Consider the following 463,242-nt stretch of genomic DNA (forward strand, 5'->3'; position numbering starts at 1 on the left):
TAACATTCCTGTTCTGAGTTTCTCTGAATGTATTTTGCTGAGAAAGGAAAGTACGAGGGCCTGTGGCTTAAAAAAATTAAAAAAATTTTTTAAAGTGGCTACAAAACCCAAATTTCTCCAGAGAAAAAAGAGAAGTTACACAGCAAAGCACAGCTTGAGATTTTAGCCTAAAGCATCAATAGAACTATGGGTGCATATCCACAGACTCCTCTAAATCAGAGCCTTCCATGTTGTGCATGTGACATAGTCTGTATATTAACCTCTTTGGTACCTATTACAACTCCCTTTCCTCCTGCTTGCTTTGTCTTCAGATCTGAAAAGCATCTTGCATTGAAGCTAAGAATGGGCTTGTGATCTTGTGGTCAGTTCTCTCCAACAAGCTATAGGCAGAATTCTAGTGAAGACTTGCCTTCACATAAAAGAAGAAATCTTCCTTTTCTCCTTCCTGATGATTCCTGCCAGGAATTCAGATGCAACGCCACTTTGGCAGCATAATCTTGTGACCATGATTAGGAAAACCTCTCAGCGGGGATAGAAGAGTAAGAAAATAAGGCTTCCTTGATGACATTTGCTCCCAGCCTTTTTCCAGATTGTTGCATAAGAAAAGTAAACTCCCTACTGGTTTTAGACATTGCTTATTGTGTTTTCTGTTACAACCAAAAGCAATCCTAACAAATATGTGCATTTCTGAGATGCTTAATCCTATGTGCCCTATAGTCTTACAAACTTGCTTTGCTGTTCTCACACAGATCAATAATTACGATTATTACAATGTGCCTTACAAATGTGGCACAGTGTGTAGATAATAAACTGCTCTAGGTGAATTCCATTTATTCTAAATGTAAGAAATGACATGGATCACTATTAAAATCAAATCCATCTGCATGTAAACATCTATGCCTATGTGAACACAAATGTGTACCTATAGTTGGCCCATGAGCTCACAGCTACACCCCACACTGAGATTTTTGCAATTCAAAACAAATGTGCGAACTAAAAAATATTTCTTGATAAATGCCAGCAACCTGACCATTCCCACAGGTACTCAAAAAGCCTCAGGTACAATACTGCCATAGAAGGGCTGGGTGTTTGAAGACATCAACTAGGGTAGCCTCAGTTGGCAGATAGGATTTGGGTCAATAACCACTCCAAAAATAATCACTACAAAAGCAGTCAAAAGGCTTCTTATTCTTTATATCAGATGGGTTATTTTTGTATTTGTGCACTTACTCTTGCCACAAAATCAGACTCAAAGACTGTGAAAATATAAAATGGATGGAGTGGAATTGAAGCCAGTACATAAAGAAGGTTGCTCTCCATGTTCTCCTGATTTCCTCATAGAATGTGGCTGACTTTCTGTTTTCTTAGCTTTGTCTGCTACTTACCTTCCCCATGGCAAAGACTGAGTTCTTTGTTCAAAGTAAAAAAACAGTCATTGTTTTATTTATTTCATGTCTTCATGTTTAATACATTGTCTTCTTTCTGTGGCACCAGTAGTAAGCTTTAATGTTCTTTTTTGTAAATGCTTGAATGAAAATATACATTAAACAAAGACAAAACATTTAAATTTCTTAACACGTACATGGCCTCTTTTTTAGTCTTTTCCTGTACAATTCTTCCTTTTTCTTGCTTTATTTAAACACATTGTTTTTAAATAAAGCAAGAAAAAGGAAGAATTGTATAGGAAAAGACTCACAAAGATTTTTTTTCAAATTCTGAAATTTAATTAGAAAACCTCACCCATTATACAGCAATTGGATATCATTTTAGAGCCATTCTTTTCCCCAGGGGGTTGGTAGTATACATGGGAGACTGAAATCTTCTGGCACATCAATCACCTAACACTTTCAGCCTTTCCTTTCAGGGTAGAACAGGCCCATATGAATATTTAACTACAGCTTTATTAAGGAAACTAGTGATAAATATAAGTTTGATATTAATCTAGGAAGGTAACTATGTACCTTGACCTATTAGCTCGCTCTTCTGAAAATTCTTAACATATATTGCCTTCATGTTTTAACTGCATCTTAACGAACAGACTGGCCTAGTCATTGTAATGGAGTAAAGACCACATTCTCAAAAATAACTGCTATAAATATCTGATATCTGAATAATTATTCATCTCCCTCAGTAGCATTACATTTTATTACAAAGTAAAAACCAAGCCTTCATTTTATGGTACTGGATTAGTTATCACACAATCAAGCCCAAGAGATACGATCTTCCTGCTATAAGCTTCAGAAGTAAAAATTATGTCTTCACATCACCACACATAAAATATATTAATTCCATCAATGGGACCTAAGTCCTGTTTGGTAATCTACCTTACCATTAAAAAACGTTTTTAAGTATTTTCACCAGAATTCTTTTCAGAGGATTCTTTTTTCATTCTAAAGAATTTTCAGAAATTCTTTAGAAAAAAATTCATGAACATTTGGGGCTGGTTGAAGGTGCAAATAAGATATTCTTCATAGTGTTCTACAAAACAAAGTGGAAGAATTTCCTGGTTATATCAGAAAGGTATGGAAAAGAGTGGAAAATGAGACACGGAGTAAGATGGGTGAAACTCTACAGAAAGACAACATTTCCCAAATATCTTCAATAAAGTTACAGGATCCTGATCTACTGTAGTTTGTGTGGATTAATTAACATATTCGTTTACTTATTCACTGACTTATTAAAATGGTGACAAGGAGAGCAGGTTGGACCCAGGGCTTTAGCAGGGAGGTGCAAGAAGTAGAAAAAAGGGAAGGAAATTTCAAATTTTAGGAGCTGTTTTACTAATACTTCACAGGGAAAAAAGCCACAAAGGAGTATGAGCTTCATAGGGTTTTTCCAGATCTTTCCAAGCACAACCCAGTGAGATTCTAAGCACAATCATCTCATATATGGAAAAATATTTGCTGAAGAATAATACCACTGCTATGTGCCCTAGATGAAAATTTTTATACTAACCTTTCTTAGTGAATATTTTTATATCATAAAGACTTAACTACTTATGCCTATAATTCTGAATATTCTCCAGTTAGATCATACTGAGTTGGTTATGAACAAATAGAGGTATTCCACCAGGTGTCCTTTAATGCAGCTGGAATAGGTTTCAAATAATGTTTAAAATTTGTCAGGAATTATATATTTTCAAAGCATGAAGATAAAGTGAATTATAAATTCTCTTTGTGCTGTTACTATGCAGCAGTCCCACTTTAGCTGATAAATACTAAGTACTTGCCATCCTTTTTGATTCATGGGAAATTAGTTTGAATTATGCATGTTATTCAAGGTAATCAGGGATGCTTCTTAGGCAAAGACTGTGATCATCCTGCTATTACAGAAATTGGGAAAAGCATCAGAGAGTAGCTAGAATGATATATGGAACTTGAATGACAGGACTGTGACAGCAGAAATGGGAAGATGTCATTTCCAAAAGACAGAAGACATGGAGACAAGAAAACAGGGTGTGTTTGGGAAGGAGCCTACGGTCTCAGTCATCTGGAGGGTGATGTACGGAGTCAGCATTAGGAGCCAGTTTTTGGCACTAGTGTTGATGTTCTCATGATGGAACAGTGGTCAGGCGTCTTCAGTGAGTTTTTCATGCATTGGGCGTTGACAAGTGAAAGCCAGAAAGGAATAAGTTGGATGATGCCAAGTGTTGACTACAGCTGGCAAATGGGAGTGATGGAGACCAAAATTATTAATGTATGACTGTTGCCGTCTTCCCCATCTGCACATCTACTCAAGAGGAATAGGACTTTTCTATACCATTTCTTCCTTTTCTCTACTTGCCTAGGAGAGCCCTGCCTTGTCAGTTCCATTCTTTTGGCTCTCACAATCAAGAATGAAAAATAGATTTTAAAAAGTACATAATCAGAGAGGCAGAAAAAGGCCTGTGCCACCGTTATTGGAATGCAACAATCTTCAGAAAAACCCAATACACAAGTTGAAAACAACTTTCCTTTAAAAAAAAGATCCACACAAAGTTAGATAATCAGAACCAGAAGTTTAAGGGATATTCTCTGCAGGGGGTAGCTCAGCACCATTATAATTTGGACATAAATATAATTTATATTCATTGGTTAGTGTGGTCAGGGGCTATTATGGTAGGCATAAATGAAAGGCTAGGGAGATTTTACTTAATTAGACAGGGACTTGGGAGCCATCGAGGGCTGCTGAACAAGGGGCCGATGTGATTAGTATTTTTAGGAAGAATATTCTAACAATTTATCCATTTAAGTGAAAGAAAAAAAATACAAGTGAAATCAGATAGGAGACTTTGAACTATGCCTGGTGAAAGGTACTGAGGAACTGTAATAAAACGGGAGACTGAGAATAGAAAAGAGAAAATGGCAAGGTATTTGGAAAGTAAAATTAACAGAACCATTGTAAGAGGCAAAGGAAAAGAAAGAGTTGACATTTGGTGCTTGAGGTCTCAGGAGCTGAAGGAATGAGAGTGCCATTAACATATGTAAGGATGCCAGGAGAAAAAGCTGACTTCAGGGTAGAAATAATCAGCTCAACTTTACCAAAGTTGTTTTTGATGTACAGGAAGAAATCTGAGTGAGGGTGACCAGTGAATAACTGGAAATGCAAGTATGAGAGGAAAGGTGTGTGTGGTGCTCACTTTTCACCACCATATGTATCTCCGAAGCTCAGCATATATTAGATGAGCAATGCACACTGTGTGCATATATACACATATGCATACACATGAATGCAGAATGAACACAGGGCTGTCCAATACTCTATTAGAGTTTTTATGATATACTATTGCTGTTTCCTCATGCTTGATTCTCTTTATAGATTCTGAGTTTTACATATACATCTTATGTCTTCATTATCAAGTGCCTGGTAGGCATTAAATCCTCAATACATGTTTGTTGAATTAATAAGTTAGTAGATCCTCTTTTAGTTTATATACAGCCCAATTCACAACTCTCAACTCCCTTTTTTAAATTAAAATAAGATAGATTTGCTAAATGCCATATTAATAAATAGCTAAATGTACATATCTATAAAACTTATTTTAAACAAAGAGTAACATCATGGGTTTGTCCCATTGCTTTGGGAATATAATTTCAGGTATTTTAACATTTGGTAATTCTGTTTGGGCTAACGGCTTCCTTAAAGTTGTCAGAAATTGAGGCCTGGCACAGTGGCTCACGCCTGTAATCCCAGCACTCTGGGAGACCAAGGCGGGTGGATCACTTGAGGTCAGGAGTTCGAGACCAGCCTGGACATCATGGCAGAAACAGTCTCTACTAAAAACACAAAAAATTAGTTGGATGTGGTGGCGGGTGCCTGTAGTCCCAGCTACTTGGGAGGCTGAGGCAGGAGAATCCCTTGAACTTGGGAGTTGGAGGCTGCAGTGAACCTAGATCTTGCCACTGCACTCCGGCCTGGATGACAGAGTGAGACTCCATCTCAAAAACAGAGAAAAGTTGTCAGAAATTATATTTTCTTCCAATTACAAAAAGCCTAAAAAAGACCTTTGAACAACAACTTGGATATGATTTTTTAAGGTAAGTTTTTTTTGTTTCATGAATGGCTGAGCTTCCCCATAACATATGACTCACTTTTGTCCCCAGCACAAGCTTTCAGAGCAAATACTGACTGCAAAAACAAAGTCTCACAAGTCTCCTGTGATGCCAAGTTCTTCCCAAGTTCCTCCGTCTCCCACTGCAGAGTGTGAGGGACTTCTTAAGGAACATGGCATTTCTACTGGGAGCAGATTTTTATCCCATATTCTAGGTTAAAAGGATTGGACAATATACGAGATATATATATATATATATATGTATACATATACACACACACACACATATATACATATAAACACACGCATATATATATATATATATACACACACACACATATATAAAGGATCTCTTTTGTTATTATGGATCATTCACTGGAGATGTTCACCATAAGCATGGCTTAATAGCAAAATATAAAATTAAAAATTTTGGTCTGCAAGGAGTTCCCCCATCTCCCTTGGACTGAAATGGCTTCATGAAAGTTGAAAAAAAAAAAAAAAGACAAACCTTGAAAACAACATCTGGTGTTGAGTTCAGAAATGAGAACCAGATATGCTTTATCATCCGTATTTCAGTTCACATGATTAGCCTGCCAGTATGGTGAAAGGGAAAAGGTTTACTAATTTAATTTGTGTTTTGTTTTGAAGAAATAATAGAAATATTTTCACTCTTAAAATAGTTATGGGTCCTTTTTTAAAGTATGCAGGCCATCCCTAAATATACATAAAGAATATTAGAATTAATATGATTTTTAAAATATGTTTAGCATTATTATAATCCACTTTAAAGGATTCTCTGAAGGGTTTCCTCTAAGTAGCAACAACCAAACGATATTAAGGGTGCATTTAAAAAGCTTTAAAAGCTGGTTTTCCAAGTAATTTATGGTAGATGGGTTCCTGAAAGAAAAAAACTAAGAGCAAATAACCATTTGATTCAGCAATCTCATTGTCAGTACACATCCCATTCAGAGTGCCATCATAAAAGAACAAGTCGAGTTTTTGTTTTTTGAAAACTTCAGTGATTTACATTATGAAAACGAAAAATTGAAGATATATGCAGACACTTTGGGGAAGGGGATTAGTACAATTATAAGTTGTTTAAAATTTACCAAGCACTATGGAGCCCTTTCTGTTTTACCTTTACAGTAAACTCAAAGAAAACCAAGCATATATTGTTATTCCTGTTAAGCAGATGATAATATTGAAATTGATAAACATGGTATGTTATACTTACTTTTATAGTGCTAACATGTACTAGAACCTAGAACTTCTGTACCTTAGATCTGGGCATTTTTTTAAAAATTATTTCATGCTATTTTTCTACAAGTTACTGAAAATCCAACAAGCTATGTCCCTGTATAGCTGGTTTTTGGGACCTAGAGTTTAACTGCACTCAATCCTAGAAAAATACACCTATGTGAAACATCAGAACTTAAAGACAAAGATATTAACATTGCACTTGGAATATCAATGTGGTAAAGAATCCCATAGATCTGGACCTCATGACTTTGATGGAATATTTTTATTAATGAATTTTTCTAATTGACTTTGTAAATAATTTCATTTTCTACTTTTTCATTTGTTTTACATGTAACCTTCTCCATAATCATTCCATTCCAAGCAATTCTATGGTTATAAAAATAGGTCCTTTATTCATTCAAGAACAGAAAAAGAATAAAATTGTCTAATGCATATTCAGCATTAATAAGATTTATTTCCTTTTTTTGAGGGGAGATGCAAAGACATCATTTAAAATATACTCTTAAATCTTACAAATGAGAAAATTGAAGTGGAATGTTTCTCTTTCTTAAAATGGAGCATTCTTTCTTTCTTTTTTCTTTTATTTATTTATTTTTTTGATATGGAGTCTCACTCTGTCGCCAAGCTGGAGTGGAATGGCACAATCTCAGCTCACTGTAACCTCCGATTCCCTGGTTCAAGCAATTCTCTTGCCTCAGCCTCCTGAGTAGCTGGGATTACAGACAAGTGCTACCATGCCCAGCTAATTTTTGTATTTTTAGTAGAGACAGGGTTTCACCATGTTGGCCAGGATGGTCTCAATCTCCTGACCTGGTGACCTGCCTGCCTTGGCCTCCCAAAGTGCTGGGATTATAGCCGTGAGCCACCATGCCCGGCCAAAATGGAGTTTTCTAAGTTTCATGGTGGCAGAGCCCTTTGGCTATCCTGCCAAGATCAGTCCTAAAGTCTTATTCCAGTACTAAATTATCAAGTTTCCCAAAATGACCATGAACCCTGGAACATTTTTTCCTTTTTCTTATTCCCTCCGTAATTAATATATAGTCAATCCTGTTACTTTATGTAGGATTAGCAATAATAACAGCAACAATAATAGATGTCCATCATTATTACAATTTATTATTTCCATGGAAAAGCAGAATACTTGAGAAAATCACAAAATAATCACAATATATACTATTGTTTTGTACTTTATAGTATATGCAGTTTGGCTTACTTCTCAAAACCAATTACATAAACAGTGAAGATTTTATTCTTCCAATGCTAATGAAATAGAAATAGGGGCTTGGAGAAGGTTAATAAGATATACAAGGTTACTGTATTAGTCCATTTTCACACTGCTCATAAAGACATACCCAAGACTGGGCAATTTACAAAAGAAAGGAGTTTATTGGACTTACAGTTCCTCGTGGCTGGGGAGGCCTCACAATCATGGAAGAAGGTTAAAGGCACATCTCATATGGTGGCAGACAAGAGAAGAGAGCTTGTGCAGGAAAACTCCCCCTTACAGTAACCATCAGATCTCGTGAGCCTTACTCACTATCACAAGAATAGCATGGGAAAGACCTGCCCCCATGACTCAATTACCTCCAACCAGGTTCCTTTCACAACATATGGGAATTCAAGATGAGATTTGGGTGGGGACACAGCCAAACCCTGTCATTTACATTGTCAGTAAATGACAGAGTTGGATTAAGAATCTAGGCATCTCTGCTCTGCTGCGGATTTGCAGGGGGTTCACGATATCAAGTTCCCTAATTCTGAAGCTACATTCACTTTAAATAGCCAGATGAGTCAAGTGTGGACCAGTCTGAAATTCAGAAGCTCTGAATTCTTCTGAGCACTCCCAGCCTGATTTAGTATTCTAAGGTGATATGACATCATAGTTTAGGGCATGGGCCCCAGAGGCATCCAGACCTTGTTTCACATCCCTAATTCCTCCACTTACTAGCTCGATGAGCTTGAGCAAGGTAGTTTCAGTCTCAGTTTTCTTCTCTGTAAATGGAGATTTTCATGAAACTTAAATGAGATAACAAATGTAAAATTCTTGGCCACAATAAGTGTTGCATTAATCATTGCTACTAGCATTTTACTTTATGCTCATTTCTCTTCTCCCATTAACGCTCTGCAACTGTTAATATGTATATAAAAGTTTCTTAGAGGAAAGAAAATGAAAACACATATAGGTTTCATCACACACAAAACACTGAACACACATGGAGACTCTTTCCCCCAGGGACTTACATTCTACCTCTTGGAATTACTGCAAAGTCCCTTGAATCCAGATGTAACATAGCATTTCTTTGGACTGAATAAATAATACATCTTGCTTAGCCATGTGACTCCATTTTTTAATCTCTAGGTTTTTGCTGTAATAAGAAATAAATTTAAATATTTACTAAAAAGCTGTACTGAATTCCATTATGAATTTTCTTGCTCAACAAATAGCTAAAATAGCATTATAATTTTAGATGAGGTAGTAAGGCATTGCTTTGTGAAAATATTTGACATTATTCAAAAGGAATGGAAATCAATGTTCTAGGGCATTTTAGCTTTCAAACTTTAATCAACATGAATTTATAAGATTTTTAAAAATTATATAGTCTTACATTGATTCATAGAGGTTAGAGGATTCCTTTTTATTTATGGTTAGATCCATTCCCTTGAATGTATGCCAAAAACTAAATTATGATCATATTTGATGAAATAGTCATAGTTAACAATAAATACTTTGTTTTTTCCTTGTCTCCTTTTGATTTTATCATCCCCCCTATTTAGGATTAAAATACAGTAACAACAAATGTAAATGTCAGAAACTTGATCCTAATTCTAAGTGATTCATTCAAAGACGCCCCAAACTCTTAATACGTATTTTAGATGGCAATGACTTCATTAACATACTTGTGTGCATAAATTCAGAATATTTCTGTATCTTTTAGCATGCTCTCAGTCACATGTAATAGAAAACTCAAAATGGCTTAAATATTAAGGACAATGTTGGCTTGCATAGCTGCTAATTCAGAGATAAGGTGGGCTTCAGGGAGGTATTAATCCAATGGTTCTGGCTGGGCTCCCCTACAGTTCTCTCAGCTCTGCTCTACTCCACATATAATATGGTCCTTGGGATGGAACAGGATAGCTTCAGAATATACAAGTTCTACACCAAAAATGACCACAGCCAAGAAAAGAAAATAAAGTACTTTCCAGTACTCTTTCATAACAGAGAAAAAACTTCTTTCTGATTTGTCCAGTAACTCCCCTCTTCTTCAAATACTTTTGGTTAAAATTGGGTTGCGTGCCCACTTGTGTACCAATACTTGATTCAGTGGGGTAGTGGAATCACAAAGGTCAGTTTCCCCTGAGGTACTTGACTACATGACAAAAGGGTGATGAAAGAAACAAAATTGGTATTCCTTGTAAATGAAAAGAGGAAAACACATACTACTTCACAGGCAACCATCAGCATTCTCTACCTCTTTCCATATCTACCCATTCATTTTTCTGAGGGGTATTAACTAAGTTAATTAAGTTTCTGAAACAGAAATACCCATTCTGACATGCCCTTGGAAGGAAAGTACAAATGTTTTAAATACTAAATAAATTGGCTTGAGGTAAGAAATTCTTATACTGCTGGCAACAGACCACATCACAAGTCATGGATGAGATTAAATTTTAAGTATAATGGGTGGGATAAGTCCAAGCATAAGAAAACAGGTCTCTGCAAGTACGTTTTATGCATATATAATGGGAAATATCACCCTTTAAAAATATAAACCAGAAGATTTCATACAAACTAACATGAAAAAAGAAAAATGAGGTTTCTTATGAAAAGCACACTGGGATTAGGCATGCAGGTGTGATCCAGTATTAAGATTCCTATAACACCAGTTACTACTATAATCCACAGATAAATTTCGGCCAGTGATCTGTCCAAAACCCAGTAACAAAACTTCTCTGGAAATGAGATTTTACTTACAAGAAGATTTACACACTACTGGTAATGTTTACTGTAATTTTACAAAATGCAAAATGAGGGATTTTCAGAGCTCTAATAAAACCAAAGGAAAATATTGACTTTCTGGAAATGATGTTTTGGAAATTAGTGACCGTATCAAAGTAGAAATTTTTTTTTAATTTTAGAATTTCTTTTTGATTCACTGCCCCCATAATTGTTCCAAACTGCTTGCAAATATCTGCCCCAAAGAAGCAACTGGGCATTATTCTAAAACTAATTTAAGGCTGAAAGGTGATTAATTATTTATGTTAATCGATTATTTCAGTATTCATAGAACAGATACTATATGCCTAGAAATAATTATAATACATACCTCCTGCCCTCAAAGAGTTTAAAATCTATTAGAGTCAATCCAAAACTTAGGAAACAATTAGTAAAGAATAAAACAGTGTATTTCATTAACTATTAAATTATGAATCAGGGCATATTGATGTAGAAAAGTCCAAATTAGGAAAACTGTGTGGTTTAGACAAATTACAGAAGTCATCACCATCACATCAACATCTATTAAACACTCATCATGGACCAGATATATTCCATATCAATTGATCTCATAATAATGCTGTAAATTCTAATCATTATCATCAATATTTTATAGACAAGGAAATTAAGGCTTGGAGCAATAAACTTGCTCAAAGTTAAAAAGTTAATAAAACGCAGGATTAGGCCGGGCACTCTGGCTTGCACATTTGAGAGGCTGAGGAGGTGGATCACCTATGATCAGGAGTTCAAGACCAGCCTGACCAACATGGCAAAACCCCGTCTCTATTAAAAATACAAAAATTAGCTGGACTTGGTGGTGCGCACCTGTGCCCCAGCTACTTGGGAGGGTGAGGCAGGGAGAGTCGCTTGAACCTGGGAGGCAGAAGTTGCAGTGAGCTGAGATCTCCCCAGTGCATTCCAGCCTGGGCAACAGAGCAAGATTCCATCTCAAAAAAAAAAAAAGCAGGATTAGGAATTGAGCACATATAGTCAAATACTAGAATCTAGTTGCTTAGCTACTAAGGTATTTTGCCTTCAGGAGTAAGACAAATTTGGTAAGCACTTGCAGACTTAGCAGTCCTTAATCAAGAAGGAGATTGAAGGGCATTTTAGGAAGGAGGACCAATATAAGTGAAAGCATAGTCACTGAAGTGCATGGTAGGTATTGTGGTCCTTAAAGTAATTGCCCAGACTGAATCTAAAGTATGGATAAGGTAGTAAGGGGAGAAAATATTGGAAAAATCTAGTGGGGTTGGATTATAGAGGTTAATAAAAGCATTGAGCAGTTTTGTAAAACAATTTCTCAGTATAAAATAACTGTGCAAACTGTCTCATCTCCTCTCTTTCTCATCTTCAACTGCATTTTTAAACTCAAAGCACTTGAAATGAATCACCAGGGACCACCCAACATCTTTCAGATGTTTAGATTAAACTCAAAAGTGTAGACGTGTTCTTAATAGCTAAAAGGTTAATACTTTTCAAATCCTGGGTCAGACTACCCCAGGGAGAAAGCAAGAGATATTCTGATGACCTGGAAATCCCACAGGCCCCAGGTGGCTTCCCAGGACTGCTCCTTCACATTCCATACATTTTGCAGTCTGGCATTGCCATGTCAGCTTGAAATGGAATGCAGACTTACACCATGTCAGAGTCGAAGTTCTCCTCATAAACTGAAATGGAAAGAGCTCCAAAACTGAAATAGTTTATACATACAAGTTTATAAACATGTGGGTAACCTCTAGAAAAAAAAAAAAGGTCATTGTGATTGCCCCTGGGAAAGGTAGCTGGGAGGCTGGAGGACATTGGAAGAGAAGAAATGTATTTTTCCCTGTCACCTTGTATTTTTTCCATTCAGAAGGATATATATGTTTTATTAAGTATTCAAAAATTTGTATATTGAGAGTGAATTAGCTTTCTATTGAAGATTATGTTCAAGTTACCTCAAAATCTCCCAATTTTCAGGTGAAACTCCTCTAGTTTCTAGTTTGTAATACCCTTGTCATCCTGGTTAAGTCGTCTCTGGTTTGTTGCAGTGGATCAAAAATTTTGGCACTGGAAAGTAGACATAGCATTATAGGTATTGTCTGGTTCAAAAGAGAATAGAACTGTACCATATCTCTTAGTTGCTATAACTTTATCTATGCAGCCTCAACATTTAATTAGTTGTTTTGGCAGCTACAAATCTCTGTTGACTCATATTGTGATTGCAGTCAACTGAAACCCCCAAGTTCCATTAAAGCTCATCTTCTTCAACTTGTGTTTCCAGTTAGATATTCGAACTTTATATCTATCCCTGTTAAATCTCACTGTGTTTATACTGGCCCATTATTTCTTTTTTTTTTTTTTTTTTTTTTTTTTTGAGACGGAGTCTTGCTCTGTCACCCAGGCTGGAGTGCAGTGGCGTGATCTCAGCTCACTGCAAGCTCCACCTCCCGGGTTCACGCCATTCTCCTGCCTCAGCCTCCCGAGTAGCTGGGACTACAGGCGCCCGCCACTGTGCCCGGCTAATTTTTTGTATTTTTAGTAGAGATGGGGTTTCACCGTGGTCTCGATCTCCTGACCTTGTGATCCGCCCGCCTGGGCCTCCCATAGTGCTGGGATTACAGGCGTGAGCCACCATGCCCGGCCATACTGGCCCATTATTTCAACCTGTCAAGGTCTCTTTTTGGATTTGATTCTAGAACTCTTTCTTCTTGATTTCTGTCTCATAAATTTGATGTATATGTCATTCATTCTTTCCTCCAGGCCACTAATAAACAAGCAAAATAGAAAAGGAACCTAGCTTCAGGCTGCTAGTGCCCTGTCTCTAGGTTTCAAGATTAAAGCTGGTCCTTCAATATTTTTTTGATAATAGTCATCTACTTGTCACCGATCCACCCAACTCCATTGTCAGATTTCTTACTTTGTCTTCCAGAATACTGTGAAAAAATTATTGGATTCTTTGCTGAAATTAAAATAAACTAACAAGTACTTGGATGGATTTTATTGGATGTAGATGGGTTATACGAAAAATCTCTGTGTGTGTATACATGTGCACATGTATGCATGTACATATTAATATGTGCTTTCCTTGGAGGTGGATATATAGTTTTCACTGGATTTTCAGAAATTTTCCTGAAATAAAAAGATTTAAAACCATTAATGTAGTCAATTCTATTGCGATATAATATATTAAAAATTCTCTGTTTGAAATTTCCAGTGATTCTTATTTACTGAGTGCCTACTTTGTGTCAGGACTGCTTTAGATATCATGGATCCAGATGTGAACAAAATAGACCAAGCTTCTGCCCTCACTGAGCTTACATTCTAGTGAGGAAGAACACTAGGTCATTACGACCAAGATGAATAAGAAAATATGTAGTATGTTTTATAGTGATAAGTGCTAAAGAGCAAAAATTAAGCAGAGCAGCATGTATAAGATGGCTTCCTCAATGAGAAGTTGACATGTAAAGACCTCGAAGAACTAAGGTGACTTGAGGGAAGAAGATCCCAGGCAAAGCAAGGGCAAAGCACCCTGAGAGCAAAATTCTTACCCTACCCAACAAGCAGCAAGCCTGTGTCAGAGTAACCCAAAGGGAAGCAGGTAGAGATGAGTTACGAGAGGATGTGGTTAGAGGAGCCAAAATGGTTTTCCACTAGGGATGGTATTGCCATCTCCAGTGCAGTTGGAAGTACATTGGGAACATTTTTTCATTGTTACATGAATACGGGGTTTTACAGGCACTTGGGGCAAGCAGGGATATCAAAAATCTTACAACCAGAAGGACATTTTCACATTAAAAACTCTTGTCCAGGCCGGGCGCAGTGGCTCACGCCTGTAATCCCAGCACTTTGGGAGGCCGAGGTGGATGGATCACAAGGTCAGGAGATCGAGACCATCCTGGTTAACACGGTGAAACCCCGTCTCTACTAAAAACACAAAAAATTAGCCAGGCGTGGTGGCGGGCGCCTGTAGTCCCAGCTACTCGGGAGGCTGAGGCAGGAGAATGGCGTGAACCCAGGAGGCGGAGCTTGCAGTGAGCCCACATCGCGCCACTGCACTCTAGCCTGGGCAACAGAGTGAGACTCAACTCAAAAAAAAAAGTAAAAATAAAAAATAAATAAATAAAAGTAAAAACTCTTGTCCAAAATGTAAACAACATCCTCCCTGAGAGACTTAACAACTTAAGCCATCTTTTAAACCCTGGATTTTACTCTGAATGAGATGGGAAGCCATTACCGGCCTCTGTACAGAAGAATGAATGGTCTAACTTATATTTTTTGAGACTCAGTCTAGCCATTGTGTCAGAAGTTAGGGAGACCAAGACAGAAGCACAGAGTACAGTTAAGAGGCCATCACCATCATCCATGCAAGAGATGGTGATGGCTAATGATGCCTTCCTACCAGGTTGGTAGGAAGGAGATGATAACTGATAGATTCTGCATAAATGCTTAAGATAGAGTCAGTAAGTATTAGAAGTATTGGAAGTGGAGTGTGAGAGAGAGAAGTAGAGAATGAATCCAAGATTTGTGGCCTGGATAATTGGAAAGACAGAATTATCATTTGTTGCCATGATTGAACACACGGGGAGAAAAGATTTGGTTGGAGTGGAGGGATTAGATGGAAAAACCACATCAGGCAGCTACTTAGATTAATAGACAGATGTAAGTGTATAAGGATATGCATTGTATATAGATACAGTTGTAGAGAGATGAGGATATGGATATGGGTATTGACATGGTCAAAAATATAGATATAGAGATACACAAATGTGGAAAGACTTCTAAAAGAAACCAAAACTATTATATCAGCTATCTCTAGTTTTTCAGGTCATTGATGAATTTTTTTTCTTATATGTTTTCTAAATTATTTACATTAAACATGTCTTAATTTTGTGAAATGTATAATTTATTTTGAATACCCACTACTTCATAAAGCTCACTTGTAACAGAACTCTAATTTAATTTTTCTTTTTACTAGGCTCTTTCTCCAACTCTTTACTCATCAGCTACCAACCGATTCCTCACTTTATTGGGGGATTCTGCTTTGGGAGATTTTAGATTTCAGCCTTACTTTACTATAGTCATTATAACCATGCAATGTATTTTCAGACCCCCAGGATTTTCATTCCAAAGAGAAACAATGGAATTGTTAGCAGCTGGATGCTCTTTGAAAGAGCAAGCTGCACATATTTACTAGAGCTTTGGGGGATTGTAGGAGGAGAGAAAGAATTGTCACTTGGATCCCCTTTGCTGGCAGCACCTCAAAGGTTACCAGGTGAGAACAGCAGTACCCAGCTGCCCTAAAAAGCCGAAGAGAGTGAAATGTAAAACTTGAATTGCCTCTCTCTTCTCATTATGTATTATTTGTCAATCATGGATAAAAGGTGGTTTTTGCCCTCCAGCTGTTAGCCCTGGGGTACATATATCACTCAGTGGTGCCACTTTCTTGCAGAACATTGCAAGAAAAATCAATGATTGCACATTTCTTTGAAAGGAAAGGTGGGCTTTTTCCCTCATTTTAAAATGTTTTTATTTTAACCTGATAGTTTAAACTAAGAAGGCAAAAGTCACTTGGGGAAAAAAAGAAAAAACCATAAACTTTGTTCTCATGGTGATGGACAACTTTAATGCCTATTTGAACACATATGAGGAACTTTTTCCCTCTTCCTATTCGAGCCAAAATATCTGAAATTTACTAGATTACTGCAGCTTGGTGGGAGAGGGATATTGTACTGCTTTACCAAGTACTGACCTTGCCAATGAGCAATAAAAGGCATCCTATCACTCAGTGTGAAACACAGACCTTTAAAAATAGATTCATTTTGATGCCCGCTTTCCACTTATTTTTACAATATTAAAACACATTGCCCTCCTGTGTACATTTTATTCATGTGATACAGAAAGTGCTTTCAAATATTTTTAGCACCATTTTAGGATAAATAACTTTTTATGCTACTATGAAGTGAAGACATAAAGCTCAGGTATATTTTAAGTTCATGTAATAAATACACATTAGGCCATATTACACAAGTCTTTCTGTCTAATGTTCTTCAACAAAACACCAAAGCATCATGTAAATTATTCAAGCACATTCATATTAGACGCTCTTCAGCATCTATTTATTTCTAAAGTTTGCACCTTTGGTTTCCATAAAGAAGAAAAGTCCCAGTGGAGGCAATGCTGAACTTTTCTTAAGATTTACTAAACCAGGAAAGTGTAGCAAAAGCATTGCTAGTCACAGCTTTTATTCTTTTATAAGCTAAATACCATTCACAAAACAATTAGAAACTGTGATAAATGTATGTATTTTACAGGTAAATCAAAATGCTAACATAATAGATTACCTGCAATAAAACGGAGCCTGTTGAAGTAAGATAGAACATTTTCTCCCTCTCGTTCTCTTTTTTCTTTGTCTCATAATTCCAGCTAGGAACAGAAGGTGTTGTCAATTTTAAAAATTCAACAGTGGAAGCCCCAGCAAGACAAGCTTCCCTCTCGAGCAGTAATTTACATGGAAATGTGAGGTGACTGAATCTGTTGTAAATTTTACAGAACATAGGTTTGAACAGTGAGCACAGTTTCATAGTTTCGACCCAGCTATTTCCTCAAGCTTCTTAGTTTCCATGGGCAGGTTGGGCACCCTGCTATACACTCAGGATCAATCGGAAATAAAACCACTGAGAGAGCCCCAGCGGAAGGCACAGAGCTGCCCAGGCTTCTGGCTGAAGCTGTGCAAGGCCATGACATTTCATATGGTTTCCATCTGAAGCTATGAAGGACTGGGGTTTGTCTGTCTGTACCTATGAATGTATGCATATGGGCTTCCACCTCGGCTGGTTATGATTTATGCCTAACTCACTCCAGGCTCCATGGAAATGAACTTCGGTGAACTTCATACAAGTTCAATATTTGTAACCAAACCTGAAATTCCAGGAGTTTTGTCTGGGATTCAATTTCAAAATGAGGACATATCTTTCCAAGGTACATGCTTCCAGCTATTGTTGATTATTTGGCCTCAATATCTGTTAATTTTAATATTGTGCATTCCTGTGTAACTAGAATAACTTCAGATAATTGAAACTTACAGGACTAGCCCTGTGTGGTGGGGTAGTTGTAGAACACCCTAAATTTCAAAGCATATTCCATAAAGGAGCTTCCAAATAATGAGGATTCTGTGGTGGTCCTTGGCAACAAACATTTATTAGTCACTTATAACTATCCTCTTTTCTTTCCATACCTCTACCTCATCCCTAACCCACTCTATCAAAAATGAGATGAGAAGTCAGCCAGACTGAATGGTTGCTGCTCCTTTGTTGATTCTGAATTCCCAACTTTCTGCCTTTATTTTTGTGGCTTTTACCTGGAATAGCTTCTCTCCTTTTGCCATATGCATATAACCGCTCTAATCATAAGGCCCAGTTTACAGCTTCTTCATCCAGGGAGGCTTTCCTGACTCTGTTAATTGGAAATAACCTTTTATCTGTATTTTCATAACTGTATGGAGTGGCAAAATCATCATGATGTATATACATATATTATCTCCCACCCTAGGCCATAGGATGCTTGAGGGCAGGACTAATGAATCTTACTATTATTCAATTGTTAGAAAGATGACTTAGTCAATTTATACTTATTGAAAGAAGAGAGTAAATGAATCAATAAATGAATGTTCATTGTATTCAAATATAAAGTAACAGGAGAACTTGAACATATCCTTTAAGTCCCATAAGAGAAGAATGGAGTGAAAGACAGTATTTAAGGAAGAAAGATATTTTCAGGGCCCTTATTGCTCTTGTGTATTGTCTAGTTAATGCTAACCTCTTCGCCACTGTCAGTCCTAGAAGGGCAAGCATTTCATTGTCCTCATTCACTGCTACATCCCCAGCCCCCAGCATAGTAATTGGCACATGACAGACACTCAATGCATGTTTGCTAAATAAATTACATAGGGAATTTTTTAGAGCAAAGGCTCGTTATAGAGAGGGAAATTTTTGAGGCATTAAAAGAAGATAATACAAACAAAACAAAACCTAAAGCATCTTAAGTCAAATCACTAAAAATGGTCTCCAAATTTCTCTGTGTCTGACCTCGTCTGAGCCTCACTGAGCTTTGAGCTCTCCCCCTGTACAATGTCAAGCCAGGGAGGCAGCCATAAGTGATAATCTATGTAAACTCAACCACTCTCTCATTACCCCAGAGTAGATTGTAAAAACTGATACTGCCTCTTGAGAGTTCTTTTGGAGAGCACTCTCTACTTCCAAAGTAGCTCCCAAACTTGATAAGATCCAAATCTTTGGAGGAAAGATTAACATAGAACCCAGTGGGGATTTTTAATCACATTTAAGCAAGATAACGCGTTATCGGAGTGAAAATTAATCCACACTTCTAGACTATGTTACTTGTGCAACTTGACCCATGGAAATTCATTTAACTAGTTATCTGGTCCTTTTCATGTCATAGGCTTTACTGTCTTGACATCTAAATATTTTTAATTTATGAGTATTCAAATGGCTCTTGATTATGAGAGCTAAAATTTTATTATTATTTCTTGCTTCATAAAGTAAGTAAAACAGTCAAACTCCTAAAGGGAGTATATCAGAATCACATTTCCAATTAGAACTGCAGTTTTATAACATCAGGTATCCAAAGCTGACAACACAAACAAATTCATTTAGTTCTGCATTCAAAATTTAATATCAGCTGGAAGAAATCTACATAAAATTACATAGTGTCCTACCTTTATTCAAAGAGATGAAGAATGGTTGATGCATATTTTAATGAACTTTGTAAAACAACTAATCTCTCGCTTGAAATTGCTCACATTTCCAGACAGTTCTCGTGACTTTTTTTTTTTGAGACAGAGTCTCACTCTGTCGCCCAGGCTGGAGTGCAGTGGCGTGATCTCGGCTCACGGCAAGTTCCGCCTCCCGGGTTCACGCCATTCTCCTGCCTCAGCCTCCCGAGTAGCTGGGATTACAGGCGACCGCCACCATGCCTGGCTAATTTTTTGTATTTTTAGTAGAGACGTGGTTTCACTGTGTTAGCCAGGATGGTCTCAATCTCCTGACCTCGTGATCCGCCAGCCTTGACCTCCCAAAGTGCTGGGATTACAGGCGTGAGCCACCTTGCCCGGCCAGTTCTTGTGACTTTTGATGGCATCAGATCCTATTTAAAAATAGACAAAAACGTTATTTATAGTGCTAACTATTCACATCTCTTTCCACAAATGATTTTAAATGGAATTCTCATTGATATTTCATTAGAAAAAGAATAGGGAGGATTATCTTCACTTAACAAACTTTATTTACCTGGTTAATGGAAATGAAAATTATAAATACGATGACAGGAAAAAGAGCTTAAGACTTTCTAATACTTCAAATACGTTAATTCGATAAGCATTATTCACATGTTAACTACTCAGCCAGGAAACGTTTCTCAACCACTAATATGAAATGAGGAACGCACAGCAAAAAGTGGTTTGTACCCAGTTTCATGCAAATTATTGCAGGTGAATTACTGATTATTTTTATTTACTTATTATAAAGAAAGGCAGTTCCAAAAGATTTATCTATTAACTTGGCTTGATACTGTTTATAATTATAATTATAATAGCTATCAAATTCTATAAAGTTGTTTTAAAAGCATATTAATATCACATTCTCAAACTTCTTCATTTTTACAATATCAAGCGCTAACAGGTGACAGTATAAACAAATTCATTTAGTTCAACCATTTATTTTACTTTAAAATGTCATAATATAATTCCAGCACTTTGTGTATGATATGCATATGCAAACTACTCATAGGATGAATTCTAATCTCCAAATACAAACTATAATTACCTACATAATTGCATTTCTGAGTTGGACGAGTACAGTAAAATAGCTTCAGAATTCTGATGAGAAAAGCCTTCACTCAATATTTTAGGTCTTTTTTTTTTTTTAATGAGACAGGGTCTCTCTGTCAGGGTTGTTGAGGCTGCGGTGAGCTGTGATCAGGCCACTGTATCCCTGACCTCCTAGGTTCACGTGATCCTCCCACCTCACCCCCAGAAGTAACTAGGACTACAGGTGCACACCACAACCCCTAGTTAATTTTTATATTTTTTGTAGAGACAGGGTTTTGCCATGTTGCCCAGGCTGGTCTCAAACTCTTAGACTCAGCAGTCCGACTGCCTCAGCCTCCCAAAGTGCTAGGATTACAGGCATGAGCCACCATGCCCAGTTAACATTTTAGGTCATTCTTAACTTTCTTTGAAAACACAAAATGGCTAATTTAGTGATGAATTTAAATATAATTATATCTTCTAAAGTGTTACATTAGTCAATACATGACAAATAGTCACAAAATCAGCATTTCTTCTCTACATTCATTTACTATTAGAAATGTGATGAATAGGGACATAGATGAAGCTGGAAACCATCATTCTCAGCAAACTAACATAAGAACAGAAAACCAAACACTGTGTGTTCACACTCATAAGTGGGAGTTGAACAATGAGAACACATGGACACAGGGAGGGGAACATCACACACCAGGGCCTGTTGGGGGGTGGGGGGCTAGGGGAGGGATAGCATTAGGAAAAATACCTAATATAGATGACGGGTTGATGGGTGCAGCAAACCACAATGGGACGTGTATACCTATGTAACAAACCTGCACGTTCTGCACATGTACCCCAGAACTTAAAGTATAATAATAAAAAAAGGGAACTGTAATAAACAACAAAAAACTGAAGAAAAAACAAAGAAAGAAATGTGATGAATAGGCCAAAACTATGTTATTACATATTCCCTGTATTTTGGAAATCAAAACAAACCTATGATGTTGGCAGGGCAGGCATTTTCCCTCCTTTTTTAAATATGAGAAATCTGAGACATAGCCTGAGTTCCTCAAGATCACATAGTTAGTAAGAAGAAGACACAGAGAGCTACGTTAGAGAGAAAGGATCTGTCAGCAAAAAATTAATGAAACATTATGCATTTAGGTCAGCCAGAACTACTACCTCCATTTTCAATATTTTTTTCCAAGAACCCTGATTTGCTTTCTATGGATCACCCTAATTTGTTTTCCCTGTACTTATATGGTAGCATGTCCTCCACATGTGACCAGTTTATTCCAATCAGATTTCTATTTTCCATTGTCCTCAGATTCAAGTGCTGGCATATCCTTACACAGTTCTTTTTAGGTTGTCAATCAAAGGTCCTACAACTCTTCCTTTTGAAGCACTTTGTACCTCAGAGAAATCAGAAGGCCAGAAACAAAATTCTACCAGGTCAAAAACATGTTCTAGGAAGAAACTTGCTTTGTATATAGTCATTCAACAAACATTCACTGATTTTTACCATATATCTGACAACGGCTGAGGACATCACTCCCTAGTCAACAGATAACTATAGTGTACCATGGTATGTGCTCTAATAGAAGCAATACATTAGAGAGCTCCCAGGAGGGGGTTAGAAAACACTGAGGAGGTTAGGGAAGGCTAACAGAGAAGAGAACAATTGAGACAGCCATCAGAAGACGAAAAGGAATCAGCAAGTAAAGAAAGTAAAGAGCAATTCGGGCAAAGAACAGGGCTGGCCGGCCTGGTGTGAAACTGATAAGAATCTGACACCCTCTGGTAGAATGAGATAGGTCCCACAGAGCAGGAATTTAGGATAGGTCAGATGACTTGTAAATCCAAATTTTATGCCATATTAAAAACCTGCCCTCGTTCCTGAGGTAAAGGTGAGTCACTGAAGGTTTTTAAGCTGTAGTGTGCTTAGACTTGCATTTTAGAACGATCATTCTGGGGGCATATAACGAAAGGGAGAAGAAGACTGTAGAGAATTTGAGGAACTTTTTATACCCCCATTGTGAGAAGATGAAATTCTCAACTTTTGTGGTGGGAGGGGCAAAAAGGAGGAGATAAAGAGACAAGAAATATTCGAAAAATAGACTCATCTTATGCCTTGGTAAGGAAAGTGAGTCAGTGAGGATTCCAAGGTCTCCAGCCTGGCTGTTGGTGAGTGCCGACAGCATCAGCATAAAGAGAGAGAGAGAAAGAGAGAGAACTCAGGAGCTGGTCTAAGAGACAAGACACTGAGTTGTGTTACAGCACTATGATCAAGCTTGCTTGTGTCCAGATTGTTCTTCCAAGTCAATATTATAGCTGAAATTTTTTAAAAAGAAAAAGTTACCTCTTAGAGACCTGTCAAGAGTGTAAATTACTTGAACACTAAGTCTGTGGGCTGTCTTTTCTGAGCCTGGCTTCAGTTTCTCTATGTACTCCATTTCTAGAATATTAGTAGGCACCAGAGAAAGAATCCACTGTTATCTTCCAAATCAGCATCTTGGCCTCGCGGGGAAAGAGCCCACCCAGCAGGTTTTTAATTGCCTGTATAGCTAACCATTCAAATATCTTTGCTGTCTTCTCTTTTTTTGAATGGCATGACTCATCAGACCACCAGGTAAAAAGCCCCAGGTCAGCAACCCAGCAGCCAGGGAGTGCATACATAATGGTTCTTAAAGTCTCTCATTTCAAGTTTTTGTAGTTTGCTCTTGCCAAGCAGAAAGCAACTTTTACATAGTACAGATTTATTGAGATACCACAAGCCTCACCCAGTTGAGATTAAGCCTAATATGAAAATACAAATTGGTTTTCCATGCTAAGAAAACCAAAGCTATGGACATTTCCTCAGAGCCCAATATTTCACCATATGGACTAAAGCCTCTGTCTTAGTTGTAGGTCATATGTCAACAGGAGAGTTGTTTATTTTTTTAACCATGTGTCACATGACCCAACTACATCATCTGTAGTAATTTTCTGGAGTGAACCAGACAACTAGGACCCTCTTTCAAACACAAATCCCGAGAGAAGGTCAAATTGGCAGCTGTTGTGTTTCTCTGAATGGGCTGTTGTAATTTAAATGTCTCATTCCATGGGGAGCTAAGGAAAGTGACATAACCCAGAAGAAGCTCGGAAGTGAGAGTGTTTGTGGGGGTGGCTGCCCTCCTATCCTGAGTCTCTGGAGTCAATGAATGTGCTTCAGGAGTAGTCCTAGGAGCTCAGGACAAGCTTCTTGGGAGGTTTCTTTAAAAGGAAAAGAGAAGTTAGGCTGCAAATAGGTGGATATGATGGCAGGCTGTTCTTAATATTGTCTTCCTCAGAAAGTATTTTTAAGTAACTAATTATAGATGTCTGTTATGTTACATTCTCTATTGTGAGAAAAGAGGAAGTTGGACATCTTGAACCAAATCCGTAATACAATGAATGGAAGGCGTCTAGACAGCAGTAACAGGCAAAGATCAAGCTGAGTCTAGTAAACTGCTTTAACTCAGCCAAGAAGAATATCACTAAGCACTCCCTAATTCCTTTCTTTCTTTTCTTTTCTTTTCTTTTCTTTTTTTTTTTTAAGTAGAGTTTGTTACAAAGGACCTAAAACCAGACATGCAAACTATCACTTCAATGTGGTGGTCAAATTTTCTCATGAAGTGTGGATCTTAATTTTTATTCTAAAATTTCAATCTTTAAACTGTACACTGAATCAGTTTTTCTATACACTAAACGGTATCATTCATCTAGCATTCAAGAATGCCTAATATACTTGGTTTGTTGTATCATACTCCAAGTGGCACAATGCTATATTAAAACCCTTAAGGCATAACTCCTTTTTTGCTTTTTTTTTTTTTTTTTTTTGAGATGGAGTCTTGCTCTGTCACCCAGGCTGGAGTGCAGTGGCGTGACTCGGCTCACTGCAACCTCCACCTCCTGGGTTTAAGCGATTCTACTGCTTCAGACTCCCAAGTAGCTTGGGTTACAGGTGACCGCCACCATACTCAGCTAACTTTTTTGTATTTTTAGTAGACAGCGGGTTTCACCATGTTGGCCAGGCTGGCGTTGAACTCCTGACCTAAAGTGATCTGCCTGACTTGGTCCCCCAAAGTGCTAGGATTACAGGCATGAGCCACCACACCCCACCAGGCATAACTCTTAATATTGGCTGAATACTCAAGGTAGGATTTTTACTACTTATTAATATTTTTTGAAGAAAACTAATTAGCATGATCTTTTGGTTGGGCTAAGAGCATGTTATAAATTAATATTTTATTAATTACATTGAACAGTAGTGTGTACAATAAATATCTTGGATATTTTCTAGTTAAAGAATTTCACTTGTAAGATTAAGATTGCTATTAAAGCTAACATTTATGATAGGATCATAATAAGATTAAGAAAGTTTTTAAAGACTCTGCCTCTGTAAAAGCATAAAGTTACTGAGTGAAAGGGTCTAATGATTATGGTATAATGTCATTTGCCATATTCCACACCTTACCATGAACTCTGAGTTTATATTCCAAGTGATATCTAGTACCAATTTCAATTCCAAATGATCTAGAAGTTACTCATATTTAATCATTTATGTTATATATTGAACCAATTTCTCATCCTCTGTGAGGACTGCCTCTTAAGTTTTATAAACCTGAAATTTCCCCCTAGGGCCATGTCCATCTGTACCCAAGTGCTCTGCGTTTCTTGGATCAAGGTGTTCTATTTACAGGCTTTGAATTGCCATGCAGCGTCCATTGATTTCAGATCATGGGTGGAAGTTTGGATAAAGAAGTCATTATCACTTGCCTGTGGACCTCCGTAGACATGGGGTCTCATCCTACTCTGTTCCTACCCTCATTTGACTCTCAAATCCAGGACTACTTCTTTAGCATAGCTTGGCAGTGGAGCACACCCAACGAAGCTTTAATGACTGATTCCAAAATGATGATTTCAGAGTAAGCATGGGAATCTCATCAGGCCTTCATCTGGAGCTCTTTTCCAAAGTAAATAGTTAGGTAGGTAGTCTGCTCTCATGGAGGTGAAGCATAGCTCCCTGCTAAGCTTGTCCTATAGTAGCTTCTTTCCAAAGGGCGCTATTTTTGTTTGCTGGACTCAGAATTGGAACAGAGGAGGAGGAGCGAGATGGCCAAATGGAAACCTCTACTGATTGTCCTCCCCATAGAACGCTAAATTGAATAATTGCCCACACAAAAAAGCACCTTCATAATATCCAAAAATCAGGTGAGTGACCACGGTACCTGGTTTTAACCTCAGATCACTGAAAGAGGCACTTAAGAAGATAGAAAAGACAGCCTTGAATTGCTGACACCACCCTACCCTCAACTCCCAGCAGCTGCCATGTGGTGCTGAGAGAAGATCTGTGCTCTTGGTGGGGAGAGTGCAGTGATTGTGGGACTTAGCATTGGAACTCATTGCTGCCCTGTCAGAAAAGCAACACTGTATAGAACTTAGTCAATGCCTATGGAGGGAGCATATACACCAGCCCTAGCCAGAGTGGACTCACCCATCCCAGTTGTTGGACCCTTTCTTCTAGCAAGCCCCACCACCATGGGCTAAGATGCTATGGGGTCCTAAGTAAACTTGAAAGACAGTCTAGGCCAAGAGGACTGCAATTCCTTGGCAAGTCCTGGTGCTGTGCTGGACTCGAGAAAGTAGACTTGGGGAACACGTGACCCAGCGAGACACTGGCTAGGACAGCCGAGGGTGTGCTTGCACCACCACTCCCAAAACCCCAGGTAGCACAGCTCACAGCTCTGGGAGAGACTTCTTTCTGCTTAAAATGAGGAGAAGGAAGAATAAAGAGGACTTTGTCTTGTAACTTGGATACCAGCTCAACCACAGTAGGATAGAGCACTAGCCGGAGACTTGAGGCTCCCATTCCAGGCCCTAGCTCCTAATGTTATTTCTAGACACACCCTGGGCCAGAAGAGAACCAGCTGCCTTAAAGAGAAGGACTCAGTCCTGCCACAATTCATTAACTACTGACTAAAAAGCCCTTTGGCCCTGCATAGTTAGCAGTGGTAGCTAGACAGTACTTGCTATGGGCCTTGGGTGAGATTCAGAGACATGCTGGCTTCAAGTGTGACTCAGCACATCCCCAGCTATGCTGGCTATGATGAGAGACTCCTTCTGCTTGAGAAAAGGAGGGGGAAGAGTAAAGCCGACTTTGTCTTGAAGCTTAGGTACCATATTGGCCACAGAGGGATAGAGAACCAAGTGGGCTCTTGGGGTCCATGATTCGAGGCCTTGGCACATGGATGGTATTACTGGACTTTTCCTGGGCTAGAGGGGAGCACTGTCCTGAAGGGAGAGTCCCAGGCTCAACAGTATTCATCACAAGCTGACTGAAGGGTCCTTGGGCCTTGAGTGAACACTGATGTATTTGCTGCAGGCCTGGGGTGGTGGTGGGTCCTGGTTTTCTTTCTACTTTGGCTTTGTTTTTATTCTCTAGGTCTTGGCTTAACCTGGTCCCTGCCTCTCACTGCTTAAATAGAGTAGTTTAAAGAATACTGATTAATGGATTAATATCAAATTGAAAGGAGCACTTCCAAAACCTGTGCAGAGTATCTCTCTTGTTCTGTTCTCATATTCATCTATTCCAATGACTTGGAGAGGACAGTGTGCTTGTCAAATTTTCAAACTCTATACAGTAGAACTGACATTAATATATTTTATATTTATTCAGTGCTTTGCCATTTCAAAAAATTTCAGGATATGGTATCTCATTTGATTCCAGGAATGATAGGCACAGATGAAAAGATCAATTTCAGTTCAGTATGAAGGACAGCTTTCCATAAATTGGCCTGTCCAAATGAAACACCAAGCTTCACAAAGAAGTAAGCTCCACACAGTGAAGACAGTTTTAGTAAACAGTAAAAGTTGACTCTCAGGGATTTTGTGGAAAGATCCTTGGTTTGAATGAAAGCTTGGATTAAATGGCTGTGTGTGTGTATGTGAGAGAGAGAGAAGAGAAATACACATTAATTTAAATATATTATCTAGGGAGAGAGAACAATTGAGAACACAGGCTACTGTTTTCTTAAAACCTTTGTTAAGATAACTCCCAAATAGACTTTTAATATAGGACCTTAATCACATGTAGTTGAACAATTCAACGTTTTTAAGGTTTTATTTCAAAAGTTCAAGAAGTCTGAAGTAGTATAGGTCTAGATCATGGTTTCTGGATTACACCAGGGGTGCTGACTCTTCTAAAGATGAAATAGGCCCCAAACTGAAGTGTTAATGAGAATATCTGATGGTTTAAGGGCAAGTGGAAGCAAGATGCATGTGAGGACTGAAGACATCACACAGGCATAGAAAGAAGGATGCGAGTGTGGAGAGCAGCAGCCTGCAGAAAAAGCTGGGGTGGCCAGTTGAAGGGAGTGGATATCAAACCAGCATAGGGCAGGGCTAGCATGAGGTCACTGCCCTACTCAATTAGAAGCAGAAGAATTAAACCAAATACCAGAACTGGTTTGCTTTGCTTTTTCCATAGTTGGACTAAATGCCTCCCTTCATGACTCCAAGACCAGCTCCAGTGGAATGTTTTAGTGAAATGCTCACTTGGCTTAGTTTAACTTTGCCTTAAAAAATGATCATTCCATGACTTCTTTGAAAATTTTGTTTAATGATTTTGTGATACTGGGGCAGGTGGGGCAAGAAAGGAACAGTATAAAGGATTTGGCAACTGAATAGACCAGAGTAAAATATTATTCAGTGTGAGCTTCTGTTCTTGTAAGAACAGAAAAATATCCTCTTAAATTTTTTTTTATTATTTGAATAATATTAAACTAAATGCTTATAATAAAGTTAGGCAGAAACATTTAGAAATTATAATTATAATCCAGTTTATTTGTTTAAGAAACACTTGTATGCTATATACCAGGCGTTGTGCTTGGAACAAGTTTTTAAAAAGTAATTTTTAAAGCCCTTACAACCTATTCAGCACACACACAAACACAACTGCATAATTTTAATTCTTTTTCAGTTTGATAGTAGTAATCTTCCCTTGGGCCAACACATTTTCTTTTAGATTCCACTGAGGTGGTTTTTTTTTTTAAGGTAGTATGTAATATTTTAATCTCTTGCCATCTTTCATATTTGACTCATCAAGAAAAGGTTGTGAAAAGTCTTAGTTTGCCCTTTTTTTATCTTACATTTTTTTTAATCTTACATCTGCATTGCCACTGACAGGAATGCCTTAGTAATATTCCTAGAGATTCCAGATGTTCTTCAAATTTTACCGTATGCCTGCCACTTGGAAAGTGTTCAGTATAGTATATGTTGCTTTTTTTTTTTCCAGAGTAACTTGATTATAAATTACAGACAATGCTCTGTAAGTAAGTTAAACACCTAGCACCCAGATCTTGGTTTTGTTGTTGTTTAACCATTCTACATTAAAAAGAACCAGGGTTCCTTGGAGAAACATCTGATTCTAGGACTAGGGCAGGAAATATACAAGACAAGCCTGGAGCACCTTACAGTGTCAGAAGGCAAGGCAGTTCTCAACAACAAAACAATAAAACAAACAGAACCCAAAGACCACAGTGATGGGGATCTGTCAAAAAGACACAGAAGCCAACTGAAAGAGCTCCTAATAGCCAAAGCTGAAACATTTGAGCAACAAAAGCAAGTAGTATTAGATTATAACCCACAGTATAAAATAAATATTTATGACTCCAAATGACGTAAAAAATGATTGAATAAAAGAATAAGTAGGCGAGACTAGACAATTTTTTCATGCAAAAGAACAAGTCTGCCCTCAAGGAGGTGAAGCATAACTCCCTACTCCTTAAGTTTGCCCTGTGTATAATAACTTCTTTCCAAAGAGTAAAATAAGGAAAGGTAAATTAGAGTCACTTTAGAGTATAGAACCCTGACAAACACTGCCCCAGCCAGGTGGTCAAGGTTAATATCAGCAGTCATAAGTCATAATAGATAGTATGTACTCTTGATGTGATAAGAGTGGCACTTTAACTCTGTGCTCTTTCTCCCAAACACCCATAATTGTATGCTAATTATGAAAAAAAAAATTAAACAAATCACAATTGCAGAACAGCCTATAAAATACTTAACTGGCACACCTCCAAACTATCAAGGCTAATAAAATCAAGAAAAATCTGAGAAACTGTCACAGCTAAGAAGAGCTTAAGGAGACATGATGACTAAATGTAATAGGGTATCTTGATGGGAACTTGGAACAGAAAAAGGACACTAGGAAAAAACTAAGAAAATCTGAATAAAGCATGGACTTTACTTAATAACAATATATCATATTAGTTCATTAATCATAACAAATATTGCATACAAATTTATTGTCATTAATATTTGGGGAAACTGGGCATGAAGTATATGGTAACTCTTTGTATTATCTTCACAATTTTTCTCTATATCTAAAACTATTTTAAAATAAAATTTTATTAAAAGAAATCTAAATATGTGATCTTGTGAGTAAGTAGAAATTCTGTTATCCACCTTTCAAAGTTGTAAGATCTGGTACTATTTGAGATAATCTCAGTGTCCGGAATCACTGCATTTTGAAGGTATGAATGATTATATGTCTTGGTGTGTCTTGGAGGCACTTTGCTAATAATGCTTTTTAAAAAAACATTTGTAAAAACAAAAGGTAATGAGCTGTCCATATTCAGAGACATTAATTCCTTTGGATCCCTCAGGCAGCATTACATGTCCTGGTAAAAAGCAATGGATTAACTCTGTTCTGTCCAATACTGTAGCTATTAGCATATGTGATTACTGAGCACTTGAAATGTAGCTGGATAAAACTGAGATGTGCTATTGGTACAAAATACATACTAGATTTTAAAAACAAAAGCAAAATATTTTGTTAATAGTTTTTTATACTGTTTACATGTCAAAATTATGTTTTGGATATAGTGGGTTAACTTAATATATTGTTAAAATTTATAACACTTGCTTTTTTTTATTCTAGTATGGCTAATTGTAGCCACTTGAAATTTAAAAATAGATGTGTGGCTCACATGTCTATTAGACAGTGCTGGATTAAGTGGATCCTCGGAGACTGGAAGAGTTAATGGATTTCCCAAAAGCAAACAACGTCCCTCAGAGAAATTGTCAGACTCTGTTGTGGGTTTCTAGGCTCTCACCACAAATAGCTGGATATGTGCAACATTAAGGCAATTTCCCGGAGATGACTCTTGCCACCATGAAAAGCCACCTGCAGTGACAAGAGGCTTTCTTGATTTTTCTCTCTTATTTCCTTGAAGATTGTGCTTAAAAAGGAATGTTGGAGAGTAGTTTCTTGAAGGATTTGTGAGTGAGGAAATTAAAATGTATAAGGAAATATGAACCACTATATAGAGCACTTCTAATGCTACCTTTTTTTTTGGATGGGTTTGCCTTGGAGTTGGAGATGTAGTTTTTTCCAAACCTCTTTGGCACAACATATTTTAAAGCATGAAAATATTCTAAGGCAGTATCCACATTACAATAAAGCAACTGGCAGAAAAATGAAATGTTAACAACTTAGTTGTTTGGACTACAGAGACTATCAGACAACCAACATGAACAATGCACAGGAGACATCTTACTTTGCTAAATGTAAATTTCCTCTTGGTAGATGAGTGAGGAAGAACAAGTTCCAGCTGGTTGGCGGGCAGGCGGAGGGGTGTGGAAAATGTGTGTGGGTTTTTTTTGAAAAAAATTATTTTTAACAAAATTGTGTTTTTTAAGTTGTATTTCCTTGAGTACATTATCTTGAGAAAAAAAGAAAGAAAAGCCAAACAGAGTGTTTTAGTTTTACATAAGTAATATAGGTAGATCTGATCATAAATTCCTAAATTTTACCAAAGTTTGTCATTATAAGCAAGATAAATCAATTGTCAGTAATTACTGTCACCCTCTGCTCTGAGTGGCTCTTAGAAGGAAATTATGTGAAGAGAGATAAGCCCTGTTTTTTCAAGTAAGAGCCTTGGGGAAAGGGCTCAGGGTACAGCTTGCCTCACTCTGATGGGCAGAATTGAGTGTTGGATGTTAGGAGACGACAGCATAAAAATACTGTGTTATAATTTATGATTTGACTATTCATGCAATGCCACTTACGTTGGCACTGCAGGAGATTTACCTTAAAATTATATCAAATAACCTAGGCTAGCAATCTATGTATTTACACATGCAAGAGATGGATGAGAAAGTGGAGGCACAGGAAGCCAAGTTATTTGTAGTTGTATAGTCACACAGGGGTTCTAGACCGGTGGTCTATAATCCTAGGCTCTTTGTATGAGCCTTCTCTGCCTCTCTTACAAATACCATGCACAGCTATCACACCTAACCAGTGTACTAGAAGATTACAAGACACCTAAATGCCAGGTTGGAGAAGCACAGGTTGATTGAGCTTGATTCTTTAAGCTGAAAGCAGAAAGTCTGCTTCTACCTTTTCCTGTAGTCTCCTGGAGAGACCATCCCTCCTCAGCATTATGGGAGCTGCTCTTTGTTAAAGGCTCTGTCTGAGTGGTGTATTTTTGCCTCAGAGGCTCAATTTGATCAATTCATATGCCTATGTAAAAACCACCAAGCTTCTAAAGCGATCACATTAGGCTCACGGTGGGAGTCTCTACACATGAAGAGCAGGACATGTGTCCACTGCATTTCAGCATCTGTGCAGGACAGCCGTGCGTGCTGCTCTGCCCTGGGCAGAAGCTGTCTCAGTTGGCCTGCTTTATTCCAGCTCTGAAACCCAAGTCCCATGCTAAGGGCCAGAGGAGAGGTTCATGCTGCATTAGGCTAGCTCTGCTGAGAAAGGCTGGAGAAACACATCAGTAATAATTTAGCACTCAGCAGCTGCAAGAGTGCAGGCCCCTGCCAAGTGCCAGCCTTTGGTTCTCCTCTCTACCAGGCAGTAGCTAGTTCATTCTCTGGGCACTCAGCCACATTTCAGAGAGAGCCGTACTGGTGATGGCTGGGACAGCACAGACACACAGGACAGCACAGACACATAGCCCCCTCAACAAGGCACTACTGTGAACTATCCTGCTGCACAAACTGTGTTTAAGAATTGAGACGTTAGCAGCTAAGAGGATACAGGGAATGGTTGACTTAAAGAATTATAAAGCCAGTGATAAAATATAAAGTTCTAAATAAACACATTATAATAAGCAGAACATGATTTAGAATACATGCTGCTGAGTGGCTTCTAAATGAGACCCAATTTTAAATACACAGATTCTGGAGCTCAATTTGTTTCCTAACTGAAAAATAAATAAACAATCCACCATTTCCTGTCAGATCCCAGGGTGGTTTCCTGGAACCAAAAGAATCAATCATTCCAAACATAAGATAATCAATGTATTGGAGTGGGGGCGGGGGCAGGAAGGGGCGGGAGGAGAGGTAGGGTTTATGAAGCCTTGGCTGCCTCAGCAGTGTGTAGAAGGCATCTCAAATCTACCCAACATAAAATCTCATTCATATCCCCCTAGTTTTTCACCCTTAATCTCATCTAGATCAGATCTATGATTTCAACGACAAACCTTGTTCACCATGGCATTATTGCAGCACTCTATTTTTATTGGAAATGGCAGCTCTTATTCCAACAGACCCCTTGGCTTCTGTGTGTGGCAATCTGAGTTTGTGTCAGTTGTCAGCCTAAGGGGTTAAAATTCATTTTAAATAGCAGCACGGTGGGTGCAATCCTTCCTTTCACTTGCCTTGGGAATAATTTAGCAATCTGCATTTAAAGTCACAAAGTCTATTTGGGTTTGAGAGAGCAAATTTTATGACAATTAGACTTGTTTTTTGAAGGTGAAGGAAAAACCAAAATGGCCATTTAATAGACATTGAGCTAATCTGACATGTTGCAGGAAAATTTTTGAAGGCTAACAATAGGTTAATTCTGTAATACTTAAGATAGATGATAATGCTATTGCAGTCAACATGTTTTTTAAATCTGTATACTTTTTTTTTTTTTTCAAGAAAGAAAGAACCTTGAAGCATCCTGTGGTCTTAATCTCTTAGGCGTTCTAAGGAATTCTTCAGCCAATTAATAAAGTGCCCCTTCACTTGAAGTCTATGAAAGCCAACATTTGTGGTGAGCAGGGAACGTCAGTTAATCACATATTAGGGATGATTCCTTTGTTCATTGTGCAAAAGTGGTTTCTAGCAGACATTCTTATATTCCCATACACAATATTTATCTTCTGAAAGCCAAACGAATTCAAACAAGCCAATGTGACCTTTAAATAGTGTTTTTTTTCTGTCTCTTGGAAAACAATTAAGGGGTTTCACTATATTAGTGGGATTTCCCCTTTCTTCAGTCTTCAAAAGATTTTTCTTTCATCTTCTTTTTCTTTCTCTCCAGCTACAAAATGTGCTCATTACGGGCCTGTCAGCTACAAAAGGGAGACTTTTTCTTTTTCAGCAGGTATGAAAATCTCAATAGCTTCTTTAATCTCCAGAGAGTTCTCTTCTGCTCTATTTAATAAAACTCAGCACTTCAGTTATCAGAGTCATTAGAAGGAAGCAGGATTGGAAGAAGGAGCCTTAATTTATTTTGGTGACATATGTAATTAAACCATTTTTTTCCCAATGGCTCTATATTTTTCCACTACCTTTTTTTTCTTTCAGAATATTTCTGAAGAAAATCTCCTCATATGGAAAATGAAGATTAAGCAGCAATAAAATAAAATACCCACTCCTTCAGAAGCCAAAATAATTCTTTTACCAGGCAATTAGCACAAATAAGGGCCAGGATGCCATTCACCCCCAAATAAACCTGATTCCCTTGAATATCATTGGCACTTTTTTTACTGTCTTTTTCTCTCAACTAATCTGAAACATATTTGATGAGCCAAGTTTGCTCGATGGTCCTGTACAAAAGGATGTGAGTTTGATAACATTAAAGGGCTACAAATCTCTGTGCACTGTAGACATGACAGAGAAAGTGGATAAAGTGCATCTTCTGAAGCTACAGTCAGAAATCCAGCACTACGTTAGCACATGGCAACCAAGCTCAATTAATTATTTTTTTCTAGTTAATTATTCCTTAAGGAACCAAAAAAGTTAAAAAGTTGCAATTAGTTGAAAATACAAAATATTCTAAAAATTATCAACCTTAGGTCTGGGGGAAAGTGGATTTCAATGGCTCTCCACTGTCACCCATATCTCGGTACCCCAAAATTTAGTGGGTGTGTTATAGAATAAGCCCTCCCCCTAATCCTAACTGATGATTAATTCAAATGATTTTTTTTTTTTTTTTGGAGACGGAGTCTCGCTCTGTTGTCCAGGCTGGAGTGCAGTGGCACAATCTCGGCTCACTGCAACCTCTGACTCAAGGTTAATCCATCAATTGATGATCATTCCTTGTACAGTCAGCTGGTGTTTTGTGACATTCTTCACATGCAGTTGTCGATTCAGTGTATTTAATAAACAGAAACAAAAGCTCTGTAACACGAAGCAAAATTTTCTCTAACTTGCCCTTAGTATCCAAGGTCAATTATTTTATTATAGCTATATAGATTAACCTGACAATCTTTATTCCCTAGAAATCAATGCTAGTTCTCAATAAATCTCTATTCTATATGTAAAATATATTTAAACATTAACTTCTATACATTTTTTTCATATTTTTCCACTATATTATTAAAGTGTTCAGGGCTACAATTTCTAGTCTTTATGGAATGAAATCAGAAACATGAATTTCATTGAGGAGTGAATTGGAAACCTGTGAAGATTACGGATGACATATGCACCATATGGAAAACATTGTTCAAAATTCAAATTATACCTTTCAAGTGTCTCTCACATCTCAATATGGTTTTGTTTTTCTAATATAAAAAGGTCAAATCACTGGTATTAGGTGTCTTTTGCCTAGATTGGATATCCTGCGGTACCAAGAGTCTTTTTTGTTTTGTTTTGTTTTTCTACTTCCACATCTCCTGGTATTAGTCTATTCCTTCTCTCTCCCCAACCTACCTCATCCCATGCATTCTCTTCTTCCTGTTCAGCCTTCCTTACCAGAAAAAGAAAACAAAACTCATGATGTCATGGAAAAGTCAACCAAAGTAAACCATCGTGACAATTACGTGGAAAACAACAAAAACACAAGTAATTAAAACTAAATTGTAAAGAAAGAGCCAAGATTCCCAGTAATCTGAAAATAAGAGGGGGAAAATCTCACTTTTAAAATTTATTTAAAATGTACAAAGACAACAAAATAGGATATAGGGTAGGTGGCCACAAATGCTGGTGGAGTTTCCTCTAGATCTACTTAAGGAAACACCACATATGTGGTATAGCCAAAACCAGTTTCCCTGGCAAGAAGAGAGAGTAGTTATTATACGAGTGCCACTTTTTTTTTTTTTGAGATGGAGTTTCACTCTCGTTGCTCAGGCTGGAGTGCAATGGTGTGATCTCGGCTCACCGCAACCTCTGCCTCCCAGGTTCAACAATTCTCCTGCCTCAGCCTCCCAAGTAGCTGGGATTACAGGTGCCAGCCACTACACCCAGCTATTTTTTGTATTTTTAGTAGAGACAGGGTTTCTCCATGTTGGTCAGGCTGGTCTCAAACTCCCGACCTCAGGTGATCCTCCTGCCTTGGCCTCCCAAATTGCTGGGATTACAGGCATGAGCCACCACACCCGGACAGTACCACTTTTTTATACAAACATATTTCACTGGTTTCAACACTGATAGCATTCATTGTTGCTTTCTTCTTTTTAGTAACATTTTCATTTATCTAGCCTACAAAAATCTGAGGTATATGACATGAAGAGTTCTGACCCTGGTGTCAAACCGTCTAGGTCTCAGCCTGGAGCCACCACTTTCTAACACTGTGACTAGTCACTCAATCTCATGAAGCCTTATTTTATTTAGCTACAAAATGGGAATAACAATAGTATTTACTTCATAGGATTATTGTGAGGTGTTAATAAGATCATGAATGGAAAGCAACATGTCTGACATACCTCAAGTATGCCACGAATCTCACAGTTATTAGCACTGTTATTTTTATTACTATTAAACTCTATGACTTGAGTTCTTGAATCAGAAAACACTCTACAGTGCCCACTCCATTGGGGTTGCAAATTTTTCATCTTAAAATCCTTCTATACTAGTGGTTCTCAGGCTTTAGTCTGCATCAGAATCACCTAGAAGCCTTGCTAAAATCACAGATTGCTGGGCTCCACTCTTAGAGTTTCTGATTTAAAAGTTTGGGGTGGGCCCAAGACTCAGTATTTCCAACAAGTTTCCAATAGTAATGATGCCACTAGTCATGGATCACGCTCCGGTGTTCCATACCAGGGATTGGCAAACTTTTTGTATAAAGTTTCAGATTGACCATTACTAAATACATCTCTAAAATATTCTAGTCCCTTAAGTCAAATGAGGCAAGTGAATTAGATCAGTGGTTTTCAAACATTTTCTAACAGTGAGGCCCTTTCTTTAAATAAAGTCTTATGCAGAATTCAAAAACTGCTACCCAAATGGGCGCCCAAAACTCTGCTTTCCTTCTTCTGCAATCTCAGGAATTATCTATGCCTTGGAGGAGAAAGAACAGTTTGAAAAATACTGGCAGTGGTGATCTGGAGACTGGAATTAGTCAAGAACACAGTGTTGGTGTCTGACAGACATGGATTCCGGTTCAAACTCTGCTGCATCCACTCTCTATCTGACCATGGATAAGTTACTTAACTTAGTAAACTTCATTTTTCTCATTTATAAACAGAATAATAACAGCACTGATCTTATTGGGTTGTTTCCAGAACCGAGAGATAGTGCATTGGAAGTCCCCAGCACGGTTTCTGGCACTGTGAGAGCTCACATGTTAACAGTGATTAAGGTTCTTTATACAATTCTTTGATTTAAGCAGCCATCAAAAAACTTCAAAAATCTTTCTCCCCTCCTCTTTTCTCTTGTGGGATACACTTCAATTAGGCCTTACACCCAGGAGTAAGGGATAAAAGAACAAGTGATTAAACCATTTCTACGATCTTAATTACCACTAATTTAATGAAACCCTTAGTGTGGCAGAATAAAATGGTTTCTGCAAGTCTGCTATATCAAAAGACCATTTGAGGAGTAGAGAGATTGTCCAGGTAAGCTGGCAGGAATTATAAGCATCTTTTGATTCCCATCCACATGTTGTTTCTCATTATAAAAAGATGACCTATGACTTATCTAGAAACATCTGGATACTTTGAGGGATCTTCCAAGAACTCTCTTAAGAAAAGATTTGAACATATAAAGTGCCTGATAAATAAATGCATAATTATGACTTTTCAAGTAGAGTTAAATGCCACTTTAGTCAAGTCTTTCAGCGTTCTCCAGGGTTTAAAAGCATCACTAAGCTGTTGCTTGACCTCATCTAGTTGTTCATCCTAGTAAGAAGATGGGAAGCATTCATGCAGCCACCTTTCTAGAGGATGTTATTAGGAGGGGCACTTGACAATGAGCCCTTCCTAGAATCTCTGGTGGGTATAATACTGTGTAATTGTGAGAGTTTCTGGAGTGCCCTCATGTCCTTGAACTCGTGTCTACTCCCCAAAGGGAGTGTGTTTGGTATAGTGTTTTTAGTTTCAAACAACGGGCAGAAAATCAGCTAATTCAAGCAAAATAAATAAATAAATGAAAAGCAATAGAAAAGTTAAAACCTTTGAGGGTTTTCATGATTATCTGATCAGAGTGTTGCCATTAACACACCTTAAATCCACTTACTCCAAGCCAGGTTTCAAATACCTGGCAGAAAGAATCTGAGTGCCTAGGTGGGCTAGGTGTCACCCACACCTAGAAGAATTGGCCCCATGTGCGGCAGTTCTCAGAGAAGCAGGAAGATGAAGCTGGATTGGTGCCTCAAGAGGGTCCAGTACAGAAAACATGTGCCAACTACACATCACTGAAGTACATGTGATCTCCATGAAAGTGCCAGAGATGAGGGCAGAGACTTAACTTCTACAAAAGGAAGATGTCCATTTTTTTGCCATTGTTGTTGTTGAATTTAATCAGACTAAAATGTTTTTATTTACTAAAGAAAAACTCAGTACGGCGCTTACACCTGCATTTTGATGGCCAGGCCATAGCAGATGTTTCATGGCCTCTGTATTTAATAGTTCATTTACATTGAACTGCTAGGAATATGGAAGCTGTATTAGATGTTCCTTAGGGACTGGGTGAAGTTAATGGTAGATGCTCTCTTGAAAGAGTCCCCTGGAACCTGTTTCTTATCTGGAGAAGTGAGTATAACAAATGTTCATCAATAGCAATAGGAACAGCTTCTTATTTACAAATTTGAGCCCTCTTATGAGTCCCTTTCGCCGTAACAGTATTAATAAAATAACTGGCCCATCTCTAAGCCTTGCAGGGTTTTCCAGTGAATGACCCTAGAACTGTCTCCAGCAACAATCTAGATGGACCTTGCCCTGGTTGGAGGGGTGGGGGCCGTGTCTGAATTCAACTTCTCATAGGAACTTGAATCCCCAAAATCACCAGGTGCTGAGAGGCTTGTATCTTCTATCACTGCCCCCAACTAACTGACTTATTTTGCTTGGCAGCTGAATGTAAAACATTCATTCCCCCAACCAAAGGTGCTTTCACACCTGACCTGTAAAAAGGAGGAGGAAGCAGTGCAAGGTCCCTTTCCTGGAGCACAGCTGTGTACCGGCCCAACCATGCCTTTCTGAAAGGTGTGGTGCAACTGGTTACCCATGAACCAGCTCACCGCTTGGCTCCACATTCTCATCCTCAGCAAACTTGTGTTAACTCTGGATTCTTTGCCCAACACATACTTATGCCTGAAGTCACATTTAGAAAGGTTACAGAAATCAAGAGACTAGAGGTAGAATTAAATGAGATTTGCCTGCATTTTTGTTTTTGTTCTCAGAGAGGAGTACAAGTAATAATTGTTAAAGGGCCAAGGTCTCCCTGTGTTGCCCAGGCTCGTCTCAAACCATCCCATGGCCTTGGCCTCCTCAAGTGCTGGGATTACAAGTGTGAGCCACTGTGCCTAGTCCTAACATTCTTAAGAGGCAAAAAGGTGGTGTTTGGCAGAAGACTTACATGATGTGTTTTCGAGGGAGTTTAATTGTTGCTCTTAGGTTACGTGTATGCAGGGGATTGAACATCTTTATGAATAAGAGTGTTCCTTTCTTTCCATTTCACATATATTTGCTTCCAGTAAGCCCGGAGTACAAAGACAAGAGATCAATAGAATATTGATTCAAGGTTCTGTGTGGATTCAGGGCAAAGGTCTTGCAAGTATGATTCTCCGTTTTTTTTTTTTTTTTTTTTTTTTCTTGTTGTTGTTATTGTTGCTCTTTGAGACAGGGCCTTTCTCTGTCACCCAGGCTGGAGTGCAGTGGTGCAATCATTGTAACCTCAAACTCCTGGGCTCAAGCAATCCTCCTGCCTGAGCCTCTGGAGTAGCTAAGACTACAGGCATGTGCCACCACGCCCAGCTAATTTTTTTTTCTTTTCTTTTCTTTTTTTTTTTTTTTGTAGAAATTAGGTCTTGCTATGTTACTCAGGTTAGTCCTGAACTCATGGCCTCAAGTAATTCTCCTGCTTTGGCCTTCCATAGTGTTGGGATTACAGGTGGCAGCCGTTGCACCTGGCCACAAGTATGATTATCTCATTGTCATTTCTCTGCAGAGAATGTTTTCTCCTCTTTTCCTACTATGCAATCCAAGTCTCCAAATCCCTACTTTGATTTAACTTCCACTTTTCAGTTACGACACTTCTTTACCATCTACCTGAACACCACTGAAGAGAGAGTAAAAACATAATAATTAGCCACTTAGGATGCAAATTTGTTACTTTGATGGCTGCTCAGCATTTAAACTCTTTTGCTATATGAGGACTCTGTCATTGTGTGAATCTTGGTGGAGGATAAGGGCTTTCTTCTCTACAAAAATAGGACCAAATAACTTGCACTACTTATCCCTTGACAGCTAGGGCACTATCATAAGATTTGAACTTGACCAATAAGAATTATCACTGGAGGCTGGGTGCGGTGGCTCATGCCTGTAATCCCAGCACTTTGGAAGGCCAAGGCCGGTGGATCACTTGAGGCCAAGAGTTCGAGACCAGCCTGGCCAACATGGTGAAACCCCGTCTCTACTAAAAATACAAAAATTAGCCGGGCCTAGTGGCAGGCGCCTGTAATCCCAGCTACTAGGGAGGCTGAGGCAGGATAATTGCTTGAACCCAGGAGGTGGAGGCTGCAGTGAGCCAAAATCGTACCACTGCACTCCAACCTGGGTGACAGAGTGAGACTCCATCTAAAAAAAAAAGAATTGTCAATGAAATAAATTAAAATATTAGTCCCAATTCTTTACCCTATCCTGTGCCCACGACTTTTGCTATTGACTTCACAGCTCTTTTCAGTGTTTTTCACTGCCCTTTGACTGGATTTGCCATACGACTTGCTTTTGCCAACAGAATGTCCGCAGATGTGATGTTGCAGAGGTGTGAAATGTACTTACACAATCTGGCTTGCCATCTAGAACTTCTGCCATCACAATGAGAAGAAATGTCAGGCAACTCACTGATCTAATAAGAATGAGAGACAGGAGTTGAGATTGAACTCACCTGAAGTCCAGAGCCAAGCACAGCCAAGCACAGCTTAGAGATCAGCTAATCCCTACCTCACCCACAGACAAATGGGCAAAAATAAATTGTGGTTTTAAGCCATTGAATTTTGGAGTGGTTTTGTTATATAGCACTAATGTGGAAACAGTTGACTGATCCACTCCATCTTGGAAATTTGAATCTGCAGCCCTTGATGCAGAGAAACAGAGATGATGCAGAATTTATTTCATCCACAGTGGTACCACATTTGGGGACAAGTGTGGAATCCAAGTGACAAGATCCAGTGTTCAATACCTTGGCTGAGGTTTCAGCTACCCAGTTTTCTTATGTTCTGATTTTCTTCCCTGGTTTGCTGGCCTTCTGGGTTATTTTATAACTGACAGCCTTCCAATAAACTTATTTCCTGCTTAATTTTACTGGGCCAGTATCTGTTATTTGCAGATAAGAGCCCTGTCTGAGTCAGCCCTTATATTTCATGGGAAATACAGGATTGAGAAAAGCAGAGTGAAACTGGGCAATCGTGGAGAAAGTAGGGACATTAGTCCATGAGTCCACAGTTCTGGGGACAGGGTGTAGAGGATAATTTCTCTATACTATAGGCAGAATTTTCATTTTATGCCTCAGAGAACTTTCAACGGTTGCTATGTTCACACAAAGCATGTAAGTAATGAGGTAGGTGAGTAGGTTCCAATTCAAAAGGAGTGATCAAAGTTTTATTTTTTATTTATTTTTTAACCAGTAAACTATGGTCACCAAGAATCTGCAAACTAATAAATTGTGCCTCACTGAGACTTCTATTCATTAATTTTTGATACTTAGACCGCTTTCTGATATGCTAAGAACTCCTAATGAGGAAACGTAGAATAAATCATCAGGTAGGAAAAATATTTCAATGGAGAAACATAACCCTCATATAATATGCTTCTTTACCATGTCATTCATTAACCTGGATTCAGTAATTAACAGGATTACATAAAAAACATTTAAATGTCCAAAGCCATATTTAACTACTATAAAATCATTCATGTACAGATTTTCTTACTGAGTTGTCAAGAGAAGTATAAACATTTTTTACTAGTTGTTTTTTGTCTGGCTCTTGAATATTCTTCAGGCTTTCATGAGCCTCAAAGTGTACATAACTGAGTGGTGTAATAAATGCCAGATTCTCCAGGATTGTATGTGAAGTGAATGTAGATATGTTTGCCATTATTGTCCTAAACCAGAAAATCGGGGAAAAGTATAAAGTTGGTATCTTTGTGGCACGTAATCTCAGATAGATGTATTTTATTTTAAGATAGATGAGAATTGAACTTCTTCACTCAAAAAATAAACTAATTTACTTAGCCTTAATTTTATATTTAACACAAGGCATTTGTTTCTGGAAATTGGATCACACTGTTGTATATGTAGGACTTTCATTGACTAGTATATACGCTTTAAGTTTATTATCTTTTGCCTTTACACAAAACCCTTGGCAGACTATTCTTAATGCATGTATTTAGGAGATAGCTGAGTCTGTTTCTTGTCAGTTCTAAATTTAAATGATTTACTTTTCTTGATGGTTGAAAATGCTTGAAGTCAGGGCAATGGAGGTAAATACAGTCCATTTGTGCTTCTTCAAAGCATTAAGAATTTACATAATAGATGAAAGTTTACTAAATACTGTGCACATTCTGGGTTTCCAAAGGCAAATAAGAATTGACCACCCTTTAATACTTTTAATTCCTATGAAACGTCTAGTGTGAGAAAGTAGGAGAGCGGGAGGAAAAAAGGGAGACAAAGATACAGATTCAGAGAGAAAATGACAAAGACTTTTCATTTTTCACGGGAATGAAACAAAGAGAAAATAAGCATTAAAACAAGGTGTAATAAGGGTCTGATGGTCTGAAAGTATCAAGCATAAATTTAAAAAGTATGTCATGAAATTCAAATGTATATACTTGGTATTTACCTTATCACATTTTTTTAACCATAAAAATATAGATTTTAAAAAATAAAAGGAAAGAAAACTCACTGTTATTCCCACCTCCTAGAGAAAATTATTATGTTGGTATTTTTTATAATTCTTTTCTTATAAATGTGTGTGTGTGTGCATGCACCCATGCATAAAATATTTTGTAACATAATTTCTTTTCTTTCTTTTTCTTGTTTCTTAAAATTTAAGATGGAGCCTCACTCTGTCACCCAGGCTGGAGTGCAGTGGCGTGATCTCAGCTCACTGCAACCTCCACCTCCTGGGTTCAAACGATTCTCCTGCCTCAGCCTACTGAGTAGCTGGGATTATAGGCACACGCAATCACATCCAGCTAATTTTTGTATTTTTTAGTAGAGACAGGGTTTCACCATGTTGGCCAGGCTGGTCTCAAACTCCTGATCTCAAGTGGTCCATCCCCCTTGGCCTTCCAAAGTGCTGGGATTACAGGCATGAGCCACCGTGCCTAGCCTGTAACATGATTTCATCACTAAATATATTGTGTCTATCCTTTCATGTTGAAAGTTTTACTTCAATATACATTTAATAGCCATGTAAATATTCCATTTTGTATAATAAAAAAATTATTTCAAAATGTTCTATAAATCAATCTCCTACAACTTCCATTATTAAAATGGAACTATAGCCCTACTGCACCCTGAATGAGTGAAAAATTGGAAGACTGTAAAATAGATGGCCACATGCCCTTCAGGCTCTCGCATCCAGGAGTGCTTTGCTCAGTCTGAATGTTCTGTGGTATGCCCACAGCCTCATCGAACTTTTCAAAGCTCCTGTCTATTACTTTATCACTTACCAGATCCTAATTTCTTTTCTCAGCCTGGGGAGCATCAGTTTCTATACTGAGAGCATTGAAATTATCGTTGCACTTCTCCAGTTTGCCCAGTGTCCTGCAGTGTTTAATAGAATTAGATTTAAATATGATACTTCAGCAGATGATTCCCACATCTAATGCACCTCATTCTAATGTACTTCATCTGAAGATTCATGGTAGGAGGAGGGAGTTATTTAAAATGAAATATGCTCTACCACACTAAAAATTTATGAAACATAAATGGTAAGCTTTTTAAAGGTGTAATTTCAGGTTACAGGTAGGTTGGAGTGGAGATATATTTCCAAATCACATTGAAATAATGAGAAGTAAGAAGCAAACCCTTCTGCCTATATATACTTACCCTGAACAAAAGATCTGTTCGTGTAGATCTAAATAGAAACTTAGGATACCATGCCCATTTAAGTACATGTGATATAAATTAATCTTAACAAGACATCAATGTGATTTGTGCCATGTTGTCCTTTTAAATATATCACTTCCCAAGTGGAAACAATTTAAGTGTCCAATAACAGGGGACAGGTTAAATACATTTTATTGTATTCTATGGTGGGATATTCCCCAATTATTTAAAAATCGTATAATAGCAAAAATCTGTAACTTGTGAAAAGACATTCACAAAAGGGGGAGAAAAGAAGGCTACAAAATAGCATGAACTATTCTATCCCATAAAAAATATTTTTATCTGTACATGGACATCTTTATATGATCCATTATAGTGGTTATTTTGGACTGGTAAGATTACTGGAAGCCTTTTTTTTTTCTTTGTGTATTTGCATTTTCTGAATTTTCTACAATTTAGTTTTGTAAGGGAAAAAATTTAAATTACTTTCAGGTATGAGACTAATGGTGTCATGGAAGTTTGTCTTCCATGTGATTCTGTAGGGGGCTTATTGAACCATCTCTCAAGCACAGGGCTTGTAATTCAAAGGAAAATAAGAAGCTTCTCCTGCTTAGTGACTCATACTGTGCTAGGATGATCACAGTTAGGAGCTGCTACATGAGTGTGTTGCCTTGGATCACAGCAAGTAAAAACACGGAGGGCAGAATAGGGGCAAATAATAAGCAATGAAAGGCCTAGAAGTAATTTTCTTTCTATTTTTTTCTCCTTATCTTATTTCAAGTTGATGTGGATATTTCCCTTGGCATAGTGTAGACAATGGACGAGTTGGTTTTGCCGGTATTCATAGGAAACAAGGTTGATCTAAGAATTACATAAAGAAAAGAGTAACAAGTACATGTTCCATGAATGTTTCCTAGCGAAGTAACCACTGTTATAATCACAGAATGTCTCCTGTAACTCTTCAAAAAGCCCAAAATGAGCCCTGGCGTAATTTCTAGGAAGGTAAATTCCTGGATACATTTCACAAATGTAGAACTTCCAGCTACAATGGGATTTCCAAGATCATGGCTGGAAAAAACCAAATGTGTCTTCATTCTTTAAGAGTTCTTTGTCTATGTTTAAGCAACTGCTGAGGACCAGTGAAGAACAACTTGTACTGCCAATACAGGACAGTCATTGGTGTTCACAGCTGGGAAGGCTTTTGAAGGTCTTCTAACCCAAACCTGAGGGAGATGACACTTGCCCCTAAGTTCTGTATCTCCCGTAAGGATTGCAGCTCCCTCCCACTACTTTCCCATCATGTAAATGGAAAAGGAGAACTGCACAGTTGCTTAGGCTGAAGTTTTATCCCTCACTCCTATTTTCTCATAATGCCTTTTGGCATTTGTGCTATAACTGCGACTATAGCGACTTCAGTGAAATGAAGATGTGGTAGTAGGAATTGCAACATGAGCTTTGACTAGACTATGTGGACAAGAATACGAAATAGCATGGACTCAGTGATATTTGTCCCCTTTAAAATAAAACATAACAATTGAGAGCTTAGTTTTAAAACTCAACATGTTTATTTTCTGAAACCCGCTTTATCTAGACTTCCATGACTAATTAAAAGATGACAAATTTGGATGGAGCAGAAAAGGTCCCTATGGAATAGATTAGGGAGTGTTAATATACTTAAGTAGAAAGAAAACTTCTGTAGAATTAGTGATACATGACTCAGATAACTGTCAGGTTCTGTAAAGTTTGCTGCTCACACATAACAACATAGCTCACCCGTACCTTCAATGCACTTATTTCCTTCTAACTCCATTGGGTGTGATACTAAGACTGTCCAAGATCATCTATCATTTTGTTGGACTTCTTCACAGCCCCTCTGTTTCCTGGCTGAGTTATTTATGTAACATTATTCCACATGGGAAAGCCCAGCTGTTAAAGTTTTAGAATCAGGAATAAGAACACATTTTTATTAGATCCTTCATCTTGTCTACAGTGGGTTTTCTTGGTTTAAATAATGATAGCAGCATACTAGCTCCTCGTTATAACTCACTCCCCTGTATGTGCTTTTGGAGAGGAAAATGGCCTTTTCCTTCTTTTGGGGTTCCAGAAGGGGGGCTTATATCAAACTAAATATGAAATCAATGTGTGGGATTGTATAATCACCTGTTGAGTTTGAACTCATCCACCTGGGGTGGGCACTGCAGAGGTAAAAATGATAGAACTGTTATAGATTGGTGGTAGCATGAGAGGTATATGAGAAAGGAAAAGGGGGAGTTAACAAGATTAGAAAATTTTAAGCATAGAAGGAAAGTGGCACTGTTAAAAAACAAAATAGGGTGACCCAGAAGGAGAAGCAGGTTTTGAAGAATTCTGTTTGGGATATATTGAGTTGCTGGCAGGAAATCCAGGTTGAAGGGTCTTAGAGAGCATGATGACTTTGTAATGTGTCAACTTGGTTAGGCTGCTCATTTCCTAGGACTGCCTTCCTTGTAAACTTCTGGTTAGTGTGGACCACAGGAGGGAGTCTTGGGTGAAATTTGTTCAACAGAGGTAAAGCAGTAGTAATTTTGTAGCTCAACTGTGATGTCACAGATGTGCAGATTAACGTTGTTACTGTGAGGCAGCAGGTGGGCCTATAACTACTCTATCTTCCCCTGGATTATCCTTCAGCCTCTCTGACTTCTTGGCCACATATAGCTTCAAGAAGGGCACTGGCTTCTTTCTGCAAGACATCCACAGTACCAAGGTCAATGACAAGAACTGACACAGCTTCTACCCTTCCCTTCCCTTCCCTGTGGATTTCAGGTCCAACATTAGAAACAAAGACAATAGTCTTACAGAGACTACTCTATTAGCTCCTTTAATTATGTAAGGTCAAATCCTTTGGATGAGTTGGCCAGCCTTCTCTATGGCTCAAAGCCCTGCATGATTTGGCTTATTTTTTCTTTCCAACTTACTCCATTCTTTGCCTCACTCAGTATTAGTAACATTAAATAGCATTCTTCATGCTAGTTTTCTATGAATTTCTCCACCCCTTCAAGTCCCAAGCTCTTTCCTGTCTCTGCCACTTTGTTCATGCTCTTCATCTGCAGTAGATCTTAGCCTAACCATCAACTTCATGGACTGGCATTCCCTTACCACGCCATCTAAACCGTCCTTCAGGTGTTACCTTCAGGGTTCTAGAGGTTGTGTATGCTTATCTAATTAGCTATTTGGTTAGTTGATCTTTACTAGACTCTAGGTTCCATGACAGCAACAGCTGTATTTGTCTTATTCCACATTGTATATCCTGTCCTAGCACTGTCTGGCACACAGCCTGTTCTCAAAGGATTCATGTAGGGATGAAATGGGAGATATGGAGGACTCTACTTTGTGGGTTTGGAATGATAGAGGGATTAATTTTCTATTCTTTGGCGGTGGGGAGGGAGGCAAGGATTATCCTGCATTCTAGCCCAATTTCTGTTCTTCTTGGCAGGTCAAACTAAGTGCCTAGGGATTCGCTAAGTTGTCTACATCGAATTTGTTACATGTTAAAAGAGTCAATAAAGCTTCTTTGAAGATGCTGGTCATCTTCAGAAACACTTTTTAAAAAGCAAGCAAACTATTTCTATCAAATAAAATCAAGATAAATATGATCTTCTATTCTTTCAGAATCCAAAAGAATGTTGTATTCTATTCTCTGTAACTTAATTTCCAAGGTCAAATCTTTTGGTATTATCCTGAGCCTCCAGATCCCTTTTAACACTTCATTACTGCAAAGATTCTTTGATGCTGGCCTTCTTGAAATCCCTCATGTCTATTTTCTTACTTCTTTTTATTTTTTTTCCAGTATTTAGCCTAGCTATAGAAATAAAAAAAGTTGAGGTGGCTGATAAATTACAGGTTTTAGCACTTTGGGAACAAATGCTACATCCCTACACATTTGCTTTTAGGCTACTTCCCTTGTCAAAGCTCAAACAGTAGTGTCTGGGTATCACGCAGTTTCTGAATGAGTGTTCTCATCCTCCACAAAGTGTGTGTGAAGTAACTTACCCTTGTTTCCAATATTTATGTTTTCTCCCTTGCCCTTGCCCTCCCTTCCACCCCTAGATGAATCTGTTATCAGTAAGGACATTAATGTAAACCCTCTGAATTAAAAACAGATCTTGCTTTCCTGGTTATATTAAATTTGGTGGTCTTAAGCACAGCCATTTTGAATTCTTTTGACTTATTAATATAAATTGGAAATTTAGTGATTTTCCTATAATGTCTTTTATCAACTGGTGGTTTAATGGGGCAGTGGGGTACGTTTACAATATTTACTGAAAGAAACAACTAAGATACTGCCTTTCAATTTATATCTGAAGTATTTTCTTAGATCTAAATCTAACTAAAAATACAATTGCTACAATTCATTTGGTTAGGTAAATTCCTTCTAGTTACAGGTCTGACAAAGGTTGGTCTGTGTTTATTCAGTTTTGGGAAGCTAACAGCAGGAAGACCACATTCCTCAAAGCAAGACAAAAGCCTTTTCATATTTCTCAGTAAATACTAATAATAGTATAAATTGGCTGAATAATCTGACTGATGGACAATGCTCACAAACAGATTTTAGACAGAAAATAATAGTTACTTGCCAGAATGTTTGGGCATCTGAAGGCTCCCAGTTGAGGACAAGGTTGAAAATAACTCAGTAATTGATAACTGTCACTTTCACTCAGAATCGGATTTCCACCATCTCTGGGAAAATTAAAGACTTCACACCCAAAGCAAACTGCTGGAGTCATTTAAGGCTCTTCAAAGCATACTCAATGATAACAGCAATATAGTAGATCCAATAGCTAGTAGGATGCAAAACAACAATAAAAATAATACCCCAAAACGAATCCTGGCCATCCATGAATGCAAATGCAGGTAGGAAAAAAAAAATAGAACATTTCTCTATTCTCATCCTACTAGAAAGGTGGAAATTTCCATTTTCTAACCTCTAAAAACTGCTTTCACATATCTGACAATAAGACAAAAGTAGGAGGCTCTTGAGAGTTCATCTTGACTTTTATTACACACTAGACATATATGAACTAATCAGAGATGTGCATGATTCTCTGTACTCTTAAAATCACAGGAAATATAATTCCACCTCCCCCTTTTTTTCTGATATTGGAGTAGCATTTCAGATTTTGGAGATTAGCTTAGGGCAAAGTAAAAGTCATGGAAGGCAGTGTATAAATAACATTAATTATGAAGCTACTTTTCAGAAGCTAGTAGTAACTTGCTTAGTAATAACCACAAGGTTGTACAGCGTTCACAATGCTGGTATTAATCAGCTACATATTTTGAACATCTACTGTTACTGGATACCAAAGAAAGTGAGTTATTTAAGAATCTTCCATTCTTGTTATAAGCTTCCTATGATCCAGTAACTTCTCAAAGGCTTTGCAAAAAGCGTAAGTCCTTGCTTTTTGAGAATTTTTTTTTGTGCACCCAGGAAATGTAAATGCAACCATCACTGCTTCTTGTGCAGGTGTGTGCTTTAACAATCAGGGCTGCTTTTGGTATCAAGAGTATGAGCTATTAAGAGTTTCTAAAAATACTGACCTAACTAGTCAGTTGCCTCCACCTTATATACTATTCAGGCAAGTCTTCGGAAAGTATACTACTGTATTCCTAGTCCAAAATAAGGTAGGCATGAATATATTCAACCTTCTTTGCACATACACCAAGGAAGAATTTAAATTTCTGCCCTTGAGTAGTTTTGTGTTAGGCAGGAGGAAAAACATATTCAATTTTGAGGTAGGTAATCAACAGGAATGAGAAAAATACAAGACAGTCTAAGATCTAACCTTTGCCTACCTTTCTAGGCTTATGTCTTAATACTCCCGAAGTGGCACAAGCTAGGTTATTTCTAGTTCTTAACAGACTACTGTGCTTTTGCACAATGCTCTCAAGTTCAGCTTAAGCAGTGCTCCTCTGGAAGTTCACACCCTAACTGAACTGTCACTCTTCTTTATTTTCTTCTAGAATCCTGGGATTATCTGAATAATAAATGCCATCACATTGTACTTTTAATACATACTTCATCTCTTTCACCTAGTGCACTATGAATTACTACGAGGAAGAATCTGTGTGCCTATCTTCCTGTCTTCAGTGATGATATACTGAAAGAATGGTGTAGGAGTAGAAATATTCTATTTACCAGTGCTAACTCTTTTTCACAAAACCAGGCAGAGATCTGCTCATTTTTACTCTGTAAACTTGGAAAAGTTAATTTATTCAATCTCTATTTTGTCCTAACTAGACTGATCATCTTATTACTAAGATGAAGGAATCTATTGCAAGTTACACGTTACTATCATCCCCTGGTATGAAAGAGCGATTTTGAACCTGAACATATAAAAGCATTCAAGATAGTGTCTGGCACAGTAGAACAGGGATTAACAAGACACTGGACTTGATCCTCAAATTATTTAAGCCACAGAAGGGATTCAGACTCTGGCCTTTTGATTGACCACCTTTTAAGATTGCTTGAAAAGACAACGCCCTTCCTATTAGCACAGCTGAAGCCAATCCAGAACTAAACATCAGCACACAAAAAATACCAGGATAGATGGAATCAAAAGACTCTGAAGCCAAAAGGAGGCTAGGGAGAGCAACTGAACTTAGCAAGCTGAGGACTTCAGTGTCCATCATCCGATCCTGCCCTGTAACAACAGGTCTATATGATAGAGATATTCCATCTGAGCTGGAGGCCATTATCCTTAGCAAACTAACACAGAACAGAAAACCAAATACATGTTCTCATTTAGAAGTAGGAGCTAAATGATGAGAACTCAAGGACACAAAGAAAGGAACAACAGACACTGGGGCCTACTTGAGGGTGGAGGGTGGGAGGAGGGAGAAGAGCAGGGAAAATAACTACTGGGTACTAGGCTTAGCACCTGGGTGACAAAATAATCTGTACAACAAAACCACTTGACATGAGTTTACCTATATAACAACCTGCACATGTACCCCTGAACCTAAAAGTTAAAAAAATAAAAGGGATAGTCTATCTGATGCTTAAATTGATCTTTAATAACCTTCTGCATCCCACCACCCCACCAAAACCACAAGAGAAATATCTCAATATTCTGTGGGCTTAAAACCACCTACACTGCCCCTTGGGTTAGAGAACAGGATTCCGTGGTCCTCTTTGAAAAATATACATTAAAGAAAATGTTAATTGCTTTTATTCATACTGTGTCTCTCCCTGACTTCTCCAAAAGCTTGTGTTTCAAAAGGTCAGAATGGTTGTTGTTACAAATATGCTGCCTCCCACTCTGTTTAGCATCTATACAAAGCAAAACGTTTTGTATGTTTCCACAAATTTTCCCCCAAAATTATCTCTTCCTTTACTTTCCACCTACCTCCTCTGAGATGCCAAATTAAGAAATGTCTTAGAATATCTAGAATATTCTTCCTCTTTTCATATTCGATTTGTCTTAGCATATAAAAAATTAGTTGACATGGCTTTCGGAAAGTCCAGTTGGCAGCAGAGCTGGACAACAGATGGCCACCCAGAAATTAGAGCCAGAAAGGTGACTTACTCAGCATGCATACACTGACAAGAATCCTATTTTTGAGAAACCCTAAAAATCCTTGACCTGATGTAAAGCCCAAGAGGCAGTTTAGAGGAAGAACAATGATTATAACCTGATTCCCTATCTAAAGCAAAATATACCACTTTTAACTGCCATAGACATGCCAAAAATATAAAACCAAAACCAAACCAAAACAAACAAACAAAAAATCCCCAGATAACAAAATACAGAAAATCAAACCAAAACCAAAAAACACCCCCAAACAAAAAACCACCACAGGCAACACACAAGCTTAAGATGTTTCCTAGAATCCATTCCAAGTGGTTTAAATTAGTCTAAAATAAAAATAGGTGGCTTTCAGTTCCATACGTTGTTTCTGCAGAAATAACTACTAGCCTATTAATCTAGAAATAATTTTTTTTGTTTAAAAAAAGGGAGAGTTTCTTCATTTTATCTTTATGATGAATTAATAGCTGCAAACAATCTAATTAATACTATCTACAACAGGTAATTTTTAGCTAAGATTTAAGTTCCTCGTAGCTCTGAAATTTTAACTGAATTTTAGTTGAACCTTAAGAAATGTTAACCATGACCTTAAAATAACTGCTCTATTGTAAAATTTAGAAGTCACATTCCTAATATTCCTCTCGCCTAGACTAAAAATTGTTGAAGGTCTCCTTTCACTATCAAAGTTCAAAGATACTTGTGCCACAGTATACAAATCAGCAGATTTGAAAACTATTTATCACCTCCAAAGTAACAAAAGAGATTCCAGTTCAAGTTGACAAAACACAAACTGGATTTAAAGTGCTGTGTTAAAAAACAAAACAAAAATACAGTTCCTTTACGGCAATTAAAATAAATGTTTCATTTTTGAAGCCATGACACTAAAAAGAATGAAAAACACATATAGGATAATTATTTTATAATTGTTCTTTTCATTCTAAGAACGTTGTGTTTTTCAGAGAAAGACAGCTTTCCAGCAAAAATTCATGCACAAAATACATATACTTGACAAGATGTTTCAGAGCCTACTATGTCATTTGGCTAGTCTAAATCCACTAATGTTAACTATCAACATTTTCCCAATACTATTTTTAAGTTACATCTCATTTACCTTCGTCCTTAAGAACTGCATAAGCTTGTTTTAAATATTTTAAATACTTGTCATAAACTAGAGTTTGCTAAGAGTAGAGGTACTCTGGTTAATGATCAAAATGGTGTGCCCAGAGGAAAAGCAAGCACTATTAAATATTAATGCAATCCTTATCAACACAAATTGAGCCATTTTAATAAAAAAGCTAGTCCAAAAAAGGTTCTCATTCTATAAAGATTAAATCATTTCCAAATCACAGTGAAAGGAACTTGAGTAATTAACCAATTTTGTTTTCTACTATGTGCCTTAGAGATACCTCACTAAAATTTTGTATCTGATACAACAGAATAACATTTGCAGAATGTAATATTGTAGTGACAGTACTGAGGTTGATTGTTACAGACTATTAAATGGTTACATCTTAATTGTTTATACAGAACATTGGTCCAATAACATTAAAATAGAGAACAGCATCTGGAAATTTATCTCATTCAATGTTCGGAGATAAAAGAGTTAAACATCCTTTCCATTATTTTCTGCAGTCAGTCCTTGTTCACAATCAAATCTGATGGCAACTACATTCTGGCATTTTCCCCAGCTACTGTATGAAGAGGATGCTGAAGGCCATTACTATACAGCATACTGCAACATAAGGACTCTTCCGTTCACCTGTTGAAAAAAAGGAGATGTTCATCTTGATTAACTGAGTGGCTAACCTGGCTATGACAAGGTTATACTACCATAAGAATCAAGATAACATTCTTCCCTAGGAGGCCCGCACATTGGGGGTGGGGCAGTGACAAAAACTAGATGCAACATAAAAAACAAGTACAATACAGAATGGGCTAAACTATTAATATATCAATTTATTTCTAAGAGGATCTTCTTTTCATATATTTAGAAAACCTCGAAAGCATCATTTCTTTGTCACTGTGTAAACTCAGACACTAAAAAATACAATGCAGAATGTAGGACAGAGATCCAAGAGAAACGATCTCAACTCAATTGAGGCCAAAGAAATATTGTTTATTTTCTGTCTATAAAAAGAACAAAACTTCCATCCATAAAAAGACACAACAGTTTTCCTTACTGGTAGCAATTTGTGACACTTAAAGGTACAGGGAAGGGGGAGCATTCATGGATGAAAATAAAGAGAGGATGGTCAATAAAACTGCATTTAAAAAATGGACAAATTAAAATGCTTAATTAAAAAAATTAGAAAAACTATTTCTGAGATAGTATGCTTACTCTGGGTTAGAAAAGTAGAACTAAAACTAACCACTTCTGTATCAGTCAATTTTTCACATGCATTTAAGGAATGCTTGTATTTGGATGCTTTCCTTTGTACGAAGTAAATCTCAAACTGGCTTGTGAATTGTCTCGCAAACAGATAGAGATCATGTCATTGTGAGTTAACTCAAATTGATCTTATTCTTCTCTGTTCCTTCAATAACTGCAAGGCTATACTAATTCATAAAGCACCAGACATTTCTATGCTGCCATGAGGGCGGTATAAGAAAGGAAGAAGAAACTACTTCTAGAAATAATCCTGGGTATGTGCCTGGCATCCTCTAGTAGAGATGGTTTACACTACCCTCACCTGTGCTTTTCCATGATGTTTAAAGTCAACTCTTTCTTAATGAAACTCCTTATCCCACTTAGCAAGTTAGGCAAACTACCTCTAGAAAATGTTCATCCTGACCATCTTTATTAACTAAAATTCTCAAGGTCATTTTCATTTTTATAGCTTCCTCACTGACCTCACACTGCCATATTATTGAGTTTATGTCTTAGTGTCTGCTCATTGTTAATTTCCATAGAAAATATTATACACATACAAAAAAATAAACTTTTGGGGTTTTTCTGAAAGTATTTGTTTAATCTGTAGACATTTAATGGACTGCCTTCCGGCTAAAAAAAATCTAGAAAGTGAAACTGTTTTTACAATACCATCACCTCAACTGAAAATAAAAATCTTTTAAAATTAAAAAAAATCTTGGGTCACAATCTGTAAACAATGCTAATTCTCTTGGAGAAAAAAGCCCAAGTCACCAAACAAAACAAAAACAACCCCATTTGTAAATAAATTTCAGAAAGACTTCGTAAGCAAGCCTGTCACTCTTACTAGGGCTATATACCCTCATCTCATAGAGTCTTATTAAATACTTAAAAGAAATTAATACGGTCCTAAGTTTTCCATATGGTGGAAATTAATTTTTGAGGAAGTTCCCCTTTTCCTCATCCTTCAAATTAGAATGCTATCATTTACATGTGGATTTAATTTTCCTGTTTTTAATTTTCTTAAAAGAGACTGCCATGTGGTAGAGCTAAACATCTTTAGTTGAACTTGGGTTTTAATGTTACTTTTTGTCTGGTCTTAGGTCTGTATAAGTGAATGTAAAACAGTTGCTGTAATGTGATGTGTAACATGATAAGATGATTTGGCTAGGTCTTTTCCCATTAAAATTGTATCATTTCTTTGTGGATATATTCTGTGTCAAGATAAGAGAGGAGCATATGCTTGAGAAAGCAGCATATCAGCAACATTTTCTAAGTCACTCTGCCAAAATGAAAAGCTAATGCTTTCACAGAATTGGCAAGAATGAACATTTAAAATGAACCATTCAACCTATAGCATTCATACAGTCAAGAGAGGAAAATGGAAATAATAAATAACAAGCAAAAAAAAAAAAAGGACACTAGACACTATTTATACTCAGACATAAAAATAGATCATACAACAGGAAATCATTAAGAAAGATACAAACTAGACATCTTAAACTCAGCTATGTTCTTTTCAAGCAATAATTGTGAACAAAGGGGCTGTTTGGGCTGGCTACTAAATGGAACTGTACACACTTCTCTCATTACATAAGATGGATTTAAAATACCTTAATATTTTCTTTATGCATTAGCAATTTAATAAAACTGAGATGAAAACGATGCCTCTTAACTCCAGACCTGCTCTTCCATTATGTTCTCTCTTTGTACTTTACTTGAGGTATTCTTAACCACTGTTTCTTGGCCATATTCTTTCTCAGAGTAACTTGTCTCTGAAGCATGCGGTTTGGTGTGTGTATAGTTATATTTACCACTAACTACCAGTATTAACCATTGAGGATGCTATTTTGTCACTCTTTTCTTGGTTCTTTTTGAAGTGCTTAAGATTTCTCCTATTATTTCAGGGTTTGCAGTTGTTCATAACTGAGTGCCAGATAAGTCTGCACCATAAATTTCTGTAAATCTAGAGCAGCCCTTCTCACTCCAGTACTATGGACATTTTGAGCTTGATAATTCTGTTGTGATGGATTCCCTGTGCATCCTAGGATGCTTAGCAACATCCCTCACCTATACCCACTACATGTCCCTGAGTCCAGCTGTGACTATCAAAGCTGTCTCTCTATTTTGTCAAATGTCCCAGAGTGGTAACTACTTATCTAGGGTATATCTGTGATTTTACCAGTTTAAGGTAATGATACTTATTACAAAAGAAAGACTCTTAGACCTATCACCGTAAGAGAGAACAAAGTATGACAGAACACTGAGGAAGAATAGCTGCACCCATTGAGTACCTGACTTCAAACTATACAGTTTGTATTTTTCAATCTCATGAAGTTTGTTTCCTTTATGGACCATCCTCTAAATTTTCCACATCTCTGAGAAGTTGAAAGCCAAAATAAAACACAATACTCTAAAGGGAACACAGTTTATCTAATGGAGATGCCTCTTCAATTCTCTATCCTATTAAAAGGGATTAGTTGAGAGAATTTAGGCTGTTGTCAGACTGGCTAACAATAAATGTCAAACGTAGAAAAAATATTTTTCATTATAAATGTCTAACAGCTTTATGAAAGAAAAGTAGTTAAGCATAAATTCAAAGTTAGAAGAAGAGTACTAAACAAAAGAATTTTTCTTTGGTTATACAAATGATTCCAAAGAGGACAGATAAGAAATATTCAATTTCAGTCCAAGTGGTATATGTACAAATGTCTGGAGTCTTTTTTTTTTTTTAATTAAAAAGGTTAAAAAAGGGTGTAATTTATTATTCAAGAATACTGATGAATGGCTGGGCACAGTGGCTCATGCCTGTAATCCCAGCACTTTGGGAGGCCGAGGCGGGCGGATCACAAGGTCAGGAGTTGGAGAGCAGCCTGGCCGACATAGTGAAACCCTGTCTCTACTAAAAATACAAAAAATTAGCTGGGCGTGGTGGTGGGTGCCTGTAATCCCAGCTACTCGGGAGACTGAGGCAGGAGAAACACTTGAACCTGGGAGGCGGAGCTTGCAGTGAGCGGAGATCGTGCCACTGCACTCCAGCCTGGGCAACACTGCAAGACTCCATCTCCAAAAAAAAAAAAAATACTGATGAATGATGCAATAAAATACATGTTAATTGATTCACTTAATCATTTGAGAGTCTACTATGTGCTGGGTACCGTGTTAAATGTTACATATACAGGGTGAATGGATAGGAGTATATTATTAACTATAAAAACATGTATGATGCTACTAATCTCTTATCATGGAAAGTTGTAAGACAACCACATCTACCTTAACTTTAATTGCTTCTTGGCCTTTTAGCTAAGATCAAGTGTAGTACTTTAACTCGAGTCAAACAGTTCGGCTATGACCACATGGGTTCAATAGACAAAACAGTTAAACATTCTGTTATTTAAATAGGGCAATAAAGTGATTATGTTCAGATAGCTGCTCAGAAAGACTTTCATTAGATGGGAATACATCCTAGTTATCAAAATGGTATACATTATACACAACAGCATGCTCTATACTTCTATACTATCAACATGTGTGCATAAAACCACATACATTTATTTCCCCCAATACCAAGAATGCATGGTATTTGATATCTAAATTAGAAAGATTTTCTGTCTCTGTGTTAATGAAGTAGCCACCAAATCTAGTTTTATTCTTTTTTTATTTTGAGACAGAGTCTCACTCTGTCGCCCAGGATGGGGCACAGTGGTGTGATCTGGCTCACTGCAACCTTCGCCTCTCGGGTTCAAGAGATCCTTCTGCCTCAGCCTCCTGAGTAGCTGGGATTACAGGTGTGCATGCCCAGCTAACTTTTAGTAGAGACAGGGTTTCATCATGTTGGCCAGACTGGTCTCAAACTCCTGACCTCAGGTAATCCTCCTGCCTTGGCCTCAAAAAGTGCTGGGACTACAGGCGTGAGCCACCACGCCTGGCCCAAATGTGGTTTTAAATAGCATAAGGAAAAGAGCTTGGTACAACTTATAAACTTTTGCGAAAATGCATAAAATTGGGAAGCCTGCCCTTTAAAAATTAACATTTGACTTGTGAGATTATAACCTAAGTAAATTGGTCAACAATTTACAGCTGAAGAAATGGAGGGAGATTATAGACACTTACCAATTCTGGCACACTTCCAAAATATACCCAACAATCTGCATAGAATAAAAAAAGAAAAAAAGTAGCTATTGATTACTCGGAAAGGTAAATTATTCTCTTGATATCATATAGGGAATTAATTGTATATTAACATATTAACCTTTAACACTTTGCTTCAAATTTGAAATCTCCTTATTTGATGTTGAGCCACCATTCATGTATGAAAGTAGGACACAATGACATATCAACCATCAATGTACAGAAACTGCTATGAAATGGAATATAAATAGTGTCATAGGTCAAATCCAGGGCAAATTAGTGAGAGTGGCAAAAATTTGCATAAGGGCTTACTATTCAGTTGATTTACTCTACTTTCAAAAGCAGAAAATGTATATGGCAATTTAAGCATCAATTTTGATAAAATGTTAAATGAACATTTTTTGGTTGAATGTGACACCAAAAACACTCTTATAATAAACTTTAATTTCTTACAGAATGTAGCTCTAAAGTTAAATAATCTATAATAATGAATTCCAATGATGGTATTTACTTATCTGTGTCATTTACTAAGAAAGAATTAAAAATGTGCCTATATTTTCAATATAAGTAGAAAATCTTCTAGTTTAAAGGACACTCTATGTGAATTCACTAAATATGGCATTTAAAGCACATACTCTGGGAATAAGTATTAGAATGGAGATATATATTTCAACTGTATGAATGAATATATTATGAATTACATATTATATGGAGTAATCACTTATTTGGCATGTATAACAAATCATCTTTAAAAAAAGACCGAATCATCAATGAATAGAGATATCTTAAAAAATAACACTAAGGACACTACTTAGTTGGTCTGACAAAGTAAAAGAATTATAAATAGTGTCACATATGGTTGCAAATTAAGATAAATTAATATTATGTTACGTAAATTCGAATTATTATCTCAAGAAAATCAGAATACTTAAATTCCAGAAAAATTTATAGTATACTTTTTTTTTTTTTTTTACCAAAAGAGATGGCTGGCTAGTGAATCATTACATCTGAATGGGTAAGACTAACAGAAAATTCTGGTTCAGTTAAGTTCTATATATGTTCCTCCTCTGAAGTATAACTTCCTGACCTCAAAGCAAAAGGTCTCTTAGCCTATCAACCATCAATGTATAGAAACTGCTATGAACTGGAATATACATAGTTTAGATTAAATGGAATTAAGCAAAAACATGAGTTTATTTCAAAGTATGAATATTCTGACAGGCTAAACAATTTTACCATAGAAATAAAATGACAAAGCCCATATACATTCCTGAAAATAAGCTAAAATAAAGGCCAAATTATGCTTAAATTAAATCCTACTCACTGGTTGCGTAACTGTGAGCAAGGTATTGTATCTCTTTAACAAAAGGACCCACCCTCAAAGGGTTGTTATGAGGATGAAATGAGTGATTACACGGAAAGTCCTTAGAATGGTGACTTAGATGTACTGTGTTCATATATAGGCTAAGGATACATGTGATAACTCTAGGTATCACTTAAAATTGGCTAACATTTCTTCATCAAACAATGGAATAGGTTAGGCATTTGCAAAGCCATGGCTCCTTCATTCTAGAACCCACTGAAAACCACAAGATCACAAACTCAAGGTCTTTTTGGGTCTAATATTCTAGAAGTAACAAAATATCATTAAGAAACTGGTACAACAGGATTAACATATTAACAGCTTTTATAAATGAGTAAAGAACCCTAACTTGGTAACTCAGAGACTTAGCAGCACCACTTTGGTTTTTTCCACATATTTCTCTACCTAGATATATTTCTGTAATACCCCAATTTTACTTACACATGCACACACACACACACACGAACCCTGTTAGTTGATTTAAAAAATGTAATTACGTTGCTTAGTTATTATGGCTAAATACCAATAAGTATATTTGCTGATAATGCTATCAGGTCTATGAAACCAGGATAAAGACCATGTAGTAATCTTTTTTTCTGCTGCTTAGTTCTATATTATTTGAAGTAGCAAAAACTGAAGTTATTTTAAACAGTGAAGTCATCAAGAACTTGCTTTATCCAATCTGTCTAGATATCTCCACCTAAGCATGGTATATATTCTCAGTATAATAAAAGATTACGAGTCTCATAAAAACATGTAATTTTAACAGAAAGAGACTAGGCCTATAAAATTTTCTATACAAAATAATTCTTAGTTATAAATCAACATAAAATGGTGCTTAACACGTATATAAGTAGAAATAAAGGTTTTAAAAAAAGCTTTCAAACAGTTGACTGTATTAGTACATATTTTAAAATGTAAAAATAGGCATGCTCTTTTTGGTCTTTTATGTTGGAGAAATATACTACCACTCAACCTTTACTAGAAGGTTGGCAGCCCTGAGAACTCCTTTGTTAATGTAGCATGTTATGAACATATTCCTGCTCCCAAGGAATGAGAAGCAGACATTTCCACATGCAACCTACTTGCTTTTGAAGAAGAATTTTCGTGATAGCATAGGGAAAGTATTCTACTACTATGTAATTATTCTTTAATGAGATAAACACTTAAATATCTTAGATGGACATTATGCATTATATTAGAATTCCAATAAAGTCATCAATAGGAATAAGTGTTTACTAGAGTCTACCATATGCTTTAATTCTAAGTTTACAGTTGGCGGGTACAGAAGGGAAAGATACAATGAAACTGTCTACTTGGATAGAAAGACTTCATGCACAGCCAAGCAACAAATAACGTAATTTCAACAAATGGGTGAATACTGAAGAATAAATTCAACAGGACTTTACTGAAAAAGGTGGAATGAAGAGAAGACAGTGTCTACAAGGAGATGGAGTATTATCATAAAAACTGATGGACAACTAACATCTATTTTCACCTTCAGTAGGTTAAATCCCTCATGCGATTTTTTACTCTTAACACATTTTAGGTCACTTCTGAAATTTACCTTTTAATTTAGTAAGATATTGTGAATATAAAGTTTTTGAATTTTTAACAGGAAGAAAATGAAAAAAGTTATTATAAAACCAAATTACATGTAGGAATTAAATTATCTAATAATTTATATGTTAACTTACATTGAACATTTGTAAGAACTAATTTGGGTGATTAGACATCATTAGTAACATACCCAGTTTTATTTCTGTCCAGGAGGCTGGGTGCCAAGGATCGAATATAAGCACAGGTACATATAAGCAGCAAGATTACAGTCAATAGACTCTGAAAATTGAAAATGGCAGACTAAAAAGAAAAAAAAAAAAGAAAAATTAATATCAAGAAAAACTGCATAGGTAAAAAATGTTTGACAATTCCACATTTAGAGTCATGTTTTTATTTCTTCAAGAAGGCAAGCAGAATGACAAGTCTGGCAACACTTAAAACCAGAATCTTGAGGTCTTCTACAGTCTTCAAGCTCTGCCAATAGCTGGTTTTATGGCCTTAGCAGAATTACTAGCTTTTCTAAGTCTTTGGCTGGGCGGAGAATGGGCAGACAGACTTAAATGCTAGCTAAGTTTCTTTTAATTCTGAATTTTTTTAAGGATAAACATCCTTTAAATTTAAGCTATAATTTTCCATGAGTTGACAAATACTAGGCTAATAGATTTTGGAGAAAGAAAGCAAGCACCTGTACTTTCACTGTTGGATTTTTAAAAGTTATTCATTACAGGTTGAACATCTCTAATCCAAAATCCAAAATGTTCCAAAATCAAAATTTTTTGAGTGCCAAAATGATGCTAAAAAAAAAATGTTCATTGGAGCATTTTGGATTTCTGATTAGAGATGCTCAACGAGTAAGTATAATGCAATTATTCCAAAATCCCACCAAAAATTTGAAATCCAAAACACTCCTGGCTCCAAGCATTTTGGAAAAAAGATACTTAGCTTGTATTTAATAGTTTGAGTCTTATTCCAAAGTTAAAATTTAACACAAGAGTCATAAGAAACCATAAGTTTCATAAGTTTCCACAGTCAAACAAAATCATAGGTTTCCAGTTAAAGTAAATGGAGGTGGACTTATTCTATTCAAAATTCAGCTCTAGCATCACCTTTTTAAGGAAGTTTCCTTGAATCCATCTGCCTCCCTTCTCTTATTTTATGTAGAACTCTCTTTTCTAGTCTCATAGCAAACTGTTACCTTTATTATAATATTCATTTCTGAAGGGTAGACATTGTTATCAGATTATCAGACTCTGAATCTCCAGCACCAATCATATGCCTGTCTCACACTAGAAGCCCAATAAGAGAGAGTTGAAAAAAATAAAATGAAATTAAGAAAGTGCAAGAATATTACTGTGTATATATAACAAAGAATAACATTTTCATCATATACAGGGAGATAAAATATGTCAATCTCACACAACAGCCAGCAATATGCTTGTTTAGTAAACTTAGAGGCACCTTCTAAAAAACAAACAAAAAAATCAGGAATGAAACAAAGAATGACTCATGAGAAAACTTAGTTACACAAAATTGGTACTTGCGGCTGAGTGCTTACTTGAAAAGTCCTAAAGAATTTAGTGAAAAACAGTTATAGATCTTAAGGAAATTGAGTAAGGTGGCTGGGTACATAATTAAAATATATAAATCAATAGCCTTCATAATCATATTATCATTCAGGAGAAAGACAATGGAAAAAAGATAGCATCCAGAACGAACAGCTAAAATATCTAGGAATAAGCTTAACAAGAAATGTGCAACATTGGCATCAAAGAAAAAAACTGACAAAATCTTAAAACATATGGAAGAACATAAAAGTAGAAGAGACTGTTGCTATGGTTTAGAAATGGTTTTTCATCCCTACCAAAGCTCAGATTGAAATTTGATCCCCAGTAAGGTAGTGTTGGGAAGTGGGGCCTAGTGGGAGGTGTTTGGGTTTGGGGACGGGGTGGTGGGGGGTAGATCTCCCATGAATGTCAGGGTGCTCTTCTCATTAGTGAGATCTCACAAGACTGGATTAGTTTTCCAAGAAATGAATTCTTTCCGGAGAGAGCACGTTGTTATAAAGCCATGATGCTCCTCCCTCCTTTTCACCAGGTCTGTTTCCCCTTTGACCTTCTCAGCCATGTTGTGATGCAACATAAAAGCCCTTCCCAGGAGGGCCAAGCCCTACTACTCTTAGCCTGCACAACTGAGAGCTAAGTGACCCTTTTTTCTTAACCAATTACCCAATTTCAGTTTTTTTTTAAATAGCAACATAACATGGATTAAGAAACCTGGTATGCCAGATTTTTATATTGGAAGGCAACATTGTAAAGACAACCTATAAATTTAAAGTGAACCCAATACCAACAAGTTATCTTTTAAACAGACAACTAATTCTGAAGTTCATATGGAAAAAATAAGGCAAGAATAGCCAGGAGAATCTTAAAAACAAAAAAATGGACACTAGAAACTGTTCCAATGTCATTTGAATCTTTTCTATATTTTTATGATAAATACATGCAAACTACTGAAAAAATTAAAAAACTATATACATTATTTACCAATATTCTCAAGGACAAAAAGTGCTTATGCACAATGCTAAGCAGTAGGCAAAAGGGGATCAAAGATTTCAGACAGCACATCTTAAGGTATGTAAACTTTTATGCAAAGAAAGTGTGAAAATGCTGTGATTATCTGTGGATAGTTTTTTGGTGGGGGGTGGAGGGACAGAGTCTTGCTCTACTGCCCAGGCTGAAGTGCAGTGGTGGGATCTTGGCTCACTGCAACCTCCACCTCGTGGGTTCAAGTGATTCTCCTGCCTCAGTCTCCCCAGTAGCTAGGATTACAGTCATGCTCCACTACGCCTGGCTAAATTTTGTATTTTTTTTTTTTTAGTAGAGACAGGGTTTCGCTGTGTTGGCCAGGCTGGACTCAAACTCTTGATCTCAAGCGATCTGCCCACCTTGGCCTCCTAAAGTGCTGGGATTACAGGCGTGAGCCATCTCTAGATAGTTTTTAATCTAATTCTCAACTTTTCTAGATTTCTCAAATTGTCTAAGTGACACTTTTATGGTCTGAAAAAGACAAAAATGATTTGTAATTACCAGTTTAATACTTGTTTTTCTATGCATTATTTTTTCATAGATATAACAAAGATAAAATTTAATGTATCTTGGGTTTTAATTAAATTGGGTTTTAATCTTAAACCTGTGAAAGCCAGTGATACACATTTTATAACATAAATCAATGAATTAGCTCATGATCAATTGTAGATAAAAAGCATGGTATCTCACAATGCTTATCTTTCAAAGGTCATATTTTGAATATGTATGTGAATATATTAATAAATAATATTGGATAATGACCTCATAGAAAATAAAGCAGATTTCCTCCCAACATAACTAAATGTGTATTTGGTATCCACTTTGTCTGAGAAATGAGGCAGTGGGGATTAAAAAAAAGGCACATGGTATGATTCCTTCCCTACAGGAGTTTATGGCTAACAATAGCAATTACTGATATTCACTGAGTACTTGTTTTATGTTATCCTCATGTATCTGGGGTAAATATTACCTGAATTTTATTCATGATTGTTATTACCTGTATTTTATACATGAGACTGAGGCACACAGCAGTTATAATCAAGTAATCAAGTGAAAACAGAGCATGTACTTTAAAAAGTAAATAGTAACTCATTGTTGAATGTGGAAGTGAGTTATGCAGACAAAAAATGCCATTTTTGTAAGAAAAAGTCAGGAAAAGCTTCATGTAGAAAGCAGGAACGGAGTCAAACCTTGAAAGGGCACCATTCAGATGGGCAAATAGCAAGCTCCAGAAGAGAAAAAAAAATGTGGGAAAAAAACCCTACAGAAAAAGTCATTGGCACGTTCAGGGAATAATGAGAATCTTACTGTATTTTAAGCAAAAGATTCCTACAGTAAAATGGTTGGAAAACAAATCTTCAAAGTAGGTTTATCATTTTCCTAATGCAGTATCTAAATTCATGACTTTGTAATGTGTTCTCTTTCCTTCTCCAAATGTGTTTTTAAAGAAAACATGCTTAAATGATATAATGTTCAGGATTGGTTTCTAAATAATCCAGTGCATGTGTGGTGGGAGAGGGGTAGGGTTGATGATAAAATGCTGAGAATATGAGGGTTCATTATAGGCTTCTACCTCTTTATGTTTGAATGTTTTCATAATAGAAGATAAAAAGGCACTTAAAAACATGCCTATTAGGAAAGTAGAGTGTGTATATACGTTTGTGTGTGAAGCCATTTACAAAAGAAAACCATTTACAAGTATGAAATATATGATATATACAACTTTGTTCTGGGGGTTTAAAGCCTCTAAAGTTTAAAACAAATAATCTTAGGTGGTAAGTCTTTTAGATGTACTCAGACTCTGGTCAAAAGTGTGTTTCTAACTTACGGACATTAGCCTGCCACCTATAGCATTCCCCTTAATGCTTAGCATCTGTTGTCTGGTGACATAAAATTTTAGTCTCAGGGTTAAAGGAAACAGATGTTCCTCTTCAGTGAAAAAATAATTGCAATTTTCAACAGAAAAATGTTATTAAAAGGGAAAGGAGGAATCTAAGAAAAGGTAAGCATATTTAATCACAAAACAGAGGAAAAGATGATTAAAAGGTGGTAAGTCAAATTCATTTACCTTGTTTAATTTTTTTCAGGGCCTTTAAGTCATGAAACCTTTTCCAAGGTACTCTATTGAGTTTTGCACATGCTATCTGTTCTTGCCTGCTTGGTGAACTGACTCATGCGTCCAATCTCAACTCAAGATTCACCTCCTCTGATGTCTTTCCTGTTCCCACTCACTATACCAAGCAGAGTCAGGATTTTTGTATGTGCATAATACATACACATAACAATGTGTATGTTATAGAACACATCATACTGTACTGTGATTGTCTATTCTATTGAGGTTTTCATCAATCCCCTGTGACTATTAAAATATAGTACACAGAGAAGTCACTGAAAAGTGTCAAATGAACAGGAACTTGAACGCAACTGGCAATAATGAACATTTTAACAAATCCAAGAGCATACTTGGATTCCAAAGAAAAAATACACATTCAAAAACCAGTGTAGATCAGATTGCTGAATACAGTATTTTGTTAACTCTTCAAGAGAAACCTCCATGTATGGCTTTGCATATATGCTTACTTCTCAAGAATATTTTGGAAAATCAAGTAGAAAGATGCAAATTTCCTTATATTTATGTTAAGGACCTAGGCTGTAGGGTAAAATAAAGACCTGAGGTAATTTCCATTCAGTATCCACATCTTCTATCACCTCCTGGAATTCAGATTTTCTATTCTATCAAGCAGCAAGCTTTGAAGGTGCTTGCACACTGGAAAGTGTGTGTTCTTCTGACTTCTTTTAATTCTTAAGAGATATACACTTTCAAAAGATCTGTACGACTGAGTACGCAGGTTCTGTAAGACTGAGTACGCAGGTTATCTTGACCATTACTCTGAGAGCTATGTCATTCTTCTAAAACATGGCAATGGAGGCCTCCAAACGATTTGTCATCAAGGGCTCTTTTACTAACCCTCTGCATTGTAGACTTATCTGACAACTCATAATCAATAAGATCTTTTGATATGCTTGAAACAACTAGTGTTATTGAACTGAGTTAATTTACCCAAACCGGAAGGATATAAACTTGAGTCAGTTACTTTATTTGATCATTTTGAAGTAAATCACATTTGGTTAGGTGTTTTGAAATAATAAAAATAATTCACAGACTTTATTTGGCCACCACTACAGGAGATGCAATAATTAATCAATGAATAGATGCAAGGTCAATACAAAGCTAAGGAAGGGGTCTAGACATGAAATTACTTACAATGTTGACAAACCTCTAAAAAATGTTCTATTTTCAAGTCTATTTGAAAAATTAGTTTTTAGATTTTTAAAATCATTTTATTTATTAAGATGAAATTTCTCATTTTCAGAGTCATTTCTGAACACTAAAATTATATTCATTAACTCTGATTATAAGTAAGAATTCAATATAGGAGATTTTTAAAAAAGACGAATAAAATACTTCTAAGTCTAAGAGCTCAAGGTATTTATTAACAAAACTTTCAAATAAGAAATCTTAAAAAGAAACCACTGAAAACATTAGGAATAGAAGAAGGAAAAAAGGAATTATCCAAGCAATATAAAAATGCAAAAAGAAAGAAACAATGAGAAAAGCAGAAGAAATATACACATCAATATGCTAAACAAGCTGTGGCTAGAGTGCTTAATGACTGGTTATTAAGCATACTTAATCTGCAGAAAGGGGTGACTAAATCTACAGTACTTTTATTAGTCTTGGATCACTTGGGCACTAAACAAATTGTTTAGCAAATTTGTTGATTAAGGGGCTTATTTATACATAACACTGTGTTGAAGCTTCAAATGTTGACTGCCTCCTATATGGGGAATAAATTTTTACTGACATACTAATTCCTCCAGCTTTAAAACAAAAATTAATATAAAAGACAACATTTAAAAACTCCAAATAGTAACAATTTTACTTGTATTAATACTTACTTCTTTTACATGAAACTAGTTTATCCCTTTTTGGGGGTGGAAGGGAACACAGAAATGACACTCCTGACCTAATTGTGATCAAAATTATTCAGCATTAGAAAAGTGGGTCAGCATTTATCATTCAGAAAATCTAGGTCAGGTCAGCATTTTCCAACTAGTCTCTTAAAATGCAAAACATGAAAATGCAAGAATGTTAGCCTGCATATGAATGCACAAACACACATATATATAATTTGCCCAAAAAAAGTGACCAGAATTGGTTGAAAAGATTTCCACTAATACATAAAAATTATCAACATTTTCTTTTGGCATTATTAGCGTATAAATTTAAACTTTGTTGCTTATCACGTGGTAGGGTGATGATATTGCACCAAATAGGCAAGTAACCTCAGTTTAATTTGAGAGCAAGAAATCAGGCTTGATTAATATTTAGATATGAACCCATCACCCATCTCTTCTCAGCAACAGTGGCCACAAAATATTTGGGTTAATGAAGTAATCCAAGTATAAAAATTTGACCTTAGGTGAATCAACATCTCACATCTCCACTTGTCAGTTTCATTTCATTTGTAAAATGTGGGGGCTGGATTAAACAACCATTTGTTCTCACCAGTCATATTTTAAAAATGTACAGAGACATTTTCTACTTAATACTTTCCATTTAACAACTTTCATGGATATGATGAGTAAAACTACAGTACAGAGTAGAAGCGCTTGAACTCTGTTTTCCACTGGCAACACTGATTTTGTAGTTATTTTCATCTCATTATCATGGTACCTACAATTAATTTGCTGTTTGTGCTGCTTTGTTTTGGAGCTATTTTATATAAACCTCAGATCTAAAGATAAGGCAAAAGGGTGTCAAGAGTTAGAGAAGGCATACGCAAAACAATGATAAATGGTAGAGTGAAAAAAAATTAGAATAAATGCTCCATATATGTCTTTGATAAAAAGGTTGGACAAGAGACAGTATTCTGAAGGAAAAGAGCAAAGCCTGCTGTAAAGTCCTCTGACCTTGCAATCAAGAAAAAAACAAAAACTGATAAAATGTCCTATCATATGGTATGAAATCTAACTGCTTATTAGAACCACTTGGAGCTTAAAAAGCCATCATTGCCCAGAAATTTGGATTTAACTGGTCTGGGCACCTACAGTTTCTTAAAATTCCCTGAAAGCTTTTTTTTGAGATGGAGTCTCACTCTGTTGCCCAGACTGGAGTGCAGTGGCATGATCTCGGCTCATTGCAACCTCCACCCCTTGGGTTCAAGCAATTATCCTGCCTCAGCCTCCCGAGCAGCTGGGACTACAGGTGCACGCCACCAAGCCCGGCTAGTTTTTTTTGTATTTTTAGTAGAAATGGGGTTTCACCATGTTGGTCAGGCTAGTCTCGAATGCCTGCCTCAGCCTCCTGGAAGTTTTTCTTTGCAATCAGTATTCAAAAGCTTTGCTAGAGAAGATCAGCACCCACATCAGATTCCTATTAGCCTAATGAAGTGGTTATCAAAGGTGTGGTTCATGGAACCCTTTCATGGGTTCATAAGATCAGAACTATTTTTATAATACTAAGATACTTGCCTTTTAACTGTGATGCCATTTTCATGGATGATGCAAAAGCAATATTAGCAACAGAATTATCTGAACTGCTACCTCCTCACCCACTCCTGACATAAAAAATTTGCTTTTCTTAATATTTTTGTGCAATTAATGGTATTGTTGCATAGTTGAAAGGGCACAGCATTTCGTGACAAATTGGTTCCGTTTAAATCTTAGCTCTGCTATTTATAAGCAGTGTGATGTTGGGCAAGACACTTGGCTCTCCGCATCTGTTTCTTCATATGAAAAATGTGGCCAATAATACGACTTTAATAAAACCTTGTATGTAAAATAAAACACCTGTCAGAGTAGGTGCTTAACGAAAACAGTAAGCCCTCACTTAACGTCATCCACAGGTCCTTGGAAAATGCAACTTTAAGCCAAAAGATATATAACAAAAAAAATTTACCATAGGCGAATTGATATAAACAAGAGTTAAGTTCCGATGGCATATTTCTAGTCACAAAAGCATCACCAAACTTCCAAATCAATATCAAAACCCTTCTAATATTCAACACTGAAGTAAATGTGAGTTATACATCCACTTAAGAAAGATTAATAAAAACAAGTAAGATAGCTGGCTATTTGCTATTTCAGTTCAGTGTTGACGGTGCCGGGAGCCATCCCAGTAGCCTGGAGTATAGGACATCATTCCAGTGCAGAGCACTCAAACTGGGAGAGTGTAGACACCTCAACAAACCCATTGTATATATCTCTGGGATGTAGAAGGGAACTGGAGTACCAAGAGAAAATCCATGCAGACATGGGAAGAACAGACATGAAGACAACGTGCAATTGGGAATGGAGTTTCTTCCTCATACACGTTATTGAGGATCTGCTGTATTTCTTTCCCATCCAATAAATCATCCAAGCTGGAGCTGTGCTTCATCACCCTTCATTAAGTATCTTCAAAACGATTTTCCTAGTTTTCCTTTCCTTTCAACCCAACTGCTCATCAGAGTTGAGACATTCAATCATTGTATACCTGAACTACAGCACTTGTTTTCAAGCTGGTCTCCCAGATTCTAATCTTCCTCCATTTAAATATACTCTATGTTGTTACCAGTTGGTTTTCTAAAATGCACACCTTTTATTTCCCTGCTCCAAAGCCTTTATCAAGTAAGCAATTAAACATCATCAAAATATAAAGTCTTTGGCATGGCACAAAGCTCTTCAAAATCTGGCCCCAATCTTTCTAGCCTCATCTATCACCAGTCCACTATACTTGACTTCTTTTTATTCCTGCCACATTAAGGCTCCATGCAACTATTGAACTTCATGCCTTTTGTTCCCATAACTGCCATTTCCTTTATCTACGGGATAGAGATTGCTGTCCCACCTCTAGCTAATGACTCCTTCCCTAATACTCTTTAAAGTACAGGTGAGAGAGAATTACTTCTTTCTTGGGGACATCTCTCAAGCAGTTCCCAGCCAGTACTACTCCTTCCACTGTGTTTAATGATTTTCTACATATCTTCTGCTATAAGAGGAGAGAAAATACTTCACATCTATTCTCTGGAGACTCAGTTTAATTATGAAATGTGGGCAATCATTCCTGCTTTGCAGAGTTTGTGAAAATCATTTAGTGCACCAAGAAAAAGACATGAAAATAAACTCCCTTAGAGTTAACCAAGTAAAGGTTCGGAACTGGAAATGATTCTAACTCTGTTTGGCTCAGTCTAAACCCATGCTCTCTCTACTACATGTGTTGTCTTGCTACAACATAGCAGACAACAGATGGAATTTACTTATTTAATAATTTCCCCCACTGGACTGTGAAATCCTTGAAGACACTGAGCATGTTTGTATCCCCAGACTCTTTTTTTTTTTTTGAGATGGAGTTTCGCTCTTGTTGTCCAGGCTGGAGTGCAATGGCACAATCTCGACACACCGCAACCTCCACCTCCTGGGTTCAAGTGATTCTCCTGCCTCAGCCTCCCAAGTAGCTGGGATTACAGGCATGTGCCACCACGCCCGGCTAATTTTTTATTTTTAGTAGAGATGGGGTTTCTCCACACTGGTCAGGCTGGTCTCCAACTCCCGACCTCAGTTGATCTACCCACCTTGGCCTCCCAAAGTGCTGAGATTACAGGCCCAGACTCTTAATGGAGTAATAACTCCAGCTGGCACTGTGACTGTAGAGATTAAAATACCTAGTCTTTAAGAATTCTGCCTAGAGAGGGAGAAATGCAGGCAACACCTTATTGCTGTTTTCTGTGAAAAGGGTTATGCTAGAGGGATACTGGAAGTATACATATGAACTAGGAATATCCCTATAGATACCTAAAGAGAGTAGAAGAAAATAGAAGGGGTTAAGGGAGGCTTTTTGGAAAGAGATGAGACATGAGAGAAATGTTGAAGGATGTTAGGTGTTGGGGGGAACAAGGCATTCTGAAATTCTTTAAAAGTATTAATTCACAAGTGCTACAATTACTGTTCATGCTGACAGTTGTAAATTATTACTGCTGATAAACATTTTATCCTTGAAATGCTTTTTAAAAAGATTCTTGGCTGGGGACGGTGGCTCACGCCTGTAATCCCAGCACTTTGGGAGGCTGAGGTGGGAGGATCACGAGGTCAAGAGATCGAGACCATCTTGGCCAACATGGTGAAACCTCGTCTCTACTAAAAATACAAAAATTAGCCAGGCGTGGTTGTGCACGCCTGTAGTCCCAGCTACTCGGGAGGCTGAGGCAGGAGAATTGCTTGAACCCAGGAAGCAGAGGTTGCAGTGAGCTGAGATTATGCCACTGCACTCCAGCCTGGGCAACAGAGGGAGACTCCATCTCAAAAAAAAAAAAAATCATTAAAATACAGTAATTCAGGTTTATTAAGTCATTACCATTGGGTTACCTCACAAATAAACTAAGTTTAGATGCGAACTCAAAGATACTGAGACACTAATCCATTTCTTAAGCTGCTAAGTTAGCCTTCTTGAAACCTCACTTCGTAGCTCTGCAAACAATGTACTTTTGACATCCCAAGCTCACAGGAATAAAAAACCACCTGCCAGTTGTTTCCGTTTTCCACCTATGTCTAATTTATGTACTTATATTTATAAGAAACAAATCACTAAGTCTTATTTCATCCTTAGTTATGTTGTGTTTCTATCGATAACAGCATGAAGATTTCGGGGACCTGGACATTAAAATAAGTTTGAGTACTGGCTTTACAATCTACTAGGTGTGATCCGAGGCAAGTCAGTCTCTTCATGTTTCACTTCTTTCACTTGTAAACATCTATTCAGAAGTTGCTGTGAACTTGATATTTCCATGCTTATAAACTGATTTTTTGAAAAGAGCCTGGTACATAGGACGTGATAATAAATGAAAGCATTTGCTACTTTTGGAAAAACAAGCATGACAAGATAGTTTATATACTGTTGATCTTAAGCACAGTATATGCATCTTATTTTTAGCTAGTCTGACAGTGAGATAATAAAAAGAGTTATCTTTGACTTGCACTACGAGTAGAAGAATTCAACTTCAGTTTCTAGAAAGATGTATAAGAATTAAGAGTGGCAGTCTTCCTAGTCTCAACTGCCATCTTCCCACCAGGTGGTAAATTCGTCCAGAGAAGAAAATGAATTATTGCTATATGGGATTCTGCAGCAACTTCTGTGAACATAGGCTCATAATTTTTCACCATGGAGACTCAAGCTTTTTGGAGTCATAGTTGTTTTTGGGTCTATTTGCAGGCATGCATCCTTTGTCCAGAAATATACATAACATTTGGCACATGGACCTGGAGGTAAAAGAGGAGGAAGGCCTGAGGCTAGACACCACTCCAATAAGTACATTAAGCTCCTAGAAGGGCAATCCACCTTTGCAGAGAACTCTTAACTATTAAAACCTATAGCTTGTAAAGCAGCATTTTCAAAGTTAAGAGAAGAAGGTGGAAGGGTCTTGAGAGGCTACTGACTAAACAGATGAAAATGAAGGTATGGAGTTTGGTGCCAAAAGAAACTCCCCCCAAAAATCAAACAATAACACCAGAGTAAAGCCCCTAGGGCGAGATAAGGAGTTGCAACAAAACAAGCGGAAACTCGAGAAGCGCTAATGCTTCAAAGGGTCAATGACCACACATAATCTACGTAGCCAACGTGTTAAAACACACCAACGCATTTTTTTTTCCTAAACAAAGTAGGAAAGCGGACTTTGCATGAGGGGCGGGCTGCCGACCCAGCAGTCTTCCTCGGACAGTCCGTCCTGATTCTCTCTGGTTGGCCGTGGAGGGACCACATGGCTCCAAGGCCTCTCAGCTCCGGGCCCACACACCCCGGGCTGCCGCACAAACTCCAGCCCTAGTCTAGATCCACAACCCCTTCTCGAAGATCAACCGCGACCTGGGAGCCCCACTTCTTACCATAGCGAGGCCGGCGATGCCGCAGCCACATCACCCTTCCGGGGCTCAGGCGGAAGAGGCTGCATGTCCCGTCTGCCCTTCTCGCCCTCTCCAGCCGTCCGGTTGGGCTTGTCACGGCACCGCCTACCAAGACGGGCGGTTAAGACACTAGGATAGGCTCCTCTCCACCGGAAAAGGCGGGATTTAGATCACGTCCCGCAGGCCGGCGGAAGTAGCTGATACTCTCATTGGTTGCAAAACCTTGATCTGTGAAAGCGGGCGTTTTGGAAGATACCGGAAGTAGAGTCACGGAGAGGTAGGATCCGGAAGTGGGGCTGCCTCTTTAAATAACAAAAATCTGAGGTTCTGTTCTTTTTATCTTTTTGCTTTCTTTTTAAAAAAGTTCCCTGCTACTTACCCCTAGAACTCCACAATGCGAGAATCCCCCTCAATTTGTGAGCTCCCGCGACTTCCTCTTGTGGGCTTTTGGGGATGCTAGGGTTCTCGGCATTATCCTCAGGGTGCGACCTGTTCACCCCCTTTTCAGTTTCTCCGTTTGCATCTGAGGGATTCTTGGGAATGCGAAGCACTTTTGAAATGCTCTGTGTTGGTTGTGGGATTGGGAGGACGGTTGAATCCAGAGGGTAGTGTTGAGTAGGCTGTTTGAGCATTTCCCCAGCACTGGCCTGTCCTTTCAATCCCCAGATATTGGTAAACTGTGGGTTCCAACCAGGCATCGAGGCTGAAACGTACTAGGCAATTTGAGGTCAGGAAAGAACTTTCTGTGGTAACCAATGGGAAGGAACTGCCGTTTGCGGACTGCAGCGATTGATTAGGTACTTTAAAGAGATCAACTGGCAAGACAAATGACAAGGCAACTTTTAATCAGTAGTAGTATTTAGCTTTTTCTGATTTTAATTATCCCATTAGGTGAGGTTCTACTACACACACACGTTTTTCTTTCTGCATTTTATCGATGGAGAAACAGGCGCTTTGACATGTTTGAATTTGCGTAGTTCTTGGAATTCTAATAAAGTATTAGAAATGAGAGTTTTTCACTCTTTGCCCCCTTATGGCAAGCTTTTGGTTCTAAATGTGTGGTGTATTTTTTCTCAGGCAGGAGAGAGTTCTTTTCAGAATGTTTTCAATTTTTTATGGACTTAGAAGGTGGATAGAGAGAAAGAGAGAAGGTAACTCACGTGAGATTTTGGTTTATGAACTGTATTCGGCCTATGAGACCCTTTTGTATTTAGGGCAACACAATGATTAGAAGATTTGGGATTCTGCTATTTGTGTTTACATTGTTCACTAGGGCACACAAAGGTTTTGTTTTAAACTATAACTAACTTGATATTTGAGTCTGTTATATTGAATTGTCAAGAGTTGGTCAAATACACAAATTAGCAAGTATTTACTGGGTGCCTGCTTTATTCATGGATCTTCAGATTGCAGCATAGGAACAAAGATGGTCTGTTCCTTTAAGGAATTTAATAAGGTTGGGGGAGAGGGGAATAAGAAAGGTATTTAAAAGATACAGTACTCTCCACCTAAGGATAAAAAAAGTCTTTTAATGTTCTGTCTTGTAATTCCTTTATATTATACCTTTTAGGTCTTGCCATTCAAATTAAACAAACCTGGTTTAGTTATGGAAATTATGTTGTGCAATTTATCGAGCTTGGCTTTTAGGGCAGTAAATGTGTCTGTAGACATAACTGCCCTTGGTTTCATGTGAAGATTGTCTTGATCTTTGTTACATATAAAGGTAATACTTCTGTATGAAGCTCTGCTTCAGGCTACCTGTGAAAAGCATCAGAAAGCTTAACTTGTTAGAGATCACAATTGATTTGCTATATCTATATATTTTAATTAATTTTAGGCTATGACTTCTTATGTACCTGAGCTTCAAAACAGTAAAGAACGGCATTGCCAGTTTTTAAGTTATCTATAGAGAAACACATATGCCAATAAATGAGGCTGAACAAATATGTATAATGTTTATTGCATTTATGTAAAACATCAAAGTTAATCTGACGTGGTGAGTTTTTTTTGGGAGGTGGTAGTTTAGCTCCATTGTCTTACATAAACCCCCTACTTTTTGGTTTTCAGATTATATCACAATTTCTAAAATCTTTCTGGCAGCTTTGCAGTGAATCCTCATTTAAAACCATCTTGGATCCTTTCCTTACTAGAAATAAAATCTGTCTGTGTTATTCCTTTGTTCAAAAATTATTATTTATTTTTATTTTTGAGACAGGATCTTGCTCTGTTGCCCAGGGTGGAGTGCAGTGGCACAATCATGACTCACTGCAGCCTCAACCTCCAGGGCAGAAGCGATCTATCCTCCTCCCTCAGTATCCCCAGTAACCGGGACCATGGTTGCATGCCACCATACTTGGCTAATTTTATTTTATTTTTTGTAGAGACAGGGCTCACTATGTTGCCTAGGCTGGTCTCAAACTCCTGGGCTCAAGTGATCCTCCCGCCTCGGCCTCCCAAAGTGCTGGGATTACAGGTGTAGGCCACCGCACCACGTCTGGCCTGTTCAAAAAGTATTATCTCACCTGCATCTGGAAGAATATTTCCAACTTTGGTTTCATGGGTATATTAAAATCGTATGTAAAAATAGTGGATATTTGTAGTTTTCTGTGGCGCCAGTGCACAGGTGTCCTCAGTGTTATGAGGATTACATGAGTTATTACAAGTAAATCATCTAGGCAAATGTTTGGCATACAGTAAGCACTCAGAAAGTGTTGGCTATTACTGTGCATGGCTTTGTCTTTGCTAAATTAAAAGTCCCTGGAGAGGAGGAATTATAATGGAGGAATGGTTGAATTGCATATATTAGGCACTAAATACAGTAGTCCCTCCTTATCTGAGGTTTTGATTTCTGCAGTTTCAGTTACCCATGATCAACCACAGTCTGAAAATATTAAGTAGAAAATTCCAGCCGGGTGCGGTGGCTCATGCCTGTAATTCCAGCACTTTGGGAGACCAAGGCGGGCAGATCACTTGAGGTCAGGAGTTTGAGACCAGCCTGGCCAACATGGTGAAACCCCATCTCTACTAATATACAAAAATTAGCCAGGCGTGGTGGCATGTGCCTGTAGTCCCAGCTAGTCAGGAGGCTGAGGCAGGAGAATCAATTGAACCCGGGAGGTGGAGGCTGCAGTGAGCCGAGATTGTGCCACTGTACTCCTGCGTGGGCAACAGAGCGAGACTCCATCTCAAAAAAAAAAAAAAAAATTCCAGAAATAATGCATACATTTTAAATAGCATGCCTTTCTGAGTTGTGATGAAATCTTATTCCATCCTATCCCATTCAGCCCGGGGCCATGAATCATCTCCTTGTTTAGCGTATCCCTGCTGTATAAGCTTCCTGCCTTTTAGTTGCTTGGTTATCAGATTGATGGAGGTGGTATCACAGTGCGTGTGTTCTAGGAATACTTATTTTACTTAATTATTGCTTCAAAGCACAAGAGTAACGACGCTGGCAATTTGGTTATGCCAAAGAGTAGCTGTAAAGTGCCTCTTTTAAGCAAAAAAAGGAAAGTTCTCCACTTAATAAGGAAGAAAAGAAATCCTATGTTGATGTTGTTAAGAACTATGGTAAGAACAAATCTATCTGTAAAATTGTGAATAAGCAAAAAGAAATTTATGCTAGTTTTACTGTCACACCTCAAACTGCCAAACTTATAGCCATAGTGCATTATAAAAGCTTAGTTAAGATAAAAAAGGAATTAAATTTGTGGTTAGAAAATGTGAACAGAAGCATGCTCAGATTGAAGGCAGTTGGATTCAGCCTCCTCACGGGGCCTTGGGATATACACCCTTGGATAAGGAGAGGACTGCTATAAAAGGTTTTAGTATTAAGTTGGTATTGCATTTGTATCACCAGACCACTTTCTCCCCATTTTCTCTTTTTACTTTGTTGCTAGTGTTAATGATAGGGTTGATTTACATTACCTTTTACATTACCTACCTTTTTTCATTCACTGTTATTCACATATATTGAAAGACAATTGTTCTGCTTTTTTCCTCTTATCCTCAGCTAGCCTCCCTAACCTCAGGTAGAGGTTTTTCATGTTCCAGTGTTTGTCCTTTTTTTCTCCCCCCTTGTTTTTATTCCCTTCCCACATGGCTTTTCAATTCAGACTGAAATGTACTTGAGGACCAAAGTTAATACAGTTTTATTCTGTTAGGGATTTTTGTTAAATAAGTAGAGTTTCAGCTGCCCTTGTCACACACAAAAAATAAGATAGATGATAGGTGTTAATCTCCTTGACTAAAATAACCATTTTACTATCTGTGTGTATCCTATAATGTCAACTTGTAAACCTCAAATATACACATTAACATTTTTTAAAAAAAGAAGTTTCACCAAAAAAGACACTTCTATTTAATGTATGTCTTATTTCTTTTACCTTAAGAAATGTTTCTCTTAACCTTTCTCCATTTTCAACCCCATTTGTTTGCTCTTCTCTGCAACAAAAATCCTCTAAAGAGTTTTCTATGCTCCATGTTCCAATTCCTCTTTTTCTACCTCTGCATCTTCATTGGTATATTTAAAAGATATCTTGAACTCAGATGTCCCAGACCGAACTCCTTTCCTCCCAAACCTTTCCCATTCTTTCTCATCTGAATTGATGGCAACTTTATACAGCCAGTTGCTCAGTTAAATCTTTGGAGTCATCCTTGACTCCTTCCTTTCTCTTGTATTCCAACAAATCTGTTGGCTTTTTCTATGAAATATATCTAGAATTCAACAGTTTTCTACTATTTCTGCTATTAGTATACTGATCATCTCTTGCTCAGATTTTTGTTATTACCCACTATCATTTCTTGCCTGGATTATAGTAATTGTGTTCTGTTCTCTCTGCTTTTTTCAGTCCTTGCCTCCCTACAGTCTATTCTCATATGTCAGCCAGAGTGATACTTTTAAAATATAAATAAAAAATTGTGTATTTACATGTAAGATTCTAAATGCAATATGTTATGCTAGATTGGATCCTGAAACAGAAAGAGGTTATTAATGGAAAAACTGGTGAAATCCAAATAAAGTCTATGGTTTAGTTGATAGAAATGTATCAGTGTTGGTTTCCTGGTTTTGATAAATGCACCGTGGTAGTATAAGATGTTAATATTAGAAGAAATTGGGTGAGGGGTATATGAGAACTTTCTATTATCTTTGTAACCCTTCTGTAAATTCAGAATTATTTCAAAATAATATACAGAAGAATAAAACATTACTTTTTTGCTTAAAAACCTTTCGTGAATCATTTGATTCATAGTAGAAGCTAACAGCCTTACGTTGGCCTACAATAGTCTACATCAGTCTTGTCCAACTTACAGCTCACAGGCTGCCTGTGGCCTATGATGGCTTTGAATGCGGCCCACCACAAATTTGTAAACTTTCTTAAAACATTATGAGATTTTTTTTTTTTTGAGCCCTTTAGGTATCATTAGTGTTAGTGTATTTTATGTGTGGCCCAAGACAATTCTTCCTCCAGTGTGGCCTAAGGAAGTCAAAAGATTGGACACCTCTGCTCTACATGATCTGGTCTCCCATTACCTCTCTGACTACATGTCTTTGTATTCTCTCTCCCTTTGTTCCAGCCATACTTACCACCCTGTTTCTTAAGTACACTAGGCCTACTTCTACCACAGGGCCTTTGCACTGACTGCTGCTTCTTTCTAGAATGCTTTTGGATCCATACAGCTATTCCTTCATAGCTTTTACATGTTGTTCAAATGTCACCTTTGCAGTAAAGCATATCCCAACCTCCCTATTTAAATTGAAGCTTTGCAACTTCCATAGCCCCTACCCCTATCTCCTCCACCCTGTTTTATCTCCTCTTTTTACTTCAGCGCTTATCATTATTCTATATATGTATTACATATTTGTTACATGTATTTTTAATTGTGTTCCCCTATTAAAATGTAAAATCCATGAAGGCAGGCATTTTTATCTGTTTTGTTGTCTTATGCCACATTCTAAAGCATTTGTCTGAGGCATAGAAGTACTCAGTAGGTTTTGTTTGAATGAATGACTGACTTGATTGGGTGTTTGAATCTGTAATTTTTTTTTTTTTTTTTTTGAGATGGAGTCTTGCTCCGTTTCCCAGGCTGGAGTGCAGTGGCACAATCTCTACTCACTACAACCTCTGCCTCCTGGGTTCCAGCAATTCTCTCTTCTCAGCCTCCTGAGTAGCTGGGATTACAGGTGCATGCCACCATGCCCAGCAAATTTTTTGTATTTTTAGTACAGACGGGGTTTCACCATGTTGGCCAGACTGGTCTCGAACTCCTGACCTCGTGATCCACCCGCCTCAGCCTCCCAAAGTGCTGGGATTACAGGCATGAAGGTGCTGGGATTACAGGCATGAGCCACCGCATTTGACCATGAACCTGTAATTTTTGATTTGCAGTCTGAAACACTGAATTATTTATCACTTCCATGTATCATGCTATTTCTTGCCTCCAAGTTTTTACTCATGCAGACTCTTCTATTTGGAATGCCCTTCCTTATCTTTCTTCCTCTACCCCTAAGTTGTTTTCACCTGACCATTTCTCTTTAAAGATTCGTATAATATTAGATGTAACTCAAGGAAGCCTTCCCTAAAATGTCAGGCCAGGGTAAGTGCTGCTTTTCAGAGGAGCTCCCTTCCTACCTCTGCATTTTACAAACTTATATTATAATTCTGTTTGGGTGTCTCTATTTCAGTAGAGAGTTGCGAATGTGTCTTACTGATCTTTGGGATATCAAATCCTGGTACATAGGAAGTAATCAGTGAATGTTTTAATGCATTAATGGCATGATCAAGGACACTCAGCTATGAAGCATAGTTTTGATTCCAACCTGGGTCTTTTGAGTGTAAAATCAATGGCTTATTTGCTATACCTTGTTTCTTAGGAAAAAGATGGCTGTCTTTAAAATAATTGAAAGGTACTGTATCCTTTTGATACAAGTAGGAGGGAGTTAATGCATTGTATAGCCCTGGACAATTTGCTCCTTGTTATTGCGGAAGCTGCCAGCCCTGATGAAAGTGAGTTGTGCCTTTTTCTAAGGCATTGGCTGAAATCATTGATCAGGGTTCAATTGCAGACAGCAAATTTTTAATGTTGATGAAATTAGGCACTTTTGGGGAGGAAAACATTCTTGAGATTTGTGTTGCCAAAAAGAAGAAATACTTGCCAAAGAAGAAATACATGCCAAAATTCCAAACTGTTCATGAGGCATTTATGTTTTTGCTAGATGCCATTACTACCAGTAACTTCATGTTACATTAAACTTGTGTACCATTGGGAAATCCCAGAGTGTTTAAAGATGTTGCAAAGATTTTCTTTCAGCAGTACCGAAATTTGCTCTTAAGATTGATTTAATTATGATTAGTTTGTTAACAGTATCTCTGACACGTAGCACAAAATTAGGTAAACTAATTTTGCGTTTAAAATACTGTTTGTTTAATCCTAGATAATGAGCTAGACTTCCCAACTACTCTTTATGATTGGCATCCTGAGTTCAAACTGCCTTCTGAATATTATCATTATTGTCGCAGCCTATAAACTAAAGCAGTTTTATCTTCACCTAGCCCTTAAGACTAACAAAAAAGGAAATCGATTAGCTCTATAGATTCTGAAAAGGCTTCCACATTAGTAATGTCGTTGCAAATGATAATTAGGCTTGAGATTAAGTAATCAAAAACAAATATTACCTGGAGGACATTGTATCCTGAATTTGTGTTCATTTCCATAGCTTTGCTAATCCTACAGAAGTGACTAAAATGTTGAAGTAAGCAAAGAGTTCAATCTGGTCTTGTGTGAGAGAATGCTATTAACTTACTTCTAATTTTACCTGAGCAGTGAATGAGAATTTTATTGGATAAAGAAGGAACTTGCTCATTTGAAACAGAAGCACATGGCTGCTAAGAAATGAGATGCAGCCATTGTTGAAACCTGTCAAAGTCTTGACAGTATAAATATTGACATGCTGAGACATGTCAATATTTACCATAGAATTTGGAAGTTGCCAAGTTCCTGTTTAAGAAATGTGACCCTAGCATTGGACACAGTATATCAATAAATACGGAACATGTCCAAATGAACAGCTGCTCAGGGAAAATAAAATTACATCTGTCTAAACGTTGGGGCACTTAAAAAGTTAAAGTTTAAATGTTTATGATTTTTTTTGTAATTTTTAGGTAGATGCTTGTATGATATAGTATACTAATAGAGTTCCATGTATGGGTTTAACATAAAATGACAGTATCATTGCTATTTATAAATTTGTAAATTAGCTGTGCTGTGATACTCATCTATAAATTGAATTTTAAAAACTTGCCAAGTGTTGTGTTTAGGAACTAACCCTTCATTTTCAACATTGTTCTTAAGGAGAAATTGGCTCATGATGACTTAGATATTAATTTGGGGAGACAAAAGTTTATACTCTGATAACTTCTTAAATGGCAACATAGAAAATAGAAGTTTTTGCACTTTAGATGTGATAAGGGAATATGACCTTGTTGTCATTATCTGACAAGCATGTCTCAGTAGAAAATCATATTATAGATCACCACTGTTAATTCCCATCTGAATATCACTGTATTTTAACAAAAAGCTTTTTGATGCAAAGTAGACATTTGAGCTTTTATATCAAGTCATTAGAACCACACAATCTTACATTGTTTTGCGGACTTCTAGAAGAAGTTTAAACTTAGCAATTCTTTGAACGACAGTCCTAAAACAATCTTAAGAACATAAAACATGGGTATCAGGACTTGTTTTCTCATTGCTTCTCCTTTCTAATGGTAGTGATAGGTGGCTTTTAAATAGTAATCTAATCATTTAACCAGTTCATAATATTGTATGAGTTCTTAGAAGAAATGAATGATTTATTAAGTCCATATAGTAGCGTACATTGTAATTAGCTATAGAGTTGACCCTTGAACAATATAGGGGTTAGGGATGCCAACCTCTCACGCAGTTGAAAATCCATGTATAACTTTTGGCTCCTTCAAAACTTAACTACTAATAGTTTATTGTTGACCAGAAGCCTCATCAATAACATAAACAGTTGATTAACATATGTTTTGTGTGTTATATGCATTATGTACTGTATTCTTACAATAAAGTAAGCTAGAAAAAAGTAAATGTTATTAAGAAAATCATAATGAAAGGAAAATATATTTACTATTCATTAAGTGGAAGTCGATCATCATAAAGGTCTTCATTCTTGTCTTCATGTTGAGCTGGCTGGGGCGGAAGAGGAAGAGAAGGATTGATCTTGCTGTCTCTGGGCTGGCAGAGGTGGCAGAGGTGGCAGAGGTAGAGGAGGTGGAAGAGGAGGCAGGAGAGGTGGACACAGTTGGTGTAACTTTTATTGAGAAACTTTAGAGTGTAAGTGGACCCACACAGAACAAACCTTCAGTTGTTCAGCGATCAACTGTGTATGTGCCTTAATTTAATTTCTCAGTTTTTATCTAGTTTTTTTTTTCAAAAACAGTTTTCTAAGACATTGGCTGGTTCTCTCTCTTTCTCATTTTGTCCTGAGTCAAAGAAATCCCTTAGATATTAAATCAGACATACCTGAACTGAATGTTCGTACCTAAATGCCTAACCATGATCTTTATGTTCTTGAATGTTCTAATTTGGTTGAATTTTTTTGGCCATCAGCTAAATAGATATCTCTGTTTTATATAACCTCTAAACAAGGTTTAATTAAAAAATCAGGCATTTCTAGGCCAGGAGTGGTGGCTCACACCTGTAATTCCAGCACTTTGGGAGGCCAAAGCAGGTGGATCACCAGAGGTCAGAATTTCAAGTCCAGCCTGGCCAACCTGGTGAAACCCCATCTCTACCAAAAATACAAAAATTAGCCGGGAGTGGTGGTGCATGCCTGTAATCTCAGCTACTCGGGAGGCTGAGACATGAGAATTGCTTGAACCTGGGAGGCAGAGGTTGCAGTGAGCTGAGATTGCGCCACTGCACTCCAGCCTGGGCAACAGAGTGAGACCCTGTCTCCAAAAAAATAAAAAATAAAAAGACATTTCTAAATAACAACAGCCCTATAAAATTTGTCCTGGTTGGCTGAGCACAGTGGCTCACACTTGTAATCCCAGCACTTTGGGAGGCCGAGGCAGGTAGATCATTTGAGGTCAGGCGTTTGAGACCAGCATGGCCAACATAGTGAAACCCCATCTCTACTAAAAATACAAAAATCAGCCAGGCGTGGTGGTGCATGCCTGTAATCCCAGCTACTCAGTAGGCTGAGGCAGGGGAATCACTTGAGCCTGAGAGGTAGAGGTTGCAGTGAGCCGAGATGGTGCCACTGTACTCCAGTCTGGGTGACAGAGTGAGACCCTGTGTCAAAAAAAAAAAATTTTTTTTTTCCTGGTCATAGCGTGTTCATTGTTTCAGCAAGCAAGATGTCATACTAAAATACACAAAAAAATTAATACAATCTTATCTTTGAAAATTTAGTAATTTACTCTTTTTTTGGTGTATGTCTCTTCTTTATTTGGTTTGGAGCTACATGCCTTGTTAAAATGAAAAGCATGTACCTCATTTTTCTGGATATTTTGTATTTCTGATGTTTCACTGGGCAGTCTTGTACCTTGGCCAAAGTGGAATATTTATGCAGGCAGAATTGAATTTAATAATATACATTTCAATTGTTAAGGAAAAATAATTTTCAAGGCATTGGAATTGTATTGTCGTTGCTACTGGTGAATCTACTAGTTGATTGTTGGTATTTCATTTTCTGAACATTGGATTCCTCAGGCAAACCTTCTCTTATACCTCTTATTTTTGTTTATATTGGTCCTGTAATTTTTTTACCTTAGAAAATGCAGCATCTTTTTATGTCATTTAGCAGGTATTTGATGTATCTTGTCATTATTTTATTACTACTTTAACTCTGCTGTAGCAAAATTCTATACTACCTTGTATATATTTACTTATTTTTTAAATAACTAACAAGTTTAATTATAATTTATATAGAACTCTGTATTGTCATGTTCTCCTAAGTGGATGAAAAGTTTCTGGAGAGAAAGTGTCATTACTTTTTTTTTCTGATCTGCTAGAGTTCTCATTGAACACAAAGTTTGCACATACTGCTTCCTTAATGAATGACTGGTAGATGGAGTGGAATTTTTACAACTGACGTTCTGCAGGTTGATTTCAGTTCGTTATTTCAACTTAATGGGAAATTTTTAAAACATATTAAGTGACTATGAAACTAACTTGACTGAATAGCTTTTCAGATCAGCATTTTAAATTTTGCTGTGCAGAATTGCTTCTCTTGCACAAAGTAGTGTGGCTTCATTTGTTAATAAACATTTCATTAATTCTTTTGGGGAAGTGTTTGATTAAAAATAAATTTTTTTTTCTAAGACATGTAACATTCCCAGCTTCTCCCTAATAAGAAAATTATTCATGATAGTTCTGTAGTTTGAAGATTGTTGATGCATATAACATTTCCAACTTCCTTCTAATAAGATAATCATTCTTGATTGTTCTGAAGTTTAAAGATTATTGATAATTTGACTTCATTTTCACTTCATTGTACTTTATAGGCAGGAACATGTTTGATTTAGTGCTATTTCAGAATCCTTTGAAGAAGTCTGACAATCTTTTTAGGATTTTGTTTCAAAATTGATATTAAGTTGTAGCCATAAAGAGGCCACCAATTGATTAATCTTTCTGATCAATAAGGTAATTTAAAGATACTCTTTTAGCTGTGTGACCTTGTTTCACTGCTGCCTGCTGGAGGTGGTTGCCAATTTTGCAGGTAACTAAGTGCTATCAGACACTACCCTTGTAGAAGCACAGCCTCCTAAATTGTGATACCTTGATAACAAATGACTTCTAATCTGGATTAATTTTGTTGCTTGCTTCATTCAAATGTTGGAGAGGCCAGCACATGGGAATCTAACAGAATAGTACTAGAATTCTGAAACTATCAAAGTTCCATTTCTATCAGCCACTAGGTGAGCTTTCTGCTGAGTGATTCAGTGTATGTAATTCAGCTCCAGGCCCTTTCCATCAGGAGAAGAACTGGCAGAGAATCTGCTAAGCATGATTATCCCAATATCCTTCCTATATTAAACCCTCTTTTTTTCCCCCAGTGGGGGAATAAGATAATTGACTTGGGATCCTTGGAGGCCAATCATAACTCCAATTCTCTAACACCAAGTGGGTATTCAACAATTCAGTACAATTCAAACACCATCTATCTAGGGTTAGTGTCAGATCCCACAGGTTTGTGGGCTCAGTCTCACAAAATTGCCTCCACTTCAGATGCCAGTCACAAGTCCTGAGTCACCTATACTTTTGACCAACCAGTTATAAATCAAGGTTTCCCTTGATTTATGCCTCACGAATAATTTTCTTATTAGGGAGAAGCTGGGAATGTTACATGTCTTAGAAAAAAAAATTATTTTTAATCAAACACTTCCCCAAAAGAATTAATGAAATGTTTATTAACAAATGAAGCCACACTACTTTGTGCAAGAGAAGCAATTCTGCCTCAGGTTTGATAATTTGCTATAATGGGTCACAGAAATCAGAAAAATATTTTATTTACCTTTACTGGTTTAGTACAAAAGATAGAACTTAGGAACAGCCAAATGAGAGAGGACACATAGGGAAAGTTATGGTGGCAGGGGAACAGGACTTCAATGCCCTTCTGTGGACATGCCACCTTTTAGCACCATGATGTGTTCACCAAGCAGGAAGCTGTTCACATCTCCTTGTTCAAGAGTTTTGTTTTTTTGAGACAGGGTTTCACTCTGTCACCCAGGTTGGAGTGCAGGTAGCACAATCATAGCTCACTGTAATGTCAAAGGCCTGGGCTCAAGTGATCCTCCTTCCTAAGCCTCCTGATATGGTTTGGCTGTTTCCCCATGTAAATCTGATCTTGAATTCCCACGTGTTGTGGGAGAGACCCAGTGGGAGGTAATTGAATCATGGGGGCAGTTCTTTTTCATGCTTTTCTCATGATAGTGAATAAATCTCACGAGATCTGATGGTTTTATAAGGTGGTGGGGTTGGGGGGGGCTCCCTGCACAAGCTCTGTCTCATTGCCTGCTGCCATCCATGTAAGACATGAATTGCTCCTCCATGCCTTCTGCCATGATTATGAGACCGCCTCAGCCATGTGGAACTGTAAGTCCATTAAACTGTTTTTTTCCATATAAATTACTGAATCTCAGGTATGTCTATCAGCAGTGTGAAAATGGACTTATAAACCTCCCAATTCAAATTTTTATAGAGCTCAATCTCCTGGTCTGGGTGCATGGGAGGAATGGAGGGTAGGGAGGAGGGTCTGAAAATCCCAGCCTACTAATCACTTGGTGTTTCTGGTGACCAGCTCCATCCTGAGGCTGTCTAGAGGCCCCACTGTAAGTCACTTCATTATTATAAACTCAGGTGTAATTGAAAGCTGTTCCTTATGAGTAACAAAAACATTCCTATCACTCAGGAAATTTCAAGGGTTTTGCCAACTCTGTGCGAGGAGCAGGGGACAAAGTTCAAACATATTTCTTATAATATCACACACACTCATTATTTTTTGTTTGTTAAATTTTATTTATATTATATATTATGTTATGGTTGTTTATATTTATGGGGTACAAAGTGATATTATGATTTTGAATGCAATGCAGAATGGTTAAATTAAGCTAATTAACATATCTATCCCCTGAAGTATTTAACATTGTTTATTTGTGGCAATATTGAAATGTACAGTACTCAATTGTTAGCTATGTTCAGCATGCTGTACAATTGATCTAAAATAGAAAAGTCAGACTTATTTCTCATATATAACTGAGGCTTTATACTCTTTTGACTGTTGTGTTAGCCTGTTTTCACACTGCTATGAGGAACTGCCTAAGACTAGGTAAATTATAAGGAAAAGAGGTTTAATTGACCCACAGTTCTGCATGGCTGTGGAGGCCTCAGGAAACTTACAATCATGGCAGAAGGAAAAGCAGGCAGGCATATCTTACATGGTGGCAGGTGAGAGAGAAGAGTGAAATGGGAACTGCCAAACTATTAAAACCATCAGCTCTTGTGATAACTCACTCCACTATTATGAGAACAGCATGGGGGAAGTCGTCCCTGTGATCCAATCACCTCCCACCAGGTCCTAGGTCAACATCTGGGGATTACAATTCGAGATGAGATTTGGGTGGGGACACAGCCAAACCATATCAACTGCCCATCCTCCCTACCACCCAGCCTCTGGTAACCACCATTCTACTCTCTGCTTCTGTGAGTTCAATTAATTTAGATTATACATATAAGTGAGAACTGTGGCATTTGTCTTTCTGTGCCTTGCCTATTTCACTTAGGGTAATGTCCTCCAATTCCGTCTGTGATGTCACAAATTACAAAGTTATTTTTATTTTTTAAAGCCTGAATAGTGTTCCATTGTGTGTAGATGAATTTTTTGGTATTCATTTATCCTCTGATAGACATTTAGGTTTATTCCATTATTTGGCTATTGTCTAGTGCTGCAGTGAATATGAGACTACAGATGTCTCTTCCACATTCTGATTTTAAAACTTTCAGGTAAATACTCAGAAGTGGGATTGCTGGATCATATAGTAATTCTATTTTTAGTTTTTTGAGGATCCTCCATACTGTTTCCCGTAATGGTTATGCTAATTTATGTTCCTACCAACAGGATACAAAGGTTCCCTTTTTCTCCACCTTCTTGCAAGTGTTTGTTGTTTTTGTTGATAGTGGCCATTCTCACAGATAGGAGGTGATATCTAATTGTGATTTTAATTTCTATCTCCCTAATGATTAGTGATGGTGAGCGTTTTTTCAAGTATCTATCAGTTATTCAGATGTATTCTTTTGACAAATACCTATTCAGGTCAATAGCTCACGTTTTTATTGGATTATCTGTTTTGTTTCTATAGAGCTGTTTGATTTCCTCTTATACTTTGGATATTAGCCCTTTACCAAATATATGGACTGCAGATATTTTCTTAATTCTGTAGGTTGTCTTTTTACTCTGCTAATTGTTTCCTTTGATGTGCAGAAGCTTTCTAGTTTGATGTAATCTCATTTGTCTATCTTTGCTTTTGTTTCCTATGCTTTTAATGTCAAATCCATTTTAATGTCAAATAACAAAAAAGTTATGAAAGCACAGAACCTAGTGGTATAAGTAATACTGATCAACATTCAGAATATTTTTAGGATGGTAATGGTGGTGTGTAGAGTAATTTTATTCTTAGTACAGGGTTAAAGGACAAAATTATTAATTGCAACCACAGCTACAATAAACTTTCAAGGGATATATATATTATAATATGATGTAATTTAGACATTAGAAACATAAGATGGCTGGGTAAAGGTGTTGAGTTGTATTTAATCAATGTTAAGCTGCTATCAGGTTAAAATAGACAGAAGTGTAAGATATTCTTTGTAAGCCTCATGGTAGCCAAAAAGCAAAAATCTGTAGGAGATTCACAAAAAATAAAATTAGATTCAAAAGATTCAAGACATACCACACAGGAAACTATCAAACCACAAAGGAAAATTGCAAGAGATGAAGAAGGAAACAAAATATCTTCAAGAAAAAAAGACCCAATGATAGAAAATAATTAACAAAATGGCGAGAAAGTTAGTCCTTTCCTTACTTATCAACAATTATATTGAGTGTAAACGGATTATATTCTCCTATAAAAGACAAGGAGTAAATGAATGGACACACACACACACACACACACACACACAAGACCTAACTACATGCTACCTACAAGGAACTCACTGCACTTTTGAGGACACATATAGACTGAAAGTGAAGAAATGGAAAAAGATATTCTACACAAATGGTAACCAAAAATCAGCAGAAGTAGCAATACTTACAGCAGAAAATACTTTAAGTCAAAAGCTGTAAAAAGAAGAAAATGAAGGCATTATATAATGATAAAGTAGTCAGTTTGCCAAGAGGCTATAACAATTATAAATACATATGTACCCAGCAATGGAGCACCTAAATATATAAAGCAAACATTAAAGGGTGTACAGAGATAGACTGTAATACAATAACAGTAGAGAACTTCAATGCACCACTTTCAATAATGGACAGATAATGTCAGAAAATTAATAAGGCAATGTTAGACTTAAGCAACACTTTAAATGAAATGAACCGTAACAGACATATACAGAGTATTCCATCTTAACACCAACAGGATACACAATCTTCTCAAATGTACACAGATCATTTCTGGGATAGATTGTATGTTAGTTCACAAAGCACATCTTAGGAAGTTGAAGAAGACTGAAATCATATCACATATCTTTTCTGACCACAATTGTATGAAACTAGAAATCAATTACGGGAAGAATTTCAGAAAATTCAGAAGTATACTGAAATTAACAACATGCTCCTGAACAACCAATAGGTCAATTGAGGAATTAAAAGGGAAATTAAAAAATATCTTTAGACAAACAAAAATGAAAACACGGTATGCCAAAATTTATGGGATGTTGTAAAAGTTTTGCTTGTCTGGGAAAGTTTTTATTTCCTTCTTATTTTTGAAAGACATCTTTGCTGGGTAAAGTCTTCTTGGTTGGCAGCATTTTTTTACGCCCCATCCCCCGAGCAGTTTGAATATATCAGCCCACTCTCTCCTGGTCTGGGGTTTCTGCTAAGAAGTTTATTGTTATTTTTATTGGAACCCTTTTATGTGTGATTTCTTTATTATCTTTTGCTGTTTTCAGAATTTTTTCTTTCTCTTTAATTTTTGATAGTTTGATAATTACATGTTATCGTCAACTCCTCTTTGGTTTGAATTTGGTTGGAGATCTCCTTTCTTCATGTACCTGGATGTTGGCTTCCTTCTGATTAGGGAACTTTTCATTTGTTATTTCTTTAAATATGCATCTACCTACTTTGTTTTTCTACTTCTTAATTCCTATTATGTATAGGTTAGGTCTCTTGATGGTGCTCCATAATCCCCATAGGCTCCCCTCCCCTCCTTTCCCGTTCCCTCCCCTTCCCTCCCCTCCCCTCTCCTCCCCTTCCCTCCGCTCCCCTCTCTTCCCCTCCTTTCCCCTCCCCTCTCTTCCCCTCCTCTCCCCTCTTCTCCTCTCCCCTCTCCTCCCCTCTTCTTTCCTTTCCTCTTTTTCTTTTTTTCTTTGCTCCTCTGACTGATTTCAAATGTCCATCTAGAAGCTCACTGATTCTTTCTTCAGCTTCCTCAAGGCAGCTGTTCAAGCTTCCTATTTCATTTTTCAGTTTAGTCGTTGTATTCTTCATCTCCTGGATATTCATTTTTTAATTGTTTCTATTTCTTTGTCAAACTTTTCATTTTGTTCATGTATTTTCAAAATTTAATTTTCTATTTATATATTCTTGTGGTTAACTTTTTTTTTTTCCCAAAAGAGTTGAGGTTTCACTCTGTCTCCCAGGCTGGAGACTGGAGTGCAGTGACAAAATCATAGTTCACCATAGCTTTGAATTCCTGGGCACAAGGGATCCTCCTGCTTCAGCCTCCTGAGTTGCTGGAACTACAGGTGTGAGCCACCATGTGCTGCCCATTTAACTTTTTAATAAGGATTATTCTGAAATCTTTTTTTTTTTTTTTTTTTACCATTTTATGGATTCCATTTTCTTTGGGATTCATTGTTGGAGTTTTATTCATTTCTTTTGGAGGTGTCATGATTTCCTGAGTCTTTGTAATCCTGTGTCCTTGTGTTGGTGTTTGCACATTTGTGGAGACAACCACCTTTTCCAGCTTTTACAGGTGTTCGTTGGCAGGGATAGAACTTTACTATTTATTCTAGCCTATACTTCTGGAGGGGCCAGCTAGTAATAACCCTTAGCAGACACAGCTTGCTTTTAGGTTCTGTAGAAAGCTGGCCTGCTACCTTTGCTCTGAATTTTTTTGGGGTAGCTACATAGGTTCTCTTATCTGACAGGACCACCGTCTGAGCTCTGCAATCAGGCCGAGCTGCTGAATGGACACAGAAATTTCCTCTGATCAGCCTTGGCCACAGGGTGTATTCCTTTATTTGAGTTCAGCAGTTGGACAGGGTTGCAGGAGGGTCCTTGAGGTTAAGTGGATTGGGGTGGATGGACCAATTTTTATGTTCAATAGAAATGCTTATTAGAAATGATCAGTGGGGTAGGAAAGTAGGCTTTGAGGCTAGGGACCACTCTGGTTAAACTCCCTCCTATGTCAGAACAAGTGCCTGCCTGTTGTCAAAATCTGCTGAGGATCTGTTGTGGGATGGTGGAGGCTGGCAAGCCTGTCCCAGTTGCTCAGACTGGCTAGTCTTCTGGTAGTTCTCTACCTAGACAGGATTACTCCTGGACTGCAGCAGAGAGAGGCTGTAGCTAAGCAGAGGCCCTTCAGGATCTGCTGTGGATTGGAGGCTAACAAGTCTGTCCCAGTGCACAGATCATGAATCTCCTAGCAGATCTTTGTACTTGCAGGATAGTTCTTAAATTGCAGTGAGAGGGGCTGGAGCAGAGACTGGGCCCCTTCACAGTCTGCTGTGGGACAGGAGCTGGCAAGCCTATTCCGGTATTATTAAGATGGATGCTTCTTTCAGCAGTTCCCTGTCCAGGCAAGATAGTTCCCAGCAAGAGGATTGGAGCTGAGACTGAGCCCTTCCAGGATCTGCTGTGGGATGGAGGCAGACACACCCGTTGCAGTGGTTCAGACTTACACGAATCCCAGAAGTTCTTTGCATAGGTGGGATAGTTCCCTTACTGTGGCAGGGAGGGGTTGGAGCTGAGACTGAGCCCTGTCAGGATCTACTGTGGGATGGAGGCTGAGTCACCAAGCCTGCCTTGGTGACTCAGATATATGAGTCTCCCAGCAGTTCTCTACATGGGCAGGATATTTCCAGGGCTGCCGGACAGAAGTGCTGTAGCCAAGAAAGGTCCCCCTTGGGATCTGCTGTGGGATAGAGGGTGGCAATCCCATCCCAGTGGCTCAGATGGGTAAGTGTTTCTCTGGGTTTTTGTGTGACCAGTGATAAGCGGGAACCACAGATGAGGGGGGCTGGAGCTGAATTATAGGGTAACTTTTGGGTCCACTGCCAAGACTGATGTTGGTGGGCTGACCGGCCTTTGTGGGGCACTTGGGTGTGTAATTCCTCCAGGACCCCTTGGCAGGTGGTTTTGGTTGCAAAAGCCAAAGGGGGCTGAAGCCAAGCCGTTTGGGGAACAGGATTATTTCTGTGTTTGAACCCAGGAGCCCAATCTGTGTGTCCAGGTGCAAGTTTGTACCCTCAAAATGGCCTTCCTAAGTCTTGGGCTCCACTTGGGTTTTACAGCCTCCTACCTGAATCCCAAGACTCCTACAACAAGATTTTTGTTTGTGGATGGCTGCAGAATTCTTATTGTAGGTGTACACATATAATTTTGGAAACTTTATACCCAGTGTTTTGAAAAACAATATGAGCCAACATTTCAAAGCCAGTTGACTTCTACATAAAAATTGGCATTTGTCAGTTTCTTGAATAATCTGAATGACAGAACACTAAGGACCAATACTTACCCATAACAATCTGCTTTGCAGTGAGTAATGGCTACCACCTTTATATGGTACTTGTAGTTTCTAGTTTCCCACAGTCCCACTCGTCATGCAATGGATGCATATGACCTCACTCCTGATCTGCATGGCCCCTGGATATATTAGAACTTGTACCCTTACAAGAGAAAATAGAGCTTGACTTAAATTTTAGGTATAAATTTTAGTCCATTTTGAGAATGTATAACCCAAGGGTTATACTCAGAACAGAGTCTTGCTTATACTTTGGAACTTCCTCCTGCTGGAGTTGTCCAAAATGTATTCAGAGATGTGGTCAAAAATGACAGACTGAGAAATTGAAGCGTGGGAAATAAATATGTAATTACTCATCCAATTAGGAATGAAAGTGCTTATGTGCTATTTATAACTGTTACTATTATTTGAACTGTATGAAATTGTCATTTTTATAGGTTAAAAATTGTGAAATGTTGGTAATTTTATATAGTTCCTAAATAGTTTTGTATTGCTGAATTTGAGGATATGTTATAGGTTTTGTTTTTTTTTTTTTCCTCAGACTAAGTTGCTCAGTCCTATCACTTGTCATCTTGTTTGCCATTAAGAAATAGGCAGATAAATGGGTGCGGTTTTAAGTAAATGATGGGTTTGTGAGTGGGGGGAAAAAAGTACATTGTTTATAAGTCTTATTCCTTTTTCACACAAGTGCTTTTAGTTACATTTCAGTTCTGAAAAACACTTTTTTTTTTTAAGTAGAAAAGACTGTATATAAGCTTAATTGGTGATGTTTCATAGGAACACCCTCACTCTTTTGGAATTGAAATAAGAGAGGTGTCAAAAATTTTGAGGCTTAAGAAATCATAATTACTGAGTTCTTGTTGAAAAAGACTGCTGCTTAGTTAATGCTGTTTCAGGTACTATCTTATCTCTTCTCTTCAGTTCTGTTAAGTGTCATTCTCACGTGAAACTGCAATTAGAACTAAAGTGTTCTTGTGACAGTCTAGAAAGTTTCCAAAATGATAAGTGTACTCTCATCCTTTCTGCCAAGTTTATTTGTAATCAAGAGTGGCCGCTCAATGAATATGAAGGAAGTTATAGTCTTGGAACTTAGGGTCCAATTTTAAGAGCACTTTGGAGCTAGGTATTAAATAGTATGTGGGAAATTTGTTCATGCATTAGGTCATTTTATTGCTTTTTAATACCCACTTATAGTGTTAGAGTAGGAAAGGAGAGGAAGTGAAATTTATGTTTATCACTGAAACTAATGATTATTAATGGTATTTGTAAAAGATAAGCAGAGGAAATGAGAAGTAATATGATATTTGGAATGGCAGCAACTGGCATTCCACAGTCATGAGAGGTAATTAAGAATGGACTGTGACCTCAACCAAGAGGCCTTATTTTTCTAGACTTATTTTATAGTACTAATGCTCTGTTCCTAAAGCATCAGATTAATTTAATGTCTCCCTTATACATCAGCTGTATATTACAAGTTTTTGAATAAGATTATGTTAGCAGTTATAACTGTATTTTACTACCTTATGGTGACTAAACATTGTGGTTTGCCTGGAATTGAGAGATTTTCTAGGTCTTGGGACTTTGTTTGAAAATTAGGAAAATTCCAGGAATACCTGGACAGGTGGTTACCTTACTTTCAAAATTATTAAAATGGAGTTAATTCTCACATGATTAGAAGGGTATTTAGTAATCCTGTGAATTCTTTACACTTAATGTTTAGAAAAAAATCTAACTCAAAAATATTATTTTAGGAAAGCACTTTTTATGTAGAAGTGTTGCTGGGTATTTTTGTTTTAATTGCTTTGGAAATTTAAAGGCAAACTGACTTTGTGGTAGTTTTTTCAAAAAAAAAAATCTTAATTTACCCTTTGGTAACACTAACCAGCAAGTTGGCAGGCTATTAATAATGAAAATACTAGCAATAAATTATTCAGTAAAAAAAATCTTTAATGTGGGGAGTGGGTATTCTGATAAAAAAGGAAAATGCAAATAGTCAGTGCTTTTAAAAAATACTAAACAAGAAATAATCCTTTTCTTTGCACTTAGTTTTCCTAAATTGTTGTGTGATTGTCTCAGAAGTGAATAGCCTAGTGTAGTTTCATAAACCTTTCTTTCCTTTTTTCTAGCAATTATATATGTTCCTGTCTTTGAATTTTTATAATGTGATAAGACTTTAAAACAATCTGTGACCACACTTTTGGTTTGCAATTTAAATTTTCTCTTTTAAGAATAAAAATAATAAGGTCAAACAAAATAATGTAACCAGGAAACTAATTACAGACTATTAACAGCATATGCTGTGTGCTAATCTTTATTCTGAACTCACTTTAGGTATCAGCCTACTTTTCTCAACAAGGGGGCACTTAAGTTAATTGCTTCATTAGAAACATGCATTTAGCACTTTCTGATCTGTAAGTACAACTCTTTGGCAGAGCTGCAGAAGTTTGAACACCTGCAGCCCAAGCAGCTTAAAAAGAAGTCATAATTTACTATAAAGGAAAATAAAAGAAGCTCAAGTTCAAAATGGTGTTATCAATGATATAGTGTTGTAACTAACTTGAGCTGACCTAAAAGAGAGAGTTGGCTTCTGCACTGCTCCTTATCAGCATCCAAAAGGGCATACAAAATTCTTTGTAAACTAATTTAAAAAGTGTCTTGTTTATTCAGAAGCAACTGTGAATGGTATTTGTTCAGACCTTAGATCACATCAATTGCATACCAGCCAACAACTTATTTCTCTTCTAAGAGAGAGGCCAAGTATCAAAGACACAAAGTACTAAAGATAAGCTTCTCAATTCTCAATTGTTCTGAACTCTCAATAAAGCTACTGATGTACAAATTGGGGTGGGACCCAACTGTTTCCACCTGCAGGCTTGTCTTAGATCCTTGGCTCTGGCTGGGAGAGGTGCTGATACTAATGTGACCTTTAGTGCCCTTGGAAAACAAAACACAGGCTTTCTTATAGCCCTAATCAATCAGTCCCTCTGAAGAGGATTCCACCCCGTTTCTTCAAGTAGTCTTGGGGCAAAAAACTATGGCTGACTATTCCCATTTACAGGGCTGGTGAAAGCAAAGAGATCGTTCATTTGCTCTTACTGAATCTTAAAAGACATTCCAAGTCATCTTTTTTTCTGTTTCCATGGGTGATTCTTACTAGATGTTTTGTATTTGATATTTTGTAAGACGGTGATCTCAGTAAGTAAAAGAATGAAGTGCTTTCAAACCTCATTCAAATAGTATGGTATTAGGAAATTAAGACTTATTTGATATAAAGAACATTTCTGAGACTGCTGAGGCACAAACAAGTTACTTGTAGGATACTATGTTGTCACTTATGGGCTATTAATGTTAATTGCTTAAATGTGGTTCACAGGTAGTCTCCAAAGGTTCAAATGTGAGTTTACTAAATAATAGAATCTTTAAAATAAAATCATATAATTTTTGTCATGAGTACCTAGAATTAGAAAATTGGAAAATATTTGAAACATGAATAATTCAAAGATGTTCTTAAAACTGATCCCCAGATGTCTTTTTAACATCATTGAGATTAAAGCCCTTTATATTATTGTGAAAGTAGAAGGAGTTACTGAAAGGCATCTGGAATATTGAATTTTAAACAAAATTTTCTCTGTAATTAGAAATTTGTCACTTGGTTCAAATATGGCTTTAAAAAAAAGCAATGAAACCAATTGCTATTTCACAGTAATTATAAGTGCTGTATTTTCCTTTCACAAAATTATATTAATGGTAACAATAGCCATGGTTCTTAAGGTAAGTTTAAGACAAAATAATCTGTATAAGTATGTGTGCATCTGTGTATGTTTGTATGGAAATACTATAGAGGCAAAAAATGCTATGCCACAAGTAGTTCCTACACCCTCCCATGCACCCCACCCCCAAAATTGTGGGTTTTGAGCCAATTAGAATTATGTAAGCCTTGAACTATATGTCTTTTTCAATGATTGGCATAGAAAAACAGTAACAGATTTTCCAGTAATTTTCAAATTTAAGGATTACAGAGCATGTGAGTAATTTACTGCACATTAAATGTATTGACTAATTGATCTAAAAGAAAATATTCACAAATGGATAAAGCATTTCAGAATTAAGCACATCTAGGCAAAGGACCTTATTGTAGGAGAAAATTTTGACTAAATGGAATATTTAAAAATTATTTTTTCTGTGATTATCGTATCAAACCTACAAACTTAAATATATTTAAAAATTTTACATGCCTAATTGATGGGGCTATAAGGATTACTTTATAATGTTTTTTTAAAGGATCATCTAATGAGAGATTCATGCTATGTGATTAAATAATAGTTGTAATGTTTTCATGTTGGAAGTTTGTGCTTTGTTCCTGATTCTGACTTTTTATAATGTTTTCTCTTTGCATATTTATAATTTTTATGTTATTTCTCTAGTTTTGTTTATTAGCTTCTACGGTATAAGCATCTTTTAATGAAGCTCACAAAATCAATTTTACAGTATCAGGCGTTACAGTATTAGAACAAATATAGGTATTTGCTTGAACTAAGTAATATGTGTCATTTTACAGTCTGATAAATTTGAAGTCAATCTGGGCAAGATTCTAGAGTGATTTACCAGAAGAATTGCTTTTGGATTAAAAGAAAAAGAACCTATCATTGTTACAAATAAGAGTAGGATCACTAATTAACAGTTTTAATTTCTTTTTTTTTTGTTGTTGTTCTTTTAAATAGTGTTGATAGGCTGGTAGAGTGGATAGATTTTGCCAAGGATTCTTCTTACATTCTTGTGACTTGGAAATATAAGTGGTGTTCCCACATAGTGTTGATGATTGATGTCTACTTGAGGGTGTTTCTAATGGCAGACTATACAGGTCTATGCCTGAGCTTGTCCTGCTCAACATTTTATGTGCATGACTTGAATACTTAGAAGAAGAAGTTTATCAGATTTCTAGATGACAAGGTCAGAGAGATAATAAACATGTTGGGTCACAGGAACAGAATCACTATTCAACGTAACCTTAACAAGCCAATATAAAACATAAAATTGAACCTCAGCAAACACATCAGACAACATCAACAAAAATTACAAACAAAGGATAGAGTAAAAGTGACTTAGTAATAACATACATAGAAAAACAACTAAACAAGGTTTAGTTGATATTAAACTCAAATAGGAATTTTTAGAATGATGTAGCTGCCAAAAACATAACAAAATACCCTCAACACAACCCCTATCACTCTCACTATCACTAAAAACAATAATTAAAACTGAATGTGATATTTCCTTGAAATTATAGAAGTGCAGTATTTAGGATGAAGTAATAGTCTTTGTCTATTTTTTAATTGTTTATAATACAACTAGACTACCAGTTGGGACTCAGTGAACTATGCTTTGAGTGGCAGAGATTAACTGTAGAGAATTTTGTGGAGATTAATCAAACTAGTGAGGGTATCAGAAATCATCTTATAAGAACTGTTTTGACTGCAAGCATATAGTCTTAAGAAGAGGCCTGTCGTGTGTAAGAGGATTTATACTTAATCTGTATGGACCCTACTGGTATTACTAGGAAAAATGGGTAGAATTCAAGGGTGACAGATCTGAAATAATTTTAAATAAATCCAAGGACAAGTATTTGTGGAAAGCCTTCTTTGGGACAGGCATAGACTTTTCAAATCCTCAGCAGACATATCCAGAAGTCAGCAATAGGGCATAGGAGATCAGAGTTGGAAACTTTTTTCTTGTAACTTGTTCCAGAATCAGAACTGGCTGTTTTGTTTCCCACACATCTCATATGATTGCAGAATATAAGCTTGGTTAACTACCATTTGATGGGAGACTGGAAATAAAAGTCTTAGTTTTGTTTTAGAGTAGTCTTAAAACAACAGCTCCTTATCTGGCAATGCTGTCACATGGCAGAAGCTCCCTAAGCATACCTCTTTCATGGTCCAACCCTGTTTCTTTATCTGGTAACTTTAGAAGTCTGGTTTTTCTTAACATCAGATCTACTAGACTTTCACATTCCTACTGACAAGCAAAGTGCTGTGGTAAGAAGAGCAGGTGGTGGATTTGAGTCCTTGCACCACCACTTAGTGTGTGATCTTGGGTATTAAACTTTACCTCTGTTTTTTATTCATACAATGAGGATCCTGTTAGTTGCTATATTCATAGGGTTCCAGTAAAGATAGAGCTGATATATATATATATATATATATGTCAACATATTTCCATTAATTATAGTACTTAATGGATTATTATTTAGTCACTAAGAATGCTAGGTGTAAAACTCTGTGCCACCATGAAAAAAGCTGTTTATAAGGTTTATTTAAACATGCGTGTCTGTGGATAAAGACAGAGGGAAATGTTCAGATAATCATTGTTTTGGGAAGGGCAAGATTAGGTTTTTAGAATTTTTATATTATGTGGTTGTCTGTTTGTTCAAGTAATGAAGTTCTTGTGCAGTTGCAAAGTACTTAACAAATGGATGATGGTGATCTTAGATCTGACTCCCTTCTAACTCTAACTTTCAGTATTACATTGTGTACCCCTAATTTTATTTTCTTCTTTATTGTATGAAGTAAAAAATTGGCTAACATGAAAACCATGGAAAATGTTTGCAAGAATGTGCAGTAATCAGAATTCTCATACTATCAATTGTAAACTGGTACAACGCTTTTAGAAAAATATTTGCTGTGTAGCACCAAAATTGAATATATCCATATCCTCTGATCCAACAATTTTACTCTTAGGTATATACTCAACAGAAATGCATATGTATTTGCTAGAGTGTTTCTGCCAGCAGTATTTGTAATAGTCAAAATCTAGAAAGTACCCAGATGCCTACCACTAGTGGAATGGATAAATAACCTGTCTTATACTCATATAATAGACTACTATACTGCCCTGAAAATCATCTATCACTTTAACACATAGTGTGGATGAATCTTTCAAACATAATGTTGAGCAAAAGAAGCCAGACACAAAATAGAACATGCTGTATGATTATATTTACATAAAGTAGAGAAATATTCAAAGCCCTCATCTCTGTTAGAAGATAAGATAGTGGTTATTTGGAGAGGCCAGTGGCTAGATTGGAGGGAGTGTGAGAATGAATTTTGGGTAGCAATGTTCTGCTTCTTGATCTAGGTACTACTTACATGGATTTGTTCAACTGTAAAATTCATTGAGTTGTACTTTTGTACTTTTGATGTATGTACTTTTCTGTCTATATATAATACTTAAATACAAAACTTAAAGAATGCAGAAACATTTATTGGCCTCAGGCTGTGATAATCTGATGCAACTTATCTCTATTACAGAGTGCCCCTGTCTCAGTGGATAGGGTGTTTCAGTCACTGAGCCTGGTCATCTCTGCCTTAGACAAGGCATGACTGGATACTATCAGCTGTTGGGTTGTGAGATTTTTTTTCCCCCATTGAATTATACTTACTCAACTTTTTCATTCCAGACAGTGTCTCCAGACAGAGACTAAGATACTTGGTCAATTTTATCCTTTCTAATTACTGTAATATTTCAGTAGTGAGATCAGTTCCAGGTCATTCTCACAAGTTCTTGCAACCATTTCTTTTGTGGTAGAAAAAAAGCCTATTGAATCTGGGGGAAAAGAAGTGGTAAAATTTACTCAGCATATTGTTGAGATGATAATTTTTTGTTTTTTTTTAGTAGAGACGGGGTTTCACCATGTTGGCCAGACTGGTCTTGAACTCCTGACCTCAGGCAATCTGCCCGTCTTGGCCTCCCAAAGTGCTGGGATTACCGGTGTGAGACACCGCGCCCAGCTGAGATGATAATTTTTATCTTCATTACTTGGACAAATCATTTTCCATTTATGGGCCTCTGCTTTTCTCATCTGTAAAAATTGTGAATTAATATTGAAGAAAACTGTGAATTTACTGAATGTATTATTTACTGAATTTAATGGTTGAATCTAATGGTTGAACCTATTATACAGTTTTTTTGTTTTGCTTATTTTCTTATTTCCTTGGTGTTTGTGTAGCTGAGAGGCCAGTACAGAAAACATTATTTGAGTTACAGTTTCTTTTAAAAATATTAATTGTATTCTCCCATTACAGGTATTAAGAAATGGAGAGAAAAATAAGCAGAATCCACCTTGTTTCTGAACCCAGTATAACTCATTTTCTACAAGTATCTTGGGAGAAAACACTGGAATCTGGTTTTGTTATTACACTTACTGATGGTCATTCAGCATGGACTGGGACAGGTAATACTAAAAACAAAGTTTTTATAAGTAAAATTTAAGTGTGCTATTCTTCAGTCCTCAGGGATACTTTTCCATTAGATATTGGGTAAAACTGATATTAATTTTACTTGCTATTGCTGTCAAATTTATACACAGGTTTGTAATATTTAATGCCACTTTCTATATTTAATAGTAATAGAAAAACAAACGTGTCCTAGAAAATTCCGGTTACCATTTGAATCTTAGTAACTTGGATTTGTTCAGAGGTTTAAAATGACCTCTTTATAGAAAATATAAATAGTACTTTCTAAATACATCTTTTCTCAGGACCCCAGGGAAGAAGTCTGGGGCAGAGGAAGGAGATTGGTTAGGTAAATGGGTATGTGTGTTGCCTTGGGGCAATGGGGTAGTGGTGGGTTATTTATTTATTTATTTTCCCCAGTGAACATATATTACATTTGTAACAAAACAGGACCAGAGTCTAAAAATTTGTAATGCAAGGTTCACACCCACATTTAGGATCTTGGCTGTGATTTTAGGAAATAGATTTTTTTAACTCTTTGGTAATAATATTTTAAAAATGCTAATGACCCTCAAATCATGTATGGAACATGGTGGATATAAAGTAAAAATATGTAGCCTTATATTTTCCTTATATACGAAGTTTTAATACTCTTCTAAAGTATCTTATTGAAAGATTTAAAGAACTATTTTTATAATTATGCAAAAGTCTTTTCTAGAGTTATGTTGTGAATAATGTTTTCTGTAAGATAATTTTTACATGTTAATTTACATACTATTTATATCTTCTATTAACTTTAGAAATATTTCTCTAGAATTTGTTACCATGATTATTATATCGTCTTTAAAATTACAATACATTGTAAAATTTTGTTTCTTTCTTGAGCGTTATGAATTATGTTATACAACACAGTCAAATTGAATTTATACTTACAGAGTTTCAAAAAAATTGTCTTTTTTGACACAGAACAGGTAATGTTGATGTAGGGATTCCTGTAAAATAAAGAATTTTCAGGGGTAATATTTGCAGTACTTATTATGATATCTATTTAAGCTACACATTTATCTGTAAGAGAAAGCAGAAATCAGATTGGTTGTTGCAGTTCAAGAGTAGAAGATTTGTCAGCTTGGTTTTATGTATGCCAGAGAGATTATATCCAGAAGACAATATTTCTTGTTTTAGGGTGAAGAGTGTATAAGGCTAAAGACAAGGGCAATAGATTAATGCTGGTCATCTGGGTAAGAAGAGCAGTTCTAACAACACAGCTTGGAAGCAAGTCCTAGGGGAAGTGGTTGCTTGTATGTAAGGAATACTGTATTTATAACTTTAGGTATTTCTAATTGGCAAATGGCGTATTCTGTATACTTAGTTGTTGTCAGACAGATGACCTTAAGGTGTTTCAGGAGCCTTAATTATCAAAGGAAGAGGCTGAATTCTAATCTAGTCCATAAGCCTCATTCACCAAGATAAAAATCAGTGATAATATGTTATTTGAAATTTTTTAATCATTAAGTATTGGGGGAAAAAAGAACACTCCATTAACTCTTATCTCTTAATTTAACCAGAAATGTAAGAACCTTACATTTATGGAACATTTCGTTTATATCATACAATTGTGCTGGCATCATTCTTAATAATATTAACATGAATTATCATTTCACTAGATGGTACTGATTTATACTGAGGGTAAGAGACACATTTGGTTTGTCAACACTCTTTGCAATTATCTAGACCGGTACCTACGAAATACATTCTCAATGAATACTTTTTTGATTGAAAGAATGAAAGGATGTCTCAAATATATAAAACTGGTCTGCGAAAAAAGAAAATAAATTGTTCATTTTAGAGTTAGCATGTTTTTGAATGAAAACTCCAGTTTTATATTTACTTATTGTTGACATTTGTCATAACTGCAGTATATTCTACCATTTATTTTTTAGCTAGTGGAATTTAATGTGACAAAAATGTGATATCAAACTTATGTATTCTCAGGTGGATTGTTACCATTTTGGTTTCCTGTACCAAACAAGCTTTAAAACAGAAAATTTTATAGTGCACTATGTGGTCATTTTATTTTCAAAAATATCTAATAGTGTTTAAATCTCTCATGTGTTTTATGCCTTCATTCATTTCTGTTTTCTTGTTTACATATCAGGGACAAAATAGGAAATCAAATAATATAACACTGTGCCCATGTTTAGTTAAGGCTTATTCCATAAATGTGATCTGGTACTTTACATGTAGACAATAACATCACTAAGGACATTGAAACAATTAAATAATTGAAACATGGAAACGGATTTCCTTCCGATACCTCATCCTGTTTTTTTTTGTTCAACATTTTGATTACTGCAACCTTCAATTTGGACAATTTTTTTTCTCTTTTTATTTGAGTGAAATTAAAAGGATGTAAGTTTTCTTTTAATCTCCCCTACACTAAACTCACTGATTTCCATTAGCAATGTTTTATCTAATGAATGTTTTTGAGGTCCAATTATCTAATTATCATGTGGTCTATCATCACATCAGTATTACAGGCGGTTATATCACAGGGGTAAGTCACAAAGTGGGTTAATGATCGATGACTCTGACTTTCATAAGAATTCCTATTGGCAGTAGGAAACTTATATCACCCATCTCTGGAGTAGTTTGAAGTTTATTAAAGAGTAAATTAAACTTTACTAATTGTTCTATTATCCACTAATTAGATCCACTTATAATTATCTTGAGTGTAAATATTTTTTGACTTATATGGAAATAGTGACAGAACTCAGTGGAAAGAGGATTTTAATAAATCAAGCAGTGAAATGGGTTTATGATGCAATACCAACTAGAATCCTAATGGTATGATAAGACTGTATGTCTTCTGAGCTCCAGTACAAGCTTAGGATGTGTGCAGGCTTTTGGCTAGTTATATATAGGTATCTGAAGGAAAAAAATCTTCTTTCCTCACTTACATCTTCATCTACCTATAAACACTGCAAAAGTGATGCTTTTCAGTGTTAAAGTGAGTCTCAGTCTGACTTCTACCAGTTCCTTGTTTTTTGGTCATGTTGGGCTGCTCATGTTTTATGCCTTATTATGTGGTTCAGTTGCATTCTTGCTGAATTTTATTATTTCCATTGCCTTTATTCTTGGTCACTGAAGTTTTAGAGCATCGCGTGCTTACAGCTATACTTTTTCCAGATGTTCTTGGCACAGAATTCAAAACTGGTGACCAGGTTGGTTTTTTAGGATTGAAGCCCTATGTAGGCAGTCAGATTTCCATGTTTACTTTTATAGGAATTTTTCAAGTACATTTTTGAACAAATAGCTGTTTTACATAATTAATTTCCTTTCATACGTTTTTTTCTCCTTCAAAAATTAAATATTCCGTAATAATCAGCACAGTATTTATTAGGAGAGGAAAATAAGAGGATATCTAGGATGATAACTGACAGATATCTAAAATGTTGTCTAAGATATTAGCACTTGAATTTGAGCTCCACAGGCTAGCATTTTTGGAATGAATGAATGATTACATATTTTCAGACAGGTATCTTTTCATTTTAATGAAATTTAGAATACTTTTAACTAGATGCTTTTTAAATAGATGTTCTCTGTTTTCTTTTGTGTTTTCTTCAAGTTTTTCTATGGCCGCATTAAAGATGGCATCTACAAATTTATTTCCTATTTCTCTGTGAAATAACTGTTCTTCCTAGGTATTGGTGAGTTAAAGTTAGATAGTTACTTTTTAACATAATGCAAACACAAAATATGAAATTATTCCTTAAATAGGAAGCATTTATCTTCTTCTTTTTTTTTTTTTAGAAGAGCTACTAGGGCATTTGAAAGATCAATAGGTTTGATAGTGATGATCATATTAAATGTGTCCACTTCCAATAGAGAAAATGTGAAAGTGTTTTAGAAGCTGTTAATATATGAATATAAGCTATTTTTATTCTTACCTCCTTCCAAAGGTTGTGTGACGTATGAGAATCATATTTTATTATCAAAACTTGTTATCAAAAATTGATCATATAAAAATATTGGTACCTTGCAAGACTCCCTTTTTCATTAACTGTCATGGGTCTTCCAGACACTTGATAGCATAGAGACCAAAGGTATGAAAATGTGTGTTCCATTTTAGGGATTCTTTAATCATGATTTCCTTATATTCTGTAATATTTTATACTAATGTTGTTTTTCAAAATTATGGATGGAAATAATTTATCCAATGTTTCATGTCTCTGCTTCACCTCAAAATAAAACATGCAGAGAGATATGAGTATTAATCCCAGCTTCACTAGTTACTTACTTCATCACCCTAGACCATTACTTGATCTCTGTGAGCCTCAGTTTTCTCTTTTGCAAAATGAAAATAATATCTGTTTTTCAGTTTTATAAGGAATTAAAATAGATAAGTGTAATGCATAAGTATGAAATTATACAACCATATGAGACTTTTATCATTACTGTGATAGCCTAAATTAACACAGGAAACCATCCAACCACACACACATTCCAACAAATAACGAGATTGAATCTTGTAATTTTAAAAACAAACAAGTATGCAGACCCATTGCCACTTTTGAGTGTAAGAAAGGGAAAACCTCAGACACCATGTTTGAAGAGGTATTTCAAAACCAAAGTAATTGATGAGAATTAAAGCTTACTTGTAGATTCATGGAATATCTGAACTAGATATACTTCTAGATGACAGTGAGTATAATGTTTGAGTGAGGTAGAATGTTGAGGCTTCAGACCTCTTAGGGAATTGGAGTTGAGCTCTCAGCATAAAGAAAGGAACCTGGAAAATATATGCTGTTAATAAAATAATCTTTTAAAAAAACTACTACTCTCTGTCCAGAGGATGCAGCATAAAAACAGAACAATCCCTAAGGACTATGAGTGAATAAAAGTCTCAAGAAAAATCAGAACCCTAAACCTGTGTTATGTGTGGATGGGAGGTTTAAAATGGAACACTTTGCCTCAAATGTAAAAATCGAGGTGAGAAATTAACTTTCAAAACTAGTCCCAAACTGATAAAACTTGTAATGACCCCCAGAAAGGCAACCTTCATTTAAGACCACTTCTTCCCAGAGCACTTGCCACTTTGGCTAGAGGTGAGCTGTACTCAAATGTTACAAAGCATGAAAGGAAAACAAGTAAAACAAGAATTTTTCCACAGATAGAAGAAACATAATTTATACCCCAGGAGCCACACATAAATACAGAAATGAAAGAGATCTTAAAATACGTTTATTTAAATATTTAAAAGAAGGGTAGGATAAGAACAGGATATAATGACAAAGGAACAAAGATAATATCTAGAATTGAAAATATAATTATTGAAACAAAAATCTCAATGATAGTAAAACATCAGCTTTAAAAATACCTAGATAAGAGAATTGGAAGCGGTCTCTAGTATAGTATGTGTTGCAGAGGAGATGCTCGTACATTTTAGTTTCCTTCCTATTATTTCCTTATCATCTCCTTTCATCCATATTTTCTGTTGTTGGCACATGATATGAGAATAGTGAGCTCCACTTTTGCTTTTGTTTTACTCTGCCCATATGAGTGAGAAACACAGTATAGGCTATTGAATCTTTGATGCAAGGAAGAAAGATGTTATAAAATACTGAACTTATTATTCATTGTAGGAAATTATCTGGCTTTGACCTAAGAGCAGTTACACAAAGTGGGAGTTTCTGTAATAATTTACAATGCGTTTCATCTGAAGACAGAGAAAGAATGTCAAGGGTTTAATGTATTTTACGAGATGTGAGTCTAAATTAATGCATTTCTCAAAAATTGCTAGTTCAGTAAAAAGGAATAATTTGATTTAAAAATGTGTAGTATAGGGATTGATTTTACTTGTTTGAATTTCTGTTACATGTGATAAATTAGTACTAACAGATAAACTAATATTTTCTCATGTGTAGTCATTTACTTTTCATTTTAAAACTTTTGTTAATATTTCCCATAGTTTCTGAATCAGAGATTTCCCAAGAAGCTGATGACATGGCAATGGAAAAAGGGAAATATGTTGGTGAACTGAGAAAAGCATTGTTGTCAGGAGCAGGACCAGCTGATGTATACACGTTTAATTTTTCTAAAGAGTCTTGTTATTTCTTCTTTGAGAAAAACCTGAAAGATGTCTCAGTAAGTAAAACTTTCCAAAATGTTACATAGTAAAATGTCAGAGCATTTATTGAGGAATTATATTTAAATTTAAGTGACTACTATATTATTCCCAGAACACCTCAGAAGCAAAAGCTTGAAAAGTACTTGGTTTCCAAATTAGAAGAATACTTCAAAGCTAAAGTCATTAAATATATTAATGAATCATGAAAAATAAATATTGGAAAATGTGTTTAGTTTTTAATGCTTGAAAAATTTTAAAGTATTACAGAGTTAATTATACAAAAGAATAATCTTGAAAAAGGTGAGATCAGAAGTTTTAGGCCATCGTGACAGGTCTTATTGAAAAAAGTTTTGTGAAATATTGATTTTAAGAAATAAAATCAATCAAAATATATCTTTGAATATAGAATAATTATGACTTATTTTCTACTTTACTAGAGTATATTTGAAATTGAAAAATGCATAGTAAGTATTAAGGATACTTTATATTGTCAGATTTAAAAATATTAAAATAGAAATAACTTGAAGCCTAAGCTTTGCAAACAAGAGTATCTGCTACTTATTCTGCTCAGTTCCTGCACCAATTCAGATCAAGGCAGGTGGTTTATTTATTAAAGTCTGGCACTAATTATTTGTATATTTTACCTAAGTTTAATAGATACTGAATTTGTTTTTTTAACCAGTGGTTTTCAGTCATATATGAGATCTATCATTTCTGAAGGAGAGGGAAGGAAATGTTTGCTACATTAAGTTAACAGAAATGTATTGAGAATTTGTTTTAGTGCTCAACTGAGTTTAGGAAATTCTTTTAAATCAACCTTTTAAATTTGGAATAATTAAAGAGATTTCATTAATTAGATAAACATTTGTAGAAACAAATGGAGTCATTATAAATTTATATTATCGTGTAGGGAATAATGCAGAGAAACTACCCTTAGTAATTTATATTTAAAATAAACATACTTTTTCTAATTAGCTGCCAATTTATATAAGTTTCAATATGCTGAATTTCTTAAAATGGTAATTTAAAATAGGTTCAGTAAGAAGGTTGGAACTAGCTACTACAATTTTGTTATTTATTGTAAGTGTTCTTTCCTGTGGCCCAAGCTCAATCGGATGATATTATATGTTACAGAAGTGCAGACTCTTCTAATGTTTTGAAGCAGATCATTGCCAAATTGGGATTAATGCCATTTCCCATTCACTAAACATTTGCATGTAACAACTAGCATTATTTTGTGCAGCGATTTTCTAGTTTTTATCTGTTTCACACATATTGATACATAATAAATTCCAAATTAGTGAGGTACATTTTAGAAGGCTGAAAGGCTTTTGAAATTTTTGACATGCTAAAAGACGGGGCTTGGTACAGTTGGCATGTATATTAATCTGTTCTCACACTGCTAATAAAGACATACCCAAGGCTGGGTAATTTATAAAGGAAAAAGATTTAATTGACTCACAGTTCCATATGGCTGGGGAGGCCTCACAATCATGGTGGAAAGCAAAAGAGGAGCAAAGTCACATCTTACATGGTGGCAGGCAAAAGAACATGTGCAGGGGAACTCCCCTTTATAAAATCATTAGATCTCATGAGACTTATTCACTATCATGAGAACAACACAGGAAAGACCCCTCATTCAGGATTCAGTTACCTCCCGCTGGGTCCCTCTCATAACACTTGGGAATTATGAGAACTACAATTGAAGATGAGATTTGGGTGGAGACACAGCCAAACCATATCATTCCGCCCAGCCCCTCCCAAATCTCATGTCCTCACATTTCAAAACCAATCATTCCTTCCCAAGAGTCCCCCAGAGTCTTAACTCATTTCAGCATTAACTCACAAGTCCACAGTCCAAAGTCTCATCTGAGACAAGGCAAGTTCCTTCTACCTATGAGCTTGTAAAATCATAAACAAGTTAGTTACTTCCCAGATACAATGAGGGTACAGGCATTGGGTAAACATACCCATTTCAAATGGGAGAAATTGGCCAAAACAAAGAGGCTACAGGCGCCATGCAAGTTCGAAATCCAATAGGGCAGTCATGAAACCTTAAAGTTCCAAAATGATCTCCTTTGACTCCATATCTCACATCCAGGTGATGCTAATGCAAGAGGCGGACTCCCACAACCTTGAGCAGCTCCACCCCTGTGGCTTTGCAGGGTACAGCTCCCTTCCTGGCTGCTTTCATGGGCTGGCATTGAGTGTCTGTGGCTTTCCCAGGGGCACAGTGCAAGCTGTCGGTGGATCTACCATTCTGGGGTCTGCAGGAAAGTGGCCCTAATCTTATAGCTTCACTAGGCAGTGCCCCAGTGGGGACTCTGTATAGGGGCTCCAACCCCACATTTCCCTTCTATACTGCCCTAGCAGAGGTTCTTCATGAGGGCCCTGCCCCTGCAGCAAACTTCTGCCTGGACATCCAAACATTTCTTTCTTTTTTTTTTTTTTTGAGACGGAGTCTCGCTGTGTCACCCAGGTTGGAGTGCAATGGCGTGATCTCCATCTCCACTCACTGCAAGCTCCGCCTCCTGGGTTCATGCCATTCTCCTGCCTCAGCCTCCCAGGTAGCTGGGACTATAGGCGTCCGCCACCATGCCCAGCTAATTTTTTGTATTTTTAGTAGAGACGGGGTTTCACCATGTTAGCCAAGATGGTCTCAATCTCCTGACCTCGTGATCCGCCCGCCTCAGCCCCCCAAAGTGCTGGGATTACAGGCGTGAGCCACCGCACCCAGCGCAGACATTTCTATACATCATCTGAAATCTAGGCAGAGGTTCCCAAACCTCAATTCTTGGCTTCTGTGCACTCGCAGGCTCAACACCATATGGAAGCTGCCAAGACTTGGGACTTGTACCCTCTGAAGCAAGGCCCGATCTGTACCTTTGCCTGTTTTAGCGACTGCTGGAGTGACTGGGATGCAGGGAACCAAGTCCCTAGGCTGCACGCTGCAATGGGGGCCTGGACCTGGCCCAGGAAACTGTTTTTACCGCCTAGGCCTCTGGAGCCTATAATGGGAGGGGCTCCTGTGAACATCTCTGACATGCCTCGGAGACATTTCCCCCATTGTCTTGGTGATTAACATTTGGCTCCTTATTACTTATGCAAATTTATGCAGCAGGCTTGAATTTTTCCCCCAAATATGGGCTTTTCTTTTTTATTGCATCGTCAGGCTGCAAATTTTCCAAACTTTTATGGTCTGCTTCCTGTTGAATGCTTTGCTGCTTAGAAATTTCTTCTGCTAGATACCCTAAGTCATTTCTCTCAAGTTGAAAGTTCCACAGATCTCTGGGGAAGGGGCAAAATGCCCCCAGTCTCTTTGCATAGCAAGAGTGACCTTTAGTTCCCAACAAGTTCCTCATGTCCATCTGAGACCACCTAAGCCTGGACTTCGTTGTCTGTATTAGCATTTTGTTCCAAGCCATTCAACAATTCTCTAGGAAATTCCAAACTTTTTCACATCTTCCTGTCTTCTGAGCCCTCAAGTCTCTAGGAAGTTCCAAACTTTCCCACATTTTCCTGTCTTCTTTTGAGCCCTCCAAACTGTTCCAGTCTCTGCCTGTTACCCAGTTCCGAAGTTTCTTTCACATTTTCGGGTACCTTTATAGCAGCACTCCAGTCTACCGGTACCAATTTACTGTATTAGTCTGTTCTTACACTGCTAATAAAGACATACCCGAGGCTGGGTAGTTTATAAAGGAAAGAGGTTTAAATGATTCACAGTTCCACATGGCTGGGGAGGCCTCATAATCATGGCAGAAAGAGAAGGAGGAACAAAGTTACGTCTTACATGGTGGCAGGCAAGAGAGCATGTGCAGGGGAGCTCCCCTTTATAAAACCTTTAGATCTCATGAGACTTATTCACTTTCATGAGAACAGCACAGGAAAGACCCACCCCCATGATTCGATTACCTCCCACCATGTTTGTCTTACAACATGTGGGAATTATGGGATCTACAATTCAAGATGAGATTTAGGCCGGGTGCCTCCCAGCACTTTGGGAGGCTGAGATGGGCGGATCACCTGAGGTTGGGAGTTCCAGACCAGGCTGACCAACATGGAGAAACCCCGTCTCTACTAAGAATACAAAATTAGCTGTGCATGGTGGCGCATACCTGTAATTCCAGCTACTTGGGAGGCTGAGGCAGGAGAATGGCTTGAACCCGGAAGGCAGAGGTTGCGGTAAGCCAAGATCACACCATTGCACTTCAGCCTGGGCAACAAGTGTGAAACTCTGTCTCAAAAAACAAACAAACAAACAAACAAAAAAACAAGATGAGATTTGGGTGGGGACACAGCCAAACCATATCAGCCTGGATGGAGTACTTGCCATGACTGGCAGTACATCAGGTTTTACCCTTTCTATGAAGAAAGAGCTTTAAGTCCTCTTGATTCATGTCTTCTACAGTTGGTTTGGCATATATCAACATCAAAGACTCATAATAATCCTGAAAGATTTTTGCTTACCACCCTGAAAGTAAACAACTTTATCAGAGCCAGCATCTTGAACTACAGGTACTACCTTTTCAACAAATGTTCACAAGTAATGGAAGCAGCCTGAAAGATTACCAGCAATGCAAAAAGTGTGCTGGTTCCCCAGAGAATGTCTTAAAGCACTACATTGCAGTCTAAATATCTGTCTCCTTATTTATTCATTTATTTATTTGTTTATGAGAAAGAAAAGAATATTCTCAGAACGGCTTGACAAGGAGGAGTTTATTCATGGCTTGGCTTGAGAGATATTTTGGATATTTAGATGAGGTAAAACTTTCAGTGGATGGATGCAGCTGAGAGATCACAAGTTCATTTGGCCAAGGTGTCATGGGAGTCTTCCAGTATTCAGGATGTGCTTCTGCAGACTGATTTCAGAGTGACAATGTCTTGTAGATTCATCTGCTGGCAAAAAAAATCTGCAGACAATGGGAAACATGGCAGACAGAATACTTTTTTAAAGCTAATTTTGCTTGGATGACCTAAAAATTGAGAAGGAGTTTGTAATCCTTTTCTTGATGATACAAACATCTGATTGTTGCCAAAAATGACCTCCTAAACTTAGAAGAAAGGAAAAGAATGAACATAAATTCAACTAAAAAAGTTGTGAATTCTGTTGTTTCTTAATGTAAGGTTGCTCCTCCGTGACAAAGACTTGCTCCCAGATGCATACCTCTGGGAGTCAGGGTTTTAGGCATTTATTGCCATCAGTTCAAGAAATTTTGTGTATCTAATTGTGTGTTCACTGTGCAATTTGAACATTTTGAATATCTAACTTATATAAGAATTGTTTGAAATTTACATTTATAACAAACTTTCTTTTTTTCTTAAAAGGAAGTAACCACTATTTTAGTATTCAAAAATACCTGATATTTTGAAAATCCTGTCTTATGTTTTGTCTGAGTGAAAGAATTACCAGTTTCTCTCTCTCTTTTTTTTTTTTTTTTTTTTTTTTTTTTTTTGAGATGGAGCCTCACTCTGTCACCCAGGCTGGAGTGCAATGGTGCAATCTCAGCTCACTGCAACCTCTGCCTCCCAGGTTCAAGTGATTCTCCTGCCTCAGTCTCCTGAGTAGCTGGGATTACAGGTGCATGTCACCATGCCCAGCTGATTTTTGTATTTTTAGTAGAGACGGGGTTGTGCCATATGGGCCAGGCTGGTCTCGAACTCCTGACCTCAAGTGATCTGCCTGCCTCGGCCTCCCAAAGTGCTGGGATTATAGGCATGAGTCACTGTGCCCAGCCAGAATTACCAATTTCTAATGTAGTGAAATATTTAAAATTTTTAGCTTGTTTGTCAATATTTATACTCATGTTTTGGGAGCAGTGGGTCAGCAATTTTCATGAGATTGCTTTTGAGCTTATCCTCCCAAAACTTCCCTTAGGCTTTAATTGGCTTTTCTTTATAGATAACATAGATCCTTTTATTTTAACTTCATTCTCATTTGAATAAATGTTGGGCGAACAGCTACACACTAATTTCTTTTCTCCATAGAGTGCGAACCCATGTGACCCTTCCTGCCTTAGTGCTCTTCATTTAACAGTAGATTGTTCTGGTTGAAAGCATACTATAGTGCCAGCATTTGGAACTCCTCATCTCTTCAGCACAAGGACTGTCACTCACACAAGAGATCATTTGTGTGCTTTGGGCCACTGTTTTCCCTCTACCTTTAACAATTTATCCTGATTTTGCCATACAGACTTTGTCATGCTAACAATGCATCTTAATGAATAATGTATTCATCTTCCTTTTTTGCTTTCATATCTCACTCTGTTTCTTTAGAAAAATATTCATTTATGAGTCAAAGAAAAACAATTATTTTTGATAAGAATAACCTTGGGCTAGTCATTTAACCCTAATTTCCTCATGATTCTGTTTTTTCATCTGTGCAATTTTTAAGTGATTTCTTAGATTAATTCCAGCTTAGCTAACATATTGTAGAGCTACATATATATGTGTGTGTGTGTGTGTGTGTGTGTGTGTGTGTGTGTGTGTGTATGTATGTATATGTATGTATATATAAACATTTTGGCTATAAGGATATGTCTTTTTAAAAAAATTAATTTAATTTTATTTTAAGTTCTGGGATACATGTGCAGGATGTGTAGGTTTGTTACATAGGTAGACGTGTGCCATGGTGGTTTGCTGCACTTATGAAGCCATCACTTAGGTAGTAAGCCCAGCATGCATTAACTATTTTTCCTGGTGCTCTCCCCTTGCCTGGACCCCCTGACCAGCCCCAGTATGCATTGTGCCCCTCCCTGTGTTCATGTATTTTTGTTGTTCCCCAGTGAAGGAAGCTATGAGGTTTGAAGAAAAATTAAACATGATTTAATACATATATATATGTGTATGTATATACATCTCCACACACACACACACACACACACACACACACACATATGTATATAGTGAATATCTAAAACTCTAGAATTTGCTACAAGTCTCTAGTAGAATTAATGCAAAGTCTACTTCTATTTCTTTACCCTCATTTCCCCTACTACTTAAATAGCATAGAGGTTTATTTTTCAGTGATATAAAAATCCAAATAGGCAAACCTGGGTTAATATAATGGCTTTATGATATTGGAGACACAGGCTTCTTTGATCATGTTCCCTTGGCTTTTTTTTTTTTCTTTAATTGAGACAGGGTCACACTTTTTTGCCTAGTCTGGAGTACAGTGATGTGATCATAGCTCACTGTAACCTCTGACACTTAGGCTCACAAGAACCTCCTACCTCAGTCTCCCAAAGCACTGGATTACAGGCATGAGTCAGTGTGCCCAACAGTCTACTTTGTAATTTTTAACAGGTAGTTTTTATTTCATAGTCCAAGATGACTTGTCTAGTTTTACTATTATGTTCACCTTTGAGGCAGCAGGACCCAGTTAAAGAGACAGGAAATAATATGTGCTTTTTCTTTAAGACAGTCACTCCCAAATTTGATACATTCCTTTTGCTCACGTCCCATTGGCCAGAATGTAGTCACATGGCTTCACCTAGCTGCAAGGGAATCTGTGAAATGTGATCTTCAGCTGTGTCTTGTGCACAGAAGTTTTCATTACTGTGTAAAAACTGGAAGATGGATATCAATGGTCAACTAGCAATCTATGCATTTAACATGCAGGGAAGATTGAAATATCATTCAGAAGGCTTTGCTGTTTTTGTTGCAAGGATGTTTGTTTAGCATTTCATTACAAATAAGGGTTTCAGTCATATTTCAATTTAAGAAATGTTACAACATAAAGTAAGTATACTTTAAAGGATAAAGTAAGTATCCTACTCTGTATCTTACTATATTTTAGAAGTTTTATTTATTTTTTAGTGGAAAATCCATTCTAAGTTTCAGACAGCCTTCCCACCATTATTTAATTGACGTTTCTCAAATATATGAAAATGAGGTAAAACCAGTTTGCCAAAATAAACATCCAGAGTTCTTTTTAAAAACAGCAGTCCAAAATCCTATATTATTGCCATGTGTCCCTGTGGTTTCAGGGACTCTGAATTCAAAGGGCTATTTCCAGATGAAATATCAGAATTGTAGCATTTATTGTGTATTCTGCCAAAGATTTTGTCAAAAATAGTAATGACTTTCAGGTCTGTGGGAATATGGGTTGCAGATGTGTTGTTTGAATGCCTGAAAAGGAAATCATAGTATTCTTTATTTTGGTGATAAAAGTATTTGTGTACATGTGCCATTTTGATACTGAACACTATATAATTTTTGTGATCTTTTTGGAATGTGAGGACTAAGTAATGTAAGTGGTGAAGAAATCCCATTAAAAGTATACGTTTTCTAGCTAAGCCATATATTAAATTTTATAATTTGAAAAACAAAAATATCAGTGTTTAGTTATACTGTTTTTTGTTTGTGGACCCATTTTCTTTCTTGCTTCATATTTTTCTGCCTTTATTTAAAATGTTTGCTTCAATAATAAATATTTTAAAGTCATTATATCTTAACTTTTTTGTTCAGAAAAGGAACAACTTAGCATAAGAACAGAGCAGAAGTAGGCATGGCATAGTGGCTCATGCCTGTAATCCCAGCACTTTGGAAGGCCAATGTGGGAGGATCACTTGAGGCCAGGAGTTCAAGACCAGCCTGGACAATATAGTGGGACCCTTCTCTCTACCAAAAAGAAAAAAGTAAATTAGCTGGGCATGGTGGGACATGCCTGTAGTCCCAGCTACTTAGGAGGCTGAGGTGGGAGAATAACTTTAGCTGGGGAGTTTGAGGCTGCAGTGAGATAAGCTAAGGTTGTGCCAGTGCACTGCAGCCTGTCCAGCCTGGGTGACAGAGACAGAGTGAGACCTTGTCTCACAAAAAAAAAAAAAAAAACAATAACAGAAACAAAAACAAACAAACAAAATAAAAAACCAGAAGTAGAAAATAGCATTGTAAAAACTATGTTGTAAAAGGACATTTCAATTTAACAATATTAATATTTGCTTATTTTCAGTTAATCTACTTCAGCATGCAATCTCATACTTCATCAAGCGCACTTGGTATTGTCACTGTTTATACATGAAGCAATACATGCTGAAAGTATAAGTGAGTTGCTAAGGAAAACAGGTAGTAAGCTAAGCTAGGATAGAATTCAGGCCGCTGTTTTATGAATACCAAATCAGTTTTTTTTTAAATTTGTTTAGGGATAATTTACAAACAATTAAATGTACTTATGGTGAGTATACAGTTTTCAGTATTCATAAAAGCACTTTCAAGCCTCTTTGCAGTCAGGCTCCCAACTACCTGTTTTCTTCTCCCAACCCTACCTACTCTCAAGGCCCCAGGCAGCCATTGGGCTGCTTTCTTTCGTTATAGATCAGCTTTACATGTTTTAGAATTTCATGTGAATGGAACTATGCAGTGTGTATTCTGGCTCATAACTTTATTTGCATAGTATAACATTTTTGAGATGTCTCATTGTGTGCTGTATATCAGCATTTCATTCCTTCCATTGCTGAGTAGTATTCCATTGTATTGATATACCACTTTTACTTTTTGATGAATATCTGGTGATTTCAAGTTGTGGGCTGACATGAATAAAGCAGCTATATACATTCATGTCTAAATCTTTTTGTGGGTATGTTTTAATTTTTAACAACTTTATTGTGATACAATTAATTTATAAAATGTGCATATAGAAAGTATACAACTGGGTAAATTTTAAAATGTGTACATACCCATGAAACTGTCACCATAATCAAGATGATAAATCCTCAACCTGCCCAAATTTTTTAGTACCCATCATAATTCCTTTCTCCCTCCTTCCTACCTCTTCACTCAGTCCCCAGAAAACCACTGATTAGATTTCTGTCATTATAGATTGGTTTACATTATCCATACATTTAACCATACAGTATGTACTTCTTTTTTCGGTCTGGTTTCTTTTATTCAGCGTAATTGTTTTGCGATTCCTCCATGTTGTTGTAAGTTTTAATAATTTATTCTTTTTTTCCTGCTGAGTGGTGTTCCATTTTATGGATACACCCCAATTTGTTTATGCATTCACCAGTTGGTGGACATTTGGGTTGCTTCCAGTTTTGGACTATAACCAATAAAGCTGCTATGAACATTTAAATCTTTGTATGGACATATGTTTTATTTGAATAATATATAGGAGTAGAATAGTTGGGTTATATGGTAGGCATATGTTTAGCTTTTTAAGAAACTGCCCAACAGTGTTCCATAGAGTTCGTACTATTTTACATTCCCATCATCAGTATATGAGTTCCAGTTTCTCCACATCCTTGTCATTACTTGGTATGGTCAGATTTTTCATTTTAGACATTTTAGTGGGTGTGTGACCATGTCTCATATTTTAAATTAGCATTTCCCTAATGTCTAATGATATTATTTGCCATCTATATATCTTCTATAGTGACATATTTGTTTAAATCTTTCACATTTGTTTTATTTGGGTTGCTTATTTTCTTACTGAGTTTTGAAGAACTCTTCATATCCTTAACAGATACACAATTTGCAAATACTTTCTCCAAGTTTGTGGGAGAAGCAGATAATTTCTTAACTTTGAGGAACTTACTTTTTTTTCTTTTATTAATCATGCTTTGAGATCACTTCTAATGCATTTTTGCCTAACTTGTTGCAGACTTACGCTTTCATGCATGAGCGCTATAGTTTTAGATTTTACATTTAGAGTCTGTGATACATTTTGAGTTAATTTTTGTACATACTTTAAGGTATGGGTTGAAGTTCATTTTTTATATGAATATTTAGTCATTCTAGCACCATTTATTGAATTCCCTGCTGAATTTTTCTTGCACTTTGTTGAAAATCAATTAACCACGTGTGTATTGGTCTATATTGGGACTCTATACTGCCCCATCAATCTATTTGTTTAGCTCTGTGCCAGCCATAATCTGTCTTGATTACTTAGGCTTATAATAAATCATGAAATCAGGTGAAATCATGTAGTATAACTTCTTCAACTTTGTTATTTTTGAATTTGCTTTAGTTATCTATTATTTCAAATATTTTTATGAGGTGTAGAATCAGTTTCTCAATTTTTCCAAACAAGTCTGCTGGAATCTTAATTGAGGATGCATTGGATCTACAGAATTGACATCTTAACCATATTAAGCCTTCTGACTCATAAATATAATACATCCATATATTTAGGTCAGTGTTTCCTACCCAGGGGAGATTTTGCTCATCTAGGGTCACTTGGCAATATCTGAAGACATTTTTGATTGTCACGGCCAGCAGCTCCTAACAGGCATCCAATGGGAAGAAGGCAGGGATGTTGCTAAGTATTCTATAAGGTGCAGGGCTTCCCTCCACCCCAAAAATTATCTGATCCAGAATGTCAGTAGTGTTGAATTTATAAATCTTGATTTAGATCTCATCAATTACTCAGCAATTGTTTGTAGTTTTCAAATTATAGATCTTATGCATTTTATATTAGGTTTATCACTTTGAAGCAGAAAGTGAGGTCACTGAATTAAAACTTTCCTTTTTTCTGATATACAATTTAGGATCTAAATTTTATTCCAAATGCTTCATTTGGAATAACTTCATTCCTCACATTTTGGTATGTTGTGTTTTCATTTTCATTTAAAGTATTTCCTAATTTCCCTTTTCATTTTAGTCCTCACCCTTGAATTAATTAGTAGTTTGTAATTTTGTTTTCAATTTTGTTTGATATTACAGATATCGTGCCAATACTGGTTTTTAATTTAGGTCCATTGTTGTTAGACAACTTTATGTGACTTGAATCCCTTTAAATTTATTGGGACTTGTATTATGGCACTGAATGTAACCGTTGTTCAATGTTTTGTATGCACTTGAAAGAATTATTCATTTGCTATTTTTGGGTGTTATTAGATGTTTGGGTATTTTTAGGAATTAATTAGATCAGGTTGGTTGGTGGTGTTAAGTTTTCTATATTCTTGCTTATTTTCTGTCTACTTCTTTTAAAAGTGACTGATAATGTATTAAAATCAAGAACTGTAATTCTATATTTGTCTTACTTCTCCTTGAAGTAATATCAGACATTACTTCATGTATTTTGAGTCTTTGTTAATTAGGTGTAAAACATTAAGCTTTGACATGCTCTCTTGATGAGCTGACCTCTTTTTCACTATGAAATGACCCTCTAATTCTATTGATGTTATTTGTCCTGAAAATCTACTTTATGCATGTTCTTATACTCCTCTAGTTTTCTTTTGATTGGAATCCACGTGGAATATTTTTTCATCCTTTTGCTTTTAATTATTTTTCTCTTTATGTAAATTAGATTTCTTTTAGGAAGTGTATAGTTGGGTGTTGTTTTTTTAATCCAGTCTATCAATCTGTGTTTTTCCATTGGGATGTTTAGGCCATTTATGTTTTATGTAATTATTGACAATTACATAAAAAAATGGTGGTTTAAAAATCTACTATCTCTGTTTGTTCCATCTTTATTTTATTTACTTGTTCCTCTCTGTTTTATTTTGGGTTAAGTATTTTTTATTATTCTTTTATCTTTTTAGTTATCTTGTTATCTATAACTCATCTTTATGCTATTTTTATGTTTGCTTTAGGGTTTATAGCATACATCTTTACCTTATCACAGTCTACATTGAAGTGATATACTACTTCACAGATATTATGGCACCATACTTTCATTTCTGCTTTTATGAGCTTATGCTATTGTGGTCATACATTTTACTTCTACATATCTTATACACTTCACAGTTATTGTTACATTGATTTTTTTTACTTTTAACAGTTAACTTACTTTTTTAACTTTTCATTTTGAAATAACTTTAGAGTCGAAAAGTTTCAACAGTAATACACAGAGGTCCTGTGTACCCTTCACTCAGCTTTCCCGATGATAACAATATATAACTGTAGTACATTATTGAAAGCAGGAAATTGACTTTGGTACAATATTATTAACTAAACTACAGACTGTACACAGATTTTATCAGTTTTTATGTGCACTGTTTTTATTGTTCTTGTTGTTGTTTCGGCATATAGTTATGTGAATTTGGTTCCACATATGGATTCATGTAACTACCACCATAGTCAGGGTACAGAACTCTTTTATTACCTCAAAGAAACCTCTTTATTCCCTTGTGTTACCCCCTTTATATTCAGACTATCCATCCAATATAATCCCTGGTAGCCACCGATCTGTTTGTCACTGTAGTTTTGTCACTTTGAGAATATTAGTGGAATTGTACAATATATATCCTTTTGAGATTGGCTGCTTTTCACTGACCCTAATACTTTTGAGATCCACCAAATCGTTGAATGTATCAGTAGATCATTTTCTTTATTGTTGAGTAGTCTATTCTTACCTCATGGAATGCCATGGATGCACCACACTTTGTTTATTCATTTATTCACTGAAAAAAACCTTTAGGTTGTTTCCACTTTTTTGGCTATTAGAAAGCTGCTTTGGACATTCATGTACAGGTTTCCATGTGAGCATAAATTTTCATTTATTTAGTACAAGGGTTGGCAAACAATAGCCTGTGAATTGGCTGCCCATTTTGGGAAATAAAGTTTCACTGGAATGCATGCATGCTTATATATTGTCTGTGTGTACTTTTGTGCTACAATGGCAAAGTTGAATAGTTGCAACAGAGTCCTCTATGGTGTGTAATGACTCAAATATTTACCTTTCGCCCTTTTAGAAACAGGTTGCTGACCCCTGCTCTAGGATAAATAAATATCTAGGATTGTGAATGCAGGGCTGTATGGTAAGTATGTGTTTAACTTTATCAGCAAGTGCTACATTGTTTTCCCAAATGGGTGTACTATTTTACATTCTTACCAGAAATATATAAGATCTACATTCTTATCAGCACTTGGTTTTGTCAGAATTTTTGCCTTTAGCCATTCTAATAGGTGTGTTATGGTATCTTATTGTGGCTTTAATGGACATTTCTTTAATGGCCAAGGTGCTGAAAAATCTTTTCATATGTTTATTTGCCATCTCTGTATCCCATTTGTTGGTTTGTTCAAATCTTTTACCCCTTTTTGATTGTATTTTTATTTTTGTTGTATGTGTAATGTGAAACTATTTTCTTCTAGTCTCTTGCTGGTCTGATCATTTTATTAACAGGGTCTTATGTAGAGCAAAAGCTTTTATTTTTGATGAAGTCCAATTTGTGGACTATTTTTCTTCTATGCTTTTGCTTCTGGTGTCATGTCTAAGGACTCTTCCCTTAACCCTATGTCATACAAATTTTTGAATATGGTTTCTTTTAAAGGTTTTGTAGTTCTGTATTTTACATTTATATCTATAATCTATTTTGAATTCCTTTTTGTATAAAGTATGAGGTTGAGGTTCACTTTCTTGGCTATGAATGTCAATTGTTCTAACACCATTAGTTGAAAAGACTCTTCTCTCTCCATTAAATTGCTTTTGCATCTTCGTTAAAAATCATTGACTGGACTTGAGTGGGTCTATTTTTGTATTTTCTATGCTGCCTCATGGATCTATGTATCTGTCCCTCCACCAACACCACACTGTCTTAATTACTGCAGCTACATCCTTACCCTTTAAGTTGAGTTATGTGGGCTGGGCGTCGTGGCACATGCCTGTAATTCCAACAGGCCGAGGCGGGTGGATCACCTGAGGTCAGGAGTTCACAACCAGTCTGAATAACATGGTGAAGCTCTGTCTCTACTAAATACTAAAAAATTAGCCAGGTGTGGTGGCGCATTCCTGTAATCCGAGCTACTTGGGAGGCTGAGACAGGAGAATTGCTTCTACCTGGGAGGCAGAGGTTGCAGTAAGCTGAGATTGTGCCATTGCACTCTAGCCTGGGCAAAAAGAGTGAAACTCCATCTCATCAAAAAAAAAAAAAAAAAAAAAAATTGAGTTACGTGAATCTTCCAACTTTATTCTTTTGAAAAATTTTATTTTAGATAATTTACTTACTTTGCCTTTCCACATACACTTTTAAAATCAGTTTTACTCTATTTATTTAAAAAAATTGAGTCATAGAGTTTATCAACATGGTATGTCTATATAGGTTTACTTTGAAATCTTGCATCAGAATTTTGTAGTTTTTAGCATACAGATCCTATACATGTTTTGTTAGATTTATGCCTAAGTATTTCAGTCTTTTTGGCACTGTTATAAGTGGTATTATATTTTTAATTTGAGTTTACAGTGGCTCATTATGAGCATCTATTAATAGAAATTCAACTGACTTCTTTTGTGTTAACCGTATATTCTCCAAACTTTCTAAATTCCCTTATTTGTTCTAGGTGGTTTTTTGTTGTTATTGTTGTTTGCTTTTAAGATTCTTTGAGAATTTTTTCTGTAAACAGTGATGTTATCTGCAAATAGATGCAGTTTAAAGGCTGTTGCAGAGAGCTTCAAGGCCCAGGCAGAGACTTGCTATGGGGATGGGGCTGCCACAGAGCCCCCACAAAGTCAATGCCCAGGGGAACTGTGGGGTATAAGCTGCTACTGAGAGCCCCCTTCTCCACTACTGCAATGCCTGGTAGAGCTGTGGGAAGAAGGCCACCTGAATACTCCAGAACTAAGAGCCACGGTATGCAGTGCCAGCCTGGCAAAGCTTACAAGCATAGGTTTTAAATGTGTGAGAGCTGTAATGTGGGCTGTGCCAGCAAAGCCATGGGGGCAGGAATGTCCAAATCTTAGAGACTCAATCCTTCCAACGTATCTGGAAGGTGGGACATGGAACCACATAAGATTATTCTCCAGCCTTATGGTCTAACATTGTATGCCTTGTTGGGCTTTAGACATTTCTGGGACTTGCAACTCCCTTCTTTTTTCCTGTTTCTCTTTTTGGAATAGAAATACCTGTCTTACGCCTGCATTGTGTTTTAGAGCGACAAAACTTACCTGTTTGATTTTACAGGGAAATTTGCTTAAGGATTAATTGTTCCTTGAGTCTCACCCATATCTGATTTAGATGAGACTCTGGACTTTAGACTTTTGTGTTGCTGCTGAAATGAGTTAAGACTTTTGGGGCTACTGGGATGGAATGGATGTATTTTGTGTGTTATAAGGACATGAATTTGGGGGGCTAGGGGTGGAATACTATGGTCTGAATATGTCTCCCAAAATTTGTGTGTGGAAAACTTAACCCCTGATATGGTTTGGCTATTTCCCCACCCAAATCTCATCTTGAATTGTAGCTCCCATAATTTTCACATCTTGTGGGAGGGACCTGGTAGATGATAATTGAATTATGGGGGCAGTTTCCCACATACTGTTTTGTGGTAGTAAGTCTCACGAGATCTGATGCTTTTATAAGGTGATACCCTTTTCACTTGGTTCTCATTCTCTCTTGCCTGCCGCCATGTAAGATGTGCCTTTCACCTTCTGCCATGATTCTGGGGCCTTCACAGCTACGTGGAGCTGTGAGTCCATTAAACCGTTTTTGTTTTTGTTTTTTTTTAAATAAATTACCCAGTCTTGGGTATGTCTTTATCAGCAGTATGAAAACGGACTAATACCATCCCCAATTCAACAGTGTGAGGAAATGGGGCCTAATGGTGCATGATCAGGTCTGGAGCAATTTATTCCTCCATATAGATCCAGATTTCCATGTAATAATATTTTTCTTCTGTTTGAAGGACTTCATTTAATATTCCTTATCATGTGAGTCTGCTTAGGATGAATTCTATCGGATTTTATGTATCTTCCAAAGTCTGTACTTTGTCTTTCTTTTTAAAAGTTATTTTCACTGGGTAGAGAATTCTAAGTTGACTTTTTTTTTTTTTTTCAGTACTTTAAGAGCATTGCTCTGCCTTCTGGCTAGTTTTGTTAGTTTGTTTGTTTGTTTGCTGAGAAGTCATCTGTCATTTATTTATTTATTTATTTTTATTATACTTTAAGTTCTAGGTTACATATGCAGGTTTTTTACATATGTATACATGTGCCATGTTGCTGTGCTGCACCCATTAACTCCTCATTTACATTAGGTATATCTCCTAATGCTATCCGTCCACCCTCCTGCCACCCCACGACAGGCCCCAGTGTGTGATGTTCCCCATCCTCTGTCCAAGTGTTCTCATTGTTCAGTTCCCACCTATGAGTGAGAACATGTGGTGCTTGGTTTTCTGTCCTTGCAATAGTTTGCTGAGAATGATGGTTTCCAGCTTCATCCATGTCCCTACGAAGGATATGAACTCATCCTTTTTAATGGCTACATAGTATTCCATGGTGTATATGTGCCACATTTTCTTAATCCAGTCTATCATTGATGGACATTTGGGTTGGTTCCAAGTCTTTGCTATTGTGAATAATGCCGCAATAAACATACATGTGCATGTGTCTTTATAGCAGCATGATTTATAATCCTTTGGGTATATACCCAGTAATGGGATGGCTGGGTCAAATGGTATTTCTAGTTCTAGATCCTTGAGGAATCACCACACTGTCTTCCACAATGGTTGAACTAGTTTAAAGTCCCACCAACAGTGTAAAAGTGTTCCTAATTCTCCAGATCTTCTCCAGCACCTGTTGTTTCCTGACTTTTTAATGATCGCCATTCTAACTGGTGTAAGATGATATCTCATTGTGGTTTTGATTTGCATTTCTCTGATGGCCAGTGATGATGAGCATTTTTTCATGTGTTTTTGGGCTGCATAAATGTCTTCTTTTGAGAAGTGTCTGTTCATATCCTTTGCCCACTTTTTGATGGGGTTGTTTGATTTTTTTCTTGTAAATCTGTTTAAATTCTGTGTAGATTCTGGATATTAGCCTTTTGTCAGATGGGTAGATTGTAGAAATTTTCTCCCATTCTGTAGGTTGCCTGCTCACTCTGACGATAGTTTCTTTTGCTGTGCAGAAGCTCCTTAGTTTAATTAGATCCCATTTGTCAATTTTGGCTTTTGTTGCCATTGCTTTTAGTGTTTTAGTCATGAAGTCCTTGCCCATGCCTGTGTCCTGAATGGTAATGCCTAGGTTTTCTTCTAGGGTTTTTATGGTTTTAGGTCTAATGTTTAAGTCTTTAATCCATCTTGAATTAATTTTTGTATAAGGTGTAAGGAAGGGACCCAGTTTCAGCTTTCTACATATGGCTAGCCAGTTTTCCCAGCACCATTTATTAAATAGGGAATCCTTTCCCCATTGCTTGTTTTTCTCAGGTTTGTCAAAGATCAGATGGTTGTAGATGTGTGGTATTATTTCTGAGGGCTCTGTTCTGTTCCATTGGTCTATACCTCTGTTTTGGTACCAGTACCATGCTGTTTTGGTTACTGTAGCCTTGTAGTATAGTTTGAAGTCAGGTAGCATGATGCCTCCAGCTTTGTTCTTTTTGCTTAGGATAATCTTGGCAATGCGGGCCCTTTTTTGGTTCCATATGAACTTTAAAGTAGTTTTTTTCAATTCTGTGAAGAAAGTCATTGCTAGCTTGGTGGGGATGGCATTGAATCTATAAATTACCTTGGGCAGTATGGCCATTTTCACAATATTGATTCTTCCTATCCATGAGCATGGAATGTTCTTCCATTTGTTTGTGTCCTCTTTTATTTCATTGAGCGTGGTTTGTAGTTCTCCTTGAAGAGGTCCTTCGCATCCCTTGTAAGTTGTATTCCTAGGTATTTTATTCTCTTTGTAGCAATTGTGAATGGGAGTTCACTCATGATTTAGCTCTCTGTTATTGGAGTATAGGAATGCTTGTGATTTTTGTACATTGATTTTGTATCCTGAGACTTTGCTGAAGTTGCTTATCAGCTTAAGGAGATTTTGGCCTGAGATGATGGGGTTTTCTAAATATACAATCATGTCATCTGCAAACAGGGACAATTTGGCTTCCTCTTTTCCTAATTGAATACCCTTTATTTCCTTCTCCTGCCTAATTGCCCTGGCCAGAACATCCAACACTGTGTTGAATAGGGGTGGTAAGAGAGGGCATCCCTGTCTTGTGCCAGTTTTCAAAGGGAATGCTTCCAGTTTTTGCCCATTCAGTATGATATTGGCTGTGGGTTTGTTGTGAATAGCTCTCATTATTTTGAGATACGTCCCATCAATACCTAATTTATTGAGAGTTTTTAGCATGAAGAGCTGTTGAATTTTGTCAAAGGCCTTTTCTGCATCTATTGAGATAATCATGTGGTTTTTGTCTTTGGTTCTGTTTATATGATGGATCACTTTTATTGATTTGCATATATTGAACCAGCCTTGCATCCCAGGGATGAAGTCAACTTGATTGTGGTGGATAAGCTTTTTGATGTGCTGCTGGATTTGGTTTGCCAGTATTTTATTGAGGATTTTTGCATCGATATTCTTCAGGGATATTGGTCTAAAATTGTCTTTTTTTGGTTGTGTCTCTGCCAGGCTTTGGTATCAGGATGATGTTGGCCTCATAAAATGAGTTAGGGAGGATTCCCTCTTTTTTTATTGATTGGAGTAGTTTCAGAAGGAATGGTACCAGCTCCTCTTTGTACCTCTGGTAGAATTCAGCTGTGAATCCATCTGGTCCTGGACTTTTTTTGGTTGGTAGGCTATTAATTATTGCCTCAATTTCAGAACCTGTTATTGGTCTATTCAGGGATTCAGCTTCTTCCTGGTTTAGTCTTGGGAGGGTGTATGTGTCGAGGAATTTATCCATTTCTTCTAGATTTTCTAGTTTATTTGCGAAGAGGTGTTTATAGTATTCTCTGATGGTAGTTTTTATTTCTGTGGGATCGTTGGTGATATCCCCTTTATCATTTTTTATTGCATCTATTTGATTCTTCTCTCTTTTCTTCTTTATTAGTCTTGCTAGTGGTCTATCAGTTTAGTTGATCTTTTCAAAAAACCATCTCCTGGATTCATTGATTTTTTAAGGGTTTTTTGTGTCTCTTATCTCCTTCAATTCTGCTCTGATCCTAGTTGTTTCTTGCCTTCTGCTAGCTTTTGAATATGTTTGCTCTTGCTTCTCTAGTTCTTTTAATTGTGATGTTAGGGTGTCAATTTTGGATCTTTCTTGCTTTCTCTTGTGGACATGTAGTGCTATAAATTTCCCTCTACACATTACTTTAAATGTGTCCCAGAGATTCTGGTATGTTGTGTCTTTGTTCTCATTGGTTTCAAAGAACATCTTTATTTCTGCCTTCATTTTGTTATTTACCCGTAGTCATTCAGGGGCAGGTTGTTCAGTTTCCATGTAGTTGGCAGTTTTGAGTGAGTTTCTTAATCCTGAGTTCTAGTTTGATTGTTTAGTGCGATGTGGTTCTGAGAAGAATGTATATTCTGTTGATTTGGGGTGGAGAGTTCTGTAGATTGTCTATTAGGTCTGCTTGGTGCAGAGCTGAGTTCAATTCCTGGGTATCTTTGTTAACTTTCTGTCTCATTGATCTGTCTAATGTTGACAGTGGGGTGTTAAAGTCTCACATCCTTATTGTGTGGGAATCTAAGTCTCTTTGTAAGTCTCTAAGGACTTGCGTTTTGAATCTGGGTGCTCCTGTATTGGGTGAATATACATTTAGGATAGTTAGCTCTTCTTGTTGAATTGGTGCCTTTACCATTATGTAATGGCCTTCTTTGTCTCTTTTGATCTTTGTTGGTTTAAAGTCTGTTTTATCAGAGACTAGGATTGCAACCCCTCCTTTTTTTTTTATTTTCCATTTGCTTGGTGGATCTTCCTTCATCCCTTTATTTTGAGCCTATGTGTGTCTCTGCACATGAGATGGGTCTCCTGAATACAGCACACTGATGGGTTGTGACTCTTTCTCCAATCTGCCTGTCTGTGTCTTTTAATTGGAGCATTTAGCCCATTTACATTTAAGGTTCATATTGTTATGTGTGAATTTGATCCTGTCATTATGACGTTAGCTGGTTATTTTGCTCGTTAGTTGATGCAGTTTCTTCTTAGCATCGATGGTCTTTACAATTTGGCATGTTTTTGCAGTGGCTCATACTGGTTGTTCCTTTCCACGTTTGGGGCTTCCTTCAGGAGCTCTTATAAGGCATGTCTGGTGGTGACAAAATCTCTCAGCATTTGCTTGTCTGTAAAGTATTTTATTTCTCTTTCACTTATGAAGCTTAGTTTGGCTGGACATGAAATTCTGGGTTGAAAATTCTTTTCTTTAAGAATGTTGAATATTGGCCCCCACTCTCTTCTGGCTTGTAGAGTTTCTGCTGAGAGATCCGCTGTTAGTCTGATGGGCTTCCCTTTGTGGGTAACCTGACCTTTCTATGTGGCTGCCCTTAACATTTTTTCCTTCATTTCAACTTCGGTGAATCTGACAATTATGTGTCTTGGTGTTGCTGTTCTCGAGGAGTATCTTTGTGACGTTGTCTGTATTTCCTGAATTTGAATGTTGGCCTTCCTTGCTAGGTTGGGGAAGTTTTCCTGGATAATATCCTGCAGAGTGTTTTCCAACTTGGTTCCATTCTCCCTGTCATTTTCAGGTACACCAATCAGACGTAGGTTTGTTCTTTTCACATAGTCCCATATTTCTCGGAGGCTTTGTTCATTTCTTTTTACTCTTTTTTCTCTAAACTTCTCTTCTCACTTCATTTCATCCATTTGATCTTCAATCACTGATACCCTTTCTTCCACTTGATTGAATCGGCCACTGAAGCCTGTGCATGCGGCATGTAGTTCTTGTGCCATTGTTTTCAGCTCATTCAGGTCATTTAAGGTCTCTTCTATGCTGTTTATTCTAGTTAGCCATTCATCTCATCTTTTTTCAAGGTTATTAGCTTCTTTTCAATGGATTCAAACATCCTCCTTTAGCTCGGAGAAGTTTGTTATGACCGATCATCTGAAGCCTTCTTCTCTCAACTTGTCAGAGTCATTCTCTGTCCAGCTTTGTTCCTTTGCTGACGAGGAGCTGCATTCCTTTGGAGGAGAGGAGGTGCTCTGATTTTTAGAATTTTCAGCTTTTCTGCTCTGGTTTTTCCCCATCTTTGTGGTTTTATCTACCTTCGGTCTTTGGTAATGGTGATGTACAGATGGGGTTTTGGTGTGGATGTCCTTCCTGTTTGTTATTTCCCTTGTAATATTCAGGACCCTCAGCTGTAGGTCTGTTGGAGTTTGCTGGAGGTCCACTCCGGACTCTGTTTGCCTGGGTATGACCATCGGAGGCTGCAGAATAGCAAATATTGCAGAATGGCAAATGCTGCTGCCTGATGCTTCTTCTGGAAGCTTTGTCTCAGAGGGGCACCTGGCCATCTGAGGTGTCAGTCGGCCCCTACTGGGAGGTGCCTCCCAGTTAGGCTACTCGGGCGTCAGGGACCCACTTGAGGAGGCAGTCTGTCCATTCTCAGATCTCCAAGTCTGTGCTGGGAGAACCACTACTCTCTTCACAGCTGTCAGACAGGAACGTTTAATTGTGCAGAAGTTTCTGCTGCCTTTTGTTTAGCTAGGCCCTGCCCCCAAAGGTGGATTCTACAGAGCCAGGCAGGCCTCCTTGAGCTGCGTTGGGCTCCACCCAGTTCGAGCTTTCTGGCCGCTTTGTTTACCTACTCAAGCCTCAGCAATGGTGGACGCCCCTACCCTAGCCTTGCTGCCCCCTTGCAGTTTGATCTCAGATTGCTGTTCTAGCAGTGAGCGAGGCTCCATGGGCATGGGACTCTCCAAGCCAGGCGTGGGATATAATCTCCCAGTGTGCTGTTTGCTAAGACCATTGGAAAAGCGCAGTACTAGGGTGGGAGTGTCCTGATTTTCCAGTTGAGAGGTGACAACATGCAAGCAGCCCTTGCTTGCTCTTGGTGCCTCCTTGGCCTTGTCGTCTGCTCTGGCTGCACTTGAGGAGCCCTTCAGGCCACCACTGCATATGAGGGCCCCTCTCTGGTGCTTGCCAAGGCTGGAGCTGGCTCCCTCTGCTGGCGGGGCAGTGTGAAGAGAGAGGCGCTGGCGGGAGTTGGGGCTGTGCGTGGTGCTCGCGGGCTGGTGTGGGTTCCAGGTGAGCACGGGCTGGGCAAGCGCCGCAGTCTTCACGGCCGGCTAGCTCCTTCTGGGCTTGATCGGAGGCTGAATCCCATGCTTGGACCGCTGTTCCCTATTCGTGGAATCATTGACCATGATAGCAGGTCTCCGTCTCTTTCTCGCTTTCCCTATTTTCCTCTTGATTGTCTGGAACGAGCTCCCTCTGGGCTGCCGGAGTGTCCGGGGTAGGTGCCGCAAAGTCCCGCGGTGAGTGCCAGTGAGAGGTGAAGCTGGCTGGGCTTCTGGGATGGGTGGGGACTTGGAGAACTTTTGTGTCTAGCTAAAGGATTGTAAACACACCAGTCAGCACTCTGTGTCTAGCTAAAGGTTTGTAAATGCACCATTCAGCACTCTGTGTCTAGCTAATTGGGTGGTGACTTGGAGAACTTTTCTGTCTAGCTAAAGGGTTGTAAATGCACCAGTCAGCCCTCTGTTTCTAGCTAAAGGTTTGTACACGCATCAATCAGCACTCTCTCAAAACAGACCAATCAGCTCTCTGTAAAACGTACCAATCAGCTCTCTGTAAAATGGACCAATCAGCTCTCTGCAAAATTGACCAATCAGTTCTCTGTAAAATGGACCAATCAGCAGGATCAGGGTGGGGCCAGATAAGGGAATAAACGCAGGCAACCTGAGCCAGCAGCAGCAACTCACTCGGGTACCCTTGCGTGTTGTGGAAGCTTTGTTCTTTCATTCTTCGCAATAAATCTTGCTGCTGCTCACTCTTTGGGTTCGCTCTGCCTTTATGAGCTGTAACACTCACTGCGAAGTTCTGCAGCTTCACTCCTGAAGCCAACAAGACCATGAACCCTCTGGGCAGAAGGAACAACTCTGGACACGCCACCTTGAAGAGCTGTGACACTGACCGCGAAGGTCTGCAGCTTCACTCCTGAAATCAGCATTGACCACGAACCCACCAGAAGGAAGATACTCCGGACACATCTGAACAGCTGAAGGAACAAACTCTGGACACACCATCTTTAAGAACTGTTAACACTCACCGCGAGGGTCCGCAGCTTCATTCTTGAAGTCCGCGAGACCAAGAACCCACTCTAAGTAATCAATTCTGGACACACAGGTACCGTCTGTCATGGCATCCCTTGGCTAGGAAAGGTAATTGCCTGACCCCTTGAGCTTCCAGGGTGAGGTGATGCCCCACCCTGCTTCGGCTCATGCTCTGTGGGCTGCACCCACTGTCTCACAAGTCCCAGTGAGATGTACCTGGTACCTCCATTGGAAATGCAGAAATCACCCATCTTCTGTGTCGCTCACACTGGGAGCTATAGACTGGAGCTGTTCCTATTCGGCCATCTTGGAAACTCCTCCTACCTTATCTTTCTTATCTAAGGCAGTATGCCTTTTTTTTTTTTCCTCAGCTGCTTTTAAGGTTTTTTCTTTTTTATCACTGCCTTTAAGCAAGTTGATTATAATATGCCATGATGTAGTTTTCTTTGTTTATTGAGCTTTGATCTATTCATTTATAGTTTTTCTATTTTCTTTTCTCGTTTTTTGGGGATTCCATTTATATGTATATTATGTTTCTGAAATTTATCACACAGCCCACTGATCCTGTATTGCCCCCTGCCACCATTTTTTTGCTTCCTGTGTTTTGTTTTGGATAGTTTCTATTGCTGTGTCTTTACATTCGCTAATCTTTTCTTCTGCTGTGCTTTGTCTAATGTGTTGTTTTTTTCATCTCAGGCATGGTGATTTTTATCTTTCTAAGTCTTTTAAAATATATTTCAAGTTTTGTTTACATTCTTGAACATAGGGAATAAAATTGTAATAACCTTTAATGACCTTGTGTATGAATATTTCTTAATCTTTGTTATTTTTGGTTTTGATAGATTTTTCTGCTCCATATGTGTTCTGTTTTTCTTTTTCTTTGCATGCCTGTTTATCTTTGATTGTATGCTAAACATTGTGAATCTTTTTATTTGGTACAGTATATTTGTATATTCCTATACACTTTTGCTTTGTTCTGGGACGTAGGTAAGTTATTTAGAAACAGTTATACTTTTTGCTCATGCTTTTAAGCTTTGTTAAACAGGAACAAACATTTATTTTAGGTTTAATTTTACCCCGCTATTGAGGCAAAATACTTCTGAGTCCTTTTACCTGATCCCTATTGTTTTTATACAAGAGGGTATAGTGAATAATTTTGTGATTATATGTGGTATTTTAGCTTTGTGTGTCAAATACATCATCTTGTCTTTAGCAAGCTAGATCACCAATTCTGACGACCCACCTATTAATAGATTTGTGCTTATTTTGCTCATGCAGAAACTTTGAAAATCTGAGATATTTTCTTCCTTTCTTGCCCTCTGCTCTGGCTTAGTCTTCTGGATACCATTGCTTCATTCCATGCACATAAGACATTCAGTGTCAGGAAAAGAATTATCCGGGTACTTGTTGAAAGTTGTGTTGCTCCTCATTGTTTAGTTACTGTTTTGGAATTTGGGTTTTCTTTTGACTATCATCGTTCCCCAACTTTAATAAAAACTTGCTATTAATTATTGTCATTAAGTTATAATCATTTAAAATTAATTAAAGATAAAACACTTAAGGTGAACCTCAGCCTTTTAAATTCTCACTTCAAAATTTCAAATTTTCAGAATATTTTTGGTTACCTACATTCTGAATGCTGTTTCAAATTATTGCATAGAAAAAAAATTTTAAGATTGATTTCTGAAGCAATAAAGACCTGCAGTACTCTTCATTGATTTAATTGAATTATATTCAGTTATTTTCTTAAATAGGCATTTTCTTTATTTTTAAAAGCAAACTGTTTATTATGAAATTCAGTCAAAAATCATATTAATGGGTTCTGGAGATCTAATTTATACCATGGTGACTATAGGTACCAATATTGTACTGTATTTGAAGGTTGCTAAGAGGATGGATCCTGTGTTCTCTTCACAAACACACACAAAAGAGGTAACCGTGTGGTGATAGATGTTAATTAGCTTGATTGTGGTGATTATTTCACATTGTAGACATAGATCAAGTCATCAAGTTGTGTACCTTATATACAAAAAAATCCAGTTTTTATTTATGATTACCATCCAAAAGTTATAAACAAGTAACCAATTGAAAAAATTAACAGAATCTAAGATATTTTAGGAACATCAAAAATCAGATGATGATGTTGATCATGATGATGGCACGTAATTATATAAAATAACTGCTAATTAAATTGGTTTAAAAGGGATATTTTATATATGAATGAAGAACAGAAATCTTCACTGATGATAAATATCACAAATTATATAATAATTAGACTTAACTGGGATGTTTCAGTAGGTGAGTTTGGAGGGGATGCAATGTAGTCTAGTTGTGTTCACACCCTCCAAAACTACTGAATTTAGCAAGTTTAGTGAGGCAGCTATAGAAATATTGTTCAAATTACATATGGTTATTAACCATTTTTGAATAGCTATAGTCTTATATTTCAAAATATTACTATTAAAACCGTTTATAGCCAGGAGAATCATATTGTGCATCTGTAACCCGTTCTTGGCATGTTATTGTCCACTGCCTAGGTAGTGATGAACCCTCCTGACTACCTGGATTTGAATCTCAGCACTGCACCTTTCAAGGTGTGAGATTTTGGCAGCTTATTCAACTGTTTGTCCTCAATTGTTTTGTTTATAATTTAGAAATAGTACTAGTACTGGCCTTAGGAGGTGGTTGTAAGGATTTAATTAATTAGTGTGTGTGTGTATGTGTGTTTATTCTAGGACAGTTCTTTCTTGTAACAGATCCTTTAAAAGTCTTTGTTGTTAGTATTTACTTGTCTATTCTAGTATATAGTAAATTCCTTGAGGGAAGTGGTCATGTTTAGCTGGATTTCAAACTGCAGCAAATCCGTATGTTCTGGGGATGGTCTTTTATTGAGAGGACATGTTTGCATAGTGGACAGAACATAGTATCTAGGCCTGACTCTTGAATTTAATTATTTCTAATCATATATTTCTCAGCAAACATTTATCTACTTTATAATGGAAGTACTTGAGTTCAGATAGATTAATAATGCTAACTCACAGGGTTTTATGCTTGTGGACTGTGCTTGTAAACTGAATTGGTGTACTACATGATGCCATTGGGGTGATGTTTCTCATTTAGAAGGGCCTCAAACATATGCTTCTGATGTTATCTCTAAATGATTTTATACACATAGTCAGAGCACACATTATATGTACCTATTTAAAACTGTTTCCCATTACAAGCCATACTGCTTGAAGTGCACTATAAATAACATCATTTTAAATATGTCAATCCAGTTTTTATAACCTTTATAACCTTTTACTATATCTGGAGTCTAATAAATTGGGAGTGGCTTGGGTCTTCCTTGACCTTATGAGAGGCCTTGTTAGATATTTGTTATTGCTTGCTATATACTTTATCAAATATGTTTGCTAGTAGACCCAGAACTTTCAATTTCTGTATTGAATTTTCTGGTAGGGTAACATAACATGCATTGATGGAAGTATACTTACAAAGTATACTATAAGCAAAGTATATTAGCAAAACCTAGCACACAACAAAAACTAGCACACTTTGCTAGTATACTTTATAAGTATACTTTAATTAATGCATATTATGTTACTCTGCCAGAAAATTCAACAAAGGATTATCCATTTCCATACTTTTTTCATTACATTTCCAGTCTTGTAATAATTAAAGGCAAGTTTCTTTATTTGTGCAACTCCTTGTAAGAATGTGATATTTTTAGCTACAAATGATTCAACAGCAGTTCAGTAGTGGGGAATTGCTCGTAGTGACTAGAACAATGATGGTGGATTATAGTGATGTTTTCTGGCTTGTTATAGTTCTTGGTCATTTATGTGTTTTGAGAGGTAATATATATTTTTTATTGCTTAATTTTAGACTTATAGAGAAGTTGAAAAAATAATAAAGAGAATTTCTGTATACCTTTACTCCTGTGTCCCCTAATGTTCACATATTCCATTATATAATTATAGTACAATTATTAAAACTAAGAAATTAACATTGACATAGTAATCTACAGATTTTATTTCAGTTTCACCAGTTGTCCCACTAAAGATCTTTTTCTTGTCTAGCATACAATCCAGTATCCCACATTGCATTTCATTGTCTCTTTAGTTTTTTACAGTTTGTGGAAGTTCGTTAGTGTTTGTTTTTCATGACATTGACTATTTTGAAGACTACTGGCCATTGAGAGTTTGTAGGACGTCCTTCACTTTGGATTTTTCCTCAAGATTAGATTGAGTTTATACATTTTTGACAAGAATACCATAGAAATGATGTTGTACCTTTCTCAGTGTAACATATTAGAGGATACTTGATATTCTTAAGCATTACTGTGGGTGATATTAACTTTGAATACTTGCTTGAGGTTTTGTTTGCTAGGTTTTGCTAATTTCTCCTTTTGTAATTAATAAGTATCTTGTGAAGAGATATTTTAAGAGAATACAAGTATCTTTTGTTTCATTATACTTTTACCAACTAATTTTAGCAGAGTTAGCAAATACAGTCACATGTTGTTTAACAGTGGGGATATGTTCTGAGAAATCTTCGTTAGGTGATTTCTTTGATGATGTGCAAACATCATAGAGTATACTTAATACAAACCTAGATGACATATCACACCTAGGATATATAGTATGTATAGCCTGTTGCTCCAAGGCTACAAACCCATACAGCATGTTGCTGTGCTGAGTACTGTAGGCAGTTGTAATACAGTGGTAAATCTTTGTGTATCTACACACACCTAAACACAGAATAGGTACAGTAAAAATAAGGTATTATAATCTTATGGGACTACGCTTTTCCTTGTTGACTGAAATATTGTTATGTGGTGCATGATTTTATGGTTGGTTGTATACTCATACATATACATTCACACATCTGCATTTGTCCATCTGTATTTATGTTAAAAGCCATTAGTTCAATGTAGAGTTTACTCTAGCCTTTCCTTCTTTCTTATTTGTAACTTTCTCTGACAGTGAAATCTGGCTTTCATTTTTCACAATATGTTCACTTATTTTCTCAGTCCTAGTATGCATGTGTATTAGGGTTCTCCAGAGGGACAGAACTAATAGGATATATGTATATATGAAAGGGAGTTTGTTAAGGAGAATTGACTCATATGATCACAAGGTGAAGTCCCACGACAGGGCGTCTGCAAGCTGAGGATACAGGAAGCCAGTAGTGGCTCAGACTCAGTCCAAAAGCCTCAAGAGCAGGGAAGCTGATAGTCTGTGGCCAAAGGCCAGAGATCCCCCGCAAACCACCGATGTAAGTCTAAGAGCTCAAGGGCCGAAGAACCTGGAGTCTGATGTCCAAGGGCAGGAAGCATCCAGCACAGGAGAAAGATGAAAGCCAGAAGACTCAGCAAGCAGCTTATCCCACCTTTCTCGCCTGCTTTGTTCTAGCCGCACTGGCAGCCCATTGAGGGTAGGTCTTCCTCTGCCAGTCCACTGACTCAGATGTCAGTCTCTGGCAACACCCTTAAAGACACACCGAGATACAATATTTTGCCAGCTATCTAGGCATTCTTCAATCAAGTTGACACGTAATATTAATCATCACAGCATGTAAAACAGTTTAAGAATTGCTAATGAATATCCCTGTGAAAAACAAATTTTTAAAATATAGTACAGTATTTGATATAGTCCTTTTTGTCTTTATGCATATATTTAAAATTTCTTAATTTAGTTTTATTCTTTCCCACCCCTTTCTGTTTCTCAATTTCATTTTGGATTCATCTCAATTCTAGCTGGTATTGATTAATTATTTACTTTTGGGTATGTGAACAATTACAAAAAATCAGAACTACCTAAAAAGGTATATTCAGAGATGTGCCACTGCACTCTTACCCTACTACACTCTTCTCATTTCCAGACATTTTACATTACATTTCCATCCAACCCTTTTATGTAGCCAAGCTCATTAGTTTCTGGTTTATGTGTCCCGTATTTCTTTTGTACAAATGAGTATGCACATTTTCTTATATTCTTTCTTAAATGAAGGGTAGTACGCTATAAACACAATTCTTTTGCATTTTGCTTTTTTACATAGCAATGTATTCTGGAAATCACTCCATATCAGCTCATAAGGAACTTCTCCTTTTTTGTGTGTACAAGTACATAATATGCCATTTAGGGATATGTCAACTTTCAACAACCCTCCAATGTATGGGTATTTGAGTTGTTTCCAGTATTTCATTATGTAAACAACACTGCAATGAATAACCTATGTATTTTTGTATTGTTGAAGGTTTATCTTTTCAGGTGAATTCCTACATGTGTGATTGGTAGATCAAAAAGTAAGTATGCATGTTGTTTTCTTAGATGTTGCCAAATTTCTCTCCAGAAAAGGTGGACCAGTTTGAATTACCACTAGTAACATATGAAATTGCCTGATTCCTCACACCCTCACCAACAGAACCCCATTGTTTTTACTTTTTAATTTTCTTTTCTCTGATAGGTGAGAAATTATATCTCAGTGTTGTTTTAGTTTGCATTTTTCCAATTGCGAGTGAATTTGAACACATTTTCATGTCTCTAAAGGTCATTTCTGTGTCTTTTTTTGTGTATTGTTTGTTTGTGTCTTTTTCCTCTTTTTTTTCTATTTGATTTTGATCCTTTGTCCTTCAAATTTGAAGATGTTGAAAATGTATTAGGGACATTAACACTTTATTTGAGTACTACTTATTTTGAAGTGTTCCAATATAATGTATTCATTGTGCTTCTTTGGTGTTGGACTTCCCAAAATATTAATCTGGAACAGGTAGGTCAGGTCTCAGATATTCTGAATCTTGTACAAAAAAAAAAAAATGCTGTTTCAATCTGTTTGTGACAGAAATGAATAAACTTAGGAAATGTGATTAGAAAATAGACCTCTGTGTGGCCATTGTTATTCTCTCTATATCTTTTACACCTACTGTCTTCTGGAAAGTTCTTATTGCATGTGTGGAAATATCTTACCTATCAGTTTTCAGTTACCTTCTTTTATTCAAAACTGTTGTCTCCTTTCTTGGTATTCCTATAGATTTTCTATATTTCATTATTACATTTACATTGAATTGTGGGCTGGCGTTTTAGCTGCCTGAGGTTCAGGGCCTTGTTGTCATATTTCCCTCCTTTTCTGTGCTTAATAATGAAAGTTACTAATAATGAGGATGGCCACTGTGTGCTGTACGTGATACTCTGCCCTGTACATGAAACTCTGATGATATTATCCAGTAGGTCCTGTTACCATTTCAGTGTTATGGATGAGGAAACTAACTCTCAGTGGTGTTTAGATGAGGAAACTAACTCTCAGTGGTGTTTAATTTGTCTACAGCCAAATAGCTAGTGAGTGGCAAAGCTGGAATTGAACACAGGTGGTGTGGCTTCAAAGCATATGGGACTAATTACAATACTATATATCATGTCTTTTACTTTTGTACTTAGTTAATGTGCTTAAATGTTAATTTAGTTGATTTATTAAAGTTCTGTGACATTCTTGATATTCCAGGTATAAAATTGGGAGGGCCTTGGCCAAGGGAGTGGAAGTGAAAGTAAAGTGTAACAGCAAGAGAAATTGAACATCCACATGGAATTAAGTTTGGTTAAGTTTGTAAGGATATTTGAAGTTTTGTGAGAGTGAGTCTCCTGTTTTTTTTGTTTGTTATTTTTTAATTGTCATTAATTCTGATTACATCAGCAAAAGGAACCCGTTCTGTAGATGGCAACTATGTAGATGACATCTCAGAGTCACCAGTTCATTTGTACATTGTTTTAAAATTATTAAGAGATCTCAGCTGTGATGTTATTTTTATTTGCTAAGTGCTAAACATTAAACATTACTAAAATTTCCATCGGAGAAATTATTTGTTTAAATAATTTTAACAAAGCCTTGATTAGCATAAATATTTCTTAATGGGGTTGCTTGCCAAGTTGAGATACAATGCTTATGATACAATTTTGAATATATAGGTGTTCCTTTACACTTGGTAACACTTAAATGTAGAGATTCAAATAGTTACCAGTGACAGTACTTTTTGATGAAAAATGATAACCTTTTCCATACTATTTTACAGGTGCCTCATAACTCTATGGAATAAGTGTGATTATTTGTTAGTATTATTTTAAGATTAAATGACTTACGAAAGTCCTGCTCCAGTGCTGTTTTGATATTTTGAGAATTAGTTTTGTTATTATTGTATTTTAATCTACCTTTATACTGAAAATACTTAGGTATAGTAAGGTCTATTACATTTATAAGTGAAGTGAAAATACCAAAATGTGTAGTAAAACAGCTACCTGACCAATTTTAAAGGAATGTACTACTTCATATTGCAAGTTCACCCACTTTGATCACTATATGTGTATCAAAATATCACAGGTATGCCATAAATATATAAAATTATGTAACAATCTAAACTAAAAAAATAAAATTATAAGAAAATAACTGTTAAAAGCAACATTCTAACATTCTGTTGTGGAGTTGGTATTTCCATTTCTTTTGCTTCTTATTCCTTCCTGCTGATCCATATTTCTGTCTGGTATCATTTCATTTTATCCTGAACAAATTCCTCTAGCATTTCCTGTAGTACAGGCTGGCTGGCAACAAATTCCCTTAGTTTTATTTTAATTTTGCCTTCAATCTTGAAGGACCTTTTCTCTGAACAAAGATTCTAGATTGAAGGTTTTTTTCTTTCTTTTAGAAATTTCAATGTGTTGTTTTGTTTTCTCGTCTCCATTTTTTTTTCTGATAAGTTAGCATTCATTTGAATTATTGTTCTTTTGCATGTAATTGTTTTTCCTTGACTGCTTTTAATATTTTCTCTTTAACTTTGATTTTTAGCAGCTCGACTATGATGTGCCTAGGAGTTTTCTTTCTTTTTTTTAATTTCAATAGGTTTTAGGGTACAGGTGGTTTTTGGTTATATGGATGAATTATATATTGGTGAAGTCTGAGATTTTAATGTACCAGTTCCCTAATTAGTCTACATTCTACCCTATATGTAGTTTTTTATCCCTCATTCCCCTCTGCCTTCCCCCCTTCTGAGTCTCAGATGTTCATTATATCACTCTATATGTCTTTGTGTAACTATAGCTTAGCTCCCACTTGTAAGTGAGAACATGAAGTATTTGATTTTCCATTCCCAAGTTACTTCACTTAGAATAATGACCTCCAGCTCCATCCAAGTTCCTGCAAAAGACATCATTTCCTTCTTTTTTCTGGCTGAGTAATATTCCTCTGTGTGTGTGTGTGTGTGTGTGTGTGTGTGTGTGTGTGTAAAATTGAACATCCACATGTAGTCAGTATATACTGAACTAATTTGATCAAGTTTGTAAGGATATTTGAAGTTTTGTCAGGGTGAGTCTTCCCAATATCCTTACAAACTTCACCTAATGACTATTTCTCAGAACATATCCCCACTGTTAAATACCCATGCATGCATATACCATATTTTCTTTTTCCAAGGAGTGGACTTTTAAAAATGTTTTCTTTTTTGTTTGTTTGTTTGTTTTGTGTCTCCCCACCCCCCCCCCCCCACCCCCACGGATTGGCTGAGCTTCTTGAATCTATGAATGTATGTCTTTCAATCAAATTGGGAAATTCTTGGCTATTATTTTTAAAATGCTTTTCTACCTCCATTCTCTTTTTTCCTTTTCTTCTAAGACTTTAAAAATCCTTCTGCTGTTTGTCCTGCAGATTGGATAATTTATATTGATCTTTCTTCAAGTTCATTGTCTCTATTTTCATCTCAATCTAGTGATTTAAAAAATTTTATAGTTTTTTATTTGTAATATTTCCATTTGGTTCTTGTTTATAGCCTTTATTTCCCCCATGAGGTTTTCTGTATTTTCATTTGTCATGATCATAAATTATTATTATTATTTGAGACGGAGTCTCACTCTGTTGCCCAGGCTGGAGTGCAGTGGTGCAATCTTGGCTCACTGCAAGCTCCGCCTCCCGAGTTCATGCCATTCTCCTGCCTCAGCCTCCCGAGTAGCTGGGACTACAGGCACCCGCCACCACGCCTGGCTAATTTTTTGTATTTTTAGTAGAGACGTGGTTTCACCGTGTTAGCCAGGATGGTCTCCATCTCCTGACCTCATGATCCGCCTGCCTCGGCCTCCCACAGTGCTGGGCTTACAGGCATGAACCACCACGCTCGGCTCATAAATTATTTTTAATCCTTAATTACAGTGATAATAGCTAATTAAAAATCCTTGTCTGCTAATTTAAACATCTAGATAAACTTATGTCAGTTTCCATTGACTGTGGCTTTTCTTCAGTGTGTTATTTCTCTACTTGTTGACAACTTTTAGATTTAATACTGAACATTGTGAATGATGTAGAGAGGAGATTCTCTTAGACTCATCTGAGGAGTATTGGTTTTTTGAGGTAAGGAGGAGTCTGTTTTCTGAGTCAGTTAACTTGGCTGTATTTCAACTTCAAACTTTGTTTCCTATGTGGTAGGTGTTAGCTGAAATTTCAGGTCAGTTCTTTTAACCTTAGCACTGTTACTTGGAGTCTGTCTCAAATATACTTCATTTAGAGTTTAGCAAGAGATTTGAACAGTTTATCCATAGGATTTAGAGCTTCTCTCCTCTGCTTCTTCCTTTCTAAAATTGTCTTCCTCACTTTTCAAGTGCTGTGATTTCTCTGAAAGCCTGTCTTCAGGATCTTCAATTTAATAGAACTGGTTTCTGCTAAATTTTAGCTGCTCTGCATGGCTGATATTTGAGCCCTCACTCAGGTTATGGGAATCTTATTCAGTGTTATTCTTTTTTTTCCCCAGAATCAATCTGCTTTCATTCACTTTCCTGTGCAGTCAGGTCTTTTTTTTTTTTTTCCTAATATTTTGTGCTGAGTTTATAATTGTTATCTATGATAGGGTTGTTCCTATGGGAATGGCCTGACCATGACTAAAAGCAGAGCTCTATACTTAGCTTTTGAGCTCTCCAGTCCCTTATGTCTCATGACTTTTCTCTATATTTCAACAAAAGTATGTTTATATTATTGAACTTTCCACTTGTTAGGAAATTGGTACTGTGACCTAATTCCTTAGAATCAGTCTTTCTGCTGTCCTAGTTTATGCCTTGCCTAATTAAAGTCATGCCTGTATTTGAAAAGTGGAAAACTTCCAAGGAAAGTGAGCAGCTGGTATTGACACTCAAAAGAGTTTTATGAAATGAAAGTAAGCAAAGGGCCAGTTAGGCTGAACTTCAGGAAAAAGTATCTAATGGTGAGATTTGTGAGACTAAACAATCTGGCAAGGGGACTTTCTCTGAGCTATTTCAAACTGAATTGGAAAAGTCAGGGAAAAAACAAGTAATAAGCCCAGGTCATGCATTGGCAAATGGACAGTTTGTATGATCTCATACTTACCTTTCCCAGTGGCTATTTGGTTGTGGGGTCATTAGCAGAAAAGCGCTTTAGGTTTTACATTATTAATATGAATGTCTGAATTGGACAGAGAAAATAGATTTCTCAAAATTGCTTAAAATTGATGATAAAAATCTTTCTGGAAAGTAAGAAATCATATATTATTCATTTTTGTGTGGTGAAATTCTGTGAGAGCAGGGACAGGAGCTCTCTCATTTGTCACGGTATTGCAAGCACCAAGCATAGTGCCTGGCAAATAGAAGACGTTCAGCAAATATTAGCATTACTTCTACTTTTACTATACCTTACTAAAAAGTGACACACCCACAAACAAATGTCAACTATCAGAAGTGACAATTAAAGTTAATGTTTTCCATTATTTCTCTTATTTTTCTGTATGTTTTCTTTTTCCCCGAGTCCAGAAAGCCTGAATTTAAGGCGATTAGGTTTTCTTTGTGATTTTGTCCACAGGAAAAATCAAAAGGATTTAATTTAGTCCACTGTGAAATGTTACTGTAAGAAAACAAAGTATCAAAGATATTTGCTGGAAGAGAGAATATTAAGCAAAGCAGTTAATCATACTGAATCTGAAGTCAGATGGTCCTGACTTTTAATTCTGGCCACAAATTACACTCGTTCTGTGGCCTTTGACAAATACTTGCTCTGTGATCTTTAACAACTTCTCAAGCTTATCTGAACCTTAGTATCATCGTGTTTTAAAAATGTGGGTAGAATCCATGGGGTGTGGTGATGGACACCTGTAGTCCTAGCTATTTGGGAAGCTGAGGTGGGAGGGTCTCTTGAACCCAGGAGTTCAAGTCCAGCCTGGGCAACATAGCGAGGCTTTGTCTCTAAGAAACAAACAAAAACTCCATACACACAGGAAAGAATCAACCCGGGTATCCATCAGTAGATGAATGGAGAAGGAAAATGTGATAGATCTACAAAATAGTATACTATTCAGCCTTAAAACACAAGGAAATACTGTCACTTGTGGTAACATGGATAAACCTGGAGGATATTATGTTAAGTGAAATAAGCCAGGCACTGAAAGACAAATACTATATGATTTCACTTATATGTGGAATCTAAAAAAGTTGAACTCATGGAAGCAGAGAGTAGAATGATGGTTACCTGGGGTTGGGGGTGGGGTAGAAGGTGCTTGAAGAAATTTTGGTCAAAGGATACACAATTTCAATTAGGAGAAATAAATTCAAGGGATCTGTTGTATAACACAGGGACTATAGAAATAACATGTACTGTATTCTTGAAAATCACTAAGAGTAGATTTTAAAGTGTTGTCACCACAAAAAATCATAAGTATGTGAAGTAATGCATATGTTAATTAGCTCAATTTAGCCATTGCGCAATGTATATATATTTCTTTTCTTTTTTTTTTTTTTGACACACAGTTTAACTCTGTTGCCCAGGCTGGGGTGCAGTGGCACGATCTTGGCTCACTGCAATCTCTGCCTCCCAGGTTCAAGTGATTCTCGTGTCTCGGCCTCCTTAGCTGGGATTACAGACACATGCCACTATGCCCAGCTAATTTTTGTATTATTAATAGAGATGGGGTTTCACCATGTTGACCAGGCTGTTCTCGAACTCCCGGTCTCAGGTGATTCGCCCTCCTCGGCCTCCCAAAGTGCTGGACGTCATCTTATATGTGATAAATCTATCAACTAACAACCGATAAATTCATCAACTTTAATCAGTTTTAATTTATCAATTAAAAATTAATTGATTAAAAAGCATGGATAGCTAGCACCTATTAAATATGGCAGTTGTGAATTTAAAATGAGATTAGTATATAAAATTGTTTTGCATTGTATCTGATACACAGTAGGTGCTTGATAAAATATAGCTGCAGTTTTGGTGGTTATTGTATTCATCTTAATCTTCTTTGTAGTTCCTTCTTTCTGTTTTTTAGATAATTTGATACTTTAACATAGGGCCAATTAGTGGCTTTGTGACCTTCAACATTTTTGACTTAACTGTTACTCTTCAGTTAAATTGTTTATGAAATGAGGGGATGAATCAACTCAGTTTTGCTCCCCTGTATCAACTGTACTTGGTGGACTTTTCTGGGAGAGTTATTCTTTGAGTACTCTGAGATTACTTCCATTGCTCACTAGAATACATGATGTAATTCTGAGTTTGTGAACCAGATATGACATCATTCACTATCCATTTATAGCTTCCGTCTTCAATTTTCAATAGGTGAGAATATAAAATACGTTTTTAAATCCTCGTTTATATAACTTTACATTTTTAAAAACAATGATTAAGTGCTCAATTTATGTTATGCATTGTATTAGGTGCTTCCCTTGAGTTTGTGAGGGGTGAAGGTATCAGTGGTTGAATCCTGGAATAGATAGCTTACTTAGGACATCAATAATGATAATAATAATAATAATAAAGTAATACTGTTATAATGAAGATATAATAATAACAATGAAGAAATAAAAAATAGTAAAGAGATTGTATCAAATGTACTCAAAATTAATACATTTTTTGTAACAGTGTTTAACAAACTGTAAGAATTTAAAACTACCAGCAAAAAGAAGAGCTTATGCTATATTATTTTTGCAACATTGTACAGTGAATAGCACTATCCAAAGCAAGACCTTTGTTATTGAATCAGAATACTGAAACATAGTGCATTTTGCTTTAATTATCAAATAAATCATAATTGACATGGTAATATGACTATATTGATTTATATTTTCATTTCCTAATGGTATCTGTAGCCACGCATAGATTTGGATCAATCCACTGATGATTCTTTTTGTTGGATCTTGAAATGTGAGAAAAGTCTCTCTACATGGTATTCTGCTGTTCGCAGAGCTTACTTTGGCCTGTTTTTCTATAGAGTTACTAAGATTCAGCAGGTATTCTTCAAATGGCTGAATGACATTGAAGTGTGTTGCATTATCTTCTGGTCTACAATATTTAGGTTTTTTTTTTGAGATACAGGATATATATGTAATGGATATTTCATTATGTGTTATACTTTTGTAATATGCTATACTTTAATAGGATAATAATTAAAGGCAGCTTTAAAGCAAAATGAATAACTCATTCAATACAACAAAAACTCCAAATTTTCTAGTGTTGTTAATTATAATTATTGCTTTTCTTTTTGTCTTTTGAAGCAGTGATCAAAGAAGTTGCATTTCTGTGTGATTCAATATTTTGAAATATTTAGTTCAACTCAATGTAGTATTTCATCAAAATAAGATGGTGGTGTTAACACTGATTTATAAATGTACCAATATGCTAACCTGCTAAGCTGCTATCTGGCAGGTTGTAAATATTCTATATGATAGCAATTTTTTAGGGTTTTGGGTAGTGATAGCAGAACATGTTGTTTCTCCCTATTAAGATAACAATTTGGTTGGTATACTCTGTTACAACCCAGCTGCAAAACCAAAGTGGACCACCCACAGAGAGTCCAGTTAGAGATTACTGAGGTTTGGCTGGCTAAACTACTACCACCTAAACAAATATCATCACCAGTTCTGTGACTCAGTGCTTGATCTAAGTAAGTGATTACTTAGAAGAGAATTTTTCCAAGTGCCCAAGCTTCTGAGATTCTGTATTTAAAAAATAATAGAATAATAAAAGCAGGAAGAACATCCTTTGAAACAAATTTTAAAACCTGATAATTAAATTTAATCTTCTATTCGTGGCTAAATTATAATACTTTCCTAACTTTTGGTATAGCAAGCCTCTTATTATTTTAAATGTGACTAAATAGCTTCATGTGTAATACCAGCACTCTTCATAAAATATTTTTTGTATTGTCTGTGTTTTGCCATTACAATGAGATTTTTGAGAATATAAGAAATGCACTTGTTACTCTGATATCATTTTATTGGATATCCTTGAATTGCACACATTCGTAGCAGTGTCTCATAATGAAGTCAGTGTATTCCTTTTTTGGGGGAAGCTTCTTAATGTTAAAAGCTTCCTAAGCATTATTTGCTAGATCACAGTTTGAATGGCAGTGTAACTGTGTAGTCTGATGATATATTGTTTGCATAACAGAGGTCACATGGAGTTCTGAGTATTTCCCAGATAACTTAACTAACTGCTCAATTAAGAAAAAAAGCTTGCTGAAAGATGAAGTGATGCTTTCAATGGTCACAGAGAATACAGGTGCAATGAAGATCTCTCTAGGTGTTAACTAATGACTGAGGGTACAACATAAATATACACACATGTTCTTATGTTGATGGAATATGAATAATGAGATTATTGGACTTGTGTGCTGTGTGATTTATTCCAAAAATGTATCCTAGCCTTTTTGAAATTTATTCTATGTTCTGTCATGACAGCCATAAATCAGCATGAGGAATTATTGGATTTACTATGGCTTGAATTGTTACCTCCATGATAAAGATAAATGTAATTATTCAGGAAATTATTTGCTTGTATAATTTATAGTTTGCTGGTCAAGAGGATTTTTTATATTGTAATTGATAGATAGATACCTTATTAGAAAAATAGCCTATGAGGGTTTTGTTTTGTTTTGTTTTGGAGTGAATGGATTGTTTATTCTGGTATGATTCCTTTGCTATCTCAATTTCTTTTTCTTTCTTTCAGGTGCAAGTTTAAAATAAGATTTATTTAAAATAAAGCTGTGCATTTTAAAATAGCAAGGCTTCATATATACATTTTAGACACAGAAAAAGTTACAAAAAATGCCAAATGTCTCCATAAAATTGAAATAGAATAATTAGTTGTATTTTGGTGTTAAAAAATAAATGTAGTATTTCAAAACTAGATTCTGAACTCCATGAATCACATAAATCATAAATATGACAGTATTTTCTTCATAGGGTAGTCTTTTATATGAATAGTTTATAGTCTCTGACAGTCACAACTAGAGGAAATAAGATGAAGAACCAGAATGAGTTTTATTAGGCAGGTGGCTTTCCTCCTAGTAAAATAGGCTTATGTACTGCTGAAAAGTGCCATATAAAAAGGAAGAACTGTTGATGTATTGAATCAGAAGAAATTATGTTTTCCTTTGCAAAAAGGTTCATAGAAAATCCCATTCATAAAGATTTTTTGTCAGTATATTATTTTTTATCAGGCCTTAAAAGCTGACCAACAGAAAAAACTTGAATTACTATAAACCTGATGGAAGTGGTTTTAGTTTAGTTGAGCCTATATTAATGATTTAAAATCTTCATTAAGTTCCCATAATATAATAGCCATATTGGATTGGGGATAAAAATAAATAAATAAATGAATAAATATCCATAACACAATTTTTCCATTGCCCTCACCAATGTTCTGTGTGCACTAATATATTCAACAAATATATTTCTGCCGAAACCTTACCACTAAGAGTTTGAAACTGACTAGAAGCAAAAATCAGATAAAAGGATATAGTAACATTAACCAAATGTGCAGTTTGATGTGGAAGAAGGTTTAACTTTTATTATACAAATTCAGTTCAGTGGAGATTATTCAATACTATGCTTCATTAAAATGTTTTCTACATGCATTGCCTCCCCTACTAAAACATCACATCACTACAGACTTGGGACTTTAGCCCCAAGAAGTGCTCCAAAGCGGAACCATGGTTAGCCAAGTGTTGGCATAACTAGTTATTATTTTTTAAACCTACATATTACAAAACATACCAACTAATGACTAATGTGATAGAAATGCAAAATTGAAGTAATAGTTCTCAGCAACTAAAGTATTGAATTAAATGTTACTAAGCAATAAAAGATTAACAAATGTTAATTCCATTGTTGTTAATGATAGTTTAATATTGATGTCTGATTAGTCAAATTAAAAAGATATAGCCAAACTTTTTTAAATTAGTGTTTAAGGTTTTTTAGGCAACTAAGGTTTTCTTCCTAAATTGAAACTTCATGCCTAAGAATATTTAATGATATATGTAGGTATAATTGAAATAGAACTTCAGGCCTGGCACGGTGGCTCACGCCTGTAATCCCAGCACTTTGGGAGGCCGAGGCGGGTGGATCACGAGGTCAGGGATTCGAGACTCAGCCTGACCAACATGGTGAAACCCTGTCTCGACTAAAAATACAAAAATTAGCTGGGCTTGGTGGCGGGTGCCTGTAATCCCAGCTACTCAGGAGGCTGAGGCAGGAGAATTGCTTGAACCCGGGAGGCAGAGGTTGCAGTGAGCCAAGATTGTGCCACTGCACTCCAGCCTGGACGACAAAGTGAGATCCTGTCTCAAAAAAAAAAAAAAAAAAAAAGAAATAGAACTTCAAATATATTTCAAAGACCTTTAAAAGAAGGTTTTTGGAAAGATCTATGTTCTTTTTAAAGTATTTCTCTTTAAATTTTGACATAATTGTAGATTCATATGCAGCTACAGAAGTAATATTTACAGAGATCCTGTGTGTACTTTACCCAGTTTCCCAAATGGTCGTGCAGTCGATCTACAGTACAATATCACAACCAGAAAACTGACATTGATAAAGCCTACCCATCCTATTTCGTCAGTTTTAAATGCATTCATTTTTGTTTGTGTATGTATTAAATTCGATGTGATTTTATCTCATGTAGGTTCCTGTGTCTATCACCAAAGTCACAAATACGTTTCTATGACCACAAGAATACTTCCTGTTGTCCCATTCCTAACCCCTGGCAACCACTAATCCATTCACCATTTCTATGATTTTGTCATTTCAAGAATTTTGTTCTATCAGTGGAATCACAGAGCATTCAATCTTTTAGGACTGGCTTTTTTTCACTCAGCATAATTCCCTTGAGAGCTGTCCAAGCTGTTTCATGTAACAATAGTTCATTCAAACTTTTTTTTTTTTTTGACAGAGTCTTGCTCTGTCACTCAGGCTGGAGTGCAGTGGCATGATCATGGCTCACTGCAACCTCCGCCTCCCGAGTTCAAGCAATTCTCATGCCTTAGCCTCCCAAGTAGCTGGGATTACAGGTGCCCACCACAATGCCCGGCTAATTTTTGTATTTTAGTAGATAGGGTTTCACCACGTTGGCCAGACTTGTTATTATATATTCCAGATACTAGAGAATATATAATCATTCTCCAAATGTAACAGTAAAAAATGATTTAGAAAATGTGCACAAGACATGAACAGCCATTTCACCAAGGATGATATATAGGTGGCAGATAAGCACATTGGAAATATATTCAGCATCATTAGCCATCAGTGCGCACCTTCCTATCAGAATGACTAAAATGAAAAATAGTGATGATGACAAAGGCTGGCAAGGATGCCAAAAAACAATCACACATGCATTGCTGGTTAGAATGTAAATTTTTAAATTTCCCTCCACTCCTCAATGTCAATGATTTTTTTGTGAGTAATTTTCATATGTTGAATTTCTAGTAACAGATATAATCATATTTAAACTTGTGATTTATATACTCATGTTTTTGTCAAACTTTAAGTCTGGAAGATGTTTAATTTCTTATTTCTACCTAATTGTCACCATGTTGTTACTGGTAGAAGACACTTTTTATTCACATAATTGTGTTATTGTATATGTATTTTTACAACTTTTTTATTGGGTGAAGAAATATATGGTACTTCAGCCTCATTTACCTCTCATAATGTGCTGTGCACTCTGGAGAAAGCTAGTTGGATTTTTGGAAGCAGATATATCTTTATCATACAGTTAAGGAAAGTGTTGGCCACCAAGGCCATCATTCTAATTTTGAATACATATGAATTGGCCTTTTTGCTACTTACAGTTTTGGAATCTTTGGTGGGGATACAAATGCACGTCCCTTGGAAATTTTTTGGTTTTATTTTTTATCCTAGAAAATAACTGTTGTGAAGATGTCAATATGGAATTATTTTGTCTCAGGCATCCAAAGACTCATCATGAATTAACTTAGGGAAAAAAAAGGTTGTATTGCCAGTTGAGCATTTCAAAGACCAAAATCCAATATTTGAAATGCTTTAAAATCTTACATTTTGAGTACCAACATGAAATTCAAAGGAGATGTTCATTAGAGCATTTCAGATTTCATTTTTGGATTCCTGATGCTAAACTGGTATAATGCAAATATTCCCAAATCTGAAAGAATCTGTATCTGAAGCACTTCTGGTCCCAAGCATTTCAGATAAGGGATATGCAATTTGTATAAGAGGCATGGAATATCTTAAGGAACTCAAGAACCAAAATGTAGACAATTATTAACTATTTGTTCTTTCCCTGAGTCTTTCTGGTTTTTCTTTCTTATTCCATTTGGCTTTCTTTGTCTTTAGTTATATTATGGCCCAGGCATCAAGAGCAATAGTCTTTCTTTTATTGAACTTGAGCATTTCAAAATTCCAAGAGAAGGATTTTTTTTTCTCTCGTGTTTTGATTTGATATCTACCCTTGACAAACCTATTGGACAAATTGAAAAGTAACCACGAGGTGCCTTTCAGTCACCTACAGGATATGGTTCAGCTTCACACAACCTTCAAGTCTCCATTATCTGGCCTGCGCCTTCATCCCACTGTCATCTCTTATCATTCGCAGTCTTATTCTTTTATATCCAACTACACTGGTATGGCTTTTAGTTTCTCTGCAGAAATCACACTATTTTTCTATTCAGTGTTCTTGCTGCTGTTTTTACCTTGTCTGGAAATTCTTTACTCCTCTACTTATTCTTTAATACAAAAATTCTTAGTCCTGGGGCTGGGGCAGGAGAAAGAGGAAGGATATTGTTTCAACAAGCATATCTAATATTGTAATAATCACATTTGGAAAATTAAGTTTGTTTCTTGGTTTTAAATTTAAATTACTCAAAGCAAAGTTTGTTGTAGTCTTGCTTACTAGAAATACACTCATATCATGAGTGTATATGATTCTTGGTCAGACTTCCTTGGAGGACTACTCATCAGATTCTTTGAGGAGGAACTTTGATGTATTTCTAAAGGGGAAAAGTTGTCACTGTTAGGAAGAATGTTCTTAGTTCTTACATTTGAGCAAATCATATACAAAACTACTAATTGCTACATGCATACCAGTCAACTGCATATAGTATTTACTAGCGTAAAAGGTATGTGCAGGCATTGATTTTATGTGGTATTACATGATGTGAAATTGGAAACAGTTGTATAATAGGTATAAAATAAATGTATATTGATTGAATCTTGAACGCTGTCCTCAGTGGACTTAATTCCAGCACTTGAAGATTCATTGTAGACTAGCCTATACTAGTGTGACTTATTAGTTACTTGGATGATGTGTACACATTTTTCCACTGTATTGAAAAATGCACCTAAAATACTGTTAAAAATTGTAAGAACAATTAGAATATAATAAAGAATAATTTCAGCATTTAGAATATTTTAAAACATTTACACCAGTTTAATGTCAATATTCATTTCAGTACCAAGACAAAACCTAAAAAAACTGTATTTAAAAGAATGATTTCTTTCAAAAATAATTTAAAAAATAGTTATTTCTAGGATATTTTGTCTAAACCTATCGTTATTTTAGATGTTTTTTTCTCTAGCGTTAAATAGACAATATGAACTGAGTCTTAATGTCTTTTTACATGTTGATTTGTCATATAAATATTACTCTCACTCTCAAGCCTGGTACCAGTTCTCTGTCACAGAGCAAAAATCCTCACCTCTCATCCCCTTTTTAATTTAAATCTTTACATTCAAAGAGTTTTCTTTGCTGTATTTTTGAAAATGCTATTTTCCTGTGCTTTGGCTACCACCCTGTTTGAATATTGAGACTACTCTAAATTTACTTAAAGAGTTATGAATATGTGTTTGGTAACTGTAGTTTGTTTCGTAGTTAAGGAAATGTTGCTTGTGGTTACAATTCGTGTGCAGTTATTTTAGTTAATTTTGGGAACCATAAGTGAAATAAAATTGTGACTGTTTGCCTAAGTATTTTTTTTTTTTTTTGCTTTTTTGTTGGTACCCTGTTTAAATTCTAGAAGGAGAAATATGTTATTTAGAGAGAGAGCTGTAAAGGAAGTTTTGGGAAAACATATCAAGATATGGATATAATGAGTTTTGAAGCCTATAATGAGGGGGAGAGAGAAAGTCAAATAAAATAAAATTTTCCTGATTGACAAAGAAAAAAGGACATTTTATTGTGATAATCGTATTTCATTCATTTTTTAATATCAGAGATTCTGGTTATTTAGTCAGTATGTCTCAAATTTTTTTTCACTGAGCTATCCCTTCTTGGCCGAAGAGTACAAACTGGGTGTATGGCCTATTAGCCAGCATAAATGGAGAATATCTTTGAAGTGGCTTATATTGCCTTAAATAGTTCACTTGAGACTTTCTGTTAATATGGCAGAAAGCATAAATTTGCAAAGCCAAGAATAGTAGAGAGGGTCTAATAAATATCCATACATTTTTGGAAGATGCAGATGCATAATTTGTAACTAACTAAGTGGTATGGAGAAAGGGTATAGGTGCTTTTAGGAGAGGTTGCTAGAGAGGCAAATGGATTCCTAAGCAGAAACCCCCATGAATTGGGAGTACCAGTTACCTCTAAATGTGGACGTATAAAACAGTGCTGAAACCATGAGGATTTGTTTAAGGCTTGTAAGGGACACTTAGACCACCCAGGCAGCTGTACACCTAGTTCTCCCTCCTTTCATTTTTAGAAAAAAAAATCAGGATTCACAATACTAAACACTGGTAAAGGAAGATTGAGGGATGGACTGTACAAAGAACGTGAGGATTAAATGAAAGTCTGCATAATTAAAAAAGGGAACTGGCTCCCTTCCTTTGCTTAGTTGCAAGTCTTCTAGCAGCCTATCTTATAACTCCCAAGTAAAGAGTAAGCTGATCCAGAGGAAAGACCATCAGATATTGACAGTCAGGGAGGTCATTCAGTGGAAGGTCTCTGTGTGATCACACTATCCTCTATCCTTCCCACTCTATCCTGAAGCTTCCCTACTCTGTTCTGCCTATTGTCGGATGCCTGAAAAGTTACTTCATGTGTTTGTTTCCAGAGTAACTGTTACTCTGTAAATAGAGTTTATAATCAGTTTTTTAGTTCCTCAGTCTTAATTGTGAATGGATAGGCAAGGCTTGCCAGGCATTTGGGGAAATCCTGTAATAAAAACGCAGTGATCAAATAAAATAAAAAAAACATGAAACAGGTTTGAGAAAAAGAGACCTTGAGAGAACAGAATAGCCTTTTAGTAATTTATAATTAATATTTCAGATAAACAAAAGAGGCTTGCATCAGTAAAGCAAAGATAGAATATATGCTATTAAAACAGAGCTGTCAGAGAAAGAAAAGAGTTGTTGGAAATTAAAATAAAGTTTTAAAAATATAGAATGGTAAAACATAAACAGAAGCAGTCTTCCAGGAAGTAAAATTAAAATAAAAAGAGATGAACAATGTAAGAGGAAAGTTAAGAAAATTTGATGATCAATCCAGGAAGTTTATTCTCTAATAAGAGTTCCAGGAAGAGGAAAATGATAGAGAAGTTAATTTAATAAAATTCAAAATATTAGTGTATGAATGAAAAATTGTTTAAAAAATACTTTGGTTATTCAGTTATTGAAAATGCCTATCCTTATTTTGAGGTTTGTTGTTTTCCCCACTTGCTTTTTATTAAGAATCCACCTTCAGATGGGTAGTACATTATATGGGTAATATTTACTCAAATGCAATTTGGAAGTGTTTGTTCATTGTTATGAGGAAGCACTCCTTAAATCTTAATGCTTATATGAGATTTTATCTCTTGAAAATAATTTGAAAAAAGCTAGTTACGTTCAATACCTTTAACTTTGTGAGGTGATGGCGTTTCTACCAAGTAAAGGACGAATAACGTCATCTTCTGTAATGGTCTTTTATGTTTCTGTGTTAGGAGGAAGTGCAGACAACAAATGGATTAGATGATCTAATAGTTATTTTTCCATTTAAAAGGAATTCTTGTTTTCTTTTTAATAAATTGAGAAAACAACTATCCTACATATAATAGTTTACAAGAGGGATTGGATCTCTGTAGATATTGTGAAAGAATCATTGTCTATATTCCAAGACCAATATAAAATCCTTTAATTAATGTAAGATCAGTGTCAACCTATGAAAGATACTTTGAGTATATTTTTAAAATAAATCAATGTAACTTAGCTGATATACACTAAATAAATAGCAGTTATTGAATGCCAAATACTGTAAAATCATCATGGATTTTGAAAAACAAAAGAGGAAAGTGAGGAGGAAGTAATTCATGAATAGACAAAGACAATTTGAGGTTAGGCTTTCAAGATTCATAATAAATACTAAATTTTTTTCTCATAAGACAGTTGCACATTATACTAAAGAATTGCAAACAATTTTAATTGTGGGAGGCAGAAAGGAATGTTGCCCAGTTTTACTGTAAGAAACTGCTTTTTTCTCTTTAGTTATGAAATAGATAGTATGATAGTCCTAAAGAACTAATCTTATATAAAAAACATTGAAAAAAATACAAAATGTTTATTTTTTCTAATTGGCATAGTTATATTAATTCCTTTTATAATTCTCCTCTTTCACCTCCTGCCAGATTGCTTTACTTGTTCAAGTAGTGTTTGAACTGTGCTACTATGAGCTGACGTCACTAACAGCCCCAGCTATTCTGTTCCTCAGCCATACAAATTGAGAGAAGAAATGTGTTGGAAATTAAATACCTATAGTGTAAGTTTTGTGGGATTCTTGTAACTACAGAATTCTGAGATTAATGAACAGAGGACTACCTGGAAAATATAAAAACAATCATTGGTTTGAGGTAGTAAGATAGTTTGGAACTTCACAAAAATATTAAAATTTTTCCATCTTGTCATTATTTTAAAAAATAATAATTATTCATTTCAATTCTGCTTATATTTCCAAATTATATTTTATTATATTTGCAAGGCAGTAATTCCTTTCTTTAGGGAATTTATAATTTATTAAGACTGTTAGTCATTGAGATGGGGTTGATGGAGAACATAAGAAAGTTTGGGGGCAATGGGAATGTTTGACCCAGAGTGCTAGTGCATGCGATTAAATGATATCCATGAATGCCCCCAGAACACTGCCATGTGAGTGAAACAGATAGGCATAGTGAAAGGAGAAATGTTTAGGAAATTTGATGAATATACAACTATAATACAGTTATGTATGACCAAGGTATGTGTATATGTAAAAGACAAGACTTTTTGTTCTGATGATAGGTGAAAAACCAAGGGGCCTCACATGACCTTGTTTCACATGACCTGTCTTCTTATACGGAAAATATCGGAATTATTCTGTAGTCGTGAAAATTTGGGACTGGGGTAGGATGGGAAAAGTAGAAATTCTCATAAATAATCAGAACTAAAATACATGATAATGAATCAAAATCTCTTAGCTCAATGCATTGAAACATTGTTGGTGGCAAAATTTACATTTGTAAAAGGCTCAAACTTAGACACTTTGGTGTTATTTCCAAATAAGATTTTACCTGTAGTCTATGGACACCTGACAGGATAAAAGAATACATTCTTTTACCACTGTAAAATTTGTCCCATTATCACCTATATTGCACTGTGAATATTTTTAGAGCCTCTGAAATTCTGATTATAAAAGCATAGGATTTTATGTTAGTGAATGTTGTCAATGAGTAAATGTTAAATGTAAACATTTAAAAGAGATCTTAGTTTTCAAGACCCTGCTAGATATTTCTTCATTTTTCAATATGCCGTGAGTTTAAAATTTAAAAAGAAATAGAAATAGCCCTGAATCTTATCTTCCAAATTTTGTCCTTTTTCTTAAATTAAAGAACAATTAAATTTATCAAATAATTACATTTCTGAGAGCCATTTAAAATGTTAACTTTGAATGACAGGATAAACCATTTGAATTATATCAATCAGGGAATATTAAATTATTTGAGGGAATAAAGAGGAAAAAACTGAAGTCACCTATGCATATGAGTGTACAACAATCAGCTTTCAAATTTCTGATCCAATATATTGATCATATTTCACAACTCTTTGATGCATCTATTATTAATTATAATTTTGTATGTGCAGTATCTGTTTGGAAAGCAGTATCATCAATTCTGCTTTCTTTATTAGTATTTTTCTTGAAATGTTCTAGGGATTGGTGGTAACAGCCTCTTTGTTCCAAGGTGTCAAATGTTTTATATTCCAAAATGAGATTATATATGTGTTTCTGCAGATGCTGCAAGTGTACCACGTGGGATGATTGATAACCTTTTATTAATATCATTCTGTGAAGCTCTTAATTTATTCTTACTTCGGAAAATATTCTTTCAGAATTATAATTAAGTAGCATGTTCATGTAGGAAGTTAGTTTTAGTTGCCTTTGGGTAAGGTTTCTTCTTTTCTTCTCTATGTATTTCTATGATGTATCTTTTGGTTGTTTGTAGACAAGTACCACCTCAGTGCCGCAAGAGATAGTGCAGACCTCTACCCACCCCGCCACCCCCTTCTTTTAAGCTTTTCACACTTAAGGAAGAGACCAAATTTAAATTTGGTTACTTGGAAATAATCATTTTTTAAGTTGGTCATATAATATTCTAAATTTGTCATTTTCAGGCACTTAATATGGTGCTTATGTGGGCCAGTTAATTATTCCAAGTGCTTTGCAAATACAAGCTTATTTAATAATAGCAACCCTATGAGGTAGATGTTGTCATTGCCATTTGACAGATGAGGAAACTGATGCAGTGAAAGGCACATAGCTAGTAAGTGGCCACAGTGATTTCAGTTCTTTTAATTTTTTTTTTTTTTTTGAGATGGAGTTTTGCTCTTGTTGCCTAGGCTGGAGTGCAGTGGTGTGATTTCGGCTCACTGCAACCTCTGCCTCCTGGGTTCAAGCAATTCTCCTGCCTCAGCCTCCCAAGTAGCTGGGATTATGGGCACCCACCACCACACTTGGCTAAATGCTTTTTGTTTTGTTTTGATTTTCGTATTTTTAGTAGAGACAGAGTTTCACCTTGTTGGCCAGGCTGTTCGTGAACTCCTGACCTCAGGTAATCCACAGGCCTCGGCCTCCCAAAGTGCTAGGATTACAGGTGTGAGCCACCACGACCGGCCCTTTTTATTCTTGTGAGATGAATAATCTAAATATAAGTCATCTTTATCTTTTAATAGAGACACTACCTTTTAGTAGATAAGTAAAATAATACCTGATTGTTGAAGTCTAGGGGATCCTTTAATATTTGTTAATATATCCAATTTCTATGTGTTTCATTTCAATTCAAATTAGTTACATTTGGCCATTTGTTTGTAGATGTAACAGAATTAGTTGCTAATAGAGGAATAGATTGCTGCAAGTTACTCATGAAATACTGTTCTCTCCTTCAATCAACATATTTGTTCGTCTTGTTTATTAAAAGCATAAGGAACTTCAATAAGTAGGCTACATTTTTATCTTGTCCTTGAACCTGTATTATGATTTCATGTGAATTTGCTACAGTGAACTTTTGATTTGCTGATAGCAGCAAGTTTTTGGAATTGTTATCTCAAATTCTGGTTTGGCATATGCCTTTAAAATGTTATTCAATCTTCCTGTAATCCCAGCATTTTGGGAGGCCAAGGCAGGCAGGTCACAAGGTCAGGAGATTGAGACCATCCTGGCTAACATGGTGAAACCCCGTCTCTACTAAAAATACAAAAAAAATTAGCCAGGTGTGGTGGCGGGTGCCTGTAGTCCCAGCTACTCGGGAGGCTGAGGCAGGAGTGTGGCATGAACCCGGGAGGCAGAGCTTGCAGTGAGTGGAGATAAAGCCACTGCACTCCAGCCTGGGCGACAGAGCGAGACAACGTTTCAAAAATAAATAAATTAATTAGTTTTAAAAAATAAAATAAAATGTTATTCAATCTTATTTGAGTAGCTATTGAAGTCAAGTGCTTATGTAAAATTTAAGATCGTTTATTTTCCACAGTGAAGATGCTAATGCCCTCTTAAAGTTGGTTACCCTGCTTGCTGTTGTCATTTTTAACTGAATAACTAAACTTATTAAACTTCAGTGAGTTATTCATTAGTGAATTGGGGTTGGGGGGAGTGATAAGTAAAAGAAATGCATTTTATTTCCTCCCTTATTGTCAGATTCCTGTTTGAATTCAATGTGTAATAATGGCTTATGGAGTTTACCAGTTTTAGTGGAATCCTCACTGCCTCTTCAACTGCTTTGCTTATTGCTGAAGGATAGAAAAGTGTGGAAGCTTTTGATTAACTCTTATAAATCTACTGAAATGTATCACAGAGTTTACCACTGAGTCATTTTATAACTTTCTCCTTTTTGCTTTTAATATATTTTTTTCTATGTGAATACAGTTATTGAGTTTCTGGAAACTTAAAGTTCGTGGGTTTCTAGAAACATAAATAAAGAACAGATGGCAGTTCACGCCTAACAATGAATACGATGGGAACAGAGGACTTTCATCTTGTCCCTAGTGGTCACCATGTCAGCCATCATGTGGTGGACATCTGTGACTGTTGAGCATAGTCCCTGCTGCTATTTTGGAGTCTCTCAGGTCTGGTGTTAGTCATATTTACATTAGCTTTATTTTTTTTTCCTTTTTCTTTTTTTTTTCTTTTTCTTTCTTTCTTTCTTTTTTTTTTTTGAGACAGAAGAGTCTGGCTCTGTCCCCCAGGCTGGAGTGCAGTGGTGTGATCTCGGCTCACTGCAACCTCCACCTCCCAAGTTCAAGCAATTCTGCCTCAGCCTCATGAATAGCTGGGATTTCAAGCATGTGCCACCACATCTGGCTAATTTTTGTATTTTTAGTAAAGACGGGGTTTCACCATTTTGGCCAGGTTGGTCTTGAACTCCTGACCTCAAGTGAGCCGCCTGCCTGGGCCTCCCAAAGTGCTGAGATTACAGGTGTGAGCCACTGCGCCTGGCCTGCATCAGCTTATTTTCAAGAACTGTCATTCTCAGTCATTTATCAGTCTGCAAAAAATATAATTCTGAATAAATGAGAATTGAGAAGGGTCCCAAATAAGGGTTACTTTCTTTTAAATTGACCCATAGTTGTACAAACTGATTGATTACTGTCGATTGATATGTCTTTATTCATCAGCATTGGGAAATTTAGGAATTGAGCTTCATTAATGAAACCATTTTATTGGACACATAGCTGTAAATTGCATGTCTGTTGACAGAGCACTGTAAACAAAATAAAGCATTAAAATTTAGATAAATTCAGGGAGAAGACCACATGTAAGCATTTAAATCATAACAGATTCCTGGTATTTATGGCTTTAATATCCAAATGATGAGCAACTCCTACGAGTCTATGACAGGGAATTGTCTGGAATTGTATATAGCTATGAATTTTAATTTTGCACCACTGATTCTTAAGTGGGCGGGTTGTCTATTCATCCACATATAATATGAGGCTTTGTTTTGTACTTGTCATTACAATAAACTTTGAAGTGTTTAACACATTGTGTCTTTGTGGAGAAATGGTCATCAAGTAAGACAATTTTAGGGAATACTGAAAATGCTCTTAGCTTGAGATGTAGCAAATTGTATCAGAAACATGTCCCTTGAGAGCAGTGTGGCTTTGAAAATGCTAGGAGTTGGGAGAAAGATTTGTTTTTATTAATGTGGAGAATTGCAAAAGTTTTAGAAAATCCACCCACCATGTCAAAGATCTTGTGTGTAGAATTTTTAAAGAACTGCTATAGTAGAGGGCATTAAGATTTTTAAGTAAAATAAAACAAAAACCTATTGGATGTTAACTTGAAAGATAATTTTAAAAACTTACCCTAAGTTCTTAGAAAGTCTTCTCTACCCTCATGACCTCTGCTATCTATATAAGAAATTAGTGAACTGAATAAATCTTTAGCCTCTCACTATCTTAAATTACCATAGAATTAAAAACTCTAGAATATAATGAATTTATTCTATCAGTACAGCCCATGAGTGAATTTCAAACGTTTAAGTTGTGCCTCAGAGGAATTTTTGTTATGCATCTTTTAAATAATAATATTTTCAATAAATCATTCCTTATAAAAGTCCCCAAATTGTTGCTCTTTAGACATTACTAAAATCAAAAACAACAAATTTAAACATTTACAGTTTGGGACCTAATTTAAGCATGTATCACAGTTTATTAAAGTTATCTTCTGTTAGAAATAGCTCCCTTAGTTCTGGAGATCTGTTGTGCAGCATGGTGACTATAATAATAGTGTATTGTGTACATGACATTTCCTAAGAGAGATCTTAAATGTTCTCACTACACACAAATGAGAATGTGAGGTAATTGATATGTTAGTAGCTTGATTGTGGTAATTATTTCACAATGTGTATATGTATCTCAAACATGTTGTACAACTTAAATGTATACAATTTTTATTTCCCAATTATACCTTAATAAATCTAGAAGAAAATAAAAATGGTAAGTTAACCAAATTTTTTTCTCTCAGTCTCTCATATTTTCTCCCAGATTAAGTAAGGGTACATCTGTGAATCACACTGATTTCATTTTGTTAAAAAGCTTAAGAAATTAAGAGTAAGCTATAAGTAGTTGTAGCTGACAATATAAGAACTGTTAGAAATATGAACTTGCTTTATGAATGCTATATTTATTCTGATTGTGTTGCATTAAACATGTTTATTTTATTTTAAATAAAATATTTTTCTCTTCAAGCTTCTAATAATGTTAAATGTTAAAGAAACAATTATCTGTTTAGGTAGGAATTTGACTTAATCTCATTATAAATAGCATCCTAAAATTTTACAGCTTTGAACAAACATTAAAATTAGTAATAATTTTTCTATTCAAAATGAAAAGAAATGTGAACCTTTTCTGACACAGGTCATAATGAAATAATTCCCCCTTTAAAAAAAAATCTAAACACACATAACCTATGAGAATAAAATTAACATAGCTGCTGTAAGAAGTTTTAAAAAAATTCTTAGCATGTCTTGAAGTAATAAACATGTCTCTGATTAGGTGAATCAATAGACATTGATTTATATATTATAGATACAATTCCAATATTATGAAAAAGATACTGTGGAACTAGAGAATTTTATATCTGACTGGAATACCAGAATAGTGGTAATATTGCTTGTTGAAATTACTGAGGAGAATGATAAGTGATCTTCAGGCCATTTATTTATTTATTTTTAACTTTTATTTTAAGTTCAGTGTTACATGTGCAGCTTTGTTACATAGGTAAACTTGTGTTATGGGGTTTTGTTGTACAGATTATTTCACCACCCATGTATTAAGCCTAGTACCCATTTTTATTTTTCCTGATCCTCTCCCTCTCCCACCGTCTACCTTCCATCCTCCAACAGGCCCCAGTGTGTGTTGTTCCCCCACCACGTGTCCATGTGTTCTTATCATTTAGCTTCCACTTATAAGTGAGAATGCACAGTATTTGGTTTTCTGTTTCTGTATTAGTTTGCCAAGGATTATGGCCTCTGCTTCCATCCATGTCCTGCAAAGGACATGATCTCATTCTTGTGGCTGCGTAGTATTTCATGGTGTGTATGTACCACATTTTTCTTTTTCTTTTCTTTTTTCTTTCTTTTTTTTTTTTTTTTGAGATGGAGTCTTACTCTGTTTCCCAGGCTGGAGTGCAGTGACGCAATCTTGGCTCACTGCAACCTCCACCCCCTGGGTCCAAACAATTCTCCTGCCCCAGCCTCCCAAGCAGCTGGGATTACAGGCATGTGCTACCACGCCTGGCTAATTTTTTGTATTTTTAGTAGAGATGGGGTTTCGCCATGTTGGCCAGGCTGGTCTTGAACTCCTGACCTCAAGTGATCCACCCACCTTGGCCTCCCAAAGTGCTGGGATTACAGGTGTGAGCCACCACACCCGGCCACATTTTTCTTATCCATTATATCATTGATGGGCATTTATGTTGATTCCATGTCTTTGCTATTGTTTCAGTTGTGAATAGTGCTGCAATGAACATACATGTGCATTTGTCTTTATAATAGAAAGATTCATATTCCTTTGGGTATATACCTAGTAATGGAATTCCTGGGTCAAATGGTATTTCTGTTTTTACGTCTTTGAGGAATCCCCACACTGTCTTCCAAAGTGGTTGAACTAATTTACCCTCCCACCAACAGTATATAAGTGTTCCTGTTTGTTTTTTTTTTTTTCTTTTTTTGAGATGGAGTCTTGCTCTGTTGCCCAGGCTGGAGTGCCGTGGTATGATCTCAGCTCACTGCAGCCTCCACCTCCTGGATTCAGGTGATTCTCAGGCCTCAGCCTCCCAAGCAGCTGGGTTTTCAAACATGTGCCACCACGCCTAGCTAATTTTTTTTTTTTTTTTTTGTAATTTGAGTAGAGATAGGGTTTCACCATGTTGGCCAGGCTGGTCTCGAACTCCTGGCCTCAGGTGATCTGCCTGCCTCGGCCTGCCAAAGAGTTGGCATTACAGGCGTGAGCCACCGTGCTTGGCCAAGCATTTGTTTTTTTGCTCAACTTTGCCAGCATCCGTTATTTTTTGACTTTTAAATGATAGCCATTCTGAGTGGTGCGAGATAGTATCTCATTGTGGGTTTTGGGTTTTTTGTTTTTTTTTTGAGACGGAGTCTCACTCTGTCACCCAGACTGGGGTGCGGTGACACAGTCTTGGCTCACTGCAGCATCTGCCTCCCGGGTTCAAACAATTCTCCTGCCTCAGCCTCCTTAATAGCTGGGATTACAGGCACACACCACCATGCCTGGCTAATTTTTCTATTTTTAGTAGAGATGGTATTTCGCCATGTTTGCCAGGCTGGTCTCAAACTCCTCACCTCAAGTGATTCACGCGCCTTGGCCTCCCAAAGTGCTCGGATTACAGGCATGAGCTACTGAACCCAGCCCTCATTATGGTTTTGATTTGCATTTCTCTAATGATCAGTGATGTTGAGCTTTTTTTTTTTTCATATGGTTGTTGTAGACTTATAAATTCCAAGTGGACAGAGATTGTGACGTTTCTTTGTCATTCACATGAGCAGAACACTCAATAAGTATCCAGTGATATTCATGAAAGTAATGTGAGTGATCAGATTTGTGTTGCATGAGATTCTGACAGTACAAGGAACTGATCTGTGTTGTAATCTTCTATCCCATTTCAGGTATGTAAAAATGCTGAGGAAAGAAAAGGGGAGAATATGCATGGGTCAGAAAGGAAAAGATAATTCAAAGCCAGGGCATGAGTTATGCTGCACTGGCCAGGGGGTCATTTGGTCTATACATAAACTCTATGGACTTGGGCTTGGGTTTTAATGCTTGTGTGGTGATAGGAGATAAGGAAATTAGGGATGGGTTTGGTGGAGGAGGAGGAGATGCACTTCTGCACATGTTTGAATGGAGTCAGAATTTACACTGTCCTCATATCACAGGGATCTCAAGATAAGAGATAGTGACAACTCCTGATACTCTTGCAAAGCAAATGCTAAACTATTCAGAAGCTAAGGCAAAGCCTGCACAGATGAGAATCTTATGGAAAGAATACCCCCTCTGAAGATAAGTTCATAATAAAAAGCTCCAGCCACATGAATTAACATGACTAATATATTCAGCAGCCACAAGACAAAGGAGATTTATTACCATAAAACATGAAGTAATGGGACAAATTTAAAGGAGTATAAAATATATTTGAAGTAATTAAGCAGATTTTTAGGGAATATTAAGCATAATTAAATGTAACAAAGGAAAATAAACGCAGAAAATAGGAAAACAAAAAATGATGGTAGATAAAAATTATTAAATCAATTATGCCAACATAAACTCTACAGTTAAAAGATTCTAGATTCTATAAAAAGCAAAATCCAACTGTATGCTGTTTATAAGAAACATCTAAAACCTAAGGATTGTAAACATTGGAAAGCAAGAGATAAAAATAACATACCAGACAAATACCGATCAAAATATAAGTAAGATAATTTTATTATCGTACCAATAATACACTTGAAGGAAATAAGTGCTAAGAATAGGGGAGACCAAATGAGTAGAAATACAAAATAATCTGGAGAATGTGTATTCACCTTACAATGTAACCTCAAAATACATAAAGCAACAATGGACTCAATTACAAATTGAAATTCAGAAATACAAAATCACGTTGAAAGTTTTAAAAACGCCTCTCTCAAAAACCAATATATTAAGCATATGAGAAAATAGATTTGTACAGTGTATTTTAACAAGGTTACTACTATAATGGAAGGAAGGATGGATGGACAGAGATCTCTTCTAGCAATTAGAGAATGTACATTTTTTTCATGCATACTAAAACATGACAAAATTTAAGTATGTACTAGGCCATAAAGGAATTCTCAACCAGAGACCAACATATGGTCCAAATTTCTGTAGTAACTTAATTACAAAAAAATTGTCTTCCTCACAAATATCAAGCACACAAAAACACAAACACAAGAAAATTAATGGGCCAAAGAAGACATTAAAAGAAAGATTATGAAACTTTTAGAATTGAACATCAGCCAAAATACTGCTTGTCAGAACTTGCCGCTAATGAATTAGCATAACTTTAAATGCATATTTTAGCAAAGATTGAAGATTGATGAACCAGGTTTTCAACTCATGACATATGATCTAAGAAAGAGGGTGTATAACAAAGAGAATCCCCGGAATGATGCTGATGGGAGCTCCTAGATGACCAAAATACAATTGACTCTTGCAGCAGGGGTTGGTCAGAGGGCCTGGAGGGATGAATTCAAGGGAGCTGTGGGTGGGGTTAAGTGGGTGATTATCTGATGTGCTCAATCATTTTCAATTAGAGTTAAAATTTGCCAAATCTGAATTGTTTGTAATATTTTCCCCATTCTTATTTTCCATCTATTTTGTGCTTCCATTTTTAAAGAAATATACTTTGTATTTATTTTCTAATTTCTTAGAAAATAGTCATTTTTCCAAAGTTTAAATATTATATTTCCTTTTGAAATTATAGATTCTTTTATTTCTTACTAAATTTAAAGGAAGTACTCTTGTTCTATTTAAAATATATGCTGATTGGACAACTCAATTTCAGATTTGATTTTTCTCTATTTCTACATCATGGGAGTGAATTTAATTGATTTTCTTTTAGTATTTGATTTAGGGTAAACTGTCAGTTTTAATCTAAAGCATTTTTTTGTTTTCTTTGAGAGAAGAAAGTTGACCTGAAAGATTAAACAAAAAGCAAGTGCTGTGCTTACTAACATAAAATGAACAAAATGGACACGTTATGTCATGGGCTGCTTGTCCCCCTCAAAAGACAAAGAGTAAGCCAACCCAGGCCATCCTTTTACTAAGCTAGAACAGCTCGAGTCTGACATTTTTCTTCTCTAAATTTAAAGACTGGCTAATGTTCATAGTGGGTCTTACTTGTCTTTTACACATTTGGTCTCCTGTGTTCTTTTTGGCTTGAGATCCTTGTTAGTGTGCAGTATGACTTTGAGAGAAAAAAAAATCCTTTTCATTTTAGGATGGAATATTTAAAATAAACAGGCTGTGTGTTTATTACTGTGGAAACCAGACAGTAAGTGTGACGGTAAACAGAATGATTTCAAAAGAGTAAGCAGTTAAATGCTAACAGACTGCAATAATACTATCATTATTTCATAAATTTTATTTCTACCCTAATTATTGAAATGCTTTCTGAAGTAATTTTATGATTTACATGTTAATCTTTTGCCATATGTGATTTTTTAGTTTTAGTAGAAACTTAGCCATTTTTTCTATAGAATAGAGAAACTTGAAGATATACTTGGTTATAGCAGTTATGATTGCTAGAATACCTTATGAAGGCATTTGATTCAGGAATGACATGGCATTTTTCATGTTTGTTAACTACCAATAACATACTTAGTAACATTGTGTCTTGTGAGCTTGCTACAACTGTATGCTTTCTTCTGTAGTCTGTTCAAAGGTGCTTACTCTAAAAAAACCTAGTTGTAACTGTCCAACTCCTTTACTATGTAATTTAAAATTTTATATAACACCAGTAGTTATTTCTCTTTGTACTGAATCATTTTGTGCCTTATATGACATTTGGATAAAACTGAGTGAAACCAAATTTGCTGTTAAAAAGGAAAAAAAAATCAGCTTGACTCATTTGTGACAGTTCTACCAACCCCATCAACTGGGTTCTCTGCTCAGGATCTCACAAGGCTGAAATCAAAGTATCAGTTGGGCTGCATTTTCATGTGGGGCTCCGGTTCTCTTCCAAGCTCACATAATTGTTGGCAGCATTCAGTTCCTTGCTGCCTCTTAGCTAACTCTGCTCTCAGCTCCTAGAGGCCATTTTATGGTACCCTCCATATTCAAAGCCAGCAACAGACAAGTTCCTTCAAGTCTAATTCCCACTCCTCATGAAGAACCCAGTCCCCTTTAAGGGCTCACTTGATTTGATCAGACCCAACTGGAATGATCTCCTTTTATTTAAGTCAGTTTTGCCATATAAGCTAACCTAATCATGGGAGTGAATATCTCTCAAATCCACAATTCTCACTCACACCTGAAAGGAGGGGGATTATACGGGGCAGGGCGTATATACCAGCGGGCGGGAATCTTGAGAGCCATCTTAGAGTTTTGGCTACTACTAAGATAATAGAAGCTTTTAGGTAGATATTTCTTCCACTTTCTTTTCTATCTTAAATGTGTCTGTATTCTTTTCCTCCTCTAGTTTCAGAAAAGGAAAAATCCCTATCTTGTTCTAAGTCCGAATTCTCCAGTGCCGGTCTTTCCCATCCTTCCTTAAATTCACTCTAATAGACCTGCACTCATTCCCATTCTTACACTCCACTTTTCTCTTGTATTTTAATTTCCCCACTCTGCTTGCTTCCACTTCTCAACTTACATGAATGCCTAGTCCTCAATTCTTTTCACTCAAGTGAACTTCTCAGCACTTGTCCAGATTTAAGTTTACAATCTTTTCTTGCTGATACTTTTGCAAACAACTGATCTTCTTATCTCTGGTCCTGCCTACTCTACCACCAGAGGAGCATTTCTAAAATGCAGATCTAATTCAATTATTCTCCTGCTTAAAAATCACTGGGGAAGTCCTACCTTGTTGTCCTTATCAGAGGACAAAATATAGTCTATAGATATTTTGTGTTTGGGCCTTACATGTAGAAAACATTTTAAATGAACTTCCAACAATTACAATTGGGAACTTACACTTAAAAAAAAAATCTAAGTTTCTGGCTTCTCTTGGAAAATTAGAAATCTGGGTATACTGGCACACAATTCCAAAAGATAACAATCTACTACCACTACCTAATAGCTGCCCTGAAGATGGGAAATGCTCTCTGTATTTTGCCATTCCATCAACTTGACTCATTTGCCGTACCTACCTGTCCTCTGAAGATACTTGACTTTGTAAGCCCTAGCCTGGAAAATAAAGGCCAAATGCCTTAGCCTAGCATTCATGATTTTTTTCTAACTTTATCCCATCAACTCTTTTCAAATTGTTGTTTTGGTTACATGATTGCATTTCAGTTTCTCCTGCCAGATTATAATTTTCACAAGGACAGAAAGTATGCTTTATTTATGCATTCATGCTAAGCCTCTAGCATGATTTCTAACACATACTATTGATTTGAATAGTACTAATTTTACTTTCACTGACGTATTGATTTTATGTGTCCATATAATTGGTCAAAAGGCAATATGGACAAAATATGTTTTTACTTTCTAGCACTATTGAAAAATCTTAAAATGTTGTTTTCTGTCAAATGAATCAATAGAATTATTTTGATTTGCAAAGGACAATACATAGTAGTACTATGATGGTACAGTGGGTGGTGGAGAACCTTCATTATTTTCAGTGTCTTGATCCTTTCATTCTTTCATAGGAGTTTGGGAATTGGGACTTCCCTGTCAGTGTTTATATGTTCAGTCTTCTGAACTACACTGAGAGAAAATAGGGCTTCCAGTTGGCTCTGGATCCTTCTTTTGCAAGATATTGAAAAGCTTTCTGTTGACATCCATCGATCAGTTAATATTTATAACTTTTCCAAACAAGCCTTCTAACCATTGCTTGTCCCTAAAGACCATTTTAAACTGTGAATCTTTAAGGTCTTTTTGAGAATAATAGGTTTGGTTATTGGAAGATTTAATGCAGATGATTAATAGAATTTCCACTGTAGTTCTCTCTGTTTATAATTGAATTAACACATAAAAATGTAAATGGGATTATTAAACTATAAATCTAGAAGGATGAAGTTTATAGTGCTCTGTGTATTTACTTTGTTCTGTTAGATTTTGAGTATGGTGTTTCCTCTGCAGACTTTAATTCTATTTTTCAGACATGTCACATTAAAGTATAAGAAAATACATGTCTTTATTCAATATGTCACAAAAGTATTTTTTCATGAAATTAGAAGTAGCTACTCATGTTAAAAAGAATCATAGATTGCTTTTGGCAATGAGAGGAAATCATTTAATTCAAGACAGGGTGGTTCCTCTAGGTTACTCACTGATGAGACAACAACAATGGAAAAATTTGCATCATTGCTCTCTTTCCTCTCTGTTAAATTGTGAACAAGTTCTTTCTGTGATCCTGTTTTTGTGTTGTGTCTCACAAATTCAAAACATTCTGGACTCTTCCTTTTTTCAGTGGCTGTTCTTAGTGATGACATCAGTTGTCTACAAGAAAATATTTGCACTTGTGTTCTAACAACAGTCACTGTTTGTTATAGTCTCTGGTTTTATTTTCAGATATTGTTCCAGGATTTCTTTATTTTGTTATTTATAATATGAAATCCATGTTTATGAAAAAAACATGAATAAAAGTCATTCTTATTTTCTTTACATCTTTCTCTTGCATTACCTAGAGTATGCCCAGGGCACTGTAGGGGAATTTGGGAAATGAGCTATCCTTAGGATATAACCACAGATTCAATAAAGCTGAAATACTAGCCATTGCCAGTCTTGATGTTGGGAGTCTGATTATGTTCCTATATGTTGACATTTTGATTAATGTTTTACGCTGCTACTATTATCCCCCAAATTTGTTCATCTACTCTGAGATTGCTATACTTGTGAAAAAACACGGTATTAATGAATACTCTTTTATAACATTTCTCATACTATATAAGTTACTTCTTTATAAATCTCTTGCCTGCTTAACTGAGTGTTACTACACAGGGGAAAGGGTGTTGCTTTAGGAAGTTGCTTTTGAGGGAACTGTTCCAGATATTCAACTTCAAGAAGTCTTTCTAGATTGTATAGTCAAGTTAGATTTTCTAAAATCATAAAGAAGAGATCACCAGTGACCATTGAAGATGGAAATGTATTAGAAATATTCATACATATCAGAGTATGTTAGTCAGGGGAAGGTAAGGACAGAATGGAATATAGCCACTTTTGGCCTCCAGTCACACCTGGCATCTAGTTCCTATAGGACTAATATGTAGTGAACTAGAATATTAGATCTGTCCAGTTGAGAACAACCTAACTAGGAACTGCCTTCTGTAGTTTCCCTAAAATCACCACTTGATTGTTAATTCTAAGGGGACATGGAATGTGACAATTGCTGTTACTTAGTACTTAGAATCCCTTTGGGAAGAGTTTAGAACAAGTCTCTTAAGAAGCAGTCAGCTACCTTTATACTCAGTCTTTCTGTGATTTTCTTTTTCTTGTGTGTTTATCCAATTTAGCAATACCTGGGTGTCAAATTTATTTATCCAAAACCTGGACTTCTAAAAACTTACCATGAACTTGTACATGTTTACTCGGTTTAAAAATTAAATGAACCTGTGGGAGCTACCGTGCTAAGAAGGGGCTTTGACTGTGACAGGCACACCAGGCATCATGGTGTCATCTTCAACTTATAGCCAAACACTGATTTATAAAATTATACTAATTTTTAAGAATGCATATTCTGTAGTTTTGTGAACTGGTTTATTAAGGGGAATGCCTTTTCCTAGTTAATTTATTTTTAACCATGGCTATAAGTGCCAAAGCATTTCTCATAATTGAACATAAATCTTTGATCTGGCCTTTTGAGTGATACAATCAAAGAAAAATCTTTAAAAATTTTTTTTGAAGAGTCGTTTTGTATCTGATACTGTTTCTCTATGGATATCACTTCTCATATAACTATGTATCTTAATATAGACTATATTGTCAGAGTAATCCTTTCCCTTCCACTGCTTCTTTAGTTTTAGGAATTTATACTTTAGCACTCCATTGAATGAAATGTGGTTACTAAATTGTCAAAATACAGTAACTGCTGTACTATTTGAACATTTTTTGGCCATGGATAAGTGTTCTCATTTGAGATTGCTTTTTGAAAAACAATTCGCTGAAGTGGAACTGGAGTAATGCACAACAGTTGATTTCTTTTGGACTTAACTGAAACTATGTTTCTGGTTTTAAAATTTGCTAACACCAAGGCACTGTTCTATGTAACATGACTTATTTACATAGTTACCACACAACAGTTGGTATTTCATACAGTAACATAATTTCATTGCAAACAGTAATTTTAGTACTGCAATAGTTCAACAGTTTTGTCTGGCTACATATGTAGTTAGAGCTTTTAAAAGTTAAAAATTCATGGTGTGGTATTATAATCATAGTTTGTATTAATTTTTATGAAAATCAATATATTAGCATTGTAGGCCTTATACTACTACTCTCTTTTCATTTATATAAAGCAGATAGTCTGATTAATCGTTCTATAATGTAGACTGCCTTGTTCACATACATGGTAGGAACTAAAGAAAGAATGTTCAATTGAATTTCAAGTTTTCTTGTAGCATTCTACAGAAGCTTATTGAGTACACCTCATATATTCCTTATATTAGTTTAGTCTTAGATTCAGAGTTTGAAAACTGAACTTACTACTATTAACTCCCTCCTGAAACTTCTGTATTAACTGACATAATGAATGAAACATAGTAAGTACTTAGTAAATGTTATTTAGTAGTAAATGTTACCTGGTGGTAGTGGTAGTAGAATACATTATGGTATAATTTTTAAACTTTTCTTGTATCTCATTCCAGTTATAGCTCCTTATATTCAATGCTATTGAAACTAAAATGATAAAGACCTTTACATCCCATAATAGGAATATCTGGAAAAAATTTTTAAAAATATGTATTTAAAAAGTGACAACATGAATGAATGAATAAGAGTTATTAGTAAACTTTTGTAAATAAACTATTAGTAATTCAAGTTATTTTGACCATAGTAAATGCTGCTAATTAAAATTGGAGACTGGATGCCGTGGCTCACACCTGTAATCCCAGCACTTTGGGAGGCCAAGGTGGGAGGATTACTTGAGGGCCAGGAGTTTGATTTTTTGTTTTTGTTTTTTTTTGAGACATTCTTGGTCTGTCGCCCACACTGAAGTGCAGTGGTGTCATCTCGGCTTACTGCAACCTCCACCTCCTGGGTTCAATCGATTCTCCTGCCTTATCCTCCTAAGTAGCTGGGACTACAGGCATGCACCACCATGCCTGATTAATTTTTGTATTTTGAGTAGAGACGGTGTTTTGCCGTGTTGGCCAGGCTGGTCTCGAACTCCTGATCTCAGGTGATCTGCCTGCCTTGGCCTCCCAAAGTGCTAGGATTATAGGCGTGAGCCACCATTGCCCGGCTGAGGCCAGGAGTTTGAAACCAGCTTGGGCAACATAATGAGACCAGGAGTTCAAGATTACAGTGAGCTATGATTCCACCACTGCATTCCAGCCTGGGTGACAGAGTGAGACCCTGTCTATATAAAATAATAATAATAATAATAATGATTTAAAAAATAAGATAAAATCACATTAATTATGTCAGTAATAGCTACCCGTATCTTGATTATTGATTAGCGTAAGTTATAATCTATACTAAACATTAGAAACCTTTGGCCAATGTTTGTTATGGTTGTTACTTAGACATAATTCATTTACTCTTTTATCAACCTTCAAATACTTTTTGGGTGCTAAGGATATGCTGATAAAGAAGTTAAATATCTTTCATGGGACTTGCTGATTGTGGGTAGATGGTTAGACAGAAAATACATAAAGTAAAAAAATAGTCAAAGTAATTTTAGTGAAAATTGTTGTGAATACTTGATGACAGATGAAGGTGCCACCTCTTATGTACCCATAAAAATTAAAAATAAAAATAAAATTTTAAAGATTGAGCAAGGTGCAGGGTAGAGGCCGTGGAAGGCTTATCTGTACTTTCTTAAGAAGGAAGGTTAAGTATGTGGTAGTTACTTTCTAGGGACATGTTTTGTGACACAATGCCTCCCTTTCCTGGGCTAATTTGCAAAGATATATGTATTTAGAAGTAATTTTAAGATACAATAGGCATATAAAGTATTGGAATTTTTTTTTTTTTTGACAAGGTCTCACTCTGTCACCCAGGCTGGAGTGCAGTGGCACGATCTTGGCTCACTGCAGCCTCCACTTTCAGCCTCAAGTGATACTCCCACCTCAGCCTTCTGAGTAGCTGGGACTACAGGGGCACGCCAGCACACCTGGCTAATTTTCCTGTTTTTTAAAGTGTTGGGGTTTCGCCATGTTGGCCAGGCTGGTCTCAAACTTCTGAGCTCAAAACATCTGCCCGCCTCAGCCTTCCAAAGTGCTAGGATTACAGACATCAGCCACCACACCCAGCTGGGAAATGATTCTTGGTACCAGTTAATGAAGTTGCATCATAATCTATTTTTAGATAAAATTATTAAAATATTTGTTTCTTAATATTATAAATAAAGCAGTAATATTAGCATATATGATAGACATGAGACACGTTTTAAATCAGCAAATTACCCCCTTATCAATTTTCTATTTGTAATTGCCTTTAAATATTATTTCTGTAAAAGGACTTAAATGCTAAATATGCTGTTTTTTCTACATTACCTATAAATTGATTTTTGTTCCTTTATTTTGAAACAGCCTTTAAGGTAGGTTTCAGTAAAAGCAGACCAAATGTGTGCAAATGCATTGACTTTAAAACAAGAATGGGGACAAGAAATAAGGAAGAGGAAACCTTCTGACTCAGAAAAGCTTTAGTTTTAGCATAAGCCTTAATTTTTAGTACTTAACGGAAGGAGAATTGATTACGTTGCTCCCAAGCTCTGTTAGGTAGTAAAGCAGTAACACTATCAGTTTGTTCATCAGAATAGCTTTAATACCTTTTTTTTTTTTTTTTTGGTTTTGATTCTTTAAAAACATATCGAGCTTGGGTCTTATTATATGAAGGGCATTGAGAAACGTGATGAACAATATTTTATACAGCAATTATGAAGCCATTTCTGCATGTAGCTTTTCTTTATATTGAGACTCAATTCATTGAAATTCCAGGATAAAAGTAATTCTAATAGGGTCAGAGTGATGTGATTTAATTATGTAGCAAATAGATTTGTTCAGTGGTGTACAGAAACAAGAAAAGAGAACGTGAAGATTCAGGTTGGAATGGAGGGCTACAAATGTTTCAGAAAAGTGGATCATGGGCTTTGAAATGGGTAGTTGTGAGAGATAAAGCTTGAGAGGTAAGGTTCTGACCAAGAAGCCTTGTGGGCCAGGAAGGCTTTAGAATCTTAAGCCAGGATTGACATAATCAGATTTACATCTTAAAATATCACTCTGATAAATGTAGAGAAAGAAACAAGTCACTAGAAGAGTCAGAGAGCCTAGTTGGAAGGCTGTCACAGTAATCTAAATGGCATGCTTTGGGGATTGGAACTAAGATAGCTGTAATTGAGATTGAGATAAGGGGGACAGAGTGGAGAGCTATTTCAGATATAGAATTGACAGAAACTGGTGACTAAATGGATGAGGGAGATAAGAAGGAAAAGCAAAATCAAGGATGATGCTCCAGATTTTAAATTGGGTTACTAGATGGGTAGAGGTTTCGGTTACTGGGGGTAAAGCAGGTTTTTTTGGGAAATGGATGCGTTTAGTTTTCGATATGGTAAATTTGAGGACCTTTTGCGACATTCAATTGGAGACAGCTAGTAGAAAGCTTAGTGTATGGATATGAAGGTCAGAATACTGATCTGGACTAGAGCTACAGACTTGAAATTCATCAGCATATTGTTGGTGGGTGAAATCTCATGATCTCAAACTTGAGATCACTCAGGAAGAGAATGGGGAGAAAGAAGAGGAGTTGAGAATAAGAATGTAGTCAGCCATCACAGGGCTGGCACCAAAACACTACTACAAAAAGGAGACTGATCAAATGCGATAGATATAGGATGAAAACCAGGCAAGTATGGTGTCAGAAGCCAAGCCAGTGCAAGCAAAATAAAAACCGTGACATGTCTGTTGGTTTTGAAAACAAAGGGCACTGATGGCATTGGTAGAGAGAATTTCAGTGGAGAATATAGAAAGGGGAGGAGGAAGGCAGTAGTAAAGGGGGATTAAGGGAGATTTTTAAAATGCAAAACATTTGAATTTGCTTAAACATTCAAAGGAAAAATGTACCAAAGTATTAGAGTTTGCAAATGCTGGAGAGAGGATAATCGACATCAGAGTTTTTGATGTGGTTTTCATGACCTGGTCTTGGGTTACTTCTCCAGCCATGTCATTTCCTACTTGCCTTCTCAATCGCTATTTCTCAGTTGTAATTTTTCAGTGACTCCAATGTGTAACATTCACTGTCACCTCTGAGGCTTTGCATGTGGTACTCCTGCCCAAAGTACTCCTTCTCTATTCCTTATTCCCCTTGCGTGGCTAGCTCTTATTTAGCCTTCAAGTCTCAGGTTGATACCGGTTTACTCCACTAGAATAGATTGACCTGCCATGTACTACTACAGCACTTGGCATTTCTCATAGTAACAGCCATCAAGCTTTAATATAATGACTGATTTAATTATCCATCTCTCCTTCTGGTTAATGTGTCATGAAGAGAAGAAGCATTTTTAGTGTTTTCACATTATCTGTTATTTCTCTTCTCAAATGTCTAACACCTAACATATTCTTAGGTATGTATCGAACAAAGATGTGAAAAATGAGTGGGATCCCTAAAGAGTCAGAGCGAATGCTATCTAGAGCAATGTTGAAGAAATTATTCCTGCAATGTAATAAGAGCATGTCTCTCTTTTTTAAATATGAGGCAAAGACATGAAGGTGATGGAAAAATACTTGGTTTATCTTTGAAAAAGCTAGGGGCGGGGTTTGCCAGGGAAGTATATTATGGAAGTGCAGGGTTTCACAGAATCCAGTGGGATTAAGTAGAGCTGTGAATACCTGGGGTCAACGTTGTAAACAGTCGTTAGTTTTCCAGCATCTGCTTTAACTTCTTGGCTCTGTTTGCAGACTGACTTTGTCTGCTTCATTGTTCTCATGGCCAAAAAAATGTCTTCTATGCCCCAGCTCTGTGAGAACCCACCAGCACCCAGCACTTACCCTCTACCAGTTTGCATTATTCACAGAGAACTGGATAGGCTCAACCCATCATAAATTGTTTCTTCTACAGTCAGATTAGTCTAATCCTGCTCCACTCAGCTCTGGCCAGGGGACTCATGAGATGACCTCTAGGGAGGTCAACCTGGATTATAAGGTGATGAATTTTCTGAGAAAAAGATTTAGAAAGGCAGGCCATAATTATCTTTAATTAATAGAATATAGATAAGAGTCTAAGTGTCAGGAATCTGAAAGAGTTCATACTTGATCTGGAATTTTTTTACTGAATTAGAAGGCAAGGTCATCTGCTAAATATAGAAAAAGTGTAAGAATAGTGGTGAAGGTTTGGAAAATCTGGTGCAAGGAATAGTTAAAGGGCCTTACCAGGAAAAACCAATAAGATTGCTCAGAGAAGCAGCTGATAATAGTGAATTTTTATCATTTCTTCAGTAGCTAGTGTTCCTTTGCCCAGTTATAGAAATGAGAAGGCAGATGTTTATATTGATCTAAATTGAAAGGGATTGTGGTTGAGGATGTTGTTAAGAGTGTGGTTGGAGAAGGATTTCATGGAATCTGGATTATATGGAGAAGCTTTGCAGGCAGAAATGGACTTCAGAAAACAGATGATCATAGTATAGGAGAGAGTATTGTAATAGAAGTCAGAGATAAGAGTGATATGAGGGTAAAAGGTTATAGTCAGAGTGGGGAACACTGGAATTAAGATTTGGAGGAAATCCAAATATATGAAATGACAAGGCTGAGCTAGGACTATGCTCATTAAAACATTTCAGCGGCTCAAATTTTTAAGTGCTCGCTCAGAAGTAGGCCCCAAACTCTGTATCTACAGGGAGTTATCAAGTGTCTTTCTCCACTTTGAGAGAACCCCAAAATTGTTTCTGCTAATTTCAGATGTGACTTTGACTTTATATTCTTGGTAACAATAAGAAAGAACCTACCGAATAGCATTTTTTTATTATTGTACATTAGGTTGCTATAATGTATTGGCCAAAAATAATTTTGCGTTTGGCATAATTAATGTTTAGAAGTTCTTCTAGAAAATATTTGGCTGGACACCATTAGCTTTTTCAAGAGGTCATTCATTCTATTCTTGCCTGGAGTATTGATGAGCTATGTTACCAGACTATGAAAGAATACTTTTATATTCATTTTTGATGTTACTCTATCAACAGTGAATGTTCTGTAGCCATAGCAAATAACCTAAAAGTAGAACTAGTTTACCTTATCTCAAACACTATTTGTTTTTGTTTTGTTTTAATTTTTATCTTATCAAAGTTATGTATGCATGATAATTTAAAAAGTCAAATAGTTTCTACAAACCTTATAATGAAAAATTGGCAGTCCTGTACCTGTCCCTCCCTGTCCCTGATTGTACTTTAAACTTTCTTTTTTTTTTTTTGCGAATTCTATTTATCGCGAAGGTTCTAAATAACTCCCTTGTTCCATTTCCTTTTTTTTTCAATTTTAGATATTATCTATTATCTTTTTATTATGGAAGATGAGTAATTTTCTTAATTTATTACCACCTCTAACAAACCTTCTCAATCTTCCCTTAATTTCCAGTATAGTTATGGCTTAATTTTTTATATTTTAATTGTACTAATATTGAGTATTTTATTATGACTCTTTAAATATTATCAACATTAGAGGTATATAGTGAACATTTCCTTTCTTGAAAAACATTCTAGAGTTTTTAAAAAGTAAATATCAGTTTTTTGTGTATCAATCTCTAAATTATATCCAAATTCTCTGACAGATGTATTAGTCTTCTCTCGGTATTTAGACATGGTATAAAATGCATCAGTTCTTTTTTATGCGTTATTCATTTATTGTGTAATTCTCTGTCCTTGTTACTTTGGAGTGATATGTCTTTAAGCATCTGCATGCCTGTTTTCTGAGCTCTCCTTTCACTCTCTATATTAAACAAGGTTCAATCAGGAAACTAAACCAGAGTAGGTACTTCAACAAAGATTTAATATAGGGAATTACCAGGAGAACTGAAACAGCCAAAAGGGAACACAGGTAAGCCAGAGATTAATGATTACAGGAAGAGGCTACCACACCAAAGCAGTGGGAACAAAAGTGAAAAAATTGGCATTACCAGAACCAATGAGCTTACAGGAGATGTCTGGTGGAGCTCAAACTTGGACCTCTGAATAAGGGAGTGCTTGGCTGTTGGTGCTTAGTCAGAAATACAGCAAATGTGCCTGTAGCGCCAGGGTATGGACTGCTGAAGTGGGGTTGCTGCCTATCGATATCTTTGAGGTTTGCAATATGGCAATTCTGGGAGAGCCAAAACAAGTAGGAAGTTGAAGCAAAATGCCCTTGTTGAAGCAATGCTGATAGATATATGTTAAAATAAAAACAACTCCCTTTCCCCAAACAGGAAGAAAACCTCTGGTTTTCTCATCCTTCTTTGTAATCTCCTCTAGTGTATCCTGTTACCAGAATGGAAGGGAAAACCAGGTGATATTAATGAGCAGAGTATAGAATAGTTGCTGTGGCCTGAAAGATAACCAGCACAATCCACAGCTACTCAGCATATTTAATACCCTCCTCTGCATATTTGAACTTCCATACGAAACAGCAATAACAATTTCCTGCTTCTGCTTAACAGGATCCAACTGTTTTTTCTTCAAATGAAGGTGCTCTCATGCTCACTCACATAAATAAATATATAGTATCCAACTCTTGGTGTATTAATTTATCTTCTAATTCAGGAAAAACACTCCCAAAAACCAAACATCTAAATGTTGTGTAACTTAAAGCCTAATTTATTAAACTAACTGTCACCAAAAATCTTTATATAAAATTAACACAGGGAAAAGGAAGGAGGACAGAAGAAATGAGGTAATCTATACAAATCCCTTCACCATTGTTTTGAAGATTGTTTTTCTTTCTTTTGTACTGAATTCCAATATTTTTTGACCCAATGTTGCAGTGTTTGAATGTTTGTGTCTCTCCAAATTCATATGTTGAAGCTTAAGTCTTCTTATCTTAATGGGATGGTATTAAGAGGTGTGGCTCTTGGGAGGTGATTCGGTACTGAGGGCCAGGTCCTAATGAATGGGATCAGTGCTCTTATAAAAGAGGCCTGAGCGAGGCTATTGGCCCTTTGTTTCTCCTGTCATCCTGTGTGGATGCAGCAAGACGGTGCCCTCTGTGAGGAACAAGCCCTCTCCAGATGCCAAATGTGCTAGCACCTTGATCTTAGACTTCCTAGCTCCTAGAACTGTGAGCAGTTAAGTTCTGTTGTTTGTAAAAACCCAGTCTAAGGTATTTGGTTATCAGAGCCTGAATAGACTAAGACACATCTCTTACCTTTTCTTTGTTTATTTTGTCACACTAATGGAACATATTCTCAAATAGCTTCTTATCTGAATACGTATTTATCATTTTAAAGGCATTAATTCATTGACTTCTGGTATCTAGCACTGTTATAAAAATCCAGCACCATTCTAATTCATCATCATTTATCTGTAACCTATTTTATTGCTCTGAAAGCTTTTAGAATCTCCTTTTTTTCCCCAGTCTTCCAAAAATTAATGATGCTCTCTCTTGATATGAATCTTCTTTTAATCTGGTGTGCTAGGTTCTTAGTGGACTCATGTCTACACATTTTTTAATTTATACATTTTTTTCTTTTATGTCTTTTAAAATTCTGTCTCCTCTAACTCTACGGTGTCAATTTTAAGCTTCCTGTAATGACCCCGTCTTACATTTTGTCTCCTATTTTTCATTTATTTGTGTGTGTGTGTGTGTGTGTGTGTGTGTGTGTGTGTGTGTGGCACATCAAGCCTGTAAGTGTGGTTTCTACCTAAGCTCTAGCACTCAATATGTGGACTAGAGTGTGTCCTCTCAGGAAAAGCCATGTAAACATGGATCCAGTCCTATTTGAGTATCCGCCAGTTTCTGTCTGCTTTTGGTGATTTTCCAGTCCCTTGAAATAGTGTTTTTGCTGTTGATTTTTGTTTGTTTGTTTTGTTTGGTCCAGAGTTTATAATTGTTATCTTTAAAGGGTTAGTGTAATACAACTTACTTTGCCATTACCTGAACTGGAACTACCTCATTGTTAACTTTTCATTATTTGTTTTTGGCAAGAAAATTCAATTAAACGCATGGTTACCGTCTATCATACTCCCTAGCTTCTCCCAGTCTCATTAAAAATAGATGTTAAAAAGATGCTAATAGATGTTAACTATCTTATGGGCAATTTTCTTATTAAAAACACTTTGAAGATTTTAAAATGTTTTTTAGACCAATAATTTGTTTTTATCTTGTCTCTAGGTAAATAAGATTATATAGCAAAGTAAATATTACAAGTTTTTCAGGGGAATATTTTGAATTGAAATGTATTTTTAGAAGTTTGGCATTAAATCGTAAGTAAAGTTTAAAAAAATTTTTAATAAATATTTTTGAATGAAAAAATTTGGCAGAATTTTTAATCCATTGTTTAGAAAGACAATTAAGGTTTGAAAAATTTCTTAGAAATAAGAAACCAAACATAAAATTAACATACTAAAATTTGATATTTTATTTCAATTAGGAATTTTAAAATACTTATTTTTATGATTTTCAAAAGATCACTAGTTTTGAGTTTATTCATTAATGATAAATAATAATGGCCTTATAGTTAACACAGTAAGTTTTTATGAAAATTTTTTTTTCAAATTTTTATTGTCAGTGTAATAATGCCTTTTAACCAATCATGCTATTTCATCAAATAAATTTAGTTCAGTGACTTGCATGGGGGAGGGGTGGTGGAGATTGGCCTTAATAGCTGACATTTTTTAATGGGAAGGAGCTAGAATTTTATAGTTAGGAAAAAAAATTACTGTTTTAATTTAGTTTTTTTGGAGAATGTTATGAGAGACCTAATTGTTCCTAAACAGGGAAAACTGGTTTAAATTGAGAAAAAAATTACTCACAATATTTTACACTACGTTCTATTAAGTTATAGTTTCTGAGTATCCCATAGCATGATAATTTTATCATATTATAACTTTTGGCCAGTATTTGCTTACTCACTGTTTCTATGAGCAACAGAATCTACGCAACAGCAAACAGTGATCCCAGCCCCAGTTAGATTTTTCTCTTTCATAGGCACTCTGGAATGCTACTGTGTTAAAGTAATCAACCATTTTAAAAAGACAAATCAAATTTAAACTGACTCGAGAGTGTAGTTTTTTTTTACCCATAGATGTTATTTTTGTTGTGGTTTATTTGCAAAACCCTTCACCAGTCATCTTTAGATATTGTTCACAAGTCTCCTATGGGATAAATCATTACTTTGAATACAGAGGTTACAGTTGTTTATTCAGGATCCCACTATAAATTGAGGTCAATACTGGGATTCTAACGTAGAGATTTCTAAGGTTCCCATATACTATAATTGTTTTGATACGACCAAGGGATAAAAAAAGAATAATAAAAGACTGAGTAGGCACTTACATTTATATTTCTACTTACAGATTATTTAATAGTGTTATCAGCTATAGTGTAGGACGTCTGAATGAAGAGTAAACGATGGAAAACATAACCAAAGGACATAACTATGGGCATCTTGATTAGATGAAAAAACATGATGGTCCTAAATGGGGGGAATTCAATATTACTTTGTAATTCATTTTGGAAAGAAATTAATTCCTTTCACAATAATTTGAAAATTAGTGTAGTTCCAAACCACATGCCCAGCATTAAAAAAAAAAAACAACACTTTATTAAGGTATGATTGATATACAAAAAAAGTATGTATTATATATATATATATATAAAACTTAATGAGTTTGTTGGTAAGTATACATGTGTGAAACCAGCATTTTTCTTTAAGTTGCTGTATTTTGTTTATTTTGGTTTGGATTTGTCTGAAATTCGTAGTCAAAATTTCATGGGATGTTCTTGGTAAAACTAGATGATGAATGTTTGAAAAAAGAATTAAGAGATGGAGTTTATAGTTCTTAATAATAAAACATAGTATAAAGCTATAATAATTAAAACAGCATGTTATTGGTAAATGGATAGAAACTAATGAGACTGAATAGCAAGCTCAAAAGCATACTTAAATATATATAAATACTTAATTTCTAATAGTGGTATTTCATATGAATAAGGAGAGAATAGATTGCTAAATAACTGGTGAAGAAGCATTGGTTAGGTATTTGGAGAGAGAAATTAAAAAATGAAAATATAGATGAATAATCACTTTCTTTGATAGGCAAAGACCTTAAAACAAAACTATTTTTAGACTTAACAACTTTAAAATGTAACTGCTCCACAAGTAATATTGCCAAACCAGAAAAATACTTGCAGCATGTATGACAAAGTATTAATTAACTTCACTGACAAACACTTTCTGAACTCTTACTATGAGCATAGAGCTTATGCTTGGGGTGGGGAAAGAAAACAATAAACATTTACAAATTAGATAATTTCAGATAATCACAACTTTTATGAAGATTATAAAATATTGTTTCTCAATACTTGTACTATTGGCATATCTTTATAGGACTGTTGGGAAGATTCTAGAATGATTATATCCTAGTTAAAGAAGCCAAGGAAAAAATCTCTAGAAAAGTAATATTGAGCAGAGAATTGAATATAGTAAAGGAGAAAACCGTGAATTTTGAGGAGAACATTCTTGGAAGGATCTGCAAAGACCCTCTATTAGTGTTTTGTTAAAGGTGAAACAAAGTAGTACACACTTAGTGGTTTCCTTGTCCCATCCAGCTCCTAGAGGCTTTCAGCATTCCTAAACTTGTGACTACATCACTCCCAATTTCTGCTTTATTCGCACATCACCTTCTTACTGTGATCTCCTTCCTTTCTCTTGTAAGGACCATTGTGATTACATTGGGCCCACCTGGCTAATTCATGATTCTCTCTCCCTGTCTCAAGATCTTTAAGCTAATCACATCCCTAAAGTCCTTTTTGTCACATAAGGTAATATTCACAGGTTCTGGAAATTACAACACAGACATGGGGGAGGAGGGCTACTATTCAGCTTCCCACAGACCCTGATTCAGTGTGTTCATTTTCAATTGCTACAGTAGCAAATTACCACAGACTTAGTGCCTCAAAACAACATAAATTTACCAAACTTAACATAAATATATATTTTACTTCTGTGGCATAAAAGTTCAATATAGGTCTCACCTAGCAAACATCAAAATGTCAGTAGGGCTGTGTTCTGGAGGCTCTACAGGAGAACCCATTGTCTTGTCTTTCCCCGTTTCTAGAAACCACATACATTTTTGGCTCATGGCCTGCTTCTTCCATTTTTTTTTTTTTTTTTTTTGAGACGGAGTCTCGCTCTGTCGCCCAGGCTGGAGTGCAGTGGCGCGACCTCGGCTCACTGCAAGCTCCGCCTCCCGGGTTCACGCCATTCTCCTGCCTCAGCCTCCCGAGTAGCCGGGACCACAGGCGCCCGCCACCACGCCCGGCTAATTTTTTGTATTTTTAGTAGAGGCGGGGTTTCACCGCGTTAGCCAGGATGGTCTCGATCTCCTGACCTCATGATCCGCCCGCCTCTGCCTCCCAAAGTGCTGGGATTACAGGCGTGAGCCACCGCGCCCGGCCCTCCATTTTTAACGGTAGCAGTTTTGTATCTCTCTGTGTGTATCTTCACCGCTTATCCCTCTGACTGCAGCCAGGAACGTGTCTCTAATTTTAAGTATTTATGTGAATACATTGGGCTCACCCAGAAAATAATGAAGAATAATCTCTCATCTCAAAGATTATAACCTTAATCTCATTTATAAAGTCCCACTTTACTGTGGAAGGTAACATCCCAAGTTTCAAGAATTAGCTTGTAGACATCTTTGGGGGAACATCATTCTGTCTACCACATTCAGGAATATTTTGACCTATTCAAGCATAGAAAGAAGGCAAGTGGCTGGGGCACAGCAAAGGGAGGGAGAATGGTGAGAGATGAGATTGGCACGGTAGTCACAGGCCAGACTGCTGTCCATTGGAGAGTATTTCAAGAGAGAATAGGATGTCATAAATTAAAGAAATAGATCAACATTAATCTACAGAAGTTTCTGGGATGATAAAAAGAATGAGATGATAGATTCTGTATCTTATCTGTTTTTGGTGTATCCGTACTGCCCAGTACAGCAACCATTAGCTATATGTGGCTGTTGAACACTAAAATGTGACTTGTGTGACTGAGGAACTTACTTTTTAATTTAATTAAATTTAAATTTAAATAGTCATGTGTGACTAGTGATGACTGTATTGAACAGGACAGACAATAGATACATTTTGGGAGAAGTTTTGCAATGACAGGAGCAGAAAAATGGACAATAGCAACTAGAGGGATATGGGATTAAGGGTGTTTTTTGTTTTGTTTAGATTGGTAAAATTAAAGCATATTTGTATTCATTATGTATTATTGAGTAACACATTACCACAAATTTAGCAGCTTAAAACCATATACATTTATTAATCTCACTGTTTCTGTGGGTGAGGAGTCCAGGTATGGCATTGCTAGGAGTCCTAGCTTTTACATGAGTTTGTAAAAGCTGCAATTAAGGTGTTGTCCAGGGGCTGTGGTCTCATCTCAAGGTGAAGGATCTGCCTTCAAGCTCAGTGGGGTACTGGCACAGTTGAGTTCCTTGTAGCCTTTTGGACTGAGGGCCTCAGTTTCTTGCTGGCTATGATGGTTAATTTTATATGTCAGCTTGGCAGGGCTGTGGTGCCCAGATATGTGGTCAGACATTCTGGGTGTTTTTGTGAGGGTGTTTTTGGATGAAATTAATATTCAAATCAATGGATTTTAAGTAAAGAGGATTGCCCTCTGTGTTAGTCCATTCTTATGTCACTATAAAGAAATTCATGAGAATGGGTGCTTTATAAAGAAAAGAGGTTTAATTGGCTCATGATTCTGCATGCCATACAAGAAGCATGGTGCCAGTGTCTGTTCCTGCTGAGGGCCTCAGGAAGCTTCCAATCACGGCAGAAGATGATGGAGAACTGGCATGTCACATGGCAAGAGTGGGGGCAAGATAGAGAGAAGCAGTTCTCAAGTGAACTAAGTGAGAGGAGGCCCCACCTAGAGATACAGATTTGGCAGTTTTCAGCTTATTTTTAATAATGGAAGCTGTGATTGCGAATAACCCTTTCAACCTCTGTAGAGTTAAATAAGAAGAGGGCCAAGGAATTATTCCAGGAAACAATACTGTTTTACCTCTGAGTAGACAATAGAGAAGCATACTGAAAAGATATGCCTAGAGACCTGTGATGAGATCTGGAAGAGTGTCAGGGAATCCAAGATTCTGTATAGAAGGAATCAAATCTGTATTTCTTCATCAGCACCTAATACCAAAAATAAAGTAGCAGGCAAATAATAGGCAACCCCTGCCCTCTCCCTCTGACCAATCCGGTTATTATAGGGAAAGTCTTCTAGCTGGTTGAGTCCATATACAATATAATGTTTCATTTTTAATTGTAACACCTAATTAAGCCAGGATATATACCCTAAATGTAACTATATTGTCCATGAACCAAAAGACTCATCATCTCTGTTTAAGACAACAATAGCATGAATATTTATAGCCCTTCAATGTAAAGCCAACTTCTGAGATTTCTGTACTATGTAGACTTTTGTGGAGTTTTTTTCTTTTTTTTTGCTCTCAAGAACTCTCTGATTCCCACTATGACTTTTGCAATTATTAAGACCTAAATAAGAATTCTTAGATGACACACTTGAAATATTAAATCGTATAGCGTAGCCTTAAAATGCTTATAATTTTTGTAGCACAATAATTACAATTTTGCTTACTTTTCACCCCTAGATTATTGCATTTTGATTTTAAGAACCTGTAAGATCCAAAATACATGGAGCTTGATTATATGATCAGCTTGAGATATATAAGCATTTTTTATTAGTTCTAAGAAATTTGGGCAATAATATGTTGTAGTTGGGAAGATGAGATTAGTAGTTTTGCAAATATAGTTTTCTTATCTTTTTAGAAGGAGTCCTTATCAGTATCCTTTTCTCAGTTCCAGTTACCTTTTAAGATCAGTGTGAGCAGTTGTCAACTGAGATATGTTACTGTCCCTTTTAGGAGGTGCATTTGTGATGTTCTTTATTTAAATCTAAAACAAACATTTCAGGCCAGACTCAGTGGCTTACATCTCTAATCTCAGCACTTTGGGAGGCCAAGGCAGGCATATCAATTTAGGTCAGGAGTTCGAGACCAGCCTGGCCAAAGGGTGAAACTCCGTCTCTACTAAAAATTCAAAAATTAGTCAGGAATGGTGGCAGGCACCTGTAATCCCAGCTACGTGGGATGCTGAGGCAGGAGAATCACTTGAACCCAGGAGGCGGAGCTTGCAATGAGCCAGGGTCATGCCAGTGCACTCCAGCCTGCGTGACAGAGCGAGAATCTGTCTCAAAAAAATAAAATAAAATAAAAAGTAAACATTTTAGAAAGTCACTAAACTGAAGAGTTCAGGATATAAAGACTTAGGTTGTAGTTGATTCAAAACTACAACCAAAAGTTGATCAACTTGTAGTTGATGAGGAACATAGCTAGGTCAAGGTAATACAGTTCAGTCACCTTTTTTTAAACATATCTTGATCAATTTCCTGTATTACTAGAATTTTACAACTATGTATCACAACTATATATATGCAACTGTGTATATATCTACAATAGACAATATTCTGCATTATAAACTGTAATGGATAGACTACTGTTTTTAGTATACATATATCTTGATACAGCTAAATTTTTCTCTGATGTGAATAAATTTAAAAGCACTCACTGCAACAAAATGAGATTCTATCTGGCCGTTATGCACCTAGTAATAACATCAAGATACCTTTATTTTTCATTTTCCTTTAGTTCCACATCTTGTTTCCCAGGATAGTAATGAACTTTAATTCTGCAAGTTTATGTAGTCTACTTTGATAATATATTGAAACTGAAACCCTTTAGTGGATATATTTTAAGCAGGATATCAAATCACACCTTGATAATCTCCTCTCCTCAGAAACACTTAGAATGGCCACAAATAACTCTCTAGGAATTAAGTTATTCATAGTATTTATTTTGTATGCTTTACTGATACTTTTATTTGTGTGGCCATTTAAAAGAACCTGAAAACTGAGTATATAACTATACATTCTTTAAAAAACATCTGTTTAATTATTTTCAAATCTATGTATTATGATAGCATTAAGTGCTATTAAGCAATCTTTAACTGTGCCCTTTTTGTTTAAATTGTACTAATCAATAAATAACCCTGTCATGTCTTTATTTCTTTATTTGGACAGAATCACTGCCCAAATCCCTTACCTATCCTATTGTAGTTATAGTTTCTTAATGAGGATTATTACAATAAATAAATAATCAAAATTTTATCAAGCACATAGTATGGGCCAGAGCTTTGAAAGATAATTTGGAGGCTATGGAAGAAATAGAAAAGAGGGTCCCAGATCTCAAAAAGCTTGAAATCTAAAGGGAAAGACTACATTTCTGAAACAACCAAAGAAAAATATAAGCAGGATATAACTGAATAATACATTGTATGAGACTGAAATATTAAGACTAGAGAGGCCAATGTAGGCTGATATGGTTTGGCTGTGTCTCCATCCATATCTCATCTTGAATGGTAACTCCAACAATTCCCGTGTGTCATGGGAGGAACCTGGTGGGAGGTGATTGAATTACAGGGGCAGGTCTTTCCTGTGCTGTTCTCATGATAGTGAATGAGTCTCATGAGATCTGATGGTTTTAAAAACAGGAGTGTCCGGGCACAGTGGCCCACGCCTGTAATCTCAGCACTTTGGGAGGCCGAGGTGGGCAGATCACGAGGTCAGGAGTTCGAGACCAGCCTGACCAACATGGTGAAACCCTGTATCTACTAAAAATACAAAAATTAGGGCATGGTGGCCCACCCCTGTAATCCCAGCTACTCAGGAGGCTGAGGCAGGAGAATCACTTGAACCCAGGAGGCAGAGGTTGCAGTGAGCCGAGATCATGCCACTGTACTCTAGCCTGGGTGACAGAGTGAGACTGTCTAAAAAAACCCAAAAAACAAAAAACAGGTTTCCCTGCATAAGCTCTGTTTTTGCCTGCTGTCATCCGTGTAAGATGTGACTTGCTCCTCCTTGCCTTCTGCCATGATTGAGAGGCCTCCCCAGCCATGTGAAACTCTAAGTGCATTAAACCCTTTTTCTTCCCAGTCTCAGGTATGTCTTTATCAGCTGTGTGAAGACCAACTAATACATAGGCTAACTTAGTTAAAAAGAACTTGGCCTGGGCTTTGAGGTGATGGTAAGGGAGTATGGCATTTAATCTTGGACTTGAAGGGTTGACAAAAAGATATCCGGAATAGACAAACCCCTGGCTAAAGAAAATGTATGTGTTTTCTGAAATTGATGATTTTTAATGCGGATTAAATTTAAAAAGCTAAAAGTATTTATTCTATCACTTAGAATGATAACTATTAAGAGTCAACTAGTGAAACCTACTATGATTCTTTATATATATATACACGTATACATACATATATATGTATGTATACGTATATATTATATATGTATATGCATATATGTATGTATATGTACATATTATATATACGTATACATATGTATACATATATGTATATACGTATGTATACGTATATATAATATATATATATATTTTTTTGAGACGGAGTCTTGCTCTGTCACCAGGCTGGAGTGCAGTGGTGTGATGTTGGCTTACTGCAACCTCTGCCTCTTGGGTTCAAGCAATTCTCCTGCCTCAACCTCCTGAGTAGCTGGGACTACAGGCACACGCCACCACGCCCAGCTAATTTTGTTTTGTATTTTAGTAGAGACAGGGTTTCACCATGTTGCCCAGGCTGGTCTCAAACTCTTGAGCTCAGGCAATCTGCCCACCTCGGCCTCCCAAAGTGCTAGGATTACAAGCTGGAGCCACCGCACCTGGCCGATTATCAATATTTTAGAATTTAATTGCTCTTAACTTCTTTACATAGAGAAATGCAGACATAGCTTAAACTCTTAGAAGATTATAGATAGACTGAGGTTCTTAACAAGATCTGTGTACTCTTAATTATTAATAAAATTGAGAACTAACTACAAAAAAACTCTTAATTTTATCTGTTTCTAACAGAAGAGACATGCTCTCAAAATGTCTTTTATATGTGGTTTCTGGCTGTGCTGTACCATTCAAAGTCATGGTTTTATACTGTAGATTATTTTGAAGTGACAGAACTGATAAATAAAGAACAGCTGTGACAGTAACCTTATATGTCAAACTAGAAACTGGAGTAAAAATTTAAAAATTGACACAACAGTACGATATAGCTTTTGTGCTAATTTTCTGGCGTTAAAATGATACTTAAATTGCTGCTTTTGTTGTGAGACAGAATAAAGATGGACTGGGTGTAGAGGTAGAACACAGAAATATTTTATACTTCTCAACTCATTAAGCCTGATGAGGCCCTTTTTGAAGTCCAGTGCATCTAGGCACGTGGCCCCTTGCATCTGTAGTAATGTGCACAGCCTAGAACAGCAGCAGTGAAGGTGAAAGAGTGCCTCCTGCTCCTGGCTATGCACCGTGTGTATACGGGCCAAATACTTTTGAGAATTAAAAAAAAAAATTAATCTGAGTATTTCAAGTAAAATCCTTTTCTTTGATTAAATTTATAGATACTTTTAGTTTATTTTTATTCTGTAGAATAACAGATGTCCTTATCTATTGAAGGACTAGAAACTGGTGACAATAATTAGAAAATAGATATAAAAAAAGTTGTATACTTTTAAGAAGAAATGACATTTCATGTTTATTTTACACTGATTAGCTGCAAAAAGATCTAAGAGGGTTTTGGAATTTTTCATCAGTGTGTTTGAGTGATATTTTGAAAGAAGTTGTTATTAGTGATTTAAAATTAGTCCTTTCTTTGTCATCTGAGATAGAAGTGTAGAGGGCTGGACTTGTTTATCTCTTCATTTGTATTTTACTGATTATTTTATTTCAGGATCAAAGTGTGGGATGAATTCTTTATCCTTTTGGCATTTTGAAACTTTTCAAATGTTAAAAAAAACTTTTTATTTCTAAAAATGTCCACTTCTCTCAAAGCTACCTGACAATTGTTAAAATAAAAGAATACAAAACCACTTTGTGGGTTTATGTTTTGCTATTGTAACCTATTGTCTAAAATAAAGTAAGCTTATTTTTTTCTCCTGCTTTGTATCAACTCAAAACAATAATATTCTGTAGGTGACTTTTTTTTTCCTTTTTTTGTTTTTGTTGTTGTTGTTGTTTTCGAGACTGAGTCTCGCTGTATCGCCCAGGCTGGAGTGCAGTGGCACAATCTAGGCTCACTGCAACCTGTGTCTCGCGGTTCAAGCGATCCTTGTGCCTCAGCCTCCTGAGTAGCTGGGCTTATAAGCGTGCACCACCATGTCTGGCTCATTTTTGTATTTTTAGTAAAGACTAAACACTGTCTTTACAACACTGTGTTGGCCAGGCAGGTTTCGAACTCCTGACCTCAGATGAACTCCACCTGCCTTGGCCTCCCAAAGTGTTGGGATTACAGGAGTGAGCCACTGTGCTCGGCCAGGTGACATTTTTCTTTAACTTTGTGTGTATATTTACACTCAGAGAGGTTTCAAAAGGTAACTGTTCAAATTTACTTTCAATTTATTTATTCTTTATATAGGTAAAACTTTCTTATTTAAGCTTATATGCCTGTTAAGTGGACTCATATTTCATTGCATGAGAAAACTGCAATTGCTTTTTCAAACTGTACGAATGCAGTTTCACAGTGGATGTCTAAGTGAAGTCTGCTTTTATTTGTAAATTGTGTAATAAAGATTTGTCTCAAAATTATCAACCATATTAAATATTTCTTAATCTGTATGTAATATATTTATAGAAATATTCTTTTAAAAGCAATACCTTTTGGAAATATTCTTATCAGATAAATGGCATAATAGAAATTCACAATCTAGGAGGCAAAAAACAAAAACCCAAAACAAAAACAAAATCAATTCTCATTTTACTCTTCTACGGACTCAGTGCTACCAGCATCTTTCTTTGGAATTATGTGTAGGTTCTGAACCTAATTCTTCCCCTACTTTTTGTCTAGTTGGGATACTCTCTTACCAAGAAACAGCACAACAGCATAGCATAGCAGAATCTTGACTTTACCCCTTCAATAACTTGGATAACTACTCTGAACCTGAGTTTACTGATCTATAATGTGGATATGATAATAGTTCTCTTACGGTGAAGATTTATCCTAGTTTATATTTTTGCTACACTTGAGTTACACTTCAACCAAAAGATGTGGTAACTGAATAATAATCATCATAATTTGTTATCTGTTATAATAATTTTAAGGATAAATATAATCATTATTACTAATCATTGTGTTTCGGCATCCTTATCAGCCAAATGGGGAATACCTGTGTTCTCTTCAGAATTCCATAAGTGTACTAAAACTATTTGAGTATTTTATTTTAAACTGTACCCTAGTAGAGGAATTAAGGTATTTTTAAGATTCTTACCTTTATGCAAAAGTACTAAAGCTTGACACTTAACTTTATTATTGGCAATTTATGGTAATAAATTATTGTCTTTAGATAAAAGAGTAATTACTGTGTAGCTACTAGTTTCCTAAAACTCTACCTTTCTCTTAGCTATAACAAAATTTTGAGCTTTCTTCAACAAAAGGTCAGTTATTCCATTTTAGCATTTACATGAACAGAAATTAGAGTTAAAATTATCATATATAATTCCTTTTCTTATTCTGAGCAGAGAGACTTAAAATTAGGCTTTAGCAAACAGATGGTAGTAAGCTTATACAGTATTTATGTTGCTTTCTTTTCTGCTAGGAGATGGAAGAGTGACTTACCACTTACAAAAATTATTCTTGGGCTATATGTTGATTTATATGATCAAGTAAGAAACTTTAGGTAGAAGCCCAGTTTTTTTGCTCACTGTTTGTATATCTTGTAAATGCATTGTATTTAAATCCTTCTTACACTTTTTTATTCTCAGAAGAAATTGTGTATGCTTAAAACCAGGCTTCTCAATCTTGATATTTTCCCCAAATTAACCATGTTTTTCTTTCATTTTAGTTCAGACTTGGTTCCTTCAACCTAGAGAAAGTTGAAAACCCAGCTGAAGTCATTAGAGAACTTATTTGTTATTGCTTGGACACCATTGCAGAAAATCAAGCCAAAAATGAGCACCTGCAGAAAGAAAATGAAAGGCTTCTGAGAGATTGGAATGATGTTCAAGGACGGTGTGTACACAGTTTGCTTGTGGTATAAAAATACGGAGCCCTCTTTATGTTGTTATAGCTTTAAGTTAATGATTGGTAAATTTCCAATATATGTGGATTAGCACATATATATTTACCTTAACTGAATATGATTAAACGAAATTATTCATCACTATTGTATATTATAGGAATACATTAATACATTATGTCATTAGTATGTGGTGGCACCAGCAAATTTATAAACAATAAGGATTAATTGGGCATTGAAGATCAAAACCCATTAATACTAATAAAAGATTTAGGTAGTAAATATTTATTAAGATTAATTCAGCTCAAATTATAGGATTAATAATGAATGAAAAAGAGACATGAAATAAAATAAGCATAATTGATTTCTCATTTGGGCTCAGTGAGTGGCATCTATTTCAAATTACAGTGTTTTGGCTCCTAATAGACTTATTTCTCTGGATTTATTGAAAATTCATACTATACCATTTTTAAAGGATGAGCTAATTGTGGCTACTGGATAAGACATTTGGAAGCCTTTTATTTTTATGGCTTTGCCTCTTTTTAAATGAGGAAGAAAAAAATAATTTTTTTTTAAATTATGAACTTTCTCAACTAAATCCTAATCTAGGCTGGCCCAATGTGTAACCTTTATTATTCTATTAGTATAAGATATTTGAAGGAAATAAAATGCATGTTGTGAACACTTGTATCCTCACTTATAATATATATATGTGTGTGTGTATGCACACACATATATATACAGTGAGAAAGAAAATGATGTCTGAAAAATTATGTGGAATATATATATAATAATGATAATAATTATTAGTACATCCAGTAGATTTTTTAAATCTTTTGCTTAAATAACTCTAAAGCATGGGAACAGTTTATCCAACATATTTAGGGTCTTTTTAGCGCAACCATTGTGATTGCTCTGTATAGACGTTAGTGAGTATATGTGAAAGTATATGAAAAATGGTGACGATTTTACCACTATCAACATATGTATGTGAAAATGAGGCTGACTAAAAGATTATTTTTCTGTACATTCAATTATATTTATTAACTAATGCAAAACATGTAAAATTAAGTTCCTAACATCTAGTGTTATTTGGCTTTCATGTATTATATTAAGAAAGTGGTTATTTTGTTCTATCTTAGATCTACATTTTTATCTCCAATTATTTATATATGTTATATATAAATAATATAAAAATGAGACCAAATCCAAACTGTGTATCAGGAAACCATGCAGAAAAAGTTAATTTTTCTCTTTAACTGCTGTTTATTCATAAAGATGATTTCAATGTGATAGTATGAATCAGTATCAGATATCTGTACTACAAAGCATTTCTTGGACCTGTATCTGTAGCTTGGGTGTATTTTCTATTTAATATGTGAAATAAATCAAATTAAAGGAGATGTGCTATGGTCGTGATAAGCCATTATATTTAAAACTCAGAATACCCTCAGGATGATAGGAAATTTGATCCACAAATTGCCTACAAAAATGCAGACTGGGTACTTGGTACTTGAACAAATTGCTTTAAAATGTCTGCCAGAGGTTGAAAGAGGTATTATCTCATCAGTATTCAACACCACTCCCATAGAATTGAAAGCAGCAGGGAACGAAGATGGGGAATTAGAGACAAATGCACCCTGTGCTGTAACAGTGTGTGTGAGGGGCACATATTATATGTGGCTCACAGATGCTTGATTTGCTATTTCTGGACTATCCAGCAAGTGCTTTTGTCTTGTTGTGAAGAGATTTCCTGTTTGATCAAAAGCACAGCCATGTACCCTGTCACCTGCTTTATTATGATCCAGCTATTTTTTTGATAGTACTGTGTCAGATGTCTTCTTCAGGGTCTATAGATGTGTGCCAGTGGGTGGCCCTATGTCCTGAGAGGAAAGAGAGTCCACTCCAGAGAATTCTAGTCTCTTTATTGTATTCCAGATCTTAGATTAGTAGCTTTAAATATTTCCCAAATTTGATTTTCTTTCCTTTCAGAGGACAGAGGCCACTTTAAGGAGCTGTAAATACATCTTGATCATGGCCAAGCAGCAGTTTCTTAGTGTTCCCTCACTAGAGCCTTTGCATGCTGGAAAGGATTTACAGCTTTAGCTTCCATAAGGCAGTAGTTCTGATTAAGTGTCTTTAGGGAGATTAGAAATAGGACATGAGCATATGGAGTTAGGTAACTGGGGACATAGAAAGTAGAGAATCATTAGAGTTGGGGCCATGATGTTAAGCCTGGCAATAGTTAATTTTGGGGGAAGCCTCCGATTATTTTTGGGTCAGTGTCCATTCATGATCCAAACATTTCTTCTATACTACATATGAAGGGATGGGAGGGTGGTGTTAAAATAGTGGGGAAGGACACAATGTAAGGGATGGGAATTCCCATAGAAGCGATGGTAGATGGGTCTGAGATACATTTACTACCCCATAGGATATTATATGAGAATAAAATAGTTGTGTACACATGTGTTTATTAGCATGGAAAATGTTGATCATATATTAAGGTGAGATGTGCATCACCACAAATATAAACAATATCCCATTGTTTGCAAAAAAATATATTTATATAGAGAGTATCTGGAAGAAGAAAATTAAATGTTAATAGTGTATATCTGGAATTGTAGACTACATTTTCCTTTAATTTTGGGGAGTATTTTTTGTATATGTTTTAGTATTTAAATATGTATCACCATTATAATCAAACAATTATAAAGCTATTTTCATTTGGGATGATGGTGGAGAATAAACACTTGAGTGAGGAATGAGAAATTACAGCATAAGTAAAAAGTGTGAGCTTTAATGCATAGAATTTTAACATATATATTTGCTGTTATTTTTAATTACCACTTAATAATTGTGTTCTTGGCTCCATTTTGAACAAGTGGCATCAGTGGATTAATTTTGTATAGTGTAGATAAAGGAGGAAACATTTAAGATGTGTACGTGAATCCTTAGGTTACTGGCTATATTTATTTCATGGGTTTTCTACTTAATTACAAATAAAAACTCTCAAGTTCCATGTTACTGAATAGGTGTTTTGTTTGCACTCAGACCTCTACTTAGAAATTACCTGCCTTTATTCTGAGTTATAGTTATTAAACCCATAATTGGAGGCAGTTTTCAGGGAATTGGGTTGACACTCACAGAATCATCAAAATAAAAGACCTTGAAAGCTCTTCTACTTCATCTCTCTGCCTTCAAGATACAATCACATTATATCCAGATGAATTCAGTCCGATTTTTAAAGACCTCAAGAGATATCTTCATCTCCTCTTGATAGCCCGTTACAGTGTTTAAGAACTGTCGCAGTCAGAAAATTCTTTCTTCCATCTATGGGTAATCTGAATCCTTCACGGTATAGTTGAAGGCCATTTCCTCTTGTTCTCTTGTCAGAAAGGATGAGGAACAGCTGTTCACCATCTTTTTCCGTACTTAAAGCCTTATTAAATCTCTTTACCACTGCTTGCTTTTCCAGTTCTTTTTAGCTTTCTTTGTCTTCCCAACTCTATTCAGACTTTCTTTTGACATACAACCCTGACCTGGGCCAGATATAATTTTGGCCAGAACTGATTATTAATTTAAGGATTACTGCACTGTGTCTAAATACCATATGTTCACATTTATATATCTATTATTTTATTTTGAGCTATCATTTAATCTGTTGTTTCATTTTTGGTGTTATTTCTGCATGAAATTGTTGTGTTTTTCCTCCTAGTTTGTTATTGTTTTGACATGTTATTCTTAGATTGTTTTCCCACCCAGAGACATTTTATTTTGAATATTCAGTATTTTTTTGTATTTTTTTATCCTTTTAATTTTTTAAAAAAAATTACTATTTTTTTGTCCAAGGTTTTAGATACCTCAGTGCTAGGTTGCTAATTAAATTTAGCATTATTGTTCTGTTTTCCTAGTTATTGTAGAAAGGATGAAGTATCATTAGACCTTTCTTGTTTGATGTTATTTGTGATTTCGTCCCAATTTGAGATTTGCCTGGATTTGATCCTTGGACTAGTGTGGTCTGATCTAGTTGTACATGGGCTTTTTGTTAGTGTCACCAGACTTAGCAGTGAATCCCATGTCTCTTCTCCACTAAATGTTCTCACCTAACAGTTCCTGTCCAATTTCTTGAGGCATAAGCTTGACAGGAAGCACGTAATGGAATGCATAGTAACATCATAATGCTCTAGGAGAGGATTGGCATTAAAAATTAGGTGGGAATGATACGACATACCTCTTAGTTACTGATTATTGGATAAAAGGATAGCATTCTCTGAGTCTTGAAAAATTAAAAGTTAAGAGTAAATTCATGTCATGCAACTGTTCACACTAATACTTTTTCTCCAGTCAGCTCCCGCTCCCCCACTTTTCTAGGAAGTGTTGTCCAGTTTGATGATCAGAAGTTTGGTTGCAAAAAAATCCTAAAGCTTTGCTGAAACCAAGCAAGGTTAACTCACATGATACCATTCATTCTATTGACTGTGTTTTCCTGTCACAGAAATGTTTCCTTTGACAACATAGATCTGATACTGGTTACTTAAGATTAACAATATTCTTTAGGAATATTATATGATATTTCATTTTCATATTTATTTTCACTTTGAATGTGTCATACCAAATGTTAATTTTAATAAAGGTTTGGGAATTAGCTTGTTAGTTGTTAAGTACACATCATCATTCAATCAAGAATTATTGAAGTGACTTATATGGAAATTAAATATGGACTTAAACCAGATAAATTACTAATTGGTTACCATTCCTAAAATTTAATATAAGAAATTGTAATATATTTGTTTATATGTTTTCACATATTGGTTTTTACTTTGCATATGTTTGAAGTATGTTATTATATACTCAGGTATTTCAGTAATATGTATGTTTTAAAGTTTTTTGTTGTGTTTTTTTGAAAATATTATAGGAAGATAAGAATATCATGCTTACGTAACACTGAATCTGAAATATAAATGTAGTGACATGTCTTTGCTTAAAATAAACTATCAATATTGCTAGCTCCTTTTCAATATTCAGTTTTTTTCTAACATCTTTCGTGTACTTCTTTCTCAGAGAACTTTGCTTAATGAAGGGAATACTGTTAGATTGATATTATTTGCCACAGTTTTTTTAAAAGCTGAAGATGAAAAACATTACTTTTACAATGGTGAATAGCTATTAAATGAGGGAAAAAATACAATATTCGGAATCACTGTTTTTCTGTTTCCTTATAAGATGTCAATATTAGCCATTCTCCTTGGCTCTTCTTCTTTGCTGGAGGGCTATAGTCAGCCATGGTGCCCAGCAGGAATGGCATAATCCTGAAGCCCCACTTTTGTAAGTACTGGCAGTGGCCTATAGCAATATGGTTCACCCAGCCTGCAAGGAAGAGCCACAGACATGGGACTGGGCAAGCCCACTGCATTGCCCGGTGCCTTGTATCTGGACCCACTGGCCCCTAGTAAAATGCCCCACATGAGGTTTCACACCAAGTACAAGCTGGTAGGGGCTTCAGCTTGGAAGAATTAAGGGTGGCCAGCATCCACAAGAAGATGGCCTGGACCATTGATTTCTCTATTGATCCAAGGAGGTGAGACAAGTCTACTGAGTCCCTGCAGGCCAATGTATAACAGCTGTAGGAGTACTGCTGGAAGCTTATCCTCCTTCTCTAGAAACCTCAGCCTCCGAGAAGAGAGACAGCTACACTGAAGAACTCAAATTGGCCATCACACTGACAGGACCGGTAATGTTCATATGAAATACCTATACGAAGGAGAAAGCCAGAGTCATCACCAAGGAGGAAGAGAACTTCAAGACTGCCACGTCAGGCCAGGTGCGGTGGCTCACGCCTGTAATCCCAGAACTTTGGGAGGCTGAGGCAGATGGATCACGAGCTCAGGAGTTCGAGACCAGTCTGACCAACATGGTGAAACCCTGTCTCTACTAAAAGTACAAAAATTAGCCAGGCATGGTGGCAGGTGCCTGTAATCTCAGCTACTCGGGAGGCTGAGGCAGGCGAATCGCTTGAAACCAGAAGGCAGAGGTTGTAGTGAGTGGAGATCGTGCCACTGCCCTCCAGCCTGGGCAACAACAGCGAAAGTCTGTCTCAAAAAAAAAAAAAACAAAAAACCTGCCATATCAATGCCTGGCTCTTTGGCCTCTGGGCAAAAAGGACCAAGGAAGCTGCAGAACAGGATATTGAAAAGAAAAACTAAAGCACTGTTGAGGCCTTGTAATAACTCTGCAGAAAAGCTGGGAAAACGAATAAACCACTGGGAAAATAAATAAACCAAAAAGATGTCCATATTAATTTATTCACTTTATTCGTTTGTCTAATAAGAACCTACCAAACATCTGTCGAATGCTAAACACTATGCTGGGCACTGAGGATACAGTGGCCAATAAAACACACATGCTGTCTGCTTTCGTGGAGTTCACATCTTTGGCAAAGACTGTGCTGTAAGAATTTGCTGAAATTGGTCCCAGAGAATATATTGCCATATTTTCCTTTTTATCCTATGATACGTTCTAATTCTTTGCATCTCTAGATAGGTAGATTGTTGAAAGTTTAAGGGCATGTATATAAAAGCTATCTAATTTGGACATTTGTGTTTCTAATTTCACTGAAATATATATGTGTGTGTCTATATATGTACACACACATATATATTACTACTGGTATATATGTGTGTGTGTGTTTATGTACAGTATAAAAATACTAGGATACCTGTAAAACAACAACAATGTAAATAAGCAGTATGAAACAACATTGAAAAGAATACATAAAATAATTTGTATTTGAATCAATAAAATAGGAATGTATTCATCATGTATGTGTATGCATATATTAAGTATATACAACCTCAGCTATTTTGCTTTCTTTATATATCTCTTGGGAGCTTAAAATAAATACAATCCCTTGTTAGCTCATTTGAGCAGTATGGGATGAATTAAAAACAATAGAGAATTTTGTATGTTTTGTCTTACGTATCTAAATTTGAAGATATGTAGTGTTTTACATTTGCTGTTTTATTAATCTCTCCTTGAATATATCAAGTAGAATACTTTCATTGGGTATGTGTATTGCATTTCTATATGTATTTGTGTGTGTGTGTGTGTGGTGCTCGCTTATAAGAATATAACTGGATAAGTCGTGTTCTTGTTGTGGAGCAGTTTGTTGTCTAGTAGATAAATCAGACAAATTAGCTATGTTGCCTTATCACAAAATAAGATTGTAGTTGCTTTTATAGTAATATTAACATAGTACTGAGGAAACAGGCTACATTTACTCTTGTTTGAAATTTATCCCATAAAAACATTCTTTTGTAAATAAACCATATGTATCAATAAATTATCTTTAGGCATTTTGATTTTCTAAAGGCTTATTTGTATCAGTTTTCAATTTTGATCCTTATCTCAGTAAATAAATTACATTAATAACCAATAATTTCTAATTGTGTATTTAACCATCTTTATAAAACTTCCAAGTCAGTGAAAGCATATGTGAAAATAATCTTTAATTGTATTTTCCTTGAAATCTTCTTGATTATTAGGCTGAATTATGTTAATGCTAAGCAGAACTGCATGACTAATTTGTTTACTTATTTACTTTTTTAGATTTGAAAAATGTGTGAGTGCTAAGGAAGCTTTGGAGACTGATCTTTATAAGCGGTTTATTCTGGTGTTGAATGAGAAGAAAACAAAAATCAGAAGTTTGCATAATAAATTATTAAATGCAGCTCAAGAACGAGAAAAGGACATCAAACAAGAAGGGTATTTTCGCTATCTTGTTTTTGGATGACAGATGAATACATTTAAGTGGAATTTCTTCCCAAAGTTAATGAACATTAGATGCCAACTTTTTGATCATATGAGATAATTTGGTAGTCTGGATGTGGATGTTCAGGCTGTTAGATAGGGGTACCATGGGCTAGAGAGTTCTCAGCATGGTCTCTCTATGTCTGCTCAACTGTGTCACCTACACTTAAATTAAAAAACTGACATGAGGCTTATTAAAGTATTATTTAATTCTTAGACATTAGTAAGACATACTAATTTAAAAAAAAACTTTCATCTGCAGAACTACAAAAGTTGGATGCATATTTGTAATCTTGATGTCTAGGCAATGATTAACTTTAGAATCAAGTGGTTAATATTAAATTCCAGGGAGCACTTATTTTATCTGATTAGAGTGTGATTATCAGTTTTATTCTTCTTTCACATATTCTCTGAAAGTACATATGTACTTGATTTTTATGGAAGAATCCTAAGTGACAAATGGCTGATACGGCTTTCGACGATTATAACTTTTTTACGCATTAGCAAATACAAGTTAGGGTCTGTTGCTTTGAATCTTAGTAGAAGTACAGAATTACCAGTGACGTAGTATAAAAAAATTTGATATCAGCTAGTCCTAGCACAGGTACTGGTCTTGCAGTCATACCTATTAGTTTATAGCTTTGGACAAGTCACTTTATCTTCATAATAAAGGTAAAGATACCCATCTTAGGGTTTTGCAGAGATCAAATGAAATGCGAACTGTTCTGAGATTAGTAAAATGTTAAATACTCTGTGACTCACAGAGATAATTTGTTAGAAAAAGTATTTTGATGGAAGAATAGTACCTGATAAGAAACTGATTTAATATTAATTATAATAAGTACTAAATTCAGATTAAAATTAGGTAAAAGAGAAACTTGTTCTTAAGAGAGTTAATATATAGGTTTTAAGATGCTTTCATCTAAATCATATATATTTTCAATATGTTTGTCTAATTAGAATCTTTTTCTAGGAATATTTTCTATAATTGCTTACTGATAAATCTGCTGCCTAGCAGGGGGTGAGCCAGTTATTTATAATTCTACCTTTCTCTGTTTCTAGGGAAACTGCAATCTGTTCTGAAATGACTGCTGACCGAGATCCAGTCTATGATGAGAGTACTGATGAGGAAAGTGAAAACCAAACTGATCTCTCTGGGTTGGCTTCAGGTAAGAGATACATACATTTATCTCCTCTGTTGAATATCTTATTTGGGCTTCTTATTCTAATGACAAGAAACCATAATGGAAAAATGTTGTGAAAGACCTTATTCTATGAAAATTCTTTAGCATTTTTATTTTAAAAACTCAAATTTTTAATGTTAAAACTTAATATTATTTGTAAAATGCAGCAACTCATTAGCACAGCAGTGTGAGCAAGCATTCATACACATATACTCCAAGGTATACTATTCCTGGTTAAATATAACCAGGAAAAGCATAAGCAATGAGGAAGAAACACCTTTATGCTAAATATCATCAGCTTAAAGCTGGTTGCCTTTAACATTTGAGATCTTATTTAGCTAAAGCCATGAATAGGCCACTGGAGCAGAGTAATCAAGAATGCTCTAAATTATACTGAAGTTGAGGCCTTCTTTCACTCTTCAGAAAAAAGATTGCAACAAGTGAGATGTAATAGAGGAAAAGAGAAGGGGAAAAATGGCAGTTTAGTACAAAGTACCTATGACTTACTCAGTCCTTTGGATCAAGTTCCCAGCAAGTGTTTAAACCCATGAGTTATTTTTTAAAATGTTTTATAGATTTCCTAGTGACGGTGGAAACAGGAGCCTCTGAACTCATTTTATACTTAGATGGTTTTGACCTAAAACCAATACTATTAAAATAAATGCTTGATTTATTTATTTAGAAAATATTTTTGAGTTCCTATTATGTACTAGAAACTTTGCTATGCATTAGACAGCAAAACACAAAAATCTGTGCCATTGTGGAGTTTAAATTGTAGTCAGGGAAACATATAAGATGAATAAATATAAAATATGTTAGGTTGATAAGTGCTAAAGAGAAAAATAAACCAGAGAAGGCGTTAGAAAGGTCAGGGTGAGAATAAGGATGAGGGTTATGATTTTAGCCAGACTATCAGAAAAGGCCTCAGTGAGAAGGTGAAGGTGACATGCTGTCTTGGGGAAGACCATGCCAAACAGAAAACAAAAACAAAAACAAAAACAAAAAAACACTAAGTACAAAGTTCCTGACGCGTTTAAGCAATACTATAGAGTGTAATCTGGATAAAGTAGAAAGATGAAGACTGGGAGAATTAGGAAATGAGATGAGAGAGATGATGGGACCTCATCACGTGTAGGGCGATATAGGCTACCATTAGAACTTCTCCTGTTACTTTGAATTAACTTGGAAACTACTGAAGGATTTTAAACAGTCAGGTGACATAATCTGACTCAAATTTCAAGAGGATTAGTCTGTGTATTGTGTTAAGAATAGACTATAGGATGACAAATGCAGAAGAAGATATAACAGATGGGAAGCTAGTACAACAATTCGGTGAAGGATGAGGCTGGCTTAGACCAGAGTGATGGAGAGGCGATGAGCAAGGAGCAGATTCTAGGTGTGCTTAGAGGCAGCAGGATTTGCTGATGAAGGGGTTATGACTGAGCAAATAAGACTGAGAAGGAGCAGCCAGGAGGTAAGAGGCAAAAATATAAATGTGGTATCCTGCTGATTGATGGATTTAGCAATACAAACGTTATTAAGGATCTTAATAGAACATATTCACTGGATTGGTGAAGGAAGGGGATAGGAGAGAATAGGAGTTTCAAAGGGAATGGGAGGAGAGAACTGGAGATGAGACAGGCAATACTTTCAACAAATTTCACTGTAAAAAATGGGAAAGACATGGGGCGGCAGCTGGAGGAGGAAGTAGGATAAAGAAAAGTATTTTTGTTTGTTGTTTTTAAATAAAAGAAAGAATATGTTTGTATACTGATGAGAGTAACTAAAGAGAGCAGGTAAAACCATCAAGGCAGTAGACAGAGGAAAAACTACTGGAAATCTGTCTCTAAAAATATAAGTGGATGGGATCCAAGGGACAAGTAGTAGATTAGTTTAGCCAGGAGCATAGTCACTCCCCATAATGACAGGAGAAAAGGTAGAATAAACAGATGAAGGCACAGGAAAGTATCTAACTGCAGTCACAGAAACTTATTAACATTGATTAAACTGGTTGATTCATCTGATTCTAATCAGATTTGAATTGGATTACACAATACACACACAATCATACTTTTGCACTTGGGAATGAAATTTCTTTTCACTTGGCAGTTATGCTTGTTTTACCCTAGTGTCCCATTTAAAATGAAATTATTATTTAATAATCAAATAGAGAAAAACTTACAAAGATAATTTGTACTCTTTCCAGTTTAAACTTTCAGAATTTTTATTAAATACAATGACCTTTGGTCTTGTTTCTTAGTCAGAGTATCTTACCAATATTTGAAGTAGGTGAAAATTATTGATGAGAAAATACGTGGTTAAATATGGCTATATGAGAAAGAGGACTTTTATGTGTTCAGTCTATTTTAAGTAAAACTTTAAGCTACAATTGTACTATTTTCAATTTGGCAAAATTCTCCTTTCTCTTCAGAAATGTTTAGTTTATTTCATGTTCTTTCTCTATTTTACGTGTCTTTATTTCTTTAGCCCACATCTAGTTCATTACACATATGATCTATAGGTCTCTGTTTTTATTTTTTATTTTTGCATTTAACTTGCTTTTAGTAAGTTTTCGATGTCAAGAATTAATAGCATAATAGAACTTTACCCTTTTTCTTCTGCTGCAAAAAGAAATGTTTAGGAAACAGATGCTGACTGAAATAGAAAAATAAATCTCATCTCAAATGCTTGACACTGAATCAAGAACTAGATTTCATAGATCTGAGAAAGAAAATTGTAGATGTTAAACAACAAAATGGGCCACCCTATAATTTACCAGTTTCCACAATTAATTCTTCTACAGAGACAAAATATGTTTTTAGTCCATGAGAGATAATTCTGTTGAACACAGCTTTCTCTTTTTGGTACTCTATGTAGTATTACTATGTTTTTTGAGGCAGAGCAGTGAGAATTTCTTCCTGATCTTATTCTGCCATCTTGATAATAAATTACTTGCTCTTTGAATACAAATAAATTTGTGAATTTATTTTAGATATTGCAATTTCCTGTGTGCTTTTCCTACAATAAAAACAAGAAAAAGAGAATCTGATGGGGATTAATACATTTATTCAGACTTTCAGAAAGCTGTCTTTAAGTGGCTGAATATATAATTTGGTAGTTATTTTGTTATAGTAAATGGATTTTTATCATTAATTATTAAAATGCCCAAATTTCATCTGGAGTTGTTCACATTATTACCCAATTTCTTGATGATAAAATAGAGGTTTAGTGAGATCAGGATCATTTAGTAATACGAAGATGAATATGTTAATCTGAATCTGAGTATGGTAAATTTGAATTGGATTACACAATAGGCATACAATCATACTTTTGTAAATGGGAATGAAATTTCTTTTCATTTGGTAGTTATGCTTGTTTTTACCTTACTGTCCCATTTAAATGAAATTATTCTTTAATAATCAAATGTAGAAATATTCACAAAGATGGTATGGTAATTCATTCACAAATATGAAATGGCAAATTCATATTTACCGTATTCACTCTAGGGAAAAGTCTGGTTACTTTTATGCATATATCCAGAAGTAGAGTAGGGGTATTACAATTTGAAGGAAATTGTTAAGTTACATTTTTATGAATACGCAATCAATTTATGGCTTTTTTTCCTCTAAATTTTCATATTTTCCCACTGCCATTAGGATTACTGAGGAAATAACTAATGATAATGTAGATCAGTCTAATAAACCACATCATGCTCATATGTACTGTATGATGTAGCATGAAAAACCTCAAAAAATACTCATTTTCTTGGCTAAAAGGAAATCCCCAAAGTATTCTGAAACTTGAATATCACAGTCAATATCACCGCATACTACATTTTATATTTTTCCATAGCAAGATTTACTTTTACTATGTCTTGGATTTTAGAATTTCCAGATAGATAGTGATTGTATTACTGACTTTATTTCTTAAGCTATGGCTGCATACTAAGGCCCTGGATTTTATAGGTATTTCACTTTGTTTTATATTAAGATTATGATAAATATAATAGTTGCTGTAGTCTCTATTTGTAGCTCAAGCTTTGGACTAGAAAAGTAGGGATCACTTTCACCCCTATCTAGTTGGTATTAAGTACTTGTGGCCTTAAAGATTTCCTGCTTAGTCTGGACTCCTCCTGCCTCCAAAGTGAGTGTGTGTGTGTGTGTGTGTGTGTGTGTGTGTGTGTGTGAATTTAATAGAAATCTGTTGGGTTATTATAGATACTGTGAAACAGTCTTCCCTATAAGAAACTCTTTTTCTTTCCAAATCAAGGTAAAACACGATGTCCCTATCTAAGGAGAAACATTGTTAAACTATGTCCACTAAATAACAGAACCTCAACAAAATATGTAGTGATAGAAGCACCATTATGTATAGCATTAGAGCCAAAATCTGCAACACCACCACATGCAATTGGCCTTTTATTTGCCCCAACCATATCAGATATAATCTAAGAACAGTTTCGCATTGTGCAGTTTTAAAATATTGCTTCAGAACCATTTTCATGCTGTGATAACAGAATTGTATGTGAAAACAATTTTAAAATATATATGAATATTCTAAGAATTTTAGCCATTATGAAACATTTCTTAGTCTTAACATAATTCAAAAAGCATGCAAATATTTAGTGGAAAATTTGAATTTATATGATAGAGTTAGGATTTTTCTTGTGAAACATTTTGAAAAGCTATGCTTAATTGGCTCCTAATTAGTTAGCTATCATAAGGCTAATGATTTTAATTCCTCACTAATTATTTTAATATATAATCAGTATTTCAAAATTATAGTTATTTCTATGAATAGAGTTGACAATATTTATTACAATTATAGGATAATTAAGAGCATTACTAAAATACAAATAAGAAATCTTTTCTAGAATGTTTCACTCTTTTTAGCTGCATATTAAAGGTGCACAACCACTAAAAACAAATATAATAAGCTTTCCTACCACTTTTCTACATAATTACTAGCCCAAGATTTAGCACATTAGTTTAATTAATCCTGCTTCTTAACCAACAGGAAGGTCCCTGTATAACTGCTATCAGTAATTTAGGCTTTCACTTAGTTGGTAGGCTTCCTGAAAGGAAGTGTGATTATAGAATAGCCTTTTTGAAAATAAATGAATGGCTATGTCCAACAGTTGATGAATACTGATATAGTAGCTTTTAAAAATAGAACAGAATCCAATATTTTTAAGTATCAAAGGGCTTGTTGCTTCAAACAGTGAATGTCTACTCACAGAGGGGATAACAACATGTACTGCCAAAGAGATTACTCAGAAACTCAGCTTTAGAATAACAGATTATGCTCTTAGTCTTGCCCAGCTTGTTTATCATAGACACATTTATTTATAAGTTTTAAATTAAAAGCTTGATTTAGTTAAACCTACCACCAAACTGGAAAAGAAATTTAAGTGTATTTCCTAGCAATAGTGGGCTTTTATACATAACCATTGTTGCTAGGAATAACGTTATATGCTTTGGAAATCTAGACTGTATAGTTCTAGATCCTGTTATTTAAGCTCATTGTTTTTCCAGTGAGGGAACAGAGGCCTAGAAAGATTAAGTACGTTACTTTTGGTTACACAGGGGAAAATAATGAAAAGTATTTGCCTTGTAATATAATAATTAACCACATTAGCACGTCTACTCTTGAAATATTATAAAAACCCTTGCAAATTTTCTAACAATGAGGAAATTGCCACTGATACAAGAGAATAATGGGAACACTTTTTTCTCCTATATAGAAAAAAGATCCTATTTGTACATACATTCTCAAGAAAGATAGTCAACGTCATCAGATTGAACAAGTAAGACTTCATGGTAGGTAGCTTGTGGAGAAACTAATAGAATGCACATATTTCTGTTGAAGTCATCCCTGTGTATATTAATTTCTTCAGATTTTGACTTAGTATTTATTCACCTGAGAACTCTCAAATGTCCCAAAGGTTGTTAGCAAATCTATGATGGTTTCTTATTTCCTAGTACTAAAATATAACTTTGATATGACCTCCTAGGCAAGTATCTCTACATCTTTATATGTTTGGGGGGAGACAAAAATTATTTTAATGTTATTTGTCTCTGACTATGGATGAGTGAGAAAACAGGCAAATCCTTTACCCCCAAATCAACTATGAATCTAAAATTGACCCAAAAATAAGCAAATAAGTACTTCCAAACATGGCCAAAGGCAAACAGCAATATGAGAACTGTTTATTCTTGAAAAACTGCTGAAGTTTGGGTAAGAACTGGGAGTCTGTGGATTTCTTGCTTGCCTAAGACTGCCTCTATCACTGCCTGCCCACATTCATGAGTTTGGTCAGTATGAAAGTTATGCCAGCATCTGGCTGGCCATGAGGACTGGCAACTGCTGTACCTGAGCTAAAGAGGGCTCACTCAATTTGCAGCAGAGGGTGATACTCACAACCAGCAGCATTGTCAGTAGAAGTAATGATCTTGGTGTCAGTGGGTAGGTGTGTTAGGCCAATGGATCTACTAACCTGGTTGTGCTCATGGTTGGGGTAAACATATTCCTAGCTGAAAGTGTGCATGCACTTTTGCAGTAGAGACTGAAGAGAGGGCCCAAGCTATTTTTACAGTTCTGGCCTAACCTAGAGATAATACATATCTTCATAGGAGAATAGAAAAAGAGAGGCTAGACTTTCAACATACTCCTGTTCCTGCCACCGCCCCTCCCCCAACAAAAGAAAAGAAACCTATTAGCTTGAGGTGTTTGTGCATTATTTCTATCAATTACTGGCTGACGTCAAAACTGTCTAGACACAGAGTAACCCATTTGGAGCTAGGCTTTAAAATTTAAAAATCAAGAATAAAATAAACTGTGCAGAAACATCAATTGTCACACATCACAAGAGAAACAGATTTCATACATTTACCACAGGTAAGTTAATAAACAAACAAAAAGCAACAGTAGCAAACTTCAGAAGGAAAATAGTCAAAACCCAAAGTTGTTACAATATATTATTTAAAATGTTTAGTTTTCAACAAATTGGACATACAGAGAAACAGGAAAGTGTGGTCCATACTTGGGGGAAAAAAGTAGTCAATAGAAAATGTTTCAGATGTTGAATTTGGTAGACAGACTTCAAAGCACAGTTTATATCTATATCTGTATCTATATATATATACACACATACACACATATGTATGTTTATGTGTATATGTATATATACACATATGTATGTGTGTATATATACACACACACACATTTATATACTAAACTAAACAAAAACATGTTTAAAGCCCTAAAGGAGAGTACGATATAAATGTATCAACAAGTAAAGATTCTCAATAAGGAGATAGAAATTATTTGAAATGAACAATATGAAAATTCTGAATTTGAAGAGTGTAATAACTGAAATGAGAAAGTTACTATAGCAGTTGAACAACAGATTCAAATTGTCAGAATAAAAAAAAATCAGTGAACCTGAATATAGATCAATAGAGTGAATAATTTCCTAGGAATGAAGAGCAAAAAAGATGGAAGAGAAATGAACAGATCTTCAGAGACTTTTGGGACATCACATGTGCCAACATATGTGTAATGTATATTCTGGGACAAAAGAGAGAGAAAGGTAGAAAAAAAATACTTGAAAAAATGAAAGCCAAAGCTTTCCAAAATTTTATGAAAACCATTAGTCTAAACATCCAAGCAACTCAGTAAACTTTAAGTGAGATAAATACCAAAAGATAGGCTGGGCATGGTGGCTCACACCTGTAATCCTAGCGCTTTGGGAGGCTGAGGCAGGCAGAACACCCGAGGTCAGGAGTTCGAGACTGACCTGGCCAACATGGTGAAACCCCGTCTCTATAAAAATTCAAAAATTAGCTGGGCATGGTGGCACGTGCCTGTAATCCCAGTTAGTTGGAAGGCTGAGGCAGGAGAATCTCTTGAACCAGAGAGGTGGAGGTTGCAGTGAGTCAAGATCATGCCACTGCACTCCAGCCTGGGAGACAGAATGAGATTCCATCTAAAAAAAAAAAAAAAACACCAAAATAAAAAAAAAAAACAAAAAGATACATTGAGACACATATACGTAGAAAACATTTGAAATCCATAGAGGGAGACACTTATAGGACAGCATCAATATAACAACAGACATTATCTGAAGCAATGAAGGACAGAAGGCAGCGGTATAGCATTTACAAAATTCTGAAAGAACAAAAAAAGAAATCATAACCAATAGTTTTATATCCAGCAAAGTATCTTTCAAAATAAAGACGAAATAAAGACATTTATTAATTAACAGATTCATTGGTAACAGACCTGTTTTGTGACGCATATTAAGAAATCTTCAGGGTGAAAGGAAACAACATGAAATGATAACATGAATCTACAGGAAGAAATAAAAATAATAAAAAATGTAAAATAGTGGATTAATAGAAAATATAAATACATATTTTCTTTTTTATTATTGTCTTTTATGCCAGATTGAACAAAGGAATAATTACAACACTGTGACATTGGGTTTATAATATAGATAGATACAATATACATGACAATAATAGGACAAATTGGATAATATAGCTATATGAGAGCAAAATTTCTATATTTGCCACATATAAAGATATTATTAATATGAAATAGATTATTAAGTAAATGTATTGAATTAGTAATTTAAGATATTTCCACAAAGAAAACCCTGGGCCCAGATGACTTCACTGGTGTTTTCTATTGAAAATTTAATGAAATTATACCAATTCCTTATAAACTCTTTCAGAAAATAGAGGAGGAGCGAACACTTCCCAACTCATTTTGTGAGGCCGATATTATCATAATATCAAAGCCAGACAAGACATTGCAAGAAAATAAAACTATAGACAAATATCCATCATGAACATAGATATAAACATTTGAAACAAAACACTAGCAAAAAGCAACCAGCTCCATACAGAAAGAATTATACACTATGACCAACTGAGATTCATTCCTCTTATGTAAAGATACTTTTGCATCTGAAAATCAGTTAAAGTATTTCACAATGATAAAATAAAGCACAAAACCACCTGATCATCTCAATAGATGCTGAAAAGGTACGTGACAAAATCCAACACACATTAATAACAAACACTCTCAACAAACCAGGAATATGAGGTAACTTCCTTAACCTAATAAAGGCATCTAGGCAAAAGACCACAGCTGTCACATACTTAATGGTGAAATACTGAATGTTTACCCCTCAATATAGGAAAAAAACAAGGTTGTCTGCTCCCATCACTTCTATTCAGTGTTGCACTAGAAATTCTAGGCAGGGCAATTAGGCAAGAAAATAAGATAAAAGGTATTCAGATTGGAAAAGAAGTAAAACTTCCTTTTTGCAGATGATATGATCTAGTGTATAGGAACACTACGGAATTCACTAAAAAACTCTTAGAGCTAATAAATTGACTCCAGTAAGGTTACAGTGTACAAGATCAATATACAGTAATCAGTTGTATTTCTATATGCTTGCAATGCATAAGCAAAAAATGAAATAAGAAAATTGCTCCTGGCCATGGTGGTGTATTCCTATAATCCCAGAAACTCATGATGCCAAGGAGTTTGAGGCCAGCCTGGGCAACATAGTTGAGACACCCATCTTTAAAAAATAAGGAATTGGCCAGGCACGGTGGCTCACCCCTGTAATCCCAGCACTTTGGGAGGCCGAGGTGGGCAGATCACAAGGTCAGGAGATTGAGACCATCCTGGCTAACACGGTGAAACCCCATCTCTACTAAACAAAAAATACAAAAAATTAGCCGGGCATCGTGTGGGCGCCTGTAGTCCCAGCTACTCGGGAGGCTGAGGCAGGGAGAATGGCGTGAACTTGGGAGGCAGAGCTTGCAATGAGCCGAGATCGCGCCACTGCAATCCAGCCTGGGCGACAGAGCAAGACTCCTTCTCAAAAAAAAAAAATAATAATAATAAAAATACAGAATAAAGAAATTAAGGAAAAGAATTGCCTTCACAATAGCATCAAAAAATACCTAGAAATAAGTCTAACAAAAGAAATTCAAGACTCCTACACTGAGAACTATGCAACATTGTTGAGAGAAATTAAAGAAGACTTAAGTAAATGGGAAAACATCTTATATTTATAGATTAGAAATTTAGTATTGTTGGCCGGGTGTAATGGCCTACACCTGTAATCCTAGCACTTTGGGAAGCTGATGCGGGCAGATCATTTGAGCTCAGCAGTTTGAGACCAACCTGGGCAATATGGCAAAACTCCATCTCTACAAAAAATACAAAAAAACTTAGCCAGGCATAGTGGAGCATGCCTATAGTCCCAGCTAGTTGGGAGGCTGAGACAGGAGGATTGCTTGAGCCTGGGAGGCAGAGGTTACGGTGAGCCAAGATCACACCACTGCAGTCCAGCCTGGGTGACAGAGCGAGACCCTGTCTCAAAAAAAACAAAAAAATTAATATTGTTAAGATAAATACTTTCAAATTGGTACATAGATTCAGTGAGATGCCTATCAAAATCCCAGCTGGTTTTTTAGCAAAAATTGACAGAATGATCCTAAAACTTATATAGAATTTCAAGCAAGCAAGAGTAGACAAAACAATCTTGGAAAACAAGAAATAATTGGAGAACTCTTTCTGATTTCAAAAGTTACTACAAAGATATAATAACCAAGATGATGTAATATTATTATTATAAAGATAGTCATTATATCAGACATAGTCTCACTGATAAAATGAGAATCTAGAATTGAGACTGTAGAAGTAAGCCTTCATGTTTACGGTCAATTGGTCCTCAGCACAGCTGCGAAGACAATTTAGTGGGGAAAGGATAGTCTTTTAGACAAACAGTGCTTGGACAATTGGGTATCGACTTGAAAAACAGTTACACAGGTGTTTACCTCATATGAAACACAAAAATTAACTCAAAATGGATCATAGGCCTATATATAATAGCTAAACCTATTAAAGAAAACAGAAAATCTCTGTGAACTTAGTTTTAGGCAAAGAGTTCTCAACTATAATATCAAAAGCACAATACATAAATGAAAAAATTGATAAATTGGATTTCGTCAAAATAAAAAAAATTCTGCACTTCAAAAAGGTATCATTAAGAACATGAAAACACATGCCATGAATTGGGAGAAAATATTTGCAAATCACATATCTGATAAGGGATTTGTTTCTAGCATATATAAAGAATATTTACAACTCAATAATAAGAAAATAAACAACTGGGTCAAAAAATTTGCAAAAGACTTGAATAGGCATTTCATTGAAGAAGATATAAGAATTGTTAATAATCACATGAACAGATGCTTAACATCATTTAATCATTAGATAATACAAATTACAGTTAAAATCAGATACCACTACACACCTACCTGAATGGATATAATCTAAAAGTTAGAAAATAATGTGTAGGAAAGGATGTGGCAAAACTTGAATCCTCATACATTTCTGGTGGGAATGTAAAATGTTACAACCACTTTAGAAAACTGTTTGGCAGTTCCTCAAAAAGTAAAATACATACTTACCCTATAACCTAGCTATTCTACTTCTAAGTCTTTACTGAAGAGAAATAAGAACATACGTCCTCATAAAGACATATACTTGACTGTTCATCAGAGCATTAGTAATAATAACTCCAAACTGGAAAATTCTGAATGTTCATCTTCTGGTGAAACGTTAAATAAAATGTGGTCTATCCATACAATAAAGTATTATTTGGCAATATAAAGGAGTAAACTACTGATAGATACTTATTGTGGATGAGCCTCAAAAAAATTATGCTAAAGCAAAGGGAACCAGATGCAAAGGTTGTTTATTGTATGATCCTATTTATATCTAATATCAAGAAAAAGGGAATATATATAGGTACTGAAAACCGATTAAATGTTTGCTAAAGCTTGGAGTGGAAATGATGATTAATTCAAATGAGCCCAAGAGAATTTTTGGACATGATGGAACTGTCCTAAAACTGATTGAGGTGATCGTTGTACAAGTATAAATTGCTAAAATCATTGAATTGTACACTTATACTGGGTGAATGTTATGGTGTATCAATTGTTCATTAATAAAAACTTTCTAAGAGTTTCTTTCTAAAAAAAAAAATAAGCATTTGATCATCTTGAGATATTTCAAAACACACACACACACACCCCAAAAACCAATTGTGAGGTCGGGTAGCTCACACCTGTAATTCCAGTGCATTGGGAGGACAAGGCGGGCAGATCACCTGAGGCCAGGAGTTCAAGACCAGCCTGGCCAACATGGTGAAACCCCGTCTCTACTAAAAACACACAAAAAATTAGCCAGGCATGGTGGCGTATGCCTGTAGTCCCAGCTACTTGGGAAGCTGAGTCAGGAGAATTGCTCAAACCTGGGAGGCAGAGGTTGCAGTGAGCCAAGATCACTCCACTGCACTCTAGCCGGGGCAGCGCAGAGCAAGACTCCGTCTCAAAAAAAAAAAAAAAAAAACCATTGCGATAATTTGAGCTGTTCAGAAAAATTCTTGTACATCCTAGGTCAAGAAAGCCAGAGTTCAAAAGTGCAAGTTTCATTCAAGAGTAAATTAATCCGGAGGGTAATGAAATACAAGTATACTTCTTGTTTTTCTATTCTTATTAGTATTATTTTCTGTTCTTATTGCTTTGATAAATCCCTAATATTTTCATAAATCACTGGAGCTATTGAAGAATGAAGTAGAGCTGAACCTCAGCACAAGGATGCAGATGTCAGCAGAATTCTGTAGCCTGTGTAACTCTTACCTGAAGTTTTTACTATACTCAACTTCAATGAATGCCTTCTCTCTCAGTGTATTTTTGTTGGTGTCTGCCTTCCCTCCTGCCCTTTCTCTCTAATTCTTACATTCAAATCCCAAGGGAAGTGGCTTAAGGGTGTCTTCAATGAGAATAGAACATCTTGTAGGTATAACACTTGTTCTGCCACCCATAAGACTGCTAGCCAGCCTGCTACTTGGTTGCATTTTTGCTGTTTTGCTCCAAGTATCTGTGACCAGGATTGCATAAAGTATAGCAATTTGACATTAACTTGTGTCATCTATAAGCTGTTTCAGTGGGCAAAATATATATGAGAAAAAGTATGTGGTCGCTTATTTAACTTAAACATTTAGTTTCTTGAACTTCTCAGTCTTTACCTTTTTTATATATATATATATATTTATTAGATTTTAAGTTCTAGGGTACATGTGCACAACGTGCAGGTTTGTTACATATGTATACATGTGCCATGTTGGTGTGCTGCACCCATTAACTCATCATTTACATTAGGTAGATCTACTAATGCTATCCCTCCCCCCTCCCCCCACCCCACAACTTCTCAGTCTTTAATATGCTAATTAATATGCATGGTGATAAAGATGGTACATACTCTGCAACATTTCTCAAACTCATAAAACTTTATGAACTTTTTTCAGTGGATATTAGTGTTCCCTGCAACCTATGTGAGAAATCCTGTGTTAGATGGTTTCGACTTTCATATGAATGAGGTGAGAAAAGGGAAGGTATCTAAAGAAAACAGGTATTTCCTAGGACAGTGTTTGTATGTCTGTTTTAAGAGGACATGTACTAAATATGAGGAGAGGATCATATATTTGAGGATACAGTTTTAAAATGTAGCATAAAATCATAAGAATAATATTAAACCTCAAACATGCAAAAACTTGGAGGAATTCTGAAAATGGTTAAAAAACGATGTTTTGTTTTGTTTTTTTACCATTGTTGTAAATGGTAAAAACATTCTCAGATCTCAGACTACTCTGAGAATTTACTTATCTTAGCACAAATGTCTGTTGGCATAACTAATGTTAATAGATGACAGAAACAATACACAAATGCTACTTAATTTGGTTTATTTTGCCTCAAGTTGAGTTCTTAACTTGTGGTTTTTAAGAAGTGTTTAGTGAAAGGATATCTGAACTCTTTGGATTTATGTGTAAAATTTTCTATGTTTATCTGTCTATATATCTATTTGTATATCTATATGAATATGTTAGTTTGCCAGGGCTGCTGCTGTAACAAAGTACATAACTGAGTGACTTGAACAACAGAAATATATTTACTCACATTCTGGAGGCTAGGATCCTGAAATTGAGATGTTGGCAGGGTTAATTTCTTCTGAGGGCTTTGAGGGAATGATTTATTAACCAGGCCTCTCTCCTTGGCTTATAGGCAACCAGCTTCTCCCTGTTACATCAAATTTTCTTCCTTCTATACCTATCTCTGTTCAAATTACCCTTTTTATAAGGGTACCAGTCATATTGGATTAGGGCTCACCCTAATGACCTCATTTTAACTTTATTACCTCTGTAAATACCCTACATCCAAATAAGGTTGCATTCTTAGGTCCTGGGAGTTCAGACTGCAAAATATCTTTTTTTGGGTGTGTTGGGGGGTGAGGGGGATTTCCACCCATAACAATGCCAATAGGTCTATATCTTTCTGAAGCAAGGATCCAAATCAAGATGTTGGCTGGGTTGCTGTTTTCAAAAGGGACCATATTCCAAAAATGATTCCAAACCATTGATCTAAGAGACTGATATTTAAACTAGAAAGAATGGAGTAAGACTTGTTAAAAGGGAACTGAAGTCTACAATAGACGAGATGATGAGATAAGAAGAGAAAGTAACAGCATTCAAACAGATAGCTAAATCACTGTCTGTCTGTGCATTAGATTGGAGGTTTGTTTAGAGCTGCAGTGTTCAGTAAGGTTGCCACTAGCTACATGAGGCCATTGAAGATAGAAATGTGGCTAGTCCAAATTGAGATGTGCTGTAAATGTATACTACACACTGGATTTCGAAAACCTGCTATGACTAAGTATGAAAAAAGGAATGTAGTATGTCTCATTAATAAATGTTTATATTATACGTTGAAATTGTATTTTGAGTATATTTAGTTAAACACGTATTAATATCAACATATTCTTTTTCTTTTTCCTTTTTAAATGTGGCTAAATAGGAAATTTAAAATTTTATATGAAATATATATATTCAACATAGTCATCTTGAGGTTCTCAAGTTTTATCTCATGCTGATTTTGTGGTTCTAGAATAGATTTATATTACTTTGAAGAGGAAATCAAATTGTACTAACAAGTCTTTATGGAGCACTTAATATGAGGGTCTTTAGGTCATGAGATCTAACGACCCATGTATGACTAGGATTGTGGGTATAATTGAGTATTTTTACCTAAGAAAGGCAAAAGGTATTGTACTTTACTACAATTAATCAATTTTTTTGATTAATTATAGTAAAACTGACTTAAGAATGCGTGGATCATTTATTTGTTTGTCCCAGGAACGTGAAGCTAGACGTGTTCATTGTCCCTGTTAAACAGCAAACCATGACTGAGTTCAGACAAAAGGTGATGTGAATGCAGCAACAATTTCTAAATCAGTTAAATGTCTATAATATAATATGTAGGATTCTTGTCTTTCTGGGATTGTGACTGGAATCTCTACCACAAACAGCACATCTGGTCCCCTGAGCCAATTCATCAGCATCGCCTGTAAGCCATATTTAAGATCAAAAGGATAGACAAGGTTACCAATGATGAGGTTCTGGAATGTTGCCAGCGCATCAGCACTAACATGATACTTGCCACGACTTAACTCTGAGGGCCTGGGGATGTGTGAAGGATGGATATCAGCAGGCTCTCTAAGCAGATTCTGAATGCATGGTGTGGTGAAACAGAACAGTTACAAGTATGGTGGCCAGAAGAAAAGCTCAATGTGAGACCCTTAGTGGCAAATTCAAGCCTTGTGGTAAAACTCAGGAATGCTGAGAAATAGTAAACCTAGTTAACACCCAGGATTTTTTGAGGAGAGAGAGAAAGGATATAATTTGGGGAGTGACAAAATAAAAAAGATCTTAGGTACTGATGGTCACATTGCTTTTCGAGCTATATTATCTTTTAATTTAAATGAATAATTTGGACAAAATCAGAAGTTGTAAATTGTTGATCCTTTCTGCGAACTAAGCTACATATTTTCTTTCTTTTTCGGTGACATCAGTGTTTTAAATAATTGATACAAATGCATTTAAACAGGGCATTGGTTTCCTGATTTTCTGTAATCTGCAACCCTCCTTATTGTCTTAGATCTGGCTCACATTGTTTATTCTTATCACTTGCATAACTTCTAGAAGTATTTGTGACCCTTGGAGGAAGATAATGATACTGATGATAATGAGTACTGCTGCTGTACTAGTATTCTAATTCTCCTACTAACAATTATTGTTACTACTATTCACTACTACTTCTACTTTTTGAATTACTGTTATTTTTTATTATGGCATCACTACCACAACTGCTACAGACTCATTAATTTAGACACCTAAATTATTTAAGCACTATTTCATTTAACTTAACAATTCTATGAGGTATATACTATTATTATCACCCATTACAACTGAAAGAACTGATGCACATAAAGGTTAGAGAACTTCCTAAGGGTAAGCTGTCTAGTAATTTGTAGAGTTAGAGTTCTAACCCAAGCAGTCTGATTACAGAGCTCATCTGTGAGAGCCCTCCTATCCTAAAGTTCTTTATGTTTTTTGAAATAGAACACTCTAATTTATTAAAATCCTGTAGTTGAGTGTGGCTTTGTATTTTAAATTCAATTATATTCCATGCCTTCATTTTAATAAAATAATTTAGAGCTCCTTAAAAGAGGTGAAATATATTATTTCTTTCTCATCTTAATGGAAGAAGAGAAGGTGCTTTTTTGGTGGTTCTGTTACAATTTGATGGCAGAGCAAATAAAGCAGGAGAACAGTGATTTATGCTCAGTCCTAGATTAAAGGGCTTGTGTTAAAAGGTTATTAAGTATTTATTTAATAAATACTACATTTAATATTAATAATATTAAATGTCCATTTAGACATTAAAATAATAGATTTAGTTTTAAATGTAGCCTTATATACTATTAATGTTTTATTTAGTGGATATAAATTTAGAATTGTTATAGCTTATTGGTGAATTGACTTTTTTATAGTTATGAAATATCTCTCGTTATCTTTCGTAATGCTTCTTTCCTTAACATCTTCTTTATCTGATAGTAGTATAACTACCCCAACTTTCTTTTCTTTGGTGTTTACATGGTTTATCTTTTAATTTTTTTTACCATTATTCTTTCAATCTTTTATATATCTGAGATCGGTCTTTGTGTCAACATCATATAGTTGTTTTTTAAATCTGATAATCTTTGTATTTTGATTGGAGTATTTATTCCATTTACAGTTCATGAAGTTAATTATATAATTTATATATTTTAGGTTAGATCTACTAAGATTCTATTTGTTCTTTATTTTAACTATTCCAACTTTCTTCATTATTTCTTGTAGATTGTTATGATTTTGTTCTAGTGGTCACTCTACAGATGGCAACATATCCGTGATTTATTACAGTCTAATATAAATTTTCACTTTCACACTTTTTAAAACAACACTTCAGTGCATTATTGCATTGTTAGCTTGTATTTAAATTTGCCTTATATTTTTAGACCTCATAAAACATTGTTATTGTAGTTTGGATAGTCAGCATTATGTATATCTGTCCACATCTTTATCTTTTACCTTGTGCATTATCCCTTTTTGTTCATATGTGTTTTTATGTGGAATTCTTTTTCATCAGCCTGGAGAACCCTCATTTTCTTCTTAATTTCTTTATTGGCCAAATTCAGGAACATGTTGTTTAATTTTCATGCATTTGTACAGTTCACAGAGTTTTTCCTGTTATTAATTTCTAATTTTATTTCATCGTGGTCAGAAAATATATTTGATACAATTTTAGATGTTTGTGTTTTTTTGTTTTTGTTTTTGCTTTTTTGTACTTTTTGTTTTGTTTTGAGACAGGGTCTCACTTTACCACCCAGGCTTGAGTGGAGTGGTGCGATCACGGCTCACCACAGCCTCGACTTCCCTGGCTCAAGTGATCCTCCCATCTCAGCCTTCCAAGTAGCTGGGACTATAGGTGTGTGCCACAACACCTGGCTAATTTTTGTAGTTTTTGTAGAGATGAGATTTTGCCATGTTGCTTAGGCTGGTCTTGAGTTCCTGAGTTCAAGCAATGTACCTGCCTTGGCCTCCCAAAATGCTGGGATTACAGGTGTGAGCCTTCGTGCCTGGCAGATGATTTTACTTTTGAAAAATTTGTTGAGACTTGTTTTGTGGTCTAACGTGTCATCTATCCTGGAAGATATTCCATGTTCTGATGAGAAGAATGTGTATTCTGCAGCTGTTGGGTGAAATGTTCTGTAAATGTCAAGTCTATTTGGTCTAAAATGTAGTTTAACTCAGATGTTACTGTGTTTGGTTTTTGGCCTATTTTTGAATGTGGGGTTTTGAAGTTCCCTATTATTATCATATTGTCATCTATCCTTTTCAGGATACAGTTCTATTTCTTTCTATTCAAAGGAGTCTATTCAATCTCCTTTTCAGTCTATTAATATTTGCTCTATATATTTGGGTGCTGTGGTGTTGGGTGCAGATATAACAATTGTTATATCCTCTTGCTGAATTGACTTCTTAATCATTATATAATTACCTCCATTGTTGCTTTTTGCAGTTTTTTTGTTTTGTTTTGTTTTACCTAAAGTTTATTGTATCTGATATAAGTATAGCTACTTTGCTCCTGGTTTTGGTCACCATTTGAATGGAATTTTTTTTTTTTCATCAACCCTCTTTCAGTCTGTATGACCTTACAGATGAAGTGAGTCTATTGTAGGTAGACTTGGGTCTTGTTTTTTGCTTTGTTTTGTTTTTTGTTTTTTGTTTTATTATACTTTAAGTTCTAGGGTACATGTGTACAACGTACAGGTTTGTTACATATGTATACATGTGCCATGCTGGTGTGCTGCACCCATTAACTCGTCATTTACATTAGTTGTATCTCCTAATGCTATCCCTCCCCCCTCCCCCCACCCCATGACAGGCCCCAGTGTGTGATGTTCCCCTTCCTGTGGTCCTTGTGATAGTTTGCTGAGAATGATGGTTTCCAGCTTCATCCATGTCCCTACAAAGGACATGAACTCATCCTTTTTTATGGCTGCATAGTATTCTATGGTGTATATGTGCCACATTTTCTTCATCCAGTCTATCATTGATGGACATTTGGGTTGGTTCCAAGTCTTTGCTTATTGTGAATAGCGTTTTTTAAAATCCATTTAGCCATTCTTTTAACTGGAGAATTTAGTCTATTTACATTGTAGATTATTATTGATAGGTATGGAGTTATTTCTGCAATTTTGTTTATTATTTTCTAGTGTTTTTTTTGTGGATAATTCGTTCCCTTCTTCCTTTGTGCTTTGATAGCTTTCTATAGTAGAGTGCTTTTTATTCTTTTCTGTTTCTCTTTTGTATATTTATTATAGTCTTTTGTTTTGTGGTTACCCTAAGGTTTGCATAAAACATCTTATACTTCTAACAGTTTACTTTAAGCTGGTAGCAGCTTAATTTTGATTACATACACAAACGACACTGTTGCTCTCCCTCTTTATATGTTTTATGTTTTTGATGTCACACTTTATATGTTTTTATAATATGCATCCCTTAGCAAATCATTGTAGTTTTAGTTGTTCTTAGTAGTTTTGGCTTTTGACCTTTATACTGGAGATATAATTGATTTATCCAGCGGCACTATAGCATTAGAGTGTTTTGAATTTGACAGTGTACTTAATTTTACCAATGAATTTTGTACTTTTAAATGTTTTTAAGTTACTAATTAGTGTCCTCTTTCTTATGCTTGAAGAACTTCTTTAGCCTTTTTTGTAATGCGTGGTGATAAACTCTCTCAGCTTTGGTTTCTCTGAGAAAGTTTTCATCACCTCTTCATTGTTGAATTCCTCTGCGGAATTATTCAATTCAGATATAGCACTCTTCAGATGTATGATTTCCATGTGGCACTTTAAAAAAAACTTTCTGTCTCTTCATTGAAATTCTCAGCTTGTTCTTGCATTACTATTGCCACTTCTATGAGCATCTTTCAACCATTATTTTGAATTCCCTGTCAGATAAATCACAAAACACTACTTTATTTAGGTTAGTTTCTGGAGATTTATCTTGTTTATTTGTTTGGAATATATTCCCTTGTTTCTTCATTCTCCTTGAATATCTGTGTTGATTTATGCACACTTGATAAGACAACTACCTCTCTCCTTCTTGTTAGACTGGTCTTATATATGAGAATGTTTTCATGAACCCATTTGGACAGAGATTTTAAGGTTCCTCTCAAATCTTTGTGTTTGTCCAAACTGTTATCGCTGTTTTTGGTGAGCCCCTGAAGCTTATTATGTGCCTTGTCTGGTCAGTACCTGGAGACCAATGTAATAGGAGCCAGACTCTTAAGTTGTAGCTGTTATGGTTGGGGTGTTGAATGTGTGTTCTAGTTCCTTCTATCTTCATGATGCGGCTGGGTGTGGGCATTTACTTTTTACTTTTTCTGTACTGGGACAGGGAGAGGAACTATGGAAAATGCCCATTCTCATGTTCATGCTGTACCTTTTGATCCAAAAGGGATAGCTGCTGGAAGTGGGCTTATTATATGTCCACCTGCTTGTTTTCTGTGTTCTCCGGTTATTTAGGATCACAAAGCCCCCTTGACTTTCATGGCTAAGTTGTTAAGGAGACAGTCCCTTAGGTAGGAGCTATGGAGGTTGTGGAGCTTGGTGCATCGCCAAATTTATTCCAGAAAAAAAAAAAAAAAAAAAAAGGATAGGCCTGGATTTATCTCTGGGGTGAGCTGGAGGAATGTTGCATGAAGTGAACTCTGGTTTCAGCTTCCAAAAGGCTATTATTGTTTGCCCTGTTAATTCCCCACTGTAAGTTCATTGGAAACCAGGCTATCAATTAGCCACTGGAGATGTGTGCCTAAGCCTCTGCTACGAGATAGTGAGAGCTGCATGTTCCTGCCCCATTTCTGCACTGCTCTGAGTGGGTCTAGGCCCTGGAAATGTTTGAATGCCTGTTAAAAATCACCTCTTTTTTCTTTGGTCAAGGGAGACTCTTATATGCCTCTGCTCTCAGAGCTAGTAGGTTTAGGGTGGAGTCCTTCTGCAGATAGCTCTAAAAACTGGGGCTTTTAATGTGTGTCCGAAACCTCTTCGGGGGATAAACAGGGATCTGCATTTTTTTAAAGCCTCTTCTTTGTACCACTCCAGGGGATGAAGTCCCTGGAGGTGCTCGTGTGCCCACTTAAAAGTGCTTCTTTTTACTATGGTCTAGAGAGATATATGTGCTAGTTCCCTCTGCTTTTGGAGCTAGGAGATTTAGGATGCAGTTCCTTAGGTAGATGTTGTAAGAGCTGCGGTGCTTGGTGTGAGTACAGACACTTTCTAGGCTGGCAGCAGTTTATTAATTGACTTTCCCATTAATTCCTTGATACTAAGTTAGTCAGAAACCAGGTTAGTAGGTAGACCCTCGAGTTGTGTTTCATAAACCCCTCTGGGGCTGGAGGGAGGGTGGAAAGAGAGCATCATACGTTTCTTTTTAAGTCCTTTTTCTATACTGGCCCAAGGGGTTTGAAGTTCCTGGAAGTGCTTGTGTGCCCAAATAAAACTACAGCCTTTTCCATTACATATAGGTGTCTTTCTAGATACACAGGTCTACTCCCCTCTGCTCCCATAGTTGGTGAATTTAAAGCCAAACTATGGGGAAATTTAGGATTAGGGCCCTCTATGTGGGATCCAGACCCTCCTCTCTAAAAGGAGAAGCTGGATGTTGGGGATTTCTTTCCCAGTTTTATGGTACACTGCCTGGGATAGGATCTGTGCCCGAATTTATCTCAGCTTTTTCTATTCATTAAATGTAGATGTTTTCTCAGTTGCTCAGTAGGCTGAAAGTCTTTCAGTTGGTCTCTGACTTCCTCTCAGAGGTAACTGATCTGTAGACAGATGTTTATTCGGTGCATTTGAATCAGGAGTTTCCTATTCCACCATGTTTCTGACATTACTCTGGCTTGGTGTCTTTTGTCAGCTTTAGAAAAGTATTGGTCATTGTTTTTTCAAATATTGATTCTATCCTGCTCTTTGTCTTTTCATTTTCTGGGAATTTCATTACATGTATATTAGACTTTTCCCTGTATTAGAGTTTTTCACTTTTCCCTGTGTTAGAGTTTTTCTCATGTTCTTTTGCATAATTTCAATTCACTTTTAGTTCTCTGTGCTTTAGGCTAAATATTTTCTGGTGATATACTTTATTTATTAAAATTCTTAGTTTTTGTTCTTTACCCATTTCCCTTTTATATTGTAAATCAGTTAGGGATGTATTTTTATCTACTGTGTAAATATGTTTCTCTCCACTCCGTTGTCAGATACTTAAACGTAGTATTCCCTCATTGCACCTAGTTCATTCAGTGTCTTGAAAGTAACAGGAATGCTGTAATTTTTTAAACTACTTAAATTAATGAATACAATTTATATCTATGCCTCATATTGTTTGCTGATGGACGATTATGTAATATACCTTGAAAGTACATTACTGCATTGGTTATACATTTTGACATATACAAAAATGCCCAAACTAGTGTTGAACATGTTGTAGTTATATACTAAACAGGACTATAATAAACTATTGATATAATTAGGAAATAGTTGTCTGAAATTATCTACGTGATTTTTACTGGTTAACACTCTGCTTCATGAAACCCATTTTCAAGATCGTTATCTAAAGGTAGTTGTTAGCTTGTTCTCCGGTTGGTATTATTTCAGCTGCAAGTAACTAACACTCAATTATAGGTAATAATAAAGATTTTATTATCTCACATAACAAGTTTGAACATGAAGGATTTTCATAGTTGGATAATTCATTATCTCTATAATGTCATCATGCACTCAAGTTCTTTTTCTATTCTGTTCTACTCAGGCTTTTTCTCTCATGAGAAAAAAATGTAACATTGCAGACATTCTTGAAGCTCATATTCATCATAGGTTTATACAGATTTCTTCTCAGGGATTCGTAAAGAATTATCCCACTTGTGATAATCCTGAAACCATCACTTGTAGGGAGGATAGCGTACCTTCAGTGACTTCCTTAGACAAATGAAGGTGTCCTCTCTGAGAATGAACAAAAATGGTTTTCTTTAAGGGGAGGAGGAATGTCCTCTGGCTAGACTTGGAAAAAAGTAAAACCAAGGGTAATTCCCTGAAAAACTTCTATTTTCTGTACCAGTGTCATGCTTGGAAAATTGTTGATTAACCAAGTAATGTCTTAGGAAAGAAACTAGGTATCTATATTTTAAAACTATGCATTTCCTTTATTTATTAAAATGTTATTTATTTAGTTTTCATCCTGTGACAATATAAATAACATATAACAATCTTTACAATAAAGTAAATTCATTTTTTCAAAATTTTGAATGTATGTGGTAGACTAAACTTTGATTTCAAATCGAATTTTCACATTGTGATACTACTTTTACATAAGGCATCTAGATTATGAATTACTTGCAGGAAAAACCATGTGTCCTTGTGCCTCCAGAGTTTCTTTCTAGGGTCCCACTTGTGTAAAGGTTTTAATGAGGTAGATTTAGATCTCTAAGCCAACACTTGAAAAAGAATGAATATTTTCAAGAATTACTATTATAAGTTCAGTACTGCTCAGTTCATGAAAAATTTGAGTTCACACCTAGGATTTTAAAAGTTGGCCATTAATTAATGATTATTCATTTACAATGGTCACCCAGGTCTCTAAACATTATTTTGAAGATTGTTGTGTTTCTTTATTTGCACTTAAACAAAAATACCATCTGATAGTTACATGCAACATGTAAACCTTGGTGGTAAATTTTATTCACTAAAAAAACAATTATTCCATTATGTTCTAAACTTAGGTAGAGTGTACCGGATACTGATTTCAAGTAGAAACTCACTTTACCAGTTTTGGCAACATTTTCTTCCATAAGGCCCTTAGTGATATCCCGCTTTCCTTTTTATTTTAAACATTGTACTGTCTCCTTTTTCGATTAAGAAGTAATCAGAGGTGATGCTCCTTACGATCCCTGTATCTGCAATATAGAATCTCTGTGTGTCAATAATGGCCAAATATTGGCACTATCATGTGTTTCAACCTAATATTTATAGTTCCTGTGGTGCAGAGAAACAGGACCCAGTTCCATTTGGAGACTTGTTGAATGCGGGTTAGCATCATAACTAACTCCTACCAAAAGACGAATAAAATGAACAGAAACAACTCTAGAATTTAAACGCTATAGACTTTCCACTTCTCTTGATATAAAGTTCCACTACTTATTACTGGAGGTAGTTTTTGTGGTATTGGCAAGGAACTGGAAATGGTTTGTGATATGAACAACAAAAAATTGTGTGAGCTGGACTTGAGTTTTGGGGCACTGATGTATGCCATGATCCTCTCAGGCATTGTGCTGGCAGGTATTATGATGACTGCAAGGTACATTAACTAACATGATGCCAGTCAGCCTGAACTCTTTCTTTAATATATCGCCTTGGCAATCCTAAGATGATTAAAATTTCTGCAGCCAGTAACAGTGACAGTGGTGATGGAGGATCAGGGATGGTATCTAGTATTGTTAACTCAAAGACCAATGACGGGTTGTGAAGAAGATGCTATCCACCCTGCTCTGAATGCATTTCCAGTGGTTCTTATTTTGGGGGGAAAAAAAGGTTAAAATTGAGTAGAAATAGGAAGATAAATTTGAACTAGAGAAATATCTTCAGAGAAATTATGCTCATTCCATTAAAACTTTATTCCAGGAGACAAAATGTTTAAACTTTTTTTTTTTTTTTTTTTTTTGCTAAAGATGACTTTTATGACCAAATACATTTGGAAAACACCGAGTTAATAAAAACTAAACAGGTTTATTCTAAACTGTTTGGTCTTTAATATGGTAGTTGATATGCAGTTTCAGTCTCATTAAATACTGCATGCACCATTTTGCACAGTTGAATGTTTGCATTATTAGAAAGTTAATTTATTTTCAACAGATCATGAGATTATTGAAAATTAAATAAAGTGTGAAACAATATTTGATATATTTTACTTTTTAATTTGTGCTTCTATACTAGAATTAATTTTGTTGATATTAAATTATGTCTCCAATAAACAGTGTCTACTGAAATAGAGGCCCCCTTCCATTGCTCTGTGCATTTATCTTTTCTGTCTATTTTATCTTTTCTTTTTATTGGTTATTCTCTTCCATAGTAACATTTGCAGCATGTTTGATTTGGAAGTGCAGCATTCTGAAGTTAGGTAATATATTTTACCATAACAATTTTAATGGTTTCAAGTTACAAGAGATTTAAAAGATAATAAGCAATTTTACCTCTCCTAATAAACTTTTGCCCCTTTCTTATTAAGAAACAAATTTCAAAGACTAATTAATGTGATCTTCCTTTTGAAAAATCTGAAGGTTGTTTTTCAAGATTTTTCAACTACATAGCAAACCTACACAGGCGTTCTATCTCTGATATATTATCACATAGCTTTCCAAAGTGAAAGAAAATTAGGCTTTGCCACCACTGGAATCCACACTCACGTAAATAATTTCTTTATGGCATGATATGTGTGAAGTATTATGTAGTTATCATTTCTGTTACAAAGGAGATTGTAAATAATGAATTATTTCTTTTTAAAATTTAATTTTTTTAACTGACAGTCTTTCTTTTATGCTTTTTTACAACTTAAACAAAAATAGCATCTGATAGTTACATGGAGAGCTTCCTATAGACATGCTGTCAGTTGGAAAGCATTTATATTCAAAAACAAGTTTTTATAGCATATGTTACAAGGAGTGTGATTGGCACCTAGGTCCCTTGGCAACTCAGAATAAGAAATGAATTGATTTATAAACATAAATGAAGATGGTGCACTTTATTAACATCTCTCTATTCATTTCATGTTTATGTAGGGGCCAAAAATTAAAAACTTTAACTAAATCTATGTTCTCTTGTAGAAGAAAAATGTGACATCTCTTGAACTACTAGTTCTTTGTAATTCTAAACAGGAAAAATTACCCTCTTATAAGAATTCATTTTTTTTTTGCATAGGGTTGCTCGTGTCTTATGCTGCCTGCTTGTTTAAAACTCACGTAAATGATTACAGCCCACTGAAGGTAGAAGTCATACTTCTGATTTCAGTGTCAGGATTATGAAAGTAAAATACGTAAAATACATGTCTGTAAGGAGAGGCAGCATAGCCTATTTTAGTGGAAAAGATTTAGACTGTGAGCTGAGAGCTCATGTCTAATCTTCTGTTTATTATTATGAATAATGATACTCATCTTTTTCCTATATGTCAGGCAGGGATTCTGGAAGCTGTATATATGTGAAAGTATTTGCATCCTATGGAGCACACAGACTAGTATTATTCTTACCAATGTTGCTCATTACAGTAGGAATTTAAAGATCCCAGAGAACTTTTAGATTCCATTTTCTGGGTTTCCCATATTTCATATTTTTGTTTTCTGTGTTCTAAAAGGCAGTTGAGTTTATTTAGCGTTAATTCTGCATCACCAAGCCCAGTGCTGTGCACACAGTAGGATTTTTAATGTTTGTTTATCAAGTGGTGAATGAATGCTTTGCAGTACAACTGAATAATTGAGACAAATACAGTAAATGGAGTTTAAGTTGAATGATTCTTTTTAAATCATTTTATCTGCCATGTTTAAATACCATTAGTAAAATGTTGACACATTTGGACTCTTATCGTTATTATCTGGCATAACATCAGGACTACCTAAGAGTTTATTTTAGCACTGTCACATTGCTAAACAAAGCTCATCAGTTATTACTTTAATTTGGCACAATTTCCTACCTATTTCAGAAGGATAAAGTATGGTTTATGCTAGTTGTTTGTCTCCAACCTTCATAACACTTATTTAAACATTGCGTTATATCCAAATTAGCCTAAAAAGACTCCATTCATTCACTGTTCTTTGGCTGGTGTGCCCCTTACTCACTGATTCATTGACTGTGGTTGATTATAAACTGCCAGTGAGATCCATTTCTATGGATTTGTCATTTGTTACAGTTTAAATGCATCACAATTCCCTCTGCTATTGGACTTTATAATGTGTAATACGGTGTTTTTAATGACCTTCCCTGCAAAATACACTCCCTTGATCTCAGGTCAGCCTAGTTTAAATCTGTTTTGTTGGACATTACCCCCAAGAAAATTTGTGTCCCTCGTTATTCTTCTCTTTCCATGAAACCATATCCTGCAATATTTTGAAAGCCAGAGTGCAAAATAATTGTGTCTCTATAAAATATTTTCAGAAAGATAAACAGCCACAATATTTTACATTAGCCTCTTCACCAAAATCACCTTTTACAAAAATTTTCTTCATTCCTAATAAATCGTGTAAAGTTCCACAAAGCCACCCTTTTAGTTAGTTGTGTACTGGCCTGTTTGTGAACCCCTTAAGAAAAAGGATAAAACCACTTTTGCTTCCCACCATCATCACAGTTCTTTATACTTAACAACTTTAAAGAGCAGCCAACAATTTTCATCAAATCAAATTGCCCTAATACTTCCATAAAAGATTTATAAAAAATTATTTCTGGGACTGCTCCACAAAGGTCTTTAGGAAGACTGTTGCTTAAAGCCAAAAAACTACAAGAGCAGGAGCATAGCTGTCTTGCAGTTTTCAGACCAAGTAAAAGAGTAGGCATTAGAGCATTGAGACTTTCACCTGAAACTGCTTGTTTAGTTTGTGATGAAGAACTAAATACTGTGAAATTTTGTCCAAATTCTTCTAGATATCCTCCTATCTCTCTTCCAAAAAAATATCTAAATTAGGATGACTGGATCATTGTCATTAAATCTTGTTCAAGAGCAAAGCTATTAAATCTTGTAAATTTCTGGTCAAAAAAAATAATGGGAAAGTGAACTAACATTGACTTTATGCTGTTATTTTGAGATTCTGTGCAGCTAGTTGCTTTATATAATTTATCTCATTTCATCTTGACCACAATTAATATTAGGCCTTCATGGCTCTCATTTCAAGAAAGGTTAAGTAATTCGTGCAAGGTTACACAACTAGCAAGAGGAACAGCCATACTTCGAACCCATTTATGACTGACAAAAAAGCCCATGCTATTTAATTACCCACTCTGTTATTTGTGCTCTTTTACCTTCAATTAATAACTAGACTTGGTTGTTAAATGAATCTTAACCATTTTTTATGGGTGAACTGACAAGAGTTAATGTAAAGAATATTGAAGCCAAAAACTAAGTTGTCAATTATCATACTGGAAAATAAATAGTAATGCGGTCATCATTTAAAAGTCAGCTGGATGCACAGAAAGGATCAATCTGTAAAGAAACTTTCATAGTTTAATATGTCTGATGTCAATATAAATCCTACTTATTTCTCCAGCTTTGACTTGGATAACCACATCTTCTGTGGCTGGCTGTGCAGTAGGCAAATGGAAGTACCCTTGATTCTGACTTTTCTCTGGAAGTGAATCCAGAGAGAAAATAAGCAGCTTTTCTATTCTTCCTCATCTTTAGGCACCCTAGAGGAGGTTGCTGATGTTAATAATCAACTATATCACTTTTGAAGACTTAGTTTAATATATGTTGATCGTTTCCTTACTGTTTGCCTTATTGGGGGAACCCATTCTTCTCCAGAAAAGGACAGATCCTCTCTTGGATTTATATATATATATATTATGCAGAAACGTTTCTTCTAGAACTTCTATATATAAAAGAATTATAGGCCAGGCACGGTGGCTCATGCCTGTAATCCCAACACTTTGGGAGGCCAAGGCAGGTGGATCATTTGAAATCAGGAGTTCAAGACCAGCCTGGCCAACATAGTGAAACCCTGTCTCTACTAAAAATGCAAAAAAAAAAAAAAAGCAATTAGCCAGGCATGGTGGTGCACACCTGTAGTCCTAGCTACTCAGGAGGCTGAGGCAGAAGAATCGCTTGAACCTGGGAGGTGGAGGTTGCAATAAGCTTGAGATCGCACTACTGCACTCCAGCCTGGGTGACACAGCAAGACTTCATCTCAAAAAAAAAAAAAAAAAAGAATTCTAGCTATCAACAACAATCACCGAGTGATAGACAGCACAGTTATTTACAGCACTATGGAGATCTAGGGTTTAGTTTTAGTTCTACCAATACCTTTGCTCACGAATACAGGCGTTTTATACGAACATCTCTAAATCTCACTTTTTTAATCTGTGAAATTTAAGGAGAAAATTAGGTAATCTGCAAAATTCTATCAGCTCTACATTTACAGTTTTCCAGCACATTTAAGGCCTACCTTTTGCTTTATAATGAGGTCAGGGAAAGTCTACAATGTGCCAGGAGGTGAATGTGTAATGCTGTCTGATGGAAGTATATTCCTAAGTTTTCCTCCACCTATTGCCATCCGAATAATTTTGAAAGGAATTATATAAGTGGCTTACTGCTGAAATCACAAGCTTTATCTTTTTCCATCTGATTTTTCATAATATGCATTCTTATTTATTTACTTATTTATTCATTCATTTATTCACTCACTCATTTATTTAATTTTAGACATGAGGTCTCACTATGTTGCCCAGGCTGGAGTGCAGTGGCTGGTCACAGTAAAATCATACCACAGTACAGCCTCGAACTCCTGGGTTCAACAATCCTCCCATTTAACCTCCCTACCACAGATGTACTCTATTGTGCCCAGCTTCTTCTATCTGATTTTTGAGAGGTCCTATAGTATTCGATAATTCTGCTTATCAGGGAGGATAATCTAGAAATGTAATCAGAAGGAAACTTATGCTGGTTATGAAGTCATCCAGCTTGAGATAGAACATTTCTCCTATGTCACAGGATAATGTATGATTTACCTTGTTTATATTGCTAAGGGATTGAGGGGACTATACTATATTAATCTCAAGCTTTGGAGTCTGACTTCACTAAAGGTATGTAATTTGACATTTAAAAAAAAATTTTAAGCCTTAGTTGTCTCAATTATAAAATAGACTATAGGTTTAAAGAGGTTTAAGTTAATCCTCTTTAAATAGATATATTTGTATATGATGTAGAATATATATTATTAAATATACATATAATTTAATATGGTATCTATCACATACTTAAACATTAGCTTTTATCGCATTAATATTATTATTATTTTTATTGATAGTGGCATTGGTAATGGTAAAAAGTAACACTGTTGGCTGGGCATGGTTGGTTCACACCTATAATCCGATCATTTTGGAAGTCCAAGGCAGGTGAATGATTTGAGCCCAGGAGTTTGAGACCAGCCTAGGCAACATGATGAAAACCCATCTCTACAAAAAATACAAAAATTAGCTGGGCATGGTGGCATATACCTGTAGTCCCAGCTACTTGGGAGTCTAAGGAGGGAGGATCACTTGAACCCAGGAGGCAGAAGTTGCAGTGAGCCAAGATGGCACCACTATACTCCAGCCTGGGTGACAGATCAAGACCCTATCTCAAAAAAAAAAAAAAAAAAAGAAAGAAAGGAAAAAAAAAAGTACCACTGTTCTCAGGGATGCAAGGATGTTTCAACATATGCAAATCAATAAATGTGGTATGTTGTATCAACAAAAATGGCCAAAAATCATATAATCACTTCCACAGATGCCAAAAAAGCATTTAATAAAATTCATTATATTTTCATAATAAAAAATATCTCAACAAACTAGGTATAGAAGGAATATACCTTAACGTGACAAAGGTCATGTATGACAAACCCACAGCTGGTATCATACTGAACGGGAAAAAAACAAAAGTCTTTTCTTTAAGATCTGGAACAAAAAAGGATGCCCACTTTTATGACTTTTACTCACAATGTTTATTCCTGGCAAGGGAGTCCTAGGCAGAGCAATTAGGCAAGGGAAAGAAATTAAGGGCATTAAATTTGGAAAGGAAGAAGTTAAATTAGCCTTGTTTGCATGAGATATGATTTTATATTTAGAAAAACTTGTAGATTCCACCAAAAAACTATTAGAACTGATAAATTCAGGAAAGTTGCAAGATATATAATCAATATGCAAAAATCAGTAATATATTTATATGTTAACAGTGAAAGATCTAAAAAAGAAACCATGAAAAGAATTACATTTAAGGTAGCTACAAATGAAATAAAATGCTAGGAATAGACCTAACCAAAGAAGTGAAAGATCTCTACAATGAGAATTATAAAACATTGATGAAAGAAATTAAAGGGTCCACAAAAAAATGGAAAGATAATCCATGTTCATGGCTTGCGAGAATCAATATTGTTAAAATGGCCATAGACCCAAAGCAATCTACAGATTCAATGCAATCCCTATCAAAATACCAATGACATATTCACAGAAATAGAAAAAATAATCCTAAAATGTATGTAGAACCACAAAAGACTATCATAGCCAAAGGAATCCTGAGCAAAAAGAACAAAATTGAAGGCAACACATAACCTTACTTCAAATTATACTACAAAATTGTAGTAACCAAAAGAGCATGGTACTGTCTCATAAAAACAGACACATAAGCCACTGGAACAGAATAGAGAACCCTCAGAAATAAATCCATGCATTTACAGTGAACTCATGTTTGAAAAGGTCACCAAGAACATACATGGGGAAAAGAACAGTCTCTTTGGTGCTGGGAAAATTGGATATCTATATGCAGAAAAATGAAACTAGAACCCTATATCTCACCATATACAAAAATCAAATCAAAATGGATTAAAGACTTAAATGTGAGATCTCAAACTATGAAACTAGTAGAAGAAAACATTGAAGGGGTGATTCAGGACATTTGTCTGGGCAAAGATTATTTGCATAAGACCTCAAAAGCACAGGCAACCACAGTAAAAATGGACAAATGGGATCACATCAAACTAAAAAGCTTCTGCACAGCAAAGGAAAAAAAATCAACAAAGTGAAGAGAACAACCCACAAAATGAGATCAAATATTTACAAATCACCCAGCAAGGGACAAATAACCAGAATATATAAGGAGCTCAAACAACTCAATAGGTGAAAAAAAAAAAAATCCATTTTAAAAACAGGTAAAAGATCTGAATAGCAATTTCTCAAAATAAGACATACAAATGGCCAAAGGTATATGGAATGATGCTTATCATCACTAATCATTAGAGAAATGCAAATCAAAACTGCAATGAGATATCATCTCACCCCAGTTAAAATGCCTTTTTTCAAAAAGGCAATAACTGATGCTGGTGAGGATGTGAAGAAAGGAGAACCCTTGTGTAATCTTGGTGGGAATGTAAATTAGTACAGCCTCTATGAGAGAACAATACAGATGTTCCTCAAAAAACTAAAATAGAACTACCTTGGAATCCAGCAAGCCCACTGCTGGGTATATACCTAAAAGAAAATAAATCAGTATATCAAAGTGATACCTTTATTCTCATGCTTATTGCAACACTGTTCACAATAGCCAACACATATATCCAACCTAAGTGTCCATCAATGAATGAATGGATAAAGAAAATGTGGTACATGTACACAATAGGATATTATGCAGCCATAAACAAGAATGAAATCCTGTCATTTGCAACAGCATGAATGGAACTAGAGGATGTTATATTAAGTGAAATAAGCCAGGCACAGAAAGACAAATACTGCATGTTCTCATTCATATGTGGGAGCTAAAAAAAATGCAAATCAAAGAGCTTATAGAAATAGAGAGTAGAATGATGGCTACCAGAGGCTGGTAATTATAATGTAGAGGGGGTGATAAAGAGGGGAATAGGGTAGGGTTAAGGGGTTCAAAAATACAATTAAATAGGAGAAATAAAATCTAATGTTCAGTAGTACAACAGATAAACTGTAGTTAGGAATGTACTGTATATTTCAAAATAAAAGGGTGGAATTGGAATGTTTCTCACACAAAGAAGTGATAAATGTTTGAAATCATGGATATCCTTATTACCCTGATTTGATCATTATACATTGTGTGCTCTTTTTTTTACAATAAATATCACATGTACCCCATAAATATGTACAACTCTTATGTATCCATAATAAAATAATTTTTAAACTACCTATATTACTATTTTATCTAAATTTTCAAAAAAATTTAAATAAAATATGGTGATAGTATTCATTCCAGTAATTAAATATGTTTAAAATATTCTTGGAATTAATCTTAGTAGAAATTGGTAATAGTATTATGAAGATAACATAAATTAGCCCAGTACTGCCTCAAACTTCTGGGTTCAGTGATCCTCCAACCTAAACCTCCCTGCTACAAATGCACTCTATCATGCCCAGCTTCTTCTATCTGATTTTTGAGAGGCCTTATGGTATTCAATAATTCTGCCCATCAGGAAGGATAATCTAGAAATGTAATCAAAGGGAAACTTATGATGGTTTCGAAGTCCTCTGGTCTGAGCTAGAACATTTCTCCTATGTCACAAGATAATGTATGTATGATTTACCTTATTACCTACTAGTGGCAGTCCTCAGAAAATGAGATCTTGCCTCCTTAATGAATGCTTTTGATTTTGGGAAAAGATCTGTCAGGCTTCAGAGAAATGTTGTTGGGAGAAACAATAAGCCTTCACACCCCTGGGTGTTTCCAAAATTTGGATGACGCTGCTGTATTCTAATTATTTTAATGTTTATCTCGGTCAGTAGATGTTATTAAATGCACACAAAGCTCTATCCTGAGCGAATTCTCTAGCTTGCAGCCTAATTTTAAATAAGACAAAAATAAATATTAAAGAATAAGATAAAAATATATAGTAATAAACACTAATAATTACTAAGACACACAAAGTAATAATTTGTATATGTAAGTAAATGGAGAACTGTATTTATATGAGATTTTTCTGATGATGATGTTTGGTCTGTCTCTGAATCGTTTTATTTTTCATAAAAGAAGTAAGGTTGGGTCCTTTTAGCTAAATGGCCTTCGGGTTTATCAGTAACAAAAAAAAATTAAATAATTGTCACCAAAAATATAAAAGTTTTTAAGAAGAGATTTTTTGAAGTGTGAAGAACTAGGCTAAATAATGTCAACTTTTCCTTTAAGAAATAGTTAGCTGCTAGAAGACCACAAATGAGTGATAAGTTTCAGGCAGCTCTGAAGTAGGCTGGTATCTCTTTAGAAAAGATGTTTAATTCCTGTTCACACTAGACTGTGCAATTAATAATTAAATGTCTAATGATTCTGTTCTCACAGAATTTTAAATTTTGCTGGGGAGAATAGATGTAATTGCAGTGTAGAAGAAAATAGTGTACTAGAAAGTATCAAATTAATGTTTTTACTCTAACATTTGTTAAATGCCTGTTAGGTGTTGGGCCTGATGTCTGGCTCCAGGAATGCCACATTGAATAAGATATTGTCTCTGCCTTTTAGTAGTTCACTCTCTAGTTAAGGAAAAGAAAAAATCTAAACAATTAGTTGGAGTGCAAAGTAGCAAGTGTTAACATGGTACTTTGTCATAGATGGTACTCAATATATGTTAAATGTATAAGTGATTAATGAATGAATGTTTAACTGCTTCATAGAAAGTGCAGTGAAGAAAAAGAGGAAGAAATGACTCTCCGTCTGTGATTTACAGAGAAGATTATGCTACAACTATATATTAAGGAGTGAGCAAGAGAGCTACAGTGAGCAGGTCAAGAGGGCAGCACAGGACATTCCAGGTAGAGAGAATAACATATGCAAAGGCATGAAGATATTTTTCTGGCTGGGCGCAGTGGCTCACGCCTGTAATCCCAGCACTTTGGGAGGCCGAGGCGGGTGGATCACGAGATCAGGAGATCGAGACCATCCTGGCTAACACGGTGAAACCCCGTCTCTACTAAAAATACAAAAAATTAGCCGGGCATGGTGGCGGGCACCTGTAGTCCCAGCTACTCGGGAGGCTGAGCCAGGGGAATGGTGTGAACCCAGGAGGCGGAGCTTGCAGTGAGCCGAGATTGGGCCACTGTACTCCAACCTGGGTGACAGAGCAAGACTCTGTCTCAAAAAAAAAAAAAATATTTTTCCTTTTGTTTTAAAGTAAAAGAATAGTGTTGGGTGTGGTGACGCATACCTATAATCCCAGCACTTTGGGAGGCTGAGGAAGGAGGATTGATTGAGGCCAGGAGTTCAAGACCAGCCTGGACAACATAGTGAGACCCTGGCTCTACAGAGGAAAAAAAAACAAAAACAAAAACACTTTACCTGAATGTGGTAGCATGCACCTGTAGTACCAGCTACTCAGGAGGCTAAGGCAGGAGGATCACTTGAGCCCAGGAGTTCAAGGCTGCAGTGAGCCATGATCTTGCCACTCCACTTCGGGCTGTGTGACAGAGTGAGACCCCGACTCAATAAATAAATGAATGAATGAATGTAAAAATATAGGACATATTCAAGGAAGGGGGAGAGGCTGTGTGACTGACTCAGAGTTTATGTGGCAGAGTGGTGAGAAATGAGCTGGATAGAAAGCCTCAGAGTATTAAATTGACATTTTAGAAAGATAACTCTGACTGGAGTGTGGAGGATGTCTAGAGAAAGAAGACACAAGGGGTATTGGATCAAAACAAGAGAGAAGCGATGACCTGAACTAAAACAGTATCCTCAGAAATAGAGAGAGGGGAGAGCTGAGAACTATGTGGAGATAGAATTGACAGAACTTAATTATTTGCTAATTATTACAATTGGAGGCATTCTGACTTTTAGGTTTCTAGCTTAAACTAATAGGTAGATAGTAAAGATAGTAATCAAAACTAATGATGTAAAATGCTTACATATTGAACTCTTACTTTGGGGCCACACAAAAAAATGTCCAGGAAACACTTGGAACTCTGTATCCAGAGTTACAAAACACACAAAGGTAGGTTCTGTATTCTTGTGTGTACAAGATAGCTGAAATGGTGAAAGTGAGTGAGATCACCAGGAAAAACCAGTACCACGGTATATTGGGAGTTCTAAAACTTACCCACTAAGACCAGTGTGAGGAAGAAGAAAGATTGTATTTGAGGGGTTTCTAAGGTAACCCAAGTATTTTCACAAGTATGTAAAAACCAGTGATTATATTTAATTGACATCTTGCGAATGTCCCACTGCACTTTGTAAAAGTGATTCATTCACTGACTTAAAAATTCAGGGCCAGGCGCGGTGGCTCATGCCTGAAATCCCAGCACTTTGTGAGGCCGAGACGGGCGGATCAGTTGAGGTCAGGAGTTTGAGACCAGCCTGGCGAACATGGCAAAACTCTGTTTCTACTAAAAATACAAAAATTGGCAAGGCGTGGTGGCACACACCTGTAATGCCAGCTACTTGAAGTAGGAGGCTGAGGCATGAGAATTGCTTGAACCTCCAGGTGGTGGAGGTTGCAGTGAGCCCAGATCATGCCAATGCACTCCAGCCAGGGCAACAAAGTAAGACTCTGTCAAAAAAAAAAAAAAAAAATTCAGTAATATGAAGTAAATAAAATAAGAAAATAAAGATTTTAGTTGTAAGATTTTTAAGTTAATGCATTTATTAACTAATTGCAGCCATATTAATGATTTATATTGAAATTCAAGAAGCACGACATAATTTTACACAAATCTATCTTTTTGTGTAATGAATATAATATACAAGTGAATTAATTCTGTTAAATAAAATAGTACTTCCCTACTCTCAGTTCACTGATCTTTTTTTTCTTCTCGTTTGAGGAAAAAAGTCCACCTTTCAAAAGTGTCATATACTCTAGATAAGAAGGTTCAAAACTTTTTACTGAGACCCACAGTAAGAATATATTTCATCTTTCAACCAAGTACAGTTGATCCTTGTACAATGCAGAGTTTAGAGGTGCTCACTTCCCATACAATCAGAATACCACATAGAATTTTTGACTTGTCCAAATCTTTACTAATAGCCTACTGTTGACCACAGCCTCACCGATAACATAAACAGTCATTTAACACATATTTTATGTTTTATGTACTATATACTATTATATATTCTTACAATAAAGTAAGCTAGAGAAAAGGAAATGTTATTAAGAAAATCATAAGGAAGAGAAAATATATTTACTATTCATTAAGTGGAAGTGGATTCTCAAAAAGGTCTTTACCCTGGCATTCCCATTGAGTTGGCTGAGGAAGAGTGGGAGGAGGAGGAAGAGGAGGAGGAGGAGGAGGAGGAGGAGGCGGAAGGGTTGGTCTTGCTGTCTCAGGGTGGCAGAGTCGGAAGAAGTGGAAGAGAAGGAAGGGGAAGCAGGAGAGGCAGGCAAATTCAGTGTAACTTTTATTTAAAAAAAAAAAATTCACGTATAAATGGATCCTCACAGTTCAAATCCATGTTGCCCAAGGGTCACTCGTATACACATTGTGTGTGTGTGTGTGTGTGTGTGTGTGTGTGTGTGTAAGCTGACACAAACCTTGCATGAAACTACTTACCCTTGTTTGTTCCTGTACTCAACACTTTTAATCTCCTTAATTTCTTTCTGTGTTTTGCTTCATGGATATTTATTCTGTTTCTCACTTTTGCTAAATGTATGAGATTGTAAATATGAAGTTCTGAGATTATAAGCATGCACAACTCTCCTTTATTTTAAAACAAATAAACAAGAAATATTTATCTCTTGCTCTACTTACTTCATTTTCCTTTTATTTTATTATTATTTTTTTGCCACAGGGTCTCACTTTGTTGCCCAGGCTGGAAAGTCGTGGTGTGATCATAGTTCACTGCAGCCTTGAACTCCTGGGCTCAAGTGATCCTCCTGCCTCAGCCTCCCAAGTAGCTGTTTGGTCTACAGGTGTGCGCCACTATGCCCAGTTTCTTCTTATTTTAAAAATTATTATTGAATGTAACCTTCATTTAACTCCAAATTTCTAATGTATATATAATCAACACTTGCTACTTTAACCTCCCATCACCGAGGCCCTTTTTCCTGCACTTACTTCCTTAGCAATCCCATCCAAAATCAATTTCCTTTGTAATAGCTAGCACTTGTATAACAACTAATGTGCCAAGCTAACTGCTTTACAATTGTTGATATAGTTTACTCACAACAAAAATATGAGGTAGGTTCCATTTTTATCCACAGTGAGATTAAGTAGTTTGCTCAAGATTACACAGATGGTAAGCAGGGCAACTAGGATTCAAAACCAGGTATCATATATAACCAAATCTTAAACTAATTTCTATAACACCACATTGCTATTTAGATTTTCAATTATGATATCTTTCATCTTGTTTTTTTCTCTCTCTCGACATATCATTTATGTTCAAAATTAAACTTTTCTATAAAGACTGGAATAATAGTCTAGAAGTAGCGGTAGTTGGTAAATGTTCTGACTACATGCTTGTATTACTTCAAGGGATGAGGATAATGTTTTAATGGAAGTGATGACATCAAGTTAGTTTCATAATGATAAAGAAGGTGAGTGAACACTTCAGGAAAGATGAAAATATATTCAGGAGTGTATGAGTTTGCTAGGGCTGCCATAACAAAATACTACAAATTGGGGACTTACCAACAGAAATTTATTTTCTCACATTTCTGGAGACTGGAAGTGGAAGATGAAGATGTTGGCAGATTTGGTTTCTCCTGAGACCTCTCTCCTTGACTGGCACATGGCTACCTTCTTCTCTGTACATACACTTCCCTGGTGTTTCTTGCTCTTATAATAAAGACATCAGACTCACTGGGCTAGGGCCCACCTCCTTGACCTCGCTTAACATTATCTACCTATTTTAAGGACTTTTTTCCAAAGACAGTCATATTCTTAGGTGTGCTGGAGATTTAGGACTTAAGAATCTTGGGGGAACACAATTCAGTCTTTTAAAAGAAATTTCTTACCAACAGAAGAGGCACTCTACAGCATGCGGTTACCTTGGAAAGGATTGTGGATCAGTTTAGTGAGAATGAGAGCTAGGAAAAAGATACCAGAAGGGAGGCTATTGATCCTGAAACCAGTGTCAGCTGGATAAAGGAAGCAAGAGATTGGAAAATTGGAAGCACATTTTAATGTTGTGGAGAAGGGAAGGACAAAACAGGAAGGTGTGTGTTAGGTTTGTTGACCTACCCGGCATTCCTAATTACAAGCAGAAAGTTGATGTTCAGGGTTCTGCAAAACTTAGAATCCCTGCTGCATGCCTGTCCCTGAGAAAGTTTAAATTAATAGAGAATGGAGGAAGTAATATTGGAGATGTGGCAGATGAAGGCAGGCTCTTAGAGCATATCTTTCAAATATAATGTGCAAAGTTAAAAATGGTTTTGGAATTGAAGTGGTGTAACTAATTTAAAAGATATTTTTATATTATTTCAAGGATTGTACTGTTATGTAATGGTATATATAGTAGAAAAGGAAATATAACTCTCCTCATTATGTACTTGAAGTATTAATGATTTCTTCTTTATGGGTCACATTTTCCTGTTCTTTCACGTCAGTAATTTTTTATTATATGCCAGACGTTCTGATTTCTATGTTGTAGGATTTTGTTGTCTTTCTTTAAAGATCATTGAGTTTTGTTCTGGGAGACAAATAATTTACTGGAAAGTCAGCTTGCTGTTTTCTTCTTTTTTGTAAGCTCAATTAGGGTGGGTCTAGACCTTTTAGGGGTGTCACTTGAGTGCTTAGCATTTTCAGTGAAGTTCTACATCTCTTACTATATGTGACATCTGGATTTCTGTTCAAATCACAGCTAATGGCTCTTGAGTTAGCTGTTTTCTGCCAGGTCTTCAGCCTTGCTTTGTGCATGTGCAGCTTAATATGCATCCAATGACTTATGATAACTCCTTTGGGGCTCGTTTTTTGTGTAGTTAATGCTTTCCCACAGCTTTGCCTTATAAATTCCAGCTATTTCAACAGCACCAAACTCTACTTTGTGCCTCTTTAGTTGAATGAGGTCATTGTGGTCTGCCTGGGCTCCACCTACATCCCTGTGCTGAGGTCTGGAAAGTACAGCAGGTAGAAAGAGAGAGTGGTCCTAGGGCTCACCTCTTGTATTTCTCTTCTTTCAGGAAGCACAGGCCTGCACAAACTGTTGTCCAATGTGGAAAACCAGTAATTTCTTCTTGAGAAATTGAAAACATCTTAAACATAAGTTTGGCATAGAATTAAATTCAACTTCTTAGAAATTGGTTTTTGCTGAAATCAGTTTTATATATTTCATACTAATAATACTGCTGTTTTGAAGTAAAATATGCATATATATTACAACATATAAAAGATAAATCACACCAGCTTGGAACAATAATGTAAACCACTTTGTAAAAACCCCATCCTGAGAAGGAGCAGCATGTTAAAATCACTTGTGTTGAGAAAAGTGTTCTGAGAATGGTTCTATTAAGGAAAGTTTGTTTTCTTAGCTTTTGATGTCCTCGGGTAACAAAATCAACATTTTTCTGTATTTAATGAAAATAAGTTGTAAAAAAGCAACAGGTGTTTTGGTTAAAAAAAAAAAACTATTCAGCGCTTAAATCATTAGAGTACCCTGTTTTCTTTATTACAATTACCGAAACAAGAGATTTTGAAATTAATCTGTTGCTGTGTAGACTTGGAGAAAGGAGTCTAGGAAGTGAGTTATATGACCTTATTGACCTTTGGACCTATCATGTTTAACATAATTACCCACAATTAGTAGATTTTTAAATAATTTATTGTCTGAAAATATAAACAAAAGAGAAATATGTAGCTACTAGAAACCTAGGAATATAATTGTTATTGTCATATAAATGCATGATAAATATAAAATAAAGGAAAAATTAGAGAAAGATTACTTTTTGAATAATTGCATAAGATTTTTTGGCTGAAAATTAATAGATGTTAAAATGTGCCAGTTTATTTAGATTTCCAATAAAAATGTTCATTTGATATCCGTATTTAAAAGTTATTATTTACCTAAAAAGCAACTATGTATAGTGTAAATAATTGTTTGGAAGACATTTGAAAATATCTTATTTGATCAGGGAAGATAATACAGATTAACTTTAGAAAAGTTTCAGTAAAAATCTATTTCTCGATCTGTTCTCTTTCCCCCACTTTTCTCACTCCCCCCCTCCATCTGTACTTTTAATACCTCTCTCTTAATCTCCTCTACTTCCCTCTGCAACAATCACATTACCTACAAGAAATAGATTATTGTCTATTGAGTACTCATTCTTGAAAGTAACTGTTTCTTTCATCCTTGTTTTTCTATAGATTAAAATCTCTCAAATTATTTATCGAAGTTTCTTGCAAGTTAATTTTTTTCTATCATTGTCCTTTTTCCTATTAAGTTTGGCATAATATTTCTCACTTTTACTTACAGCATTTATATTTTTTATTTTCCAACTGATATACCAGTATGGATATAGATTTCTATATCTATCTATGTATCTATTCATCTGTCTGAACAGTAACAAAAATACACTTTTTCTTTCTTCTTTTCTACTTTTCCAGCTGTGTTATGTTAACCTCCCTTGTGTAACTGTATTCCTTGGCTAAGATATCTGGTAACCATTATTTACAAATAATATACTCCTTTGTACAAGACTAGAATATTCTCCACAGGGACATTTTAAATGCCGACTCCAGTTAAATGTGTTAGGCTTTGAATTCAGTGTTGGCCTTATAATGAAAATTACAGACTTTTTTTAAGAAGTTATGTTTATAGATTAACAAATCTGGCAACATTTTAGTCTGTTACTTTGTCCACATTTAATTAGAAAAAGTTTGTGTCTTTTATATTCTACTTATATAATCTTCAGTATTTTCTTTGGTGCTATTTTTATTAAACAATAATTTTTGGGGCATCTAATACGTACCAAGCAACATGATGAATCATTTTTCTAAATGTCAGTTTATTATGGAAGAATTATAAATTTAAAAATGTGAGCATACATGAAACATTTACCTCATTGGAAAGATGTTTCTTATTTAGGTAGTCTTTTCTCATTTTTTTCCATTTTATACAAAGTGGTAATACTACAAAATTATCAATCCTTTAAAGTAACAGTTTGTGCATTTTAACTTATAAGATAAATGCATTTTGCACAAAAGCACATTTTATGAATTTCAGAGATAGTAAGATAGATAACTTTATGAGGCGTACTATGATCTGATGTCCCCACTTCCAGTTTCAAGAGTAAAATATCTTATGAGGTTGAAATGTGGACTTCCTAGCTGTTTATGAATCATAGTGGAGTGACATACATACATTAACCTTTTTAAACTGTATTTGCCTTCTTTGATTGTGTTTGCTAGGTAAATACAGATTTTAGAAAGGGAAGAGAAAATATTTTAAAATAGTTCTGCTGATTGCCTGCAATTCTGCTTAACCAATTTAGTTCCACAAACAGTGGTTTTAATCAAACCTGATAGAAGTTAATACCAGTTGGAAAAAACTTATGAACAAGTATGCATAATTCTAAGGATTTGGGGCTATTGACAAGGAAATCATAAACACTATTTAGGTAGCCAACCAAGTAAGATGATGATGCCTTCATCCATATCTTACAGCAGGGGTCCTCAATCCCCTAGCAGCAGACCAGTTCTGGTTCGTGGCCTGTTAGGAACTGGGCCGCACAGCAGTCAGTGAGGAGTCAGCCAGCATGAATTACCACCTGAGCTCCACCTCCTGTCAGATCAGTGGCAAAATCATCCCCCCAACCTCACCCGGTCCATGGAAAAATTGTCTTTCATGAAACCCTGTTCCTGGTGCCAAAAAGGTTGGGGACTGTTGTCTTAGAGGAAGGAAAACAATGAAAAATTAATTGGGAACTATCAAGAAATCTGACCAAGGAAGCATCAGAGGAACTGATATGTCATCCACAGAAGATCAAGATGATGCCATCGTACTAGCAAGTTGAAGCTTTCTGTATTCATGATATGTTTTAGATAATTGAAAACCTTGAGTGATTTTCTCTCTGAATACAGTTTTTTAATGAAACTGTATACTGTGGTATTTATTAAATATTTATGCATGTAGACCATACTGAGTTATATGCATAGCACTAGGTATTACTCTACATAATGGTAATTTCAGAAACTTTCAAAGGTAGTTTTGATTAATTATGATTGCTTTGTGTACTGACTTTACAATAATATTCAACTCCAGTAAGAGAACTCAAAACATTTTTCATTTTTCTTGATTAATTATTCTTCCTAGTCAGTGACCTTTACCACTTCTTTATACTGCAGTAATAACAGTAGAGAAAGGTGCTAAGCTGTGTGGGCACAGAGGAGACTTTGGAATAGCGAAGCCCTCCTGACAGAAGTGATATCTTCATTGAGACAAGGGTTGGTGAGAGTTACTACTCTCACCAACTCAACTCTCAGTTGAGCAACTCAAGAGTTGAGCAGAATACTCTTTCTGGCATAAGATTGATCATATGTGCAAACCCAGGAGTAGAGTGAGAGAATGGTACATCTAACAAAATTCAGTATAATTGTAGAAGTAAGCTGACCAGGAAAAGAATGACATTTTAAAAAATACTTTAGGGAGTTTTATTTTTGTCTTGAAGGCAATAGAAAAGGATCTGACTTGATCAGACTTGCATTTTTAGAAAAATTCTCCTAGATGTTTTAATGAGAATTAATTTTATCTGCTTGGCCATGTATAAACTATAGCAGTAATCTAAGTAAGAAACTGTGGAAGTATTGGAGATGCGGATAATTATTAGACAGATCTAAGAACTGTTTATGTGGTACTGATTAGATTTTCAAGATGAAGTTTTGAAAGGCATCAAGACTGATTCCATCTTTGGGGCGTGACAAGTTTTGTGGACGGTAACATTAAGAAAGCTTTGACCTGAACACATTACTGAGACAGCATGCTCATAATAAGGAGTTCACACATTGCTAATAATCATTGCTAACTGTAATTTGAAGATAGCTAAACAGTCTTCATAAATACAAGATTTCATTAAAAAATACATTTATAATAAACCATGATAAATTGACCAGTTACTATTCTTGTCAAATTGATGCTCAAAGTAACTTTAGCTTTTAATTGTCTGATTTTGAGTATAAATAACCAAAGGATATACAAATTAGTCATTTAAAAAATAAAAACCTTACGAGATTTTTGTTGAAAATTTTGAAAAATCATAAGTAACATGAAGTGGTACAACATAAAGAAAACATGTGGATGTTTGGAAATGAAAATTCTTAAGTAAAACTTTCTAATTTGGGCAATACTTTTTGACCCAATACTAACTTAAAAGTGCTTCAAAATGGTCTGAAAGTGCATTAGTCTATCTTACCAAATCTGGATAATATAATCATTTTTAAAAAGCATAATAAGGTAAGTTACAGAATCAGGGATTTTTTTATACCAGAAGTAACCATGTAGTCTAATTTTTCCCCACCTAATTTTATGGATTTAAAAATAAACCTTTACAGAATTGTTATGTGACCTGCCCATAGTTATCGAGACAATGACTAACAGACTCAAGTTTGGAATTCTTCTAAAGTATTTTATTAATTCAGTATAAACATTTTCTTAGTTATTTGACCATTTGGTATAGATTTTTTCTTATTCCTTCTAAATGAAAGTGTTGCCTAATCCCATTCGGTTTTAAAGCTAGTTAGGACATGTCTAGTGTTGCAAATCCGGAAATCTCTTTTTTGAAAATCATTTCACAGTTTTCAAGGAATGCCTCCGAAATTTAGCCTTCTAGTTTCCTTTTCATAGAACAACTACAAACTGGCCAAATTATATCACAGAGGCACCAACCTTGTTGTAAAGGAGTTTAAAGAAGTGCAAATAGAATGTTTTTTCCTAATGTATCAAAATTATTCCAGAGTTTTCTGAGATTAAGCATGCATTGGCAAAATGAAGTGGAAAGGTTTATCATTGTCAAATTCTGTTAAGTTCTTCTTCCTACCCCTGTTAGTGATCAGAGAGAGAGAGTTTGTGGTATATATTACTGTTCCTTATCCACCAAATTCACCAGATAATCATGCCAATAATTTAGTCTGCCAATTTTATCAGATTTTGATTTTGACTTACTAGTCAAGCTAGTGATCTTGTCCTAGTTCTAACCAGGTAATGTAGAGTCACTGCAGGTAATATGCTGGTAATATATTATTTTCAAAAAATAACCTGAAAGATTCCCTCTACCATTTCTTTTACAAAGGTTTTATATTTTATTTATTTTGTCTAATTTTTAAATTTATCCTAGTTCAATGAAAGCCTCTCTAAGCTTTGTAAAAAGTCTAGATTTGATTAACAGTTGAGTAAAATAAAAAGCAATGAAAATTTCAAAAATCCTTAGACATCTCTGTGAAGAAATCACTAGCAAATGTCTTAGGTTGACAGAAGTGAACCTATGAAAACAATGAAGCTTTGTGTTGGCTCCAAACATTTCATGACATAGGTAGCTGTTGAAAGCTGAGAAATTGTAGTTTTGTTTTCTGAGAACTTATTAACCATTTAAAGTGCTCTCAGAGGTTTGTTATTTTTAACTGCAAAATGATATAAATTGAAGGCTTAATGTTGTTCTTTCACAAATTGCTTTTCCCCACTAATGTTTTTCTTTTCTTAATGTTAACTGGAACTGGCACCAGCAGGCATAAATAATCAATAATATGGTATTTCACACAGATGCAAAATAACTTGTAAGTTATTTATTATTAGGTTCCATTAGTATTTAAGAATTTATAGCAATCATTGAATATTTATTGAGAAATTACTTAGTGTTACACACCATTCTAGTCTGTCTTGATCTATCAGTGGATAAGACAAACTAAGTCCCTGCCTTCATGGAGCTTATAAATATTAGATAAATTATTGCAAGTTTGATGAAATCTAAGGATGCTTGAGGGCTACCCAAAAGTTCTACCCAAAAAGGTGGTTGTATAGTTTCAATTCAGATTTGCTGTTTGAGTTCGTTCTGAAACATCCTGAAAACCTAATTTTAAAGCCAGGCTTTTCTTAAATCAGTTTGCTCAGCGTGAGCTAGCCCTTTAATTTTCTCTTTTGGAAAATGTACTTCAGGGCCACCTGATTGTAAGGATTATGCTTTCAAAAAAAGCATCTATATAAGAAGAAAAGCAATGTAAGAAATAAAATTATAATAGATATTTGACAATGGAAAAGAAAAATCGAAGCTTCACAGATTAATTTGGGAAATGTAGTAAACAGCTGGAAATCTATGCCTACCTTTGGACTATTAAATTAGTTCCTTTTTAATTGCTTGTGTGGCTTATGGCTTCCTTACAAATAGTTGTGTCTTTCTGTCCTACTTAATTATAAACTTTTTGAATGCATGCTTGTAGTGTCTTCTGGATAGTGCCAGAGTTCCAGAGTTTTCAAGGAATGCCTCTGAAATTTACCTTAATATTTGCCTCTGCATAGAATAGTTCATAAAACACTCAATAAATATTGGTTGAATGAGTGGAGGAATAAATGAATTCTTAAGGTCTGAAGAACTGAATTCCTTTGGTAGTAAAGTTTTAAGAAACAATTTTAACAAATTAAACATTGAGGCCAGGTGCAGTGGCTCACTCCAGCACTTTGGGAGGCTGAGGCGGGTGGATCACGACGTCAGCAGATCAAGACCATCCTGGCTAACATGGTGAAACCCCGTCTCTACTAAAAATACAAAAATTAGCTGGGTGTGGTGGCGAGTGCCTGTAATCCCAACTACTCAGGAGGCTGAGGCAGGAGAATGGCTTGAACCCGGGAGGTGGAGGTTGCAGTGAGCTGAGATCGTGCCACTGCACTCCAGCCTGGGCGACAGAACGAGACTCCGTCTCAAAAAAAAAAAAAAAAAAAAAAAATTAAACATTGAAATGTTTTGTAGGCGTAGAACAATAAATATCTAATATAATCAACTTACTCTTTTTTATGCTGCAGATACTTCTGGGGTCTGTGGTTTATCCTTAATAGCCCACTCTGCCTCTGACATTGAGAGTATTAGATTTCCAAAGATGACCTCCTGAGTTACCCCAGTGTCAGCAGGTATTTGTCATTAAGTCTGACTTATAGCTGTACTGGCTAAGAGAGGAGGCTGACATTTGGGAAAGTTATGTAAACAGATGCAGACACATACATTCTTAAGTGTTTGGTGCTATGTTAATAATCAGTTTATTTGGTGATTGGTAATTAATAGATTACACCATTGACCTGTCTTGTAAGATGGTCGTCAGTTATTCAGGTTAGGTTGTGAAAACTGAGTAGCAACTGATTTACAGAATTGAAAATGGGCATTTGATAAATGGCATGGAAAAATAATGTTTGCTTGTTTGGTCAGATTAGAAATTTACTACCTCAAGATAGGTAACTTTGAGATACTGCCTATTGAAGTATGGTGTGCTAGACCTTATCTCAGCCTCTTTTCTTGATTATCTTTATACTTGTCAGTAAGACATACTACAGAGGCACAAGGTAGCCTGAGGCATTGGTTGGTTGTTTTCTCTTGGGAAAGAAGGAATATGTGTTTTGAAGTTTCAGACTCATTTAGGGTTGTATTTTAAGGTTTGCGTTTTGTGCTTTTTTCTCTTAATATTTTATATCTTTTGAAATGAAACAAGGACTTATTTATTCTAAATATTTTATAAACACTTGTGAAATGAATAAATAAATAAAACAGCCAAAAGCAGTCATAGTAGACTGAGTACTCTGTGTTCATAATAGATGGTGGTTCTGTGACAATTGGAATATTTTGAATAGGAAAACTAGTATTTATCTTACTTTTTTTTTTTGTCTGTGAGAAGATATAGAAGATAGCCTAAATGAATATTAATTTGGTCTTTCGTTGACAACATACTGTTTTAAAAATAATACCTTAATGATGATATTGGATATTTCTGATACTTTTTTATTTAAAAATATTTGTAAATATGTACATTGATTTATAATCAATTTACATTATTATTTACTCTATTTTGTCATCTCAGAAATTGTGGTTTATATACATTTTCTCAGCTGAGAAACTTAGAGATTCTGTAATATACCCAAGGTAAATGCAGAACTGGAGATCCAAACCCAGGCATTCTCACTCCACTTTACCCTACATCTCATCTGGAGGTTTATAAGTAAGTTTTTGATTAAAAAATAAGATACACATTTGAAAATAAGAGATCCAGTCTTTATATTTATCTTGTATAAAATTACCGAGTAATATGTTAGGGTTTAGCACAAGGCATGGGTTCCAGCTATAGGGTATTCATAATTTAATTGGAGAAACAAGAGATAAACATAAAAAGAAAGTAACAATATAAGATTGTATGTATAAGATGAGTGATTCAAACTGTAAGTCCTACAGAGACAGGAAAGATTTCTGTGGATTGGGACTACTAAACTAGGATGACTGAAATGAGTTGAGCTGTGCTAGAAGGAGGCACATAGATGAGCCAGTAAAGGAGTAGAGGGCATTCAAAACAGGGGAAGTACAGAACAAAAGTAAAGGTATTGTTGCCCTGCAGCCCTTGGTATAGCTTACATATATGGTAGAAGATTTGTGGGAGATGTGGTTACAAAGGCAGGTGAAGGTCACATTGTAGAAGGATTTGAACGCAGGGCTAAGATCTTAGGACTTTATTTTGTAGGCAATGGGAAACCACTCATGGTTGGTTGGTTGGTTGGTTTGTCTGTACATGGCATTTGCAAACAGTACACATTTTTTTTTTTCATGGTCAAGACACCTGAAGATTAGAGCTTCCTTCCTTCTATAAGCTACATTGCCACAACTGTGAATAACATGCTTCACTACATTGGGGTGTATGTTTGTGTGTGTGTGTGTGTGTATATGTATTTGAGGGGGCTAGAGATGAGCATATCTGTATGGCGGGGCAAGGGGAAGAGAGGTGGCAATCTTCATTCAAGTATTATAGACTCTTTCTGTGTGCCAAGCTATATATCATATGAAAAGAAAAACATCTATAAATACAAGATAATAATGAAGGCCTTATAAAAACAAATTATAAACCTGAAAAATGATTTATAAAAATAATGAGATTTAAAGATTTCTTGGTCAGAGGCTGAAGTTTACCAGGTAATTTAACTTAGGAGATTCAGCCAAATTCCTGGCAGCTTAGCCAACAGTGTCATTTCATTCCCACATTGAGAGTACCCAGGGAAGCTAACTCCCTGCCTTTCTCATGTCTGAACTACTGTTGCCAAGATCCTGCAGTTCTTCTGTCAGATGAGAAGAAGTGTGGCTTTTTGTGGAGCCACCTTTCACAATAACAGGGCTTGTGAAAAGATTCCCCATTTTCAAGATGCAGTGAACCTAACAAGAACTTGAAATTCATCCCACGGCCATACCAATCAGTATTCCAGCTGTAGTAAGTTAATTGGCAATCGTTTTTTGTTTTTTTTTTTTTCTTTTGTCTTCTATTTAAAAAAAAAAATCCTGGAAATGGTAAAAGACATGTTGTCGTGACAAAAAAAAATGATTGCAATATTAAACACTGAGAATTCTGGAGGTGGAATCTTAAGAAAAAAACCTCCCCAGTCAATATCGAATCCATACTTTTCTGCCTGCATTTGAAAACTTGCAAGCTGATTTAACATATCGCTCTGCCTTCTTACTCCTTCCATTTCTTTTCTGCTGCCCATATTTATCCTGTCTCATTTCCTGCACCTTTCATGCATGCCATTACAACAAGGCCACCCTCCTCCTCATTACCCTTTGAACATTTGCCATTTTTTTCCGACTCTATTCAAGTTCTCTCTCATATCTAAAATGAATACATATAACCTAATACACTTAATACGAATTGATTTTTTTAACAATGAGATGCCAGACTTGAAAGTGAAAACTTGAATTATTGCACTCAAATATATATATAAGGTAATGAATATTATAGACATTTTTGAACTCCTATCTGTGACCTCCTATTGATATAGTTGGGATCCCTTCTGTTGTGTGTGAAATAGCATTGCTCATTTGGAGACCGACAGTCATTGTTCAAGGGAGCTAATTTCAGAGCAGAATTGTAGTATTTAGCATCAAGACCAAAGACAATGAAAAGACCAAACATTATCACAATTGGAGGAAAGAGGCAGGATGGGTTGAAATTTGAAAAATGTAGACCAGGCGCGGTGGCTCACGCCTGTAATCCCAGCGCTTTGGGAGGCCGAGGTGGGTAGATCACCTGAGCTCAGTAGTTCAAGACCAGTCTGGCCAACATGGTGAAACCGTGTCTCTACTAAAAATACAAAAATTAGCCGGGCATGGTGGCAGGCTTCTGTAATCCCAGCTACTCAGGAGCCCGAGGCAGGAGAGTTGTTTGAACCCAGGAGGCAGAGGTTGCAGTGAGCCGAGATCACGCCATTGCGCTCCAGCCTGGGCAACAAGAGCAAAATTCCGTCTCAAAAAAGAAAAAAAAAAAGAAAAGAAATTTGAAAAATGTTCGAGATGAGCAATTTAATACTTAGGTACCAAGTATTGGAGTAGTACCTTTTTATCCTGGTTTCAGGGTGGAGAGAGAAGGATAGAATGGATTGTTTTTGCCTTTTATTGAAGGCTAGATAGATAATGAAACTTCATTTTAAAGAAATATTTGAAGTAAGAGAATCTATTACAATATGGTTTGCTATTACATTTATGTGAAAAACTGAGGGGAACACTGTTTCCCATGGTGCAAACACAAACCAAAAAAGATGTATTCCATTTAAACTGTAACTAAGCTTATACAGCTAGCCCTTTTTCTTCATGCCAATTTTATAGAAAGGTTAAACTGTAATTATCAAGAGGAATGAATCATAATGTGGTGAACTGGCCAGAAGTACTTGGTCACACACAACTTCAGTTTATTTGTGGTATAATAATGATAGTCACCAAGAAGTTTGAAGTATGAGAACATTAGACACTTCTCCTACAATTTTGTTTCAGGGCAATTAATAAAATTCTCAAATTAAATTTTGCCACACATACGATTATTAACTAAATATTTACTTGTAAGTAAGCACAAAATAATTCATGAACCTGTCCTATAGGTTTGAAAAAAAATTGCAAGCTCTCGGTCCTTTTAGGTGTCCCAGTCACTACCTCATAGAAAATGTTCATTTTTGACAAATGTAAAGATTCCTGAGCAGGAATGATGATTCTTCCTGACTTCAAACAACCACAGTTGTTCAGGGTTCATAGCTGGACACAGAACCATTTAAAAATTTAGCAGGTTATCTCTAGGTGTAAATAGGCCTCATGGGATTTTTACACCTTGTCCATAAAATGATGGGCAGTATTTCTAAAATATTTTAGCCAGTCTGTATAACACTAGTACTTTTAATTTACTCATGAAAACCCATATGTAATATTCATCAAGTTAGTTTACATGCTTTGTTTTTATCAATAGGCATGCATTTTGTCATTCAGTATACTGATTAGTAAGTCATCAGTTATTGATTGAAATATGAATAACAAAAGTACCTGGAGTGGCCTCCTTAGGAGTACAGATTTCTGATCCCATCAGCCTGCTTCTGGCCGGTGCATTCCTGATTAGATGCTAGAAACATCTTGGTTATAGTCCACCCTCACTAACATACCTTTAGTAACATTGTATTTTAAAGTAAGTTGCAGACATTATAATACATGAGGTAATCACTTCCCAAATACAGTATCCTTTTTGGTTGCCAATTTGTAAGACATCATTTGGAATTCTGAAATGAATGGCAGAAATTTTCACTAATTTTATTTTTAAAAATTTTGCCTTGTATTTTAATTTAAACTTAATATTCTTTTTTCCTAGATATCCGCTGTGACATTAAATATAATCTTTCTCCAGTTTACAAATCTATAACTGAAATGTCCTCTACCTCTAACAGTTTTGCTAGTTTTGTTCATAGACAAGCATATACTTGTACTTTCATTAGTCATCTCTTAGCTTAACAGCATTGGGAAATCTTTCAGCTTGAATGTGTTTAAAAAAAAAAAAAAACTTCCTTTTTAATTTACCCTTATCTATTCCCCATACATTTTTAGAGGCTAATAAAAAAAGTCCTAAAATTTAAACAGCTTTGGAAAGTAAACTATGCTTTGATGGGCTTTCACTTAGTATTTGATCAAAGAATAATTTACCAACTAGGAAAAAATATTTTTTAATTGTCATAATGACAAAATATAAGAATAAAGGCTTTGTGATTTGGGAAAGTCACTTAACCTCTCTGAAGCCTTGTTTTCCTTATAAATAAAATGAAGATAGTAATAATAAGTACTTTATGAAGTAATTTTAAGGATTAACAAGGTAATACATGGAAAACCCATAGCAAAGTGCCCAAAACATAAGATCTGGAAATTGATAGTTATTAAGAAAAAAAAATCAAGAGAGGAATTTCAGTAGAGTGTTCAACAGTGTCCAAGTTGTCTCGTAGAGATCAAGTAAAGCATGAACTACACAGAGTGAGAACTCAACATGCAAGCTTTTCTGCCAGAATGTAATATATGTGTACCTGAAAAACCACTCATTCTGCAAAATTACACAGTAAAAATAACAGGCTTAAGGGAGAAAAAATTAAGCTTTGGGCAATATATTCAAAATCGACTCAGTTTCTCCCATTCTGTAGCAATTTACCCATCTGACAAAGGGCTGATATCCAGAATCTACACAGAACTTAAACAAAATTTACAAGAAAAAAAAAAACCCATTAAAAAGTGGCCGAAGGATATGAACAGACACTTCTCAAAAGAAGACATTTATGCGGTCAACAGACATATGAAAAAAAGCTTATCATCACTGGCCATTACAGAAATACAAATCAAAACCACAATGAGATACTATCTCATGCCAGTTAGAATGGTGATCATTAAAAAGTCAGGAAACAACAGATGCTGGAGTGGATGTGGAGAAATAGGAACGCTTTTACACTGTTGGTGGGAGTGTAAATTAGTTCAATCATTGTGGAAGACAGTGTGGTGATTCCTCAAGGATCTAGAACCAGAAATACCATTTGACCCAGCAATCCCATTACTGGGTATATACCCAAAGTATTCTAAATCATTCTACTATAAAGACATATGCACATGTATGTTTATTGCAGCTCTATTTACAATAGCAAAGACTTGGAACCAACCGAAATGCCCATCAATGATAGACTGGATAAAGAAAATGTGGCACATATACACCATGGAATACTATGCAGCCATAAAAAAAGGATGAGTTCATATCCTTTGCAGGGATATGGATGAAGCTGAAAACCATCATTCTCAGCAAGCTAACACAAGAACAGAAAACCAAACATTGCATGTTCTCACTCATAAGTGGGAGCTGAACAATGAGAACACATGGACACAGGGATGGAAACATCACACACCGGGGCCTGTCAGTGGGTGAGGAGCAAGAGGAGGGATACCATTAGGAGAAATACCTAATATAGATGACAAGTTGATGGGTGCAGCACACCACCGTGGCACTTGTATACATATGTAACAAACCTGCACGTTCTGTACATGTATCTCAGAACTTAAAAGATAATAAAAAAAAACTATGCAGTTTTGTTTTTGTTGCTATGATTTCTAGTTACAATCCTAATAAAAATACTATCTCCATTAAATCTCCAAGAACACGTTCACCCAGCATCAAAGATCATTTTGATCAAATTATTCCGTGTGTACAATATACATAATGTTTTTTGTTGGTAGTAAAGTATCATATGGCATCTAACTGACTTGATTCAACAAATCTGCATAAAGATTTGAAAGAATAGTTTTGCTATATTTTAATTGTCACCTTATGTCAATGCTAAAACAGCAAGTTAATACTTACAAATGATGTGCATAATTTTGTTGGGTCACATTCTCATCTCATTTTATTTCAGCTGCTGTAAGTAAAGATGATTCCATTATTTCAAGTCTTGATGTCACTGATATTGCACCAAGTAGAAAAAGGAGACAGCGAATGCAAAGAAATCTTGGGACAGAACCTAAAATGGCTCCTCAGGAGAATCAGCTTCAAGAAAAGGAAAAGTAAGTCATTTTATTCTTTGCCAAGAAGTGAGATGACATTTTTGAAAATCTAGCATATGATCTTAAAAATTATGTTTTCATTTTGAACGTTTTTAAAGTTATTTTTAAGAAAATGTCATTTTGGAATTGTAAAATGTTTGAATCAATGTATTGTTTCAGTATTTGGTTAATTTCTATTAATATTTAAAGCTGAAATGCTGAGAACGTAAGCAAAAATTTTTTTCTCATGGTTTTTATAGATTAATTAGAAATGGCATGTAGGATACAAAAAATATTGGAATCCAACTAGTGTTCAGTAAAGTGTTTCAATCTAATTTACTGCTTGAAAGAGACCCGTATGGCATTCAAATTAGCCATTTAATTTGGTTATGCTTGGCATTTTTTTTCAAGTAAAATGTCTCCTTCTCATCATCTGTTTATTTCTATCAAGTTTTGGCATTGTGTACTTTATTTTCACTGTTTTCACTCTTTGGTTCTGATTACCCTGCATCAGTCTGTATTTCAATTTAGGTGTGATGAGTTGCGAAGTTGAAACACTTAATATTTCGTTACAGCAAAACAATGAGCATTTATAAAGAATATTATCAGTTTAATCCAAAATGAATGTTCAAATCATTTGTATCTTTGGGTATGTGTATGTATGCTCTGAAAATTTATTTTTTCTAAAGTTTTTGTTAATTCAGTAAATAGTTATTGAATGATGATGCTGTGGCAGATGATTTTATAGTTCAGTGATTTTCACAGGATGGAATGAGGGTACCTGGGGTTTTCCAATGGCCCTTTGTAGGGGTCCATAAGGTCGTCCCTTCTTAAATTCCATACCTGTGTGAGGCTGGATTTTCTTATATCCTTCAATTAAAATAACATTTCACTGCTGATTGAATGCAGAAGCTGGTGAAAATCCAACTGTTTTCAATCAAACCAGCTATCAAACAGGTTTGAAAAGTATAAAACAATGCCCTCATAACATTTTTTTCTGGAAAATACGTTTCATAAAGAATATATCATTCATATTATCATATACTGGATTTGTGTTATTTTTAAATGAATTAATGAATCTGTTTAAATTTTCTCAGGTTTAATTTTCAATATGGCAAATAGTCTACATAAACTAAAATGTGGAGTCAAAACTCTTGAGACCCTCAAAAATTTTTTAAAGTATAAAGTATTCCTGAGAGCAAAAAGCTTTAAAATTCTGTTATAGACAATAAGGATGCAAAGAAGCACAATTCATGCCATCAGGAAACTGGCAGCCTAGTGGGAACATGTTTTAGTTTCTAGCGTATAAACATTGTATAGTGGGATTATTTTGTCTATCATTGTGTTTTTGTTCTCTCCACGATTGGCCTGATCTACATATACTTAAAAATGCTATCTCCATACTATGCTGTATCCCTAATGTCTTCAGACAATATATGCAAAAACCCATTGTGCACTAAATTCTTTCCGGTTTGTGTTTATCATTTGAATTTATTCGTAGCTTATAACCCCTTGATAGAGCTCATAGAGTTCAAGGCATAGTGTGATCTCTTTTATACGGTGAACCAAAAATATTTTCAATTTACAGACATTGAAATAGCCAAACTATGGGAAAGAATAAAATTATAAGCAGTTTAAAACGTTCCAGAAACTAAGTACTTCATTCAGTCAATTAGTAGACAAGTGAGTAATGAGTTGAAATTGAATTATGTGCCAGGCATAATGTTGATCATGCTGAGGATCCCAGAAAGTAGAAAATAGACACAGCTCCTGTCCTCATGGAACTTTCAGTCCAATTGTTTTGTCTGATAATGACTTAATGGTTTGCGGGAAGAAGGAAATATTGGTTTTATGTTGGAGAGCTGCATCTTAGGTCTTTTCACTCTATGTGTGAACCAAAGGTAAGGTTTTAGGTTGCTAACATTTTCTGAGTACACTGTGTTGCTTAAGCAGGTTTCTGATATGCATGATACAGAGATGAAAGAAGTTTAGCTCTGAATCAAGACTAAATATTTTTATTTAGCTTTTTAATAAAGATAATGTGTTTGTTTCTCCAAACATACAGACAATTAATATTATGTTCCTTTTCTTTTCCATGTTTAGGTAATCATGTCAATGTTTATGTTATATATTTTCACCATTTTAAAAGTTGACAAAGTTGATGTAAACCATATCAGCTTTGGTAACGGTCTGCTAATTATATCATTGTAGGCCCTTTAGGCAGACTGCCCCTAAGTAGAAATGAAAACACCTGTTAGATGTCAGTGAGCATTTTAAATATTAAGAGAAATTTAGCATGTATCAGTCAGATGTTGAGTGGTTGATACCCTACTGTATAATGCCTCCTCTTTTGCTCAAATAAAACAAAATGTTAAATTATGTATTTTTTTCTTATTTTTTTATACTATAGGATTTTTTTTGCATTTTGAATACAGGAGACTGAAATTTTATGGCTCTTAAAAATTTTAAATACTAGTTGTACTTTCCCAATATTTTTAATGAAAAAAAGAAGCTTCTATAAAACAAAAGCAAAAATAAGCCTTAGCTCTTAAAAAACCTCAGAGTAAGACGTTCTCAATTACTAATGGCTAGCCCTTATTTTAAGTTTTAAAATTAAAACTGCTACCTATTTTCCTCCCTTCCTGAAGCATGATTTTTTTCTCTGACAGCTTGTCATCAAAAACATAAACATCAATTAGGTCATGTACCCTATCTGTAGACTCACAAATAAACGCAGATATGGTTAGTTTGCTACTTACGGGTGAAAATACATCAGTCCCTACCTCTAAACTTAAGTTTCCTAGGCCCTTCTGATTGCATGACCTTCAGTCCCTTCCAACATTCCCACCAGACATCTTACATGTGATTCCACTATTTAGCTTCTCTATCTCTGCAACTCAAGAAAAAAGAAACAAAAGTAGGGGAAGGAGTGGTCATAAGTACTATGGCTTAATTTTTTTTTTTTTTTTGTCTACAAGACTTTGTGCAAGTCATTTTACCTTTCCAAGTTTCAGTTTTCTCATCTAAAAATGAAAGGATTATACTAGATGATCTGTAAGATCCCTCTCAATATTTATAGATCTATTGTATATTTAACTCTTCACCACTTTCAAAACATGAATATGATTTAGCAATAAAATACTTCCACATTTATTAGCTATTATTGATTAAAATTCATGAAGCAATTAAAAATATGAAATATCCATGAGAAAAGTATTCATTTTTTAAATTTAACTGTTTATAGGTATTTTACAATGTAACATATTAAGTACTTTATAAATACCACAGGGTTATTTTGCATTCTGAGAAAAACTAAATACTTATCTATAAAACAAAATCATAATAATTTTTAAATTTAGTTGAACATTTATTGCAACCCTAAGTCATTGTTATAGTGACAAGGTATAGAAGGAGAGAGAGATATAAAAATAAATCAGAATTTTGATAAGTGCTTTATATGTTATCTCTCATTTAAATCTCACACAAACCCTACAAGATAGGTATTAATTTATCCTTCTTACAGATGAAAAGCAACCAAGGCTCATAAAGATATAGTTCTTTTGCCAGAGCAGCACAGCCGGTGTTTTATTCCAGAGTTTGTGCCTGGTTACTTCCTCAACTGGGTTTATAATCTTTTGAGAGACAAAGATATACACAAATAGTTTTGTGCAGAGCGAAGGGAGTACATCGGTCATAAAGTTCTAAATTGAAATATTTGGAATTGTGTTCCAGATTTGTGAGTGCACTATTATATGTGGGAATGGATTTGGGGCATTTTATTTTATCTGAGAACCACTTTTTTGGGGGGTGGGGAAGCTTTCCTTTTATTTTGACTCAATATACAGAGAGAAATGACTTCAGTTAATACCTGAAATACTCTGCAAAGCTTTTAGAGACTTCAGAACAAATATAAATCACTGTAAAAGGAATACAGATATAAAATAAATATAAATTATTAAATTCACAGAGCTTTATAATGAATTGTTTTATTAATCTTGTAAACTTTCAAAGTATCTAGACAAACTGTCTTTCAAATATAAAAGAAAATTTGTTGTAAAGTTGCTTTTACCAATAAAAATACTAAATAGTATTTCAAGTGAATACTGGATGCCAAAACAACACACACACCTTAGAGTGAGTTTTTTATTTAATTAGCTAGGACTACACAATCTTATCACAGTCTTTTTTTTTTTTTTTTTTTTATACTTTAAGTTTCTGGGTACATGTGCACATTGTGCAGGTTAGTTACATATGTATACATGTGCCATGCTGGTGCGCTGCACCCACTAACTCGTCATCTAGCATTAGGTATATCTCCCGATGCTATCCCTCCCCCCCTCCCCCCACCCCACCACAGTCCCCAGAGTGTAGTATTCCCCTTCCTGTGTCCATGTGATCTCATTGTTCAACTCCCACCTATGAGTGAGAATATGCGGTGTTTGGTTTTTTGTTCTTGCGATAGTTTACTGAGAATGATGATTTCCAATTTCATCCATGTCCCTACAAAGGACATGAACTCATCATTTTTTATGGCTGCATAGTATTCCATGGTGTATATGTGCCACATTTTCTTAATCCAGACTATCATTGTTGGACATTTGGGTTGGTTCCAAGTCTTTGCTATTGTGAACAATGCCGCAGTAAACATACATGTGCATGTGTCTTTATAGCAGCATGATTTATAGTCCTTTGGGTATATACCCAGTAATGGGATGGCTGGGTCAAATGGTATTTCCAGTTCTAGATCCCTGAGGAATCTCCACACTGACTTCCACAATGGTTGAACTAGTTTACAGTCCCACCAACAGTGTAAAAGTGTTCCTATTTCTCCACATCCTCTCCAGCACCTGTTGTTTCCTGACTTTTGAATGATTGCCATTCTAACTGGTGTGAGATGGTATCTCATTGTGGTTTTGATTTGCATTTCTCTGATGGCCAGTGATGATGAGCATTTTTTCACGTGTTTTTTGGCTGCATAAATGTCTTCTTTTGAGAAGTGTCTGTTCATGTCCTTCGCCCACTTTTTGATGGGGTTGTTTGTTTTTTTCTTGTAAATTTGTTTGAGTTCATTGTAGATTCTAGATATTAGCCCTTTGTCAGATGAGTAGGTTGCGAAAATTTTCTCCCATTTTGTAGGTTGCCTGTTCACTCTGATGGTAGTTTCTTTTGCTGTGCAGAAGCTCTTTAGTTTAATTAGATCCCATTTGTCAATTTTGGCTTTTGTTGCCATTGCTTTTGGTGTTTTAGACATGAAGTCCTTGCCCATGCCTATGTCCTGAATGGTAATGCCTAGGTTTTCTTCTAGGGTTTTTATGGTTTTAGGTCTAACGTTCTTATCACAGTCTTGTGGCTACAAGGTGCAGAAAAAGATGTAGCGTATTTCAGCCCAGTATTTCCCCACCTCCATAGAGTGCAGTGCCACTGATAGAGTTTGTATAAGGTATTGTCTTCCTGAACCTACAAAAGCTCAATTCTTTATTTTGTTATGCCGGATGCTTACAGTATTATCCTTGAAGAAATTGCACAATCCATGCACTTTTGTTTTGAGAAGTTATTATAAGCATCAGAATTTTTGTAGCTTCCAAACCAAAGTGACTATATCTATTAAAGCTTTTCAGGGTCCTAAAGAGCTCATTTCCCCACAGTAACCCAGTTGCAGTCACATAGAGTTTAGGCAATATTCACTCTTAATAAAGATTCTTCTTTTTAATGGAGTTTTGAAGAAAGTTATTTGTTTGCTTTCTGATATCTTCTTCCTATGTTTTTATTATTAATGTTATGAATTATAAAAATTAAAACAGTGAGGGGGTCAGAGTCTGGTATTAATTCATTTATTTTTTAATAAAATGAACTTTATTTTATTTGTTTCCCAATTATAAAAGCAGTTCATGCTCATTCCAGAAAAATCAGAAAACCCACAGAAACAAAAGAATGAGCATATGGGAAACTCGTAATCCCACCCACCTGGAGATGACCACCGTTGAGACCTGGTACTCTGTGTCGTTGCAGATCCCTCTCTCTTCCACACTTCATTGACAAAACTAGGCTCACACCAGTTATGCTGTAACCCACAACTTTTTTTTTCTTCCATTTAGCAATCAATATGGTGTAATATGGGAGGAAAATAATATCTTTGGAAGACTATGTTTTAAAAGCAGTTGATTAATTTGAGATATGTAATACTTTATATATAGAGAGAGTTATACATGGAATTACACATATATTACACATACATGTATGTATGTTTTGCCAGAATTTCTCCAGGAAGGCTATAACAATTTGTACCCTCACAACAGTGTTTGCCTTTTGAGTTTTTTGTTGTTGTTGTTTACCAATTCATTTTAGAAATACATATATAGAGAGAAGGAGATGAAATTGCATGTGCCAACTTAAAATGAGGTAGTTGACCATTCCATCTTTTCAAAAAGAATTTATTTTCATACCTTGATTCTTAAAAATTGCTAGCAATGTATTCAAAGTTTAAATCTCAAAGTATTTGAAAATTATGTTTTTTAAATTTAGATGGATAATATAATCATCAAATTCAAATATCCAATTTTTGTAGATTTTTGGTACCTGAACTATAGACTTTTTAAATGTCAAATTAGGTACATAAAATGAATGTTCAATTGCTATATATTTACTCTGGTCATCATGAGCAAACCTCATTTTTTACACAACTTTAATTTTATCATAATGTTTATCTTAGTTGCAAAAGTAAACATGGTGGTGGTTTTAAAACGAGATAGGTTTTTATTAGCTTCACTCTATGTTTACCTAACTGGTCAGGCTGCGGCTCTCACTTTGCTTGCTGCATATTTTGATTAATGGCCCCTTGGCCTTGTTCCAGAGTATACTGATTATGGTCAGTGCACTTCAAAGATGATTTATTAATTGTGTTTGTGACCCAAAATAATTCAATAAAGATTGATCATATGCATTATTATAGATTTGCCAATAAAATCAACAGTTACACTTTAAGAGTATGTTTGCCTGAATAGATTTTTTAAGTATACAAAAAGGACAAAAACTTTTTTTTAATGTATTCTGTATTAAACACAGATTTATGACCTTTTAAAGCATGATTATTAAATGTATCATAGGATTGGTCTTGTAAGTGCATGAATTGTAAGTTCTACTTTAACATAATTTCAAGATAATATGTTTCATTGGAGCTTACATAGGTGTTTTAATAAATATTTCGATGTTTATAACACCCTGGGAACAACCCTTACTACAATTCCCCTAGGCTATTACGTACATTTAAATTTTAAATTACTGACAGACTCAGATGTCTGTTTTTAAAAAAAATGTTTATAGGAGACTTTTATAATCTTTCTGAGTTTTAAGTAAAGGGGATTTATCGTATGTTTCCTATATGTTATACTCTTGTCATTTGAAAGACTTTGATATGTACAATTTCTCTAAATTTGGCTTGATAATAGTTATTGTTTCAGGCATTTTAAGCACTCTACCAACATAGAATAATGTGTAAATATTCACTATACATGGCCGGCAAAGTTATTAATCAAAGGAAATGACTCCCCGCTCATAATTTATGGTTCAGTATTAAAGGAAAAATAGGAGGTATATATTTTTTGGTATACTGTATCCAAAATTTACACTGTAACAGTGAAATTCTGTAACTTAAATCATCTAGTATGATGTGTTACTCAATGTAAAGTAAGTATTTGGTCCGTAGTAAAAATTATGAAATAAAATAAAATATTTTACCCACTAGAAATATAGACTGTTTCATGTTATCTGAAAAGTATAAACTAATTATGCCAAAATAAGAAGATATGAACCCCCAAAGTAACAGATGTCAGCAAATGGAAGAAAGAAATCAGATATGAGAATAAAAGATAAACCTAAGAAATTAAAAATATATAATGATCCATTAGTATTATTCAAGGACTTTGCTTGTTTTTGGAAAATTGTTACTAAAGGACAAAAGCACAAACATGCTTTATTTAAACATCATTATTCAAAAATACTTTTAGTAAAATTTTAGGACATAGTATTTTGTTTAATTGAAAATCTTTTACAATAACTTTGTTTCTAAACAATTTCTAAAACTTATTTCTCTAGATCAAATATGTATATGTTACTTTGTAAAATGTTATTTTTGTAGTAAATGAAGATAAATTATCAGTGTATTGGATAAAGCAGTGTTATCATTACCACCATTATTGAATGTTTACTCCTGTATAAATCACTTCTAGAAATACAGAATAAGAAGTTGATACAGCCTCTATCTTTGTCTTTGTGTATGAATAGAACAATGAAGGAGGAGTAATGAATAGCACACATACGTTGTTTGCTTTTGGGCCACATTACATTTTCTGACAAACTATCTTTAATATGTATATGGCTAACTATAATATGTCTAGATTGTGCCAAATTCCATAGTAGGTATGAAAGCTATGAAATTTCAGAGGAAAGAGAGTTGCTAATCCTTTTGGAGCTATATGGAATAAGGAGATAGGATAAAATCAGAGAAGACTGACCAGGAGGAAGTGTTCTTTGAGTCTGGCTTTGGAGATGAATGTTGTTTCTAAAGGTGTAAACACCTGAGGAGGTGTAACTGGAGTTTGGCTTTGAAGATGAATGTTATTTCTAAAGGTATAAACTGAAAGAAAGAGAGTTCTAATTGAACCCCATCCACAGCATCCCCTTATTTCCTTTAGTAACAGAACTCCTTTCCACCACCTGCTCTATCCACAGGGTTTAACAGTGCATGTGCCTATCAACCTAGAGGCTACAATTCCCAGCCTCACTAGCAGTGATGGGTGGCCATGTGACAAAGCCATTGCTAATGAGATATAAATGGAAATGATATGGGCAATTTGGGGATCTTGCCCATAAAACGATTGGGCATACATTCCTATGTCTCTTTCTTCCTTCTCAGCCATTTAACATTTAAGGAAACCATGGTAGGAGATGGGAAAGCAAGATAGGAGGAATCATGGTCCCTGGACAGTCTCAGGGAGCAGGGCAGCATACCCACAATGGACCACCCAGCTACCTCTGGACTGTCGTGTGAGAAAAATAAATGTCTAGCTTGATTGAAGCCATGGTGGTGGTTTGTTTTTGTTTTGTTCTCTTTGTTAGAGAAATCTGGGATAGTCCCTTACTAAAAAGAAGGGCTATCCTATCAGGGGAACAGATTGTATAAAACAAACGCATGGAGAAAGTCTGAAAGATTGAGGACAAATGCCTGTATCATTGAGGTGCTTAGAAATATGAATAAAGCTGGCAAGGTAGGCAGAACGTAGAGCACAAAGAGACTTATTTATTTGGACTTCTTTTATGAATGCTACAAGAACTGTTAAAAGGTTTTGAACCAAATAATGGCATAATGAACAGAGCTTTACAAAAATTTTCCTGGAAACCATATATTGGATGGAAGGAAAGTTTACGGGTTGGCAGTGAAGATAGGAAGATACTCTAGTAGTAATCCAGGAAGAGTTACCTGAAGAATAGTGACTGTAATTGGTGTAATAGTGAATGTGATTGGAAGGAACAGCAGGGATGAATTGAGAAACATTCGAGGTTGCTATCCTCTTACTACCAGAGATCTGGGAAGCCTCATCAGTTATTGAAAGCTATTTGGTAAACTTAGTCTTTACCAAAATAAATCATCTATCTTACTTTAGAAATCAACCTACCACAAAAGATGGATAAACAAAACAAGTCATGGGGATTGACTTCTCAAAAGACTGGAAAAGCTCCCTTTTCCATGCTGCTATATTTATCTACTCAAATATATATATTGTGATGCATTGATATTATATCATTTTACATCATTTCATTTATTTCATTTTTGAACTTAATTGCACCTATAAGTAATTTATCAGCAAGCTTTCTTCAAATTGTGCTCTAAGAAGGGTTACTCAGGAAGGTGTATTGTAGCCTCTGAAAACCTTCCTTGTCATAGAGGTTCTTGTTTGCTCCAACCACAGGAAATATTTCCTCTGGACATGTGTTTTGATTGTGATCTGAAGGCATGGGGTTTCTCTTACTTGGGGTTATATGACATTCTCCTTATGGAATACGGAGAAAATCAGCTTTTTCACTGACACATTCTGTTATGGATGTAGTGCTGATTTTAAAGAGTATTTGCCCTAGGACCATGATATATGATGTTCTAGAAATTTCCCAACTTTAGAGAATAAGATATGAATTGAACAAATCAATTTAGCAAACCAATGAAGTAATGAGATATTAATACAAAACCAAATGGACCTATATATCCCATTTCAAGGAAATCATGAAAATGATAATTTTCTATTGAAGTTTATCTTGGGTTAAGCAATAAATGGCACCATATAAAACAGGAACTGTTGGAGAGCATTTTATCTGTTCTCAACTGCTATGTGGGCAAATAAGGCAGATGAAAATCTCAGTGTTCTCACTGAATAATAAGATGGTCTTTCGGGTCTCAAGTATATTTTTGGAGTCTTCCATCTAAGCTGTCAGGAACATACACCAATAACTTCCAGAAGAGGAAAACAAACCCATCATAGGACTGAAAATTTGGCATTACATATTATCCTTAGACAATGGTTATAGGCCTCTGCCTTTTATCTCCACCTTAATATAGTAATGATGTACCTACTGTGTGCCAAGCACTGTGTCCTATGCTGGGACTATAGCACCAAACGAAAGAGACCAGGTGCTTTCCCTCAAGGAGGATAGGATGTAATTTCAGAAACACACCAATAAATAATTACAGTACAATGTGATAATGAGGCCAATTGGTGTAATAGTTCCAAGTACATCTAGAATGCCCAATTAAAATGAATAGTAGAGGGAGGCACAAATAACAAAGAAAAAATTTGCTACTCTTTCTCATTAACCAAGGATGGATGCACAGATAAGTAACTCTAGGTGAGAAAATATATTACATTTGATAGAGTTCAAAAAATAACCTGAAATTGGGAATTCAGTAAAAATAGACAGTTACAAAAAAGAAAATATTATACACTAGCATAACCTAACACATAGTAGATATTCAATAATTACCAAGTAAATGAAGTAATAAATAGGCCTTTTGTATAATACGGGAAAGAAAATATTTAGTAGATCTAACCCAGCGGAATCTTCCCCTTTTTGGAAAATGGTACTACATCTGTACCAGAGGTCCCCAACCTTTTTGGCACCAGGGACTGGTTTTGTGGAAGACAATTTTTCCATGGACCTGGGGTGGGTGGGGGGATGGTTTGGGGGTGATTCAAGCACATTACATTTATTGTGCACTTTATTTCTTTAATTATTACATTGTAATATATAATGAAATAATTATACAACTCACCATAATGTAGAATCAGTGGGAGCCCTGAGCTTGTTTTCCTCACCTCACAAATGGTCCCATTTGGGGGTGATGGGAGACAGTGACGGATTAGCAGGCATTAGATTCTCATAAGGAGCACACAACCTAGATGCCTCGCATGCACAGTTCACAATAGGATTTGTGCTCCTGTGAGAATCTAATGCTGCTGCTGATCTGACAGGAGGTGGAGCTCAGGTGGTAATGTGAGTGATGGGAGGCGGCTGTAAATACAGATGAAGCTTACTTACTCACCCACCACTCACCTACTGCCTTTCAGCCCACTTCCTATTAGGCCATGGACCAGAGGTTGGGGACCACTGGTCTATACAGCAACTAAAGCCTTAAATTTAAGAGTTATCTTTAGCTTCTTCTTTTCTCTCATGCCTAGCTCTACTCCATTTGTCAGTCTCATACTTCATGCTTCTAAAATATCTTAGAATTTAATCTCATGCTTTCTACTTCTGCTGCCACTAACCTAGTCTAAGCCATAATCCTTTTGCATGCATGACTGCAGCCTACTCCCTTTTTTTCCCATTTCCACTTCTCTGACCTCTAAACTGTTTTCCACATAGTGAACTTCTGAAAACACAAATTGGATTATATCTTTATACTTCTCCGCATGTCTCCAGACTTTCCATCCCTTTCCTAGAGTATTCCAGTGCCTTCCCATTGTACTTAGTCTAAACTCATTACCATAGGTTACATGCTCTGAATGACCTTGCCCCTGCATCATCCTGAAACAAATTGTGGGATTTATTCATTTTTTCGAAAAAAAAAATATATACATATATATATGTATATATTTTTTTTTTGAGACAGAGTCTCACTCTGTCACCCAGGCTGGAATGCAGTGGCAAGAGCTCAGCTCACTGCAATCTCTGCCTCCTGGGTTCAAGCGATTCTCCTGCCTCAGCCTCCTAAGTAGCTAGGATCATAGGCGCCCGCCACCATGCCCAGCTAATTTTTGTATTTTTAGTAAAGATGGGGTTTTGCCATGTATAGGAAGACAGAAGGGGTTTTATTTAGCCCATTTAATCAACTACTAACTAAAATGCATTCCTGGATTGTCTTTCACAGGCACCATGAACCTGATTGAAGTTTTCTGTTGGTTGAAGTTACCTGAAATTTTGAAAATTCTTATTTCTCTTGACATTTATATTATTTTACTTAATTGCTTACTGCCTTTGGCATTTTTTGAAACTTGAAAATTATTGTAATCCTGTCCTACATTTGAAATAATTTATAATGATAAGGAATTGAATCCAGCAACTCATTCATTCTGAATGTTTGGAATATCATAGATTATTATGTACTCTAAGAATCCTAAATTTATTACTAATTATACGCCCATTTGAATTACAAGCAATAAGGGAAATAATAATGTCAATCTAAAATAGCATAAAGTCATTCTTATTTTTGTGTTTTATTTTGTCTACTTGTTCCACAAAAGTATTGTTATAATATTGGGATGGAATTTATTAATTATCTAATCCAAAATAATAATACATGGCATGTAACCATTATATAAATGCTTTGTGGGACAGTAAGACATATTACTTTAAATGAAACCCTATTTTACCTGGTAATGTCTACTCTTTGACCACAGTTTTGCCTTCTGTATTATATCAGATAAATCTTCTACATTAAATTTACTAATATAAAATAGAGTCATGTTGAGTACATAAAATTTATGCAAATGCATCATATTCTCTCTATTCCCCTCTCCTACATAAAAAGTGGGAGGGAAGAGAGAGAGAGAAAAGGGAACAATTTAAATAGTGCTGGGCATTCTAGTCCAGCATATGCCCAGGAGTGAAAATGAAATGGGAAACATATATCTCCTTTCCCTAGCTGTTTGAGTTCCCGCTATCTTTCTATTATGTGAGCACTGCATTTAAAGATAAACCTTTACATGCAACTAAACACAAGGCAACCATGTAACATTTTCTAGTGCTTCATGGAAAACAAATAGCCATAAATCCTAAAATAGGAGGAAACCTGTTGATCCTGGGGTGCTGGACCAATTGAAATTTGTGTAACATGCTGGACTATGGTATTTTCCTAAGGATTTTTCAGGATAATTTGATTTTCACAGTAAGACCTACAATTAAAACTCTATCACTAAATTAGATATAATTCTATTTAACTCGAAGACCATTTTATACTCCGGAGTTTTTCTTCTGCAAGCTAAAAGAGCCTAAGTTTTTAACATTATTGTGTATAATATTGTTGTCACATATCAGTCTCTTATTTGGATTTGCTTTTCACTGAATGCATTTAATTTTCCAGTGTTCCATTAAAGTCATACCCCCCCAAACCCTGTTTATATCTCAGACATGGTGTGGTCTTTACAGAGAATAATGGGATACTACACTTCTGTTAGTGTGGGGTGTTCCCTTGTTGTTACACCTTTTTATTATTATTATGTATTATACTTTAAGTTCTGGGGTACATGTGCGGAACATGCAGGTTTGTTACATAGGTACGTATACATGTGCCATGGTGGTTTGTCACACTCATCAACCCATCATCTAGGTGTTACGCCCCGTATGCATTAGGTATTTGTCCTAATGCTTTCCCTCTTCTTTCCCCCCACCCCACGACAGGCCACAGTATGTGATGTTCCCCTCCCTGTGTTTATGTGTTCTCATTGCTTAACTCCCACTTATGAGTCAGAACATGCAGTGTTTGGTTTTCTGTTCCTGTTAGTTTGCTGAAAATGATAGTGTCCAACTTCATCCATGTCCCTGCAAATGGCATTAACTCCTTAATTTTTATGACTGCATAGTATTCCATGGTGTATATGTGCCACATTTTCTTTATCCAGTCTGTCATTGATGGGCATTTGGGTTGGTTCCAAGTCTTTGCTATTGTAAATAGAGTTGCAATAAACATAAGTGTGCATGTGTCTTTATAGTAGAATGATTTTTAATCCTTTGGGGATATACCCAGTAATGAGATTGCTGGGTCAAATGGTATTTCTGGTTCTAGATCCTTGAGGAATCACCACACTGTCTTCCACAATGGTTGAACTAATTTACACTCCCACCAACAGTGTCAAAGCATTCCTATTCCTCCACATACTCTCCAACATCTATTGTTTCCTGACTTTAATGATCACCATTCTTACTGGAGTGAGATAGTATCTCATTGTGGTTTTCATTTGCATTTCTCTAATGGCCAGTGATGATAAACTTTTTTTCATATGTCTGTTGGCTGCATAAATGTCTTCTTTTGAGAAGTGTCTGTTCATATCCTTTGCCTACTTTTTGATGGGGTTGTTTTATTCTTGTAAATTTGTTTAAGTTCCTTGTAGATTCTGGATATTAGACCTTTGTCAGATGGATAGATTGCAAAAATTTTCTCCCATTCTGTAGGTTGCCTGTTCACTCTGATGATAGTTTCTTTTGCCGTGCAGAAGCTCTTTAGTTTAATTAGATCCCATTCGTTAATTTTGGCTTTTGTTGCAATTGCTTTTGGTGTTTTAGTCATGAAGTCTTTGCCTATGTCCTGAATGGTATTGCCTAGGTTTTCTTCTAGGGTTTTTATAGTTTTAGGTTTTACGTTTAAGTCTTTTAATCCATCTTGAGTTGATTTTTGTATAAGGTGTAAGGAAGGGATCTAGTTTCAGTTTTCTGCATATGGCTACCCAGTTTTCCCAGCACCATTTATTAAATAGGGAATCCTTTCCCCCTCACTTGTTTCTGTCAAGTTTGTCACAGATTGGATGCTTGTAGATGTGTGGTGTTATTTCTGAGGCCTCTGTTCTGTTGCATTGGTCTATATATCTGTTTTGGTGCCAGTACCATGCTGTTTTGGTTACTGTAGCCTTGTAGTATAGTTTGCAGTCAGGTAGCATGGTGCCACTAGCCTTGTTCTTTTTGCTTAGTATTGTCTTGGCTATATGGGCTCTTTTTTTTTTGTTCCGTGTGGCCGTTACACCTTTTATTCCTGAGTTATCACTACTTTTCTAGTTGTAGATACTGCTGCTCCTGTGTCTGGGCTCACCACTATGTGAGCAAGCTACTTAATGAGTCTACACCTCAATATTATAATTTCTAAAATGGGAATAGCAATACCTACCTCGTTAAAATTAAAGACATGACAATTATATTATGCCAGGCACATGATAAGTGTTCAGTATTGGTAAATGCCCCAACTCTTGCTCATGTTCATTCTGTTTTCCCTTTCCAGTACTCAACTGTCTAGGTTTGAATGTAAACTGTCTTCCAAGTCAGGTTAATTACTTGTGGAAAAATTACACTACAAAAGCATTTGTCTTTGTTATGTTTAATAATTTATAATCTAATTTTTATCATCTGAAATTCCAGAATAATTACAAATTATCAAGTGTTGTGTTATGTAACTTTTGTACCTTCCCTGCTCATGCCATGTACTTTGTGTATTTTGAAATCATAAGCATCTTTTCAACAAATATTTGCTGAGTACCTAATGTGAGCCAGACAGTGACTTAGGCACAGAGGATAGAAGACATGGTGGGGAGCAAAACAGCTGAGATTATGTTTTAGTGGTGTGAAACAAGTGAAAAAGAATAAATAAACATGGACACATTGTAAAATAATAAAGAAATATGCAGATAATTAAGGTGATGCAAAAGATAGTGATGAGGTGGTTCCTTTTTATATAGAATGGTCAGGAAATTGGCATTTAAGCTGAGCCTAAATGACAAGCAGACATCCTGCAAAGATTGAAAGAAAGGTAATGCAAAGGCCCTCAGGTGAGCAAATCCATTGTATTGAAGGAGTAGAAATGTGTACCATGTAGGGGAATGAGAGGGAGTGGTCTGTGATGTATGTATCAGTGAAATAAGCTTTGAGGGCCAATGGTCTTTAAATTTTATTCAAAGTATAATGGTAAATTTTAAGGGCAATGACATGGACTGATGTTGTTTTTAAAAGATTGCTATTATAAGTATGTGGAAAATGGATTTGGAAGTAAGGAGTTATCACTGTGTGGAAAATGGATTTGGAAGTAGGGAGCTTGTGATAACAGACAGATCAGTTAGGAGGTTTTAACAGTAGTCCAAGTGGAAGTTGGTCTTAGAGTAGGCTAATAGAGGACCTAGTGAAGAATTCTTAGGTCATGCATATGTTTTAGCAGTAAAGTTCCCAAGACTTGCTAGTAGGTTTGATTTAGAATAAGGGAGAGAGAGGAATCAGGAGGATTCCTATATTTTAGCTTGAAAAACTGGGTAAATGGTGCAGCTTTCAGACATGGGAAGAACTCAGAAAGAAACAGCTTTGCAGGTCGTGAAAATAGATGGTTCTGTTTTGGCTAGGTTAGGTTTTTTTTTTTTTTTTGAGACGGAGTCTCGCTCTGTCGCCCAGGCTGGAGTGCAGTGGCGGGATCTCGGCTCACTGCAAGCTCCGCCTCCCGGGTTCACGCCATTCTCCTGCCTCAGCCTCCCAAGTAGCTGGGACTACAGGCGCCCGCCACTACGCCCGGCTAATTTTTTTGTATTTTTAGTAGAGACGGGGTTTCACCGTTTTAGCCGGGATGGTCTCGATCTCCTGACCTCGTGATCCGCCCGCCTCGGCCTCCCAAAGTGCTGGGATTACAGGCGTGAGCCACCGCGCCCGGCCCAGGTTAGGTTTTAGAAACTTAACAGACATCACAGCAGAGATACCAAGATATATATGAATCTAGAATTCCTGCGACAAATGAGGTATGGAGATAAAGATTGGAGAGTCCTAGACATTTTGGATTTATGACCATGATCTTAAAGTGAGCACAGACAGCCTGAGTGGCTGTTTCTCTTCAGCAATGTGTGGATGGTTCCTAATGTGTAGATTTACACAGCAAATGCAATGAAAGTAAAGAAAGGGATTATTGTAGTGTCAGATTTACATGCATGATTCTTTAATGGATTGTAGCATTTGTGGAAAAATGAATACAGTTGGTATTTGAATAACTATTTTGTTGATTATACCTGGATTTGATACCCAGGTGATTCCACCCTGGGCTCTTAGCTCAATTTTAGTATGATCCCAGAACTGGATTTAAATACAGACAGTCCCTGATTTACAATGTCTTGACTTAGGATTTTTTGACTTTATGATGGTACAAAAGCAATATACATTCAGTAGAAACTCTACTTTGAATTTGAATTTTGGTCTTTTCCTGGACTAGCGATATGTGGTACAATACTTCTCAAGATGCTGAGCCAAATCATCTAACACAGAGCCTATTTTAATAATAAAGTGTTGAATAACTCATGTATTTTATTAAATACTGTACAGAAAGTGCTCTGAGCATTTCTAAGATAGGTTAGGCTAAGCTATGATGTTTGGTAGATGGTATGGTTTCAATACTTGTTTCTTCCAAAATCCATGATGAAATTTAATCCCAAATGTGTCAGTATTGAGAGGTGAGACCTTTAAGAGGTGATTGGGTTATGAGGGCTTTACCCTAATGAAGGGATTAATCCATTCATTTATGAATGGATTAATGCATTAATGGGTTATCATGGGAATGAGGCTGATGGCTTTATATGAAGAAGAAGTGGAAGAAGAGAAATCTGAGCTGGCATGCTCTGCCCCCTTGCCATGTGATGCCCTGAACAATCTCAGGATTCTACAGAGGCTTCACCCACACAAATGGTCTCTCCAGATGTGGCCCCTCAACCTTAGACTTCCCAGGATCCAGAACTTTAATAAAGAAATTCCTTTTCTGTATAAGTTACCGTTTCCTATTTAATATACCTAACCTAGTGTCTTTGTGTGTTTTCTGTTGCTTATAACAGAATCTTGTTATAATTTGTTGCTTATAACAGAATCTTGTTATAATTTGTTGCTTATGACAGAATCTTGTTATAATTTGTTGCTTATGACAGAATCTTGTTATAATTTGTTGCTTATAACAGAATCTTGTTATAATTTGTTGCTTATAACAGAATCTTGTTATAATTGTTTACTTATGAATTTTCAATTTGTGATGGTTTTATTGGGATGTAACCCATCATAAGTGAAGGAGCATCTATATATTTAGTATTGGGGGGAAGTTCTAAGAGGACATAATTTATTTATTTAAATCACACTTTATATTGAACTCATCTATCTATGTAGAATCAGTGAATCAAAAGAATTTGTTGGGAACCTTTCAAGTTGTAGATTCTGATTTCATAGTTTAGTCAGGCAGAGAAAACAAAGATATATGAAACCATAATAGAGCAATTTTTTGGGTAACTGTGACAGTCATTAGTTCTGTTCACCAAATATTTCCAGCTCTCTGCCTTCTGGGCACATGATGAAATTGCACTTCACAGCTATCGTTGAGTAAGACTATATTAGTTCTTGCCAGCAAGTTTTGATTAAAAGTGACATGTGTAACTTCTGAGCCAGAGAACTTTCTTCTGCCATAGCAACTGGCAAAGTTGGTGGCTGCCCTGTCATCCTGGATCCTGGAATAAGGAGATAGCACGGAGTGGAGCCCTCAGGCCACCCGTGATGGACATGCAACAGAATGAAAAATTAAAGCTTTGTCATTTCAATCCACTGACATGTTGGGGTATTTGTTACTGTATATAACCCGACCTATTCCAACTGATGGGTTACAGAGACATCTAAATATAGCATATTTTTAGCACCATCACACTCCTATGTCCATTTAAAAATAAGAAACTATAAAACAACATCGGTTGAAAGTTTAATATCATTACCATGAAGTGAATATTGACACCTTCACTGTAAGCAGAATAGTCAAAATAAACCATTGTTTAGCTACCTTGTTACAAATTTACAAGTTTGTAACACATTTCTAAATGTTATAATCTGGAAGTTTTGTTTTCTGTCTGTACCAATGTGATTGTCTAGTACAGAAACTTTAGGATAACTATACATTCTTTGATGATTTTGCAAAAATAATTTAATATCTTGTTTAAGAAAAATACAGCATTTTCATTTAATATCTTGTTTAATAAAGAAAACAATATCTTGTTTAATAAAAGCATTTAATATTTTGTTTAATAAAGAAAAATACATCATTTTCAAGCAGGTAGTAGGAGTAGGTTTTGTTATTTACAGAGCTATTCAACAAACGCTCTTTTATTAGCTCATCAATTTGCCAGTCAGACAAATGGAGTCAAGCTCCCATCCAGGAGGTTAGGAGAGAAAACACTCAGATTTCACATCACTTCACCCCACCTAATGACTTCACTTTCCATTTGACTTGTTGTCTGGCTCTGTTAATTATTGAACTAAAAAAATGTACTAACCAGATTGAAGCGGTAGTCTTCACTCCCACTAAATATGCAGAGATTAACCACAATGCAGATGATCTGGAAACATAAATTAATTTTGGTCATAGAATTTTTGAGGTAGAAGTATAGTAAGAAAGACTTTTCTTTACTAAATATTTAGTGGTCTCTGTCTTAGTCCATTTTTACTGCAATAATAAAACACCACAGTCTGGGTCATTTATAGATAATAGAAATTTACTTCTCACAGTTTTGAAGGCTGAGAAGTCCAAGATCAAGGTTCTGGCATTGTGTCTGATGAGGGCTTTCATGCTGCATCTTCACAAGGTTAAAAAAGACAAATGCTATGTCTTCCCATGATGGAAGGCAGCAGCGCAAAAAAGCGCCTAAACTAGTTTTCTCTAGCCCCTTTTTTAACTGTACAAAAAATAAATAAGTTAACATTATTAAGTTACTACTTCAGTCCTTATGTTGTTTTTTAAAAATAATCAGTTTGAGGCCAGGCGCAGTGGCTCATACCTGTAATCCTAGCACTTTGGGAGGCCGAGGTGGGTGGATTACCTGAGCTCAGGAGTTTGAGACCAGCCTGGGCAACATGGCGAAACCCTGTCTCTACTAAAATACAAAAGAAATTAGCTGAGCGTGGCGACGTGTGCCTATAATCCCAGGTACGTAGGGGGCTGAGGCAGGAGAATTGCTTGAACCGAGGAGGCGGAGGTTGCAGTGAGCCGAGATCGTGCCACTCCACTCCACCACTCCACTCCAGCCTGGGCGGCAGAGCAAGACTCCATCTCTACCAAAAAAAAAAAAAAAAAGATATATATATTTTATAATATATTATATATTTTTATAATATATATAATAAAATATAATATATTATAAAATATATATAATATATATTTATATCTATATCAGTTTGAAACACATTATTGAAAGTGAATACACACAATAAATTGAAAAATAGGGATGCATAGTGCTGGATACATATCAATCAACTTATCTTCATCTGTTGCCTGCTGTTGTAGACAAAATTTGACACACAATTAGCATATTGACAGAGCAGCCAGAATACATAGGAGAAAGTGGCAAACTACTAGAAATGTAGCTTAGCTCTGGATCCATCACCAAAAATAATAAAAATAAAAATAAAAAAATTCATTGTTTATCTGGGAGCTAACCGCACTATGGCACTGAATTATCTACTACTCACAAAACAATTTTTAAAATACCAAAAGTGCCAGAGAACCTTCATTAACAGTGTTTTTAAGTCAAAGTTTTTACTTTAAATATGTGATGATTACTCAAATACCCTAAGCCATTTGGCAGGCCCTATCACAATAAGTTACAAATAGTCTGAATTTAATAACTTAAATGTGATATGGTTGCTGTAATATATACTGTGTGAATATCTTAACCTCTTTCAGGTAGTTGATAATTAAAAGATTTAAATTTACAGTTTCAATTTCTGCTTAGAAGAATGATGTCAGTATTCTAGCAATAGTGATGGCATCCCATTATTGTAAATGCAGAAAATGATAATGTCTGTACAAGTGAATCTATATTCTATGTGAAAGTTTTCAATGGTGCAAGTTTATAACCAAAGCTGGGTTTAACAGATGCTTTCTGACTTCTGAAAACATCATAAAAATCCTTCCTAAAGTGAACAAACTAAAGTTACAAGTAGGTGACACCAGTTGTTTTTTCCCTTTATGCGTGATGAACTTCATGAAGCATTAACTCCTGAGGTATATTTATTTCTGGACTATACAACTTACATCCTCTTCTTTCAAGGCAGCTACCATCTGCTTTACAACTTCATCAAAAAACAATGTGGCAAGCTGAGAGTGTAGAAGAGATTGCAATTCAAAAGAAATTGAAAAATCAGAGGTACACATTTTTCAGTAGCCTGGAAGACCTGGGCTAAAACACCAGTCTCCAAATGATCGAGAAGTTTCCCATCAATACAGGATGCCTTTCCAAAATGAGGTTTCACCAAGGTTACTACTGATGTATATTGCCCCAACACAGGTGGAAACCCAATTTCTAATTGTGTTTTACAATATCCGGATGTCTTTGATACTACATTTGATGTTTTACACCAAGGAATGAAATGCTTGTAATCCTCTATTCCTGATACTAGATCATGCATTTCCTTCATGTTTCTTGAATGTCTTAAAATTCTTCTCTCTGAATATTCTTTCCTTTTGTTTATTAATGGTGCCGCAATTTTGAAGAAAGTTCTTGCACATATCTCCTTAGGCAAAATTGAGGTATGTAGTAGAAGAGTTCTGCTCATCAGTATACCACAGGAAGCTAAATATCTGACATTCTGCACAGGCCCCTGCACTGGAGCCCACACTCCGACCACTGTAGCCGACTTCAGATGGCATCCCAAGACCACCCTTCTCAAGGCTGCCTGACCAGTCCAAGCTACCATGATAGACTCCTCTCCAGCCCTTTTATAAGACATGAATCCATTCATAAGGGCAGAGCCCTCATCACTTAATTACTTCCCCAAAAGGCCCCACCTCTTAATATCACCTCATTGGGGATTAAGCTTCAACATGAATTTTAGAAGGTCACCATCATTCAAACCATATCAATCTGTTTATCTGTTGTTTAGTTGTAAACTGGCATAGAAAGCCAAATGAAGTATGAGGGGCTTTATTCATGGTCACTGTATTTGCCCACTGTGTATCTCATCAGGATTTCTCTACATATCCTCTTTCCTGGAGTTTCTTTTAGTGCAAGGTTTACCTACGCTACATGATAGCTATAGGAAAAAATCCTGGTATTTCAAGCTAATGTTTGTGAAGAACATCCCCTGTATCTTAAGACTTGCATAATAAATAGCATTCCACTCAAAAGACATCTTGCAATACTGGTATAGTTAGCTATAAGAATATCAAGCAATATAAGGTAGGAGACCTGGGTTCAGGTTTCAACTGTGTAATTTACTAAACCATATGACTTTTTAACCTCTTTCAAATCTGTCTCCTTCTTTCCATGCCTCCTTCACTGCTTTGATTTAAGCCCTTCTTACATAGCTCCCTTTCAGACTTGACTCCAATACAGCTGCCAGAGTGATCCTTCTAAGATGTTAATCAGTGTCAAGTCTTTTTAATGAGTCCCTACAGTTCTCAAGATAAAGTTCAAACCCCTGAATTTAGTATACACAGGCTTTCATGAGCTGCACTTTCCCTAACTCCCTAGTCCTAAGATTGTAAAGTGAGACAGGCTGTTAGCAAAATGCAGCTCACATATGTGTTCGGTCGAGTTTGCACTGTTTTTTGTTTTGTTTTTTTTTTTTAATTTTGTACCATCATTAATTTAAAAATTGAAACCTTTTATGGCTTTGGAAACTGGAAGATATTCCCTCACATGGTGGCAATTGGTTATACTGACTGTTCTCTTTAGAATGGACATTCACTCTTAAATTTACTACAGTTTCCACCCACAAAGTTTTACCCCCTTATGTAACTTGTGGGCAATTTGCATTCACCTCTGGCCTCATCTCTAACCACTTTTTTATGTTCATCATTTATAGCACTGAACTATGCCAAATTCCTCCAATGTTGTCTGACTACCTTTGCCTGGAATTCTCTCCTGCCCTTTTCATTTCTTTGTCTCACTAAAAGTGCCAAGTAACAAAGGTATTCCCCCCAAAAAGGGGACTGTCTGCTTTTGATTAGCTACCTTCTATAGAAGCTGACTGCCTGGACAGATCATTGTCCAAAGACAACAAAAAGCTCATCCATTAGTCACCCAGTGGCATTTAACAGGAAGGAAATATTGGTGCTTCAAGGAGGGCATTTATTTAGCCTTAATACTAGCCTATTTGGCATCATAAATAAGAGAAAGAAAAGATGAAGAAATATGTCAGAAATAGATTCTGATTCAAATGCTACAATTGGGGTTAGTTACCATTAAATAGCAAAATAGAAAATGGATGACTCCTATGGCAAATGGTTTGGGGAGAGACAATGTCGAAGTTGCTTGGCATGACAATGAGTGCCTTAAAACCGTTTGGCCTAGAAGTTTCATCTGCAGGAATTTATCCAAGGAAAATAACCAGGAATGTACGCAAATAACTGAATGATATTTATAATAGCAAAAAAAAAGAAGCAATGTAAATGTCCAACATTAGAAAATTGGTTAAGTCATTAGTTTTTAGACAGTACTTCTTAAAGTATAGGATTCCATAGGAGTGTGTTGATAACCATGTCAGAAAAGCCACAGGCTCTTCATCACCACTTCAATCAGAGTAGTTTCAGTTTTATGTGTTGTACATATTAAGGTTCCATGTGAGACTTTGTTTAGAAAAAAAAAAATCCGATCATAAAAATAAAAATTTGAGCCAGGCATGGTGGCTCACACCTGTAATCCCAGCACTTTGGGAGGCCAAGGCAGGTGGATCACGAGGTCAGAGATCGAGACCATCCTGGCTAACACGGTGAAACCCCATCTCTACTAAAAATACAAAAAATTAGCCAGGCATGGTGGCAGGCGCCTGTAGTCCCAACTACTCGGGAGGCTGAGACAGGAGAATGGCACGAACCCGGAAGGTGGAGCTTGCAGTGAGCCGAGATTGCGCCACTGCACTCCAGCCTGGGCGACAGAGCAAGACTCCATCTCAAAAAATAAAATAAAATAAAATAAAAATTTGAAAACCACTGGACTCTGTAAATTCTAGTAACTTATACGACAATATATATTTGGAAACATGTATGTTAACAGCTCAGTTATCTTTGGGTAGTGACTTTTTTGTTTGTTTGTTTTTGCTTGGATTTTTCTGTGTTTTCCATATTGTCTACAGCGAACATGGTACTTACTATAGCCAGACCAAAAAAAAAAAAAAAAGGTTTTTGCAAAAAAACAAAAAAGGAATTGACAACAAATAGTCCACAAGCCACTGAAAATTCTTCAGCTTACCATTTTTGGCATTCAAATAATAGGTTTGTAAACCTGCTGTAGCTATGAAATGTTTCCTACTAAGTATAGGTTATAAAGAACGTTGAAGATACAGTTCAACACCCTCATTTTACATTTGAAGAAACTATGTCCAAAATGTTTCACTTTGTCGAAGCTAGAGCTGGGACCTCATGGTCTTCTGATTCCATTGCCTTTTCTGCTATCCACCTAATTTATAAAATGTATATTCATAATTCTCATTTCTTCCATTTATGTCTACCTAGTTGGAGCATTCATCATTGTGTTACTACTTTTTCCTTTGAGTGAAAACTATTATTTTTGAGGTGCCAGTGATCAAATTTCTCTGTTTAAAAAACTTTGTCACAAACCTAGAACATTAAAACAGGTCCAAAAGCTCTCATATAACTAATTGTTCTGATATACACAATTGGAATTTTATAATTGACTTTATTCCACTAATTCATTAAATGTGCATGTTTAGTCAAATTTATAATTTGGAATTGAACTAAATTGACTCCAAATATTCTTACTGTTTTCATTCTCTCTTGGCATCTACAAGGAAGACATTAGAACATGTTCCATGTGCCCCACCTTCCTTCTCAGACATGAATGTACTTGTGAAGCACTCTGTCTTGTATTTTAGGGTCTTAACTCATCTCGGAGTTATCTTACTATGATCACATTGATCTAACCCCCAAAGTAATGGATCTGTGTAATATTTTCTACATATGTATGTGTGTCAGGACTTTCCCATGGTTTCTTTCGCATTTTAATGTTGAGAAGTGAAAACTGGGTATCCAGTCAAGCTTGGAGAGTCTGAAGAAATAGTATGAGGTAATGTGTTTCAAATAAAGGAAAATGAGAAGATTCATAAACTTAAGTCACTTCCCAAAAACCTTCTACCAACCCAGAGCAAAAAAAAAAAAAAAAAAAAAAAAAACGAATAATTCATGATGAAAGGTAATCAAATACATAAAATACATAGAGGTTTTTAAGGTGAAATTGATATAGTTTGTTATTGATGATCCTATTCATGAAAAAACTTAGAAAAGAGGGATTTTGTAGAGCACTCTTTTCATTTGATGTTTAATTCTTCTGGTAAAAAGGGAAGTCCATATACCCAATAACATATTAGATCTATAACCAACCACACAATATTGTACCTTAACTCAGTGACTAAGAATTTTTTTAACCATTTTCTCTAAGAATCCTAATGTTTTAATTTGCTTAAAATGTTAATCTTTCAGATGTGTATCTCATAGAGAACATTTTGCTTAAAAGAATTGTAATTAAAACTGAAATCATTTATAAAGTTGTTTGTACCAAAATAATTCCTTTGAACATCACATGTAGGAAATTTGGGGTGAATTTTTAAATATTTTTAAATGTCATAGTTTTATGACCTCTTCTGATTTAGTCATTCTCATTGTTTTAATGCACTTGGGCTGTTGTTCATTTACTCTAGGATTGAGCATAGAAGCTCATAGATGTAAAATGGAATTTGATTTGTAAACAATCAATTTAATAACTTGAATTTCATGTAAATATATTTTCTCATGATTAAACCTTTGTTGACATAATATGTCAGTGTTTCCAAGGAAGCATTCACATTTAGGAGTAACTATGCTATTAGCTAAAAATTTCAATATAGAAATATTATTGTGACACCTCTTAAAGTTTTAAGTTAAATACTTATATACTATTAGAATAGCACTACCTGATTATTTTCTAGATAATATTTAAGAATAATATTTTATGTATATATTAAACAGTAGTTTTCAAAGCACACACAGATTATTTCATTTAGTTTTGACATACACCCTGGGAAAGACAGAAATGAGGAAGATTATTTAAAAATTAGGATAGTGAGATTAGTGACAGACTCAAAATTTCATGGCTGTTATTTGATAGGGCAGGCCTAGAACCTGGTGCTTGCCCAGGATTATTTCTGCTTATCTTTTAACCTCTATAAATGAAGACATATACCCTAGAATTGTTTACAGCTTAATAAAAAGCAAGTTGCAGAATTGTACATATGTTCTAAAGCAAATAATATAAACAAAAAATACCAAATATTTTCCATTGTTACCTAAATAAATGTGTAGAAGTTTACATATAAACTGTTAAGATTGGTTATCTCTGGGGTATGTGGGGCTGGAATTGACACTGAGGGGTGTTTCAAAGGGGGTTCTAGCCTTATCTGAAATACAATCTAAATATATTTCTGTATGGCTTGTGAAGTTAAAAATTTTTCATTTAACTTTAAGGAATATACAGGTAGACTATGAGAGTTACTGAGCTATACCAGGAAGGAGTGGGAATGGATAGAGAGGTACATGGAAGAGTCGCTGCTGTTTCATGAATAAAAACAGGTCATTACACTGTCTTTGGAATCCCTATGTAATTATTTTATGTCTTGTTGTAACCTACTGGTTGACAGAAATAAAGGAATCAAAAGAGTGTCTTTTCAGAATCATTCTAATTTGTTCATAGTTTTGGGAAATATTCCACAAAGATAAACTGGCCATGGTGCCATATTGTGCAACTAATTAATATCGGTCAAGGGGGGGTTGTTTGTTTCATTGACAATAGCACTGGTAAATTAAAAGTAATAAATTCAGTTGAAAACCACGTGTAATTCTGAGTCGTATATGTTCTGATCCCATTGGTAACTCCTTTGGGCTTTGTTCAGCGGGGCGGAGGCATGGTTCATGATTCCCTCCACTGTCACTTCACCCTCCTGGAATGTAGCAACTGATTTTCAAAAGCTGAAACCATGACTTTTCACAGGAGCTTGTTATTCCTTTTTTCAAAGTTTATTTGAATCAGAGTGGGATTAGTCTAAGATATCCCCTGTGCTTGGCATGTGTTCCTTTAGAAAAGCTAGCTGATCCAGCCCTTAATTCCTGGTTAGTAAGATAATAGACATAGCTGGGTGAGGTTCTAAAGATGGAATAATTTGGCACAACACATCTCTGACTGAAATCTAAATGTGACTCTTGAGACCAATGGACTGAATTGGTCTGTCTGCGTGAATTTCACTTTCCTTTCTCAATTAATCAACTTCGTGTCTGAAGTGTCTAAAAGAAGCTCTTCTCTAACTTTTCTGGCTCACACATTTACTTTTCTGTCTGACAGCTTGTCACCTTTATTCTAGGCCCAAAGCATCCAACAAGTAGTTTTTGCCCTTGCTTAGTGGCTCTCTGATACAATTTTCCAAAATGTACACTTTATAATCCAGGAAATCCTCTACATTCATGATAGCCATAACAGTGATGGCAATAATAAGAGCAGCTAACATTTATTTAGCCCCATGTGATTATGGGGGCTGGCAAGTCTGAAATATGTATGGCAAGCAGGCTGGCTGGAAACTCAAATAGGAGTTAATGCTGCAGTCTTGAGGCAGAATTTCTTCTCTTGGAAACCTCAGTTTTTGCCCTTAAGGCCTTTCCACTGATTGGATGAAGCCCACCCATATTTTCTAAGGTAATATCCCTTACTGAAAGTCAACTGATTGAATATATTAACGACATCAACAAAATAGCTTCATAGCAACACCTAGAATAATGTTTTATTGAATAACTAGGTACTCTTACCTAATCAGATGACACATAAAACTAACCATCACAAGCTAGGAACACAAAGTACCTGAGAAGATTGAGAAGGAATGTTGAGAGAGGTGGACAATGGGGGGTTATTGCAATAATGCAATAACTGACGATGTGCATGTAAAGTAGTTGAGGACTAGATGAAAATTATGGGACAAATCTAAACAATGTGAACGAGGTAGAGTTGACGGTATCTGGTGACCTTTTGGACAAATAATGTAATCAGTAGTAGGAGACTGCCACCAATAATAAATTCATTGACCATCAGTTTTCTAGTCTGGCCTGTGAAGGATTAAGATTCGTGTATGTTGTGTATCTAGGATTTGTTAGGCATACTGCCTCAGTATAATGACACAGAGTTTTTGAATGACTCTTCTCCAGCCCATTCTCCTGCCCTCTTACCCTGCCTTTTCACATCAACATATTTTGAGGAAATTGAAAAAGAAGGGCATGAATTTTGAAAAGATCCATTAGTAGGCTTGGCATTCTGCCCATTCATAACATTTCAGGGACAATATGAGAAAAGAAGAGAAACATCTTTTGTACAAAATCATTGGCCGAAGCTTAGCCATCTTGGTTTACAAACAATCTAAAACCCAATATCCTAGTGTAACAGAGAGAGAATAGCACAGCTTTCTATGCCTTATTTCACAAATGTTAATGTGAAGGAGAAAAATAAAGCAAGTTAATTTTATTAATGTTGATATTTGACTATGCCAACCAGAAAACTTACTATTTTATAATTTACAATAGTTTTATTTGCTTACATTATAAATGATCCAGAATGGAGATGGAGAGAGGTATATAGAAATCTAATCGTAAAATCTTCATGATACATTTCCATCCATATAATATTCAAAAGACTGGACTTGCTCTCAATGTTTTGACCATCTGTATAGTGTTAAGTTCCTCCCGAAAATGTGTAATTTTTTTTACTGGAACATATTTTAAATGAATGAATAAATGCATGTCATATATTCATCTTTTCAAAAAACAGTTTTTTGGTTTGTTGATTTTCTCAATTGTTTTCAATTTTATTGATTTCTGCCCTAATATTTATTATTTATTTTCTTCTGCTTGCTGTAGGCTTAAACTGCTCTTCTTTCTCTAGTTTACTAAGTTGAAAGCATAGGTTATTATAGACCTTAGACCTTCTTTTCAAATATATGCATTTAAGGCTATAAATTTCCTCTCTAAGCACTGCTTTCGTTGCATCCCACACACACAGTTAGCTGACTTGTATTTTAATTTTCATGTACTTCAAAGTGTTGAGTGTCTTCTTGACCCATATGTTCAGAAGTATATTAATCTCCAAATATTTTGGGATTTTTCTGCTGTCTTTCTAGTACTGATTTCTAGTTTCATTTTCATTGTGGCTTAAGAACACACTTTTTATGATTTCTATTCTTAATTTGCTAAGGTGTTTTTTATGGCACAGAATGTGGTCTGTCTCTGAATGTTCCATGTGAGCTTGAGAAGAATGTATATCATGCAGGTGTTGGATGGAAGATTCTATAAATGTCAATTAATCAAGTTTATTGATACTGCTCTTCAGGACAACTATATCCTTTCTGATTTTTTGCCTACGTGACCATATCAGTTACTGAAAGCAGGCTATTGAAGCCTCCAACTCCAATAATGCATTTGTCTTATTCACCTTTCACTTCTATCAGTTTTGCCTTGTGTATTTTGACATGCTTGTTAGTTGCATACAGGCTTAGGATTATTATATGTTCTTGTCTATTATGTCTTATTTGACTGAAAAAGTCTTTATTTCTCCTTCACTATTGAAGGATAATTTCACTGAATATAGAATTCTAGGCTGGTGGGTTTCTTTCTTTCAACAGTTTAAGTATTTCTCTCCACTCTCTTTTTGTTTACATGGCTTCTGATGTCCACTGTAAATCATACCTTGTTTCTGTGTATGTAAGATATTTTTTACCCTCTGGCTTCTTTCAACATTTTCTATTTGACTTGGGTTTTCTGTAGTTTTTAATATGACATGCCTAGGGATATGTTGGTTGAGTTTCCGCTATGGTGTTCTCTAGGCTTCCTGGATATCTGAATTTTGTGACTGGCATTATTTTTAGAAAATTCTTGATAATTATTACTTCAAATATTTTTTCTACTCTGTTTTCTTTTTCTTCTTCTGGTATTCTAATTATATATATACCTTTTGAAATTGTCTAACAGTTCTTGGATATTCTGTTCTATTTTTTCATTCTTTTATCTCTTTCAGTTTATATCATTTTTTGTTGACCTGTTTTTAAGCTTACTGATTATTTCATTAACTGTATTTATTCTACTGATGAGCCCATCAAAGGTATTCTACATTTCTGTTACAGTGCTTTTGATTTCTAGCATTTCATTTTGATTCTTTCCTGGAGTTTCCCTGTGTCTACTTACATTACCCATCTGTTCTTGCATATAGTCTACTTTTTCCATTAGTATCTTTAATATATTAATCATAATTACTTTACCGTGTCTGATGACTTGAACATCTGTGTCATATTTGAGTATGGTTTTGATGCTTGTTTCTACTATTAAACTATGTTTTATTCCTTGCTTTCTGGAATACCTTGTAATTTTCTGTTGAAAGCTGGACATGTATCAGGTGATAGGAACTGAAGAGAATAGACTTTTAGTGTGAAGATGTTCATTTGGGTAAGAATTGTGCTATATTTAATGTTTGTTGTAGCTGTAGGTGTCAGAAGCTTCAAACTCCCTCCTGTTGTCCTTGCTTTTGTCTCTGCTGTGAAATTTTGGCTTTCCTAAATTCTTCTCAGAGATAGTCTGCATCTTCAGCTCTTTCAACTGCAGTCCACTGTTATAATACTGGAGTCCTGTTGGTGTGGTGGTATGATGTGGGAGAAAAGCATTCTTGATTTTTGTGATTGAATCTTAGTCTTTTAGCTGACCTGTACCTTGGGGACTGTGACCTCTACAAGTATTTCTCTGGTGTTGTACCTTTTTTTCCCTTCTTAGGTGAAACAAGTTGGTAGAGGAGGTTGAAACATGAGCAATATACATATCCCACGTGGGATAGGGTTCACTTCTTTCCTAGAGAATAGGCCTTTGTTATGGAGAAAGACCTGGGCATATTTCACAATGATGACTCTCCCCCTGGCAGAATCAGGAGAAGCTCTTTCTTGGATCTTTACCATGAAAATCTGGTGGTGTTCCTGGACATAAACTGTAGGAAAGGATGGAGACTCCCTAAGACTGTGGCCTCCAGGAGTTTCTCACTCTCATGCTAGTCTACATTAAGTCTCCAGCAGTTCATTAAAATTCCCCTTTGAGTGTTCCTATCAATTTTTGGCTCCAGTGGCCTCTACCCCAGGTAACCACATCTCAGTTGTGACTCTCTCGATTTGTCTTTCTCCAGATTTTTGGATGGTTGTTTGCCCTGCAACCTCAGTTATCTAATTGGTATAAAAAAAGTAATTGACTTTCAGTTTGTTCAGCTTTTTCTTGTTAGGGTAGGAGAAAAGATTATCTTTACGTATTGAATATCTCCTTCATATAATAAATTTATTTAATCCATAAATAAATGGAAAACCACAATATTCTTATTTTGACTTATATATACATTGTATAGAATTATATATAAAGTGGATGCCCTTTTATTAATTCTATTTAAGAAAATAGAAACTTAAATATCTATATTTTATTCATTTTATAAATATTTATAACATTATTACTATTATATATCTTAAGTATTCTGATCATATTCTGCACTATGTGATTTGTAAAGATTATCTGCTAAAAATCAATCTTTAGTAGTTGGACACTGTAAAACATACTAGTAAGGCCCAACCTGGTGTTGCTTGTCTGAAAAATAATTTAAAAGAATCTGTTTCACTTTATCTGTTACTCACTTAAAGGGAAAATTTTCATTCTGACTTCTTGTTTAAGAGTTCATGCAGCAATTTGGAGAGTTTAGGGATTTTCTAAATTAGTATGAAGGAGTTCAAGTTCTCCACAATTTTTTCCCTAATTAAATAAATTGAATTTTTATCCTTTTGTCAATGCCCACTATGCAGAGATCTGTAAAGTGCTGTGCTACAAAATTACCACCCTTTATGAATATTGGCAGGTAAAGACTTACTCTTCCTTAGGCATTATAATGTGCCTTTATTGCAGGGGAAATGTAGTATACCCACAAAATCATTACTTTGTTGTTTTGTTGGGTTTTATATTTTTATTCAGCTTACATAGATTATTCATGTGTTTTCAAAACTTTAAAATCAACAGATGAATGTGAATACATTCTGGTAGAAAATAAAGTGAACTTTGCTGGTATCTTGTAATCTCTCTAAACATTTACATATGTAAATATTTGTGTATCTTTTTTTTCTGAAATGTATGACAGTTCTCAAAAGCAAGACAAAAGAAACAAACAAAAATCATCGGAGGCACCCCAGTGAACTGGAAAACTTAAAGGATGAGAGTTTAAAGACATATTCTAAGCCTTGATTTGCCACAAGTTTGTGTGACTTTGAGCTCCTTTACCACCTCATCCCCCTTTTAAAGTATCAACCATAAATGGGAATACTACACTAGGTAATTAGTAAGAGCACTTTCAGCTCATAAATTGTATAATTCTATGTCACAATCCACACTGAGATTATTATCTTTAAAAAATTGGTCATTTTTCTATAAAATTTGCCTGTTTCCTTTGTATATTTTTTCTTTATTTTGAGTTGGAAAGGATAAGAAAGAACAATGAAAAAAATAGTAGCAATGCTTTTCTTAGATCAAAATCTATTAGTGGACTTACATGTAAGCCAGGTAAATAGATGCTTACATAGAATAGCTGGTGGAGCAGCAGAATAGAATATATTCCCTCACACTTCATCTGCTTTTGTGCCACAGTGCTATGTGTGCTCTACTTCTTTAGGTTAAGACAGCTGGGCCTGTTTTTTTCAAATTCATATGTACCTGACTACTTACCGACTTTATCAGCCAAGTCATCTTAATTTATTAGGTGCTTTCCTCTGTAACAGCTCATTTGGAGGCACTATATGTTACAACTTTTGATTTGGACATGATGATAAGAGAAGACAACTGGATTCTGAGGCACTGCTCAGGCAGGGTAAATGTTGACTTCAGATATAGTTCAGATGGATGGATGGATGGACAGATAGATGAGTTATATATATGTTTATATTTATATAAATACTATATATGTTATATGTGTATTTCTGTGTGTGTGTGTGTGTGTGTGTGTGTGTGTGTGTATTTTATGGTGTAGTAGAAAGTGTAGGACTTGAGGACATCTTATAAATGAGATATCAAGAAAGGTGAAGTAAAACCAGCAAGCTTTGTAGAGAAAAAAATGTAAACTTTATTATTTCTTATAGAGCAGCATCTCATAGAGTTTGTTCCTTGATATAGTGAAAATTGCCTGGCAAATAACAGGTTCCCTTGTCATATGCTTTTGGGAAACTTCACAGGCTATAGCCCTTGCCTAAGATTCACGGTGCACATTGTCATGTTGGCATTATTGAACCAACATTTTCCAAATGTGTTTGAATTGAGAACCCCTTTTACTGCAGTGTTTCATGGAATTTTGGAAAACAATGGCCTGAGCAGTTTCTGATTATAATTATTATAGTTTCTGCTAAGTATCCGTCAGTATAATTGGGATTGACTAAATGTTTTTCTGCTGAAGAATTCAGTGTTTCATGTTATTCCTTACCCACAAACTTAAGCTCAAAATCTAATTTAAAACAAATCTTTAAATATACATTTGACTTACCCACTGTTTGTTTTATGGTAATGAAATAGCAATATTCTATTTCATAAATAAAACATTTTGAGTAGTACTATATTCCCCAAATTAATGAAATTATTTAACTTTTGTAAATAAAATTAATGAATAGTTCTGCAAGTTAAACAAAGCAGTAATTTTTCTTTATTCTCACTGTTACAGGCTAGTTAATATCCCAGTAGACTGAATACACAAGAAACTCTTTTTCTTTTTCTTTTTCTTTTTTAACTTAGTTGTTTGAGCAATAGCATATTAACTAAATGATTTTTTATAAATTCATAATTTAATCAGATATGCATTTTTCTTATTTATTTTCTAGATTGGATGACAAAACTATATTTTGGATTTCTCTTAGTTTTTATGAAAAGAAGAAGTTAAGTCTTAATCTTATAGATGTGATGACAGGATAAAATACTCTTAAATCTCTGTATATGGTAATCTAGGTATAATTAGTCACAATTGTCATAAACAATAGAAATAACAGATTTATTATAGACCTTTTTTTTACTTAATGTAATTTTATTTAACAATTATAATTTTACATGTAAATAAGGATGTGGAACTCGGGATTTGTCAGCTGACTAAGCCTACCTTCCCATGGTTTTATTCCCAGGCCACCACACCAGAGACTGTGTCTCTAGCTGTGAACCCTGTAGTAGACATTCTTTACTCTTTCTTATTTACTGCCAGTCATATTTCTCTTATGTATCACCATAATGTCTTTCTTCCCTTCCAAAGGAAATGATATTCTTTTCTATGACCAAAAGTCAGCAACTAACTCCTAGTATAATACTACACTATGCTTAACCTATCAGTGCTTTTCTCAAGTTGGACGTATAGAAGTTACTCACATATATCTGTCATCTCATCCATTCATCCCTTCACATTTCTTCATGTTTCTTTTTTCCTCTTTTCTTTTTCTTTCTTTTTTCTTTTTTTGTTTAAACTGCTCCCTGTTTGAAAATTCTTATTCCTTCACATCTTTTATAATTTAACCCATCAAAAGTTACCTCTTCTAATCAGACTTTCTTGGAAATCATGAGAACAATCTCTCTTTCCTCTTTGAGCTTGTAGGCTGCTAAGCACATCCTCTAATATCGAACCCATTTTGCCCTATATTTATGTATGTGTCTTCCCTCCATTATCAGTTTGTAAATTTCAGGCAGAGATAGCACTCCTGCATTTTCTGTATTTCATGGCACTTAGCATGATACTTGTACATTGAGTGATAGGTGTGCAACAGATATTTTTTGAATTGATAAATGAGTGAATGAATGTGTGTTTATGTCAGATCCTATAAGAAAAAGAATATACAAGTACAGAAGCAATTCTGGTTTTGAACAGAGCAGATTGCAAAAGATACTTTTAAATTAAAACTATAAAAATAACTGATGTATCAGTATTCTTTTAAAAGTTGGTTTTATTTTAAAAATTGTAGATACCAATGACATTAATAGCTAACTAATTCTTCTGGTTTCTTTTAAAATCTCTTTTCCAAAATGTTCAAGGATGTTTGACTTTTGTTTTTTTTTCTCTCTCTTTTAATCATAAATAGGTATAAACAGTGCTTTAAATACTCTGAGTACTAAAGAACAAAATTATGACAAAAAGAAAATGACCATGACTAATTTTCAATACTATCTGTTGGTAGCAACCAGATACACTTGCATTCTAACCAGTGGCATGTATTTGTACAAAAGTTTCTAAGTACACAAGAGGAACTTGCAGGTCATTTTTTGCCAAATAGTATTTTGTGCCAAAGAAATATAATTGAAAGACAATGAGGATGATAGATTCAGTTGTTGAATTTCTAGAAATTTAAAATGTTGGTATTTTGAACAAAAAATATAAAGTTATGAAATAGTTCAAAGATAGAATGATAAAAATAGCTTTACCGATTACTTTAGCTGTATTGTGCTCTGAAAAGTCATGTGCTCCAATTACTCATGACTGTCAGTTAAACTTCGGTGAACTGGCTAAACAAAAATGTTTTAGGAGCATTGGATAGCTATGTAACATTTTACTAAAAAGAATTAGTGTGTCTTATGAGAATTATGGTTGCAGATTGCCATTAGCAGCAAATTCTGTCTACCTCAATAGCTTTTTAGGAATTAATTGAGAAGACTTCTGGTTGCCTTATTAGTTCATAGGCAAATAATAATAAAACTAACATAGTTATGGTTAAAAGATCATGTATCAAAAATAAAACATATAAAATACAATATCAGGGATGAGGCCTGAATTTTAGGTATTCATAATTTACTAGTGATGTATTACTAGTTCATGTAAATTTAGTTAGCTTTTATGATAATGCTTTTTTTCTAGTGCTCACTTTTTAAAGTGTGATTTTATGGAACAAGAGGTTTCTTGGAAGCACCCTGTGGTGATATGATAAAAATCCTTGAATCCATTTAGATAGGTTAATAGCAAAATTAGTAGACAAATAATGCTTCCCTGGAGTTCTGGAGCATCATATCTCAAAGTTTTTTATGTTAAGCATTATATCTTAGAAGATTAGTAAATGCTAAATAAGGAAAAGAGTGAGGAGTTTGCAGACTCTTCAAATATAGGAAACAATGGACTGAGTAAAAGTAAAAGGATTCCTTCTTAAATCTTTTTATATACTAATGTGCATCATGAACTCTCAAGAGGGACATATAGTGAGCAGCACTTTCAAAAATTATTTGACCACCAGACCACTTTTTAACTGAACATCACTACCAGTATGGAACATGTTTTCTGAAACACTGTCCTCCTAAGTGTTTCTAAGTGAGAAAAAAAGAAAAATGATATGCATATAGAATAATCTACCTTACATATCTGTCATAAAATGTTGTATATAATAAGATGCCATGAGAAAAGGCACCCACGTCGTCATCATAGAGCTTACATGTTAGGGGAAAAACTTTATAAATAAGCTGACAGATACAATAAATAATTGTACTCCATGATATGTGCTATGAGGGAAACAAACAGGGAGTTGAGATGGAGAATTGCAGAATGAATCTGCCCTAGGTAAGATGGTCAGGAAGGACTCCAGGCAGGTAATATTTAAGCTGCATGTAAACAGAAAGTACTCATCTTTTTAGGGGTGAGGTATTCCATGAAGAAAGAAGAACATGCAGAGGCTCCAAGGTGGGAAGAAACTGGCCATGTTTAGATAGAAGCATACACAGGAAGTAACACACACACACATGCACGCACACGCACACGCACAAACATGCACATGCACAAGCCTATCTAGCATGGAGAGGTAAGCAGGATCCAGATCATGCAGAGCCTGGATGCCAAAATGAGAGAGTTTGGAATTTACTCTGTATACTTTGGGAAGCTTTTGCAGGGTTTTAAAGAGGGAACTGTGTTATTTGATTTACATCGTGAGAAGATCACTTTTTCTACTCTAAGGTAGATTGATTAAAAGTGGCCAAGAGTAGAACTTTAGAGGACCAGTTAGGAGGCTGTTGTAATCCAGATGAGAGATGAAAGGGATACTGTGTTAATAGACTGAAAATAGAGTTTGATGCTTTCCAGTGGGAGATAAGAGGGAAGCAGCAAATAAGCATGACCTTGATCTCCTTTTCTTCCTCGTCTCTCCTTTCCAAATAGCACAACCAGAGATATTTAACACCACTGCTTTATGCCAAAGTATTAAGTATGTAAGTTACATATCTCTCTTGAGTTTGACTTTATTTGATGTAATGTTTGGAAGACTTCCAAAATGATCAACAGAGACAATGTGTAAAATCTCTTGAAGTCACATTTTCCCTTTGGCCTGTTTTATTCATCCTATTCTGACACTTTAATTTATTTCAACACAGTCTTTCACTTTGAATAAACCTCATTTGCTTTCACCTTAATTATGACAGTCTTGCATAGGACATACAAATGAACAATACATTGATTCTATAAGAAATAAGAATTTCTTTGACAAGGATATGCCACCATGGCATTCTCTGCCATAGCTGTTCTTATTAGTATCATTTACACTAGCCAGATGTTATTTCCCCTAAATTTAAATCATGCTTAATACCATTTATGGACTTTAACTCAATGATAAAAAAATTTATTTATTTTATTTTTTGTGGTACATGAATTATATTTTATTAGATGGAAGGAGGTTGTGAAAGTGAGAGCAGAAATTAAAGTAAAAAACAATTAAAGAAGAGCAATAAATTAAAAATTTGGCCCTCTGGAAAGATTAAAAACATTGTTTTGGTGAGATTTTGAAAGGAAACAAATTTGAAATATGGGAAAAGTAAGTAATATTAGTAAGAAAAAAGTAACAGAGATTAAAATTATAAATAGAGATTACTATGACCATTATATACCAATATATTTGAGTCTAAACAGAATAGACAAATTACTAGAAAAAAATAAGTGAAGAAGCAGTTTAAAATATTCCCATTAAATAGAAACAATTCGGTGCAATCTTACAGACAATTGCCAACAGACTTGCAAAGAATGGATCATTCAGATTGTACAAAAACCTTGAGCAAATAAAGAATGAACATCTTGGATAATAAAGGGAGATAATATTATTAACAGAAAGGAAAATTACAGGGCAATCATATATGCATATAAATGCAGAATTTCCTAACAAAATATAAGTAAACTGAATATGGTAACATTTCAAAAAATAAAACATCTTTACCAATTTGGAATTATACTAAAAGTGTTAGTGTCATTAAATATTATGTAACAGATCAAAATTTAATGATAAAATATTTAAAACAAGACTAAGTTATTGAGGAACCTCTTTCATATTGAGTGTTTGTGCTACACAGAAGTATTGTGAAGATTAATTTTAACTTCACCTATTGAAATTTAAATTACACATACTTTTATATGTTAGCCAAATTTTATGTATATGAGGATTGTAGAGAAGTTAGAGAAGTTTGTTTAGTATTTGCCACATGTGCATTTACAAACTGAATTTCTTCAAAACGCAATGCTTAGGAACATTTTCTCTTGAGTTTTCTATGATTATTAAATGAATACACCAATACATATTTTAAATAGCTATTAATATCAGTTAACAGAAATAACAAGTATTTTTGTTTTGGAGCTTGGTCGTGAAGAAGAAATACCTAATAGTGAAATTTATTAAATTTTAAACAATATTATAGAGTAAGATTATATAATGCTTTAAAAGTAAACTTAGATATATGTGACTTAAGTATAATAGTAGGCCTAGTTTTTGTTATTTCTCTTTGGTACTGAAATTGTTAAATAGGAACATGAATATATGTGAAGATATGTCTTTTCATGCACGCTTCAAGTTCTCATTATTTCTCATCTTATTTATTATCTTTTACTCCTAATGCAGCTCTCTGCTCCCATCTCTAAGCAAGTCTCCACCTTGCTGCCAAAAACAGCAGATTAACAGAATCATTAACAAAAGATTTTGTCTTTCTAAAAATTTATGCCATTCCCATTTGAAATGTATTCAGTTTAAAATACAAACTTTTTCTCTTGCTGTGTAGGACCTTTTAATGCATCATTTCTTTATGCCTCTGCCTTACACAGCAGAAGCATATTATCATTATCATTACCATTTTGCACTTTAGGAGATTGAAGCTTAGAGAGGTTAAATAAGTTCAACAAAGTCGTAAAGCACATAAATGACAGTATAAATTACACACTGTATGAATCCAGTCCTTTGAAGTTTGTTGAAAACCGTCTATGGCACCATAAATGTTCTATGTGTGTTGAAAAAAAAAAACTGTCTACAATTGGGTGGAGTTTTATATATATATGTATTTTTTTCAGTTGATCAAATTTATTACTCTTGTTATTAAGATTTTCTGCTTTCTACCCATTTCCCTCTGTTTATCCTATGAAAAGAAATTTGGTAAAATCACCCTTATCTCTTTATAGTTGTCAATCTAAGGCTGTATAATTTGATCACAGAGTTTTATCTTCCTGAAGAAGAGAATCTTTCATTATTATAAAATGACTCTCAGTATTTCTCATGTTTTTATCTCAGTCTGTTTAATCTGATACTAATATAGCCACATGAGCATTCTTTTGATTAGTGTTTCCCTGGTATATCTGTTTATTCACCCTTGTTACTTTTCTACTTTATGTGTCCTTACATTTTAGAAATCTCTCTGGCATAGTACATTAAATGGATTTTTTTTTAATCTCATCTAGTAGTTTTTATCTTTTCTATTTTGGAGGAAATACATTGTTTCTCTTCTTTTAGTATCTACTCTTAAATTACAACATGTTCTCTTAACTTATGAAAGTATAAAGTCAACCAAGTACCCTTTGCTCTTGTCAGACAACAAACAGGAGTCTTCTGATTTGGAAGACATTAATTCCTTTAAATGTTAGCTCCCTTAACTTCCTTTAATTCCAAGTAACCTGCTAACTTTTATGTTATTTTTATGTCCTTGGAGAAAGTTTAATTAATTCTGTCTGTTTCTAAAGAATAAGACATTCTTATTGTTATTTTATATAGTCAATGCTCATTTTAATTTATCTGAAAATTTATAGCTTTCATTTTTTTTCTCCTTGCTTTTTAGCCTTATTATCCTAGATTATTTTACATTTGCATGAAGTACATTCTCTAGAGTTTCCTTCAATGAAGTTCCACTGGAAGCAAACTTCCCAATCTTAGTGAACTGAAAATATTTTTATTTTACTTTTGATTTTTGGAAAAAATTCTACTGGAGCTAGAATTCTGAGTTATTTCTTTCAGCATTCAAAGATTTAATTTCATAGGAAGTTGAGAAGTTGGCCAACAGTTTCACAATCACTCCTTTGGCGGTAATCCATCTTTTCTTACTGGCTATTTTTAAGATTGCTCTTATGTCTTTGGTGTTCTGAAGCTTCGACATGATACAACAAAATGTAGGTTTCTTTTTAGTTATTTTGCTTGCAATTTGTGATTTTTGAGGTGAAGGTTTGGTGAAATTCATCAGTTCTGAAAATTTCTCAGCCATTTTTTGTTAAATAGCCCTTCTGCCTCATTCTCTCTGTCCCTTCCTTTGTAACTCCAATTAGACTTATGTTATATCTTCTCACTCTGTTTTCCATGTATTTTAACCTCTCTTTTATGTTTGTTACTCTGACTTTTTATGTTGAATTCTCCATAATTCTTCTAGCCTTTCTTTCAGTTTTCTAATTATCTCTCAAATATGAGCAACTAATCTCTATTAAACTTGACCATTCCATTTTGAATTTCAAGTATCATGTTTTATTTTTAGATATTACGTGTTGTTTTCAAATGTGCTTTGTCATTTTTATAGTTTCCTGTTATCATTTTAAGCTTATCTTTTATTTCTTTAAGTATCATCAACATGGTTATTTTATTGCTGTCTCTGTTAGTTATAATATTTGAAATCTTCACCACCAACTTTTGTTGCTTTTGTTTCTACTATTCTTACTTATGTGCTTTGCCTCTTTATGAGTGAAGTGATTATTTATTATGTGATAGCCATTTCATGGAAAATTACTTGTGGAGATTCTTTGAGGCTTAGTATGAAGATGTTTTTCCTGAAAAATATTTGTCTTTGCTACTGCTTTGTACGTACACTATGGGACCACTTCAATGATTTGAGGTTGTTTTGTTTTAAAACTACATGAATTATATTAATTTGGGCTGCAAACATATCCAAGTGATTTGCAAACATACTTTTTGGTTACAAAGTGAGTCAGTAGTGTCCCACCTTTATAGATGGTCTCCTATTAGACTCTCCACTTTAGACAGGCCCTAGGCTTTGTCTCTCCCTGATGTGCTTCCCAAGTCTGTAAAAATACCTCACTAGCTCTCCAGTGCTATTAAGAAAAAAAAAGTGTATGTATGTTCTCTTTCTCTCTCTCTTTCTCCAATTTTAGATATTTTAAGCAGGAGATATTAGCTGAACACCTAACCTTTTATATAATTGGATGCAAGCATTCAATTTCATAAGCTTCTGAAACTTAGCAAGAATAGTACTAAAAGTATAACATAGAATAACCTTATGGGCAAAGTTTATTAAATGGATATAGCTGATTATGACACACTAATTTTATCTTTTGTTTGTGTGTGTGTGTGTGTGTGTGTGTGTGTGTCCCTTTTTTTTTTTTTCATTATACTTTAAGTTCTGGGATACATATGCAGAACATGCATGTTTGTTACATAGTATACATGTGCCATGGTGGTTTGCTGCACCCATCAACCGGTCATCTACATTAGGTATTTCTCCTAATGCTATCCCTCCTCTTGCCCCCCACCCCCCAACAGGCCCCGTTGTGTGATGTTCCGCTCCTTGTGCCATATGTTCTCATTGTTCAACTTCCACTTATGAGTGAGAACATGCAGTGTTTGGTTTTCTGTTCCTGTAGTAGTTTGCTGAGAATGATGGTTTCCAGGTTCATCCATGTCCCCTGCAAAGGACATGAACTCATTCTTTTTTATGACTGCATAGTATTCCATGGTGTATATGTGCCACATTTTCTTTATCCAGTCTATCATTGATGGGCATTTGGGTTGGTTCCAATTCTTTGCTATTATGAACAGTGCTGCAATAAACATATGTGTGCGTGTGTCTTTATAGTGGAATGATTTATAATCCTTTGGGTATATACCCAGTAATGAGATTGCTGGTCAAATGGTATTTCTGGTTCTGGATCCTTGATGAATCGCCACACTGTCTTCCACAATGGTTGAACTAATTTACACTCCCAGCAACAGTGTAAAAGTGTTTCTGTTTTGCCACATCCTCTCCAGCATCTGTTGTTTCCTGACTTTTTAATGATCACCATTCTTACTGGCGTGAGATGGTATCTCATTGTGGTTTTGATTTGCATTTCTCTAATGCCAGTGATGATGAGCTTTTTTTCTATGTTTGTTGGCCATATAAATGTCTTCTTTTGAGAAGTGTCTGTTCATATCCTTCACCCACTTTTTGATGGGGTTGTTTTTTTCTTGTTAATTTGTTTGAGTTCCTTGTAGATTCTGGATATCAGACCTTTGTCAGATGGATAGACTGCAAAAATTTTCTCCCATTCTGTAGTTTACCTGTTCACTCTGATGATAGTTTCCTTTGCTGTGCAGAAGCTCTTTAGTTTAATTAGATCCCATTTGTAAATTTTGGCTTTTGTTGCAATTGCTTTTGGTGTTTTAGTCATGAAGTCTTTGCCCATGCCTATGCCCTGAATGGTATTGCCTAGGTTTTCTTCTAGGGTTTTTATGATTTTAGGTTTTACATTTAAGTCTTTAATCCATCTTGAGTTAATTTTTGTATAAAGATATAAGGAAGGGGTCCAGTTTCAGTTTTCTGAATATGGCTGGCCAGTTTTTCCAACACCATTTATTAAATAGGGAATCCTTTCCCCATTGCTTGTTTTTTCAGGTTTGTCAAAGATCAGATGGTTGTAGATACGTGGTGTTATGTCTGAGCCCTCTGTTCTGTTCCATTGGTCTGTATATCTATTTTGGTACCAGTACCATGCTCGTTTGGTTACTGTAGACTTGTGGTATCATGGCTTTGTTTACCCTGTGAGGGGAAAACCGCCTACTCAAGCCTCAGTAATGGCAGATGCCCCTCCCCCTACTAAGCTCGAGCGTCCCAGATGGACTTCAGATGACTATTCTGGCAGCAAGAATTTCAAGCCAGTGGATCCTAGCTTGCTGGGTTCCGTGCGGGTGGGATCCGCTGAGCAAGGCCACTTGGCTCCCTGGCTTAAGCCCTTTTTCCAGGGAAGTGAATGATTCTGTCTCTCTGGTGTTCCAGGAGCCAATGGGGTACCAAAAAAAAAAAAAAATAGCTTGGTGTCTGCTCACATGACCACCCAGTTTTATGCTTCAAACCCAGGGCCATGGTGGTGTAGGCACCCGAGGGAATCTCCTGGTCTGCAGGTTGCGAAGAACATGGGAAAAGTGTAGTGTCTGGGCTGGAGTGCACCCTTCCTCATGGCTTCCCTTGGCTAGCGGAGGGAGTTCCCCGATCCCTTGCGCTTCCCAGGTGACACAATGCCCCACCCTGCTTCAGCTCTCCCTCTGAGGGCTGCACCCACTGTCTAACCAGTCCCAATGAGATGAAACGGGTACCTCAGTTGGAAATGCAGAAATCACCTGGCTTCCGCTTGGTCTCAATGGAAGCTGCAGACAGGAGCTGTTCTTATTCGGCCATCTTGCCTGGAAACCCTCAATTTTATGTTTAATAGAAAACAAAGATTTTATTCACGGAGAACAGCTCATTAGGGTTCTTGGGATGAGGAGGAATAACATCAATTACAAATATAATAATAGCTAACACTATTAAGGATTTGCAGTGTAACAATTTCTCAAAGTGCTTTACATTTGTTACGTTTTTTAATCCTTATAATAATTCAATGGGATAGTTAATATTTGTATCCCCATTTTATATATGAGGAGACTGAGGCACAGAGTCACAAATAATAAATAGTACAAAAGATGTCAGGCCGGGCGCAGTGGCTTACGCCTGTAATCCCAGCACTTTGGGAAGCTGAGGCGGGTGGATCACTTGAGGTCAGGAGTTCGAGATTAGCCTGGCCAACATGGTGAAACCCCGTCTCTGCTGAAAATACAAAAATCAGCTGGGTGTGGTGGCACAAGCCTGTAGTCCCAGCTACTTGGGAGGCTGAGGCAGGGGAATTGTTTGAACCTGGGAGGCGGAGGTTGCAGTGAGCCAAGATGGTGCCACTGCACTCCAGCCTAGGAGACAGAGCAAGACTCCGTCTCAAAAAAAAAAAAAAAAAAAAAGATGTCAAACTTGGGTAGTAAGAATCTAAAGTACTCTATATTAAGAATCTAAAGTATATTGTTGCCCTAGCTGTAAAATTAAGTGAAAGATATTTTTATTTATGCGCAGAGAAAAGTTTCAAATATATCTTATAGGGGATAGGATTAAACCAAAACATTTGTACATTTGTAAGAACAGTTATCCTGTAGTGTGGGAGCCATCACATAAGATCACATAAATGTTGGTTGGTGAATGAATGCTTTTATTATGAGAAATACTAATGACAATTGTGGTGGTATAATAATAAATTATAAGGAAAGTAGTAACAACAATTTACAATTCTTCCAAATTGTAAAAGAGAGAGATTACTCTTATAGTAAATCTTTCTAAAAATGAGTCAATTAAAATATATTTAATTTCATGCCTCTATAACTTCCAAAACTCAAATACTGTATAATGTAGTAAAAAATACAAATAATACAACAGCAAATTCACTTAGAGAGGCAGCACCACATAGACTACTTATATTTAGGTAATGTTATATGGAATAAACTGAGGAAGAAAGATCTAAGATAATGATCCAAATGAGTGTAATTTCTAGCTCAAAAAATGGTTACAAATATTATTATAGAAAACATTGACAATATTTGTAGATGCATGGCAAATAAGGGAACAGTTTTTGAAAATATGGTAAAACTAATGACTTTGCACTCAACTACAGTCAACTCTTAATTAACTGGCCTAATTAGGGTGAGGTGAGGAATAGATAAACAGAAAATCACAGATTACCTAGAAGTGGTTAAAACAAAAGTAATTTAAAATATGACATAAGTAAATTTTTTAATAATCTAGTATTTTGGAACACAGTTCACAGATATGATCTGAAACTGTAAAAGTAATACAAGTACTTTTATTTAAGATCACATGAATCATCTGCCCAAAATTACTGGGCTGTTAAACAACTTTTTTTTTTTTTTTTTTTTTGAGACGGAGTCTCACTCTGTCACCCAGGCTGGAGTGCAGTGGTGCAATCTTGGCTCACTGCAACCTCCGCTTCCCAGGTTCATGTGATTCTCCTACCTCTGGAGTAGGTGGGATTACAGGAGTGCCCCACCGCACCCAGCCTTAAACAGCTTCTTGGTAAAGATCTTCGTATTCATCAGACTTGAGTTAACCAGACACATGACTCTTTTCTCTTTATTTGCTCTCTTACCTGAATTCTACCAAAATCCTTTGCTCTGTGATATTAGAATACACCTATAAGGCTGTATTAGGCACCTCTGTGTCATCTATTGGTTACTACAAATGTCTTTTGACATGTGGGTATTTTATTGATGTATAGAATTTTAATGTGTTCACAAATCTACTCTCTGTGATTATTACTTTAGTTATCTTCTACCAGAAAATGAAGATTTGAGTATCCATACAAACATGTAGTCATTTAGAGAAACTCTTGGTCAAATTTACCTTTGCTTTGCTTCTGTAAAATTTATCTATAAATTTTCCATGTTATTGATTTTTTCATAAGTTTAATAGATAAGACTGCAATCTAATTCTGTATTTAGTTGGATAGGACTAATTTGCTTTGTTTCTTCTAAAGCACTCAAATTGGCTAGTATATCTACCTAAAAATATCTGCTAAATTGAATTACTAAACTGAAGTTGTTGAATTTCTGAGTTACAAAATAAAATTAGAAGCAAACAAACTCTCATGTCTTGGTACCATTTTATAGTTATTGGGAAGAAAAATAAAGTTTCAGTAATTTAGTTTTAGTTACCTGAGCAAGGTCTCCCAGAAGCAACTCAGTAGAGCTAAGACTAGAAATCAGGTAAGAACTCTTATGTTAGTGTTGTTTCATATCCTATCGGCATTTTCAAATTTTTTTATAATAAGCTTTATTTTTAGAACAGTTTTAGATTTACAAAAAAGTTGAGAACATAGTACAGAGTTCCCATATACCTCATACTCAGTTTCTCTTATTATTAAAATCTTACATCAGTGTGGTATATTTACTACAATTAGTGAACCAATATTAATACACTATTGTTAACTAAAGCCCACAGTAACTTCAGGTTTTTTTTTGTTTTATCTAATCCAGATCAATTTTACAAGATGTTTATGAGTGTTGTTGGGGCAGAGGGAGAAAAATGTATCTTGTGGTAAAATAAATTTAAGAAATGCTAAGTAAAAATTAGACATATTTCTTACCTGAAAAATTCAGAGCCTTTAAGATGTATAATTTAAATCTCAAAGTAGAGTCTAAAATGTGTTATGTTTCCCAAAATGCTTGGGTAACTGAACTTTTATTATATAGAACACTTCAAAGAACTTCTGTTCTGAGGAATACCCTTTGGAAAATTCTGCACTACACTATGGCCCATGATATTAACTTAGACTGGATTAATTTAGATATAAAATTGGTAAAACTCAATTTCATTAAGATAATCTCTTAAAGGATGGCTGAGAAAGTGTTTAGTTCCTAGAGGTGGCTATTGAATGAAGGTTAAATCTACTCTCCTGACCCAGCTCCATGGTAACTAACTCTTCTTGATGTTTTACTCTCTGACTGTAGCTAGAGCTTAATTATACAAAGTCTCAACAATTAAACATTCAAACATAATCCATTAAAAGAGAGAAAGATGATATCAAGTATTTTTTAAACGAAAAATATCCATGGAATTTTAGAATAATCTCTTCAGAATCACAGCACAATGAGAACTCATTCTCAGGATGGTCACCAAAGATGTTACATTTTGATCTGCAGCTTCTGTTTATCAAGTCAGGAAAGTATAAGGATATATTTTGCAATAGTTTTTAGGCAACAGTTTTTGCTCAGTTATCCAGTTTTAAAAAATACTGTTAACTATACCAAGGTTAGCCCAGAACATTTTAGTGAATTCTCTACTGAAGGTTGCAGATTTCTAGTGAATAGAAACATGTGGTCCTCATCAAGTAGTTATGATACCTATGTGGACTGATGCATAATCAGTACTTTTATATATATATATACACACACACAAACAGATATACATACATATTCATGAAGATCACAGAGCAGAAAAATGAGTAGTTACGAAAAACCATAGAATTTGCCATCACATTAAAATTTACCCAATATTAATTCATCATTTGTATGTTCATCTCACTTCAAATACAAAGAGAAAAACATTTCAGTATATAAAATCAGAGAACATTATTGAATTTCATGTGAGATTTTCTAGCCACATTTTAAAATAGGGCAAAACAATAGAAACATTCAACTTATCAAGTAAATCTCAGAATTGTATACTTTTCCCAAGAATGACTTTTAAAGCACCAAATAATTAAGATGTTATGTTAACATGAATAATTTCATAAGCAAATGGAAACCACAGAAATGCAGTAATACAGTTCTCAGCCATTGTTGTTTGATAATTTGCATGGTTTAGGCTTTTCAAATTAAGCAATACATAGCATTGATGAAGAGTGGATGATGTGAGCAGAGCCACACAAGCACTGTCCCTCCCTGACTCCAGCAATAAGACTGATCGGGCAACAGGAACCTGCCTCAGTGAAGTGCTTTAGCCCGGGCAGTGACTGCATTAGAGATGCTGGAAACTCTGACTCATGTTTTTGTGGCTTCTTTTCCCCTCTCTTGAGGCACAGAATAGAACAGAACAGAGAACAGAAAGCAGAAAGAAAAGGGGGGAACAGAGGAAGGGAAATTTCATAACTCTCTAGAATATTTCATTGTTCAACTGTGGTCATACCTTATTTCCATGGGAATAAGTAGTCTGAGTTGGTTGTGCTTGGGATTCAGAGCCTCTACTACGCCAGAGTAAGCACACACTTCACCTTTCCCCTGTTAACATAGTCTAGCCTCACCCTGGCCAAATATTGAAAAGTACAAGACTTCTTTCTAAAGTATCTGAATCCAGTGCACACTTTCTTGCTAACAGACAAATTCTCTAAGTGCTGAAGGAATTCTGATGGGGTTTTTAATTTTATTAATTCAAACTAGTAATGTTTACTCATTTGTTCTAGACAGTGATCATACATTGTTCCTGCCAATTGTTTGATGCTTGGAGGGGCAGAGTCATAGAGAATAGGTAATATTTCTATCTATGGCCCTTCCATAAACAGTTCTGACAGATTCCACACTATATTCAACACTCAGGGGCTGCCAGCTTTCCCTAATATAGCTCCCTGAATATACTTACAGTTTAGCTGAGGGATTAACAAATTCACAAAATCTATATTTCTTAAGGCAAAATAGGATTTGTGTCTTAAGAGAACTATAAAGAGAATGCTTTTTAATTGAAAGTCTTTTAAGAGACTCGTAAGCAGAGTGTCACAGACCAAGGTTGGAAGCCACATTTAGTTGTGATTATCAGAAAGCTTTACATCCAAGTGGTAAGAATCTTGAGTTGGTGAATGGTGGAAGCAAGGCAGAATCCCTGACAGAGAATGACAAATTCAGAAGCACAGAGATAGAAAGAAAAAACAATTATTTAGGAGCAGAAAGCATTTATTTTTAGTTGGAACATAGCATGTACTGGGAAGGTTGAGAGAGAGAACTGGAAAAGTAAGGTGAGAGCAAGGGAGCATTTTATGTATACACCTGTTTACTACATGTACATACTGTAAATATTGGCTTTCTAGAACCATATGGAATTCCAGACGGAAAATTCCAGATGAAATAATCAAATAGCTTAGCGTTAACACTAAATGATTGAACTTTATATTTTCAGTTTTGGGACAAAAGTTTTTATGAAGCACACAATATACTCTGTATCTTACCAGAACATATTATATATTCCTCTTCCATGGAGCCCTAAAAATTCCTCAAATGTATTTTGGAGGACCAAGAAAAAGTTGTTAAATGAGAGAATGTTCCTCCTATTGCCTCTCCCTCATTCCCAGGGCAGTTCAACTTTTTACTGTTTTGCTTGTTAGAAGATATCTACAATATTTCATTTGAAGAAAGTGTTCCATCAATAAAACAAAGCTTGAGCCCTGTAAGAAATTCTTGTGTAGTCATATTACTAAGAAAGTACTTAATCATTCTCAGCATTCCATTTCATTTAATATAATAGACATAAATATCATGGAGAGATGAATGGATAGAAACAAGCACATGGATGGAGAGAAATAATAGTATTTGGTGTGGGATCTTTTCATGAAAAGTTGTGTATGCAGGAATAAGTTAATAACATATTATAAAATTGGGCCACTTTTAACCATTTATATTTTGGGGGGAATAGAAATCTTATTTTATACGTGGATTTAGCCATTTACAAAATAACTTCCCAGGTTCTTAAGAAAGATCAGTGCCAAATTTTCTCTACACTTTTGTACAGGTTTTGTCCTTAATTCAAAGGCTCCCTTTAAAAATATTCCTCTTTACATTCTAAGAACATGTAGGTACTTGTAATATTTGGCATGTGTTTTACCTAACAAACAGAAAAGGATTCTTATTAAATATATATTTCCCAAAATTAAAATAACAGTGAATATAATTCTAGTTATATTTTTAAAATAAAATGTTTCAAACTAACATTTACTCTTTATATAATCACAAATCACTCATTAATATTTAGATTGCACAATTATTTAATATTTGTCCTATTTAGTCTCAATTCATAATTATTTCTGTTATCTAATATTTTTAATCCAAATATCCAAATTCCATTTCAAATTTTTATACTCGTGTAGGAATTCATGACATGAGAACCATATTTTTCATTTATTGCACAGCAAGGAACAAATCCTTAGAGAATATCATCCATAGAAATATAATTTGCAGCCCAGCACGGTGGCTCACGCCTGTAATCCCAGCACTTTGGGAGGCTGAGGTGGGTGGATCATGAGGTCAGGAGATCGAGACCATCCCAGCTAACATGGTGAAACGCTGTCTCTACTAAAAATACAAAAAATTAGCCATGCACGGTGGTGGGTGCCTCTAGCCCCAGCTACTCGGGAGGCTGAGGCAGGAGAATGGCATGAACCCGGGAGGCGAGCCAAGATCATACCACTACACTCCAGCCTGGGTGACAGAGCGAGACTCCGTCTCAAAAAAAAAAAAAAAAAAAAAAAAAAAAAAATATATATATATATATATATATATAGGCTATGCTGGCAATCACATTAATTTAACAAATATTGAAATATCGACACTGAAATTTTCACTGGGCTTTATTAAGCCATTTCTATTAACATTTAAGGGAATGTGGTTTCCATATGCTTTTGAACAGAATTATATGTGGGTCTTCTAGAAAATGGATTAGGCTGGGCGCGGTGGCTCACGCCTGTAATCCCAGCACTTTGGGAGGCCAAGGCGGGTGGATCACGAGGTCAGGAGATCGAGACCATCCTGGCTAACACGGTGAAAACCCGTCTCTACTAAAAATACAACAAAAAATTAGCCAGATGTGGTGGCGGGCGCCTGTAGTCCCAGCTACTCAGGAGGCTGAGGCGGGAGAATGGCGTGAACCCGGGAGGCGGAGGTTGCAGTGATCGCGCCACTGCACTCCAGCCTGGGCGACAGAGTGAGACCCGTCTCAAAAAAAAAAAAAAAAAAAAAAAAAAGGGATTAAGGTTTTAGGAACAAAAGGGATTTTTAAAATATACCATCTATCACATCTCTGCAGTTGTTGACTGGAATAAGTACAATGTGAAAGTACCACAAGTTAGTAAGATTTTAAAAACTAATCTTTATGTTATGGGACATTTAGAGAAAACATAAACGTGTTCAAAATATTCTTTTATGCTTAATAGTATACATTTTCTTTTAGTATATTCAGGAATGACAAATAATTAACTACCGGTGAATATAAAATAGAGTGTCTGACCTCAGGAGCTTACATTCCTGTTGGGGATAAAAGATGTAGTCATATTTAAAGATAACTGCCCAAGATCTTATATCTTATGCGGTAAAGGCATCTGGCTACAGGATCTCAAAAATCCCTTTAAGCTGAAGTGATGGGGGAAGATTTTAGGAAGCAGTAAGAATATTTTTTGGTCACTGCATTAATGGGAGAGGACTGAAGCTGTAAAGAGGAGGAGGAGGCCATTCAACTAAGAGGAGCAAGATGAGCCAAAGTAGGGAGGCTGGATCTACTCCATGTGTTTACTAATTTGTCGAGGCTTGATTGGCTCCAGTGAGAGGTTTCTCTAGGAGAACAGCAAGAGTCAGAGCTAAATAAGGAGGATGGGCCAGATATGGAGAGGGTGATCAAGAAAAAGAGCCTCCTGGCAGTACTATAAGTTTCATTATTATTATATAATATTTTCACATTTATTCTGTGTACCTTTCTGCGGCAAACAGAATAAGCTTCCCCATCTCCCTCAGAAAAGCCATCAATTTCCATTTAATGCCTGGAATCTATGGTGACATGTGAAAGAGGAAGGCATAATGCGATAGGCTGAATAATAGTCGCCAAAGATAATCAGGAGTGACTCCCTAGAATCTGTGAATGTTAGCTTTTACGGTAAAACGTATTTTGCAGCTGTGATTAAATTAAGTATCTGAGATGCAGGGGTTATTCTGGATTATCTGGATGAACCCTAAATGCAATTATAACTTTCCTTATTAGAGGGAGGAAGAAGGAGACTTCAGAGAAAGAGGCCGTGTGATGGAAGCAAAATCAGAGAGAAAAGATGCTAAGCTGCTGCCTTTGAATAAGGAGGAACGTGAGCCAACAGATCCAAGAACTGAAGCTCTAGGCAGTGGAAAAGCCAAGGAAACTGATCTTCCCTTCGAGCCTCCGGAGGGAGTGTAGCCCTGCCAACACCTTTATTTTAGCCCCATAACAGTCATTTCAGACTTGTGGCCTCCAGAATTTTAAGAGAATAAATTTTTATTGTATTAAGCCATCAAGTTTGTGGTAGTTTGTGGTAATTTAGCCATAAGAAACTAATACACATAAGGAATTTGATGCTCATAAAGTCATAGGAAAGCCAGCACTGGGCTCTAGCAGGCCGGTGAGAGTGATCCACATTGGCTGCCATTAGAACACAAGAAGCCGGAGGATGAAGAGAGGTTGATTGATGGGTACAAGCACACAGTTAGGTAGAAGAAATAAGACGTAGTGATCAAAAGATCACCAGGGGACTATAATCAACAATAATCTATTGTAATTTCAAAATAGCTAGAAGAGAATTAATTTGAATATTCCTAGCATTAAGAAAAGACAAATATTTATGGTGATGGATATCTAAATTACCCTAATTTGATCTTTATACATTATATGAATGTATCAAATTATCACATGTATACCCAAAATATATACATCTATTACGTATCAATTAAAAAATAGAAAAAAATCCTTAGAACCTTTGGCCACAGGAAATGAAATATTTTAATTTCAATTTATAAATATATTTTGTGGCAGAGAAGTATAATAATGTCAGCAATAAAAGACTTTCAACCATAAAAAAATTACCAACAAAATTTATCATCTAGTCATTTTGGTAGAGTTTCTCATGGAGCAAACATCAGAACAAAAAGTTGTATCTGTATCTGTTTTATATATATTATTAAACTCTTAAAATAATGCATACCACTATTTTGTGCACACTAATTTAAGTAGGCCCTTTATTCCAGATATAGTTTCTGTACCTATTTCTTCTTTATAATAAAGGCTATTTATTAAATATTCAATATAATATCAATAATTCATATAGCCTTTTAATATATTTTATAAAAGATTCATAAATATGGAAAGAAAGTCTTTTGTGAAACTGAAAAATGTAAAAGAACGCAAGAAGCCATGCTCTAATACAGTCACCAGGAAGCTCCTCTGCATGGCAGCCTCAAAATTGGTAAAGGGGCCTGGGAACATATATTCTGCCACCACCTCTACCACAACTGCCTCTTGCCACACAGAAAGCTGAAGAATAGGCACAGAAATCTGCTACAGAAAACCCTCTCATATTCTATCAAGACTTTGCTTGTTGGGGCTAAAAAACAAAAACAGTAAAATGAGTTAAGAGGATACCCTTTGCCTTACTTTCACCTTCAAAATATCTCAATAATTTCACAGAGGAGACTGAGAAATACAATTTTTAGCTTTCCAGTTTCTACAGTAGCAAAAATCATCCTAGAAAGAGAGTGTAATGAAAGAGGAGCAGGTAAATCCACAGAATTTACACAAAGAGTTTGAGGTTATTAGACCACTCTAGGCACTATCATTCCCTATGTTTTTATAGAATTACTTTCTAAGCAATATAAATTAATAGAATTAACCATGGAGAGATCACCTGTTGTGTGAGGAGCATCATATTAGGTCAAGATGGGAAGATACATTAAGAAAGCCTTAACTTCTGCTCTCTAAGAGAGTACCTTAATACAGAAACAGAACTGATACCTGCATAGGGTTAATACAAATTAAATTATGTTTAGGAATGCTCCGTGATAAAAATGAGTTGGAAATGAATTTAGGAATTTTTCACATGGGAGGAGAGTTTTGAAAGAAGAGGCTTTCTCTGAGAGGAGAGGGAAATGCATTTCTGGGTGGTAGAAGACAGCTTATTGGCAGTATGGAGGCAGGAGTGAATGTGTTCATATGTGTGATTATAGTTGGTTGGTACAGGAGTCAGCATGGAGAAGTTGTGGAAATGAGAGTGCTAAGATGCACGTAGTTGCTAAGTAGCCAAGAAGCTCAAATTGAGGAACTGATTTTTCTTAGTGAAATTGTCTTGACTTTAGTAAAGTCATTGGACTAGGCTCTGATAAAGGAAGTTAGGAAACAGAACACTTGCAAAATTCATTTTGCGGATGCTGAGTTGGCACTCAAAGGGCAAAAGGCAAAACTCTTAAATCTACTGCTGATGAGATTTGACAGAAACCATGCCAAAAAATGTCTCTTTTTTCTTTTCTTTTCTTTCTTTTTTTTTTTTTTACAATAAAAGTAACAATACAGGTGGTCAAAAAAACAAAAACCATGGTATAGAAAAACCATAAATTGAAAAGTAAAAGCTTTTCTTATATTCCACCCTGCCTCTGAATCTTCTGTCCTAAAGATTGCTGCTATTAACTTTCTTACGTATCCTTTAGAAAGCACTTTTCTGACATAAGGATCATGTATTAATGTACACAGAAGGGATCATGATATATGCACAGTACTGTCCCTGTCCATTGAAATCTTCTAATAGACAACACATTTACATCTAACCCATTCTTGGTAATGAGATTTCAAAAAAATCTCGTTGTATAGACTTTCCATAGTACATGTAACCAGTTTACTGCTGTAGGATATTTATTGGGTTTTTTCCCCCCAGTTTTTACCTATTTGCCCCATTTACCTCTCCTGGCTCACATCTGATTACAGCATGATTTACTCAATATATTAGGCCTACTGTGGAGACATACTGCTCAGAAAAAAAAGATTCCTTTCATACTTTTCTCCCCAACACTAACTCTGCTCCAGCCACGCCAATCTCTTACATATTTGTCTAACACATCAGCTGTAATCCTGCTTTTTGCACGAGCATTCCTCTGCCTGGAATACTCTTTAGATATTGACTTGCTTCCTCCTTCACACCTTAGTTTCTGTTCCAACTTCTCAGTGAAGCTATTCTTGATCACAGTATTTAATATTGTAACCCCATCCCACTCCTAATATAATTCCCTTTAAAATTTTTCTCTGTAGACCATATCAGTCTCTAAAATATTATATTCTAATTGATTGTACTCGTCTCTTTTCATTAAAATATAAGTTTTATAAAGACAGTAATGTTGTATGTTATTTAATTACTACATAGCTTTCTGAGTAAAGAATTTCTAGACATCTTGTGTCCAACCAAGAACACAATCTTTACATCTTATTCTTCATTAATATTATTTTATTATTATTTAATCTCATTCTTGCTTCAAATACCTCCCCTTTCATTCTCAGATATATCCTAGCACTATAGATTTTTCCTTTAATAAATGTTACTTCAATATATATTCCTTGTAAAGCAAAGTAATAACATGTGGTAGGCACTAATTTAAAAAAATTGTATCAGTCAAATAAATAAATTATAACCCTTTCTCTAACAAAGGGATGTAAGTAATGCTGTTCTATACTTTGATAATTATCCTTTAACTTGATTTTTAGATAATTGTTGCCTAGTTAAAGAAAACCATTTGGTTGCACAAGGAAACATTCTAATTGTAGGTGAAATTGACATAGGATGTATATTAGTCCAGATTCTCTACATCCATAATGGAAAGAAATAGTAATGACTGCAGTTAAAATGTAAATGATATACATGATAACAGCTTTCAATAGGCAGTGTTATTTAATACAGGCATAATTCATTTTATTGTGCTTCACTTGTGGCACTTTGCAGATATGGCATATTTTATAAATTGAACATCTCCGGCAACCCTGTGTTGAACAAGTGTGTTGGTGCCATTTTCCCAAAAGCATGTGGTCACTTTGTGTCACTGTCACATTTTTATAATTTTCACTATACCTCAAACTTTTTATTATTACTATATCTGTTATGGTTATCTGTGATCAGTGATCATTTATTTTACTATTGCAATTATTTTGGGGTGCCACAAACCATGCCCATAAAATATTACAAACTTAATCAATAAATGTTGCATGCATTCTGACTGCTTCATTGCCTGGCTGTCTGCTCATGTCCCTCCCTCTCCTCAGGCCTCCCTATTCCCTGACCCACAACAATATTGATATTAGGCCAGTTAATACCCCTACAATGGCCTCTAAGTGTTCAGATGAAAGGAAGAGTTGCACGTCTTTCATTTAAATTCAAAAGCTAGAAATGATTAAGCTTAGTGAGGAAGGCAAGTTGAAAGCCAAAAGTCAAAAGGTACGTCTCTTTCACCAAACAACCAAGTTGTGAATGCAAAGGAAAACTTTTTGAAGGAAATTAAAAGTGCTACTTCAGTGAACACATGAATGACAAGAAAGTAACACAGCCTTATTGCTGAGATGTAGTTTGAATGGTCTGGATAGAAAAATCAAACCAGCCCCAAAATTCCTATAAACCGAAGCCTAATCCAGAGCAAGGCCCTAACTCTCATCAATTCTGTGAAGGCTGAGAGAGGTGAGGAAGCTGCAGAACAAAAACTGGAAGCTAGCCGAGATTGGTTTAGGAGGTTTCAGGAAAGAAGCCATTTATAACAAAAATGCAAGGTGAAGCAATGAGTGCCAATGGAAAAACTACAGCCAGTTATCCTGAAGATCTAGCTGAGATAATTGATGACAGTGGCTACACTAAACAAAATATTTCCAGTGTACACAAAACAGCCTTCTTTTGGAAGAAGATGCCATCTGGGACTTTCATAGCTAGAAAGAAGTCAATTCTTGGCTTCAAAGAACAGGCTTTCTTGATAGTGGCTAATGCAGCTGGTAACTTTAAGTTGAAGCCAGTGCTCATTTATCATTCTGAAAATCCTAGGGCCCTTCAGAATTAAGCTAAATCTATGCTGCCTTTGCTCAAGAAATGGAACAACAAAGACTAGATGATGATACACCTGATTATAGCATGATTTACTGATTATTGCAGGCCTACTGTTGAGACCTACTGCTCAGAAAAAAAGATTCCTTTCAAAATATTACTGCTCATTGATAATGCACCTAGTCATCCAAGACCTCTGATGGATATATACAAAGAAGTGTGTTTTCATGCCTGCTAACACAACATTCATTTTGCAGCGATAGATGAATGAGTAATTTTGACTTTCAAGTCTTATTATTTCAGAATTACATTTTGTAAGGCTACAACTGCCATAGATAGTGATTCCTCTGATGGATCTTCGCAAAGTAAATTGAAAATGTTCTGGAAAGGAGTCACTGTTCTAGATGCCATTAAGAACATTCATGATTCATGGGAGGTGGTAAAATTATCAACATTAACAGGAGTTTGGGAGAAGTTGATTCCAATCCTTGTGGATGATTAGGGGGTTCAAGACTTTGGTGGAAGAAGTAATTGGAAATGTGGTAGAAGCAGCAGGAGAACTAGAATTAGAAGTGTAGTCTGCAGTCTTACAGTAAAATTTGAATGGATGAAGACTTCTTATGGATGAGCAAAGAAGGTGGCTTCTTGAAATAAAAACCACTCCTAGGAAGAAACTGCATCAACTAACGAGCAAAATCACCAGCTAACATCATAATGACAGGTTCAAATTCACACATAACAATATTAACTTTAAATATAAATGGACAAAATTCTGCAATTAAAAGACACAGACTGGCAAGTTGGATAAAGAGTCAAGACCCATCAGTGTGCTGTATTCAGGAAACCCATCTCACGTGCAGAGACACACATAGGCTCAAAATAAAAGGATGGAGAAAGATCTACCAAGCCAATGGAAAACAAAAAAAGGCAGGGGTTGCAATCCTAGTCTCTGATAAAACAGATTTTAAACCAACAAAGATCAAAAGAGACAAAGAAGGCCATTACATAATGGTAAAGGGATCAATTCAACAAGAGGAGCTAACTATCCTAAATATTTATGCACCCAATACAGGAGCACCCAGATTCATAAAGCAAGTCCTGAGTGACCTACAAAGAGACTTAGACTCCCACACATTAATAATGGGAGACTTTAACACCCCACTGTCAACATTAGACAGAACAACGAGACAGAAAGTCAACAAGGATACCCAGGAATTGAACTCAGCTCTGCACCAAGCGGACCTAATAGACATCTACAGAACTCTCCACCCCAAATCAACAGAATATACATTTTTTTCAGCACCACACCACACCTATTCCAAAATTGACCACATAGTTGGAAGTAAAGCTCTCCTCAGCAAATGTAAAAGAACAGAAATTATAACAAACTATCTCTCAGACCACAGTGCAATCAAACTAGAACTCAGGATTAATAATCTCACTCAAAGCCGCTCAACTACATGGAAACTGAACAACCTGCTCCTGAATGACTACTGGGTACATAACGAAATGAAGGCAGAAATAAAGATGTTCTTTGAAACCAACGAGAACAAAGACACCACATACCAGAATCTCTGGGACGCATTCAAAGCAGTGTGTAGAGGGAAATTTATAGCACTAAATGCCTACAAGAGAAAGCAGGAAAGATCCAAAATTGACACCCTAACATCACAATTAAAAGAACTAGAAAAGCAAGAGCAAACACATTCAAAATCTAGCAGAAGGCAAGAAATAACTAAAATCAGAGCAGAACTGAAGGAAATAGAGACACAAAAAAACCTTCAAAAAATCAATGAATCCAGGAGCTGGTTTTTTGAAAGGATCAACAAAATTGATAGACCGCTAGCAAGACTAATAAAGAAAAAAAGAGAGAAGAATCAAATAGACACAATAAAAAATGATAAAGGGGATATCACCACCGATCCCACAGAAATACAAACTACCATCAGAGAATACTACAAACACCTCTACGCAAATAAACTAGAAAATCTAGAAGAAATGGATACATTCCTCGACACATACACTCTCCCAAGACTAAACCAGGAAGAAGTTGAATCTCTGAATAGACCAATAACAGGCTCTGAAATTGTGGCAATAATCAATAGTTTACCAACCAAAAAGAGTCCAGGACCAGATGGATTCACAGCCGAATTCTACCAGAGGTACAAGGAGGAACTGGTACCATTCCTTCTGAAACTATTCCAATCAATAGAAAAAGAGGGAATCCTCCCTAACTCATTTTATGAGGCCAGCATCATTCTGATACCAAAGCCGGGCAGAGACACAACCAAAAAAGAGAATTTTAGACCAATATCCTTGATGAACATTGATGCAAAAATCCTCAATAAAATACTGGCAAACCGAATCCAGCAGCACATCAAAAAGCTTATCCACCATGATCAAGTGGGCTTCATCCCTGGGATGCAAGGCTGGTTCAGTATACGCAAATCAATAAATGTAATCCAGCATATAAACAGAGCCAAAGACAAAAACCACATGATTATCTCAATAGTTGCAGAAAAAGCCTTTGACAAAATTCAACAACGCTTCATGCTAAAAACTCTCAATGAATTAGGTGTTGATGGGACGTATTTCAAAATAATAAGAGCTATCTATGACAAACCCACAGCCAATATCATACTGGATGGGCAAAAACTGGAAGCATTCCCTTTGAAAACTGGCACAAGACAGGGATGCCCTCTCTCACCACTCCTATTCAACATAGTGTTGGAAGTTCTGGCCAGGGCAATAAGGCAGGAGAAGGAAATAAAGGGTATTCAATTAGGAAAAGAGGAAGTCAAATTGTCCCTGTTTGCAGACGACATGATTGTTTATCTAGAAAACCCCATCGTCTCAGCCCAAAATCTCCTTAAGCTGATAAGCAACTTCAGCAAAGTCTCAGGATACAAAATCAATGTACAAAAATCACAAGCATTCTTATACACCAACAACAGACAAACAGAGAGCCAAATCATGAGTAAACTCCCATTCACAATTGCTTCAAAGAGAATAAAATACCTAGGAATCCAACTTACAAGGGATGTGAAGGACCTCTTCAAGGAGAACTACAAACCACTGCTCAAGGAAATAAAAGAGGACACAAACAAATGGAAGAACATTCCATGCTCATGGGTAGGAAGAATCAATATCGTGAAAATGGCCATACTGCCCAAGGTAATTTACAGATTCAATGCCATCCCCATCAAGCTACCAATGACTTTCTTCACAGAATTGGAAAAAACTACTTTAAAGTTCATATGGAACCAAAAAAGAGCCCGCATCGCCAAGTCAATCCTAAGCCAAAAGAACAAAGCTGGAGGCATCACACTACCTGACTTCAAACTATACTACAAGGCTACAGTAACCAAAACAGCATGGTACTGGTACCAAAACAGAGATATAGATCAATGGAACAGAACAGAACCCTCAGAAATAATGCCGCATATCTACAACTATCTGATCTTTGACAAACCTGAGAAAAACAGGCAATGGGGAAAGGATTCCCTATTTAATAAATGGTGCTGGGAAAACTGGCTAGCCATATGTAGAAAGCTGAAACTGGATCCCTTCCTTACACCTTATACAAAAATCAATTCAAGATGGATTAAAGATTTAAACGTTAGACCTAAAACCATAAAAACCCTAGAAGAAAACCTAGGCATTACCATTCAGGACATAGGCGTGGGCAAGGACTTCATGTCCAAAACACCAAAAGCAATGGCAACAAAAGCCAAAATTGACAAATGGGATCTAATTAAACTAAAGAGCTTCTGCACAGCAAAAGAAACTACCATCAGAGTGAACAGGCAACCTACAACATGGGAGAAAATTTTCGCAACCTACTCATCTGACAAAGGGCTAATATCCAGAATCTACAATGAACTCAAACAAATTTACAAGAAAAAAACAAACAACCCCATCAAAAAGTGGGCGAAGGACATGAACAGACACTTCTCAAAAGAAGACATTTATGCAGCCAAAAAACACATGAAAAAATGCTCATCATCACTGGCCATCAGAGAAATGCAAATCAAAACCACTATGAGATATCATCTCACACCAGTTAGAATGGCAATCATTAAAAAGTCAGGAAACAACAGGTGCTGGAGAGGTTGTGGAGAAATAGGAACACTTTTACACTGTTGGTGGGACTGTAAACTAGTTCAACCATTGTGGAAGTCATTGTGGCGATTCCTCAGGGATCTAGAACTAGAAATACCATTTGACCCAGCCATCCCATTACTGGGTATATACCCAAATGACTATAAATCATGCTGCTATAAAGACACATGCACACGTATGTTTATTGCGGCATTATTCACAATAGCAAAGACTTGGAACCAACCCAAATGTCCAACAATGATAGTCTGGATTAAGAAAATGTGGCACATATACACCATGGAATACTATGCAGCCATAAATAATGATGAGTTCATGTCCTTTGTAGGGACATGGATGAAATTGGAAACCATCATTCTCAGTAAACTATCGCAAGAACAAAAAACCAAACACCGCATATTCTCACTCATAGGTGGGAATTGAACAATGAGATCACATGGACACAGGAAGGGGAATATCACACTCTGGGGACTGTTGTGGGGTCGGGGGAGGGGGGAGGGATAGCATTGGGAGATATACCTAATGATAGATGACACGTTAGTGGGTGCAGCGCACCAGCATGGCACATGTATACATATGTAACTAACCTGCACAATGTGCACATGTACCCTAAAACTTAAAGTATAATAAAAAATAAAAAATAAAAAAATAATAAAAAAATAAAAAAAAAAAGAAATAAAAACCACTCCTGGCGAAGATTCTATGAACATTGTTAAAATTACAAAAAGGGATTTATAATATCCATAAACTTAGTTCATAAAGCAGAGGTGGGGTTTGAGAATATTGACTCCAATTTTGAAAGAAGTTCTACTGAGGAAAAAATGCTGTCAAATAGCATCCCCATGCTATAGAGAAATATTTTGTGAAGGGGTCAATCAGTGTCATGAACTTCATTGTCTTATTTTAAGAAATTGCACAGCCACTTAATACCTTTGGCAACTACCACCCTGATCAGTCAGCAGCCATCAATATTGAGGCAAGACCCTGCACCAGCAAAAAAGGTTACAACTTGCTAAAGGCCCAGATGATTATTAGCATTTTTTAGCAATAAACATTTTGAAATTAAGTTATGTACTTCTTTTTTTTTTTTTTTTTTTTTTGAGACAGAGTCTCGCTCTGTCACCCAGGCTGTAATGCAGTGGCATGATCTCAGCTCACTGCAACCTCTGCCTCCCATGTTCAAGCAATTCTTCTGCCTCAGCCTCCCAAGTAGCTGGAACTAAGGTGCCCGCCAACATGCCTGGCTAATTTTTGTAGTTTTAGTAGAGATGGGGTTTCACCACATTGGCCAGGCTGGTCTGGAACTCCTGACCCTGTGATCTGCCCGCCTCGGCCTCCCAAAGTGCTGGGATTACAGGCATTAGCAAGTTATGTACATTTCTTTAGACATAATGCTGTTGCACACTTAATAGGCTACAGTGTCATGTAAACATAACTTTTTCTGCACAGGGAAAGCAAAACATTTATGTGACTCACTTTATTGAGATTTTGACTTTATTGTTTTGGCATGGAACCAAACTGGCAATGTATGCAAAGTGTGTCTGTATTCACTAAATAATAGTTTTGAACTTTATGATTGCAGTAAGTTTATATCAGTTTCACTTCAATTTTTTAGGGTTGCATAATTTGCCACAATTTTCATCAGATATTTTGGAATGATGTAGCAGAATACATCAAGAAAATCTCCAGTTCTTTTGACAATTTTTGTTAGAGCTTTTTGATTCTTACCCTCATGGAAATACTTGTGTATAAATATAGAAAATCTCAGATTAAATTATTTTCTTGGTAGCCTTGCCTGTTCCTATTAAGCCACAGAAAATATTAATAAGGTGAATATGTTAACTTTATTTTTCAAATTATTGTTAATCTCAGCATACTATGAAGAACATGAATGTACTGTACACACAAACAACTTGATGTCTCACTAAATGAAAGACACATGTGCATTAGATCCATCTACCTTTCAGGCACAGTCATGGGGTTTTTAACTCCACAACATTAACTGGAATTGTGGAATACAGATAAGATCATAATTGCAAAGATGTGATATTCCCTGAAGAATTTTTTATCTATGATCAAAATGCAAAAAATTTAATGTGTTATGGTAATGTTCCTTATTATCCATGATTAAGTCACACCAAAATGGCACAAAGACCAGGAAACCAGCCAAGCATTCACTGGAGGCATTACTCAGTGTCTGAGAGATTCAGTTGATTTATATGAATTAAGGAATATTTTACTATCTAGTATGTATCATTTAAAATAAAACAAACCTTCTAAAGATGATAATTGTAAACATTTGAATTGTGTTTTTAATTGGAAAAGTAATGAGCTTGTACTGTTAAGCTGTTTCTTATTTTATGTTCTATGCTTTCACAATTTACATTTACTTACTTGTAAATTGTGTTATCTGAAGAATTTTTTCCATATCTGATGTCTGCATAACTCCGGAATATTGTTAGACATTTAATAGGAACCTAATTATAAAACAAATTTATTTACTATGTATGCCATTAAAAACATTACAATTAGCCTGTTTAAGCCTCAATGTATCTCAGCGCTGAACTCTATCAAATGCTATGAACTCACAATTTTCCATGACTTTATATGCAATTAAAGACCTCAATGAAATTATTTATGTTTTTATCCCCCAATTATATAGTACCTACTCTGTGCCAGGCAATATGCTGTGGACTGAAGGTACCAACATGAATAAGATAACTTTCCCTCACTGGGTGTGATAGGCTGAATAACCACTCCCTCCATCTCCCCCAACCGCCGCATGCGCATGTCCTAATTTGTGGAACATGCGAATGTTATCATATGGCAAAGACTTTGTGGGTGTGATCAAGTTAATGATTTTGATTATCCTAGGATTATCCTGGATTACCAAAGTAAGCCCAAATACAATTACATAGATCTTTATAAGAGGGAGGCATAGAGAGATTTGGCACAGACAGAGAAGAAGGCAAAGTGACATTGGAGGCAGAGATTGGAGAGATGTGGCTCCCAGCCAAGGAATGCTACAACCACAAAAAGCTGGAAGAGGAAGGAACAGATTCTCACCTAATGGCCTTGGAGGCAATGCAGCCCTGATGATACCTTGATTTTATTCTGGTGTTACTGATTTCAGACTTCTGGACTCCAGAACTATAAGAGAATAAATGTGTGTTGTTTTAAACAACCAAGTTTGGGTAATTTGTCACAGCAGTCATAGGAAATAAATGCACTGAGGAACTCAAAGTTTAATGAAAGAGACAAACACAAAAAATAATTGTTATAGTACAGCAAGAGCCCTATTCGAAGTATGTGGGAGCGGATGGGGAGCATGGGTGGAGTATTGACTCTGATGGATCTAGTTCTTTAAAGCTACTTAGAAGATCTGAACTGAAGCTTGAAATAAAATAGTGTTTTCCAAGCAGGGAAGGGAGTACAAAAATGCAGAAACCAAAAAAATATGGTGAGTTTTATAATGCAAAATGGTATTTTGAAATGCACAGTTTAAATCAGGAAATAATTAGCCCTAAAATAATTTTCATTGATTTTAAATTTTTGATTACTCATATTTATCAAAAAAAAGTATATGGCTGTAAAGTATCCTTGGAAAATGTAATAGTAAATATACTACAAATAAGAAAATGAATATTACAGCATTACAAATGATTTTCTATCATTGCTTGTTGCTGAGGATTTTAGAGAGGTTGTTACACAGAAATGTTAATTAAACCATATCAACAGTACCATACTTTAATCAGTTGGAGAGAAATTATTTATTCTAGTTATAAAAATAATTACCAATTCCTCAAATTATAATAAAAATAAAGCAACAGTTTTAATAAAAATATTTCTCTTCTCTTCATTTTTTTTTTGATTAATACAAATTTTTGCTTAGATGTTTTTGGCCAAGTGCAAAATAAATAGAGGTCATTTTTCTTGTGTTCTCTTGTGAGAGTTGAACAGTAAAAGTAGTAAGGATGTATGAACAAAAATATCTGATACTGTGTTTGGAACTAGAAATTTTGCAGACTAGACAGAACTTGGGTGAGTTTTGAAATATGTTTTCAAGGTTAATTTCACTATTTGAGGAAGAGAGAATGGTAAAGAAAAGATGTTATAAGCCAAATGAAGATTTACTGTGGTATAGATCAGGTATCAGTGATTTAGCAATGAAACCAAAGGAAATGATAAATTATAATATGAAGGACAGTTTGATTATCCAGAGATGATAGGATAAGTTTATATCAGTTTCACTTCAGTTTTTTAGAGTTGCATAATTTGCCACAGTTTTCATCAGATATTTTGGAATGATGTAGCAGAATACATCAAGAAAATCTCCAGTTCTTTTGACAATTTTTGTTAGAGCTTTTTGATTCTTACCCCCATGGAAATACTTGTGTATAAATATAGAAAATCTCAGATTAAATTATTTTCTTGGTAGCCTTGCCTGTTCCTATTAAGCCGCAGAAAATATTAATAAGGTGAATATGTTAACTTTTTTATTTTTCAAATTATTGTTAATCTCAGCATACTATAAAGAACATGAATGTACTGTACACACAAACAACTTGATGTCTCACTAAATGAAAGACACATGTGCATTAGATCCATCTACCTTTCAGGCACAGTCATGGGGTTTTTAACTCCACAACATTAACTGGAATTGTGGAATTCCTGTTTGTTTTTATCAGTGGTCTAAGATAACTCTTCTATTGATCAAACATTAAAAATATTTTATTCATGTAAATATCTTTGTCAATATCCTTATCCTTGTCAATAGATGTAAGAGGAAAAGTAGAAAGTGTTGATCAATATTTTGGGATTTCTTTTTTTAAGTACATAAGATGCCATTGGCTTTTGCCATTTCTGTAGCTTTTTAGTGTAGCTAAAAGAAGGAAAATATAGTTTTTAGTATTCTAGGAAGACAGACACATACTTGAATTCCATACATGTTCATGCCAGTGGGGTATTCCTATGGCAGCCTTTGTTTCCTCCCAATACATTCTAATGATTAGCCCTAAGACTCTGCTAAGATTGTGAAGTATTTGACATTAGGTAGTACCTTAGGGAGAGTAAAGATTTTGATTGACTCAAGATAATATGCATAGAATCACCATGCAAATTCAAGAACAAAGCCACTTTATAAAAGCAAACTAAAAGTAATTTGAAAATAGACTTACTGGGAACTCAGAAGATTTACCTCAGTCTCAGGTGATCATGTAGAATGGACGGCCTCCCCACCTTTGGCTACTTTGGGAACCCTTCAAGTGATTTTTTTAAAGTTCCTTCCTAGAACAATGTAGCACAATCCCATCTTCTTTGGCAGGTAGGTGTCTCCTATTTTATTCCCTAGTATGAGCTTTTGCTAGTCAACATTTCCCTTTTGCAATGAGGCTGGAAATGTTTCTGCCTCCTAATAAAAGCTATCACATATTTGAGCATGCTGTTTTTTAGAGTCCATGACCTTATCTGCTTTCAGCCAGATTCTCTTACTACTTATAGGCAATTTTCTTCCAAATTTCATTTTATTTTGTTATTATTCATAATGGAATCTGTCCTTAATTTTTTTCTTTTTTCCTATAAGTTTTATTTTAAGTTCAGGGGTACATGTGCAGGACATGCAGGTTTGATACATAGGTAAATGTGTGCCATGGTGGTTTGCTGCACAGATCATCCCATCACCCAGGTATTAAGCCCAGCATCCATTAGTTATTCTTCCTGATGCTCTCCCTCCCCCAACACCCCTCAACAGGCCCCATTGTGTGTGTTGTTCTCCCATTGTGTCCATGCGTTCTCATCATTCAGCTCTCACTTATAAGTGATAACATGTTATGTTTGGTTTTCTGTTCCTGCATTAGTTTGCTGAGGATAATGGCTTCCAACTCTGTCCATGCACCTGCAAAGGACATGATCTCATTCTTTTTTGCGACTGCATAGTATTCCATGGTGTATATGTACATATTTTCTTTTTCCAGTCTATCATTGATGAGCATTTAGGTTGATTCCATGTCTTTGCTATTGTGAATAGTGCTGCAATGAACATATGCATGCATGTATCTTTATAATAGAATTATTCTATTTCTTTAGATATATATACAGTAATGGGATTGCTGGGTCCGATGGTATTTCCGGTTCTAGGTCTTTAAGGAGTCACCACACTGTTTTCCACAGTGGTTGAGCGAATTTACACTCCCACTAACAGTGTAAAAGCATTCCTTTTTCTTTGCATCCTCACCAGCATCTGTTGTTTTTTGACTTTTTAATAGCCATTCTGACTAGCATGAGATGGTATCTCATATGTTAGTTGGCTGCACTTATGTCTTCTTTTGAGAAGTATCTGCTCATGTCCTTTGCCCAGTTTTTAATGGGCTTGTTTGTTTCTTCCCTGTAAATGTGTTTAAGTTCCTTGTAGACTCTGGATATTAGACCTTTGTCAAATGGATAGATAGCAAAAATTTTCACCCATTCTGTAGGTTTTCTGCTAACTCCAACGATAGTTTCTTTTGCTGTGCAAAAGCTCTTTAGTTTAAGTAGACCCCGTTTGTCAATTTTTGCTTTTGTTGCAATTGCTTTTGGAGTCTTTGTCATGAAATCTTTGTCTGTTGCTATGTCCTGAATTGTATTGCCTACATTTTCTTCTAGGATTTTTATAGTTTTTGGGTTTTACATTTAAGTGCCTAGTTTACTTAAGAGTTTTTCAATACCTAGTTTATTGAGAGTTTGTAACATGATGTCCCTAATTTTTTAACCATGATTAAAAGAAATTTTAAAATCCTTCTAACCAAGCTTGAGCCATATAGCATTTAATATTCTTTATGGGAAAATTTGTTTGGGATCTATATATTCTACTAACATGACATTTTCCAGGCTTTGAACTACAATATGGTTTATTTCTTGAAGTTTTGCTTTTACAAGTGTAATTTTGACATTGCATAATGTGAGTTTTTTGTAATGTACAGTTACATTTCTTGTATTCTTATAGCAACCAAGTCGTGCCAGAAAGCAGCTTGTAATCTATTTCTTAAAGATTGTTAAGAGAAGTAGAAAATCTAAAGAAGCATATTAAGCATCCCTTGACAATTTGACACTAGCAAACTGCCTTCCTCAATTGCTTGTCCCCATTCCCAGAGGATTGCTAAGGAATTCTTATTGCTGTTCCGTGAATATATATTTCACAATGAACAATACGCTGTTTTTAAAAAAATTGCTTTTTTACACCTAATGGCATACACCTGCACGTTAATCAGAGATAAAAGCTCATCATGAATATTGAATTGCTAGAAAATGCTCTTCAGGGGAAATATTTCTATCTATATTTTTAAACTTGTTTGTTTTGCTTATTGAAGTGTAATTAACATAAAGTAAAATTCATGCTTCTTAGGTGTATAGTTCTGTGAATTTTGACAAATTTATATAGTCAGGCTGGGAACATTTCCATCATCCTAAGTTTCCTTATAATTATTTGTAGTCAATCCTCTTTCCCCACACCCAGCCCTGGCAACTGCTGACCTGATTTCTATCTCAAGAGTCTTGCCTTTTCCAGAATGCTGTATAAAATCCTACAGTATATAGCCATCTTGAGTCTGGCTTCTTTCATGTAGCATAATGCCTTGAGATTTTTCCATGTAGAAATATATCAGTATGTATCATTGCTTTTTTATGAGTAGTAGTCCATGTGGGGATGTACCACAGTTTGTTCATCTATTCATTCACCTTATAAAATGGTTCACTAGTAATAATTTCATTATTATTAAATTTAGCTGTTATTTTATGTATTCTTATACAAAAAGGTAACTATATGGGGTGACAGTTATGTTAATTAGCTTGATTGTTGTGGTTATTTCATATTGTATATGTATATAAAATTTTCAAATTGTATACCATAAATATATACAATTATTTGTCAATCAGTTATCAATAAAGCTGAAAAATATATGATGAAAAAGTTTAATTTATTTCAGGAAGGACTAAATATACCATGATGATTAAAGGAGTAAAACCTCAATTAGTGCAAAGAAGTTTAATAAAATTCAGCACTCAGACATAACAAAATGTCTTTGCAAGCTAGGATTTATGAGAATCTTCTCATGTATACAACACACAAACACAAGAAATAGAAACACTTCTTCTCAACAAGATGCCCATGATCACTACTTCCATTCCATACTGTATTGGAGGTCCTAGCCAGTGCATGCATAGCACAAAAAGAAATAAAATATATAAGTCTTGAAAAGAAAGAAACTTTTCAATATTTCTATTAGTCCGTTTTCATGCTGCTGATAAAGACATGCCTGAGATTGGGAAGAAAAAGAGGTTTAATTGGACTTACAGGTCCACATGGCTGGGAGGCCTCAGAATCATGGCGGGAGGCAAAAGGCACTTCTTACATGGCAGCAGCAAGAGAAAATGAGGAAGAAGCAAAAGCGGAAACCCCTGATAAACCCATCAGATCTTGTGAGACTTATTAACTATCAGGAGAATAGCATGGGAAAGACTGGCCCCCATGATTCAATTACCTCTCCCTGGGTCCCTCCCACAACACGTGGGAATTCAGGGAGATACAATTCAAGTTGAGATTTGGATGGGGACACAGCCAAACCATATCAATATTCATAGTGCATATTATTGACTACATAGAAAATTCAAAAGAATCTATAGGTAAATACTTTGAATTAATAAGAATATTTAGCAAAGTGGCTTGATACATGACAAAAATGCAAAAATTACTGCATTTCTATACATCAGCATCAGAGTTAGAAAATACTTTCAAAATATACAAGGATTAAATAATAAAAAGATGGAGCAAATTGTAAAATTTAAAGGACAGGAATATTCAGTATCTTAAAGATTTTTATTCTTTCTCCATTATTTGTAGTTTCACTTATTTGTCATCAAAATTCTAACAAGATTTTGGCAAGCTGTTTCTGAAATTTACATAGAAGAACAAAAGGCTAAGAATAACCAAAGCAATTCTGAAGAAGAATAAAGTGGGGAAACTTTATCTACCAGAATCATGACTTATTATATAGGAATAATAGTAAAGCAAGATATTAGCACTGGGATAGACAACAGATAAAGGAAAGAATGGAGCAAGATACTCATGCATATATACAAATTTGGCATATGGCAAAAGTAACAATAAAATTCACTAGAGAAGGAATCAACTATATAATAAAAAATATTATGACAATTGAGTTTTTTATTTTTAATTTTTTAAATTTTTCTTTCAGAGGTAGGGTCTCATTATGTTGCCCAGACTGGACTCCAACAACTCCTAGCCTCAAGCAATTCTCCCACTTAAGCCTCCTTATTAGCTGGGACTGCAGACATGTGCCACTGCACCCAGCAAGTTGATTTTTTATTTAAAAAATAATGAAATTTGATCCCCTCCTCACACCTACATGAAAACAAATTTCAAATGAATTTAAAATGTGAATATAAAAGGCAATAGTTTAACACTTTTGGAAGAAAACACAGGAGAATATTTTTAACGTCTTAAGAGAACATATTCTTAAATAAGGCTGAAAGAGTGCAACCCCACAAAAGAAAAATGTATAAATTTGACCACATTAAAATAAGAAGTGTTGGTACATCAAAGAACATTATAAAGAAAATGACAACCCATGCAGTGAGAGAAAATATTTGTAACCCATATAGCTGACAAAGAATTTGTATTCTCTAAGTCGATTAAATAAAAGCCAAGAAAACAATAGTAAAATGGGCCAGAGACTTAATCAGACAATCCCAAAAGGAAAAGCACAAATAGTTTTGAAACATATAAAAATATGGCCGACATCATTACTTCTCCATAAAACACTTATTAATTTTAAAGGGTACAAGAGAAACTTTTCAGTAGAAAAGCATGGTAACCTTGTGATCAAAATCAACATCATCAGTAATGGTACAAATTGAAACCATACACCACCTTGATCAAATGCAATAGGAACACAGCAGCACTTCTGTAATAGTCCTACCAAAGGTGCACAACTTTAATCAAAGCATGAGGAAATCTCAAACAAACTCAAATTAAGTACATTCCATTAAATTAACTGGCCAATTATCATCAGAAGTACCTCAAGAAATGACTGAGGAACTAAGGAAGAAGCCTAAAGTGATGTAACTGCTAAAGTATTGTGTGATTTGGGACATTTTGAGGTAAAGGACATTAGTGGAAACTGAATGGAGGTTGAAAATTAGATGGCAGCAATGTATCGATGTTAATTTTCTGTTTTGACGGTTGTATTGTGCTTAAGTAGGAGAATGTTTAGAAGGACATTTATGGTCACCAGATAACAAAACTATTCAGAAGTAACACGGGCATCATATTAGCAACTTATTTTCAAATAATACTCTTCCCATAACTTCTTTCAACATAAAAGGGAATTTTTTAATTCTACAAAAAGATATAATTTTAATCATTTTGGCAAATATTTAAAGTTCTGGCAATATGAGGTATTGAAGAGGAATTGATCCACAGGAACTCTTATACACTACTAAAGGAAGTGGAAAACAGTATGACCCAGGAATTCATACTATGCAAAGAGAAAATCTAGTACATATGCTCCAAAAATTCATATTAAAACATTCATAGCAGCATTATTTTTGCAAAATAAAATAAACTATATAATTATACAAGATAGTATTACACAACATTGAAAATTAAAAATATTTATAGATGAATCATAGTTTCTTAATGGTGAGTATAAGAAGAACACTAGCTACAGTGATTCCATTTTTATAAAGCTCAAAAATAAAGCAGCATTTATACAAGCTATTATTTAGTTAGGTATATGTATACATGTAATAAAACTTTTCTTTTTAAGGCAAGAGAATGATTAATGCACAGTATAAGAGAGGGTTATACTTATGTGGAGAGGCAGGGGGAGCAGATTGGATATAACTACATTGGTAATTTTGGGTTCTTAGGTGGTAGCTTTGCAGGAGTTTAATATACTATTATGCCCTATAACATGTATATTACATATTATGTCTATTATAACTATATGTATCAAATATTACATAAAATATTTTTGAGTAATTGAAATCATTGAGGAGCAATTTAAGATAGCAGTTTTGGGTTTTCCCTTTTAATGCTGGTAAGAAAACATTTTAAGGCTGGAGAGAAAGGGGAAGACATAGCAAGATCTATCTGTCAGGACATTTTTTTGACTAACATAGGCAAACAGTAAACACAAGAAAACCCTGGGACTGAAAAATTAAAATATTTCTTGGTATTATATCCCAGGGGCCCTGGTTATTTGAGACTATTTAAAACCATCCCTACCTACCTCATCATTAAAATACAGCAGGAATAGGTAGATGCAATACTCTAGTCATCTCTGATGCTGTGTGCCCTCCTGGTGTAGTTTAACCAAAGTTCTCAATAGAAGTAGATTCTGTTGTGCTGATTTTTTTGTTTGTTTTAAAGAGTCTCTCTGAAGCAGAAAAACTACTCCAAAAAGTCTTTGCTCTTAAGTATAGAGTTCCATTTCTATTTATCAGATGGTGCTCCAACACATGAAGAAAACAAGCAAATTGATTATGTAACAAGGTAGACAACTTTATAAACACAGACTAGTGACCCTTGGAGCTCTAAGATTCAGTGTTATAAAACATAGATGCTTCCTGACAGCTTTTTCATGTACTTTGTTTGCATTGAATCCATATATATGGTATTGGAGAGGAATTGATCAACAGGAACTCTTACACACTGCTAAAGGGAGTGGAAATTAGTTCAGACACTTTGAAAAACAACTTGGCACCATTTTGTAAAAGATGTTAAACATTCACAAATAGTATGACCCAGGAATTCATACTATGCAAAGAGAAAATCTATGTATATGGAGTCAGTGCAAACATTTAAACTATAAGCAAAAGAAAAATTTCATATCGAGCTCACATTCTGAGGTACTATAAATGAATGTTTACCCTGCAGTCATTGATTAGGTAGATAAAAGTTGTGTGGTCACTAAACATTTTATTTCCTGTTGAAATAAAATTCTTTGAAATGGAGGTGATAGAATGTAAACTTTATTGGCACAACTTTTCCTAGTAAGAAGCAGCAATAGATATCTGTCACAAAGATAATTGACTGAAAAAATAAAATAATCGCTTCATCATAAGGATAATAGAGCAAAGCAGCAGCAGAAGAGTTGATATCTGAACATCTCCAAGTACCCGTTTTTGTATTTTCCACTACTTCAGGATGGATAGTACCAAATGACTTCAACAGAAGTGGAGTGAACCTGTTACTAATAAACCTGGGACTGATGTGTAATTACGTTTTCAGTGATTCATCTGTGAAACACCCTGGGTTATTTTACATGGAAGCATCTGGTTCACATGTGTCCAGTGGTTATTCTGTGGTGACTGACATCTGTATTCTTCTAATAAAGTCCCAGTTGCACAGATGTGAGCTGTTGCCTTCTTATAAAGACAGAACTTACAATTGAAAAATCCTAAGCTTAAACTCTTCTTGAATATGAACATTTCAATCTTCTACACACACACACACACACACACACACACACACACACACACAGAAAGAGAGAGAGAGAGAGAAATGGACCACTTGCACTGTGTCTGGAACGTAATATAAATATTTCATGCAGTGTCTTTCAATCATTGGACATATGTATGTAGGCACCTTTATCTCTTTTTATGTTTGTTTATAGCATAGCATCTGTTTTAGATTGTAAGCTCAAAGAAGGCAGTCCATGTCAATTTAATATTATACAGACAGTGTCTAGAAAAGCATAATTCACTTTTGAGTGCTTGCTAAGTATTTGTCAATCAAGATGGTGATGTTAATGACTTTCAGGAAAAATGGAGTTTATAATCTGACTGTAAACACCTTTTGCACTATAAGAGGTAAATGCTGTACATGGACTTGCTTCTTATTTCACTCATTATCATTAGACAGGTAACGCCTAAAACTTTGTTGTTTTGAGAAAAATTTATTTATGTTAGAATAATCCTCTAGTGATGTGTGATATATGAGATTTTAAAGTGGCAGACTTCAAGGCATGTTTCATGAGGGAAGTAGCATTTTAGCTCAGCCTTCGAGGGTAAATAGAATTTGGACACATAATAATGAAGGGAAAAGAAGGAGAGGCCATTGGTGAAGAGCATGGAGGAGACAGGCAGGCATGGGTTCAAGTCCTTCCTTGGCCAGTAAGTTATGAGACCTCAGTGAATCAGTACGATATCTAAGGGTTTGCTTTCTCATCTGCAAAATAGACACATATTATTGTGACAATTACATACATAACAAGCTTAAACACAGCATTTGGCCTAAGGAGAACATTTAATACTTGTGGACAGCTGTTACTCTTAGGACAAATTAGCCATTTTGAATAGACTTTCAACAGAATTTTGAATATTGAACTTGAAAAAAAAAATACTTGGAGGGAAACTCTGGGCTATGTGTGAAGATCTAAAACTTCTAATGGAACTCTTATTTGCACAGAGAAAGTCAAGGTCCACTTCTTAAGACATCTTTTTCCGTCTTAAGTTAGTCTTCAATTACATGTGTGGCAGAGTGACATCAAAGTATAGTCATGTATTCTCAAATTAAAATGTCAATACCATAATGAATAAAATACTTTCAATGTGTGAGTTACTTTTCTTTCTTAGTCCTTTTATTTATCTTCTGCATGCTAGACTTGTAAGTATTGTGGGCTCTGACTCTGAATCCTATGAAAAACTCCTGTTTGCCTTATTTTCAAGTTAATAATAACCATTTATTTTATGTGTAAGAAAGAGTTTGTCCTATACACTTGCATAAGCAGACACAAAACACTTATCATCTGTAATAGGTCATGTGACCTCCTCTAAATTCCTCAAAGAGAAATTAACAAAAATAACACTCAGTGTATAATATTTATGAGGTCCACTTCTCATGCATAGTATCAAAACTTTTTATCACTGGCAAGGAAGGGGGACAGTGATCTCTAAAGAGAAACCTAAAGAATTTATAACCACGTTCTATTTTGGTAATATGCAAATATTTTACTAAATACTCTATTCCTCCAAGATTTAAACCTTTTTTTTTTTTTTTGGGAGATAGAGTCTTGCTCTGTCGCCAAGGCTGGAGTGCAGTGGCACAATCTCAGCTCACTGCAACCTCCACCTCCCAGGTTCAAGCGATTCCCCTGCCTCAGCCTTCCAAGTATCGGGGATTACAGGTGTGCGCCACCACGCCTGGCTAATTTTTGTATTTTTAGTAGAGACGGGGTTTCACCATATTGGCCAGGCTGGTCTCGAACTCCTGACCTTGTGATCTGCCCACCTCAGCCTCCCAAAGTGCTGGGATTACAGGCATGAGCCACGGTGCCCAGCCTAAACCTTTTTTTTCTTTCCAGGTTTATATTTATAGGAACAACCACTGTGATAGTTGTTTCCATTAATGTCTTTGTATCTATGTTGTACTTTAATCTTTCTATAGGAAAAATCACATCATATCAAAATAGAACTTTCATTTAAAAATAATTTAATTTCCAGGTAGTGAAAAAGCATATATGCTACTCTCTTGGTTGTAAGAACTACTTCTTACTCTAACATTCCTAGGAATAAAAACTTCCAGGAACTGTAGTGTTATAGTTAACTATTATCCATTAGAATTCAACAGACCAGTTACCTTAAGAACATTACCTAGAAAGAGTATATTCAAGGATGTTCATTGAAATGTGGTTTACAATATGGGCATTTACCTTGTTTATGATTTTTGACTGTGAATAAATAATCAGTTATATTTTTAAGGTACCTCAATGTAACGGAATAGTATGAGGTTATTGAAAATGATCAAACTATTATGTAGACCTGTAATTATTGACAAAGGAAGATATTCACCAACAAATTATTAAGGGAAAAAATGGTATAAACTCTTTTATAATACAACTACTTTTAAAAATATTATGTACATACGTACATTATATGTATGTGTGTGCATATATATATATATATAAGATAGACACTAAAATATCAACAAGTGAAGGCACAGATGATTATCTTTATTTTGTCCTTTCTATTTTTCTGACTTTTCTAAAGTTTTTGCAATGCATATGTAGTGATTTATATACCAAAAAATAAATAATTTTTGTGGTTACTGGGATCTGTATAGGATTTAGAATTTCTGTGGTGTTTGAAATCTTACTCTTCTTAAGAAATGATAAGGGAAATTCATTATTTGTTTTTAACCTAATATTTATTTTAAGTAGTAACTGTTTCACCTAAAGAATATTTATTTGATTATGATTCAACACTCAAAATAAATTAAGGAGTTGAGAGAAGACAGAAAATTTAAATTTATGACTTTGGGTGAAACCTAAAAGCTGTGCTATTCTCCTCTGTCCTGAAAATACAATAGAATTTTAGACCTAGAATGGACCTTCAAATGCAGAAATTGGCCTGTTAACCCACCCTACCTAAGTTTTAGATATTTGCATTGGGTTTGTTTGGATTAGAATGGTCTATCATTATTGTAATAAAATAAAATTAAAATATAAAACTTTTTCCTTAAATATATGGTGGCCTGATATAGCAATCAACTCAATTTTCGTTAAGATAAAAATTGCTCAGGAAAACAATTATTATTGTTAGAATAATAATTACTTATAATTATTAACAACAAAGTATTTTTTACAAGTTATGGGAAATTGTCACATAGTACACATTTAATAGTATTTTATGTGTAACATGAGAAATTTTTTGTACATATCTACAAATACAAAAAAGCCTTCTGTAAGAGAAGATGTGTTCCTGTCATTAGATTTAGAACTTGAAATGGATTTTTAATCCTATAAATCAGTACTTTATACATTCTTCACTGTAGCATATTATAATTAATTGTTTAATATATTTTTGATCAACTAGATTGTGAGATTTTCAAGGACAGGAGTGTTGTTTATCTTTTCATCTCAGAGGCTAGCACAATGCCTGACATTTAGAAAATATTGGTTGAAGTAAGGAATATATGAAAAACAGGATTTTACAATTGAGTTGACTATTAGTTAAATTTTTATAATTGCTACCTCTAATAGCTCTTCTATATCATAGACTAAGTAGTCTTTATAGAATGGTCTGAAAATATCTGTTATTTATAACATTTCTGAAAAATCTGTCCTGAGTTTAAGTTTAAAAATAAGCTTTTTTTAAAAGAAAAAAAGACCATTTCTTAAGTTGCAAATCTCCTGTATGTGGAAAACTACACATAAGCAACCATGGTTCCTGCCTTCTGAACACTTAATATTCTTACAGATGAGTTTTTTTTAATTGTTCCTTTTAGTCACTTCCAAATTACATTGTTACAGAAAAGTGTTCAGTGATAAAAATAGGAAATATTGAACATCCTTTTTCTCTTACAATATGACAAATTGGCCTATTTTTATAGAAGGCAATAAAAGAATATACTTTAGCCATTTAAAACATTAAGATTTAAGTTTTTATCATCTGTAGAAGCCCAATAACATTTTGAAGGGAATTTTGGAAGTTATGTATATTTTAAGGGAAATAACGATCAGACTGTTGAATTCAGCTAAATATTTTCTGTGCATATTTATAGCCTGTTCAGTTTTCATGGTTGTCTTTTCGGGCTGCATGTGAATTTATGTATGACAACTTTCCTAATTCCAGACAACTTTTAGAATTTCTTGGTTTAACATTTTAATTTCTGTTTATGCTTTCTGATTTTTGAAATCTGATTCTTTTTCTTGGTTGGTTATTGATTGTGAGATTGAGGGTAATAATTTCCTATTGATAATGGGGTCACATTTCAGAATAAAGGATGTCTAGAGCTGAAGACTTTATTTCAGCTTTCACTTACTTAAATTATCAAGAAAGAAGTATGATTGCTTATTTGCCCTGTTGTTTCTCAATAGCCAGATATAAGAGATTTAAATTGACTAACATTCATAAACCTTTAATAATAATAATTTAATGAAGCGTAGGTTAATAGAAAACTCAACTAACTAGTCTTCCAGTAGTTGGGTTGTGAGTGTACGTGTGCTTAGAAGTTGACCAGCATTTGTTAGTGAGACTTTTAGCCATTAGGTTTGAAACGCCATTCATTTAACCACAACTTTCTCTTCCCAATCATTCCAGTAGGGTGGGATATAACTAAGTTAATGGTGTTAGTGTAAATTTGTAAACATTTAAATTTATAAACATCCAAAACTACTTGAAAATAAACAATTGAAGTTACCTCATAATGGAAAGTGAGCCAACTACTGACCAGCTATAGTTGTCAGAAATTAAAATTTCATTTCTGAGCCAAAAATAAGGTTTAAATCTTTTTCTAAGTGATAGCATTTCTAAAAAGTTTATAATGTTGTCCTTTGATTTAGAATGGATTTTATTCTGTGTAAATTGTATATGAAACTTGCTATAGCTTTTTTCACACTCAACTCTAAGAGAAAAAAGGCAAATACCCTTGACAAGAGGATTTTTGGTAAATTTATTCAACAGAACCTCAGTTCTTTATTATAAGGAACTATTCTTAATTCTGAATGAAACAATTCTAAATCATTGTCCCTGTTCTCAAGTTACTTACAATATAAGTAACAAAGATGTCCACAATTAAGTCTTTGGTTGACACTCCTTCCATTGAGAGGTAGTTTCAATATGTGTGGGATTTTTTGACTCATTTATAAATAGTAGAATACAGGAGAAGTGATGCTGCGTGATTTCTGGAGGCTACATCAGAAAGGGCAACTTTGTGCTTAGAGCCCCAAGTTGTTATATGTCAGACTACCTGAGACTTCCCTGTAGCAAGGAAGCCACACCAGTGTACGCTCTCCAGTGGGCAGCCCTAGTCTTTGAGGCCTTCCAACCCATCCACCAGATATGAATGAAAGAGCTTTTGGATGGCTCTCAGCCTTGTTTCCACCCCAGCTTTCTAGTGTTCTCAGCTAAGACACTAACACCTTGGAGCAAAGACAAGCCATCCACGCTGTGTCCTGGACAAATTGCAGACTCACAGAAAATACAAGCATAACAAAATGGTCTTTATTTTATGCCACTAAGTTTGGAGTGGTTTATTACACAACTGTGATTACTGGAACAAAGACTTACTTGATTTAGTATATACTATGAGTGAATAGGAGATAAGGACCTTCTTTCCTGGAGGAGTCATGGGAAGCTTCACAGAAACAATGACATATCAACTTGGCAAGATGATGACCTTCTCTCCCGGAAGAGTCGTGGAAAGCTTCACAGAAACAATAACATAAGAACTTGGCTTTGAATGATGATACTACTAAGACATCTACTAAGTAGAGAAGGTAGAAGAGTCCTAAAACTGAGGAAGCTGTGTGGAATAGCCTGGAGGCTAAGAAAGAAGAGTGTGTTTGGTGAATGACAAGAAGTTTGGTGTGGAAAGAGCAATAGATGGTTAGATCCAGAATGGTAGTCAAGAAGCTAGAAGTTGTACAATAATTTTTTTGTTATGCCAAGGAAATTTCAGCTGTAGCCTTGTAGGACTAGAAAGTAATAATCAATTTGCCTTGTAGAAAGATAACTAATTATAAGCTAGGCTAAAAGGGAAAGAAGTGAAAGACAAGGAGAACAGATAATAGTTACATACATAGTTCGGATGACAGATGATTGAGGCTGAGATATGTAGCTTTCTTGTAATAGCAAAATAAGATCAGTTAGATAACAATGGTTGTTTGAATTGGTAAATTAATTATGTATTGAATTCATATGGTCAAGGCATAATAATCAAAGGCTACAGTCCACCCTGCATTTTGGCAAATTAAATCAATGCCTTTATAAAACATTAATTTTATTAAATGTATTAATATTGCTGAATGACATCTAAAAGCTTCCTCCACTATGAAGTTTGGAGAATTATTATTTTTTAAACTCATTTTTGTATTTCTATTAAGCCATTGATTATAGCAGGACATTTAAAGAAATGAGACATTGTATCAGTTAATGCACTAATGGAACCATGTGTTATAGGCACTCTGTTCCTCAAAATGAACATCAGTTCAGAGTAAAGTCCTGAAAAAATTAGTAATTTGTGTAATCATAAAGATTTTACAGTGGGAAAATGTATATAGTGTGTTCAGTTAATATAGTTAAGTGAACATAACACAGCTGTGGTCAACGGCTTTCTGTATGGATTTGATTGACTTTTAAATAGCATTTGAAATTACTTCACGTATTTTTAGTGTGATAAATAAAAGTTCAGTAGTGACATATAACTTTTTATTGAAATCATAATACCATACATATTAGAGACTTTTCCAGGGCAAAAAAATGGCTGGATAGGTCTTTCTCCAGTAATTCTGAGCGTAGACTGTGTCCCCACAGCTTGTGTTGCCTCATCTACACAGCAAATTGCTGCCAATTGTGGAATACGGTGATCTGTTTTAAAAGCCTTCTGCCTTTCTGAACATTTTGGTTTTACTTTACAGTTTGGTTATATTTAAAACATCAATTTAAAAGTTTAATATTTTTAATTCAAAATCAAAAGTGACAGAATTTTATAGATTATTTCCATCTGACTTCTTCTAGTGCTGACCCCTTTTTAATATCTTTAAGAAAGAACACCTTCCAGAATTTGAATAGTCTTGCTTTATAGACCCACTTTTCATTCACACATGAGTCTTCTTTAAAAATTCAAGCTGCAAAAGTAACACAAGAAGAGAAAACCAAACACCACATGTTGTCACTCATAAGTGGGAGTTGAACAATGGGAACACATGGACGCAGGGAGGGGAACATCACACACCAGGGCCTGTCAGGAGATGGGGGTGGGGTGGGGGAGGGATAGCATTAGGAGAAACACCTAATGTAAATGACTAGTTGATGGGTGCGGCAAACCACCATGGCACCTGTATACCTATGTAACAAACCCGCACATTCTGCACATGTAACCCAGAACTTAAAGTATAATAAAAAAAAAAAATTCAAGCTGTAGAATTATCCTTAGTCAACCATTTCATGTAAAGCCTAGAGAAATATTCAGCAGAGCATTAAACCAAATATGAAGGCCTTCTAAGCTTGTGGCCCTGTGCGATTGACAGCACAGGTCACATTCCCATGATGGTTCTTTAACAACCAGCCTTGCTCTTTAGAACCATTGTAGTGAAACACAGCATTCTGTTTTGTTATCCCCTAGACAAGGGCTACCGTAAGTTTGTATTTAAGGGAATTCAGAAGTTCAGCATTACTTCTGCCTTGGATTGATTGTTTGCTCACTTTAAATCCCATGTGTCTAGCTCAGTCTCTGACCCACAATAGACACTCAATAAATAGTGGATGGGGAAGTGATAGATGATAGTGGTCGCGAGCCTGTCTCAATGATTCTAGTTCAGTTATCTCTAGATAAGACCCAATGTCTGTTTCTTTGAGCTATAGATAATATTACACTAACCTTGCAGATCCCTCTTCCAACCAGCTTGGGGGATTTCTTTTAACTCTGGACCTTACATGTCTTGCTCTTGCTCAACTTCTTTCTCTATTCAGTTTTCCTGAAATCTATTTAATTCAGCATATTGGAATAATAATTGGGCCCTAATAACAAAGTTAAGACTAGAGTGGTAGAATAGTAAACCACCCACCCTCTTCCCCCAGAGATGTCTACGTCTTAATTCCTGGAACCTGAGAATATGTTAGACCACGTAGCAATGGGAAATTAAGGCTGCAGATGGAAATAAGGTTGAAAATCAGCAGACCTTAAAAACAGTGAAATTATCCTGGATTATCCAGTTAGGTCCAATATAATCACAAAGGTCCTTAAGTAGAAAAGAGAGGCAGAAGAAGAAAGTCAGAGGAAGAGATAAGACTAAGCAAGCAACATCAGAATGATGTGCAGTGAGAAGGAGTCCGCCTGCCATTGCTGGCTTTGAAGTTTTGAAGACAGGAAGGGAGTGGCCTCTACAAGCTAAAAAAAAAAAACAACAAAACAGAAACAGCTTCTCCACTAGTGCCTCCAGAGAAGTATACAGCTCTGCCAACTTCTTGACTTTTGATCACTGAGATCTGTCAGACTTCTGACCTCCAGAACTGTAAGATGATAAATTGGCATTGTTCTAAGGCATTATGTTATGGTAATTTGTTGCATCAGCCATAGGAAACAAAAACAGCTCATCCCACGCTATGGTGAAACTATCCCCCTTGGTCCCAGTTTAGAAATCACTAACCTCCATGGCTAGTATTATTGTCTACCCATGTGTTTGCCACTTCTCTTGATAGCTAAAAGTAGAGTTCTGTTTTCTTTTTTGTGTATTTCTGTTTTCCTTAACTGGACCACTAAGTTTATGGTTTCAGACTAATGGATGTTGTTTTCTCAGCGAAGAAGGTAATACAGCCTATTCCAGAAGACACTAGTTTCTTGGGATGTTAATGGTGAAGAGATTGTGAGAAAAGAGGCTTCTGCCACCAGATTCATTTGGAAAACCTAGGTTAAACAAGGTTCTTTTTTCTTAAAGCACTTACAAAAATATAATGTATGTATAAGGTTTAAAAAAAAAAAACAACAACAGTTTAAGAGAATATTCAGCAAAAGTATCCCTCTCAGCTAAAATTCCTCTCAGCAGTTACCATTTACCTGTGTATCCTCCCATAGCTATTGTAGACACATGAGCACATACACACACATACACACATATATACATGCACATATGGTATAATGTATATACACACATATTCTGGTTTTCTGTACACACTGTTCTACACTTTGCTTTTGTTTTTCCTAATTAACAGGTTTCCCAATTAACAGAAATTTTAGTGTATAATATGTATATGAAAGACTAAGAGAACTTAGTGGATGGAAATAAAGATTTTCTGAACATTTGGGACCATAGATTTTTTTAGAAAATATCTTACAGAACTACCTTTTGAGACACACTGCACACAACCAAGCTGCCTTCCTCAGAAGAAAAAAACATCCTCTGGAGTAGAAGTAAGAGTTAGTGATGACCCCCCCACTCCCATTAGAATGGCCTAGTGTAAAGGGTATGGATTTTGGATTTTAACCTAGGCTAAAATCCTGGCTCCATTACCGACTTGACTGCCTGCTCACCTATGCTTACTGGCTGTGTGGTTTCAGGTACATTGCTTAACTTTACTGAGCCTTCTTATTAATACACTCTCATATATTCAATTATTTGTTATTTGGTTAATACATGCAATCAGTGGAACTTTTATGTGCTAAATATTGTTCCAAGTCAAATAAAGCAGAGTCCCCCCAACTGGAGAGGCTTCTAGGCTAGTGAGGGAAGTTTCGTTTGTAGCACAGCAAGCGGCAGTCAGCTCACAGATCACCTGGCCTGTCTTAAAGGAATAACTTTCCACCAACGTGACAGTTTTCCACTTTCATAGGCATAGATCAACAGTAGCAAATGTCACCTATGTGACTTCAAAACTTGGAATGTATGCAGGACATTTCAGGTATTGATTTTTTAAGTATCTGTGTACTTTGGTATTGATTAATGAATTACCATAACAATTTTGTTTATCTGAATAAAGTACAGCTAGAGTAACAAAATCTTTAGTCATTATGAAATTATAACATTTCTGTGTAAGTGGCCAGCATCCTTGTAGATTCTGGATATGTTTACCTTAGTGGTTGACTTTAAAATTTGAATTCTCCAGAACAGATAATCTTATTTTTAAATCTGTAATATATGTATATTTTACAGGAAAATTTTAGATTTCTCATCCTTTCCCAATGTCTATAAAGCATGTCAATTCATTTTAACATTAAGTGTATTCACTCTTTATTATTCTGCTGATTTTATTTCCATCTTCTTCCTGCTCTTGATGAATTTAAACAGCAAAGTCATATTCATTAGAAAAAGATATCTTTAGGAATTTAACTGAAAATAACAAATGCAATTTCTTTTATTTGCCATTTTGTCTGCCAGAAAGTTTCAGCTTCTCTTTTTATTTTCTAGGCCAACGAAATGACGTGTAGGCCTAGTGAATTCCAGGCAATGTTCAGCACTGGTTTTACTGAATCTGGATGACTTCAGTCTGTTAATTTATTTAGGAGATGGTTTTGGTTTTTATAAGGTCAACTAGAAATTTGTAGGCTACTTTTCCCACTTATTCTAAGATCAAATTTTTTTTAATACTAACATTTAAAATTTGAAAATACAGTGGTAACTTTGGTGATGTCAAGTCTTTAAGCACATTATTTAAAACTTTTCCATTTAAGAAGTGTTTCCATAATTGAGTTTATTTCATAATGGGAATTCTGTTAAGGTCAATCTGATAGCTGCTTAGTTACTTAATATCAGCAAGTACCTGATATTTTGATTTGGCTGTTTTTTAAGGTCATTTCGATTAAGGTTTGATTTGATATGTCCTAAAAACAAACCGTAAAATATTTGACTTTTTTTTTTTTAACCAAATGATGTGTGCCCCAGCCAGTGCTTAGGATGGATTCTCAATTTGTACAGTGCCCTTACCTTACCCCTCATCTTCATCCCTTGCCCCATATCTGAGCTTTACCCTCGTCGTCATCGGTGATGAGGAGGATGAATGCCAGGGAAGTTTGTGATAAAACAAAGATGTATATACTTTTGTTATTTTAACATGAGTAAAACAGCTGCCTCAGAATGCCCTGCCATGGTGGATAGGCAGGAATTGACCATTTGCTGGATTTTTGCTGTGACTGCTGCAGTCCAAGAATTTGAGACTTCATTCTCCCCAAAAGAAAACATCGCCTGTTCTTCTTGTCTGTAATAAATCATGAACATAGCAGTATTCTTCCAGGCTATTCTTCTCAACTCCAGATAATTTATAGTGGGTGAGACTCATTAGCCTAAAGTGTATTTACAGGTTTGTCAGTCAGAGTTGAATAGAGAGCCAGTGTTTGGGTGGCAAGTGGAAACAGCACAAGCTGTGGGCACACAAAGTAAACTTGGCCCTTGGCTTCTGTACAACACTCCTCCCTGGTTTTACTCATTTTTAGAGTCGTTCCTTTTTTGACTCATTTCTTTCTCTAGCTGTCTGTCCCTACAATTTTAATATTCTCCACTATTTCTTGCTAAACCTTTTCTCTCTGATGGTCTCTTCTCTGGGTGATCATTTCAACTCACCCAGTTGCCTTATAGCAATGACTGCTGTCTTGGTTCATCTAGTCCAAACATCTCTCCTGAGTCCTATACCTTGGTATTTGTTAACCTACTCAAAATATATCTGCATTTGGATATCCTTCAGGCACTCAGACTTACCCGTTATGTCTGAAACTGAAGTCTTTATGCCTAATACTAAACCTTCTCCTCTTCCATGTCACCATCTTCACAATAGCCAAAGCTACAAAATCTAGAATTCTGAGAATATTGTCATGGAAGAGAAATAATAAGATCCAGAACCATTCTCTCATGAAATAGCAGATCAGATCCAAAAGTATTATGTATGTACATACACAGATACACTGACACAGATCTCACACACACACACACACACACACACACACACTTCGTTGTTCAAAGAGTAATATTGCATAGTTTTGCATGGTTTTGAAATTTAAATAAATATAATCATTTATTTAAATGTGTGTATTTTTTTTAAGAGATGGGGTCTCACTCTGTCACCCAGGCTGGAGTGCAATGGCATGATCATAGTTCACTGCATCCTCAAACTCCTAGGTTCAAGGGATCCTCCTGCTTCAGCCTCTTGAGTAGCTAGCACTACAGATGTGTACCACCACACCCAGCTAATTTATTTTTCACTTTTTTTTTTTTTTTTTTTTTTTGTAGAGACAGAGTCTCACTGTCTTGCCCAGTAATATGGTCTCATACTTCTCATACTACTAGGCTCAAATGATCCTCCCGCCTCAGCCTCCCAAAGTGTTAGGATACAAGTGTGAGCCTTGCTCTTTTGCTCAACATTATGCTTAAGATTCATGTATGTGTATAACTGTATAATCTAGTCCATTATATGAAAATTTAATAATTAATTCCCCTATTTTCCTTTGGAGAGACATTTGGGTAGTTCTTGCTTTTCACTGTTGCAAACAATGCATCTATGATTGTGTACCTATCTCCTGATACACATATGCAAATGTTTCTCAAGGGAATGTACCTATGAGTAGAATTCCTAGGTTATAGGTACATATACCTTCATATACCTTGACAGTTACTACCAAATTGTTTTATAAAATGGTTTCAAACATTTGCACTCCTACCAGCAAGAATTTATCTAGTTATTCCACATCCTCCAAAATATTTGATATTATTGTACATTTTAATTTTTGCTAATCTGGTGTAAAATATTTCACACTGGCTTTAATTTGCATTTCCTTGGTCGCTAATGAAGTTGAGCTTATTATCATATGTTTCTTTACCTCCATTGTTTCCTCTTTTTGGAAGTTCCTATAGTCTTTGGCATATGTTTTGGCTTTTAAAACATTGTTAATAGGAGTTCTTTGGATATTCTTTGTTACTAGCATATGTCGCAGTATCTCCTCACAGTTTGTGACTTGTCATTTCATTCTCTTTAAGGTATCTGTTGATAAACAGAAGTACTTACTTCAAATGCAATTCAGTGTATCAATCTTTATCTTAATGGTTTTCAATTTCTGCCTTGAATAAACTTTCTTATTTCAAGGTAATAAAGACATTCCCCTTTATTTTCTTCTAAAAGCTTTAAAGTTTTGCCTTTCTCACTTAAGTGTTTAATTCACCTGGAATCATGCTTGTTTGACTTCTGACACACAAAAAAATTGAATTGTATATGTGTTGTATAGGTAGAAATATAGTTAGGCCTCAAAAAATTAGTTATTTAAAATAACAGTTGAGTTTTTAAATTTAAAATCATTGTTTTTGTCAAAAGTCAAAACAAGCATGATTCTTCAAGTGTTATGGCGCCATCAATCACTATTCATTTTCCCAGATCTCTCTGTTTGCACAGGTTGACACCTTGACGTATTTCAGAAATATTACTCTCAGAACATGTTATAAAACATAAGTCACTCTAAACAATACTAATGCTTCTCGTTTGAATAGGAAGCGATTGCTATTCCGGCCGTAGTGATACCATTTTAAACTTGGCTGAGAAAATGTCTTTACAAAATGAGATAAATATCATTTTAAGGATGTTACTAATTTAACTCCTATAAAGTTAAAAGAGAAGTCAATAATTTATTCTAACATTTTTAGAGAAACTTTCCCTGGATTAGACTTTCTTTTTAATAAATCTAGCTTTTGATCTATAATGTTCATAGTTAATTAGATGATGTAGTGCAATTTTTATTCAAGTTGTAGTTTGTGTATGTGTGTGCCTGTGTGTGTGTGTTTTAACACAGTATGAAATTAAACTAATAGAACATAGGAATCTCTGCAACTATATTTTTGAGAATATACACCACGTTTTAGTGAGAGTATCATCTGGAGAAGTTTCATTATATTCTCTTTATTTGAAAAAAGACTTAGGCTTTAGCCTGTAACTTTAGTTTCTTATTCTGTCATTAATGTTTCCTCTTTAATTCACATTAATCATTTATTCCACAAATATTTCTTGAGAGCCTGTATTTTGCAAAGTAGTCTATGCTGAACTATTCAAACATAACAAATTCAGATTCAGGAACTGGAAGAGCTCTAAGATCACTTATAATAACCTCAACCTTCCACAAATGAAGAAACTGAGGTCCAGCAGTGACCTGACCAAAATTTCTATTGAGATTCAGAATATCTAGATTCAGAATATCCCCTATTGAACCACGTTGCCCACAGAAAACTATCCGAACATATACCTGAATGTTAAATATTGATATAATATTTATAGAGATGTCTAAAAGGATAAGTCACGCTTTGTGAACAAATTATGTCATTTAGGTGTTACCTTCAAGCTATTTATAACATTTTTAAGATAAAAAGACACACTTGAAAACATTAGGTAAAGTAAATGTTTAACTTAAAGCTTTCTGAGAGCAGGAGTAACACTTATATTTGTTCTATTTTCCTAACACAGTGAGCTGTTCATAGTGTATAATCAACAAGTACAGTATTGATTAAATAAACAAAACTGTATGTTGAAGTATAAGATACAGATATTAGGTACTGTAAATGACCAGAGGAAATAAAAATTACAAATATGAAATGAAATAGGAACATGGAAAAAAAGTAAGTCCTTGTGGAAGGTTTAGAATTTAAACAGAGCTGTAACTAATGGCTATAATTTCATTAAGAACACCCAAGTTTCTAATTATTTGTTTCTCTCACTTTCCATTAAAACTTTAGATACAGGTTCTCTGAGTTGTTTACTTCAAATTATACCTCTAAGCGTGATTTCTTGGAGAAGGCATGTTCATGAAAAAAATATGATAAATATGCTAAGATATATGTATAAGGATACTAATTGTCTAGTTTATAAGGGCATTTAAAAATTGAACCAACCCAAACCTCTATCAGTGAACTAATAGTACATCAAAATTAAAATCAATGATGAATGTAGATCTAAATTTTTCAACATGAAAATACATCTCTAATATATTATAGAGTAAAAATATCAAGCTGCAAAACTATAAATGTGTAGAATGATCACATTTTTGTAAAAAAAAGGCTGTGAATGTACAAGTAATGCAAAATAGGATAGTAGACATTTGTATTCGTCTTTTTTCACACTGCTATAAAGACATGTCTGAGACTGGGTAATTTATAAAGAAAAGAGGTTTAATTGGCTCACAGTTCTGTAGGGTGTGCAGGCTTATGCTGCTGGGGAGGCCTCAGGAAACTTACAATCATGGTGGAAGGCAAAAGGGAAGCAGACACATCTTCACATGACTGGCAGGAGAGAGAGAGCAAAAGGGGAAGTGCTACACACTTTTAAACAATGAGATCTCATGAGAACTCACACACTATCGTGAGAACAGCAAGGGGGATGTCTGCCCCCATGATCCAGTCACTTCCCACCAGGCCACTCCTCCAACATTGGGGATTACACTTCAACATGAGATTTGGGTGCAGACACAAAGCCAAACCATATCATGCCATCCCTGGCCCCTCCCACATCCCCTTCTCACATTTCAAAACATGATCATGCATTGCCAAGAGTCCCCCAAAATCTTAACTCATTCCAGTGTTAACTCAAAAGTTCAAGTCCAAGGTCTCATGTGAGACAAGGCAAGTCTCTTCGACCTACGAGCCTATAAAATCAAAACCAAGCTAGTTTCTTCCAAGATACAATGGGATTACAAGCATTGGGTAAGTTCTCCTATTCTAAGTGAGAGAAATTGGCTAAAACAAAGGGGCTACAGGCCCCATGCAAGTCCGAAAACCAGCATGGCAGTCATTAAATCTAAAAGCTCCCAGATAATCTCCTTTGACTCCATGTCTCACATCCAGGGCACAGTGATGCAAGGGGTAGACTCCTAAGTCCTTGGGAAACTCTGCCCCTGTGGCTCTCCAGGGTACAGCCCCCATGGCTGCTTTCATAGGCTGGTATTGAGTGCCTGCAGCTTTTCCAGATGCATGGCGCAAGCTGATGATGGATCTGCCATTCTGTGGTCTGGAGGATGGTGGCTGTCTTCTCACAGTTCCATTAGGCAGTGTCCCTTTGAGGGCTCCAACCACACATTTTCTTTCTATCCACACTGCCCTAGTAGAGGTTCTCCAAGAGGACTCTACCCCTGCAGCAGACTTCTGCCTGGACATCCATGCATTTCCATACATCCACTGAAACCTAGGTGGAGGTTCTCAAGCCTCAGCTCTTGCACTCTGCACATCTGCAGGCTTAACACCACATGGAAGACACCAAGGCTTGAGGCTTGCACCCTCTGAAGCAATGGCCCAAGCTGCATGTTGGCCCCTTTTAGCCACAGCTGGAGCGGGAGCAGCCACAATGCAGGGTGCCATGTCCCAAGACTGCACAGTGTAGCAGGGCCCTTGGGCTGGCCCACAAAACCATTCTGCCCTCCTAGGCCTCCTGGCCTGTGATGGGAGGGGCTGCCATGAAGATCTCTGAAATGCCTTGGAGGCACTGTCTTGATTATTAACATTTGGCTCCTGTTTACTTGCGCAAATTTCTGCAGCCTTGAATTCCTCCCCAGAAAATGGGTTTTTCTTTTCTACCATATGGCTAGGCTGCAAAATTTTCAAACTTTAATATTCTGCTTTCCTTTTAAATATAAGTTCCAATTTCAGGTCATTTCTTTGTTCATACAGATGAGAGTAGGCTTTTAGAAGCAGCAGGCCACACCTTGAATGCTTTGCTGCTTAGAAATTTCTTCCACCAGAAAAGCATAGCAAGAGTGACCTCTACTCCAGTTCCCAATAACTTCCTTATCTCCATCTGAGACCACCTCAGCCTGGACTTTATTGTCCATATCACCATCAGCATTTTGGTCACAACAATTTAACAAGTCTCTAGGAAGTTCCAAACTTTCCCTCATCTTCCTATCTTCTTCCAACCCCTCCAAACTGTTCCAACCTCTACTTATTACCCAGTTCCAAAGTTGCTTCTATATTTTCAGATACCTTTATAGCAATGCCCCACTTCTCTGGTTACACACATACTATCACAAGAATAGCAAGGGAGAAGTCCACCCCCGTGATCCAATCACCTCCCAACAGGCCCCTCCTCCAACATTGAGGATTACAGTTCAAAAAGAGATTCAGGTGGGGACACAAAGCCAAACCATATCAACATTTTTGTGTTCTTTTTTATGCTTTTCAGAATTTACAAAAAGTCTAACAATAAACATTTACTACCTGTAAAAATAATAAAACTTTTTTAAGAGTTGTGGAGAGAGTTCTAAATTTACTCTATTGACTTGCCATAGATATAAAAGCTCAATGATCTCCATTCGGGACAACTTTTACTGAGTACCTGTTATGACTAGGCACTATGAACAGGGGTCAAAATCTATTTCTTAAGCCCCTCATGACATCAGAAGGAAATGTAAATTATAAGTGGAGCACCAGGAATCTATTTATCCTTCAGTCTGGTCACTTCAGAGTGGTCCTTTGGTCATATGCTGATTTTTTTAAAACAAAATTGATAGATCTCTGTGTTCTGGTTCACAGTATCTAAACAATGGACACAATTACAGAGATCTTTCCATGTCTGACTTTTTAAATATGATTTCAGCTTTTATTTTAGATACAGGGGGTACATGTGCGGGTTTGTTACAGGGGTGTATTGCATGATACTGAGGTTTAGGATAGGGATCTCATCACCCAAGTATTGAGCATAGTACCCAATAGGTAGTTTTTCAACCCATGACCCCTCCTTCCCTTCCCCATGTAGTAATCCCCAGTGTCTATTGTTTCCATCTTTATGTCCATGTATACCCAATGTTTAGCTCTCACTTATAAGTGAGAACACAGGTATTTGGTGTTCTGTTCCTGCATTAATTTGCTCTGAATTATGGCCTCCAGCTGCATCCATGTTGCTGCAAAGGACATTATTTCATTCTTTTTGGTGGCTGTGTAGTATTCCATAGTGTATATGTAATATATTTTCTTTACCCAGTCCACCAATTATGGCCACCTAGGTTGATTCCATGTCTTTGCTGTTGTGAATAGTGCTGCAATGAACATGCCAGTGCATGTGTCTTTTTGGCAGAACACTTTGGGTTTTTTGGGAGGTATATGCCCAGTAACGGGATTGCTGGATTGGATGATAGTTATGTTTTAAGTCCTTTGACAAATCTCCAAACTACTTTCCACTGTGGCTGAAGTCATTTACATTCCCACCAACAATGTATAAGTGTCCCCTTTTCTCTGCAGCCTCTCCAGCATATATTATTATTTGACTTTTTAATAACAGGCATTCTGATTGGTGTTAGATGGTATCTCATTGTGGCTTTGATTTGCATTTCTCTGATGACTAGTGATGTGTAGCATTTTTTTTTCATATGTTTGTTGGTTGCTTGTGTGTCTTCTCTTGAGAAGTGTCTGTTCATGTCCTTTGCCCATTTATTAATGGGGTGATTTGCTTTTTGCTTGTTGATTTAAGTTCCATATAGATTCTGGATATTAGACTTTTGACAGATGCATATTTTGAGGATATTTTCTCCTATTCTGTAAGCTGACTCTTTACTTTGTTGATAGTTTCTTTTGCTGTGTAGAAACTCTTCAGTTTAATTAGGTCCCTCTTGTCAATTTTTGTTTTTGTTGCAGTTGCTTTTGGGGACTTGGCCAAAAATTCTTTGCCAAGGACAGTGTTGAGAAGGGTATTTCCTAGGTTTTCTTCTAAGTTTTTTATAGTTTGAAATCTTACATTTAAATTTTTAAGCCATCTTGAGTTAATGTTTGTATATGTTGAAAGGTAGGGCAATATGGTTTGGATTGGTGTCCCCACCCAAATCTCATGTCTAATTGTAATCCTCAATCTTGAAGAAGGGGCCTGGTGGGAGGTTATTGGATCCTGGAGACAGATTTCCCCCTTGCCATTCTCATGATAGTGAGTGAGTTCTCATGAGATCTGGTTTAAAAATGTGTGGCATCTTACCCCCCGCTTCCTCCTTCTCCGGCCATGTAAGACGGGCCTGCTTCCCTTTCACCTTCTACCGTGAGGCTTCTCAGCCATGTTTCCTGTACAGCCTGTGGAACTGTGAGCCAATTAAACCTCTTTTCTTTATAAATTACCCAGTCTCAGGTAGTTCTTTATAGCAATACAAGAATGGACTAATACATAGGGGCACAGTTTCAATCTTCTGCAAATGGCTAGCCAGTTTTCCATGCACCATTTATTGTATTCACCTTGCTTGTTTTTCCATTTCTTACTTTTAATTGAGATAGTTCAGTTATCTCTTTTGTCTAGGAGGAGCACAAGCAACTCTAAGACATTTTGGCCAGAGAAAAATGTTTAACGTGTTTTGAGTTGACAATGAAAATGTATATATATAATAATTATACTTTTATCCCATACTATATCATTTTCTCCTCCTTTGGAATATATTTTTAGATATTTAATTCCATGTTACAATAATTATGCCTGTATTTATTGTTAATTTTAACATCGCAAATCCCAGAGGGTAGTACTTGTCATCTTGAATGCATTAATGCCTAGCACCTTGGCACTCCTGTGATGATGTTGTCTGAAATTGGCTTGCTCAGAATAAGACAGAACATGTCCCAGGTCTAGTGGCAGCCAACTGTAGTTAATTGTCTCTAATCAAGATGCCAAGGAGAACTCATTTCTAATAATCTGTGCAACTAGGTAAGGGTGCAGGCTTTTAAAAATACTCATCACCTAAACACACTTGATATTTGGGGGTTTTCATTGGTTATTCTTCTCTGCTGTTAACGAAACTCTTACATAGTTTATGGGGTATTAGCAGGTAATAATAATAGTTTCCAAATTCTTTGTGGGAATTTACAAGCATTTACATTTACATCAACTCATTTCATCTTTAGACCACCTCTAGACAAATACTAATATCTCAGTTTTACAGTGGACAGAATAGAAGCCCACTTAGTTTAAATGACTTGCCTAAAGTTACATAGCTAACATGAAATAGACCTGGGTTCAAACTTGTGTTTCCTGACTTCAAGTCCCATGCTTTCTCAGCTATACCAAGGTGTTGTGACTCTACCCCCGCCTTTGAACTTGGAAATAGAGGGGTATTACCAAGTATTACTGGGTTAGCTCAACCTAATCATAATTGCCCCAGAGGCCACCTCTAATTGATAATATTAAGCATACTTTATTAAGGTTCCATAGAGAACCACTGACAAGGTTTCTACAAGGATATTAACACACACTCCACAGCTTTACTTCTGATTGAGCTCTGTTATTCTCTGGCACAGTCTTCCTAAGACCAATTAATAGTGATCATGGCAGTCAGCCTGTTATCTTAGGATTCAAAGAAAATATCTACATAAATATAGCAGTCAATCCATTGAAGTAGTGACTACAATACTGAACCTGAATAAAATTTAGTTTACTAAATGAAGATATGCAGATTCAATAAATGATTATGGACCAACATTTCATCAGCAACTGCTATAAATGTGAAAAATCATTATTTTTCATATATACACATGATCATCAGACCCACTAAAGGTAATTCATGTGACCAAAACTTTCTGCTGCTAAGAGATTAAAATGCATGTTAATCAGTAGAATTTAAGAAAGCCAGAGTAAAATGTAAATTGTGATGAAATCATTAAAGGAGTAACTTGAAAAACCTTCTATATCCTGGCATAAAAGTGATTATAGCACAGAGGACAGAATATTTTATTTCTTGACCTTGATTATGAGTATTGTTATAGGTTCTTGAATTTTCCTTAGGTCAGAATAGAGACATTAATTCTAAAGCAGTTAGAGAAATTAGTCTCTTTATCTCTTTCCTTATAGTTAATAGCATAGAGAAATAAATCTCTAAACCAATTTGAAACAGGATTTAACTGTCATTTCACTTATGTGTCTCTTCATTTTCTTTTACTCTATAACAGAAGTTTTTAAAAATAAAACTATTTTGATTTTCTTTTCAGTTCTAGGCCTGATTCTTCACTACCTGAGACGTCTAAAAAGGAGCACATCTCAGCTGAAAACATGTCTTTAGAAACTCTGAGAAACAGCAGCCCAGAAGACCTCTTTGATGAGATTTAACAGTCTCAAAAAATACTTTGATGTTCACTAGACTATGTTTTCTATTCATTTCTTTAAAATGAAAAAGGAGAATTTCAAGTCAGCAGCCGCTATTACCGTATCTTACAATTTAATTACATACACAGTGAATTGAAACCATTGTGCAAAATGGATTACACATGTATACAAAGATACGATTTGATGATGACACTGGCACATTATTCTAAACTATTCATTCAGCATGCCTATAATTACATAAATTGTATGAGACTTTTTGTTGCAAAGGACACATTTATCATATTCATTCACACATATTATATGTGATAGCTGTCCAACATCCTGTCTGGGAAGATTTTGAAAACAGGACAAAGAAAACATCATTTTAAAATGTCTTCAGCTTTTTTTGAATAGACGTATTCAAACATATTCTGAACATTGATGTTTGAACATTTTAATTTGTGTGATGATGTAGAAAATATAATTTTAGTTTGTACATAAACATTGTGAAAATCTGATAATAAAATTTTTGATACATTGAAGATTTTGTGTTTTTAATAAAATGTGTTATTTAGGTTAACTTTTATTTTAGTAAGTAACAGGTTTTTAGAAACTGCTTATTAATGTAAATGTAACCCCCTGTGTGGCAAAAGAAAAGCATATTTTTCAGGGATTATTGATAAAAGATTTATCTTACACATACAGGGGCCCTTCTTGAAGACAAGGACCTTGTCATAGCTATTTATCTCCAGTAACATCTGGCACTATTATCTTTGTAGTCACTGTTTCTGCTTCTTAACCTTTCATTCTTTCTTCACTTCTTACCTGTTTAATATCCATTCCTTCCGTGCTACTCAAAGTTAACAACATCAGAGTTAACCATGACCACCATGTTGCTAAATCCAGTGGTTGACCCATTCTTAGTCCTCACATTACTAAGCCTCTCAGCACATTTGATATAGTTGATTGATTCTCCTCAGTAAACATTTTCACTTGACTTTTGCAATAGCATATGCTCTTTGTATTCCTCCTTTCCAGTCACTAATTGTTTAGACCTTTTGGCTGATGCCTTCTCCTTTGCCCAATAGTTAAAAGTTTGAGTGTGCTGGGTTTAATTATCAGCCGTCTTCTCTTCATTACCCACATTGTCACCCTAGGTTATTCTAGGTCGTTTGTGATTTTAAATGCCATCTATATGTTAATATCTCCAAAATTACGTAGTTTTCTTTGTAGCCAAATTTTATATGTACATACATATACATGGATATACATGGGTGTATGTATAATTTATCATTAACTTGTCACAAAAGGAGTTTCTTAAGATTTCTTAAAAATTGTTTGTATTAAATCTTGATACATCTTGGCATCTTTTATAAAATACAGACGAGTATAGCTATCTACTTATACCTTTCTTTAGATGTTTTAGCATATCCAAAGCAGAAATTTGATTATCCTTACCATCATTTCTTCTCCAGTCTTACCCATTTGGGAAATTTCACTACCACAATGCAGTTGCTTCAAGCTAAAAACCCAGGAATCTTCCTTGGTGTCTTTGCTTTCTTCTCCTTGCACATCCTGTTATTTTTACTTCCAAAATACAAATTGACTCTCCCTTTGTGTCTCTCTACTGCAGCTGCTGCAGCTACACTCCTTCCTCACTGGTCTCCCTGCTTAATTTTCTATTCTCCTACAATGAGGCCAAACTGAATTTTAAAATCTTAGATAAGATTATTTTCCTACCTGGATTAAAACCTACCAATAATGAACCATTGCCCTTTGAAAAAAGTCTGCACCTGTACCTTGGCCTACAAAGTTTGATATGATGGCACCCCTGCTTACCTCCCCAACCTGATTTCCCACCCCTCTCTCTTTACTCCCCTTGCCTCTCAAGTAGGCCAGAGCTCAGAACCATTGTATTGCTAATCTCTCTGCCTGGAATGCTCAGCTTCACATGGTTGGTTTCTTTATCTTTCAGATTTAGAACCAAATGTCATCTCCTCAGGGGTGCATTCCCTGAAATACCCTTTTTAGGGTTGTCCACCCTCCCAGTCACTCTCTGTCCCATTAAAAGGTTTTTTCCATTATGCATATCACTCTCTCGAATTACTTTTTCATGTCTCCTCTCCCGGTGGAACATAAGCCCTATCACAGCAGAAACATGGCCATCTGCTTTACCTCTCTATCCCCAGTACTAAGAGCAAGGTTCATAGAAGCTTAATTAGTGTTTGTTGAATGAAAGAATGCATGTTTATCACATAGTAGGCACTCGAAAGTTTCTTTACTTACTAAACCATTTTGAAAGGATTGAAAGATTGAAATTTAGCTGGATGACTTGATACAAAGAAATAATTATTCAGAAAGCTCAAGTACTCTTTGTGAATAATGGTAAATAATAGGTATATATATGCATGCACATAGGTGTTTTGTTTTGTTTTGTTTGAGACAGAGCCTCACACCATCACCCAGGCTGGAGTACAGTGGTGTGATCACAGCTCACTGCAACCTCTGCCTCCCTGGTTCAAGAGATTCTTGTGCCTCAGACACCCAGGTAGTTTTTACAGGCATGTGCCACCACACCCGGCTAATTTTTTGTATTTTTAGTAGAGATGGGGTTTGGCCATGTTGGCCAGGCTGGTCTCAACCTCCTAACCTCAAGTGATCCGCCCACCTCGGCCTCCCAAAGTGCTAGGATTACAGGCATGAGCCACTGCAGCCTGCCAGGTTTGACAGTAGAGAGAGAATAAGAAAAAAATTACACACATACACTATTAATCAGGAAAAGGATTTGACTAAGTCAATGGGATAGCAAAATATTTTAAATAGAAATTTTCCTACATTTTAATTTATTTGATGGCTTATATGCAAAAGGAAAAAAACTTTTAAATATATGAAATTTAAATATATAATTATAAACTATCAAATTCTACTCAGTCACTTTGGAACTTCACTGTAATACTGAACTTAGCACTATCCTAGATTTACCCTGTATCTTTCCAAAGTGATTTTGTATGTGAAATACCAAAATCTCAAAATAATATTATCTCACCTGAATAGACCACAAATGACTAACCAAAATTAGTATACAACTGTATATGTGTGTATATGTGTCTATCTATCTATCTATATATATAGATATAGTGAAAGAGAAGAAATTTTCTTATCTTTTGGCTATTAACTCCCTGGTGATAAGAGATGTAGGGAAGGTATTTCCCAAGTAATAATAACAAGTCTATAAAGGTCATAATATTTAGAAAATGTTTGTTTATATTTTTCTAAGGCAGCTGATCTTTTCAATCATTGCTGTGTGTCAGATTGATTGAGTTGGTTAGAACAGAACATAATAAGCCTATAATCTTGGGTTCCTATTTATATCTCATGTGGAGAAATTGAAGACGTGGTTTTTTATATTTCTTACCTTATATAGACAGAGATCTACAGATCTGGTGTAAACATGTCCAGATCCTATTATTCCATACCACGTTTTCTCCTCACATTTTTTTAATTGTCTATACTCTAAACATTGTTGCAGAATGCTGAAATGGAAGGCACAGAAATTGAGTTACAATGCAGCATGGCTTTTTTGACCTTATCATCCTCACCTCTAAGATAAGGAGATTACATTTCTGAAGGTTTTTTCATCTTAAAATGTATAATTTTTGGCCCTTGCATCAGATGGTATGGCTCCAGCCTCATTACAGAAGTTAATGAAAGAAAAAAAAATCCCCTCTCAAGAGATGTCTTTATTATGTGGTTTTAAAAGGTCAAGAAACTACTTTGGAAAAGTTTTTCTGAATGGCCTATAACTCAGATTTGTAAAATACAGGACCCTGTGTTTTTGAGCCAAGCAGCTCTTTATTGGGCAAGTTTGATTCAACAAATGTTTATTAAGGATCAGCTATGCACAAAATACAGAACTGGGCCATGTGAAAAATTAAAGGATAAATCGATCCTTTCAACAAATATTTGTAAGTATTTTTGCCAGTCTCTGTTCTGGACACTAGATGTGGCAGTGAATAGCACAGACAAGTGTCCTGTTTCTGTTGAGGTTATATTCTAGAAATGAAAAGAATGGAGTATATGGGAGGGGATTGCATTGAGTTTTACACATGAAACTACTATGTAATGAACTATAATATGAAGGAGTGGTAGTCCAGATGGTATAAAAAGAACACAAAATTTAAAGGTATGGATAAGAATCCATAAAAGATTCAATTAAGAGATTATGAGAAATCGGGGGGGTTGGAGAGTGGGCTGAGGATGCGACTATCTTCCTCGGATCACATGAGAATACAGAAGGTACTGGGGCTGGGTTTGGGTGGGTACATGGCATTAATGCCTAAATTTGTCACTGTGAATCATTGGAATGAAGGAGACAAGTTACAAGGTATTCCAGAAGCAATGTTGGCCAAAGGTATTTTAGTAGTGTGAACAGTGAGCGACGTTATGTCAAGAAGACATGACAAGAATTGAGCTCTGCAGTTCTAACTGGCACTTCCTTGGGAAGGTATGAGCTGCCAAAAAATCGAAGGTCATAGGGCCCTTCCTGGGTGTCCGGAAATTGGAAAGGAAAGCCAAACAAGAGGTCTCTTGATAGAGCTGCCCCGGAGAAGCAAGCAACCCTTGCCTTTTCATGTCTCTGTCATTCTTGCACTCAGTATTATTTATAGAATCAATTTTTAATAAAAGTGAAACTAGCTGACATCTAAATTCACAAAGGCCTCACGAATTTACTTATAAGACAAGAAATCCCAAAAATAGGTAGTTACATTTTGTATTCATTTCAATGATTTTGTGAGGGAAAATGATATAGTAACAAAAGAACTATTCATGCATCCATTTGTAGCTATTGTCTGAATTTAACATTTTCACTACTGATCTGACAGCTTCTAATAAACGCTTTTCGGGAAGGTAGACTTCATTTGTAAGTGTTCTATGAACTAACCTAAAGTGGTTTTCTCCGTATCTTGATTACTGGAAATGGATACCTTGAGAAATGCATTAGAGCAAGCATTTTATGGTTGCTTCATTAACTGACCATCCACCATCGCTGTTCCTGACTCCCAACTCCCTTTCTTATCTGCTCAAAAACACTCTCCAGCTTACATTAAACTCAGGTTCTTTCTTTCATATATCCACATATCTTCTCATTTAGCTGCTATTTTCCTCTTTTTTTTCTTTTCCTCTCCTCTATTTAAATAAAATTCAATATGAATTTTATGTTAATTTTTCTTCCCTCTTTCAAAGGGCTTTCATTTAAAACTCTCATTTCACAATCTCACAAGCAGCTAAACTTTCTAAATGAGAGTCTCAATGCCCCTAAAGGCTCTTGGTTCTGCAGGGAAGTAAAGAGAGATTAGAGCCCTGCACCCATCTTGATACTGAATTTTCTTTTAAGGGCAGGAGCAATTTTGGTAGCCGCTGTTCCAGTAAATGGAATATAGACCAGTCTTGAACAACTTACTTTTGATTTAGAGAAAATCTCTGACTTAACTGCAATCTTAGAAATAACATAACTAGTCAAATTAATATAGGTGGATTAAACAATTTCTATAAAACCTGTTCATACAAGACCCTTCTAGGAATCTGTCTTTCCTTGCATTCCTCCAAAAACTGGGCCAGAGACAAGGGCATATATAAAAGCAATGTGGTGGGACAGTAAGCATAAAACAGGAAAGGCGGAGAAGCGACTGCAAGGATGCCTTATCAAGATGGCCACCCTGTTGATGACATATGCTTCATCCCACCAGGATCTTCCAAGGAACCTTTTGAAAGTTTTCTCGGAACTGTATATGCAGGGGTGAAAAGGAAAAGCCTTTATCCATCACTTGCTGTTTCCTAGTGGTCAAGGGTAGCCTGGAAACATTGTTCTCCCTACTTCGGGTTTCCCATGTGTGAATACACACCAGGTCTTGCAAATGACCCACGCTGCAGTCTCAGAGAAGCCCCAGGGCAGGAAACAAGAGAAGCAGGGGTGCCAGTTACACCTACTTATAGTAGGGGAAAGACTACCTGGAACTGAGTGCCAAAGGAATGGCTGCTATTGATATAGGGCTCAGAGGAGTTTGAAGTAGCGTACAGAAGAGCCCAATACAGTACCCATGCTTTATACCACATGACCCTGCCCCACTTCCCACCCCTAGCCAGAGTTGATTAGATCAGGGGAAGAAATGTTCTGGCTAACTTGAGTTCTTGGCCTGGCTGAACTTGGGTTTGCTGAAGAAGCCAATCTATAAATTACCAGAGAATGCTGTTAGAAGAGAGAAATGAGCAAATTTGCACACAGAAGCAGAGCACCCTGGGGACCGACAGGGGAAGTAGCCAGTGCCTGGAGTGGCCTTCATCCTTATATATTTCTGGACCAATTCTGATATACACATATCCTTAGAAATCACTGCCTCCTTTTCTGATGTTTTATTAGTCGAATGGTTCTTTGAAACAAACAAGAAATTACCTAATTAATAAGGAAACAGAATACATTCTCCAGAGAAGATTTCAATTAATTTCCATTAGCTTCAATTAACAAGTTTGTCGCAAGTTAACACTACCATTAAAAGAATATTTCAGAAGACCTTCAATCAATACTGGTAGAGACAATTAAACTTCTCGATATGATAGGAAAATAAAATCAATTTTATAATTAAATATGTGTAATTTTCCTAATATAAATGTTTAAGTTTATTAAAATGCCATTACATGCAGCTATGGTCTTATCTACATTAGATGTATCTTCTAATCACTGACAGATTTTAGTAATAGAGTGAAATGTCTGTGATCTTCGGCAACAGCATAGTACTATATATTTTATAAATAAGAAATGTCAAATACGAAGAACTTCACAAAGATGGCCACCATTGGTAGAATAATACGTATATTAATCCTTGAGACAATACAAAGCAACCTATTTTACTTCATCTTATCAAATAGTCAAGAGACTACTTCAGAGTTATAGCATTTTTATGTTACGACAAGGAGTTCTCTCTGTCACTCTCTCATATAAGATGTGTTTGAAGTCCTTAGTAGAGTTCTAGATAATCTACTGGGACAAGATGATTGTAGTGATGATGGGAGATGTATGCTTAAAGGTGATGGTTTCATCATTATACTTTGCAAATAATTAGGGAAATTCAACCAGGTGAAATTTTTCAGAAACACCTACTGATATTAGAAACAACCTGTTTCTGTCTGCTGAAAGAGGTATAATACAGTATATTTCTCTGAGGAACTAAGTTTACAGTGGTGTAATTATATTACTACCAAAGATTAAATGATTCTCATGAATATTTGCTCTTTAATGCCAAAATCCATTAACTTGCTTTGGCCAATAAAATGTGAATGAAATAACAATATGCCAGTTTTGAGCCTTGAACTAAAGAGGCATTACATGCTTCTGCTTGCCCTTTGGGAGAGTCAAATCTCTGCTATGAGGAGAACATGCCACAAGTAGCTGCTGCCTCTCCCACCTGGGCTTCTGAAGAGTTACAGAGCAGAACAGAACCTGATTCACATGCTGGAGCCACGCCCACTCCCCTGAAACCTTTAGAAGAGCCGTCCAGCTGAGCCCAGTCTAGATAAGCTGAACCACAGTCAACCATGCTATCCTGTGACCATGAGTAATGCTTGCTACCAAAAGCCACTGAGCTTTGGGATAGTTAGTTACATAGCAGTGTTTTGACAATAACTGACTAATACTTATATGGAATAACAATTTTACAACATTTGTAGTAGCTTCTAGTATATTCATGAAACAGAAATCAGGTATTTTCTGGCTGGAACCTGGTAATAAAATAAATAGGAATTAGGAATGTGGGTTTGGGGACCAGATCAAGCCAAGTTTCTACCATGCTTCTGACAGCTATTGACTGTGTGACTTACTTATTTTCTCTGAACTTGAGTTTTCTTATGCATACAATGAGAAATAAGATGATGCACATAAAGCAGCACAGTACCTGGTGCACAGTAAGTGAGGAATATGTGGAAGCTCTTTTGTTACTATCATACTATAAAATCAACACAGAATGGATCTGCAAGAGTTATGTATAACCAGATTATCCACTAAAGTGATCCTTTCTTTCAAACACCCTATCCTTGGACCTTCCTAAGTCTGATGCTGTCCTAAAGATTTTTATGAGTTTCTGTAGGATATATTTTCATAGCCACTTCTGCTGTGAATTCCTGCTTCTACAGGATTCTGAGCCTCATTCATGTTTTGACAACCCTTACTTTCTTCTTTGTCAGCTCTGTGCTGAGCCATCATGGAACTTATCTCCCTTTCTTTCATTTCCATGACAACTTTCTGTGTGTAGCAGAACTTATTAAAAGTTTGGGTCAGAGAAAGCTGTTTATCCCAAAGAAAGCCAGCAATTTATATTTGATTTTTACCATAACTCTATTCTTTTTTATTTTTCTTTTTTTTTTTTTCTTGGAGATAGAGTTTTGCTCTGTTGCCCAGGCTGGAGTGCAATGCCATGATCACAGCTCACTGCAACCTCTGTCTCCTGGTTCAAGAGGTTCTCCTGCCTCAGCCACCCTAGTAGCTGGAATTATAGGCATCTGCCACCATGCCCAGCTAATTTTTGTATTTTTAGTAGAGATGGGGTTTCACCAGGTTGGCCAGGCTGGTCAACTCTATTCTTTAAAGTCTTCTAACTCTTTACAAGAATTTCCTATTGACAACATATATCCATAGAGTCCAGACTCCTGCCATGTTATCTATTCCTTCCCTCTGTCCCTCCTTCCCCTCTCCTCTCTGCTTTCCCACAATTCCTGTTACCTTCTCATGCAAAGCAACTTAGCTGCCTCTTTCTTTTGCTCATCTCTTTTTATCAAATAGTCATGTAACATGTTTTTATGTAACACATTTTCCCTAGTACTAAATGTTAATACTTTTTACTCCCTCATCACACTTGCAATGTCATGTTAAAGATGGCATGACTTCCAGGCAAAGCAAGACCTGATTAAGGTATTGACCTATCTAGTGAAGTAATATGATTATCAAAATTAAGGAGAATTTGTGATTAAAGTATAAGAAGCGAAGAATTTTAGAGGAAAACATTGTCTGTCCAAGTGCTATTTAGGCAAAAAAAAAAAAAAAAAAAAAAAACTATCTCATTGTTTTAGGTATGTTCATGTATTCACATATTGATTTATTTGTATTCTCCCCCAAAAGATAAAATTGGAATTCTTCTATAGTGACCACAACTGGTTGTCTTTCCTTAGAATTTGGAATTTCACAGTGTGGTTACGTCTGACTTGGAGATAGCTTTTCATTTGCAACAATTTATTACCAAAGGCTATGTGTATTTAACAATAATTTTATGTTGCAAGACTTGTGGCATTTGAGTAAAAGAAGAAAAAAGTATATAATAAAACAAACACTAGTGTTTTCTTGAGGAATTTTATACCAAATACTGCCATTTCTGAAAATCATTTCTCTCTTGGTTTAAGTTTTCTGTTATTGTCCTAACCTATCATACAAGATACCAGTAACTTTCACGATTTCCTACAATCAGCAAATATTAAGTTAGGGGTTTTTGATGATGGCAAACCAATGTATTATTTCACTTTTATTATTCTCTGTATCAATAATCTTATTTATTTCAAGAACTTAAAATTTGGACTAAATGCAAGAACATGAGGCCTTGAGGTTATACACAAAGTTACCAACTGTGGTTAGAAGAACACAAGTCCTAAAGTGTATGTATGTGTGTTCACCCATTTATTGAACACTTTGTGCCAGGCACGCTGCTAGGCACTGGGGATATTAAAATGAAGACATCACTTTTGGCTTCCAGGTTTTTGAAAGTCTAGACAAAGGAAGGAGGCAGACGTGTAAACAGACAATCAAGATACGTGGTAAGTGCTGTAAGAGAGATGTGCCCAGGATGCTCAGAGGCACAAAGGAGAATCAGCCTGCTCTTATTCCACTGGGAGAAGCGGCCATGCCCAAGGAAAATTTGAGAAGGAGATAGATGAAGTTTGAGCTGAACTTCAGGGAAGACCCAGGGTTTTCCAGGAGGCTTAGGTACTCTCAGCCACTTGTGAGGCACAGAGGAAGAGAGTGTGGCCTGATCAGTATCTTGTGGCAGGAGTGAACCCCAGGGCTGAGAAGATAGGGTAGGCTACCCACTAAGAGTCTTGAATTTGGCAATAAGAATTTACATTTTAACCTGAATAAGCATCTGTGAAAGGATCTTAAGGGCAGTAAAGGGACAAGCTGATTAGATTTGTGCTTTTGAAAGGGAGGTTTGAAGGTAACGTGAAGGCACAACCACACGCACTCAGACTCTCCTATTTCTTTGCTGACTGTGTAATCCGCCGATGCTATTCCCAGCCTGCCTGGGAAACTGTCAAACTCCACTTCATACAAAGGAGCATCCATAAATGAAATGTTGCAAACAGTCTTTGGAAGTTGAGAGACTACTGGCAGAGTGACGCCTAACCTGCCCACAACCAAGAGAGACTCTTTCTAGTACTTGGCCCTTGGGCTTTGATATAAGCAGAAGTGGTTTTATCATTTTCTTTAGAAGTGATTTGGAGAGAATGTTTTTAAGCCTCTTGTGGAATTGACTTCCTTTTTTGAACATTCCCAACCCTGCTTTGACATCTTTATTTCCTGCAGAATGCTGCTCCTGTATACCTTGAAAGTAATTGCTGTCACTGTCGTCATTAATTCGCTTCTCTTTGCACCTCTTTCTGGAGTCTGTAGGTGCAACTATGCTGTTAGAAGCAGTGTTCACATTTCTTTCTTAAGGCTTCAGCATTTTGTACAAAGGTACCAGATCTGGATCCAGTCCATGTGGAGGTTTGAGGGGAGTGGGGTTCAATACACTGGTACCATTCAATGAATGTTAAATAACACAAAGCATTGTGAAAGAGGGGCTTAAATCCTGAAAGGAGACATTGTGAACTAACCTTTTATTCCCTGGGATTTTGATCCCAGGACAACTAAGAGCTATAGAATATCCTTTTTGCCCAAGAACAAAGTGGCAGAAATAGCACTTTTTAAAAAAAATCAAATTATATTTTGTTTTCAAGTTTCAACAGAAAATTTGAGACAGTATTTCTCATTGTCTTTCTAATAGACTCTGGAGAAATAGTGGCTAATATTTTTAACATGTTAGCCACTATTTCTCCACAGATTTTAATGGAAAAATGAATGAGGAGATACTTTTTCCACCTCCCTGATGATTTTTGCAATAACTGAACTTTATAAGAATACTAAAAAAAAATCTTTTATGAGTCAGTCTTCCAGTACACTTGAAAATAATCAGATTTTCTTTCACTTCCCTTCCTCTCCTTATCAGGAGAGCACTTGCAACCAGGCCATCTATGCATGTGGCTGAATAGCATCATAGAATCATTGAGAATGTCTTAAATATTAAAATGACTACCAATGTCCCTGAAGCCCTGAAACAGGTGGCAGCATCCCCACTTGGGGTCACCCATCAGTCCTATGAAGAGGACACCTACAGCAGCCGTTCCTTATAAAGAAAAACACGGTTGAGTCTTCATTACACTTAATTAAAGAACAGCCGAAAATCCTGTCTTGCATTTTCAACACATGGTTCCAATTAGTGTCCCAAAGCAGGACGCTGACTTTGATAAAAGCATTCATGTGCACCTTTGGTGCCTGTACAATGTACTCTTTCATTTTACAAGGTGGCTGAAGTGCAGTTTTAAATATCTTTTTTTAAATATTAACAAAAAACCCAGGAGTATAAGTTTAGAAAGAGGTGAAGAGAAGTGAAAACAATTTTGTTAGAATGGCTTGCCATAGGCTTCTAGAACCCTGTATGCAGAGGGCGGTTTATTTGGTAAAATCTGCACTGCTCATTTGCAGGGCTGTGTGCAAGAAGCATTACAGCTCCTGAGAGTTGCACTCAGAGGCCATTCGATGGGAGTTCCGTTACCTCAGGAAACACCACTTACTGTACTGTAAATTTGCTTCATATGACTGATCTGCTCAAAAGGCCCTGGAAAGCCCCATTCAAATAAATTGTTTCAGACCACGCTATAACTGATGGACATCCATCTTCAGTGGACTCTCTGGGTAACTTCTGGAGGGTGGTATTTTTTAAGTAGGAAGGGAAAACTTGTGTCCTAGAATCTGGGAATTAGATGTGGAAATGCTTAATTTCGGTCATCACTTCTCACCTTTTGCCAAAATAAAGGGAAATAGCAAGAGGAAAAAGAAAGATAAAACAAGTAAAATGTTTTACGACTGCTTCACATGGTGAGTGTTCCACACTGCCCCAAGAATAGTGGAATGATTTTCCACTTTGGGTCATGGGAAAGCGTGATGTCTTTAGTCCCAGAAGGGTGAGACACATACGGTTATACAGCCCTTCGTGAAAGCTGAAAACAATCCCCTTTGTGCCTGGCTTTCATTTTCAGAGATACCATTCAATTTTTGGCAGATAATACACAAGTTAGAGAAATGTGCCCAGCAAGAACAATAAAAATCATCCCCTAGATTCATTACAAATTTCATTATTAGGAAATAGTCTCTAAAAGTGCCAAGGCAAGAACAAAAATATGAGCAGAGTAAAACTGAGCAAATGGATTTCTTCAGACCAATTACAACTTCAGTAAATAAATAATTAAGATGATCTTTCCGATAGCTTCATTCTTGGAGACTTGGTGACAATAGATATACTATGTCTTCCCTTGGTTTTCAAAATTATAAAATAGAGTTTGTCACTTTTCTAAAAGGGATCCCAAATAGTGACGGACTGAAACTGTGCAAACCTGTTCTTCTTACAGGAATCAATTTTCCCCTCCTTCAGCTTATGCCCCCTAGTAACCACTGGTGATATACCTTCATCAGGCAATAGAGAGAAGTATGCCATCTTCAATGAGTCCCTTTTTAACAGCCCCATTAACTCTTACTGAGTTGACTTATTTATACATAGGTGAGTATTATACATCATTAATGAATAATTCTAGACTTCAAATATCTCTAAATCTCCAAATCATTATTCAAACTGAACTGTGCTATAGGCACATTTCCTATTCACTCATGAAATCTTGGACTTCCCAACCTCCAGAACCATGAGCCAAATAAATTCAGTTCATTGTAGATCCCCTACGCTGTGGTGTTCTCTTACAGCAGAACAAAACAAGACGGATCCTTGATTCATCTATGTCTCTCCCAACCTACATCCAATTCATAAGAAAAATACACCCAGAATTAAATTTTTTTTCTATCAACTTGAGCTAAAACAAGTTAGTATCCTATTTCAACTGGGTTATTTCAATAGCATCCCAACTAGTCACCCTACAACTCTTCAAATAGGAGGCAGTGACCATTTTAAGATGTTGGATTCATATTCCTTCTCTGCTCAAAGCTTTTCCATGCCTTCTTGGCACACTCAAGTAAAAGCCAAGAGCTTTACTGTGGCTTACAAGACTCTGAGAATAATCCTCTACCACTCCATTTCTCTGGTTGTATCCACTACCCTGCCCTGTTTTCCCCTCTTTTTGCTTCAGCCACACTCATGTCATTGCCATACTTTGAACAAACCAAACCACTCCTGCTTTTGAACATGCTGTGTTTCCTAGCAGGAAAGCTTTCCCTTAGATACCCACAGAGTTGCTTCCTTGCTTTTTTCACGTTATCAGGGAGGCCTTCCCAGACCACCCTATGTAAAACAGCACCCTCCTACTACTACCTATCACAGAAGTATTTTCCTTGCCCCGATTAGTTATTTTCCACACCACCTATTAGACCTAGCATACTATATATTGTGTTTATTTGTTTTTTTGGCCATCTGTTCTCACCAGATTTTAAACAGGATTAGAACAGGGATTTAGTCTGTTTTGTTCTCTCCTACAACTTTGTTGCCTAGAACGATGTTGGGTACACAGTAGATTCTCAATCGATATTTTTTGAATTAATGATCTAAATCTACATTACTGATTAAATCAGTATCATGATGATTACAAGAGCAATAAGTCATAGAAAGCTTTGTTGATTGGACTCATTACAATTCTAGTACAACAAACCCTTTACTAAATCTCACTTGAGAGGTTGTCTAAAGTACAACATCAGACTCTCTTAGCATTGATAGTGTTCACATATTACATGTCTATGTGCAAATCATATGTCCAAGCCCCACCAATGTGAGGCTGAAAATAAAATCACATTAATTTTAAATATTCAAAATAAAACCTTAGCCTTCACCCTATGTGACTGTTGTGTTCTTCTCTTTACAAACCCATCCTGCTCATCGTTTACTGTGTCAGCCAGCCATCTGGCTCAGACCTTAGGCCTCTGCTCCTTGCACGGGCCACTCTGCTCACTTCTCAAGCTCCCTGAAAGAGCTTCCTCAGGCTGCTGCCACTGCCACCATACTGCCTCATCCCAAAAGTGGGCATCAAGCTTTCTCTTGAAACTTGACATACACACAGCACAGTGGAAACCAGGCTGTCACTTAAATAAGTCCTTATCAAGCTCTCCAGTGATCTTCATATTCTGAATCCAGTGGAGAAGATGGGAGAGGCTGGGATTACAGGAGCCCACCACCATACCCAGCTAATTTTTTTTTTTTTTTTTAGTTGAGATGGGGTTTCACTATGTTGGCCAGGCTGGTCTTGAACTCCTGACCTCAAGTGATCCACCCACCTCGGCCTCCCAAAGTGCTGGGATTACAGGCATGAGCCACTGCACCTGGCCTCTTTTAGTCAATATTTTAGTGGCCCTCAAGTGTACAACATAGGCAGCTCTGTATACCATACACAGGTGTGGAACTGGTTCAGATGCTGTATGGAGAAAACACAGCTGATGCAAGTGCTTCACACTGTTTTTAAAACAGGCTGTGGATGCTTATTTCAATGATCTCTACACTGAACCCCAATAAGAAAAAAAAAAAAGGAGTTGCTGTGATTGGGTAGGATTCTGTAGTTGTGTTCCCTTATGTTTTGTAAACAAAATTAATTTTGCAAGCTATTGATTAAGAGAATACACTTAAGAGTCAAAGAATTGAGTTCAAACCCCAGTTCAGGGTGACCCTTGGAAAGCGTCTTTCTCTCCCTGAACTACAGTTTCGTCATCTCCAAAATGCAGTCAATCATCCCAGGTGGTGCTGAGGACTAAAGGAGATGACATGAAATGGCAATGAGCACAGGGCCTGGTGCACAAGAATGGCCCATGTGAAGTGTGAGGGGTTGTTCACGTTCATCTGCTGTCACTTCTATCCTAGCCTAAAACTGTTAGGAGGGGAAGGATGAGTGTGGTGTGATGCCCAAGGCAACAAAACCTGGTGCTGGTGACTAACTAACCGCTCTCCCAAGGGTAACAGAACAACTGCTTTTTTGTAAACTGGGTTAAATCACTCCCTGGTGTGGCTAACGATGACTAATACAGCAGAAGGGAGTGGGCTCCCCTGGTGCAAGGCACTATTGGGAAGTTGGCTGTGCTCTGCTTACAAAAACTGTGGGTCATCAGCGAGCTCTAATTCTTGTAGATCCTACGATAGTCCTTAATTTGCAAAAAGTTTACTCATTTGCAGAAAGGATTTCAACCCTTACGATATACTAAATATAATTTCTGGGAAGTCCTTACAGACATCCTAAAGAGAAATACACTCCATTAATGGTGTGTTAATAGCCTTTTGACAAGGCAGGCTGTGTTAGTGTATAAGACATTAGAATGGATAGAGACATAGAACTTGGTAGATGATAGGTAACAGGGAATATTAACCAGAAAACTCATACTGAAAACAGAAAAATGGCCCCTTTTGACCACAATATTGAAATTCTTTTATTTTTGTCTCTCTAATAGCACAGCAAGGCACAATATTTCAACTAGAGGTATTAGAAACGTTACTAGCATTAAGCAAATATGTAGCAACTTGCATAACTTCTTAGAAGTGAGTAAAATCCAGTTCCTCATTTTTTCAAGATTCCTTTTTACATAGTACTCTAGATAGGATTGCAAAAGCAATGATCTTGCAAGAAACGGGACCTTCACTGCAAATGGGATACACCGTTAAAATACACAAGAGAAAGCATTTTACTTTCTTTGTTTTCTTTTTAAGCTTTTATCATAGAATCAGAGGGCGCATGGGCAGGATTGTTACAGAGGAATTTTGCGAGATGCTGAGGTTTAGGGTATGACTGAGCCTGTCACCCTGGTATTGAGCATAATACCCAATAGACAGTTTTTCAACTCTTACCTCCATCTCTCCCTCCCCCGTCTAGTAGTTCACAGTATCTATTGTTCCCGTCTTGTGTCCCTGTGTACCCAATGTTTAGCTCCCACTTCTAAGTGAGAACATGTGGTATTTGGTTTTCTGTTTCTGCATTGTTTGCTTAGGATAATGGCCTCCAGCTGCATTCAGATTGCTGCAAAGAACCTGATTTCATTCTGTTTTATGGCTGCATAGTATTCCACGGTGTATATGTACCACATTTTCTTTATCCAATCCACTATTGATGGGCACCTGGGTTGATGCCATGTCTTTGGTATTGTGAATAGAGAGCTGTGATGAACATACAGGTGCAGGTGTCCTTTTGGTGGAATAATTTACTTTCCTTTGGGTATATACCCAGTAATGGGATTGCTGGGTCAAATGGTAGTTAACTCTTAGTTCTTTGAGAAATCTCCAAACTGCTTTCCACAGTGGCAGGACTAATTTACATTCCCACCATCAGTGTGTAAATGTCCCCTTTTCTTTGTAGCCTTATCAATATCTGTTATTTCTTGATGTTTTAACAAAAGCCATTCTAACTGGTATGAGATGCTATCTCATTGTGGTTTTGATTTGAAAATATGAGTCTTTTTCTTCCCATATATTTAATCTTCTGTACTCATTTCAACCTGGTCTAATTTGCTAACCCAAACCTAGACTATATTGCCACATCCCTGCCAGGATTCTGAGAGAGGACAAGAGCCCCAAACTCAGGTATTAGCTATTTCAGAGGTGCTCTTAGTTCTCCTAAACTTTCCTTGACAACTGTGAGGACTTTGGCCCCTTAAATCATATTATTGAGAACTAGACAATGTAGTCACAAGACCTCTGATGCTAAGTGTTTGATTCTTGTTGCAGATTCCCCAATACTCCAATTCTCCAAGCAGTGGATCTTGAGCTGTGACTTCTGTCTGTCATAGGAAGTGTCCTCATCCCTGGAAGAAAGGTAGATCCCCTCAGAACCATGTCAGTCCTCCTCTCCACATCTTGCATTGTGGCTCAATCAGACATGCTCCCAATAAAGTTCCCAGGAACAGAGAAATCATAATTATTTCCTCATTTCTTTACTTATCTCTGAAAGACACAGAGGAGGGCTAGTGCATGTCAGGTACCCTACTGCCTGTCCAAGTTGTTTCTGCTTTTTAGAAATGTCTAAAAACTCCAGCTGAACTCATAATTTCCCTTCCACCTTTAGCCTACCTTGTTCCTACTTGGGCTTCTTCAACTTGGTGTGTGTCATCACTGAATACCTGGTCACCAAAGTTGGAAACCTCATTGTGATTGTTGACTTTTTCATCTCCATGACTAAGCATTGACCCCAATTCCAGCCCCCAATCCATCTTCAAATTCTATCGTTTCTTCCTCTGTAATAGCGAATTCTCTCTATTCCCACTAAAATTACCATCATGTGTTACCTGCATCAACATCACAGCCACATACCAAGTCTGTCTTCCTCTAACTCTGCCCCATGCCAACTCTTTCTCCTGCTTTAGTCACTTTCCATCTCCATATTCTTCATTCTTCTGCCTTCTCTGCTTTCCACTGCCTTCAGTAAAATAAGTCCAGTCTTCATAAATTATCTTGCAAGGCCTGTCAGCATATGGTGCCTCCTTACTCCAGTGACATTTTCAGTATTCTCCTCTTTGTCATCCACTCTGATTGACACTAATCCACCTCAGCTCTTGTGCTTTTTCTTTGCCTCCAAGCCCTTTCATCCACTCTTCTCTTTGTCTTGAGTATCCCTTCTCACTAAGCTCCCTTCATCCTCTGGCTAATTCCTATTTGTTTTACAAGTCTTGGATTCAGTGTCACTTTCTTCAGAAACCTGTTACTGACTTTCCAAATCCTGATTAGGCATTCCTCGGGAGTATTCTTTTACCATATCTTCCTCACTAGAACACTTAGCACATTCTATTTTAACTGCATATTTGTTTTTCTGATTATCTCAGACTGTCAGTTTATAAAGACAAGAACCCAGTCTTTCTTTTTTACTGTTCCATTCCTTGTACCCAGAGCAAGTCTTCCTGAATGAATACATGAATAAATTGAATAAATGAGTGAGTATAATGGAAATAAACAAGAAAACATGTTTAAAAATTAAAAGAAACAATCTACATGTCAGATGCATCTGAGAGAGTGAGGGAGCTGAGGATGAAGTGAACTGTGGACTCATAGGTAGATGGTCTATGACCACAGCAGGAGCACTTTCAGTGGAGTGATGGGACAGAAACCAGAGCCACGTGGATTGAAATTGGCTGGTACATGAGTGTGTGTAGACAGCAAATGTATAGACAAGTTGCTTAAAAAGTTGTGCCATGATAAAAGGAAGACATTGTTGATGCAGGAAGGAGAAGGGCTGACTGCAGGAACATACACATGAAAGATTGAAGAAATCCTTTGTAAGAAGGTCGGAATTATCCTTAGGGTCACCAAAAAGGCAGACACACACAAAAAAGGAAAACACAATTGGGCAAAAGTCCACAAACACATTTTAAATCAAAGTTCTGATAAAATGTGCTAGGACAAGTAAGAAAATTCCAGAAAGCACTAGCAAAGTAAGTTTACAATGTTGCTTAGCTCTGCTTTGTGCAGCAAGTAATAACTATATTGGTAGATTTTGTTGGCCTGTTGTGATAACAACATAAAGGGAAACAGCTGGCACTGGGGTGCAGGAAATCCTTTTGCTTTAATACATTATTAAATATTTAAGTCACAAAATTGTGAAGAGTTATACATCAATCAACCATCTAATCACTTCCCAGGTTAAGGAATAAAAAAAAAATTATTAAATACAGTTGAACACCTAGTGAATCTAGAATTTAAAATGATATTTATCCCAAATGTGCAAATTTCCAAAGTGCAATTTATTTTTTAGCATGACAAATGTTTGCACTGTGGGAAGTCATAACCAACTTGTAGAAGTTTATACAGAAAATATTTTCAGTAAACAAAGTGGAGTGCAGAACTTCAAGAAGAAAGTGTGAGGGACGTGATGATAAAAGCAAAGGAAGACTAGCAGATGTGCCCCAGGCCCTCCTCATTGTCATCAATCATAAGCCTGTCCTACTCCGAGGTTCCCAAGCAGTAGGTCTTGGACCCCTGGGGGTAGCAGAATTTATTGTGAGGGGTCTGTAAATCCATATGCACATTCAGTATGGAGAGACTAAATAAATAATATGTCATACACACACATTATTTTTAAACTGTCTGTAGTTGAGGTGATGAATAACTTACAAATTCAGTTACTTGCTTCACCAAATTAATAGCAGCCTTTGATCATTAATGTATTTTCTCAATCTACAGACATTAAAAGTATAATTTCTAGCATGACACAGTCCTCATACTCAAAAAACTGGGGGCTATTGCTATTGTTACTTGCTAGAAAACATGTGTAAAGCCACTGGACGATCATTTAAATGGGAAATAAAAGTTTGATTTAATGTTTTAATAGTTGTTTGCATTATAAAAATATCACTTACAATACATTTCAAGGAATAAGCTTGTTTTATTCACTTTTTGTTTCTGCAGACTGCTTGAGTGCTAAAGCCCTTCTTAGTCCATGCTCAATAGCACAAGGCAGTCAGACCTTGGAAAATGAAATCGAACATCCAAGGGACCAGTTCTTTCGGATTCTGAGTGGAGTTTCTCTTACTCTTTTGAACACTGATAGTCCTTCCTTTGGTGAAAAAAGGGAGGCGGAAATCTCACCTTCCTTCCACTTGCCTTCTGCTTGCCATGCCCTGAGCCCCACTAGGCAGCTCTACCCAGCATTGGCTCCTGTTTCTAATCCGTCTGCCCTTCTTTGCTTTATTCATGCAGAAGAGCTCAAGGCTCCCTGTGCACCCTCATTTGTCGAGGTCCTTAGCACGCACACTTCATTGAGTGTTGAATTGCTTTTTAGTCAGCTGTTTCAAATGCCTTTGTTTTTCCTCACCATAAGAGAATAAATAAATTGAAATATCTGAGCATAGAATTCATATTGCTTGTTGAATTAAATTGATTGTGGAGGAAAAGCAATGGCCCATTCTTTTCTCAACTTCTCTTTCTCACTGTTGTCTAACTGAACAATAGAAATGCTCTTTTGAATATAGTCGTGTTTTCCAAAAACTCTTCACTGAAATACTTTCTAAAGTGAGACAGCACAAAAGATGGCACACTGACCCAGCATCATCACTTTGAGTTCCATAATGAGAAATTGACTTCTTTATGAATTGTCTTTCAATCCTGATCACATGAAGAAGAAAATCTTAATTCAGTGTTGGTGTGTATTTAACACTCTTCACACTGCCCTTTGCTTTTTCTCTATTTTTTTTAACAGAGAGAATGTCTACACCTCACTTTTGGAGTCTTCAGCAGAAGATAACAGTATTTACCCAAACTTTAAAGCATTGTTTTATATTCATTGTGTATATCTATGTATATAATAGCTACCTTCTATTTAAGTCCAATGATATGGTTTGTAAATCTGTTTACAGTAGTGATATAATCTTTTAAAATAATAGAAAAAGTGGTTCCATTTAAAGAAAAATATATGGATAATTGATGGTTTCATGGTACAGAAAAAACATGTAAGTTATTCAAAAACAAAGTTTGCGAGGACCTGCCCTATCACAAAGCAAATACATTAGTGAGAAGCAGAGAGTATTAACCTGTGATCCTAAACTCTTTTGTCAATGTGGAAAAGGCATTCATCACCCAGCATCCTGTAAGAGGACCCAGAAGAGGTTACTTTTATGGCCATATGAGGTGAGTAGGTGATATGATTTGGCTGTGTCCTGACCCAAATCTCATTTTAAATTGTAGCTCCCATAATTCCCACGTGTTGTGGGAGGGACCCAGTGGGAGATCAAATCATGGGAGTGGTTTCCCTGATACTGTTCTCATGGTAGTGAATAAGTCTCACAAGATCTGATGATTTTATAAGGGGCTTCCCCTTTTGCTTGGTTTATATTCACTCTTGTTTACCGCCAGGTGAGACGTGCGTTTTGCCTTCTGCCATGATTGTGAGGCCTCCTCGGCCACATGGAACCCTGAGTCAATTAAACCTCTTTTTCTTTGTAAATTACTTAGTCTCAGTTATGTCTTTATTAGCAGCATGAGAACGACTAATACAGTAGGCAAGTGGGAGTCATCAGAGTCCTGACCAGGCTTTCTGCTACATGTGTATAAGTAGTTACCCATAGCACTGGCCCCATGTCTTTGAATGTGAAGAAGAATAGTAAAAGGAATGCAACTTTCATTACATTTTAACCTGGCAGCACATCACTTTTCCCATGCCACATTGTCTTAGAAGCCATTCATACAAGGGGTTTATTACATTTTGAGATGCTGACAAAACAGTTCTCAAGTGCATTGCTCAACTCCAGTCAGACGTCACTGGCTATCATTTCAAAGTCAGTGGGTGTAAAACTTGCTGCTCCTTTCTATTTGTGAGATAATCCTGGCTCTCCCTTCCCCTCCAGGATATGGCTGCCAAAAGAAATTAATGCCTTACCTACTCCATCCACGATGACCTCCAAAACAAAAGTAAATGTTTCTTATGCTCACTGAAAACATTTCCCCAAAAGACTGCAAATAGTACAAATGCCTACTCCAGTGATGGATAATTCCAGCAACATTTTTTTTTCAGCTAAGTGAAGATAGCATCACAAGTGGGGATAAAGTGAACCGGAGTCTCTGACTTTGACGTTCCAATCCTTGATCATTCACTGCCTAACTCTGCTCTCAAACTGACCATTCAACCTCTTTTTTGGAAGTCATCTTCCTTGAAAATGAGACCTACTAGCACGTACTTCTTGCCTAAGCAACAGATAAAGTGGAAGCTGTACAGAGGCAGTAGCCATGGCCTAATCTACAGTGCAGAAGTTCTTTCCAGAATTTTTTTTCCCAAAAAAGTTCTTAAATAACACAGCTTCATCAGTGTCAAAGGCCACAGTCAGACAGGGGGCCCTTCCTTCTGCTAAAGACTAGGCCTTTGCCTTGTATGGGCTAATTTATCATACATTTTGATGTGCTTGTAGAAACAGTGGACACTTTCTTTTCCTTATATTCTTAGTTTGGTGAATATTATCTACATGAGTCATTTTAATTTTTTTTGTTTTAGTTCTCTGTTTTTGTGCTGTGAGACTCTGAATTTCCAGATAGCTGCCAAAAATGGAAAAAATATGCCTTACTTCCCAAAGACAGAGGATGCCATTTGTTACCCATCAAACATACTTTGCCTTTTGGCATCACTTGGAATATAGAAGAGACACACTCACATTTCTCCTAGGGCTGAGACTAGATAGCAAAACTTGATCTTGGAAATATACAAAGATGATACTGTTATCTTTTTCCTCAGCCATTGCTGAAGAACTGAATTTAGTTGAAATACATATTTGCTGAGCAGTAAGAAAAAGTGTTGAGAGAAAAATAGACTTCATTTAAAAGTGGCAAGACAGAAGTAGTGTCTTGTGTGGGCAAATTGGTTTGTAGGCTTGAGCCAAATAGTTTACAGAGAGTAAGAGGCATCCAGTTTTTTGGAACACCACGCCATACACTGTCGACTCCTGCTAGTTATTTCCTTCATGATTCTCTAGTGAACTGAAGAAACAAATTAACATCCAAAAGTTAACCTCTGTTTAAATAAAAACACAGCATACACCGAATAGTTAGTCATACTAAATGCTTTGATATCCCATCTTAATAAGGGACTAATTGGATTAAATTTTAATTATCCAGATATAAAGTAAAACATACAGTAGTGAATTTGTGTAACATTTATTACTATAAAAAAGATAAGTGGTTATTTATAAAATAATGTGTGAAACTTTTCTTGATCCTGAGGGGTCAAAGGAACAGGTAATGACTAATAATACTGATAAACCGTATGTGGAAGACTGTGGTGAATAAAATAAAAAGGCCCCAGGGATATTTTGTTGTGCCTGATTTGGCCCAATCTGTTGATCACCTTGGCTTTTAATGCCTCTCATTAGGAAGAGTCTTCAGCAAAGATAGCCATTAGGCAAATTACAAACAGTGTGTTAATGTATTTGATGAGGTTTTCTACTTTTCTTGCTTTGAAGCTTTGAAAACTATTTCTGGTGATTATTATAATTGAAGTCCATTTGCACACTGATTTTTCTTTATTTCTCTTTAACCTTGATTTTGGCCTCAGTCTCCACCAAGGGGAAGTAGCATTGCTGCTAATCCCATCTTGGCAGAATTATTGGGTTCCACCCCAGCAGTCACCAAAACATTCAGGTTTAGTCAGAACGCCAATTCGTCACTTCATAAAACCAAATCTTTTCTCCATCCCACAATAACCTGTTCATAGACCAAAGGGAGAGTGAAAGAGATGTGAATCAACTCACTGAATAACAGGGCCAGGCCCTCCCAGATGTGGAGAGGTCTGAGACACTTCCATTTTTTTTCCTTGAAGATTTAAAATAAAATGAAGAAGAAAGAAGTGTCAGAACAGAATAGCAAACATTATAGCACATTTTAAGTACTTAAAATCATGCTTTAAACACATAAAAAAATAACCTTTTTGGAAGGCAAGAACAAATGACCCAACTAAGGCCCTTTGTGAATATAAGGCCCTGGCTAAATGGCCCTCCTGAGGATCCTTATCTCTCAACCATCATAGCTGCTGCTCAGAGGTGGATAGAAGTTTCAGGACCAGTTAGACTAATTTTATAAATAAACAAATGTGAAGAATGTAAATGATGTGCTTTAGAGCACAGCCAAGTAGCTGATGAAAAAGCATATGGCAATGGGCTCTCTTTGCAGGTGGAAGAAACATGGAAGGCACAGAAGAGTTTTTGGGTGTGTGGAAGGACTACTTGGAATTGATAAGGTGATGAATACTGAGAGCATCATTGCAGTGAAAATAAATATTGTGCAAAACCACCATAAAATGGACTGAGTCATGCCCAGATGTGGCTAATCAGGACTCCAGATTGATATTTCCACATGATTTCAGTAAGAACTGCAATTATGATGTTACTTCCTGAGATGGAGGAAAGACAGCTTCCTTTTTTTTTTTGAAATTTCTTATTTCTAGTATTCTTATTCCGTCTTTAGTTCTCCAGTTGGGAATCTATGTGAGAGCCCTGTGGAGACAGATGACAACCTTTTCCATGGAATTATTAAGCTAGAAAGCAAGGATGTTAGGATTTGATTTTGACTCAGTCTTTTGTGAGACACACTCTTCTTTGAGTCATGCTTTAATAATTTGGAACTCAGCAATGACTTTATTTATTTCGGGGAATTTTACTTTTCTAGAGAGCCAGAATAATTCTTCCCTTTTAGATATCACAAGCAGACACTGGAAAAAGCAGACACTGGAAAAGCTGCTTTTTGTATCTTTCTCATAGGATTCTGGGCTCCTCAGCAACTTGGCCAGCCATCTTGAATCGAAAGTTGGGCAAGTGCTATTGGCTCTGTTTCCTCATAGATCATTTCCAGCTGTTACCTCAACACAAATATGACACCTCCTGAATTCAAGAAAACTTGAACTTTTCATTGGATCCCCATATAAAGATTGGATGCGATGATTAAAAAGAAGTGTCCAATCCTATGCTGTGAGAATGTCAAGATCTGGATATTACTCTACCATTAGTGGGAATCTAACTTGATACAAATGTTCTAGTAGGCAATTTGGCAACACAAATAAAAATCCTCAAAATTTTTAAAATTCAAGATGGCAGACAGAACACATGCATTAACCTCCCATTTCTTCCAAGATTTTTGCATTAAACATGAATATATATAATAGAATACTCCTTTATATGTATATGTCTCAGAGTTGAGTAAGGAAAATTAAGTCAAATAGTTCAATAGAATTCAACACAGGGAACTATGTATGAAGTTGTAGGAATATCTAAAAAGCCAGATAAATTGGGGACACCCACTACCACCACTAGAGCTGAAGCAACCAAGGGAGAAGGCATTGCCAGAGCCCAGGATCCAGGACTGCCTGGCAGGAGCTGGAACCATGGATTAAGGGGCTGTTTGGGGTCTAAATGAGATGGAAGAAATGTAGCCACATCAAGAGAGGCTGCCCAAGGCAGAAAGAAATGGAAGAAATATCCTGCCGTTGTCATTCTTCCCTCTCTTCAATATCCCACCAGCATTTCCCAATGGCTGAAGCTGTTGGAAGCCAGTTGGCAAGAAAATGTCATTTGCAGGGGTCAGTTCCCTGTGGTAAAGAGCAGAGTCTGGCACAGCAGACGAGAGAGTAGCGTATGTGCATCCCTAAAGGATGAGACATTTAAAAAATTCCTGGAATATGAAAATTAAGTGGGAGCCATTTAACAGAAGCAAAGGGCAGAGAAATTGTCAGCCTACAATAGACTCTGAGAGCTCTGCAGAAGAAAAGAACAAATCTGCCTGTGGAATCCCAGAGATGCCCTGAGTGCAGAAGATAAAATCAGAGAGAGTACTTCAAGGTCTGACTGTCCCAGAATTCTTCCAGTCGGTGCCTCGTTGCCAGTGTATACAACAGTGAGAAGTCTTCCAACAGTTTACCTGCAGGCAAAATATATGATGAATCCTTACTAAAGAAACTGAGCAAACTGTGAAAAGTGAAAATTTCTGAATTTACAGGTGCCTCAAAGAAAAGCCATTATCATTCGGGCATTTGCAGAAACTCAGCATGACAGCGAGCTCCCAATCCACTGATCCTACATCAAAGTTACCAGTCATTGCCTGGCCCATTGCAGCAACAAATTCCAGTAAGAAAAAAAAGAGATCTATTACGAAAACAATCTTACACAAAAGTGGAAACATCTACTCCGTCAGCTCAGTCCACTCTTCTTAATAAGAGTCAGAAATCACTAGCATGTAAAGAGAACTAGCAACATAAAAAGAGAAATAACAAATTTTACAAAGTAGAAAAATAACTTTGGAGTAAGATGAAATTATTTAGGTAACACAAAAGAAGTTAAAAATCATTCTTATAAATGTTTTCCAAAAGATTCAAGGAGGCCAGGCGTGGTAGCTCATGCCTGTAATCCCAGCACTTTGGGAGGCCAAGGCAGGAAGATTGCTTGAGGCCAGGAGTTTGAGACCAGCCTGGGCAACATGGTGAGACACCTCCATCTCTACAAAAGAATAAAAACAAAAGATTCAAGGAAATATTACACCTACAAAACAAGAAATAGAACAATGAGAGAATGAGAAAGAGGTCTTAGAGATTTAAAGTATAATTTCCAAAACTTAAAATTTATTAGAGAGGCTGGAAAAAAACATCAAAGCAGGTTAACAAAATGTCAAACAAAAAAGTAAAAGATGGAAAATATGAGGAAGAAACTGAGAGGGCCTGTATTCAACTAACACAAAATCCAGAAAGAAGAAAAGGCAAAGTGTTAAAATTATTTCAGCAAATAATAAAAAGATACATACTAGAGCTAAGGACAAGAATCTTCCATTTGAAATGGCCCACCGAATGTCCAACTCGATGAATGAAAACAGATCTCCCACTAGCCACATTGTGATGAAGTTTCAGGACAACATAATTTAAAAAGAAGAACCCAAAAGCTTTTAGGAAGAAAAAAACTCACAAGCCATGAAGGAGAGGGGTTGAAGTTCTGCAGTAAAATTATGTTCCACCTAGAATACTCTATAATGTCAAAGATACAAGCACTAAGTACACTTACCACCTGTGTATCATCTCTTATGAAGCTATCTGAGTGTTCTTCACCAGCAGAATCTGTAAACTAGGACGGTGTAAACAGAACTGACCCAGGACAAAGTAAAGGGATCTCCCAAGTTGTGGCCAACCTAAGGAGTGACCAATCTCGAGACTAGTAGGATAATAATCCCCAGGGGATAGGCTTCTGGGACAATTTGTAGCTTGTTGAACAGCTAATATACCTTAGAGTGTGAAAAATCTAAAGAACACATAACAAGGGTGGGATGGGAAGTTATAGAAATTCCAGGGGAAAAAAATGTACAAGAAAATCTTGGTCAAATACAAGCAAACTGAATGCTGCGATTTTTAAGGAATCTGTGGACCATCACACTAGTATTCGTTAGGTGGCCCAGATTGCTGTACAAGTGCTCATAAAGAAGGTGCTGGAAGCCTAGTGCGTCACTTGGCATGGCACATATCTGTTTATGCATTAAACTGTAACACTGCCAAATCAGTTTATTAGTTTTCTCCTTAAGAGACAACCTAAGGACATAACATGGAAGATTTATTCGTGTTTGCAGGAGAGCACAGAAATGTTAACTACTTAGATTACTTAAAAGTCAAAGCAGAAAAAAAACAAGAGGTGGAACACAAGTTTTCTGAGGCGAAAGATGGAAGAAAAAATAGAACTCCAATGATCTCATCTTTTAAGGGAATGGTCAAATATGAAGAAATACTGTCAAAATTGGAGAAAAAAAACAGGAATTTAGCCATATTAACTAAAGATACAAAACAAATCAATATTAAAGCTAAAAGTAATAACATAACAAACATTGAGAAAAGAAAATAGGAGGGTATAATTAAAATGAACAAATCCTTATCTTCATCTCAGGGAGTCACTGCATATTGTCTAAAGTAAAGAAGTAAGTAGAAGAATACACATATTGTCTAGCCTTGATACTCAAATGTGTCGTCTGCAGACCAGAAGGATTGACATCACTTGTTAGAAAAGCCAAATCTTGGCAAAACCACTGAAATGGAATCTGCATTTTAACAAGATCCATACATATTTTATAAACACATTAAAGTTTGAATACCACGTTTCTGTAATAGTGATTCTCAGTCTTTGCTGTGCATTATTAGAGTCATATGGACAGCTTAAAACATTATTTTAAGAAGAGCAAAGCCCAGTCCTTACCTTAAGAAATTATGCTTTAAATGGGATGGAGCCCAGAAATCAGCCTTTTTTTTTTTTTTTATGGTTTCTGAGGTGATTCTAATATGCAGTCATGGTTAAGAACCTGTGATCTAGAATAATAGTGGTAAGTGACCAATAGAATGAAAAAACTGATTTTGAAAATTTGCTTCTGGATCTATCGGGGCAATGTGCCGAAGATAGAGAAACATGGGGAAGAAGACTGTTATTTTAATCATGAGAAAATTTATAATCTTTCACCTTCACCATGCCACATGTACTGCTTTGATATATAGATTTATCTTGCATACATGCATATTTTGATTCAGCAATTATATTTCTGGGAATATTCTAAGCACAGTAACTTATTAACTATAAAAAGTGTATGTTCATGGAAATTCATCATAATATTGTTCATAATTTTAGTAATTATGGTACAATATAAATGTTTATCAAAAGAACAATAAATAAAAATGTACAACAGAACACCATAGCACACTTGGATAATTATAAATACCTGATTAATGTATTGCTATAGGTCTACACTTGTAACAGAACTACTAGTTGTCCCTTAATATCCGTCTTTTCCCTCTTTTATTGTAACATAGCCTTTGATTTGGGGATGGTCACAGGGCCAACAGGGATGATTTTCCCACCCTCTTTTGCAGGTAAGTATATCCAGGCTACTAAATTCTAGCAATGAGATGTAGGGAAAAGTTGTGTGTGCAATTTCCAGAAAGTGTTCATTATGGAGGAGGTAGGCCCTTTTCCCCCCGTTTCGTTCTTTTTGCTGGCTTGAATGTGTCACTGGAGCTGAAGAAGTCATCCTAGACAATAAGGTGATCCAGGAGTGGGAGGCCATGCTTGCCAGAGCAATAACTAACACAGAAATAGCCTAAGCCCCTGATGCCATGAAGCACCATACCAGTCCTGAAATGCTTTTCTCCAAACTTCCACATGAAAAAACAAATCAAGTTCTAGCTTTTTAAAGCCAGAATTACCTTTCCTATTCTACTACTTGTGGCAACCTCATTCTAATAAGTACAATACTCATTAACAAGAAAAACAGTTTAAAATAAATGTATTGGGAAAAGATAAGTTGCAAATGATAATTTATTTTGGGAACAACCAGATATAAGGTAAGTAAGAACACAGACTTGAATAACACTATAGACCAATTAGAACTAACAAACACTCTGCCAAACAGCAGCAAAACCTACATTCTCCTCAAGTTCACATGGAATATTCTTCAGGATAAACCACAAACTAACTAGGCCACAAAACAAGTCTTAAAAAATTATACAAAATGTATTTTCCAATCACATTGGAATGAAACTAGAAATCAATAACAGAAGGAAAATCCACAAATATGTGGAAAGTAAACAACATACTCTTAAACAATCAGTGAATCAAAGAAGTCACAAGGGAAATTAGAAAAATACTGTGAGACAAATGAAAATAAAAATACAACATACAAAAGTTTGAGATGGTCCAGGTATAGTGGCTCATGCCTGTAATCCCAGCACTTTGGGAGGCCATGGCGGGCAGATCACCAGAGGTCAGGAGTTTGAGACCCGCCTGCCCCACATGGCGAAACCCCCCCTCTCTACTAAAAATACAAAAAAATTAGCCGGGTGTCGTGGTGGGTGCCTGTAATCCCAGCTACTCAGGAGGCTGAGGCAATAGAATCACTTGAACCTGGGAAGCGGAGGTTGCAATGAGCCGAGATTGCACCACTGCACTCAGCCTGGGCGACAAGAGCGAAACTCCATCCCAAAAAAGAAAAATTTGAGATGCAGTGAAAGCAGTGCTAAGAGGAAAGTCTATAGCTATAGATAAACATTTAGTAAGAACAAAGATCTCAAATCAACAACGAAACTTTACACCTCAAGGAACTAAAAAAAGAACTACATCCAAAGCTAGCAGAAGAAAGGAAATAATTATGATTAGAGCAGAAACAGATAAAATAGATTTTTTTAAAATCATGAAAATAAGACTACATGTTTTTAAAAAGATCAACAAAAAGAGATAAAACTAAAATAACTAAAATCGGTAATGAAAGAGGGAGCATTACATGAAATAAACAGGATTATATGAGAGTATTTTTAAAAATTGTATGCCCACAAATTGGATAAACTAGAAGAAATGGATAAACTCCTAGGAATACACAACCTACCAAGAGTGAGCCATGAGAAATAGAAAATCTGGACAGGCCAATAATTAGTAAAAATAGTGAATTTGTATAAAAACTTCCCCAAAAAAGATAACTCCAGGACCAGATGACTTCACTAGAGAATTCTACCAAACATTTAAAGAATTAACACCGGCCGGGCGCGGTGGCTCACGCCTGTAATCCCAGCACTTTGGGAGGCCGAGGCGGGCGGATCACGAGGTCAGGAGATCGAGACCATCCCGGCTAACATGGTGAAACCCCGTCTCTACTAAAAATACAAAAAATTAGCTGGGCGTAGTGGCGGGCGCCTGTAGTCCCAGCTACTTGGGAGGCTGAGGCAGGAGAATGGCGTGAACCCGGGAGGCGGAGCTTGCAGTGAGCCGAGATCCCGCCACTGCACTCCAGCCTGGGCGACAGAGCGAGACTCCGTCTCAAAAAAAAAAAAAAAAAAAAAAAAAGAATTAACACCAATCCTTTTCAATATCTTCCAAAAACTGAAGAGTAGGGAACAACTTCAAGCTCATTCTATGAGGCTAACATTACCTTGATACCAAAATCAGATAAACACACTACAAGAAAAGAAAACTACAGACTAATATTCCTAATGGATATTGATGCAAAATCATCAACAAAATACTAGCAAACTGAATTCAACAGCACATTGAAAGGACTACACACCATAACCAACTGGGATTTATTCCTGGAATGCAAGAATGGTTTAATATACAAAAATCAATCAATATAATACATCATATTAACCAAATGAAGGACCAAAAACACACAGCCATCTCAACTGATGCAGAAAAAAGCATTTGATAAGATTTAACACCCTTTCGTAATATATTAAAAAATAAACACTCAACAAACTAGGAATAGAATGAAACTACCTCAGCATATCAAGACCATACATGAAAGGCCCACAGAAAATATCATACTCAACAGTGAAAGACTGAAGCCTTTTCTTTTAAGATCAGGAACAAGACAGGAATGCCTGCCTGATATAAATATTACTATTCAATATAGTATTTGATGTCAGTCAGAAAAATTAGGCAAGAAAAATAAATTGGAAGAAGTAAAATTATCTTTCACAGATGACATGTATATGTAGGAAACTCTAAAAATTACACACACACACACGCAAATAAACCTGTTAGAACTAATAAAATAATTCATCAGATTTTGCAGAATACAAAATCAACATATAAAAGTCATTTGCACTTCTACAAACTAACCATGAACAATATGAAAAGAAAATTAAGAAAACAACTTACAGTAGCATCAAAAAGAATAAAATATTAGGAACAAAGTTAACAGATGGGTTGAAAGACTTGTACAATGAAAACTACAAAACATTACTGAAAGAAATTTTGAAAGATACAGATAAATGGAAGGATATTCCATGTTCATAGATGGGAAGGCATAACATTATTAAGATATCAATATTACCAAAGTGACCTACACAGTCAATGCAATCCTTGTCCAAATCCCAATAGCAATTTTTTCACTAAAATTTTTTAAAAAGTTATACTAAAATTCACATGGAATTTCAAGGGACCCTGAATGGTCAAAACAATTTTGAAAAAGAAGAACAAAGTTGGAGGACTCTTATTTCCTGATTTTAAAACCTATTATAAAACTACAGTAATCAAAACAATGTGGTGCTCGCATACAGACAGGCATCTGTACCAGTGGAATACAATAGACAGCCCAGAAATAAACCATCACAAATATTGTGACATAATCTTTGACAAGGTTATGGGGAAAGAACAATATCTTCAACAAATTATATTAAGAAAACTGTATATACACATGAAAAAGAATGAAGTTGGATCCTTATTTTATGTCATATACAAAAATTTACTCAAAATTGATTAAAAACATAAATGTAAGACTCAAAACTATAAAACTCCTTGAAGAAAATATAGGGGAAAATCTTCATAATATTGGATTAACCATGATTTCTTGGATGTGACAACAAAAGCACAGGCCACAAAAGCAAAAATGGACAAATGGGACTAAATCAAACTAAAAAACTTCTGTGCATCAAAGGACACACTCAATACAACGAAAAGGCAATCTACAGAATGGGAGAAAATATTTGCAGATTATTCATCTGATAAGCAATTAATATCTAGAATATATATTTTAAAAGACCTACAATTCAACAACAAAAAATCAAACAATCTGACTTTATGGGTAAAGTGAGTAAAGGACTTGAATAGGCATTTCTATGAAGAAGATGTAAAAATGGCTAACAAGCATATGAAAAGATGTTCACTATTATCAATCATCACAGAAATGCAAATTAAAACTATGAGCTATCACCTCACATCCATTAGTATGCCTAATATTTTAAAAAGTAGAAAATAACAAGTGCCAGTGAGGATGGAGAAAAATTGGAACATTTATGCACTGTTGGTGGGGGTGCAAAATGGTGAAACCACTATGGAAAACAGCACCGTAGCTCTTCAAAGAGTTAAAAATAGAATTACCATATGATCCAATAATTCCATTTATGAGTATGTATTCAAAAGAATTGAAAGAATTGGTTCTTGAAGAGATAGCTACACACCTGTGTTCATAGAAGCACTACTTGCAGTAGCCAACAGGTGGAAGCAACCCAAATATCCATCGACAGGTGAATTGATCAACAAAATATGGTACATATACACACTATAGAACAGTATTCATCCTTAAAAAGGAAGGGAATCCTATCACATGCTACAATGTGGGTGAACCTCGAGGGCATTATGCTAAATGAAATAAGCCAATTCACAAAAAGACAAATACTGAATGATTTCACTTACACGAGGTATCTAGAGTAGTCAAATTTATATAAACAAAAAATAGAAAGTTGGCTAAAATGGGGGGAGAGAAAAAAGAGAGTTGTTTAATCGGTATAAAGTTTCAGTTCTACAAGAGAAAAAAATTCTGGAAATCTATTTCACAACACTGTGAATAAACAACATTGCTGAACTGTACACTTAAGATTAAGATGGTAGATTGTATGTTATGTGTTTTTAGCACAATAAAATATGTATTTTGATAAACAACAACTCAAAGTCTGTGACTTTGAATGCCCATGGGGGGAGGGGGGAGGGATAGCATTTGGAGATATACCTAATGTTAAATGACGAGTTACTGGGTGCAGCACACCAACATGGCACATGTATACATATGTAACTAACCTGCACGTTGTGCACATGTACCCTAAAACTTAAAGTATGATTTAAAAAAGTATTATAAATAGGAAAACAAAACAAGTATAGAAGAGTATACAAAAAAATGGTCATAATAACTAGCAACACTACAATTGAAACTTCTTAACTTTCTAAATTCTCTGAGATTTGTACAGTAGGCATAAAATATTTTTATAATTATAAAAAATGAAGCTGTTTCCACTTTTAAAAATACAAAACAAAACTTCTATTGGGACTTACAATGAGTGAATGACTTATATATGGGAAACCTGTATTTGCCAAAGAAGCAATTACATTCTCCTGAGAAATTCAAGACTCACCACCCTCTAGGGGACCTTTGTGTGGTGTTTGATTCCTCTGGGACAGTCGGGTCTTCTGTCTAGTCCAGGGACGAAGAAGCAAAAGCTAGGTAGCCCTCTAGCACACAAAGTGAAAAAGCTAGCTGTCTTCAAAGAACAATTTTGTTTCACAAATTTATTTAACTTCAAAAACCTGCAAAGCAGAGGTGGACATGGCAGGAGGAGGAGCCGGTTAGGATGGGGTGGGGGGATTAATTGCTTTAGACAGAATTTCCCAGCCCAAGTGTACACTGACATTTTAGCTTTGTGTTGCAATTCTTTTATCTTGACCCAGACTGGGTACCCTGAGTCACAGTGACAAACAAGTGGGTCATTACATCATTATTGTTTTATGACTATTTGTGCATGTCCTTTTGGTTCTTGAAGCTATAGTCTGTCACGACACTGTCTTGTGCTGAAAGGGGATCATTAACAATTTTTCCCTTATTTAAATGATTGGCCAGATGAAGCATCCATAAATGTGGCAAAAAGACAAGTTAAACTAGATAATAATCTCTAATATTATTAAAACCAAATGTTTAGAAAAGGAATTTCACTTTAAACATCAAAATGCCTCTGTTCCTCGGTGAAACTTTTTGATTCTACCAGATACTAAAGTCTATCAATAAGCTAATGTACATCACTATCAGCAAGTTCCTGAGTGATACTTGTCTTGGACTTCTTTTGTGGTATTTAACCATTCTAACAAGAATGGCACCATATACCAACACGGAGTGCTTTTCAACACCGCCCCCACCCCCCAAATTAGATGGTATGGTAAGAATCTTGGCAATCCAGCATTACTAAACAACAAAACACAGAAAAATTAATAAGGGCATTGTAAAATAAAAGTAAGTTACTTATATTTCCATCAAAATACTTAACAAGTCTTATCTTCAATCTAAGGTTAGAATTACAGCACTAGCCTATTTCCATTCCTGTTATGAGGTTTGAACATACTTACTTTAGCACATCATTCCCCATCTTTTCTCATTTTGGGGTCTTCTCTGTTTTTAAGAAAGAAATCTAAAATGTCACATTTCTAGCTCCCTTTTTCCTTCCCATAACTCATTTTCTCAGTTTGGAATACATTGTCAGTTTTTTGCAGGAGTGAATATAGTTGCCGAAGATAAAAGTTGTTTTGACAATTTAGTAATGGTTTTTGCACTATAAGTGATATTATTTTCTTTCTTTTCTTTTCTTTTTTTTTTTTTTTAGATGGAGTCTTGCTCTGTCACCAGGCAATCATTAATGATATTGGTTGTAATTTTAGAGTTATAAAAAAAATAAGAAAATGGGGAGAAAGAAAAGGGGGAAACAGGAAGAAGATAAAGGAGAGAACAGAAAAAGAAGGAAAGAAGAAAGGCAGGAAAGCAGGAAGGAAGCAGCAAGGGAGGAAGAGAAGGAGGAAGACAGACAATCACAAAGCAGACTTTTCAGGTAACTGTTTCTTCCAGTATTAGCAATAGTCCAGACAAGTTAATTGAATTTCTTCCCCAAACCCAATTTGAACAAATTCTCAGATCTTCAGAATAAAAATAAAACACATATAAAAATGATCCACAGTTGTTTTATTCAATCTGAGTGTTTTTGCTGAATCCTAGAGACAGAGAATGTTGCTACAGTTTTTTAAAACATAATTTTTAAAAAATATCAAGTGAAGAAAAAATAAACATATTTTCTTAGTGCCTCCAGGATAATTTGGGTAGCAAGCCACATGAAATTTTTGAGTGAAACAGTGCTGACATAGAAAACATTCTCAGTATCTGGGTCTTTAAAAATTGTGCTAAGCTTGCAAGTCCACAGCAGCTCAAGAGTAAGAACTTTCTCAGGATGTTTGTTGGTTTTTCCTTAGTTTATATGTAGCCAGCTGGTTTCTGACCTCTTTGTGTAAATATCCAGCTTTTCACATAATCAGATTCCATATTACCTTGTTATGACATCATTCTGGGCAGGCTTTGATCCCTCACTAACATTTTCAAACTATGCACACAAACTTAAATAACAATAAGAAGACTGCTACTTACCCAATAAATACTACTGCTGATGTTGTATGTATATTGTGTGTGGATATGGATATAGACATGGATATAAATATTTGTTGTTTGTATATATTTGCATAATAACACATATACCTACAGAGGGGTTAGCAATATACTGAAAAGTATATCCTATTTGATTCTAAATTATTGAATATTTGAAAATATTTTGCATATTTCTTGTGAAATATACATTTATTTTAAGTTCCCTTTTACTGCAATTGTTATTGTTTAATATTTTTGTTCAACTGATATTTTTTAAAACAGGTGAATTGACGTCTAGGACTTAGAGACCCTGTTATATATTTTTCCACCTGGATAGATAAAAATAAAGGTTAAGCTATATTCTTTGGCAATCCAGGGGCCAAGATATAAAAGACACAATGATCTTCTAAATAACTAAGAAAATGGCTTATTTAGTGTCTGATTAAGATAAATGACACAAGGCAGCTGTAAAAAGAATTCCCACTAGCCATTGACCCACAAAACTGTGGAGTCATTTTTCATTTTTAGAAAAGTATCAAAATCAACTTAAATTCACAACAAACCTTTGGAGTTATAATGAAATGTCCTAAATTCTGCTTCAAATGGTATTGACTAATGTTATTTTTGAAGTTAAAATACACTAACACATTCTGATTTCTATAGAACTTTGACGGCTGTTAAGCAGGAGTCATGTTTCTACAGGATTATTGTATCCCCAACACTAGAGCAGTGCATAGTACATAATAGTGGTCAATAAATATTGTTGAATAAATGAATGAATTAAATAGTAATAATATATTAGCTTGTGGAGATTTGAATACTAAAAGTAATGTCACCCATACCAAAAAGTCATAGAGCTAATAGATATATAATATAATAATAATAAATGTTTATTTCCTGCTTTTCATGTGCCAGGCATTATGGTAAGTGCTTTATATGCATTCTCTTATACCAATGATCCTATTACCCCTATAAAAGGTAATGGTTAGGCTATCTCATGTGAGAAACTCTGGCTAAGAGAATAGTACTAATGTGCTCAAGGTCACACAGCTAATAAATGATGAAGCTGAAGTTAAAAGTTAAGTCATCCTGGCTCCAGAAAATACATTTTTTTAAAAACCAACTATGCTCTCTGTCTCGACACACTGTGGTTTCATGGTAACTTTATTATGGTCTTTAAGTTCAGTCATGAACTATAGCTATAAAGAAAAGAAAAACTATATTTTACTACTTCCAGAGAATGGCTTTCATGAAGCATTAAATTTTCTACTAACAGGTTAAATGTTTTTATTAATATAGTGTGTAGAAATTGCTCAATAATATTATGCTTTTTCTACATAGTACATAGGAATTTATCCTGTAAATACATTTTCACAAATGAGAAGTAGGTATAAGGATTTAACTACTGCATTTTTTTCATAATAACAAAAAACTAGAAATAATCTCAATTCAACTCAGTAGAGGCCTGGTTAAGCAAATTATGAATGTGTACTGGATTGCTACCCAGTTATTAAAAAGATTGATGGATGAAATTCCAAGATTGAAAAGAAAACAGCAAATTTCACATGAGTATGCATTAATCCATTTACCTATCTTATTGTGCGCTATAAAAAATGTGTACTTTTTACCCACTTTGTAATCTTCTGTAATATTTAGATGTTTTCCATAAGTGTATAATATTTTTTCAATTAAAACAACACTTTTTATAAAAAGCATTTTATCTGCATAAGGAAAAATGAAATAGCACGCAGTTCTGTGACATGTTTCAAGCTTCATGATTAGATTACATCTAAGGACAGTAAATGTATACCCACAGAAGCCCAGAGCAACCATAAGATTTATTTAAACATTCAAAAATTTGTTTAAAATTACCAAAATTAATATAAACTTTCCGGATGGAAAGTTTGCTCTTTTTGTGTTAAACAAACAAGAAAATAAAGATAATATTTTAAATTACCATTACAAAAAAAATACTAACTAATCAATTTGTTTTTGGATAAGGTGCTTGGATTTTGAAGCAATAAAATTCAGAAAATTTTGCTGATACTAGGGATGATGAGGAAGTAATGTAAAATGGATGAGACTACAGACATTGGAATCAAGTAGATCTAGTTCATCCAAGTGCTTGACCACTTCTCAGATGTAACCTTAGTTGAGTATTTAACTTTTGTAGGCCTTATTTTCCTCATTTGTAAAATGTGGGTATGAATCATACCCTGTGTGGAGCTTTAAATGATGTTGGTATACATGATGTTATAGGTCAGCAGGAAAGGTGGGGTGGGAGGGGAGAGGTTTACATGCTAGGTTCAACATTTTTTTTTTTTTTCCTATCTTGGTGTCACAATATTTTAAGCATCTGGATTCACAGCAATAAGGAATTACCAATGGCAATGCTAAGGAAAGATGGCTGGCTAGATTACTGCCAACAGGTACAACGTTTTCACATTTTTAACATTTTTTAAATACTATTTCTAATATAAATTTTATATTTTACTAACTGTATCTTTTTATTTACCAGCCCAATTGCTTCTTTATTTAACATACTCAATGGACCTCCAATCAGGTTGTTTTATTGAAGGAGGGAAATATTCATCAAACAACATTTTCAGGGAAGAAAGATATGGCTGATGCTTTTTTTTCCCTTTTAAATCATTAATACTGTTAATTACTGTCCAGTAAAAGAAGAGAGGCAAACATTTCACAGGAAGCAATGAGATCAACTCTCTGCATCCAATACTCAAACTTCATTCACAGTTGCAGCGTTCCCATCGCATAGTGAAACATTCGTAGTTCAGCCGTGGAGTTGTCAACTGACTTCGGAGAAAAGTCTACTAAATAGGCCAGCTCTTTGAGCCACTCTTTGTTATTAGAAGCACAATTAATTCACTAATCCTATTCAGAATTTTACCGTTTGTCATCATGTTATTTATTTATTTATTTATTTCTTCACAAGGAAAAACATGTTTCCAATCTGGACCCAAACACATGATCATCTCTTTACTTGGGATAAGCTAGTATTGAGTCTACATAAGTAAAGCCAAGTTTTGAAGTGACTTCCTATATTCACTCCAACCCCAAAATAGAAAATTACCGTGTTCTCCAAAATGTACCATTTCACTTACACGGAGTTCATCCTAAAATATTGGGAGATACATGAGAAGTGATATGGTCTCAGTGTGTGAGGCAAAGGGTGCTGAGACACTCAGGCCTTGATGGGCAGTTTCCTCTTAGGATAAAGTCCAAATACTTTCCCATGACTTGTGTAATTATTCGTGAGTGGCCCCTGCTGTTTTCCACTTCATTCCTTCTTCTCATTTCATTTCTCAGTTTCTCTACATGGACTCATTTCCTCATGTGCTAGGAGGCCTTTGAAAGTACAATTTCTATGGCCTGGAACCATTTCCACTTTAACTATTCTATGTGACTTCTCTCTCACTCCTACTTTTTACTCTTTCTTCATCTTTCAGCCAAGTTGTCACTTTCTTTGGGAAGACTGCATGGGCCCTGACTGGGTGAGGTAGCTCTTCAATATGCTTCTTGTATTAGAGTTCTCCAAAGAAAGAGAACCAAAAGAAATTTTCTTGAGAAAATTCATGAGAAATGAATTGAGAAATTTCATGAGATTAGGAGGGCTGAGAAGTCCCACAATCTGCTGCCTACAAGCTGAAGACCCAGGAAAGCCAGCAGTATAACCATTCAGAGTCCGAAGGCCTGAGCCCACGGGAGCCCATGATGTAAATCCCAGGATGAGAGCAGGGAAGGATAAGTTCAGATGTCCCAGCTCATGCAATGAGGCGGGAAAAAGGGAATGGATTTCTCCTTCCCTCGCCTTTTGTTCTATTCAGAACCTTAACAGATTTGATGATCCCCATGCACACTAGGGAGGGCAACCTACTTTACGGAGCCCACTGGTTCAGAGGCTCATTTCGTCTTTAACATAATTAAAATGCTGTTTAATCTAGGCACCTTCTGGCCAATCAGGTTGACACATAGAATTAATCATCACACTTACATGTTTACGAATATTTTTGCTCTCCCAATGCAGTTATCACAATATATTAGAAGGTCTGTGAGGGAGGAGACCTCGTCCTTCTTGTTTACTGATGAATTCCCAGTGCTTATCACAGTGTGCCTGGCATAAAGGAGGAGTTTAATACATAAGTGAATGAATACTGTATTTTTTAATACTGAGCATCTAAAAAGCTTCTTTACTCCAGAGCTTCAGAAGAAAACATGAGATAAGTTGACATTGAAAAGTAGGATTTTTGTGTAACCAATCGATTCACTAATGATTCACACAACGGCATGTATGAATCTTAATTGCATTTTGTTAAATGAAAGAGCCAGACACAAAAGACTACACAGAGAATGATTCCATTCATATGTCATTGTGGAAAATGTAAAACTAAAGGAACAGAAAATAGGTCAATGGTCTCCAGGGGTTCTGAACGGAGGGATGGGGAAATTCACTGCAAAGTGGCAGCACAGGGGCATCTTAGGATGGAATTGTTCTGTATGGTACCTGTGGTGTTGGCTCCGTGACTCAATGTATTCATCAAAACTCAGAGCTGTACAGTGTCAACCTGTATGCAAATGCAAAACATATTAACTAGGATGTGGGAAAACCCAGGATATGAAATCTGACATTAACTATACTACAAATGAATTGTATCAGATAACTTCATTGAAGGGTATAGGGAAGAAAGAGCTGACCTAAGTAATTTTAACAAAATGTTTTGACTGATACTGTAAGGTTAAATATAAAGGAAACTCTGTGTCAAAACTTGATGTTAGTTGGTAAATTTATTTCTCATGGGGTACAGTTTAGAAGTCCTTAGTGTATATAAATACATTGTGATGCCGAGAGCCACTTTTCTCACTGTTAGAGAAGGAATCTACAAATAAAAGAGCAAAGGCTAGAATGAAATCTGTTATACTGATTAGAGTCAGAGACATCAGAATAAACTCTTGTTTATTTAAATAGACTATATAGATATAAAGCATATAAATTAAAATATATGTTTGCATCCATATAGGCAAAGAGATACAGAAATATATACATTTATACAGGTGTTTATATACACACAGATATGCATATAAATATATATTTTTTCTGTGTGTGTGTGTATATATGTATATATATATACAGAAATAAATGTATTTCCTAGATATTTTTTCTGAGAGGGCCTAGAAATAGCGAAACATAAATAGAAACAAGCACTTCAAGCTCATTGATTTCTAAATACCATTCTCTAGTAAAATCAATTAGGATTCCTTGAAGAAATTGCTGATTCTACGACTGTGGGAGGAAAGATACATGATGAGCCTGGAGCATCTTGTAGCATCAGAACATAAGGAAATAGTCATGCTTAACAACAAGGATATGCTCTGAGAAATGCACCATTAGGCAATGTTGTCATTGTGTAAACATCGTAGGATGTACCTATATAAACCTAGATGGTATAGCCTACCACATACCTAAGCTATGTGGTATGGCCTATTGCTGCTAGGCTATATACCTGTACAGCATGTGGCCATACTAAATACTGTAGGCAATTGTAATAGAGTATTAAGTATTTGTGCATCTAAACATATCTAAACATAGAAAAGATACAGTGATAATACAGTATAAATGATTTATGTATTTATTTATTTTTTTGAGATGGAGTCTCACTCTGTCACCCAGGCTGGAGTGCAGTGACACAATCTCGGCTCACAGCAACCTCCACCTCCCAGGTTCTAGCGATTCTCCTGCCTCAGCCTCCCAAATAGCTGGGACTACAGGCGTGAGCCCAACAAGCCAGGCTAATTTTTGTATTTTTAGTAAAGACGGGGTTTCATCATGTTGGCCAGGCTGGTCTCAAACTCCTGGCCTCAAGTGATCTGCCCACCTCGGCCTCCCAAAGTGCTGGGATTACAAGCGTGAGCCACTGCACCCGGCATAAATAATTTTTTTTTTAATGGTATACCTATATAGGGCATTTACCTAGGAACTTGCAGGACCAAGAGTTGCTGTGAGTGAGTCAATGAATGAATATGAAGGCCTAAGACATTACTCTGTGCAACTGTAGAATTACTTTATAAACACTGTATACTTAGGCTACCTTTAATTTATTCAACGTATTTTTTCTTTAATAATAAATTCACCTTAGCTTACTGAAACTTTATAAACTATAAAATTTTCTTTTTTTTTAACTCTCTGACTCTTTTGTAATAACACAGCTTAAAAAACAAACATGTTGTATATCTGTACAAAAATATTTTCTTTATATATGTCCTTATTCGATAAGCTTTTTTCTACTTAGGTTTTTATTGTTTTTTTTTAACCTTTTTTAACATTTTTGACATAAACTAAGACACAGACAATAGCCTAAGCCTACACAGGGTCAAGATCATCTTCTACCTCCACATCTTTGCCCACTGGAAGGTCTTCAGGGGCAATAACATACATGGAGCTGTCATCTTCCATGATAACCATGCCTTCTGGAATACCTCCTGAAGGACCCATCTGAGGATCTTTTACAGTTAACTTTTTTGTGTGTGAGTTGAAGGAATAAATTCTAAAATAAGATTAAAAGTACAGTATAAATAGTAAATACATAAACCACTAACATAGTTGTTTGTTATTATTATATACCTTATATAATTGTATGTGCTATAGTATATGTTGGTTTGTTTACACCAGTATCACTGCAAACATGTGAGTAATGCATTGCCCTACAACGTCATGATGGCTACAACATCACCAGGTGATAGGAATTTTCAGCTCCATTATAATCTTATGGGGTCACTGTCGCATATGTGGTCTATTGCTGACTGAAACATCATTATGCAGCACATTACTGTAATAATAAGTGTTTTATACCAGTATGCTGGCATGTCAAAAGTATATAAGAGACAACCTGAAAGAGCTACCAATAGCTAAGCTATAAGAAATTTGAGGCTGGGTATGGTGGCTCACACCTGTAATCCCAGCACTTTGGGAGGCCGAGGCAGGTGGAGCACCTGAGGTCGGGAGTTTGGGACCAGCCTGACCAACATGGAGAAACCCTGTCTCTACTAAAAATACAAAATTAGCCAAGGGTCATGGCACATGCCTATAATCCCAGCTACTCGGGAGGTTGAGGAGGGAGAATTGCTTGAACCCGGGAGGCGGAGGTTGCGGTGAGCCAAGATCACGCCATTGCACTCCAGCGTGGGCAACAAGAGCAAAACTGCATCTCAAAAAAAAAAAAAAAAAAAGAATTTGAGCAACTAAATAAATAACTTTATTGGATTATAAACCACAGAATAGATAATATCCATGAGTCCAGACACGTAGAAATAAATGATTAAATAAACAAATAAACAGACGAGTGAGATTAGACAAATATTCATTTTGGAATAATTCCAGTTAATAAATATAGAAGGAATTAAGGAAATAGAAAATCATCATTAGAACCCACAGTAATATTTGCTGCAGGCAAGATCTAGGGACAAATGTAAAAATTCGTGAGTGAAATGTTAAGGTAAAACAGGATGTTTGGCCTCAAAGTATTTCCCTCAAAATATGTATTAATTATCGTGGTAGTTTAAAAATATGTCCACAAATCAAGGATGTGGAGTTTAATTTCTCTCCTTTTATATGTGAGCTGAACTTAGTGACTTGCTTCTAATGAATAGAATAGGGAAAAGGAAAAAAAGTAATTTTACATTCAAGAAACTTGTCAGACACCAGGTTAACCAACAGATCTTGGTTAACACCACCAGGAATGAAACATATCAAAACCATGTGCTTTTTGATATGATGTACTGAGAAGGGCACATCACTTCTCCATAGAATTTTCTTCCCCCAAACCCATAACCTCAGTCTAATCATGAAAATACCAGACAAACCCAAATAGAGGGACATTTTGCAAAATACTTGACCACATAGTGTTACTGTGATGAAAGATAAGGAAAGACCAAGAAATTGTCACAGACTGGAATACACTGAAGAGACATAACAAGTAAACCTCATGTGTTATCATGAACTGGATACCAGAACAGAAAAAGACGTTAGTGGGAAAACTGGGGAAACTTGAAGAGAGTTTAGTACCAATGTTAATTTCTTAGTTTTGATAAATGTACCATAGTTATGCAAGATGTTAAGGATAAAGGGAGCTGGGTGAAGGGTATATGGAAGCTCTCTGTACAATTTTTGCAACTGTTCTATAAATCTAAAATTATTTAAAGGAAAAAGTAAAAAAGAAAAAAGGAAGGATATTGGGAAGTTAATTGAATTCTTGAGTTCACAGGAGTATCAGACTCAAGGGCCACACAGCCATAAGTAATGTCCCAAATGATACAGTGAAACTGACCTGCCTGGTACAGTCCTCCCTCAGTATCTGTGGGGGTTTGGGAGATTGGTTCCAAGACCTCCCTCTTTAAAATCCACAGATGCTTCAGACCCTGATATAAAATGGCATAATATTTACATTTAAGCTATGCACATCCTTCCATATACTTTAAATTATCTCTAGATTACTTATGATATCTAATTCAATGTAAATGCTATGGAAATAGTTGTACTATATTGTTTAGAGAATGTTAACAAGAAAAAAGTCTGTACATGTTCAATACAGATGCAACTTTTCCCCCCAAATATTTTCTGAGAGTAGTTAAATCATGAATGTGGAACTCACAGACACAGAGGGCCTACCTACCGTATGTCACTACTACTGCTGCTTGAACTGTCAACATGACTGGCACAGGACATGAGATTCTTTTACAGGGATTGTGGCCACCACTGCCTTGGAAATGGGATCTTATTGCAATTGTCACTGACTCTAGAAATATTTATCTGAGACTTTACTTCCTTGTGTCAATGGCCCTCTATTGAAAACAGGGGGTGTGTCCTATGATTAGTAGAGGCCAGGTAATGTGCCTATGCTTAGTTTTAAGAGAAGCTGGGAAGAGAAGCATCAGGCATTTTTCCAGTTTCTCTAATGGGAGAAGGTGCCAAATATATGACGGGAGTTCAGATACTTGGCAGCCAAGAAGAATGAAAAAAAATCTAATGTATTTTGTGAATCTGATGTTGGTACAATTAGAACTTTCAAGCCATGTAAAAGAAATCTTTGAATAATTTGATTCAGTATATCTAATTGTGTCAACAGAAAACTAGATAGAAAAATTAAGTAGAGAGAAGACTGCTTTTTTTAAGCTTTGTAAGGTATATGTTTTGATTTGACTTTACTTTCTAGTATTCACTCTCTTACAATTGCTCATTTTTCTGTATCATCTGTCCAGGCTCTTCACTGAAAAAAAAAAGAAAGAAAAAGAAAAAAGAGAGAAACACTGAGCTGTTTGTTCACAGGTAAAAATATTTCTTCCCCTCTCATTAAAGATAATTTTTCTGGTCACAAAGTTTCTTTTTAATGTTTACATACACATTGTTTATTATTTGCTAATAAAATGTATCAACAATGCCATCCCCATCAAGCTACCAATGACTTTCTTCACAGAATTGGAAAAAACTACTTTAAAGTTCATATGGAACCAAAAAAGAGCCCGCATCGCCAAGTCAATCCTAAGCCAAAAGAACAAAGCTGGAGGCATCATGCTACCTGACTTCAAACTATACTACAAGGCTACAGTAACCAAAACAGCATGGTACTGGTACCAAAACAGAGATATAGACCAATGGAACAGAACAGAGCCCTCAGAAATAATGCCGCATATCTACAACCATCTGATCTTTGACAAACCTGACAAAAACAAGAAATGGGGAAAGGATTCCCTATTTAATAAATGGTGCTGGGAAAACTGGCTAGCCATATGTAGAAAGCTGAAACTGGATCCCTTCCTTACACCTTATATAAAAATTAACTCAAGATGGATTAAAGACTTAAATGTTAGACCTAAAACCATAAAAACCCTAGAAGAAAACCTAGGCAATACCATTCAGGACATAGGCATGGGCAAGGACTTCATGTCTAAAACACCAAAAGCAATGGCAACAAAAGCCAAAATTGACAAATGGGATCTAATTAAACTAAAGAGCTTCTGCACAGCAAAAGAAACTACCATCAGAGTGAACAGGCAACCTATAGAATGGGAGAAAATTTTTGCAATCTACTCATCTGACAAAGGGCTAATATCCAGAATCTACAATGAACTCCAACAAATTTACAAGAAAAAAACAAACAACCCCATCAAAAAGTGGGCAAAGGATATGAACAGACACTTCTCAAAAGAAGACATTTATGCAGCCAAAAGACACATGAAAAAATGCTCATCAACACTGGCCATCAGAGAAATGCAAATCAAAACCGCAATGAGATACCATCTCACACCAGTTAGAATGGCGATCATTAAGAAGTCAGGAAAGAACAGGTGCTGGAGAGGATGTGGAGACATAGGAACACTTTTACACTGTTGGTGGGACTGTAAACTAGTTCAACCATTGTGGAAGTCAGTGAGGCGATTCCTCAGGGATCTAGAACTAGAAATACCATTTGACCCAGCCATTCCATTACTGGGTATATACCCAAAGGATTATAAATCATGCTGCTATAAAGACACATGCACAAGTATGTTTATTGCGGCACTATTCACAATAGCAAAGAATTGGAACCAACCCAAATGTCCAACAATGATAGACTGGATTAAGAAAATGTGGCACATATACACCCTGGAATACTATGCAGCCATAAAAAATGGTGAGTTCATGTCCTTTGTAGGGACATGGATGAGCTGGAAACCATCATTCTCAGTAAACTATCGCAAAGACAAAAAACCAAACACCGCATGTTCTCACTCATAGGTGGGAACTGAACAATGAGAACACATGGACACAGGAAGGGGAACATCACACACCTGGGCCTGTTGTGGGGTGGGGGGAGGGGGGAGGGATAGCATTTGGAGATATACCTAATGTTAAATGACGAGTTACTGGGTACAGCACATCAACATGGCACATGTATACATATGTAACAAACCTGCACATTGTGCACATGTACCCTAAAACTTAAAGTATAATAAAAAAAAAAGCAAATAGATATTGATGCATACTTAAGCCTTAAAAATTAGATAAGCACTTTTTTTTTCTTTTTCTTCTGAGCAATGAAGACAGTGCAGATTGGTGTTTGGGCAACTCTGAGCTATTATCATCAAACCAGTATTGACAAGTTCTCCTTTGTCATTACCATATTACCTTCAGCCACATTCACAGTCTCTGCTCCTGCCTCATTTGTTCTCTTTAAAAACTTATGGATAGTCAACAGGCTTTTGAAATGGAGAGAAATAGAGCTGATAAACTCTGGCAGATAATTACATTCTTGCCTTCACAAGAGGATCTAGCTGCCACCATGATGAAGTGTCCTATGAAAGAGAAAGGCAAAAATGTCCTTCTCCGCATTATATATTAACCGTTGCCAAATTTGGAAGAAAAAAAGACATTAAGCATATTTTTGTGTGAAAAATTCAGTATAAATTCCACCACTCAACTGAAATCTTAGCTCATGATGGAGTTACCCATTTGTGCAATGAATGCTGACCTGGACTTTCCAATTATAACTCAGCCACATTGAAATATACGGCAAAGCCTGGGTAGGCTTAGGCAATAGAGAGCTGGGGTTCAGATTCATGCCTTGGAAACATGCTCTCTCAGCTGTGGGAAAAGAAGACCTCATCTCCAGGTTATTGTTGCCTCGTGAATGTTTTAGTACTAATTTAAATTTGGAAGTTTTCTTTCTTGTACATCTGAAGGTAAAAACAAGAGAATATTCTTTCCCACTGACTGAGTGAAAACTCAGAAAATACAAGTACAAACTCCAAAAAAAGGATTGTCGCAAAGAAAATCCTTATTACTGCCTCCAGCATCCCTACACAATGGGGAAAAAGGAGAGCGTGCCCCTCGCCTAGAAAATAGCTAAGAGTTATAAATCTTAGCACTCCAGGAAAGGGAAGGGGAATGACTCAAGTATTATGATACAAATGCTAATGATAACAATACAAATAGCTAACATAGACTGAGCATGTACCCTATGCCAGACATTGTTTTAAGTGCTTTATATTGATAAACTTTTTAATCCTCAAAATAACTCTAGGTACTACTTCCTGACTTAACAGGTAAGAAAGATGGGCACATCTTTTAATCAAATTGCTAAGTGACACAGCAACTGAGAGTGAAAGGCAGAATTTAAACTCAGGGACTTTACCTAGATCCCACGATGTGAGCCCTTGAGGAGTCCCAGGTCCTTCTTATGTTTGAGGGGAGGGCAACAGGTTTGTTAGTTCCTGGTCTGACTGCATGTTCTGCTCTGCCAGAGTGGTTGCTGGGAACAGTCATAGCTCTTAAAATCAGCCTGGCTTTTGCAGAGGAAGCCACGTGTGCAAATCATACACACATTTTCTCAATTTACATCACTAAACACCAACCACCACCTTTTATTTCAGTAAAGCATTTGCACCAGTGTTGAGACTCCAGCACTGTTTTAGTCAGGGTAAGTCGTTGCAGCTGCTATAAAAAGCTTTGTTTGAGGGGAGTTTTCTTTGCTGTAAAAATCTCAGTGGCCTAATGTGATGAAATCTTACTTCTTGCTCTTGTTCCTGTCTGATGCAGCTTGTCAAGGGGGCCCTGCCCCCATCAATTCATTAGAGAACCTAGTTTACTTCCATTTTCAACACAAGGCTTTTTATTATCATCTAGCAGGTAGATGAAAAAAGAGAGAGAGAATAGAGGATCTCAAGAGAGGCTGTTAGAGGCCAGGCACATGGCTTCTGCCAACAAATCATTAGTCAGAATGTTAAGAGGTTAGGAAATGTGGAAAAAAGGACAATCATGGTGAATTTGTGAGCACTGGCCTTCTCTGCTAAAAAATAAACCAAAACCAAAAACAAAAAACCAACTAATTTTATGCACTGTATTTACATGGGAGGCTTCAAATAATTTAGGACATCAAACATCAAAGGGACAAAGTATCATTTCTTTGGTCCCTGGGAAGGAAAGGGTAAAGTTCTCATTACAGAGTAGCATAACAGACTGCAATCCACTCCTATCCTCTGGGTAACACTGTGATCAGCTTGTAAACCTGGCTCTTGGCTTACTTTTGACTTCCTCTTCAAGCTCTGGTGTCAATCCCTTAAATTCTGTCAATGAAATGATCCCACCACAGCTTTCTCCACCACTAAGACACTCATGTTCCTACTGTAGACTGTCTTTTTTTGGTCTCATTGATGTTATCTTAGCAAAATGTACTGCTATTAGCTGCTCAGATTTTTTTAAATTTTATTTTATTAAAAATAAAATCGACTAATTTTTTCAGATACATTTAGCACTATATAAACTACAGAAACATGAAAATTTAAAATACTCTGAAATCATTATTTTCAATATTTGTGCTGAGTAATATAAACTAGCTCCAAACCATCAGAAAAATGCTCTGAAGTTAGGAAACTATGAGCATGTTAGGACAGCAAAATGACTTATAATGGGTGGCTCACTTCATTAAAGCATTTAGCATTTCTTATTGTGTTTGCTTTGGAAGCATCCACCTTGCTTTCATGATAATAGAAACACATAGCTGATCATCAATGATTAGTCAAGGGTCAAGGTTAAAAATTTAGACTCTGGAGACAGACTACTGGATTTTATTAACTGTGTGTCTTTGGGCAAGTTCCTCAACCTCTTCGTGCCTCAGTCTTCTCAACCATAAAATGAAGATAATAATAGTATCTATCCCATTAGAGTTGATTAAAAAGAGTAAATCAATTTAATCCTCATGATAACCTTGTGAGATAGCTACTATTACTTTGTATTGATACACGTAAAAACATGTAGAGTAGTGCTTGGCACATATTGAGTAATCAATACATATTAGCCATGATCATCATTAGCATCATCGATATTATTTTTGTCACCCTCCCAATCAAAAAATAATTTTTTCAGTTTTCACATAAAAACTATTTATTTTTGTTTCAAAATAGTTGAATACTATAACTTTAGACTGTGGTCCCCAAAGAAAGGGTAGAATGAGGATTAGCCATCAATACATCCAATGGCCAAGTCAGTGGGCTTATGCACTCATTCTCAATTATTGATTAAGGCTAGGCATGTTGACTCACAACTATAATCCCAGCACTTTGGTAGCCCTAGGCAGGAGGATCACTTGAGGCTTGGAGTTTGAGACCAGCCTGGGCAAAATCCCCATGGCTCTAAGAGCAAACTTTTGAAAACTAGCCAGGTGTGGTAGAATGTTCATGTAGTCCCAGCTACTTTGGAGGATGAAGTGGGAGGTTTGCTTGATTCCAAGAGTTCAAGGCTACAGTGAGATCAGTGAGATAGGATCAGGCCACTGCAATCCAGCCTGGACAACAGAGTGAGATCATGTCTCTAATAAATAAATGAATAAATAAATAAATAAATATTGATTGATTCATAAATTCATTCAATGAATGTTTATTACATGCCTACTATGTGCCAATATTGTAACTTTACTACTTTCTAGCTGTGTGTACTAGAGCAACTTTCTTTACCTCTCTGAGCTTGGCTTTCTTTATGTAAGAAATAGAAATAACAATATCTACTTCCATCATTGTTGTGAAGAGTAAATTCAATAAGAAGCTTCATAAAGCAGTGGCACAGCACCTGGGGCATATAATAATCTCTCAATAAATACATTATTATTCTCTCAAAAATTGATATGAAAAGGCTTTTGCTCTGAAACAGGGTTCTTTCACGCAGTTTTTCAAACTGTAGATCTTATTTGATAATTGGTGAATCAATTTTTAAATAATTTTTTAAAAGAGAATCAACATCTTAAAAATACCAACATTTCTAAAAAGAAACAGTACAGCATAATAAAATAGAGTAAAGGAAGATATTTAAATAGGATAACGCAGATAAGAGTGCATCATATGTACAAAAACTTTAGTTTCACTTATATAAATACCTACATGTATATGGGTATTGGTTGTATGTAAACCATCTTTCTTACTACAGGCTTCAGTCAAAAAAGTTTGGAAGCTTTTTAATAGTATACGAAGAGTGCTATTTTGGTTCCTTTAAGTGCCCAGAAATAAGAACACTGTTTGTGTTTGTTATGATGTGGCAGAAATAGCACACATAAGATTTTAAATAAATCAACACCAAGCTTGCTTCGTGGTTTGGTGGAAGGGGTTAAAACTATTGTCTAAAAATAAGATATCACGATTATTGATAAATTGCATTTCTCTATGCTACTTCTGCTCACTGCCATCCTACAAAATCAAAAAGTTATTTGTAATTTATATGGACATACTGTAACTTTGAAACATTCTGCATTAAACCTGCCTCCTCGTAGGTGAGGTGAAATCCAATAGTCCTCTGTTATTTCTATTATATCTACTGACACAGACTAAAGGGAAGAGAGCTGTCACCAGTCACCTGAAAAACTCAGTGAGTAATTGCCATCTCCTCAGAAGAGTCCCTTGCTCTAAAAGCCTTCAACTCCATATCTGCCGTTAGAGTTTCTTGGGCACATAGGCCTCCTGTCTCTTTTTCCAAATTAAGAGCACTCAACAGAGCTGCCCCACTGGGCACTAATGAATTCTCTGAGACTAATCTACACAGTAATGAGAACTGGAATCTGTCACTCACGCTCCCAGGAGCTAGCAGTTCACACACTGCTACATCATCCTATTAAAATAACTTATTAGCTGTGTTGCTTGTCTGCTACTATTCATCATGAAGGTGTGAGCAGAGACATGTATTTGAACAACTGATGAAATTTAATTTAAATTGTTCTCCATTTTGTTTTTATGGCTGAATGTGTACAAGCAGTAAGGAAATGTAAGCATTTTATACAGGTCATAGGTACCTTAAGGAAGTATCAACAAAATTACTGCTTTTCACCAATTAGATGAAACAAAAAAAGTGAAGTGAGAATCTATATCTCAGTCAAAATATGTGAGGAAACATGTATACCCCCATTCCTTGCATTTTTTTGTCTACCAGGAAATATTTATGCTTTCACAAGAGGCTTTCATTATAGGTATAACATATTATGCCATGAAACCACTGACAAATCATTCTTGGAGCTATACTGGAGAAGATATATTTATATGGAATAATCAGGAGTTGGGTGTAATTTTTATCACAAATCCACCAAATTAAGTAAACATTTCTTTGCTGTTTATTTTTGTCAGTAAAATATCTCAGTAAGAGCATGGGCTTTGACCTTATATGGAGGTTAAGTCCTGGCCCTCTTGTTTGATAGTTGTGTGATCTTAGGGGAAATTATTTAGCTTTTTATCTACATTTATTTCATTTGTAGAAAAATAGGAAGAAAATAATACCTATCCCATACTTGAGGTTGTAGGGAGGATTAAATGTGCTTCAGCAGTGCTTGTCTCATGGTTAAGTCCTCAATAACATCCATTAATATTAGTATAGTCACCATCATAATCCAGTCCTCCTCCACCAAAGAAAATAATCAGCAAGAAATCATTTTGCATTTTTAAAATTTTTTGTCTGCTTTTCATGGAGCTATTTGAAAACTGCAACTAAATAGTGCAGCTCAAAAAATATTGGAAAGCAACATTAAGACTTCTGATCAGCCACCCTGCGGCCTCATTCTCAACCACCTTCACTGCGGAGAAGCATTTCTTACATGCAGTGCTATAGCTCTACCCATCATTAGCTTTATAATTTTGAGCAAGTTTCTTTAACTCTCCGAGTTTCACGTTTTTCATCTTTGGGAAAGGAGTGATAATACTTCGTTTCTTGTGGTGTTAGGAAAATGACATCAAATGAAATAAACTTTGTAAAACATCTATCAGTGTGCCTAGCATGTGTAAGTACTCAACAAGCTGCAATAGTTGTGATTGTTATTATTCATGATGTCACTGACACACTGTCTGTAAGGCACAGCTCTAGATTATTTTCTGACAGTTGTTAGGTGCAGACTGTACCCTCTCTACCCTTGCTGGCTCTCTCTTATGTCCTCAAAGGCCCGCAGTCCCCAGAGGGCTACCTGGAATTGGACCGATTATAGAATAGAACTTTTCAAACTAGATCATGTCATACTTAAATAGAATTTGTAACTTTGGCCTCATTAGCTCAACCTTCTAGCAAACTACACAAAGTAGCCTATGCTGATGCCCTAGTTGTTTATTCCTAGATCACTAATTAGTTCAGTGCTGTTAAAACAATTTTTAAAATAACAGCCGAATTTATATTATTGGTGAATAATACTATTCACCATTATTTTAAACAACAGTTTTTTAAATAACAGCCGAATTTATATTATTGGTGAATACCATAAGCCACTCATAGCTTTTCAAAATTATTGGAATTTAAAGAATATTCCAAAAATAACAATCACAAAGGCATAGTTATTATATAATAGGTAGAAGAGAGTTCAGATTTTGTTTTAGAATAAATAAATTCATGAACAACTAGCAATTAAAATCTTGCCCAAATTCTATCTAAACAAACTTAAGAAAGAATTCTTTCTTACACTTTGAGCATTGGCATGAGTAGGTCCTGAGGAGTTTTATAGCCACGTGGAGCATACAAAATGAAGTGTTGGGTTTCCATTGTTTCGCATGAAATATGTCTTTCCAGACATGTGTTCCCCACAAATCTTATCACTGTTCTCTAAAATGCAATGTATTTTGTTTAAAAGAAAATTCTTAATAATCCTGAAAATGCATATAAAGAGATATCTTCACTTTTACTTTTCTTGTCTATACTCACACATCCTCAATAGGTAGCTCACTACTTTGAAGAAGAAGAAAAAATCATAATGGGAATATAATAATAATAGCAAATACTTCTATAGTGTTTCCACATGCCTATCACATACTGTACACTTTATGTATATTAAGTTATTTAAATCTTACAGCAACCTTATGAGGTAGGTACTATTTTTATCTCCATTTTTTACATTGTGAGAAAGTGAGCCACAGAACAGTGACTTTCATTTGCTGAAAGTCACACACGTAGAAATGTATAGAACCAGAAATCAAACATGATGATTCTTACCCTAAAATATCATCTGGTCAAAATTGTTACATGGCAAAAGCATTTTATATTTATTAACATTAAACATCAAATGTATAGAACATGATGATGTACATTCCTGTCTGGAAATACAGTACAGTCATGCATCACTTCATGACAGGGAAATTTTCTGAGAAATAAGTAGTTATGCAATTTCATTGTTGTATCATAGGGTATAGTTATACAAGCCTAGATGGTACAGCCTACTGCACACTTAGACTAGATGGTACAGCATATTGCTCCTAGGCTACAAACCTATACAACATGTTACTGTACAGAATATTATAGGCAATTGTAATACAAATTAAGTATTTGCACATCTAAACCTATCTAAACATAGAAGAGATATACAATAATACAGTATAAAAGATAAAAAAAGATATAGCTCTGTGGGACAATTACCATGCATGGAGCTAGCAGGACTGGAAGTTGCTGTGGTGAGTGGTGGGTGGATATGAAGGCCTAGGACATTACTGTGTGCTACATTAGACTTTATAAACACTATACACTTAGGCTATGCTAAAATTACTTAAAAATATATTTCTTTCTTAAATAATAAGTTAACATTAGTTACTGTAACTTTTTTACTTTATGAACTTCTAAATTTTTAGTTTTTTTGACTCTTTAGTAATAACAGCTTAAAATACAAATACATTGTACTGCTGTACAAAAATATTTTCTTTATATCCTTATTCTGTAAGTATTTTTCTATTACCTTTTTTTTTTTACTTTTTAAATTGTTTTGATAAAAACTAAGACACACACACATTAGGCTAGGCCTACACAGGGTCTGGATCATCCATATTACCATCTTCCACCTCCATATCTTGTCCCACTGGAAGGCCTTCAGGGGCAGTAATAGAAATGAAGCTATCATCTGCTATGATAACAATGTCTTCTTCTGGAATACCTCTTGAAGGCCATGCCTGAGGCTATTTTACAGTTACCTTTTTTTATAAGTAGAAGGAGTAGACTTCAAAATAATAAGTATAGTATAGTAAATACATCAACCAGTGACATAGTCATTTATTATCATCATCAAATATTATGTACTGTACAAAATTGTAATGTCCTGTATTTGTATTTGACTGGCAGTGCAATAGGTTTGTTTATACCAGCATCAGGACAAATATGTGAGTAATGTGTTACACTATGATGTTACAAAGGCTACAACATCACTAGATGATAGGAATTTTTTAGTTTCATTATTATCTCATTAGACTACCATTGTATATGCAGTCTGTCCTTGACCAAAAGGTCATTATGGTGCATGACTGTACTGGTATATAATTCCTAAGGAAAAAAATTCCTTCTTTCATATGGCCTGAGTTATCTTAAACTAAGCTATGTTTCTTTCCTGTTTGTGTGGTCTTGGATAATTTATATGTCTAGTTTAGATAATACAAGTAAGAGACCAGAATTTTTTAAATGGCATTATAAATATCTGACTCAAAATTGAAGGGGTTATTGGCCTTTGAAGGTGGAACAATGACTAAATGAAGCTTAGGAAAAACAATAACTATAGCTATTCTGGAAAAAGCTGGTTACAGGGATAAACCTGTTAGAGTTGACCCCCTAACATGCAGCATGCATGTGGTTTGAGAGGTGACCCTAATTCCAGCAGATGATTTAACACACATCTATCACAATGTAGGATCTTTCATATATATTGTTCATAAGTACCTTCACAAGTTCAAGTTGATTTGACTAAATCAATTGTGATCATTCCATTTTCCCTGTCACTATTGTCTGAGGAAGTAATACTTAAGCCCATCAGAACTCAACGTTTTTCTGGCTGTCATTTGCTCAGGAATGTGTGACCTAAGTTGGCCCAAACAGAAACCAATGGAGAAACTTATTCCGTGGTTGAAAGGACTTACTTTTGCTCCCACTGGAGAAAGAGCTTTGGGACAAAGTTATCTCTGTGGACAACAGAGGAAAGAGAGACTTTCTTGAGCTGCTGAATCAATAAGCCCTGGGAACCACACCACCTTTCACTTCCTTTTGAGGGAAAAATACATCTTATCATAGTTTAAATTTGTTTTGGTCTGCCTTTCTGTTAATTTGCAATCCAAACACAGCTAGGAAACTTGTCTTCACAGCTCAAAACCTGCAATATAGAGCTGAAAAACACAACATGAGAACTTCACAATGCAACCACAAGTATAAGTAACTGAATAGACCAAGCAGAGGAAAGCATTTCAGAGCTTGAAGCCTATCTTGCTGAAATAAGACAGGCAGACAAGATTAGAGAAAAAATAATGAAAAGGAATGAACAAAACCTCTGAGAACTATGGGATAATGTAAAAAGACTGAATCTATAACTGATTGGGGTACATGAAAGAGACAGGGAGAATGGAGCCAAGTTGGAAAACATACTTGAGGATATCACCCAGGAGAACTTTCCCAACCTAACAAGACCGGCCAACATTCAAATTCAGAAAATCCAGAGAACCCCAGTAAGGTACTCCTTGAGAAGATCAACCCCAAGATCCATAATCGTCAGATTCTCCAAGGTTGAAATGAAGGAAAAAATGTTAAGGGCAACCAGAGAGAAAGGCCAAGTCACCTGCAAAGGGAAGCCCATCAGACTAACAGTGGACCTCTCAGCAGAAACCCTACAAGCCAGAAGAGATTGGGGGCCAATATTAAACATTCTTAAAGAAAAGAATTTCCAACCCAGAATTTCATATCTAGCCTAACTAAGCTTCATAAGCAAAGGAGAAATAAAATCATTTTCAGACAAGCAAATGCTAAGTGAATTTGTCACCACCAGGCCTGCCTTGCAAGAGCTCCTGAAGGAAGCACTAAATATGGAAAGGAACAACTGTTGCCAGACACTGCAAAAACACACTGAAGTACAAAGACCAATGACACTATGAAGCAAATACATCAAGTATGCAAAATAACCACCTAATATCACGATGACAGGATCAAATTCACATATAACAATATTAACCTTAAATGTAAATTGGCTAAATGCCCAAATTAAAAGACACAAAATGGCAAGCTGAATAAAGAGTCAAGATTCATTGGTGTGCTGTATTCAAGAGACCCATCTCACGTGCAAAGACACATTTAGGCTCAAAAAAAGGAATAGAGGAAAATTTACCAAGCAAATGGAAAGCAGAAAAAAGCAGAGGTTGCAATCCTAGTTTCTGACAAAACAGACATTAAACCAATTAAGATTTAAAAAAAAAGAAGCAGAAGGGCATTACATAATGGTAAAGGGATCCATTCAACAAGACAAGAAGAGCTAACTATCCTGAGTATATATGCACCCAATAAAGAATTACCCAGATTCATAAAACAAGTTCTTAGAGACCTATGAAGAGACTTAGACTCCCACACAATAATAGTGGGGGACTTTAACACCCCACTGTCAATATTAGATCATTGAGACAGAAAATTAACAAGGATATTCAGGACTTAAACTCAGCTCTGGATCAAGTGGACCTGATAGATATCTACAGGACTCTCCACCCCAAAACAACAGAATATACACGTTCCTCTTCATGCCACATGGCACTTACTCTAAAGTTGATTGCATAATTGGAAGGAAATCACTCCTCAGCAAATGCAAAGGAACTGAAATCATAACAGTCTCTCAGACCACAGCGCAATCAAATTAGAACTCGAGATTAAGAAACTCACTCAAAACCACAAAACTATGTGAAAATTGAACAACCTGCTCCTGAATGACTCCTGGGTAACTAATGAAATTAAGGCAGAAATCAAGAGATTCTTTGAAACCAATGAGAACAAAGAGAAAATGTACCAGAATCTCTGGGATACAGCTAAAGAAGTGTTAAGAGGGAAATTTATAGCATTAAATGCCCACGTCAAAAAGCTAGAAAGATCTCAAATTCTCATCCTAACATCACAGCTAAAAGAACTAGAGAACCAAGGGCAACCAAGACCCAAAGCTAGCAGAAGACAAAAAGTAACCAAGATCAGAGTGGAACTGAAGGAGATTAAAACACAAAAAACCCTTCAAAAAAATCAATGAATCCAAAAGCTGGTTTTTTGAAAAAATTAATAAAATAGACTACTAACTAGACTAACAAAGAAGAAAAGAGAGAAGAATCAAATAGACACAATACAAAAGGTAAAGGGGATATCATTACTGGCCCCACAGAAATACAACCATCAGAGAATACTATAAACACCTCTATGCAAATAAACTAGAAAATGTAGAAGAAATGGATAAATTCCTGGACACATATACCCTCCCAAGACTGAACCAGGAAGAAGTTGAATCCCTGAATAGACCAATAACAAGTTCTGAAGTTGAGGCAATAATAAAGAGCCTACCAACTGAAAAACAAAGGCCAGGACCAGGTGGATTTACAGCTGAATTCCATCAGAAGTACAAAAAGGAGCTGGTAGCATTTCTTGTGAAACTATTCCAAACAACTACAAAGGAGGGACTCCTCCATAACTCCTTTTATGAGGCCAGCATCATCCTGATACCAAAACCTGGCAGAGATACAACAAAAAAAGAAAACTTCAGGCCAATATCCTTGATAAACATCAATGCAAAAATCCTCAATAAAATACTGGCAAACCGAATCCAGCAGCACATCAAAAAGCTTATCCACCAGAATCAAGTTGGCTTCATTCCTGGGACGCAAGGCTGGTTCAACATCTACAAATCAATAAACACAATTCATCACATAAACAGAACCAAAGACAAAAACCACATCATTATCTCAATAGACAGGAAATGCCTTGAATAAAATTCAACATCCCTTCATGTTAAAAACTCTCAATAAACTAGATATCGATGGAACATACCTCAAAACAATAAGGGCCATTTATGACAAACCCACAACCAATATCATAGTGAATAAGCAAAAGCTGGAAGCATTCCCCTTGAAAACTGCCACAAGACAAGATGCCCTCTCTCACCATTCCTATTCAAAATAGTATTGAAAGTTCTCACCAGGGCAATTAAACAAGAGAAAGAAGTAAAGAGTATTCAAATAAGAAGAGAGGAAGTCAAACGTCTGTTTGCAGATGACATGATCCTATATCTAGAAAACCCCATCATCTCAGCCCAAAACTTTCTTAAGCTGATAAGCAACTTCAGCAAAGTCTCAGGATACAAAACGAATGTGCAAAAATCACAAGTATTCCTATATGGTACCAACAATAGACAACCAGAGAACCAAATCATTAATAAACTCCCATTCACAATTGCTACAAAGAGATTAAAAAACCTAGGAATACAGCTAACAGTGAAGTGAAGGACCTCTTCAAGGAGAACTACAAATAACTGCTCAAGGAAATAAGAGAGGACACAAACAAATGGAAAAACATTCCATGCTCATAGATAGAAAGAATCAATATTGTGAAAATGGCCATACTGCCCAAAGTAATTTATAGATTCAATGCTATTCCCATTTAATTACTGTTGACATTCTTCACAGAATTAGAGAAAATTACTTTAAAATTCATAGGGGACAAAAAAAGAGCTTGTATAGCTAAGACAAACCTAAGCAAAAAGAACAAAGCTGGAGGCATCATGCTACTTGACTTCAAACTATACTACAAGCCTACAGTAACCAAAACAGCATGGGACGGGTACAAAAACAGACACATAGACCAATGTGTCTCAGAGATCTCAGAAATAAGACTGCACATCTACAATCATCTGATCTTTGACAAACCTGACCAAAAAAAGCAATGGGGAAAGGAGTCCCTATTCAATAAATGGTGCTGAGAGAACTGGCTAGCCATATGCAGAAAATTGAAATATGACCCCTTCTTTGCACCTTATACAAAAATTAACTCAAGATGGATTAAAGACTTATATGTAAAACCCAAAACTATAAAAACCCTAGAAGAAAACCTAGGCAATACCATTCAGGACATAGCAACTGGCAAAGATTTTATGATGAAAAGATCAAAAGCAATTGCAACAGAAGCAAAAATTGACAAATGGGATCTAATTAAACTAAAGAGCTTCTGCACAGCAAAAGAAACTATCATCAGAGTGAGCAGAAAACCTACACCATGGGAAAAAAATTCCAATCTATCTATCTAATATCCAAAATCTACTAGGAGCTTAAACAAATTTATAAGAAAAAAACAAACAACCCCATTAAAAAGTGGGCAAAATAAGACATTTATGCGGCCAAGAAACATATGAAAAAAAACTTAACATCACTGATAAATAGAGAAATGCAAATCAAAACCACAATGAGATACCATCTCATGCCAATCAGAATGGTGATTATTAAAAAGTCAAGAAACAACAGATACTGGTGAGGCTGTGGAGAAATAGGAATGCTTTTTACACTGTTGGTGGGAATTAGTTTAACCATTAGTTTAACATAATTAGTTTAAATTAGTTTAACCATTGTGGAAGACAGTGTGGCAATCCCTCCAAGACCTAGAACCTGAAATACCATTTGACCCAGCAATCCCATTACTGGATGTATACCAGTAATAGTATACATTTATACCAAAGGAATATAAATTATTCTATTATAAAGATACACACCTGTGCATGTTCATTGCAGCAATATTCACAATAGCAAAGACATGGAATCAACCCAAATGCCCATCAATGATAGGCTGAATAAAGAAAATGTGGTACATATACACCATGGAATACTCAATAGCCATCATGTCCTTTGCAGGGACATGGATGGAGCTGGAAGCCATTATCCTCAGCAAACCAACACAGGAACAGAAAACCAAACACTGCCTATTCTCACTTATAAGTGGGAGCTGAACAATGAGAACACATGCACACAGGGAGGGAACGACACACACTGGGTTTGTTGGGTGGGGGCCGGGGTAGGGAAGGTGGAGCATCAAGATAAATACCTAATGCATGCTGGACTTAATACCCAGATGATGGGTTGATACAGCAAACTACCATGTCACACGTTTACCTATGTAACAAACCTGCACGTCCTGCACATGTATCCCGGAACTTAAAATAAAATAAAAGTTAGAAAAATAAATAAAAACACCTGCCATACAGCCCTCCTGCTTTTAAAGGAATAATTAGAATCTGTGCATTCTGAATCATTGTTAATTTAGTTCAGACCTATGAACTGACCCAGAAAAACATCCACATTTATTAAGCACATAATTTAATGCACGTCTATCACAATGTGATAATGTAACACACGTCTATCACAATGTGATGTCTTTTATACTTATTGTTAATAGGTATGTTCATGACAAGTTCAGGGACAGGCATATCATTATCCACATATTTTAAGTTAGATATTTCCTGAAGTCACACTGCTACTTGTTGAAAAATTCCCATTTGAACTCCAATCTTTGACATCCAGTGGCGAGTGCTATTACTCTGGCACTTTGACTTAGATGATTCAGGGCAGGCAGCGTAGGAATGCATGAAGAACTCTACACCATTTCAGTTGGAGGCCATTTCTATTCATGGAGTAGACTATTACTAGCTTATATATGTTATACTCTATCACTTTTTCCTGCTTATTTTATCTTGTGGGAAAACACCAAAATCATTATGTGTGTAATATTCTTTAATTCTGTGTAAGTTGAAATACAAATATCTGTTCTGGCATAGCTAATATTTACATTTCTCAAGTTTCTTTCCAGTTAAATCATAATATTGTATATACCTACATATGTATATCTGTGTGTTTCTGGAATTTGTATGAAAGATATTAATTTAGCTTCCATTCCATTTCCTTTATTGTCATACAATTCTTGGATTTGCTGTTTTACAACATTCTAATGCAGTCCTAAATGAAAATCATTTGTTATTCTAGGGCTGCATGCTGAATTAGGTTTGGATAACAAAGCAAGTAGAGATGACTATCACATATGAGAGTGAAGCAATCCAAAGTAACAGATGACAAGGTCTCTATGGAACTTTGTTGCTTTTAAAAGCCTGAAGTTCTTCAGAGAGTGCTACTGCAGATTTTCTTGATTCTTACAAAACAATTGGTCCGGAAAGGTAAAAACTCAAAAGTCACCAAGAAATCTTTCCTCTGCCTTTCCCAACCAGTGCTTCCTACTGAGTATGTTTCTTTTGAAGCCAGGATAACTTGCTCTGTTGCAGTTTCAGAAAATAGTGTGAAATTAATTTTTATCATCACCAAGAACTGGAGTTCAAGCACAAGCCTCCCACGCAAATTGTCCATCCAGAGTTGTTGTAAACCCAGAACTGGGTCATGAGTCTCAACAAATGCAGGCACTCTGGGAAGCAGGGAAAGTTTAGACTTTGACCAATCATACTAGCAATGACTTAACTTCAAGGAGCTCAGTACCAAGAAAGAGACAAACAAGGCTGCCCAAAGTGTATTCTGCTGAATGGCAACACCACTGAATATTGAGAGGTATTATGTTTAAAAGGACTCCATGGACATAGTGTGTAGAAATGCCTAAATTTATTTATCTAAGGAACCTATTAGTGTGTGTGAGGATGGCATGTTAACAGACCAATGCTCTATAAAACACACCTTGGGAAATATTGGGGTATGGCATGAGGAGCCCCATTTGAAATAAGTTATCTGCAGGAAATAAAGAGGGTACAAGAGAGAACATTTGTTTCTTTGTATCCATTTTTGTTTGGAAGTATTGTTTTGAACAATTGTTTAGATTGAAATAATAATAACATTTTTGCATCGCATGTAACATTACCTTTTCCAGAAGTTTCATCTTCATTTCTTCTTTTTATTGCCAAGGAACCCTGTGATGGTACTTCAGGTAGCTGTATTCAATTTTACAAGCTGTATTCAATTTTACAGTTGAGGAAACTGATACATAGAGAAGGTGAATGCCTTTTGCACTCAGGATAGGCTAAGTCAGGGGATCAGAAAACTAGGCCACACAGGCCAAATCTGGCCCGCAGCCTGTTTTTGTACAGTCTGGAAACTAACGGTATATATATATATATACACACACACACACATATATATGTATATATATACACACACACATATATATGTATACATATATATACACACACACATATATATATGTATACATATATATATATACACACACATATATATATATGTAAGGTAATAAACCTTTAAAGAGGAAGAGAAAAGAAAAGAATATATGACAGAGATCATATGCGGCCCACAAAGCCTGAAGTATTTACTGTCTGGCCTTTTACAGAAAAATTTTGCCAGCCCCCGGACTAGGTTATACGGTTATGCTCTGGTAACAAACAATACTCATACCTCAGTGATTTTGCCCAACAATATATATTTCTTGCTGATGCCACATGCCCAAGTCAAGGTGTCAGGAGTCTCTGCTTATCCGTATCACTTAGGAACCTGAGCCGCAAGAAACTTCATGTCATTATGTGCCCCATGGTCACCTCTGCAATAAGAAGGAGATGTGATGAGCTGCGTACTGGCTCTCAGAATTTCCACCTGGGTGTGAAACGCTCCACTTCTGCTCATAGTTCACTGGCCAACCAAGTCACATGAACTCATCTAACTTCAAAGGGGTGGGGAAATACAACCTTACCTTATGCCTGGAAGAATGAAATCCAGAAATATTTGGTGAACAACAGTATTAATACTGGATACATGTGAATGTGAGTGTGTGAGAGAGAGATATATAGAGAGAGTGAGTGTGTATGTGTGTGTGTGTAGAAAGCTAGTTCAGAAAGTGAGGTGTTGGAATCCATAGCCTCTGAAATCTTTATTGATTTTCTTCATACATATGTGTAAGATATATATATAGTGATATGGCTTGACTCTGTGTCCCCACTCAAATCTCATCTCGAATTGTAATCTCCACAAAGTTCCTCCTTCGCTCCTGTCTCACTTGCCACCATGTGAAGAAGGTGCTTGCTTCTCCTTTGCCTTCCACCATGATTGTACATTTCCTGAGGCCTCCCCAGCCACGTGGAACTGTGAGTCAATTACACCTCTTTCCTTTTTAAATTACCCAGTCTCAGGTATTTCTTTATAGCAGTGTGAAAATGGACTAATACATATAAGAACCTCTATTATATATGGATATGTAGATTTCTCTATTTTTACATATTGAATTCTTATAAATATATCTACTATATATTCTATATTGAATTCACATATATAAATATATATAATAGAGATCTCTCCATAGCTATGTATTTATCTATAGATATATATTATACATATATTGAATAATATAAAATTCAATATATGATCTATAGAATAGGATTCTGTATATATAGTAGAGATCTACCTATCTATCTCTTTGTGTATAGAGAGATGGAAAAATGAATCAATCAGGTTTCACCGGACATGGATGTCGGGTTTCAGGTGTGTGTACATGCATGTGAGCATACTCTACATTATGCTGTTGATCACCAAATATACATACAGAGCGCACATAAGAGAGAGGTGTATGCGTGTATGTAATCAAGACTCCATTATGTACAAGTTACAAAACGAACGTGAAAAAATAAATTTAAACTTTCTTTTGAAATGTAGTTTTCTAGTGTTAAAGGATTTAACATTTCTTGGCTTACAACAGTGTACATTGTCTTATGTTAACATGTTCCCTGCAAAGCTGTTTAAAAATTAAATAATACAATTTTTACTTTAAATATCACAACTTTGGGGAGTTCTTTTCCAAAAGAGAAGAAAAGAAAGAAGGAAGAAACTTCTAGTAATGTGAATAATCAGCTTCTAGTTACATCTTTGAAAGCTGGAGCTTGTGTGTAATAAAATGCTTAAAATAAAGGTGTCTCAATTTTTTAAGCAGCAAGAAAATACTTGGAGAATTAAAAGACAATATATATTAGCATTAGAAGAAAACCTACAGATGATTCTAGTCTACCTTCCTTATTTTATCGATGAAGATGGTGAAATTAGTAATGACAGATCCAAAGTGCAAGGTTCTTAGAAGTTTTTTAGTTTTTGGATTCTCTCTCAACCATATACTTCTCTTAGATTAAACCTTTTTTTTTCTCTATGTAAAAGCACTGTATCATTTTCAAATCATGGTCAATAGATTTTTGGATGATTTCATGTTGAAAATTATTGCTCTGTGTGACAAAGGGAAGCCTGCTTCCTCTATCCCAAGAACAGTCTACTTGGTTTTTAGAAGGCATTGTGAATGTACAGCATCCTTACTGCACGGCTGCATGCACAAGGCCAAGCTGTCTCTGAAAGAATTCCACACCTGACAGGATGCTGGCCACACCTTTCTTGGCTCAGAGACAAAGCAAGGAAATTGTGGAAGGTAAGTAATTGAAGAAATCATTTTCTTCCTCTTCATGTATGCTTCTTTTCTTGGATCTGGGATTATTGGTGGGCTTATTTTTTGTCTCTTTCCATCTTTGACACTTTCTTTTTACTTAGGAGATGCCAAATGAGAGACACATAAATTATGAGGTTTTTTTTTTTTAAACCCTGCAATTGACCATTGCATTGGTGTATGCTTTGTCATTTGCAAGATTCACAAATAACACAATTCCTGGTGTTGGGGGGCATCCTAAAAGGGACAATTTCTTTTCAGAATAATAAATCACAATATTTAAAGGGAAGAGATCTTGTGAAAAAGCTATGAATGGAAGAGTCCAAGCCTGGCTTCCATCTGTGTTTGGGGAACAGTTAACAGCAATGTGTGGGAAGTCAAACAAAAATGGAGAGCCGAGATCTTTGCTTTTTAAAACAAGGATGTTTGTTTAAGAAAAGTATGTGTAGGGGAAGAAGGGGGAGGGCTGTGGCTCCTGTGAGAGAAAGGGGACATGGGGAGACACATGTCAGCATTTCAAAGGATTTTTGTGCATGCAGGATAGTAAATAAATTGAAGAGGCAATTTTTATAAAAAATATTTGCCCAGTCAAAGCGGGAAGTCAGTGAAATTGTAAGGTTGCTGCTGAGTAGTTAAATCCTCAGGTACGGCTTGGCTTGTGACCGTCACTACTATCCATCTCAGTTGGCTTCTCGGGGCTTTTCCATCTTTTCTCTGAGAGTCTCCGTATTTCCATTCAGCTCCTGGAATTGACCTGTATCGCTGAGAAACGTGATTAAGCTGCTTTAAAAAGCCTCTAATTTCCATCTTGCGAAAGAAAAATATAAATGCAAAGATGGTGCCATAGCTACTAGCTCCGTTTCAAGGCGTCTGGGTGTCAGACATCAGAATATAAATCAGGGAAGGCATTTTACCAGATAGTGTACATTGTGATGAATAAAACACAGAGGAAACGGGGACTTCATAAAAATAAGAAGTACAAATATCCAGTCATGAAAGGTACATATTTGTTAAAGATTATGCCTATTGAAATGATGAGTTGGAAGAATCATTTTATGTGACTTTACAGGCTCATGAATATAAATGACTTTATTGGCCCATGAATATAAACAACTTAAAATATGACAAATATATTCTTTAAAAGGAGTTAGCTATCTCTTTAGGTTTTCATTATCTTTCAAAGAGAAACAAATTTAAGAATCTTAGCTTTTCACCAATGAAATTACAGTCTGATTCTCTACGAAGTTATGAAAATGGTAAAGAAACTTTAAAAGATCTTATCTCCACATATACAAACATTTCTTATTTGTGTAAATTCAAGTTAATATATGAATGTAAAAGCATAGTTCATATTTGTAGTGAAATTGAACTTCTTTCAAAGAAAATATCTCAACATATAGAGTATCAATCAATTTCAGAAAATAAAAAGTCTTCAAGCTTTACATATTGCAAGCTTGAGATATTGTGGGATCATATTTAATCAGTGATGGGTTAATGTTCTAAGCAAACTGTAATTAAAAATAAATAGGTCTGTAAGCTACCTAATCCTCAAGTGTGCCAAATGAGGCAAACATTTCACTTCTGTAAAAATAAACTTCTAATTCTAATCTAAAGCACTAGTTGAGCCTCCCATCAAGGAATTTTGTGATGTTTGTTCATGTATCTAAGATACTTTTTTCAGACTTATGAATATTTATGAACCACAAGGTTCAATCCAGTATTATAAGAAGTAAGAGGTAGTGTCTTCTAGACGTAAAGGATGCTTATAATTCTACTGTGTCTCCAGATACTCACTGGCATCTTGTCATGCTTGAATGAGCCATTCAAAATAAAGCTGCCGTCTAATCGAAGTACCTGAAGTGCAAAAATGTGAGAAGAATTTAATGAAGCATAAATTGTCATTTGGTTGAAGATACAGACCCCTTTACTGTAGCACAATTAAATACAACATAATGGAGGCTTCTGTTCATGAATCCCAATCGCCTTCTGTTTTGCAGACAGGAAAACTACAAGATCAATTAATGTCTTTATTGTGGACTGTGGTGCATGGAGAGTAAATGTGTTCTCACCCTCTCTCTTTTCCCCATCCTTCCCCCAACGAGGCACACATTTTGTATGTGTTTACAATTAAGAATTTGTCATGTATAAGACACTGTGTTCAATGCTAGTGGGAAATCTAAGATTAATCAAATGGCCCCACTATCTACAGAAAACAATAGCCTTTATCAAATACCAACAGGCTGTTTTATTTTTTTAAACAAAAAAGTTATTATGCAGCTCTCTAAGCTAAGACTGTGAAAGTCCCAGGCGTTGAAATTTGGAGCAAATATAGTGGTTCAATGAAAAAAAAAATCAAGCTATTTTAGGGATAATGAACTTTCCTGATTGTGAACTATGTTGAATTTCTCAGTCGTACGAGTGAGTCCATGGGGTAGCTATGGGCATGAAAGTGAGTGGTTTAATAATTGAGGGCAGAGGAAGCAGAGGGCTGTGGGAAGATTAACAAGAGTCAAGTATACGCACTCTCCACTTATAATTCTGCAGGAACCAGGAAGGAAATGGGAATGACAACTGGCTGAGAGAACATCAAAGTCCAGGAATGGAAATGGCAGCTGGCTGAGAGGTCAGTCAGGTTCAGAAAATGAGATTAGCAACTAAGAGATCTAAAAATCTACGAATAGCATACTAAACAATTTGCTCATGCATTCGTCATTTTAGAAAATATTTCTTGAGCACCTATGTATGTAAAGTGCTTTGCAGGCCAGTCGCTAGGTATATAGGTATATAGTATCTTCCTCATGCCCCCTTAAATCAAATTTGTAATTAAGTTCTGTCAATTTTACTTTTGAAATATTTCAAATGATTATTTATTTCTCTCATTCTTCACTTACAACATTTTGGTACGAGACACTATTACCTGCCAACAAGCCTACTTGGAAAAATCTAGTTGGTCTTCCCGCATCCACTCTCACCCCTTCCAAACTTCCCCCATATTGCAAATGGGTAGATTTTTAAAATGTTATTTTGATCAAGTCACCATTCAACCCCACCCCAAATTCATTCTATTAAATCCCATTGCTCTGAGAATGACGATCAGAATCACTTAGGTCGCATAAAGCTATACGGTCAGAATCTTTCAGTTCTCCACCCCATCTCAAACCACTAGCTGACTCCCTCTCCCTCTGCCATCCAACTGCATTAGCCTTTTAAAGTTCCTAAAGCAACTCTTGACCCATTCAGCCTTCGTATATGCTGTTCATGTCATCTGGACCAAACCTCTTCCACTAACTTAGTTAAACCCTGATATTGTTTGCCTGTATGCCCACCCAAATCTCATCTTGAATTGTGGCTCCCGTAATTCCCATGTGGTGTGGGAGGTAATTGAATCATGAGGGCAATTTCTCCCATACTGTTCTTGTGGTAGTGAATAAGTCTTACGAGATCTGATGGTTTTATAAGGGGAAACCCCCTTCACTTGGGTCGCATTGTCTCTTGTCTGCCACCATGTAAGATGTGCCTTTTGCTTTCTGCCATACTTGTGAGGCCTCCCCAGCCACGTGGAACTGTTAGTTCATTAAACATCTTTTTCTTTATAAATCACCCAATCTCAGATACGTCTTTATCAGCAGCATGAGAACAGACTAATACAAACCCCATTCATTTTTCAGATCTCAGATTCAGGGAACCCTTTCCTGACTACCTCAGAGTAGGTCAGGTTGTTCTGTTGTATGCCTTTGTAAGCTGATATGGCTTGGATTTGTGTCGCTGCCCAAATCTCATGTCAAATTGCAATCCCCAATGTTGGAGGAAGGGCCTGCCGGGAGGTGATTTGATCATGGGGGCAGATTTCCCCCTAGCCATTCTTGTGATAATGAGTGAGTGTTCATGAAATCTAGTTGCTTAAAAGTGCATAGCACTTTCCCCTTCACTTTCTTCCTCCTGTTCTAGCAATGTAGGATTCACCTGCCTCTCCTTTGCCTTCCGCCGTGATTGTAAGTTTCCTGAGGCCTCCACAGCCATGCTTCCTGAACAGCCTGCAAAACTATAAGCCAATTAAACTTCTTTTCTTTAAAAATTACCTAGTCTCAGGTAGGTTTTTTTTATAGCAATGCAAGAATAGACTAATACATAGGCAGAACACTTATCTCTACTTGTAATTTTTAATTATTTATTGTGAGTATTAGAATAATATCTATTTTCCCCAGAAGAGCGTTAACACCACAAGGGCAAAGACTGTGTTTGATTTTGCTCACTTGCCTGTCCCAGCAGCACAGCACCTAGCACAGCACCTAACATGTAGTAGGTAGTCTATAAATATTTGTTGAGTAATTGAGTAACATAGCTGTAAATGTGTGCTGTACAGCTCAGTGGAATAAACAGTGGAATAGACATGAGCTAAGACAATCCATTAGGGCTAAATTTCTGCCTCAAGAAAAGCAATATGCCTTTAGAACTTTTGGGTCCCCAAACCTGAAATACTTATTGGGGCATCCCATCATAAACCAAAAACCATTGCTTTTAATCATGAGTACTGAGTGGTTTTAATCATTCTAGGAAATATTTCCTGAAATGTGCTGAGCATATTATTGATTTGAATTTCTCAAGGGGAAAAATATTTTTTTCTTGGTATTGACATAAATTTAGAAACCCAATTTTTAAATGATTAACAATGATGAGTGAAGCAAGGATGATATTTCTATACCTACAATTTTTCTAAATAAGTCAATGGCTCTCTATTCCCTCAGTCTCAGTCGTGACCATCTCTGCATAAGCAAAACAGCCTGATGACTTTAACTTCCACAGATTCTCTCAACACAACATCCATCAAGCATATGACTTAATTCAATTAGTATCTACTTTCAGCCAACCTGTATTTTTTCTTTGATTTGTGCAGATCTTCAGTCAAAATGTAACTAAGGTTATTTTGCTATAATAAAGCTTAGTTATCAAAAGATTAGGCTAGGATCAAGACTTGCTGAGAAGAGAGGAAAGTTATTGCATGCTGTTTAAAAATTTTCAGGCCATTGATTTTATTTGAAGATACCATTTATCCTAATAACATGTAGAAATGAATAACTTTAATGCACCTCAAGAAGCATACACAGTGGTGTTAAAATCAGTCTTGGTGAATCAGATTATTTTTTGAGTTTACAAACTGTGTTTGCTATTTTGAATAATGTTACAGTAAACTTTTATAAGTGATATGCCTGGAGGGTGGAGTTAGGAGGGACTTTCTGGCTGGTTGTGGTGGCTCATGCCTGTAATCTCAGCACTCTGGAAGGCTGAGGCAGGCAGATCGCTTGAGGTCAGAAGTTCAAGACCAGCCTGGGCAAAACCCCATCTCTACAAAAAAAAAAAAAAAAAGAAGGACTCTCAATATCTATGTATCTGAGATTTTTGTAATTTTGTTTAATTTGAATTTTAATAATAAACATGCAATACTTTTGAATTTAGCAAAAAGTAATAAAAAGTTTTTAAAAGAACCCATTTGGTGAATTATTTCTCAAAACTCAAAGTTTAGCTTCTGCTTTCACTTACAATTTTGTAAATCACGAGTTTGACTCTCCTAATGAACAATGAGAACAGTCCAGTTAAGCGAGAAACTTTGGTATTAAAACTAATCAGAGCAACACAAGATATTTTTTAAAAAAGTAAGTAAACTTAAATCCAGAAAATGATTAGTCATTCCCAAGAAAGAAGATATTCTCAGCTACTTTCATCTCTGATGGAACAGTGAAAGAAGTTTGCCATAGAAGGGAGTGACATAAAACCAGCCAAAATCAAAAAACTGTAGCAGTTGCCTGTGAGCTTGCAAGATGGATTAAAATCCCAAGGAGTTCCAGACTCAGAGAAGGTCTCCACCTATCCACTAACTCTTTCCCAAGGGGTTCACCTAGTGTTGGGGAATAGAATGCTGAAGGCTGCAGTCACGGCAGGAGAATGAAGACAAATCCTGAGGATCTCCAGGCCTTCTTTGAAAGAAATGTAGCATCTGCTGAAGGCTGAGAATAGGGCAGGAGAGTAAAATCTCTTCCAGGCTCTCAAGGGCCCCATCGAATGCATTATCTCAGATCTCCAAAGATAGGCCAGAAATTTCCTGGGATAAAAAGCCAATAATTGCGCTAGAAAGCAAAGAGGTTTTCCCAGAAATTAAAAAAGCTGGTAGTCACAGGCTGTAAAGGTGTCTCCCACATTCAGAAAGCCAGGTGACCTCCTGGCTATAGAGCACAAAGAGATCTTTGGAGTTTTATGAGTGGTCAGATCTCAAGTCCTGCTGGAGGAAAGGTCCTGATTCCAACATCAAATTATTTGAATCCAGTGGTGAACTGAATAACTAAAGCTTTAATGAAGCCCAGACACAACTAATCTATAGATTAGATTGACTCAGCCCCTCATATTGGTGGCATGACAGAAGTAGGATGTGCCTTATTCGGCGGGTAAATATTACTTAGGCTTCACTGTTGGCTTACACACAATGTTGAGTACACAATACAAAAATTTAAGTCATGCCAAGTGGTAAGAAAATTTGACCCATAGTCAAGAGGAAAACTGGTCAACAGAATCAGATGCAGAGACGGTCAAGTATAAAATACATCAGATCAGGACTTTAATAGTGCTGTGATAAACACACCAAAGAGTCTAGTGGAAAAGATTAAAAACAATGTTTTATTTAGTTTTGGCTATTTTTTTCTATTGTGTCATATAAATAGTTAGCAACATAGGACTGGCTACTTTTGCTTAATGTCATCATTCTGTGATTTATTCATGTTGCTGCACACAACTATAATTTGTTTTTTCAGTGATGTATAGAATACCATTGTATGACTATACCATAATTAATTTAACCATTCAATCATCAGCATACATTTGGGCTTCTAAATTTTTACTCTTACAAAGACTGTCATGATGCACATCCTTGTGTAAGTCTCCAATGCATACTCAAGTGTTTCTCTATACACTATACCTATGAGTGGAATTTTAGCAGATGGTACATTTTTTTCCCCACAGTAGTTGTACAAACGGGGCATGAGTTCCTATGCCTTTATATCCTCACCAACACCAGATGTCAAACTTTTTTATTTTTGTCAATTGATGGATATAAGTTGGGATCTCATAGTGGTTTTAAGCTTCAGTTCTCTAATTTCTCATGACATTGAGAATCTTTTCATATACTCATGGTCTATTTGTGTTTTCTCTTCTGAGAGAAACTTAACTTTTTTCTTATGAATTCATAGTAATTATTCATATATTCTGCAAACAAATCATCTGTCAGTTATATATGTTGCAAATCTGTTCTATTCCTTCATATATTACTGAATCCACAATACATTGCTATTATTTTACTTTAAATATTTGTTTTTTAAATGTTAAAAATGAGAAAATGTCTTGTATATTCACTGTTTCTGACAGTCCTCATTCCTTTATGTAGATCCAAATTTTAATTTAATACCATTTTCTTTCTGTCTGAAGAACTTCCTTTAACATATCGGACGGTGTATATCTACTGATAATGAATTGCCTGCCGACACTAATTTGTCTGAAAAAAGTCTTTATCTAACCTTCCCTTTTGAAATTTATTTTCACTGGGTAAAAATTCTATGTTGATAGTTGTTTCCTTCACAAATTTAGTGTTATACCTACATTGTTTACTGGCTTGCATAATTCCTGACATGAAATCTGTGGTTATTCTTATTTTGTACCTCTATTGGTAATGATTTCTTTTTCCCAGCACTTTAGAAATGTACCAGGATCTTATCGATTCTGTGGCTTCTCGTGATAAATCTGTGGTCATTTGAATTGTTTTTCCTCTGTATATAAAGTATCATTTAAGAATATTTTTCTATTCCCTCTTCTCCCTTCCTTCTGGGATTATAATTCCATGTAGATTAGACCTATTGATCCTGTCCTACAGGTCAGTAGACCCTATTATTTTTATTCTCTCCCCACCCTGACAGTCCGTCCTATATGGTATTCTGTCTCATGAATTCTAACTTCCTAGGCTTCCTGAAACTCTGAACTCTATCTCCTCAACTCAGTGAAACTTAGACGTTTCGTAAGTCTCCCCTCTCCCCGGTGGCCTGTAAACTGCCTCCAGGAATAAGTTCACTCCTTTGTGAACTCTGTGATTTCTTTTGACCAATGTCTTGACATCACTGTTTTAGATATTTTGTGACATTTTCTAATTGTTTAGGATAAAAAAAGATGTATCTGGTTCTTGTTACTCCACCAGAGCCAGAAGCAAAAGCCTACTATTATCTTCTTACAAGGAGAACTAAAGCATCAAACTTTTGGGGAGTGAGTAGATGCTAAATGCAGAGAATGATTACAGTTTCTAGTCTTCAGCAGTGCTTGGATGGAACCTGGAGCTTGATCTTAATCAGCCAGTCAGTCTGTGCCTCCACTTCACCACCACATTCTATGATCAAATCACCCCAAGGGCTCCTTTACTCCAATACCATGCAGCAACCACCTCTTCTCAGTTACCTAATATGGTGATATTTTTGCAGGTGCCCCAAAACTACCACCAGGACTACAGAACCAAAAAGGTGGCCAAACTTTCCACAGGATATTATTAAAGCTGATCTTGATAGTGGGAGAGCAAGCTGATTGTAATGGAATATATATAATACCTAGACAATGTATAAATCTTGTTCTTATTGGAACTGTAAAAACTAAACGCTGACAAAACTGACTCCCATATTTTTGACTTCCTTGAGACACATTACCTAAATAAGCAGGTAAAATACATTTTTAAAATAGATACTCATGTAGTAAACTTGTGCAAGAGAGGGGTTCTGCAATCTGGCATTGGAGTTTCTTTGACAAGCACACCTGGGAGATGGTGACAATGAGAGTGAAGCCTCAGGGTGGTTTCCCCATAGCCATGAGAATAGCTTCCCATGTTGAATAATGAAGTACTTTCATATCTGTGTGATCTTCATACTTTCTGCAGGGGCTTACCAAAATATCCACCTCTGCTTTCTTCCTACATTTGCACTGTTCCATTCAATGAGTAATTTGGTACCAAAAATAAAAGATACTAACTTATCTATTAAAAATGTTAAACAGGCCGGGCATGGTGTCTCACGCCTATAATCCCAGCACTTTGGGAGGCTGAGGTGGGCGGATCACCTGAGGTCAGGAGTTTGAGACCAGCCTGACCAACATGGTAAAACCCCATCTCTACTAAAAATACAAAATTAGTCAGGTGTGGTGGCGCATGCCTGTAATCCCAGCTACTTCAAAGGCTGAGGCAGGAGAATCACTTGAACCTGTAAGGCGGGGGTTGCAGTAAGCCGAGATGGCACCATTGCACTCCAGCCTGGGCAATGAAGCGAGACTCTGTCTCAAATAAATAAATAAATAAAGTTAAACAAATTAGTAGCAGAGGTTAGCAACTTTTACATAGTAGTTGGTTATTGATAGAGGAATATTTGATCTACGTATTTTGACTTTCAGCTTGAGTTTTTTCTTTTAACTCAATAAAAGAATTTCATGACAGTAAAATACTTGAGATGTCAGTTTTAGGGCTAGGTTTTCTCTTCAGTATTTTAAATACATATAAAATTATTAGTTATGTGTTAATGTTTTAGACTTTCTAAAATACAATTTTTTTTTTTTTTTGAGGCGGAGTCTCACCCTGTTGCCCAGACTGGAGTACAATGGTGCTATCTTGGCTCATTGCAACCTCTGCCTCCCAGGTTCAAACAATTCTCCTGCCTCAGCCTTCCAAGTAGCTGGGATTACAGGCGCCTGCCACCACACCCAGCTAATTTTTGTGTTTTCAGTAGAGATGGGGTTTCACCATGTTGGCCAGGCTGTTCTCGAACTCCTGACCTCGTGATCTGCCTGCCTTGGCCTCCCAAAGTGCTGGCATTACTGGCGTGAGCCACCGTGCCTGGCCCAATACAAATGATTTTTATTGAATACAGCTTCTTTGCTTTTCTTATTTGATTTTTCCAGGGTTAATTTGGTTATCATGAATGTTTAATCTTCCAAATTCATTCGCATAATGATAATCTTGCTTTCTAAGGATATTAGATGAGAATAAGCTTTTGAGCCAAATAATAGTTCATTCTTAGAAATAGGAAGTAAAACATTGCCAAGATTAAAACAAGCCCAAACACTGAGGTTCAAGGTCAGTTTGAAACAGAAACCACAAATTTTGATTGGATCTAACCTTGGCAGCATAAGACTCACATGAATTGTTTTTAGTATTGTATAGCAGAGATATGCATACACAGTCTAACAAAAGGAGACACAGAGACCAGTTCAAAGTAGCAGAACATTCAGAAAAGAATTAAAAACTCAGGTCTGTTTTAGTGAACATGGGTCTGGAGCCCCTGAGTCTATGTCCTGTCACTAACACACCTGGAGTAAGTTAACAGAAGGACAAATGCTGTTAGAGAAGTCAACTAAATGTTCTGAGGTGAATGAACGGCACACACACAGATGTGTGACAAGTACACATTCTTCCTGACAGATAGTCTAAGACTAAAAAATGAAAGCTCAAAAGATAGAATTTAAACATGAAAACAAGTCAATTTTGAAATTCTCATTTTCTTACTTTACATGATGTAACTAGGCCAAAATCCCCTTCTCTGGGTATCAGAAGTCTAGGAAAGGCAAAAAGATATTTATAACATTCTTATAAGTCACTAAAAAGGCAGTGTAAATATATGCTAAAACATTTTATTTTTAAAGTGCTACTATAAAATGTTACTATTCTATAGTTGAAAACTGGTTTCTCATTGTCAGTGGATCTCATGGAATACCACTATTGAGTTTGCTAGCACTTCACTATGTTTCTTTTCTTTTCCTTTTTCTTTTCTTTCTTGTTTTTTGGAGACAGGGTCTCTCTCTGTCACTCACATGGAAGTGCAGTTGTGCAATCACTGCTCGCTACAGCGTCCACCTCATGGGCTCAAGCGATCCTCCCACCTCAGCCTCTTCAGTAGCTGAGACCACAGATGTGAGCCACCACGCCAGGCTAATTTTTGTAGCTTTTGCAGACAGGTTCCTACTATGTTGCCCAGGCTAGTCTCGAACTCCTGGGCTCAAGCAGTCCTCCCACTTCGGCCTCCCAAAATACTGGGATTACAAGTGTGAGGCATCATGCCCAGCCTACTGTGTTTCTAGGAGAGCCTTGCAAATTCAAAAACACAGGCCATAACATTTTTAAAACTCTTTAAAAGACTCTGAAACATAATACGCATGAAAGAAGTATAAAACATAGACAATAAATTATCATAAAACAAAATACTGTGGAACTATAACATGGATGAAGAAATAGAATAATGTCAGCAACCCACAAGCCCTTCCCAAGGTTCATGACATATTGAGTTGTTCATGAAAATAGCTCATAACGGTTTTGAAGAATAAAAAGAACATTGTAAGTCATATCTTCAAAAATTAGTATTCCATATAAGTAGCATGTACCAGACTTATTGGAACAGTCTTGGTAAATTAAAACCTACAATAAGCCAATATTTCTATTTCGTTTGAGTACAACATTTCCAGATACGAGCTAGAGATCATGAATATCGTCAGCATCTGACTCAGCGCAGCTCTAGCCATGCCTTGCTTCATGATGATATTACATTGCTACGCTCTGAGACCCACCCGGGGGCTTTGCTTTGTGATCTGAAAAGCCTGGCTGAGAAAATAGGCAAATATTCCCTTCTGGAAGCAAAATTTGTGAACTCATCTCCTCTCCCAAACATTCATTCAGCCTTATCTCACCTTTCTCAGAGGCTGCCTCTGCCTCCTTACAGGATACATTCTGCCCTGGGTACCAGGCAGACATCATCATGGTCATTATTTAATGCACTATCTGTTTTGTTATTGCCTGTTAGCTTTTTTTTTTTTCTCCAATTATACTTGGAGGGTTGATTCTAGACAGGTTCTATTTCCGCATTCCCAGCAAGCAGCTTTGTGCCTAGAACTCACTGTGCATATATTACACATTTATCAATGAAAGGTTTTAACGTGGATCAGGATGACTCAGGTGACACTGAGTCTGGTCTGCCTGTAGGAAATTGATCCTTGTTCTATCATCACCCAATACTACAATCTTAGGCAAGTGATAAGATAAGCCTGGCTCTCAGTATTTTAATCTGCAAAACAGGGATGACCGGTAAGGTGATCTCTAAGAGGACCGTACAGCTCCCAAATGCTTTAATCCTGCTAGATCCTCAGAATACTTGAGTATGAAATCTTCCAAAATGATGGCACCCAATTTTCACACTAAATGGGAAATCTTGATTGTCTTCACCACTATTCAAAACTGTGATTTTCAGACAAAAACAATTTTAAAACAAATGTATTTACCTTTCTCAAGACCACCAAAACGCTTAGCAGATTGGTTTTTGAACGACAGGACAAATCCTGGCCTGTCCTGGAGATGAAACGCCACCTAGTGGATACATTCCTAGGCAGTGCGTTCCCCACCGGAACAAGAGGGCGCTTTGTTCTCTGTGGCTGATGGCTTCTACTCATTTTCTCCTTCCTCCACCTGACACTCCTATCTCAACCTTGTCATTTCTTTGGCTTTCTAAAAATTATAGGAATACTTATCTTGGTAAGAGAAAATGTGTTTATTTGAACCATGTTTGATTTAATTTTTACCTATTTGCTTTACATTGCCAGCGTAGTTGGCATTTTAAGGAAAAAAGATAAAAGTCCAGCATACTCAGACTGAGTCTTTTTAGTTTCTTATCAATTTGGTTTGAAAACAATCCTTGAGCATTCGGAGACGCCTTGGCTAGACAGACAGAAAAAGGATAGTAGAGTTCACATGTCTCATAAGCAGAAGAGACTATAGCGCCCAAGCTTTTGTCCAGTTCCTCACCAAAGGACCAGTATTTTACAATTTTTCTTGTTTTAAAGAGAAACCATTATAGACAACTAATCTAGCGCTTTGGACAAGTAAATTTACTTCAGTGTGAAGTGGAATCTTTGCCTGGATAATGTTTTCACTGAGCTTAAGGAAATTTAAGCGACGGCTACTTAAAATGAACAGAAGGACAGGATTATACTAGTTATTTTTTTCTCTACCTAGCAGAAAAATATCCATCAGTTCTGCCTGTTGAGTTTCAAAGAAACTTAGAAAAAGGTGGTCTTCGTTAATTGATGAAACATCAAGAGGATTGCTACAAACCTCTAGCCCAGCTCCTGATGCCTCTAAGGTACTTTATCATTTTTGCAGCAGAAACTTACTCATTTAACCAGAGCTAATGATTCCTTCCAGCAGTCCCATGGCAGCCAGCTCTTCATATTGTAATTGCATCACTGAGGCTCTGTATGTCTCCAGCCTTTCCTAAAAAACCTTTTTTTTCTTTTCATTAGTTTTTTTTTTTGCTAAGTACCTCTAGCCAGCTCAGGGCATTTTAATTTATATTTCCTACAACCATCAACCTAGTGTAAAATTTCTTCACTTCTTTACAGACTTTTGTTTCTCTTTCTCTGACATCTCTTACTGTATCTCAAAAAATATGGAAGTTTTCTGAACCTAAAAATAATTCTTTTATTAATCCTAATATATATTCAAATTAAAGTTGTCTCCCCGGCCCCACCTTCCTTTCTTCTTTCTTTCCATAAATAAATAAATAAATAAATAAATAAATAAACTCTTTCAGAAACAGTCCTAAGGTATTAATACAATCTCCCTGAGTTCCAGAAACACATTTCCCAGTGGCAATTCTGTAGAGCCTCATTCCTAATGAAACCACTCAAAGGATTATGCCAAGATTTCTAAGTAATAGTCTTGTCCTTCTGCTCACGAACAAGTTTTATAGACTTGCTCTTCTTGCTTGTACCTTCTAGAAGAGGGCATATAGCTCAATTCAAACAGCCAAAAAGAAAAAAAAACTCAGAGGAAACATGGAGAAATTACAACCCTATAGTTAGCCTTATTTATGCTTCTACCCACTCCCACTGAAGGAATATATACTGTCAGTCAAAAGCTGCTCCTGTTCCTCCAATACATTTCATACTCAGAGTTCCTACAGAGATCATAGGCAAACATGAATTTCAAAGTCAATGTGCCAATAAATAAATGTCTATTCATATGTATTAGTTGTCTTAGGTGTTGAGTAGAAAATGGAAATAAAGATAAGGCACAGTTCTTGGATTCTGAGAGATTACAGTAAAATTTGAATGGCAAGATGAACATATAAACATTCATGGGAAACAGATAAGCAGGCATATCATAAGTCAAATTGAATTTTCCTATAGATATAATGGCAGATGTGTTGCTGACCAGGGACTTGACGCTAAACCTTGTATAGAATTAATCATAAGTACGGTATAAATAGTACACCTGCATTGCATAAATGTTTCTAACAGACATATCAAGAAGTCAAATAAAGAATCATGGTGTAGTTGGTTGAATGATGCCCACCCCTTCAAAAAAATATGCCCATGTGTTAATGCCCAGAACCTGGGAATATGCCCTTATTTGGAAAAAAAGTATCTTTGCAGATCTAATTAAGGATCTTAAGATGAGACCATCCTAGATTACCTAGATGGACCTAAATCCTATGATGTATCCTTATAAGAGACAGAAAAGAAGACAAGACACAGAGAAGGCCATGTGAAAACAGAAGCAGAGATTCAAATTATGCAGCCACAAACCAAGAAGCCCTTGGAGCCACCTGAAGCTGGAAGAACTTCTCTTAGAGCTTTTGGAAGGGGAGCAGCCCTACAAACACCTTGATTTCAGGCCTCTAGTTCATACCCATGAGAGAATACATTCTGTTGTTTAAACTACCAAGTTTGTAGTAATTTGTTATGGCAGCCACAGGATACTAATACACATGGTATCTTAGTCTGTCCCTGCTGCTGTAACAAAATACCACAGACTAAGTAATTAGGTAATTTTGAAAGCAAGAAATGTATTTCTCACAAATCTGGAGGCTGAAAGTCCAAGATCAAGACTCCTGTAGGTTCAGTGTTTGATCAGGGCTTGACTCTGCTTCTAAGATGGCACCTTGTTGCTACATCCACTGGTGGGGATGAACAGTGTCTTCACATGATGGAAAGGCAGAAGGGCCTAACTAGTTCCCTTTAGCCCTTTTATAAGGTTGCTAATACCATTCATGCGGACAGAGCTCTCATGGCCTAATCACCTCCCAAGCACCCTACCTGTTAACCTTCAGGCTTAAGTTCCAACAAATAAATTTTAGAGGGACACATACAGTCACACCGTAGTACATGGTAGCCAATCATATAAAACCCTGTTGATGGTCTTCTTTCATTTACCATGATTCTTGCCTTACCTTTACTGTAACGAATCAGAAATTAGAAGCACAGCCATATGGGATTAATAAAATTCAGTAGAGTTCCTATGGGGATTGTAATAGCATTTTTGAAGAGATCCCTAGGGTTGATGGTAAAATTTAGAGAAACATTCCCATGTTTATCCTTAAGTTCTGGGTAACAAGTAAAGGCATTAAAGAGTAAGCTTTGTGGCCAGGCGTGGTGGCTCACACCTGTAATCCCAGCACTTTGGGAGGCCGAGGCAGGTGGATCACCTGAGGTCGGGAGTTCGAGACCAGCCTGACCAACATGGAGAAACCCCATCTCTACTAAAAATACAAAACTAGCCGGGTGTGGTGGCGCATGCCTGTAATCCCATCTATTTGGGAGGCTGAGGCAGGAGAATCGCTTGAACCCAAGAGGCGGAGGTTGCAGTGAGCCAAGATCATGCTGTTGCACTCCAGCCTGGGCCACAAGAGTGAAACTCTGTTTCAAAAAAAAAAAATGAATAAGCTTTGAGTCATCTGTTGCCTTCAAACCAAGGTCTGTCTGGCTTCTTAAGGAAAATATAATTTTAAAATTGTATTGTTTTTCTTATACGTAACACAATTGAGAAAACAAGACCTCAAATCTTTAAGATATCTAAATCAATTGTTTTGAGCACTTTGATCTGCTACAACGTTACTTCATCATTTTGGAATCCTTAAAGCTATGCTTGGATTTGATGACCACAGCCAAAGTCATACATTGTTAAATTTGATCCTGAATGTGCCTAATTAAAAGCATTTGTATTTTAGTCATAAGACTTATTCTTTATCAAATATCAATTGTTTGAAATCATTCTTTTTCCCTTTAATAGTTGTATTAGGGGAAAATTTGAGATGCAATTCAAAAATAATGAGATTAATTCCCAAACAATGCGAGGTGCAGAGTAGGCATTCGATAAATAAAGATGTGTTCAATGAATTAATGTATTCATCTAAGAGTTAGACTTTTTCTTTTTTTCAGATAGAGTTTCACTCTTGTTGCCCAGGCTGAAGTGCAATGGTGCAATCTCGGCTCACTGCAGCCTCCGCCTCACGAGTTCAAGCAGTTCTCCTGCCTCAGCCTCCTGAGTAGCTGGGATTACAGGCGCCCGCCACCATGCCTGACTTTTTTTTTTTCTCTTTTTTTTTGTATTTTTAGCAGAGATGGGGTTTCACCATGTTGGCCAAGCTGGTCTCAAACTCCTGGTCTCAGGTGATCTGCCCGCCTTGGCCTCCCAAATTTCTGGGATTACAGGCATGAGCCACCACACTTGGCTGAGTTTGACTTTTAGGCAGACCTCTGATTAAGATGTGCATACTTAAAATTTACTTGCTAAAGCTGAAGATCTCTATAGAAAGTCAGAGATGGCTGTAAAATAAAGCCCATCTTACTTCCTTATGCAGAAGAAACAGCTACAAATCCCTGAAGGGGCTGGAAGAGTGAAGCTAACCTGAAATTAAATAAGAGAGAGGGTTAGGGCCAGGGTACACTAGAAGGCACGCTCTATCTTAAGAGAGTAGCCACTACTGAGCTGTAGCTAATGGTTGCCATGCAGAAATTTGAGCCTAATGTTGCCACTTTTCTCATATTTTCAAGAAAAGCCAGAAATATAGACGAGAACATTTGCCATTTTAAAAGTTGGCAATGAGTTCACTGAAAAAGAAAACACTCTGTGTTGGCCAAATAAAACACATCTGCTGGCCAGATAGGCCTAGAGCCTTACAGTCTGGGTCTCTATTTCTTACCATCTTCCACTTCTCTTTACTTCCCTTGGATATCTTTCTATTTCCTCTTTCTTTCTCTCGTTCCTTTCAATTTCTTGAACCACTAATTGATTTGAAACCAGCATCTGGAAAAGAAGTTGTACAGGGCAGGAGGACTGGAGCGCTGGAAGGGTTCTGAATGCCAGAACAATGCTTCCCTGGAACAAGGCAGAAAGCAGCCCTGGGAAGCAAGAAGAAGGGCTGTGGATATCATAAATGCTGAAGTTTTGTCCATCATTTAATGAGTATATCTAATCACTGGAATGTTACTTAACCCCTTTGGTTCTTAGTTTTTCCATCTATAAAATGGGGATAATTGTATCAATATCCATTGTACAGCTATTATAAAACCAAATGAAATAATAGTTTTAAATGAACCTTATCAATATAAAGAGCCATATGATTATTAATCAATACCAACATTATTAATAATGAAATAATTATTTACATGCTGATGCTTGTTATTATTGTTTGTAATTCATAAGAAATGTGCCTAACCAGAAGCCAAATAGTCATAAATTAAACATGCCGTGGTGGATTATACAGACAGTATATTTAGTGTAACTTACGTGATAGAGACTAAAAGTGCTATAAAATTTCATAGGAAAAGAAGATTAATGACAACTAGAATAATAAGGGGAAGAGTGTTAGAGTGAGACAGAGTTGGAAGGCTACAGAAGATATTAATATTATTGAGTTGTTGCAGGTGTCAAAACAAATTTCACTTTGGAATTACATTTTCATGAATATATTCTATGTGGAGCACCAAATATATTTAGTTGTTGATTTCTCAACCTTCATTCATTCACTCATTCATTTATTTATTCATTCAACTGATGTTTACTGACCACTTATAGGTGCCAGGTATTTTGATAGCTGCTATGTATACACTGTCCATGCCCTGAAAGAGCTTACTATCAAGAAATTAAGTTCGGGCGATCCTAGGTTAAACAAAATAAAACATTCTTGGGTAGAATTATTGTATACATATATGTGTGTTCAACTGAAAGACTCTCTGGTCTTTTAGTATCCTTGAGTCTGGAAATATAAAGAAAATGGTATGTTATAGTCCTTATAGATTAGTGATTGTACCCATTGCTTAAACTTAGAGATGCTGCACCTGAAAAGTTGTCTAGAGGTTGAAGAAAAACTATTGAGCATATCATTTAAAAACAGAAACATGAGACTGCTTAGAAATAAATAGGTATACATAAAACCACTGTGACTAACTTAATATAAATCCTTTTAAAATTGTCGAGTCATGTTGTTATTACATACTTTATCAATTGATAGAATGTCTATCATGAAGTTGTCCTTGATTTTTTGGATTATTATCAAAAGTTTCTGTAAGATTGCTGGTAACGTGATACACGTTACCAAAGAATTGAAACCCTCCAAATCACGTCATCTGATTGTAAGCACAATATAAGTTGTGCCCCGATGTTCGTTAATAGCTGCTGTAACTAGTGTGGCCTACAATAGTGTGATTCATGTAGGACCTCTGTCCTCAATTCAAAACTCCTAGAAAACGTATACAGATTATGTAAGTAGGGATAAGATTTCTAACATTTCTGGGCTCTAGTTGTGGAAATTAGTGGAATTGTGGAAATTCCACTAGACTATAGAAAGGGAGTACTATTGTAGTATACAACACTGCTGTTGCCTTATTAGTTATAGCATGATAGGTGCTGAATTGTGATTCACAATTTGAAAACACTGTAATCCAAACAATGCAATTACATACATTGCAATAAGAATGTTGTTTTAAAGTTTATATTTAACTGTTTTGCTCTATTTTTTTCTCACTAAAATAGAACTTTAGGAAATTTGAAAACTATATGAAAAAATATTCATCTCATATAAAGCTGGCATAGGCAGGTCTATATCTTACCAATAACTTAAATGTTTGGAATAAGGGATTTGTGTAGAATGAAAGATTATTTAATAATTCATTCATAATTAATTTCAATAAAATTATTATTTTGCTGTCCCCTAAGTCTATAGTTCATTCATTATTCTATGTAATTACCAACAAACAAGCACCGGTAGGGGCAAAGGAAATCATGCTAAAGTTCAAGGTCTTTTTTTTGTTTTTTGTTTTTTTTTTGAGACAGAGTCTGACTCTGTCATCCAGGCTGGAATGCAGTAGCGCGATCTTGGCTCACTGCAACCTCCACCCCCCTGGGTACAAGCAGTTCTCCTGTCTCAGCCTCCCGAGTAGCTGGGATTACAGGCACCCGCCACCACGCCCGGCTAATTTTTGTATTTTTAGTAGAGATGGGGTTTCACCGTGTTAGCCAGGATGGTCTTGATCTCCTGACCTTGTGATCCGCCTGCCTCGGCCTCCCAAAGTGCTGGGATTACAGGCGTGAGCCACCGCACCCTGTCAGTTCAAGGTAGTTTTATTTTAATAATGACCACACACTTTAAAGTAAACTATACTTTTTTTCTCTAATTTCAACTTCATAGTTTTTTGGGTTTTCTTAAATTAAAAAAAGTCATGTCTGCTTATTTTTGGGGGATTAAATCCAGAAGCATTTAAATGATACTTTTTTAGAGTTGAAAAGTCACATAGATATTTTAAAAAGAGACCATGAGGCGCCCCGTCTGGGAGGTGAGGAGCGCCTCTGCCCGGCCGCCCATCGTCTGGGAAGCGAGGAGCACCTCTGCCCGGCCGCCACCCCGTCTGGGAAGTGAGGTGCGCCTCTGCCTGGCCGCCCTGTCTGGGAAGTGTACCCAACAGCTCCGAAGAGACAGACCATGGAGAACGGGCCATGATGACGATGGCGGTTTTGTCGAAAAGACAAGGGGGAAATGTGGGGAAAAGAAAGAGAGATCAGATTGTTACTGTGTCTGTGTAGAAAGAAGTAGACATAGGAGACACCATTTTGTTCTGTACTAAGAAAAATTCTTTTGCCTTGGGATGCTGTTAATCTATAACCTTACCCCCAACCCTGTGCTCTCTGAAACATGTGCTGTGTCAACTCAGGGTTAAATGGATTAAGGGCGGTGCAAGATGTGCCTCGTTAAACAGATGCTTGAAGGCAGCATGCTCGTTAAGAGTCATCACCACTCCCTAATCTCAAGTACCCAGGGACACAAACACAGCCGAAGGCCGCAGGGACCTCTGCCTAGGAAAACCAGAGACCTTTGTTCACGTGTTTATCTGCTGACTTTCTCTCCACTATTATCCTATGACCCTGCCACATCCCCCTCTCTGAGAAACACCCAAGAATGATCAATAAATACTAAAAAACAACAACAAAAAAAAAACAAAAAAAAGAGACCATGAGGAAAAAGCTTTTAAAAAAGGTGTAAAAATGTAAGCTCAAGTAGACCTGATCCAATGATACTCAAGCAGAAGTGTTTCCCAATGAAGTAACTTTTAAAGTTTTCCAAAAGATGTCTAGTTTTCTGAAAGACAAATTAGATAATTATAACATTTAAGGGAAAATTCAGATGCTTTTTGGATATTAAACTTTATCCAAGCACAGATACTAATTGAACTTAAGGTAACTAAACCGTAGCACTTTTTGAAGAAAATATTTTATTGTATTTTACTTTTATTTTTGTTTTTTGAGATGGAGTCTTGCTGTGTCACCCAGGCTGGAGTGCAGTGGCACGATCTCAGCTCACTGCAACCTTCACCTCCCAGGTTCCAGCGATTCTCCTGTTTCAGCCTCCAGAGTAGCTGGGACTACAGGGGCCCACCACCATGCCCACCTAATTTTTGTATTTTTAGTAGAGACGGGGTTTCACTATGTTGGCCTGGCTGGTCTTGAACCCTTGACCTCAAGTGATCTGCCCTCCTTGGCCTCCCAAAGTGCTGGGATTATGGGCATGAGCCACCACACCCAGCCCTGAAGAAAATATTTTAAATTGAAGGACAATAGAAAGTGTAAACGGAGTATTCTCTTTAAATTTCTTTGAGATACTATTATGTTTGAAAGCAGAGTGCAGGAATACAGTCATTTTTGTCTTTGGTTCTTTCCTATAACTGTGAGCTCTTTAACTATCTCTGTACCAGTGATCCACATTTCTAGTAATGTAACTAGCAGGTTTCTATTCGCACTTAACAGATGCTGGCAGTAACAATGGTAATGGACAATACATGCATAAACACATAAAAACAAATCAACAAACCAAACCCAAACAATAACATGTAACAAATAAAGTTCTTTCCAGTTGAGCCTGAAGAGAGTAGAAGACTGGTAATCAAATAAATGCTTATTAAAAGAAGAACAAGCATTTATCACTTGACTGCTGTAGACTAAAAATTATACTCTATGTAATATTTCAGAGGGCACAGATAAGTGGTTGCACTAATTGGTAAACTTCTGCAGGGAAATGTAAAATATACATACTTTTGCCAGCTTGCTACGGAGATGTTCCTCACAGTTTTGGTTTTGGTGGATCTCACTGGAACTACCTAAGCAATGAATAGCACAGGACTGGATAAATAAGTCATTGTACATCCAAACTGAAGCTTAATAAAAATGTTTAAACGTTTTCTGTGAAACTTGCCTTACACACACACACACACACACACAGATCTTTTCTAGTTTTTCTAATTGAGTCTTAAAGATGCTAATGTACATTATGAGTTTTCAAAGCATAATTCATATTTAATGTTTATTGGATCAGAAAATTCTTTGTCCAAGACATAGTTGATAGAATTACTGCTGTAAGAAACTACTTTGGATTCTCTGCTTTCTACTGTATTACTTCCCCTTTTAATTCTATGTACTTCTGTTATAACTTTTACAAAGTTATAGTATTTTTAAGCTAAAAATGGGTCATGAAATTATTATATATGATGTAGTTTTTGTTATTTTATGCACTTTTATATACATAAAACTTACAATTTATTTACATATTTTCATATATAAATTGACATTTATATTTACATATTTTATGTGTATTACATATACACTTCTATATATACTGTGTATATATATACTGTATATATCAATGTGTATATATACTGTATATATAAATGTGTATATATAATACACATATATATGAACATATGTAAATAAAAATGTCTAGGAAGCCAGGCATCAAATAATTTGTAGTGGTTATCTCTGAAGAGTGACATCACTGATAATGTGTCTTTTCATTATTATATTATTTTCTTTTTGAAAAGTGTATGTGCTGAAATGAGTTTCTCATTTATACTGTTTTTTAAATGATTGTTTTCAAAAGGACGACATATAAAGATTAGAAAGTTGGAAGGTATGGGATTCCACCTAGGATATAGAGCAGGGCATCAGAGGAGGCCCATGAGAAACAAGGCAGGATTTAGAGAATTGGGGGGCAATAGGAAATCAAGCATTTTTAGATGAAGATTTTGGATGGGAAGCCATATTACCTGCAGAAAATTTATAAGTGATTCAAAGTGGTTCAGTTGTATTCATTGATGAGCTGGACTCAGCTTGTACCATCAGTATAGAGCCAATTGTGCACATCTCTTCCCATATATGCATTCAGTGACATCACATTGGTAACTTGAAATTGGCCTGTTGGCAGTATTTAAACCATGGTAATTGGCAAACACTCAAAATAGTTCCCCTTTATTCTTAAGGGATACATTCCAAGACTCCCGGTAGATGCCTGAAACCGTGGATAGTTCCTAACCCTATATGTACCTTGTTTTTTTACTCTGATAACTAAGATGGCTACTAAGTGACTAACAGGCAGGTAGTATATGCAGTGTGCATATTCTGGGCAAAGGGATGATTCATGTCCCAGGTGGGCCAGCAAGAGAGTTCATCATGCAACTCAGAATGACTGCAACTTAAAACTTACAAATTGTTTCTTTCTGGCATTTTCCATTTAATACTTTCAGGCTACAGCTGACCACAGGAAACTGAAACCACAGAAAGTAAAAATGTGGATAGTGGGGACTACAATAAATCAAGGATCCTTCACCTCCAATCCATAGAGCAAATTGTTAAATAGCGGCACAGCACTGGTTATATCCAACCTGTTCATTCACCCCAAAGTATGTTCTTATTGTTATCCACCACATGATTATCACTAATGGCAATTCACATCTGGTTACACTCTTTACAAACTTTAGGGGGAAAGTGATTAGGCTAATTTGATTAATTTCAACTTGATAAAACAGTCTTCAGAACCAAAGTTTGGGGAAGCCCATCTACTGTATGTAGAGGAGATACATTTTCTCCATCTTGACTCCAGCCACCCAGCCAGCCAGCATTATAAACTGAGAAGAGTGAGAGTTGTTAATCACCTTGTATTATTTCAACCTCAAGTGCCTAAGTGAGCTAGTAAGGTGTTTTCATTCACTTGGCTTTAGTTCCTGTTCTATGAATTGACTTTTATTTTAAGATGCAAGTTATTTCTGTGGCCAGAGGTACTTTTGTGTTAAAATTGATTTTTCAATAATGTATGATATAGCATTGATCTTGTATTTTTAAAAGACTTTGGCCTTTAACACTTGGGCTTTCTCTTCTTTCTCTCTCTTCACTTTTTACTATTGTTTTTGTTTTGCCTCAATTTAGGGCCTTTGGCATTGAGAAAGTTATATTTAAAGCTTTTAAAAAGTGGGTGCATTTATTTATAGGCCTTTTATGCACAGTAAGGGTATTTCACTTCCCCAATCCCATCCCCAGTCTGAACCTGCATTAGAGGGATTTATTATAAATGAACACATTGGACTGAAGGCCTCCTCTTTGCCTCCAGTCACTCACCACCTGGGAGGGGCTCCCCCAGAGATTGCGCAACCTCCTGGGAACCATTTCACTTCCCCAGAAGGTTTGCCACTTTCCGCCCCCACTACCTCGGATGTATGCATGTCAATTGTTTCACCCAAAGGCTAGAATAATTTTCTCATCTGAATTGGCTTTCGTTTGAAGCAATGTAAAGATGGAAGGATAACCCCAGGAAAATAGATAGTAAAATGTACATTTGTTTTTTATTATTTAAAAAATTTTTTTTGAGATATGGGCTCACCCTGTCACCTGGACTGGAGTGCAGTGGTGTGATCATGGTTCAGTGCCACCTTGAACTTCTGAGCTCAAGAGATCTTCCCACCTCAACCTCCCAAGTAGCTGGGACTGTAGGTGCATGCCACCGTGCATGGCTAATTTTTAATTTTTTAAAGCTATTTGTCAAGACAGGGTCTCTCTTTGTTGCTCAGGCTGGTCTCAAACTCTTGGGCTCAAGTGATACTCCTACCTCTGCTTCCCAAAGCGCTAGGATGCAAGCACAAGTCGCTGTGCCGGGCCAAATGTACATTAATTATAAAACTCATAGCCACAAGCCCATTAGCTCTCCTCTGACTTCCCAGAAAATGACAGCCAATGGCTCAGATCAGAGTGTCTCAGGAGATGACTTTTTTGAGGGGGTTGTTGGAGGGCTACATGAGCTTGCAGTAATTCCCCAAAGCCAGGAAATATACTCTTAACCAGATAAAGTGCCCTGTTGACACCAGATAAGATGCAAAGCATAATAGAGTATCTGTTAATGATCCACCAGGGTGCTTAGGGCAAGCAGGTCCTTTACAGACCCTATTTAATGAGAGAGTTTCTTGACGAACCACATGAGACACAAAGTAAAATAAAACGAAAATTCCTTACAAGAATCCCTTGCAGCTCAGCTGATATGTAACTGGGTTTCTAATAATGTACCTAAACTGAATCAACAACAACTTTCATGGATTATATTCTTACAATTTACTGAATTTAGCACTGAACAACTCTATATTCCACTGTCATTTCTGTTGCTAATGCAAGTAATGTAAAATCAACTAACTGGCCAGCGAAGAGTGATATATCCCCTTTTCTTCTCTTTTCCCCAAATTAATAGATGAGAAATTGCATTTGCTTAAGTTCAACTTACTTCATAATAAAGATTCAATACCCAAATGCAACACAAAATGAATTGTAGACTATTTGGTGCCAACTGTAAACTGAAATATAAGATAACATGACGTATGACTGCAATTTCTGTTGATGATCACACCTTTCTTGGTGTTCGTAAAAAATTAAACTATTCACACCATAAGAATGAGGACATAATTCTGATCAAGATGAAATAAAATGGCTTGGATCTGTCTTCCTGCCAGAAACAACCAAAAAACTGGACAAAATATATTAAACAATGGCTTTCACGTAACTGGATGTCAGGTAAGAAATGTCACTGGATGACAGTGAGAGGCAGGAAATAAACAAGGTGAGCTTTATCATTGTCCCAGTTTACTGTCTAGAGAGAGTTTTCAGGCCATGTTGCCAACTGTCTAGGTTGTGGAGGAACCAACTTGCATGCTCTGCTGTTAGTTCTGTAAAGAGCAAGACGACTTTGGAAAAGTTTACCAGTTTCTTAAACAGTTAAACATATATCTATCATAAGGCCTGGATATTGCACTCCTAGTTGTTTACTCAAGAGAATGAAAGCATATGTCCGTAGAAAGACATACACAAATGTTCATAGCATCTTTATTTGCAATGGCCAAAAAACTGGAAATAACCCAAATGTCCATGAATAAGTGAGTGGATAAACACACTGTGATATCATCTATGCAATGGAATACTACACCAGTAAAAAGGAATGATCTGTTGATATAATAGCATGGATAAATCTTAGAGAAAGGAGCAAAAGAGTACAGACTGATTGCATTTATATAAAATTCTAGAAAATGTACACTAATCTAAAGTGACAGAAAGAAGATCAGTGGGTGCCTGACGGTGGGGGCAGAGGTGCTGGGAGGGAGTGATTACAAAGGGACACAATGAATAGATAGATATGTTTATTATTTTTACTGTGGTTATGGTGTCATGAGTACATACATATGTCAATAGTTGTCAAAAATGTACACTTTTAATATGTGAAGTTTCTTCTATGTCACTTAAAAATATTTTTTAGCCAGTAATGGTGGCTCACACCTGTAATTGCAGCAATTTGGAAGGCCGAGGCGGGTGGATCACCTGAGGTCAGGAGTTCGAGACCAGCCTGGCCAACATGGCAAAACCCCGTCTCTACTAAAAATACAAAAATTATCCAGGCATGCTGGTGCACACCTGTAATCCCAGCTACTCAGAGGCTGAGGCAGGAGAATTGCTTGAACCCAGAAGGCAGAGGTTGCAGTGAGCCAAGATTACACCACACCACTGTACTCCAGCCTGGGTGACAAAAGCGAAATTCTGTCTCAAAAAAAAATTTTGTATATGTATATATATGTGTGTGTGTGTATATATATATATATATGTATATTTAAATTAAATACATAAATATATACATATGTATATATACAAATGTATAAATAAAATTAAATACATAAATATATACATATGTATATATGTATGTATATTTAAATTGTGGTAAAATATACATATCATAAAATTACCATTGCATTTTAACGCTTTTTAAGTGTACCGTTGAGTGGCATTAAGTACACTCATATTATTGTGCCATCATTACCACCATCTATCTCCAGAAAACTCTGAATCCCTATTTATCATGATTAAAAATTATAATATAGCAATCATAATTATTTACATATTAATACTTATATCTCAATAAAGCTGTTTTTTAAAAAAAGCCACAGAGTTTTTTTTCTCAGCTTTTAAAAATGAAAACAGATCAGTAGACACTAGCCTGATAATTGGTTATTTATGAGAGCAGTTACCCTGTGCTGGGCCTTGGGCAAAGTCTTGTGTGTATGTTATACCCATCAATTCTCACAACAACTCTATGAGGTAAGTAGTGTTACAATCCCTATTCGACAAATGAGTAGACTGAGGACTTCTTTTTTTGAGAAAGGGTGAAATTAAGTAACTTTTCGAAGTGTATTCAGCTACTAAAATGGTAAAGCCATGTTTTGAACCTGGGCAGCCTGCTGCTATTTCAACCCTTATATATCCAGGAATAATTTTTCAATAAGGAGAAAATAGGTGCACTAACAATTTTAACCTCATTTTCAGGGCTGAGAGGGAATCAAAGTATCTCTGAAATAGAAACCATATGTGTTCTTTCTCTCTATTCATTTTTTCACCAATTTTTCAGGATATTTGTGTGTCAAGCACTGCTCCAGAAACTTGGGATACAAATACTATAACAAAACAAAACAAATCCCTCCTGGTCCTTGCTTTTAAAGTCTCGTGTATTCTGTAAATTTTAGCCCAGTGGGATAAATGTAATAAATGAAGTGCATACAAATTACAGTAAATAATTCTTCTGGAAGCCTTCAGAAAAATGTCATTGAGTAGTACAGACTTAATCCAAGGCTTGAAATTTTGGCCAGCTTTTTTTTCTAGATAGACAAAGGTAGGAAGCAGACAAAGAAGTTTACAGGTCTTAGAAGCAACATACACAGAGGCATGCAGGATGATCTCAAGAAGCAAAATGTTTTCAGAGACAGAGAGAAATCACTGGATATGTACTTTTTACTGGATATGTACTTTTTAGGCCAAAGTGTTATAAGAAGAATCATCAATGATTGAGTTGGAAATTTCTGGAAAATGAAAAGGGTTCTTTGGGAGTTCATTAGGCTATTACAATTTCCAGAAGTATTTGAACATAAAATTAATTGTGCTTTGTGGCCATGAGATAACAAAAGTAGATGAACTTGAGAAGTTTAGCTGCAATCCACACTCCAGGTCACAATGTGTGACCTAGGACTCTAAGTGCTCGGTATCTCTAAGTGGTGTATTGGTACAATGAAAATAATTTGGATCTGGACTAAACTTTTGTGGCAAGCTAAATTTTACATGATAACAAGACCACCTCAAAGCTATTTTAATAAATGCTTATGAAACATGCTTTACACACTTTATACTTGTATGAAAATGTCATAAAGCTACTTTTCCATATCCCTTTCTCTTTAAGAAAATGGAGCACTTGAAATATGAAAACTTTTAATGCTCATTTTTCCCTTAAGGAATCCTATTCTTGTAAAATCACTGTGTTACTTTTGTTGATAAATGTTAGGTCTATACTTTTTAGTAACAAATAAACAGAGGTCTCTTAGTTATCTTCTTAGGCAATCCCTGGCTTTACTTTTATAGATTATTGACTCAATTTGTAAACTTTGCATTAACTTTGTAGAAACCTCCAAAGATAGTTTTCTTTTTTGTAAAGGCTAGAATTTCCTGAAGATTTTGGAGTTTCAGTTCATGTTTATTATGACTACCTCAGGGACTGATAGGAGTCTGGAAACATGGGTAAAGTTATTACAAAAAGTTCTACTGAGCTTATTTCAAGAACATTTCTATCTGTGAGGACTAATACCAAGGCTGAAGCTATCGTGTTGTGTTACTTTAAAGCATGATGGAGAAAAAGGAAAAAAAAATGGTGAAAAGAAGCATTTTATTGAGGAAGAGCAATGGAACAAAAACATCAATTGATTTTTCCATGTTCTTGCGTAAAACTGAATGATGTAGCAGCCAAATTATCAAAATCAAAATACTATGTCCCCAGAACAGTTTATCAGAATGTCCGGGATGGTAAGGACTTACAGAACACTTAACTAAGTCTGAAGCCACTTAAATGTGATAAGTAATTTTGTCACACACTCTCCCTCCCTTTTGAAAGAGGGCTGGGAGCAGAGCGGTCTGTGTTCTGTTCAGCTTCAGTTTAGCAAAGAAGAAAAAATACATAAGTGGCACCCTATAGAAACAGTAACAATTCTCTGGGAAAGTTACAATATACTTACTCTTTGGAAATTCAGGTGCAACTTTCTCACAGAGTAAGTAATACTTGAACCAGAGTGCATCTCAGGTCTGAGAAGAACAAAATATATCACAATAAATCCACATTATCATGCTTTCACAAAATATATATAAACTTACTTGTTGTCATCTCACTCCTGCCCTTCCTGCTCCCCAACCTCTTTCTTTTATCTCCTCCAAAAATCATGGAAATGTATGACTATATATAGATGTATATGGTATATGCTACATGGAAATAGCAGGAATCAATCCTGTATTAGCTGCTTGAGACAGTTTCCATCTTCTCTGAGCTTAAGTTTCTCTTCTATAAACCTAAAATAATAATATCTATTTTTTTCAATATTATGAAGATTGTGCTTGGCCTGTAATAGGTGCTCAATGATTGGTGGCTATTAGTACAATTATTTTTATTATTGTCATTATTGTTTTAATTACTATCATAATCATATTGGAGAGTGAATGGGAGACATTTAAACAGCTCATGTGAGAATTTAGCATCTTTTGTATCTTTTGATCAAACACTTCCCTGTAAATAAAATATTTTGGTTTTGATAACAGGGAGATAATGTGACAATTAGATGTGTCACTAGAATAGAAGGCAGATATTAATGCCAACCTTGTGTATTTACACCACTAGAACATATTTTTAAAAAGCTAATGATAGTTACCCTATTTGAAATTTGAAAACTACAACTACAAACTTTAAAATGTAACCATACCCAGCATTTTTTGTTAAAATCATTCTGAAATCATTATTTTAAGATGGCTAATGGTACTACCCCATGCCAGCCACTAGCAGCCAAGTGAGCCTAGCCCCATATTGCCTTAGGATACGAGTCTTCCTGCTTCCCTTCTAGCCCTAGGAAGAACTAGAGACCATCTCAGCCTTCAAATGCAAAGCTAATGTTCAAGCAATAGTAGTTGAAAGCACCTCTACTAATCACAACATATGATATAGTAATATAGTAGGGTTCTGTTTGCAGTAATACAGCATTAGATATGGGTAGGAAAATTTAACCAATGAAAAATGCATGTTTTATAACTATTCTATTTCCTATGGAACTTCCCTGCACAAAGGGAAAAGAATTTGACTTTTCAAGGTAGGAAACAACTTTTGTAAATTAAACTATGAATCCCAGTGTGTTTTTAGAAAAGTATTGCTTAGGTCTGTGGAGGCAAAATCTAATTTCACCATTGCTAGTATTATGTGCATGTGTTTTAGAGCAGCTGGAAGATAAATTCAGGACTTTGTTATAATTCTTTAAATATAAAATTTTGATGCTATTTTTTCTTAAGGTTGCAGGGTTCATATGATATAGCCTATGGATAAAAACTATACTTTGTACGTGTGTACTTAAGCTACAAATTAATTATGTCAGTACTCACTTAACTGCATCTCCCAATTAAAGTCTAATTTTAAGGGCAGAAAATAAAGATTGACCTTTCAAATAAATGGATCTCCAAATATCACGTGATTTAAGTAAACTAAATTTGAATCCTATGGTTAATCTTTCTTCATAAAAAAAGTCTTCAGTCATTTCTGTCAAAATTGGACCTCCCAAATGGAGTTACTATGTATCTATTTCCATCCTTAAACCACACATTTGGTTCACAAATTAAGTAATTATGAGTACAAAGGGATCTTGGGAAGTGCAATCACTTTACTGGCACATGCAAGTAAAATATGGATGCTCAATTTCCATCTTAATGCATGCAAATGATAGACCCGCACTTAAGGGCTTTATAACCACCCCTGTGCACAGCCTTTTGCTTTGGCTATTAGGTTTAAGGCAATATCCTGTTACTCTGGGCATGTTGAACAATGTTTCGCATGAGAATTGCCTCCAATTCTATTTTTGTTCAAATTTCTAATTTCATTTCTAATAAAGATTAATTGTCATACTTAAGGCATTCTTTTGCCTAAGAAGGTTGAGATGTTATTGTATTTCATTTTATAATGAAACCAGTATATTTTTCTTTTTGGGTTCTATAATCCTTGTAGGACCTTGGATCCAGCATTTACTAAATGTGTGGTCTAATCTTCTTGGGACTTCCTGTCCTCGTCTGAGAAACAGGACTGTACTCGGGGTTGCAATGTACAAGGCACGAGGTCTGCACTCTGTGAAAACTGCACTGTGATAACTCTATGGTTAACTCTTTAAGGAATTCCTGGATTGTTTTCCAAAGTGGCTCCATCATTTTACATTGCTACCAAAAGTGCGTGAAGACTCTGATTTCTCCACATTCTCAACAACGCTTGTTATCATCTGACTTTTGATTTTAGCCATCCTAGTGGCTGTGAAGTTGTGCCTCATTATGGTTTTGAATTGCATTTCCCCAATAGCTAGTGATATTGAGCAACTTTTCATGTGTTTAGTAGTCATTTGTATATCTTTTTGGGAAAATGTCTTTTCAAATTTTTTGCCCATTTAAAAATGTGATTATTTATCTTTTCATTATTCAATTGTAGAGTTCCTTATATATTCTGGATACAAATCTTTATCAGATATGTAATTTTCAAAATTGTTCTTCCATTCTATGGATTGTCTTTCCACTTTCTTGAAGATGTCCTTTGAAGCACAAAAGTTTTTTATTTTGTTGAGGTTCAAATATTTATTTTTTTCTTTTATTGCTTATGATTTAGTATCATAGTTACAAAATCCATGTCATGTGTTACAGTGGCACAATGACATATTTTGAGAAACACTGGTCTAATTGTCAGATGGTCCTTGAGTTGTGCAGTTCATTCTTTTGGAATCTGATCTGGATTTATTAGAAGCTACCATCTATAGAAAGATCAGCCTAAGCCAGATCCCGGCAATGAGACATTATATTCCATTTATTCATTCATTGAGTGGCTACTGGAGCACTGCAGGTATTATGGAAATTAGAAAGAGATGCCAACTGTGGCAGATAGTGTCCCTTGGGTGCAAGTCTTGGTGGGTTTGTGTAACCAGTGGGCCCATCCTCTGGTCCACTGTAACCCTGTGCTGGGCCAATGACCTTAACTAGCAGAACTTGAGTGGGTTTTCAGGCCGTGCTCATCCCCTTGGCCAGACACATTTGTGCAGTACTCAGACTACACACACATATGTGCCCACACATGGTGGTCCTGGCCACTTTATTGGGTACTTTATTTTGTAATCTCATCAAATACTGGTGTTAATTCTGTGGTGTAGATATCATTTTGTCAATGAAGAAACTCAGTTCAATTGGTTTACTTTAGTTGAAAATGAGTAAATCATAGAGCGGAGATTCATACCCTCTATGTCTTCAGTTCTAATATTCTTTACATTATGCCACTGTCTCATATTCTGTGGGCACTCAAGTTTTGACATCTTAAAGCCTATTAAATTCCTTCAACTGAAACCCCATTAGGAACTGCCTGACATGTCAGGAACCTATTTACCACGCTGAAGTCTGCACTCAGTGTCCTACTCCTTTTGTGTTGCTTCCCTGTATCACACACCTGGCTTTTCCATTTAGGACTAGCAAGTATTAGGCAGTGTTTCTCTTCTTCTATTGCTGAACTATAGCAAGGTCTCTTTTACATCTGTGAAGTTGCCAAAATACTATGAATTGGAGGAAATCCTGAATTTGTGTAGGGGATTGCCTTATCACCAGAATGCGGGGACATTTTTATTCAAATGTGAATGTGATGGTTAATGTTAGGTGTCATTGTGACTAGATTGAGGGATGTCTAGATGGCTGGTGATGCATTGTTTCTGGGTGTGTCTGTGAGGGTGTTTACAGAGGAGATTGGCATGTGAGTCAGCAGACTGGGAGCAGGCACTATCCAATTGGGCCAGTGAGCTAGAACAAAGCAAATAAAAGAAGGGGGATATTTGGCTTGCTTAGCTTCCTTTTCCACTATCTCTTCCGGAGTGAGATGTCTTTTCTCCTCCTGCCCCTGGACATCGGACTCCAGGATCTTTGGCCTTTGGATTCTGGGACTTGCCCCAGTCACCTCCTGGGGGATCTCAGACTTTTGGCCTCAGACTGGGGACTGCACTGTCAGCTTACCTGGTTTTGAGGCTTTCAAACTTGGACAGAGCCACACTATGGTTTTTTTTTTTTTTTTCTCATCCCCCAGCTTGCAGACAGCCTATTGTGAAACTTCATCATTGTAATCAGGTTAGCCAGTTCTCCCTGATAACTCAGACACACACACCTCTCTCTCTCTCTCTTTATGTGTGTGTGTGTGTGTGTGTGTGTGTGTATTTTATTGGTTCTGTCCCTCTGGAGAGCCCTGATTCATACAGATTTGAAGCACAGGCACACAAATACACAAGGGCATAGATAGAAAGCCAAGGGGCTATGGCAGGAGAGACTAGAGGAGAGGATTTTATAATTTCTTTCTTTGTAGGGAAATCTTTTTTTGCCAAAGAGAGACATGTTGCTGCATTTTGGATAACCTGTTTTTTCTCCTTGCCAATACATTTTGCTCTGTCTTCTACCATATTTTATTCTTTTGTGGAGGAGACTGCCTCTTTTCTCTCTTTTCCTCTTGGGAGAAGTGAAAAAGATGCTCCAAGAGAATACTTCATAGATGATGAAGATGTATGTAAGAAGTGGAGCTCAGCATATCTCCTCAGGAAATGAATTTGTCAATCATCCTTGCACCTACCTGAAAAGAAGCAAAAGTATTTGAAGAGAAGTGACTGGAAGGAGAGCATGGGTAGCCTGTGCTCCCCCTGTTTGGTCAGACAAGTATCAGGATTGAAGTTTTTTTTTTTTTTTATGGGCTAAGTGACAGAGCCCTGCTCATTTCCCTGGCCGAATACATTTACGTTGTACTCGGACTGGCAGCAACTAGACTAAAGTGGCCTTGCTCTTGTCCTAAGGATGGCCTATTAGAGGAGGGGACCACAGCAGCAGGGGATATGAAGCATGTCAGCTGGCACAGAGTTAAGGAAGATAAAGGATGAAGAAGCCTGGTTGCATTTCCTAGGGCAGGAAATTGTTTAGCAGGGATGTGTCTTATGCATTTTAGGAAAGTGCGCATGTGTGTCCTCCAGGTGAACAACACTGGGCCATCTGCCACACTAGCAGCATTGGCTGTGACACTGTTATCCAGGGAAGCATCTATAATTCTAAAGTGGATTGCAGCAGCTGCCAGGTAAGTAAGATAGCCCTGTCCCTTTCATGTATCCTCACTTTGCTACTTCATAACAGAGAAGTTGAAGCCTAAGAGAGTGATATCAGCAAGATAGGAGAGAAGGAGATGCCAGCTTTTATCCCTCCAGAAAAAAACAGACAACTATTCACAAACAAAAATAGCCTTGGAAGGGATCCAGGTTTCAATTACAAACCAGCAGCAAAACAGTGGAGCAAAAACTGGAGAATAACTGCACAGAAGGGATAGCTGGAGAGACTGGCATACTTGAGACATCTGGAGATGGCTAGGTTCAAAGAATAAGAATGGGGGCTATCAGTATCAGTCAGGTAATGGATGCTACCCTTGTCCCCTGTAACCTGCTTGGCAGAGGACACCAGTAGCTTTCCCGACTAAAGTAACCTCCAGATAGGGAGATGCTGCTGAGCTCGCTACATTCCCTAAGAAGGAGTCACTGTTATGCCTATATGCTGCCTTTCTCAATCATGTGCGTACTGAAGATCCTTAAGCTGTGGCCACCCCAGCATACTTACCCTCCAGATCCTTGCTCTGTAGTCACACCACATGTTCCTTTTCCCCAGACACTGGAGCCACTACTGCTGCAAACTAGCCTCTCCCTTGGCCTCATAGCTGAGGCCACTCTGTGTGCATCTGTGCTCTGGACCATGGCTCTGCAACCTGAGAGGGTCTATACCTCAGACATGGAAGCCACTGCCCACACCTTGGGACCCCATAGTCAATGTCACTCTGCACACACCTCTCCCAGACCCTGCCTCTGTGGCTGCTCCAAGAGTACCAGCACTGTAGATACTAGAGCCATCACTACAGCAGGTGTATCTGTGCCCTGATCCCTGGAGCAGCAGTAGACCTGCACATGACCATGCTGCAAACCCCAGAGCCACTGTCACTCCACATGTACACAAGCTCCAGCCCCTGACACTGTGGCTACTCCATGAAGGTCCATATCAGACACCAGTGCCACCCTCACTATGAGCATATGTGCAAGTCGGACTTGGCACCATGAGGGATCTCCTTGGTCATGAATTCCCTTGTGGGAAAAGTAGAGATCAAAAGAATCTCAGTAGCCTTTGTCACCAAAGATTCCAACTGCCTTCACCACCACTGTGGATATCCTCAGTCGTGATCACCAAGGACTCCTGTAATCTCTGCTGATGCCAGCTCAGCTGACAGAATCACATGAAGACTATGCCTCTGCACCCTCACTGGTGCCAGAACTGTTGCACCCTATCCATCTAGCATCTTCACACCAACCTAGAGGTGAAGGTCTTTTCCCACTGAAACTAGCCCATAAAGTCTGGAAGACGTGAAAACTCCATTAAATTCATAGATATCTATGTAAGGCAAGAATAACCATGAAAAACCAAGGATATATGTAACTACCAAAGGAAGAATAATTTTCTAGTAACCAACCACAAAGAAATGCATACCTACAAATTGCCTAACAAACAATTCAAAAATATTTGTTTTAAGGAAGCTTAGTGAGCTACAAGAAAACTCTAATAGACAACTTAATGACATTAGGAAAATAATACGTGAACAGATGGGAATGATATTAGGAAAACAATACATAAACAGAAGGAGAAGTTCAATAGAGAGAAATATCATCATGAATGTAATGTATGTATGTATGAATGAATGAATGTATAGTCTTAATGACAGGGATACATTCTGAGAAATGTGTCATTAGATGATTTGGTCATTGTGCAGACATCATAGAATATACTTACACAAATCTAGATAGTATAGCCTACTACACAACTAGGTTATATGGTATAGCCTATTGCTACTAAGCTACTAAATACTGTAGGTATCTGTAACACAATGGTAGGAAATTGTGTGTCTAAACATAGAAAAGATGCAGTAAAAATATGGTTTAAAATATTTAAAATGGTACACTAGTATAGGGCAGCTCCATTATAATCTTATGAGACCACCATTTTGAAAACAATTCATCATTGACTGAAATGTTGTTATGTGGCATATGACTGTAATAAAAAAGAACTAAACATAATTCTGGAGTTGAAAAATACGATGAATGAAATGAAAAATATAATAGAGAATGTAAACAGAGGAAAGAATCTGTGAACTCAATGATAGAGCATTTAAAAATATCCAGTCAGAAAAGGAAAAAAAGAGAATGAAAAGCAATAAATAAATTCTTTATAGGACACCATAAAAAGTGCTAACTTTCACATCATAGAATTTTCAGAACTAGGAGAGGAGAGAAATGTACAGAAGCTTATTTCAAGAAATAATGGCTGAAAACTTTTCAAATCTGAGGAAAGATATATACATGAAACTCAAAAGTCTCCAATCAGGTTCAACCCAAAGAAGACTTCAGAAAGACACATTATAATCAAACTGTCAAAAATCAGAGACAGAGAGAGAATCTTGAAGACAGCAAGAGAAGTTCTCACATGCAAGTGTACCACTATGAGGCTATCAGCGTACTTCTAAGCTAAACCCTCACAGGCCAGGAGAGAGTGAAATATTATTTTCAATGCACTGAAAGAAAAAAAAAAACTGTCAGCCAAGAATACTTATATGGCAAAATTTTCTTTATAAATGAAGGATAAAGACTTGCCCAGACAAACAAAAGCTGAGTGAGCTCATTATCCCTAGATCTTCCTTACAAGAAATACTAAAGGGAATCCTTCAAGCTGAAGTGAAATGATGCAAATCATTAACATAAAAACATATGAAAGCACAAAACTCACTAATAAATGTAAGTATATAGACAAATTCAGAATATTCTAATACAGTAATGGTGATGTATACATCACTTACATTTGTAGTCTAAAGGTTAAAAGACAAAACTATTAAAATATAGCTACAATAATTTTTAATAGATACACAGTGTGAAAAGATGTAAATTTTTGACATCAAAAACAAAATGGAGGAGGAGACTAAAAGCATAATTTTTATATGCTATCAAAACTCAGTTGTTATCAGCTTAAAACAGACTGTTATAACTGTCAGATGTCACATATAAGTCTCATAGTAATCAGAAAGCAAAAACCGATAATAGATATACAAAAGATAAAGAAGTCAAAACACATCACTACAAAAAATCATCAAATCACAAAGGAAGACAGCCAAGAAAAGAACAAAGAAACAAAGAATCTACAAAATAGTCAGAAAATAATTAACAAAATGGCAATAATAAGTCCTACTATATTAATAATGATAAGGAATGTAAATTAGTGAAATTCTCCAATCAAAAGACATAGAATGGCTGAATGAATAATGGATTTTTTTTTTTGAAGAAGAAGACCCACCTATATGCTGCCTAAAATAAGCTCATTTAGCTTTAAGGACACACACAGATTGAAAGCAAAAGGATGTAAAAAATATTCCATGCAAATGGAAACTCAAAAAGAGCAGGAGTAGCTAGACTTAGGCAAAATAGACTTTCACTTCAAAAACTGCAAAGAGAGAAAAAGAAAGTCAATTCATTAAAATGATATACAATTATAAATATATATGCACCCAACAATAGAGTACCTAATATATAATGCAAATATTAATAGGTATAAAGGGAGAACTTGACAGCAATACAATGATAATAGAGGACTTTAGTATCTCACTTACAGCAAGATTGATCATCCAGACCAAAATCAGTGTGAAAACATTGGACTTTAACTACACTTTCCCTATTGATTTATTCTACGTTAATGCTGCAAATTCTAGCCAGAGCAGTTAGACAAGGCAAAACAATAAAAGATATCCAAATTTGGCAGGAAGTACAAAATTGTCTGTTTGCAGATGATATGTTCCTATACAGAGAAAACTGTAAAGAATACTATTAGGACTAATAAGCAAATTCCGTTTCAGTATACAAAATCAATACACAAAAATCAGTTGAGGCTGGGCGTGGTGGCTCACGTCTGTAATCCCAGCACCTTGGGAGGCTGAGGTGGGTGGATCACCTGAGGTCAGGAGTTTGAGACCAGCCTGGCCCACATGGTGAAACTTTATCTCTACTAAAAATACAAAAATTAGCCAGGCATGGTGGCACACACCTGTAGTCCCAGCTACTTGGGAGGCTGGGGCAGGAGAACTGCTTGAACCTGGGAGGTGGAGGTTGCAGTGAGCTGAGATTGGACCACTGCACTCCAGCCTAGGTGACAGAGTGAGATGCCATCTCAAAAAAAAAAAAAAAAAAAAAAAGTTGAATTTGTATACATTAACAACAAACTATCCAAGAAAAAAAATTAAAAGGCCAACTTTATTTGTAATTGCATCAAAAAGGATAAAATACTTACGGGGAAAATAAGTCAAGGAGATGAAAGATCTGTACAATAAAAACTATAAGACATTGAGAAAAGATACTGAAGCAGAGAAAAAACCACATAGAAAGATATCCTGTGTTTGTGGATTGAAAGAATCAATATTGTTAAGATCTTCATACTACCTAAGATGATTTATAGATTCAATATAATTCCTACCAAAATTCCAATGGTATTTTTCACACAAATAAAAAAAGCAATTCTAAAATTCATGTGGAACTATGAAAAACCCCAAACAGTGAAAGCATTTTTGAGCAAAAAGAACAAAGCTGGGGCATCAAATTTCCTGATTTTAAGTTATACTTCAAAGCTATATTAAGCAAAACAGTATGGAACTGGCATAAGAATGGACGCATAGACAAATGAAGCAGCACAGAAAGTCCAGAAATAAAATAACTAATTCAAAGAGATATCTGCACTCCCATGTACATTACAGCATTAATCACAATAGCCATGATACAGAAACAAACTGTTTCCATTGACAGACGAATGGATAAAGAAATTATGGTGTCACACACACATATGTATGTGTGTGTGTGTTTGTGTGTCTAGTAGTAGTAGTAGAATATTATTCAGCCTTGAAAAGGAAGGAAATCCTGCCAGTTGTGATAAGATGGAGGAACCTGGACAATATTATGCTAAGTTAAATAAGCCAGACACAGAAAGACAAATACTGCAGGATATCACTTATATGTGGAATCTAAAACAGTTGAACTCATAGAAGCAGAGAATAGAAGGGTGGTTGCCAGGAGTCAGGGAGTGGGAGAAATGGGGAGATGCTGATCACAGGGTACAAAATTACAGTTATAAGATGGCTAGATTTTGCAGACCTAGGTACAGCATGGTGACTGCAGTTATTTTTTTTCTTTTTTTTTTTTTACTTGACCATAGTTATTAATACTGTATTGTATACTTGACATGTGCTAAGAGAGTAGATCTTAAGTATATGGATATGTTAATTAGCTGACTGCAGCAATCATTTCACAATGTATATGTATAGCAAAACATCACATTGTACACTTTAAAATATATACAACTTTTACATGTCAATTATACCTAATTAAGCTGGAGACAAAAGAAAGAAGTAGAAGCCTAGAAAAAGCAAGAGCAGAGGTCCCAGAGCAGACTACCAAGGCCCCAGTCCCAGTCCAGTGTTGGGGAGGGAAAGGAATTGTAAAAAGCAGACTTCTCTGCCCAGTTCTTCTCCTCTGAGCCACAGGCATAGAAGCTTTGCTGGAGGGAAAACCTTAATTAGTACATGAGATTAGCATTTTACACTAAAAACAGGCATTTATTAATTAAAAGTGTTCAGATAGTTATGGAATCTATCCAAGATTCAAGAACCTTAATCTCAACAGAGGAGATATTTAACATACCAGTTTAGGCAGTGATTAGAAAGAAAGGAAATTCCCAGGATTTATTTATTTATTTATTAATTTTTTATTTATTTATTTTTTGCTTTTTTTTTTTTTTAATTATACTTTAAGTTTTAGGGTACATGTGCACATTGTGCAGGTTAGTTACATATGTATACATGTGCCATGCTGGTGCGCTGCACCCACTAACTCGTCATCTAGCATTAGGTATATCTCCCAGTGCTATCCCTCCCCCCTCCCCCCACCCCACCACAGTCCCCAGAGTGTGATATTCCCCTTCCTGTGTCCATGTGATCTCATTGTTCAATTCCCACCTATGAGTGAGAATATGCGGTGTTTGGCTTTTTGTTCTTGCGATAGTTTACTGAGAATGATGATTTCCAATTTCATCCATGTCCCTACAGAGGACATGAACTCATCATTTTTTATGGCTGCATAGTATTCCGGGGTGTATATGTGCCACATTTTCTTAATCCAGTCTATCATTGTTGGACATTTGGGTTGGTTCCAAGTCTTTGCTATTGTGAACAATGCCGCAATAAACATACGTGTGCATGTGTCTTTATAGCAGCATGATTTAGAGTCCTTTGGGTATATACCCAGTAATGGGATGGCTGGGTCAAATGGTATTTCTAGTTCTAGATCCCTGAGGAATCGCCACACTGACTTCCACAATGGTTGAACTAGTTTACAGTCCCACCAACAGTGTAAAAGTGTTCCTATTTCTCCACATCCTCTCCAGCACCTGTTGTTTCCTGACTTTTTAATGATTGCCATTCTAACTGGTGTGAGATGGTATCTCATTGTGGTTTTGATTTGCATTTCTCTGATGGCCAGTGATGATGAGCATTTTTTCATGTGTTTTTTTGGCTGCATAAATGTCTTCTTTTGAGAAGTGTCTGTTCATGTCCTTCGCCCACTTTTTGATGGGGTTGTTTGTTTTTTTCTTGTAAATTTGTTTGAGTTCATTGTAGATTCTGGATATTAGCCCTTTGTCAGATGAGTAGGTTGTGAAAATTTTCTCCCATTTTGTAGGTTGCCTGTTCACTCTGATGGTAGTTTCTTTTGCTGTGCAGAAGCTCTTTAGTTTAATTAGATCCCATTTGTCAATTTTGGCTTTTGTTGCCATTGCTTTTAGTGTTTTAGACATGAAGTCCTTGCCCATGCCTATGTCCTGAATGGTAATGCCTAGGTTTTCTTCTAGGGTTTTTATGGTTTTAGGTCGAACGTTTAAGTCTTTAATTCATCTTGAATTGATTTTTGTATAAGGTGTAAGGAAGGGATCCAGTTTCAGCTTTCTACATATGGCTAGCCAGTTTTCCCAGCACCATTTATTAAATAGGGAATCCTTTCCCCATTGCTTGTTTTTCTCAGGTTTGTCAAAGATCAGATAGCTGTAGATATGTGGCGTTATTTCTGAGGGCTCTGTTCTGTTCCATTGATCTATATCCCTGTTTTGGTACCAGTACCATGCTGTTTTGGTTTCTGTAGCCTTGCAGTATAGTTTGAAGTCAGGTAGTGTGATGCCTCCAGCTTTGTTCTTTTTGCTTAGGATTGACTTGGCGATGCAGGCTCTTTTTTGGTTCCATATGAACTTTAAAGTAGTTTTTTCCAATTCTGTGAAGAAAGGCATTGGTAGCTTGATGGGGATGGCATTGAATCTGTAAATTACCTTGGGCAGTATGGCCATTTTCACGATATTGATTTTTCCTACCCATGAGCATGGAATGTTCTTCCATTTGTTTGTATCCTCTTTTATTTCCTTGAGCAGTGGTTTGTAGTTCTCCTTGAAGAGGTCCTTCACATCCCTTGTAAGTTGGATTCCTAGGTATTTTATTCTCTTTGAAGCAATTGTGAATGGGAGTTCACTCATGATTTGGCTCTCTGTTTGTCTGTTGTTGATGTATAAGAATGCTTGTGATTTTTGTACATTGATTTTGTATCCTGAGACTTTGCTGAAGTTGCTTATCAGCTTAAGGAGATTTTGGGCTGAGACAATGGGGTTTTCTAGATATACAATCATGTCATCTGCAAACAGGAACAATTTGACTTCCTCTTTTCCTAATTGAATACCCTTCATTTCCTTCTTCTGCCTGATTGCCCGGCCAGAACTTCCAACACTATGTTGAATAGGAATGGTGAGAGAGGGCATCCCTGTCTTGTGCCAGTTTTCAAAGGGAATGCTTCCAGTTTTTGCCCATTTAGTATGATATTGGCTGTGGGTTTGTCATAGATAGCTCTTATTATTTTGAAATACATCCCATCAATACCTAATTTATTGAGAGTTTTTAGTGTGAAGGGTTGTTGAATTTTGTCAAAGGCTTTTTCTGCATCTATTGAGATAATCATGTGGTTTTTGTCTTTGGCTCTGTTTATATGCTGGATTACATTTATTGATTTGCGTACATTGAACCAGCCTTGCATCCCAGGGATGAAGCCCACTTGATCTTGGTGGATAAGCTTTTTGATGTGCTGCTGGATTCGTTTTGCCAGTATTTTATTGAGGATTTTTGCATCAATGTTCATCAAGGATATTGGTCTAAAATTCTCTTTTTTGGTTGTGTCTCTGCCTGGCTTTGGTATCAGAATGATGCTGGCCTCATAAAATGAGTTAGGGAGGATTCCCTCTTTTTCTATTGATTGGAATAGTTTCAGAAGGAATGGTACCAGTTCCTCCTTGTATCTCTGGTAGAATTCGGCTGTGAATCCATCTGGTCCTGGACTCTTTTTGGTTGGTAAGCTATTGATTATTGCCACAATTTCAGATCCTGTTATTGGTCTATTCAGAGATTCAACTTCTTCCTGGTTTAGTCTTGGGAGAGTGTATGTGTCGAGGAATGTATCCATTTCTTCTAGATTTTCTAGTTTATTTGCGTAGAGGTGTTTGTAGTATTCTCTGATGGTAGTTTGTATTTCTGTTGGATCGGTGGTGATATCCCCTTTATCATTTTTTATTGTGTCTATTTGATTCTTCTCTCTTTTTTTCTTTATTAGTCTTGCTAGCAGTCTATCAATTTTGTTGATCCTTTCAAAAAACCAGCTCCTGGATTCATTAATTTTTTGAAGGGTTTTTTGTGTCTCTATTTCCTTCAGTTCTGCTCTGATTTTAGTTATTTCTTGCCTTCTGCTAGCTTTTGAATGTGCTTGCTCTTGCTTTTCTAGTTCTTTTAATTGTGATGTTAGGTTGTCAATTTTGGATCTTTCCTGCTTTCTCTTGTGGGCATGTAGTGCTATAAATTTCCCTCTACACACTGCTTTGAATGCATCCCAGAGATTCTGGTATGTTGTGTCTTTGTTCTCGTTGGTTTCAAAGAACATCTTTATTTCTGCCTTCATTTTGTTATGTACCCAGTAGTCTTCAGGAGCAGGTTGTTCATTTTCCATGTAGTTGAGCGGTTTTGAGTGAGATTCTTAATCCTGAGTTCTAGTTTGATTGCACTGTGGTCTGAGAGATAGTTTGTTATAATTTCTGTTCTTTTACATTTGCTGAGGAGAGCTTTACTTCCAAGTATGTGGTCAGTTTTGGAATAGGTGTGGTGTGGTGCTGGAAAAAATGTATATTCTGTTGATTTGGGGTGGAGAGTTCTGTAGATGTCTATTAGGTCTGCTTGGTGCAGAGCTGAGTTCAATTCCTGGGTATCCTTGTTGACTTTCTGTCTCGTTGATCTGTCTAATGTTGTCAGTGGGGTGTTAAAGTCTCCCATTATTAATGTGTGGGAGTCTAAGTCTCTTTATAGGTCACTCAGGACTTGCTTTATGAATCTGGGTGCTCCTATATTGGGTGCATATATATTTAGGATAGTTAGCTCTTCTTGTTGAATTGATCCCTTTACCATTATGTAATGGCCTTCTTTGTCTCTTTTGATCTTTGTTGGTTTAAAGTCTGTTTTAGCAGAGACTAAGATTGCAACCCCTGCCTTTTTTTGTTTTCCATTTGCTTGGTAGATCTTCCTCCATCCATTTATTTTGAGCCTATGTGTGTCTCTGCACGTGAGATGGGTTTCCTGAATACAGCACACTGATGGGTCTTGACTCTTTATCCAATTTGCCAGTCTGTGTCTTTTAATTGGAGCATTTAGTCCATTTACATTTAAAGTTAATATTTTTATGTGTGAATTTGATCCTGTCATTATGATGTTAGCTGGTTATTTTGCTCGTTAGTTGATGCAGTTTCTTCCTAGTCTTGATGGTCTTTACATTTTGGCATGATTTTGTGGCGGCTGGTACCGGTTGTTCCTTTCCATGTTTAGCGCTTCCTTCAGGAGCTCTTTTAGGGCAGGCCTGGTGGTGACAAAATCTCTGAGCATTTGCTTGCCTGTAAAGTATTTTATTTCTCCTTCACTTATGAAGCTTAGTTTGGCTGGATATGAAATTCTGGGCGTTGAAAATTCTTTTCTTTAAGAATGTTGAATATTGGCCCCCACTCTCTTCTGGCTTGTAGGGTTTCTGCCGAGAGATCAGCTGTTAGTCTGATGGGCTTCCCTTTGAGGGTAACCCGACCTTTCTCTCTGGCTGCCCTTAACATTTTTTCCTTCATTTCAACTTTGGTGAATCTGATAATTATGTGTCTTGGAGTTGCTCTTCTCGAGGAGTATCTTTGTGGCGTTCTCTGTATTTCCTGAATCTGAACGTTGGCCTGCCTTGCTAGATTGGGGAAGTTCTCCTGGATAATATCCTGCAGAGTGTTTTCCAACTTGGTTCCATTCTCCGCATCACTTTCAGGTACACCAGTCAGACGTAGATTTGGTCTTTTCACATAGTCCCATATTTCTTGGAGGCTTTGCTCATTTCTTTTTATTCTTTTTTCTCTAAACTTCCCTTCTCGCTTCATTTCATTCATTTCATCTTCCATCGCTGATACCCTTTCTTCCAGTTGATCGCATCAGCTCCTGAGGCTTCTGCATTCTTCACGTAGTTCTCGAGCCTTGGTTTTCAGCTCCATCAGCTCCTTTAAGCACTTCTCTGTATTGGTTATTCTATACATTCTTCTACATTTTTTTCAAAGTTTTCAACTTCTTTGCCTTTGGTTTGAATGTCCTACCGTAGCTCAGAGTAATTTGATCGTCTGAAGCCTCCTTCTCTCAGCTCGTCAAAGTCATTCTCCATCCAGCTTCGTTCCGTTGCTGGTGAGGAACTGCGTTCCTTTGGAGGAGGAGAGGCGCTCTGCTTTTTAGAGTTTCCAGTTTTTCTGTTTTTTCCCCATCTTTGTGGTTTTCTCTACTTTTGGTCTTTGATGATGGTGATGTACAGATGGGTTTTTGGTGTGGATGTCCTTTCTGTTTGTTAGTTTTCCTTCTAACAGACAGGACCCTCAGCTGCAGTTCTGTTGGAATACCCTGCAGTGTGAGGTGTCAGTGTGCCCCTGCTGGGTGGTGCCTCCCAGTTAGGCTGCTCAGGGGTCAGGGGTCAGGGATCAACTTGAGGAGGCAGTCTGCCCGTTCTCAGATCTCCAGCTGCGTGCTGGGAGAACCACTGCTCTCTTCAAAGCTGTCAGACAGGGACATTTAAGTCTGCAGAGGTTACTGCTGTCTTTTTGTTTGTCTGTGCCCTGCCCCCAGAGGTGGAGCCTACAGAGGCAGGCAGGCCTCCTTGAGCTGTGGTGGGCTCCACCCAGTTCGAGCTTCCCAGCTGCTTTGTTTACCTAAGCAAGCCTGGGCAATGGCGGGCGCCCCTCCCCCAGCCTCGCTGCCGCGTTGCAGTTTGATCTCAGACTGCTGTGCTAGCAATCAGGGAGACTCCGTGGGCGTAGGACCCTCTGAGCCAGGTGTGGGATATACTCTCGTGGTGCGCCGTTTTTTAAGCCGGTCGGAAAAGCGCAGTATTCGGGTGGGAGTGACCCGATTTTCCAGGTGCGTCCGTCACCCCTTTCTTTGACTTGGAAAGGGAACTCCCTGACCCCTTGCGCTTCCCAAGTGAGGCAATGCCTCGCCCTGCTTCGGCTCGTGCACGGTGCGCGCACCCACTGACCTGCGCCCACTGTCTGGCACTCCCTAGTGAGATGAACCCGGTACCTCAGATGGAAATGCAGAAATCACCCGTCTTCTGCGTCGCTCACGCTGGGAGCTGTAGACCGGAGCTGTTCCTATTCGGCCATCTTGGCTCCGAAATTCCCAGGTTTTAATTATTAAAACTCCTTGAGTGGGATCTACAAAATAACCTGGTTTTGAGCAACCTAATTTTTTACTCAGGTCTGCTCTTTCCTACTCCCTCTCCCATGGTTTGCCAAACATCACCCATGCATCTGTTCCCAACATTGTCCTCTCCCCAGTTTTTCCATTTGCCATAGAAACTTTCAGTCTTGATTAGGTATCTCTGGGTCATCTTAGGAAACAATTTCCAATTATAATCAAATTTTTAGCTCATTCCTCAGGTTCATGCATTCTTGAAACCTCCTTCCTGACTTCTCCCCACCTGCTTCCAAAAATGCAACTGTCTATGCCACAGTGTATAGGTATTTTCTATTTCATTTACAGCCGAATGTGCTTATCCTTATGAACAGTGGCAAATTGGTCTTTTAGACCTGAGAATACGTTGTTTCAAGATATCAAATCACGTGAAGTCTATTGGTTAGGAATGTGCATGAGGACTACAGAATTAACAGTATTATTGCTTAAGACACTCTCAGAAAAATGCAACCACAGTTACCACTTGGGTTCCTAGGGCTTTACCTCCCTCAGCTGCAAAGGGAAAAGAGACTTTCGTGGTCCCTGGAACAGGGGCTCAAGAGGAGCCTGGGCTGCTGGTGGCACATGGTAAGTACCAAGAAAGGGAGCTAGGTAGGGCTAGGGCATCCTGCCTGCCTTCTACACTTTGGTTTCAGTGTTCCTTGTTTCTTCAGAAATCCTGGTGTATTGGTCCCTTTCTTCTTCCTTGAACTTTCCCCGTCATTGCTTTTTCCCCTTCTTAAGCCACTGCAGAACACACTGTCTCTTGGGGATTCATAAGGGTGTTTACTGATAAGAAATAAAAAGAAGAAGAAAAGGAGACAGTGGATAAAGGGAACAAAATGAGTACCGTTTCTGCTCCCTTCCCATCCTTCTTGTCTTTTATCATTTAAACTTTTAAATGTTACAATTGGCATCCCTTGGGTGGGAATCGGCCCACAGACTAGTTTTGTCTGGCCTGTTTAACATTTTAAAAGCTGGAAATACTGGGCCAACAGCCCCACATTACAATTGGCTGGAACTAAGCAGTAATGAGTCTTCTACTTGAAGAGACTCCTCACTATTCTCTATTGTTTACTTCTCTACTTCACGCTTTTATGATATCCTCATGGCCTCAGTAAGTCATTTGAGTTTCCAGTGTTTCTCAAAGCAGAGAGTATGTTGTATTCCTGTTTTCATCTATACTCTGTAATGAAATTCTCAGGTGTAGAGCACTCTCAACTGATGTAGTCATTTTACATTTTCTCTCTCTCTCTCTCTCTCTCTCTCTCTCTCTCTCTCTCTCTATATATATATATATATATATATATATATATCTGAAGTAAGAAAACTTTGGACTAGGGTAATTTATAGCCCTTCTGGACCTTAACTACCATGAGTTGAAAGTTCATTTATGATTCCCAGAACAATAGTTTTCAGGCCTTATCTGGATAGTCCTTCCCAGGAATTGAGATGAGAGGGAATCAAACTAGGTCTCTGGGAGGGAGAAGCACTGAGACTCAGGCTGGGGATTTAGCTGATGAGGCAGCCCTGGGTGTATGAAGGTAGCAGTAGGGATGATCCTGGTGGAGGAAAGGAGCTGAGAGAGGAAGGAGTTGATGGAAGAGTTCACATTAATCTCCAACATCGTAAGACTTGTCACCTTATCCTGCTCCAACCAAGGTAGCAAAGCCTGCAACCCTAACCAGGCTTGGTAGTGATGAGAATATTGGGAGTTACAGCAGATGTAAATGGTACCCCACCCATAGCCCCTCGCCTGTGTCGTTTCTGGGCATGCTAGCCCAAGTTCTAATTGCAGCCCCTACCTACATCTTTTAGCTTATTGCTTTCAGTGGTTCCTTGTCCCTTGTGGAAATAAACCAGAGCCCAGTCTGCCTGTGCACAGGGCAGAAATGGGAGAGGATACACACCCACTGGAGAAGCCCTCCACCAGCAAGTGTATAAATACTTCAGCTCCCTCACCTCTCAGATGGGATGCTTCTGAGGTGCATGTCTGTTCTGTACTGTTCCTGAGCATTTCTAATGGGAATAAGCGCCACTTACTCAGTGCAACCTGCTAGAAATGCTCCTTTCCCCATCCTCCTTCCCTTCCCTGCCTCATTTCTCACTTCCCTATAGAGGGTTGTTGATCTCACCTCTTAAATAAACTATTTGCATTTGAATCCTTGTCACAGGGTTTGCTGCTGTGGGAATCCAAACTAAGATAGTTACCTTGTGAGATGATATGGGAGGGAGGAGGCAAGAAAAGACAGCTGCCACAAGAGAGAAGATAAAACAAAAAGTGGCCAAAGGAGTTGTGGAAATGGGGATAGGAAAGGCCATTACACATTCTCAAGTTCTTTTGTGAGGGAAGCCTATAGATTGGATATTATATTTTAAATCATATTATTTTAACTTTATGATAACTAAGAAGGAGAATTTTTAGCACATTGTTCTTTTCTCTTGTTTTCTAGTGACTCCATTTGATACTGGTGCCCAGTAGTCAGAGACCCTAGTACCCTTAGAGTATTCAATTTCCCTGAGCTTCTTTTCTTATTAGGATGACAACCAATGCTTTTCTTTATCATTCTCCTTTTTTTCACATAGTACAAATGTTGGATTTATCACTTACAATGAACCCTGACAACATGTTGGGGTTTTAAAATAACATGTTGTTATTTTACCAACTATATTGCATACACCAGTGATATAGTTGTATATAGTTGCTAAATATATGTACCAACAACATGTTATAAGAAAATAAGAAAGATGATTTTGTCACGTGCAATAAAGTTAATGCCTGGGATTCAGTGTTAATAGATTATGTGCATGAAAGAGATTTTCCAGTAAGGGAGATAGATTTACTGAACTATTATCCTTCCTTCATCCATTTGTAGTC

The 463,242-nt window shown here is 36.1% G+C and overlaps 2 protein-coding genes, 2 long non-coding RNA genes, 1 other non-coding gene and 3 pseudogenes across 17 annotated transcripts, besides 18 other annotated features; 4 read left to right on the plus strand and 4 right to left on the minus strand.

Moving 5' to 3' along the window:
* Window positions 1-7,886: 7,886 nt before the first annotated feature.
* Window positions 7,887-19,676, minus strand: LOC105379052 (uncharacterized). Its single transcript, XR_001742775.2, has 3 exons — window positions 19,504-19,676; window positions 17,111-18,221; window positions 7,887-12,836 (listed from the first exon to the last, which is right to left on the minus strand). It is a non-coding gene; the product is annotated as an uncharacterized LOC105379052 (long non-coding RNA).
* Window positions 8,744-8,893: an enhancer, noted in NCBI's record as "active region_22739". NCBI's record gives its function as "activates an Ori minimal core promoter by ATAC-STARR-seq in GM12878 lymphoblastoid cells {active_cell/tissue: GM12878}" and the evidence as "EXISTENCE:reporter gene assay evidence [ECO:0000049][PMID:35858748]".
* Window positions 23,108-23,955: an enhancer, noted in NCBI's record as "OCT4-NANOG-H3K27ac hESC enhancer chr5:82322441-82323288 (GRCh37/hg19 assembly coordinates)". NCBI's record gives its function as "activates a minimal SCP1, AML or CMV promoter by ChIP-STARR-seq in naive H9 embryonic stem cells {active_cell/tissue: H9 hESC(naive)}" and the evidence as "EXISTENCE:reporter gene assay evidence [ECO:0000049][PMID:30033119]".
* Window positions 24,062-24,563: an enhancer, noted in NCBI's record as "H3K27ac hESC enhancer chr5:82323395-82323896 (GRCh37/hg19 assembly coordinates)". NCBI's record gives its function as "activates a minimal SCP1, AML or CMV promoter by ChIP-STARR-seq in naive H9 embryonic stem cells {active_cell/tissue: H9 hESC(naive)}" and the evidence as "EXISTENCE:reporter gene assay evidence [ECO:0000049][PMID:30033119]".
* Window positions 24,564-25,063: an enhancer, noted in NCBI's record as "H3K27ac hESC enhancer chr5:82323897-82324396 (GRCh37/hg19 assembly coordinates)". NCBI's record gives its function as "activates a minimal SCP1, AML or CMV promoter by ChIP-STARR-seq in naive H9 embryonic stem cells {active_cell/tissue: H9 hESC(naive)}" and the evidence as "EXISTENCE:reporter gene assay evidence [ECO:0000049][PMID:30033119]".
* Window positions 49,332-73,880, minus strand: TMEM167A (transmembrane protein 167A). The gene is made up of 4 exons (NM_174909.5): window positions 73,807-73,880; window positions 61,494-61,603; window positions 58,363-58,397; window positions 49,332-53,640 (listed from the first exon to the last, which is right to left on the minus strand). Exons 1-4 carry the CDS (start codon window positions 73,807-73,809, stop codon window positions 53,570-53,572), a joined length of 219 nt encoding a protein of 72 aa, NP_777569.1. The 5' UTR covers window positions 73,810-73,880; the 3' UTR covers window positions 49,332-53,569.
* On the minus strand, window positions 60,690-60,823 carry SCARNA18 (small Cajal body-specific RNA 18). The gene has a single exon (NR_003139.1).
* Window positions 72,996-73,961: an enhancer, noted in NCBI's record as "NANOG-H3K27ac-H3K4me1 hESC enhancer chr5:82372329-82373294 (GRCh37/hg19 assembly coordinates)". NCBI's record gives its function as "activates a minimal SCP1, AML or CMV promoter by ChIP-STARR-seq in naive and primed H9 embryonic stem cells {active_cell/tissue: H9 hESC(naive and primed)}" and the evidence as "EXISTENCE:reporter gene assay evidence [ECO:0000049][PMID:30033119]".
* Window positions 73,618-73,887: an enhancer, noted in NCBI's record as "active region_22740". NCBI's record gives its function as "activates an Ori minimal core promoter by ATAC-STARR-seq in GM12878 lymphoblastoid cells {active_cell/tissue: GM12878}" and the evidence as "EXISTENCE:reporter gene assay evidence [ECO:0000049][PMID:35858748]".
* Window positions 73,948-74,037: a silencer, noted in NCBI's record as "silent region_16151". NCBI's record gives its function as "represses an Ori minimal core promoter by ATAC-STARR-seq in GM12878 lymphoblastoid cells {active_cell/tissue: GM12878}" and the evidence as "EXISTENCE:reporter gene assay evidence [ECO:0000049][PMID:35858748]".
* Window positions 73,948-74,927: a biological region, named in NCBI's record as "NANOG-H3K27ac-H3K4me1 hESC enhancer GRCh37_chr5:82373295-82374260".
* Window positions 73,962-74,927: an enhancer, noted in NCBI's record as "NANOG-H3K27ac-H3K4me1 hESC enhancer chr5:82373295-82374260 (GRCh37/hg19 assembly coordinates)". NCBI's record gives its function as "activates a minimal SCP1, AML or CMV promoter by ChIP-STARR-seq in naive H9 embryonic stem cells {active_cell/tissue: H9 hESC(naive)}" and the evidence as "EXISTENCE:reporter gene assay evidence [ECO:0000049][PMID:30033119]".
* On the plus strand, window positions 74,033-370,959 carry XRCC4 (X-ray repair cross complementing 4). Of its 13 annotated transcripts, none has more exons than XM_047417695.1 (9): window positions 74,033-74,148; window positions 101,396-101,544; window positions 107,514-107,689; window positions 192,256-192,422; window positions 200,038-200,193; window positions 201,301-201,407; window positions 255,016-255,163; window positions 366,753-366,840; window positions 370,213-370,959. In XM_047417695.1, the coding sequence occupies exons 2-8, from the start codon at window positions 101,406-101,408 to the stop codon at window positions 366,796-366,798; spliced, it is 939 nt and encodes a 312-aa protein (XP_047273651.1). In that variant the 5' UTR covers window positions 74,033-74,148; window positions 101,396-101,405; the 3' UTR covers window positions 366,799-366,840; window positions 370,213-370,959. The 13 variants fall into 13 exon arrangements, with proteins under 13 accessions (XP_047273651.1, XP_016865316.1, NP_001304941.1 ...); XM_017009827.3 differs by having other exon boundaries at window positions 74,033-74,101; NM_001318012.3 differs by lacking the exons at window positions 366,753-366,840; window positions 370,213-370,959 and adding an exon at window positions 349,611-350,246.
* RPL13P9 (ribosomal protein L13 pseudogene 9) lies at window positions 197,715-198,247 on the plus strand (annotated as a pseudogene).
* Window positions 260,443-260,643: a silencer, noted in NCBI's record as "peak5318 fragment used in MPRA reporter construct". NCBI's record gives its function as "represses an SCP1 promoter by STARR-seq MPRAs in K562 erythroleukemia cells {active_cell/tissue: K562}" and the evidence as "EXISTENCE:reporter gene assay evidence [ECO:0000049][PMID:32103011]".
* On the minus strand, window positions 276,206-277,138 carry COQ10BP2 (coenzyme Q10B pseudogene 2; annotated as a pseudogene).
* Window positions 303,410-303,549: an enhancer, noted in NCBI's record as "active region_22741". NCBI's record gives its function as "activates an Ori minimal core promoter by ATAC-STARR-seq in GM12878 lymphoblastoid cells {active_cell/tissue: GM12878}" and the evidence as "EXISTENCE:reporter gene assay evidence [ECO:0000049][PMID:35858748]".
* Window positions 334,243-334,443: a silencer, noted in NCBI's record as "peak5319 fragment used in MPRA reporter construct". NCBI's record gives its function as "represses an SCP1 promoter by STARR-seq MPRAs in K562 erythroleukemia cells {active_cell/tissue: K562}" and the evidence as "EXISTENCE:reporter gene assay evidence [ECO:0000049][PMID:32103011]".
* Window positions 337,117-337,166: an enhancer, noted in NCBI's record as "active region_22742". NCBI's record gives its function as "activates an Ori minimal core promoter by ATAC-STARR-seq in GM12878 lymphoblastoid cells {active_cell/tissue: GM12878}" and the evidence as "EXISTENCE:reporter gene assay evidence [ECO:0000049][PMID:35858748]".
* Window positions 350,884-351,826: an enhancer, noted in NCBI's record as "OCT4-NANOG-H3K27ac hESC enhancer chr5:82650217-82651159 (GRCh37/hg19 assembly coordinates)". NCBI's record gives its function as "activates a minimal SCP1, AML or CMV promoter by ChIP-STARR-seq in naive and primed H9 embryonic stem cells {active_cell/tissue: H9 hESC(naive and primed)}" and the evidence as "EXISTENCE:reporter gene assay evidence [ECO:0000049][PMID:30033119]".
* Window positions 364,954-365,053: a silencer, noted in NCBI's record as "silent region_16152". NCBI's record gives its function as "represses an Ori minimal core promoter by ATAC-STARR-seq in GM12878 lymphoblastoid cells {active_cell/tissue: GM12878}" and the evidence as "EXISTENCE:reporter gene assay evidence [ECO:0000049][PMID:35858748]".
* Window positions 375,110-375,803: an enhancer, noted in NCBI's record as "OCT4-NANOG hESC enhancer chr5:82674443-82675136 (GRCh37/hg19 assembly coordinates)". NCBI's record gives its function as "activates a minimal SCP1, AML or CMV promoter by ChIP-STARR-seq in primed H9 embryonic stem cells {active_cell/tissue: H9 hESC(primed)}" and the evidence as "EXISTENCE:reporter gene assay evidence [ECO:0000049][PMID:30033119]".
* LOC105379053 (uncharacterized) lies at window positions 384,375-394,822 on the plus strand. Its single transcript, XR_948511.2, has 3 exons — window positions 384,375-384,855; window positions 387,793-387,868; window positions 394,710-394,822. It is a non-coding gene; the product is annotated as an uncharacterized LOC105379053 (long non-coding RNA).
* On the plus strand, window positions 423,162-423,516 carry FTH1P9 (ferritin heavy chain 1 pseudogene 9; annotated as a pseudogene).
* Window positions 423,433-423,592: an enhancer, noted in NCBI's record as "active region_22743". NCBI's record gives its function as "activates an Ori minimal core promoter by ATAC-STARR-seq in GM12878 lymphoblastoid cells {active_cell/tissue: GM12878}" and the evidence as "EXISTENCE:reporter gene assay evidence [ECO:0000049][PMID:35858748]".
* Window positions 427,127-427,176: a silencer, noted in NCBI's record as "silent region_16153". NCBI's record gives its function as "represses an Ori minimal core promoter by ATAC-STARR-seq in GM12878 lymphoblastoid cells {active_cell/tissue: GM12878}" and the evidence as "EXISTENCE:reporter gene assay evidence [ECO:0000049][PMID:35858748]".

The sequence above is a fragment of the Homo sapiens genome, chromosome 5 (assembly GCF_000001405.40).
Source record: "Homo sapiens chromosome 5, GRCh38.p14 Primary Assembly".
In the NCBI taxonomy this organism is placed as follows: domain Eukaryota; kingdom Metazoa; phylum Chordata; class Mammalia; order Primates; family Hominidae; genus Homo; species Homo sapiens.

Excerpts from the sequence above, each read along its gene's own strand:
- TMEM167A (NM_174909.5), bottom strand. Across the intron at positions 58,398-61,493 it reads CTGGACAGAAATAAAACTGG|ATTGTTGGGTATATTTTGGA; the intron begins GTATGTTACTAA and ends TATTCTATGCAG. Across the intron at positions 53,641-58,362 it reads TTGGAAGTGTGCCAGAATTG|GTGAACGGAAGAGTCCTTAT; the intron begins GTAAGTGTCTAT and ends TTTTTTCAACAG.
- XRCC4 (NM_001318012.3), top strand. The coding sequence starts at position 101,406 with ATGGAGAGAAAAATAAGCAGAATCCACCTTGTTTCTGAACCCAGTATA. Across the intron at positions 101,545-107,513 it reads TTCAGCATGGACTGGGACAG|TTTCTGAATCAGAGATTTCC; the intron begins GTAATACTAAAA and ends TATTTCCCATAG. Across the intron at positions 200,194-201,300 it reads AAGGACATCAAACAAGAAGG|GGAAACTGCAATCTGTTCTG; the intron begins GTATTTTCGCTA and ends CTCTGTTTCTAG.